The sequence below is a fragment of the Dromiciops gliroides genome, chromosome 5, assembly GCF_019393635.1.
Source record: "Dromiciops gliroides isolate mDroGli1 chromosome 5, mDroGli1.pri, whole genome shotgun sequence".
NCBI lineage: Eukaryota > Metazoa > Chordata > Mammalia > Microbiotheria > Microbiotheriidae > Dromiciops > Dromiciops gliroides.
The window spans coordinates 29,360,771-29,875,834 of NC_057865.1; the positions used below are offsets into that span (position 1 = coordinate 29,360,771).

Consider the following 515,064-nt stretch of genomic DNA (forward strand, 5'->3'; position numbering starts at 1 on the left):
ACAAATACCCAAGCTTTTGGGACAAGAACTCGCTTTTTGGCAAAAATTACTGATAAAACTTGGAAGCAATTTGGCAGAAACTAGATAGAGACCAACATCTCACACTATATACTAAAATATGGACAAAATAGGTTCATGATTTAGACATAAAGGATGATACCATAAACAAATTAGGGATCTATGGGTATGGTAAGAATTTATGACCAAACTATAGATAGCATTGAAGGATGTAAAATGGATAATTTTGATTACATTAATTTAAAAGATTTTGCACAAACACAATCAATGCAGCTAAGATTAGAAGGAAAACAGGAAACAGTAGGAAAAAATTTACACCAAGTTTCCCTGATAAAGGCCTCATTTTCCAAGTATATAACTGATTCAAGTTAATAAGACTACAAGTCATTCCTCAAATGGCAAATGGTAAAAGGATATGAGCAGGCAGTTTTCAGAAGAAGAAATCAAAGCTATCTATGGTGGTGTTGTTTAGTAATTTCAGTCATGCCTAACTCTTCATAGCTCCATTTGGGATTTTCTTGGCTAAGATACTGGAATAGTTTGCCATTTCCTCCTCTCGCTCATTTTACAGATGAAGAAACTGAGGCAAGCAGGGTAAAGTGACTTGCCCAGGGTCACACAGCTAGTAAGGTATCTGAGGCTGCATTTGAGCTCAGGAAGATGAGTCTTCCTGTCTCCAGGACATTCACATTATCCACTGCCCCAGCTACTTGCCCCCAAAAGCTATCTATTGCCATGTGGGAAAATGTTCTAAATCACCATTGATTAGAGCAATGCAAATGAAAACAAGTCTGAGATACCACTTCATATCAGATTGGCTAATATGACAGAAAAGAAAATTGACAAAGGTTGGAGGGGGTATAGAAAATAGGGACATTAATGCACTGTTGGTGGAATTGTGAACTGATCCAACAATTCTGGTGAAGAATTTGGGACTATGCCCAAAGGGCTATCTAACTGTGAATACTCTTTCACTTCCCATTACTACTACATCTGTATCCCAAAGAGATCAAAGAAAAAGGAAAAAATATTTTTATAACATATTTATAACATCTCTTTTGTGGTGGCAATGAATTGGAAATAGAGAAGATGCTCAACAGTTAGGGAATGGCTGAACAAGTTGTGGGATATGATTGTGATAGAATACTATTATGCTATAAGAAATGGCAAGCCGGATGCTTTCAAAAAACACCTGGAAAGACTTACATGAACTGATACAAAGTGAAGTAAGCAGAACTGGGAGAACATTGTTCACAGTAACAGCAATACTGTATGATGATCAACAGTGAATGACTTAGTTATTCTGATCAATATGTTATTGTTGTTTCAGACTCTTCATGACCCCATTTTATGTTATCTTGGCAAAGATTCTGGAGTGATTTGCCATTTCCTTCTCTAGCTCATTTTACAAATGATTAAATGGAGCCAAACAGGGTTAAATGACTTGCCCAGAGTCACAGAGCTAGTAAATGTCTGAGGCCAGATTTGAACTCAGGAAGATGAATCTTCCTGACTCCAGGTGAGGCATTCTATCCACTATGCCACCTATCTCCCCGATTCTGATCAATACAATAATCCAGGACAATTCCAGAGGATTTAGGATGAAAAATTCTATCTACCTCCAGTGAAAGAACCGATGGAATCCGAATGCAGATTGAAGCATACTGTTTTTACTTTATTGTTCTTGGGAGTTTTTTGGCCTGCATTTTTTGTAATGTGGCTAATATGGAAATGTTCTTCATGACTGCACATGTATAATCTATATGAAATTGCTTGCCTTCTCAAAGAGGGGCGAGGGAAAGGAAGAAAGGAGATCATTTGCTATTCAAAAAAAATTTTTAATGAATGTTAAAATTTTAAAAATGTAATTGGGAAGGGAACAGCTAGGTGGCACAGTGGATAAAGCACTGGCCCTGGATTCAGGAGTACCTGAGTTCAAATCTGGCCTCAGATATTTGACACTCACTAGCCATGTGACCCTGGGCAAGTCGTTTAACCCTCATTGCCCCACAAAAAAAAATGTAATTGAGAAAAAATTAATTTAAAAAAAGAATTATGGTCTTGGACAGATTTGAGGAAGGTGGGGAAGTGTCCTGCAGGTCAGCAGATATTGGTCAATAAGGATAGGGAAAGGGTAGTATTAGTGGATCATGTCACTTTCAAAGAGGAAAGGAGATGGAACAATTGTCTGGAAGTGACAATGGGAAATAAGAAGTATGAATATATAAGCAATATGAGTTAGAAATAATTGCAGATTCAGACTCCACAGTTCATTTGCTGGATGTGGAGAACATTTTCCATCATGAGTCTTTTGGAATTGTCTTAGAAATTTGTATTGTTGAGAAGAGTTGTTCATCACAGTTGATCATGACACAATGTTGGGGGAAAAAAAGTAATTGCAGAAAGAATGGCCTCCATTGGAGTCTCTCTCTTTCTTGAGATACAAGGGGTATAAGATTTCAGGTTTGCTTAAAGTGAGGTACAGTCATTTGAGAGATGACTCGCATATTTAGAATTCCAAAATGGAACTCCCACTGCCTCCGAAACAACTAGTTGCACTTAAAAAAAAAACACCCTGAATACTGTCATTTAGTCATCACTCCCACCAGAAAACTCTTCCAAAGTGCTCAATATCTGACAGCCTCGAGAATAATAAATCACATTTGTATAGCCCTGGGAGAAAGTCACTTGCCTCAAAACAACTCTGTAGCATAAGGAATTTCATTCCCATCCTACATAGGAGGGAATTGGGACTCTGAGAAATCATCTGATTTTGTAGTCACAGAAGGTGGGAATTAAACCTCAGTTTACTAACTTTGGATCCAACATTCCATCTATTATACCATGCTGCTTTCTTATAGCACCAGGAAAAAAGGCCAATAATTTGGTGAACTGAATACCAACAAACATGTTATGGGTGCCATTATCATTTGTGTAAAATCCAAATGTTAGGAGCAAAAAGCACTGAAACTGGGCATTAAAATACATATAGAGGGGGAAGCTAGGTGGTGCAGTGGATAAAGCACCGGCCCTGGATTCAGGAAGACCTGAGTTCAAATCCAGCCTCAGACACTTGACACTTACTAGCTGTGTGACCCTGGGCAAGTCACTTAACCCTCATTGCCCTGCAAAAAAGAAAAAAAAGAAATATATTTAAAAATACATATAGAAAATTCTCAAGAAAATTACAGCATGTGACAACAGATACTGCAAAGAGCAATATATTGAATAGATTGAATGATGAGACCTGGGTTGAAAAAAATCATCAACAAAAAAAGTCAAGTTAATACACTTCCCATATAATTTGAAATCTGTGTGTAGATTTGTTAAGACTATATTAATTAAGGAATATGGAGAGGGCTCTCAATTTCTTCTGAATCTAGAGTGAGACAGTGACACATAGTAGATAGCCAGCTACCCTTGGAGTCAAGAAAACCTGGGTTCAAATCCTTATGTCTGTTTAACACATACCAACTGTGTGATCCTGGGCAAGTCATGGGTCCTTCAATGCTCCCTGTCAGAGCTTCTTAAATTTTTTCCACTAGTGACCCCTTTTCACCAGAGAAATTTTTACACAACCTGGGTCTATAGGTATATAAATTAGGTATACAAATCAAACATTTACTGCCAAATTTTTCACAACCCCCACATTCTGAAATACTATCCCATATAGGATTGGAAACCACAGTTTAAGAAGCTGTGCTATAGTTACCTAGACTGGGTTCTAGGTAACTAACTCTTCTAAGACTATAAATTGCAGAAGAGGTGCTGACCTCCACTGGTAAAGGGAATGCCCTCATCTGAGAGTTTCAAACACCAAATGAAATCACAAATCCAGGTGCTATGCCTATCTACATTTCTCCTGAATATGATATGAGGTCCGTTGCCCATTCATTTGGCAGCTATTTTCACAATGTTAAAAATTCATGCTTGTTATTAAGGTTTATCTGGAATGAAATAGGAACAATGTACTTGAGAGCATAAAATTAGACAAGGTACCTGACCACTAAACTTGAAATCCAAATCCAATGAGCCAGCAATACATTAACATAGGAAAAGGAAAAGTTACAAATGTAATTGAGAAGAGAAGGTTAATAGATTCATAGTTCACCTCTGGAAACCTCCCTTAATTCATTAAAACAAGCTTGGCTGGCTCCTCCTGGTTGCTGGCCATAATGAGCTAGAAGTTCTAAGACTGAACAGATTGTTCAGACTGAACAGTTTCTGTCCAGCCCCTTGGCCATGTGTCTTGTACATATTGGGGGTTTAATCAGTGTTTGCTGAATTGTATTGAAGATTACACACTAAAAGGAGCTGTATTTCTTGGCATTTTTTTGTGGCTTAAGGGTATTCACTCACTGTCGCTTTCAGAATGCCCTAGTTTAGTAACATATCAATTGTAAAGTCATTGAAAAGAGAGGAGGTGACACGGCTTAGTGGAACGAGCATTTGGATTTGGAGCCAAGAGACATGGATTTGAATCTCCTCTGTTGGGAATTCAGAGACATGGGAAAGCTTGGGGAAAGTCTTGCAGAGCAAAGAAAGCAGAATTCAGAAAATAACAAACCCAATGGCTATAAAAGGAAATGGAAAACAAGCTCAAGAGGTGGCCAGAACCCAGATTAATTTGCAATGTCCAATTCAATGTGGGTCTCAGAAAATCGAGGATCAAATACATGGGCATCTTTTCAGTAGACAGGTGGGGAACTACTAACATGAAATGTGATATACCCTAAAAGATATATCTGCCATGACTGTGTTTTTTGGGGGTTTTTTCTGCCATGTTTTCATTGATCCCATGGGATGATTCAATAGCAGAAGAAGAGTGGGGTTAAGGGGGATGGGGGAGAATGAGTGAAAATATAAAGCCATAATTAAATACCAAAATGAATGCAATAGACACAGGCATTTACTAAACCTTGATCAAATATGCTTGAGCAAGGCAATTATTAACATTTCAGTGTATTCATGTATATATCTCATCAATCAGCAAATACTACAAATCGGGTCTTGATTTATTGTTCTGTTGATTGTCTAGTAGGCACCTTATGGTGAGTGCTGAGTTCCAGGAGGTGGGAGAATAGTCTGTCAGAGTGATGGAGTGATGGAGAAAACCTTAATAATGCAGAATAAACTTAAAAGTGTATTGTGCATACTTTGTTGTTTTTTTTTCCCCAAAGTACATTAGAAATGGGAACTAAGTAGTACTATGGACAGAGTCGGAATGATCTGGGTTTAAATCCCACCTCCAACACCTACTAGCTCAGTGACTCTGAGTAAGTCATTTGAATTCTCTAACCTTTGATCTTCCCATCTGTAAAATGGGAATAATCATAGCACCTACTTGCCAGGGTTGCTGTGAGTATAAAACAAAATAATAATTGTAAAGTGCTTTGGAAGCCTTAAAGAGCTATGGAAATGCTACCTATTCTAGAACCCCCTAGAGAGTAGTAATTGTTTGATTCAGTGGATTTCTATCCCCAGCACATGGCTCAGTGGCTGACAGAGTATGTGCTCAGTACATGCTCATTGATTGGTTGGTTGGTCCTTGTGGGCATTCATGAACAAAGTGAAACTCAATATGGGCATTGAAAATTGGACAGAATTTGGGGCTGGAGAAAGTGTAAACAGAAATCTCACTGGAGTGCAGAATACATGACTGGCATAGCAGGCTGGGCAATGAATCACCATCATAGGTACAAAGGAAGCATGGTTTAGTGGAAATAATGTTAGAGTTAGAATCAGGAGAGAGACCAGGCTTCAAATCCAGCCTCTGACTCTGAATTGTTCTGCAACACCTACCCTCCCCCGCCAGACCAGTCACTTTTCTATGCTGTATTCCAGTTTGTTCATTTTATAAAAAGAGAGTATAAAATTTATACTGAGTATTATTGTGAAAGAAATGCTTGCCAAACCTCAAAGAACAAGAAAAGTGTGAGTTGGCATTATGTACTTAAGAAACCAAACCCAAGAGTTATAGAAATTATCCATCACTCAGGTTTATCTGAAATGAAAAAGATGAACACTTCTTTGAAGTTTGGATTAAATGACAAACCAGTAATCCCTCTCTGTGTTCTGTCCATGCATAGACACATCAGGGATGTCTAGATTCCCATTCATTCCCTCCCAAGGTATTTTAGTATGTTTACAACTGCCCTATTCTCATTTTAATCTACTTCTTGGCCAAAGCAATGGATTAATTTACTCCCTTCATGGACTATGGGGCAACAATAAAACAGAAACCATTATGGACCAAGCATCACTAATAATGGGTGTTGTAATTTTGATTTGGGAATATCGGAAGGGATGACCCAACCTGTACATGTTGTACAGGTATGGGTGGCACCTGAAACTATCCTCCCTCTACCTTCTAGCCAACCAAGAGTATTTAACCATTAATAGAATTTGTTTTGAGAGATATCACAATAGGGCTTGCCTTGGAGTCAAAAAGATAGCTCTCTTCTTTTATCTATATTCCTAGAGCCTAGCACACTTAGCACAAAGTAAACATTTAGTAAGTGCCGTTTCTTGATTGATTAAAAACATGGGTCTTAGACCTGCCTCTAACGATGCCACCCTGAGCAAATCACTTAACTTCTCAGGGACCCCAGACAATTATCTTAAGATCATAAATTAAAGGGGCAGCTAGGTGGTGCAGTGGATAAAGCACCAGCCCTGGATTCAGGAAGACCTGAGTTCAAATCCAGCCTCAGACATTTGACACTCGCTAGCTGTGTGACCCTGGGCAAATCATTTAACCCTCATTGCCCCACAAAAAAAGATAATAAATTACAGATGGGTTGCCAACGTGCTATAGTGGATAGAGTTTATGTACTTGGATTAGTGTAGAAGCACCCTATACCTATGAGTTCACAGATAAGGACCAGGATTTGAGCTGAATCTTGAAGGAATTCAGTGAAGAAGCAAAGATGATGAGGATTCACATTCCAGGCATGGAGAGCAGCCAATGAAAAGTATGGAACCAGGAGTTGGAATGTCATATATGAAGAATGATAAATAAGACAGCATGGCTGAATCATGGATATAAGGGACTAAAATGTAAGAAGATTGAAAAGTGGGGGCAGCTAGGTGGTGCAGTGGATAAAGCACTGGCCCTGGATTCAGGAGTACCTGAGTTCAAATCCAGTCTCAGACACTGGACACTTACTAGCTGTGTGACCCTGGGCAAGTCACTTAACCCCCATTGCCCTGCAAAAATAAAAGACTGAAAAGGAGACTGAAAAGGAAAGAAGGGATAATTAGGGAGAACTTTGAAACCAGAAGATTTTAAATTTTATCCTTGAGGTAATAGGGAGCCACAGGAATTTATTGAGTAGGGGGAGGAGATCTATGTTTCTTTTAATTCCTTTGGAAGCTAAGTAAAGGATAGATTGGAGTGGGGAGAGACTGGAGCCAGGGTGATAAATTTGAAGGTTATGGCAATAGTCTAGGTAAGAGGTGATGAGAGCCTGAACTAGAACAGTAGCTGTGAGTACAAAGGAGGGAACATAGTAAAGAGAGATTATGAAGAAAGAAATGGTAAGATTGGCAAAAGATTAAATATGTGGAATGTGTATGAGTGAGGACTTAAGAGGGACACTTGAGGTTACATACTTGGGTAACTAGGAGGATGGTGGTACCATTGAGATTAAAACAGCGAAGTTTAGAAGAAGGGAGAATTTGTTGAGAAAGATAATAAGTTCTGTTTGGACATGTTGAGTAATTCATCTAAATCCAAAGGATAGTGAAAACTACTAGAAAATAGCCCACTCTCCCACATGGTTTAAAGTTAGGGGAAATATGTAGAGTATGAAAGTTTACTGCCTTCTACATCCTCTGCTTGAATTGAAATGAAGTCATCCATTATAGATATTGATAAGTAGATGGATAGATAGAGATATAGATAGATATAGAAGGTAGAGATATAGACATAGAGATAGAGATATGTGTATGTGTGTGTATGTATATTACATTAATGAAGTTATCAAGTGCCAATGGGCAGCTTGCTTTTGAATTTCAGCTTCTTCAAATGTCCAAGATAGTAGTTGAGGTCATTCCTATATGAAAGGTACATGCCTACTATACAAAAACCCATTGAAGAAGTATTTACTAAGTACAAACTATTGCTGAGCACAGTGCTAAGTACTGAGGATAGAAAGACAAAATGAAACAGTCCCTGCCCTCATGGAGTTTATAGTCTATGGGACAGAAACAACATATGCGCAAAGAAATAAATACAAAGTAATTTTAAGAGGATCATACTGATAATGAGAGGGATTGAGCAGGGTCTCATGGAGAAAGGTGATAATTGAGCTGTGCTTTGAAGAAAGTAGGAATCCTGTGAGGGAGAAATGAAGAAGACTTCATTCTAAAAATGGAGAACTGTGTGTACCAATTCATGGAAGTAGGAAATGAAATGTTACTTTTGTCAAGTTGGACTCAGGTCAAATTGACTAGAATGAAGAATGAATGAATTGGAATAATATGGAAATAGACTCCAAAATACATGAGAGTTAAATCATAGAAGGTTTTAAATTTTATCACAGGGTTATTATAGGTGTGCTTTAAATTCATTGAACAAATCACTGGATTTTATGTGGGGGTTTTTTGTCTTGAGCACAACCCCTAAAAAGCCTCCCAATCCTTGACTCTTAAGTATGAATTACCATTCCCATCAATTGCTGTGTCATCTTAGACAAATTTCTTCACCTTTCTGAATTTTCCTTTTCCTATCTCTCCAGGAAAATGAATGATGGCCGCTATCTGGTAGAGAACAAATCCAGAATACTACATAGAGAAACTACAATGATAATGTCAAAATACTTTGCTATTCAGAAAGTCCCTGAAGGAGGGTCAAGAACAACAACAACAATTAACATAAATTGAGACTTCATTGCACTCTCCTTTTTGATAGATTCTAGATCTTTGTTTAAAAGTATTCAAAATCTAACTTAACTTTGTGCATCCTTTGGGGAGAGGGGAGAAGAGAGAGCTCTACTGGTGGCTTTTGTATTTCATGCCATGATTTTATCAATGAGGGTAATCCCTCTGCCAACAGAGATTGCAAAATCTCAATGACATGAAAGATGATCTTTAGGAGTTACTGTGGCTGAAAAATTCATCATGCAACAGCCAACTTGGCAGTGAGTATCTCTAAATTTCATTAAGTTGATCCTTATTTGACAGACCTACAATCCATTACCAAGCCTGAAACTAGGGTGGGGAGACTGGACCTTTGTCTTAGGCCATCAGATTTAGAGGGCAATGAAAAATTTCTAGTCCATCAGCAATTTAGAAGCAAGCAAGATTAATACCCATTTAGCAAGAAGAGTTAGTTAAAATGGGAAGCTGCCAGAAGCAGGTTGTGTCACAATATCACCTCCCTGTCCCTGCCTCACCAACCATAGCCTCCATGAATGTTGACTGCTGCATGCCTGGAGTGATTTGTTGCTGCCAAAAGTATAAAAATTCCTAGCTATGGCTTTGCCAACACAAAAAGCAGTGCCATCCTAAGACCTTGCTGGAACTTGTTTTCCTCTAGCAGAGCCTTCTTTGAAGCCAGGGATACCTCTGCACATGATGAGGCATCCAAGGAAAACTTCAGAAGTGTTGGGGATAGGGGTGAAGATGGCGACCAGGTGGGGATCTTAGTAAATCCTGAAGCACTGTCTTAAAATGACACTAGGTCAGGGCAAGAGTTCTGAAATTTGAGCCTAGATATGAAATTCAAACCCAGGCCTTCCTGATTATAGACACATGGACATCAGACTCCTAGAGTCTTTTTTCATCCAAATGCACAGAGAATGCATTACATTGAGAGATGAATAAGGAGTAGCAACCTGGCATAAGGCAAGTGAGGTAGCTTTGGGATCAGGAAGATCTGAGTTCAAATCCCACCTCTGTACATATTAACTGTGTGACCTTGGGCAAGTCACTTAATCAGTAAGTGTTCCCAAACAACACTTACAATCAAGGGGCTAGGGTTCAAGTCCCACTCCGCATACTACTTACGTGACTATGGGCAAGTCATTTTTGCTTTCCCTAGGTCTCAGTTCTATCATTCATAAAACTAAGATGTTGACTAGATGACCTTTGACTATAAATTGAACAAAACTACTGAGCCCCTGTCATTTTAAAGCAACACTTCAGAGTTTGTTGTTAGAATTTACTCACTGGGAGTTCCTTACACAGAAGAAATAGCAGGTCTGGATGGGGGAAATGACTAAGCTTATTGAATAGTCCTTTAATATAAAGATTCTTTCCAGCATTGGACACAGAAAATGGATTCCTCCTCGCTTCCCACCTATCCCTCCTCCTTTGCCTTGCATACAAAAATAACTGTCATTGATTTCCAAAAATTGCCTTGTAAAGAGAGGATGCAATGCATTTATTTTTAGTCAAGTCAGAAGTATTAGACTTTGGCATGGAGGGAGAGGTCAGGCAGTCTGCTAAGCAGCCAGTGCGTGTTGTGCAATGAAATCGGACACTGGCTCGGAATCTTCACTTTGGGGCTTCCAGAGAGATCTCATGATGCTGTACACCAGAGTGTACGTGTGGGTTAAGGTGTTTTAATGAGCTCTTTCATCAGCCTCTCAACCTGAGTTAAAAATACTTCTGAAGCCTGAAAAAAAAAATCTCACCTCTTCCTTACTCACTTGGCACCTCCTCCAGGAAGCTTTCCCTAATTTCCCCAGCCAAAGGGTCTCTTTCCCTCTTTTAAGTTATCACCTCATTCTCTTCACCCCCTACCATATTCTGCCTCTTGTTGTAATAGCTGTGATGTAGCATGATGGTAAGCACCTTGATTTGGAAGCAGGAAGACCTGGGTTCAATTTCTGGCTCTGACCTTGGCTAACTCAGCAAATATTTAGTGAGCATAATTAAAGCCTAAATAGAATAGAAGGTTAAATAAGACAGCCTCTGCCCTCAAGGAATTTAGTATCTACTGTCAATTAATTAGTCAATCCAAAAATACTTATTAAGTGCCCACTATGTGCCAGGTCATCCTCATCCTCAAGGATGGGGGAGGACGAAGAAGGGAGGGGAGTATGCAGGACTGGTAAATGTTTAACAACCAACTTCAGGGGTGGGGAGAGTACAATGACAGCATTTTAAACTTATTCTACAGTATTATATTTTCTCTATCACTTTCTTAGTTGTACAAATCAACAAAACAGCAAATCAAGCTCTGATTTGTAGTATTTGCTCATTTCCAAGGTGGAAATGCTTACCTGAAAATTTAACAATTGGCTTTTGTGAACTGGTTCAAGCTGGCTCCAGCACACCCTTTTAGATGATAGATAGATAGATAGATAGATAGATAGATAGATAGATAGATAGATAGATAGACAGACAGACAGACAGACAGACAGACAGACAGATAGATAGATAGATAGATAGATAGATAGATAGATAGAAAGAAAGATAGAAAGATAGATAGAAAGATAGATAGAGATGAATAGATAGATATCACACACATATATAAATATATATAGATGTATGTATGTATATATTTGTACATATACGTGCAAATGCCAAATACATCTCAAGTAAATACAAGGTAATGATGTGGGGGTGTCTAGCAGTTAGTGGGGATCAAGAGAGGCCTCATGTAGGAGGTAATGTTTGATCTGAGCTTTGAAGGTAATTAGGGATTCTGAGAGGTGGAATTGAGAAGAGAGCACATTCTAGGCATGGAGGTTAGTCTATTCAAAGGAGAAGATGAAACGTTAGGTATTATCATAATGATGATGATGGTAACTAGCATTTATATGGTCCCTACAATGTGCCAGACTCTTTCCAGCATTCTCTCATTTGACCCTTACAACAATCCTATGAGTAAGGTGCTATTATTATCCACATTTGACAACTGAGGAAACTGAGGCAAACAGAGGTTATGTGACTTGCCCGAGATCACATAGCTAGTAAGTGTCTGAGGGCAGATTTGAGCTCAGATCTTCCTGACTCCCAGACTGGTGCTTTATACACTGCCCTGCCTAGCAGCCCTAGGTATATAAAGGGTTTAAATGGTATTTTGACTTCTATACAGATCAGGCAGGATATGATGGGGCAAAGGAAAGACCTGGACAAAGTGCTTTAGGAAAAAAAATAGAGGACACAGGGATCCCTTTCAGCTTGGAAGCCAGGAATGAGCAGAAGAAGGGCACGGCTTCCAGCTGTGGTCTAGCAGGCAAGGTTTGCGTGAAAGTGCAGAGGATAAGAGGTGGAAGCAAGTTTCCTTCCATCTGCCTGAAGCCACATCCCAGATGGGAAGGAGTTGAATTAGCAAAGTTTGGCTTTTTTTTTTCGGGGCAATGAGGGTTAAGTGACTTTCCCAGGGTCACACAACTTGTTAAGTGTCAAGTGTCTGAGGCTGGATTTGAACTCAGGTCCTCCTGAATCCAAGGCCAGTGCTTTATCCACTGCACCACCTAGCTGCCCCTAAAGTTTGGCTTTTAAAACCCAACATGAGATGACCCTTCCTACCTCTCCAGTCTTCTTATACCTTCCTCCTGCTCTCTTCCTGCTATGTGTGACTCTGACCTCCTTACTGCTCCTCAAACACAACACTTGATTTAGTGCCTTTACACTAGTTGTCCCCCGTGCCTGGAATGCCCTCCCTCCTCAGCTCTACCTCCTTCCTTCCGTAGCCACCTTCAATACTCAGCTAAAATCCCACTTTTGGCAAGAAGCATTTCCTGGCCCCCCTTAACTCTAGTGCCTTCCTTCTGAAATTACCTCCAGTGTATTTCTTATTTGTACACAGTTGTTTTCAGCTGGCTCGCTCATTAAACTGTAAGCATCTTGAGGGCAGGGACATTTTTTGGTTGCTACAGCAGGACTTAGCACACTGCCTGACACATAGAAGGTACTTAACAAATGCTTGTTGACTTGTCTTGGAAATGAAGGTTGGAGCTGGATTGTAGGAGGCCTGTGATGCCTGAACTGTCACATACCTTATGAGGCTGCTTGCTGTGAAAGCCAAAAAAGATAATAATATACTTCATATCCTTCATGGGATATATAAAAGCCAATTCTTGTTATCATTACATCATAATTCCATGACTTAACTGAAAGCCCAATGAGGGCAGACACCAGATCTTATTTTTCCTTTGTACACCCAATAGTAAAATATCTTGCACATACTTAATAAATACTTGTTGTTTAGGCACTTAGTCAGTCATGTCTGAGTCTTCATGACCCTATTTGACAAGGTTTTCTAGGCAAAGATACTAGAGTGGTTTGCCATTTCCTTTTCCAGTTCATTTTACAGATGAGGAAGCTGACACAAACAAAGTTAAGTGATTTGCCCAGGGTTAGATAGCTAGAAGTAACTGACACTGGATTTGAACTCAGGTTTTCCTGACTCCAGGCCAGGCACTCTATCCACTGTGCCACCTAGCTGCCCATTAATAAATACTTTATGGGGCAGCTAGGTGGTGCAGTGGATAGAGCACTGGCCCTGGAGTCAGGAGGACCTGAGTTCAAATCCAGCCTCAGATACTTAACACTTACTAGCTGTATGACCCTAGGCAAGTAACTTAACCCTAATTGCCTCACCAAAAAACAAAAACAAACAAACAAACAAACAAATAAATAAATACTTTATGAGAAAATTAACAGATGTATGCTATATACTTAAATAATTTCCTGCATTGTGAAGACTCAAAATATGGAGGTAGGGTAGGAATATGTTCTCATGAAGATGTTCAACTAAGAACTATCATAACTTATCTGGCAGTAGCTTTAGGGGTGTGTGTGTGTGTGTGTGTGTGTGTGTGTGTGTGTTCAGTTGTCCAAAGACTGACGTCCCAAAGTGTCCATATGAACCATGGATGTAGAGTTGCCAAAACATACTTTAAAAGGTTTCAGAAAGCCTGCCAATCTGAAAAGTGCAGCATACAGAGTTAGTTAGTCTTTTAAAGAAACTGTTTTGTTTATCCAGTTCAATATGCCTTTCTTTTAATTTTGGATATTTCTCTTCTGATTTTCAAAATTTCTTCTTTGGACTTGTTTTCGGTTTGCTAACTTCTTTTCTAGATCTTAAGTTCGTGAACCCTCTATTTTATTTTGTTAATACATGTTTGCAGATTTAAAATTTTGATATTTAGGATTGTTTTAGCCCATAACTTTGATATCTTACCTAATTGTTCTCTTTTATATATTTGTTGTTTCTGTGATTTGGTTTTAAACCCATTCATTATTTAAGAAATTATTGTTTAATCTTAAGTATGTTTTGCTCTTTCCCCCATATTGATTCCTCTCTTTTTATCATGTTGTAGTCTACAAAGGATATTTAATATTTCTACCTTTTTACATTTATTTGTTTTTTCTATGTCCTGAACATGATCTTTTTTTGTAAAGTTACATTATAATGCTGAGAAATATGTGTATTTTTCAATATCCCCATTCAGAAATTGCTGCAGGGCTTTCAAATGTATTTTCCTACCATATATTATTTCAATATTGTTTTTCTTTTTTATCTTACTGTTAGATTTTTTGAGTTCTGAAATAAAAGATAATTAAAGTCCTCTATAATTATTACTATGAATGTCTTAAAGTTCAGTTAACTTTTCTTTTAAGAGCCTAGACACAAAATTGTTTCACTATTTATGGTACATAGTCAGTTTCTGTTTATCTCTCTTGGTTTATCAATTTCTACCCTTCCTTTATTTGAAATCATGATTGCAGCTCCTTTTCTTCAGAATCATCTGAGTTATTGTAACTTTTATTCCAACCTCACACTTTTACCATTTTCTTATGTTTTGGATATTTCTCATATGTAGAAATTGGGACAAGGAGGGGTGTTTCTTATACATTCCACCATTTTCCTTTATTTTTGTTGAGGAGTTCTTAAGTTTGAGTTTTTCTCCATTAAATTCTATATTTCCCCCTATTTTAAATTAGTCCCTGAAATTTGTTTTAACCTGCTCATAGTCTCTGAAAACACATTCTCTTCACCACCTTCACGCTGACCCAGCACAATTTCTTGAGTTAATGGTTGTTATTGCATATGTACTCTCCTCCCTCCCTTTCTCTTTCTTCCTGTCCCCCCACCCCACCCCCAGTCTTCTTTCTCCACATTTGAAAAAATATAAATTAATTTACCCCATTTCTTTCTCTTTTCCCCTTCTAGGATTCTAAGACAATCTAGAATCTGACCTCTTAGTCATGGATTTACTAATGCATTTTGTCTTTATTCTCTCCATAATCCTCAAAAAGTTAGGACTTCTAGAAAGACAAAATACTTGCTCCTGCCTATATGCCTAAAACTCTTAGTTCAATTATGAATATTCCTCCAGCACACTCCTTCTTTTGAAAGATCTTCTTCTGGAAAATCTAATTTCGCTAAATATTAAGACTATGTGAATTATATAAAATAAATGTGGTGGAGTTGAAGAGGTCTGAATACTGTCGATGGACTTGGTCCAACCCCAAGCTCTTCTACTCACTACCTACATATCCTAAAGTCATACCTAATCCCTCTGCACCTAGGTCTCCCACCCTATGTGTCCATTCTACATGCTAGATGACCCAGGGGATCCAGATTCCCCTTTCTCTGATATGAATGGAAAAATCAAGAAATTCAATCCCTTTTCACAGAAGGTTGACTTTGGCGCTTACTCATACACACACCTCCCAAATGAAACTCATTGCAAGACCCATCACCCCCCACACACAGATTTAAACACACTGAAACACCTCTAGAATGACCCTCTTTAGTGATTGGGATGGAACTCTTCACAACAATCCTGATAGATAGGTACTATCATTATCCCCATTTTATAGTTGAAGATACTGAAGCAAACAGAATTTAAATGATTTGCCCAGGGTCATACAGTTAGTGTCTGAGGCTGGATTTGAATTCAGGTCTTCTTGACTCCAGGACCAGTGCTCTATTTACTGAACCACTTCACTGCCCCCAGTAATGAAAGGTATTTTGTTGTTGTTGTTGTTTAAAAAATTACCTTAATGTGTTAACTTAAAAGGTAGTAGCCTTGATTATCCCCAGAAGTATGAATATATTGATTTCATAGCTCAATCTTTTCTTAGTAACTATTTTTTTTAACTTTTCATCATTTTTGACTAGTTTATGCATTAAATTCCCTGCTTGCTTCCAGTTTCTTTGGAAGGAATACCACAAACTTCTTCTATAGATGAAAGACAATATTTTTTGGGGGGGGGGAAATAAAGGTTAACTGACTTGCCCAGGGTCACACAACTAGTAAGTGTCAAGTGTCTGAGGCTGAATTTGAACTCAAGTTCTCCTGAATCCAGGGCCAGTGCTTTATCCACTGTGCCACCTAGCTGCCCCAAAGACAATCTTTTTTTTTTTTTGAAAGAAAAATCGATCGATTACAGTTTAGAAGTTCTCAAAATTGGATTAAGGATTTTACATATAAAATTATATTGATAATTATGGAGAATGTGAAATTATTTGCCCATTTTAAGTATCTGTCTGATAAGAAACAGAAGAATTCATTTTATAAGTTAGACTCTGGTGGATTTTTTAAAAGATTTTTAGACGCAGCAACCTAATCACCCCCATTGTACATCCTTCCATGGCCTTTTGGGTCACCTGCAGGTTTGAGTCTTCTGATATCATGCTGTGCCATAATTTGTAGCCTCACAGTATTGCCAGAGACCTCCTAGTGTTTAAATACATCCTGGCTTTTGTTGCAGTGAATGACTTGAGATCACTGAAAACAGTTTTCCTAACAATAGAATTTTCCAAACAATAGAGTTGGAAAGGTGTTATATTGGAAATCACACCTGAATTGTGCTCTCAAGGAAGATTGTGATTTTTTTAGGCTGAGGTAAAGAGAGAATGCATTCTAGCTACAGGGAACCAGCTGGGCAAAGACACCCGGGCAGAATATAATGGTATGTAGTAATAATAATGAGTGTGGGCAGCTAGGTAGTACAGTGGATAGAGTATGAGAGACAGAGGCAGGAAGGCTCCTCTTCCAGAATTCAAATTTGATTTCAGACATTTACTAGTTATGTGACCCTGGGCAAGTCACTTCACTCTGTGTGCCTTGGTTTCCTCATCTGTAAAATGAGCTGGAGAAGGAAATGACAAACTATTCCAGTGTCTGCTAAGAACCCCAAATAGGGTCATGAAGAGTTGGACATGACTGAACAACAACAATGTGTATAATAAATAACAGTGTATAGCAATAAGATAATTAAAAAGTATATGACAATTATGTTATAATAACATAAGTATATAATAAAATAAGCATATGGAAATAGCTAGAAGGACAATTTGATTGGGTAGGATATTATATGAAGGGAGAGGAGTAATCTGAAATAAGATAAGAAAGGTAGATGGGAGCTGGACTGGGTCAGGTCTTAAATTTGAGGCTTAGTATTTTTTTTTCCTTAGGAAAATTGAAGAATTTTTGGAATTGCAGTAACTCCTTTTAGGAATATCAGTTTAAAAGGTTTGCAGAAGACTCTTTGGAGAGGGAGGCACTAGAAGCAGGGATGACAATTTAGTGAAGATTCCAATGACTTAGGTTAAGAGGTGAAAGGCTCAGTCAGTGTCTATGTGAGTAAAGAAAGAGGGGATGGATATGAGATGCTGCCCCTGGCTTTGGGTCATACCTCTGACATATGTTGGCTGCATGATCACGGGCATGTCACATAAATCTTCAGTGAACTAAGAAACTCTGTAAGACTGTTCATTTCAGACAGGTTGCCAATCTCACAATTAGTCGGGAGACTTTTAACACCAGAAGTTCCCTAGATCAATGCAATTGTGGGTCTACCCCACCTCTCCCAAAAGTACTCTTAAAAGTAATGCCTATATTTCAATAGCATGTTTTTTTGTTTTGTTGTTGTTTTGTTGTTTTTGTGTTGTTTGTGTGTGTGTGTGTGTGCTTTTTGTTGTTTTTTTTTTAGTGAGGCAATTGGGGTTAAGCGACTTGCCCAGGGTCACACAGCTAGTAAGTATTAAGTGTCTGAGGCTGCATTTGAACTCAGGTACTCCTGACTCCAGGGCCGGTGTTCTATCCACTCTATCCACTGTGCCATCTAACTACCCCAATAGCATGGTTTTTAATCAAAGAAAGAGTCATGAAACAGGAAAAAAAAGTCCCTTTCCTAAAAATTTCATAGAGTAGGTAGCCCACTTTATGTCCTAAGTCTTCCTGGGAATTCCTATGTTGCGACTGACTGTACAAACCTGCAAGAGAACTTTATTCCCTTGGAAAACAAGTCCCCAAAGTCGATGAGATCTGCTAATCTAAGGAATATAATTAGACCTTCTCAGAAAAACAGCTGTGGATATTCTCTAAGGCCTCAAAATAAACAGGCCTTGGGCCAGCCACTTCCCCAGTGGTTGTCAGAGAGAGGTAACGTGTCTGGGACTTCTTGGACTATCCAGCAAGGTCAGCGACAAAGCCCACACTTTTCCAAGTGGCCTCTCACTGCCTCCCCCTCCAGTAGGAAGGAAAGGGCACTTTCAGAATGGGAGGCCAAAGAGATAAGCCTTTCAGCTTTCAAAGGAATTAATGAAATGTCCCTTGGCATAGCAGCTGGGACATTTGACTCTCCGAACACTATGACAGCTTTCATATTTTTTTGGATCCTTCCAGGACAGTCCATTCTGCACTTTGGGTGGCACAGAAGGACTGCACTGAGGATCTTCTGTGGATATTAACATCAACAATATTCAGTGAAGATTGTTAAGAGACAGAGCGGGTAAAGCAGGGCATTCAATGGAATCGCATGTAAAATGATGAATTCAGGGCCAGTGCTCTCTCTATTTACTGCACCACCTAGCTCCCCCTAATTCCAATATATGTATTTATATATATCTATGGATGTTAAAGGGTTACAATGTTAAGTCGGGCATTAGTTTCATGTAACTTTTCTGAGTTTCAGTTTCCTCCTTTGTAAAATAAGGGCATTAAACCAGATGACCTTCACGGTCCATTCCAGTTCTAAGTCTATGATGTTATGAACTTATATTTGGGCCCTGTGCTGGTCATCCTGTTTCTCTCTCTTACATCATACCACAGATGCCAGAGTTTTGAAGCAGCCTCATGTCATGGATAGAGTGCTTCACTTGGAGTTGGAAGACCTAAGTTCAAATTCTCCCTCAGCTATTTACTAGCCATGGGACCCTGGGCAAGTCACTTAACCACTGTCTGCCTCAGTTTTCTCATCTGTAAAATAGCATCTGTGTCAGAAAGTTGTTGTGAGGATTGAGTGAGATAATCATCCATTTCCTCTGTGGCTTAAGGAGAGACTTAATGTCATTGGGAATATGACCTAAATTTGTTGGAAAAGCTCTCTTTTTAAGGATACCTTTTAGGAGGCCAGGTTGGAGGGTTTAGAATCATAAAAGGGACCTTGGAGAAGTGGGACAAAACTATTCTATCTGGAGTCAATGAATGTGGGTTCCTACCCCATTCTTTCACTGCCTATCTCTCTGGACACTGGCAAGTCACTCCCTTTCTCTGGGACTCAATTTCCTTACTATAAAATAAGGGAGGGCAGCTAGGTGGCGCAGTGGATAGAGCACCGGCCCTGGAGTCAGGAGGACCTGAGTTCAAATCTGGCCTCAGACACTTGATACTTACTAGCTGTGTGACCCTGGGCAAGTCACTTAACCCACATTGCCCCACAAAAAAATAAAAAATAAAATAAGGTAGTTGAATTGAACAGCCTCTAAGGTCCCTTCCAGTTCTAGATATACACATTTATTAAGCTCCTACAGAGTGCTACCATATACATGGTACTAGGCACTATTCTGGGCATGGGGATACAACACAAAAGGAAACAGTTCTTGCCCTCATGGAGAGCTTGTACTTTGTTGGGGGAGACAACATGGCCAAAGCTGCCACAAAACATTTCCAGTTTGCTTTCAATATATGCCTAAAACTCAAACTTTTCATATAAAAGGTGCCTACCTCTATTTAGCTGGAGCTTAATTTTGCTTGGATTTCTTTAATTATGATCTGGAAAGAAAATGCCAAGCCATTATCTATGAAAAAATGCAGTTACTGCATCACCATGGAAACGTTCATTTACTAATGTCCATGTAATCCACAAAGATAGTAACTCCAAATGGAAACACTCTACTAGGGCGTGCATTCATTTGTACCCGAGCAGATAGCCCAAGTATCGATTGCCAGATGGTTCTGTGTTGGCTGCCAGCTTCAAACAATGATATTGCATTACAATGAAAGTGCTAGGCCCGGCACAAATTCACTTACGGGGGTTTTATGTTCCCTATAAGATACTCTGATAATATGAACAGAAATCTCCCTATATTATATAATCTGCATTTCTTCCATTCCCCACTCATTTTACATTGGGGGGGGGGGAGGGTACTATGGACGGTGGGAGGTGGAGAGGGGGATGGGAATAGGGAATCAGTTAACAAAAATCTGCTCTAACAGTGAGGAGCGATCAACCAAATTATTATTTTTTTTTTTTAAGACTAGAAGGACTTTATTTTGTTTTTTTGTTTTTTGTTTTTTTGCACTTTTGAATCAAATTATTTTTCATGATCCAAATAGGCCGACTCACCCAGTGAGCAGGCCAGTGACATCCAATCAGGCTCTTTACAATTATCTGTTAAAAGGATGAAACTTCCCAACTCTTCTTCCCCCAGTACTCAGCTGCCCCCAAGTCCAAATGGAACAATGGGGAAGAAATGTTTCTTTATCATGAAGGAAACAATGGCCGAGCAGCTACACTTATTGTGGAGAATCTATTATGGAGAGTCTATTTTGGCTCCATAGTGTTTATAGAAATCAATCAATCGATTAACAAGCATTTATTTATTAATTGCCTACTGTGGGACAGATACTACACCAGGTGCTGGGGATCTAAAGACAGCAATTGAACTACCCTTGTCTGCAAGGAGCTGACATTCTATTGGGTAAACAATTGTACAGAGAGAAGAACTATATACAAAATAAATATAAACCAATTGGTGGAAGGAGGGGAGTAAGAGCACTGGAAGCTGGAGCATTAATACATGCAAATATGCCCTAAAGTGCTGGACTTCAAGTCACAGAAACTTAGGCTTGAATCCTGCAGCTGAGACTAGTAAAGGCAGCTAGGTGGCGCTGCAGGGAATAGAGCACTTGGCCTGGTGTCAGGAAGACCTGAGTTCAAATGTGGCCTCAGATACTTACTAGGTGTGTGACCCTGGGCAAGTCACTTAACCCTGTTTGCCTCAGTTTCCTCATCTGTAAAATGACAAACCACTTTGGTACCATTGCTAAGAAAACCTCAAATGGGGTCACAAAGAGAACTATGACCACAACTAACACTAGTAATATGAACCTCTCCATGTAAATCTCAAAAGGTTTATTCCATTCCTAGGTCTGCTTTATATGCATAAACCACAAATTATTTGTACTGACTTGATAAATTAATATGTAGATTGCTTAGATTTTCTGCAAGACTGAGCTTGACAAAGGAATGATAATACCTTCCTTTAATAAAGCAAATTTTTTAATAGATATAGAATCATGTGATCTTAGGATTATAATTGGAAGGGACATCAGAGGACATTTACATTGATAAATATTAATGAGGGGGCACTCTGGACAGTGGGGAATGGAAAGGTGGGTAGGAACATCCTCATAGAGGAGGAAACAGGCCTAGAGAGGTTAAGTTATTTACCCAAGGTGACACAGCTAGTAACAGGCAGAGTGGAGATTTGAACCCAAATGCTCTGACTACAAGTCCAGGTCTCTTTCTACTGAACCACATTGACCTTAACATTAATGAATTCATAATCGGGATATTAATCTCATTGTAATCATTCATTCAATGAACAGTTTTATGTCACTTGTTTGTGGCAGTCAGCCAACAATCGTGCAAGGGCTTACTATGCGCCAGTCGTTGCTAAGTGCTGGAGACACAAAGAAAGGAGAAAATATGGTCCCTGTCCTCAAAAAGCTTACATTCTAATGAGAGACACAACATGCAAATAACTAGGAATATGTAAGACACATCCAGCATAGATACTTACTAGCTGTGTGACCCTGGGCAAGTCACTTAGCCCCATTTGCCTCAGTTTCCGCATCTGTAAAATGAACTGAACAGGAAAATGACAAACCACTTCAGTATCTTTGCCAAGAAAATCTCAAATGACATCACAAAGAGTTACACATGACTGGAATAACTGAAAATGGATGGATGGATGCTTCTCAGGAGGCAGAGATGAAGCAGGACATTTACCATCAAATGTACTATCATAGTGGTTAGAGTGCCAGGCCTGAAGCCAGGAAGAGTCCTCTTCATGAGTTTAAATTCAACCTTAGACATTTCCTAGCTATGTGATCCTGAGCAAGTCACTTCACCTCATTTGCCTCAGTTTCCTCATATATCAAATGAACTGGAGAAGGAAATGGCAAACCACTCCTGCATCTCAGTCAAAAAAAAACAAACAAAACCCAAATGGGGTCAGTGAGAGTCAAACATGACTGAAAAATGACCCAACAACAACTGAAAATACAGAGTAGATAGAAGGGAATCTCAGAGGGGAGGACACTAGCAAGTGAGGGACCTGGGGATTTGTGAAAGGCTCAAAATGAAGGAGATACAAGTCAAATAAGTAAATACTGTTTGGTTCTAGAACTGGGATTTCAGTGTTCTAGGGAACTCCCAGAGAGCATACTCCTTCTATAAGGTTAAGTGACTTGTCCAGGATCCAACAGAAAATAATAATTGTTCTAACATAATATAATAAATGGTCTAAATATGTATTGAAATAATATTGGCAAAATGTTCAGTGCAAAAAATAGTTCCCATCATGAAAGGTCTTAATATGAAAAATCAGGGTAGCAACCTTCAATAGGACTTTCATGGCCCCAAGAGGCAATACTTCTCTTTAGTCTTAGATGTGAGATAAGGTATTTTGGAAAGAAAACTTTGGGTCTCCTGGTTGTATCAAACTGGAATTGTGTTGGGTTCTCTTTTACTAGTCAGTTACTGATAGGATGCAATTAGCCTGCTCTTGACTTTGCCTAAGGCTACAATCAGCTCTGCTTAGCTAGTAATTGGATATACAAATTTGGCCCAGCTCAGCAAGTCTATAAATCTCTATGGAAAAACAGTCCTGAATTGGAATGCTAGAGGTGTGGTAAGTTCAGAATAACATCCCAGGGGGTAGATCCATGGGGAAGCCCTTTTCCCATAATGTCTGGTTCCTTCCTTACATTTCTTTAACAAGCAAATTGTTAGAGAAAAATAAGAGCTGTGTCTTATAGGCAAATACATCACACCATCCATGGAAATTGTGACAGGTTAAAATAAGATAATGTTGAAATTATCTGCATCTCTAAATAGGTGAATTTCAACATAAGTTAGGTTTCCCTCTGAGCACAGCAGTACATTGTGGGGAGGGGTGAAGAAGAGAGGGCACTGATGTGCTCAGTTACATGTAGATCTGAAGCTGTTTGGAATGGAATCTCTCTCTTAGGACACAATTTCTGTCTAGAAAACCAGAAATCCAAATGGCATGAATTCTGTCAATGATCATTATATCATTGCAACACTCCAGAATACAGAACGATTGTGTTTCTATCCTCCCTCCTCTAAAAAGAGACTTAAATTTGGAGAGTTTTGAGCAATCAGAAATGCCATACATGTGCAGTGTGGGTGAGCTTCTGTTCCCAAGAAAACTTTCAACTTTTTTTACTTCATAAATTTAGTGCAGTATTGGCTTAGAGAGATAACAATGTCGACTCTAATGCAAGCTGCCTATCCAAAGGAGAAATGCCTTTGATTACAAAAATGCCATCCTACCATGGAGGGCTTTGCCCCTTATACTGTCAAGGGAGTGAAAAGAGCCCTGTCTTCTCTTAGCTTTTATCCTGAAAGCTGGGGCTGGAGCTAGAGTTATATACCCCATCATTGCAGCACAATGGTATCTTTAGCCATCTTGACTTCCTCTTGTTTCCTCCCGACCCCCAATTCTTTTATATATCCCATCTTTGACAAAGCCTTCTAGAATTCAGCATTTTCTCATTTCAGTCAAATAAATATTTATAACTGCCTGCCATGTGGGATGCTAAGGCTGGGGATGCTTGTAAAGATGAAAAATGACACAGTGCCTTTCCTAAAGGATTTCATCTTCTAGTAGTAGAGATACTATTGATTGGTCAGTCAAGTAACAAGTACTTATAAAGAACCTACTATGTGTCAGACACTTAGTAGGTACTTGAAATATAAAGATATCGGGGAAATAGTCCCTGTCCTCATGGAGCTGGGAAAACCACATGCACACATATAAGTATATATTGTTCAGTCATGTCTGACTCTTCATGATCTTGTGGATCACACTGGCCATGGAGTTTTCTTGGCAAAGATGCTGAAATGCTTTGCCACCTCTTTCTCCAGTTAAAGTTAAATGACTTGCCCAGGGTCACACAGTTAATGCATCTAAAGGCAGATTTGAACTCAGATCTTCCTGACTCCATGTCCAGCACTCTATCCACTGAACCACCTAGCTGCCTCCTGTGTATATGTATATGTGTGTGAATATAAACACATATACATTATGTGCATATATACAGATTTTTTGGAGGCCCCAAATTCCAGGCTAAAGAGTTTATCTTTTATCCTTGAAGCAATCAGGAAATTAAAGAAGGGAGGGAGAAGGGATATGACATGGTCAGAGCTGTGCATTAGGAAAATTATTTAGGCAGTTGTGTGATGGGTGGTTTAGAGAGGGGTTAGACCAGAGACTGGGCAATGAGTTGGAGGCTATTATTATCAAAAGACCAAGACAGAGATAATGGCTCGAATAGAGAGGAAAGGATAGGTGGGAGAAATATTGTGGAGGTTGATTCAACCAGAAAACTCTCTGGTTGTGGTAATGAGAGAGAAGAGGAGAATGAGTCAAATATATAACTCTGAGGGTTTTGAAATTGGGTAAACAGGAAAATGGTGCCACAATCAGCTCTGCCTACAATAGAGAAGCTGGGAAGAAGGGCAAGTTTGGAGGGGGAAGGACCTTGTTAGCCACAGAATGGTTGACTTTCTCACCCTTCACAGTAAAGAAATGGATTTTCCCTCGGCCCTCTCTCAGTAAGCTGAGGCAATATGGTTTCTCATTCTCCCTAGTAGCTGAAACTCTGGTCCTGGGATAAATCCATTTGGCAATTCAATGATGGTGGTGGAATGAAGCTTTGTTGATTGCATTCTCCCTTCCCAGCATTGCTGAATGCCTCTGGAGGAAGTCATACAACCACGCCAATTGGGTTCAATACAAATTTATGTTATTAATCTCAACTCAACTTTTACTCCTACATGATAATCTTGTTTAATCGTAGAGACACTATCACTTAATCATTCAACATCTACTCTATGCCACATACTGTGCAAGGTGCTAGGGATAAAAAGACACAATTGAAATAGTCCATGCTCCAGAGTCACATTCTAGCAGGAAAGACATGAGGACATGGCAACACATCCATACACACAAAAAGCATGATGGCTTGTCCAACTCTTCAATGTTCATCTTCAATCACCTATACCTCTTCTCCCTATCAGACTCAGTGGTAGACCTCACCATCTATTTTATCATTTTTTGAGGCAATTGGGGTTAAGTGACTTGCCCAGGGTCACACTACTAAGTGAGTGTCAAGTGTCTGAGGCTGGATTTGAACTCAGGTCCTCCTGAATCCAGGGCCAGTGCTCTATCCACTGTGCTACCTAGCTGCCCCTCACCATCTATTTTAACAATAATATAAAGACCATCTACCATAAACTCTCTTCTTTGGGCACAAAACTATACCCGAGAACCCCTAGATTAAATTTTTATTCTCTTCTCCCCTTTTTCTTGTTTAAATAGTATCTTATTTTTCCCCAATTCATATCAAGAAAATTTTTGGCATTCATTTTTACAAGATTTTGAGTTCCAATTTTTTCTCCCTCCCTCCTTTCCCTCCTCTCTTCCTAAAATGGTAGTCAATTTGGTATAGGTTATGCATGTGCTATCATGTAAAACATATTTCCATATTAGTCACAGTTGTGAAAGAAGAAACAGATCAAAAGGAAAAAACACAAAAAAGAATAAAGTAAGTGAAAAATAGTATGCTTTGATCTGCATTCAGAGTCCATCAGTTCTTTATCTAGATGCGGATAGCATTTTCTTTCCTAAGTTCTTTGCATTTGTCTTGGATTATTGTGTTGCTGAGAAGAGCTGAGTCATTCATAGTTGATCCTCACACGATGTTGCTGATACTGTGTACAACATTCTCCTGGTTTTACTCACTTCACTCAGCATCAGTTGTTCCACGTTTTTCTGAAATCTGACCGTTCATCATTTCTTATCTCACAATAGTATTTCATTGCATTCATAAACCACAGCTTGTTCAGTCATTTTCCAATTGATGGATATCCCTTCAATTTCCAATATTTTCCACCATCAAAAGTGCTGTTATAAATATTTTTTTTGCACATTTAAGTCCTTTCCCCTCTTTTATGATCTCTTTGGAATACAAAACTAGTAGTAGTATTGCTGGATCAAAGGGTACATACAGTATTATAGCCCTTTGGGCATAGATCCACATTGTTCTACAGAAGTTTGGACCAGTTCAAAACTCCACCAACAGTGAATTAGTGTTTCAATTGTCTGAAAACTGCCTGTTCCTATCCTTTGACCATTAATCAATTGGGGAATGGCTTGTATTTTTACAAAATTGACTCACTTCTCTATGTATTTTAGAAATGAGGTCTTTATCAGAGACACTTGTAAAGATTGTTTTCCAGCTTTCTGTTTTCCTTCTAATCTTGGTTGCATTGGTTTTGTTTGTGCAAAAGCTTTTTAAGTTTAATATAATTAAAATTATCTATTGTACATTTATGTTATTTGTGGTTACATTAATGTTTTCTATCTCATTTAATCATGAACCTGTAATTCACTTAACTTCTCCTTTAAGAATCTGGGTGGTATTGCTTTTTTGGGACAGCTAGATGGATCAGTGGATAAAGCACTGGCCCTGGATTCAGAAGTACCCGAGTTCAAATCCAGCCTCAGATACTTGATACTTACTAGCTGTGTGACCCTGGGCAAGTCACTTAACCCTCATTGCCCTGCAAAAACAAAACAAAACAAACAAACAAACAAAAAAACAAGAATCTGGGTGCCATACCATTTAGTGCATATATGTTCAGTATTGCATATGGTATACCTTTTAGCAAGATGTCATTTCCTTGCTTATCTCTTTTAACTAGGTCTATTCTTGCTTTTGCTTTGTCTGAGATCAGGATTGCTACCCATTTACTCTGTGTGTATCTCTTTACTTCAAGTGTGTTTCTTGGAAATATCATTGTAGGATTCGGTGTTTTGATCTTCTCTGCTATCCATTTCCATTTTATGGGAAAGTTCATCCCATTCACATTCACAGTCATGATTGCTAACTCCATATTTTCCTCCATCCTTTTTTTCCTCCTGTTTGTCCTCTCTCTTCTTTCATCCTTTCCCTACTCACCAATGTTTTACTTCTGTGTACCACCTCCCCGCATCTTTTCTCTCTTCTGTCAGCCCCCCTTTACTTAACTTCCTCTCTATATTCCTGTTGGGTAAGATAGATTTCTATATTCAACTGATTGTGTATATTATTCCCTTTTTAGCTAATACTGATGAGAATAAGGTTCAAACAATGCCCATAATCCACCCTCTCATCTTTCCCTCCACTGTAATAGGTTTTTAATGCCTCTTCATGTGAAATAATTTGCCCCATTTTACCTCTCCCTTCCTTCTGCACCCAGTGTACTCCTCTTTCTCATCCCTTAATTTTTTTTTAAATTTTATTTATTTATTTTTTTTGCAGGGCAATGGGGGTTAAGTGACTTGCCCAGGGTCACACAGCTAGTTAAGTGTCAAGTGTCTGAGGCCGGATTTGAATTCAGGTACTCCTGAATCCAGGGCCAGTGCTTTATCCACTGCACCACCTAGCCGCCCCCTCATCCCTTAATTTTTGATGTCATTCCCTCAAATTCACCATATACCTGTACCCTCTATATATATTCCTTCTAGCTGTACTATTAGTGATACAATTTTTAAGAAGTACAAGTATCATCTTTGCATGTAGGGATTTAAACAGTTCAGTGCCATTGAATCCCTTATGTTTTCTTTTCCCTTTTTTAGGTTTCTCTTGGGTCTTGATGTTAGAGATCAAATTTTTTGTTCAGTTTTGATCTTCTCCTTATGAAAGATTGAAATCCTTCTACTTCCTTGAATGACCATTTCCCTCCCTTGATTTTTCCCCCTAATTTTGCCAGGTCGGTGATTCTTGGTTTTAGTCCTAAATCCTTTGCCTTCCAGAATATCATATTGACAACCTCTTATCCTTTAATGTTGCAGCAGCTAAATCTTGTGTAATACTGATTGGGGCTCCCTGATATTTGAATTATTTCTTTCTGGACACTTGCAATGTTTTTTCCTTGACCTTATAGTTATGTCATTTGGCTAAACTCCTTGGAGTTTATGTTTTGAGATCTCTTTCCTGTGGCAATTAGAGGCTTTTTTCAGTGCCTATTTTGCCTTCTGGTTCCAGGATATCAAGGCAGTTTTCCTCAATAATTTCTTGAAAGATGCTGTACAGGTCTTCCTTTTGATTATGTCTTTCAGATAACCCAATGATTCTGACATTGTCTCTCCTGGATCTGTTTTACATGTCAGTTGTTTTTACAATGAGGCATTTTACATTTTCTCCTATTTTTTCATTCTTTTAAATTTGTCTCATTGATTCTTGGTGTCTCATAGAGTCATTAGCTTCCATTTGACCAATTCTAATTTTTAAGGAGTTGTTTCCATCAGTTAGCTTTTGTGCTTCCTTTTCCATTTGGGCAATTGTACTTTTTAAGGAGTTGTTTTCTTCAGTGTTTCCCAGCTTTGTTTCACCCCATATTTTTGCTGGTTCTGCTATTCCAGGATTTGTTTGGGGTGCTATTTTATAGTTGTCTGGAGGTGAATATGGCCTCCCTTTTTTCTAGTGAAGAGGTTGTCCTTCTCTTTGCAAAAGTCAGCTTCTCTACTTTTCTCTTGATCCTGATTCCTTTCTCCTCTGGGAACTTTCCCCTACCACTAGACTTTAATTTCTCTCTCCAAAGTTCCCAATGATCTCATTGGTTAAATCTAATGGGTTTTCCCCTCTCAGTCCTCATCATTCCTAAACTTCCTCCAAACTTAACCCTCTTCCTGCATACTCTCTCCTCCTTCAGCTTTCCTGACACAAACTACCAGTATTTTTGTTTACCTATATATGACAGCTCTTTAGCTATTTTTATGAAAGCATTATCTAGGGATTCTATACCCCTGCAGCAAGTATAATTCCAACACTCTGTCATGAGTGATCTTTTCTCTTTTCCCTCCTTTCCACCCTCCTTTCTTCCTCCCCTCCCTTCTTCCTTTCTTCCTTCCCTTCCTCCTTCTTCCATCTCTTCTTCCTTTATCCTTTCCCTCACTCCCTTGCATCCTCCCTCTCTCCTTCTATCCCTTTTTCGGTCCCTTCCTCTTTCCCTCCTTCCTTCCCTCTCTCCTTTCCATCCTTCCCTCTTCCCTTTCCTCCTTCTTTCCCTTCCCCTTCTCTCTCTCTCTCTCTCTCTCTCTCTCTCTCTCTCTCTCTCTCTCTCTCCCTCCCTCCCTCCCAAATCACCTATCATAGGAACAATTAACATCTATATGCAAATAGCTCCAACATCTACCTATCTAGCCTTCACTTTCCCCCTGAGTTCCAGGACTATACCATCAAGTACCTGCTAGATACCTCCATCAGGATGCCCCATAGGCATCTCAATCTCACCATATTAAAAAAAAATCCTCACATTAGATTTACATCTAAATATGTCCCTCCTCCTAACTTCTGTATTTCTTTTTAGATTCACAGACTTGGGCTCATCTTTGGCTCCTCCTTTACTCATCTACTATATCCAATCAACCACGTCTTAACCAAACCTCCAGCATAGCTCTTTTATCAATTCCTTTCTCTCTTCCTATAGATACCACTCTAGTTCAGACCTCATTGGTTCTTCATTGAATCATGACAACAAATTTGGAGTTGGTATGCTTGCTTCCAGCCTCTGTCCTTCACACAGCTGCCAAAAAAAATTCTTAAAGCACAGATCTGAGCATGTCACTCCCATGATCCAGAATACACAGAGGCTCCTTTTTGTTTCTACAATAAAATACAAGCTCTTTGTTTATTATGTAAAGTCCTTCATAATCCAGCTTCAATCTACCTTCCTAGACCTTTGGCACATGACTTGCCTTCTCATGCTCCTATACTGTTGCTGAAAAGCATCCAGCCAAACAGGTCTACTCATCATGTCCCATAAATGATGGTCCATTGCCCACTTCTATGTCTTTGCCCTGGTTTTCCCCATACCTGGAGAGCTCTTCCTCCTCACCTTTGTTCCTTAAGATTCCTGGTTTCCTTTAAATTTTAGCTCAAGATGATCCCAGTTGTTATACTTTGTCTGTGTAGCATTATTTTGTGTACACATAATTATGTACTCATGATACATTTCACAAATAGAATGTAAGCTACTTTAGGATAGGAATCACTTGAGTTTTATCAGTTACCCCCACAGCAAAGTGTGTGCTAAATAAATGTTCTTTGATGAAATTAAATAGGGACACCAAGTCTTTCCACCCCATCTATAGTTTTTAAATGATAAAAATAATAAAATAATTAATAGTAGTAATAATATAGGTTTCATTTATATAGCACTTTAAAGTTCAAGAAGTAGTTTACAAATATCATCTCATTTGATCCCCATAACAACCCTAGTGGGGGGGGGGGCTGAGTTGGTGCTGCAATCATTATCCCATTTTAGAGATAAGGAAACTGAAACAGAAAGAGATCAAGTGGCTTTCCCAGGGTCAAACAGATAGTAAGTGTCTAAAGTAAGTTTTGAATTCAAGTCTTCCTGAGTTCAGTCCCAGAGTTCTGCCCACTGTGCCATTTAGCTGCCTCTGTAATTATGTTAATTTTTCCAATTTTATTTTCTTTTTTAAATGGCTAAGATCTTCCTCATTGGAAGCCTATAATCAATGGATAGATAATCACACAACATGCAGAGTAATTGTTCTACTATGGTTTAGACTGGGTAAACTCTGAGATCTCTTCCAACTCAGACATTCTGTGGTGTGTTTCAATGTGGCATAGACTGGCAACTTTACATCCTACCCTAGTGTTGTGCATAGGAAAGTAAGTAACCTTAAAGTCTCCATTAAGGCTCTCAAATAGTTCAATGGACAGAAGATCTCATCGATAGGAATGTTCCTTCCAGAATCACAAGGCTCCACCTGACCATACCTGGCTTTCCCGTGTAACTCCTAAATCCTACCATGAGTTAACCCTCCATAAGGAATCCACACACCACTCTGGGAACCTTCGTTGATTTTTCTTCAGGACACAAGTGCGGCACCTAGGTGTCAGTTATTTTTCAATTTTGCCACAATAACTATCTTATCTTTTTTTATAATGAATTGCTTTGATGACATTTTCTTCTGTTTTTTTAATAAACTACATATTCCCCCCAGATTCTCTTTCATAGTTCCTTATTTGTTATATACTGTGGCCTTCTCAAGCCCACCATGAACTTCTCTACTTCTATCCTCTGAATATTAATCAGTTTCAATTATTTGGAGACAATATCATCCCATGACTGAAAGCTATCCCACAATCTGGTAAGGCTGACATTAAAGAGATGGGCCTTTGTTTCAAGGAGAAGTTGGGGGTCCATAAATGAGTTCTGTAATTTCCCATGGACAGTACAGTCCACTCACCATCAACTGTATAACTCTGGGCCCGATTTCCATTTCCAGTGTCTGTCCAAGATAGACATGCTAATGGATGTCTATGTGCTGTACATTTAATGCCATGCCATTGTGTGCAAAAACAAGCATTATTCATGCATTTATGTTAAGGGTTAGTTCAAAACTTCTCAAGTAGCCAAAAATCTCATTCACAAGGTTCTGCAATATTCTATGGAATTGCTTGAGTTGTTTATTATTATTATTATTATTATTATTATTATTATTATTAACAATGGCTAACATTTGTAAAGTGCTTACTATATTCCAGGCACTATGCTAAATGCTTTATCATTATTATCTTGTTTGATCCTCACAGTAACTCTGGGAGGTAGGTACAATTATTATCTCCATTTTGCAGATGAGAAAAAAGGAAGAAAACAGAATGTAAGTGACTTTCCCAAGGGCACATAGCTAGTAAATGTCTGAAGCTAGATTTGAATTCAGGTATTTCTGACTCCAGTTCCAGCACTCTAGTCACTGTGCCACCTACCTGCTTCTAATATAAAAATAACTATTATAACAACAACTACTACTACTACAGCTATCATTTAGCTACTTAAATAGCTTAAAATAGCACTTTAAGTTTTGCTAAGCACTTTACAAACATCTCTTCCATTCCTACAATAATTCTGTGAGGCAGGTGCTATTATTATCCCCATTTTATAGATGTGAAAACTGAGGCAGAGAGCAGTTAAGTGACTTTCCCAGGGTTGCATAGCTAGTATATGTCCTAGGTAGGTTTTGAATTCAGGTCTTCCTGATTCCAAGTGCAAAACTACCTACTGTGGCACCTAACTACCTCTATAGGAGACCCCTCATCAGTTTGAATATCAAAAGACACTAAAATACATTTAAATTTATAGATTTTTTAAAAAGAAAGAAAGCCCTATAAAAATGGAAGGTTTCCAATTATTTTTTTCTTTTAGAACATTTTATAGATGACTTGTATTTTTGTAGATTTGTTTCCTAATATGTCCCATTGCTTCCAAAGAGCTCTCCCTTTTAAGAAAATGTTAAGAAAACTGACATAGAGCCCATTTCTGACTATACACAAAGTATCTCACATTTCTCCCAAGAAATGGTGAGTGGTTTTCATCATTTATCATCTAGGATCAAGATTACATTGAATTAAATAAGGATTACTTAGCCAGGGGCAGCTAGGTGGCACAGTGGATAAAGCACCAGTCCTGGATTCAGGAGGACCTGAGTTCAAATCCTGCCTCAGACACTTGACACTTACTAGCTGTGTGACCCTGGGCAAGTCACTTAACCCTTATTGCCCCCCCCCAAAAAAAGATGACTTAGCCAAACACAGCTCATCTATAACTCTAGTTGTTTTTATGCTGAATCAAACATTTGTTCTCAATATTATTGGCCCAATAAATATTTGGTGCCATCTGGATGTCAACCAATTCTTTTTGTGGGGCACAATCTGGTAGAAACTGTTGTATGCAACCTTCCCTCTAACAGAAGCAGAGTTGCCCATTAGGGTTACAGAAGATGACCACAAATGAGGTTCATTGGCATGGCAGTCATTTATTTATTTCCCAAATAAAACATCCTGACATATTATCAATCAATTTTGCTGTGCTTCCATCATTACAAGGACTTTTTATAGGCAGGAAGGTGTGTGGCTGGTGACTAGAAGTTGCCAAACCACCCACATTTCAATGGCATGAATCCATTCCACTCTGGATGTGATTTGGGGTAGGAGGCTTGAATTTTTGTGAGTAATCTTGCAGTTCCTTCAGCCTTCGGTTTGCCATCTTTAGTGACTCTCGCTCTTTAATGAGTAATGTATTTTTTTTTGTGATGATGCTCATTGACGTTATCAAGCACTTGTTATTTGCCAAAATATTGGCACTTCCATGGCATTTCTGAGGTTTAATGCAACAACAGGAAGAGGATATCTGAAAGTAACACCAACCTGCATGATCGCCATAGTAATTACCTAAATAGCATCAGTCAACCTTGGGAGTCCAGGGAAAAGCTAAATCTTACAATTAAGATTTCAGATTCTCCTTGTCTGTAAACCAAATACTAGCGATGGTAGAAAATTATCAGTTTCACAATGTAATGATTCATAAAAGGTGGAAGGAATATATTAGCCCCTGAAAATCTTAAATGTCATAAACAAATATATCACACATTTCTGATGTAAATGAATGTCTCGATATTTCTGGATAGTATTAGTTGTTTTTAAAAAATTCCAAAATATACTTTCATTGTGAATAACAACATTCTGTGGAATAACTAACAAAAATCTGACATCAAGTAGATGTAGGTAGGTATCTAGTTTTAAAAACTCATCTTCAAATGCCCAAAGAGCCAACAGAGATTTAAGGAAGAACTTCCCTAACAATTGGAGTAGTTTCCAATCCCCCGAACTGCAATGAGCTGTCTCAAGAGGGACTGGATTCCTTGACAAAAGAGGTCTCCCAAGAAAGGTTGGATGATCACTTGTTGAGTATGTTGTATGAGAGATTCTTGTGTAAGTATTTTTGCAAAGTCTTATGGGTTGGACTTGATTGGGTCTCAGGGTCCTTCCAACTCTGAGATCCCATAGTTTTGTGATTTCCTTTACCAGAAGCCCTCTGAATGCTAGATTACTTATACGACCTGGAACACCTGGAAGAGACCTTGGACACCATCTACTCCCATTGGAGATCAGTACGCTCATTATACATATTACCCAGGCAATAAGTTCCAGCGCTGGATTTTGAGCTCCTAATCCAGTCAATGCTCTTTTCACTATTCCACTCTTAGTGGTTATGGTGTGCATATCACACACTCATTCAGTCACTATGTAGAAGATGGCAAGATTCTTTCAATTTGGCAGTTTGTTAAAACCGGAATTATTATATATATAAACCATTTTTTATAATGGCTCCTCATTTTTTTATAAATGACTCCTGAGTAGAAAACAGAAATCAAATCACTTAAAAGGAGCCCACATACAATAATATAAGTGGAAAAAACACCACCACCAAATATTACTCAACACAATGCAATTGATGGCCATGCTTGGCTCCAGAGAATAGGTAACAAAATTGTACCTCTTTCTTCTGCAAAGGAGCATGTTTGCAAGTTCCAAATGACTGTCCAGGAGCAGACATTGGATAGTTTGATGAAGTGGAAAGAATACAATTTGTAGTCAAAGAACCTGGGTTCAAATCCCCATCATTAATAAATCCCAGATTTGCAACTTTACCTGTGTGACCTTGATCAAATCACTTAATTTAAAATGAGGTAGTTAGTCTCAATGACCTCTCAGGCCACTTCCAAGTCTAATCTATGATCAACTTGCATAGAGGCTTTAATACAAGAAAAATGGTAAACTGATATGAAAGACACATGGGAACACTTATATGAACTGATGCAAAGTGAAGGAAGTAGAAGTGACTACCACAATATAAATGGAAAGGATGCCAAGAAAAATCAAAATGCTATGTGATCATAATGATCAAATTTGGCCTCGAAGAAGAGCTATTAGAATATATCTCCCTCTCTTCTTTGCAGAGGTAAGGCACTATGGATTTGGAATTTCACAGCTCTCTTTAGGCTTTATGGATATGTGGTTAGTTTTGCCAAACTTCACACACACACACACACACACATGCACACACATGCACACACGCACACACGCACACACGCACACTTCCATTATTCTTTTTCTAAGAGCTAGCTCTTTGGATGAGAGAAGAGAAAGGGGGATATGGCGAAATGAAATGAGCTAAAAACAAAAGAATTTAAGCAACATGATACAGGGAAAATGCACTGGCTTTAGAAGCCAAAGACCTGACCTAAGTCCATAAACTGTCTTTGTCCCTTGCTACCTGCATGATTTTACGCAAGTCACTTAGCCTCTCTGGGCTTCAGGTTCCTGATATATAAAATGAGGAAGTTGGACTAGAGCAGGGCTTCTTAGACTTTTTCTACCCACTACCCCTTTTTTGCCTGAGAAATTTGTACATGACTCCAGGGATACAACTAAGTAAAAATAGGTATTCATAACCTTTTAGTGCTGCCACATTTTTCATGACCCCCACATTCAGTTACGTGACCCCATATAGGGTCACAACCCACAGTTTCAGAGACTTTGGACTCAAGGATTTCTGAAGTCCCTTCCATCTCTACACATGTGCTTCTATGATCTTCATTTTAAAATCCCCCCCTCCAAAAAACAAAACAAAAAAAAGAAATGATAAACTAAGAGAACAACCTCTTTTTGGCCACAATTCTTTCTTTCTTTTTTTTTTTTTTGCAGGGCAGTGGGGGTTAAGTGACTTGCCCAGGGTCACACAGCTAGTAAGTGTCTGAGGCCGGATTTGAACTCAGGTACTCCTGAATGTGGGGCCAGTGCTTTATCCACTGTGCCACCTAGCTGCCCCCCACAATTCTTTCAATAAAATATTTATGCACTTCTTATTTTTACAATATTCCACTGAGGGCCAGGGTGGTGGGGCATACAAAGGACTTAAAGTCTAGTAGGATGAGAGAATTCTAGATACAATCTAGGAGTTCTTGACCTGGAGTCCATGAACAAGATAAATAGACAGACAAATATATATTATATGATTGATATGATATGATTATGACCACGACTATGATATGGTATTATACTATGTATATGATATGGTAGAGAGAGGAATATAGGAGAGATAACTAGGAAAGAGATAGGTATGATATGATGGAGATAGAGATAGAAATGAGAGATAGGAGAGATAGATATGATGTGATACAGATAGACATGAGAGAGATAGGCAGAAGAGAGAAATATGATAGAGATATGAGAGATAGACAGATAGACTGCTTCGATATAATTGGTTTCCTCTGCAATCTGATGTATTCTATGCATTTAAACATAGTGTTCTGGGAAGGGGGACATAGGCTAAATAAGATTGCTAAAGAATTCCAGGACAGGAAAAAGGGCTGAAAACCTCTACTGAGAACTGAAGCTGGGAACTGGGAAGGATCCTAGGGGCTCTCTAGAACAACTCCCTCATTTTACAGATGAGGAAATAAGTTCAAGGATATCATGCAATTTGTCAGTGGCAGGAGACATGAATGAAGATGTCTCCACTATAGAGCATTGCAAAGTAAATGCTATGTGATGGCATGGGGAGCAGGGGGAGCGGGGCGGGGGGGGGGGGGGTTATTGCCCAGAGGAGGGATTAGGAGAATCTTTCTGCACAAGGTGGCATGTGGATTGAGATCGCAAGGATAATCAGGAATACGACAGGTGAAGAGGCAAGATGGAGCAGGGTGAGGAAAGGAGAGAACTCAGCATTTGGACTGGGGATGGAGAAGGTTCCAGTTCAGCAGGGGCACAGGAGAGACCGAGGGAGTAACCAGAGATTGGGTACAGCAGCCCTTACTGTGCAGGGCCTCCAACGTACAAAGCCTTACTAGCACCGGAGTCTAAACAGTGGGAAATGCCAGATTTAACGACCGAGAGGAAGATATCATTTGAGTTTTAGTGCTATTTTAATTAGTTACTGCGTCTTAACTGTGCTTATGTCTCAGCCAGCATTTTGTTACAAGGCCTGTTCAATTGAATTGCACCCAGTGGGAAGGATTAACACAAGTTTTTCTACTTATATGACAAAGTGCTGTATCTGGACCAGATATCCAAAGCTCCATGAGAATGAAAATTGAAATAAACATTCCTTAACGATCCCCTACCCAAACTCCAGGGCTCCTTGCCCTGGTAGGTGGTTGTGATGGAACACTAGCATCACCTGGCCTACCCTGAAAACTATCTGAAGCAGGGCTTGTTTTCCAAGAATAGAAAAGATTGAAGAGAGTTATGCATATCAAGATGTGCTCTTTCACTTGTCCCTCCCAGCCCCCAATGGATAGAGTACTAGACTTGAATTCAGGAAGACCTGGGGTCAAATCTGGCCTCAGACATTTATTAGCTGTGTGACCCTGGGCAAGTCACTTCACCCTGCTTGCCTCAGTTTCCTCATCTATAAAATGAGCTGGGAAAGGAAATGGCAAACCACTCCAGGATCTTTGCCAAGAAAACCCAAAATGGGGTCATGAAGAGTCAGACACAACCAAACAATAATAGCATGGTCCCTGGCACATGTCAGGCACTTAATAAATACTTGTCTCCTTCCTCCCTCCCTCCCTTCCTTCTTTTTCCTTCCTTCCCTCCCCTTTCCTTTCCTTTCCTTTCCTTTCCTTTCCTTTCCTTTCCTTTCCTTTCCTTTCCTTTCCTTTCCTTTCCTTTCCTTTCCTTTCCTTCCTTTCCTTCCTTCCTTCCTTCCTTCCTTCCTTCCTTCCTTCCTTCCTTCCTTCCTTCCTTCCTTCCCTGCTTGCCTATCCTGTAAGACTCTTGTCCATGTATTCCCATGGTCCTCCTGCCATAGAGGGTGCACCCACCACTGGAATCCTTCCTTGCTTTCTCTTGGCATCATGCCAATAGCAGTGAAGCCCAATGCCTATCTTCCAAATATTTCTCACCCTCATCACTCACCCAGTACATCATCTTGTTTGATCCCAGGGTTCTTTGATTATGTCCTTAATCTCAATTCCACTTTGCAGCTTATTCTTTGTTAGGTATTGCAACCTCCACCCACCCACCCACCCACCTTGGGTTTCTCCATGGCCCTTGGAATGATGCTCATTTTTAATTCCCCAGAGATTAGTGACTCATGACTCAGCTATAAGATGCCTCTTCAACTTCCACCTTTGCAACTTTTTCTCCCTCTGGGGACAAGGAAAACCAGCTTAAGCTCTCTTCTACATGACTACCTTTTAAAATTTGAAGACAGCTGTCATCTGTACTAAGTCTCCTCTTCTCCAGTTTAAACTTCATCAGTGGATGTGGCCTCCAGTCAGCTCATCATCTTCAATGCCCTCCTCTGAATGTTACTCAGCTTATTAATATCTTTCCACAAATCACATAAGATTTCTAGTCTCCTATGCAATGCTGTTAAATACTGAGCTTGTATTCCACTAAAACTCTCATATCATTTTTATATGAAATATTCCCTAGTGATCTCTTAGCTTCCCTCTCTACTTACATAGTTGGGTTTTTAACCCAAGTAGAGTAATTTCTATTCAGCCCCTTTAAACATCATCCTACCAAAATCAACTCAATTTCTTATTGATTGAGACCTTGAGTCTTTTATCCAAATGTTAGCCATCTCATATCTCCATTTCTGAATCATCTACAAAACTGATGGGCATTCCTTTAGGGCCTTTGTATAAGCCACTGATAAGAAATGTTGAGTAGAACAGGCCTAAAGGCAAATTCTTGGGAGATCCCACAGAAGACCGCTCTCCACGTTAAGATCAAACCAAGAATTGGGGGTAGCTAGGTGGCACAGTGGATAAAGCACCAGCCCTGGATTCAGGAGGACCTGAGTCAGATACTTGACACATATTAGCTATGTGACCCTGGGCAAGTCACTTAACCCTCATGACTCCATTTAAAAAAAAGATCTAAGGAAGAATCACTCTTCTTTGCACCTTGTCTTAAAACAAAGTCTAAGCCATCCATCCCAGGCTGTTTCATCTGCTTTGTGATAAAGCTTTCAAGAAAGAGACAGACTAGCACTTGATATGAAAAGCCATTGGTCTTTATTTTAGCTCATTTTGATTCACATAAGAGATGGTCTAAATACCAGCTTAAGACAACTAAGGGCCAAAATATGGGGAAATAAGGGGCAAAGGCTACTTATCAGGCCTGGGGTACCATATCTTCAGTCCAGAGCAGGAGAAAAGGGATGGGAGTGGGGGTGTCATTAATGATCTTGCAATAGCAGGATGCCCTTGGGAATAGCCCAGGTTATCTAAAGTGTTTTATCTCAAAGTAGTTCCTCAAAGAGATGTCTGATTTACTGTCAACTCAACAATGCCAGATAAGGGCTGTGGATTTTATAGGGAGAGTCTCTATCAGGCACATCAGATTAGTTTCCAAACCTTGATGTCAAAGGCAGAGACCAGGAGGTTGCTACCTATCGAGAGTAGAAGTCTTCAGCCTGGAAAATTCTAGTATGAAAGATTCTAAATATAAAGGGTTCGAGAAAAGGAATAGCATGGGGGTGACAGGAGGAGAAGGCAGCATGTCTAGACCAGAAGCAGCCTATTATAAATGAACCTAATGGATGTCAAAGATATCCAAAAAGAATAGTTGTGCTTTTTGAGCTACCCACCCATTAAAATATACACTCTTCCAGTCAACTTCTTTCCATTTTTTCTACAAGAAAATCATGTGAAACATGTGGAACAAAACAAAAAGCCTAAATTAGATTCAGTGTTGGCTTGTAAAAAACAGACATTCTGTTAAATTAGTAGTGTGATTATAGATAGGTACAAATTTTTTGAGCAAAATGCAAGCTACAAAAGTTTGATCCAGTGATCCCCTTACTAAGCCTTTACCCTAAAAATGTCATTGAAAAAGGAAGTATATTCAAATAGGTCAGGATTCAACTCTTTTAACTACATGCCATATCTCCTCATTTTTATTTTTTCTTCTAATTTGGTATTGACTTTATCTTTGCTTTAGACATCGACTGTCTGACTATACACAAACATAAAATTCATAAATGACCATTGGGAACCAGTTTTTTTCCTGTTGGTCAATATATAGTAAATTTCATTTTTCATGATGGTTTCAGTTCTTCCCATGTCTGGCATCTTCCAACTTTCTTCTCAAAGAAAGTATTCTGGAATACACGTGTAAAATGTCATGTATTACATAAGTTTTTAACCTCTTTGGTTTCTTATTCTGGAGAGACATTTTATAAAACATTTTTTACTCTCCTTCCTTATGACCACTACTGTAAAGAAGTCATCCAGTATTAAAGATGGTGATTTAGCTTGGAAGATCACTTTGAATTCTTCATAGAACTTCTCAAATTCCTCACCCTCTGCAACAGAAGTGGTTACATGGATTTCAGTTCTCATCATGGTTGTCTTTTTGCAAACAGTCATAATAAACAAAAGCAATGTGAGATGTTCTGTGAGACAATGTTTCTTCTTGCCTTTTGCTGCTTGATAAAACCCAATTTCTTCATTAGTATTTTTTCTTTTTTCTTTTTCTTTCTTTCTTTTGCTGGACAATGAGGTTTAAGTGACTTGCCCAGGATCACACAGCTAGCAAATGTCAAGTGTCCAAGGCTGGATTTGAACTCAGGTCCTCCTGAATCCAGGACTGGTGCTTTATCTACTGTGCCACCTAGCTGCCCCCTCTTCATTAGTCTTTACAAGGAGTACTTGTGAGACATCCTTCCACTTGACAGCTGTTCCCTTTTCTGGTTTCATTTGTAGTGAAAATTTCATAATTGATATGATTCATTTCTCTAGTCATATGCCATTTGGTTAGTCAAGGGATAAATGCATATATACATTCACAGTACCAACAGTTAAATTAATATTTATAAATGGTCAAGAACTGTGACTGTATATGCTATCCACTGTAATTATTTTTTGCTAAGATGTGTTTAATTTGATTTGAGTTTTTCCCATTTGATAAAGATGTAAATTATTCAACTTTTGGCAGTTAGGATGGAAATTTATGCCACATTTAGTTTGACTATTGATTCACTAGTGTTTTTGTGAATGTCGAGCTAGAGGTGATAATAGCAAACAGACAAATAAATAAATGAATTGCTCTTATTCAAGTATATGATATCTATCTAAAACATACAACATTCACCATTTACAATGTACAACATTCATTTTCCAAGAGGACCATGACATTGGGGTGATGTCATGACTTACAGTGAATTGGATTTAAGTGAGGGAGGGCTGTGCAAGGTCACCAGCCTCACTCTCTCCTCTAGAGTCAGCTGGGTCCAGTGGCAAGACTGTTCTACCAGTCTACTAACCATAGGAGAGCTAGGTAGCACAGTGGATAGAGCACTAGCCCTGAAGTTTCGAGGACCTCAGTTCAAATCTCACCTCAGACACTTAGTAGCTGTGTGACCTTGGGCAAGTCACTTAATCCCAATTGCCTTAAACATCTGGGGTCATTTCTAGTTGCCCTGATGTATATCTTGCCACTGGACCCAGATAGTTCTGGAAGAGAGTGAGGTTGGTGACCTTTTACAGCCCTCCGTCACTTAAATCCAGTTCACTGCAAGTCATGACATCACCTTGATGGCATGGTCTTCTTGGAAAATGAAGGACAAAAACGAAACAAAACAAAAGCCAAATCTACTAATCATACACACTAAAAATGATCTGTCTGTATTGGCCTGTCCTTTACCACTAGCTCTTAGTGAACACCACTTTCAAAATGTTCCCAAACTGTCCCTTTAGTAACATAGCCTAGTAGTTTCCCAGGAATCAAAGTAAAGCTCACCAAACTACAACTAAAAGAGTGTACCCACTTCCTTTTCTGGAAAAGCAGGGCATTGCTCCATCTTCAGTCCTGGAGCACTTCTGTTCTCCATTCAAAGATCACTGACAGTTTATCAATCACCTCAGCCACCTTTCAGTACCCAAATATATGGTTCACCCCAGCCTGGTGATTCTAACTCTGTGAGGGCAACTAGTATCCTTCTTGCCATCTTTTCATTGTTCTTGGGTTTTGATGTTCTCTTAACTATTTTTGTTCTCATTTTCCCAAACCAGATTGTCTCCATTGGAAGATAAGCAGAAGCAAAATGAAGTTTCTCTCTGCCATCCAGTATCATTTTTCCCATCTATACTGAGCACCAGCCAATCCTCCCTTTCTTTGATCTTTCTTTTGCCTCCCCAAAGTCTTGTTCTTCTTGGCAATTATCACCCAGCCACAGTTGATGCTGAGCTTTAGTTCTTACTCTGTTCTTATGGGATCAGGACACCCTTTCCTAATTAACCTTAGTTATCTGTCCTTATTTCCTTCTTTTGTACACATTGTTTTACAATCTGCAACTACATGTCTCTATAGACAATTTCCCATTTCGTTATTCATCGTTTCTGTTTTCTTTATCAACATTTTTTAAAAAGATGGGATCTTCACTTGCAGGCTAGAAGCATTGGAGCTACTGATAGGCCAAGACACTCTGAGTACCACTAAAGCTTCAAACAGCTCCATTTCCAACCTAGGCTGGTTTGACCTACCTTAGACAACTTGGTATCCCACAAGTCCCAGGGGCTCACTATATTGGCACTGGATATAATAGGGATGAGCTTAACCCACTTTAGTTCAGGACTCCTGAGCTCAAAAGACCCAGCAGCCTCAGCTTTCCTGGTAACTGGGATTACAGGCATGCATCACCACACCTGGCCAACATTTTATTCCTAAAAGCAATCCATCCTTTTTGCACTGACTGCCCTAACAGAACTCTTTGGAATCTTGTCCTCCCAAACTTAGGGAATATGTCACTGTGTCTAGCTTTCCCCTTCCTTATGTACCAACAATTCTAAAATGCAGCGATCACCTCTTACTGAAGTAATTCAATTCAACTTCCCAACTGGTTATTTCCTAGTAGTTAGAGTGTAGTCTTGACTAGTCCTTTCCCTTCCTTCATCATTTGAAGAATTCAATGATACTTTATACTAGTCAAGAATTATCATCTGCTTTGCTTTTAGCAGAGAGAATGCTGCAGCAGATAGTTTTAAAGCCAGTCTTGAAGTCTCCATCCCCACTACATCATGCTAAAATGAACTGTACCCAGCACTCGTCCTTCTGGTCAAGTGGGCTGTAATATGCTTACACCATAATGCTCCTTTTGCTTCTTCCACTATACTTTTCTCCTCTAGTTTCCAGATTTCCCCTCATGAGCATATGCTCTTCATGTTCAATGATTCCTTGTTGTCCCTTTTAAACAAGGTGTCCCAAAATTTTTAGTACCATTTCCCACTGTCTTACAATGGCACTAAGACATTTGGGACACCCCATAGAATCTGTTTGGGGTGTTGTTGTTGTTGTTTTGGGGTTTTTTAGTAAATTATACTCTTCTACAACCATAATCCAGGTGTGAGTCACACCTCACCACGTCTAAGTGTTATCTGCAAGGTTGCATTTCCTTCTTTGTGTTAAAACTTGCAGTTTACTAGCTAATTGCCCAGAAAATACACATTTCCTTGAAGACATATGAATCCATGGGATTTCTGAGGGGCCCTTTTCTTGGCTGTTGTTTCCTGAGAATGAGTAGTTGTCTCCACTGTTAAGTCTTCCCATGTTGTAACATCTGTTGTCTACAGTAACTGGGTTTGTGTATGAGGAGAAACCTCCCCACCACCACCACCACAAAAAAACTTCCCATACCTGTTAGAAGGATTCTGGGCAATATTTAGCAAGCTGGATCTCCAGTTAAGAATTGGATTTGAACCCTGGCCCTGTGTGACCCCATTCCAAACACTTTACTTCTCTAAAGCTATTTCCTCATGTGCAAAAAGAGGAGGTTAAACTAGATGACCTAAGCCCCAAATGGGGTCACCAAAAGTTGGACACCACTGAAAAAAAACTGAACCAAAAGGTTACGACTAGCTCTAAATCTATGATCCCAGGCTCCATAGAGGCTCTTGGGCAGCTAGGTGGTACCATAGTATACAGAGTGACAGATCTGGAGTAGGGAAGACTCATCTTCCTGAGTTCCAATCCGGCTTCAAACACTAGCTGTGTAACCCTGGGCAAGTCACTTCACCCTGCTTGCCTCAGTGTCCTCATCTGTAAAATGAGCTGGAGAAGGAAACAACAAACGACTCCAGTATCTACACCAAGAAAACCCCATATGGGGTCACAAAGAGTCAGATGCGATTGAACAACAATAGACTCTCTTGGGAAATTTCCAGTTCCTTCAGAGCTTCATAATCCCCTATGACTCTTTAGGGGGTGGGGGAAGAATATGCTAGCAAGGGGTGGAACTTTGGGAAGCACAGTCAAGGGTGGCAGCAAAGGCTGTTAACTCCTTTGTAGGAGCACAATATTGGTTCACCGTTATGTAAATGTAGTTGTGGCAAGGGTAAGTGAGAAGAAGCAGACATTCTGGTTTAAGAGATTCCCTCACTTTCAGAAAGAAATGTTCTCCATATACATACAAGAGCTTTCAGGCACGCACGTTGGCTGCCTATGATTTTAAAATCCAGTATGGGGGCAGCCAGGTGGCACAGTGGATAGAGCACCGGTCCTGGAGTCAGGAGGACCTGAGTTCAAATTTGACCTCAGACACTTAACACTTACTAGTTGTGTGACCCTGGGCAAGTCACTTAACCCCAATTGCCTCACAAAAGAAAAAAAAAATTTTAAAAATCCAGTATGGGAATTCACTGCTGATCAAATGACAGTTTTGCCTCTCATATCATCCCATGCCTCCTTCTGGGTATGGTGGTCCTCCTATGGTTGCTTATTGTATCTCTCTCCTCTCCCATCCCTATAATCTCTCCCATGTTCCCTCCTCTTTCTTAACTTTTCTCTCTTCCATTCTCAATCATTCCCTTGGGTTTTAATCTCTTTCACACTTTGTTTTTCTCTATGGTATTCATTCTTTCTCTCCCTAGTATTGTCTTCCATTATCTCATTTTCTCTCTTTCATTTTCTCTCCCATCATCTCTCATTTTCCTTCAATTTTTTTAATCATTCTTTCTCATTCTTTTCCATTCTCACAAATAATCATTCCTTTTCTCTCATTTTCTCTCCCATCTTCCATCACTTTCATTCTTTTTTAAAAATAATTCTTTACACTTTTCTCTTCCATTCTCCCGTATTCATTGTCTTTTCTATTCTCACAGCTGTTCATTCTCCTCCCATTTTCATCCTCTCTCCTATTCTCTATTTCTGTCAGTCTTTTCCATTTCCTCTTTCATTCTCCATCATTCTTTCTCATTCTATTTCTGACTCTTATTCTCTCCCCCACTCTTCCTGTATTCCCTCACTTTCAGCAACTCACTCTACACCTCTACCACTTGGTCCCCCTTCCTCCTCTCATTCCCCCCATCCCCCTTGATGCTTTGCACCCTCTCCTCCTCTCCTCCCTGCCCCCCTCCCCTATTCCTTCCCCATCCATCCCCTTTGGTGTTTTACAACCCCTCTCCCTTCCCCTCTCCTCCATCTCCTTCTCCCCTCTCTTCCCCCTCTTCTCTCCCTTCCCCTGTCATCTCTCCCCCTTTCCTCTTCTCCCCTCCCTTCTCTCCTCATTCTCTCTCTTCCTCTCCCTTTCTCTCCCCACCCTCCCTTCTTCCCGCTTTCTTTTTCCCATCTCCCTTCCCATCGCTCCCCCTTGGTCTCCCTGTCCCCCTACCCAGGGCCTGCTGAGTTCCCCAGACTGGACAAGTCTGGCTCTCTCTCCCTCTCTCTCAAGTTACTCCCTGGCCCGGCCGTCGGGCGGTCTGTCCCTCGCCGCCTCTAGCCGCGCCAGCTGCGCTCGGGCCGGACTCCCCCGCCCTCCTCCCCCTCCCCCGCCCGCCCCCCTCCTTCCCTCCCTCTGGCCGGCCGGCCGGCCCGGGTCATTCCAGGACACGGCGCTCCTCGGGAGGAAGCCCAGCCTCGGGCGGCTCCAGCTCCCGGGCTCCCTCCAGCTGGTCAGGTGAGAGAGCGCCCCGAGCCGGCTCCGGCGGCCCCCCCTGCTCGGCGCCCGGAGCCGAGCCGAGCCGCCGCCGGCCCGAGTCCTCCCGGGCCGCCTCAGCGCCCGGGCCGCGGCTGCCTCTGCCCTCGGGGGCTAGGACAAGTAAATCCAGCCCGGGTCCGAGGCGAGGGGAGGGCGGGGCGAGGAGCCGCCGGGGGAGGAGGCGGAGAGGGCGGAAGGGCCGGACTCCGAGGGGACGGCGCTGCCGGTGACTTGCGAGACGGGCCGCACGGGCCCGGGAGGGGGAAGGGACGGCGCGGGGTGGGGGGCAGGCGGAGCCTCCCGAGCTGGAGGGGGCCCCGTACCCTCGGGGACCCCGGAGCGTCCAGGGAGGGGAGCGATCGCTGAGCCGGCTTTTAGCGGGGGATTCCCCGAGACAACTCCTCCAGCTCCAGGCGCTGAGGGCGGCGCGCTTGGGGTGCTCCCCTAAGCTCCGGGAAGGAGGGGGCCGGCAGGCGGGCACCGAGGGGGCCCCCTCTGCGGCGGAGCGCAAGGACCCCTGCAGAAAAAGGAACCTCAAGCCCAGCACCCTGTCCCTGGGAACCCGTAAACTAGGGCAGCCCCGAAGGGGCGCTTCATGGGGGGGAAGAGGGGGCAGAGAATGGGCCTAGGAGAGTGGACTTTTCTTTTCTTTTCTTTTCTTTTCTTTCCTTTCCTTTCCTTTTTTCTTTTCCTTTCCTTTTCTTTCTTTTTTCTTCTTTCCTTTTCTCTTCTCTTTTCTTCTCTTTTTTCCCTTTCTATCTTTTCCTTTCTGTTTTCCTTTCCTATTTCTTTCCTTTTCTCTTCTCTTCTTTTTTTCTTTCTATCTTTTCTTTTTTCCTTTCCTTTTCTTCCCTTTTCTCTTCTCTTCTGTTTTTGCTTTTTCCCCTTTCTATCTTTTCCTTTCCTTTTTTTTGTTTTTTTCTTTCTATCTTTCCTTTCTTTTTCCCTTGTTTTCCTTTCCTTTCTTTTTCTCTTCTCTTCTGTTTTTTTTTGTTTTTTCCTATCTTATTCTTTCTTTTTCCCTTCCCTTCCCTTCCCTTCCCTTCCCTTCCCTTCCCTTCCCTTCCCTTCCCTTCCCTTCCCTTCCCTTCCCTTCCCTTCCCTTCCCTTCCCTTCCTTTCCCTTGCCTTGCCTTGCCTTGCCTTGCCTTTGTTTCCCCTTCTTTCCTTCCTCATCCTCCCCTCCCTAGGAGCAACTCAAGGGGAAGTATTCTCTTCTCTGTCTGCCTCTGCTTTCCCTGCTGCTCATCTTTCCCTTGCCTTCGTCTTCCTCTGCACCTCAGGTTTCCGGACTCTATCTTCACCGTAATCACTTGATAGAGAGCCGCGAGTTAAGCCGCCAGCTCCCAAGCTCGAGTGTCGCTGGCTCTGCCTTCTCCCTCCCTCCCTCTCTCCCTCTGGTTTTCCTGCCTCTCCGTTTGCCATTTTCTTGCCTGCCCTCTACCCAAACTTCTAAATTAAGGCTGTTTAAAATACAAACAGCCTTCAGGTTAAGTGGATGACCCCCCCCCCCCCCAGTTAGGAAGTGTTGCTATGGGGGAGGGGGAAACCCCCATGGGAAATCCCCTGCTGCTTTGCTATTTCCCTGACCCTGAACTCTTGGTGACTTCCCAGCCAGGGAGTTTCCGCACACTATCAGATAATTATTAGTTATTAAGGCTCTCTCTGGGGTGTCGTAGTCTGCCAAGTGCTGGGCCACTTAACAGGTTTTTTAAAAACAACTTTATTCTTTCCAGTCCCCAGGAGAAGTGGTTTAGTGTTGTTGGTCCCATTTTATAAGCCAGGAAACTAAGGCATGAGGACAACAGGAACTTTCCCAAGGGCAAAAGTTCTCGAAGAAACAAAGATAGGACAAGGCAAAATGGGTGACGTTTGGCTTCTCAGTTTGGGTTAATTTCAACTCCAGCTTGGGTGCTTTATGCCATGGCAAGAGGTACCGAGGTCTTTTTAGGGCAGCTGCTCAAACTAACAGAACTTTTCTAGACCTGATCCCTCTTCCCACAACCTCCCAATAAAATCTAGTTGGGTGGCATCTCTTCGGGACCCTTCACCAGATTTCTAAGAGTGCTACTGGAACCACTGGGTGGAACTCCTGGGTGTTAGCAAGTGACTGAACCCTTCCCTCCCCATGGGTAATCTCTGTTCCTTTCTTTGGGGCCATGTGGAAATATGTGCTTGTCATAAGCCAAAGGAGTGACTAATGGTGGGACAATGTTGGGTACTTTGTTTGATGGCTTGGGGTATGACAATTTCCTAGGCTCATGCATAGATTTAGAGTTAGATGAGACCTCAGAGGTAATTTTGTTCTACCCCTTTATTTTACATGGGAGAAAACAGAAACCTAGAGTGGTTACTCAGTTTGCCCAAGGTCACCCAGGAAGTGAACATTTCTTCACTTTGTGTATGTCATGGACCCCTTTGGAAGTCTGGCAAAGTCTATGGGCCCCTTCTCAGAATAGTACTTTTAAATGCACAAAATAAAAGACATGAGATTACAACAGAAATTAATTATATTGAAATACAGCTGTCAAAGGCTTAAAAAACAAAACCAGGTTCATGGGTCTCAGGTTGAGAAACCCTCTAACTGATGGAGAATAGGACTTTTGATTCCATATTTAGCAATGTGATTAGGTATCTGAGAACAAGTCATACCTTTTCCCTTCAGATTAGGCAAAGGCTAGACAAACTTTTGAAACAGACAACATTTGTCTCTATCTTCACCCAACTTCTCCTGTTCTCCCCCTTTCAAAAGTATGACAAGGGGCAGCTAGGTGGTGCAGTGGGCCCCGGATTCAGGAGGACCTGAGTTTAAATTCAGCCTCAGAGACTTGACACTAGCTGTGTGACCCTGGGCAAGTCACTTAACCCCAATTGCCTCACACACACACACACAAAAGTACGCCAAAACCTTCTGACTTAGGCATTCTTTTAGAAAACATCTATTAAGTGTCTATGGTTTATTCCAGGCTCTGGGAATACAAAAATATAGTGAAAACTAGTCAAGGAGCTTACATTCTGCTGGGGCAGGTACACTGAGTATAAGATAATTGGAGGCAGAAGAGGACACTTAATGGGCAGTTTGGGCAAAAGTGTGGAGGTGGGAGAGAGAATGCTGCATTCTGGGCATTTCAAATAGGCCTAGTTTGGAACATAGAATGTGTGCAGGGCAATACAGTCTGTTCTGATCAATCCTTTTGTGTCAATAAAGTTTCTTAATAAGATATTTCTCCTAGGGGTATTTTAATTTTAAAACCACAAAGTTTGCAGTTGCTAAAATGGATCTGAAATTGTGGGTTTGGGGGCCAGAGAAGGACTGAGCTCCTCCATGACTCAGGAATAAGGCTGACCTAGATTTCGATTAGCTCACTCAGCTTGACTGTCATTCTATTAAAGGAGCATAATAATAAATATATTATGACATTGGATGCTCACTGACCTACCAGGATCCACCACTGTGCCTGCAGGTCCTTCTAATTTTCTATTTTAAAAAATGACATTAGGAGAGTTGGCATCTAAAAGTTCATTAAGGAAATGAATCGCATGGCACTTTGCACTTCACAACCTGTTTGTGGGTTATGATTTTCATTACACATTGCTCTTATTCCTCCAGAAACTCTGTCAAGGAAGACAATGCAGGTATTTCATAGATGAAAAAGTTTAGGCATAGAATTAAAGACAGCTTGTCCTTAAGGAGCTGGTTCCCAGAGAGGAGAGTGGACCAGGGACCTTGGATTTCTAGTTAATTTCAGCCAATCAACAAACACCTGTTAAATACCTACTTTGTGGCAAGCATTGTACTGGCCAGTAGGAATCATCAGATCATCCATGTAGAGCTAAAAGGGATATTAGACATAACAAAGTTCAACCTTCTGCTTTTATAGATGAAGAACTTGAGGTACACAGAGGGCTGAAGGTACTTGCCCAGGGTCACCCAACTAGCAATTTTTCAGGAGCAAGATTTGAACCCAGGATTATCTCGATTCTAAATCCAGTGTCATAACTGTTAGGCCAGACTGCATCTCAAAGACAAAAAATCCAACAGTCTCTGTTATCAAGGGGCTTACAGGCTACCAGACCAAACTTAGGTTTTGTTTTGTTTTTAATTTCCCTTAATTCACATTTTCATTTAGGTTCAGGATGTAGAAAATGGATTCTCAGATGAGTGTATCTATTACAAGATTGAGAAAGAGCGTCCACAAACTTTACTGAAATTTTCCCCTTGTTCAAATGGGGCATTGTTTCTGTTGATGTATTTTGAAACAGTCTACAATCATTAAGTACCTATCTCTGTATTTCGAAAAGCTTTGATGCTTTCTGGGATCCATGACCTCTCTGACATGGGTACTTTTTCCTTTGGCATAGATCGCAGCCCAGCCATGCATTCTCATCCTGAGAAAATCTTGCCTTTGTCTTTCCATAGCCCCCATAGAGGATCAGCTCACAAGACCTTCCTTGAAGTCCATAGTTACCGATTCAGCACAGTCTCTTTTTGTCTAGTCATTTAGCCAGTGATGACTGTATTGTCACCTACCCGGTATCACCAACTTTTCACAGGAACAGCAATGGAAACATCATCAAATACTTTGCTAAAATCTAGGCTACCTCTGTCTATAAGCTCCCCTTAAGCTGCCTGTTTAGTAACCCAACCAAAAAAAAGAGCTGAGGTTGGTCTGGTGTGACCTGGTTGTGATGAAGCCTTGCTGGCTCTTTGTGATTGCTGCTTCCCTTTCTAAATGTTTACTAACCATCTCTTTAATAATTTGTCCTAGGATATTGCCAGGAATCGAAGGGAAACTCACTGACTTGTAGCTGGCAGTCGCCATATTCTTCCCTTTTTTGAAAACCAGGACAGCATTTTCCCTTCTCCAGTCCCACGCTGCTTCTTCCTTTCTTCCTTTCAGAGAACACTAACGGTTCAACAATCATGTCTGTACTTCATACAGAATTTAGTACATCTGGGCCTCATGGCTTGAACTCTTCAAGGGAAGCAAGGTTCTCCCTTAGGACCTACCTAATCAGTTGAGTATATTTGAAAAGTAAACATTCCGTATGATAGCCTATGGCATTTGTGATGGCAAGCCAGCAAGGCTTCATCACAAATGATGGCAAACAGAAATTATTAAACCCAGATAAATTCTTTTCAGGCAGCAAATAGTGGACTTACTGAGCCCACACCTCCCCACTGTCATTCTCTCCCCAGCTTGGCTATCCTACCATATGTATTTTCCTTAAGCTATCCAGTTATTCTTTCAGCAAATACTTATTGAACATCTCCTGTGTACTTATCACTATACTGGGCAGATAGGTGGTGCAGCAGATAGAGCACTGGCCCTGGAGTCAGGAGGACCTGAGTTCAAATCTGGCCTCAGATACTTGATACTTACTAACTGTCTACCCTGGACAAGTCACTTAATTCCAGTTGCCTCAAACATCTGGGGCCATCTCCAGTCGTCCTGGTGTATATCTTGCCACTGGAACCAGATGGCTCTGGAGGAGAAAGTGAGGCTGGTGACTTTGCACAGCCCTGCCTCACTTAAATCCAATTCACTGCAAGTCCTGACATCACCTGATATCATGGTCCTTTTCAAGAAAAAAAGGAGAAATGACAACCACTATACTAAGTGCCATGTGGGTATACTAATACTGGGCAGTCAGGTGACTCCATAGTGCAAAAAGAACACCAGGCTTGGAGTCAGAAAGACTCCTCTTGCTGAGTTCAAATCCAGCCTCATACACATACACCCTGCATACACAAGTTTCCTCATCTGTAAAATGAACTGGAGAAGGAAATGTCAAACCACTCCAGAATCTTTGCCAAGAAAACCCCAAATGGGGTTTCAGTCAGACATGACTGAAAAATCAGGGAAAATGGTCACTAATAATAACAGCAAGCATTTACTAGCATCTAGTGTGTATCAGGTACTGTACCAAGTGCTTTGCAATTATTATCCCACTTGATCCTTACAATAGCCCTAGGAGGAGATGCTATTATTATTCCCATTTTACAGTTGAGGAAATTGAGGCAGACAGAGGCTAAGTACTAAGATCACATCACTAGTAAATGTCTGAGGCCAGATTTGAACTCAGGTCTTCCTGACTCCCAGCCTAGCGCTCTAACCACTGTGCCACCTAACTAAAAATATGGGCATAGCCCTTGTTCTCTAGGGATTTAAAATCTCATTCAGAGTAAAATGTGAATTAGAGCCAGAGAGGAGTTTAGAGGTTATCTAGTGGAATGAGGAAACAGAGGCCTGGAGAGTTGAATTAGCCCAAGATCCTATAGTTAATAAATGGCATGGTAGGTGTCAGAATTTGGACCCAGGTACATTGGCTCCAAAGCCAGAGTTCATTCCTTGAGCAGCCCTCACCTGAAAAAGTGTATTCAGGGTCTATGCTTACTCAGGCCTTTTCCATCTCTAAGCTTCTATAATTTAATTCCCAATTTCCTGATGCTAAGGACTTTAGGACTTTGGGATTTAATCAACTCGGGAAACTCCCAGATGAGGAAAATCCTTCTATCAAAGCCATTTAGCACCTTCTCAGCAGTTCAGAGTCTTAGAGAATTGTCTCAGACACAGAGGGGTTAAGTGACCTTGCAGCCAGTAAAGACCAGAGGGTCAGAGGTCAGACTTGAGTTCTGGTCTTCCTGGTTCCAAAGCCAGCTGTCTAATATCCTATGGTTCCTTCATCTATCTGAGACCCCAAAAAAGAAAATGTTGACTACATTTGACTTAAAATAAATGTGTAAATTTAATTTGCTGTAAATCTTTCTTAATCTATTGTTATGATTCTTTTATTTGAAGTCGTCTTAAATGAATATCAATGGAACTTTCTTTGTGCTTCTGTTTTTCAGAGGAAGAAGGAGTGTTTAGTAAAATAAAATTGATTGAATTCAGCATGTATTGAATGTCTCCTGTGTGCCAAGGATTGGAATGCTAGGCTCTAGGGTGGGGAAGACGGATTAAAAATTTAGAAAAGACATTGTCTCTGACCTTGCGGACCTCAGTTTAAAAGCTAACCTATATGTTATCATTTGGACCACCACAGATGGAATGATTAGAAAAGTAACAAGCAGGGGCAGCTAGGTGGCATAGTGGATAAAGCACCAGCCCTGGATTCAAGAGTACCTGAGTTCGAATGTGACCTCAAACACTTGACACTTACTAGCTGTGTGACCCTGGGCAAGTCACTTAACCCCCATTGCCCTACAAAAAAAGAAAAAAAGAAAAGAAAAGTAACAAGTATATGTAATATTTCCACTTTGGGGAATCATTAACAAGTACAATTACCTTTCAACTATATGACTATTTCAAGTGAGTAATAAAAGTAACAAGTATAATGAAAATCCTCAGATCATCCAATAGTTAGTCAATAAGCATCTATTAAATACCAACTGTATACCAGGCACTTTGTTAAGTGTGGGGATATAAAGAAACGCAAAGATAGTCCATGTTCTCAAAGAGCTCAGGTTCTACTGGGGGAAATGACACAAAGACAACTATGCACAAACAAGAAATAATCAACAGAGTAAAGGCACCAACCTTTAAGGGGATCAGGAAAGACTTTCTGTAGAAGGTGGGTTTTTAGCTAGGATTTGATAGAAGCCAGTAGGGGAAAGTAAAGAGGGAGAGCAATCCAGGCATGCATGACAGCCAGTGAAGGAACCTGGAGCCGGGAGATAGAGTATCTTGTGTGAGGGGCCAAAAGGAGGCCAGTATCGTAGGATCTCAGAGTATTTGGGGAGAAAGTGTGTAAGGTGGAGGGTCGGTTGTAAAGGGCATTGAATGTCAAAGAATTTCCTATTTGATACTGGAGATGATAGGGAGCCACGAGATGATAGGGAGCCACTTGAGTTCATTGAGGGAAGTGGGGACATGGTCAGACCTGCACCTAAGGAAGTTCGTTTTAGCAGCTGATTGAAGGATGGACCAGAGACATATGGCAGGGAGATAATGTCTATTGTAGTTTTCCAACAGGAAGTGATGAGGGTTAGGGTGAGGGTGAGGATTAGGGTTAGGGTTAGAAGGTCCTGAAAAATATTTCACTCACCCATTTTCTCTCAATTATATGTCATTTTATAGCTTTTTTTTCAATTTCCTATAAGCTTTTTAGGAGCTTTAGGGTGCTCTATATTTATCTTCTTAGTTTATATTGTAATTACTTTCTAAAACTTTCTGATTTTACTTAACATAATTGGACATTTCCAAGGGCTGATGACACAAAATAAGGTTGGCACCAGTTTTTTATCGATGATTAATGAAATCTTATGATAAGCCCTTTAAGGGGAACAAAAGTAAAGATTTGAAAATATAAACATTCTAAGAACTTTGTTTTATTGATGAACTTGATTTCTTGGAAAGGCAAGTTTGGTTGTATGATTAGCAGGCTGCAGGACCAATTCATCTTTAGAGGTATTCTTACCCTATCTACCCAAAGATGGGGAGCATGGAGCATCATGTCCTCTCAAGTTTTCTTTGGATGCTTCATCATGATGTAGTGGTCACTCTGGATGTTTTAGCTTGCTGGAAAGGCTTTGGTCCCCTTCAAATATAAATACCCATCATCACCATGGCTCTGTCCTTGCCCCACTCCCCTTGGTGATTTCATCCATCAGTTATAACTCAAATATATTTGCAAACCTTACACTCTGTAAATATGAATTGTGATGCTGATGTTACAGGTGACTCCTTAATGGGCTTTCTCAGGCACTAGCTGTGTGACCCTGGTAAAGTCATACATCCTTTCTCACATCAATTTCCTCATCTTTAAAATTAAGATAATAATGGCATCTAACTCTTAGGAATGTCCTGAAGATCAAATGGGATAGTAGTTGTAAAGTGCTTTGAAAACCTTATAATGCTATATAGAAGTTAGCTAGCAGCATCAGCAGCAGAAGTATTATTTTCCCATCCCCCCGATTCTAGGCTTGCATTTCCAGCTGCTGTGTGCAGGGTGTACTACCAACCCCTCAGACTTAATGTGCCCCAAAGTGATGTCCTCTTCTTCCCCATTAGCCCCCTTCGGCCAAAGTCCATAGTTTTAATGAGAGTACCAGCATCCTCTGGGTAACCCAAGCCCCCAACTTAGAACTCATCATTCACTCTTCCCTCTCCATTATTTCCTGTGCTCAATCAGTGGTCATTTCCTACTCATTTGTCCTCCATGATACCTCTCCTGTTCATCTCCTCTTTTCTTCTCAGGCCGACACCACCCTCCTCCAGATCCTCAGGAATTTTCCCCCTGGACAATTGTAATCATGCCCTAAATGGTCTCCCTGCTTTTCTTTCTCTTTTCCAGTCCATTATTCACAGAGCTTCCCGAATACCCTTTTTCTTGTATCCCCTACATTGGAATCACTGATATCCAAGGACATTATTCCCTCCTGAGTAGAATAGTTCATAGCACCCCTCCCAGGAATGCCCTCATACTGAAGAGGCAGGATGGATTTGGAGTTAGGGTGACCTAGGTTCACATCCTACCACAGACATTTACTAGCTGTGTTACCCTGAGTAAGTCACTTAACCTTGGTAAGCCTCAGGTTCTTCATCTATAAAATGAAGGGCTTGCACAAAATGACCTCTAAATTCCCTTCTAATTTTAAATCTATGAACCTATTAGCCTAGGAGCCTATCATCTGACCAAAATTAATCCCCCTCAGTGTTCCTACAGTCAAGAAGACCCAAATTCAAATCCACCTCAGATGTTTACTTGCTTTATGGGCAAGCCACTTAACCTTTGTCTGCCTCAGTTTCCTCAACTGTAAAATGAAGATAATACTAGCACCTACCTCCCAGGGTGGTCATGAAGAACAAATGAGATAATATTTTTATATGCTTAGCACAGTGCCTGCCACTGTGTAAGTGCTTAATAAATGTTTGTTCTCCTTTCCTGACCCTTCACAAAAACTTTCAGTGGCTCCCTATTTCTTCTGATAAAATACACACTCCTTAACTAGGCATCTAAGGTCCACTATAATCTGACTCCAGACTTCCTTCAAAGCCTTATTTCAAAGCATGCCCCCTTTCAATCTCTCCATATTTGTTTTTTCTTTTTTTGGGGGGGGGGTTATGGGGCAGTGGGGGTTGAGCGACTTGCCCAGGGTCACACAGTGTCAGAGGTCAGATTTGAACTCATGTCTTCCTGACTGTGAGGCCTAGCATTCTATCCTATTGCTAACTGGGCTGCAATGAATAGCACAATAGTCTGCAATTCATGAGAAACCACTGGACATTGGTAAACATTTAAGATATACACTGAACTTAATACCTTGATATGGAGACAGATTTGGGGTACTGAATATCAAGCCTGATTTTGTAGATTCCTAGAGATGAAATTAAGCAGAAGGGGATGACTGTCCGTCCCATTTTTAATAATGTACTTAAATTTAGAACTCCAAATGTCTACACTTGCCAGTAGGCACACTTCTAGGGTCCCATGCATTGAAGACATGCAGCTGTGTTTATCCATTTATTTAGATTCCCTTTTGCATATTCAAGTAAATGAGCTACATGGTTCAATCACAATTCTCTCATTTCCCCCTTTTTTATACAAAAAAAAAAAATCAAAGCTGATAACTATCCAGCATTATGGCTGACTCTCTAAAAATACAAAAATCAGGAAATTGAACATTATAGTCCCACAGTAATCACGAATCTGTCCCTTTTCCCATTCTAAAAAGTTTGCAATGAAAATTAAACTATGACATTTGTGGAAATCCAATCGTATAGATAAGGGTTTTTTTTCCTTTTATTGTTGAAAGGAACCATCTAGTTCTGGACATATCCACACATATGCCCACACACACACACACACACACACACACACACACACACACATACATACATAGGCACACATACACACCTATCATTTGGGGGTTTATCCTTTGAAGATAGAATTCTGTGCAATATATTGTTACATTCAATTCCTCTATGCCATTTTCTTTACAGGGTCTTTATATGAAGTATAAGTCCATTTCTGATACTCTCCAATTGTTAGTACCCACCCCAAAACTCTGCATTTATTTGGTACATGTTTTGCATTGATTTATCTATGTTCATTCTGGGTCCTCTCCCAACTCCCCATCAGACTGAAAACCCACTAAGGCAGAAATGAGTTTGCTTTTTATCTTTGTATCCTCAATCCAACCCAGAGATTAGCCCATTGTAGGTAATTAATGGGACCATAAATTTAAGGCTGGAGAGAGCCTTAGAGGCTGTTGAATGCAAACCCTTTACAAATGAGAGAACTGAGGCCTAAGGAGATTGAGTGACTTTTCCCAAGGTGACATAAACCACAAGCATCCAATGTAAGATTGGAACACAAATGCTCTGACTCCAGAACCAACATTCTTTCCACTGTACCATGATAACCTCTCAACCGTTCCTTTTACAAATGAGGAAACTGAAGTCTGGAAAGGTTTAATTACTTACCCAAGGTCATCCAACTAGCAAGTATATGAGCCAAGCTAAATGTTTGTTGAATTAAGTTGAATTCACAATTTGGTATTATTAATAATAATAATAACAGCAACAATAATAATTTTATATAGTATTTTAAGGCTGGCAAAATACTTTGCAAATATTATTTAATTTGATCTTCCCAGCAATCATTGGAGTTGGGTGTTCTTATTATCCTCATTTTATAGATGAGGAAACTGAGGCAGAGGTTAAGTGACTTGGTCAAAGTCATATAGCTACTAAGTGTCTGAGGCTGAATATGAGCTTGGGTCTTCCTTTTAAGATTATATGAGGGTATTTATTGAGTACTCTGGCAGGTGCTTAAATATTTGTTAAGTACCCTGGAAGTATGTCTGGCAAAGCACTGAGATAAATGTTAAGAATTAGAAAAAGTGTGAAACAGTCCTTGCCTTCATGCACCTTACGTTCTGCTGAGGAATCTGATGTATCCACAGATGAGTAAAAGCAAATTTATAAAAAATATCCAGAGGGAGCCAGCCCTAACTGGAGGGATTGGGGAAGCCTTGGATAAAGGGTGGGACCTGGGCTGAATTTTGAAGGATGCTAGGAGCATTCCAACATGGAATATTGTGCAAAGTCAATGAGCTGAAAATGGAGAGGCATGGGATGAAATGTTACATGCCTGGAATAGCCACAAACCAGTTTGAATAGGCAACAGATCAGGAAGAGGATTCTTGGGGGGGGGGGTTGCCCAGGAATTGGAAATACATGGATTCATTCATTGATTATATGATTTATTCCACATTCCATTAAACCCCAATTCAGTCCTCTGTCTACTACACCTTTGCTACCTCTGACCCTCTGTGACCCTCTGACCCTTCTAGTATAGGGTAGTGACACCTCACTTAGCCAGTAGAACTCTGGACTTGGGTTTCCATCCCTGCACTGATCTTCATCATCACTTCCCTGGATTTGTTGCCTCAGCTATAAAATGAAGGAATGGGTTGGATGGCCCATAAGTTTCTTTCCAGGTCTACATCCCAGGAATCTATAAGATGTTTCTTAAATGAATGTGAACTAGGGTAGCTAGGTGGCACAGTGGATAGAGCACTGGCCCTGGAGTCAGGAGGACCTGAGTTCAAATCCAGCCTCAGATACTTGACACTTACTAGCTGTGTGACCCTGGGCAAGTCACTTAACCCTCATTGCCCTCCCCCCCCCCCAATTAAATGAACAGGAACAAATCATGCAGATCATGATGTCCACTTCTTCAAAGGTCAGTGCTTTAATTTAACCTTTTCTGATGATGATGAAGGTTTCCTTGCCAGATACTGGAGGGGCTTGCCATTTCCTTCTCCAGATCAGTTTACAGGTGAGGAAACTGAGGCAAACAAGGTTAAATGACTTGCCCAGGGCCACATAGCTAGTGTCTGAGGCCAGATTTGAATTCGGGTCTTCCTTACTTCAGACCCAGTGCTCTATCTACTGAGCCACCTAGCTGACTGATAATAGTAATTAACAACAACAACTAGCATTTACAAACTTTCTCATTTGGGGTTCACAACAACCCTGTGAATTAGGCTCTATTATTATCCCATTTTACAGATAAAGAATTGGAGACCCAGAATACTTAGGTAACTTGCCCAGGCTCACACAGCTAATAAGTATCAGAGGCAGCATTTGAACTTGTATCTTGCTGATTACAACTCTGGCACTTTACCCATTGCCCCAAGCTCCCTCAGGATTTCCTTGATAGAAATCTTTCTACAATGTTACAAATTTCCCTCGCTTTTTAAAAAGAAGATATTGAGCATAATCTAAAATAATTTTTCTGATTCCTAAGGATTATTGTAAGTATCCATTAATGTATTCTGAATATAACACTGTATATGCTATATTTATAAGCATTCATTTCTGTTTTATGGGGCAGCTAGATGGCACAGTGGATAGAGCCCTGGCTCTGGAATCAAGAGGACCTGAGTTCAAATCTCATCGCATACACTTACTAGCTGTGTGGCCCTGGTCAAGTCACTTAACCCCAATTGCCTTTAAAACAAAAAAACAACCAAGGCCATGATGTATATCTTGTCACTGGACTCAGATGCTCTGGAGGAGAGAGGGAGGTTGGTGACTTTGCACAGCCCTCCCTCACTTAAATCCAATTCACTACAAGTCATGACACCTCCCAATGTCACGGTCCTCTTATAGAACAAAGAGCAAATGGCCACTGTGTTCTGTATTACAGAGTATAATATACAACACAATAATCTGCTTTTTAGTTTTTGTTGCCTCCTCAGGTGGCATTTACCCAGGAAAACGTAAAGTCCTTGGGGGAAGAGACAATTTCATTTTTAACCATCTCCCTAATGTCTATCATATGTAATAGGTGCTTAAATGCACGTTTGTCACTTGATAGATTATTAGATATTCCATGTCCTACTTAATCTTTCCTCTTGTGCCTTATTGACACCCACAGGTGATATAGAAGTCTAACACTTTTGCCAACTTGTTGAGATGAATTGTCCACCCCAGTGTCATTGCTATCATTTGGCCTGAATTGCCTATCGGCTGTAGAATGAGACCCCAGAACACTGTATCTGTTAAGACATATGTGCAAAATTAAAGTGCATAGGTACTGAGTCACCTCTTCTGGGGGAAGGTTAGTTCTCTCTGGAGGCTGTTGTGGATGTTCCGGGGCTTCCCCCCTTTCTGTTTTCCAGCCGTTTTCCGAACCTTACAGTGACTGGAAGCTAGATATGCCCACACAAGTGGGGCAACCTTCCTATTATTTGAATTGTACCTCCCCCATCCATTCTCCTCAGCCTTTCGTGTTTGTGTGGGCGCTGCTCCTTATTTCCCTGAAATCCCTCATCTGCTGACTGACATACACAATGCTTTCTGCAAGCAGGCACAAAGTAGAATCGTATGACGGAATATTTTCCGCACTGTCATAACAGGGTATTCGATTCAGTGTGATTACCAGCCTACTGGGGAGCAGGGCACAGTCTGTGTATATCTCCAGGCCTTCGGCTGGCGTTTGCTATTGCCATGGAGACAGCATAATGACAGACAGGAAGCAAGAAACTGCGACTTACTTTAAATAGAAAGAAGTTCAGAGCAAAGGCAAAATCAATCCTTCCGAGCATTTTACGAACCTTCCTTCTGCGGTGACTTCTGAAGTAAGCTGTGCAGGGCCCCCCAGGATGTCTCTCTCATCACAGACAAGCGTCTGATCTGCCATTGTCTTCCACCCTGGCTACCAGGTGATGAAGACATCTCACTAGTTTCTGGGAACTCTTGAGATTTCTTATTTGTCTTCCTAAGCAATTACTACTCCATTACCCATTAGGGCAAGTTTGCAACAGAAAATCTGTGTCAGAAATTGAAAAAACTACATCGGATATTCAAAGCATTAAGCATTTATTAAATCCCTACTATATGCCAAGCACTGTGCAAGGTTAAATACAAGTCATAAAATCATAGATTTAAAGCTTGAAGGGACATTAAAGACTGTTGAATTCAGACTCCTTGTTTTACAAATGAGGAAACTGAGGCACAGAGATGAAGTCAGTCAATAAACATTTATTAAACTCCTGTTGTGTGCCAGGAAAAAGATAGTACCTGCCCTCAAGAAGCTTATAATCTAATTGATTTGTCTGAGTTCACACAGGTTAGAAGGAGAGAGAGCACAGATACTTGGAGTAGGAAAGGTCAAGAAAAATGGCTGAGAGGGGATGTCTCCCAAGGCCCCAGCAATAGAAACAGGGGCACCAGGCCTTTTAATGATATCTATCACATTTTCCCCACAGCCCCTTTAGCCTGATGAAGCTATTTTGAACCAAACACATTCTGAAGAGATGTATTGTTTATAGATTGTAATATTTCTATTAACTGAAAGATGGATGCAGCAGGAGAAAGAGGATTGGATTGGAAAACATACCTGCCTTAGTTCATCCTCAGTAAAAATACACAGGAGGGATCCCGGTGAGATTATAGATATATAATATTATTATATATTTTTATTTTCTCTGGGGAATATCACCTTTAATATTTTCTATTTGTTAAATCTCTTCATTAAATTTTTTGAATTTTTGTTCTAATTAGCATGCATTTTGTCTCCCTCGCATTTCTCCCATATTCAAACTGAAAAAAAGAAAAAAGGAAACACAAATATTTGTAACAAATATGCATAATCAAGCAAAACAAATATCTAAAAATGTGTATCTCATTCTGTAGCCTTAGTCCATCACCTCTCAATTAGGAGGTGAGTAATCTGCTTTATCAGTTCTCTGGAGTTGTAGTTGGTCATTGCACTAATTAGTTTTAAAGTCCTTCAGTGTTATTACAAAATTGATATGGTAGAAATTGTTCTGGTTCTACTCACTTCACTATACATTAGTTAATGTGTCTTTTCAGGTTTCTTGAAAACCATTCATCTTTTCTTATGATGTAATATTCTTCCATTATATTTATATATCATAATTTGTTCATCCATTCCCCAACTGATATGTGCTTCCTTAGTTTCCAGTGTTTTTGCTTTAAATTTTAGTGGCCATTCAAGTGCTAAATAACAGAACACTGAATGATGAATAATTAGTAAGATCCACTGTTTTCAAGTTTATACCATTGTCCACTAATATTCCACACTGATGTGGCCTGAAGGTGGCCCTGAATTCTCAAAGGCGATGGCAGAAGAAAACACCAAAATAAAACCTCCATCAGGCCAAGAAAAGCTTCAAGTGCCTGCCTGGTGACAAATTGTATATTGTCTTTAAGCTCAGCCTTAATAAGTTAGTGGAAGCGAACCCATTGCCAGATTGGCTGAGAAGACCTGAACATTTTTTCCACGATGACTATGAATCTATCTACTCGATTATTGAGCTCTCTGTTGATCAAGAGAGAACTGGCACCATCTTAATGATCCTGGAGGTATTGGAAGATGCTGCATGTGGCAACCTTCCCATTGATTCATGATGGGCACATTCATAGTCCTTGGGCCATATGGGTAGACACCGGGACATTTATAATCAAATCCTTATTTTCCCATTTGGCTTTTCTTTTCCCTAAGAGGCAGAGATTACCATATGTCTTGCTTTCAAATCTCCAAGGCCTACAACAACTACTGCCATGTAGTTAGGTTTTGCTGTTGTTGTCATCGTTGTGATCACCAGTGCCTACCACAGGTCCTGGGACGTAATAGTCATGCGATAGATGCTTGTTGATTGACTGCTAGATGTTTATTGAACTGGATGGATTTTTATTTCTCTTCGAGGGAGAGCAGGGAAAGGTTTTGATCAAACTAGTTCATCTTGTAGATTAAGATAGCTAGAACTCATGATAGAAACAGGAGACATTTACAAACTCCATTCTTTTTCTCAATTTTGCTACAAGAGGACTGGAGTATACGGCTGCCGGTACTCCCGGCTCCCCACCTGAAAAGGAATCATTTACCAGTGATGAAAACTCAGGTTTCTGTTGTGTTTTATAAATAATAATAATAGTAATAATGACACCGATTTAATGACTTCCTACATTTTATTGCTCCCCAGCACCTACACTTAGTAATGTTTCCCTCTTCTCCAAGAGAGTCACCTGTTATAATGAAGAATAAGAAGTAAAAGTAGTTCATCAAAACTAACCAACAGGGGGCGCTGCAGTGGATAGAGCGCCGGCCCTGGAGTCAGGAGGACCTGAGTTCAAATCCGGCCTCAGACACTTGACACTTACTAGCTGTGTGGCCCTGGGCAAGTCACTTAACCCCTATTGTCTCACCAAAAAACAAACAAACAAACCCAAAATAAAACAAACAAAAAAACCCCTAACCAACAGAACAAAAAAGTGTGATATTATACTCAGTGCTCTACACCTTTAGCCCCTACTCCTCACCTCTACAGAGATGCTAAGTGAGCTGGCCAAGAATTATGTCTTCAGTATTGATGTCAACTAAAGAATTGAGACCATTTGAAATTTGAAAATACGCATAGTTTGGTTTGAACATCAATCACCAGGAAGCGGGAACCCAGTGGGGACAAGAGAAGGGTATACCTACAGATCAGTAACTCGAAGGACTATTTAAAATTAAAAGAAACCTTTGCCTATAGTACATTATTATACAAGAACTGAGCCCTCATTAAGAGGCCTTACTCAACAGAGTGTTATTATTGCCTTGGATCCTAAAAGCTATATCATTTTAATGACTAAGAAATATTTCTAAAGTACAAGTTCTAAGTCTTTTCTTAGGTCACCTCTCCTATAATAAATCACATTAGTTTGTTACTTGATGCCAACTAGTCTTGTTATATAATATACATAACTTTAACATTATATTAGGAAAGTATTACAAAACAATAGTCTCAAAATTTGGTCTTTCTTTTCCTGACTGCAATTAAGTGTGATCTTAAACTTCAGAAAGTAAACACATGTTGAAGGCTCTAAAGTTTGCAAAATGCAATATATATACATATATATGTGTGTGTATAATATATGTAGGTATGCATGTATGTATGTATTATATATGTATGTATATATTTGTTGTTGTTATTAAGATCTGTTAGATCTCATTAAGATCTATGATCTATTGTCATATCAACTTCATAGAAGTATTTCATTGTTGCAAAATCATTCAGAATGACAATGGGGATGGGATAGAACAAAATGAAACAATTGATGTTTTCACAAATGGAGGCCATTTCTCATATCTAAAGTTCAGAAGCAAACAGCCTGTGGATGTATCCAGCTCTACTCCCTTCCTTGGGTCCTGGTCCTTTCCAGAGCTGCATATGGCATATTATCGAAAGTGTAGTTAAGACAGTGTCATCCCCTCCCTCACAAACCTCTCCTCCTTGAAAAAACTCCTGTGACTTCCTGTACCCAGCAGGATAAAATAGAAAGTGCTTTGTTTGGCATTTAGAACTCTTCCCAACCTGACTCCTTCCAACTGTTCATCTTCCTACGCTTTACAACCATCCATGCCTTCTGTGATCTAGCCAGACTAAGCAATTTACTGTTCCTCAGATACAACATCCCATCTCCCATCTCCATGCTTTTGCAATGGCTGTGTCCCCTGGGCCTGGAATTCAATCCCTTCTTACCTCTGCTTCTTGGAATCTCTGGCTTCTTTCAAAACTTAGCTCAAATCCCATCCTCTGCAGGAGGCCTCTTCTGGTTCCCTATATGCTAAAGTCATGCCACCTAATGTTATCATCCATCTATTCTGTATAAATCTTGTATGTACAGCCTGGAGTCAGGAAACTCATATTCCTGAGTTCAAATCTGGCCTCAGACACTTACTAGCTGTGTGACCTTGGACAAGTCACTTAACCCTGCTTGCCTCAGTGTCCTCATCTGTCAAATGAGCTGGAGAAGAAAATAGCCAACCACTGCAGTGTTATTGCCAAGAAAACCCCAAGTGGGGTCACAGAGAATCAGGCACTTCTGAAAAGACTAAATAACAACAAAAAACTATTTAGATGATGTTTATGTTCAGTGTTTGAATATAAGTTACTTAAGGGAAGATATTGTTACTGACTTTCTTGGTAATCTAATCCTTATTACAGTGCCTGGTATTTAGTAAGTGCTTAATAAATGTCTTTCAATTCATTGATTGATTCTGTCATTGTTTAAAATCCAGTGGAGATCAGCGAACCACAAATGCTGAAACAGATGATAGAAATATCCACCCCCAGGAGTACATAAGGTCCTTGTGGGAAGGTAGTCTTGTTTTTTGCATTATGTCCCCAGTATCTGACAAATAGTAGTGGGTGCTTATTTATTAAGCTTACTGAATTTCATTAAAGAAATGCCCGGGGGCAGCTAGATGGCACAGTGGTTAAAGCACCGGCCCTGAATTCAGGAGTACCTAAGTTCAAATCCGGCCTCAGACACTTGACAGTTACTAGCTGTGTGACCCTGGGCAAGTCACTTAACCCCCATTGCCTACAAAAAAAAAAAAAAGAAAAAAGAAATGCCCGGGGGCAGCTAGATGGAGCACTGGATAAAGCACCGGCCCTGGATTCAGGAGGACCTGAGTTCAAATCCAGCCTCAGACACTTGACACTTAACAAGTTGTGTGACCCTGGGCAAGTCACTTAACCCTCGTTGCCCGGCCAAAAAGAAAATGCCCAACACCCGGTAGGGTATTAGGTAGTCAATGGGTACTTAGTAAAGACTTTTAAATTAATTGACTGATTTAATTTAATTTAGGAGGCATTATTCAGAACCTACTATGTGATAGATCCTGGGGATGCAAAATAAAAACCAAAACAAGCTCTGCCCACAGGGAACCTACATTCTGCTGCTTTTAAAAAAAAGCCACTGCCTAGTTCTTTTGATTTCTCCATGAAATGGTCAATCCCCCATATTCAGTCTTATGCCTGAGCCTACATGCAGTGTGACATGGTAGTATGTTATTTGACCCATGGGGATTTGGCCAGATTGTTCATGTGGCCTGCAATGAAGCAAGCCTAAGAGTGCAGTCCTGGCCAAGACTGCTATGAAACCCTCCAATCACCAAGAAATATTGTGCTGTATTTTCCAACGTGGGTGCTTGAAGCAGCCGATGATGAGCCCTTGTTTCTTCTAGATACAGAACATTCTTTCAGGGTGGTAGCAAATCAGAAATGGTCTGGAATCTTTCCAGGACTCCTGAAACCTTAAGGAAGTGGAGCAATGTGGGCCTCTTTGAAGGTGTTGCACCAGCCCAAGCATTTGGGAGTGGCCTGTGAATGTCCCGATTTAAAACCTCCCTTTCCCACAAGTTTGCTTAGCATGTGTCTTCCAATCCTCTGTGTCTTCTCTAACTTACATAAGGTGAATTGTTCATTGGCTAGTCCATGAGGAGATATGCAAGGGGTTAGATGGGGGGTAGTATTCCAATACAGTTTTATCATTATTGTTCAAAATGATGATCAATTTGGGCTGGAATTCCTCTCCTATTCCCAATTTGATTGATTAAGTTCATTCAAACAGAAAGCGCATTTCCTTCCTCTCTCTTGCCTCCCCATCTTGTTCCCCGCCTCTCTTCCTTCCTCCCTTCCTTCTTGCCGACCTCCCTCCTTTCTTTCCTCTCTCCCTCCTTTTCTCTCTCTTTCCTTTTCTCCCTCCTTCTTTTCCTCTCTCCCTCTATCCTTCCTTCTCTCCCTCTTTCCTTTCCTCTTTCTTCCTCCCTCCCTCCCTTCTCCTGTTCCTTCCTCCTTCCTTTCCTCTCTCCCTTCCTTTCTTCTCTCCCTCCATCTTTCCCACCCTCGCCTATTTTCTCTTTTCCTTCTCCCTTCTTCCTTTCCTTATTCCCTTCCCTTGCCTTCTCTTCCTCCATGGAATCCTCCCCTAAAACAAAGCAGACAGTAACTGACATGATGATATGGGTGACGATCAACCATCAGCAAACACAGCAATAGTCATCTTGGCATCTATAATCTCTACCTCTCTCCAGCTCAATGCCCCCCTTACCCTACTAAGAAATTGGGCAGGGGTCTGTTTCATCATCTCTCCTCAGGGACAGAGATCCATCATTGTCTTTAATGTGGATTGAGCTATTTTGTTGTGGTATTTTCATCTTCATTAGTACCGTTCCAGCACATGAGTTTCTCCTGGTTCACATCCTTCAGTGTGCATCCTATTCCTCTGAACCCCTCGTGTTTATCCATCTTACTGAATAAAATAGTCTCCCATTGTAGTCATTTCACATCTTTTCTTTGGTCCTTCCCCAGTCAATGAACAGTCCCTTTCTTTCCAGTTTTTTGCTGCTACAAAAATGTGTGAATATTCTAGTTGCTATGAGACCTTTCGGCTTGGGGTCTCCCTTAGTTCCATACTCAGAAGAGAGATTGTGAGTTCTAAAAATCTAATTAGCTTGATAACTAGTCTCACATTATTCCAAATAAAAAAGTAAATTTCTGTGAACTGGCTAATTAAGATTGGCTGGTTTCAGTACCAAGTCCAAGAGGGGAAGTGAGAATCTCCTCAGGAGGATGAAAGCTTCTTGGGGGGATTCTCACTTGCTTGGAGATAGGTTCACATGGCTTTACTCCCCTTTGGGGCTATCCATGGCATGCCTTGCCCAAGTCAGCAATCTTGCTTGTGTATGTCATTAGCCACAAGAAGGACTGGGGAGGGTTGGATAGCTGAACCCACTGAAGAAGAGTTAGCCTTCCCCTCTCAGCCCTGCCACCACAGAACTGAACCCTCAGTCCAAGCCCAGAAAGTGGACAGGCCAGGATCTAGGTGACCTGCATGGGCAGCTGGAAGGTCATCTACCAGCTCTAACTGCTCCAAGTAAATCAGATCACCAGTGCCCTCATAGGCAAGTTAGAAAATGCTCCCTGCCCAGGGATGGGGAAGAAATTAAAAACCAGCCAGTGGAAAATGCAAATGACCACTGGGGAGAGGGGACCAAAAAAATCTCAAAGTACATGCCCTACTAAGGGAGTAGGAAATGTGTCACCTCATCTGCAGGACAGTAAAAAGAAAAAAACTAATGGCTTTTGATGATTCACAAAGGACCTGGTAAGTAAGTCTGGGTGTTTGAAGGTCAAAGTAGTTTCAGCAATCCCAAGTCTCTCATTGACATTTGTTGTTGTTGAGTCATTTCAGTCACGTCCGACTTCCAACTCTTTGTGTCCATTTGGCAGAGTGTTTGCCATTTCCTTCTCAGGCCCATTTTACAGATGAGGTAACTGAGGCAAACAGGCTGAAGTGACTTGCCCAGGGTCACACAGCTTGTACGTGTCTGAAACCGGATTTGAACTCAGGAAGGAGTCTTCCCTTTATGTAGATCTTGAAAGTATACACATTGTTTTATGGCTGTTGTTTTATAGGGACTTTTCAACAACCCTGGGAGGAAGGTATTGTAGAGATTAATATCCCCATTTTTTTACACATATGAACCTTGAGGTTCAGAGAGATCGTGACTTGCCCATGGTCACACAGCAAGTCAGTGTAAAAAATAGAATTCCTAGCAAAGTCCTTGGAGCCAGGAAGACTTAAATTCAGTGCCTTCCTCTGACACACACTTGGCTGTGTGACCCTTAGCTGATTTCTTTGTATCTTCAGAGCTTGTCACAGATCCTGGTATATAGTAGGTAGTTAATAAGTGCTTATTGACCAACTAATGGATAGTCATTTAACCTCTGTGCTCAAGGCTACTATCTAAGACCATAACTTGCAAAGAAACTGGTAACCTTCGTTAGCAGAAGTACTTGGTTTCCCAATTGAGAAATCCCTATGCATGCCCTAAACAATTCTGTATGTGTGTATGTACACACACACACACACACACACACACAGAAGGTAGTATATATTCATTCAAGACTACACATATATGTAAAACACAATGGACTGACTATATTACTTCAAATCTACATGGGGTGGGAGTCAGAACCTTGTTTCCCTTTATAGTTCAGTCACGACTCAGTTAATTCAATGAGCATTTATTAAGTGCTAACTATGCTTTCCAATGTTCTGAGTATTGGGAATACAAAGACACAAATAATAATCACCTGCCCCAAAGAAGTTACATTCTCCCAGAGTAGAGATAGAAGGTGTCAGTGCCAGATGATTGGAGGAAAGAGAACATGTTGGCACGGAGGGGGATCAGGGAGAGTTTGAGGAATCTTTTTTTTTTTATGTTCTTACACGAAGGTGACCTTTTTTGTTTGTTTTGTTTATAATCTGTGCATAATGACTTTTAGTAATCCTTTGGAAAGTGTTTTGGAAACTTGCTTTATATAAAATTCACAGCCTTTCATAAATATATACCTCCTTAACATTTAGGTTCAAATTGAAGTGAATGTATTATGTTGTTGAGTCGTATCAGTCATATTTGACTCTTTGTGATCACATTAGGGGTTCTCTTGGCAAAGATCCTGGAGTGGTTTGCCATTTCCTTTTCCAGTTCATTTTACAGATGAGGAAACTGAGGCAGACAGGGTTAAGTGACTTGCCCAGGGTCACACAGCTAGTAAGTGTCTGAGGCCAAATTGGAACTCAGGAAGATGAGTCTTTCTGACTCCAGGCCCAGCACTCTATCCACTGCAGCACTACCTAGATGACGTGAGTTTATGAATGAAAATAAGAGGTATCCATAAGTAAATTATGAGAGCGTGGAATAGTTTATCTGTCAGATTTATGGCCAGTGGAAGAATGTGGGGCCAAAGAAGATATAGAGAGCATTATAAAACATAAAATAGATAACTTTAATTATATGAAATTAAAAAGCTTTTGCAGAAACAAAACCAATGAAACCAAAATTATATAAGGAAAGCAGAAAACTGGGAAAGAATTTTTGCAACTAGTTTCTCTGATAAAGGCCTCATTTCTCAAATATATGGAAAACTGAGTCAAATTTATAAAAATACAAATCATCCCCCAATTGGTAAAGGTCAAAGGATATTAACAGGCAGTTTTCAGACAAAGAAATCAAAGCTATCCATAGTCATATGAAAAAAATGCTCTAAATCACTATTGATCAGAGAAATGCAAATTGAAGCAACTCTGAGGTACCACCTGACACCTCTCATAGTGGCTAATATAACAAAAAAAGGAAAATGTTGGATGTTGGAGAGGATGTGGGAAAACTGATGCTCATTCATTGTTGGTGTAGCTATGAACTCATCCAATCATTCTGGGGAGCAATTTGGAACTATGCCCAAAAGGGTATAAAACTGTGCACACAAGGGCAGCTAGGTGGTGCAGTGGATAAAGCACCAGCCCTGGATTCAGGAGGACCTGAGTTCAAATCCAGCCTCATACACTTGACACTTAATAGCTTCGTGACCCTGGGCAAGTCACTTAACCCTCATTGCCCTGCAAAACAAAACAACAACAACAACAACAACAACAAAAACCACACAACTGTGCATACTCTTTGATCCAGCAGTACCACTGCTAGGTTTATCCCCCAAAGACATTCCAAAAAAGAGAGAAAAAGACCTATTTGTACAAAAGAATTTATAGCAGCTCTTTTTTATGGTGCCTATGAATTAGAAATCAAAAGATGCTAATCAATTGGGGAATTGCTAAACAAGTTGTGGCGTATGATGGTGATGGAATATTATTGTGCTATAATAAATGACAAGCAGGATGATTTCAGAAAGTCCTGGAAAGATTTCTATGAACTGATGTACAATGGAGTGAGCAGAACCAGGAGAACATTTTGCATAGTGATGGCAGTAGTGTTTGATGAAGAACTGTGAATGGCTTAACTGTTCTCAGCAATACAGTGATCCAAGACAATCCCAAAGTACTAATAATGGAGCATACTCTCTGCTTCCAGAGAAAGAACTGATATTGATTGAATACAGTCTGAAGCATGCTATTTTTCACTTCCTTTCATTCTTTTTCTTTTATTCAAGTCCTCTTTTACAAAATGGCTAATATGGAAATGTTTTACATAATTGCACATGTATAACCTGTATCTGATTGTTTGTCACCTCAAGGGGGGGGGAGGAGTGGGGGAAGGGGGGAGTGGGAATAGAATTTGGAACTCAAAATTTTCAATAAAAATGTTTATTTAAAAAAAGAAAACAGGAGGTATCAATCCCTTTTATAGCAAGCTAAAATTGAAACTTTCTTCTAAGCTGACAATAGCCAAGTAAAATGGAAGTTAAGACTATCACTCTAGCTCTGACTCATATCAGCTCCAGGTATTTTAAGGATCTAAGAATTGTAAATAATCATAAACACATTTGATGTGTGGTAACATCTAAATATGTAAATGGGATCTGGTGACTAAAAGTAGGATTCACTTTTTTTTTCTTTCATCCTTCACTTGAAAAAAAAAATGCTTCTACTTTATTCTCATGGGACTTTTGTATTTACTCTCCCATTCATGTATGAGTATAAACATTTGGCTTTTAAAGAGCCAGAATTTTGTTGGGGTTAGGGGACGGTTAGGTACACTTAATTGACATGTTTTGGTAACATGAAGTTGAGCCATTGAAGATGCCATTTTGTGGTCATCTGAGAATTTAATGGCTCATGGTACTTTGGGATCTTCCCAAGAAACATTGGTTAATACAGTTCAGTTATCAATTGAATCAGACCCCAAATGAGTCATCTTCCAAGCAGTTGGAAATTAAAATGACTTGAAACAATTATTTTCCCATCTTTGCCCAGACCATCACCACTCCCCATTTTCTCCATCCTCATACAAAGAAGCTTGATATGACTTAACTGGTATTTAATGGTTTCTAACTGCAAATGTTGTTTGGAGTGATGGTGTCCTTCACGTCTTTCCACCCAGGCTTGGATGATACTTAGAAGTTCAGACTAGACTTTGTTTAAACAGAGTATCATGGCAAGGGCACAGTGGATGAGAATTGGCTTTAGCATCAGAAGACTTTGGTCCAAATCTGAGCTTTTACCAACTTGAACAAGTCACTTAATCTTTTAGGACCTCAGTTTTCTCACCTTTAAAATAAGAGGGACCGCTAAAGTCCTTTCATTATCAGAATCTATCATGCTAGTAGTAGGAATGTTGGGAACTCATCTAATCAACAAGCATTTACTGAGAGCTTGCTGTTCAATCATCTCTGCTCAGGCACTATGGGGGAGAAAACAGAATTAACATTCTGGCAGTCTATTTCCACCCAGACTAAAACACTATATTACATTTATGATTGGCCATAATGAGCATCTGTTGTATGCATTTAACAACTTTCTTCTAAAGAGAAAGTCTTTTTTAGCCATATCTGAGTCCAGGGTTAGATAAACTGCCCCCAAGCTATTAAAGAGTCACTTTGGGAAGCTCCATTAACTTGAAAAGAATTGGCTTATTTAGCCTTTCATTTCAATGAAAGCAATTAGTGGTTCATTTCAACTCGGCCAATCAACAAATATGTATTAAATGCCAAAGAAACCGTACTGCAATCCCTGATCAGAGGGAGGATACATGGTCACACGTACGTGAGCGTCCTAGGGGTTGGTGGACCAACTGGCATCCGGGATTTGCATTTCAGAGGGACAAGCATTCCTCCTCTTTGGCCTGAGAAGTATTGGAGATGACTGGGATATTTGATTTGGAAGGCAAAATTGAATCATCCCCCAGAGCTCTCAAAAGGACATGTAAATCAAAAGGAGGAAGGTGGACCTCAAGAAATGAGTAGCAACAGCAATAGGAAACAGCTTCCCTCCCCCTCCTCACTCAGGGACAGAGGGAGAATTAACTTCAGATTCATAAGGAAAGAATTCGTGGCATAGGCGCAGTAAGTGACAGGAGAGATTGAAAGGAAAACATCGAAGGCTAGTAATCCTCCCCCCTCCCCTTCTCCCAGTCCTCCCCCCAGGAATCTTCGTTCAGAATTGGGTGGAAGCCACTGGTTCTACCAGCCTCTTTAAGGACTAAAGGAAGTTTTTTTTTTTTAATCTATTCTTCTAACTCCCCTTCCCTGTGTGTGTCCCATAACAGACACTGAAATATACTCTGCTCACTTCTTTTACTTTAACATTTCCTGTACCTTGATTTTTACCTCAAACATAAAGAGAACAGGGATTAGCTAGAGACCACCATAAATTTAAATTAGGGCAGAGAGCCAGGCTTCTGCCTGAATATTAGAAATTTGTTTCAACTGGGAGCTCTGCCTATTATGATTATACTACTGAATTTTTGTCTTATATAAACTCCATATAGCAATATAAGTGGGGAATACATGGACTTGAGGGTTCAGGATATTGCCCCTGGGCAAAATCCTGAGTGAATTATGGAACACCAGTGATGTTGCATTTATACCATGCGTATGCACATCCTGACAACTCCAAGAAAAAGAGAAAACCTCACATAAGGAGATGTGCTTTGAGGGAAACTAGGCATTCTCTGAGCTAGAGATCAAAGGACTACGTGCAGAGGCATAGGGGGGTTAGATGGATTGTTGTGTCTATATGGGAAACAGTAGTGGCAAAAAGGGAAGAGTTCTAGGCTGGGGAGTTTGAACACTTGGGCTGGAGTCCTAGCTTTTTGGTTAACTAACTGTATAATCATGGATCAATTGTTCCACATCCCCCATGGGCCTCAGTTTCCTCACCTATAAAGCAAGGTGGTTAGACTATCTGTTTTATCCCATCCTAAAAGTCTGCGATCTCAGACAGGATGTAATTTTATCACCCTTATCTAAAGAAGTTGAGGCCCTGAGAGATTGTGACTCTCTCACACATGGCTCGTGGCCTCCTGATAATTTGCATGTCAGGTCTGTTAGCGTAAGAAAGGCAATCCAGAGGAAATAACACACACACAAGACCGAAAATGACACGACACAATGCGACACAACATGGAGAGGATGATGAGGTCATGGGGGCCTAGCTTCGTGTGCCTAAGAAAGGTAGCTCCCTACCCAGAATACATAGCAGAAAGCATAATCCTCCAGGGTGGGAAAAGACCAGTCAGTCTCACCAGCCCCACTTCTTTCCCACTTCCCACTCTGCAGCCAGTCCAAGGACATCGTTCTTAGAAGGAGCTAGCAACACCATTAATCAAGCTTGATGGGGAACTCTCATCATGCTGGTCTCTACCGGGTAATTACCACTAGTAAAGTACAGGAGTTCTCTGGAGGAACCAGATGATCTTATCCATACCCTAACCCCCTCCTGAACTCTTACTTGCCTTTCCTTTGAGAGTCAGGGGCCTGCCGATACCCTGGGATCTTGGCAGCACTGACTACTTGCGTGGGTATCTTAGAACCCATTATAACTGTATACTGGAACATATGAGGGAGTATCCCATAACATACTCGATTAAGCCAGCTTTCTGTTCTGATAACCAGGCAGCTTCATTGAACCCAGTGAGCTACAGAGCCAAAAATGTAGTTCCCAATGGTGACGGATGAGAGTATAGTATGAGGTTTCCTTGGCTGTGAAAATCCATTAACTAACCACCATCTTACTATATTTTAGATAACAACTAATATTCAGAGAGTGTTTTAAGGTTGGGATTTATTATTCATTTCACTAAGCACTTATTGATTGCCTACTATGTGCACAGGCCTCCCATGGTGGTTAGAGAGGGCACTACCTAAGAAGACTCACATTCAGGACTCCCAGGGGGCTCTGCTCTCCAAGATTAGAAGGTATGGCTTCTATGGGCAGGAGCCAATCTGCATTAGTAGAGGAGAATGCCTTACCAGCAGTTTAGTTCCCACACCAATGAATTCAGAGGGCCAGTCAAAATAAACAGATGTGCCAAGCATGGTGTTACCTCCGGGGATTGGAGGGAAGACAACCAGTAAATCAAAATAGAGGCAAAGAAGAAACAAGTGAAGGAATGGGAAAAGGGAGGGGTGTTTCTTGGGCTGAGTTTTGGGAGCAGCTGTGGATTCCCAGAAGAGGAAGGGAGGAAGGAAGGTGATCCAGGCCTTGGGCAGAGGTTGGAGATGGAAGGTTAGTTTAGCTAGTCCATAATACATGAAGAGGCATAATGTGACATCAGTCTAGAGAAATAGGTTGGAGCCAGATTCTAAAGGGGTTTACATACCACAGAGAGGTTAAATGTTGTTTGCTTTTAGAATATCAATTCAGCATCTGTGTGGCGGATGGATTGGAGAAAGGGAGACCAGTTAGGAGACTAGGAAGGTGAAATAGTCTGGGTAAAAAGTGATGAGACCCTGAAGCAGGGCACTGGCTGAGTGGATGAATGCAGGAAATGTCAGGAAGAAAATCGATGACTTGACAATTATCTCATTTGATTCTCAAAACCACCCTCAGAAGGTTATTATCTTCACTTTGAAGATGATGAAACTGTGGTGGGGAGAAGTTGTGACTTGTCTGTGGTCACATAGCAAGTGTCGTGGCTTGGGTCCAACCCAGGTCTCCGTTCCCAGGCCTTTCTTCCCTTCACTCTGCCACCCTCCTGCTCCACAGTTGACATCATGAGTCACAATTTAGTGCAGTAAAGTCTTTATAAAAAGGTCCTTTAAAAAACCCCACAATTCCATCTTCTCTTTGTGTTCAAGTAGAAAGAATGGTCTTTTTCCATGGGAGGGATTCTTTCCCATCGATTAGCTAGTAAGATTAGCCCCAGACATTCAGTTGTAGCAAAGTCTGGGGTTTTGTTCATTTGGTTTTAATAAATTTATATTCACAATAGTAAAAAAAAATTTTTTGGTAAAATCCAGAAAAGTAGTCACACATCATAATGCTCCTTTGTAACCATGATTTTCTTCTGAACTATTGAATTGCACTATAGGTAATTTATTTGTGTTTTTCAATTTACCGTTTATTTCAACACTTCTGTGTACAGACAGTGAGATCAGAGACACATAGTAAATCAATTAAGTTCAACAAAGAAAATCAACAGTTTCATTACCAGACTATTTCATTTTTTAAAAGGTTTTGTCTCCCGAGGGCAGAATAAAGTCCCAAGATAGATCCATGAGGACAAAGAGAGGAAGAGTAGCAGGCTTTGGGGGCCTGATTTTCAGTCCTTTAGAGGAAAAATTCCTCCTCTTCCCATCAAAATCTATCTCACATGAGAGACATTCTGTTCAGTAAATAAAGGCCCTTAAAACAACAATAACAAAACAAAGGTCAGGGTAAGGGCCCCCCCCCCCCCCGGTCCTCGTCACCCAAGAAGCCGGAGCCTTTGTCCTCCTCTGTCCAGGGGCTGTGATCAGTGGTTTCTCTAGGGCAGCTCGCTCACCAGCAGGGGGCCAGACGGTTAGAAGGCCCTTGGACAGCTTTTCTCCAGGCCTAGGAAGCCAGCTTGTGGCTGTATCAAAGCAGTGCTGCGATGCTCACCCTCCAATGTGGAGATCCTCTCTTGGGATGAGGGAATGCAAACTTGTCTCAGGCTTGAGGATTCTTAGCATTTTCAGTCCTTGGCCCCACCCCCACCCGTACCCGAGGGGAGCTCAGGGTGCTGCCATCCACGTCCTAGGACAACCTTCGGAAACCTTCACAGTCCCGACTGGGGGGGGGCGGGGGTCCTTTCCGAATTTCTATTGGTGCTCGTGGGAGTTAGCTTTGCTGTCCGGGAGGGAGTGCCTCTCAGGCCTCCTGGGGGCACCGACTGCAGCTCAGCGTAATCAGGTGAAATAGATTTATACGCAGAGAGGCAATTTCCCTTGGTGGATGGAGGACCCGGCTTGTGGAAAAACGTGGCTTCTAGTTCCCCCTCCTCCACTTACTGACTGCGACCCTGGGCGAGTCACTTAACCTCAGTGCCCCTAGGGCTGATCGGTCAAAAACAGAGTCCTCAGCCTGTGGCCCGAGTGCGGCCCGAACCAGAAGGAAATGTCTTCGGGACACATTGAACAAATTAAAAACAATGCGATAATAAGACAGACAACACCACATTTTAAAACTTAGTCAATGTGCGGCCCGCAAGGATCTTAATGTACAGATTAGAGGCCCCCGTTTCTATTTAAGTTTGGCACGACTGCGCCTACCAACTCTGCCACCCTAGATAAACTGCCTTTAGGTTTGCAAAGTGCACACGTTATCTCATTTGATCCTCAAAACAACCGGAAGGCAGGGCCCATATTACAGATGAGGAAACTGAGGCAGGCACAGGCCAAGTGCCTTGCCCAAGGGTCAAAGAGATAGTAACTGCCCGGGGCAGCATTTGAAGTCTGTTACAGATGCGTTAAGGAACTGTATATGTCGATGAAGTTTGGGGAACAGGAGAGTTTCCTACGCCAGGGAAATCAATGGTCTCCGCACACACCTTCAAAGGATAGATGGATGGACGGACGGACGGACGGACGGACAGACAGGTGATCGTGTGTATGGTCATTCAAACAATTCAGGGCAAATTCAGTATATTGACTGAATATACCTTTTCCCATTTTAATTTTGTACGGGCATCCTGTCTCCCTTATTACACTGGACTCTTCTTCTGAGCAGTGGATGTTTTCTCTTTATAACAACTCCATCTCCCGCCCCCGCCCCCCAGTCTTGCGCTGGACAGGCATTTGCCAGGTACGAGACTGGTTAATCCTTCCCCCAATATAATTTTATTAAAAGTACCGCTTCATGCTGGGAAGCTCCGGAGGACCGATGCCATTATTGGAGCTCAGCCTTGGTACCTCCAAACCCTGCCCTCACCTACAGCCGAGACTTCGGAGCCTCCCGGCCTGCTCCCTTTGCTTTGGCAGACCCTCCGCATTCCATTGTAGGGGAGCTGCCCCCTCTCTGCTCTCCTTGGGATATTGCCCGGAGCAAGACAAACTCCAGCTAGTTTGGCAAATTTGCCCTTGGGTCTCGGACCTTCCTAAAGGGTCTGGTGCTGGCATTCTCAGCGCAAATTATTGGGCCGGAGGTGGGGGACGTCGTATGTAAGGGGCCCTAGGTAAAGAAAAAAAAAAAGGCCCCCCTAGCGACCTCGTCTTGAGGACAGGCTGAGGTCTGGCTGCTGCCCCCGTCCATCCCCTCTTCGGGGATGTTTGGAGAGAAAGGGTCCGTTTCTAGGCTAGGTGAGGGGACGCCACGGGACTGAAAAGAGAAGGCCTCCTGTCCCGCCCCGGGGAGGAGCTGGAGGGCCCGGGGATGGCCCCCGAGCCACAAGTGGCTGCGCGTGGGTAATGTAAGAGTTGGAGGAGAAGGAGGCGGCGGCCGGGGCGGTGGAGCGCCAGTAGGCACTGCGCCCCGCGGTACACGACTTGCCCCCCACCGCCGCCCCGATCCATAGACAACCCCCACCAACAACACCCAGTATCTCTCCCCCTCCGCAGCCGCCCTTCCCTTCCCCAAGTCATGACGCACAAATCCCGTTGTGATCCTAAGCCAGAAGCGATCTGCAAAGTCGGGTGGGTGGAAATATCGCCACTTGTAAACATGTTGAGGAGCCCAACGGGAGGGAGGGAGGAGGGGGTGGGCACGAGGCTGAGGGGTGGGGGGGTGTAGTTGAGCTGGGAGCCGGGAATGGCTCGGACTGGAGGAGTCCTTCCTGTTGGCAGCACCTCCAGCCCAGTCCCTGGGGCGCTGGCACCCACCTAGGAGGGACTAAGGGCTTGGGGGGGGGGCGGCGGGGAGGCCTGCCTGCTGTCCCTGTGGGGGGGGGTGCCCGAGGGGTGCAGGGGAGAGCAGCCCGGGGGGGGGTGGAGAAGGGTGTGGTACAGGAGTGGGGGAGTCGCGTGGAACGAGCCCCTCCTTCTCTCCCTCACTCCTCCCCCTCTCCCTCCCCTCAGTGGGGAGCCGGGCGCCGGAGCTGTCCGGGAGCGGGCGGCGGGCGGTACGCGGCGCTGGTGCGTGCGGCGGGCTGGCGGGCGGGCGTGTCATTCGCTGCGCCCCTGGCGGGGCTAAGGAGGTAGCTGTGGCTCCCGTTGCCCCCGCCGCCGCCGCCGCCACCGCTGCCACAGCAGCCGGGTGAGGCTGAACCGTGCAGCGCTGGGAGGCGATCGAGGGGAAACCAGGTCACAGACGCGCAGACACACACATCCACCCGATCACATTCATGCACTCCTTTGCACGCACCGATCGGGAACAAGGACTCTGACTCTGGAGTAAGCGGCACCCCGGGACCTGGCCGGGGCGGGGGTGGCTAGCCCAAGCTGAGGGCAAGGAGCGGGGGCGGGGTCTGCCCGGGGCTGGGAGAGCAGACAGGAGAGAAGACCCACTTCTCCAAATAACTTGCTTCCTACGCTAACGAAAGTGCCCTAGTCACGGGGCGAGCGTCCTTTCCTCGAGCTGCCTGGGTGCCCCCAGGTAAGTGACCACACACATACGAAGTAGCCGGGACGGCGCAGATCCGGCCGGATGTCGGGGGCCAGCCGGGGCTGCAGCCGCAGGAGGGGGCACACAAAGCCTCGGAGCCGGGGGAATTGGCCTGGCAGGGCATTAACTTTGCAGGAATCCTCTCGGCTCCCGCTTTCTCCAGGAGACCTTTATTTAGACTCTTAGACGGCGGCCCCGGCGCCCGGCTTCCCTTGGCCAAAGGCTGGTAAACAGCACCGACACCGCCCCCTCTGCACACTGTGCCGGGCCACCGGCGAGGGGGCGGGCGGGCGGGCGGGCAGCCGGGCAGCCCGAGCCGGCCCGGGACGGGCCGGGCGCCCCCGCTCGTGCCCGTTCCTCTGGGGGCCCGGGCAGCAGCAGCTAGCTGTAGGGGAGGGCACGGGCAGGCAGCCAGCCCACGCCGGATTACCTGCTGCTTTCACCGGCTCAGTGTTAGAGCTCCTGATCGGGAGACTGGGAGGAGGGCGGGGGGAGGGGGGGAGGGGGGAGGAAGACAAGGAGGAGGAGAGGGAGGAGGAGCCGCGGAGAGACTCTTCTGCGTGGTGCAGGAGGAAAGGGGCACCGGGTCTCGGGCAGAGCAGGGGCGCCGCCGCCGCCGAGTGAGGAAAAGGGCGGAAGGGGGCTTGCTTTTCTTAAGAAATGGGTCCGGGAGCGCCGAAGCCCCAACTCAGTCGTTGACAGACTCTCCTGGTGTGAAATGTAATTTGGCATCTTGGCCGGCTCGGTGCCGAGTGGAAGTTTCCATGATGAGTAAGTTCTGTGACAGGGGGTTGATTCGGAAGAGGTTTGCAGCCCGCGCGTCGGAAGCCCCCAGGACTAGAACCTCGCCGCCCACCCCCTTGCCCAACTTGCCCATTTCCTGCCAGGGCCTGTCCTTCCTCGAGGGGGGAGTCAGAATGGAGAAAAAGAGGGAGCATTGATTGTGGTCCTTGACAGGAATCTTCACACATCTCGCATCTCTCCAACCCCTATCCTCTCCCCCTCCTACAAACACCCCCCTCCAGCCCATCCCCACCCCGCCTCCCTAAAGAATACGTGGAGGGAGAATGGGTTGTTCGAGGTTTTGCTTGGGCAGCATCATTTTCTCTCCCCGTCTAGAAGGTTTTATTCTGCTACGGAGAGAGCTGAGTGTCTCTCGGTCTGGTTCTTGTAGTTTTGTTCTTGTGAGTATTGGCCCCTCCTCGCTCTCTCTTCATAATATCAGAGCTGGAAGGGGTCTTAAGGGTTATGTAGTCCAACACCCTCCACCTCCATTTTACAGACGAGCAAAATGAAACCCAGAGAAGTTGGAACTTGCCCGAGATCTGTTAGTAAATGACAAATCTGTAATTCAGACGCCGTTGCCTGACTCCAAGTCCAGAACTGCTTTCACTTGTCCATTGATGATTGGCCGGTCATTTCCTAGAGATAACTGGGTGGCGCTCATTATCAATTAACAAGAATTTTCATTCTTTTTTAATGGGAGAACGGGGGATGGAACAAGGATCATATTTAATAAAGGCTTTATATATCAATCTACTTTCCCCTCCCCCAAAGCTATGTAATAGACTTTAAGAGAAAAAAGAAACAATGACATAAATGGAGAGAATTAAGGACTTCTTACCTGCTTAGCAAAATTCAGACACCAGTCTTCCAGAATTTCTGATCATTCCAGGTCTACGATATGCCTATTCTTGTTCAGCAAAGGGGCGAAAATGTTTTCTTTGAGGAATATTGGCGATCTTAATTGTTACTAAGGGAGATATAGTACTAATATTTCCTTGGCATTTAAGGATTCAAATATGCTTTTTCAGTCCAGCAATTAGTCCCTATATTTTAAAGAATTTGTAGCATAACATTATTATCTAATATAGGCCTAAGGAGAATCGGTTTTTTTCCCTTTAATTAACCGTACCTGTCTGTTTAATGGCTGTTTTTAATTACATTTCTGTAGTCAATGGAAAAGTAATGGAATTATGTCTCAATATTCTAAAATTCTGATCTCCCCCCCCCCCAAGTCAGATAGCTGCCCTTTTCTTTGGCTAACCATCCTCTTCTCCCAAAATAAAAAGTAAAAAATAAAGTGGCCTGAATTACTGAGGTTTTAAGAAATAGCAAGGAAAATCATAAACTTTAAACAAAAGTATTTACACGGAGATGTGTTTAAATGAATTGTGTGTCATTGATACTGATGTGTATATAGGTTTTTTTTCTTTAGCTTATTAAATTTAATGGGGGGAATGATTTGTCTTGGTTTTTCAATGTGTGAAGGCATCAGTAAATAAATGCAATACCATTGAGAGAGCATCCTGATTCAGTTATGGGAATGTTAACTAGACTACTTCAGTGATGTTTTCTAATGAATTTTAGAAAGCTTTGACAGGGAAATAGGACCATCTGCTCGTAGATACAATTGCATTTGGTCTCTTTTCAAAGTAAATGCTACCAAAGATGACCACAAGATTCTGGGTTGGAACCGCACCTCTGATGCTTGCTACCTCTGTGACTTTGGGCAAATGATTTCACCTCTCTGGGCCTGCGATGCTGCATAGTTAAAAATAAAGAGGGGGCAGCTAGATGGCGCAGTGGTAAAGCACCGGCCCTGGATTCAGGAGTACCTGAGTTCAAATCCAGCCTCAGACACTTGACACTTACTAGCTGTGTGACCCTGGCAAGTCACTTAACCCTCATTGGCCCTGTAAAAAAAAAAAAAAACCCAAAAAAAATTTTTTTTAAAATAAAGAGAGATTTTTAAGACTTGTGAGGGCCCTTCCAGCTCTAGATTTATGCTTCTAGAATCCTGACTTGTTTTTAATGGAGCTGTTCCCCTTGGCATTTCAATGGAATGGATAAATTGTAATATTCAAAGGGAAATGAATGTTGTAAGATGCATATCTGCCATACTATCATTTTAGCTGCTTCATAGCAAATGACCAGCAATAAAAGATCACTGAAGCCAAGATCCTGCTACCTTGACTATTACAAAACAAAATAAAACAAAAATCCCCAAAACACACCTCCTCTAGGGTCTATATAAGGGCAAAAAAAAAAAAAGTAGCCTGCCTTCCTTTCCCAGGATTTGGACATAATTTTAAGAACTGGATTTGCAGTGTGACTTAAAAAAAAAAAAAACAACCGTCAGCTGGAGACTGATGAGAAGGATTATCAGATTGTACATTTTGAACTAAAAGAAAATTGAGCATCATCAAGTCCCCCCCACCACCACCACCACCATTTCCTAGATGGGGAAGCTAAGGTTGGGAGAGTTTCTGACTTGCCACAAGGTCAGGTGTCTACTTGGGAACTTGCACTCAGGCCTTCCAGATTTTATGTCTATGATTTTGCCTTCATAGCCCCCATAGGTCTCAGGATTCTGCCTAAATTGTGAATTTCCAAAATGCCTGTCTGATCATTCTGAGCAGGTGCCCCCGGGGCATGCTAAAACGTGTACTGGAGAGATAGCCTTTCTTTTTCTGACTTTTCTGAAAGAAGGCCAGACATTCCGTGTCGTGACAAATCAGAGAGTTATTTCTCCTCCTTGAGGCATTTGCCTGGAGTACAATGAAATCTTCAGAAAGAGGCTTTGTCCTCTCCGGAGTAAATGACCTTTACCTTCTTAATTCAATTCAACAAATATTTATTGAGTGCCTACTAAGTGCTGGAGGCTACATGGGGTGTGGCCATGGATTCAGTGAGTTCTCCAGGCTTCGTGCTGAGTAATAGTAATATAGCAGCTCCAGCTTTTACAAGGGGTCCTAACCAACACCCTGGGGACAGAGGTGTAACATGGTGAGGTTTGGAGGCTGCAGAATGAAATAGGCGTGAAGAAATGACCCCTCTGATGGTAGATTTAGCAATGACCTAGTAATCAGTTGTAGCAAGTCATTAGCAAAAGCAGTCACCTGCACACCCTTTGCCCCTTAGAAGTTAAATCATCTAAACTCAATGAGTGGGGGGAAACATTGCAATTTTCCACCCTTATTATGGCTACATGTAGGAGCTTTGAGAGCCTGAATGATCTCAGAATTAGCTAAAATAGTAATAATAAACTTTCTACGTCCAAACTGTCAGCACATAAGCAGTGTGCGATGCCAGTAGGCATGGGGCTTTGGAAAGAAGGACCCTTTGACCATTAGCTTCATTGATACGGCAATGGGTGAAGTAAAAGAAAATGCATGGTTTTTTTCTCTTGAAATTAGTATTTAATACCATTGCCATCCTTTAAGTATCTTCCCAAGTGCTTAAAGAACAGTACATTGCTTAGAGCAAATTAACTGAACTTAGAGGTCATTAACTGAACTTCATCAGATTCCTATAAGGAACAGGCATTATTACAGTTGCTCTTGTGATTGTTTAGAAGGACATAGGTAGGTTAATCCTTTCATCTGGCTGGTTAAAATCATATTTTTTTCCATGGGACACGTTACTTGGCAATTCATGACAGCGACATATGAGTATATGTGAGTATATGGGGGGAAATGGGACTTTGAAATACATATTCCATCTTTCGCTTTCTTACTTTGTTAAATCTTGGAATGTCTAATGGAATTCCTCATTTTTGCTTGTTATCTTTGGACAGAGGAACCTTATCCCATACGCCAAGTCACTAGAGGCAATAAAATTACTTTTTCTCAAAGAATGTCACCTCTGAACAGCACGACTGTTGTTGCAGAGCTATATACAAGTAGGGATCACAGCTGAATGCATATAGGATATTGTCGGTGGTGATGATGGTGGTGCTGTCAGTTTGGCAACTTTGGCTATATTTTGCACCGATGGATTTCTCATAGTGGTGGTCACCTTTCAAGCTTCTCAGTGGTTTTTGTATACATTCCAGGAGAGTTCACAGACTTGTTTGGCAATTAGGACATTTAAGCAATCCGGAAAATCTTCCAAATCAATGAGTCACTAACTACACATTTCCATATCTTCCTTCTCAGGTATCTGGTGAGGGTGACACCTAGAAAAGTTACCTGTGTTTAATGCTAATGCTGTCTGGTCATTACTGTTTTTTATTTTAAGCGATTTTGGAATGATTCTAGGAACACCATTTTCTTTCCTTGAGAAATGAAATTTCCCAGGGAGGTTATCTTCCTCACATTTTCGAACAGAGGCAGAGCGAGGGATAAGGACTTTGGTGATGCCTTTTAGTAGACACAAAAATGGAGTTAGCCAGCTGGCTTCTGTGATTTTGTTTTGCTTGTGGGTTGTTGTTTTTTTCCATCTTACACAGCTTGGGAGGTCTCTGGTGAGCAGTACTGAGAGGAAGATCGTGTTTTTTTCTTTTCTTTTTTTTTTTTTTAAGTGAGGCAATTGGGGTTAAGTGACTTGCCCAGGGTCACACAGCTAGTAAGTGTTAAGTGTCTGAGGTCGGATTTGAATTCAGGTACTCCTGACTCCAGGGCCGGTTCTCTATCCACTGCGCCACCTAGCTGCCCCGATCGTGCTTTTTCTTGATGCAGGAGATTTGGTTTTAGAATTCTGGAGTCTATGGACCACATGCAACATATTCACTTCTTACCGTATTGTGATGAGTTCCTCAGACACAGCCTTACTTCTTTCTCCTCATCCCACTCTGGCCTTGGGGTATGGAATCATTGTTCTCTCATACCATTTTATATCCCCAGTGTCTAGCAAGGTGCCCTATAAGTAGTAGGTACTTGACAGATACTTTTTGATGATGATGGTGATCACAATAGTATATATACACACAGAGAGAGATTCATCTGTATGTGTGTATGTATATATATTGTAGTAGTGTATATATATATATATATATACACACACACATACATACAGATACAGATATATACATATGTGTATGTCCATCTCCAAGGTCTACCTAGCTGAGCCTTCTCTCTTAGGCCAGTCCTCCCACCATAGCATTCTTTTTTTTTTTTTTTTTTTTTTTTTTGCTGGGCAATGGGGGTTAAGAGACTTTTCCAGGGTCACACAGCTAGTAAGTGTCAAGTGCCTGAGGCCAGATTTGAACTCAGGTCCTCCTGAATCCAGGGCCAGTGCTTTATCCACTGCACCACCTAGCTGCCCCCCCCACCATAGCATTCTACAAGACTGCAAGAACAGACTACATAGCATTAATTCAGTCATGCCAAAAGAGAGATGATTTGTCTTCCTGTGACATCCTTTCCCCAGACCATCATTCCAGTTAATAGTTAGAGATGTCACCCTGATACTGCAGTCCTAAGCAAGGAATCTTGGATTGATTTACATCCCACCCAAAGCCAGGCTCCAATCATCTCTCTCACCTTGACTATTTCAACTTCTTCATCAATAGACTTATCTTTAGTATTTCTCATGCCCTTCTCAACTCCTGCATGAATAGAAAGAAACTTCTGCAACTTCTGCTATATTTCACAAATGTCCTTACCCTTTTGCCTGTACATAAGAGAAATATCTATTTAATGTTCATTTTCATTGTTGATTTCAATAACTCGAGGTCATTTGGTTGAACCATCTGTGGTAGCAGTAGGCTCTTGGGATTTTGGATGGTATTGTGAGCGCCTACAGAGTGGGGGCTGCTTTTGTTTTTTGGGTTTTTTTTTTTTTTGGTATTCCCAGCACTTAGCACAGCATTAGACATGTAGTAGGTGTATGATAAATGCTTGTTGACTGATGGCCAGAGGTTATTACTATCTTAGCTGCATCAATCTGTTTCTCTACTTTTGTTTCTGTTTGGATCAGAAACTTAGTTGTATGGTATTCTCAGCCAATACTGGTATTAAAAGCACTGATGCTAAAAAATGTCTGGAGCTCATATGAAATTCATGTTAATTAACTTTTAGATTTAAAAAGTGTGATCATAAAATCAATACTAGTTATGAAGATAACTGTGATGCCCTCCCCATAGAGAAGATCATCTAGCTAACTATATGCCTATATGTCTATATATTTGTGTGTATATATGTATATGTATATACATGGGGGGTGTATATGTATTTGTATGTATATATGTATGTATGTGTGCATACATCTACATCTATATCTACATCTACATCTACATGGGGTGTCCTAAAAATTGTCTCTCTGAAGAACTTTGGAATTGATTGTGAGACATGGGAGGCACTGGCAAAGGACCATCCACTGTTTCATGCCTGCATCAGAGAATGCTCTATAAGTAAAACAGAATTTTAGTAGCTCAAAAGAAAGTTGAGACATCATCTCTGCTCCAAATCTTCACATGGGTGGTTTGTGCCAAATCTGTAGCAGAGCCTTCTGAGCTCATAATAGTCTGATCAGCCACAGTCAGACACACTGACCCCAACACTGGTCCTCTTTGAGCATGAAGGACAACCACCAACCACCTAAAATTGCAGTGCAGCTTTACTCTATTAAAGTTTTAAATTTTTAATAATAGTAATAATAATACTTTTGGGAGAGCCTATAGAACATATACATTTGTGTATTTCCATATGTATACATAAATATGCACACACATCTTATGTTTATATGTGCTATGGAAAGGTAGGGAGAAGAATTAATACCTATGATTTCAATGTATAGGGAATTCTGGGGGTGGAAGCTCCTTCCATCAAGGTAGGTTGTCATCACCCCTATAATTTATAGTTTTAGGAAATAGTGTGAAGTGACTTGCTGATGGTTGCATGGCTAGTATGTCCCAAAGACAGGATTTCTTGATGCTGACAGTGGCCTTCTCTGCAGGATGCCACACTTGTCTCAGGAACCTGTAACCAAGAAAACATTTTACTTTGTTACCCTTTCTGATACTTTGTTACTACTGAAATGTCACCTAAGGTATTTTTATCCCATTTAGAGCTTCTTTGAGCCTAGAATGGTACACCTCTATTTGTGTGGTAGGGACAACATGTAAATACTAAGTCCAAACAAACTGGTATGGGTTGAATTTTTCTTTCAATAAAAAAAGGAACCAAGCCAGAGAAGTATACACAATTCAATGTCATGAAACACAATGCAAGGTATTTCCTATGAAAAAGGGAGCCTGCATTCTGGGAGCATCACTGTCTTTGATGTGGAAGGTGAAGACAGCAACTTACTTAGCAGCCTTAAGGGTTCAGTAATTTGAGATTTAAAAAAAAATACATCAGCCTTTCAAAGGCCCCCTGTGATGTGTAAAATATGTGGGGGAAAGGGAGGGAAGGAAATCTGAAACTAAGTTAATAGATTCCCATCCATCTGGAGAAAGTAAGTTTATTCAGGAAACAGGTTCAATTGGACTAAATCAGGAAAGGGAATTGAAAGGACAGGATTTGTATGACATGGATCTTAACACGGATCTGTTTACCAAGAGGTCAACAATTTGTGTTTAGATTTTTCTTCATTGGAGCTTCTCATCCAACTGACCTTATAAAAAGCAATCTTATTTTCTTTTTCATTGAACCTAACCATCTTTCCAGGGATGGAACTGTATCTTTTCTAAGCAGGGCAGTCTATTGGTGGACTAGGGTCATGCACCTCCATGACTGTCCACTTTTTATCTTGGTATAGATGGTGTGGTTTGCTCAAATGCAATGCTATTGGAAGCAAAGGGTCTGGCAGATTCTCATAAATGGGAAAGCCTTTAATCCAAGACTGGACAATGGACCATCATCAAAGTACCAGCTGAGTGAAATTCACAATGGTTCATTTGCAGAAGATTTGCCACCAGGTATTGAGTTTTTATCGGCCACAGCAACTCAAGAAGGGCCACCTGCTGAAGTGTAGAGAGATTCTGATTGGCATCAGTGGAGAGGGTAGGAATAATCCATAAAACCACAGATTCTTGGAGCATTGTTTCTGCTCATTTGAAGAAAAAAGTCCCATGTTTTAGTTATTTCCGTCTATGAATCTAAGCATTTTCCCCATGGAGACACAAAATTAAAAAAAAAAACAAATCAAGGATTCAAGGAATTAAAAATTATGCTTTATTAGATGGGAGATACCAGTGCTATGGTGGGGCAGCTAGGTGGCATGGTGTATAGAGCACTGGGCTTGGAATCAGAAAGAATTACCTTCCTGAATTCAAATCTGGCTTCAAACACTAACTGTGTGACCCATGGCAAGTTATTTTGCCCTGTTTGCCTCAGTTTCCTCATCTGTAAAATGAGCTGAAGGAGGAAATGGCAAACCACTCCAGTGTCTTAGGCAAGAAAACCCCAAATGGGTTTCATGAAGAGTCAGATACAACTGAAAAACAACTGAACCAGTGGTATGAGGAAGGGTGCTTGGCCTGGTTGGTCTTGGGCTTTAATAGCATCTTTGAAATAGATCATGTTTGAAATCCCTGCCAAATCTAATATTCTACGATTTGCATGATTATTTTTAAAGGAGAAATAGTTCCGGTCTTCAGGGGACTTCAGGTTTACATTGAAAATAGATATTTCTAATTTCGACCAATCGACCCATTAGTATTGATTCAATTCCTACTGTGTGTCAGGCACTGGGAATACAAAGAAAGGAAATAATCCCTAACCTCAAGGACTTCACATTCTCTCAATGAATACATTCTATGAAAAATATTTTAAACATTTTTCAGATTTAAAATGTCCCATGATCCATCAGGGACTGAATAAATTTCCGATACTTTCAATGCCATTGTATAGAAATGGGTGGTTACCAGAGGCACTGACTAATATAATTATTGTCTAGTTACAAAAGAATGAATCTCATGAGAAGGCTAGAAGATAGAAAAGTGAATTTCACTTATCTATTCTTGTAAAAGTCTTTGTAACAGCTCATTAGCTAATCCTTCTCTCTCTCTCTCTCTTTTTTTTGGGGGGGGGCAATTGGGGTTAAGTGACTTGCCCAGGGTCACACAGCTAGTAAGTGTCAAGTGTCTGAGGTCGGATTTGAACTCAGGTCCTCCTGAAATCCAGGTCCAGCACTCCATCCACTGTGCTACCTAGCTGCCTTCCCCTCCCCCTTTTATTTTTCCGGAACATTTTTTCTGGATCTCTCCTTTGCCCCTGTTGTATGATCCTAATTCATGTCCTTGATATATCTCTCGCTTTTTAAAAAATTTGCCCAGCATCACACAGCTAGTGTCAAGTGTCCGAGGCCGAATTTGAACTCAGGTCCTTCTGAATCCAGGGCTGGTGCTTTATCCACTGCATCACTTAGCTGCCCCTTGCCATATCTCTAATACTAGACTAAGTTATTAAATGGCAGAGATTTTCCCGTTTAATCATCCTATCCCCAGCTTTAAGCAAAGTGCCTTGTATGCAGCAGGCACTGAGGAAATGTTATTGTCATGGTCTGCCTTCTCATGTTAACGAAGCATTCAGGTTAATGGCTAGTGGCATGTCCCAAAGGCAGAAAACTAAGTCTTCAAGCATTTATTAAATGCCTACTGTGTTTAAGGCATTGCGGTAGATGCCCTGGACACACAAACCAAAACAACAACAAAAAAAATGAAAACTAGTTCCTTCAAACAGTTTCTATTATAGTGAGCCCTGGACTGTTTCAAAGCCTAGACACAGAACTCACCATGGAAGTAATTGGTGAGAATGTAGTCCTTCGAACCTGTCTGTGGATGCCACAGATTCAGCCTAGGAGCTGCAGCTCTGAAATTCACCTAATGAGCTCTGTTCCCCATCCTAAGAAAACATTTCCCTGACTCATATGGGTGAAGATCTAATTAACGTCATTGAGAGATTTATATTGACCAATATTCTAATGAATTAGGCAACTTAGAACAGTTGAGGATACCCACTGGGTTAGAATGGAACGAGTCTCTGAAGCAGACTTCAGAAGGGTTGGCTTTCTTGCTCTACTTCTGCCGCTTATTTGTGGTGTGGCTTTGGGCAAATCACTTCATTTGTCCTCATCTGTATGTCTAAGTATCTAAGGAAGTAATGGCTGTGAAAGCATTTTACAAACAATAAAGCGTGAACAAATATCAAATAATGTCATTTTGTTAGCTGGGAAGCGTTGAAAGAGCCAAAGGGAAAGCCTCCAGGGTGTAGGAGAGACACTGGAAGAATTGGGAACAAACCCAGATTGATGGAGGGTTTTAAGGACGCTAACTCCCCGCTCTTGAACTTCAGGGGGAAAGAAAATGGTCTCGATGCCTCCTCCCTCCGTGTTCCTACTCCCACTCTAAGGAGGGAGATGTGTTTCTCCCTGCTTCTCAAGAGCCTTCCCTTTATTTAAAAAAAAAAAAAGCCCCCCCGCCCCCCCAATCCTTCCCTGAGTAATTGAAAGGGATATAGCTAATCCCCACTTGTGACATCCTGCCTAGACACGCTGCCTTAGTGATTGCTTTCGCACCTACGTCCCTTTCGTGGGCTCTTCTGTGTCTATCCGCTCTTCATCCGCTCCGTATTCATGTTCCCAAAGGCACATACTAAGTGTCTGCTTATGCAAACGATCTTCCAGGTGCTGAGAAGAAAAACAAGTCTGCCCTCAAGGAGCTTATCGCTGGGGGAAGGGGGGTTGCAACACAACCACAGATAAGAAAATACATAAATTAAACAAAGTAATCCCACTGAGCCGCGAAGGAATCCAGGGATTCTGCCAAGCATACAACTGCTGGCTTCGCGTTTGTCTACGTTCCAGTTTTTCTGTCCTGGATGAGAAGCACTTATGGGGCAGGAACGGTGTTAGTAATGACTTCTTGAGGATGATGTTGCCGGGGATCACATATGGGTCATTTTTTTTTTTCGTGTGATTATGATGAATCTCCTTTTCAAATTAAAAAACCGGCTGTCCTCAGATGAACTGGAATGTAAATTCACAAGCGCCTGCTGTCCTGCATTAGAAATAAGGGACTAGGTTGTCCTGTAGAGAAGGCCCCGCTGTCCTTTCCTCTGGAAAGAAAAAAAAATTGTCCACACATAAGTGCAGATACAAGATCAGCCTGTTTCCTCAGCCAAATTTGGCAAGAAATCAAGGCAAAAAGCTGAATATTTTTTTTTCAAGGATCAAACACACAGTAAAAAAAATCTGGGATTCAAGACCAGTGGTTTTTAATGGCTTTCAAAGCATACTTGGCTGTTACCAGCTCCCTACTGTATCTTCTTCATCGGTAAATAGGAGAATCAGGAGGAATTCCTTAGCTCCCTAAGCCTATTCGGGAAGTTTTAAGTGCTGCCTCCCTTTGAGCTGTTTGTCTTGTTTTTGTTTTTGTAGTAGTCTATCCCATGGGCAAGGCCATTTCTGTGAAGCTTTTCATGGTTCAGTCTTTCTGGCTATATTTGATTAGGTTTCATTTAGGATTTCAATCACTTTAAATTGGCCAGAGTAGAGGTAAAGCATTCGATGTCTTATACCCAGGAGCCATCCAGAGGAGGTCAACCAGCATGGTGAAGAGCCACAAATTCTGGCCCATAAGAAGACCTTCAATTACCAGTGGAGGGAATTGGGTTGGGGATAATTAGCCTAGGGGAAACTCAGGAGGGACGTGATCCTGGTATTCAAGTATCTGAATGATAGTCTTCACCTGAGATTAATTAGCCTTGTTTTGCTTGGGCCTAGAGGATAAGATTAGGAGCAATGGGTAGGAATTGTAAAGAGGAATATTTAGGTTTAATGTTGGGGGGAAATAAATTTTCTAACAATTAGGACAATTAGAACTGTCCAAGGTAGTGAATGAATTTCCTCTCACCCAAAGTCCTGAAGCAAAGAAAGGTTGGATGATCACTGGTCAGAAGCTTTGTAGAGGAGACACTTGAGTGTGTTGTCCTAGATAATGACAGAGCTTCTGTCTACCTTTGAGATTTTTGTGATTTTCAAAATTTGTTTCCAGTCCCTTTCTGTTATGTCTATTGATGTTTTGAAGTATTTGCTTCACTCTTCTCTTTCCCCTCTTTGCAAATTCCCATCAGCCATTTCTTTAATAAGAGTTTTCAATAATCATGGTCAAGGTGGCCAGCTTCATCTTTGTCTTCCCACAGTCCCTTTGGAAGGATTCCTGGTACTACTGGTGTTCATACTTTTCTGTCCCTGAGTTCCTAACCACAGGTTGCCTTGGAGGCTTCTCCCAGATGTCTGGAAGGAACACAACATCAAACACAGCTCTTTTTCTCTCTCTTTAATTGAGCAAGGGTGCTAATGTTGTTCAACAGTACAGAAGGTGGAAGCTGAAATCTTCTGAGGGGTGACAGTGATAAAATGGTTCACGAAATAATCACGATGATGATGATGGTGGTATATACATGGCACCTTAAAGTTTGCAGAATGGACTGTATATGTGACCCTCACAACAACCCCTTTAGGGAAACTGCAGTTCTTACTATGTCCTTTTTACTCATGAGGAAAGTTAGGTGACTCACCCATTACCATAGCATATGCATTGGACATGGAAAAGACTCTAGAGATTATCCTACAGACAGTATGGTATGGTGGATAGAGCAGTAGGCTTGGAGTCAGGAAGACCTAAGTTCACATCCCCACTCAGATGTTTGCTAGCTCTGTGACCCTAGGCAAGTCACAACTTCTCTAAGACCCAGTGTCCCCCAACTGTTAAAAAAAATGAGTTCGGTAATAACACCTCCCTCTTAAGGTTGTCATGATCAAATGAGATAATATCTGTAATCTGTTTTGTAAACCTTAAAATGTTATGTAAATGTTAGTTTTTGTTACCAATTATTATCCAATCCAGTTTCCTTGTTTGGCAGATGAGGGAACTTTAAAACAAAGAGCTTAAATTATGTATTTAAGGTCCCACTTCTCCTTAGTTCTTTCTGTTATACAATGCTGACTTGCTGTAGAGATGGAGGGTGTGTGTGTGTGTGTGTGTGTGTGTGTGTGTGTGTGTGTGTGTGTGTATACATACTTGACTCTCTCCTTCAATAGGTATATATGTTCCTATGCTAGTTAGATAATGCTGTCCTTGGAAGAATTCAGCTGAAGTCATATCACCTCTAGATGGGAAATAATAGTTGATATTTATATAGTACTTTATAGTTTATAAACTATTTTGTAAGCATTATCTTATGTCTTTACTTATTCTGTAAGGTATTATAATTCCCATTTGTAGATAGGGAAACTGAAGTTTAAGAAGCGAATTGGCTTATTCATGATCACAGAGCTAATGAGTATGAGAGACAGGATTTGAAACCAAGTATATCTTCATTTTAAATCCAGTTCTTTTCATTTAGTTGTTGTTCAGGTGTTTTTCAGTCATGTCCAGCTCTGTCACCCCATTTGGGGTTTTTTTGGAAAAGTTATTGAAGTGGTTTGCCATTTCCTTCTCCAGCTCATTTTACAGATGAGGAAACTGAGGCAAATGGGGCAAAATAACCTGACCAGGGTCACACAGCTAGTATGTATCTAAGGCCAGATTTGAAGTCATAAAGATGTCTTCCTGACTCCGGGCCCAAAGCTCTATCCACTGTGCCATCTACCTTACAAGATATTACCTCTACCACTTCTTCAGGCACAATCCATTCTACTTTTGGACCTATTAACTGTTAGGAAGATTTTCCCCTTCCATCAAACGAAAGTCTTGCTTTCTACAAGTTTCCCTTTGTTCTCTTCTTTGGGACCTCAGGGAAATCTAGTTGCTTTGACTCAAAAGAAGAAATATGAAAAGACAGTACCAACCTACCCCTTTGTGGAGGTGGGAGGGAGGGCCACGGATATTAAACATTGCACATGTTTGGGGGATTTTTCAATGTACGGATCACTTGTGCTGGGGGGTTTTCCTCCTTAAAAATTCCATTTGTTATATAGGATGGCTGCTTGGGAGGAGAAGGAGGAGGCAGAAGAAGAGGAGGAGGGATACTGGAGAGAATTATGATGGCATAAGAAACAGAAAATATCTTTTGGATATTGGAAGCTAATTATAATGTCCCCATGAAGTCTTTTCTTCTCTAGATGATACATTCTCAGTTCCTTTAACTCAGCCTCATTGCCATCCTCTGGGTATTCTCAAGTTTTTTGATGGCCTTATAAAAACAGGGATCTTGGGGGCAGCTAGGTGGTGCAGTGAATAAGGCACCTCCTGGATTCAGGAGGATCCTGGGCAAGTCACTTAACCCTCATTGTCCTGCAAAAAAACCCCAAAAAACAACAAACAAACCCGCAAACAAACAAAAAACCCATGGCATCCCAAAGTACAGACTGAACACGGTACCCAGATGTGGTGTGACTGAGGTAGAGTATTTCAGGACTATGACCTCCATCTTCTGAGCACTATACTTCTCTTAAAGTAGCTACAGATAGCATTAGCTTTATTTTTTGACTGCCATGGTACATTCTTTTTTTTTTTTTATGAGATATTTTATTTTTTCCGTTACATGTAAAGACAGTTCTCAACTTTTGTTTATACATGCTTTACAATTTCAGATTTTTCTCCCTCCCTCCCCTCCCTCCCCCCTCCCCTAGACAGCAGGTAATCTGATATAGGTTATATCTATATATCTCTATACATATACATATATATATATACACACACATATATATACACATAATAACATTAATCCTATTTCTGCATTAATCCTGTTACAAGAGAAAGAATCAGAGCAGTGATGCAAAATCTCAAAATAGAAAAAAAAAACAACAGCACCCAAAACAAAAGAAATAATATGGTTCAATCAGCATCTATACTTGCCATGGTACATTCTTGACTCCTATTGAGTTTTCATTCCATTAAAACCCTCAAGTCTTTGTCACTTGAACTGTGGTGGAGCCATGCATTCTCCCTTTTCTATTTGTGCAGTTGATTTTTTGAACTAAAGTATAGGACTTTAGGTTTATTTGTCAATAAAATTTCATTTGATACATAGATAGTGGGTATACAAGGCTGGATTGGAACTCAGGAAGATGAGTCTTCCTGACTGCAAGCTCCATGCTTGATCCACTGTGCCCCTAGAACAAAATAGTTATGTTTTAATAGAATTGTTGTGATAATAATAACAAAAATAATCATCATGATGATCTCCATATGCAAACCCAGTCTCTGATACTTATTAGCTATGGGGTCATGGACTTAGCCTGTGTGATCGCTTAATCTCTTAACCTCTCTGGGGTAAGTCATTTAAACTCAGCCTTAGTTTCTTCATCTGTTAAATAATATCTGTCATACTAATCTCACAGGGTTGTTGTGAGACTCAATTGAGATAATATCTACATAATGCTTTGAACATGTTAAAGTACCATATAAATGTTATTTATTATTATTTTAAAACTCAATGTTCTTTTAAAAAAAATAATGAGTTTGATACTCTTGGTTAACCTGTTAGCCAGGATTCAGTACATTGCAAATTGCTAGTAATCTGTGGTCTTTGTGCAGGGCCTCATCATTCAGACTTCCTGGTATTTCTGGCCAAAGACTAAATGCCTGTCCAAATCTGAGTCAACAGCAAAGAGCAGGGGGGTCTGTGGAGTTTAAAGCAGGTCACATTTCATATCTTCCAAGCCCCCTTTCTTCCCCTCGTTCAAGCTGTTGTTCGAGCTCTGTTTCATACAGGAAGTTTACACCTATCAGGTAGGTGAGATCAGGTCTCTGAAACCTCTGTCTAACAATGGGTTCTTCTCTAAGGCATCTTCTCTGTGTTTGTCACCTTTTAAAGAGCATAAGTAACTTTTAAAAAATGGAACCAGAAACCATCCCAATTTAAAATTCAACTCTTCAGCGTAAGAGATGATGAGTATAATTCTGGGCAGAAGCAGGGGCAGGATATGTATGAATCTGGAGGCAGGTGGTTGACCTGCTTTAGAATCTTATACCTACCACTCACTCATTCTGTTATCCTTTAAAGCAAAATACCCATCTCCCCCAAGGAGCACTGCAGATATTGAGCCCATCCCCAAAGATCTTCTTTCCTGTTCTGTCTTGCTTTCCCATTTTTTTAAACTCCCCTCTCTTTTGTAAACCTTAAAGTGCAGTATAAATATGAATTGTTATTATAATTGGGTTATTATTTCCTTAGCCTTTTCTCTCCTCATTCCAAATTGTTCTATCCTTCTCTTTTGTTCTGTAAGTAGCAGAGCAAGTATTTGAATCCAGATCATTTGACTCCAATTCTCATACTCTTTAAATATATATATATATATAATATTTTATTAATGTATTGAATTTTTCTGTCATTTTTACTCCCCATTTGTGGTGGTTGTTATTCAGTCTTTTCAGTCATGACCCCATTTGGAATTTTCTTGGGAAAGATACTGGAGTGGTTTGCCATTTCCTTCTCCAGTTCATTTTACAGATGAGGAAACTGAGGCAAACAGGGCTAAGTGAATTCCCAGGATCACACAGCTAGGAAGGGACCGAGGACAGATTTGAACTCCGGGAGATGTCTTTCTGACTCCAGATTTGGCACTCTATCCACTATGCCACTCAGATACTCCTTTTATTTCCCATTAAACTCCCCCTTTCTCAAAGAACTCTGTCTTGCAACATAGAAATATAATTAAGCAAAACCATTGGATATTTGACCATGTCTAAATCCTGTCTCTTATTCAGCACCTTTAGGCCGACACCACTTTACCCATAGGAGAGAAGGGAGTTTCCTAGTCCATCCATTGGAGTCAAGGGTGATCATTACTTTGGTCTAAATTCCACTGTCTTTCAGTGCTGTTTTCTTTACTGTTCAGGTGGTCATTCTGTGTGTGTGTGTGTGTGTGTGTGTGTGTGTGTGTGTGTGTGTGTGTGTGTGTGTGTGTTGGCTTCCGGTTCTGACTACTTCATTTTGCATCAGTTGAAACAAATTTTCCCAGTTTTCTTGGAAGTTGTGATGTCCATCATTTCTCATACTCTAGTGCTTCTTTCACAGTGTAATCTATCAGTTACTCTTATCTGTGGGCAAGAAGGGGTCTCTACCAAGGCTTTTCCTATTCACTTGGATCCTAGGGTTCTTAACTTTTTGCTTGTCATGAACCTCTTCATATCCACCACCTCGAAAACCTGGTAGCTGTTTTCTGCAGACCCCAGGTCACTCCTTCCTTCCTCAATGATTTTGGTACCTGACTCAGTTTTTCTTTCCTCCCCAACTCCTGACCTTATACTAATGGACCCTGACATATATACTTATTCTCCCTCTAGCACTTCAACCACTCTATTCCTCAATCTACTTACTTCTCAGGACTTATTACTCTACCCCATATCAGCTACACATAAAGATGGTAATAGCTTCACTCTTGCTTCACTCACAAATATACCACTTTTGCATTCAAGAATTCTTAAATCCCCTTATCCAACTATAATCTGTTGACTTATTATCTCTCCCCCTGCCTTCCTTCACCAAACCCTACTCTTTGTATACACCATGACCTCCAATCCCATCACCCTAATGCTCTCCTAATCCAGGAATTCCTATCCAATCTATTGTCAAGACCTGTAGATTTCACCTCTACAACATCCTGCTTGTATTTGGCCCCTTCTCTACTCTGACACTACCCAAACTCTGGTCCATGCCCTCATCACCTCTCACCTTGGTATAACCTTCGGAGGGAGGGTGGATCTGCCTATCTCAAGTCTCTCTCTACTCTAGTCCATCCCCCATTCAGCCATCAAAGTGATTTTCCTAGGGTGCAGGTCATTCTCTCTCTCCCCCTCTCTCTCCCTCCCTCCCTCCTTCCCCCCTCAATAAACTCCACTGGCTCCCTATTACCTCCACAATCAAAAATACAAAATCATCTGTTTGAGCCCTTCATAACTTGGCCCCCTTCTACCTTTCTAGCCTTCTGACACCTTATTCCCTTCCATGCCCTCTTCTTTCAGAGACACGGGCCTCCCAAGTGTTCTGCAAACAAAACACCGTCTCTTGTCTCCAGGCATTTTCTCTGGCTGTCCACATGCCTGGAATGCTTTTATTCCTCATCTCTGCCTGCTGGCCTCTGTGGTTTCCTTTAAATTCCAACTACAAGCTCACATGCTCTAGGAAGCCTTTCCCAATCTCTCTTAATTCAAGTACCTTCCCTCTGTTAATTATATCCTGTTTATCTTGCATATAGCTGGTTGGTATATATTTGTTTGTTGTTTCCCTCATTAGATTGTGAGCTTCTTGAGGGCTGGGACTATCTTTTGCCTCTTTTTATATCCCTAACACTTAGCCTAGTGTATGGCATATAGTAGTCAATTAATAAATGTTTATTGATTGATTAATTGAAAGCTTATGTGGTCTATAATCCTTTCTCAGAACAAAATTAGAATGATCACTAATCCCTCACAAATGCATACTTTTGTAAAAAAAAAAAAAGAAAGAAAGAAACTGTAGCAAAATTCTCAAGGGCTTTTATTGAAGATTTTCCATAGGAACATGGTCTAAAGCTGGGAAGGACCTAAGAGCCCATCTACTTCAGTCCTCTCCTTTTACAACTGAGGAAACTGATGCCCAAGGGAAGTTATGTGATTTATCCTTCGGAGGTGGGGTTTGAACTCAGGTTTCCCGAACCCAAAGCCAGTGTTCTTCCCATAAGTGGCAGCTAAGTGGTACAGTGGATAAAGGGCCAGATGGGAGCCAGGAATATCTGAGTACAAAGGGAACTTCAGATGATTACTTCCTGTGTGTCCCTGGGCAAGTCACTTAACTCTGCCTGCCTCAGTTTCCTCATCTGTAAAAAGAGGTTACCAACACCACCAGGGTTGATGTAAGGATAAAATGAGATCATGTTTATTATGCCTATTCCTTTCCCCTCTTCCCATTCTACTGGGTCCAACATCTACAATTTCTTGAGTTGTCAAAATCTCTTTTGCTTTTTACAGTCTGAAATAAATTATTATTTGGCATTCACTGAGCTGCCGGAATGTAGTCCTTGCCAACTGGCATGTAAAGACTTTACACATGTGGATGTAAATATCCTATCTGATGCATGTGGGGTAATGATGAAGAAGATAATGATATATTTTATTTTTGTGAATGTCAGAGAATCAAACTTCAGAATAAGACAGTAGTAAAAAGTAGAATCAGAGAAATCTGGTCTGTTTTCACTAGCCTTAAAAATGAAAAATTAAATGGACGCAAGCGAAACTTTAAGAGGCAGAATTTTGAGTATGAAATTGCCCCAGGACACACAAATCATGTCCACAGATTTCTACAAACAGGTGTTTATTGAGGGGGAATGTTGGGGAGCCCTGCTAGACTTGTGATTTCAGTGGTTAAAGGAATTCTTGGTGAAGAAACTCTTGCTCTTAATTCAAATCATCAATTCATCTTTAATGTGTCATCTTAGATGGCTCTCTGAGAGAATTAGAGATGAACTGCTCAGAATCACATGTCCTGTATGTGGGAACTTGAACCCATTACTCTTAAAAAAAAAAAAAAAGCATCTGTCTTTCTACTCTGATGCCTTCCTTTTTTATGGTGGGAGCCATAAAATGGTGGGAAGAGCAACCTTAATACCTTAAAAAGAAACAACAAAAAGGCTCATCTTTTAAAGAAAAACACCTCTAAACCTGTAGAAGAAGCAAAGAATGTCACAACCTGAACAGATGGGTCCTGCAAAGAATCCATGAAATGCACATTCTCGTGTTATGTTATCTGTGAGATAGGGATAATAATAGCACCTACCTCACAGGGTTGTTGTGAGGATGAGATGAAATAACGCTATATTCCACGCTTTGGAAATCTTAAAATGTCAGATACTGTTATCTTTAAAAAAAAAAAAAACAGACCTAAGATTTTATCAGTGTAGAGCTCCCAGTGAGGAATTCCACTCTGTATCTACTGTTTATGGTGGTAAACAATTACCAGGGTATTAAAAGGTGAAGTGGCTTGCTAACGGCACCACAGCCAGAATGTGTTGTGAATGTAGATCTTCTTCATCCCAAGGCCAACCCTCTCTCCAACATGCCAACACATTGACTCACTGACTCTGGACTCAGAGGAAGTGGATTAAAATCTTGTGGCTGACTTGTGTGCCCTCAGGCAAGTCCCCCTCCCTGGACCTGTTTCCTCATGTGTAAATTGTGGAAACTGGACTGTCCACCTTCTGAGGTCCCCTCCAACTCTAGAACTATGGTATGACTATGACCTGTGGAATTAACATGTGTCAGGAGTGGGGGAGAGGAAAGAATATTGGGAAGATCCTTGTAAAGAAATGTGTTAATGCAAAAGAGACATAGGGTATCAGGAAGGTTTTGTCAGCCTCACTAAAGGGTTCTCTGATGCCTAGCATCTCTTGTAAATCTTTCCTTTTGCAGGTACCCAAAAAAGCTTAAAAGCTTCCCAACACTCTTTAAGGTGCTTCCATTGCTTGTTTTGGGTTCTGTGACACCTAAGGGTAGGTTCGAATGAAGTTGTAACCTCCCCATAGCATTTCTTTTGGTAGTTACCAGCCAAACCTCAAAAAAGTTTTTGATTGTTATTTTCTATATTTAGACACTTTTTTGTTCTTGTTTTTCAGTCATATCAGTTCTGCCTAATTCTTCACGACCTCTTCTGGGGTTTTCTTGGCAAAGATACTGGAGTGGTTTGCCATTTCCTTCTTCAGTTTATTTTACAGATGAGGAAACTGAGGCAGACAGGGTAAAGTGACTTTCCCAGGACCACACAGCTAGTAAGTATCTGAGGCTGGATTGGAACTCAGGAAGATGAGTCTTCCTGACTCCAGGCCCCACGCTCTATCTACTGTGCCACCTAGCAGTGCCCATTTAAATACTCTAGGATCTTGTTTTCAACACATTAAACCATAACAAAAATCTATAGAGAGTGTATTCAATTAAAATTCATTTTTCTTCATTCTGTAATCAGAATTATTCTGATTAGGTAAATTTTTTTGTCATGAAAAGTAAGTGACTTTAAAAAATAAAGGAAAAGCCATGATTATGGTTCATGTCAGTATCATTGTCTTTGAGGGATTATCTCATAAAACTTGTACTGCAATTTTGAAAAGTTGTTGATATGACATATTCTTTAATATGGCTCTGCAATTTTCACTTTACCATTTTCTACATTTTAAAAATGTTGATTGGAGTGAGAGAGGCAATGGGGGTTAAGTCACTTGCCAAGGGTCACACAGCTAGTAAGTGTCTGAAGCCAGATTTGAAGTCAGGTCCTTCCCTGGGACTGCTGGTCCATACACTGTGCCACCTCGGTGCCCCTAAAATGCTAATTAAAAACCCCAGCAATTTACCAAAGATGGCATGCCTAGTAGGTAGAGGGCCATGTTTAGAATTAAGTAGGCCTGGGTTCTAGTTCTAGCTTTGATGTAGTCTAACTCTGTGGCCCTGGGCAAGTCTAACCTCACAGTGCCCTCAGGCAAGCCTATAACATCTCAATTATAGTTGAGTTGCTTCTCTTGCTCCAATCTAGGAAGTTTCCCCATGAGGAGATCTCTCCATGGATGAAATCACAGGTCTGGACCTCTCCTCTTCTCCTCTCCCTTCCCATTCTTTTCAGCGAGTGCATTTTGTGTTTGATTCAAAGTGTGAGAAATTCTGTTTACTAGAAAACGCAGATTTGAAAACACACCACTTCATTCCAAAATGCTTACTAGGTGCCAGGCACCTTGCTAAGCATTAGAGATACAAACAAAGAAAGGTTAAAAACAAAAAGCCCAAAGCCTTTGTCCTCAACAAGTTCACATTTTGTTGGGAGAGGCATAACAGGAAAATAGATATGTACATGTAAGAGATACGGGAGTAGACAGAAGGTAATAGCACTAGCAATTGGGTGGAGACCAGGAAAGTCCTCCTGTGGAATCTGGGATTGGACCAGACTTGAATTTAAAAAAAGATATAGTAATCTGTTGGAAAATGTAGCAGTTGACACATTGGATTATATTTATTATACAATAGTCTGTCTTATGCGCTTAGAGCCTGATTGGAATGTCAGCTCCTTTGTGAGTAGGGATTGTTTGTCTTATCGTATTTCTATCTATAGTACTTAGCACAGTCTCCAAAGCAGTTAATAAATTCTTGATCAATTAATATGCTCTTGATATTCAAAACCAAATAAACTCATTTCTCTATTTTCATAAATTGATCTTTGATTTCATGAAATAAACCTCACTTAGAAGTAACAATCACTCATAGTTGTTGGGTTTTTTGGGGGTTTTTTTTTGTTTTTTTTTTTTTTTTGGTAATGCTGTTTTGGCCAAGCGCTTGCACCATTCAGAAATGACCCCGCCTGATTATTTCTTTCCCCGATGGTACCACAGTTAAGCAGCTGTATGAAGTGCCATCTTCCTCTCAGAGAAAAATCAGAACATTTATCACTTCATTACCAGTGCCAAATAGAACATTTTGTCTCCTGGACTTTGGTTATAGGAAAACACATGCCTGACTTCAGAGATTTCTTCTGTGGTTTTGCAAACTCATTTGTTCAACTCACTCCTCTAAATTAAAAGGTCAGTTTCAGGGGCAGCTAGATGGCGCAGTGGATAGAGCACCGGCCCTGGAGTCAGGAGTACCTGAGTTTAAATCTGGCCTCAGACACTTAACACTTACTAGCTGTGTGACCCTGGGCAAGTCACTTAACCCCAATTGCCTCACTAAAAAAAAAAAAAAAAAAAAAAAAAAAAAAGGTCAGTTTCATTACACGGTGTTTCTAGTCTCTCTTGTAGTTACTGTATATTGAGCTGGTTCCACCAATCCATTTTACACATTCATTTTAATAACACATTGGTTGCAACAGGCAGCAATTTGATAGATGCTCACACGGTTTAAACCTAATAGGATAGGGGCAGCTAGATGGCGCAGTGGATAGAGCACCGGCCCTGGATTCAGGAGTACCTGAGTTCAAATCTGGCCTCAGACACTTAACACTTACTAGCTGTGTGACCCTGGGCAAGTCACTTAACCCCAATTGCCTCACTAAAAAAACCAAAAAAACAAAACAAAAACAAAACAAAACAAAAAACAAAAAAAAAACCTAATAGGATTATTTGAGGCAGGAGTGTCCGTTTTAAACTTCTTGCTCATTAGACTTTCCCTCCACCCCTCCCTCTGCATACATACATTTAAATCTCTAATGACCTGGGCACTGTGTCTTTGTCATCATGACCAACATCCAGCAGAGGCATATGACAAAGTTTTGAAGACAGACTCTTAGTTAGATGGACTGTGGGTCTGACCCAGTATAGAATTTCCCCTGTTCTCATGTGAAACCTGAAGCAAGCTAATAGGTATCAATTACCGTGCAATCTGATGGATTGGTTACATGTCTCTACATTATAGACTATAACTATAGGAAGCTAATTATAGGATTGAAGATTTAGAATCAAAAGGGACATAGAGGTCACCAAATCCAAGCCCATCATTTTATAGATCAGGAAATTAAGGCTCCAAAGAAGTTAAATGTCTCACCCTAGGTCACAAAGCTAATAAGAATTAAATCCAGGATTTGAACCCAGGCCCTCTGACTTCAAACCTAATACTTTTCCCATTGTACCATGCTGCCTTGGTCTCTCGGGAATGCCCCTTATTGTGCCCTTTATTATGAGTTTTTCTCTGTTTCATATAACTGAATGATGATGACTTTAATATAAAACAGCTATGACCCTCTACTTCAGTTCTGGGCACCAAAACTGCTCACATTCAAAGTACTCTCTGTCCCTTGGGCCTCTCCTTTTGATTAGCTGTTTCCTCCCAGAACCTCCATAATAAGAGGGATACTCAGGCCAGTCATGTCTTCATTATTCTCCAGACCACACTCCTGACTCTTTGGGCTTTCTCCACCTTGTCCCTATTCTGGGTACTATCATCTCACATCCTTCTCCTTGTCTTCACTTTCTTTGTATGTGTTGTCTTTCCCCTTTACAAAGTAAGATCCTCAAAAAGAAAGAAAGAAAGATCTTTGAGGGTAGGGATTATTTTTCTTTCTCCTTGTATTTGTATTCCCAGTGCTTAGCCCAGTCCCTGGCACACACATAAATGCTTGTTGACCTGACCTTGACACCACATTTGAAGAAGGATATAAACAAGTAGAGAGTGACCAGGATGGAGAGATAACTGGAGATCATGTCAAACAAAGATCAGTTGAAGGAACTAAGAACCCTTAGCATGGAGTAGACTAGTCTGACGGTAGGCATGTTGGCTGCCATTCAATATTTGCTGACTTATCCCAGGGAAAAGAGTTGCCTTATGCTGCCAATGGTGCCTCGAACACAATAGTTACTTAATACATTTCTAATTAGACTGAAACAGTGGTGCGAGTAAGAAGTGACATCTGGTAAATACATGATGAGAAAAGAGAGTAGGCTGCTCCTCTAACTGCAGTTAGGGATCAGAAATGGACAGCCCAAGCTCTGTGCTGGTAGGCGCAGAACATTAAGAGATATCAGGGGAGGAGGCAGCCAGAGCTTTGGGTAGGTTCTTTGTGGAGGAGTTATGGGAGAGCATGGCCAAGAATCATATCAGATGAAAAAGGATTGCAGACTGTACTATTAGAGGGAATACCCATTGATCCATTGCATATAGGGCTTATAGAAGAGGGATTTTAATTTGTTTTCATTATTCCTGGGGACCAGAACTAGGACCAATGAGTAGAAAGTACAGAGAGGCATACTGAAGCTAAAAATTAGGGGAAAAAAGTTTTAAAAAGGGGAATAGGTCACCTTACAAGGTAGTAGATTCTCTATCACTTAGACATTCAAGCCAAGGCTCTCAGAGGACATGTTGTCAGTTACATTGTAGTTGGGTGATCCATGTTTGGATTTATTTTGGTATAGGTCTCTTCCAATTCTGAGATTTTCTGCTTCTGACCAGACAAAAAGAAGGGGACAGCTAGATGAAGCAGTAAATAAAGCACTAGCCCTGGATTCAAGAGGACCTGAGTTCAAACCCGGCCTCAGATACTTGACACTAGCTGTGTGACCCTGGTCAAGTCACTTAACCCTCATTGCCCTGCAAAACAAACAAACCAAAAACCAAAACAAAACAAAAAAGACAAAAAGATGACTAACCATACTGAGTTGTATTTATGAATGGTACCATTTAAAACAAACACAGTTACAATGGACAGGCTTCCTGTTATTCATTGGCTCACAGATCTAAAGCCAGAATGGGCAACATAGGACAAAGAGTCATAGACCTCTAGAGCTTGAAGGGACCCCACAGGTTACCTAGTCCAACTCCTTCAGTGTACAAGTAAGGATACTAGAGAGGTTAGTGACTTACCCAAGGCTATGAGGTTAATGTCAGAGAGGGAAATTGATGTCCTGGTGAATTTTGTCTAAAAAGATACAGGGTTCTTGCTTCTTTTTAACATTTTACCCATTGTGATCCTTTTCAGTTTCCACTCAGCATTTCTGGTGAATTTATCTGTAACTCATGAGTTAACCTAAGAGATCGCGCTTGCCTAAAACAAACGTTGACTATAGTAGCAACGCAAATAAACGCAGAGGATGAATTTTTCCATCGGTCCTATTTACTTTTCTGAGCCTTGAGACTCTGTGTATAAATATAGCCAGATAATGTTCAGAAAATTGAAGTGCAAAAAAATTGAACCTTTAAAGGAAAAATGGTTACTATTGCTTTAAAAAGTGAAATCTGAGCGATTTTAGTGACATTTTTTAAACTTGTTGGTTCACCTAGGTAATTTGAGTCTTCTCTTTGAGGCTAAGACCTATCCATCTATTTTGCCACATTTTACAAAATAGTATTTAGCTACTCATAACTGTGATGTATTTATTTTGTATACATTTAAGTTTATAGGTTACCTTTGCTTCTGAATTGAAGGCCACAGTGTCTCTCTGCTTGACACTTTGAATCAGGGTAAAAGAAGAAACCATTGCCAATGAGAGACAGGAGCAACTGCCTTCAGTGAAGGATAAACCGTGGAGCATAATCCAAAGGAATTGGTAAAATGAGGGCATGTCACCACAAACTGAAAGTTTCTTTTTTTTTCTTTTTCTTTTTTTTTGTTTTGGTGAGTCAATTGGGGTTAAGTGACTTGCCCAGGGTCACACAGCTAGTGTTAAGTGTTAAGTGAGGCCGAATTTGAACTCAGGTCCTCCTGAGCCCAAGGCTAGTGCTCTATCCACTGCGCCACCTAGCTGCCCCCATGAAAGTTTCTTGCTAACCCCCCTAGTCTCTGGGCTGTGTTCCGCTTCCTTTAGGACAATTTGAGCCGCAAGACAGCCAGTTCCTTTGAAGTGTATCAATAAGAAGTTATCTGGGTTATTCATTTCTCCTTTCGAGGCTCAACCCAGATGCCATTTCCTTGGAGAATCCTGCCATGATCCCTCCCTTCCCCAAGTTGTTCATTCTTCCCCCCCCCACCCATGAAATGGTTTTCTATTTCCTTTTGAGGACTTCTTTGTGTAAATGACATCAGCCGCCTGAAGGAAGAGAACTGTTTCCCTTGGCATAGTGGATGGAGGTCCCACCTGGCAGTCAAGAACACCTGACTCTGTGACCCTGGGGAATTCACTTCTTAGATCCCATGCAATTCTCTTAAGTCCCCAAATTCTTACGTGTTTTTTATCTTTTTTTTTTTTTTGGTGGTGTGGGGCAGTGATGCTTTTGGACCACTTCTTGGAATAATGCGCTTAAATTCCTAAAATAAAATAGGAGGATTACTTAGGAAACTGTGTTGAATTATAGTTATCAAAATGTTTTTTTTTTTGTTTTGGGGGTTTGGTTTTGTTTTGTGAGGCAATTGGGGTTAAGTGACTTGCCCAGGGTCACACAGCTAGTAAGTGTCAAGTGTCTGAGGTCAGATTTGAACTCAGGTCCTCCCAAATCCAGGGCCAGTGCTTTATCCACTGTGCCACCTAGCTGCCCTCTGTTTTAATGGAAAAATCAATGTCAGCCAAGAACTAGCATTTCTTTTTTCTTTTATTGTTACTGTTATTTTATTTTTATCATGAAGAGATATTGCCCCTCAAAATGTTTTTTGGGGGCAGCTAGGTTGTTTTTCGTACTGACTTTCACTTTCAGAGCTGACTTGGGAAGCCTCTTGCAAAGATGCTGAAAATGTTGCCTTTTTTCACGGGAGGTGGCAAGTGACCCTGTAGCTTCTTCCAGTTCCTAGTCTGTGTGTTTCTTTAATCTCTGTGAAGATAGGGAACAGGTCTTAGTCTCAGCCATGGAACCCAACACTGTGCTCGGCTCAAAGCTGCCACTCAGTAAATATTTGTGGAATGAATGCATTCTTCTTGAGGCTCTGTCATTATTAGAAATGTATACTTATTCAGTGTGACTCTTGGAGAGGAGAGAGCAGTTTTAAAGGACGTGGTATCTCTGGAGGTGCTATTTGGCATGGTGAAGAGAGCTGGTTCAGGGCATGAAAGATGATCTGGGTTCTATTATGCCTCTAACACATTATGACTACGTGACCCTGGACAAGTCACTTAAATTCTTGATGATCTGGGCAAATATCTCCCTATAAGTGATAAATTATATATAAACACATACATATATGTATATATGTACATATATATGTATTTTATGTATAATATATTTAATGTAAGTATGTGTTTATATATGATATTATATATATAATAGAAAATAAAGTATAGAAATAATTGTGTATCTGTATTGGTTAAATTTCCATCTTCCAATAAAATACAATTAAAAATAACAACAATAAACAAACAAGAAAATCTTACAAGCTAATGTAGAAGGGGGAAATAAGAAGTGGTAGTTGATCTTCATGGAGTACTTTATGCCTTTAAGGGTACTTTTAACATATGTAATCTTATCTGATTATCCCAATATTGTGAGGCAAATTAAACAGATGTTAAGTATAACAGGTATAATCTCCATTTCACAGATCAGGAAACTGAAGTGTAGAGTACCACAAGTGGTAATTGCTAGAGATGGGATTCTACGCAAGGTACTTGCGCTCTCTCTCTCTCTCTCTCTCTCTCTCTCTCTCTCTCTCTCTCTCTCTCTCTCTCTCTTTTGGGTGGGACAATGAGGGTTAAGTGACTTGCTTAGGATCACACAGCTAGTAAGTGTCAAGTGTCTGAGGTTGGATTTGAACTCAGATCCTCCTGAATTCAGGGCTGGTGCTTTATCCACAGCACCACCTAGCTGCCCCTCAAATCTTTCTAAATTCCAGATCCAGAACACTTTCCTATCCGCCATACTGCTCCTCAAATATGTATAGTCTTTTCTACTGCTATATTCACAGTGTGCTATCTTTGTGCCATTTTCCAACACATTAAGTGTTAGAAAAAGGTCAGATAGCATAAGGAAGGGACAACCTTAGCAAAGCTAACATCATGCCTTTGTTTTTTCCTAGCGTAGGTCCCCTCACATGGACTATGCTGCCAGGCTCTTGTGTTGTGTGGCTAATTCCTCCCTGAGGAATCAGTGACTTCTGTAGAGTTTTCATAATCAACTAGTGGATAAAATACTGAACCTGGAATCAGGAAGACCTGGGTCCAGATCTTACCTCTGGCACTTAGGAGCTGTGTGACCATGGACAAATCACTTACCCTCTCTGACCCTCTCTGTCCCCTCCTCTGTAAAATGAGGGGGAATGGACTAGATGACTTCAACGGTCCATTTTTGGTCTAAATCTGTGATATTATGATCTTTTGATATCCTCATAGACAAGATAGGAAAATGCGGATTGGTGGCTGATTCAATAAAATTGTACCTCAGAAGGTATGATTAAGGATCAATGCCACTTTGGGAAAGGGGAGAGAGACCCACTTGACATCCATAAGGCTCCATCCATGGCCCTGTCACTTCTGAAAATGTTTCCACGGATGACTTGGATAAAGATATTGATGGCATGTGTGGCCATTTTTCTAGCTGGCACTAAATGAGGAAGGTTCTGCTGATGGATTTGATTCCATTAAATCAAGGCCGAGTGGAATGATTGGCCAAAACAAATGAGTGAAAGCCTCTGATTAGGTTAAACAAAACCAGCATCCAGTGCCTGAGCCCCGGATTGGCAGGGCATTGGGAAGGCAGCTTGCCTGGGTCACACAGCTGGTTGGGACCTGGAACCCATACATTCTAAACCTCAGCTCAGTGTATTTCCTATGTCATGTCTGGAAGTGTCTTTTCCATCCTTGGAATAAATTCAGCAACTCACTGAGCTTGGGAGGGCTGAGAGGCTGGCTAAGCCAATACAGACCTGAATTAGAGTCCTTTCTAAAGCAGCCCCCGTGAAGGGAGGCTTTTTCTTGGAGACCTCCAGTGACAGGAAACTCATTCACTCCCCAAAGCAATTCATTCCATTTTGGCTCAGCTGTAATTGGTAGGAAATGTTTCCCTTCACCTCTTAAATCAAAACTAAATCTGCCTTGGGGGCAGCTAGGTGGTGCAGTGGATAAAGCACCAGCCCTGGATTCAGGAGACCTGAGTTCAAATCCAGATCACACACTTGACACTTACTAGCTGTGTGACCCTGGGCAAGTCACTTAACCCTCATTTACCCACAAAAAAACCACCCAACAAACAAAAACACTCCCCGCCAAATCTGCCTTTTGGCAATTTTCACCTCAAATTCAACAAATGGTTCAAATCCTCCATTGGCTACCTTGTTATGCCCTAAACTGAGTAGTCTTCTTTCCACTTCATCTGTTAAGCCCACCTACCCAATGAGTACTTTTATAGCTGAGGAAACATTGAGAGTAGAGATATGACTTGTCCTCTTACAGCCAGAGATGTGCTGGGACCAGTTTAAAGAAGCAGGAAATGGTTGTGGTGACCATTTATACCTGAAAAGATCAAGGCTACAAATCAAAGCTTGACTCATTTCTTTTTCTGTTGATTTTCTAAACTTTAAAAAGTAGTGGAGAAAATATTAATAATATAGATTCAAATTTATTCTGCACTGGTAGAAGGAATGTCTACATTAAGAAATTCATATGTCTACTGGAATTTTCAAGCAGACTATTATTCAATTTATTTACTGTGGGTTAATTAATCCTTTGTGGGCCATTTGGAGACTCAAGCCATTATGTATACTGTTGTTTCATTGAGAAAACATATCTCAAGTTCCAGATACCCTACTTACAAATTAACTTTCAGAACATGGCTAGTTTGCATTTTGGCCATTTTCCTACATGTTGCTTAGAGTTGGCATCAAGTTACAGGAAAGGCCAAAGCTCTTAGTGAGGGGTTGAATTAGGGCACTACCAAGATCCCTTCTTGTTCAATGCCAGAAGTTCCGCTGTGCTTCAGCAGTTTTCTCTATATTTCCTCTGATTGTCTATAAGAATCAGGTTAGATAGGTGAGACATTATGTTCCTCCATGGGCCAACTTTGGCCCATGAAGGTCGATCTAGGAAAGTTAATTTGAATGTAATTGAGATTCCCTCTATATAGCAGGGGCTCAAAATAGAACTCTTTGTTTATTTTGGTTTCCAAGTCATCAGCTCTGATGATTGGACTTGGAGTCTATGATTGGAAGAGCTTGGGGACCTTAGGAAAAAAGGGATTCTGTGTGGGCATCGTAACATTTAAACCTTTACTCACCTGAGTTGTAGCTCACTATACTGTTGTTGCCTTAACACTTATTTTTTTTTCTAAAGTACTAGCTCACTCTTCATATTTTGTGCAAATAATTTACTTGTCTCTTCCATTAGACTATATTTCGGAGTAGTGACTGCTTTTGCCTTTAAATCCCCAGCATTTACTGTAGGTCCTGGCACACAATAAGCTCTTTTTTTTTTAAGTGAGGCAATTGGGGGTAAGTGACTTGCTCAGGGTCACACAGCTAGTGTTAAGTGTCTGAGACTGGATTTGAACTCAGGTACTCCTGACTCCAGGGTCGGTGCTCTATCCACTGCACCACCTAGCTGCCCCACAATAAGCTCTTAATAAATGCTTGCTGGTTGACTGTTGGATGTTAGAAAAGACCTCCCAAGATCAAGCTGAGTTCTCAAACCCTAGTCAAGTCACTGAATCCTAGAATCTCAGGGGACCTCAGCTAGCCCCACCCAGACCTGAACAAGAGTCCCTTCTAATTCTACTTCCTCCCCAAAGTGGTGATCCAGCTTCTGTTTGAAGACCTTCAGTAAGGGAAGAATCTACCTGAGGTTACCACTTCTGGATAGTTCTAAATGATGGGTGGTTTCCCAAAGCCCAAACATTCTTTGTTGCAAGATCCACACCTTGCTCCTTGTTCGGCTCTCTGCAGCCAAACAGACTAAGATTAATCTCTTTTTACATGTTAGCCACTCAAATGCTTGAAGACAGTTGTCATGTGTCCTTTAAGTATTGACATTTGGGGTATAAAGAGAGAAGGGAAAGGGGGTAAAATAACAAATAGGTCTTTGCTTTTGGTAGGTTTCAAGGAACAAAGTGGTCATTTACCCCATGTATACTAACCTGATTTCTGCCATCTCAGCCCTTTCTATGTATGTGTGTACACACAGTCATACTTATATGTATATGCATGCATGTGTACATCTAGACAGAATCCCTTCTGTTTTTTTTTAAATTAATATATTTTGTTTTTACATCTCTGATTTTGGGAAGAGATTTCCCTCCCCTCTCCTGCCCAGAGAGCCACACCATGTGACAAAGAACAAGAGATCAAAGCAGTAAAGCCAAACCAAATAAGACATCATTCAACAACATGTAACATTCCACATAGGTAGTCCTCTATCTCTGCCAAAAAGGAAGAAAGGGGCATTTTCTCAACTGTGCTCTTGACCTGAGCAGGGTCATTAGAATTCCACGGCATGAATTTATTTGGTGGTAGTTGTTCTTTATGCTTCCATTGTTGTCATCATTTCGTATAATTTTCCTGATTCTGTTTACTTCACTCTGTATCAGTTCACTTAAGTCTTCCCATAGTTTCCCAAATTGTTCATTATCATCATCTTTATGTCACAGTAACATTCTGTTCCATTCACGTTTCACTGTTTGTTTAGCTGACCTCCGATGGATGGGCATCGACTTGATTTCCCATTTCTTTCCTACTGTGAAAAGGGCTGCTATGAATATTTTGTAGTGCACAGGACCTTTCTGTCTTTGATCTCATCGAGACATCAAGTGCCTAGTGGTGATTATCGTAATTGTCACTTCTCATCATATGGGGTAGCTCAGAGGACCACGGTTCAGATCCTGCCACTGACCCTTGCTTCCAGGGTGACATTGGATAAGTCATTTCATAGTGTGGGCCTCAGTTTCCTACAAAATGAAGAGGTTGGACCAGATTTCCTCTAAAATCCCATCCAGCAGGACTCTATGAATCAATAACCTGTGCAAATATCGAATCCTCGCAGGGGAATAGACTCCCTTTGAGGGCAAGAACTAGCTTTCCTTTGGGCTTTTCATTCCTAGCGCCTAGAACAGTGCCTATACATAATATGGATTCAATATATGTTTGTTGAATGAATGAAAGAGTGAATGGATGGATCAATAGAGAATGCAGCTAGAAACCTTGGAGAGCTCAGTAAGTACTTGCTGACTGACAGTCCTTGTTGACAGAGCTTCCAACAGGTAACTTATTCCTAGTAGGTGGCTTTTTCCCTGGGGGGAGCCTAACTCCTTAACAAATATACTTCTGAAATGATTTCCTGATCACAGAACTATCAATTCTGCTAGCAGAACATTTTATTTTTAAACATGCTTCATGTAGGTTTGAAGTAATTACCTGTGCCTTTTAAAATAAGATATGATTCCTGGGGCCTTTAAAAAGACCACAATTAGGTTTCAAAAATGAGATGAAAGTGGGAAGAGAAAGGTTGTTTCTCTCCTTCAGAACTCTTTACTAGAAATATGAAAATCATATTTAATGCCCCCTTGTCTCCAAAATGCTTTAATGGTTTCTTGGCATCCTTCCTTCTCCACAGAAGCCCAATGTTCTTACTCCCCAAAGTACTAAAGAAACATATACCTCATCTTTGCCAATAGCTTGCTTTGTCAATATTTGTTTGCATGTTTTCTCCTCCATTAGATTGTAAGCTCCTTGAGGGCAGGGACTGTCTTTTGTCTCCAGGGCTTACAGTGCTTGGCACCTAATTGACACTTAAATGTTTGTTCAATTGAAATGGCTTGCGTCTGGACCCAAATATGTTTCATAGGATCATAGATTGAGAGCTAGCTGGAAAGGACCTCATGCCCCATCTAAACCAACCCTTTCATTCCTCATAACAGATGAGGAAATTGCTGCTTATGGAGGAGAGCTAATTTGCCTAAGATCATAAAGCTAGTAAGTGGCAGAGTCAAGATTCACACCCAAATATTCTCATTCTAAACCCAGTATTCTTCTTCACATGAGGATGTGAGAGGCTAAAACTATTACCACACCAGACCTTCCTTAGGGTTTATCACAGTCCTTGGAATGACATTGGAGTCTTTTTGACTTTTTAATATTCAGGAGTCACCTATTAAAATGTAAATATTCTTTAGAGGGCCAGTACTTGAAGACATCATCAGTCTACCTTGTAACATGTTAATAGGGATTAATTGCTGGTTAGCTGATAAAAGATGGCAGAGTAGGAAACAGCAAGGTGAGATGCATTACATTTATTAGTAAAAAGGTTGCAGGTTCCTCACTCCAGATTTTAGCTGTGGCCAGCTTTGGATAGATGAAGAATTCAATGTTTTGCCTATAGCCACCTTATTTTCTTTCTCTCTCTCTCTCTCTCTCTCTCTCTCTCTCTCTCTCTCTCTCTCTCTCTCTCTCTCTTCCTTCCTTCCTTCCTTCCTTCCTTCCTTCCTTCCTTCCTTCCTTCCTTCCTTCCTTTCTTCTTTCTTTCTTTGTGCAATGAGGGTTAAGTGATTTGCCCAGGGTCACATAGCTAGTACGTGTCAAGTGTCTGAGGCAGGATTTGAACGTAGGTTCTCTTGAATCCAGGGCCAGTGCTTTATCCACTACACCACCTAGCTGCCCCCAAATGGTCTTATTTTCCCTTTCTTTCTTCCTTTCTTCCTTTCTTTCTTTCTTCCTTTCTTCCTTCCTTCCTTCCTTTCTTTCTTTCTTTCTTTCTTTCTTTCTTTCTTTCTTTCTTTCTTTCTTTCTTTCTTTCTTTCTTTCTTTCTTTCTTTCTTTCTTTCCTTCCTTCCTTCCTTCCTTCCTTCCTTCCTTCCTTCCTTCTTTCTTTCTTTCTTTCTTTCTTTCTTTCTTTCTTTCTTTCTTTCTTTCTGGGTGGGGCAATGAGGGTTAAGTGACTTGTCCAAGGTCACACAGCTAGTACTTGTCAAGTGTCTGAGGTCAGATTTGAACTCAGGTCCTCCTGAATCCAGGGCCCATGCTTTATCCACTGTGCCACCTAGCTGCCCTCATAAAATGGTCTTTCTTGATGACTATTTTATTGCCATTTGATCACACCTCAGGTATCTACCATGTGAATGATTGTGTGTATTTCCTAAAATATAGCTTTTAATTCCAAAGTGGTTTCATTCTATCTTTGAAAATAGTTTTTATTTTCTTCATCCCTTCAGGGAGCGAAAAAAATAGTTGTATTATTAGTCTATGCAAAAAAAGAAGGGAAAGATAAATTCATTGAAAATCATGTTATTGTTGTTCAGTCCTGTCTGGCTCATTATGACCCCTTTTGGGATTTTGGCAGAGATATTGGAGTGGTTTGCTATTTCCTTCTTCAGCTCATTTTACCAATGAGGAAACTGAGGCAAATAGAATTAAGTGACTTGCCCAGGGTCACACAGTTAGTGAGTGTATAAATCCAGATTTGAACTCAGGTTTTCCTGACTTCAGGTGCAGTACTCTATCCACTGCAATATCTAACTGTCCCATTGAAAAATCATAGACATATGGGGCAGCTAGGTGGTGCAGTGGATAGAGCACTGGCCCTGGAGTCAGGAGGACTTGAATTCAAATCCAGCCTCAAGCACTTGATACTTACTAGCTGTGTGACCCTGGGCAAGTCACTTAACCCCAACTGCCTCACAAATAAGTAAATAAATAAATAAGCAAAAAATCATAGACATTTTAAAATAGAATAGAAATGGTTTAGATGTTATTTGGTTTGTTCTTGTTGTTGTTTTTATGATGAGCATCATGGCTTCCATCCTTGAAATTAGATATTTGAGAATGAAATATTCATGTGGCTAACCCACAGATAGGTTAAGTGACTTCCCCATGGTTATGTAACTGGGAAGTGTCAGAGTCCAGATTTCAACCGATGTCTCATGATCATAGATTTAGAGCTAGAAGAGACCTCAGAAATCATCGTTCAGTTCAACTCTTTCAGTGTACAGTTGAGAAAATTGAGGTGCAGAGAATTAAAGTGACTTTTCTAAGGACACACGGTTAGTAATTAGCAGAGCCAGGATTCAAATCCAGGACTTTTGAATACCAATTCAGCAGTCTTTCTATGGTGCCTTACATTCGCTCTGTTCCCCATACCATGGTTCCTTGATATCATTCTTCCCAGTTACGATGGTTAAATCACATATGTCTGATTGTCTCCAATGTCTAAGTGGCGGGTGCTGATGATGTCAATTTTATTATCTCAGTGTTTCAGAAAAGCATAAAATCACAAGAAAGCCTGTTGAACCCTGCTTATTATGCAAGTTCCCATTTTTGTGGGCAGAATATGTATCATTGTGCATATAACCGCTGTTATTTCAGCCTTGCTGCTCTCCCCTCTAATGGGGTAGATGGGCACATAACTCCAGTTATTTTACATTAGAATGTCATTGAAAAGCTTCCATACTTTAAAAAGTATGAAATGGAATTTCTCAAAAGTAAACTAGAAACTTTTGGGGGCTAAGGGGATGGGTAGGATTTTAATGCAATGGAATAAACCCTCAATTTGAGTCAAATCCTGTGTGACCTGGGATAAATCATTTAACTTCCCTGTTTCTTAGTCTCTTCATTTATAAATGAAACCTTCCCAGAGGTCATCTTGGCCAAGGAGACCTCTGGGTGCCTTTGTAGGTCTAATATCAATTTTCATGGACTAAAAACTTTGGGCTAACTATCTAAGCTTGAGAGCTCAACAATGATTTGTATTGTTTTATTCAGCAGACATTGTAGAGTGTGATTCAAGGAAAAGATTTGTAATATTAAATGAATGATGCTTTTTGGAGAGGCTCTGGATCTCTGATCCCATAGGTGTAGAAAACTCCCAGTGAGGGAACTTCCTCCATTGATACAGATTGTTAACTCATCTATAACTTACATTCAGTGAGCCATTAAATGACAAGCCTAGATTTGCTTTGTATCGAGGGCAGAACTGGAAACCAAGACTTCCTGACTCTAAGGCCAGTACACTCTCCACTATCCCATACCACTTGTGGACTTATTCTTAGGCCATCTACAAGCACAACCAGAATTTTAAAATGAAAAAATAAAACAGCATTTATTAAAGGAGCTCCTCAAGCACCTGTAGAGACACTAAGCATGTTGCTTGACATGTTGTAGTCACATTTAATTAATGTTTATTTGTTTGATTGACTAAGCTTCCATGTTTTCCTTTGGTTACTGAGCATTTGGGGCAGGGGCTTGTTTTATTTTGTCCCCTGGAGAGGGGGCAGTAAACAAACCATTGAATTCTCCCCAGGGGCAGTGATGCCCAGTGGTAAAGTAGATGCTTTTGGAAGACCTGGGGCATTTTCAAAGTTACTCTTCATCCACTGAATGCACTTTAGGAGAAGGGAGGAAAACTTGGATAATTCGGTTTTTGCAGCTTGTCAAAAGCTTAGTGGGGGAAAAGGTTTCAACTAATGGCTAAATTAGCAGCAGTAATGGACTAAATGGTTCCCAGGGACCTGAAAGGGCTCATCTGTTCCCTAAGTGCCTGGCTTACTATTAGGAATGGATCAAGATATTGGGGAGAATAGGAATCATTCTTTTATACCCAGAAGCAATTATGATGCTATCCCAAGCACAGAACGAGCCATGCTGTACCAAGAAGCTATCTTCACCTTATTAGAAGAATTTGGATTATAGGTGTCATTTCGGGCTTGGGATGTTCGCTGATTCAAGTGTGGATCCCATACTTGCTCTGATTCTATCCCTTAAGCCTTAACTTGCTTCCTTGGTAAGAAGAATAGCATTGAGGGGGCAGCTAGCTGGTGCAGTAGATAAAGCAACGACCCTGGATTCAGGAGGACCTGAGTTCAAATCTGGCCTCAGACACTTAACACTTACTAGCTGTGTGACCTTGGGCAAGTCTCTTAACCCTCATTGCCCTGCAAGAAGAAGAAGAAGAAGAAGAAGAAGAAGAATCACATTGAGGTGGTTCTTCTGGCAATGGGCTGTTTAATGGCCAGGACTGGAAGCTAGGATTTATCCTCTTCCTCCATCATCAGCATCACTACCATCACTACCATCACCACCACCACCACCATCATTCTTCTTCTTCTTCTTCTTCTTCTTCTTCTTCTTCTTCTTCTTCTTCTTCTTCTTCTCTCTCTCTCTCTCTCTCTCTCTCTCTCTCTCTCTCTCTCTCTCCTCTTACTCTCCATTTCTCTGTCTCTTCTTTTTAAATCACCCTTATTGATGTCTTTGGTTTCCACATCATAATTACCTCTTAATATTAGCAATGGGCCTTCCTCCCAATGAGAGCTGACCCCAAGTGGAATGAGCTGCTGGTGAAGTTAGCAGACACTCTTAAACTGAAGGTCTTTATGCACATTTTTTTTTACCACATTTCCTATATTTTTGTAAGGAAGATTATTGTTCTGGTACCCATCGTACCAGCTGGCCTCTGAGGTTCCCTTCACTTGTTATTCATCCAGCTCATGCTCATCAACCATGGGCTTCCCATAGGGTTCTGTCCCATCTCTCATCTCTTTTGCCTCAACACTACTTTGTTTGGTGATCTCATCAACTCCCATGGATTCAAGGATCATTTCTATGCTGATGATTCTCAGATCTACATGCTCAACCCTACCCTTTCTCCCAATATTCATCTTCAACTGTCTATTGGATATCTTGAACTGGACTCTCCTCTTTTCCTTTTACCTCAAGGGTACCACTATCTCCCCAGCCATCGAGTTGTCATCCTCTACTCCTTACTCTCAATCTTCCCCATTTATAATCTATTGCCCAGTTCTTTTTATTTGTTGTTTGCACCATCTCTCATTTAAGCACCCTTATGTCCTCTGACACAGATAGCACCACGGTGCAGCCCCCATGACACCTCACACCTAGACTCTCACAACAGCCAGTTACTGCTTGGTGTCTCTGTCTCACTTCTCTCCCTTCAAGTCCATGTTCCACCCATACACCAAAATGATCTTCCTAAAGCCACAAATCTACAAGTCTAATCAAGTCACCAGAATCAGCAACACCATCTCCCAACCCAAATGACTACAGCAGCTCCTTGTTTACCTCCTAGATCAAATAGAATATCCTCTGTTTAGCTTTTAAAAACTGTTTACACACACGCAAAAGTTTAAATTAAAAAATAAAACCATTCACAACCAAGCCCTGTCCTCCCTCTCGAGTGTTCTCACACCTACTCCCCTCATAGCGGCAATCTAGTGACATACTTGCAGTTCCTTGTACAATACACTCCATCTCCCAACTGTATTTTCACTGGCTGTCCCCTGGACCTGTCATGCTCTTGCTCCTCTTCTCTGTGCCCTAGTCCCCCTGGTGTCCCTCAAGCATCAACTAAAACCCTGCTTTCTATAAAAGCAAGTTCCCAATCTCCCATAATGATACAATAACTTCCTCTTGAAATTGCCTTCTGTATACCCTGTATACATCTGGTAGGTACATATTTATTTGCATGGTTTTTTTCCCTATTAGGTTGTGACCACAATGACAGCTAGAACTGTTTGGGTTTTCTTTGTATCCCTGGGGCTTAACATGGTACATGACACAGTCAGTGCTTAATTCATGCTTGCTGACTGACTGTTTCTAATTCATTCGCATTTGTGGTGGTGTGGTAGGGTAAGGCCCTACTCTTCTCATTAGCTCAGTGTCAGGCAATTGGGACTATTGTTTGAAAGTATTTACTGGGGCAGCTAGGTGATGCAGTGGATAGAGCACCGGCCCTGGATTCAGGAGGAACTGAGTTCAAATTCGGCCTCAGACACTTGACACTTACTAGGCAATGACCCTAGGCAAGTCGATTAACCCCAATTGCCTCACCAAAAAAAGAGAAAGTATTTACCAACTGCTTAATTGCATATACAGAATATTAGATGGTATTCCCTGTGGGTTTTAGTAAATTTTAGGGGGAAAATAGTCTTCTTTCCCAGTGAAATAAAAATGGTTCTTTAACTGACAATGAATAGTTAAATAGTCAAATATTAATGCCAGCATTTAGCTTGTTAGAAATGGACATAAGTACTAGGCACTAGGGCATATGTGGATAAGATGTCTAGTCCAATCCCCTCATTTGATGGATGTAGAAACTCAATGTTTGGGATTGAGAATGAGGAGCCATAGAGAGGTAGTAAAGCTAAGCAAATTCTTAGCTATCTTCTAAAATTACAGAATTTAGAGGCAGAAGGGACCTTAGAAGTCTTCTAGTCTAATCTCTCATTTTACAGATGAGAAAAACTGAAGCCCAGAGGTTAAATGACTTGCCCAGGCTCACATGGGCAATAAGAATCTGAGGTGGGATTTGAGCCAAGCTCTTTCAGACTCCAAGTGCACTCTACCCATACTTCCTTGTGAAAGATTCTCGGGAAGAGTCAGTTTGTAGTATTTTTTTTGTGGGGCAATGAGGGTTAAGTGACTTGTCCAGGGTCACACACCTAGTAAGTGTCAAGTGTCTTAGGCTGGATTTGAACTCAGGTCCTCCTGAATCCAAGGCCAGTGCTTTATCCACTGCATCACCTAGCTGCCCCTTGTAGGAGCATTTTAAAGGACAGATTAGAAAGTAAGTGGAACCTTAGAAGAGAAAGCACTTTGCTGGAAGGCTTAATTATAAAATGTGCAACAGCCTAACAGACGCCTCATATATTCCCTTCTCACTTGCCCCTCATCGAATCACTAGCTTGCTTCAAGGCTGAGCTCAAAGGGCACCTCCTACAGGAAATCTTCTTTTATTTTTGCAGTTCTTAGAGCTTCCCCTCTCCCATCTTTTTATTTTGTACTTATTTTATATGTATTGACTTCTCTCTCTACCATTGTTCCTCTTGGTTGAATGTAAACTACTTGAGGGCAGGTTTTTGGTTTTGTCTTTTTGTCTAGTAGAGTACCCAAAATGTGCTTGTTGAATGAATGAATGAATGAGAAGATAAGAAATTTAGAACTTAATATATAATATAAATTGGCTTGAGTTTAGAGATTTATCACTGGTAAAAATAACCTCCTTTCTTTTATGTCATGCTTTACACTTTAAGATTTGGCTATAAAAGAAGAGATGCTGCTTCCCATCTGAATTGGACTAGATTGCTGTGAAGGCCCCTTTCAACTGGGAGGTTCTGGGATTCTCCAAGTTTTTTCTTCACTGGGAGACTCTGACTTGATACTTCTTAGAAGGTGGGGCTTGGGAGGTATCTGATGTATTCTTAGACTTCACCATACAATGAGATTTCATGTCCTCCCACAGTAGTCGGCTCCTTAAGTATAATGTTAGATGGCATATTTGTGATAAAACAGCCCCTGGCTTTATAAAAATAAATGCAGTAAAGAGGAAAGAACTCCGAGAAAACACTAGTAGCCTTGCCAAAGACATAGGAGTCTGGTTTTTTTGCAAAAGCACCTTCCCCATCCTTCTGCTATTAGCTGACTACCTATTGAAAAACTGTGTCCAAGAAATGCACCACTCCTCAAAGCAGAGTTGAGTCTGTGGAGTGAATGAATACAAAGTAGAGGACCATTATCTTCTTTCTGGCTTGGTACTAGAAAGAAGGTAGATGATAATCTTGGGAGCCTTTTTCCCATATATGAGTCAGACTAGAAGACTGTTTTGTTTATACTTTCAACAAATATCAAGCTTCATGTCATTGTACTCAACTTTATCATTGATTTCAGTTCTGCAATTCAGTCTCATAGGCTTATAAATTTAAGAGCTGGAATGGACGTTGTTGTTTTGCTGTTGTTCAGTTGTGTCCAATTCTTTGTGTCCCCATTTGGGATTTTCTTGGCAAAGATACTGGAGTGGTTTTCCATTTCCTTCTCTATCTCCTTTGGACAGATGAAGAAACTGAGGCAAACAGGATTAAGTGACTTGCCCAGGGTCACACAGCTAGTAAGTGTCTGAGGCCAGATTTGAAGTCAGGAAGATGAGTCTTCCTGACTCAAAGCCCAGTGCTCTATCTATTGTACCACCTAGCTGCCTGGAAGGGACCTTAGCCACCCTCTATATGACCTCCTCATTTTAAAAATGAGGAACCTAGGGCCCAGAGAGGTTAAGTGATTTGTCTAAGCTCATATAGGTGTCAGGATTTGAATTCAGTGTTTTTTCCCACTCTAAATCTTGCTCATGTTTTCAATGGACCATACTACTCTTACCATGTGGGAGACATTCTTCTAAGGCCTGAGTATAGAAATATTAAGAAATACTAGGGATCCCCAAAGTCTTAAAATTGCACTAAAACTTTTGGGACACCCAGTATCCTGCAAGATTCCTACCCCCAAGGATTTTACAGCCTATATAAGGATACATAACAAAAGAGAGAGAGAAAGGAAGGAATGGAGGAAAAGAAGGAGGAAATGAGGGAGAGAGGGAAGGGGAAAATGAAAAGGAAAGGAAGGAATAAAGGAAAGAAGGAAGGAAGGAATGAAAGAAGGAAAGGAAGGAAGGAAGAAGGGAGGGAGGAAAGGAAGGAAAAAAGAATGAGGAAGAAGAAAAGAGGAAAGAAGGGAAAAATAAAGAGAGGAAGGAAAAGATGGAGGGAAAGAAGCCAGGGAAAGAGGAAAGGAAGGAAGGAAGAAGGGAGGAGAGGGAGAGGAAGGAAAGGAGGAAGAAAGGGAGAGAGAAAGGAAAGAAGAGAGTGAGGGAGGAAGAAAGGGAGGAAGGGAGGAAAGAAGAGAGGGAAGGAAGAAGGACTACTTTGTGAAGACAGAGAGGATGATAACATGACAGAGTAAGGGTAAAGCTGCTTGATTCTTCTGTGGCTTCTCCTTTTCCTACCAAGGAGAACAACCCTTGGACTAGTTAGTACAGGACACAAATGGCCAATAGGAAGCTAATACTAATTGCATCCCCAGTGCTTGACACATAATAGGCACTTTAAAAATGTTTATTGGTTTGAATAATACCTACTACAAATTAGGAGGAAAAAAGAGAGCACTCAGCTGCCCTTGATTAGTTTAAGTCCCCTGATGGAGATAAGCCAGCCACATCCCTAGTCTTGAAAAAATAGTTATGACTGATGAGACCCTGCCAGTGGTGATCCTGGGGAAAAGACTCATGCTTTCTTGATTTTCTGAAAAAGGTAAGAGAATAAAGTCTACAGGCTAATGAGGTTGACCTTAATTCCTGCAAAAATTCTAGGGATGGTTAGTGAACATCTAGGAAAGGAAGCAGCGATCCCAAAGAGGCACTATGGCTTCAGGAAGAGGTCATGCCTGGCTAATCGTATTGCTTTTTTGATAGGGTTACTATTATTGGTAGATAAGGGGAAGGCAATAGATATAGTTTATCTATATTTTAGCAGAGTTAAAACCTTTGGCTAAGTTGTTTATATTATTCTTGTGAAAAAAGATGGAAAGCTATGGAGAGCAAGGTCCGACTGTGGAATGACTTTATAACTGGTTGAATGGACAGACTCAACAACTATTCATGGAAATGTATTTTTGTTAGTGGCTCATCATCACTTTGGAAGGTGGTCTCCAGTGGAGTGCTCCAGGGAATCTGTGCTTAGCTCTGAGCTGTTTAACCATTTTAATTGTAGATGTGGCAGAGATATCACGACTGTCAAATTTGCAGAAAGCTAGGCAGAAAGCTAGGAGGTGTGGTTCACATTGGATGATGAAGCCGGGACCCCAAAAGGTTCAAACACAGGGTTGAATTGAATGTTATGACATTTAATACGGATAAATATCAGCCATAGACTTGCAGTCACAAAATCAACTTGACAAGTATAAGATAGGAGAGGTATGATTAGACAGAAGTCTGCCTAAAATAATATAGGGGAGTTTTAGTGGACTGCAAGCTCAATGTGAGTCAGTCAGCCCACAAGCCTTTATTACTTCCTATATTCCTGGCCCTATACTAAGCCCTGGGGCCACTAGGTGATGCAGTGGATAGAATGCCAGCCTTCAAGTCAGGAAGATATCTTCCTGAATTAAAATCCTGCCTCGGACACTTACTAGCTGTGTGATCCTGGTCAATTCACTTCACCCTGTTTGCCTCAGTTTCCTCATCTGTCAAAATGAGCTGGAGAAGGAAATGGCAAACACTCCAGTATCTACACCAAGAAAACTCCAAATTACAAAGTGTTGGACACTCATTAGCAAAGGAATGAATGAACATTTTAGTGAATTGAAGAAGGAAACGGGAGAAACAATAAGCTTGAATAGTCTACAAACTGGATAATCAACCCTTCACATTTGTTTTAAATTTATGCCTTAATTCCCTGTACCAAAATTTTCATTTTCCAGCCAAACTGAGTCTTATCTGATGACCATTTTAAGAGAAATTCTCTTTGGTGACAACAAAGACAACTAGATGAACTGAGCCCACTATAAAAGCCATGGTGAATGGTTTCAGAAACCCATGCTCCTCTCTTAGCTGGCATAGGAAGCAAGCTTAGCTGGCATGACCCACAAGCTTTCTTTATTAATGATGTGATGCCATGTTGTGTGAAGAGAAATTTGGTGAAACCAACTGACAGAATGCTTCAAGTATGTCACCAAGACTAGAAAGGCAGAGTGTTCTCCAAGCAGATAGATCCAATTCCCAAATAGAGTAGAATCAACAATGGGCCTGGAAGCCCATTATTTTTTATCTTAGGCTCCTGGCCCTTGGATGAAGCTGGATAAGGAAATAAGCAAATATGTATTCCATTATTTCTTGTTCATATAGGGCTCTTCTCATTAATAAAAACATCCTCCTGCAATGAAGGAGGCAATGGGTTTGGGTTTTGGTTTTTGGAGGAGGAATATATGTGTATGTGTGTTTGTGTATGCATGAGTAGGTGTATATATGTCTATGTCTATGTCTTATGTTGTATGTGTGTGTATTTTCGATAAGTCTGGCTTTTATTAAAAGGAAAAAGCCATAGAATATCAAAGTAAAACATTAACTTTCAATAGAACTTTACTTGAACTGATTAACTCATCTAACTATTTTCCAAATATTCACTGCGGCTACACACATACACGTATTTTTGGTCTGAACTTGTGATTTTGTTGGCATACAGGGAACTCCTGGCATGGAAAATCCTTCCCTCACTGGCAATCTCTCCATTGAGAGGTCGATTGGCCCACAGTTACACAGCTAGTCAAGTCTTTCTAACTCTGATCACACTATCCCTCTATCCATCAGTATGAGTGGGATACGTTTTATTACAGGTAATCATTTAGCTGTAGTTAAACTTGTAACATTAATGAGCCAGATGTCTTTGTAATGTCACTGAGTAATAATAGAATAATCTAAATTGGGAGAAAACTCAGAGGTTCTCGAATTTGATAAGGAAGGGGAAAATTGTTCAGGAGCAGGACCTGAGGCTAGGCAACATCCATTGGGCTGGAAAGTATTTAAACAAACAAACTGAGGACTTTTTTCTTAACAAATCCAGGGCAGATAATATGGCACAATAGTTTTTGAGTGGGATGACATGGGTTTAAATCTCAGTTCAGTTACTTACTATCACTTCACTTTTCTGGGCCTCAGTTTACTCATCTGTAAAAAGCAAACTTCTGCTAGATGGCTTCTATAAGATCCCTTTTAGCTCTCAAACTACATCCTATCAGACCAGTTGAATTTAGATTCCTATTTGAGGTAGGTCCCTCTATTTAGCATCAATTGGGCAGTGGGTCTAATTGGTCTAAGGATGCAGCTTCTATGATGGAGTGACCAGGATAGAATCTAATATCTTTGTTCTGGTTCTCTAGTTGAAAACTTCTTTTCTCCCTTAGTAGAAAGTTGGGAGAAATTAACTATGGGGGTAGGCTCCTCAAAGCTTTAGGTTTCTTTTTCTCCCACAGTGCTGTGCACTCAATAAATATTTGTTGAATGAAGGGTTAGAGAGGAGACTCAGTGTTTGGACTTTAGCCTTGTGCTTATTTCATGGTTGTTTGGCCCAAAACACTTATCGGGCTTGATTGTGGAAAAGTCCCTCCTGTCTGTGGGATGTTGTTTGGCTAAGCTCTGTTCTTTGCACTTCATTGGGCCTTTTTAGCCAAAGGGGTGGCATTGAAACTAACGATAACGACATCAGTCAGATGTTACAGGTGAGAAGAATTTCAGGTCGGGGAGCACCTGGCTTAGACCTCCTCCCTCCCCCTTTTATATTTGAGGAAACTGAGGAAGACAGAGCTTGCCCATGGTCACTACAGTTAGTGAATCTCTGAGGTTAAGTTTGAATGCTGGTCTCCTGGAAGTTGAGGCAGATAATAGCACCTACCTACCTTAGAGGAATATGGCAAGGACCCAGTGAGACAATGGATGTAGAAGGCTTTGCATTTCTTCTTCTTCTTCTTTTTTTTTTTTTTTTTTTTTTTTGCAGGGCAATGGGGGTTAAGTGACTTGCCCAGGGTCACATAGCTAGTAAGTGTCAAGTGTCTGATTCCGGATTTGAACTCAGGTCCTCCTGAATCCAGGGCTGGTGCTTTATCCACCATTCCACCTAGCTGTCCCCAGGCTTTGCATTTCTTAAAGTGCTATGCAGATATCGGCTATGATAATTATTGATGAACCCCCTCAACTGCACAACAAGGCAGCGTAATAAAAATGAATTTTATCTGGTTTGGATTTCTCTTGTGACAATGGCAAGCAGTGAGGAAACTAGTTTTGGGCCAGGTGTGCAAGGATATAAGTAAAGGCTATGGGGTTAGATTTCCCTCTTGCTTATCATCAACATATATTGATAGACTCTCACTATCTATTAGGGGTTTTTTTGCTTGCATTTTTCAACCTATAGGGGCTATGATATTATTGAAAATTGGAAAGAGGGGCAGATAGGTGGCACAGTGGATAAAGCATCGGCCCTGGATTCAGGAGGACCTGAGTTCAAATCCGGCCTCAGACACTTGACACTTACTAGCTGTGTGACCCTGGGCAAGTCACTTAACCCTCATTGCCCATCAAAACAAACAAAAAAACCCCCACGAAAATTGGAAAGACTCTGAAGATGGTTTATGAGCCTCTCAGAATCCCAGCCCTCCCACCCTTAGTCAAGAATTGCAGTCCTGGAGCTGGAGCAAGGTTCTCCTGATTCACTTACTTCATTGAGCTTAGACTGTTATTTGTTGAGCAAACACAAAATGAAAGAAGCTAACACTGTAATAGAGAGAGGCATCGGTGTAAAGGTCAGCCCTTTGCTTATCTGCAGGAGGTCTGGTTCACTCCTTGGATAACTCTTGGGAAGTTCTGTTGCTGTAAAAATAGGGCAGAGTGAAAAACCGAATAGTTCCATGAATGCTGAGGGTGATTCTCTTGGCAAGAAGCCTTCATGAGAAGCACAGAGGGCCACATGAGGGCTATTGGGAAGCATTTCATACTGCTTGAAGAACCCAAATACACCAAAGGGGAAGAAAGGAGGTCACGTGTGGCAGGCAGGCCACATCATCACAGCCACTTCAGCCACCATCTCAGGGAGATAGCCCAGGACCTGGTGCCCTTAGAGCCCAAGCATAGCCACACCCTTCAAGCCTTCAGCCCTACTTCTGGCACCTTCATCCAGGGAAGCAGAGCTCACAGAGACACAATCTGGCAACTGTCAGTCAATCCATAAAAAGTGATCAAGGCCCTTCTGTGAGTCTGGCAGTGGGCCAGAGGTTTGGGACAGAATGACAAAGAATGAAATAATCCCTGTCCTCAGGGCATTTTAAGGTGTAGGTGTTATAGCCCCCACCTCCTCAGTAGCCATAGTTTCGAAGATGTAGGCAAGATGCCACCAAAACTCTTGTTTCAGCCCAATGGCTTAATGTCTAAAACATGTGTGTGTGTGTGTGTGTGTGTGTGTGTGAGAGAGAGAGAGAGAGAGAGAGAGAGAGAGAGAGAGAGAGAGAGAGAGAGAGAGAGAGAGAGAGAGAGATGCTACAGAAGATGCCTTCCCCTCTACTTTGCTGCTGGGCTCTAAGGACCACTAGGTCTTCCCATCTTCCCTAAAACTAAACAATCATATATGTATTGTCTCCTCCTATTAAAATGTGAACTCCTGGGGCAGCTAGGTGGCACAGTGGATAGAGCACCGGCCCTGGCGTCAGGAATACCTGAGTTCAAATCCGGCCTCAAACACTTAACACTTACTAGCTGTGTGACCCTGGGCAAGTCACTTAACCCCACAGAAACAAATAAACAAACAAAATTTTAAAATGTGAACTCCTTGAGAGCTGGAACTGTCTAACTTTTCTATTTGTTTTCCTAACACTTGGTACATAGCAAGTGTTTAATATGTGCTTTTTAAATTCATTCATTCATTCATTCATTCATTCATTCATCTCAAACTTTATGTGTCCAAAGCAGAACTCATTATCTTTCCCCTAAAACTTATCCTTCTTCCAAACTTAGCTATTTCTTTTGAATAATGAAAGTAACAGGAATATAAACAATAGAATATATAATAAATAGAATATATACTGTATATGTGTGTCTCTGTATATCCATATGTATATCCATACACGCATATAGCTATATACCTATATTTATATCTATATATTTTCCCCCTACCTTGCTCCCTGAAGGAAGGGACTATTTTTTGCTTTTCTTTGAGTTGTGCCTTGAAAGAAAGATGGTTCCTGGCATATAATAGGTGCTTAATAGATGTTTATTGATTGATGAATGGATTGAAATAAAGAAGATGGATGTGGGGGCTCCATTTCTAGCACAGAGAAAGAGGTGGAAAAAAAGGTTCAGACAGGAGTCAGAAGAGCAAGAATCGGACATGAGGATAAGTTCATATTGGCTACAACACCCAGTAGATGTGGTTAAGCCGGACATAGAAGTTGGAGTAAGATTGTTGAAGATGTTCAGATTTTATTCAGTTAGTAGTTGGGAGCCTGTGAAAGTTTATGAATAAAGGAGTGAGATGACCATAGCAGTTTACTAGGGGAGTGCTTGGGGGAAGGATTTATGAGGGTGTGGACTGGAAGCTTGATGACTAACTAGGTGATAAGATATGAGGTGAACTTTTGCAAGTGATAGCAGAGAGAAGGGGCCATATCCAAAGAGATATTGTGGAAGTGGAAACTATAGAAGAATTTCCAACATGGACAAGAGGTCAGCAATGAAGAAATTGATTTGGGAAGTCTATGCATAGGAATGATAATGGAAGCCATGGAAATGATTGAGTTGAACAAAAGAGAGAATGTAGAGAGGGGAGAGGGCTGGTGTCAAACCATCACCATCGGAGAACAAGTAAAAGATGAGAAAAGACAGAGACAGAACAACCAATCAACAAACATTTCTTGAGAACCTCCTACATGGTAAGCACTGTGCTCAGCACTGGGAACACAAAGACAAAAATAAAGCATTCTTTATCCTCAAGGACCTTACAATATTTATAGAAGTATAAACAATAAGTGCAAAAAGAGTAAGAAGAAGCAGAAGAGTGTGGTGACTCCTAAAACCGAAGGAGTAAGGACTGACTATCCAGAAAGATGGGGGTGACTCAATGTCAGGAAGGAGGTTGAAGTCAGAAAATGACCAGGGAATTAGAGAATTGGGTCTTTTGTCATTTTAGTAGAGTGATAGGGATGGAAGCCAGAGTGCAGGGGGTGATGGAGTGATAGGCACTGAGAATACTTACTCATCCCATGTTAATTATTTCATGAAATTTGACAGTGAAGAAGAGACAGAAGTGGGACAGAGCCAAATGGAGCAGAAGGGTCAAGGAAAGTTTGGGTTTTTTTTTAAGGATTTGGGGAGAATCAGCAGATCTGTCATTACATGGCAAAGAACCAATGAGGTGGGAGAGATTTCTGGATTATCCAAAGTGGAAAACAAAATATTAGGAGCAAAGAAGAAAAAAGGTTATGTGTCAGCTTTCCTGGAAGGCTTTAGCTTCATACCTGATAAAACATCAACATCACTTTAAGGTTGCAACATTCTCTTCTGTGAACTTTATTCCAGTTTGCCTCATGCACCTTAATCTCTTTCTTTTGGTTTTAAAAAAAGGACAAGATTGTTATAGATTGGTCTGGTCTTTCAGACAAGTTTTTCATTGACCGAAGGCACTGCTTATGACTCCAGGTTTAATTTGTTCAATAAGTATGAAGTTCATTATTACATAACTTGGGTTACTATCTTTGAGTGCTTAGGGGGAAAAAATAAATGCTGCTGGGCATTGCATCATGGGTCATCACAGATGAAAAGGCCTTGTCTGTCATTGAGGGCAGGCTTCTCTCAGAGAAAGAACTGGGCAGAAAAAAAAGACCTCAATTCTATATGTGTTCTGGAGAGAGGAGGATAGGCAAGTCATTTTGTGCATTCTGAGGGGAGGCAATGTAGTATAATGGATATAGTGATAGGCTTGGAGCCAGGACAATCTTGTTTCAAACCCTACTAGTTCTCTGAAACCCTGGGAAAGCCAATTTACCTCTTTGGACCTCAGACAGCAACCTAGGATTTATGTAAATGTTGACAGACTTACTACTCATATATTTATATTTGATTATCTAGATGCTTTTTTCTCCCAGCTTAATGTAAGTCCCTTGAGTACAGGAATTGTTTTAGTATTTTGTTTTTTGTGCATCCAGTGGATAGATAGTACAATGCCTGGCACATTGTAGATGTTTTATAGGATCATAGGAATATAGACTTGGAGCTGGGAGGGACCTAAGAGCTCACCGAGTCCAACCAACATATTTTACAGATAAGGAAACTGAGATCTGGACAAATTAAGTGACTTGACCAGGGTCGTACAGCTAGTGAGTGCCTGAGGTACCATTCAAGCACTTCTGAATTCCAAGTGCAGCCCTCTTTATCTGCTTAATGAATTGAATCTAAGTCATAGACAGATGCCCATCTTCATTAATGAAAGTGGATACCTGTGCTGGTGAAATTGTAGATCCTTAATGTATTTGTCTGTTTCTTTCAGACTGGCAGATTTAGAACTCAAAAAGCCATCCCATGCACATCACGCTACTCAGTGTGACAGTAAATATTGTCAGCAGCAAAGCTCTGAGAATGACCTCAAACCAATATGTCAATTTGCATGTCTGCTGCTCAACCAGCTGCATAGGCAATTACCAGTCACTGAGCTTCAGTGCCTCCCTCCTCCACCCCCATCCCAAACATCTGGGAGTTTCTTTCCCAAGCACTGATCCTGGGAATTGCCGTACAAAAGGGGAAAGGTGATGTGGGCTCACAATTGGGATCTTGTGCTTCCTGGGGGATACCAGCCCTGTCCCTCTGTGTTTCTCACAAGGTTCTTTGCTTTTCTTTTTTCTTTTTCTTTTTAAGAAATGAGCAATGTTTTCAATTTGTTTCACTTGGAGATGGCTGAGCCAAGATGAGTAATCAGGCTTAGTTCTAAGCATTCTAGTCATCTTCCTTCTTATTGATGTCTTTCTTGACTCCAGGATGTCAGAGTTTTCTTTTTTCTTTTTTATTTATAGCTTTAGAATCATCATATTCTGTTCAAGGCAGCCAGCCCCAGCAGGGAAGCTGAAAGCCAAGTCAGTTACTATCTTTTTCCCCCCAACTATTATTCCAACTTTGATCCTTTCTTCTTTGCTATCATTATAAAACCTAGCAGTTTGGGCAGAAACACTTACCATCCAATTCAAAAAAACATTTATTAGGCACTTACTGAGTGCCATGAGTGGTACTAATTGATTGAGACTCAAAGATAAAAAAAAATTCAAAGATAAAAAATGATTTGGATTCAAATAAAAAAGACTGTCAAAGGACAGTCATGGGGCTTATTTTCTGCCAGTGCGCCATATTAGCACCTTCAAGTCAAGGCAATGTATCTTATTATCCAGCAGGCTAGAGGGACAGGATCTGTGATTTCATTGGTTTAGGGAAGTCCCTAGTAAGGAAGCTCCCTCTACCAAGTCCCTTCTCTCCAATATAGAGAACAGTGGTACCAAACCCAAATAGAAATTGGACCCCTGCAACATACACATTGGCTGCACGTTGACTTAGAAACCACGTATTAATATCATCTACATTTCACTGTATTTTCATTTATTTTATGCGATATTTCCCAATTACATTTGAATCTGGTTCTGCCATAATCAAGAGCTTTGTGATTGTTCATCTGACACCTCTGGGCTAGAACACTGAGAAGTTAAGTGAATTACCTGGGACCAAGTAGCTAGGATACTTCAGAAGCAGCACTTGAACCTGGGCCTTCAGGCCTCTTTCCACTACCCCAGGCTACCTCATGCTGGCCAATGGTATAAGCTAAAAGATGAAATCATCTATGAGAAGTCAGACTTTGTAGACTAATGGGGAATGCTGAGGAGGAGATTGCTGAGCAGCAGCTAAAAATGCATGTGGGACTTGGAACTAGCTTCCTGAGATTTTTGGTTTGGGGTTTTGATTTTTTGTAGCTTGTGCCTCCTCCCCCAATACATCTCTGAGTAGAGAGTAGATCAGAGAAGGCTGTGGAAGTGAGCCTTTAGTTTTGCTTTCAGCTTTCATAAGAGAAAGGACAAATTTTCGCTGCAAATTAAAGCAATTGGACTAAATGATGGTCTATTAATAAATCAGTAGAACATTTTTGTTTCTTTCCCTGCCGTGTTAAAATAGAGAGCTGCTGTCTGCTCTTCAATGGGGTTCTCCAGTGTGAATTTCTCGAGCTGGGATTCCTGTCAGATGTTCCAATGTTGTCAACTTGTCAGTTGGGCTTCCTGGGGACAACTCATATACAAATTCAGTGACATAGATGGTCTTTGAGGTCATAGTGGTCTGTACTCACATGCATAATGGGTTACATACCCACTAAAGGGAAGTTGTTGGATAGAAATTTTAAGTGGGGACAACCCAGCATAAAAATATCTGATTTCAGGTTAACACATCCTGTCTTCTTCCACTTCTGTATTTCTTCTTGCTCATGATAGCCACATGCCAAGAAATGACTCCCCCCTCCTCAATCTCCATAACTCTTCACCAATATGGGAAGCATGGCAGTTGAGTTACATTAGGGGCTTTTCCAATAAGTCCCATCTTCTCATTGTGTGGCCAAAGTATTTAAGCTGCAGCTTCGGTATTCGACCTTCCAATGAATAGCTTGACTTAATTTCTTAAAGTGTTGACTGATTTGATCTCCTTGGTGTCCAATAGATTCTCAAAAGTTTTCTCTAGCACCACAATTCAAAAACATTGATTCTGTGGCGCTCAGCTTTCCCTATAGTCTAATTCTCCCAGCTGATACATTGCTACTGGATGTACCATAGCTCGGACTATAGAGACCTTTTTCGGCAAGGTGATGTGTTTGCTTTTTAGTATGTAGTCCACACCTGCCATAGCTGTCCAAGGAGCCAGCATCTTTCCATGGCTTCAGTCACCGTCTGCAATGATCTTTGAGCCCAAGAATAAAAAAAACTGACACTGTTTCCATTTCTTCTCCCTTTATTTGCCAGGAAATGATGGGACCAGTTGCCAGGATCTTAGGGTTTGTATTAGTGGCTACCAGTTTTCTGAATGGGGACAACAGCCTCTCTTTCCACTCTTGGACTTGCCTGTTGGCAGCATTAAAAGCAAGGAGAACCTAGGATTTTAGGCTGGTGTTCCTTTTTCTCTGATTATAGCAAAAGAAAGGAGAATATGAAAATTGTGTGATGCTTGCTTGTGGCAGAACAGAGTAATTCTGAGGAGGCTGACTACCTGGGTGAATTTCCTATGTGTATATATGTATATCCTTGATTATAAGTTGTCTGGAACCTTAGGGAGAAAAGGACAAAGGAACAAGCATTTGTTAATCACCTACTATGTGCCAGGTACTTTGCCAAGAGCTTTACAAATATTACCTCATTTGATCTTCAGAGCAATCCTGGGATGTAGGTACTGTTACGATTCCCATATTACAATTGAGGAGACCGAGGCAAGCAAGTCTTCCTGTCTCCAGGCTCAGAGATCTACCCACTGTGCCACCTAGCACAGAAAACTGGGTTATGATGAAGCTGTGTCAAATTATTCAGTTAGTATGTGTCAGAGACGGGATCTGAGCCCAGGTCTTCCTGACATCGGGCCTCATGCCTCTGTTACTTCCCTCATTAGTGAAGCATCATGGGTTGCATGGAGGATGTCCTGCCAAATGAAAGAAGAATTCTCTACAGATGGTAAAGTCTGGTAGATACTCTTGCTGATGGATGACATTGTACTGACTATATCAAGGCTCAAAATACTCCAGGGCCTCCTTTAGGAGCTCCACAACCATTCTCTCAAATAGACAGGCTTAATAATCTACACTGGAAAAACCAAATTGGTGGAGTTTTTTTTTCCCTTTTCTCAAACTGTGACATATAGTTGGATGGGCAGCCCATTAAACTGACACCAATGTGTGTGTGTGTTCTTGTGTACATGCAGCATGTTAGACAGCCATGAAAACAGAGAGATATGTGGACTCTGAACTGACTAGGAAGAGGAAATGCGGTTGTGTTGCATTTGGGGAATTATATTGTTGTGATTTCAACAATACAAAGATTCCAGTCCAAAAAATCATCATTTTATTTGTTTCATTTTATTGTTTTCCATTTTTATTCCATTTATTTTTTTTTTGCGGGGCAATTGGGGTTAAGTGACTTGTCCAGGGTCACACAGCTAGTAAGTGTTAAGTGTCTGAGGCCGGATTTGAACTCAGGTCCTCCTGACTCCAGGGCCGGTGCTCTATCCACTGTGCCATCTAGCTGCCCCCATTTTTATTCATTTTAAACTTAAGTACAAAATGAGAAAAAAAAAGAAAAGAAAAGAAAAGAAAAAAGAACATTTCCCTGTATACAGCAGAACATAGGAGAGGATTCAATATAAAATAACAAATTTCTATCTCATGTAATAAATCCTATACATTATTTTCAAAGCAACACACCTTCCTTCTTCCTTTTTACATTTTATTGATATCTTTTGTTTGTATGTCCGCTTCATTTCCAACTATTGTCCTCTGCCCAATTTTTTTTGTTAGATGTTTGAAGGAGATTTCCTATCCCTTTTTAATTTTTATTATTTTTTTGGGGAGGGAGACAATGAGGGTTAAGTGACTTGCCCAGGGTCACACAGTTAGTGTCCAGTGTCTGAGGCCAGATTTGAACTCAGGTCCTCCTGAATCCAGGTCCTGTGCTTTATCCACTGTGTCATCTAGCCATCCCCCCATCCCCCCACCCTTGCCAATTTTAAAGCTTGGTTTTTCTGCTTTGTGTGGGTACAAGGTTTTTATCCTTGCCCTTTGAAGGACTTAGGTGTGGTATTATGAAAATCATAGAGAAAATCAGGACTTATGACCTACCTCTGACACTTCTCACCTATATGACCTTGGACAAGTCACTTAAACTCCATAGGATATATATGTACTGCAGAAATGATAAATGAGTGGTACCCACTTAAAGCTAAAACAATTATAAGGGTTTTTAAATTTCTTTTTATTTTTATTTGAATTAATTGAATAACTGCTTACTTATTGGGATAAAATAACATCTACATCCTAGGATTGTTATGAGGATCAAATGAGGTAAAAAGTGTAACATGCTTTACAAATCTTAACCAGCCTAACATTGAGTGTCTGCTGTTTCATGACACTGTGAAAGATGCAAAGTGGGAGATTTCAGCTTCATGACAAGAGTTCTTAAGATTTATTGTTGTCTTTCATCACAGACCCCTTTGGTAGTCTGATAAAGCCAAGGACCTGTTCACTGAAATATTTTTAAATGCATAAAATAATCTAAATTAATATGAATATAACTAAATCTACACTAAAATACACAGGATCACAAAGGAAATAAACGATAATGAAATAGTCTGTAGAAAGGGAGACCTAGCAGCAGTTATAACAACTATAATCACTTTGAAGTAGCAATGAGCATAAATGATAGTCCAGGATGTCTGCAACAACTATAATATGACATGAAAATATCTGTGATTTTTCTTGGTAATGAAGTCCCAGTACTGCTAATCCTACTGTGGTTTGTTATGTACACTCATAATTGGAGGACTTGGTAAATTTCAGTTAGGCTAATGAAAGTAAAGAGGTAATTTTTCCTCCCCTACACAGGGTCACAAACCCTGGACCCCAGAATAAGAGAAATTTCTTTTTTTTTTTTTCAATTTTTGCGGGCCAATGAGGGTTAAGTGACTCGCCCAGGGTCACACAGCTAGTAAGTGTCAAGTGTCTGAGGCCGGCTTTGAACTCAAGTCTTCCTGAATCCAGGGCTGGTGCTTTATCCACTGCGCCACCTAGCTGACCCAATCCCAGAATAAGAAACCCTGCTTTAGAATATGAACTCCTGGAGGGGAAAAAACTGTGTCTTCAATTCAGCTATGCTATATGGTGCTCAGTGTATTGAAGATGCTCAGTGGGCACCGACTGATGACATTTACATGCATCACGTCGCCCGTCTGCAGAATGTTGCTTATTTGTAGATAGGCATGTGTGTCTGCAGATGGGCCAGTTATACCCAGATTCAGAGAAATTATTAAGAAGCGTCAGGACACTTTTTAAATGCTGGCTATAATGTGTGGAAGTCAAGGTATATTGAGTGAGCTGTTTCTGATTTGAATAATAAATAAAGCAGTGGGCCCCTTACAAAGTTCTTAGGAGAACTTTAGAAACTTTGCATTGATGAGAAAGAAAGAAAGGGGGAGGGAGGAGCAGAACTAATTCTACTTGCTACTTGTTCAGGGATTTGTTCCTTCTGCTTAACTTAAATCCCAGCTAATAGTCTTAATGGTTTTTAAAAGGCCCTAAATGGTTCTCTAAATAGGGCAGGGCTGACCTGGGCAATTCTCTCTCTTTTCAGAAGCCTATAGGTCTATCAAATTTATCACTTACAGATTTATTGGTCACTAGGAGCATATTTGGAGTTAGTGAACCTGGTTTTCAATCCTGACTACTTAATTCCTGCATGCCTTTTTTTTGGGGGGAGGGGGTAGGGCAATGAGGGTTAAGTGACTTGCCCAAGGTCACACAGCTAGTAAGTGTCAAGTGTCTGAGGTCGGATTTGAACTCAGGTCCTCCTGAATCCAGGGCTGGTGCTCTATCCACTGCGTCACCTAGCTGCCCCCTCTTGCATGTCTTTTAAGTCTCTTCCCTTTCTGGGCCTCAGAATCCCTTCTCTTCTCTTCCCTTCCCTTATTTTCCTTTCCCTTCCTTTTTCTTACCTTCTTTTCCCTTGCATTCTTTATCCTTCTCTTTCTCCCTTAAGCAGTACAGGTCCCAGACCACCCCTGTCTGCCAAATCACCACGTTGGTGCCAGATTTAGTGTGGAAGCACTAGCCCTACTGTAGCAGAACCCTGGAGCCCAAGCAGTTCATGAGCTTCAGCCTCCACACTAGCAGGGACTGGACTTGTACCACCACACCTGCTATTCCATTTCTACCCCAATTAAATAGCTAGTCATCCTCAAAATACTGATTTAATGCCTTTCCTTGTACAGTGTTCAATTCATGTTTGTATATGATCAAACAGAACAGAGAGTGCCCAGAATTAGCTCTGACTCTATTCTTCCATCTTTTCCCAGCTCTGGAGTCTCCTTTATCTCTGGAGTTACCCCCCCCCTTACTGCCACCTTCAGTTTTGGCCAGTAGGGGTGCATATCCCCATCTATACGCACCAAGGTGTAAGTGTGTCTACTGCTTCCATTCGTGCCTTAAACAAATTCAAACATGGAATCCTTTGGGAACTCAAACATATTCATGAAATCTGCCATTGTTGTTTTGGGGATTTTTGAGGTATGGAATGGCTTTGGGGTAAAGGGCCAGAGTCAAGAAAATTTGGGAGCAAAATAGAGAAAAGAGTGCCCTTTTGTGCCAAATAATCGCCAAATGTAATACCTCAATTTAAAAATTAAATAAAATTTAAAGGTTCATATAGAATCCTGCATCTTAGAAGAAAATATTACCAGAAACACAAATTAACCACAAAACCTTAATGATGTCACGGCCTCTGCAAACGATCATCTAGAAAAACACTGTCCTAGAAAATATACACACGGTTACATGGGACATTTTAATGGGAAACTAAGACAAATGAAAATAATCCGAGTACAAGCAGGATCGTGTGAGAAATGGAAATGTTCCTTCCTCATCCTTACAGATGAGAAACAGCCCTGCTGAAAGTGGGGTTTTGAGCTGACCTTAGTGCTGACTGACCAATGTTCTTCCATCTTTGAGCCATTGAGTAGAAGGAAGTTGTTCTCACTTCCAGGACTGCTGAGATGTTCAGTACTTCTCAGAATGTGTCTCCTGATCTTATCAGTGTCTGTGGAGCCAATATCTTTCTTTCTCAACACAGCTGCTCATTTTTTCCACCATGGTTACCCTTAATCCCTGAGCCCCCACTAAGAAGGGAAATTTCCTCTCTAGACTCCTGGCCAGCAGGCCATCATCTAATTTAATTACCTTTGGAGATCTCTTTGACTATGACTGCTAAAAGTACTGCTCTCACCCTTGAGTTGTTTATCTGTTCTCTTCAATTTGTTTGAATTGTATTTACTAAGGCAGCTGTTGATCCTTGAGCCTAGGAATGGATGCCAGCCAGCTTCTCTGCTTTCTCTGAGCTAGCCAGGTTGATTCTTCACAGTGGCTCTGGGATCTTTTTGTGTGTGTGTGTGAGGAAATTGGGATTAAGTGACTTGCCTAGGGTCACACAGCTAGTACATGTCAAGTGTCTGAAGCCGGATTTGAACTCAGGTCTTCCTGACTCCAGGGCCAGTGCTCTATCCACTGTGCCACCTAGTTGCCCCTTCTGGGATCTTTTTTGATAGTAAATCCTGTCTTTCCCTAGAACCTGTGAGAGTTACATTGGCTCCATCCATCTTCCAGAGGACTCTGGGTGTTCCTTTTGCGAAGTCCAACTTTGGACTACCAGTTAAGTTCTTGGTTCCTTCTCTGGGAGGGACACTATGACTGCAAAGCTTATTGGCTCACTAGAGTGACAGGGATTTCCCAAACTTGGTTGAATGACCAAGCTAGGTCAAGTTGATCCACCCAGCCTATTTTCCTATGTTCTGATCTTTGATGAGTCATACCTCAGGTGCCCTCAAAAAGGAGACTGGTTGGCTAAGATCACATCATTGCAGTTTTACAAGAATAATACACAATGAGCGGCTGTAATTATGATGTCCTGAAATTTTTTCTCCTCATCTGAATTTCCAACTAAGAAGGAGAGTGTCACTCTCATTTGTAAATTGTCAAAGGGAGGCATTTCTTAACAATGACTGATGTTTTATAACCCTTTGAAATCTGTAAAGTACTTTTGCTGTGTTGTCTCATTTAAGCCTCACCAGCCTGTGAGGTAGGTACCCCATGTATTCAAATACCCATTCTACAGATGAGAAAACCAATACTGAGAATGACCATCTCATAGCCAGTGTCAGAGGCAAGATTAAAAATAACAACATAATTGTCTTATTTCAGCTTTAAAAAAATCTATCACTTCCCAATAACTTTTTTCTTCATTTACATTTTTTCCTTGTATCAAAGATGTATAGTTAAGCAAAACATGATCTGTTAGCTGTGTCTAACAACCCATGCCTCATTCCCCACAGGCAGACTGTGAACAGGGCTCTTCCTGAATCTAAGTCCTGCTCTAGAAGCAGGTGGTGGTACAGTGGTTAGAGCGATGGGCTCGGCATCAAGGAAGACTTGAGTTCAAACCCAGCCTGAGAAACTTCCTATCCCTGTGATCCAGGGCAAGTTACACTTCCTTAAGTGTAAGATGAGGATGATAACAGCACCTCCCTCATAGGGTTATTTTTATTTTTTTTTTAGGGCAATGAGGGTTAAGTGACTTGCCCAGGGTCACACAGCTAATGTCGGGTGTCTGAGGCTGGATTTGAACTCAGGTCCTCCTGAATCCAAGGCCAGTTCTTTATCCACTGTGCCACCTAGCTGCCCCTCCTTCATAGGGTTATTGTGAGGATCAAGTGAAATAATAATTTTAAAACACTTAGCATGCTGCCTGACACATGGTAGGTGCTTTATAAATACTTATTCACTCTATTCTGTCTTCTTTATGGAGTAATTTTTAATTAAAAAACTGAAAAGGAGAAATTAATTAAAAAAATTTTTAACTTTAAGAAAGTTATGGTTTTATGAAATGTAATTGCTTCGTCTAATTGAAGAATAGCAATTCATGAAAAGTTTTCAAATCTTAATTGCAATAAAATGCTTATTTGAGTTATACACAGATGTAACATTTGCATCATAATGGCACCTGTGGATAAAGAAGAATGGATTAAAAAAACCAGCTGTAGCTGACTTCTCACAAGGAGGGATGGCATAATAGAAATGTAGCTATGACATTTCTGCTGTGAGCTTGGAAGCATTTCTTAGAAAGACAGGCTGTTAAGAAAGCCATTTCAAAGAAGAATACACCTATGGGACAATAGTTTGACTGTTAATAGCCATGTCAGGCTATGGCAAAAGCATAACTTTTAGACGTTCTACCAGCGATGGGCTTTGCTTCTCCAAAGGCAGCTAGCTAGGTGGCACAGTGGACAAAGTACAGAACTTGTGGATGTGAAAATCTGAGTTCAAATCCAACCTCAGAGATTTACTATGTGAACAGTGGCAAATGGCTTAACTTCTCTGAGCTTTGGTTTCCTCCTTTGTAAAATGGGATAAATAATACTTCCCAGGCTTGTAGTGGACCTCAAAATAAGACAATAGAGTGTTTTACCATTGTTGTTCAGTTATGTTTGACTCTTTTTTTGGGGGGAAGGGGTTCTTGGCAAAGATACTAGACTGGTTTGCCATTTCCTTCTAAAGCTCATTTTACAGATGAGGAAACTGTGACAAACAGGGTGAAGTGACTTGCCCAGGGCCACACAACTAGTAAGTGTCTGAGGCCAGATTTGAACTCAAGATGAGTATTCTCAACTCAAGGTCTAGCACTTTATCTATTATGGCGCCACCTAGCTGCTCTTATAAGCCTCAAGGTGCCATGTAAATGCTCACCATCATTATTGCTATTACTGTTGACTCTAAGGCCTGAAAACACTGCCTAGGAATCCAAGCAAAGCCCATTGTCCTTCGGTGTCTCTGAAGCAACACATTTTTATTAAAAATGAGCAAGAGTCATTTTATGGGTTTGGAGAATGACTTGTAAGCAAGGAAATCCCAGGTTTTAGATTTATGTTAAAATCCAGTGGCCTTTGTTTTGGTACCTTTTGTTAACTTGTATTTATTGGGTATGCACTTTTTTTTTCCTTTTTGTGAGGCAATTGGGGTTAAGTGACTTGCCTAGGGTCACACAGCTGGTAAGTGTCAAGTGTCTGAGGCTGGATTTGAACTCAGGACCTCCTGAATCCAGGGCCAGTGCTCTATCCACTTAGCCACCTAGCTGCCCCTCAGTATGTACTTTTTAAAACATGTACATGTTGTCTCCTCTAAATAAACTTCTTCAGGGGAGGGACTGATGTATTTTTGAGTTACCAAAGTGAGATGAATGAATATTAAACAAGCTGACCTTTCAGAAGCAGGGACAGTATAAGAGAAATGAAGTGATGGAGATAAAGCACTGGACCTGGAGTCAGGAACACCTGAGTTCAAGACCTCGTGTGGCCCTGAGCATGTCACTTCACTTTTCTCTGCCTTGGTTTCCCCATCTGTAAATGGGAATGATAATAGCATCTACCTCCCAGGGCTGTTATGAGGATCAAATAAGATAAGTGGATCATAAATTTAGATCTATCAGGGATTTTCAAAACCATCAAATCTAGGTCTTTCTTGACTCCACACAGTCTAATCTACATGAAGGGCCTCGGAAGCCTTGCCTGTTAGCTTTCTAAGTGTTGGCTAATATTATTCCCATTATTTTCACCTTTGTGTACCCAGCAGCCTTGCAAACCTGAAAAGGGCTATCTAAATGTTAGCTATTATCATTACATTTTTCCTTGTATCCCTGGTGGCACAGAGCAGACAGTTAATAAATGATAGTTGACTGACTGGTTGGTTATATTATGTTAGTAATGAAAAGTGAGAAGTTAATTGTCACTGTCTGAATGAGTAATGAATAATTGCTTGTCCTGAGAGGTACTGTTTTAGGGGCCTTTACTAATACCTTTCCCAGTCTGTAAAATGGATTTATTTATTTTTAATGCCCCTACTCCATTAGGGCTACTGTGAAGATTCATTATCTTTGTCTTGACTCATCATCTCGGTGATAAACTTTTGATGGTAGAAACCTCGTACTATCAAACAGCCAGTTGGTTGTTATTTTTGGAATGCCTCCTTGGTATAAGGAACTATAATGTGAAGGATATAAAGGGGAATAAGACCCAGTCCCTGCTCTCAGGGAGCTTATTGTCTAATTGGAGAGAAGAGATGTGTGTATAGGAAAGGATGACTGAAAACATAAGACATAAATTCCAGATAAGATGATATAGGCATTAAGTGACATTGGAGTTTGGGGAAGGTAGAGATCCCTGAGCACTGGGCTGGGGAGGACTGCTCTGGTTAAGTCAGGCTTTATAGGGTGTAGGTACTATAATCATCCTCCATTTACAGAGAGGAAGGCTAGGGTTCAGAGAAGTTAAATGATTTTCCCAGAGCTACCCAATTCTTCTTGTCTTCCCATTCAGGTATGTTGTTGTTTTTGTTTGGCCTTTCTTCTCCAAGAGGACCATGACATGGTGATGATGTTATGACTTGCACTGAATTGGATTCAAGTGGGGGGCAGGCCTGGATGTTTAAGGCAATTGGGGTTGAGTGACTTGCCCAGGGTCACACAGCTGGTAAGTGAGATTTGAGCTCAGATCCTCATGACCCCTGGGCCAGTGCACCACCAAGCTGCCCCTCCATTCAGGGCTCTATTAACTCCATGGAACCCCTCCTAAGTAGAAATAAAATGAGATAATGTTTATAAAATACTTAGCACAGTGTCTAGCACATAGTAAGCACTTAATGCCTATTTCCTCCCCTAGAGAAAGAAGAGTCTGGGACCCATATAATTGATTGGCTTATGAGTAGATGCATTCTATACGTGTCTAATTGCTTTAGAGAGAGGGATAGCTTCAATCATTTCAGCTCTCCTTTGGCCCCTGGAGGTAGGAAGAGGCAGAGGCTGGTATATCTATGATCAGAAACACTCAATCAAAGTTGGGACCCGTCCTCACCCTCCGTGTTTGTGCATTTTTGTAGCATTGACATGCGGGTGCCCACTTTCTAAAAGGACAGAGTCTTAGTAAAGATGTCCCGCCAGGAACAGACAGGCCCGAAAGAAGAGAGACCTTCTTTCATGGAGAGCAGGCCTAGCCAAAGCCAACTGCGAGGAAGGAAGATGCTCAGGCTTCTGATGCTTGAGTCCAGACTGATGGAAGGCATGGGCAATAAGAAGAAGCATCCCTCCAGCCATCAATGAGAGCGCCGAAGGAGGGGATCTGCATACCTCAGACAGTCGGCTCTGATGAAGATGCTGACTGTCATCACGAGTGGCATTAGGGGCATGAAGAGAAGTGAATGGAAACTAATTGCCTGTCGTTCTCTCCCAATTTATTGGAGCAGAAAAACCTCCCCTTTCCACCATAAAAACACCAAATCGTTCAAGAAAGATGACTTGTTCTGAGGCTCTGACGCAGGCACGTATCAAAGCTGGGCTTGTTTATTGTGTGTTTCTGGGATGTGCCAGGGCTTCCCTTCAAGCCTCTGGACTCACACACACAATCCCACTGTTAAAGAGGGCACAGTTCCCCGATTCTCTTGCCGGGGCTCACTTTCTTATCTGTGACTCATTCAGTCCCCGGCCATACCATTTACTGCTTTTCAATGCTGCTAAGCATTTGCTCTATATTTGTTATTCTCCCTCCCTACCCTCCTCCTTCCCCTTTTGGTGTGGAAAAATAGCATCCCCTCTGCTTTTGCCTGGCTCTTATGGGCTATACATTAGGGTCTCCGTATCCGGGCTCCATTTTCATCTATTTCCTCGATTTTCCTTGGGCAGGGGTTGTGGATTGTCTCCCTGAAGCCACCCTCCTCCCCTAGATCCCACCCCCGTCAGTGTCTGGCCTGTCACCATCCCACCACCAAAAATCTCTCTATTATTTTTTTTTTAAGTCAAGGTTGTACCTGCCTGCACTTTTAAAGTCCTAGCTGTGTCAGTAAAATTTCATATAATTTGCAAATAGTAATTAAAACAGTATCCTGATACAATGGAAACAGCATTGGCTCTGGGATCAGAAGACCTGGGTTCAGATTTTGCCTCTGATGATACCTGTGTGACCCTGGGCAAGTCACTTCACTGTTTCCTCATCTGAACAAAGAAGTGACTCATCATCTGAGTTGGATTCATTGGCCTTTCAGGTGCCTTCCACTTCCTAGTTGTGTGACTTTGCACCTCAGATTCCCTCATCCATAAAACTAGACAGTTGGACTAGATGGCCCCTAAGATCTCTTCCAGCAATATATCTGGTCTATTTGAAGTTGTATTTTTAATCTTTATTTTCAGTTTATTCATTCTATTTTGTTTTGTTTTGTTTTTGTGGGGCAATGAGGGTTAAGTGACTTGCCCAGGGTCACACAGTTAGTAAGAGTCAAGTGTCTGAGGCTGGATTTGAACTCAGGTACTCCTGACTCCAGGGCCGGTGCTCTATCCATTGCTCCACCTAGCTGCCCCCAGTTTACTCATTCTATCCCTCCTCCCACCCCTTCCCCACCCATTGAGAAAGTAAGAATTATGATAAACATCCTTTATACATATGAAATCATACAAAACATATTCCCACATTTGTTGTTCATTTTTCAAAAAACCCTTTTGGAGTTTTCTGGAGTGGTTTGCCATTTCCTTCTCCAGCCAATTTGACAGCTATGGGGACAGAGGCAAACAGGGTTAAGTGACTTGCCCAGGGTCACATAGCTAGTAAGTGCCTGAAGCCAAATTTGAACTCATGAAGAAGAATGTTCCAGACTCCAGGCCTGATGCTCTAACCATTGGACAACCTAGCTGCCCTATTGTAAATCCACATTCTTTTAATATTGTGACATGTAGTCTGTCACAGAACCCATATTTGGATCCTATCTGGTTTGGTAGACCAAATGCAGCTGACAGCCTTGAAAAATTTAGGGTCATCTCCATACACACCATGAAGGATGAAAGGAAAACCTTGGGGGTGGGGGGCAGGGGGCGGGATTTCTGTTACTTGTTCTTCCCAAATGTAGAATAAGGCAATTATAAGATGAAAATTTTGGATTTTTCCTGTTCTCTGTTCATTGCATTGTTGCTCCCTTAATCCTTCAGTAGTGACTCTCTTTGGCAGCGGCTATAGTCAGAGTAAGACATTGTTTGCTGTTCAGTTGAATGGAGTAAGCTCTGTGTTCAACAATGTCCACTTCTTGGAGATGATCTCACAGTTTAGTGTACAGCCATGTTGGAGAGTTCGGTGGCTGAATGGGGACTGCCAACAGAGAAGCAGTTCCATGTCCTCCTAACTTTGATAGTGATGACACTTTGAACTAACGTGGGGTTTTTTATATTTTTCCAGAAAGTTTCACAGGCATTGTGTCCTCAGACCAGTCAGGAAAGTCAAGCCAGGAAAGAGCCTTGGTTTGAATGACACTTTTGAGTCTGTCCTAATCAGTCTTGTGTTTTATTCTCAGAACCATTTCCTACACCATTTAGCCACAAGGTAAATGTGTCAAATATCCTGCCAGTTGAGGGAAGATAAAGGCTAGTTGGAAAGCTTGAGGAAGATGGCAGGTTAATGCTGCTTTTGATGAAAGGGGTGTCATTGCATTGAGAAAGCAGCCGGGCTGAACATGCTGTCCTTTGAAACAAATGTTTTTGGCTAACTTTTTTAGGGCAGGGTTGACTAGATTTGTAAATTTTATAGTCAGAGAGTTTTTCCTGTGATACTTTTAGGTTCATGGTCACAGAGCAGGGTGGGGGTGGGGTGGGGTTGGGTTGTGTGAGGGGGTGTCAAGGACAGGACTTGAACCCAGAACCTTCTAGTTCTGAGGTCAGCTCTCTCATTCAATGTTTCTTTTAAATAGTTTTTCATTGGGGCCAAATGTCTTTTTTTTCTTTCTTTTTTTTGGTCTAAATCATGGAATTTGTGCCTGTCTAGTTAATAAGTACCCAGAGAAAAGATAACCTTGGGGCAGCTGGCACTAAGAGGACTTAATCAGAGAGTAGCTACAATTTAAACTCCAGGAAGCAAAGATGATAAAAATCAAAGGGTATTTATTATATCATGTAGGCTACAAATTATCAATATGTGAAATCTGGATCTGAGAGCTGGAAGGGACGTTAGAAGTCCATATGGTCCAAGTTCTCCATTTTACAGAAGAGGAAACTGAGGCCTGAGAGGAGATACTGCTACTTGACCGGGTCTTACCACTAGTAATGGCACAGAAAAGATTAGAATTCGTTTCTCCTGCCCCCAGATACTGTATTCTAGCTTTATCATTGTCCCCTCTGTGCCAGACTAGACATTAGATAGGGAAATATAATCACAATTGCATGGTCATAGAAGGCAGTCATTGCCTTCTTTCTCTTGATTATATTTAGTTTGTTTGTCTGTAGTTGTTCACATGTTGTCTCTCCCTGTGAAGAGAGTGAGTTCTTTGAGAGCAAGGATTGGGGGTTAATTTTTTTTGTCTGTGTATTTTTTTTTTTTACATAGTAGGTGCTTAATAAATGCCTATTGACTCACTGAGAAGAACACAAACAGAAGACAGAGAATGGTTGGGGTATCTAAATATCTTCCAAATAAGCTAGGGCCTAGAGCTCAAAGGAACCATGCCTTTATTTTAAACTCTCACTTGATATCCAGCCAACAGCATCTCTGGACAGATGGTAAAACCCATCTTCTCCCTGAATATTGCCCAGCAATTGGGGCCTTGTTACTTTTCAGGGTAACCTATTCCATTGTTGGACAGCTCCAATTGTTTGTTTGGTTTTTTTATATAATGAGTCAAAATCTGCTGCCTAGTAATTTCTACTCATATAATTCTGCTTACTTGGGGCAAGAATAGCACAATATTAATATTAAAAGACTGTTTCATGTCTTCTCCCTAAATCTTCTGTCCTCCAGGCTCAATTCCTTCAACCAGTCCTCACTTCTTTATATCACATGGCTTCCAGATTTTTCATCATTGTGGTTACCAACCCTTAAATGGACTTTCTCAATAGAGATGGGGACAGAGGTTGGCTCTCTGATTTAATTGGCACAGGGAAGTGTCAGTGAAGAAACTCATTTTACCTCTGCAGGTCAGCAACTTCTCTGAAATGAGATTGTCTTAGAGAGTTTCCAGGGGGCACTGAACTTAAGGCGTAAACCCCCAGTAACACGGTCTGTATGTGTCAAGCATGGGGCATGAACCCAGATGTTCATGGTTTTCTATGCACTCCCCATACTGCTTGTCAATTTCTCCATGTCCCTATTAAACCACAGTTCACAAATTTGTAGAGTTAATCCTTGATCTTGACATTATACTTCTATTTATGCAACCAAAAATCACATTAGCTTTTATAGCAGCCAAATCACAGTGTTCACCCATTTGAAGGTTTTAATCAACTCAACTCCCAGCTTTTCCACATGAAATTCTGTTAGGTCTATTATTCTCCATCTTTAACTTTTACAAGTTTTTTTTTTTTTTCAGTACAAATGCAAGACTTTGAATTAATTCCTGTTAACCTTGTTCTTCAGAGACCATAAGCTCAAAGGATCATAGATCTGGGGTGGAGTGGGGGGGTGAAGGGATCTCAGATGCTCATTTTACAAATGAGGAAAATGAGGCCCGGTTAGGTTGTGATTTGCTTAAAGTTACATGAGTAGTAGCATCAGTAGTGTGATCTTCTAATTTAGTTCCATGGTATCAGATTTTTAACTTTTATTTCTGGCACCCATTTTATTAGCTACTTGCTCCAAGTTATGTGTTAGTTATATATTTATGGTCAAATTTTTTACTAAAAACATGATGGAGTCCTGCATCCAGCCACAAGATATATCTCTCCATGTGGAAATTGCCCCATTAACTAACACTCTGGAATGTTTCCCTGAAGCCAGCTTAACCTGTCTTAAGTTGGCATACTAGACCTGGCGTATTCAGAAGTCCCTGAATGAGATGGGCTTGTGATTTTGTTTCTTGACTAACAATAGGTAAGGTTATTCAACTAAACACCAAACTATTTAACTCTACTTTTTTTCTTTCCTCTTCACAAATATATAATGATAAATTTTATTCCCTTTCATCTACCAGTCTAGTTGTTGCTATGCCATTTCAGTCATGTCTGACTCTTTGTGACCCCACTTTGGGATTTTCTTGGAAAAGATACTGGGATGGTTTGCCATTTCTTTCTCTAGCTCATTTTACAGGTGAAGAAACTAAGGCAAATAGGGTGAAGTGACTTGCCTAGGGTCACACAGCTAGTAAATGTCTGGGGCTGGATTTGAACTTATGAAGATGAGTCTTTCTGATTCCAAGCCCAATGCTCTATCCACTATGCCACCATGTTGTTTACTAGCAAGCACCGTTTTGTTTTATTAGTGCTCACAAATCACCAATTTAAGATTCTCTTCTAAAATTTTGCCAGATATCAGAATCAATCTTCACTGGTCTCTAGTTTTGATTTGTATTTCTTCCTTCTTTTTGTTCAGGATATCTGCCCAGCTTGACTCTTCTAATCCCTTCCCATCTTTCATGATTTCCCAAAGCGCTCTAATCACATTGGCAAGTTTAGCACCCTGGACATAATTCTTCTGAACTTGGAGATTTGAATTTATTCAAAATACCTAGGTGGGGGGCGGCTAGGTGACGCAATGGATAAAGCACCGGCCCTGGATTCAGGAGTTCCTGAGTTCAAATCCAGCCTCAGACACTTGATACTTACTGGCTATGTGACCCTGGGCAAGTCACTTAACCCCCATTGCCCCCCCACACACACAAAAAAAAATACCTAGGTGGGCTCTACCTTTTCAACTAATTTGGATTCAAATGGGTCCCTTTTTGATTTCCTCTAAACCACATTTGTTCCACTCTTTCCAATTTGAAGATAATTGTGGATAAAGAAAACAAAAATGCAGTGGAAACCCCTTTCCCTCTTCCACTTGTTCATATGTGCTCTAAGCTATTCTTTCTGTGTTATTATTGATATGAACATCTGCATACATGCTCATCCTTGTTATAAGATCTGAAATTAGCCCTATCAATGGCTGCAGGCACTAGCTAGTCTAATCCCCTCATTTAAGCAAAACCCAGGGGAGGTTAAATCACTTGTCCAAAACCCCATAGATAGTAAGTTAGAGTTCGGCAGAACTGGGAGGTCCCAGGGCCTCTTGACTTGAGAAACATTGTTCTTTACACTGTACAACATTGCCCACAACCTCTCTATAGCTTAAAGCCTTCTAGGAAGGCAAACAATGATTCTTTCTCACTAACTCATCTCTATAAATAGGTGGTAAGTAGTCTAAGGCACCGGATGACACATGTCAAGGAAAAACAGAATAGATGAAATCCTTCCAGTAACATGCAGTGTTGAGTCTGGAGGTGTGGTTAGAGTTTTCAATTTGTTCTTTGGATATCTTTGACATTTTCCCTTGTATTCCCCCTCCCTCTTTGAAATTCTGACCACTTTGATCTGTAGGGAGCCTTTAGCCGTGAAAAGCTCTCAGAGCAAGATTTCCTGGGGTCAAGAGGCGTGGGAAGTATTTTCCCCCAGGATATTGAAAGTGAATCAACTAGAGATAGAATTGAAATTTTTCTTGCTGAAAGCAGGGGGAGAAAAGAGAGAGTATTCCAGATTGAAGCCTGGATTACCCAGCAGTTTGCAAGACAGACTCCTGGAATTGAAGAGAGTGTAGCTTCAAGAGCCTTGGGGGCTGATAATCCCAGAACATCAAACACAGCAGGGCACCTGTGGACCCTGAACATCAGTCATTGACTTCACGTTGGTCTTCTCTTAAGCGTGCTCCCCCTCCCCTTTTTTCTGGATCATAAAACCATTGTCTTCAAGTTTAGACCTGTTCTTTTTGGTCCCAGGAGCAAGGAATTGAAATTACAAAGAGGCAAATTTTGGTCTGACTTAAGAAAAAACTTCCCACCAATTAGAGGTATCCAGAGGTGGAATAAGCTGCCTTCAGAGTTAGTGGATTCTTCCTCATTGAAGGTCTTCACACAAAGGCAAGATGAGGTCTTATTAGGTGTGTAGCAGAGGAGATTCTTGTTCAGTTGGACTAGATGTCTGAGGTCCCTTCTAACTTGGAATTTCTGGTATTCGAGTCCAACCTTTTATGGTGCTAAGGGAAACTCAGATGACATAACCTTAGGTAGCTGGTTTACTGACTGGAAGCAAGAGGCTTTCCTCAATGATAGATTTAACCCAAGTGTCGGGCTGCTATTTTTATCGAGAACATAGAAACTGAATCCTCTTGTAAGGGAGGAAGTTGTCAAGGGAGGGTTGCTAAAAGTTCATGCTAAATCTGCTTAGAAGCAGATTGCGTTCATTAATATTTATACATCTGTGGTTGGGAGGGGGAGAGGAGGCTTCTTTAAAACATGGAGGGTACTCATCTTCTAACTGTCTATCACCTACCATTCTGATAATGGGAGGTGGGTTTTAATTATACAATCAATGGGGATCCAGATGGAAGCCATCTGGTGCCTCCCCCCACCCTCGCTGCCAAAAACTTATCTTGTCTCTCAGTGTCAGTGATGTAGGGAAGAATTTTAATCATTATCTCAAACTGCAATTTGCATTTTGTCATGGCTCCTTGGCAAGAATTGATGGGGTTAAAAAGGAAAGGAAAAGTGGGGGGGGGAGGAGAGTAGATGGGTTCTGTGCTTTTTTCTTTCTTTCTTTTTTACAAATAATCCTTTTAATGTAGGATCATATCCCTAGAGCTGTTTGGGACCTTCGAAACCATCTAGTTTAACCCCCTCATTTCGTAAATAAGGAAACTGAGGTCCAGAGAGGCTAAATAATTTATGAAAGATCGTCTGTCGATAAGCATTTATTAAGCACCAACTATGTGCCAGGCACTGAGCTAAGTGTTGGAGATATAAAAAGAGGCAAAAGACAATCCCTGCCCTCAAGGAGCTTGCAATCTAATGTAAGATAATATAGTTAGTAAAAATCAGAGGCAAGATTTTGAACTCAGGTCCTCTAGCTCCAGAGTCAGTTCTCTTTCAAGAGGCAGTCTAGTATAGTGAATTGAGGGCTAGCCTTGGAATCAAAAGAATCTGGGTTCAAGTCTTGTCTTAGATATATACTGTGTGGTTATTGCTTTGGTTGTGGATGGTTATCACGAGAAGGGTTCCTCATACTTATGGACTTAGAGTACCATATCTCCACCCCCCCCAAAGGAAAAAAGGATCAGAATCAATTATCTTCCCAAATTTAATGCTGGAATGGACATTAGAGATCATTTAATGTTGGCTCCCAGAGATTTTAAGAGACTATTCCATACCCAGCATTCTTAGGTGTTTGGGGCCTCAAGCACTGGTTTTATTTTTAATTCAAGAACATTCATTAAATGATTGATTGATTTAGAGAAAATGGGCCTTTCCCTTTAAACAACACAATTTCTAGAAATGAGTGTGGGTGTTTTATCTGGTAAAGGCCCCGACAACCAAGTGTCTCTTTTTCTTTTCTTCCACTATGGCCCCCGATTCATATTAAATGCTCAGGTCAAAAATGTGCTTGTTAGATAATAATCAGTAAATGTTGAGTTGACTGGATTTTAGATGACCCAAATACAAAGGAAGGAAGCTTTTAAAAATCAATATTGCATTAGGCTCCTCGAGAGGTCGGGTAATAAAGCAGAAAACTCCTTAGAAGGATGCTATATGTTCTAATAGTATCCAAGGTGTCCTGGATGAAGGTCAATGCAAGGGCTAAGTGGAGTGGGTGAATAAATTAAGTGCAATAAACTTTAATAATTGGAAAACAATTAAGAATAAGCCTCAATTAGCAATGCTGGGTTTTTTTTTTCTTTTTGCAGTTTACTTGCAGTACAAAGAGGCAAAACCTAAGGGGATGCATCAGTGTCAGAGATTAACTCAAAAATGTTTTCTAGGGTATATTCTGTGGTCATTGCAGGTAGACTGGTATCTCACCAGTCAGCTGGAAGAGTTCAAGACTGCATGGCTGTAAGAATGTGTAGGTAGGTAATCTTCAGTTACTTGCTTGACCCCTACTCAAAGGAGTTATCTGTGTTGGCATAGTGGAGAGTGTGCTAGGGTTGGTGTCAGAGGGACCTGAATGAGAATTCTGCTTCAGATACTCATTAGCTGTGTAACTATACACACACATACACATACACACGTAACAGTGTAATAATAATGATAATAGATTTAGCATTTATTTATACTTATATATTTATATAAACATTTATATTTGTATGAATATATTATATATTAGATTATATTTATCGATATATACATTTATATATAAATGTTATATAAAATATATTGAAATTGTTACAGACATTTATATAGCACTTTAAAGTTTCCTAAGCACTTAGTATACAAGCCATTTAGCCCATCTCATCCTCAGTTTTCCCATCTGTAAAGATGAGGAGGTTAGACTCCCTGGCATCTAGAGGCCTTCTTAGTTCTACATGGATCATCCCATGTGATAAGCTCCTGGTGTAGCTGGATTTCCCCACTTTCCACCTTTCTACCCTCGGGCTGATCCTCTACACAAGCGTAGGGCACACATGTAACTTTGTCAATCCTCTGCTCAGAAAACTTCAGGGATTCTAGTTTCTTCTAGGCTAAGACTCAGACCTCTCAGCTGCTCTTTCAGGTTCTCCATAATCTTCTTCTAAAATATTTTCAATATTTAAATTTTGTGAGCTCTACAGATGCTCAATGAGCCTGACTACTGCCATTGCTCTCCAGACTCAGTTTCCCCTCTCCCATTTCAGCATTCCTCCCAACAACACATACGACCAGTGACCATCAGTGAGTTAACAATAAGTGCAAGCCCTGCACTTAGCACTGGTGTGGCAAAGAAAATATGAAAACAGTCAATTTCCACTCTAGTGGTAGAGACAATATGTAAATAAACGGGCAGAGATGATGCCTATAGAGCAGATAATGAGATAAGTTTAGAAGGGGGCAACTGGGTGGCAGTATGGATATAGTGTGGGGCCTGAAGTCTGGAAGACTCTTCATGAATTCAAGTCTGACCTCTGACACTTACTAACTGTGTGACCCTAGGCAAGTCACTTCACCCTGTTTGCCTCAGTTTTCTCATCTGTAAAATGAGCTGGAGAAGGAAATGGCTGACCACTCCAGTACCTGAGCCAAGAACCCCTACCCCCAATAGGAGTCACAAAAAGTCAGACATGATTGAAGTGAGTGAACAATAACAAAACATTAGAAGGGAGGGCACTAGTACCTGTAGGAGCAGGAGTGACCCGTAAAGGCCTCCTGAGGAAGCTGGGTTTTGAGCTGAGCTTTGAAAGAAGCCATGGATTCTAAGAAGGAGAAGAAATCGAGGGGAACAACGAGAGCCTTCCAGGCACGAGGGGCAGCCAGTGTAGAGACAGAGACACAGTATATAGAGAGATATTTATGAGGAACAGCAATTAGGCCATTATGTCTGTACTGTCGAGTGCATTGAAGGCAGTAGCACATAATACCGATAATATGGGAAGAAACCAGGCTGCAAAGGGCTTTAGAAGCTAAAGAGAAGGGTTTACATAGGTCCCTAGAGGCAAAAGGGAGCCACTGGAGTTTCTTGAGTGGGGTCAGACCTTCACGTTAGGAAAATCTCTTTGGTGGAAGTATAGAGAGGACATAATGGAATGAGGAATCTTTGCCTAATGACCCCAACAGAGGGAACTGATTAACTCTCCAAAGCAGGTCATTCTATTTTCAAAGAGTTCTAATTGTTAGGAAGCTTTTCCTCACATCGGTCCTTCATTTGAGATTAGCAGAGCCTCAGACACTTACCAGCTGTGTGACCCTGGGCAAGTCACTTAACCCCAATTGCCTCACTGAAAAAAAAAAAAAAAGAGAGATTAGCAGAGATTGGTCACCACTGGTATGTTGTAGTTCAGGGTTCCCCGGATGGATTTTTCTCCCAGTGACCTTTCATTTGTCGCTCTAACCCCTCTCCCTGTATAGGGTGAGGGCCAGACTTCATTTTGACATCCTGAGAACCAAGACTCCTTCCTCTAGAGGACAAATATCCTTCCCTCACTAGGCAGAAATTTCGAATTTAACTTGATAAAACTTACAACATAGTTGTCTTCCAGGGGCCCAGCAGGAATTCATCCCATATGTAACACATGAGCAAGAATAATACTCTTTGTTCACAAAGCCAATTATTGCCATCTTTAAAAGACCGTTTGTCACTCTACCCAATTTCTTTTTGATGTATGATTTTATAACTAATATAGTTCTTTAGGAAATGCATTTATTATTCCAAAATGTGGTACTATTTATGAAGGTTCTTAATACAATAATGCTAAAAAAAGAATTCATTTTCTTTGTCTTTTTCTCCTAATACAAAGCATATGTCCAAAGTCCAAGTAGGGAGCTGATGGTTCCTCCTCTGACAGTTTTAAGTAATCACTAAGAGCCTGAGAATATATAGTAGCTATAGTTCTTAAAAGCAGCAGAAAAACACAGCTCAAGATGCAGACAATTCTGGAAAAATAAAAAAAGGAAAACTACAGAAAAATAGGGTTTCAAAACTTGGGGACTTGGGCTGTGCTGCTCAAGCAATGTGAGGATTTCAGACTAAGATTTGATTCTTCTTGGCCTCAATTATTCAGTTATCTGCTCACACCTGTTTCCACTCGTGTAGAACATCTGGTAAAACAAACAAATACTTTCTTTTGGTATACAGGAAGAGAGAAATTGGTTATTATTAATTATTATAATTAGCTGGTATATAGCACTTTATCATTTACATTATCTCCTTTGATCCTCACAACAACCCCGTGAAATAAAGAAATATAGCTTCAGAGTGATTTAGTTATTTACCCAAGGTCACCATCTGTGTGACCCTATGGAAATCACTTAACCACTGTCTGCCTCAGTTTCCTCATCTGTAAAATTGGGACAATAATAGCACCTACCACCCAGGGTGGTTGCAAGGATTAAATGATATAATGCTAGTAATGTGCTTTGTAAACCTTAAAATGTGACATAAATACTATTGTATTAATATTTAATGCCAGGCAGTATTTGAACCCCACTTTCTTCTGACTCCATATTCATTACTCAGTGAGGCATCTTTTGACCTCATTCACTTGTAAGTATTCACATGTGGGAGCAGTTAATGATGATATTTAAAATAGTATCTAGTATATATCTGTGATTGAATAAAAACCAATTCTTGGTTCTAGTTCAGATTTTTCTATTTTTCAAGTAAACCATTTAATTCACTTAATGTTTCCTAATTGAGAAGCAGAGAGTTCCAGACTTGAAAGAAGAGCAATTGAGGTTCAAATCTTGCCTTTGACCCTTAATAGAGGTAACAAAATAGCCTGTCTCTACAGACAACAGATTTTAAAATGACTCCTCTATTGGTAACCAGTTGGTTTTCTGAGAGAATATAGCAAATTAATTTTTTGATGTTAATTCAGAGTTTTTCATGTCCAATACCTTCCATTCCTGTTCAAGAAATTATTTGATATCTAGGCATTATATTCCTGTGTCAGCTCTAAGAGGGCACTTTTTAAATACATAAAATAAAATACATAGGATTTCAAAGGCATTCAATCCTATTGAAATATAGTTATTAAAATATTAAAAGAAAAAAGTTCATGGTCCCCAGGTTAAAGACCCCTATTCTAGAATACCTTTACCTCCTCATCCTCTGCAACAGATGTTTACACATGAGTTGTGTTCATTTTCATGATGGTGTTTTTTGTAAATGCTTATCATTAGCCCTGCCAGCAAATCAGCAAAAGTTCCATGAAATGATGTTTCTTGTGACTTTGGATGTACAATAAAACTAACTCTGCCCACTCCTTTATTTACCTTCCCAAAGAGAACTATCCTCCCATTTAGCTTCTGTTTGTCATTTCAATTTTCATTTGTTTTCTGCTTTCATTTAAAGTGAGAATGTTAAGATTAAATGATTCAGGGGCAACTAGGTGGTGCAGTGGATAGAGTACCAGCCCTGGATTCAGGAGGACCTGAGTTCAAATCCAGACTCAGACACTTGACACTTACTAACTGTGTGACCCTGAGCAAGTCACTTAACCCTCATTGCCTCACCAAAAAAAAAAAAAAATTAAATGATTCAGCTCTTCCTGTAGTATGTCTCTTTATTGATCACTGGACAAGGAGTTCATTTAAAGTACCAGATGTTAAGTTAATTTTTAGAGATGTTCAAAAACCAACTTGGTTCTTAACATGTACTGAGTCCTTCTCCATCACTTCGATGCCATTGCTATAGAAGAAGAAAGGGGTTGCCCAGACCCAAAAGGCACTTTGTGTTTTCTTTGTTCTATGGTTTGCCAGGGCTGAGAATTTCTCACCATGCAGCTAGCCTAGTGGTGATAAGCCTCTCCTTGTTTAAGTAGGCTGTCCCTCTGAAAGCAGCATCTACTAAACGGACAAGACTTTCTCATATATCAGAACTGGCCTTTATTGGTTCTATGATACCTATATCAGCTGGGTTCATCCAGGTAACTCTAATCTAATGGAGGTAGCTGTGTTTCTTAGAGGAAAATATAACCATTATATTTTGGACCACTCTGTTGTTAGAGCTTCCTACCTGCTTGGCCATAACCAAAAGTACAAATTTATGAATGGGCATCAAAATAAGCCTGACCTCACATACTTCTATCTGAAGTCATTCAGGTGGAAGATTTTTAGGAGCATTCATCCAGAGTTGAAAGGAAATGAGTCAGAGAACAGATGAAAAAGAAAACCATTATCTCTGTTATTATATCTTTCAAGGAATTTGGTATCACCCTATTAATCAACAAGCATTTATTAAGTGCTAAATATGTATGAGAAACCAAGCTAAGCCCTAGAAATACAAAGACAAAAAAGTGAAATAGTCCTTAAGGAGCCTAGAGGAGAATCAATCAACCAGGTAACAAGTATTAATTAAATGCCTACTATGTGCCAGGTATCATTCCAGGCAGGGGGATATAAACATAAGGAATGAAACGATCCCCATCTGTTGCCTTTTCTGGTTTTCTAGCAGGCAAAGGGCAAATGGGGCAAGCAGAAATTGTTGATAAATAGTTTGCAGAGCACTAGCTTGCTTATGATTGTTGCTGTTGTTGGTTTTTCCTTTGTTTTCAAAGAGGACAGATGACATCATGGGTTGATATCTAGACTGCATGAATTGGATTTAAGTGAGGCAGAGTCATGATACTAGAGTAGAGATAAGGACGTCTGGTTTCTACTTCTGGACCTGCTGCTAACTAACTGTATGGGTCATTAACAATCACAGACACTCTGGAGACCGTCTACCTAGTCTTGGATTTTGGATCCATGTTGGTGAAGGAAGTACCCATGTTGATGAAATTGGCATGGTGCTGCCTGAGGAGCCAGGTCAGATGGTGGCTTTGCCGCTTATTGCCTTCATGAATTTGAACGGATCACTCGACATTTGGGGGGTCTCAGTCTCCTCATATGTAAAATGAGAGGGTTGGACTAAATGTTTTCTAAGGTCCATTGTATTGTATGGGAGTGGAGTTTCATATATGTTAAATGGATTTTTGGAGTGTATAACAAATATATATATGGTGTTGGAGCAAGAACACTGCAGAACTTGGGAGACCTGGGTTATTGTGAGGCTCAAATTAAATCAGGTATATTAATTGTTTTCTAACTGGAATTGATTATTATTATGTTGCTGCCACTAGCTTTGGGATCTGGGGCATTATACACTATGGTCTCTTCATTTCTAAAATGAGGTGATTGGACTGCTGTGTGTGTGTGTGTGTGTGCACAAAAATATTTGTTATATATACATGACCTTGTTGCATCTTCACTTCATCTTTATATATATTGGTGTATATATAATATATAAAATATATTAATGTATTAAAATGTATGTGTAGACATACATGTGTTCATATATACATATATATGTACAACTTCAAATATGTATATACACACAAATATGTGTATGGTGTATGTATGCATACATCTGTGTATATTGTGGATTTGTATATAAAAAGATATATTACACATATATGTCCTTGTTGCCTCTCCACTTCAACACACATATAAAAACATTATATATGTAATATATAAATGTGTGTATACACACACGTTTGTATATATACACAGATGCATACTATACAGAGCTACATGCATGATATATGTATCTGTGTGTACATATGCAAACATGTGTATATATAAACATATGCAAATATGTGTATATGTATATCATCTGACCAGCAAGTTTGCTATATACATGTTCTAAGCTGATACTCCTGGAGACATTTCGAACAATCAGATTCTAAGAAATGTTACCCTAAGGTTGTGTCCCTATCACATGATTGGATATACCACTCAGTAGCTGATTGAATGTTTTTGACCTGGTGACCCCCAAATGTGATGCCATTGACTGTTAGATGACTGCTCTGCTAAATCAGGTGAAATCACTCTGTTTATTGTGCTGCAGACCTAATGATTGGTATCTTAATTGCCAAAATCAATTGATCACCACAACCAGATCAATAGAGAGGCAGCAGAGGACAATAGAGAAAGTACTGACTGTGGTGGAATCAGACAACCTAGATCCAAAGCCTTTCTCTGACACTACCTGTGTGACCTAGGGCAAATTTAATCATTTCCCTTGTTTTCTGTTTCCTTATTTGTAAAAGGAGGAGGTTTTTCGACATGGCCTTAGAGGTCCCTTCTAGCTCAATGGATGGTCTTAGGATAGGAATGAATATCCTGCTTCTGATGACTTTGTGACCATGGGCAAGTCACCTAATTCCTCAGTGCACTAAGGAACTCTCAAAGATTATGAATTGTAGACTTATTGCCAATTGGGGGGGGGGAGATTACATGCTAGCAATTCCTTACCATAAGAAAATTACAGATTCAGGACCAAAAAAAATGAAAATAAGACAATGTCTTCCTGGTCCATTTAGGTCAGTAGATTTCAGTATGGTATTAATAAGGACAAATTTGATCATAGCTTTATTGGGAAAATTTTGATTCCACAAGTCACAGAATGGACTCTTCATCATGCTGAAGGGAGAATGAACAAGGAACCTGTGAGGAGGCAACTGGATCGGGCTGACTGGGAGCCAGAGAATTTGTGTTTAAACCCATCTCTGCTGCTTGCTACTTGTGTGATCCCGAGGAACTTACCTCATCTTTACTGTTTCCTCTCCTCTCAAATGAAAGGGCCGGAATTCATGTTTCATAAATCTGTCATTCCATGAAAATATATCAGCAGCCCAATGTATATAGTTCCTTGCCTGGAAAAAGAAAAGAAATGTTCTATTTGAGTGATGGGTCATTTGTGCCTTTGTATGAAAAATGAATTTTATATTGTTGTGTCATCCCAGTTAAAGAAAAGCAATGAGTTTCAGTTACTCAGTTCAATGGACATGTATTTTTTTTTAAATGTATGAGGTATTTTATTTTTTCCGTTACATGTAAAGATAGTTCTCAACTTTTGTTTATACATGCTTTACAATTTCAGATTTTTCTCCCTCCCTCCCCTCCCCCCTCCCCTAGACAGCAGGTAATCTGATATAGGTTATATCTATATATCTCTATACATATACATATATATATATACACACACATATATATATACACATAATAACATTAATCCTATTTCTGCATTAATCCTGTTACAAGAGAAAGAATCAGAGCAGTGATGCAAAACCTCAAAATAGAAAAAAAAAACACAACAGCACCCAAAACAAAAGAAATAATATGGTTCAATCAGCATCTATACTCCACAGTTCTTTCTTTCTTTTTTTTTTCTTGGATTTGGAGATCCTCTTCTATCATGAGTTCCCTGGAACTCTTCTGTACCATTGCATTGGTGAGAAGAATATAGAATGGACATGTATTTAAGGGCCTGTGTGCCGAGTAGGTGGTGGGAATACAAAAATAAAAACAACATAGCCCCTATCCTCAACCCAAGCCCTTTCTACAATTCCAATCTTTCTGGACAAACTCTTCTCTACGCATTTTACAATCCAGCTCCTCTGGCCTATTTGTTTCTCCCCACGTGTGACACCCCATCTTCCATCTCTCTGCCTTTGCCCTGGCTGCCCCCTATGCCTGCTACATTTTCCCTCCTTATCTCTGACTTCTAGCATCCTTGGCTCCTTCAGGACAGTCCAAATCCCAAATCCTGCAGGAAGCCTTTCCCAGCCCTCTCCCTTCCTTCCTAGTGCCTTCTCATCGAGATCACCTTCCATTTTGTTGTTGTTCAGTTGTGTCTGACTCTTGTGTCTGGAAAAACAAACCAGAACTGGATCATGGAGGTCATTTGAGGGCTCAAAATGTTATATTTTATCCTATTGACCATCAGGAACCACCAGCACGTTTTTGAGCAGAAGAGTGACTCAGTCAGATTTTTGCTTCACAACAATTATCCTGTAAATTGGGAATTGACTTCATAGGCAACCTTGAGAATTTTTGTAGGGGCTGATTTTCTCTAACCTACATCTTCCATATTAGTTGTATTGGCACCTGTTAATTATGCAGGTTCATTTTTGGTTTGGGTTGGTTAGCTGTGGCCACAAATGCATTTCTAGTCAATTGGTGGCTTTCCTTGTACAAACAAATATGGAATATCAATCAGGAAAGCATGCCTTTTTCCTCTTGATATCCTCATCGAGAAGTCCCTCAATGAGAGTGTCAGGATATTTAAACTTAAAATTTTATATAGATGAAAATATAAACATATAGTTTAAGTAGTGATTGAAGTTGCCCTCAGTCACCATTTCTTCTTCACAATAACGTCTAAAATAGAGATCCTTAACTTTTTTGTGTGTCAGACCCATTTGGCAATCTGGAAAGGTCCATGGGCCCCTTCTCAGAGAATGCTGTTTTGTTGTTGTTGTTGTTTCAATTTGTAATTTTTAAAAGCTAAGTAGCAATTTAAGGTTAGTTAAAATAATGATGTAATTTTTTCCCCATCCAAGTTCCCAGACCCCCTGAAATGTTACCATGTAGGGTCCTAGTTGTGGAGCAAAGGTTAAGAATCCCTGGTTTAAGACTTGTACCATGCCTTTGCTTGAGAGCTGATCCCTCAGCAATTTATGTTACCTACAACATAGGCTTCAATGGTGTAGACATGATCCAGTCTAGCTACTTCCCCCATCTTTCTTTTCCCCAATGTTATTTCCACTTCCTTTATAAGTACATCTGGAGACTATGATGTTTGATTCCAAATGTAGATAATCCACTCTCCTTAATGGTGAAAAAAGATTCTTAAAAATGTTTGAAGATCTTTTCAGTGTTTCATCTGTTTGTTGTCCTTCTGTATTCATCCTTAATGGAGAGAACTGGGCTCATTTAAAGAACTTGTCAGTTTCCCAAAGGTAATTCAACCCACGCCATTTCATTGGTATGACTTCATACTGATTTTGTCTCTCCATTGACGCTCATTGTTTCAGGAGGCAGTATGTCTCAGAATCTCCGCTATCCTTCTCTGTAAGATTTTACAAACGAGTTAATATTCTAAACCAGTATTGCCCTAGGCTGCCTTAGCTCTGCTTGTCAAATAAGCCAAGTGCTTGCTGACTAAGGCAGTATTCAAAGATTGTTCAAAGGGAATGACAGGTTCTTGCGGTTTTCTCATTATGGTAGTTGGTTCATATTGGTTACACTTGGGACAGTAGAGTAAGCAGGGGTTCTGGAGTCTGAGGACCTGGGTTCAAATCCCCCCTCACATGCTTATTGCCTGGGTGCTTATTGACTTGAAGCAAATCACTTGTTCTTCCTGGATCTTAGATCCCGCCTCTAAAATAAGGAGGGTGGATGACATGACACTACTATATCTCATTAGGCAGGTTGCATTTGCTTCAATGCATGGAATGTCTTTTTCTGATTTTTGATTCTTTCTCCTAGATTTGTATTCATTTTGAATGTGGTCCTAACATGTTAGTGGTCTTCTAGACACATATAACTGATTCAGGAATGATTTCTACATCAGCAATGAGTCATTTCCTTTCTATTAAAACATAATCAATTTCCCTTTTTATCAATTTATTTTGTCTCTGCCTAATATATTTCAGTTCTTTTTTTGAAAGCAGTTTTCATGATTTATAGGTCTGAGGCTATATGGACTACAAGTCTTCAGCCTCTCTCATTCCTAAGTGTTACAGTGGCTAAAAACATTTATCTTTGAGACAGGAAGACATGTTGTGGTAGGTAAGATCAGTGGTCTTTGAGACAGGAAGATGTGAGTATTAATCCCCACTCAAACACTTAATAACTTTGAGCAATTCACTAAATATTTCTTGGTCTCTATTTCCTTAATCTTTAAAATAAGTATAATAATAGCACCTACTGGGGGCATCTAGGTGGCACAGTGGATAAAGCAGTGGCCCTGGATTCAGGAGGATCTGAGTTCAAATCCAGCCTCAGACACTTGACACTAGCTGTGTGACCCTGGGCAAGTCACTTAACCCTCATTGCCCCACAAAAACCCCCAAAACAAAAACAAAACAAAAAATAATAGCACCTACCCCACAGGGTTGTTGTGAGAATCAAGTGAGATAATATCTGTAAAGTACTTGAAGTGTTATAAAATGTGAATGGCTGTTATTAATTTGCAGAGTATTTTTCACCATCCCCATCTATTTCCACCTTTGCATTAAGGTTACCAAGTAACAGAGTAGATATTGACTTCATTTGGAGGGATTTATCAAGTTCTTCATAGAATTTCTCCTTTTCTATCTACTGCAATGGATTATTCATAAGTTGCAATTATTTTTCCTGGTGGTCTTTTTGCAAATATATCATGAGCATTGAAATAAGTGATTATAAAATCTTCAATGAAATGATGTTTTTGTTGACTTTGTGATACAGATTACAGACTGGTCCTGTAATATAATGATATTATATAGGAATATAGGGAGCCCCTTAGATGAGAAAGCCCTCTACCAATGCAGCTTGGTAGAGTTTCTCTCCCACTTACAGTCTTAGAGATGCCCAGAGAACTAACAGGTTAATGTGAGCTTCTCAGGGTCACGCAGCCAGGATGGGTCATAGGCAGGACTTGAATCTTGGTCTCCCTGACTTTGAACCAAGCACTTGAGCCATGTCACAGGATCTATCATGTTGTCTTTGGACACACAGTAAAACAAACTCTTCCCATTCCTTTATTTACCCAAGGTGAACCTATGAACCATCCTTTCAATGAGAGGCAACTTCCTTCTGATTTCTAGTTTTGTTGATATAAAAATGTCCCAGTTGATGTCATTCATTTCCTCTATTTACTGATCATCAAACAAGGAACATATATTTAGAGTACCAGAACTTAAGTTAATGTTGTAAATGGTAAAAAAAAAAAAAATGATGTGATTCTTAATGCCATCTGCCATCTTTGCCAACATTTCTGCCAGTATCATTCAGAAGAGAAAGGAGGCTGAACAGGCCTGGAAGCCAATTTGCATTTTCTTTTCTTCCATGGGCTGCCTTGGTCAAAGAATTCATCACCAACTAGTCCATCAACTGGTCACAAGCTTCTCTGTACTATAACGATTGGAATGACGCCACCTGCTGGAGACTTACTGTAGGAAAACTCCAACATGAGGAGAGGGCCTCTGAGGGCAGGACCATGCGGCTTTTCTTAGGCGTCAGGAAGTGATGTTGGCTTGTGGGAGGAGGAAGGGGGAGGCTGGCGCTCTGACTCTCACTCTTTCCTGAGGACTCTGGCGGAGAAGGGAGCTAGGAATGCTCTCTCCCTTTAATAGATAGAGGAATCTAGGCGTTTCTCTCTCTCTTTACCAAATTCTTATTCTCCTTAATAAATGCTTAAAAGCCTAACTCTTGCTAAAGCTTATAATTTATTGGCAACCACTCATTAGATATTTTAGACAGACTAGCTAGAATTTTAGCCCTTACAGTACCCAACTAGACTGGACCTTAGAAAGCAGATACTGATGATTCCAGGATTGCATTTGAAGCTATTCTGTAGCAGTTAAACCTGTTGGAGTTTACTCTCTACTGATATAACTTTCAAGACCCAGGTCCACCATGAGGCAGTCAAGGAGGACTTTACAGAGCATCACAAAACAAACATTTACTTATCATTGTTTGATTTCCCTCTATGATTTAACAAAATGTCTGTAACATCATACTTAGCAATTGTCATGACATGCTGATAATGAGCATGACTATGTCACCAGATATTCAATTCTAGGCATCCCTCTAATGAAATTCATTCATCAAAATGTATTTGTCAATAGTAGACTATTGGGATAATAACTTCACAATTGGCATTTACCTTCCATCAATGCAAGAATGTCAATCAGACCGAAGCTCAGTTGACTAATAATGGACAATTAAAATAGACAAATGTCTGGGAGTTTGACAGATTTGAATGTAAGACTTCCTAGCCTTGTCCCTATGGAGTATCTCTTTTTTGAAGAGATAAAGGGGAAACTAGAACTTCCTCCCTCTTACATTTTATCATTCTATAAATTCAATCTCATTCACATTGAGCTTCATCAACTCTTCCTACTGTTTGATATTGGGTCCAAAATCCACCATTCAAAACATAAACTAATTTCTACATTTTTACATCATAATAATCCTAAATTGCATCCAGGTTTAAAGTGACTCTTTTGTATTTCAAAAGGAATCCTTCCTCAATGTGATTCCCTCCCAGTCTTCTTGTTGTTAAAGCAAATCAATAGTGCCACCGAAAACATGTCTCATTTTAAGGAATTATCTTTGGTTGGTTGAATTATTGAGGGGTGGGAAGGGACTGTTTTAGTGGCAATTCCAATATGCAGCAACGATCTTTGTATTTCCTTGTTTCATGTTATTTTTGTTTTTATTTTTAGACTTAGAGGGCTGGTTGCACTTGGGTTGGGTTTTTTTTTTTTTTGTCATTATAAATCATTCCCATTGAAAGTTATTGTTCTCTATATGTGTCCTACAATTCTTTAAAGGATTGTAATTATACCATTTCCTTTGTGAAATTTTAAAATGTGACAGAAATAATCGTTATTGCAAGGTGGAAGATTTTGGCACTGGAAGAATCATAAGATCATAAACTTGGAGCTGAGAGAGAGCTCAAAGGCCATCTGGTCCAACCCCTTCTCTTTACAGGTGGGGAAATTGAGGCTTAGAGAGACTTAGTCATAAAATCATAGTTTGAGAAGCTCAGAGGCTATCTGGACCACCCGAGTTCAAATGCTGTCTGCCAATCACTGCTTGTGTGATCTTGGAAAAGTCACTTAGCTCTTTGGGCTTCACTTTCCTAATCTTTATATGAGTAAATTTAAGCAGATGTTCTTTACGGTCCCCTCAAACTCTAAATCTAGGAGCCCCTGAATTCTTTTTGTTTTTGCACTAGGGACCTAACTAGTCATGATCACGCAATCACAGGAACTCTGAGTTGAAAGAGACCTCAGAGGATATGAGATCCTGTTCTTGTGCAATGATACAACATCCTTATTTTTAAAAAAATCCCACAGTATCCACATAGTCACACAGTGAGTGAGTGTCTGAGGTATGATTTGAACCCAAGTCCAGTGCTCTATCCACTGTTCTGGTTTTTCATGGTAAAGTCTTTATCCTTCTTGGGTAATATTCAATCTTATTGGAAGGTGACTCTAAAAGGCATTCCTTCCCTCGAGTGAAGACTCCCTCAGCCACATACATCCCACAGGATGGATGTGAGATCTTGGCAGTTCAGCAACATGACTGTTTATCAACACATGCCCCTTCCCTCTTGGAAAGCATCTTCTTCATCTTTCTTTCTTTCTTTTTTCTCTAAGTCTCCTTCCAGCAGATGTGTCAAAAGTAAAGCAAGCATGGTGTGGTCTCAGAGCATATGCCCTTGTTTCTGTCAGCAGGAAATAAATGCCCCATTTAGATCTCTCTCTCTCTCTCTCTCTCTCTCTCTCTCTCTCTCTCTCTCTCTCTCTCTCTCTCTCTCTCTCTCTCTCTCTTCCTCTCTCCCTCCCTCTCTTTCAGTCACACACACACACACACACACACACACGCTCAAGTGTGATTCCAAGTGGGTACCCGGTGACATAGCAGGAGGACGAGCCAAGCATCAAACATATGCCAAACTTGGGCGCGTTTGAAACAGCATCACGGTACAATATTGCTCCCTTCATTCTGATGCCGCCAGCAGGACTAAGTGACAAGCAAACAGAAACATGATGGCCCCAGAATTCCCTTCTCTGGAGAATTGGGGGGGGGGGGAGACTAGGGCCAATGGATTGAGTGTGACCTTTATTTTAGCGAGAGGGCAGGGCATTAACATTAAAAACGGACAGAATTACTTAGCCTGTTTCTCCTCTAGAATCTCAGTAGAATGTAAGCTCTTTGAGACCAACATCTGCACTGGTTTTTATCTTTGTCTTCCCATGGCCTAGTGAAGAAGGCTTCCATCATATTGGGAGATGCCTTCCCACTTCCACTGTGATAAAGCCATGGAAAGATATGGACAAGACTGGCACAGGGCACACTGGCATAGGTGGGTTGGGGAAAATTGTTGGTGGGAACTTTTAGATTATGAGATGTTATATCCATTGGAATATTTGTATATCCCCAAGGTCTGGTACAGTGCTTTGCACACAGTAGGACCTTAACAAATTGTTGTGGATTTCTGTTGAATTGAATTGAAACCATAAAATATGACAAAGATGCTGATGGATGAGATATAGAATAAATGATTCCCTGTTTCCTTCTACCACCACCTCATCCAAAGAGCCAACCCCCTTTTATATGATATTAATAATTAGAGTTGGAAGGGACCCAAGAAGTCATGCCATTAGAGCCCTTGTCTTATAAAGGAGGAAACTGAGGTTCAGAGAGACCCTCAGAAGCCATCTAGACCAAGCCCCTCATTTATAGTTGAGAAATTAAGGCCCAGAAGGTTTCTCTCTATATATCTTATATGTATATAACTGTCTAACATTATCTCTCTCATTTGAATGTGAGCTCATAGAGGACAGGGATAATATATTTGTCTTTCTTTATATTCCTACCACTTGACATGGTGCCCAGTACACCGTAAACATTTCATAATTACTTGCTGATTGATGATTAAATGACTCGCCCTTGGACATAGATAGCAAGTGGCAGGGCCTGAATTCAGGTCTGGATCCTCTGACTCCAAATTCCGGGTTTTTTTCCCACTATGACAAGTCATTCCTTTGACTCCAAATTCATCCATTTTTCTGCTCTATCCCACCTTACCCAGAATATTAGTCAATAAATCCACAAGCATTTATTGACTATCTACTATATGATGGTCATGTGTTGGGCCTCCAGAAACTCTTGTTCGACTTTGCTGTCTAATAACAGATCAATTTTATTAGTAGAAAGAGTGAGATAATATAGATAATAGACAGACAGATAGATCTCTCCCAGTAGGTATCTATCCCAATAGATAGATATCTATTAGCTTGAAGGTGCTATGACTGAGCCTCATTTTAAGAAAAACTCATGCTCAGATAGAACTTTCTAAATAGATAAAGGAGAGATATGCTGTGTGAGTATATGCCTTGCCAAAGGATAATTTGAATTTTAAAATATTTGAAACATGTTGTTTTTTTTTAAATAGCCAACTCCAGGGAGACATTTAAACACATAAAGCAGCATGATGAAATGGAAGGAGCATGGGATTGAGAGACAAAGAACCTGGGTTCAAATCCCAGCTCTGTTAATTGCCTGTGTGTTTTTGGGCAAAGCCATTAACCTCTCTAGCTCCCAGATAATCTGTAAAATGGGAGTACTGAATACACCAGTGCTAAGGTCCTCTCCAGATCTAAGTCTGCAATTGCATGATTTAGTTTGCAGAAATTCTGTTTACACACAACTTTCCATGAACATGTGTAGTACAAAAAGCGAAGAATATCAAAAGGAGCCTATTTCATAAAAATCCTTTAACTAGATTCTATTATAAATTCCCAAAGTCCTCTCACTGTGGAATTCTCAACCATATATATATGCATGTATATATGTGTGTATGTATGTATATATATATGTGTGTGTGTATGTGTATGTGTATATATATAAAATTATGGGGGGGGCAGGGCAATGAAGGTTAAGTGACTTGCCCAGGGTCACACAGCTAGTAAGTGTCAAGTGTCTTAGGCTGGATTTGAACTCAGGTCCTCCTGAATCCAGGGCCGGTGCTTTATCCACTGCACCACCTAGCTGCCACAACAAGCTTTGAAATGATCAGAATGCTCACTTGCCTTATTCCCTTCTCAGAGACTATCAACAAGGATGGCAAAAATGTCAGATTCCATAGCACGATCTCCACTGTGGAGACAGAAAGATTTGTGGAGAAGCTAAGAAGGAAAATGAGTTTCTAGCAAGGAGGAAATCCAGCCATTGAGCCTCCTTCCATTCTGTCTTTACAATAGATTAATTTTCTACTTATTGTAATAAAGAATACAAAGTATAGTAAATAGAGACAAAATCGTATGGGCATTGGTTTAATTCTCTGCATCTGTGCCTCCATGATTTAGTTTTTCCCTCTCAGAGGAAAGAAAGTTAACCCATGAAAAAGCATTTTCAGACCTTTGGGTGGACAGTGCTCTAGAAATCCAATTGACTAAGTCTTGTTCTTTATTTTTGCTTTTATTTTCTCCCGGGGAGGATCGCAGGAAGAATGATACTTCGCACTGTATCATTCCATTTCCTTAATATCTCTGCACACAGACATACCATTCCCTCCCTCTGCCCAAATGCATAGCCATATTCTGGGGAAAAAAAATTACCAAAAGGTGACATAAAGAGAAGCCAAATTCATTAGCTTTCCCGCATGCCTATAAATTGATTTTCCCAAGGCCCAGATGGATTTCTTTTCATCCTGAAAGCATGTGAGGAAAAGCTAATACTGATCTCTGCGACTCGAAAGAGATGTAGAATGAATAGAGAAGGGAGAGAAGAAAAAAATCGGGAGATTGGGACACGAAGAGAATTAGGAGAACAGGGCCCTAGGGCCCTTGGGAGAATAAGTGAGGGTTACTTTGGAACTTAATCCTATTAAGTGGCTGGCTAGGAAAGCATTGAGAAGATTGAGTTAATTGGGTCACACTCCTGTGGGCAGGTGAAAAGTAAGATATTTTCCATTGGCCAGAACTGGGCCCTTTTGTTTTGCTAAAAGGTATTAAAGACCTTGTTGCTTGATGCTTTATTTGCGTGGTCTAAAGCAGTGAAGGAAAATATCAGTATAGAGTTGACCCCCAACACAAGCAGCATGGGAAAATTCAGATGGAGCCTCTCAGTTTCTTTAAGAGAGTTGTCTCTAATGGTGGTTGCCCAAATCTCTAGCATTCATGGGGACTGATACAAGCAAAAAGCCATCGTCCTTAAAACCTCAGACTTGGCTTTTCTCTTGGCTTGGCTTTGACGATCTGTCATTAAGAAGGCACAGGTGTTGGAAGCAGGTATCTGTTTTCCTGCATCCCGTCTTCTCTGCTGGTGGAGCAGGGAGACTTAAGAATCCAAGGCCCAGGTTCTATTCCTGACTCTGCCTTTAAATGTCTGGGTGACCTGGGCGAGACGCCTTACCCCAGTCTGGGTCTCATTTTCTTCCTCTGGAAAAATGAAAGGCCTAGACCCTGATGGGCCTTCGAAGTCCTGACGGTCTATGATTCTTTCCTCATCTGGTTCAGCTTTGTCTCTATTTAACAAGCATTTATTAAGTTCTGCCAGCCACTGTCCTAAGGGCTGAGGATGAAAAGGCAGGGAAAACAGTCTCTGTCCTCCAGGATTATACATGGAGGAGGGGGAGGGGAAAGACAAGATGTAAATAGATACCTGCAAACATATATATATATGTGTGTGTGTGTGTGTGTGTGTGTGTAGATATATATGTATGTGTATATGCATGCATGTATACACATATGTGTATACACACACAGAGAAGGTAAGCTAGGTGGAGTAGAAGATAGATCACCGGACCTTGAGTCAGGAAGACATCTCCCGGAGTTCCAATCTGGCCTCAGACACGTACTAGATGCGCCACTCTGGGCAAGTCACTAAACTCTGACTCGGTTTCCTCATTTGTAAAGTGAGCTGGAAAAGGAAATGGCAAATCATTCCGGCACCTTTTGCCTAGAAAACCCCAAATGGGATCACAACTGAAAAACGATGGAACAACAAAATTTCAGAAAGGAAAGCACTAGCAACTAGGGAGACTCTCACAGTTAAAAATAAAATAAATTAAAATAAAAACCTAGAGCCAAAGAAAGGAAGAAAGACCCCCTTAGCCCCTATTTACTTACCAATTCCCTAAAAATAACCTATTCTGAAGTGGAGTGAGCTTCCTAAACTCATTGATGAATTATAATGATCGTAGTCATAATATGTCCATGTCAATGTAAAAAACTACTTTCACTTATGAATGCAAATTTTAACCTGTTTGTTGTTTATAGTCCTAGATATTTGCCCAAAGCTCACACAATTTACATGATTTGAGAGGCAATCGTGGTGTATGTAGTAGATAGATACTAGTACTGGACTTGTAGTCAGTGAGACATGTTCAAATCTCACCTCTGACCCTTAATAATTGTGAGATCCCAGGGGCAGCTAGGTGGTGGGGTGGATAAAGCACCGGCCCTAGATTCAGGAGGACCTGAGTTCAAATCTGGCCTCAGACACTTGACACTTACTAGCTATGTAACCTTGGACAAGTCACTTAACCCCAATTGCTTCACAAAAAAAAAAAAGAAAGAAAGAAAGAAAGAAAGAAAGAAAGAAAGAAAGAAAGAAAGAAAGAAAGAAAAGAACAAAGAAATAATAGTAATAACAAGAATAATTACAGAAAACAAAATTGAATATTCTTTCCTTGGACCAACTTTCCAGTTGTCTGACATATCAACTCACCAGGACCAAAAAAAAAAAAATGCAGACTTTCAATATGAATCAGGACATTTTCTGAAATTCCAGATTTTAAGTATTTCTCTTTAAAAGGGTTTGTTCAGGTTAGAGCCTGCAAAGCTCATGTATTGGCAAATGGCCATTCCTTTTAGCCCTTTGAAAATCCAACACCTTTACAGGTTGCAAACCATGCAAAGTGTTTTTTCTCATGTTCCCTTGGGGTAGTATTTGTCTGGGACTGATCCATGCAGCCCTACTCTTTTTATAGCTTCACATGTAATCCAAAGAATGGGTTTGCACTCTACTTTATCTACTCCATTTTCCTACATGCTGCACTAATCTTATGCCAAGGCCAAGTTTAAACTGCAGCCTAGATAAAAGAGATACAAAAATTCCTCTCCCGCCCTCCTTTCTGTTTTAAATGATGAGCACTGTAATTGGTGGCTAATGAGATGTAAGTGCTGGAGGCTGAGACACTCTGGTTTATACATGCGTCTGCCCCATCCCATCCAACTCCTATTTCCCAAACACCAGACTGGCGATTGTGCCAAATTTTCTCTGAGCTGGAGGAGAGGTTGTTTTTCCATGTTGCAGTCTATGTAGCTGCAATCTGTGGTCAACATCGCAGAGAGAGCAGTTTCTAATCCTTGTTCAAGTTTTCAGGAGACTGAGTCAGCGAAAATAACAGATCCATGAATCAGAAATCTGGCATCCAGAGGGGACATAAATAAATTATCTGGTCTCCTCCCCCTTATTTTAGGCAGGTAAGGTATTATTTTATAGATGAGACAGCTGAAAAAAAGTCATGAGAGGCTTAATGTTCAATGCCACAGAGCTAGTAGGAAGTGGGATCACAGGTTCATAGATTTAGAAATGAAAGAGATCTGAGAAGTCCTTTTATACAATATCACACACACACACACACACACACACACACACACACACTTTTTTTCAATTAGTCAAGGCCCAAGGGAAAATTAGATCTCAGCATATTTAAATGACTTGTCCACAGATACACAGACAGATAGTCAGGAGCAGAGCATGGATTCTGATAAGCCTCCCAACTTCCAGCCCAAGCCTGATTATTCCATTCTACTGATCTGACACTCTGCTACAATCATCACTATGAGAGAATTTTAGGCTTAGAACTAGAAGAGTCCCCAGAACCCCTTCATTCGGCAGATTAGAAAACTGAGGCCCGGAAAGATGGTGTCTGTCCAACATCACACAGGAAAGAAGGAAAAGAACCAGCACTTGAACTCAGGTCTTCTGACTTGCCCATCTGGCTCCCTTTCTTATGCACCATGCTGCTGCTGCCATCTGTTTAAAAAGAATTTGACTAGCTGTGTGACCCTGGGCACATTGGCCCGCAAAAAGCAAAACAAAACAAAACAAAAAAACCCAACTACTACAACAACAACAACAAAAAAGAATTTGTAGAAAGTCCACACACCCTCAGACTGCTCATGTTTTGGCTTCTAACCTGAGTCCTTTTCCCTTTAAAGTTCAGTTGAAGGGCTAATGATTAGAAAGGGCCACATATTAAAAAGTATCCTGGAGGAGGTGACTTCTCAGGACCTTGGGCTCAAGTTACAACTGTGCCGGGCCAGCTCAGATTGTCTGAGAATCACTTTAAATATTTGGACAGGAACACTGATTAGTTTACCAAAGCATTGCTTAATAACCATCTCCTAATAACCACCTTTGTCTCTGATCGTTAACTCTGTGGGTTGGAGAGACAGAACCTCCGAGGGAGCCCACATCACCAAGTACGAGAAAGGGGTTTCTGAGCTGTCTCCTGAGGAGCGTTTGGAGAGTTTCCGATGAGTATTCTTCAATTCCCCCAAAACGGATTTTTAGAAAATGTGTTTCTTTTTTTCTTTTAAAAAGTGAAGATGGAATTCTAATGAGATAAAGCTGCCTTTTACACACACACACACACACACACACACACACACACACACACACACACACACATGCACGCACGCACACGAAAGTGCACACATACATATGCTTTGCCATTTCTTAATTTGTCTGCTAAAGCCTGTATGTAGATATCAGACGGCAGGCACTGTCTTTGAACCTGGCCTGGAAATCAGATAACCTGGCTTTCTGTCTCTGCCACCCATGAGTTGTAACCATCTGGTAAATCACTTTAGTAGAATGTAAGATCATTGAGGGTTTGGGTGGGTGGGCCCCCCCCCCCTCGTCTTTGAGTTCTCAGAGCCAAAAGGCATTACAATGGCATCAGTGATATAGAATAACAAAGACCTGGATTGGGACTCTGACTAAGCTAGATCTCTAAGTCACTTTACTTTTTAGTGCTTCCAGGAGCTAAGACTAAAAGTGATGACTGCTTGCCAATTCGTATGAGTGAAAGGAATTAACACAGGTTCAGACTCCAGAGCCATCCCCAAGACTCCAGTGCACACAACAGGCACTTAATAAATGCTTGGTTAGTTGACCTCACCTTTCTAACCCATAGTTCCCTCATATTTAACATGTGAGGGGTAGCTTGAATCATCTTTAAGGTCTCTTTAGGCTCTAAAATGCTTTACACTGTACAGTCAGAGAATCTGGATTCCTCAGGTCCTCATTTTCTCCAGGGATCTGCTTTTTTGGTCCTCTTCATGGGTTTTTTTGGTTTGTTTTTGTTTCTACTCAACAGTAAGGGGGAAACCTCAGAAACCAGTCGATTTTATTCTGTGGCACCTAGGATAAAGAAGGATTAGGGCATGAAATTAGGGAGGAGATCCTTGACGTGATCTTGTGCCAACCCCCCAATTTTACATATGGAGAAATTGAGGCCCAGAAATGTTAGGTGACTTGCCTTATAGCAGAGCTAATAAGTGATATAAGAAATGGTGAGCCTAATGATCTTAGAAAAACATGGAAAGACTTGCACAAAATAAAGAAGAGTGAAATGAGAAGAACCAAGAGAACACTGTATACAGTAACAGCAATATTGCTTTAAGGACAACTTTGAGGGGGCAGCTAGGTGGCGCAGTAGATAAAGCACTGGCCCTGGATTCAGGAGGACCTGATTTCAAATCCGGCCTCAGACACTTGATACTTACTAGCTGTGTGACCCTGAGCAAGTCTCAACCCTCATTGCCCCACCAAAAAAAATCAAACAACAAAGAACAACTTTGAGAGAAGTCATTTTGACTATTATAAATACCCAAATTAACTACAAAGGACACATAAAGGAAGATACCTTCAGCATCCAGAGAAAGAATTGATAAATAGATGTACATATAGACCTATCACAGTGGCAAATATAACAAGAAAGGAAAACATTAGATGTTGGAGGGAATGCGGGAAAACTGGGATGCCGATCCACTTTGTCGGAGTTGTGAACTAATCCAAGCATTCTGGAGAGCAATTTGGAACTATGCCCAAAGGGTTATAAAACTATGCATACCCTTTGATCCTGCAATACCACTGCTAGGTTTATATTCCAAAGACATTCCCAAAAAGAGAAAAAGACCTATTTATAAAAAAATATTTATATCACCTCTTTTTGTAGTAGCTAAGAATTGGAAATCAAAGGAATGTCCATCAATTGGGGAATGGCTAAACAAGCTGTGGTATATGATGGTGCTGGAATATTATTGTGCTATAAGAAATGACAAGCAGGATGACTTCAGAAAGGCCTGGAAAGACTTGTAAGAGCTGTTGTATAGTGAAGTGAGCAGAACCAGGAGAATGTTGTACACAGAGACAGCAATATTCTTTGAAGAACTATGAATGACAGCTATTCTCAGCAATACAATGATTTAAGACAATCCCAAAGGACTAATGATGAAGCATACTATCCACCTTCAAAGAAAGAACTAATATTGATTGAATCCAGACTGAAGCATGCTATCTTTCACTTTCTTTCATTTTTTTCTTTTATTCAAGTTTTCTTATTCAAAAGAACTAATATGGTAATGTTTTACATAATTGCACATGTATAACCTATATTTGATTGCTTATCAACTCAGGGAGGGGAGAGAGGAGGGAGGGAAGGAAGGATAAAATTTAGAACTCAAAACTTTAAATAAAAATGTTCATTTTAAAAAAATAAAACAATTAAAATTATACTATACTTGTGTCTACTAGTAGCCATCTCTAGAGCAGGGTGGGGGGAGGGAAGAAAAAAATGTTACATTATAACTTTATTATATATTTTAAAAGAATAGTAAGTTGTACATAATAGATTTTCAGTTTCATGTGCAATCATCTTTTTTATTATACTGTTATGGAAATGCTTGTTTTATTCCATAAATTAAAAACAAAATAAATTACAATTTAAAAAATGGTAGAAACAGTGTTCTGACTCTAAATCTACTAAGCTTTTCATTAGGAGGAGCAAAAAAGGAAAGACTGATAGGAGGTCTGGGATTCTCATGGGTTTCAGTTTTTCAGGGTATTACATACTCCCTTATTCTGCTTTGCCTGTCTCCCTCAGCATTCTCTTTTCCCCTCTTTACTCGCTATTGGGAGTTGGCTTCTGGTAGACACTGTTGAATGACATAGATGTTTAGTGCAGCCTCAGTTCTTTGTGTCTGTTGTTTCGCGGACGATTAGAGAGAGGTAGAGGTTATTTTTGGCTTTGGGTTTGGAGCGATTGATTTTTTTTTTCCTAGGGAGGCCGCCATCACAGCATCCTTCCTGCCTGGATGGGAAAGTCTCCTCTTTGGCGCCAAGCCATCCAGGCAGATTTTATCCCCTTCCATAAATACTGTGGTCTCTTTGATATCTGCAGCTTTTTTTGTTTGTTTTGATCAAAACCACCATCCTCTTTCTTGACAATGAAAGGATAACCCAGTGCAGGATGGGGAGAGAGATTTTGGATCGAAAGGTGTTGCCTCCATTTGTTTACATTGCTGGTCTGTCTTCATGGCACCTGCAATGCTCAGTGACAGTAACTCCTGATTCAGGAAGGACAGATGTTCCCTTGGTTCCTCCCTTAACAGCAGGATGCCTTGCTGCCAATGGACCCTCTATAGAAAGTACTGGAGTGAGCAGAAAGCTGAAGCAATGTAACTGTTAATTTATCAGTGACTGCATTATGTTTAATATTACAGAGACTGGTTTCAGAAAATTGGTATGAATCCCTAAGCAACTGAACGTCAAGTTACATATCACTTATGTGACAATAAGTTGCTTTGACACACTACTGCAGCATGCCTATTTTTAGAGCATTGGAAATGCCTAACCGCTCATCAGACAGTTCTTTTCATTTAGGAATTCACTGTCTTTGGCTTTGCAAAATACTATGCCTTTTCCTCTAGGTCCAAACACTTTTGTTTCATTTCCCCTTCATTGAATGTCGATTTCCTTTTAAGAGGTATTAATAAGACTTGGTGGGGGGGGGGGCAGCAGCATAGTGTAACAGAGAGGACCAGTTCTGGGATTGGAAAGACCTGAGCTCAGCTTCCTTCTCAGACACCTACAGGCTTCTCAGTGCCCTACGACAATGTTCCAAGACAGTTAAAGGCAAGTTAAACATTTATTAAGCACCTACTATGTGCCAAGAACTATGCTAAACACTGAGGATACAAAAAGAGGCAAAAGACAATCCTTGCCCTCAGGGAGCTTACAATCTAATGAGGGAGACAACTTGCCTAGATCTGCATTGTTAGGAGTTTCTGCAGTTGTACTACCCTATACTTTTTTTTTTTTGAGGCAATGGGGATTAAGTGACTTGCCCAGGGTCACATAGCTAGTAAGTGTTAAGTGTCTGAGACTGGATTTGAACTCAGGTCCTCCAGAATCCAGGGCTGGTGCTCTATCCACTGTGCCACCTAGCTGCCCTATACTTCTGCTAACATACGTCCATAGAAAAGAAAAAATACCCCCAAGTTACCATTGATTTTACTGAATTCATTGTTTCATATAAAACTTAATTTGATTGGGAGGAGGTATGGTATAATGGAAAAAACCCTGGATTTGCTCCATGGCTCTATAATTTACCAGATGTGTAACCTTAGGCAAGTCCCTGTGCCTTTGTCAGATTAAGGATCCTTCCTCATTTGCCAAATGGGTGTTCCATATTTGCACCACTTATGCATGGGATTTTTGTAAAGAAAGTGCTTTGGAAACCCTAATGTGCTATGAAAAAGGGAATAGCAAGTCTTATTTAAGAAAGGCTGGGTGGAGTAGTTAATAGAGAGCTAACCTCAGACAGAGGAAGACCTTGGAAACCTACCAGTTGGGTGTCCCTGGGCCAGTCACTGAGTTAACCCTTTCACTTCTCTAGGGCAAAGGTATCAAACTGAAATGGAAAGAGGGGTCATTAAACCATATGTAAGGATGAGCCACTTATTGACTTAGAAACCTAGATATTAACATTCTCTGCCCTATTGTATTTTTATTTATTTTGTTAAATATTTCCCAGTTCCATTTTCATCTTGTTCAGAATGCACTTGGGAGTTCTGCTGGTCTTGAATTCTCTAAGATTATGAATTACAGCAAAGATGCTGTAACTTCCATTAGCAGAGAGAGTGGACTTAGTAAGAAGTTCCCTATATCAATGAAATCACAGATCCAGTCTCTATGTTGTTCAGTCCTTTCAGTCTTGGCTAACTCTTCATGACTCCATTTGGGGTTTTCTTGGCAAAGATGCTTGAGGGGTTTGCCACTTCCTTCTCCAGCTCATTTTACGGATGAGAAAACAGAGGCAAACAGGGTGAAGTGACTTGTCCAGGTTCACACAGCTAAATGTCTAAAGCCAGATTTGAATTTAGAAAGATGAGTCTTCCTGACTCCAGGCCCAGGGCTCTGTGCACTGACACTCCCTAGCTGCCCAATTCAAGGAGCAGTACCTTTATTCTGACTAATTGCAGTCTTTGCCTCGGACACAGAATAACACAGGCTTCTGCTTTATTACTTAGAGTAGCTGGGTGCGGCAGCACATGGCACATTGCTGTCATCCCAGCTTCTGGGTGGGGGAGTGTGGAAAGGGGAGGTGAGGCTGGTGGATCTCTTGATCTTGGAGGTCTGAGCCACAGTGGGCTAAGTTTCTGCACTAAGTCGAGCATTAATATGGAGAGTCCCTGGGAACAGGGGGTGCCCAAGTTGCCTAAGGAGGGGCAAACTGACCCAGGGCAAAGATCCTCTGCCTGTTTGAGTGAGACCTCACTCAGAAATAGCCCCTGTACATCAGATTTCCAGTGGGGTGGGGAAAGCCAGTCTTTAAAATAATAATAATAATAATAATAATGGTGATATGGCTACCAATAATAACTGTTTGTTTAGCCTCGTCAAAGCATGCGACCTATACTATCTCCCCACCCCCATACTTTGTGGTTCTTTGGATGGAGAGTAGTAACAACTTTTAGGAAGGGAAAGAGGAAAACATTTTTAAAAAGATTAAAATGCTGAGTAAATTGTGAATTCAGTGAAATTGCATAAACATTTTAATGATCTCCTAAAGTGTAGCCAAGCCTTTTATTTATATAGTCCTCAAGTCTGCTAAGCTCAAGTCAATGACTGGCATTGTAATGTAGAAGATGTTTATTTTGTAAATTGATGGTTGTAGATTTGTTAACCATCAAGGAACATATCCCCAACACACCACCACCACAACCAGCAGCACCCCCATACACATACATACATACACACACACACACACACACACACACACACTCACACACAGACTCTTTGAAGCTCAGAATTAATTTAAGAAAGTATTGGGCTATTTCACTATTTGCACTATCACAGATGAAGCAGATGCTGATTAAAGGAGACCAGGGTAAGGGTCTCTGCTGTCAAGGCAACCAATCTATTGACAAACATATGCCAGTGGCACCGATTTCCCAAGGATGACCTGACAGCAGCACTGTGAACCAAATAGGCCCCCTGGCAGACGGAGCTTTAAAATAGCCCCCTTGGTTCACACTGTTCTTCAGGACATGGCCTCCCTTCTGGGTTGTCTCTGAAGGTGTTAATTCGGTGTGTGAAGAATTCTCTGCTGGTGTCTGAAATCCAATCGGGACCCAACTGCACAGATGTCATCAAACAGACAACTGGACCATAATAATTGATAGAAGAGAGTGAATGAGAGTTCCTGGCAGCCTCTTCGTTGAAGAGAGACCCAAGAATTTTATTTTTGTCATTGCCTTGCCCCAGTGATCTTCCCTCAGTCCAACTGAACTGACAACATACCCCACTTGTCAGTAGTACTAAGAACATCTCCTTGGGGTTTTTGTGGGGAGATAACATATACAAGGGGGCCACTGACTTAATCAAATTGCTGTCCCCACTTAAAGTAAATGTTAAAATGCTCAGGTGCTATAGCCAGGTGAAAATAATCACTCAGTCTCATATGCTTTAGTTTCAATTAATCATTTTCTATCAAAGATTCTTGACTAAGTATACAAAGTCCTTGGAACTCACCAGAATCATGTTTGGATAAACTGAGGAAACTTAATTACTTCTTGGTGATTATCTATAAATTATTGAAGTAGTCAGAAAGAACTAGAGACATTCAAGAAGTTGGAACAAGTGTGGCTTTCTGGTAAAAGAGCTAAAAAATGACATCTGGCCCATGGGTTCAACACTGGCTTGGTTCTCCCCCTGACTTTGGCTAGAGGAGTTCACCCCTATGAGATTAGAAGGGTCCAGAGGATGTTGGACTTTCCATCTCCCCATCAGTGTCCTAATGGTGTCCCTGGACCACTGAGGGCAGTGTCTGTATTGGGAGCCAAAGACAGACTGTATCTACATGAATGATTCCTAAAGGACCTTACCCTATGCTCAAGGGGAATTTTCTGGGCACTTCACAAAGAAGGGAAATGACTTCTAGCAACCAGGATTGTAAGTTACCCATTTGCCACATATGCTTCCTAAATTTGAGCCCACTTTTCCCTAGTCTTTGTGTATAGTATTGAGAGGGCACATCACAGACTTTGGGGGGGGGTGTATCAACTGAACTTATTGTACTATACTCTTACACCATCATTTTGCAAATATCCCTCTCCAAAATCTGCTTAAGGGAAGTTAGGTGGCACTGCAGTGAATAGAGTGTGAGGCCTGGAGTCAGAAAAACTCCTCTTCCTGAGTTCAAATCTGGCCTCCAAGACTTACTAGCTCTGTGACCCTGGGCAACTCACATTACCCTGTTTACCTCAGTTTCCTCATCTGTAAAATGAGCTGGAGAAGGAAAAGGCGAAGCACTCCAGCATCTTTGCCAAGAAAACCCCAAATAGGGTCACAGAAAGTCAGGCATGACTAAAAACAACTGAAAAACAAAATGCTTAAGGCTGGCTAACTAAATTAATTCTCCTCTGATGATGTTGAGGACAAACACACAGGGAGCATTTGAATGGATGGCATTAGAGAATCATCCTCAGGGGTTCCCCTAGAACTGGAACCCAAGACTAGTTTGTGAGAGTGTGAGGTGGGATATGGATCCCCAGAGCAGGGTGGGCTCCATTTGATTTTGTGCTTTTGAAGCCTTCTTCCCTCGGACCACTATTGTTCCTGGTCCATTTGTCCTTGGGGATGGAGAAGCTGCCATGAGTCATTGCAGCTCTCTGACTATCTATGAGATGTCAGATAAGTCCCTGCATCTCTACTGAACTCCCAAGGTTTCCTGGGCGCTTCCATCTTAAGATCCTCATTCACTTAAGATTGGGAAAGAAAAAACACAAAAACGATAGGTGACCTTATCCCAGAGACGGGCTTGTCTCGGAAGGCCCTTTATTTAGGGGCTGGCATTCAGCCCAGGGAAGGACTGGGCAGAATTCCTTCACCTTACCCATTTCTGGGTGGGCAACTTATTGCTTCCACTCCAAAGCCTCAGGTCTATCCTGACTGCTGGCTGTGAGGTCCTTGACCTCCTTAGGTTATCTACCCAGCAGTAGAATCTCTCAATCAAGGGATATGGACATTTAAGTCATTCTGACACATGCATGTAGACATGTACATAGATGTGCGTACAATATACCTGCATGTATGTCTATACCTACAAGCATACACATGTGTATATATATATATATGCACACATTTATTTATGTGCACACATACACATATGTATTAAATGCCAGCTTCCTCAAGAATAATGTCTAATTTGTGGGATTTAATTGTATTCACATGCATGGTAAGAATGAAAGATACCAGATAGATAGCCTTAGTGTTCATCTGGTATCCACACAAAAACTAAAAGAAATTTTGGAAGGCCCCCTGTGCAGAGGATTATAGATTTAGATTGGAAGGAACTGGAAAAGTCATCAAAGCCAACTCTCTCTTACAAATCAGGAAAGGGAGAACTCTATATCTAGGGCCTTTTCCTCTACGTCTCCCTTTTAGAAGATCTACAGAAAGACAGAGACTGATAATCACATATTCAATCATGTCCAACATGGTCTGGGATAAATTGGACAAATTGGGGAAATTCTCATGCTGGCAGAAAATGGGGTTTTTGTTTGATTCTTATGGGAGGAGTACCCCTGCTAATGTGATCGTGGACCCATTGAAATATTGCAGTGTGCATTAAAGGAAACCTTTTGGGTCATGAAGTGGGATCATCGGTGAATGTTGTTCAATGGAAAGTACACTGGCTTTAGGGTTAGAAGACATGGATTCAAATCCTACCTAGCTGCATGTCCTTGGGGAAGTCACCTAACGTTTCTAGACCTCAATTTCCTTATTAGTTAAATGAAAAGTTGGGACCAGAGCCCCTTCTATTTCTTACTATAATTCTCTATCAAATGACCAGTTTTCTTCCTGACTGTTTGATTCTCAGTCCTGTAAAGTGATGGAAAACAAGACTATAGATGATCCATTTGTAGACAATTGACCATTGACTTGATCAAAAAAATAAATAAATAAAATAAATAAAATAAAATAAAAATAAATAAAAAATAAAGAATCTGACCTTGTTGTCAAGTTTATTCATCTAGATAAGAGTATTTTTCATCTTTAGTAATACATTTTTCAATAATACATTTCAACAATAATACACAGTTGAGAGACATAATAAATGGAATGCTGATGCATGGAATGTATAATCAATGGAATGCTTTCTTAAATTCAGAAAGACCTGTGATCAGTTCCTGCACCTGACACTTACCAGGGAAGGGTATATCTATTCACCTTCTCTGAGCCTCTATTGATCCTCTAAGACTTGAAGTTAAAGGCAGGTTAAGGTCTGCTTTGGTATAAGGAGTTCTCATTCTGGGAGTTCCCTACATTACCAAAATCCCTCTCCCTTGGCATTAAATGTTAAAATGAATATTCTCTCCTGGACTTTGGGATTTAAAAAATGTGAATTTCCTGTGAAAATAAGTTATTGTTAAGTTTTTCTGACTCTTTGCCCCCTTTGGGGGTTTTCTTGACGAGATACTGGAGTAATTTGCCATTTCATTCTCCAGCTTATTTTACAAATAGGTAAACATTAATTAAGTGACTTGGCCAGGATCACACAGCTAGTAAGTATCTGAGGTCAGACTTGAACTCAGGTCTTCCTAACTCCAGGCTTGGCGCTCTATTCACTGTGCCACCTAAGGACAAGAGTGTGAGAAGAAAACAGCTGAAAGGTTTGAAAATGAAGAATTTTTGAAACTTGAAGAATTTAACAGGTGTTTTTTTATAGTAGAAAGAACCCTGGGCTTGAAGTTGGAGGACTGGGATTCGAATTCCAGCCCTGCTGTTTATTACCTGCATGGCCTTGTGTGTACCATTTTACTCTTTGCACCTTAGTTTTCTCAGCTTTAAAAATAAGGAGGTTGGATTAGATGGCTTTCATCTCTAAATCTGTGATTCTGAGGTCTATGGCAGCAGCCGCAGCAATGGCAGCATCACTAGTATATACACAGGGCTTTTGGGTTCACAGAACTTTACACATATTAACTCATGATCATCATATCAACCCTGAGAAGTAGGTGCTACTATTATTCCCATTTAACAGATAAGGGAACTGAGGCAGACAGGTGAGCTGCCTTGCCCATGGTTAGACAGCTGATGAGGGTCCGAGGCTGGATTGAAAAACAAAGCAATAGGATTTTTTTTTTCATTTAAAAGCTGGCAAATCAACCCTGTAGATGGAAAGGTTGATGAAAGTGTTCCAAGCCATGGGCCACTGACAGCAAATGGTTCTGCAGCACCTTCCCACACTTTGCTGTCATCGCTCTGCCGATGCTCTGTATGGAAAGCTGGTAATTGAAAAGAGAAAATGGCTTAACAAGGGTCCTCTGTCTTCTGGTTAATAGCAGGTTTCATAGAGATTATGAAATGATGATGCAGGCTGATAGAAAGTTTTTATTGCCACAAGTGTGGGATGACAGCATTGTTCAGGAATGATGGGGAGCCTAACATTTGGCTCTCAGGAAAGAGGGACATAGCCCTGTGGTAACATCTTAGAGCCTGATGGTGATTCTTTTTTCTCACTTATGCTGCTAATCAGTCCCTTTCTTTCTCTTCAATACTGCAGGCACTCATGAAATAGTCTGTCTTTCAAATACCCATCCACCACTTGGGCCTGGGCTCAAGATCACTCCCAAGCTCTCGTGCTGTTATTGAGCTAGCATCTAATGCCTTCTATGCAAGGTATCCTAAATCCAGAAATGCTCATCTCTTTCTGGTTGGACAGAGACACACCTGAATATTAACACTCCATTGCCATTAGTTTTGTTGGCTGTGCAAAATTCCTACTGGAATAAGTTGTTTCTGACTTCTACAACAATGGAAGGGGAAATCCAGTGAGTCCATATGAACTACTGCAGTGACCCCAGTAGAGATCAGGTTTCTTTGGCATTGAGTGTCATGTCAGTACACCGCCAATGAAGACTCGAGATCATTGTTCACACTTTGAATTTCTTAGCTCTGATAGTTGAGGGAAAAGGATTGAGTCAAAGTAGAGACAACATGGGCTGGTGGATAGAGCACCGGACCCAGAGTCAGAAAGATTTGCATTCAAATCCTCCCTCAGACACAAGCAGTGTGGCCTTGGGTGAGTCATTCCAATGTTCCTGTGTTTCTTCATCTATTGAATTGAGAAGATTGGATTGGATGGCCTTTCAGGTCCCTTTTGGTCCTAAATCTTTGACCCTTTCAACCGGTTCCCTGGATGCTCAGCAAATTGAAAACATAGTAACTGTGTAGATATTAAACCTAGCACAGCTGAGTATCACTGTCCATCAATCTTCTTGAAATGGTTACTCAAGTCACTGGTACCATAGTGTCCATTCTACAAAATGAAGGTAGCAATGTTAGCCTATGGGGTGGGGACTTTGTGAGAAGTGCTGAGCAAGACTGGTTAGAAAGAAGTCTTGCAAATGGACAGTGCTAAAGGAATGCCTAATAATAGTCAATGCTAATTATAATGTTTCCCCAGATACTAGATATAATAATAATAATAATAATAATAATAATAATAATAATAATAATAATAATAATAATAATAATAACTGGCATTTAGATGATGCTTTGAAATTTACAAAGCACTATACATAAATTATCTCATTTGAGCCTTACAATAGCCCTGTGAGTTGGATACCACATTATTATCCCCATTTCATAATTGAGGAAACTGAGGCATACAACAATTAAGTGACTTTTCATAGTCACAAAACCGGTGTTAGAGGCAGAATTCTTACCCAAATCTTTCCAGACTTGAGTCAAGAATCATGCGTTAGATAACTGTATTAATTGGGAAGATGGCAACGCATTCATTAGGTCTGGCAGGATGCCTATTAACTTTACATATGGAATTCCATTTATTGATATCTCTCATTTGCATGAAAATAGTAATTCAACAGAATCTTTCATCCAAGGTAAACAAAGCAAGTATGAAAGAGTTTTTCAAACATTTGTAGCTTAGGTAAGAAAGTCTAAGTTTTCATTAAGACGCTTGAATATCACTTTTTATCCCCATACAGTGACTAAGACAGAACTTCCATATAGAGGAGATGCTCGGAAAATACTTGTTGATGTGATTGGATTGCAACTTTCACAGATAGTCTAGCATTGAACTAGGAGTGTGATTTTTTTTCATTGTTCCTGGTCATATCTGTGCCCGGTGATTTGAGCACAGTGCTCGCTCTCTCTCTCTCTCTCTCTCTCTCTCTCTCTCTCTCTCTCTCTCTCTCTCTCTCTCTCTCTCTCTCTCTCTTTCCCTCTCTCTCCTCTCTCTCTCTCTCTCTCTCTCTCTCTCTCTCTCTCTCTCTCCTCAAAGGCTAGCCCTCAATCCATCCTGTCACACTTCCTCTGTCTAGTAAATAACAGAGCCAGAATGCAAACCCATGTTACTGACTTTGTTCATATTATTAAGTCCAGGTGAGCTACATTGCAAGGTACTAATGGAAAAAGCAGATGTGTGACTGTGGATTTGGTTTTTTTTTAAATCCTAGAGAATGGGAAGTGATGGTGTGACTAAAGAAGGACAAATAACCAATTTTCAAAGAAGGAAGAAAATGGAGCCTTCAAATTATAGGCTAGGGAGCCTGACTTCAATTCGTGGAAAAATCCTCAACTGGTATAGTTAGTGAACATCTAGAAAAGGAGGCATTGATCACAAAAAGTCAGCATGACTTCCTCAAGAACAGGACACTCTGCAGTAAGCCAGTTTCCTTTGTCATTAGGGCTGCTAGACTAGTAGATTAAGGGAGTGCTGTGGAGAGAGAATAGTTTTCCAAGATTTGAAAAAAGCCATTAACGAAGTTTCCTATGCTAGTCTTATGGGGGGGAGGGGGATGGACAGCTGTGAACAATCAGTAGATTTGGAACTAATTGAATGGATGGGTTCAAATATAATAATGATAAAATAGTCATCATGATGATGATGATAGTTCATATTTATATATTGTTTACCATGTACCAGGCGCTATGCTAAGCACTTTACAATGATTACTTCATGTTTTATATGATTGCACATGTATAATCTAAATCTGATTGCTTACCACTTCAGGGTGGGAGGGGGGAGTGAGGGAGAGAGGGATAGAATTTGGAACTTAATTTTTTTTAAATGTTTAAAAATTATTTTAACATGTAATTGGGGGAAAATAAAATATATTTAAAAAATTTTTAAACAATTATTATTTCTTTGGATCATCACAACAACCCTGGGAGGTAGATACTATTATTATCCACATTTTATGGTTGAGGAAACTGAGGCAAACAGATTAAGTGCTTGCTAACATCACACAGCTAGTAAGTATCTGAGACTGGATTTGACATCAAGTCTACCTCACTCTAGGCCCAGCATGTAACACCTAGTTTCATATGGTGCCAGGAACAACAGATTTCCCCCTGGGGGGTGTGTAAGACTAGGGGGAGTGGGTAGTATAAAGTTGTCATTAACAGTCCTGGAGATAACAGATTTCCCCCTCCAAGAACAGAGGTCTTCAAAAAAAGTGAGATAGCCATTTGTTGTATATGTTTTACTTGGGATTTCTGTTTAGGTAAGGATCAAACTTCTGACTCTGATTCTGTGATCTCAGGTTCTGTGATGATTGATAGATGCCGTTTCTGGCTTTTAAAAAATGCTAGATTTAAGTTTTTTATCAATATCTTCTGTTTTTCCTATCACTTTCATATCCCTCCCCACTTATCTACCCAAACAGCCATCCCTTGTAAGAAAGAATAAAATGGGGCAGCTAGGTGGCATAGTGGATAGAGCACCGGCCCTGGATTCAGGAGGACCTGAATTCAAATCCAGCCTCAGACACTTGACACTTACTAGCTGTGTGACCCTGGGCAAGTCACTTAACCCCAATTGCCCCACACACAAAAAAAAAGAAAGAATAAAATAAAGAAAGGGGGAAATGGGTAAAAATATCAATATATCAACTGGATCTGACAGGATGTGGAATATTTTGTGCCCATAGGCCCTAGCTTTGAAAAGGAGGAAGGCAGATTAATTTTTCATCTTGTCTTCAGTGCCAGGCTGGGTCACTGTAATTAGTGTCGCATTCCTTTTTATGTTTTCCATTTCCCTTGCTGTCATCATCACATGTATTGTTTTCTTTGGTTCTTGTCTATAACTGTATGTATCAGTTCACATAAATCTTCCTAGGTTTCTCTGTATTCTTTGTGTTCATTGTTTCTGACTCCTTACCTTTATGTACCACAGTAAATCTAGTCATTCCTCAGTGAGTGAGCATCTACTTTGTTTCTAATTCTTTGCTATTACAAAAAGTGCTGCTATGAACATTTTCATTTCTGTCTTTAACCTCCTTGGAATACACACACATATCTATTTATATATCTTCACATATATACACATATACATGTGTATATGTCTGTATGTACATAAATATATCTATATGTGTGTGTCTACTAGTGGAATCCTGGGTCAAAGGTTATTTTAGTCACTTTAATAACATACTGTACTGGAGAGGGTTTGGGATTTGGGATAGGACCTGAGTTCAAATCTCAGCCCTGCCATTTGCTAGTTATGTGACCTTGAGCAACCCTCTGTGGACCTCAGTTTTCTTATATTTAAAATGGGTATGCCACCATTTTCAATCTAAATCTATGATCTTATGACCCCGATGGCTTGCCAGAGTCCACCAGTTGGCTTTATTTGCTATGAAACCTTTGCACCCACCACATTTTTGTTTAGTTTTGATATTGCTTTGGTCATCGTAACCCATCTTTTGTCAAGCAGTAAGGCAAGGAGGGAAGAGAAGGGAGCGTAGAATTGGAAAATAACCAGGAAGACACTTTGGGAAGACAAAAATACCGACCCTTTCCCTCTCCTACTTTTTTACATTCCTTGAAAATACGACCAATTAAAAACGAAGCGCAAACATGGCTGAGGAGTTGAATGGCAAGTTACAGCAGGAGGAACATTTTAACGGCCTCAAAGAGGGGGCTTAAATGGAAATTCTGACAACCTTAACTACACCTCTTCCACAAGGAAAGAGCTCTATTAGCAAAGAAGAACGTGTCACCAGCCATATATTATTCTATCAAACAATGCTGAATCGGTTTTGTTCTGTGTAATCACTAAGTACTTTTATGTTTGCAGGGTGGTGAATTTTTTAATGCTTTAAAAAAAAATAATGCTTTCTACTTTGGAAGATTGCCCAATAACAAGCTTTGGAAATGGGCAGCAGGGCAGAAGCCTGCTTCGTAGTAGAGATACCAACCAAACCAGAAGCCTAATTTCTCTTCATGACATGAACCAAAGGAGTAGATTCTCCAATAGGCCCCATTTGTTGGCCTTGTTTCAAAAATCACCCCAATACATTCCAAAAGCATATTCATGCCAAACCAGACACTGTCACCCTCAGACCCAAAACTCAGGTCATGCTAAGGATGGTGTTTTCAGAAAGGGAGGGCCCTAATCCAGACCTGCCAGGGAGAGGAGACAAGACAGCCTCATTCCGCATCAGGCTAAACATTCTGACACATTGGATGTGCCAAATGCAGGCCTCCCCGGGGCTTCTCAGAGCAATCAGTCAGTGCTTTTTGTGTCTGACACAGGCTTGTGAAGAGGAATGTCACTTTTCTTGGTGGAAAAGTTCTCCTTGGGAATTATCATCACTGTGGAGACTTGAGATCTGAGAAGGAAGACAGAATGCATTTCTGTGGTATAAAATAGGGACTGCCTAGGTTTGGTTTGGCAAGGGGCAGCTTCTCATGAAGGATAAGGAAAGCCTAGCCCTTTGTGCACACAGTAGCTGATCAGTGAACATTTGTTGAACTGAATAGCATGGAGGCTTAAAAGTCTTCAAGGGCAGGATCACTGGATTTGTGATAGAACAGGAGTGGAAATAAACCTGGCCTTTGTCCAGCACAGTTTTGGAGGCTGATGACTCACAGCATCATGAGATGTTTTATCTGGAAGGTATGGTCTCATTCATGCCAAAGGTTTTTTGGAAGCAATCAGTGTAGAGAGTAGGTCCTCAATAATGTCTCAATCAATAAACATCAATTAAGTGCCTCCTGTGTGCCAGTCACTGTACTAAATGCTGTGAATACAAATTTTTAAAAAGAGCATTCGAGATCATCTAACCCAATGGTTATTAGCTGGAGTCTGCAAATTTGTGTTTTAAAAGTACATATGTATTAAGATAACTATAGTTCAATTTAATTGATTTCTTTTGTAATCCTATATTTTATTCTATGTCTTTGAAGACAATAATCTGGAAATGGGGCCCATAGATTTCACTGGATTACCAATGTGTTCTGTCACGCGCGCGCGCGCGCACACACACACACACACACACACACACACACAGATTAAGAAACACTGATCACATCCATTTTATAGATGAGAAAACCCCTCATTTTGCAGATGAGAAAACTGAGTCCCTGAGTGGTCAGGTGACTCTGTCCAAAGTCTCCCAAGAAATTAGTAGTAGAGCTAGAACTAGAACCCAGATCTCCCAATGTCTAATCTAAAAGCTATACCATAGCATCTCATTAATGATAAGTACCATGGCATGGTATATTTGTTTGTAATATGCCACCAAAAGCAATAATCAGAACTTCAGGTATTCTTTGGTTAGGCAGAAGTAATAAAGCTGTTATGTTTTTTTAAAACAGCAATTCCCAATCATTTTGGAATTCTCACCCTTTCCTGAGAGTTGGCCGTAGAGTTAGTAAGACTTGAGTTCAAGTCTTTGCCTCTGACATGTGTTGGGGGTGTGACCTTGAAGAAAATGCTTAATTTCTCAGTGCTTTAGGCAAATCTAAAGGACTCTAACATTGTAGGACACTGGCTGATCTACTTTGGTGGGAGGAGTTTTCTCTTGAGGAGTTCCACTTACCAATGAAATCATAGGTCTGTACCAAAAAACAAACCCCAAACCCTCCTATACTCTTTCCCACTTATACTGCTTTGTATTCTCTACTTTTTAAGGTTAAAATAAATTTAATATTGTACTGAAATTGTTAAAATATTTAGTTATACTCCTTGAGATCATTGGGAACATCTTGAGTTAATATTAAGTGAAAATTGTTTAATATGTTTGTTTGTAAGTGGAATGCCAAGTCATTATCCCCAGTGACAGGCTGTGAGCTTGCTCTGTTTTTATGCTTATTAATAACAATTCAGAATGTGATGGCTCCATCTCAGAGTTCTCAGACTGATATTAATCAAGCCAAATCTTCAGAGAATCTGGAATCCGTTAATGACCCTACTCCATTGCCTGTTATCTTATTTTGAATATGCTCCTTCCCAGTTCAGAGGGTCTCTTGGCCTACTAAAAAACTATTACTTCAACAAGCACTTTTCTCTTTGTTAAAGGGTACACAGGTTTAAAGTGTAACACTTCCAGCTTAATAAATACCAAGAAGTATTTACTGGATGGTGGTGAATAAGCAGATAGTGCACCTGACTTCAATCCAGAGGTCAGTTGTCTAAGAGGAAATCCTACTATTCAGATGCCTACTTTAGATGGGCCGACCATGGCCAGCAAATGCTCTTCACCCAAAATGGGCTTAGGAATAAATTGAAACATTTCTGTACTCTAAAGGAGCTCACTAATTTTAACCACCTCTAAAGAATTAAATCTCCAATAACACCCAACTCTCCTCTCCTATTATTCTGGTGTTATTAGACATTTCTTTTCAATGGTTCTCATGGTTTTCCTTTGTCTCTTCTCTCTGTTTCTCTCTGTCTGTCTCATTCTATCTCTGTCTCTCTTCATCTATGCCTCTTCTCTCTGTCTCAGTCTCTCTGTTTCTATCTCTGTCTCTCCCTCCCTTCTTCCATCTTACCTCCAACCCTTGAGTTCAAACACATAGAATCATAGAATTTTTGATAAATAAGCCAGGCAAGATCATCATTTCATTATGTTTTCAGAACTTTGAGGGAATTGGAAAACAACATAGGGAATCCAGATTTACTCTCTAAAGGACCCAATTTAGAGATCTAAGTTAAGGAGCCCATTTCTTCAATGAATTCAGTTCATTTTCTCTACCTTCTTTATTTAAAAACTGTTTCATCTGGGAAAGGCTATTAGGTGATACGATACAAGGGTAACCAGACTTCATGTTGCCTAGGTGACTGATGAATAGGAAAGTTTTCTAGGATTCTCGAGGTTTCCTGAGACTGCTAGTCACAAACATTCCCCTGTCATCTCTGCAAAGTTACCATCTCCAGTTGACAGAAAGAGAGCTTCACCAAGAAAATTCTCTAGGCAGGTCGGTTGCTCAGGGAGACACATTTGCTTACTCATAAAAACCAATGGAATAAATTTCCCTCATCATTGTTCTTTTCACAGTTACTTCTTGATAGTAGGACCAAGTCTCCTGGGGAATTTCCTGATACCTTAGTTAGAAAAATGTTTGTGTGCATCCATATGTGTTCTTGTGTGAGTAGATCTAACAAGTTGTAACCAGATTTAGAACCATTGAAGTCGTAAAGAGAGCAGAGCGTTTCCTTTCTGGGTGGGTTTCTTATTAAAGCCCAGAGTAAGCGTTAGCTATTAATTAAAGGAGATAATTAAAAATACATTTCATCTCATTTCATCCAGACTGATAAAACATCCAGAAGTATTTTGTTTTCCATTATTGTCTAGACCACTCTGTTAGGGAATGGAGATCCAAAGATGTGTAAGACAATCCCTGCCTTAAAGGGCATTGCAGTATGGGTAGATATATAAAGACCACCTACATTAGATACACACACACACACACACACACAGTGATGTATGTTACCTATTTAAGAAATGGTATGGGGGCAGCTAGGTGGCACAGTGGATAAAGAACAGGCCCTGGATTCAGGAGGACCTGTTTTCAAATCTAGCCTCAGACACTTGACACTTACTAGCTGTGTGACCCTGGGTGAGTCACTTAACCCTCATTGCACCACCAGAGAGAGAGAGAGAGAGAGAGAGAGAGAGAGAGAGAGAGAGAGAGAGAGAGAGAGAGAGAGAGAGATCACAAGAGCTTTAAGGCCAGTAATGCCTGTAAGACCTGAAAGAGTCCCTACCAGTTTCAAATGAAACAGACTTTGCAAAAATGTTATGGCTCCCTATAAATGTCAGCTATTATTGTTAATACAATTGGTATAGCCAAAGCATGGACCACAGCAAACAGGTTCAGGTAAAATCAAGTGTGTCTCATAAACCTGTCTGCTTTAAGGATCTTGTAGAAGGTCCTTATTGTTATCAAGGATCTCTTCATGCCCCAAACTGTAGAACAAGGGTTCTTAGCCTTTGTTGTGTCACAGACCCCTTTGGTGATCTGATGAAGCCAATGAAGCCCTTCTCTGAATAATTAGTTACCTACATTCATAATTGGAGGAAATTAGAGGTTAGTAGAAATAAAGATGTAATTTTCTTTCCTCATCTGAGTTCACAGAGACACATACCCCGCTCTGAAATTTCTCCACAGACCTCTTTAGGGTGCCTGGACCCCAAATTAAGAACCCATACCCTAGGTAGACATGTTTATTATGCCTGTCCACTTGGAGTCATGAGCCTTACCTCTTCTTTGTGGTTTTCTTGGACCTGCCTGGAAACCTCTTAATAACAATTAAGTTCCTATTCACAAACTGACAGGAAATGATTGGGATGCTTTTATTTAAATTTTTTTATTATTTCTTAATTCTCATTTTAGTCATCCTTACTGTTTGCACCCATTCTCACTCCTCGTTGTATTATTGAATCACAGAATCCCAGATCCAGAAAGGGCCTCAGAACCCATTTAGTCCAAGTTGTATCAGTATAAGAATCCCTTCTGCTCCATCCCCAACAAGTGGTCATTCAAACTCTTCTTGAAGATCTACAGTGAGAGGAAACCAATGACCTCCCAAAGCAACCCATTCCTCTTTGGGACAGCTCTAAGTGTTAGGACATTACACTGAATTGCCTCTTTAGAACTCCTATCCATGGTTTCCATCCATGGCTACTTTAGAAGCCAAGCAGAAACAGACTCTTCTCTTTTCCACAAGATCAATACTTGAAGATAGCAATGAGGGCCTCTCTAAGCCTTTTCTTCTTCAGGCTCAATAATTTCCCATTTTTTCATTTGATGCTTATATGATAATGTCTACATTTCCCTCCAGTGCCATCACCTTTCCTAATTTTCTTGTATAGAGAAGTCAAAGAAAAGGGGTTGGGGATGACAACATGGTACCTCTTAACATACTGATTAAAGGAAATGTGTCAGTGAGACATATATTAAGGCTTTCAACAAGGCTTTCAACTTTGCCCAGTGATCAGATCTAGTGTGTTCCAAAAGTCTTAGTGCAGTTTCGAGCTAGTAAAGCTATGAAAAACTTTTGGGATACCCTATATTTTCCAGGTGATGAAAGCTATACTCAATAACCAAATTCAGTTAGCAGAGTCCGTTGTCAAATATACTAAGAATCAAAAAACTCCCAGAGCACAAGAAAGGTAGTCAGCAGATGTGGTAATGATCTCAGCACATTATCAGCTACACTCCTCTCCTGGATTCCTATTCTTCCATTGAAAGCAGATCAGCCTATAACACCAGCATTGGGAATGCCTTTGACACTCTTGATCTGATTCTAGGTACTTCTATTAGCCATGCTGGGAAATCAATGGAGTCAAAAGTATGTATTGTCAGAAAGCACCACCTGGGTGACCTGAAAAATGGTCTGCCCATAATTATATAAGGATCCTTCCCACTTGGGGTGGTATGGTGGTGGTGGTGGTGGTAGTGGTGGTGGTAGTAGTAGCAGCAGTAGTAGTAGCAGCAGCAGCTATAATGTTATTATTGTTTATTATTATTTAGTACCTACTATGTGCCAGGCACTATGCTAAGTGCTTTACAAATATCTCATTTGTAAGTTTGTGTACCTCCATCACAGTTTGAATTATAATAAAAATAATAGCTAGCATTTATATAGCAATTTAAGGTCTGAAAAGCACTTTCTATATATTATCTCATTTGAACGATAGAAGGGAGTTCAGCGGTGATTTAGTTCAATTCACACCTACTTAATGGGCACATGCTATCTGTATCCTACTGGAGAGAGGCTCAGTATTTGTCATAGCAAAAAAGAACTTAGGTACTCTCCTGAGCTAGTCTGATGGGAAGAAGGTTGTTAAATGCTGATTAACAATTGGACCCCAAATGGTAGCCTTGGTTCTTAGAATCCTTCTACCTCTTCTCTTACAGAATAACAGCTAGGAAAGATGTGTGTGACTTTAATGTAGAACAGGAGATCTTTCTCATGTCCCCCCCCCCCCCCCGGCTTTCCTCATATCTCTATTCTCTCCCTCTTCCTCATCTCCTTAGCCAAAATAAGTGTATGGGAACCAGAGGGAATGAAAGAAGTGGACATAAGGAAAGGGAAAAGCTCAATAAAGAATAACCTTTAAGATACATGGTATATGTTTTATGAAGTGTGAGTATATAATAAAAGTACAGATGGATACATAATTTATCTAGATACGTGCTAACAAGTATGCAAATAACTTAGCTGTATCCAGATAAGTAGTCTCAGAATAAGTCTCCATTTATATTTCCCCACTGGGGAAAGAAAGAGCCGATATTACACAAAGATCAGAAGAGGGGATCAAATTATTTCTCTTTACTTTGATACTTGGAAGGTTCTACAATCTTGTCCATAAATACATGCCCTCTAATGGGCCAGATCATAATCCCTCCAACATTCTCATCCTCCCTTTTGTCCATGTCCTCCCACATACCTTCCAAAAGATATATTCCAGTCACACTTGGAATCTTTGCCTGGATCTTTGGCACTACATGGGTACCAGTGAAGCACACCACCACCATTCCTTATGTATATCTACTACCCCTCACTCTTGTGAAGGATCATTCCATCTCCTTTTCCAGGTGTCTATCTCTGATATCCTGTGATTTCTTTCAGTGTGTCTGGAATAGAATTCTTCTTTGATAATATGATGCAGTCCATTTAGGCTTACACTGCATCATCCTTTTCCCTTAAATCTTAGGAGAATTAATTTTTGTCAAGCAAACTTGCTGAAACATTGCCCACATTTAGCATTACCACTTCCTTACACTTACTAACACCCCTCTTTTATTGTTTGCTTTTTTACTAAACTAAGAGGAGACTCTTAACAATTCTATAAAACAGAAGCTAGAGATCCTAATGCAATGAAAGGTACTGAATGGGTTTCTTTTAAGCCTTAGCATGTCCTAGTCTAATGTGGCAGAGTTAAGTGTAGGAAAGCAAAGGCTGTAGATACTATTAACCAAGATAAAATAGGAGCTGTTCCTAATTAAGACATGCATTTGTTGCAAATAGTTGACATTTCTATGTATTTCATAATTCTGGAGAGCTTCTATAATTCTTCACATGAATTATCCCTAATCACAGAGCTAGGAAGTAGACTTGCTAGTGTTCCCATTTTATAGATGGGGAAACTGAGGTACACTAGCTATGGAGGGGTTTACTAAAAATTCACTAGTGAGTACGTATATCTTTGCAATACAGTGATCTGTGATGCTGGCACCCAGTGTCTGTCACACTGCTTTTGAGGAGATGGTATCAGTCTTTGACAGGACTGTTTTAACCCAGCCTTGCAAACAAGAATGGACAGTTGTTGGTTTTTTATTTTTTTTTTAAATTTTCATTGGTTCAGCCTTCTCCATAGGAATGATTCAGCTAGAGGAAAAATAAAATAAAATCAAGATTCTTTTCTACTGACCTAGCATAAATTCTTCCCTGCCCCAGGGCAAACGAGCAATAAGCACATTTGCAAGACTGGTTTAACCCATCATTGGGAGGACCCAGAATTCCCCCAGTGATTCACCTCCATTATCGTATTTATTTATTTATTAGGGTATTTATTTTGCATTTGTCCTTCACTCTTGTATATGGTTAAGTCATATTTTCCTGGCATGGTGTCCAGGGCTGAGAATGAAACAGCCTACAAGAGAAGATTAATGGCGGGAGGGCCTGCTGACAGCCAGAGATTAATCCACACAGGAGGCGTTACTCGCTGTGTGAAGAGAAGAGTGGTCTGAGAATTGGCAGACAGAGTTGTTGGGATGTTCTTCTGGCATCTTCTTGAAGCTTGGCTGCTGCCTTTTTCACAGTGACCTTAACTCTGCTTAGAAGTGTTTCTGTGTGCTCCCCATAGCCCTAGATATTGACAATTGTGTCGAGGTGACCTCATGAAGTCATTCAACCGTCAGCTTCAGTTTCTTCATCTGTCAAATGGGAAGCAACAAAAAGGGAACTGGCTAAAATTTCCTCCATAATTGGGCTCTTAGACCACCACCACCCCCATCTCTTGAGTGGGTTGGGGACATGGAGTATAGGGTCATAGAATATGGCTGTGTGTACAGAGGTACCCCGTTTTCCAAAATAATCTCCTGAAACACCAAGTATTCATTTAATTCTATTTCAGGGAACTAGTTATTGAAAGGAAACTTCTGATGAATCCTTTTTTTTTTTTTTAGTGAGGCAATTGGGGTTAAGTGACTTGCCCAGGGTCACACAGCTGTTAAGTGTTAAGTGTCTGAGGCCGGATTTGAATTCAGGTACTCCTGACTCCAGGGCCGGTGCTCTATCCACTGCACCATCTAGCTGCCCCTGAATCCTTTTACAGAATGAAAAATGCTGTCATGAAGTGACTATTGGTCCCTTATTATAAAAGTCTCTATAATTTGAGGGTTTTATATATCAAATATTCTTAATATGGGGTGTATTTGTATATTGGCAGTGTGAGAGGGATACAAGGGGCATGGATTTAGGATTAGAAGGGCAATGCCATATCTGTGGTAGAATGAGTTCTTTGAGTTTGAAAGACCTGGTTTTAGGGGCAGCTAGGTGGTGCAGTGGATAAAGCACCGGCCCTGGATTCAGAAGGACCTGAGTTCAAATGCGGCATCAGACACTTGACATTTACTAGCTGTGTGACCCTGGGCAAGTCACTTAACCCTCATTGCCCCACTCCACCCCCAAAAAAGAAAAGAAAGACCTGGATTTGAGACATAGAACCAACTCTGACAAGCCATGTGATTGTGGGTGAGTCACCTAATGTCTCTGAGACTCTGCTTTCTCATCCATAGAATGAAGATCATAATAATTGTACTGATAGATAAAGGGCCATCTTTAGAGTCAGGGAAACATTTGGGTCTTGCCTCTCACACATGCTTGCTCTGTGACCTCTAGAGGTCATTTATTATCAGTGTCCCCAAGAAGCTCTCTGAGGCCATGAGTTCTAATTTGTTATTATAATTTGGTGTAGGGAGTATCTTCTCATGAAGCTCCCTGCACTGATGAAATTCCAGATCCCAGTCAACCAATCAAAAATGGTACTACCTATCTTAAAGCATTACGGGGAGGAAGTTATTTATAAACTATTAAGTCCTATTTCAATGTGAATTGTTGTCATTATTCCTCATCCAATTAAAAGATATAAACTCCTTGGAGATAGGAACTATTTCTGGTTTTGTCTTTGTACTCCCAATGGCTAGCCAAGAGCTTGGCACATAGAGTTGGAGCTTAGTAAATGCCTGTGTATGGATTATTGTGAGGAAGTACTTTGTAAAGTAGAAAATCTTATGTAGCTGTGGGCTATTGTTTATTATTCACACTCTGCCCGAATATAAATAGTAAACTCTTAGAAGGTAGGGACTGGTTTGGGATTGTTTCCTTTGAATCCCTAGTGCCTAGAACAGTGACCGGTGCATAAGAGTTACTTAATATATATTTCTTTAAGGATAACCCCACCACCCAATGGAAGGGCAAGATTTATTAAGAATGATCGATATAGAGCCCTAAGGGACCTTGGATGGCATATAGGACAAGCTTTTCATTTTACAGATGAGCAAACTGAGGAACAGAAAGATTAAATAAGTTACCTAAGTGGTTTTAAGTGACAAAGCTGGAATTTGAACCCAAATTGCCTGACTATGAACCAGTGCTTGTTCCATTACACCAAGCTACCACCAGCACACAGTCAAATCATATGGCATTTAGAGCGTGAACAGAAGAAGAGAGACTACAATCATGTTATCACTACTGGTGCCATTTATCACCCCACTAACATCTTATTCTGATGCTTCCTTATAGTGTAAAATTGGCCATATGGTTTTGAAAGCTATACTGGTAGGGCATGAGCTCTGACAGACCCCAGATAATTAGTTGATATAGGCTTGGTGATAGGCCCTGTCTGGATGGTTACTGCCCAAGAATGTCTGTCATCCAGCCAAGCCCAACTCTTCAAATCTCATCAAAACGTTTGGATCACAGACACTCAGCAAAGCCATCTGCCGTGGCCTAAAGAGACATAGATGTGCCCCGATGTCCTAGGCACTTAATAAATGTGGACTTGCTGACTGATTGACTGAATTGATTGATTGTTGACTAAAGAGAGTGCCCAAATTACTGATTGTGAAAGTACTTAAAATTATTCCACTGATTTCTTAAAGCAGAATTTGAATTTATAGTGCTAGGTACATAGTGGGTAATAAATGCTTGTTGATCCAACTTGACTCAACATTAAGTCAGTTACGTCCCTAATAAGAATAATTGCCCCAAGCAGATTTGAATATAAGAAATCCTTTAAGCTGTCATAATTTTTATATACCCAAAGCAGAAACAAATCTCAGGTGTTACTTTACCAGTAGACAGCAAATTCAGGCCACTAGAGTTGTCTGTTAATAGTGAATTTGGACTGTTAGAGCCTGTGTGCTAGTCTGCAGCATACAATGACATTTATAAAAAACTGTGGTTTGCATAGAATTTTTACAAGGTGTTTGAGCTTGAGGCATGTTGACTTAAGTAAGCAACTAACTCCAGAATTCCTTTTTTTTAATGTTAAGTTTAACTTTTAAACTATGGCTATGTTACCCCTTTGCTCATTGCTAAGAAACTTGTGTTTCCACTTTGCTTGGTCCTCAGCCCATAAAATCTGTTCATTTTTTTTAAAAGAAAAGGACAGAGCAAGAATGAATATGCAGAAGAATTAGCATGTTTGGGTCTTGTATCTCCAGCGTTTAATATAATTTCATAATCCAGTTTTATAGCTGGCTAGGAACAATAGCCTGAGTATTTTAAGACTTTTAGCTTTGCTAAAGATTAACTATTTTTCATGCTGAGTGACCAGGGTGAAGGGTAGCTGGGAGTGCTGTTGGCCACACACTAGTTTCTAAAACCATCTGTAATTTGGAACTTTGGTAAACTACGGATAACAATCTCTTCTTACCCAGACTCCCTTTGTTCCCCAAAAACCGTTCCGCAAGTCGTTTTATTCATTGTATTGCTTAGGAGAAACCATGGGGCATTGGGATGGATTCTGGATTTTGAGACAGGGAACTTGAATTCATATTTAAGATATTTGGGTCTCTTTCTCTTTCTGAGCCTTTGTTTCCTCTTCTATAAAATGAGGGTAATAGACTAGATTGTTTCTAAGGTCCCTCCCAGCTCTAAATCTACAGTCCTACGATGAGAGGCTGACATTTAAAGGTCCCAAGTAGGCGGAGTGGTCTAAACACTGATGGCAAGCTTATGTTGCTTTTTTTTTTCCCTGTTGGTATTTATGGCATTTTGTCTCGTTGAGATCTAGTGAGATATACCAGACAGAAAGTTCCTCTTGTCCTATATAATTATGTTGTCCTCAATTTCTTAAATGCCCTAATTCTCAATTGTTTAAATGGTTTAAAATATTTTCTATTTATTTAATTGATTTTTAAACATGAACCTTCCCCTTTGGGAGGAATAGAGAAAATAAAAAATCATTTTATTCCAATCAGAGATGAGGGATACGGCAATTTAAAAATGATCCATGCTTGCTTTTCCTATTTAGATTCAGAACCCAAATTTCAGGGCCTGAAACCAAAAATTGAGTACTGGGTTTGCCTGCCTCTGTCTCCTTCCTCTTCCTCTTCTACTGTGCCCCAACATAAGTGATGGATGGGGAAAATATTTCCTCTTTATTTTGAAAGGATCTCAAGCAGGCGCCAAACTCCAATGTCAGTTAGATTTCTAACCACAACATCTTCTTCCCTAGAAATACCTTTTTTGTATGCTTTCTGCTTAAAATATTTCAACTACTTTTTATTTTTATTGAGATTTGAACCAACGTGGAAGACTGAGTGTGTCAATGAGCTTTGTCTTTGTTTTCTGTCATTTATCTTCACAAGGGACCTGTCAGTAGCCCACAAAGCCTCCTAACAGCATCCCATTGGCCAATGTGGGAAACGTTGTTTTCCTTCATGTCCTTGGTGCGGCTCCGACTTGTGGCAGCCTTCCAGTGTTCCATCTGAAGACCTGAACTCACTCAACGTGTTTGTCCCGTGGCCATGCCTTATGTAGAAATCACCAAATAGCTAGTGATGGGAAACACGCCAATATTTAATTACTTTCAGGACCAGGTTGAGAAAGAAGGGACTGCTACCTTGTAGGTTTGGGTTGATATGCGTGTATGTATATGTGTGTATAAAGGTATATGCATAATACACATATGTATATGTGAATAAGTATAGGTATGGTTCTATATTATATATTGTTATTGGTCAGTTGTTCAGTCCTGTCCAACTCTTTGTGACTCCATGGATCATATCATGCCAATCCTGTCCATGGGGTTTTCTTGGCAAAGATACTGTAGTGGTTTACAGTTTTCTTTTCTCCAGTATATTAAGGTAAACAGAGGTTAAGTGACTTGTCCAGGGTCACACATCTAGTAAGTATCTGAGGCTGGATTTGAACTCAGATCTTCCTTACACTAGGCCCAGTGTTCTATGCACTGAATTTCTATCCATGGAATCATTTAGTTGCCTCATGTGTATGTGTGTATCTATACATACATTCACATATGCATTGTGCATATATGTGTACACAGTCATGTATACCTTGTATCATTATATTACATTAATAATCATTATATTCATGTACATGTATACAATGATATATGTGTAGTATCTGCATGTAGATATGTATAGTTCTATGTATTTGGTTGTGATGTGTGGCTTAATTGGTGTAGAAAACCGCTGGTGAGGAAGCTCCCTGCATCAATGCAAATCAGCACCTGCCCTGAAACTTTAGAATCTCTGATTGGTGCTTGGGGATGATGAGAGATCAAGTGACTTGCCCAGAGTCACACAGTCTGTGGAAAAGGCAGCACTTGAACTCGGGTCTTCCTGATTCCAAAGCTGGCTCTCTGCTGTGCCACACTACCACGTGGGAAGTTTATTTATATGGTTTTGGTTGGGAAGGGGCCCTACCTGTAATTTCATTGGCATGGGGAAACACCAATGAGGAAATTCCCCTAGCAAGGCAGATCAGCAACTGCTTAGCAAACTGCATTTAGCCAGCCATGTCAGGGGCTAAGCAGTCAGGTTGTCAGACCAAGGTTACCCTACAAGTCGGTGTCAGAGCTTCTACTGGAAGTTAGGGCTTCCCATGCCTTGGAGCAGTGCTCTTCCCATTGAGTTCCTCCAGGGTTCTTCAAATCCAAAAGGGCTGGCAGGCCTAGAAACAATCACTTCTTCTAGGGCTTGGACTGGACTTCAGACTTGCTTCTAGCTCTGTGGCTCATCTCCTGCTTCCTGTCTCCTAACTCTTCAAATGAGAAACTGATTGATTAGCAGCTTGATTTGGATTTCAAGTGGTGACTCAGGAGGGGCTCTTGCCTGGCCATACCATCTGTAAATCTGATGATCGTGGTGTTGTGGACTGGGCACCCAATTTGGTTTCTAGGAGCCTTGGGTAAAAATACAACTTCTTAAACTGACTTCTGACTTTAGGGTAGTCCCATCGCCTATCTGGAACTCAGTTTACTCATCTGTAAAAGAGTAGGTTCAATGAGATGGACTCTTTTTTTTTCTTTTTTTTCTTTTTGGCCGGGCAATGAAGGTTAAGTGACTTGCCCAGGGTCACACAGCTAGTAAGTGTCAAGTAAGTGTCTGAGGCCAGATTTGAACTCAGTTCCTCCTGAATTCAGGGCCGGTGCTCTATCCACTGCGCCACCTAGCTGCCCCATGATGGACTCTTAGGACTTCTAATCTCTAGGTCTTTGAGCTGATAGAAGCATTGCCACGTGCTTTGTCTGAGTAAAAATAACCTACCAATGGTCTCGTAAGAGACAAGCCCATGTTGGGAAGAAATCCATCTTAATCTCTTGCCTTAATAAGAAATAACCCAACATTAGACTTGAGGGGCAGGGGTACTTGGCACCAGCTTCCTTGGGCATGATGATACCCATTTTAGTGGGGTGGCTAGGTGGCACAGTGGATAGAGCACTGGCCCCGAAATTGGGAGAATCTGAGTTCTAATCTCACCTCAGGCACTTACTAGCTGTGTGGCCCTGAACAAATCACTTACCCCCAATTGCCTTAAACACCCGGGGCCATCACCAGTCATCCTGATGTACATCTTGCCACTGGACCCAGATGGGTTTGGAGGAGAGAGTGAGGCTGGTGACTTTGCACAGCTCTTCCTCACTTAAATCCAATTCACTGAAGTCATGACATCACCTCCCTGTTGTCATGGTCCTCTTTGAGAATGAAGGACAGTAATCCATTTAGCTGCCAGGAATTTCCTATATGCTCCACTAAGGAATATACCGGGTGGTATTTCCCAGGTAAGGAAAGATCACAGAGCCTTTACTGGGTCAAGACAACTGGGGCTTTGTCCAGGGCACCAAAATTTAGAGGGTATTGGTTACCACCACTACTCCTCTAGCAGATAGGAAGGACTGTTTAACATCTATTTGGAATGAAATTTGCCTGATTAAAAGACCATTTTTCATACTTGTCTGGAGCACAATTTGTTATGCTTGTTCTGGGCAGCAGAATAGATAATTAATACTTTTCCAAGGAACAGGTTGTACCTGGGGGAAAGGCAATGACCTAGTACTTAGAATTAGAAGATACCTTAGAAATGATCTCGTCTAACCCCCTCATTTTTCAGATGAGAAAACTGCGGCCCCAAGAAGTGAATGTGTGTGTATGTATATATGTGTATATACATACACATATACATCTAGATAGATACACATATACACACTATACATGCCTCACATATGTGCATATACACATACATGTGTGTGCATGTTGTAGATACATACACCTATATATATTACACAAATATACCTGCAATACACATGCACGTGTGTGTGTGTGTGTGTGTGTGTGTGTGTGTAAAAATTTTGGTGGTGCCTTTCATGTTGGAAGATTTTCAGGCTGATTATTACAGTGACAAAGACTGCTGAACCGGTCTCCTTTTCTGGGATTATGAAGAGTTACGTGCATACACACCCATCCACCATAGGTACTTATATACAGAGTCAACACCCTGACGCATATGTACAGCTGAGAAACCAGAGGAAATGGAGGCCAAAGAGGAGCCTGGGGGGAAGGAAAATAATGTGGACGTGCCAGGAGAGGGTTAGCCCTGACAGGTAGAGTCATCTTTGAACAGTGTTTGCAGAATAAAGACTCCAGTGTTGCACACCAGGTAGAGGACAGTATTGGAGTCTCCTGACACTTGACAATAGTTCAAGGATTTTTGTTCCTTCTTTATTTGTTTGTTTGTTTTTCCTACATGCCCTGCCTATCACAGTGTCTGTATGTACTTATGTGTCTCAGTGATCTCTGTTTTTTTTTTCAGAATGATAATTTCGAGAAAGCAACATTCAGTATATATAGACTGCATTTGAAGTGCCATGCATACTATAAATAAATCACAAATGCCCAATAATCCCATATAAATCTTCTGCCTCAGTTTCCCCATCTTTAAAATGAGAGAATCTGCCCTGCAAAATTCTAGGATTCTACTCAGAGCAGTGAGGTCATTCTTTTTTCATTAAGTGTAGGTGGGTGAAGGGTGCTCACAACCCAGATTTGTGTGTGCTGTTAATTTGCTATTCTTTGTGCCTATTGCCATGGAAACCGTAATCAAGGTATTCTTGTGAATGTTTATCCTCACCTATTCCTGGCTTCTGTTAAAGAGGAAGCATATCAGTGGGAAGAAGGGAACAGTTCATACCTAGGTCCAGACCCATGGAACTGAATGGGATTAGGGTAAAAATAGGCCTATACATTTACAAGTAGGCAAGTTGATTAGTTACTGGTTGCATCAGTTCTTCCTTTTCTTGTTGTTTCCCTCTCCCTCTTTCCCCCTCCCCACCATTTTTATGGTACTGTATCATAAAAGTTCCCAGGTTCATTGTTATTTCATTTTATGAAATCTAGCACTACATTTCATGGCGTCTTTAGTGGATTCCCTGTATTGAACAGAATAAATACACCTCCTCATCCCAATGGCTTTATCTTTGTATTTAATGGAAACTCCTTTCACTCTTAAATCTCCAATTAAGACCTAATATTGATTTGGGAACTCAATTTTAGTCACATTTTATCTTTCTGTCTTTTAAAAATATTTTTAAAGTGTTCCCCCCCACCCCACCCTGCCCCAAGCACAGGATGAAGGATCAGGGACATGCACCTTCAGCTGGTTATTAAGAAAATCCTCATTAGGACTCATTAAAGAAATTTGATCTTATATACCAATGCCACCCTCTCTCCTTTTCCCCCCTATGATTGGATATCAATTGATCTTGTTCTGTTTGCCTGCATGTATCTAAAGCAACCAGAGAATTTTCTGATGGGTGAAGTACTGAAATTTCTTTCAGGAGATTTTTCTATTTTTAAAAAATTTCTCTAGGATATTCTAAGTGCTTTTCCTACCTGTAGGCAAGGGGATGGATTTATGCGACCTTTTTCATCTCTCCCTGCCTTCTGATCCTATTATTAAAGAATGTACAGTGTTTTCCATGATCACAAAAAACCCATTTGGAAAACAGCTACAAACTTGTATAAAGCTCATAGAATCACAGGCATCTTCGTGAATGCAGACATGCTGACTAATAGTTCTTTTTAACAGAAAGAACCTAAATGCGATGTTGTTTCTAGTCCTTGTAAGGCCTTGTGTGAACCAAAAAGGAAGAATGCTAACTTGGCCTCATAAACTTTATCCTGCACTGACTATAGTTTCCAAAGTGGAGAGGAATGAGTAAACAAATTAAAAGGCACAAACAACAACAACAGCAACAAAAACTAATTAACTCAGCATTGTATAAAATGTTCATATTGGTATTGGTCAACAGAATACTTAGTGTCAGAACTCCAAGATGTAGATGTGAGTCAGGGTCTGGCTTCCATTCCTTAGATGAAAAAAATGGAGCAGAGAAAGATTATATGTCAATTACTGTGGTACAAGGGAAATGAGGAACTACAGGTCTCAGAAGGAGCTGGTGGAGTGCCCCAGATAGAGGTTACACATGTGTAATCATGTAACATATATTTCCATGTTAGTCATCTTGTGGGAGAGAGAGAGACAGACAGAGACAGAGAGAGACAGATAGAGACAGAGAGACAGAGAGAGAGGGAGGGAAGGAAGGAAGGAAGGAAGGAAGGAAGGAAGGAAGGAAGGAAGGAAGGAAGGAAGGAAGGAAGGAAGGAAGGAAGGAAGGAAGGAAGGAAGGAAGGAAAATAGTATCCTTCAGTCTGTATTCAGACACCATTAGTTCTTTCTCTGGAGGAAGATAGCATTTCTCATCATGGGTCCTTCAGGATTGTTGGATCATTGTATTACGAAAAATAGCAAATGATTCACAGTTATTCATCAAACAATATTGCTGTTACTGTGTGCAATGTTCTCCTGGTTCTGCTTACTTTACTCTGCCTCAGTGCATGTAAGTCTTTCCAAGTTTTTTTTTAAATCAGCCTGCTTGTCATTTCTTATAGCACTGTAATATTGCATTATAATCATATATCACAACTTGTTCAGCCATTCCCCAGCTGATGGGCATCCCCTCAATTTCCAATTCTTAGCCACCACAAAAAGAGCTGCTATAAATACCCTTGTATAATCAGGTCCCTTTCGCTTTTATAAATCTCTTTGCAACCCCCTCATTTTTACAGATGAAGAAACCCAGACTGAGAGAGGTAGGAACTGTTGTAGGTGCCATTTTGGGGTCATTTGAACCCAGGTCCTTGAGATTATACCATATGAGAATCAGCTGAAGAAGCTAGTGATGCTGACTTGATTATAACAAGACCCAGAGGGGCATAATGTTAGTACACAAGTATTTGAAATGCTATCATGTGAAAAGAGGATTTGATTTCTTCTATTTGGCCTTAACACTGGGAATCTTAACCTTATTTGTATTGTGGATTCTTTGGACAGTCTCATGAAGCCTCTAGATCTCTTCTCAGAGTAATCTTATCAAATGTTTTAAAAACCAGCTCACAGAGCTGAACCCAGTCTGAGCTAAAGAGCAGAACTAGGAACAACAGGTGAAAGTTGTAAAGAAGCAGATTTGGGCTTGATGCCAAGGAAAGCTTCCTCATCCCAAAGTGGAATCATCCCAAAGCAAAGACTGGATCACCCTATGGGACTGTTTTAGAGGATATTTGTTTTCAGGGATGGCTTGGAATAGTTAGCCTCTGAGGCCCCTTCTGACTCTGAGACTTAGTTATTCTGTGAAGATAATGACACCAAAGTAATTTCTGAGAAATGATTCAAATATCTTCAGTGGAATTGTTGACAAGTTGAAGAATAATGAAAAGTGATTGATAATGGCCTCAGATGAAGCAGTTTCACAGACACCTGGACAAGTATGAACTGGAGGAGGACAAAGAGCCGCTGTTGTCATCCAGACAAGGCAATGGTAATTTTAAGAACTTATTTCCTGGGCTATGCCAACAAAACCCAATTCCAAGGACCAAAGATGTACAAGGTGTGCAGACTTCCAGATGGCATGGTGACCGTGTTGGTAGGACCAAAAAAGAATAGGCAGAGTAAATAGCAGTGGGATCATAGGAGGAGCATGGGACTATATGACATCCATCATATAGACAACTTACCATGGTTTTCCCTGTTATAACAAAGTAAGGCATCAAGTTGGGACGGAAATTGGCTTGGGGTTTGCATCATTCATCCAATGATATTCTTGTACTTTGACAACCTTGCAACTTATTTTCATGTTGTGATTTCAACATATATAAATATATAAAGAACAGGTTAGCTATCTGAGTAAAAAGGCAATTTTTACCCCATGTGGGATGAAGCCTTACTCAGATGTAGCCATGGGTTACAACACCAAATACCCCATTCACAGAGTGTCATGGCTTTGTCCTGAAACACAGGACTGGAAGTTGGCAGTATTGACAGCAAGCAGTTAATCTCTACATTCACTAAAATGACTAATTGCTGAAAAGATGTTGGTATCATCATGCAGATAATGTCAATGTTTGCCAGTTGGCTGCTATTGAGAGTAGCCAATTAAACAGAGGAATCTTGACTTCCAAACACATGATAGAGTTTATTCAAGGCCTATGGTCCAGGTTGACAATAGCCATGGTTTAATTGCTATAACATATGTTTGACTTTTCAATTACAGTCTTGTCTCCAAGAATAAAATACTTTCCTATCCCCAAGGCCCCAAACATGACAAACTCTATTAGTCAGGTGGGGGAGGGGCAGGAAGGATGGGAGGGGAAAGTCTCATTAAAAACAAGAACATTAACTTTTATGCAGCTTCATTAGTGCATTGGAATTGTGGACAGTTCTGTGAAATTCTGAAGCTTAACAAAATCATCATTTAGTAATGAATCTTTTGGTCATGAGCTACTTGGAAGTGAACTGAACTGATCTTCAAATATCAGTTCACCAGAAATCCGGCCCTCTCTGGCTATGTAGGGTCTGCTACATCTTGTGTTTTTTGACAAATCCATGGAGAACCCAGGGTCATATCCATGCCATGGTGAGGTATCAGAATAAGAGATTCTTGGCTATGATCAGGAATAAGCCTATGATGAGTAATATGGTCCTTGGCAGTAGTAAACCCAGTGGGTGGAACTGGTCTTGATCAAGCAACCAATCGATCAACAAACCTTTCTTGAGCACCTCTCATATGTTAGGCACCAGGGACATAAAGACAAAACAAATGAAAGGATCCCTGGCCCCAAGAAGTTTACCCTCTATCAGATGAAGATATGTATAACTTTTCTTTCTCTTAAACAGAACTTTTAAAAGCATAAGCAACCGAGTACCATTCTTATAGAGATCCTTCTGCCTTCTTCTTGTGTTGTTTCTGTACACAAAGTTTTCTCTTTATTAGCTCATTTCCATTATTGTTTTCATTTTTCACTTTCTTCTTTATGCAGTGTTCGAAATACCCACTGTGCTGCATGGAAGGAGTCTCTGAAATTCCCATCTATCTTTTCATCAAAAAGGGAAGCTATAATTTAGATACAATGGTGGGCATCTTTTTCATGTAAGGAGATCCTAGCGAAGTGAATTATCTATATAAAATATTCAGATCATTGGTAGAAAAAGGTAGTGGACTGAGAGGAGCACTGGATCAAAAGACATGGGTTCAAACTTTGGGTGAATCCCTTTCCTCCTGGGGCCTCAGTTTTCTTATTTGTGAAAGGAAGAAGTTGGAGTCAGTGATCTTTTGATTCCCTTCCCACTGTCAGGCCATGAGCCCATGACATTAAGGTCTTTCAATAGTAGACTGTAGAATAAAGAATATATGTATTTCTTGTTTGTTTGGGGTTTTTGTTTGTTTGGTTTTTGGTAGAACAATGAGGGTTAAGTGATTTGCCCAGGGTCACACAGCTAGTAAGCATCAAGTGTCTGAGGCCAGATTTGAACTCAGGTCTTCCCAAATCCACTGCTGGTGTTTTATCCACTTCGCCACCTAGCTGCCCCCAAGAATATATGTATTTCTTAGCACCATATGAAACTTTTATAGTAATTGATCATGATTAGGGATATTACAAAAAAGTTTTTTTTTAAAAAAAAAAAGCAGAAATAGTAAATACATTCTTTACAAACCATGATGCAATCCCAAAAGCCACCAGTTAATTAAGGGAGCACAAACAAAACACAGACCCAAATGGATACTTAACAGTGAAATCCTATGATAAAGGATTTCCAATAGAACTCCTGGACTGTCAGTCACCTTAAGTGAAATGTTCACTGTTTTGTGCTTTGTAGTGAGAGCTCTTTTTAAGAAGCTTCTTGCAATAATGTTGTAGCTTTGCATTCCTTTAAAAAAAAATCATCCTTTAGGGGGCAACTAGGTGGCACAGTAGATAAAGCACTAGCTCTGGATTCAGGAGGACCTGAGTTCAAATCTGGCCTCAGACACTTGACATTTACTAGCTGTGTGACCCTGGGCAAGTCACTTAACCCTCATTGCCCTGCAAAAAAAAAAAAATCATCCTTTCTTGGAAACTCAGTTTCTAACTTAGGAATTTATATAAGAAGTAGAGAGCATCTCTTATTACATGACAGTATTATTACATTATGAAAAGCAGCATAGTGTAAGGCAGAGGTATTAAACACCTGCCCCCCCCCACCCCCCACTGAGTGTGGCCAGAACCAAATTTAAAAGGAATTGGGAAATATTTTACAAAATAAGCAAAAATACAATAAAATAGATAACATTGCATTTTAAAACTAAATCAATAGGCAGGATGTAGGGATCCTTATGTATGGAATAGCAGCACCCATTTCTATTTGAGTTAAAATAGAATTTCTCTCTAAAACTGCCAATTGCCAAGAAGGTTGTATTAGTACCTTCATCTAAGAGTTTCCTAAATCGGCAAAATCACAGGGCTAGTCCCTGACCCCTGGGCCTGTTATTTTATTGGAACCTCAAACAAATGGAACCTGAATTTTCCAGTTTTCCTTTTATTTGAGCATAGATGTTCAAACATGACCACTGGCTGATTAGGCATCAGTGATTTTCTGAGAATCCTTTCATCCTTATGCAGAAGCTCTAAAGCATTTGAAATTTTGAAACAGCAATATGATTTTTTTCTCCTTTAAACTTTTCAAATAAATACTCTGCAACAAAATCTTGAATTTATGCAAACACCAATCTCCCCATTTAGGGTGGCATTTCTTAGGCAAGCCTGAATTTCCCTTGTCACATTTTTAAGATTCCCTTTCCAAAGGTATTTAATAGAAACTGTTGGAATGCAGAATTATCTTTTTAATCTTCCTCCCCGGGGGGCAGCTAGGTGGCGCAGTGGATAAAGCACTGGCCCTGGATTCAGGAGGACCTGAGTTCAAATCCAGCATCAGACTCTTGATGCTTACTAGCTGCGTGACCCTGGGCAAGTCACTTAACCCCCATTGCCCCGCAAAAGAAAAACAAACAAACAAACTTCCTCCCCCAATTTCTGCTTCCTCATCTGGCCAAACATTGTGTGGATGTCCTTGGACAGAACACTTTGACCCACTAAAAGCCCTGTCTTGGGTTGGTTGCTCAACATTTATTCAGTGTCTGAAGTGTACTAGGCATGTTGGCTAACTCTTCTACCCTACACTTGGAATGAGTTGAATTCCTTCCAGTTCCCTCTAAGAAGGAGACAGAGATGACAGGGCATGACTTTTGGAATCCATCACAAAAAACTCAATTTCTCCATAGAAGGGGAATGAAATCAGCATTTATTGAGCACCTCCTATGTGGCAGTCACCATGCTAAGCACTTTTCCAAATATGACCTCATTCAAAGTTGCATAGCTCTCTTGGGTAATCTTTGAAGATTTCCACCAGGTCTCTGGCCAGAACTTCTGATGGTTGATTGGCTAAAGATCTTGGTCAACTAAAGACCCAAATATCCTTTTATAATATGAGTGTGTTGTTATCCCATTGACGATGGCTGGTACACTCTTAATTTCTAAATCTCAATATACTAATCCTGCAAACCTAACACTTCTTTTTTTCTTTTTTTTTATTCTGCTTGACTGATTCCTGGGGTCTCATGGATTCCTTATCTTCCAACTGTCCCACTTTAATTTTTAAGGCATTGTTTTCTTCAGTGAGATTATGCACCTTTTTTTCCATTTGGCCAAATGAATTTTTTAAGGCTTTGTTTTCTTCAGCTTCCTTTTCCAAGCTGCTGATTCTTTTTTCATAGTTTTCTTGTTTTGCTTTCATTTCTCTCCCCATTTTTTCTTCTACCTCTTGCAATTGATTTTTAAAATCCTTTTTGAGCTCTTCCAGGAAGGCTTTTTGTTCTTGAGACCAATTCACCTTCCCTTGTGAGGCTTCAGATGTAGCCAATTTGAGGCTATTGTTCTCATCTGAGTTTGTGTTGGCTTCTTCCCTATTGATACAGAAGCTCTCAATGGAGAGGGCTCTTTTTTGCTTCTTACTCATTATTACAGCTTATTTATTTATTCTTTAAGTTGAGGTCTGCTCTGGGGGCACCAGGGTCCCTGTTTTGGGCTTCTTGTGCAGGGGTATAGGTGCTGTGTGACCAGGTTTTTACTCTGAGGCCTTTATGGTGTGTGGAGATCCCCCGGCCTGCACTTCTTGTCTGATTGTGCTCGGCTAGCCAGGCGCCAGACCCCGGCGTCGGATCCCGCCTGACCCGTTCGTGGCCCTCTCGGCCAGTGCAGGTAGGTTTTTCCACTGTCCTTCTTGGCCACCAGATTTTTGAACCAGGTTCCAGGGGCCTCAGTTGTTCGGCTGTGGCCCGCAGCTCCTGCTGACTTGCCCCGACCCCCTCGGCCCTGGGTTGCTGCCTTGCGCTGGGCCTCCCTTTTGCCCGAGTCAGACCGACCTTTTCCTGAAGTCTTCTAAATTATCTCTGGTTGGAGGACTGTGTCTCTCTGTCTCTTTGCAGGTTCTGTAGTTTCAGAATCCGTCCAGAGGCTTGATTTAATGTTCGTTTTGAGGGAACAGAAGGAGAGCTCAGGCAGCTTGCTGCTTCCTCTCCGCCATCTTGGCTCCGCCCCCAAACCTAACACTTCTGCAAAATGTACTCTTCAGCATATGGTTAATAGCCCAGAGGAGGTTGGGAAACCCCCCAATAGTGAAATCCCAGAAATGTCTGTCCCAAAACTATCTCGCCATGTTTTTAGGACAGCCATGCCTATTACTTACTCAGTTACTGTCACTGTGGCTCATTCAGTGATATGACCCAGAAAAAGAGAACCATCCAGACCTCAGGAAAGAGAAATCATTTTCTCAGTGATTTTTACCGTATTTTTCTACCCGTTCTTTGACCCCAAGTCTGTATTTTCTTTTCTGTGTGATCATAGAGAGCTTACCCTCTCTGGACTTCAGTCCACTCATCTATACAAATGAGGACACTGCTAAGGTTCCTCCTAGCCCCAGATAGGCATCCCTTTGAATCATATGGCAGGTCTCTTCCAGATTTTGACCTGCAAGAGTTAGCGGTAAACATTGAAGCTGTGATTTCATCAATATAAGGAACCCAAAAGTGCGGAAGCCTTACCTCCTCTGAAACATATAGTCTCAGCAAGTTACCCAGAGCACCACGAAGTTAAAGCCAGGGTCCAAGGCTCAGGGTCACACAGTCAGTGTATGTCAGAGTCAGGACATTAATCTAGGTTTCCCTGACTTCAAGGCTGGCTCTCTAATCATTACTCCAAACAACTTCTTCTAGTATAAAGCAATTCATTTTTCTAATTTCACACCTGTACTTTAATGATCACTAATAATAACATAAGCAAAAACAAAGCTGATCCATAACCATTTCAGAGTGATGTTTTTAATAGAAGTTGCCATATGGAATAATCAAAATCTCTGAAATATGTGGAATAAAAGGTTTTAAAGTATAAAGACCTTGAGGAAGAAATGAAAACCATATGGGAACAGGATCAAGTCCATGCTTTCAGGGAACCCACAGAGGTTGAGTTCATATCCCAAATCTTATTTAGTTACCCCCAAAAATAGTTTTTGTTTTGTTTTGTCTTTTGTTTGTTTTGTTGTTGTTGTTGTTCTGTGTTTTTTTGGGGGAGGGGCAGGGCAATGAGGGTTAAGTGACTTGCCCAGGATGACACAGCTAGTAAGTATCAAGTGTCTGAGGCCGGATTTGAACTCAGGTCCTCCTGAATCCAGGGCCGGTGCTTTATCCACTGTGCCACCTACCTGCCCCCGATAGTTTTTTTTTTTTAATTCTCTTATCCAGTAGTCCTCAGAACATCAAATATAAAAAACAATAACAGCAGAGCGATGGGTCCCAGGACCATCCTCGTTTGAACCCCTTTGAAAAAAAATGAGAATGAGACCAGCAACTTATATTTGTACAGAGCTTTGCTTTCTTCTTTTGTTTAGACTTGTGATTTCATCAAGACACTCTTGATTTGGAAACTTCTGCTGATGCAATTTATCAGTTCATTTGTCCCTTAGAGTCTTCGAGAGCCACCTGGGCCACTGAAAAAGAAGGAAGGATTTATTAAACACCCATTATGTGCCAAGCACTGTACTGAGCACTGTACAAATACCTCAGTTGATCCTTCAACCACCCTGTGAGGTAGATGCTGTTATTATGCCCATTTTATAATTAAGTGGTTTGTCCAGGGTTACGTAGCTAGGAAGTGTCTAAAGTAGGATTTGAATTCAGGTGTTATGACTTCACATCCAGCACTCTATCCCCTCTACCTCCTACCAGTCTTTATTAAGTTACTGGCTTGTGATCACACGGCCAGTATGTGTCAGAAGCTGAACTTCAACCCACATATTCCCAACACAAAGGCCTTTCCTCTATCTCAACAGTTTTCAAACTTCGTGGTCTTAGGACCCCTTTATACCCTTTTTTTTTTTATGCGGGGCAATGGGGGTTAAGTGACTTGCCCAGGGTCACACAGCTAGTAAGTATCAAGTATCTGAGGCCGGATTTGAACTCAGGTCCTCCTGAATCCAGGGCCGGTGCTCTATCCACTGCACCACCTAGCCGCCCCCTTCCTTTATACTCTTAAAAAGTATTGAGGACCCCAAAGAGCTTCTGTTAAGGCGAACGATATCTGTTGCTATTTACTATATTAGAAATTAAAGTGTCTTAGTTTTATTATGAAAATTGTTTTGATCTCATGGACCCCCGCAAACATCTTCCGGACCCCTGTTTCCAGACCACACTTAGAACTAGCATTAGCTAGTTCAACATGGTGCCTTCTGTATTACCAAAAAACAAACCAAAACAAAACCCATCTTACTTCACCACAAAATTGGGAGGGAGCCCGTGAAAGTATTTTGTTCCCATTTATAGATCAGCCAATCGATCAACAAAGATAGACAGAGTGCTGACTATGTGCCAGACATAGGGCTAAGCACTGGGGATACAATTAAAAAGTGGATACAGTTCCTGCCCTTTAGGGGCTGTCAATCTATAGACATTGAAGCTGAGGCTTGTCAAGATTAAGTGAATTAATTGCCTTTTGATGATCTCCCTTTCTCAGGGTGGCTTAGGCAAATGTTGGGATTTGGCCTCTGGGGATGGATTGTTTGGGCTGTCCACCACCTGAACAGCCCAGGTCCTGTTCTGACGCTGCCCTTTAGTCGCCTGGGTTTTATCTGACCCAACAAAGTGACTTTGGCCTCTTTGGAAATGGGTCAGATTATGCAAGATGGCTTCATCAGTCAGCCAGGCTGTTGATTTCACTTCTGACCCAGTGTTATGACCCATATGACCCATTCACTGCTGCCCATGAACATACTGCAAGCACCGTGGATGGAAGGATTCTCAAATATTTGAAGACCACTCCCCTGCAGCAGCAGAAGCTTTTCATCACTCCTTTATTCACTGGTCTTGGAGCATCTGGGCATTTGGAATGGACTTAAAACTTGAGTCACCAGCAGCAGCAAGCAGGTCCCACCCCAAGGGCCCTTTTGTTGTAAGAAAACTGGGTGAGAAATTTGCTCTGAGTTTGGGAATTTGTTATTTCCTTTTTGTTTGATGGATAATCATTATAATGGGCCCACGGATTTAGAGATGGAATAATAATTAATAATAACCAACATTTATATAGTATGTTAAGCTTGCAAAGCATTTCACACCTATTACCTCATTTGATCACAATTCACCCACCTTCTTTTCTCATCATACGTAATAGACTTTAATGAGCAAAGAACTAAGACAGACTTCAAGGTTGTTTGGTCCTTCCTCTTGTCCATAATCCCTGTGCTTCTCCCATACTAGGCCAGCAATACTTCATCTGATTGATTTTTGTTAACTTTGGGAGGAAGCAAGAAACAATTTTTTAAAAGTTCTTGAGTCAGAAGTGCTTGAAGAGACATTGAATGGGTTTAGAAGACATCCATCTGTCATTTATTTGTGTTTACAAAATGTTTAGCACAACAACTCTAGGCATGCATAGGGTTTGGGTCCTTCTGTAGGTGACAGGCCCTATCATAGAGATTGATTGGACTGACAATTCATCCCCAAACCTCACCTTTAGCCTTAAGCTTTCACTTCTTCCATCATACTTTTGCCTCGTGCTACTTAACTATTAGCCAATCTGGATTTTCTTTTTTGGCACGTCTTGCGTGGGAAACTTGAATAAATAGTAAAATTCTTCAGATAAAGAGGAACAGGAGAGAGGAAGTGACAAGAAATAGGGAGCCTAACTTGTCCACAATGTGGATAACAAACCCTGGAGCAATTGGCTGATAAATCAGTTGTATTGGGCAGCAAGGTGAGCGGTGGATAAAGCACCAGCCCTGGATTCAGGAGAACCTGAGTTCAAATCTGGCCCCAGACACTTAACACTTACTAGCTGTATGACCCTAGGCAAGTAGCTTAACCCTCATTGCCCTGAAAAAGGGGGGAAAATCAGTTGTGTCAATATATTCCTAATTTGGAGCAGGGAGCCTTAATCCTTTCTGTGTCCTGGACCCTTTGAGACATCTGGTGAAGTCTATGGACCCCATCTCAGAATAATGTTTTAAATGCATAAAATTAAACCCATAGGACTACAGAGGAAACTAAAGGTAAACAAAAATCATGATGGAATTCTTTTCTCCCATGTAAGTTCATGGACTTCCTGAAATCTATAAATAAACCTCAGGAGAAGAATCTCTGTCTTTTCACTCCTTCAAATGGAGTTTGAAGGCCTTCACAGGGATATTTTTCTGTGGTGAATAGAGTTGGAAACTTTTTATTTTAGCTTTCACAGTGAAGAATTCCCAGCACTCTTAATGAAAGCTTGAGAGTTCCACTTGTGCTTGGGTAAAAGTTACAATATGTGATTTTTTAAAAATCCCTTAAGGAAATTTGGGGAGAGAAAGGTTGATTATAGAAAAGTTATCACTTAAATTTGGGGGGGGGGGAGACTCTGGATTTGGGATTTCTTCAGTGTACAGAGCTTCCAAGGTAGAAATTCTCTCCTCCCATGACGATTGGCAACTCGTATGTTATGTATAAGCTTAGAGGATGCACATCACTGGCAAACTTGGTTGTGTGTTGAGATATTTTCCTAAACTCCTTCTCTCACCTTTTATTTTTTCTTAGAATTTAAAATTTTGTTTTTCCCAAATTACGTGTAAAAACAATTTTTAACGTCAATTTTTAAAACTTTGTGTTCCAAATTCTCTTCCTCCCTCCCTCACTCCCCACTCCCCTCCCCTTAAGAACTCAAGCAATTCAATATAAGTTATACATGTGTAGTCATGCAAAACATTTCCGCATTAATCAGGTCCCACTTTTTTCCCCCAAATTCTTTGTTTATTTGTTTGTTTGTTTTTTGGGTGGGGCAATGAGGGTTAAGTGACTTGCTCAGGGTCACAAAGCTAGTAAGTGTCAAGTGTCTTATTCGGATTTGAACTCAGGTCCTCCTGAATCCAGGGCCTGTGCTTTATCCACTGCACCACCTAGTTGCCCCCCCCCCAAATTCTTTGTTACAAGAGATGACTGTGTATGGAAGTGTCATGGATATATTAAGACAAAAGATCAATATTTTGCAAAACTCTGGAATTAGAGAATTTCTTCCCAGAGAGAGAGGATGTGACTTGCCCAATTACCCTGTCAGAGGTGTAACTTGAACCCCAATCTTCCTGACTCAAAGACTAGCTATTTACTCTACCTTACTTCTTCTCATCAGTTTAACAAATTCCCCCAAATTCTCAGGTTCTCCTAAACAAGTTATAGCCAATCAGTAAAAATTCATTCTGCTAGACATCTTCTTTAGTCTTCTAAATTCAGAAACAAATTTTCTGTTGTTACTTAGGTACAGTTGCTAGGACAATATTATCAGATTATAGGGATTGTATAATGTGGTCTTAATTTTTTTTAATACTAATGTAACATGGATAAAATTAACTGGAAAGAAATGCTCAGGAATTTTCCTCATGATTTCTCTCCTGATGTCTGTTTTTTAGACCTGAGACCCCTGAGAGGAAAAAAGGAACCTGTATTTTCAATAAGTCATTTCAATGACTATCACGGCATGAAAGAAAATTAGCTGAAAAATAATTTGCCTTCAGTACAACATGTTTCATTGACTCATATACACACAGAGCATCCCTAGCATATGCCCAAAATACCTCTTCTCTCACTTCCCAGGAAGAGGGCTGTGATGGAGTCCAGATGAGGCATAGAGAGCAGCCAGCCTTTGGCCACTGGCACATTTTAAAGCAAAATAACTCAGGGGAGCACAGATAAAGATGTGCAGGAAAAGCCACCCAGGTAACCAGACCCTCTTCCTCCTCTAAGTGCTCCATCATCTTTCATAAGAAGTTCTCACATGGTCCTCTTCCTTGAACTCATATAAACATGCTCAGTATACTCAATAGACACAAATTAAATAATAATTTAAGGAATACCAGACCAGAAACCTGGACCTTTCCTGTTTTTATATACGTAAGGAATAGCAGAGTGAGCAAAAAAGATGATGCTCTTAATACAGCTCTTGACAAAAGCAACTGCTGTCTCTCCAAGCCCACAGCTCAATTCTCCTGCCTCCCTGATTCAGGGATAACAATGGGACACATGCATTTCGTTTTTTCCATTTATTTGTATAACATAACTTAAGGAACCAAGTCTTGTGGTTTTGTCTTCAAGTTGTCTTGGCTGCTGAAAGGACAACAATTTCTCATTGTTATGGGGAGTCCCCTAGGGACTCTAGAAACTACTACACAACAGATCATGGTTCACATATGTGTATTATCATGGTCTCTCACTCTCCATGAATATACCACCTCCCTCCCTATCACCACACCCAAATGAAGGTTAAGGTGCTTGTCACTTGCCCATTTCTTAACCTCACCCTTATTACATCAGTCCTCCAATTTTCATGGTGATGTGTCACCCATGAGCACAAGGTATACCTTCTTTGAATTAATATTATGTGTGTTATACAGAAAAAATGTCAGTTGCATTCATTTAACATAAAGATGAGAAACCACTAGTCCATGAAGCATTTCAGCCTTCAGTTGAATCTTGTCCTGTCCACAATACAAGTATTAAGAGGTCATATTACCTATATGCCGATAGTTGTAAAAAATGCATCATAACCAGAAGAAAGTGTTTAAAGGCAAAATCCTAGCAGGCTATGAGGCAGAGATGTTACCCCTTAAAAGGATACATGTGTGTCTTGTCTCTCTCTGTTTTTCTCCATTTTTCTGTTTTGGTCTCTGTATGCCTGTTCCTTTCCTTCTTTCCTTCTTTCCTTCCTTCTTTCTCTTTCTTTCTTTCTCTCTTTCTTTCTTTCTGTTGTATGTCTTTTTTCTGTGTTTCTTTACATTCTTCTTTATCTTTCTCCTCACCTCGAATCCCCAAAACTATCCACTATCTTTATTTGTGGGTGCTTCTTCGTGTACCCTCTGTGTGGCTTTTTCTGTGTCTCTGTCTTTCTCCCTAGGTCATTTTCTCTGTGTGGCTCTGTGTGTATGTCTCCCTTTCTTATGTCCTCTCTTATTCTTACTCTCCCTTCTCCATCTCTCTCTCTCTCTCTCTCTCTCTCTCTCTCTCTCTCTCTCTCTCTCTCTGTCTTCCATCTGTCTCTTTCCCTTAACTGGCCATCACATAAAACCAAAGCATGGTTGTTTTTAAAGATATTTCTCATATCGAATAGCTAAACATTCTCTGGTCTTAATTTAAAAAGCAGCCAAATGGAACTTTTTTGTGTTTTGCCCTTTCAGAAATGCAAAACAAAGCCAGGCTCAGTTGCTTTTTTAATTATGCCGATCTGGATTTCCTCTCCCCCGGGAGTTGGTGTCGCTCGACAGAAAAAAAGGTTCCCAACCCCTGACTTAAATGGCAATAACATCCAATCCGAGCTTCATTATTGAGTTCATTCCTGTGTTTTCATTACTGGCCTTCGAGTGTTTCAGGGCTTTCACACCAAGCTCTTGTTCTTGCATTGAAATCAAGATCAGATAGAACTTTCATTCGCTAAGGTCCTTAATGCTAGGGAACTGGGAACTTCAGTCCCTGTTTACTCTCACCAAGATTTTAAAGGGGCAGTAATGTGTTTAGGGGAGGAAATGCAAACTGTAGAGCTTTAGCCTCTGCAACTGATCAATCAACACGCATTTATTAATGTGGCTATGATGTTGTTGTTTTGTTCGTTCAGTCGTTTGTTTGGAATTGACTCTTTGTGAGCCTGTGGACCATATCACGTCATTGATGTCCGTGGGGTTTTCTTGGCAAAGATACAGGAGTGGTTTTCCATTTCCTTCTCCTGTGGATCAAGGCAGACAGGTTCAGTGACGTGCCAGGTCCTATGTTAGGCAAAAATGAAACTGTTCCAACCCTCAACAGGTTCATATTCTACAAGGAGAAACCAAAGGTCCACATATAAACTTATACAAAATAGATACCTGGTCAATACAAGGTTTTAGAAGGGGTGTGAGAGCAGCTGGAGGGATCAGGAAAGGCCTCACAGGAAATGGTGTGTCAGCTGAGTCTTAAAGGAGGCTAAGTATTCTAAGGGGCAAAGATGAGGAAGTTCATTGCAAGTATGGAAGGTGCCAAGGCAATAGAGAAAGAAGATAGCATTTCATGTGTGTGGAAGAACAAGACAGATACTTTGGCTGGACTACGGGGTGTAAAAAGGGAAGTAAAGTGTAACAAACCTGCAAAAGTAGGCAGGAGACAGGTCAGGAAGGACTTGAAAAGCCAAGCCAGAAGCTTCGAAGTGTTAAGGAGATACTAGATTGTTCCTCCAATGCTATCAGTTCTCTCCTTCAGCCTTCACTATCATCTTTCCAAAAAGGCTATCTATTTTCAGGGTAAGAGTTTGTAGCCAATGTTTTGCTAGAAAGATCCCAGACTTTCTTTAAATGGTTAAACAACTCTACTCTCTCATTAGAGATGAGAAAACCCAGTGTCTTTGTCTTAATGACTTTTTATAAAGACTGTTTAATAACACAAAAATGAATATCTCAAACGCAAGATGGCAACAGGGTTTGATTTGTACCATAACCCCATAATTCATTTTTTAAAAGCTTTTACTCTAAAAGATGGCATAAGGATCCCAAAATTTATGGGACATTTTCTGGAGGTTAATTTAATGTTTAGATTAAGTAGCAAGAAATGTATTACAGTAGAATGGAAAGAGCACCAATCCTGCTGTAAGTTGATCTGGGTTCCAGTCCCAGCTCTGCCATTAATTAGCCCTGTGACCTTGATAAACCATGTCCCCACTCTGGGATTCACATCCCTCATCTGCAAAATGAGGAGAGCTATAGTACATGAATAGTAAGGTGTTTCCATCTCTAATAGCCTATGTTGACATCTCTGCTGGTGATTATCCATTCATGTTTTACTTATATTTTTGGATGTGTCACAATTTTAAATGTAGTTTGGAGTCTGTTAACTCATTGTTTTGAAATAAATCACTGTGCTGATCATGGTGGGATTTTTCATTTGTTTCTCTCTTTCTTGTTCGGAGACTGGGTCTACCTATTTCACCAAGACTAGAAATAGAGTAGTCACTCATGGGCCAATCCTACTACTCAGAACAGGAACCTCAGCTTGCTCAGTTACTGAGCTGAGCTGGTTCACACTTTAAATTGCCTACTGGCTTCCTTTAAGTCAGAACTAAAATCTTTTACAGGAAGCCTTTCCCCAAAAATCTTCATTCTAGTGTCTTCCCTCTATAAATTATTTCCTATTTATTCTGCATATAGCTTATTTGTACACATTTGTTTGTTGTCTCTCCCGTTAGATTATAAACTCTATACCAGTAGGCAGAGATGAGGAGAGACAGTGTTCCAGTTCTGAAGGACAGAGAAAATGTCTATAGTGGAGAGAGAAGGAGCATCTTCTTCATAGAACAACCAGGAAGCTAGGGTCACTGGATTGAAGAGCACATGAAAGCGAGTAAGGTGTAAGAAAATCGGGAAGGGGGGTGGTGTAGATTATGAAAGGCTTTCAACATCAAACCGCATTTTGTATTTGATCCTGGAGGGAGCCATGGGAGTTTATTGAGTAGGGAAGTCACATGGTCTTTAGGAAACTGAACTTAAAGAAAATTACTTTCATGGCTGAAATTGAAGATGGATTGGAGTAGGGAGAGACTTGAGGCACACAACTAATATGCATCCAAAGTAGGATTTGATCTCGGTCTTTCTGTCTCTAAGTCCCACTGTCTAGCTGCCTCTTAATTTAAGTGATGGGCTCTTGTAGACCATTTAAAAGAGAGAGAAAGAGAGAGAGAGAGAGAGAGAGAGAGAGAGAGAGAGAGAGAGAGAGAGAGAGAAAGAGAGAGATTGAGGGGGGGTACTTGTAAAGTGCTTAGCACAGTGCCTGGCATACAATAGGTGCTACGTAAATGCTTATTCCTTTCCCTTCCCTTGTTCAGTGGATTCTTATGCTGGGGTTGGATAAATCTCTGCTATCAAATTCACTGAATCAAAGAGAAGACTTTCTCCCATCAATCATTTATTTCTCCTTGCTTTTCTACCATTGTGAGACCAAACCTTTTGCTGGCCACCTGGACATTTCAGTATCATTTCATTAACTGCCAAGCTGCTAGCCAAGTTTATATGTTGCTGCTCAGATGCATGTTGGCAAGACTTGTTTACAAACCCAGTGTGAGCATCACCTGTGTCATTGTTTTTCATTAGCAAACCATCACTTCTCTCCCTGTCCATTTTCCTTTCTTCTTTATGGAGAGTGCTACTTTTCTTATGCCTGCATTTTCTGAAGATCTAGGTAGTATTAGCCACAGCAGGTAAGCACTGGGCCTGAGTTATTAATAGGCCCACGAGATAGCTACATTTAACTTTTAAGTTATAAGCGAGACTGTTCAGACCGATAATGCTGTTCATGGGGTGACGTGATGCTATTTTAAATTCCTATGGCTGGATCTTTCTGCTGTGCTGGAAAGAGAAGGCATTGTGTGCAAGAGAAAATAGGTCGTCCCAGACTAGCATCTCCCATACATGGCCCCACAAAGGGTGAGCACCCAGGATGGTTCAATTCCCTCGGTATGAATGTCACTAGTGAGTCGGGCCTGGCCAGCCTTCTCCCATTTTGGAGTCAGTTGATCAGTTTCCAAAATGTTGACATTAACAAGCAACAGAACTTTTTTTAAAAAAATCTTCTTTTATTGATATGTTTTATTCTTACATCACTCTTGTTGATGAATATATCCCTGCCCTATCCAACACACCATCCCTTGTCACAAAAATAAAAAATAAATAAATAAAATGAGCAGTTCATTAAACTAACCAACACAGTGACCATGTTTGACTATATGTGCAATATTTCACACTCAGAGTCCCCTGTCCCTGCAAAGAAAGGAGGGAGGAATAGTTTCCAAGCTGTTCTCCAGGGACAAGCATAACCATTATAATTACATAGCATTCATTTTCCTTTTTTGAAAAAAATTACTTCCATCCACTTTGTGAAAAAGTCATAGTAAAAGTGCATTGTTGTAGCCTTTGTGTATAGTTTTCCTGGATCTGCTTATTTTACTCTGTGCTGGTTCCCCTTCCCTGAATTCTTCCTATTCGTCATTTCTTACAGTGCATTGCATTCATGTATCACAATTTGTTCAGTCATTTCCCAATGGCATCAATATTTACTTGACATTGAAACAGAAATAAACTTAACGTCCTCTTCCTGGGGAAGGAGGGTCCACGTGATCCCACGGGCGAGCCCCTCATCATTTGTGACCAGTTCTCATCTGGCAGATGCATTCAGCCTTAGCAACTCTCCTGTCTGTGTTGGCCAGCAGCCCCATCCACCCAAGAGCATGACTGATCCTCCTTCTGCATATAAAGATAAGCCTGGGTGGGAGCCTGACTGCAAATGATGCAGGTCATGATTTGTTTAGGGGTTTGGAGAGATGGGCATAAAAATCTTTGTTCAACCTCACCCCCCAAAAAGGTTTTTAAGTGAGTTTTCGTGGCACCTTTCTTGAGGAGAAATTTCTTTGTGCCTTAAGGAGGTCAAGTTCATTCTTTTATGCCTGAGCTAATTCCTTCTCCAAATGTTTATTTGCTCTGTGGTTACCAAACTTAAAAGGCCAAATAAGGATCTTATAACAACAGCATTGGACTTGAAGTACTAAACTTGGAGTCACAGTGCCTGAGTTTGAATTCTGCTTCAGCCTTTTACTTCCTGTATAGCCTTGGGCAAATTGCTTAACCAATATGGGCCTTGATTTCTGTATAAATTCTCCTCTGGATCTAGATCATTCTCTGATCCTGTGGCATTCATGACAAAGGAAAACCGAGACTTTGAAGATTTAGATCCTATCTGTGTTGAGAGATGGTAGTGGCTCTCCTCCATTTCCAAATACAGAGCCTTGGGTTTCTTTTTAAGACGGGTAGATGGGCCAGAGTATGTAGGAAAACACAGGGAAGCCTGTTGGAGAATCAATGGCAAAGGAAAGTTTATTCCCTGTGAGGCGTTAGAAGTAAAACCCAGGCTCAGAGCTACAGCCACATGTGCTGGCTGCTAATGACGCCATTGGAGAGGAAGGACAGGAAATCCTTGTCCTATGGGCGTTGAGTTCTGTGTTCCAGGGTGACATGACTCCTTGGCTGAGGAATCAGAAACTGATGAGTTCTGCTCCCGTCTCTGCAACTGGCTGACTCATTGAGTAAGAGGCACTTGGCCTGGATTGGTTTCCCAGTGCTGGGGGGGAGGAGGTAGTCCTTTCTATTTCCTTATCAAGCAGAGTCTGGGTGAAGCATTGCCCACAGAAAAAGTATACAGGACTTCTAAAATGACATATTTCCCAGTGCATGCCTCTTGTGCTAAGGATTAAGAAACATGCCAACAAAGGAGCCCCGTGTCAAAAGAAAGCCTTGGTTTTTGCCTGCTTAGGGCATCTTAAAAATCCCAAGAACCCCCCCCCCCCCAGTTCTTGACTTCTACTAAGAGCTAATCCATAGTGCTCTGGAGTTTGCACAGACCTCACAAATCTTTGCCAGAGAAGGGGGCATGGGAGTCAATGGTTTGGTGATACCAGAACTCTTGGATGAAACACCCAAAGGTTGTTGATGTGGAAGGGCTGGCAGGATGTGTGGATGTGGGTATAAGGGATGTAGGAGAAAGAGGGAGAGAGGAAGAGAGAGACACAGACAGAGACAGACAGAAACAGACAGAGACAGACAAACAGAGATAGACAGAGCACTAGGTCAGCACTCAGGATTTTGATGAGAATTTGGAATAGCTGTACTTCAACAAACCTTTATCTAGCACCAAATATGTTCTAGGCTCTGAGGATAAAAAGATACAAATGTCCCTGCCCTTGAACAGCTTACATTCTCCCAATGGAAGGAAGAGTATGGGGGTGGGCTCCAATATCTGAGAGAGAGGAATGGTTTTTTGGCCTTTCTTTGTATCCCCAGTATGTAGAACAGATCTTGGCACAAAGGAAGCCCATAACAAATGCTTGTTGAATAATAACCAGGAGATCAGGAAAGACCTCATGTGGGAGGTGTCACCTGAGATATCATTCCATGAAGGATGCTACAAGGTGGGACTGAGGAGGGATGACATAGCTTCCATGAACACACAGAGGCAAGAGATGAAATCTCATGTATAGAGAACAACCAGGATCAGTTTACCTGAAATGAAGAGTGCATGAAATGGAGCAATAGGAAATGCAACAGGGAAGCTAGTGTGGGCAAGGTTCTAGAAGCTTCAAATGCCAGGTTGAGAAGATGAAATAAAGTGGTGACACCTTCAACACACCCTAAAGGCCCAGGCAGATGCCATCTCAGAGATGCTTTCCAAGGCTGTCAGGAAGACCTTATCAACCCAAACTTGCCAAATCTCAGAAGGCTTACAATGCTCCCCATCACCCATGGAGCAGTGCTAAGCATAACCTTGGCATGCAAGAAAACTGGAGGAGGGGAAACAGACAATACACACGGTTCCTCTGGCAGTTTTCCCAGGGGTTGGCAAGCTGAGGAGGCACACAGAGGTATGCCTATGTCAGAGAAGACACCAGGCAATCCCGACAATGAAGTGGCATAACTCCCAAACCCTGAGTCTGTGTTCCTCTCTGAAAGCAGCTGAAACTACTGCCAGGCACCACAATTACAGTTTGTCTACTGCGCCCCATAAGAAACTCCACTTTTCCTTCTTAAATCCATCGAGGGAGGTAGCCCAGCTCAACTAGGAGCCATCCAGTGCTTTTCCAGTTGTCGCTCTGACTCCACTCACAGTCCTCAGCTTTCCTCCATGGCCCTGGCCAGGGTGCTGACACTATCTCCCTTTCATGGTCCATTCTCCTCCTCCCCCAAGGAAGATCAGTGGGACCTCCCTACATATTTTGAGTATAACTCTCTAACTACTGAAAGGTCATGGACATTCTCAGCTAACTCCCATAGTTAGTCAACAGACATTTATTAAGTGCTTACTATCTGCCAGGCAGGCAGCTAAGTGGCTCAGTGGATAGAGCACTGGACCTGGAGGCAAGAAGACCAGAGTTCAAATCTGTCCTCAGCTGCTTACTAGCTGTGTGGCCATGGACACATGTCCAATGGGAAATCATTCCAGAATCTTTGCCAAGAAAACTTCCTATGGGACACAGAGTCAGACAAGATTCAACATCAACAACAACAAAAATTGCCAGACACTGCTAAGCACCAGTTCTATAAAGGCAATATGATACCATAGATTTAAAGCTAGATGAGATTTTATAACTCACTATGCCTACCCCCCCTTATTTTATAGATGAGGAAACTGAGGCATCGAGAAGTTGAGTGACTTGTTCAGGTGGGGGTCACATAGCTAATAAGTATCTGTGATGGGATTTGAACCTAGGTCTTGTTTCTAAGCTTAGCTCTTTTTCCATGACACCACACTGCCTCTGAGGTAGAATCTTTTGGTTCTGTTCATCTTTCAGCCTATCTAGTAATATTATTGCCCTTCTGTCAGAAATTTAAGGTCTCTTCAAATTCATTTTCCAATCTCATCTACAGAAACAGGTTGTTTCTTATGTCACTGTGGGAATTTGGGAAAAACACCAGGACTTGGGGTCATGAAGCATGAAGAACTCGGTCAATTTCCCAGATACATGAGTTCTTAGCTCATATGTCACTAAGTTCTGTTACTAAGTAATAAGAGCTAGCATGCAAATGGTACTTGGTTTACAGAGCACTTTATACATGTTATGTCTTGTGATCCTCACAACAACATTGTGTTATTACTCCCACTTCACAGATGAGGAAACTGAGGCATGGAGAGGTTTAGTGAATTATTTAGAGTCACATAGCTAGTAAGTGTCTGAGACAAGATTCAGACTCGTGTCTTCCTGACTCCATGTCCAGTCACTAAGCCACTTAATGATCCTGAATATTTGTCCTCTTTAGCCTCAGATAATCTGTCTACTGTGAGTCTCTAAGAGTCCCACAACTCCATCCATTTTTCTGAAGTATTGCCTGTGCTTGCTTTCTTTGTGCTGGGTGGCTTGAATTCCCTTTAATTGGTGAAGTTTCCAGCTCAACAGTGCTCATCTTCTACATATTTGTTAAGCACACATATGGGAAAATCCCTCAGTTAACTGAAAAGGGCAGAACACATTGTGTCAATCTAGGCAAATCCCATCATTGGTAGGAAGTGGAGCCAGTCCTTCCAAAAATGGGAAGTACAATGCTGTGGACAATGTTTATGCCCAGCTTCCTTGTCTCTGTCTTAGAATTCCTAACCTCCTTCAGGACTCAGCTAATATTCCATTTCCTATGAGATGTCTTATATGAACCCCTTACTTGTTGGTGCTTTCTTTGTCCTTCTCAAATTATTGTGATTATACCTATGTGTTTACAAGCTTTATTCCCCTCATTAGAATGTAAATTTTTGGTGGGTAGGGACTTGTTAATTTTGTCTTTGTATTCCAAGTTTCTTGTGCTAAATAAATGGAATAACAGCATTAGAGATAGAAAGCAGGAAGAGACCTCAGCAGCCATCTTGTTCCCCTCCCACCCCCAATTTTTTTACAGATAAGAAATCTTGGTCTGAGAGAATTTAAGTGAAGTGCCTTGTCCAAGGCCAAATAGTTAGTAAATATCAGCAGTGGGATTTGAACCCACGTTCTCTCTTCCCAGAGTCAGTGCTTTTCTTCCTGCTCCACACTACCTCAAATGTTCAGTGAATATAGGTCAACCAATTGATCAATTGACAAACATCTCTCAATCATCTCCTATTTTCCAAGTGCTTTGCTGATCACTGAGGTTATAAAAGCAAAACTGTAAAGTCTGCATCTACAGACCTTACAATCCACTAGGAAAAACAGCATATACATTTGTGTATGTGTGTATACACATATATGTATATATATATACATATTATATATGCATATATTTATAAATGCAAGGTAATTTTCAAGGGTAGATACTAGCAGCTGGGAGAAAAAGCTTCATGTCGTTGGCAGCATCTGAGCTGAGCTCTGAATAGAGCAGGGATTCTGAGAGCTAGAGTTAAAAAGGAGAAACATTCCAAGAATGAGAGGGCAGCCTATGCAAAGGTGTGGAGATGGGAGATGACACACTTTGTGTGAAAAACAGCAAGAAGGCTGGTTTGGTAGACATGTAGGGTCAATGAAAAGGAATAATGCATAATATAGTCTGAAAGCAGCTTGGGACCTGGGAACAGATAGTACATTCTTGAGAAATGGTATATAATGATAAGGATAGTGGTGTTGTCTTGTGAATGGGGGTGGAGGTCAATGAAAAGGAATAATGCATAATATAGTCTGAAAGCAGCTTAGGACCTGGGAACAGATAGTACATTCTTGAGAAATGGTATATAATGATAAGGATAGTGGTGTTCTCTTGTGAATGGGGGTGGGGGGATAAATCTTCTATTAAGTAATGTTCCATGTGAATTTGTGGTTGAGAAAGCACCACCCAAGGCCATAGGAACCCTATGGTTTCTGGCATTTCTTGGTATAGTGCCTATGGTCACACATCAAACATAATGCCAGATGTGTCCAATCAGGCCATCAGTGGAGCAAATGGATTGCATTCTTAGTCATCACCTCCCTGATATTTCTGGCTAGCAGGAAGCCTTGATTAGCTCAAGCTCTTTCTCACTGGGTACCAAACCATGACTGTGCCCCTGTAAAAACTGCAGTCATCCCAAGAACATGAATCATAAGGAGAGGGAATAAAAAAGTGAAAATATTCATAAACACTGAGCATGACATTCTGATAATCAAAGTATTTATTAAGTGCCTACTGTGTGCTAACTATTGATCTTAGTGCCATGGAGACAAAGAAAAGCAAAAGCAAAACAAAACAAAAACCACCACCAGTAACAACCATAATCCCTTCCTCAAGGAGCTCAATCTAATGAGGAAGACAACATGCCAACAACTATGTACAAACAGGATATCTACAGCATTGTAGACAATCAACAGAAGGAAGGCACTGTGATAGGGAGGACTGGGAAGGGCTTCTTGTGACTTGAGCTGATAAGATTCAGATTTCACTAAAATATGTCAGTGTTAATGGGTCATTAGGACCATGGCTGGGTCCTCTCAGCAAGGACATCAGATCCCAGGTATCCTCGACACTGAACATCTTTTACATGTATCACACTGTAGGTTTTCATTGCTATTATCAGTTAATGAGGATAGGAGAGAAGAGGGTTAATAACAGAGAGGCAGAAAGCTTTAGGCTCTAATTTGTCCTCCCTTTCTGGTAAGTTTTGAGAAAGGGCAATTCAAGAAGTAACCCCACCACCAAAAGATGTCAGTCTCCATAAAGAATGAGCTGCCATTGGGAAAGCTCTCTTCATATTATTATTGGAGTAAGGGAGAACCTATTAAAAATCCTAGCTTTGACATATACAGGCAAATTGTTTCATCTCTGAGCCTTAGTTTCTTTATCTGTAAAATGGGAATTATAACATTTGTAGTATCTCCTTCATGAGACTGGAAAGCATTTTGTAATATAGAACTTATAGAACTATGTAAGTGCTCACCATAGTGGCCATGAGAGGCAGTGTTACACAGTGGATAGAGTGGATCTCAGAGTCAGGAAGATCTGAGTTCAAGTCTCACCTCTGACATGTACTGGCTGTGTGACTCTGGAAGAGTCACTTAACCTTTTAGTGCCCCCCAACCCCAGGCACCTCTCTAAGACTATGAGTTATTGATCTGTACATGAAGTATCTACAATGGGATTTCCCCACACAGATGAAATATGTCAAGTCTGAAAAATAAACAAGTTAGAGAGTGCCCTGAAGAAAGCAATATTGTGAAGACACTTGAGAACCTTCCCTGTGATAATCATTGGAGGGAAGTGGTGACTTAAAAGGACATGAAAGAAGGATTAGACTGGCTCTACTTGGCCCCAGAGGATCCAGGAACAGTGGGCAGGATTTGTGGAGAGGTAGGCATAGACTCTACCTCTCTTACAGAAAGAAAATAACCCTAACTCTTAAGAGCTCCTCAAGAATAGAATGGCCTCCCTTGGTTGGCACTGAGCTCACCCTCAGTGGAAGCTAGCCAAGGTGGGTAATGTTGTAGAAGGAATTGTCCATCTTATAGCCTCTGAGGCCCCTTCAAGCTTTTAGAGACTGAGATTTTTTGTGTTAGTCAACTCAACAAGGCTTTTTAAATGTCTAGTGATCTTGTAGTTTGGGAGTTTTGTGGACTCATAATTAGAGAAGATGCCCTGTAAGCTTCTAGTGAGGCAGGGCCATTTTAATGGTGGGTTGGGTTTTTTGCCTTTAGCAAAAATGCCTTTAGTGAGTATACTAATATAACTTGTTTAGGGTCTTCAGAGATAAAAGCATAAAAGCAGGATAATAATTTCCCTTTGTCATTACTGAAAGCAGAACAGAGAGAACTGGGTTTAAAATAGAGCATAGAAGAACATGGCTTAGAAATTAAGGAAGGTGTCTTGATGGTAAGCATTGATAAATGTTAGTGAAGAAAAGAGTCCAGGGACTCTCTGGATGTCAAAAAAACAAGAGAGAATAACATATGTGCATGATAATTTAGGTATAATTCTGTATTATTTTCACACCCTTAGAGAGCGTATGGTCTTATTTTGGTTCTGGCAAATGACCACATAAAAATAGCTCATACTTACATAAAGTGTTGTAAAGATGCACAGACATCTTATTTCATGCCCCCAAGCCTTGGGAGGCAAGGATGACTGTTATTGTAGCCTATTTTACAAATGGGGAAGGTGATATTTAGAGAGATAGAGTATCTTGTGCAAAGACACAGATCTAGTAAAACCCAGAGGTGAGAGTCAGACTCAGTTCTTTTGGGTATAAATCTAGTGGTTGTTTTTTTTCCAGTTATACTGTTCCATAAAAATCACCATTGTTCTATGAGTTAGCCTAGAACCTAAGCCAATTCCAAATCCATGGTTGCATACCCACCCTCAATCAAGCTGATCAAAACCTGGCAGGTAAGGCTAAGAATAAACTACCCAGATGCCTTTACACTCAAGTTATTAGGAAATTACAGGATGCCTCTGGATGTTCTAGACCAAAGCACTTAGACATAATTTTAGAATTAGAAGGGGCGTAGAGTCCAGCCCCTTCATTTCACAGATAAGGAAACTGGGCTTTGAATAGGGATCATGATTTGTCCAGGGGTACACACCTCATAAGTGGACTTCTCAATTTAATTCAATTCAATCATCATTTATATTCAGCACTTACTACATAAAAACATGCCATACAATGTGCTAGATGCCAAGGAACACAAGGACTAAAAGGAGATAATACTTACCCTCCAAGTGCTTTTATTCCACTGGGGAGTGACAGGGAATGGAACACACAACAGGTTTATAGATGTTGTTATTGTTCAGTCATTTCAGTTGTGTCTGACCCCCCTCCCTTTGGGGGTTGTCTTGGCAAAAATACAAGAGTGGTTTGCCATTTCCTTTTCCGGCTCATTTCACAGTTGAGGAAACTAAAGCAAACAGATTTGGGTGACTTGCCCAGGGTCACGCAGCTAGTAAGGGTCTGAGTCCAGATTTGAACTCATGAAGATCAGTCCTCTTGATTCCAGACCCAAAGTTCTATCCACTGTATCACCAAAATACTTTATTACAAATCAATTGCATTTTCTACTATACCACTACTAGATTATGAACTCACTAGCAGAAACTACACCTAACAAAGAACCTTGAAATTAGTGAGCACTTAGTAAATATTTGTTGAGTTGAATTGACTCACCTAACTCTTGACATGTGACCAGAGTGCACTGCACAGTTAGACCATGTGGTGTCCTTATAGACTGGAGATTTACTGATTAATGTTAATTTATTCTAGAACCATGGAATTATCAAACCTGAATATGGTACAAAGATATCTGAAAGAGTCTCTATATAAAATGATATAATTAATATGATACAACAAAATATAATATAATATGTGTATATATAGATGAAATTTTATAACATTAGCTTGTTTTCATTTTCTGGGGACATAGCCAGGTACAGTGTTGAACTTGGCTAATGCATAGCTTTGTTTTGCTAAATAACAATAGGTTTAGTAATATGAAACTAATCTGATCATGGTTCTCTGAATTTAAAAAAAATCCCATGAGTTCTGTTTGGGGTTGGTGTCTACTCAGATAAAAGAATAGCTACAAAGAGTGTTTGGAAACATACTATTGCCTGATAGCTCCTACCTCCAACATACTATTAATTATTTCCATCCTCAGTTTCTGCTGCTAATCCTGAATATCTTTTTCTGTCCAGTGGTTTCCCCTGCCTTGGACCCTTAGGTGGTGCAGTGGAAAGAGTGCCAGACCTAAAGTCAGGAAGACCTGAGTTCAAATCCAACCTCAGACACTTAATAGCTGTGTGACCCTGGGCTAGTCACTTAACCCTGTTTACCTCAGTTTCCTCATCTGTAAAATGAGCCAGAGAAGGAAATGACAAACAACACTAGTATTTTTGCCAAGAAAATCCCAAACGGGGCCATAAAGAGTCAGACCCAACTGAAAAATGACCAAACAACAACAAGTTTCTCCTACCATATTTTGTTGAAGGACCTTGAGTAATGACTTTCCAGGGCAGTAAAAGCCAAGCTTTTCTTTGAAGGGGTAGATGGGAGAACAATCTGGTGTAGCAGAAGATAGAAAGAGAAGGGATAATAACCTTAGCCTGTATTTCCATTGCTGAACAGCAAAAGATGTGTTGGAAAAGATTGTGAGGATTTGATCGCCACCATTCCATTTTCAGTAACTGTCAACGATGAGGTAACAAGTTGACCCAGCAACCCTTGTCTTCACAAAGGATCCTGGGAGAACAGACCAATACTCCTTCCCCCCACTCCCAGTAAATTCCTCAGAATGGAGTCTTCTGCTACTAACAAACTTACCTTGGTAAATAAACTTGAGGTGGACAGGTCATCAGCAACTTGGTGGTAACGAAATGTCAGTTTTTTCCATTCTCTTGGAAATGATTTCCCAATGTTTTGTTCATTTGGAATCTTTTTCTATTTTATTTTATTTTAATTTTTAAAATTTTTATTGTCCAGATCTGTGACTTCACCAACATAGGGAACTCCTAATACGAAAACTCCACCTACTGAGACAAATCAGCAATTTCTTTATTAATTATAATCATAGAGAATCACTGGGGATAAGGGGAAAGCAGTAAGAGGTTAGGTAGATTTTCCAGGGTAACACAGATAGGATGCATGTGAGAGACTGGACTTTAACCCATGTCTTCCTGAGTTGTTATCCCTTTGCTATGCTGCCTTTAGAACTAAAGACTTTTTTAAGGAAATAATTGTTTTTCTGTCTATATTTTGATCTGAGACATTATCATCTTGCTGACCAAAGCTTTGCCTCGGAAGAAGGTTAGGCTTACCATGGAGTATACACCTAGTTTGGCTCCTGTGAGAAAATCTGCCCATTTGCAAATTGTCAAATCCCTGTCCAAGTTCAGAAGACTATATATATAGGGCCTCTAAAATTCGAACCAAAGCAGTCCGCATCATTTGAAAAATGGGAATTGATCATACAAATATCAGAGATGTCCTATCTGACCTTCATAAGAACACTGTTCAAAAGGATATATGAGGCATGCAAACCTTACCGTCATGTGTTGGCAGAGGAAACTCTTCCCAATAAGTATGATTTTGTGTATTCCACTGAAGTCAAAGCAAAGTTAGTGGTTTTAATGGAGCCCTATCTAGTTCTCTGAAATTGGGGAAGGTCTATTTGGTGGATCTCTTTGCTAGGAGATAGTTTTTTTTTATGAATGGGAAACCTGTCTTGTATGTACATAGCTAAGGCAAGCTGATATTTATGAATAATTTAACCTTAGGCTAATTGCTTGCTGTAGGAAAAAATATCATCTTCCCCTCCCCCTCAAAAAAAGTTCTGAATTGAATTAAATTACTGGGAAAAATAGGAATAGTAAGAGTGATGAAAACATGAAAATAGTTCCAAAGACAGCATAGCAAAGGGATAACAACTCAGGAGGACATGGGTTAAAGTCTTGTCTCTCACACACATTCTTACATTGAAGACTTACAGATACCAAGTCCTCATAGTATCTTTGAAAAACTAAATCAGGGCTGATTTACAGATTGAAAAAAAAAGTCTGGTTCAAGAGACTGACCTAACTGACCTATTATCTGAAATGTGGAAAAAATACAGTGTTTGGAATGAGAGGACCTCAGTTCCAATCCTGCCTAGGACAGATCATTTCATCTTGCTGGACCTCACTTTTCCTCATCTGTAAAATGAAACAGATTGGATAGCACACAAGATCCTTTGGCAGTTCTAAACTGATGATTGTCTGATAGCACTATACAAACTTCAATGCACTATAGAAATACCAACATTAATAGTAGAAAAAGCATATATTCTGAGGAAGAAGAGAAAGGGCAGTGATTACATCTGCTCTCTGATCCTTCCTGCTTCTGTGTGATTGTGGGAAAATCATTTCACTTACCTGAACTAATCAGTAAAATGGAGGAGTTGGGATAGGTTCCTTCTAGCTCTTGATTTATCATCCTGTCTTTTCTTCTAATTCTGTTCATCTTTTAATAGACTGTATGTTCTGAAGACAGAACTACTCTGCTACCTTCTCTTAAAATAGTCGGGTCTTTGTTCTCTTTTTTCTTTTTCCTAAGAGACTGTTTCATTGGTGAAATATTTGAGGAAGCTGCTATCTATGATTATTTTTGAAGTGATGGTTGGCTTAAGAAGAAATTTACATGGAGAGTCAGTGAAGTTCCCTTTAATGTTATCATTTGCTGTGAATACTTAGCTAGGACTCACTAATCAAACTGTATACCTTCACTTAGTCTAGTGAGTTGTATCTGATTGGTTACTCATCAGTGAGAGGAAAGAGAGGGCAGGCATGAGGGAAAAGATCCTAAAAATGAAATTGTCTGAATAACAGAGAACCACAGTGGATAGCCTAAAAAACCTACTGTATCTTGAGCCTATGAAATTGGACATCGTTTGTGTTAATGTGAAGATAGCTGATAATTTTCATTTATTTCCACAAATATTGCACATAATCCTCAGTATAAGCATAATGGTTAAAAAGCAACTTCTAATGAAGACATCTAGCACTCAACACAGTAGGCACTTTAAAAATGTTTATTACTTTATCTTACTTGGGAGGAGGGAAAGGTAATAGATCCAGGAGGAAGAGAGTTCAGCTACCCTTTCTCCACACCCTATCAACTTTCCAAAGTGATCTTTTGGCACAATTTCAAATATTATTTTTAACCTCTGGGGGTTTTTTATGCTCAATCTTTGCAATGAAATTTGTGCCTGGTTATGTTATTGTGTTCTTTCAGGAGATTAATTTAGTACTTAGTTACCATACACAGAAAAAAAACCAATTTAGGAACCATTTATAAATAACATATTAGTCAAACTCAATGAATGGGAACTTTATTTACACTTTAACCTTTCTTTTGCATTAATTGAAAGTAGTCATGGGAAGTTGAGCCTGCCTAACCTCAGGTCAGACAGCTACAAAGTGAACCATTTCCTGCCCAGAAATAAATGCATTCCAAATTTAAGAAGGGTGCTATGGGTCTGATTTTTTTCTTAACTAGAAAATCCTGCACAATTGATATATTTGAATCTGAATTTAAAATGCCCCCAGAACACAGAGACTAGACTAGGTTTGTTCCAAGGGTTGACTCCCATTTCTTTTCTTTAAACCCAATGCAAATAAAGTTAGTCACTGGTTCCTTTTAGCAATGGCTATATAGTCACAGATGCATATTTTTCAAATGACTAGTCCAAGAATGCTAAAAGAACCTGTTGAAGTTGGAAGGGCCCCAAGTCTGGCCTGAGTTCTTTTCATTTCCTTCCTTGCTGTCACACTTGTGCAAAAACTGGCATGATTTTAAGTCTCCAGTTTTAATTTGCTTTGTCTTGGAGTTAAAGTGAAAAATATGGTAGATATCCTGTTGTATGCATATTACTTGGTGTTAAGGGCTAAAATTCTAGCTAAACTGTCTAAAATATCTAATGAGTGGTCACCAATAAATTATAAGCTTTAGCAAGAGTTAGACTTTTAAGCATTTATTAAGGAGAATAAGAATTTGGTAAAGAGAGAGAAAGGCCTAGATTCCTATCTATTAAAGGGAGAGCACATTTCTAGCTCCACTCTCCACCAGAGTCCAAAGGAAAAGAGAGCGAGACCGAGCGCCAGTCTCTTCCTTCCTCCTCCCACTAGTCCACGTCACTTCCTGATGCCAAAGAAAAGACTCCTGGTCTTGCCCTCAAAGACCTTCGCTTCATGGGCAGAACTCTTCTACAGTAGGTCTCCAGCAGGTGGTGTTATTCCAATCGTTACAGTCCCCCCTGTTGTTCCTCAAGAAACAAAATGTTTCCTTGACGGAACAGTAAAAAGAATATAATAACTATTGCTAACTAATAATATGTGAACAACAATATAGAAAAGGAAGAGAGGAAAGTTTTGTCCAGAGGAGCGATTTTTTTTTGTCCTCATGAACCGACGCTTTGACATTAGTCTTGCAAAGGGAGGGCCTCTGCAGAGAATACATGTTACAGATGGTGTATATTATAACAGAAAGAGAAAAAAACCAACAAAAACAACAAATCAAAACTGTTCATTTAAAGTCTCTGAAAGTCTTTTCTTAGATGTCCTCTAGGTGTAGTCGTGGAATGGAAGTCTTTTCAGGGGTTGAGGTGTAGATGCTGGTAATCAGCCAGGAAAACTTCCTACAAAATTGAGCTTAACACAACTTTAAAATAGCTTTGTCAATAATCAAATCAAACAATGAAAGTTCTCAAAAACATGTCTAAGGGAATACAGAATCTTAGTTGTTAACACGTGAAACATATAATAAAACAAAAATTGAAACATTCTTTAAAATTATAATATTACTATAGTCCCCCCTTACGGAGGGTAATTGAGAAGGCAATTGCTGCAATATTAATTAATAAAAATAATTTTTATCTTTGTTTTATCACTTTTTGCATCATCTGCCTAATTATCCTCATGCCATTATGAGAAATTCAAAAATCTAATATAATTGGTAACAGGTGTCAAGGCCAAATTCAACACTGTATTTATCATGACACCTGAGATAATTATGGGGGTTACCATAAAAGAACAGAGAAATGATGGGATATGAGCATTCCCACACTTGAGCAATATGTACTGCCCATACAGTATGCCAGGCTTAAAATAGGTGGATGGAATACATGTCCATGCCACCGAACATATTGGAGGAAACCGAGTCAGACTTAATCAGATGCATGGGATTGAGATGTCCATGGCATCAGGCATATAGGAGGGAGCATAGAAGCTAGGTGTAGAAGTGAGATGGGTGGGATCAATACTTCCAGCCATCTGTACAATATTGTGGGGAAAAATAAAATAAAATATTAAACCAAGAGAATCCAAACTCAACATTTGTCAAAAGCCGTTCCCTCGGCCATACCTTAACTTCGTGCATGTCTCCCCTCATGTAACAGTTCAATGTCTGCTCTTTGCATGTATTCCTCTTGTGATTGGATGGCATCTTGGCCAACTGGCATCTGATAGCTCAGAATAAAGGCAATTAATGTCTTAAATGATAAGTTCCCATAATCCAAGTCTCATATGGATTTAAAAATTGAGGATAATAAATGATTGCAAAAAATGTGAATACATCTTGACTCAGAATATAATATATAATTATGCAACAATTTCAAATAATACCTTTTTACTTAGTATACAATTACTTTTGTGAAAAATCTGAACATATTTAAATACAAGTTAAAGCACAACACAATCCTAAAGAAAACTTTTTTTGAAAAAAGAAAACTTTTACAAACATTCCCCTCTTTTTTTTTAAAATATGCTTATCAAAAATAATACTTCTAGAATCAATTTACACTTGCCATGGCAACCAATTTGCCAAGGAAATGCTTTAAAGAGTTTGATCAAATAATCAGTTGAGAAAAAATAACAAAAAACAACTCAGAATATGGGAGCACAATACTCCTAGAATTAACATTGTATTATGAAATCAAAACCATCTTGCAATGTTTCAAAATTAGAGATGAATAAATAGAAAAAAATACACATGGAACAATAAAAGACAATGAAATTCAAACTAGGGAAATCTAAATGAATATGAACTTAATATTAATAAGAGTATTATAAAATATAAACTTGATCATATGACTATAAAAATCAACTGGAGGAGCCTCCTATGGTCTGGGAGGAGACAGGAAGGAGGAAAGGGAGCCTGCGCAGAGAGAGCTGGCCTTTTTGGCTTCCGGACTTGATGGTGGTGGTGGCAGAGGACTTCACAGGAAATTTGAGGAAAGATAGGAATGCCAGGCTGTTAGAATTCTGTTCTCAATCTTTTTCTTTCTATTTTCCAATAAACCCTTAAAAAGCTAAACTCGTTTTATCAGTGATTTTTAGTCAGTTTCCCCCAAACTGGGGGAACACATTAGAATCCACATTTAGAATCTTAAATTACACATTGGGAAACATTTTAGTGGGAAAACTTGGAAACTTTATGGTGGTTTCTTCGATTGTTGACCTGTATCAACTCATAAAAGTCCAGTATTAATTAATACGCGGTATTCCACACTGAGAGTTTCCCACTTCTGCAAAGAAGAGTAGGGAGGTACATTTTATTCATTATAATTGGTCATTATAATCAATTACACAACAGTCACCTTTGACTTCTTTTTCATTGTGCTTTCCACTTACATCATTGTAGTCATGGTATATATGGTATTTTTGGTCCTACTTCATTGCGTTAGTTCATATAAAGCTTCTCATATTTGTCTTTATGTCTTATGGCTCCTTTATAATCACATACCACAATTCATTTAGCCTTTCCCCAATCAGTGAGCACTTTTGTTTCCAGTTTTTGACAGCACAAAAAATGATATAAATATTTTGGTGTGTATGAGACCTTTCTTCCTATCTCTTACCTATTTGGGGTATTTTCCTCAGAGTAGAACTCTTAGACCCTAAGCCCTTAAAGATGATGTCATAGTTGTGTAGGTTCTCATAGGTCCTGCCAAATTGGAGAATCTTTGCCTGTCATACATCAAGGCTAATATCAGAAAGGAATACCAATGAATTAGTTGATGTCATAATTTTATTTTTGGCCATAGCAGCTCTGGAAGATAATCTCCCAAGTTGTAGAGGGACCATGATCTCCATCAGTGGAGGCAATGTTCCACACCTGTAAAATTCCAGCCCACTGAAGTGTCATCATATCTAATTTCTAACTCTACCATGCCCCTCCCAAGTGAAAAGCATTTTGCTGTATTTGATGATTGGGGAACACAAAGGACCTGCTGTTCAGAGTCTATGTTTTACATATTCCTGGTCTTCAGTCATGTGAGTCTTCATTTGTCTGATTTTCCAGGAATGAACAAGTCACATTTAGACATTTCAGTCTGAATACTTAAAATGTCCTCAATTAGCAGAATCTGGAGACTATAGCTTAGGCAAGTGGCCTAAAAATAGTTAGATGAGTTCAGTTCCAAAGTATAACCCAACAGTGTTTGAAAATAAGCTGTTAAAAAAATAAAAATAAAAATAAAAACATAGACGATCCAAAGCAAATAGTTTAGACTCACACTATATCGAATGCCATCCTAGCTTATCTCTGCCAGGTTTTGCCATAGTATTCAGATCAGGATGAAAGGAGTTCAAAGTCAGGTTTGTCTGGAGGAATATAGCAAGATAGAGCTCAAAGGATAGAGTTGCAATGTCCACAAGATCCCCATTCAGTCCATGACAAAATCTACTCACAGGATTTGAGAGGAGACAGTTGCAATGTCAAGAGCCAGCTTGAGTTTGATACAGAGGAATTGCATCTACCTGAGGACAGAAGTCAGCCGAGCTCACTCACTATCAGGTTGCATCAAGATTTGCTTGCTCAGTGGGCTCTGGCCTCACTCTGGCTCTTAACAGAGTTGGCCCCAATTCTTCTGACACTGCAGTGGGGAATGCCGCGCATGCCTTGCCATGGGGTGCAGATAAGCAGCCATTATGTGCAGAAGCTCAAATTTTTCTGAGCCTGTCCTCTTTCCAGCCTTGCTGGATAATTATTTCCAGGGCAGTACCTCTGAATGAGATAGCACTATTGAGCTCAATATCAGAAAGCAGTGAACTCTACCCCTGACATGTCTAGAGGCTAACCCTGCTAGGTCCCCTTTTGTTGGGGGGCACATGCCTTTCCAGCCTGGTCAGTGTCCTGAGCACTCATTGGGAAAAAGATGGTTTATCCTTTGTGTGCCTGAGAAAGCATAAATCCCTAGTGGGGTTCTGATGGTATGGATATGCCTTTGTGTGTGGGGGGGGGGCGGGGCGTCCCTCTCTTCTTGATGTTCTATAGATTATCAGTGCCCATCCTAAAATGTGTTACCCACCTGGAATCAGATCAGAATACAGAGGGATTATAACCTCCCTCATCCTGAACCACATTATATGGCTGACACTTACTGAGCTTGCTGGATACTCTCTTAACAATTCTCTTTTTCATGAGCTCTGCAAGAACAGGGACTGCCTTTTATCTTTCTTTGCATCTCCTTTGCTTAGCCTGGTGCCTGACTCACAGAAAGCACTTAAGAGATGTAGACTGACTGAGTTCCAGTAAAACTTCCCACATTGTGTGCTTGGGAGCTGACTTTTTGAGCCCAGGTGTAAGACTTTACACTCATCCTCATTCAGTAGATTTTCCCCAATGTTCTCATTGCTTGAGGTCTTTTGGATAATGGTATAGGACTGGAAAAGGACTTGGAAAAGCTCTAGGATGCATTGAGGAAATGGTTAGTAGACATCTAAGAAAGGAAGAGATGGATAGCCCAGCCAAGTGCCATGCTAGATTCACCCCATTTCCTTTTATGAAGGGATTAATAGACTGGTGCATGGGGCGTGGGTAGAACAGCAAACATTTGACTAATCCTCTCACACTAATCTTGTGAAAAAGATGAAAGCAAACAATTAGGAGATAACACAGTTGAATAAACTCAAAACTGGATGAATAGCTGGATTTAGAGAATCATGATGAATGCATAGGTTTCAGCTTAAAAAGCTAACTACAGTAGAATGCCTTAGGGACATGTACCTGGCCATGGGTGGTAACATTTTTATCAGTGATCTGGAGGATGTCAGAGATGGCATGCTTATCAAACTTTCAAACTTGACTAAATCAGGATCAATGAGTGTCAGGGTTGCATAATAGATGGGGAGCTGACCTCATAGTCAGAAAGAGCTAATGTAGGGTCCTTCTTCTGATGCATATAGGCTGTGTTAATCCCACCTTTCCAGTCTCCTTATATGTTACTCCCCTTCACATACTCTTCCATCGTGCTACCCTGAGCTGTTTTCAGCTCTCTGAATGTGATTCACTGTGTTTAGCATAGTTGTTGTTGTTTGTCCTTTATTCTCAAAGAGGACCGTGACAGATGTCATGACTTTCAATGAATTGGATTTGTGAGGAAGGGCTGTGCAAAGTCACCAGCCTTGCTCTCTTCTCCAGAGACATCTGGGTCCATTGGCAAGATATATTATCAGGACAATTGGAGATGGCCCCGGGTGCTTAAGGCAATTGGAGTTAGGTGACTTGCCCAGGGTCACACAGCTAGTAAATATCTGAGGTGGGATTTGAACTCAGGTCCTCCCAACTTCATGGCCAGTGTTCTATCTAGTGGGCCACCTAAGCTGCCTCACTTAGCATAGTGCCTGGTATAGATAAGATTCTATCCTGATATAGAACAGGCTGTCCCAAGAGGCAATGAGTTCCCTCTTAGTGGCGGTTTTGGACTGAACAATAACAATGTACTTAACTACAATCAGCTGATAACCGTTTATTAAGCACCTATTATGTTCCAGGCACCTTATTATCACAGAGATAGAGTTTTTTAGTCAGATCTTCTTTTATTTTATTTTTATTTTTTTTGGCGAGGCAATGAGGGTTAAGTGACTTGTCCAGGGTCACACAGCTAGTAAGTGTCGAGTGTCGGATTCTGGATTTGAACACAGGTCCTCCTGAATCCAGGGCCGGTGCTTTATCCACCGCACCACCTAGCTGCCCCCAGATCTTCTTTTAGCAGGTGCAGGGTGCAGGTGATGTTTCACAAAACCTTAATTTCCATTTGGTCTGTGTCTCCCTCTTCTAGATTGGCTGTTTTTCTTGGGGTGGCCACTGTCTTCTGCATGCTGACTTCCCAACATGGTTTGACGGAGGAGAAGGTAAGAAGTCATGCTTGACTTTCACTTTTGGATTGGAGCTCTTTATACTGAAATGCCAACTCTGTTTTTTTAATGACTATTATGTAATTATTGCTGGTTGTCTTTGGAACTACTGCCATTTGACAGTTTTCAAGCTCTCTGGCGCCTTAGAGTTGATAAACAGCACCCACCAAACGTGCAAAAGAGACATGATACAAGCAAACGGAAGAGAATACAGTGGGGGCAGGAAGGGAGGTAGAATTAGGACAGTGACCAACAAGAGCCCATTTTACCCTAGTTATCAGGACAATTTCTGCAGGGTGAGGACAGAACTGGGCCTCTTCACTTCTCTTGTTAGGGAGGTGCTAACAAGCCACCCAAATTGGATAATAAAATAATCTGGCGAATCATTGTTGAACTAAGCACCTGCCCCAATTACAGATGACACTTTCTTCCTGACAAGTCTGCGGAATTTTCCTTTTTATCCCAAGATGTTTTGTAATTCCAAGCCGCTGGCTTGGCTTCTTGGCCTATCATTTGGAGCATCGTCTGTTTATATCATTATAACAACACAGTTCCCATTCGTGTCTCTGCAGCTAGGGTTATGTCAGCGTTTTCCCTTTTGAGTTTATTTTTTTTAGCAGACTCTAACCTCACCATTACAAAAACAACAACAAACAACCCACCATCCTGCTTGCTATAGCTTGACATTCAAGCTTGGCCAGGGTCGAGTGGTGGATACAGAAAGCTCACTGGCTGCCTCTGAATAAGGTCTTTGTGCCTCTCCCCCCCCTCCCTCCCCCTCCCCAGCCCCCTGGCCTCTGGCCTATTGTCCGGGCTTCTAAGTTTGGGTGGTTTTATCTGATTATAGCTTGTACTAATATTACAGCCTCCCGTCCAAAGCCTCTCACTTGCAGGCCCCCAACTTGGCTCCCTGACATGGCTCTGCGGTCTTAGCCTGTGGACAGATCTATGCCATCTAGTCCTTGTGTGTGACAAGGAAGAAGGAGGTGTGTGTGTGTGTGTGTGTGTGTGTGTGTGTGTGTGTGTGTGTGTGTGTGTGTGTGTGTGTGTTCCGGCATGGGGGCATTTGTGCGTTTTTCCAAAATCTTAAGGAAGATGAGCCCACTAGAGAGGAAGTGCACTATTAGGTTTCAAATTCATCAAATTAAACAAACATTCATTAAGCCTTTGCTGCGCATAGATCATAAGCCAAGCACTGGTTAGGAGACTTAGCTAAGACACAATCCACGCCTTGATAGGGCTTTCAGTGTAAGTTTGATGAAGAATCATGGGATCATGATTAATGCTCTAAGGAAACTTAGAGGCAATAGAATTAGATGCATGCCTAAGGTGCCCACTTGCTCAGGGTCACAAAGCTAGTCAGTGGCTGAAGTGGGATTTGAATACAGGTCTTCCTTCATCTTGTCTTCTCATAAGTGGGGTGATATAACTCATGCCCAGATAACTCTAGCACTAAATAATGTATCAGCCGTTCATCAGAGAGGTACCATTGCCTTGCTGTGAGAGGAGCAAAGCATCAATGATGGAGAAGATTAGAGAAAGCTTCCCAGGGCAATGTGGAACTTGAGGGTTGAGTGGGTCACTCCCCTGGTGAAGAAGTGTCAGTGGCTCTCTGTTGCCCATAGAATAAAATACACACATTTCTTTAAGTAAAGAAGCACCTTCAGAGTCTAGTCCCAGCCTTTCTTCCTCAGACTGAATATACTTTCCTTCCTCTGTGATTCCTGGCATGTAAGCTCCTACCTCTGACTCTTGGTGCCCAGATGGCCTCTGGGGGTATTCTCAGCTCCGGATCACAGATCCTAGATTTCCTGCCCCCAAGGCTTTGCACTAGCTGCCCCCAGTGCCTGGTATGCCATCTCTCCTTGCCACCTCCTTTTAAAACCCCCAACTTTCAGCACCATCTACCCAAAATGCCTGTTTTCCTCACATGTGTGTACTTCCATAGGTGTATATTATAATATATTGAATTCATGCATTTATACATGTATATATTGTTTCTCCCAAGTAAGAAGGCAGGGGCTGTTTTGTGTTTATCACTGTCTGCACATTGCGTAGGGAGGCAAATGGGCAGAGTAGAGAGCCCTCCTCAAAGCCAGGAAGACTCAAGTTCAAATCCTGCCTCTGACTGTGGGCTACTCAAAAGCAAGAGGTTTCATTTTTCATCCTTTGCACATAGTAGGCACTTAAATGCGTGTCAACCTACTGTGTGACCTTAGGCAAGTTGCTTAACTTCTCAATGATCTAGGCAACTCCCCTAGAAGACTTTAAGTTGCACTGGCATTGGCGAAGGGAGTTTCCTCCCCCGGGAGTTCTCTTTCCTAATGAAATCACAGCCCCAGGCCCTATCCCTGGCGCAGTAGGTGGCACAGAGTAATCCCTGGGTCAATACTTGTTGGTTCTCCCTGGGCAGTGTGCTATGCACAGACAAAAGAGCCTTTGCTGACTGATGGCTTTACATTCTTCCAGAGGATGTAAGATGTGCACAGATAAGTGGAGAGAGAGAATGTGAGGAGGGAGAGAGGGCAGACCTGGGGGCACGAGGGAGTGACACCTCAGCTGGGGTTTGGAGCAAGAGAAGGCTTCTGAGAGGCTTCCCAGGCATGGGGAGGGGGCGGAGCTGTTGCAATGGGTGGGAATCAAGAGTGGAATGTAGGGTTCAGAGATCCCAAAGACAGTGTAGCTAGAACACTGTTTGTGAAGGGGAGGTGTTTGGGATAAAGCAGGACAGATGAGTTGACCTTAAGTGGCAGAAATCTTTTAATGATGAGCCTTCAATTGGGGAATCAGTAGGAGGAAAATGGGAGAAGGAATGAATGAATGAATGACACGTTAAATGCTTCATATGTGCCAAGCACTGTGTTAAATGCTGAGGATGTTGTTATTTAGTCATTTCAGTGTCTGACTCCATTTGGAGTTTTCTTGACAAAGATACTGGAGGGCTTTTCCATTTCCTTCTCCGGCTCATTTTGCAGGTGAGGAAACTGAGGCAAACAGGGTGAAGTGACTTGTCCACGGTCACACAGCCAGTAAGTGTCTGAGGCTAGATTTGAACTCAGGAAGATGAGTCTTCCTGACTCCAGGCCCAGGGCTCTGTGTATGTCACCCTGCTGCCCTGAAGATACATATAGAATTATAAGACAACCCTTACTCTCAAAGAGCACACATTCTAATGGTGATGGGGTGGGCACAACACACATAGGAGGTTTTATATGCAAGTCAGGTGGAAAGGTTCTGTCATCCTTAAGGGGCAGCAATAAACCAGGTGGCAATGATTTGCCTTCATTTCTACTGATAAAATCTTATCAGGTTCTGATGTTGAACCACTTGATAGAGCTGAAGACCTTGATATTGAGCACTCTCTCTTCTGAGCGGTCAGTAGCTCTGGTTATTTAGCACCCACAAGAACAGTTACCAGACTGCATCACCCAAAGGGGTTGTTGCTTCCTGGGAAGATGGTAGCCACGGTTGGAATGGAAGCAGCTTCACTGGGACCTTTGCCGTCCCCAGGGCTTTGGAGCTGACCTGCCTGCTGGTGGTGGTTGGACACTGATTGCTATTGGTGGTGAGGAAAATGGGCTCCTTCTCCACAAGGATTGCTCCCCTCAGTGGTGGCTTCAGGGCCCAGACTGGGAGCCAAGCTGGTGGTCTGGAAGGCTTAGATATGACCAAGACTCTTGAGCTCCGGGATGCATCTCCATTGGGGTCTGGTAGTTGAGGGGAACTGGTAGTTGATCTAGTGATGATGCTCTGAGTCTTCTAGAAGATACCACTTTCTGTCTCTCCCACTAGATGTCTTGTTCCTTCCACTGGGCTGCCTCGCTTTCTCTGCAGAAGGTCAGTCAGCATGTGGCAGGAATGACTGGCACCATGTCCACAGTCATTGCTTCACACATGATGGCTGAGGGGTCTATACTGGCAGCAGAGTGGTGGCGAGGTTGTGGAATGAGGGACTCCCACCCCTGGTGCCCATGGGCTTTTTTACCTTCATAGATTTAGAACTGGAAAGAATCACAGGAGAAGCGAAAGAAAGAAAGTAGAGGATATCTGTAGGGGCCAGTTTAGTTTGGTTGGAGACCAGAGTATGTGGAAAGGCAGGGTTAAGCTCGCCAAGACTGTGGATAGTCTTGGATGTCAGGAAGTTTCAATTTCAAAGTAGAGGTTTTTTTAACTGCAGGGATTGTGTGTGTGTGTGTGTGTGTGTGTGTGTGTGTATGTGTGTGTATACACACACATATATATCATCTATATACATATGTTAACCATATGTACACATGTGTATATGTGTCTCTCTCACTCTATCCACACACAATTGGTTTCCTTTGTAACTTATGCATTTTATGTCATGCATTTAAAAACATCATTCTGATGAGAGGTTCATAGGCATCACCAGATTGAGCCAAAGGGTGTCCTGGCCTAGATTTCCTTGGTTTCCAAGGTGGAGAGCAGAGAGATGAAGAAACCCCTCTAGGATTGTTCTTGTTCCAATATCAAGTATTCAGTTGTCCCCAAGACCCCAGAGATATCCTGGCATCATCTATTACAATTGGGGTCATACTGACCCTCCTAATATGAAAATGCATCCAACCTTCACCTCTTACTGGGCTTTGTCCCCAGGAGCCAGAGAGCTACTGTGACCTGGGCACACCCTGATGGGTCCAGGGCAATCTTAGGATGGCTCCCAGAACCACAGAATTTGAGGATTCCAAGAAACCAGAGGAATGATCAAAGCCAGCTCCACACACAAAAAGAATTCCCACCATAATGCAAGAAAACCAGGTCCACTTGGGGCATCTTCCTAGAATTTTTTATTCAACTCAATGAGCATTTATTGGTTATGTTTTATATTCTAGTCACTGTTGGTTATAAAAAGATGAAAAGGAGTTAGTACTTACCTTCAAAGAGTTTGCATTTTATTGGGAGAGGCTGGGCATGAGGAAAAGGAATAGATAAGTGGTATGCAAATAAATAAAATACAAGATAATTTGGGAAGTTGGAGTAAGAATTTTGAACCCCATGAAAACAGACTGGAGGAAGACTTCAGAAAACTTGTACCCTCATCACCCATTCAGTATAAGTGGAGAGAATATTGGAATTGGTATCAGAGGAACTAGGTTCAAATCCTGTCTCAAGTAGGGAATCACTAGATGACTCCTGGCAAATAGCTTTACCTCTTCACGTCACAATATAAAACAAGGTGGTTGAACACAACTTCTTTAGAGCCTTAAACCTCCTTTCAGTTTCTGATGCTACAAGATAACTTGGTTCTTGGTGTAGTTAGGGTGTGCTAAAGCATGCAAATCAGGCTAAGAATTTTAATTTGCAATATTCACGTATGCATCCCCCCCCTTTCACCAAACACTTCACACACACACACACACACACACACACACAGATATTAACTATATGTGGTTGACATTAAGCACTCATGGCTCCCCTCATCATAGGACCCTCCAGAATCCTAGGGACGAGACAGCTGTCTCTGGAGATAGGCACCACACAAACTTAGACTTCTGTTAGACCCTTGGAATACAGAAAGGTTATGGGATATGGGTGGTATGCTTAGATACCCAAGACCAGGGGTTTCATGACAAAGGGCAATGGCTTAAGCTCAGCCCAGTTCAGAGGGTGTTTACCCCACAATTTGTTTCTCTAACTGGTGTCAAATACTGAGGCATATTTCAAGGCTAGGACGACATGTTCAGACCCCGAAAATCAGTAATGACTTTCAGCTTGAATTTCCTTCCACAATATTGGCATAAAAACCAAGATATGCCCCTGACTAAATATAGAAGAATCCCACGTTTCAGGTATTAAGAGATAGGGCTTCTGAACTATACGTGCATGGTATTCTATCAAGCTTTTACCAGGTGGTTTAAGGAAACATGATTTGGCCTTTTAAAATATATCTTAAACCATGTAGAAATGTTCTAAAGGCATTCTATTTTACATAAACACTTGAGTGTATATATGCATGTATGCATATATACACATATATACATGTAGACATATATACATGTATATATACATATAATGCCCTGATGCAATCCCATTTAAATGTCCTATTTGAGTTTCAGAAAGAAAGCAGGAAAGTGGAAAGTGGTTTACCCAGATCAGCTCAGAGTCCCTGGCCAAGACTCCTTGCTGTTAATGCTTCAGGGGATAAGAAGTGGCAGGTGGTCTTGGGGGATGCCAAGAGAGAAGGGATGGGATCTGAGGACTCCCATAGCCAAGGATTTAGTGTAATGGTACCCCTTTTGCACTACCAAGGAGCCCTTCACTACTGTGGTGTTTCATAACAACAATTTCTTTGAATCCCCAGTGCTGATTCAAATCGACAAGGGCACAGTTCAGTGATGAAGCTATGGTAACTCTGAATCATAGCTAAAAAATAATTTTTTTAAGTGACCAAGGTTTGTCATTGTTTTTTTCCACATAAATACGCTTTGCCTGAACATGCACACCAATTTCTTAATCAGCTCAAATTTAATTTAGCCAGAGATTTTTATCCAACAAGCTTAGGTTTGCATGCATGGTAGCAAGATTGGAATAACAAAGAAAAAGAGAGAGGGAGAAGGAGAGAAGGAAGACAGAGAGAGAGAGACAGAGACAGAGACAGAGACACAAAGATACAGAGAGAGTCAGTCAGAGACACAGAGAGACACAGAGACAGAGACAGAGACATAAACAGAGATACAGAGGCAGAGAGAAAGAGAGAGAGTAGAACCCTCTCTTTCCAGGTCCACTTGGTCTTCTTGGAAAGCATTTCTTTCCTCAGGTCATTAAGATTCAACTAATCATTTTACCCACCCCACTCCCACCCCCCAAAACCTTCTTTTATAAAAATACTAAGGGAGGAGCAGCTAAGTGGCACAGTGGATAAAGCACCAGCCCTGGATTCAGGAGGACCTGAGTGTGAATTCAGTCTTAGACACTTGACATTTACTAGCTGTGTGACCTTGGGCAAGTCACTTAACCCTCATTGCCCAGGGGGGGAAAAGAAATGGGATTTAAACACAGGTTCTCTGACCCCAGGAATTAAAAATACTAAGGGGAAGTTTTATAGATACTTTTTTTCTGTAAATATGGGTAAATGGGCCCCCTTGAGTCAATTTTCTTGAAATGTCTATTTTTTTAGGTCATGTTTTTTGGAGCCTAGATGATGTTTAGCAACCACATCTGTTATTCAAAAGAATTGAGGGTTAAGAAAAACAAGACTAATTGGAAACCATGTTCGAATGCCTTTTTAGCTGATGGTTTTCACCTCTTCACCCACCAGATTTTTTTTTTTTTAGAAAATCTCCTATAAAATTGCAGAGTAGGGGCAGCTAGGTGGCTCAGTGGATAGAACACTGACCCTGGAGGCAGGAGTACCTAAGTTCAAATCCGGCCTCAGACATTTGACACTTACTAGCTGTGTGACCCTGGACAAGTCACTTAACCCCAATTGCCTCAAAAAAAAAAATTGCAGAGTAACCTGGGTTGTGTAATTTTCCTCATCCTTTAACTTGAATGCTTTTCTGTGAAGGTGCTACTGAGCTGTTAACTGTCCACAAGCTGTTAACTGTCCACAGGATGTAAAGCTGGAAGGGATGTTCCCATCTTACAGATGAAGAAACTGAGACCCAGAAAGTTTTGATGATTTGCCCAAGGTCACAGGGAGAGTTCTTTTCAGAGGCTGGATTGGAAGCCAGGCTTTTTTACTGCAGGAGCCATGAGGGGCAAGGGCTTGAAATGATGGGGAAATGACATAATTGGTCATAAATAAGAGAGACGTGGCAGAATTTGAAGAGTCGTGAGATCTTAGATGTGGAGTAGGAACTAACCTTGGAGGTCATCTAGTCTTCTTACAGATGCAGAAACTGAGGCTCAGAGAGGAGATATGACTTGCCCAAGGTCAGGACTGGGATGCAATTCAGACCTGAGTTAAAAGAAATAATAAAACCATTGTGACTAGACATTGAAGCTCCTCATTTCTTGGGAGTTTTAGCTCAGATAACAACAGGATAGAACAGGATGTGATCCACAGCACACAAGGGATCATCAACTCTGTAAAATATTACCTTGGCCTCTTCCAGGAGCAGGTTTTGATCTGACCCAACGACGTCATGGAGACTTTGGGTCCACCTATGTGGAACATGGCACAAGCCAGATGAAATGCCAATTGAGTTTTAGCAAAACAACAGGTGTGTGGAGGGGGCAGGGGAGAGGGGGGAAATTTCTACAGCAACTCTGCTTATGTTTTTTTTTCCTTTTTATGGCTGCCTGGAGTATACTGGGGCTTCATTTCACTGTGAAAGATAGACAGGAAAGCCTCTTTTCTTCGGAATTCATCTGTCTCTATATTCTACCCCTTAATTTTAGGTGGCTTTTTTTTTTAGCACATGAAAGTTAAATCTTCAAGGAGATGTCTTTCTTCTTGTAACATTTCTTATATCTTGAGATTTTTCTTCAATCAATCAGAAAGTACTATTTAGTACCTACTAAGAAACTGTTTTCATTTTAGTTGTTACATTTTGTTTGAACACAACAGACACTTTCCAACAAACAAACAAACAAACCCCCTTGCATTTATTCATTCATTCATCAAGCATTTATCTAGTACTTAGCATATTCAAGGCACTATGCTAGCTTCTGAAGGGAAAAAAACCTAACTGCTGACCTCAAGGTGCTTACAATTTTCTTGGATGAAACAGTCAATAAGTACAGACCTGTGCAAGATATATTACCACATAAACAGTCCAAGACATTGAGCTAAGCACTATGGAAGATGAAGAGAAGCATATCACAGCGTTTGCTCTTGGGGATATTGCAGTCAAGGTAAAGAGAGAAGATTTATATACATGAAAAGTTAACTGGCATGTTTCTGGGAAGTGGCAAGTGGGGCAGGCAGTGAATACAGTATGGGTTCAGGAGAGAGGGTCATTTTTGTGGTCTGGCATGATGAGGGAAGGCAACTTCATGAAGGTGGTTGCAGTTGAACTGGTCCTTGAAGGATCAGTAGGCTGGGATAGTCAAAGTGAACCAGGGGAATGCATTCTAAGGAGAAAGAGAGGTGAACAAAGGCATGAAAATGAGCAAGGAAGACAGGTTAAAGGGGGAGAAGGCGAGAGCAGCATAGCAGGACTGGAATGTCCATGTTGGATTGTAATGAAAGTGCCTTCTCCGTCCTGATTGTGGTTCAATATTTGATGCAATAGCTCACTCGGAAGCTACAGGATCAGATAATCATACACACACACATACATACATACATACACATATATATACACACATATGGGCAACATATATACATATATATTATATGTATATATATTTTTTAAATACCCTCATGTAAAAGAAGTTCCCAAAATAGCTAAAAAGTAGTTCACAAGAAACTAAAAGCAGATTAGAGTTTTCAAACTGATTCTATATCCTTCATCATCAAAGGGTCCACCATTGGGTCTCAAACCAACCCTCCTGAGGAAGAAGTTAACCCAAAATGCCCCAGGTCTGCTCTGTAATACATTTATGCAAATCATACTGGCTAGGATTGTGGGAATGAGTGTGTGTGTGTGTGTGTGTGTGTGTGTGTGTGTGTGTGTGTGTGTGTGTGTGTGTTGGGGAATGGGAGTCTATACTCAGGGCTCCCTAATTCCAACATAGCCTGACCTACAAACTGAGAGGGAGGGTTAGATTATGGCCTGGTTATGGAAGGCATTGCATGTTTTTAAAAGCTTAGGTCAAAGGATCACTTCAGAAGCTCTCAGAATTAGGCAAACCCCTTCATTTTGTGGATTAAAAAAAAAACACCTAGGGCTCAGAGGGGTTAATTGGTTTATACACCATCCCAGTTCTGGGTTGTCTCTCCCCATTAGAATGTAAGCTCTTTGAGGACAGACACTGTCTTGCTTACAAGTCTTTTGCTTTCCTTTGTATCCTCAACACTTAGAAACAAGGTCTCATACATAGTAGGTGCTTAATAAATGTTTCTTGACCAACAGATTGAGTGACAATTAAGCATTTAGCACAATGCCTAGCACGTTGTGTTTTATAATTTCCTATTGAAGTGGAAACACCAGAAATCTAACCCAGACCCTCAGACTCTAAATCCAGTGTTCTTTATCTTGCATCACCCAGCTTCTTGATGGGGGGAGGGGAAGGGAAACAATCATTCATTAAACACCTACTATATGCCAGGCATTGTGTTAGAAGCTTTAAAAACATCTCATTCTATAAGCAGTGGGAAACCACTGAAGAAAATTTCACAAGGGCGATATGAGGATACGGAATGTTTTGGTGTGAAAGGGGACACAGACAAGCTGAGTAGTATTCCTCTAATTATGTTAAATTGAATATACACCTTTTAAAAAAAACCTTTATATAACAGTTCATTTTCCTATATAATCCTCTTTTCTCTGTATATCGAAGGATTTCTCTTTGCTGATCTTTAACTTTATAATGACCAAAGAAGAATTTTCAAATAGGGAAAATAATATTTTTCAGTATAAAAATAAAATAAAGTATGTTTCAAGAAGATTCACCTGGTAGTACACTTTCATAGGGCAGGGGCAAGAGGGAAGAGAAGGGGCAACGAGATTGGTTTAGAAACAGAAACAGCAACAGTAGCATCGCATCAAAGTCCTAAGGAACTAAACTAGGCTGATGGCAATGGGAACAGAAAGGGAGATAGACTAAGTGCGTGACCCTGGGCAAATCACTTAACCCTTATTTGTCTCAATTTCCTTATCTGTAAAATGGCGTGATAATAGCATCTAGTTCACAGGGTTTTTGTGAGAATCAAATGAAAAAATAATTGTAAAGTGCTTAGCACAGTGCCTGGCACGTAGTAGGTGCTATAGAAATTTAGCTATTATTATACATATTATATTCAGCAGGAATATTTGACGAGATTTGAAGGCTGATTGTTTATATGTTTGGGGCAGAGAGAGAGAGAGAGAGAGAGAGAGAGAGAGAGAGAGAAGCATCCAAGCTGTTGGTGATTTCGGGCCTATACAAAAAGGAAGAAAAATTGTGAGGGAGACCTAGTTTGGAAGGAATGAGAGGAGTTGGGTTGTGGGGTATGTTTTTATCAATCCCTTTACCACCAGCCAGATCTCTTCATAGGTTTTGATTCCTTGGTCACTCCCATGCCCTTCTTTGCCAAGTAAAGGAGGAAATGGAGATTAGTCTTCCCATTTTGCAGATGGTAAAACCAAAGCACAGATGCCATGCTGCCAGGAATAGAGCCTCAGCCCCATAATTCACAGTTCAGTACACTTTTTTTTAGGTCACATTATACCCATTGCATATGGCACACCCAAATATAGAGAGATTCCATGGGCAACTCATAGTGTTATGCAAAAATAACCCAGTTTATCATGGTGCCTTTTTTTTTCTCAGTGACTGATACATGTGCCACAGAATCCAGGAATTAGAAGAGCCCTCAGAAGCCATCCAGTCCATGCCTGAACAAGACTTGCCCCTACAACATGCCCAACAAGTGGGCATTCAGTTTTTCTTAATGACTGGTGAGGGAGCACCCCTGCCTTATGAAGTAGCCCACTCTATTTTGAGGTACTCTCATTGTTAGGAAGATTTGCCTCCTCTAGAGAGTATATCTGCTTCTTTGAAGCTTTCTCCCATCACTTCCAGATCTGCCTCCTGTGACCAGAGGGAGAAGTCTATTCCCTCATTTCTACATGAGAACCCTTCAGATAATAGCTCAGTTTGAAGAAAGAAAAGGTCAAACAGAGAGACAGAGGAAGACAGACAGACAGAAACAGACACAGAGAGAGAGACAGAGAGAGAGGAGAAAGGAGAGAGGGAGGGGGAGAGAGGGAGGAGGAAGAGAGAGAGAAAGAGAGAAAGAGAAGAAAAAGGAGGAGGAGGAAAGGGAGAGGGAGAAAGAGGGAGGGAGAAATAGAGACAGAAACAGACAAACAGACTGAACTTTTGGTGCAGCTACTTTAGTTTTGCCTTATAAAATAAAGTTGTCAAAGATTAGTTTGGTAAACTAAGTCTGTGTTTCAAATCTGGGATGTGTTGTATTTCTCCTACCAGATGTTAATGAGAAGCACCTCTTTGGTTGGCATCACTGTCTACCCAACAATTGCCTAACTCAGACCTGATGGAGAATGGTATGCAAAATTTGTACTCATTTTAAAGACAGCTACTGTTGTAATCACACATGTAGCTAATTTAGTGTGCTAGAGCAAAGGCTTCCTTTATTGAGACCAACTGACTCTCCTTTTAAAATTTCAGTGACTTTTCAAAGCAACAATGTATTATTATTATTATATTAATATATAATTATTGCAACAATTATTATTACAACTATAATAATAACTGGCATTTACATGGTTTCTTAAAGTTTGCAAGGTTCTCTATATACCTTATCTCATTTGATCCTCACAATAAATCTGGGATATAACTGTTCTAGCTATTATTATCCTTCTTTTACAAATGAGGAAACTGAGGCACAGAGAAGTTAAATGATTTGCCTAGGGTCATCCAGCAGAATTTAAAACTAGGTTTCTCTTTACTCCAAGATCAAGATTCTTTCAACTATAGCTAGATTTAGAGTCGGAAAGGACCTTAGATATCAAGTCAGTTTCCTGTTTTCCACCCTGCCCCTTTTTATAGATGAGCCCAGAGAAGCTGTTGGCCAAAGTCACAGAGATAGCAGAGTTGAGATTTGAAAGCAGATCCTTTCAGTCCAAATTCAATGAAGCTTCTTTTGCACCAAACTGCAGATACCTTGCGTCATGCTTGTTCTAAGCATTTAAAAATGAGCTGCTGATGCCAAATTTGTTTTTTTCTTTAATGTTCTATAGTTTAATAAATCTTTGTCTTCTTTTTGATAATTCTTGTGAATAATTCTTGTACTTAGCAGCTGCATTGTTGTTGTTCAGTCATTTTCAGTCATGCTCAACTCTTTGTGACCCCATTTGGGCTTTTCTTGGCAAAGATACTGGAGTGGTTTGCCATTTCCTTCTCTGGCTCATTTTACAGATGAGGAAACTGAGGTACAGGGTTAAGTAACTTGCCCAGGGTCACACAGCTAGTAAGTGTCTGAAGCTGAATTTGAACTCATGAAGATGAGTCTTCCTGACTCTAGGAGCAGCACTCTATGCACTGTGGCACTAACTATCTGCCCTTGGTGCAATGGCTCCACCATTGCCCATGATATAAAGCCATGTGGTCAATGAGGGGTTGGTTTCCTTTGGTGTGACATTGACTGGAAACCATTATCCCTGGGTCACATTGAGAGTTATGAACTGATGTTTTGAAACAGCTACAGTATATGAAAACAACAACAACAAAGCATCCTTTTTGTACATGAATTGGCAGGTAGGACATTTGTGATCCGTCCTGCCTATTTGGCTCTAAATTTCTGTTTTCCTGTTCAGATTTTCACTCTGACCTTTCCTTTTAATTAAATGGAATGGGTTTTTGCCCCTACTTCCCAGCCTTCCCCATTCCAACTTTTCCTTCATCATCAAGTACATTTTAAGCATTATTATGTTGGCTTCTTCAACATCAAGCCCCTTTCACACAACATCAACAGTAAATGCTCACATTTGCTATTTCTGAGCACCTACTACATGCAGGGGCCTGTCCTTGGCACTGCTGGTACAAAGCCCAAAACAAAATGGAGCTCACATTCGACTGAGGGACATGGACACAGATGAGTATAAAATAAGATGGGAAGTGAAGGGGACAAAGAGGCAAAGTCAATCAATATTTTTAAGCACCTATTATGTGCCAGGAACTCTGCTAAGCACTGAGTATAAAAGAAAAGGAATAAAATAGCCCCTGGCCTGAAGAAGCTGACAATCTAATGGGGGAAGCTATTGGTTAGAAACAAGGGTGGAGGGGGCAGCTAGGTGGCACAGTGGATAAAGCACTGGCCCTGGATTCAGGAGTACCTGAGTTCAAATCCAGCCTCAGACACTTGACACTTACTAGCTGTGTGACCCTGGGCAAGTCACTTAACCCCCATTGCCCACGCAAAAAAAGAAAAAAAGAAACAGGGGTAGAGGTCAGGGATGGGGACATGGCCCAAGGAAGAAGGTTACTGGGCTGGGGCATGAGGAAGTCCTGCTGCCAGGATGAGAGATGATCTGAGGAGGTGAGGGTTACTTTGAAGAATGCTGAGTTTCTGGAGATTATGAAGTCCAGGAATTCAGTCTAGTGGAGAATGATGAGATGGAGAAGGGCCTTCTGGTGGGGTAAAACGCTTGGGGAAGAGGGCTTCAGTGTCCCCCTTCTACCCTCTCCAATCAGAGCGAGGAAGGAGCCCCAGGGACAGGGCTGCTCTTTAGAGTTTATAACTTCTAAGAGTATAAATCTGTCCCGATACAAAGAAGTTTGAGAACCACTGGTTTATAGGAATGTTCTGAGATGGGAGCTGGAATGACAACCTCAAGAAACAGCTAATAGCCCAGTGCATCTGGCACGTAGATTGTGTCTTCACACAATATTTTACATAATGTAAAATAAAGCTGGAAAAAATTAGGCTACATATCATGGAGGATCTTAAATAACAGTCTATGTGGAGAGCAACTGGAGGGGCTTTAGACAGAAGAAAGCTATGATCGGGCCTCTGCTTTAAGGAAATTAATTTGACAGTTATGTGAAGAGGCCAAGTCAAGAGCCTGGAGACAAGAAACCCATAGAGGCCATTACTCTATTGTCAGTAGAAGGTGATGAGAGCTCGGACTAGGTTGGTGGCCAGGTGAGAGGAAGGGACTTGGGAATAAGTGATTTCAGAGCCATGAGGGAAATGGAATTCCTCATCCAGTAACCATATTTGAAGCCAACACCTCGATGTTGTCTATCTACCTAGTTATGTATCATTTCTCTATACATCCACCCATTTATTGATTGATCTAATTCGCAAAGAGTTTGTTTATTCACAGAAGGATTGTAGACTCCCAAAAGCCATCATAAATCTAAGCAGGGCGAATAACTTTGGAAAGCAGCATCGTGACTCCAAGAAGTGATGACAGTCTGAGGTTCAGACCATTTTCTGAGTGATAGCTTGGGTAGTGCAAAAGATAGAATGCCAGACCTCTGGAAAACCCATGTTCTATATTTCTCCAAATTTAAGAATAAACAACCTCCAGTTTTCAGATTGAAAAATTGGGTCCTTTGGGTGTTGTGACTTGCCAAGTGGCCCAGCTAATCAGCAGTTTTACTAGAAACCAAATTTAGACATCTCTCTTTTGGCTGGGGATTGGGGTAGGAGATTTTTCAGATGACTAAAAGTTTATCAGGAAATTTGAATTTGTTTCTGAGTTACTCTTGTATCTCGTTAAGTCGATTTTGTTTTTTTATTGATATTCATTTTATGCATCCATGAGTTAGGGTGCCTCATTTCAGGAGCGTCCTATGCCACAGTCATTTGGCACTACTAAACTAAATCGTAGAATCAGAATCATAAAACATCAGAGATCTAGAAGGACCTCAGAGACCATGTAGTCCAACCCATACCTGATACCTGACCAAGAATCTCTTCCCTACCACATCCTACAAGTGGCTGTTTGGTGTTTGCTTGATGAACTCCACTGAGGAGGAACCCACCGCCTCTGGAGACAATACATTGCACTCTAAAGAGCTCTGTTTGTTTGGGAGTGGGCAACTAGGTGGTACAGTGGATAGAGCACTCATCTTCATGAGTTCAAATCCAGCCTCAGACACTTAGTAGCTGTATGTCCCTGGGCAAATCACAACCCCATTTGCCTTTGTTTCTTCATCTGTAAAATGAGCTGGAGAAGGAAATGGCAAACCTCTTCAGTATCTCTGCCAAGAAAACCCCAAATAGAGTCACAGAGAATTGGACATGACTGAAAAATGATTTAACAAAATTTGTTTGGGAAGTTTTTCTTTGTATAAAGCCTACTCTTTTCTCTGCCTCTCTTCTCTGTCTACCCCATTGTTCCCAGTTCTGCCCCTTGGGGCTGAGCAAAAAATGTCTATTCCCTTGTCTCCATGACAGCCTTCAAATATTTAAAGACATTTACCCTCCTCTCCAAGTCATCCTCTTTTCTCCAGGCTAAATATTCTGAGTTAAATGTCTTTTTATGTGCTTCATTAAAATCCCACAGTTGATCTCTGAAATTTGGGGGTATAATATCAAAGTCTAACTCTACAATCTGCTATCATGTCACTCTTAAGGAAATTGACTGGAGCAATTGCCTGGGTGTGAATACACTGTAAAACAAGTGTTTATTGATCTGTTAGATGCCAGGCAATGGGACGGGTGTTGGGGAAGATACAGAGATAGATAACACACAGTCCCTGCCTTTAAAGAACTAACATGTATATGGAGAGTTAAGTCATATCGATATGTTAAATGAACTAACTGAACAAGGAAGCGTCTGATGCATCGTGGGAAAGTGGAGGGTGTTAGATTTTAAATCACAAGCCTTGGGTTTATATTCCAGTTCTGATATTTGCTACCTGTATAACCCAGAGGAAGCTAGGTAGCATCCTAGTGCACAGAGAACTGGGCCTGTAATCAGGAAGACTTGAGTTCTAATGCAACTGCAGATACTTATTTGTGTGACCTTGAGGAAGTCACCTAACCTTTCTTTGTCTCAGTTTCCTCAGTTGCAACATAGGAATAATAATATCTTCTACCGTACTGGGTGAGGATTAAATGCAGTAATATTTGTAAAGAGCCTAGCACAGTGTCTGGCAGGAAGTAAGTACTTAATAAATGGATTTCCTTCATTGGCCTCACTTTCTTCATTTGTAAAGTGAGGGAATTAGACTGGATAGCAACAGAGGTCCCTTGTAGCCATTGATCTATGATTCTCTAAGTTTAACTCTCTGGGCATGGGTTTGCTCATCCGTAACATGAAGGCTTAGCCAAGTATCTGAAATTATTTCTTCCACCTTTAAACTTTCTGATTCTAATTCCAGAGTGTATGGCTCAGGTCTACATGTCCTAGGAGTTCAGAGAAGGGAGGCAGCCCTTTGAGGTAGCAGAGTCAAAGAAGGCTTCATGGAGGAGGTGGTAATTCATCAAAGCCTTGAAGGATTGGTAGAGTTGGAACATCAACAGGAGGGAGCTAGGTGGCCTCTCAAGTAACTGTCAAGCCTTTTCCTGGCATCAAGCTGGTCTCTTTCATTTTCCCCATTTGGGGTTCTGGTCAGTAGATAGAAATGGTTTCTAAGCTGCTGAAGGGTTGGTTAAGTTGAAGATATAGACCCAGATTGGTTTTGTTTGTTTGTTTTCATTTAGAAAATCCGAGAGAAAAATGGAGCCCCGAAGTTAAAATTATTTTCTGGACAAAAATTTAGGTGAGTTAATCAGCACTTAAATTGATATCCCAGAAAGTTAGCAGAGCTTTGCATTGCCTGCTCTTCTAAACAGGTGATTTATAAGAAATTTAGCCTTGAAATGACTTTCTCTTAGGGGTGCTTTTCATTCCTTTTGAACATATGCTAATCAAAAAATTCCAGTGTAACAAAACATTTAAGCCTACTCACTAAGCAAGCAATCAGTCCCTGAGCATTTATTCAACACCTACTGAGTACCAGACACTGTGGGAGGCTTTAGATCAGGGGTCCTTCACCTTTTTGTGGACCTTGGAGCCCTCTGACAGTCAGTCTGGTGAAATCTATGCCCCCTCTCAGAAAAATGTTTTTGAAATGTCTAAAATGAAACACATGGACCTACAGAGGAAACTAAATATGTTTAAATACAGTTATCAAAATATTAAAAGTACAGACCCACTGTCTGTTGGCCTCAGCTCAAAACCCTGCTCTGGGGATACAAAAGTTACCTTGCCCCTCAAACCTTCCCCTTTACTGAGCTTCTCTGTTCCTGTCAGAGGCACAGGCTACTCATCAGCCACTGCTCATCTCACTCATCTCATATAACCAGCCTTCTGCCAGATCTTGCCGTGTCTACCTTCATCATCTCATCCATCTCTAGAAAGATAGATATGAGGCCCACTTCCCCAGGTGCCAGTGCCTTCCCCTCTAGTATTACCTTTCATCTACTTGAGGTACACAGAGCGCTGGACCTGGATTCATCTTCCTGAGTTCAAATCCAGCCTCAGACACTTACTAGCTGGGTGACCCTGGGCAAGTCACTTAACTTTCATCTGCCTCAGTTTGCTTGCCTACAAAATGGGGATATTTAACAGCATCTGCCTCACAGGGCTGTTGTGAGAATCAAATAAGATAATATTTATAAAGTGCTTAGCCCAGTGCCTGGCATATAGTATGTGATATATGTGATATAGATGTAGATATAAATAGATGTATAGATATAATATATTTAAAGTGGTATATAAGTGATATATAAGTTTATTCCCTTCCCCTTCCCTTAACTATAGAGTGTGTTAAAGGCATAACATGTAATAAGCCTAGAAAGGTCATTTGGAGGCAAATGGTAGAGGTCTTCAAACATCAAACAGAGGAATTTCTTTTTCCTTGGCGTCACATGACCAGGCAAGACTTTTACAAGAGTTACTCAATTTCACAGATATTTACTTATTAAGTAACTCAGGGCAAGGTCCTAGAGTGGGGAACCATGAAGAAGATGTGGCACCAGCCCTTAAGGAGACAGGAAAATAATTGATTATTATCATAACTGACGTTTCTAGGACTTTGAAGGTTTGTCAAGTGCTTTAGCCATGTCTGCCTTGAGCCTATAAGTAGCCTGTGAGCTATTTATTCAAGGCAGCATTATCCCTATTTACATGAGTAAATTGGCCATAAAGGTTTGATGACTTATCCACGATCACAAAACAAGTAATTGTCAAGAACAGGATTATAATTCAGGTCTATGCTGAGTCTGGACAAAATTCTCTTTTCCTTCTGCCTTGCTGGCTCTCATATCCTAATTTCTAGTACAAGGCAAAGTGTTCTGGGGTTTCTGAGAAGGCAGGGATGTGATTAGTTGGAATCAGGGAAGGGAAGGTGGCCTTTGAGCTAGACCTTAAAGAATGGTTAAGATTCCAAGAGATGGACATGAGACATTCTAGGCAGAGTTAATAATAGTCTGGACAAAGGCACCAAGGTTTGGGGCAGCTGGGTGGTGCAGTGGATAAAGTACCAGCCCTGGATTCAGGAGGACCTGAGTTCAAATCTGACCTCAGGCACTTGACACTTACTAGCTGTGTGACCCTGGGCAAGTCACTTAACCCTCATTGCCCAACCAAAAACCAAAAAACAAAACAAAACAAACAAACAAAAAACAACAACGACAAAAAAAAAAAAAACCAAAGGCACCAGCATGTTCTGTTCAGAAAATTAAGGACCGTAGAATTTGAGGTCATGGCTACCTGTGTGACATCCATGGGCCTCAGGGACCTCATAAAGGAAATTGGGTTGGATACCTCCTTACAATCACTTACAATAGTCCTGGACAAGTCTTTCATTTTAGAGATGAAGAAATTGAGGCCTGGAGAAAGTAGGTGATTTGTCCAAGGTCGCCCAAGTAATTAACAGTAGGGCCAAGGTGCAAACTCAAGGCTTCTGAAGCCAATGACCTTCTCATCATGTCACTGTGGAGCTGTGTGGCACAATGATCATTTCACTGGACTTAGAATCAGAGGAACTTGCAATCACTTCTCCCTACCCCTGGCTTGTCTTTTAATTTCCAAGGTCCATCTCCAAATCCATGATCTCCTAGGAGCACAAGCAGGACATGGACAAGCAGGCCCTACGTAATTGAGAATAGGTTGTGTTTATTTATGTGATTAATCTGAGCTGGATGGTCCCCACCGAAATGTTCTGGTAGCTATTTTACAAGGAGTCTTACAACAGTCTACACTATCATCTCATATAGGATCGTTACTAGTTTAGAGCCAGAAGGGGCATTTGGGATCATAAAAATGCAACATATTTTTTGGATTTTATCAACTTGAAAAATCACATATTGAAAGGAAGGCCAAATAGTGCCACAGGAGAGGAAAAAAACAAACAAACACAAGTTTGGGAGTCAGAAGAACTGGGTTCAATTCCTTGCCCTGTCATTCACTAGCCATGAGACTTTGGCCAAGTCATTTATCCTCTAAGTCTCAGTTTCCTCCTTGGTAAGATGGTGGGGTTGGGCTCCATGATCTTCTAAAGTTTCTTCCAACCCTGAAACCCTATATCATTGTGCCAGTGCCTCTGATGGCTGAGGACCAACAACAGCCTGAAGAAAGGTAGTTTCAACATCTCTTGCTTATCAGATTTACTTTCCGAGAAGAGGTCTTCTTTCCAGTCTTCGTTCATTCATGCCCTAGGCCTACAAGCTTATACTAATTTGCATGGCCATTTTAAGACTTGACGCATATTTTCATCGGAGATTTTATTAATGATAAGGTTCTCTCTAAAAATGTGCTGGTTATGACAGTACAGAGAAAAGACATTAAACCAATATTCCAAGAGATGTGGAAGATGTCTATACATTCTCCTGTTACCTGTGCCTCGAATTCTGAAGAGCTAATGGTTCACCGTCTCATTCATCACTATTTCAAATGCAGTCATTGAATCCCTTCAGGATCTGTGATTCCTCTTGGTAATCCCTCTCCTGACACCAGTAACAATCCTTCCAACAATAGTAGTAGATACAACACAACGTGTTGGGTTTGGAGTCACAGGTCCTGAGTTCAAATCCTTTCTCTGCCACTCTTGAGCAGATAGCTTAACATCTGGCCTCAGTTTCCTCATGTGTAAAGTGAAGGGATTAGATGGTCTCTGAAGTCCTTTCCAAATCTGTCTCTATGATCTACACATAACAGGTATGTCTATCTTATCCACTCAGGTCGCTTCTGGAGCCAAATGGTTCTGTGGTCCTTTTATAGTTTCCTATGGAAGCCAATACTGTTACTCCCTGGTGGCTAGTCCTCCAGTGATGGCATCTTCAAGATTGAGCTTGGCTGGTTCCATGCTCAAAACTGTCCAGCTTAATCTCTTCCCCTCCAGCCCTATGCCCCAAGAGCATGTAAAAAACTGGAGGACAGACTTTCTGGTTCACCAGTTTGTTGTTGTTGCTGAGTCATTTTTGTCTAGTCTGACTGATACAGAGAAGCTAAGTGATTTGTCCAGGCTTAGAGATCCAGGATGTTTCAGAGGTAATATCTGACCTCACGCCTTCCTAACTTGAAGTCCTCTATTCGCTATTCTGTCCTGCTTCTCCCTCCCCCCCAATAGAATGGAAGTACCTTGAGGACAATGAACTATTTCATTTTTGTCTTTGTATTCCCAGCCCCAAACTCAGGGCTTGGTACATAGCAGGTACTTAATAAATCTTATTGGATTCCATTTAATTGATTGGCATGCCTTCAGGAATCCAAAGTCCTCAACCTGCCTCATTGGGTTAGAGTTTACTGTAAGTTAAATATGATCATTTGCTAAAATGCCACCCAGACTTGCTGTTCATCATGCTGCTACTGGCAGTGGGGAGAGGTGGATTTCTTACCTACAGATCAGTCCATTATTGACCTTGTGTTAAGAGAGAAAATACCGTCATTGTTCTTAGAATAATCTTTTAGTAAGATAAAAAAAGAGAAAATTCTTGATATCAAGTTCCAGGTCAGAGTTAGGGGAAAAAGAGGAAAAGATGCTTTAATATCTTTCAAAGGTCATTTCCAGACACCATTGTTTGTAATATCTCAGAGTATGTCACCTGTATTTCCAGACATCATTATTTGTACCATCTTTGTTTATATGTCACCTGTTTTTGTTCTCACAAAATTAAGACTAACTTCCACATCCTAGTCAAGGTATTTCTGACCGACCTTGGACCCGTGCTTAATATCTGGACCTCAGTTTCCTCATCTATGAAAAAAACGAAGGCATTTCACAAAGAGCAATTCAATAAACATTTTAAGAATTTAGTTTGTGCCAGGCACCTAGTAAGAATCCCTTCTAGCCCTATGGATCCATGATTCTAACATAGTATGACACTTTGGTTTTACATGTTTCTAACTTTCTTAGTTGTTTGACTCCTCCATCTATTCAGATCCCCATCTTCAAGCCCCCACCTCATGAATGGCAACCAGAGCAAGTTGAAGTATAAATTAATTCCAAGCCAAACAGGCATTTAGTGAAACTAAATAACAAGATAAAAACAAGTCATTGCAGCAGGTAGCAAACATTCATGGTGCCCATACCTGAAAGCTAGTACCTCCCTTCCAATGGAGACTATGGCTCAAGTGTCTCTTTAGTCTCTTCTGTGTCTTTAACACAGTATGAAAAGCAGACCATCCATTCATCAATCAATAATCAGTCAGTCGACATTTATTAAATGCCTACTATGTGCCGCACACTGTGCTAAGTGCTGGGGATACAAAGAGAGACAAAGGGCAGCCCCTGCCCTCTGGGTACTCACAGTCTAATAAGGACAACAAAGCAAACTATATGCAAGATAAATAGGAAATAATTAACAGAAAGAAGGCACTAGAATCAAAGGTGGGATTTTAGTTGGGGCTTAAAGGAAGCCAGGGAAGGCAGAGACAGAGTTCGGAAGAGTGTTTCAGATGGGGGGGCGGGGAAATGCCCAGAGCCAAGAGATAGAGAGTCTTGTTTGTGGAACAGCCAGGAAGCCAGTGTATGTTTTGGGGAAGTGTATGTTTTGGGGAAGTAGGAGGTAGCCGGGTTATGAAAGGCTTTGAATGCTATGCAGAGGGTTTTTTTTTTTTATTTGATCGTGGAGGCAATTGGGAGCCACTGGATTTTATAGAGTAGGGGGTGACATAGTCAGAGGAGCTTTAGAAAAATCACTTTAGAAGCTGAATGGAGGATTGACTAGAATGGGGAGAGACCTGAGCAGGGTATTAGAGAATAGCATCTGTATTTAGCCTCTGGCATATCACTTCTGTCATCATATTAGCACAGGAGCTAGTGAGCATTGGCCTTTGGGGAGCCAGCCCTCCAAGAGGTCAGAGCCAGACCCACAGTGCCTGCAACTCCTTCTGCATCTCTGCTGCCTCTACACCTGCCTCCCTTCATCCTGTCTCACTCAGCCCCCCCCCAACCCTCTCTGTGGTCTAAGCCACTATTGATTTCTTTCTCTCCTAATCCTGCTACCTGGACTCATGGTTCTCCAATCTTGTACCTCTCTACCCCATGTTAGGTTCCTGTAACCTCCTCTAAACTCCCTGCCTTTGGTGATGTCACCAGGGCAAATCTCGTTAATCCTTCCTTCTGGTAGGTGTAGTCCAAAACATCTCCCCCAGTCAGGGGAGGCTCCCTTCATGCCAAATGTTGGGAGAATGTAGAACAATCAGAGCAAACAAAAGCCCAGAGAAATTAGTTATCTTCCCCTAAGACCAAAGTGCTGTCCCTTTGCTCATTCACCCTGTTTTCACTTAGCACCTACTGTGTGCAGAGTGCCCTACTAGGCATCAGCATTATCTGGCTATTGGGTAAAGGGCAGAAGCTGTAGTTTTCTGGGTGGGTCCTTATCTTATCCCTCCAAAAGGAGAGAACTGGCCAATGTCTTCCCAGCGTGGGAAAAGGTTGCAGTTGTAGAGATCACGGAAATGGTGCCTTCACTCAATTAGGAGAGGAAGAGAATTGCCTGCGTTATCAGGGAGGTTGACAAGCTGTGCTTGCCCAGGGCAGGTATTTGTTGGAACATGTAAACTCCCCCAGAAAACCACTAGGGTAACTTTAATGGCCCATATTCTTTTGTTTCATCCAAATGGCATCACCTCATAGAAACGCCTGCTCCCAAAGACAGGGCTTGAGAAGAGGGAATAGGCGTGAGAACAATTCTTCGTGGTCACTGAGTCACAAAAAGCACATCCTGTGACCTGCTGCCTGGGGCTTAGCCCAAAGAAAGAAGCCTCCAGACTCTGCTTGAGTTGCCAAAAAAAAAAAAAAAGGACAGGATATTGGGGAAAGGCAATTTAACTGAAGTCTTTTTAACCCTTGATAATAAAGAATATTTAAAAGACTATGAAATGTGGGAAATGAGACTTGGTGTGTTTGGCCCCAGAGGGCAAAAACAGAAGCAATGGGTAGAAGGCAGATTTAGGCATGATGTTCAGGAAAAGCGCTTTTTTTTTTTTTTTTAGTGAGGCAATTGGGGTTAAGTGACTTGCCCAGGGTCACACAGCTAGTAAGTGTTAAGTGTCTGAGGCCGGATTTGAACTCAGGTACTCCTGACTCCAGGGCCAGTGCTCTATCCACTGTGCCACCTAGCTGCCCCCAGGAAAAGCTTTTTAAGGATCCAAGTGAGCCCAAACTAGAATGGGAAAAGAAAGGCTCCCCATCTTTGGACATCTTCAACTAGAGGCTGGATGACTGCTTGTCAGGGAGGTTATCCCGGGGATTCCTTTTCAGGTAGGGGATGTGGTGGTCTTTTCTAATTATACACACAGAAGCCATACATGAGACCACATGGTGCCTTGCTCAGCTGAAGGCAGAGAAGACACAACTATGGGATATATTTCCAAATGAAGTTCTCATTTGGCTACAAGGATAATGAGACTGAAATAAAGCCTTCTACCCCTTAATCATAGCCAGATCTTCTGTCACTCTCAAGGAGGCAATAATTGGCTCTGATGTCCAAGGTAAAGGCTTGGGAGAACCAATGAAGTCCAGAAGACAAGAAGATGTAGACCCAAGAACTGCCTCAATGTTATTCCTGAAGAAAAGCAAAGGGCTTTAGAAGCTGCTTTAAAGGCCTTGACATATTCTAATTACAGATCCCCAGGGCCATAAAGAAGGGGTGGGGAACCTGATCTGGGGCCCAAAGGCAAGTGTAATAAAAATCTTGGTTATCTGGAAGGGGAGGGGGGTGCTAAGGCAACCAAAAGCTATACTTAACCCCTTTAAGACTCACATTTCCCAGGAACTTCTGAAGATTCTTGTTTCCTTTCAAATTATAGCAACTATATGATTTTGATCCCAGGGAAAACATTGCTGAGTTGCTAATGAGGGTTGATTCTGCTAGCTGAGGTCCTTCACTGCTTTCAGCTTGATTACAGTTTTTCAGGTGCCCCCGTTGCTTTTCAGAACCCTGGCTAGCTTCTTGCTTTCTGATTAGATTATTTTTAGAACGCCTCTTATTGAGGGTCATGGTCCATTTCTTGCTTCCCATCTGGGTGAAGTTTGTACAAGAGATGTCTTGTCTCCCTCTAGGCTTAACCCTCTTTAAGTCATCCCATCAGAATCAAATTTAATATCTGAGTTTTGTAAGCATCTTTCAGGGTGTTGGGTCACCGCTGTCTGGATTAGATTGTAGAATTATGGTGGGTAAAGTGCCAGGTCTCTAAAAAGTGCATCACTGAAGATGAGGCAGGCAAGTTATGTCCATGGTCATTGTCCTGGGGCAGCATTTCAGACCTCTAGGATTTGTAGCTGGATAGATCTCAGGGATTAGCTTTTCTGCTTCATGGCATGGTAGAAGGAAGGCTGATTTACTCAGAGGATTGGAGTTCAAGTCTGGCATCTAAAACTTATTGGTTACCACTAATATTAGTTATATTAGTCTACACATAAGTTAGAGATAAGTTGTTGGTCTGTATCTGTGGAGGGAGTTTCAACACCAGGAACTCCCCACCCAGAGAAAATTAGAGATCTGAACAACCATGAAATCCCCTTCATTCTCCCTAACCTACAAGACCGACCATCAACTTGGCAGTGATGAGGGGCTTCAAGAAGGAGTCTTTGTCATATGCCACACAGAACCCCATATTTCTAATGTTTGGCAACTTATAAAATGCCTTATAACCCCTTAAGAAAGGTGATGCAAGTGTAATTATTCCCATTTTACAGAGTCAAAAATTGAGGTTCAGTGGAGTGAAGCTATTTATCCACAAGGGATGCCTCGTAAGTGCCCATTCAAGGCTTGGACCCAGGGCTTTTTATAAATTCAGGATGTTTTCTGCTATGTTGCATTGCTACACGGGGAAACATTCTATCTTTTCCCTATGTTAAACTCCTTACAATAATTCTCATAGTAAATAACTGTTTCCCTTATGCTTATGGGGAGACTAAAAAGGATGGCTATGTATTAATAGAAATTGCAGATATCAAGCAGACAATATTTTGCCAAGGTTCCATTCAGAGAAATATGGGGATTAAGTCTCTTTGCCACTCCCCAGAGAGTGCTAAGTTTATCCCAGGGATGACTTTGGCTTCTAATTTTAACTCATCTTTATCTTTTGATATTAAATTACATAATTTCCTTTTTTCTTCCTTCATTTCTTCCCCTTTTCTATCTTTCTTCCTTTTTTCTGCTTTCCTTATTTCTTTCAGCCTCTTTCCTTCCTTCTCTTCCCCACTTTCTTTCCTAATTTTTCTTTCCTTCCTTCCATCCTATTTTTAAAACTATTATGCCACTGTGTTAGAAGATAGTCCTAAGAAGGCAGAACCTGTATTACCTGCAACAGTCCATGTATTGAAATCATAGCTTCCCATTATACTTCAGACATCTCAAAAAATAGGCCTTTCAGCCTACTACCTATTTGTATCCTTCCTATTCAGTGGGCCAGTTCAGTCCTCTGTTGTTTGAATTGGTTATTAGCCTTAGTTTCTGAATCCAAAGTAACTAAAATCTCTGCTTTTGATAACAATAAGATAGATTTTTACATCTCTAGTAAATGTCCACTTATCAGCTCATCTAAACCAGTCTGGCCCCTAATGATCCCTCAGGTTTTCTCTCTTGACAGCAGTAATTCCTAGGTTAACATGGAGAGTCCAAGTTCTGCAACCATACCTGACACTTAGCCTTATGTTCTTCCAGTAATAATAAAGTGACCAGGCTGTGTGCCCCATAGATGGCTTCTCTACATTCCTGTTGAGTGACATTATGGGGAAATGGAAACAGGAGTGACATGTGTGCAGGAAAAAAAGATTCATCTTCATCCAAGTCAAGGGTTAGAGGAAAGGATGGACAGCTGGGGTGGGGGGAGGAAGAAGAGAGAGAGATACAGACAGAGAGAGAATGAGATGAGAGAGAGAGAGAGAGAGAGAGAGAGAGAGAGAGAGAGACTGAGACTCTTGTAAAATAGACATATCCAGCAACTTCTTGGTGGAGATTTTTTAGGGGGAGGATAGCACAGTGTCTGGACCTGTGATTAGGTAGTGTAAGGAATTCCCAGTGTGGAAAATCCCTCCACTAAGGCATCAAGGCAGACCTCTGAGTTGTCTCCTGCTTGGTCTTAGAGAGTTACCTGGAGATCTGAGGAGTAAAGTGTTCCTCAGGATCACGAGGCCAGTGTGTATCAGAAGCAAAGCTTTAGCAGAGTTCTGGGCTCCAAGGCTGGGGCTCAAGACACTATGCCATGCTGCATCTCTCTTTCATCTACAACTTGGTGGTATCTTTTATTAAAACTTATCAGAAAAAATAATCCCTCCCTTTAAGCTGCCCTGGAAGGTTGTATCCTGAATGTTTTCCAGCATTGATGTTTGCTAGCCTATTATATCTAATGATAATCTCTGGGTTGGATTTCTGTAAGCCTTCATCCAGGAGCCCCTGCCTTGGCATGTGGACATCCTTCTGGAAATTAAAACCAGTGCATACATGTTGCCTGAGGTGAACATGAAAGGAAACAAAAACTTGCCACACAAACAACATCGGGACCTGTTGCCCTGTGGCTCACGGTGCTGATGGCTCTTCACCCTGGAATTTGTTGAGCTGGAAGCTGAAAGAACATTCACATGGAGTCATACCATTAACCTAGGGAAACTGATGGCCAAAACTGCCTCTGCCACTTGCTGCCAGTGGAGTTCAAGCTGAGATGATTTTCTGTTATAAGTGGAAAACTGATTTTAGAAGCTTTGGAGTTGGAAGTAGGCAGCAGCTACGAGAGTAATAAATAGGAACCGGAGGTATGTTAGATGGCTGAATGTGGGGGGTTGATTACCCAGTTAACTTCCTGAGGCTTCAGAATCTTCAGTCCACTGTGGGTTCAGGTGACCATAAACCACACTAATCTGACTGAGACAGTGTCAACTTTTGCTCATGGTGGTTGACTGGGAAGCCTGGGTGTGGAAGACCAGCCTAAAGAGAGGACAGCCCAGGCTGATGAGCAATCTGTGTGGCATTCTTTTCCTTGGACAAACCACCAGGTGGCAAGGCTTCTCAGACATGAAGCCTCCAAAGCTTCCAACAGCCCAGACATCTAGGAGGCATCCCAGGAGCCCCGATCAGGGTAGGAGAGCTCAGCTATGTAAGTCCCTTTAAACTGTAGGCAATTGCATGTTATTGTTGTTGTTTGCTTCATTTTGGTTTCTTTTTTCCCAGAGAGTGCTTTTATTTTCCTGGCTAAGATAGAAACTATATAAGAAGCGGTGCAGGAGGTGGTCCTTGAGGATGTGGAAGATGGCAATGTATGTCAAACCACCGTGGACATCTCCTGCTAGAGTTGGTTTGTTAGGGCATGGATAGCCACATTCTTGGCACTGGTTCCTGGCAGCCAAGGCCTTCTCTCTTACTCGTGTCTATTGTAACTTCCATGGCACTGCACGCTTCTTTCTGAGGGTTAGCATTCAGTGCTAAGAACAGAAATTCAGTTTTCGAAATAGCTGTCATGTGTCTTGAATTGGAGCAAAAGGGAAAACATCAGCCTAAAATCAACATTCCTTTGGGGGTGGAGAGGAAGGAGGAGGGAACGGGGCTGTGGACTGTAGTGCTGTGTTTTCAACCTCCAGATAGACTGGATTATTTCATTTTGACTTTAAGAGAATTTAGATACTTTCACAGGAAATGCTTAGGTTAATTTTTTAAATGCTCAAGAGATCAAGAGAATATTTATGTGGAATATTGGGCTTAATTCTGGGTGTCATCTTTTATAAGAAGTACTATCTGTGAGAACCAATCAAGGCGATCAGTGGTCTGAAAACCTTGTCATACAAGGTGTGGTTAAAGGAGCTAGAGATGCTTAGCCAGTAGGAGAGAAGACTGAGGGTAGATGTGATGTCTGTCTTCAAGTATTTCCATCAGTTAGTCAATCAACATGTCTTTATACTTAATAAAGTATATTATATATATATATATATATGTATATGTATATATATGTGTGTGTATGTGTGTATATATACACATATGTGTGTATATATGTATATATATATATACACATACATATATAGTGATGAGACAGTCTCAGGCACTGGGGATACAAAAACAAATATTAAACAGCTCCTGCCTTCAAAGAGTTTACATTATATCAAGATTATTTGAAGGGTTGTTGCACAGAAGAGAGAATAAATTTGTTTTGTGTTGCTTCAGAGGACCCAATGGGTAACAAAAAAATCTACTGGAAGGTGGTCTCCACTCAATTTAAGGATTTGAACTGTTTTATAAGGTCGTAAGTAAGCTTCCTATCACTGGAAATATTCAAGTACAAGTTGGACATGTTAAAAATGACATAGAAAGGATTTGTGCATTTTGTGGTAGGTCAGACTGGATCATCAGATCATAAATCTGTAACTGGAAGAGACTTTGGGGGCCACCTTGTCTGATCCCTTTATTTTACAGATGCTATGACTTGTCCAAGGTCACACAAATAGTCAACAGCAGAGGCGGAATTAGAACTTGACTTCAAATCCTGTGTTCCTACAGTTTTGTCTATCCCTTAAGGGTCTCTAAGACAACAGACATTTAAGCAGGCAGCCTCTAGAGATTTGAGTACTGGAAAGGGATCTTCTAAGAGCTTCCAATCCAATAATATGATTTGGGTTACCAGAGTGTGAATGACGAAGGTGGATGATAAAATGCACTTGAAATTACATTGAGTATTGGAATCCTAGCAATGTCAGGGGACATTGAGGAGCATTAGGTCAGTGCATTGGCTGGGCTAATAGGAGGACACGGATGAGAGTCACACAACAGGGGAAGGCTGGTGCCAGTAGGACCCTCCCCTGTTGGCACCAACATCTACCAGGCTAAGATCACCAAGCCATCAGCATAATGGAGAGCTGGAATGAAGAACTACTTCTACTCCTGTGGTTTGAATTTTTCTTCAATAGAGAAGAGGACAGAATTACATTATACAGTCACATAAAAAGCGAAATAACTATCAAGCAAGAGAAAAGAATAATGTGAAATAAGAAAGTGCCTCATCGAATTTAAATGTCAGTTTTTCAAGATTCTGGAGAAAATGGAGCTGGTTTTGAAAATCAAGTCTCTTCTTATCAGCAGATCATTATTCTGAAAGTAAAGAGGAGGATGGGATGAATTTGTTTAACAAAGAGAACATTGCCTACATCGAAGATATTCAGCCTTCTCCAAGATAAGTCAGGATTGCTGCAGTTTGATAGTGAGTTTAGGAGATCTCCAAATGGCATAAGAACAGCACAGTGTTTAGCCTCAGGGCTGGAAGCTTATGACTGATAAATAAAATTTATGCTAACTCTTATCTATTGTATGTTCGGTGTATTTGATCAGCCAGTCAACAAATAGTTTTCGAGCTCTCTCACCTTTGGCAAGGAACTATGCTAATAACCACGGGGTTCTTGAAGAAAAGCCAGAATAACTCTTTTCTTCTTTTAAATTTTTTTGGATACCTTTTGTTTTAAAGTCATGTTTTAGTTTAGTACCAGGTACACAGAAGGTGCTTAATAAAGAGATGCTTCTTCCCTCCTTCCCTGCTCATTTCCCAATATATTTCTCTCCTCTCACCAGGGATGTATCCCTTTTAGCAAAGAATTACAAAAAGAAAGAGGGGGGGAAAAGGCAATTTGACAAAACCAACCAACGCGTCAACTGGGTAAGATAATGTATGTAACATTTCATACCCATAGTGCTGTGCCTCTGCAAAGAAGTAAAGAAACAAGAATTCACTAAATACCTATCATGTGCTAGGTGCTCTGTTGAGTACTTTGCAATTATGATTTAATTTGATCCTCACAATCTTCCTAGGATGGAAGTGCTATTTATTATCCTCTGTTTACAACTGGGGAAACTGAGGCAGTCACAGGTTGTACAACTTGCCAAAGATCTCACAGCTAGTAAATATCTGAGGCTGAATTTGAATTCAGGTTTTTCTGACTCCAGGCCCAGCACTCAACCTACTGTGGCACCAAGCTAAGAAGGGACTTTTTCTCAGCTCTTCTTTGGGGCCAACAAGTCACATCTATGTGATGCTTTAGGGTCTGAAAAAAAAGAATAATACTGACCTTATAATCCCTTCTTTATAAGTAAAACATCCCAACTCACCCTGGCACACTGGGTAGGACACCAGCCTTAGAATCAAGATGAGCTAGATATGAGTGGGAGGTCCAAAGATAGGGCACACTGCATATATTCTCTGACTTTTGGTGTGATTTATCTCTTCTTTTTTCTTTTCCTTTAAAAATATTGTTTGGTATAGGGGATGGAGCTCTTGAAGGAGCTAGGGGAAGGACACTGGAAGAAATTCTGATGATATAAAAACAAAAGCACCCAATCAAAATTTATATATAAAAAGATGATCAGGTTTGAATTTTGCCTCTGATTCTTGGTACATTTATAACTTTGGCCAAGTTGCTTAATCTCTTTGCCCTCAGTTTCCTTATTTGTCAAATGAGCAGGTTTCTAAGTTTCATTGATTGAGAGCTGTTTGGGATTTTAGAATCCTCTCACTTGACAGATGAGGAAATTGAGTACCAGAGAGGTTGGGACTCATATAAGGTCATAGGCAGAAGTGGAATTTGAACCCAGGTATGTTGTTGTTGTCATCGTTGTTGTTGAGTCACTTTTTGGTTGTGTCCTACTCTTTGTGACCCTATTTGGGGTTTTCTTGGCAAAGACACTAGAGTGGCTTGGCATTTCCTTCTCTAGCTCATTTTACAGGAAACTGAGGCAGACAGGCTTAAGTGACTTGCCCAGGGTCACACAGCTAAGTAAGTGTCTGAAGGTGGATTTGAGCTCAGGTCTTCCTGACTGCAGGCCCAACCCTCTCTCCACTGCACCACCAAGCTTCCCAGGTATGCTGGACCCCAAGTAGAAGATTCTGATTGCTGTACTTCATCCCCTCTATGATGCTATGATGCTAGGCATGTCACTTCTCTTCTTTTCAGGAAACTTTCTAAGAGTGTTCATTGCAGTGGAATCACTCATCTCCCTGGCGGAGGGAATTTCCTCCAAGATTTAAAAAACAAACCAACAAAACCAAGGACCAAATTCAAAATAGTGGACAAGGAGACTGGAACTCTGTGAGGTTGACCGCCCATGATTACATGAGCCAGGATTACATGAGGTGGGATCCCAACCTAGGTCCCCTAACTATAAATCCAGTCTTCTTCCCACTAAGACATTCAAGCTCACATGAATCATGAATAATGTTCGATGCCTTGCCCTCTGGAAACTTAAATCAGGTTGGTGAGTTCCATTGGCCATAAGCCGGAAAGGTCAGTGTGGATCTCACAGAGAAAGTGAGACTGGAAAGGGGGCACATTTGGACAGACTCAGGCATTTCAGGGGAAAGGAATGACATGTTGAGGGTGAAGTTGACCAGCTGGCTAGAGTGGTGGGTTCGTATTGGTGAATGATGGGAGGGGAGATTGGAAAAGTGGGTGGGGGCAGGTTGGAGAAGGTTTTTAATAATAGGCTATGGAGTTTTTCCTTTATCCTACAGACAAGAGAGTCATTAAAGTTGTTTTGTTGGGTTTTTTTAAGTGAAGGAAAAACACTTTCAAAGTAGTGTTTTAGTAAGATGAGTTTGAGTGATTTCAAAAGTGATGGAATAGGGAAGATTATATGGGAGATATATACAAAATTTTAAAAAAAGACAGGGTGCTATTGAGGTAAACCAAGTTAGAGGTGAGAGTCTTGAGGTACAGGGAATGGAGTGCTGGATCCGAAGAGACTAGGGTTCATATCCCTGCACTGTGGGAAGACCCTGGGGCAAATTGCTTGATTTCCTTGAGCCCTAGTTTTCCCATCAGCAAAATGGGCATGATAGTACTGTGGCATCATTCCTGAGAGAGTTGTGGTGAGATAAATTGTATAAAGAATTTAGCAAATGTTAAAGTACTTTCTTAGGGCCGCTAGGTGGCACAGTGGATAGAGCACTGAGCCTAGAGTCAGGAGGACATGAGTTCAAATTTGGCCTCAGACACTAGCTATGTTTCCCTAGACAAGTCACTCAACCCTATTTGCCTCAGTTTCCTCATCTATAAAATGAGCTGGAGAAGGAAATGACAAGCCACTCCAAGTATCTCTGCCAAGAAAACCCCAAATAGAGTCCCAAAGAATAGGACTGAAAACAACTGAAGGACTACAGAATACTACCTTAGGGTCAGTTGTTTTTTATTATTATTATTATTAAGAGGAAGAGAGGGGATAGAAAGGAATATCAGGCTTAGACTCTGATAGCTGTGCAACCTTCAATAAGTCACTTCACCTCTGTCTGTCTCCATTTCTTTATCTATTGCGGGGTATAATGTAGCTACCTCACAGAGTTGTTGTGAGGACAAGATAATATTTGTTAAATGCTTTGCAAATCTGAAAGCACTATATAAACACTAGCTATTATTATCGTTGTTTTTACAAATATCACAAAAGAAAAATTATAAATTTATTGTATTGTCAGTATTTATTCTGCTTTCTCAAAAAGGATTTTTTCTGCCTTTAAGAACAAAGTTATTATATTTATTTGCTGCTGAAAGTCAAATGTCTGCTTTATTCCATTAGTCTACTTTTCTATTTTGTAGCTAGTACCAGAGAGTTTTGATAATTACTGCCTTATATTCAAGTTTAAGATCTGGTGCTGCTAAACTGCTTTCCTTTACATTTTTTTTCATTATTTTCTTTGATGTTCTTAATTTTTGTTTTTCCAAGTGAATTTTGTTATTTTTTTTCTAATTCATTAAAATATTTTTTGGTAATTTAATTGGGATGGTGTTGAATATAAATTAGTTTAGGTAAAATTGGCATTTTTATTATATTGTTCCTGCCTACCAATGAACAATTAACATTTTTCCAATGATTCAAATCTGACTTTATTTGTATAAAAAGGTTTTCTATAAAAAATGTGATAAACATTGTTTCAAGACTGAGGGCAAAAAAGAAAATCAATTCAAATTTATGGGGAAAAAAAGCCAATTTTCTTTTGGGAGATATGATGAGGAATAGACTTGGTATTTATTACATTATTGAGAACTCCCAGTGAGGGAGTGCCAGTTAGCACCTGCTCTGCAAATTATAGTCTAAGAGACTTATCTGTCCACTAGACCAAGTTGCGTTTTGTATCCAAGTCATCTGACTTTTTATCTGAGTTTTCTAGTTAGTTCACCCTAATCCTGCCCTTTACTTTGTACAAGTAAACACATCTGAAATGCTTTCTGTTTATTTTTCCCTTTAGTCACCTCCTTTTGGAGGCAGTGACCCTCTTTCTCACCAGCTGACTGCATGCTGGGGGAGAGGATAATGATTCATAAATATTTGCTTTTTAGCATTGTTCTTTAATGCTATTTATTGGTATTTACTGCTGGTCCTTAGGGCAGAGGTGAACTTACTTCTCTAAGGAGGTGGTCTTGCCTTCTATCACTGCAGAGCCCTCACTAGGGATTCTTCTGCCAAACACAAGTGGCACACACCAGTTTATTAGTGGCATGAAGACCCTCAGGTGATGGGTTTGTGGGGCAAAGGAGAGGAGATGGAATGTTTGATGGAAGGCTACTGCACCAAATGCTGGGGAGGAGCTCAGCCAAATCTTTTATCCAGTGACTTTCAATTTTATTTCATTATTCTTATGAACTAGATACTAAGATCTGTAGTTTCCATAGGCCTGCATGGAATGTGAACAGGCTATGTGGCATATCTTTTGGGGAGCATTCCCACTTACCTTTGACTTGAGGAAAGGGGGATGTCCAGTGGGGACGCACCCCAGGGTCTACACTTTATCTAAGACTATGGTTGTCTCTAAACTGCTGAAGGTTGCTTTCTAAACCCTCTCATTTTGTATCTCTTTTACCCTGGGGCAAAGCCCCAGTCACCCAAACTTAGTTCTAGTTCCATCTCAGTTGATGGTAAGCTGGATAAATAGTTTGAGAAAAGTTTTATTTTTTTTTTAAGTTTTTATATCTTCTCCAGTTCTAGTTGTGAAAGTGCTTCCTTCATAGTGACATTCCATTGTGTCTTCTCTTACCTATTCCTCCCAACCCTGTTCATCATAAAAGGAAGCACCGAATCTTTTGTTGTGTTTTAAAAAGGAGGGGGTGGAGGGAGGAGAAGAAAAAGACGCCCAGTTTGAGATGCTGAACATCCCATCTAATCTGTGCTCTAATTGGTGGCTATATCTGAGGCATTTCGACAGGACTATCTTCACCAATTATATCCTGTATCACTCTGGATGTTTGAAAGTACTTTGTGGGTGAGTTACCTACCCATCATTACTAAGAAGAGGTTCGTCTTGTCTGTTAGTGAATTATTTATATCTAGTGTACCATGAGGCATCAGGAGACAAAACTTCACCTTGACGATCACAGACCTAAAAACAGGAGGGTGAACCAGCTGGGAAGGTAGCTTTTGAAAGTCTCCAACACTTGTATTAAACTTCTAGGCACCAAATATTTGCAGAACAGCCTTCTTCCCCACCTCCCCAAAAAAAGACAACTGTCAAAGAGCTTACAACTCTCAAGAAGTTACAGCTCTAGAAATTCTGAGACTTTGCTGGAGTTACAACCAAGAGATACAAAAGTACAAAAAGAAATTGAATCAGGTGCTGAGATCACTCCATTTAATAAATGGAATAGGGAATAAGCCTGTCAAGCTTCATAGGATCCTGGATTTAGACTGGGAGGAACCTCAGGGACCATCAAGCCAACCCCCCTCATTTTAGATTCACTTTTTTTAAATTTTATTTTCAGATCCACATTCTCCCTCCCTTATTAAGAAGGCAAGAAAAACAAAAGTCATTACAAATATGTAAGCTCCTTGAGGGCAGGAACTTGTCTTTTTCTTATTTGTACCTCTGAGTAGAATGGTGCCTGGTACACACAGCAAGTGCTTAATAAACATTTATCGAATTTATTGAAATATGTATAGTCAGGGGCAGCTAGGTGGTACAGTGGATAAAGCACCAGCCCTGGATTCAGGAAGACCTGAGTTCAAATCCAGCCTCAGACACTTGAACTTACTAGCTGTGTGACCCTGGGCAAGTCACCTAACCCTAATTGCCTCACCCCTACCCCCCCAAAAAAGAAAGAAATATGTATAGTCAAATTTGACTTTTCCATTTTAGAGATGAGGAAACTGAGTCAAAGAAAGGTTACTCAACCTGCCAGGAATGACATGGCTAATAAATACAGCAGGACTTAGATCTTCTTGACTCAAAGTGCAGTGGCCCCATCCTCTACAACATGGGATGATTTATATTTGTTTAAATAGTGCTGCTTGGGGCAGCTAGGTGGCACATAGGATAGAGCACTGGCCCTGGATTCAGGAGGATTTGAGTTCAAATCTGGCCTCAGACACTTGATACTTACTAGCTATGTGACCCTGGGCAAGTCACTTAACCCTCATTGCCCCACAAAAAACAACAACAACAAACAACAAAATAGTGCTGCTGCCCAGGGCAGGGTTTAGAAATAGGTTGATTAGGTGATAATACATAGGTTAATTAGTAAGGGTTCCAAGAATGCTCACCCCACCCTTTACCCCCAAGTCAAAAACAGTATCCCTTTCAATAGGCATATGGCATGTGAAATGGATGTCCTTGAAAAGGTGATCCATTATCTTAAATTCACCCTGTGATATCAAATGGCCCATTTGATCTGCTCCAGGGAGGAGGCTTTGCAATGGGTAGGGTTAGAGAATCATGGGTCAGGGAAGCTGGTCAAAGGCAGGCTGGTGGCCCCAAAGACAGTTCTACCTATGTAGGTTCTAGCTAAGCTGCTGTGAGCATTCTATTTTATTTAATTCAAAATTAAAAACAACATGAGGCTCTCTACTAACAGGGGTGCTGTATTGGGTGGAGGGTGGCATTCCTTCCAACTCATGGGCTCTAATTCTCTGATTCTACCCACCTATCCTTTACTTAACTGGAGACCCAAGTATGTCTGCAATCCCCTTAGCTTGGATCACCTGCCTCTTCTTGGACAATTAAAATGCTTCCTGCTTCATCTTGGCCTAATTTTACTGTTCAACAATGCATAAAAAAACCTTCCAGGCCTTCGTTTCCATTTGGGATAAAAACGTGTCTGGATAAGAGAAGCTATGAAAGCCTTAATGTAGGAGAGAGACAGAGACAGAGAGAGATGAGAGTAGATGTCTGCAGAGAACAGTAGACTATTAATTTAATTTCTGTGACATCATCCCAACTTGGCCCAAGGCTGCTGAAATGACTGGCTGTTGTTTTCACCCTGTTGGTTGGACTATGGTTAAACAATAGATTTTTGCCAAGAGACTATTCTTTTCAAGTAAGTGTTGGATCTTAAGATTGGAAGAGAAAGGTATATTTGTGTTCATTGGGAGAGGTTGGATAGAGAGATGGTCTCCTGGGGCAGCTGGGTGGCATAGTGGATAGAGCACAGGCCCTGGATTCAGGAGAACCTGAGTTCAAATCTGGCCTCAGACACTTGATACTCACTATCTGTGTGACTCTGGGCAAGTCACTTAACCCCAATTGCCTCACACACACACACACACACACAAAGATGGTTTCCTGGTCCAGCTACCTCCTGGAATCTGGATTAGACCACATCACAAAATTACTTCCTAGGGAGAGAAGATGAGAATTGATTGAAAAGGCTTGAAAAGTTTTCATTCTAAACAGAGTTCTCTCTCTCTCTCTGGCTTCACAAAATGTGAATGTGCAATTTCTTGACTGGGGGCCAGATTCCTGAATGTTGATTTAAGTGAACACATGGGAAAACCTTCTGTAAGTAGGATGGAAATTTGATATTCAGCTTCCATTATGGTCTCTACACCTACTTCCCTGACACAGTCCTCAAAACCTTCTGTGAAGTCAAGAATGTGATGTTTAAAAAAAACAACAACACAAAAAAACTTTCTTTTGTTTCCCTTTCTTGACTGCCTTTCTCACCAGCTTGTGCTCCTCCTATTACCCCTTGTCCACCCCCAAACCATAGAACAGTGTGACTTGAGAGATGGGAAAACAGGTCTGAGGGTTGTTTTTTTTTTCATTTCTATCATTTTAATGAACATTCTATTATGATTGAAAAGTTGTAAAAGCTCTCAAAATACAGACTTCTACTTTTCAAGGGTCAACTCAAATGCTAAACAATTCCGACATGTTGATATCAGTCGTGATATGTTCCATGTGTTCATTCCCCAATGAGTAGGCTAAGCCCCCATTTGCTCTATCTCAACAGGACATGTTCTCTTCAAGAACCTGATCTTGCCTTTTCTGAATTAAAGTCATCTTCTCTGCAGAGCTGTCGCCTCCAGTTTCTCTGTCTTTATTTTGCCATGTATGCTATCACTGAAGGCACTCTTCAAGGACATACCATTAGCATTGTTGCCTCCTCCCACCCCAATATCCTCCATGGGCTCACACCCTTCCAGATAAGATAGAAACTGATATGGAGGTAAGAGGGACTTAGAAGGGAACTGTTAAAAACAAAAGGATGGCTGACCTCATGGTGCTTTGTGCTTGGCAAAAGCCATTTTTTCATGAGATGAGACTCTACCTAGGATCTCATTTTTGTTCATGCTCTAAAAGTTGGTCATCACTTCTGGGAGACAGCTGAAGAGAGCTATCCCAGAGTGGGGGAAATTGGACAAATTGCCATACTTTGGAGGCAGAATTCAAGAACCTAAAGAATCCTAGATTCTCAAAAATGGAAAAGGAAAGATAGATGGAAAGATAGAGATAGAGAGATAGATAGATGATAGATAGATACATAGAAAGATAGAGATAGATAGATAAAAAGAAATAGATGATAGATGGATAAATACATAGAAAGATAGAGATAGATAGATAAAAAGAGATAGAAGATAGATGGATAGATAGATGATAATAGATAATAGATAAGGTAGATAAATAGATAGACATTGTCTGGAGTAGTACTGGGGGTCAAGGATGAAGGGGAGCTGGAAAGTCAGATAAGGGGGCAGGGTAGCTAGTAGGGAGCTAGAGAAGTCATGAGTGAGCTGAGCTAGACATGAAGGGAGTGGCATGACTGGAACCACTCAAGAAATGGTGAAGAAAGGCAGGGGTAGAGCAGAGGCCATCGGGAAATGATGCTGGTGTGTATGCAGAGTGGTCCAAAAGTGCTTTGAGCTGGAGCGAAGTAAACACCGAAGTTGGAGTGCGAGAACCTAGATTGAAATCCCAGCTCCGGCAGTTGTTAGCTGGGTGACCTTGGGGAAGTCACATCTTCTCTGGGCTTCAGTTCCTCTTGTCTGTAGGATGAGGTTTAGGTGACCTCTAAAGTCCCTTCAGCCCTCAATCTTTAATCCTGTCATCCTGCTAATCATAGCTGTGCTTGGCATGCAGTAAGTGCTAAATAAATGCTCATTCATTCATGAAGTGACTGCTGTGTGCCAGGTTTTGTGCTAAACCCTGGGGATTCAAAGGCCCAAACAACATTCCCTCCTCTCAAGGAGAGGATAAGCTCTTATTAACAGTAATAGTTGGTTTAGGAAGCTAACTGTCAGCCCCCCTGCCCATGTGGCAGCCTCCCCAGCGATCCTCGATATCCCAGAGGCTCTGCCTCCTGCCCCACAGTGCTGGTGCTGGTGCTGGTGCTGGTGCTGCCGGCCCCAGGCCCCGTCACATCTCTGCCATCACGCAGGTGGGCCTGGTGCCATCAGAGAAGGAAGGGCCTCCTCCGGTTCATTTCATGTGTCTGTGCTTCAGCATAGAGAGGGCTTTGAGGAAAGGAGCCACCCCAGGCCCAGGATGGCCAGAGAGTCTGAGCTGAGCTGGCTCAGAAGCCCTGGTGGCGGCCATCCAGAATCTATCCCCCTTCCTCTCTGGGGTTACTCTGTCAGTTGGATTTAAAGGGCCACATCAAGGCTCCAGGGGTCCTTGGAGTTGCTGGAGACTCGGTGTGAATGTTATTCCACCAAAGCCTGCAAGTTCAGACAGTGACTTGTGCTTTCAAGTGTGGGTCAAGCCTTATAAATCAGGGGTACTGAAGTTGCCTTCCCAAAATATCCTCCAGGGGCCACAGTGCCCCGGGGCCATTGGCCACATTCTCTTTTTTTTTTTTGGTGAGGCAATTGGGGTTACGTGACTTGCCCAGAGTCACACAGCTAGTAATTGTTAAGTGTCTGAGGCCAGATTTGAACTCAGGTCCTCCTGAATCCAGGACCGGTGCTCTATCCACTGTACCACCTAGCTGCCCCTGACCACATTCTCTTAACAGATGGGGCCACAGAGGAAACCAAGATGGTGAAAATCAGTCTTGCCACTTCTCCTGCCCCACTGCATTGCATTGTTATTCCACTGTGGCCACGGCTAGTTCATGGCCTTTGGGCCAAGGATTAACCAGGGCTTTGGGGCTGGGATTTGGTCGTTTTGCAGATTGCAAAGGTGCATCAGCTGAGGTTGAAGAAGCCCGTTATTCTTGTCCATCCAGGTTTCTTTTCCACATAGAAAGAAGCCTGGATTTTGGAGGTCGTGGGATCACAAATCTGAAACTAGAAGCAACCTCAGAGGCCAACCAGTGAACACTTTCATTTTACAGCACAGGAAACTAAGGCCCAGAAAGTTTCCAAGGTCTCACAGGTGGCGAGTCTCGGGAATGGGATTTGAACCCAGATCCCCTCAATCTCTAGCCACGCACTCCCCTCCTCCCGGGTCAGATGACCTTATTATAATAGCTTATTATAACAGCCATTTATTATAATTGCTAGCACTTATACATATATATAGCAGCTATTTACTTATGTGTGTAAATAGTATCATTATATAATTATGGATTGATATATTTTATATCATTACTATGTCATTATGTACATATGGTGATAATACACGCAACGTTTTTGCAAAGCATTTTAGTTATATGTTCTCATTTGATCTTTACAAGAACCCTCTGAGGCAGGTTTTATAATTCCCATTTGAGAAATGACAAATAAAGAAACTGAGGCTGAGATTAAATGCCTTACTTATCCAGGGCCAAACAGCTAATCAGTTTCTGGGGCAGGATTCACATTCAGATCATCCTAATTCCAAATCCAGGACTCTATGCATTGAAGCTCCTAGTAACCTTGAGTAGTTTACTTCTCCATGCTGTGCCTCAGTTTCCTCCCTATAAAATGGTGGGAGCAGGGTGGAAGTGTGGTTTAAATCAGTTCTTAACCCCTTTTTAATGTCCTGGATCCTTTGAACATTCTGGTAATTCCTTATGGACCCCTTCTCAGAATAATGTGTTTAAATGCATAGAATAAAATACATAGGAATTACAAAGGAAACCCATTATATTGAAATAGAATTATCAGAATTTTTTGTTTGTTTGTTTGGTTGGTTGTTGTTGTTGTTTTTGGTTGGGCAATGAGGGTTAAGTGACTTGCCCAGGGTCACACAACTAGTAATTGTCAAGTGTCTGAGGCCAGATTTGAACTCAGGTCCCCCTGAATCCAGGTCGGTGCTTTTATCCACTGCGCCCATATCAGAATGTTTTTAAAAGCTAGAGTTCACAAGTTTTGCCTTTGGGGTCTGTGGTTTAGTTTCTTAAGACAAAACTCTAGGGCCCAAAGAATGAAAATCAGCAGCCATATAGTTCTTAAGCCCTGCCTCTTGTTAGCTTTGGCCTTTAGAGGAGACAGGCTGGGAGTGTGAATAAAAGCCCAGAATTGTTCTGGAGGTGGAAAGACTCTAAGTCAATCAACATGCATTTATTAAAAAGCCTACTATATTCCAGATACATGATAGGGCTTTTTCTTTTCACTGTCTCTCTCCTGTGTACTTGGTGGAGGAAGCCCATTATTAGGCAGTACCACAATCAAATGAAATAACATATTAACAATGCTTTGCATACCTTAGAGCCTTATAAAGGATGCCCCAAAAGTCTTGGTGCAGCTAGTTTAAAGCTGTTTAAATGCTAGTTATCATTTGCTGCACCCAGGAATGCCACCGGTGAGTCTTCAGACTGGCAGTAAGAGCCCAGAGGAAGCCCGAGGTGATCTTGTGAGTGGACGCTCCCAGTATGGGGGCATAGCATTATGCCAATCCCTCACTGGTTTGATGGGTGAGACTCCAGGGGCAGCTTCCAGAAGTAAGGAGTGCCAGTGTCTTACAGGAAGAGGTGGGGGTCCTAATCCGTCAGTCTTTGGTTTCTCGAATGGGATGCCACAGGGCAGGAGGTAGGTGAGTGACATTTGGGCAGGGGAATCTGAAGTTTCTGGCCTGGAAAGTTCCAGACGTAGAAGATTCCAGGATATTGGAGGAGGGAAGTGTCCAAAAAAAGGAGGGGGGGGGCAGGTAAGGGCAGGGCTAGGCAGGAGCCAGCTTGTCTGAGAAAGACTAAAATTGGCCTGTCATTTCAGGGTCTATGTTATATTTTGGTATGCGTATCTCCAGGACCCAACCCAGTGCCTAGCAGATGGTAAGCACTTACTAAATGCTTACTGATCAGCCGATTGATTCATTTCCTTGTGCCTAATAAAATGAGAGTCATGGCTCCTCTCAACTGTTTTATTCATAGGATTCCCTTGAACTATCCATTACCACAGAGTAGCCCAGTCTCTTTGGTTGAAAGATCTGCTGCCTTACAGTTGCTGGTGAAGATTTATTCACTATTCTTTCTATAATTTTCTCTGAATTTGGGCTACCCAGGCAGTGATCGCCCCGGGCTTTGCCAGGGACACACTTATGCCTTCTGTCTGTGGGTGGTCTGAGGCCAGGATCTTGGGGCCTTGAAATACCAGCTATGCCATCTGCCAAAAAAATTATATCCTCCAGAGTTGTTACCTGTTACAAGCCTGTTCCTTGGGAGAACAAGAATCACAGGTAACTAATATTCTTTCCACCTGCCAAAAACAACAACATTTAATCCCTGACCGACTAGGCTATTTATAGCCAAATAGATTCCTTTGTATGGTATTTCTAAGGATTTGTTAGTGGCTGGGACCAAGGAATGTTTTGTTTTTGTTTTTTTAATGAAGTGTTATACCTTTCAAGTATAATTGAACTCGACCAGAAGTACCTTCCTTTCTTTTCCTCTCTGTCCCATGTGTCTGGTGCATAGTAGGTGCTCGAATGTTTGTTGATTGTCCAATTGATTGAAGTCGTTCTATTAGTAGCAAAAGCCCATTGGAGTCATGGCCATGTCCCCAGTATCCCAAAGTACAGCAAAGTATCTGTGGATGAATGAATGAGTTGATGTATTGGGTAGAAACTGTGGGTAGATGAGTGAACCGGAAGACCTGGGTTCAAATCCCTCCTCTGGCTCCTGCTAGTACGGCCACAAACAAGTCACCTAATCCCTCTCAGCTTCAGTTTCCTAATCTGTAAAATGAGAACAATTCCTGAAGTCTCTACACCCCAAGGCTGTTGTGGGTCCCCAGTGAGCTCCCGTACTTAAAACACTTTGCAAGCTGAAGGGCAGTGGTTAGTGGCAGGGGCCTAGAACCGGAACTCTAGAACTAAAAAAGGCTTCAGAGGCCATGTGGACCAACCTTCCTCCCTGTCTTTAACCTCTGCTCACCATTTTACAGATGGAGACATTGAGCCTTAGAGGGATTAAGGCATCTAGGTGGTTCAGTGGATAGAATGCCAGATCTGGTGTCTACAAGACCTGAGTTCAAGTCCTGACTCAAACACTTAAGCTGTGTGACTATGGGCAAGTCATTTAACCTTGCCTCAGTTTCCTCATATGTAAAATGTGGATAATAATAGCACCGAACTTCCAGGATTGTTGTGAGAATCAAATGAAATAATTATAAAGCATTCAGCACAGTGCCAGGCACATATTAAGCATGATTTACATGTTAGCTATTATTATCACTTAGGACAGCCAGATGGTACAGTAGATAGAGTGCTGGCCCTGGAGACAGGAAGACTCATCTTCCTGAGTTCAAATCCAGCTTCAGACACTTACTAGCCATGTGATCCTGGGCAAAGTCACTTCACCCACTTTACCTCAGTTTCCTCATCTGTAAAAAGGACCTGGAGAAGAAAATGGCAAACCGATCATTACAACCAAGAAAAACCCAAATGGGGTCACACAGAGTCAAACACAACTGAAATGACTGAACATTATTATTATTTTATTATTAGTGCTATATAAATTCTATATATTATCATTATAACAGAAATCTTGAAATGAGGAGATAGACACAAATCCTTTCCTATCATGCCCATACTCTGCATGTTGCAACTTCTGTTCTGCATAGGTGGCATCCTCTGAACAAATAAAGGCACCCCCACACACACACCATTGAGGGTTAGCCTTAGTTACCACTTAACTCGTCAGTCTGTCATGGGGGAAATAGGTGGTAGGGGGTCCTTAGGTATTCCTCTATAAAGAATTACACTCTCAGTCCAATTAGTATTAAAATGATCTTTTATTTGGCGCTGGAGAAAGTTACCAAGAGGGAAGGCAAAAATTTAGCCTCAAGGGGAAGAGAGCTTAGAAACATTCTCCTCCTAAAACAGAAGGAAGACCAAAGCTTTTATAGAGGATAGATGGGTGACTACCTGACAATGGAAAGTTCCTTTTGGGGATGGGATGGGGAAAGATTCATGGGGGGGGGGGGGAGGGTTCTTTTTTTGGAATGATAGTCCTGACCTCTGGAGTTATTTCTGTCTCCTAGCTCAGGTAGTAGCCACACCTAACCTGACTTTCCTGCTATACAATTTTATCTCCCCTTACTTCTTAGGTGTGTCCATCCTGATATCTAGCAGGCCAAGCTAAAATTTAATAGTCCCTTGATTCCTTGAAGCCCCAAGTCAAGTCCATGTGTGGATTTAGAGGGTAGCACAATACAAGAAAGCTGATTTACAGTGAGAGAACCTAACTTCTAATCTGAGTTTTGCTACTCATTGCCTGTGTGACTCAGTTTCTTCATCTGTAAAATGAAGATTAGATAGATTCAGTGACCTCAAAGGTTTCTTCTAGCTCCGTCTATGATTCTCTGATCTCTAAAATGATTTGAAAACCTTAAGTCACTACTTACTTTAAAATAAGTGGTCGTCAGGCAGTTCCAGAAAACTACAATTGAGTCTCATTTTGTATTCATTTCTTTTTATGCTTTATAATCTCTTCAGTCCTTAGACCAAAGTAGTAAAACTGAATTTTCATTTCTTCCCTTGATGGTCTCATTCCCTGCAGTTTGTATATAAGGCATATTCTCCAAAGTAACAATTTTTGCCTGATTCATTAACAGACCAGTCATTATTAAGAAGTAACCCTTCCCCAAAAAGCTGACACATTCACTCTGATCCTGAAACAGGAAATGGCAGCAACATTTTCCTTCAATCGTTTAAATCTCAGCTCTATTGCCTCCCTAAAAACTCTGGGTCTCTTGACCTGGATACACTAGTGGAGAGCCTAAGACGTTGTGGCAAAAGAGGAGACTCCAGTTAGTACTTTCTTGATTTTTGACAAAAGGGCAGGTTCTGGGGTTTCTGCCTCCTTCTGCCTCGTTCTGGAAGTTAGGATGAATATGAAGGTACTGATATCCTTAAAGAAAGAAGGACGGTGGAGAGCTATTGAAAGAATAACCATGAGAACTGGGGGACTTCAAGAAATAAGGGGGAAATACTAGAATTTAGAGCTGGCCAATATCAGGGCAACATGAGAGAAGCAATAGAATGCTGTGCTTGGAGTTAGGACAATCTGAGTTCAAACCCTCAAACTCTTAATAGCTGGGTCCCCTTGGGCAAGTCACTAAACCTTTCTGAGCCAGGGACCCCTGAGGGCCCTTTGAGCTCTTAAACAGTTTCCAAACCCTTCATGTGTACACATAAAGGAACTGAAACCCAGAATGGTTAGTGATTTGATGAGATCACAACAGCAAAATATAACTCAATATTTATATAGTGCTTACTATGTGACAGACACTGTTCTAAGTGTTTTACAATTATTGTCTCATTTGGTCCTCACAGTAGCCCTGAGAGGTAGATGCTCTTAATATCTCTGTTTTACAGATGAGGAAACTGAAGCAAATGTCAGCACTAGAACCCAGATCCCAGGCTTCTCGTTTCCCCATCCAGTGTTCTTTCTACCATATAGAATATTTTCATTTAAGCTGCACAATCTGAGTGAAAAATTTAAAAAGGAAGAGGAAAACCAATAAGGGTTATTTAAATTCCGGAATGAAAATTCACCACTAAATGAACCCAGGTGCCACAATAAGGTTTACAAAATTTTTTAAATGAATAAAATGATTCTGAATTCAATTCTACAAGTATTTTTTAAAGTCTCTCCTATGTGCCTAGCACTGTGCTAGGCAATAAAGATTACAAAAACAGAAACAAAGTAACCCCAGCCCTAAAGGAGCTGAGGTGCTACTGAAAGAAGCCTGAACAAAAAGAAATTCATCCAAAATGTATACAAAGTATTTTTTTTTTTTTGCGGGGCAAGGCGGGTTAAGTGACTTGCCCAGGGTCACACAGTTAGTAAGTGTCAAGGGTCTGAAGCCGGATTTTGAACTCAGGTACTCCTGAATCCAGGGCCAGTGCTTTATCCACTGCGCCACCTAGCTGCCCCCTACAAAGTATTTTCAAAGGGGAAGAACTTAGATCTAACATGAAGGGCGATTTGTTAACAATAGAACAGGAACTCCAAAGGGCACACTGTAAGAATAGAGTAACACCAGGGTAAGGGACATGGAAGGGATAGGTATCAAGGAGCCGGGGAATGATGACCAAACAGGATTTGGTGGCTTCCCATAGCCTAGAATTCAGAAGTTCTAGATTATGAGAAGAGCTATTAGACGATAGATTGTCATTCCCTCCATAGCATCAGTGATATTGTTGGACAATCTCTCAGCCCTGGCATTTTCTCCAGCTGTACCTCCTCCCCCGTGCCTGGAATGTACTCCCTCCTCTGCTCTGACTACTGGCCTCCCTGCTTTCCTTTAAGGCCCCGACCTTCTACAGAAGTCTTCCCTAATTCCTCTTAATCCCAGTGCTTTCCCTCTCTTAATTATTTCCTGTATATAGCCTGCTTCCTATATATTTGTTTATACCTTTTCTCCCCCATTAGACTGTAAGCTCCTTTAGGGCAGGGACTGGTTTTTTATTCTTTTGTATCCCCAGCCTGGTACCATAAGCTTAATAGTATTATTACTACTATTACCTCTAAAAGTAGGCACTTGATAAATGTTTATTGATTAATTGATTGATTGATCATCAGTCTCCAAGTAAAAGGAAAAAGGGTGGGTGGGTAGGGAAAGAAATGCACATGTCCTAATAGTTCAAGGCAGGGGTCTGTGGAATAGTAGAGTCTCCCTGGTTATAGAGGGCCGAGGCATTATTTTTAGGTATTCACTTTACAATCACCTTGCTGACAGAGTTCCGTATAGTCAAAGCAACGTATGGCTATGAGAGTTGGAAAGCTGACTGCTGCAGAATGGATGCTTTCAAATTGTGGTGTTCCAGAAGACTTTTGAGAGTCCCTTGGACAACAAGGAGATCAAATCAGTCAGTACTTAAGGAAATGAATTCAGACTATTCATTGGAAGGTCAATTTTGGCCACATAGGTTGGGACTCATTTGAAAACAATCTGATATTGGGAAATATTGCAGGCAAAAGGAGCAGAGGGCAGCAGAAGATGAGATGGATAGAAAGCATCGTGGAAACAATGAACATGAATTTGGACAGACTTTGGAAGATAGTGGGAAAGAGAAGGTCCTGCTGTGCTATGGAGTCACAAAGAGTTGGATGTGACTGAACAACAACAACAACACCCCCAGACTTATGCATATTTTAGAATAAACAATCTCTTTGACAATGGGAGGAGAGCAAGGTGGTCAACATATCCTTTTTTTTGCAGGGCATTGAGGGTTAAGTGACTTGTCCAGGGTCACACAGCTAGTAAGCGTCAAGTGTCTAAGGTCGGATTTCAACTCAGGTCCTCCTGGATTCAGGGCCAGTGCTTTATCCACTGTGCCATCTAGCTGTCCCTGGTTAATATATCTTTTGAACAAAACTTTGATTTTTCCCCTTAAGTCTAAAGATTGCTCAGCACTCAAGGCAGGAAATGGTCCTGCTTCTTGTTTTAGCATCCAACCAGTCACCACAATAATATTTAGAGTGGCTTAGGAAGCACCCCTTGCACAATAATCTGAGGCAGAACTTCATCCCTTTATAAGCTTACAGTTAAATGCAGGGTTCTTCATTAGGAAAGCAGTTAGATGTAGTGGGAGAAGTTCCAGACTTGAAGCTGGAAGATCTGGGTCTAAGTCCCACCTTGGATCCTCACCAGTTGTGTGACCATGAGGAAGAGACACTGAATCTCTCTGATCTGTGGTTTCATTATCTGGAACCTTAGTCATAATGCATGTATTGCCTTCCTTGCGGAGCTGCTGTAAGAAGAACATACCTTTTGTAAGATTTAATGCTCTAGATAATTGTGATTTTTTTGTTAACTGTACAAGTTACTGGCCTGGTTGGCATTTGATTTTGGGTGCCCATGGGGTCGGAGGTCAGAGGTGGAAAGGACATGTATTAAACACCTGTTTCTTGCAGCTTGAGCTGGCTTAAGCTAAAGTTAGCCCAGTGTGGATCACCTGTTGAGTGCTAAATAAATATGTCTTAAGGGATTAGGAGACTAATGGAAATGAAGAAATACCCACAACATACCAGAGACTCCCCACCCCATTTCTCTCTGTTGGAAACCCAGACATATCTGAATGGAAAGCCAAGGTGCTTTGGATTCATGGGACTAAGCTGGCAGGCCCAGAGCTGGTCACACTGTTCATAAAATAGTAAAAGGATTTGTGAGAACGAGGATTGATTTTTTTTTCTTTCCCTCTCTCTTTGGGGTTATATTTGGAGGGCATGTTTGGGGACCAACAGTTCATAAGTTGACTGGGATTTATTAACTTCCCAAATGATTTCTCCCTTGGGTGGTGAGTCAAGCCATCCATATTTGGCCCCCAGGATATTCTATAACCAGACTGCCTGATTCCCAAGTAGGACAATCCACAGGGAAGCCTCAGGGCCTGAGATGAAACAGCGTGATACAGTGGAATGAGTCCTGAATTTGGGGTTCAAGGACCTGGATTGATTCCTGTGTGACCCTGGGCAAGTCACTTAACCCTCATTGCCATTGCAAAAAAATAATAAAACAAAATAAAATAATAAAATAAAATAAAATGAAGGGGTCGAATCAGATAGCATTTTGAGCCAAAGGCCACTCGCATTAGTGGATGGATTCAGCAAACCATGTCTTTCACATATCCACAAATTTGCGTGACTGTGTCATCTTGGGATTTGTGAATGCTCTTACAGAAACTTTTCTCCCAAAACAATCAGGAAGAAAAAAGAAGCATCTCTTAGAGAAATCCTAGTCTTTGCAAATATTTTTTCTTGATGAACCCTGGCAAAAGCCCTTAAGACTCATAGGACAAAAGCACACAGGGATTGTCTGCTTTGGCCAACATCAGAAAAACCATCTATCAAGGAAAACAATTTTAATGCATCTGGTAAAGGAACTAGTTCTTAAAGATCTCATGGGAGCGGCTAATCCATGGACTGTGCTAGAACTCTGGCCCACGTCTGTGAAGCCTTAGGTTCCATGTAGGTGTTGTTGGGATTGGCCTCCTGTGGGAACCATTTCCTGATCTTGCTGGTTATTACTGTTCTCTTTTCTCAAATAACCATATCCTCTACTTCTCTGGTTCCATTCAGGGTATTCCAAAAGTCTTAGTATAGGTTTAAATAATAAAGCTTAAAACTGCACTCAGACCTGGAGCACAGGTTAGGAAATGTCAGGAGACAATAAGCTCCTTGAGGGCAGGGGCCTTTGGGCCATGGCATACCGTGCAGGTAGTGCATCCTGTATGGAGAAGGTACCTAATGAAGGTTCCTCGGTTGGGTTAGAGTGTTGTGTTAGCCTAGTGACCATAGAGCTCATGTCTTCCCTTAGGAGGACACCTGGCCATTTTCCACAACTCCCCTCACTCTAAGATGCAAGGAATACCCAGACAGAAGCTGTCTTCCTTGATGGATTTCACATATGCTCCTAATTTTTTCATTATTAAATCCTTCAGTGTGAATAGTTGTTTTTTTCGATTGAAGTGCACGTTTTCCCAAAACTCTGTTCTAGCTTTTCCATGAAAAAGCCATAATTCAGAGGCTGCAGATGCTAGGAAAGCACACCCCAGGGGGAGGAGGGAAGTCCTTCAATGTTAGTGGGGTATGAGACTCTTTTGTGACCTTCACTAAAGCTCACGATTAATGAGAGGAGGGGGAAGGTGAGACAACAGAGATGCAAGAAAAAAAATGGCTGGATCACAGAATTTAGAGAAAGACCCAGAGGTGACCTTTGAGGTGATCTCATCCAACATTTCCCCCTTTCTCTGTGCCCTATTTTATAGATGAAAAAGTCAAGTGGGGCTTCAAGTGGAAAAGTGACTTCCCCAAGGCCACAAATAGAATCCGAAATGAATCTGAGAGTCTAACCCTGATTTTCTCCTCATTATTCTTTCCATTGGGCCCAACACTGTAAAGATCTACCCAAGGGACCTTAGGCAAGTCATTGAAATTCTCATGGCCCCACTTCTAATATCTGAAAGGTTGGACTACATGGCCTCTGAGGTCCCAGCTAACTGTCCACCAGTTGGGTGTGAGTCCACCTTGGGGTGTGAGTTGATGAAACCCATTTGGGAGCTTTTGTTGTGTTTGTTGTGTCATTGTTTCTGGATCCTTTGTTTCCTTTTCAATTTTCACCAATGGGCAGCATCCAGTATTTTTCTCTGACTACCATTTCATGGTCCTTTGGGAGTGAGAGCTTAGAGAGTGGCTGCCAGTTAAAGTCCAAGAATACCTCTTGTGGTCAGCTAAAGACTATTTTCATGGGGTCTGTAAATGCCCCCAAAGGAAGAACTGCTTTCCACCACCACCATGCCAAAAAAAAAAAAAAACCCAAGATGTAAATATGAGTAGGAGAGTCCTGAATGTTCCCAGGTGCTGCCAGAAAACTTTGAAAATTTGGAAGGACCTCTTGCAAGATGTAGGCTTCTTGTCCTTGTGGACAAGTGGTTCTTTAGTAAAATTAAGAGGCAATTAGACAATCTGCCCCAAGATTTGTCTGAATAAAACACCTTTACTCAACTGTATTTAGAATCAGAGGGGGTAGATTTGAATCATCTCTGTTGCTTAATATCTGTGTGATCTTGAGCAAGTCAACCTCTCTGAGCCTCAGTTTCCTTATCTGTAAAACAAGGAGATTGAATAAGGATAGAAGGACCCTTTCAGTTCTAAATCTGCGTTCCTTTGACCTGGGTTAAAGGCTGGCAAAGACCACCTCTTGGGTGGAATTCCTTCTTCATAGCTAGAAAAGTATATGCTGTTTGTCATTTGAAAAAAATAGCTTTATGTTAAAATTCAAGAAATAACTGTTTCCATGAAGTCTTTCCTGCAAGGACTTTAGCCTTTTGGGCCTAGATGGATTGGTGTGAGAGATCCCTGGGACTGGGTTCATGAGAAGTTTGGGATCAACCCTTGGAGAAAACCCAAGTACCCTGAGGTTTGGTGTACGGACACTGTCCTTGGACAGGAAAAGCTTTGCCTCACGAAGCATATTGGATAACGTATCCTATGTTCTTTATCAAATACTGTTGACTAGATACGATTCAAAGGAGATTTGCTTGCCCATGCCCCCTTGGCCTAGACATCTCGCAAGAACAGCTCGTCTTTTGTAACCTGTTCTGCAGTCTAGTTCAGATAAGAAACAAATACCTTGGTGAGCTAAAATTCTATTTTATGCTTTGGTTTGATCTATGACTTCCTGGATGGAGACACCCCTGCAGAGATGCAGGCTTCACCCTGCTTGTCATGCCCATCTAACCTCTGCCACTCATCCTTTAGCTCCTATAAATCCTCCTAATGGGTCTAGCCTGTGTGTGTTGGGGTCCTTCCTCTATTTCTTTTGCTGTGGTGTGGATGCCAATAGAACCCATGGGCTGTCCATCGGTTTTTCCTCGCTCTTGTTTAGGGGACTAGCCCATTTAGCTGGTAGCTTATTTGGGATCTCTGGGTAAAAAGCCACCATATCAAGATTCATCAACATTGTCATCAGCATCTTCATATTTCTTTGCTTTGACCACTGAAATGTACCATAGCAGGGGAGAAGATAATAACTAGATTACCACCTGAAAAAAACCAAATGTGGTTTTCCATATTGAGAAGCAGCTTGGTATGATGAATAGGACACTTGTCTTGGAGTCAGAAAGACTTGGGTTCAGGGGCAGCTAGGTAGTGCAGTGGATAAAGCACCAGCCCTGGATTCAGGAGGACCTGAGTTCAAATCCAGCCTCAGACACTTGATACTTACTAGCTGTGTGACCCTGGGCAAGTCACTTAACCCCAACTGCCTCACCCCCCCCCAAAAAAAAAGACTTGGGTTCAAATCCTACCTTAGACAATTTCAAGCTGTGTGACCCTAGGTAAATTCTCAATTAAACTCTCTGTGCCTCAGTTTTCTCATCTGTAATGAGAGGGTTGGATTCAGTAATTTCTCAGATCTCTTCCAGACATAAATCTATCCTCTTATTCTCTATGATCCTTTGCCTGAGAGAATTTTTCTGATGGCTTCCAGCTCCATTTGATGAATTGGGACATTTAGACCGTCCAATTCTGTGGCCTACGATTTGTCAAATGGAGAAGGACTAAATTATGCCTCACTGAACCTTGCCCAGCTCTTGCTTGCCCAGAACCTAGTAGGATGATCCGGGGTTGGGGGAGGAGGGAAGGAGAACTTGAGGCCTTGATCTTTTTTTCTTAAACAAAAATTCATCTGGCTACACAGTTTTAAAAAATGCCACAAACATGTAGAGATGATGCCGACTTGAAAGAACATTTTGTTTACGAGATGTGTCAATTCAGAAATTTCAAGGGGGCCCCAGACTAAAGCCCCTCCTGTGGCCTTTTCCAGTTATTTACAGCCCATGGCAAATGGCAATGAGAGAACAGCGTGATTCATGGAGAGAAAGCCTACATGCATCGCATTTCATTAAAGCGGCAAACTTTTTGGACCCTTCCCCATCCCTCTGGTACCCAACTCCCACCCCCAGCTCCATATCTAAGAAAAATGGAGCCTCTCACCAAATTGCTTTTCTTCATCCCTCCCCCCCCCACCTCCCAGTGTTTTGAGGTTTGTCTTGGCTCATATTTTTCCAGCTCAGACATTGTGGAAAACTTGACCGGTTTGCAAAAGTGTTTCTGGGTGGCGGAGGGGGACCGGGAAGGAGACATGGGCTACTTCATTCCCTTAGCTGCTAGGAAATGATATTCTGAAATGCATCTGCCGCTGCTTTCAGGTGAAGTGGGGGGAGGGGAAGGGCTCCTGAAGCCAGTCCTTCCCAGAGAAGAGAGTTCGAGACAAGTCCCAAGCTCATTATCAGAGGGAGGCATTCTAGGGCATGGAAAGGTTTCAGACTCTTCTTACTTGTTCTTTGGAGAGTAACCAAGTGCAGTGCGGTGGCTCTAAATAATAATAATTATTAGTTACTGCCGTCCTTCTTGCAAAGGAAAGAACGTTTTCCTCAATTACCTCTTTCACCATTGTACATATTATATACACATATTTAAAACCCAGAATATATTCATATATTTTTATGTATTAATCTATGTTATCATCTCTTCTCCATATGGGCCACATTTAGTTACATATCTATACCTAGGTATAGACTTTCTATACTTTTAGCTGAAGTGGTATTGAATGTGCACTCACATTAAGAAATGAACTACCTTAGATAACTCACTCTGTCTCTGTCTCTGTCTCTGTGTCTCTGTCGTCTCTTTGTCTCTCTCTCTCTTCCTTTCTCCTGTTTCTCTGTCTCTTTCTCTCTGTTTCTCTCTCTGTTTCTGTCGTCTCTTCTCTATGTCCATCTCCCTACTCTGTCTCTCTGTCTATATGCATCTCTCTCTGTCTCTCCTCTTTGTCTCTCTGTCTCTCTTCTCTCTCTCCTCTTTCTTTCCTCTCTTTGTCTCTCATTTTTGTCTCTCTGTGTCTGTCTGTCTATCTGTGTCTTTCTGCCTCTCTGTGTTTCTGTCTCTCTTTGTCTCTGTATTTCTGTCTCTCTTCTGTGTCCGTCTTTGTCTCTTTCTCTCTCTCTGTATGTCTCTGTCTCTTCTCTGTGTCTCTCTACTCTGTCTCTGTCTCGCCCTCTCTGTCTATTTGCATCTCTCTCTATATCTCTTCTTTCTCTCTTTGTCCCTCTCTGTCTTTCTTCTCTGTTTCTTCTATCATATCTCTGTCTGTCTCTGTGTTTGTCTATCTCTCTGTGTCTTTCCATCTCTCTGTCTGTCTATCTCTCTGTCTCTTTCTCTCTTTCTCTCTGTATGTCTCTGTCTCTTTTCTGCATCTCTCTACTCTGTCTCTCTCTACTCTGTTTCTCTGTCTCTCCCTCTCTCTATGTCTATATGCATCTCTCTGTTTCTCTTTTTTCTCTTTGTCTTTCTTCTCTCTTTTTGTCTCTATGTCTCTGTCTGTCTATCTCTCTGTGTCTTTCTTTCTGTCTCTCTCTGTCTCTCCCTCTCTGTGTATATGCATCTCTCTGCCTCTCCTCTTTCTCTTTGTTGTCTCCATCTTCTCTTTTTCCTCTCTCTGAGTGTCTCTGTGTGTATCTGTCTCTCTCTGTCTCTGTCTGTATATCTCTGTTTCTGTGTCTGTCTGTCTGTCTCTGTCTCTGTCTCTGTCTCTCTGTCTGTCTCTGTCTCTGTCTGTCTGTCTCTGTCTCTGTCTGTCTGTCTCTGTCTCTCTGTCTATCTTTCTCTGTCTCTCTGTCTTTCTCTGTCTGTCTCTGTCTCTGTCTCTATGTCTCTCTCTGTCTCTCTGTCTGTCTCTGTCTGTCTCTGTCTGTCTGTCTCTGTCTCTCTGTCTCTCTGTCTGTCTCTGTCTCTCTGTCTCTCTGTCTCTCTGTCTGTCTCTGTCTCTGTCTCTCTCTCTGTCTCTGTCTCTGTCTCTGTCTCTGTCTCTCTGTCTCTCTCTGTCTCTCTGTCTCTCTCTCTCTCTCTCTCTCTCTCTCTCTCTCTCTCTCTCTCTCTCTTCTCAATTTCACAAGTCAGTTCCAGCTCTACTTCTACCCACACTCCTACCAACCTCTCTCCACCTCCACCCCAACCCAGACTGGCTCTTATTTGAGCTAAACACTGTAAGGAGAGTAGGAAGAGAACCATTTTGAATTTGTCTTAGATTTATGAAAGGCGGCCTGTTTTTGTGTTTTTAAAAGTATTTACACGGGGAATTATTTTGGGATAAATTGTGAATGCAGATTCTTTGTGGAGATTGACTTGCAAACACACTTGAACTTTTGTCTCCATTGGACCAATTGGAGCCTTTACTTGACTTTGGGAATTTCTGGGCTTATCAACAACCTCTCGGGCTTTTAATAAGTCAAGGCAATTCAATTCAACTTGATTCACGTGAAAATGAAATATTTGTGTGTTTCCTCAGTGCACATCGGATTGATACTCTCAATCTAAAGGGCTTCTGTGGGTGCAGAGGGGGAGGGTCATTCTTATTTCTGACATCGCTTCTGAGAGCTGCTAATAAAGCCCTCATTTGTCTGTTTGCCAGCCCTCCCATTTGGCCAGGGAACCCTCTGGCTCCATGTCCTTTGCTGGGCTCAGGGCCATTTTTCGTGAGTCTCCCCAGTTCCCTCCCTTTTCCTTACCAGAACCTGGAAGATGGTCAGAAATCAGAAGGGCTTTATTTCTTTGAGCGAGTCACTCCTTTCAGCTTACTTGGCATCCCTCCTGAATCTTTGCCCCCTGCCCAGGGATTTGAGGGCTTGGCAGCCAATCAGAAGCTCCCTAGCAAAGTGACTGAAAAAGGCAGGAGTATTCATTGCTGGACCAGTGAGGAAGACATCCTCTGGCACCTTCTGGAAGACTTTAAAAATATATATGTACCCTGGGAAACAAGTAGGCATTGAGTCTGTCCAGGAGCAAAGATCCCAGATAGGAGGGAAAGGTTAAAACTTGGCCTGTTTCACTGCCTGAGAATAGCCCTGAATCACAAGAGGTTAACGCAGTTGCCAAGAACTCTCTGAAGCTACCCTGGCTTTAAGAAGCTTGTGATGGAGCTGTCAGCCAAAGTGCTCAAAGCAAATAAGTCCCACCCTCCCCTCCCCACTTGCTTGGTGAATTCTCCTTCTACCTCCTTCTTCTATTTCTACCAAGACCTAGAACATAGGATCATCGGATCATGGGCATAAAGTTAGAAGGGACCTTGGTGGTCCTCTGGCCCAGTAGTAAAGCAGCTAGGTGGCATAGCAGATTGAGCACCCAGTCTGAGGTTAGGAAGACCTGAGTTCAAATCTAGCCTCTGATAGTAGCTGTATGACCCTGGGCAAGTCACTTAACCCTGTGTGCCTCAGTTTGCAAAATAGAAGATTTTCCTCATTTGTAAAATGAGCAAGAGAAGGAAATGGCAAACCGCTCCAGTGTCTTTGCCAAGAAAACCCCAAACGGGCTTATGAAGATATGACTGAAATGACTGAACAAGCACCACCACAAGTCCAGTGGTGTCAAAATTAAATGGAAATGGATCTTTGTAGGGCTGCATATTAACTTAGAAAATCACAGCAACAAGATCTATGTTGCATGAATTTTATTTATTTTGTTAAGCATTTCCCAATTGCATGCCAAACTGGTTCCTGCCACACGGAGAATTTTGCCTGACACTTCTTAGAAGCCTCAGCTTCCCTTGAGCCTCTACTCATCAATAAGCATTTATTGAGTACCTACTATATACCTGGCACTGTATAGCACACTAGGAATATAAACACTAATTCTTCATCAAGGTTCTCCCCAATCAATGTCCTGGAGACCTCCCTCTAGTAATAATAATGTGTTTAGTTACTAGCACAGTATGTGTACTGGTCACCCTATGGAGACAAAGCAAGGGGAGATGGAAGGAGCGATGGATCTGTCTCCTGAGAACCTGAATTTGAATCCCGATTCTGCTACTTACCATTTGTGTGACCTTGGGAAAGTCCCCTAATGTCTTTGGGCCACTGTATATATTCATATGGCCATAAGCTAGAAAGGAATTTAGAGGCCCACTGGTCCCACTCTTTCATTTTACAAATGAGGAAATTGAGGCTCAGAGGAAGAAAAGTGACCAGACCAAGTTCACACATCTTAAATTCTTCAGATTTGGACTGGATGACTTTTATGATGCCTGCCAGCTCTAAATCGGTGGGCCTGGAGACCACGTAGCCCACCCCATACCCAAGGAAGAGTCCTCTCTGTGGCATCCCCACTAAGAGGCCATCTAGACTTTGTGCGAAGTCCTCCAATGAGAAGGGAGGCTCACTACCTTCTGGAGCAGACCATTCCTCTTGGGCGTAATCTGCTTTGTCAGAATTCTATCAGCTCACTCCTTGTGGGTAGCTTTGGGAGTGATTCCCATAAACTCCCTTGAGAAACCGAAGGAAAGATAACAAGTCAACCCTGTGGTTCATGGGAATCATCATTACTGATGTTGCTCAACAGGGCTTAAATAGATAATAATACTTTATGCCTCCCTCCTTCTGATACGTTGCCGTTCTTGCCTCTTTAACCCCCCTGCGATAATAGGATTAGGGCTAACCAAATGATAACAGAAATTGGCATGGAACCAATAAGTATGTCCTGTTGTTGAAGGTGGTTTGGGTTACCATGGCACAAGGTCAAGTTAACTTCAAAGGCAGCAGGCATCTTCAAAAGGGTCACTGCCTACTGGGATGGGCAAACGCCCTTCCCCTCCTCCAACACACACACACACACACACACACACACACACACACACACACACAGCCCCTACAATAAAATGAGATCATGGAAGGTGCTTTGCAAACCTTGAAGTGCCATAGAGCACATAAATGAAATTGATGGTGGTGGTGATAGCAGTTAACTTTCACCTAGCATTATTGTAAGGTTTGCAAAGTGTTTTTACACATACAGAATTCTCTCATTTGATCCTCACCACAACTCTATGTACTAGGTACTATCATTATTCCCATTTTACAGATGAGAACATTGAGGCTTGATAGGAAGTGATTTGCCCAGGGTCACACAGCTGATAAAGGTCTTAATCAGTTATTGAAATCAGAGCTTCTTGACTCTAAGCTCAGCCCTCTCCAAAAACTTATTAAAAGCAAGTATACTTGTTTTTGGTGGGCTGAATACTGCTTGCTTAGTTGGCTCCAATAGCCAAGTACAAGCCTGCCTTCTCCCCTATAATTTTCATATTATAACACAATGATGCTTCCCTGTCAATCCACAAGCATTTATTATGCAACCAGCTAGGCACTGAGCTAGAAAGACCAAGACAAAATCAAACCAATCCGGGGCAGCTAGGTGGCACAGTGGATAGAGCACCGGCCCTGGAGTCAGGAGTACCTGAGTTCAAATCCGACCTTAGACACTTAACATTTAACTAGCTGTGTGACCCTGGGCAAGTCACTTAACCCCAATTGCCTCACTAAAAAAAAAAATCAAACCAATCCCTGCCTTCAAAGATCAAAGGATCCTAAGAGATACAAGAAACCATAGAGGTGAAACCCCTCATTTTACAAATTAGGAAACTGAGACCTTGTGAGGTTGAGTGACTTACTGAGAGTAGTCCAGCTTTTAAGGCTGGAAGGCAAGGAGTTTATATTTTCCCTAGGATAAGGACTGTGGTGAGCCAAGAACTGAGTGAGGTGGCAGAGAGTCATTACCTTAGGAAAAAAGAAGGCATAACAACAACAACAACAACAACTAGCATTCATATGGTGCTTTAAGATTGGCAAGGTGCTTTACAAATATTATCTCATTTGATCCTCACAACCCTGAGAGGTCGATGCTATTGTTACCCTCATCTTACAGATGAAGAAATTAAGCCAGATAGATAGTGGTTACATGATTTACCCAGAGTCACACAGCTAGTATGTGTGTGAGGCTGGTTTTGACTACAGGTCTTGTTGACTCTGGGTCCAACGCTTTATCCCCTGAAACAGATCCAGGTGAGGTATTTCTGTATGTTTTCAAGTGACAGTTCATAACAACCTAGACTTTAGGAGATTCTTCTGTCTAGTTGTGCACAAAAGGTCCATTAGTAACATCTGGTCCTTTAAACCTTGATTCTACCACCCCATTTCCCATCTGCTCTTGAGTTGTATGCAGCCATGTTTCATCCAAGCCTTCCTTATTTCTTGCCCCCATGGCCCCGCCAGAATCTTTCATTTGCCACAGAGAAATGAAGCCCAGCAGAGCATCTTCCACTCACAAACTGTGGATGTGGTAACCAGTTCCCCTCCTCCTCCCAGTTTCTCCCAGCCCCAGCTCACTGCAAGGAAAAAGAAAACATCCTTCCTTATAAATACCAGGGTAATTCTTAACAACGATTCACTTGAAAATAGACATGTGGCAACAAGGATTTTTTCAAATTGGTATGTCTACCTCTGCTGGTCATGCCAGGGAAACTGTGGTCCTAAACCTTGAAATGCTTTACATCTTAACATGAAAAAAACAAATTGATGAAAGAAAGAGAGAGAGAGAGAGAGAGAGAGAGAGAGAGAGAGAGAGAGAGAGAGAGAGAGAGAAAGAAAGAAAAAGAAAGAGAAAGAGAGAAAGGAGGGAGGGAGGGAAGGAGGAAGGAGAAAGAAATAAGCAAGGAAAGGACAAAGAAAAGAAAAGCAATATAGAACTTAACATTTATGCTCCCAGCTAAGGATAGACAAAAATTCTTTAGACATTTCTAATATGTTCTGGCCATTTGGAAATGATTTTTAGAATGGAATTTGCTGTTCAATTTTAATATCAGGCAGAATTGGATCAGAATTGGGGCATAAAAAATATTCTTCCCTTTGCCTCTCTGCCTTTGGAGCAGTGAGAGAAATCGAACGGTAAGGAAGTGGAAGTCATTTATTTTGTAGGACATGTTTGGTTTTTTTAAAATCATAGATTCTAATCCTCAATTTAGAATTGGAAGGGACCTCAGAGGTCATCCATTCCAAGCCCATCATTTTGCACATGGAGAAACTGAGATCTGAAAGGGTAGTATGAATTGTCCAAGGTCACACAAGTAGAATGCAACAGAGCCAAGATTTAAACCAAAGCCCTCAGACTCCACAGCTATTGCCGTCACTAACATAAACATTTATTAAGTGACTGCTGTGTATGAGGCACTGTGCTAGGCACTGGGGACGCAAAGAGGAGAAATGATAGAAAATAGAACTCATTTTCTTTTTCCCCAAACCTCCCTTCTGACAAGGGCGCCCCTGTCCTCACAATCACCCAGACTCCTGACCTGAGTAACATTCTTGACTCCCCACTCTCTCTTACCCCTGTTGTTCATCCTTTCTCCTTTGGTTTTGAAGAGGTCTAATGACCTATTTGTTGCCAAATGTCATTTTTTCCTACAGTGAATCTAGTTAGATAGATAGATAGATAGACAGACAGACAGACAATAGATAGATAGGTAGATAAATGATAGATGATAGATAGACAGACAGATATAGATAGATGATAGACAGACAGACTGATATACACACATATACATATACATGTACATGCATGTAGATTCTGTGTGTATACATGCAAAAACATGTATGTATATACCCATATATACACATGCATACACACACATATCCTCTCTACTCAAATAGCCACCACCCAGATGCATCACCTTTCACCTGGAAAATTGTAACAACCTTCTGTTTGGTCTTCCTTCCTCAAGTCCACTCTAGTCCATCTTCTACTCCACTACCTTAACCATAGACCTGACCATATCATAACCACCACCACAACCACCACCACCATTCTACAAACTCCTGTGGCTCCCTACTACCACCAGGATCAAACACAAAACCCTCTCTCTGGTTTGTGAAGCCCATCGCAACCTCACCCTTTCCTACCTGTCCAATCTTCTTACACCTTACTCCCCTCCATGTTCTTTAGGATCCAGAAATACTGGCCTCCTTGCTGTTTTTCACACAGACAGAGCCTGTCTTTTCATCTTCTGTCCTCCATTCCTGGCTTGCTCTCCTCATCTCCACCTCCTGGCTTCTCTATATTCCTTCCAAATTCAGGTGAAATTCCATTTTTTCCAAGTCATTGCCCCCACTCTTGGTGCTTTGCCCCACTTAGAACTGTATTTTTCTTATATATACATTGTTTGCATGTTGTTTCCCCTGTTAGACTCTAAGATTCTTGAGGGCACTGTTTTTGCCTCTCATTGTACCTGCAGTGCCTGGCAGGTAGCAAGGGTTAAACTACAAGGTGCATAGAGTTGACCAGAGGGAGGAGAGGAGATACAATGCAGAAGTGATTAAGTATAACACAAGGTAGATATGACAGAGTGAGACACCCAGACCCAGCATTATAGAAAAATGTGCAAAGAATACTTTTGGCAATGGAAAAGGAAGTGATACATCCAGGAAGACTGAAAGAGGAGGTGACATTTGAGTTCAGCTTCAAAGGGAAAGAGAAAGGTTTTTAACAAGATGAAAACAGACCATTTCTGGAACCAAAGTGATGAATGGTGTGGAAAGAGCCAAGTAGGCAAAACATTCAGCTCAATGAATGCAACACCGGAAATGAAAATAACCACAATGATAACGAAACAATCAAAACTCAAGGGTGCCAAATTATAATGACCAAGCTCGGCTCCTTCCTCCCCTCTTCTTTACAATGTTGAGGAACCATGGGTATGGAATGCTGCGTCTATGTTCAACTTTTTTGGATGAGTTGCTTGGTTTTGTTGGGGGCTGTTTCTGTTTGTTGGGGTGGGTTTTTTTAATTTTTGTCATGAAGGATGGCTCAGGAAAGTACAGAAGGGATACCCCAGGAAATGCATGTGTTGTATAAGAAACAAAAGATAACAGTCCATATTAATTTTTTTTTCAACTGAATGTTACAGAAAGTCATACAATTTACCCTTCTCACCATACCAACCCCATCAAATGACTAGAGAGGTCAGTGGAAATCATGAAGCTTCTGAATGGCCCAAAGGCAAAGTCTTCATAAGATAAGACCTGGAGGAAACCGAAAGCTTCTAAATCCCTTAATAGAGAACTTTATGCAAAATTATTTTCCTACTAGTGTTGAGCTTCCAAAGCCAGCAGCTCTGGTAGCTACAGCAAACTCTATCCTCCTTACACTCCTTTCTGTTTTCTGGGTAATGTTAGCAGTCCCTGTTTCCCAAAGAAAAGCCCAGTAGGAGTTCTTGCAGAATGGATTGTAAGCTCCCAGAGGGCAAGAACTGTTTTGTTGGGTTTTGGTTTTTGTTAGAGTAAACACTAAATGCCTGTTGATTGGAAAGAAAAGAATGGATGGTTCTGCAGGAAAATGGGAGGAATGCAAGTGCTTTAAGAGTGGTGATGGGGGGCAGCTAGGTGGCGCAGTGGATAAAGCACTGGCCCTGGATTCAGGAGGACCTGAGTTCAAAGCCAGCCTCAGACACTTGACACTTACTAGCTGTGTGACCCTGGGCAAGTCACTTAACCCTCATTGTCCTGCAAAAAAAAAAAAAAAAAGAGTGGTGATGGATTGGTAGGAGTAGAGAGAGCAAGCTGCTTATGAGAAACCTGTAAGGGATAGAGTGCTAAATCTGGAGCCAGAAGACCTGGGTTCCAATCCCACATCTCCTACTTTCTAGCTGCATGACTTTTGGCAAGACCCTTAACTCCTCTGTGGCTCAGGCAGCTCCCTAAGAATTATCTACTAATTAATAGGTTTCTATGTGCCTTCAATTAACCAATAAGCTTTGATTAAGTACCTACTATGTGCCAGGCACCGGACTTCATGCTGGGAGCACAAGTGCAAAGAATGGGACTATCCCCAACTGACAAGCAATGTATATTCTAATGCCTTGGTGGAAGGAATTCAATGCCCCACCCCATCCACCGCCATCACAGATCATGCTGGGATTCTCCCATGAATCTAAGAAAGCTAAAATGCACCTTAAAAATCAAATATCAGGGGTCAGCTAGGTGGCGCAGTGGGTAAAGCACCAGCCATGGATTCAGGAAGACCTGAGTTCAAATCCGGCCTCAGACACTTGATACTTGATACCTGTGTGACCCTGGGCAAGTCACTTAACCCTCAGTGCCCCGCAAAAAAACAAAAACAAAGCAAAACTCAAGTATCCTAGAATAGGACATGTTTATTTAGTTGGCCTGGTGCCCTTAAACTGTGATCTTTTTAATGTTGTGAATGAAATCTAATGACAAATGTATAACTCCTTCCCTTTTAGTAGTTATGCATTCATTTTTTTCAATTGCAAAACCATATTATGCCATCAAATCCATGAGATTCTGACATTTGCTTTTTTTATTTTGCAAGAAGAAGAAAAATGATCTTTACATGGATAATACCCTAGAGGGTTGAATAGAATGGCCAAGGTTCAAGCTGTCTATACTTCATCCCTAAAACAAAACCACCCAAATCTTTTCCTTTTCCTTTTATTATTTTTTTCAATTAACAAGCATTTATTTTATCTCCCTGCCATCCTCCTCACCCCTATCCCATCGTACAAAGAAAAAGGAAGCCTTTGTAAGAAATATGTAGTCAAGGGGGGCAAATTCCCCCAAATTAGCCACATCCAAAAGCGTGTCTATCCCCTTCTCTGTCTATCAGCAGTGAGTACTATTAGTATGCTTTAGAACTCTAAAATCATGGTTTGTTATATCAATCAGAATTCTAAAATCCTCCAAAATTTTTTTCTTTTTAATGTTGTCATTGTAGAAATTGTTTTCCTGTTTCTGTTCAGTTTGGACAGGTCTCCCCGGGTTCCTCTGAGATTCCATTTCATTATTTCTTCCCGTACAATAATATTCCATTACAATCATATACCATAATCGGTTTGGCCATTCCCCAATGGGTAGGCACCCTCTTAGTTTCTCATGGTTTTTGCTGTTACGAAAAGAGCTGCTATAAATATTTTTGAACACATGGGTCCTCTTCCTTTTTTCTTTGATTTCTTTGGAGGCCCACCACACCTAGCAATGGTATCACTGCATCAAAGGGTATGTGCATAGTTTAACGAGTTTGGGGCATAGCTCCCCATTGTGGGACAGAACAGCTGGACCCATTCATAGGTCTATTAGCAATGCATTAATGTGCCCATTTTACTATGACTCTCCATCATGTGTAATTTTCTCCTTTTGTCATCTTTGCCAATCTGATGGGTGAGATATGGAACTTCAGGGTTGCTTTGATTTTTATTTCTCTAATTATTAGAGATTTAGAAGGCTCCAACTTCCCCTTTCCAGCCTTACCTCATACCTCTCCCTCTCCCATATTCTGTTCTGCACCCAACTGTATTGTTGCCTTCCTCTCGTTCTCCTTCTGCCCTCCATCATCTCTATGCCTTCATTCCCACAGTCCTTTGGAATGAACAACACCATTTCTATTGGGTGAAGCCCCTTCCTTTCTTAAAGGTGCAGCTCTTCAGTGAAGCCTTCCTAGATGTTATCCCTCTCCCCCTCAGCTGCTAAATGCTCTTTCCCTTCTCAGATTTCTCATAGCACTTCTCCTTTGCTTTGCATTTATACTTCTCTGCCCCTAAAAGTTTCCAGCCTACTCCAAAACAGGTCATAAGTGGCCTTGGTGCCTTACACCAAATGGGACCCCAAAGTCCATCCAAAAACAGTTCTACAAACTAAAGAACACCACCACCACCCCCCAGCATGATTCAGAGTCATTCATAGAAAGGATTAGTTGGGTTTAGACTACATACTCCACTCCCCACCCCAGTCTCCCCACTCCACCCTCGACAAGAGTGAATGAGTTGGGGCTAGATATGATTTGATCATTAGGCAACTGTTCACCTCATTGGATCATAGGCTCATATTTCAAGAGTGAGAAGGAACCCTAAATATATCACTTCTAGCTACTATTAAAGAAAAGAAGAGGGGCAGCTAGGTGGCACAGTGGATGAAGCACCGACCCTGGAGTCAGGAGTACCTTGGATCAAATCCGGCCTCAGACACTTAACACTTACCAGCTTTGTGACCCTGGGCAAGTCACTTAACCCCAATTGCCTCACTAAAAAAAAAAAAAAAAGAAAGAAAAAGAAAGAGAAAAGAAGAGGCCCAGAGAGGTGAAAGGTCACAAGCTATGATTCAAACCTAGTCCTCTGATTCTAAATTCAGTTGAATGTCACTGGTGGTGTTTGTTGTTCAGTCATGTCCAACTCTTCATGATCCCATTTGGGGTTTTCTTGACAAAGATATTGAAGTGCTTTGTCATTTCCTTCTCCAGCTCATTTTACAGATGAGAAAACTAAGGCAAATAGGGTTAGGTGATTTGTACAGGAACACACAGCTAAGTAAGTATTTGAGGATGGATTTTGAGTCTTCCTGACTCCAGGCCTGGCACTCCATACACTGTGCCACCTAGCCCTGAGTAGAGTTGTTCTATTTAAGCATATCTTATATCACATAGGCTGGTGTGCCTCTGAACTACTTAGTCACAAGGACCATTTCTTACATCCTTAAAAATTATTCCTGGGGGACAGCTAGATGGCACAGTGGATAAAGCACTGGCCCTGGATTCAGGGGTACCAGAGTTCAAATCCAGCCTCAGACACTTGACACTTACTAGCTGTGTGACCCTGGGCAAGTCACTTAACCATCATTGCCCTACCAAAAAAAAATTATTCCTGGGGGCAGCTAGGTGGCTCAGTGGATAAAACACTGGCCCTGGATTCAGGAGTACCAGAGTTCAAATCTGACCTCAGACACTTGACACTTACTAGCTGTGTGACCCTGGATAAGTCACTTAACCCTCATTGCTCCACAAAATAAATACATACATACATACATACATACATACATACATACATACATACATACATAAAAGTATTCCTTCCTTGCATCCTTCCTTCCTTATTTGCTTCCCAAATATCACATTGGCAACCCCAAATTATCTTCCAGAGCCCCATGAGAGGAAGGCATTCTGGTGGGAAGGATGGAGCTTTGAGATAGGATTCTAGAGAGGCATAAGTCAAGAGGAACCTTGCAGGCATGATAGACAGAATCCAATAGAAGACATATTGGCATAAGCCAAGGACTACCTACCAAGAGGACCTGGAGGAGCTACCCAGCCCATCAGCATTCATCAAAGCAGAGAGTAAGCTTCTTGAGACCAGGAACTATTGTTTTATATCTTCCAGTCCCCAGCACCTAGCTCGGTGCCTGGCATATAATGAATACTTAGTAAATGTTACTTGAAATGAATTAAAAATATCCCCCAAATAATAAGTCCCATTTCTATGACGCCTTATGGTTTCTGAGTAATAATAATGATAGCTAATATTAGTATTAACTATTATATAAATACAATTATATTACATGTTATATTACATACTGCTTATATTGTATCAATATGTTAATATAATATAAATAAATCTATATTAATAATATTAACAATTATTAATAGCAATAGCCAATACTTACAAAGTGCTTTTGGGTTTGTAAAGCCCTTTGTCTACTTTCTCCTTTGATCCTCACAATAACCCTGTGAGGGGGATGGTTTTATCATCCCTGCTTAGCAAATGAGGAAGCTCAGGGTCACAGAGCTAAAAAGTACCCAAGACGGGATTTGAACTGCCATCTTCCTGGCTCCAAGTCCCATGATCCACTCACTCTACCTGCCTCTGTTCTCACCCCATTGAGGGCAGATCTTTCTACTGTAAGCTTTTCACTCTCCAGGCCATCACTGTATCTTCTCACAAGACCCTGGATAAATGTTTGTTAAACAACAATCTGGGCTCACCATGGTGCCATGACAAGCTGGAGCTGAGCCCAAGGCTTCTGAGTCATCATCGAGAAGACCCATGAATAGTGCTGGGAAAGGGGGTAACTCATGTGGAGCCTTCATCCACATCTTGGGCTTAGGATCATATGCCCGACTCTTGTTACCTAAACACACTCATCCACAAAGAGGGAATGAGCTGCATAGACTTCTGGGCACCTTTTTCCTTTCACCTCTCCAGTCACTAAACATTTATTAAGCACCTACTATGTGCCAAGCCCATCACCACAGTGACCTTTTTCAACCTTTCACTCCACCAGTGTACATTTAAGCCCCTATGGTTCTGCCTCATGCTGAGCACATTTATTTACAAAAATTGGTTGAAAACTGTGTCATGGATTGAAGAAAACAACAATAATAACTCAAGGCACTGAGCCCTGTGAAGAAAAACTTTACTCTGTGGTCAGTGGTTTAAATTCTCCCCACCCTACAAGCTGCTCATCTCAACCACTCCCTCTAAACACCCAGAGAACTCTTAAGCAGCACGAAGAACAACATGAAAGGGATATGGATTCCTTCCTCTGCCATCCATGCTAATAAACACAACATCAATTAGCTCAGGTGGTATTTTCTTGCAAGAGTTAAATATGGCAACCCATTCACTAAGTGGATTCAATGGGAGTGATGTCATCCCACAATGGAGAACATTAGTTACTGGAGCCAGGACTAATTGTGGGGGCGTCGCCCAGCTTGGTCTGACGATGAAAATGAACTGAATTATACAGAAACTCCGTGTAATTCCTCCTGCACCAAATTCAAGTGGGCCACTCCTTCTAGCCAAGAAGGATATTGGGGTGGGGGGTAAAGTTTCCCATGATTAGCTCTCATCCTCTTGCTAACTCTAGCTAGAAAGAAGCAGCTAAAATTGGAGGCAATGACTGTACAGTTTTTCCTTTAAAGTAAGTTAAGAAATGTGTTGCCCTGTAGGATAGACCCATAATCATCTTTTAGGTCAAGTGTTCTTCACTTGGGATCCATGTACTTTTAAAAACAATTTTTGATAACTATATTTCAATATAATTGGTTTCCATTGTAATCATACACATTTTATTTTGCATATTTAAAAACATTCTGAGTGGGAGTCCATGGGTTTTGCCAGATTGTCAAGAGGGTCCATGACCTCAAAAAATCAGGACCCCCGCCTCATTCTATGTCTCTCTAGACATGACTAAAGAGCAGTTAGTGATGAAAGATCATGAACATAATTTTTCAGGTGAATTGTACTTTTCAGAGATATATATATATGTACACACACATACACAGAATATTACATATACGTGTGCATATATATATATATATATATATAAATTTTTTCTTTGGTCTGTTTATGGAGAATAGCTACTTTTCATAGATTCTCAAAGTTTAAAGGGTTCATAGAAATAACAAGATCATAGATCATAAACTAGAAAAGACTTTTCAAAACATTGAATCCTCACCAACACCATATTACAGATGAAGAAATTGAGATTCAGAAGAATTAAATGACTTGTCCAAGTTCACTCAGATGGTCAGCAAAAGCAGCAGGATTTAAGCCCAGGAAATGTTTATAGTCCACCCTGCATCTTCCTACGCATGCAGTCTCCCACCCAGGACAATAATCTTCATTTTGATACCCCTTTGACAAGGAAAGTAGAATTTTCTGTTCCCTTTCCTTTTGGGGAGCCATGAAATAGATGAATCAGTCTGCACATGTTCACATTTTTTGATTGGTTTAAAAACATCCATCCCAAGAATTTTGTAGGCTTGTATTCATTCAGAGGGCAAGGAACAAAGGACTGGATTTTTTTTTTTCACCAATGCGGATGGAATTTTCCCGAAGTACAGCTGACTCAACTATTCAGAGAAGAGAATAAAAGCGGCAACATGGCCTACCCAAAAGCCGATCTGTCAACCAAATATGCGCTTTAAGCATAAAGTGGAAGCAAAAGAATTTCCATTTGAACTGTCGAGCTAAATGGAGAAGGAAGCACAGAAAACAACAGCTGTAGAAATCATTGCAGAAGCTGCCAGTCGGAGTCGATGACGCTGCAGTCTCTCACTCCCAACAGCAGCCTGGGCAGTAGAGGCACAGAGGGTGGCGGAGTTGGCAGCTTTGCGAAGTCCGTCTTTAAGCCTTATTCAATTGGAATCAGCAAGAGGTTAAGCCCCACCCTGGTCCATCACAAAAACTCAGTCCCTGCCCTCCCAGAGCTTATAAGGTTCTGCCAGAGAGGAAAACACACACACACACACACACACACACACACACACACACACACACACACAATATATCCAAAGTCTGAAGTCACTGGTGTGTTGGAGTCCTTGAAGCATTCCCACAAATGATGGCCGTGAAAGATACCTACTGTTCTTGTTTTGTTTTTTTGTTTTGGGGGTTTTTTGGACAGGGCAATGAGGGTTAAGTGACTTGCCCAGGGTCACACAGCTAGTAAGTGTCAAGTGTCTGGAGGCAGGATTTGAACTCAGGTCCTCCTGAATCCAGGGCCAGTACTGTATCCACTGCTCCACCTAGCTGCCCGATACCTACTGTTCTTAACCAAAATGGGTTCCAGAGAACATGGAAAGGGAGAGATGGGGGAAGCCCAAAGGACTGGCCTCCCTTCATCTCCTTCATCAGCTGGATGCCCTGGGAGAAACCTGAGACACCACCAAGCCTAAAAGGGCACACATTTCCATAGGGCATCTCTTCTATAACCTTCCTGACAGCCACAAGTGGAGAGAGGTAAGGGTGGAAGGGCATTAGTAAATCTAATACTTTGTTATGTCAAGGGCAGTCATAGGCCCCATCATGGTCTTTTTGCACCAACAGCTCAAAAAAAAAAAAAAAATCCGAGAATTGAGCAACAGCCAGATTGTTCAGCTTTTGAAAGGTCATTCTGCACACCCAAAGAAAAGCCAGAGTGGTTATTCCCAGGCTGCCCGAATTCATATCAGGTCAGCAGCCAAAGTGACCTTAGTTTTTTCATACTGATGCTACCCAAGCAAGACTCAAGTTCATCACCCCAAATGGCATCTCCCTTTCCTTTTCCTGATTATGCTTTAATGATACCCCCCCCAAAAAAATGACCCACGGCAAGTCTGAATAACTGAGAGTTGTCCTTGAAATCCATCAAGTTCACAGAATCTTAGAACTAGAAGAAGGCTTCGGAGATTTATTTGACAGATGGGGAAAAGGAAGTCCGGAAAGCCTGAGTGACTTTCCCAAATAAATCTTTCGTTAAATGTTTGGTTTTGAGCCGTTCGTGCCTCAGAAATCATTTTTACCCTTGTGCAGATATGAAACTAGCCAAATATTTTATCTCTTATTTTCCTTTCAAAGCCAAAGTTTCTGTTCATAATGAGACCCAGAATGCAAGGATTCAGTTCCAAAGAGACTTTGAGAGAAAATTATGTGTGAAGAAACAGCATAGTAGAATGAGAAATGCGGCACATTAGGCAACAGGAGGGTTGGCACCACTCCTAACCGGCTCTGTGTTGGGGCAAGTCACCCAACTGCATGATACCTTACTATCCACAACTATAAAATAGAACAAAAATAAAAGTAATAACGCCACCTCATACTTGGCAGAAAATGTGGGCTACCATTAAATAAGAGCTTGATTTGAACTTCTGAGAATAAAGTCCCTATGTAAATTAAAGTTGGTGGATTATAGAATTTAAATCGGGAATGGGTTTTAGAAATTATCTAGGGGAGCAGCTAGATGGCACAGTGGATAAAGCACCAGCCCTGGATTCAGGAGGACCTGAGTTCAAATTCAGCCTCAGACACAGGCAAGTCACTTAACCCTTATTGCCCCATGCAAAAACAAACAAAACAGAAACAAACAAACAAAAAACCCTCTCTAAGTGGGGGCAGCTAGGTGGCACAGTGGATAAAGCACCAGTCCTGGATTCAGGAGGACCCGAGTTCAAATTCGGCCTCAGACACTTGACACTCACTAGCTGTGTGACCCTGGGCAAGTCACTTAACCCTCATTGCCCCACCAAAAAAAAAGAAAGAAAGAAAGAAAGAAATTATCCAGAAAAATATTTTATAGATGGGCCTAAAGAAGTGAAAGTAGTCAACTGAGGGAGTACTTATTTCCTAGGGGCTTAATTTCCAACTCTTTCTTGATTCTAAACTTGGTATATCAAATGAGGGAGTAAATGTTTTCTTTCCTAAACTTAATAAGATAGTAATTTGTTCCTTCCCACTTGAGTAAACCTTAGATATTTCTCAGAAACAACCTGATTTTCTAGTCCTTCTTGGGCCAATTATCAACCCAAAGACAGAAAAAAGGTGAGGGATGAAGCTTTTAAAAATACACACATATGCATATACATATATATGTATATATGCATGCATCTGTGTGTACATGAGTATACGTATATATCCATGTGTATATTGATTGCATGTGTGTATATAGAAATGTATGTATTAATATATGTATATGCATGAGTATATTTATATAGAGATGTATATACAGGTACATATATGTGTGTATATGCATATATACACACATGTTATTCAGGTCTTTAAGATGTTTGTTTTTATAACAAGTTTTTTCCCTGGACTCTTCTTCTTTCCCAGCTTCCCAATCAAAACAATACAATATCTCTATCCTCTCCTCTTCTTCCTCTTCTTTTCCATCAATCAAACATATCCAGATCCTACCTCATCCAGAAAGCCTTCCTTGACTAACTGAAAGAGGCAACAATTTCCTCATCATGCCCAGTTGTAATATATGATTCCAGTGATCTTTTTTACTTGTTATTATTATTGTTAGGTTATCAGTCATGACCCCTGTTGGGGTTTTCTTGACAAAGACATTGGAGTGGTCTGCCATTTTCTTCTCCAGCTGATTTTACAGATGAGGAAACTGAGGCCAACAGGGTGAAATGACTTGCCCAGGTCACAATGTTATTAAGTATCTCAAGCTAGATTTGAACTCAGTTCTCCTGACTCCAAATCCTGTACTCTTTCCATTGTACCAACTAGTTGCCTTTTTTTAAACTTGGTACTCCCAATAAAACCATCCTAAATAAAATCCCAGTCACAGATCTCCCCACCCAAAAAAATGTGTATAAAGGAACTGAAATGAAAAAAGAACAAATATGTCATATTTGTTTTACAGCAAAGCGAACCAAAAAAACACCACAAAGGATGGTTTCCCACATCTGTAGCTATTAATCGTTAGAAATATCCAGCCTGTTTTGAAATCCTTGGTCTCTGTAAGGTGTCATCCAAATTTCCAGACATATGCTGTGCAGTATTTTCCATTGATTTTTCATTCCCCTGTTCACCATTGTACTGGAACAATATGGAAACATCAGCCCAGCTTGTTTATACACAGTTCAATCAATTCAGCGTTTTCACCTCCTTTGTATGAGACACCGCGCCACGTTCTAAGAATGACAAAGATGGGCAAACTATGGTCTCTGCACTAGAGAAGCTTCCACAGCTGCTTCTTTTTTTTTTAATGGGGCAATGAGGATTAAGTGACTTGCCCAGGGTCACACAGCCAGTAAGTGTCAAGTGTCTGAGGCAGGATTTGAACTCAGGTCCTCCTGAATCCAGGGCCGGTGCTTTATCCACTGCTCCACTTAGCTGCCCCCTTCTACAGCTTCTTTAAAGACTTAAAGAAATCTTTCTGGATGAATAAAAGAGCTAAGATGAAGAGAGAAATAATTACAGTCTAATACAGGACTAAGGGGTAAAACACTGGCCCTGGTGTTCTATATAGGTATATGTGTATATACCTATGTACAGATACACGAATATATGCATATGTAGGTTCTGTGTGTCCACATGTACCCTCCATACGTACGCCTAGAGAGAGAGAATTTTACATAAATAATCAAAGCTATACTTCTGTGGACTATCACCAAAAAATCATTCCTGTACTTAAGTGATATAGGTATCTATAAATACATATATTCAGTGTGCGTCTGCATGTGTATTCATGTTGTGTGGGATAGTGGAGGACCGTTGTACTTGGAGTCAGAAGACATGGGTTCAAATCTTGCCCGTGACTCTTCCTAGCCATGTGCAATCTCTTCACTGAATCCTTGTGTCTCTCAGAAGAACTCTCTAGAACGTCTCTCCTGAATCATAGCCCAGCGGAGGTCTGCACAGGTAGGGGGAGAGGGTTGAAATCTGCATAAGTGGAGGGATTACCCTCACTGCAGAAATCACAGATCCTTCATATGCACATAAACTAAACAAAATAAAACAAATTCCAAATGTTCCTCGTAGGAATCTAAGCATAGGTCCTGTCCTACGTTCAGAAATTAACCACACCTCATGCCTTAGTAACCGGGGCATTTGCCCTGAAACATGTATAAAGCAAGTTAACATAAACAGTGCTTTCAGGTAACATATGTCATGAGCTCTTATGAGGCATCCCAGAGGAGCACAAGTCAAGATTAGAAGTAGGTTTGCCACAGCCCTGACTTATTGTTGTTGTCCAGTCATTTCAGTAGTTTCCAACTCCTTGTGACCCCGTTGGGGGTTTTCTTGGCAAAGACACTGCAGTGGTTCACCATTTTCTTCTCCTGCTCATTTTACAGATGAGAAAACCGAGGCAAACAGGGGGAAGTGATTTCTCTAGGGTCACACAGCTGGTAAGTGTCAGAGGCCAGATTTGAAGTTGGGCAGATGAGTCTTTCTGACCCCAGGCCCAGCATTATCCATTAAACCATTTTAGGATAATAGTGTTGGTGATTTAGGACATACCCAGTACAGGAAGTCCCTAGACCTTATTTAGTCCATCCCTCTACTTGAAGGCAGGGGATACAGAGGAAGGACTCAGGATGGAGAGTCTGAGGCTGCAATCCTAGTTATCATACCTACTCCCTGAGAGGATGTCAGCAACTATTCTGAACTTCAGTTTCTTCATCTACAAAATAAAAGGGTTGCACCAAATGGCCGGCAAGGTCTCCTCCAGCTCCAGTTTTGTGAACCCTTGACTGACCAAAGAGCATCATGGGAAAATCAAGGCTCTTGGTGCAGAAAGAAGTCCCAGAAGAGGGCAAGGAAAATAATTAAAATAATGAACGGAAGAGAATAAAATAAGTATTCCGAATTAGTCAAACTGGATACAACTAATAACAATGATAACCAACCTTTATAGGTTTGCAAAGTGCTTTATATATGTTCACTCATGTGATCCTCACACAACCCTGGGAGGTAAGTGCTGTTATTATCTCCATTTTATAGATGAAGAAACTGAAGCAAAGAGGGCTAAGTGATTTGCCCGGGGTCACACAGCAAATATATGTCTGAGCAAGATTCGAACTCAGGTCTTTTAGACTCCAAGTCTCATGTTCTGTCTGCTGTGCCTTAGCAATTCATCCTGGAACGTTATGAGATGACTTAGTAACTGTCTTCTTACATGTAAAGGGAAGTAATAGGGAGAATGAGAAGCAGGGTGAAACAGTGAATAGCGATTTGGTCTCAGAATCCAAATCCCGCCTCAGACACCTGTGAGCTGTGTGTCTCTGGACAAGTGAATAAACCTCTTAGTGCTCGCAGGCAACTCCAAGACTAAGCTGCAGAGCAGATAGAGACCTTCATTGGTAGGAGGGAGTTAAGTCACTAGGAGTGCCCAATCCAAGTGAGGTCACAGGTCTGGACCCAAAAAATCCAAAATAATAAATAGGGAAGGATGAATATAAGCCCTTGCAGGGGTTGCTACAAGAAGAAATTAATTTAGATGCTGCAGAAGAGATTTATGGTCATCACAGGGTCTTAGAAATGATCTTAAAAAGCCAAAAGTAAAATCTGTCCATCCTTTAAGGAACTTAGAGCCTATCCAGGAGAGACAGACTACATGTATATATAGGATCTTAGGTTTAGAGCCAGAAGGATCCTTTGAGGTTATCCAATCCAGCCCTCTCATTTCATATATGAGGAAACTTTGACCCGTAGAGATTCAGTGACTAGCCCGAGGCTACACAGGCGGTCAGGATTTGAACTCAGATCTGATCTCCAAGATCAGTAGACCAAAGTCAATGATCCAGAGGACAAAATTACACATATGGTCATTTGGAGGACAATGGGGATGGCATTAACAGCTAGGAGGGCTCAGGAAATACTTCACGCCAAAGATGGCTTTGCATTCTTTTGACTTGACTTTAAGCAATTGTTGTATTACCAATTTCCATTTGCTTGAGAATGAAAATGTAACATGAACAAGGGAATGTCTGCATTGTGATGTCATAAGCTGGATCATCCTGGGGTGATCCCTGGGAATCTGTGTAAAGCTGTATTTGGTGCCTAGACTCTTTTTTTGGGTTGTTGTTTTTTGGGTTTTTTTGTTGTTTTTTTTTATGTTTTGGGTTTTTTTTACAGGGCAGTGAGGGTTAAGTGACTTGCCCAGGGTCACACAGCTAGTAAGTGTCAAGTACCTGAGGCTGGATTTGAATTCAGGTCCTCCTGAATCCAGAGCCAGTGCTTTATCCACTGCACCACCTGGCTGCCCCCAGGTACCCAGACTCTTAAAAAAAAAAAAAAAAGAACACTGCTCTGTGTTTATGTGTGTTATTGACCCTTCATGAAGGGTTCAAAAGGCTGAGTAATCACTGACCCCCAATAAGAAAGAAGATGGTTATCTCACCAAGAAGGCAGGACCTGAGTATTTGAAATGAAAGCTAGACCTGAAGACCCTCGGTGTCCTTTCTGGGAATTTGAGTGCTTTGACCCAGTTCCCAAGAAGGATGCCTGTAGCTGAGACTAAAACTGGAAATAAACTGAAGCAGAAGGTTCTGGGACTGGTTTGCTCTAGTTGAGGGCCAATGGGTCTGCCAGCTTGCTTGAAACCGTCTCCACCCCTCACCCAGGCTGTCCTTGTTCCAGAAGTGTGTGTTTGGTCACAAAGGGACTGGATGAGAGGGTGTGGGTGGACCAAGCATCAGAAAAACAACAGAAAATACATTCCATGAAGTCACTTTGACAAGAAGTGCTGCCCAATGGTCTCCACAGGCAGATTGACAGTATTTGGTAGGGCCAAGGACTTTCCAACAAGAAATAACAATAATAAAAAAAAAATTGCTGACATTTACAAAGTGCTTTTACATGAATATTTCCCTTGAGTCTCCCAACAACCAGCGGCAGCAAAGTGGTCTAGGAGGTGGAATGTTGGAATTGTATTTAGGAAGACCCAAGATCAAATCCTATATCACTTACTATGTGACTCTGGACAAATCCCTTAAGCCTTCCCAGACTCAGTTTCTTCATCTTAAAAAATGAGAGGGACTATGAACTCAATGGACTCCCAGGTTTCTTCTAGCCCTAAATCTATGATTCTGTGAAACCAAGGAGGTCATTACTATAGATATTATTGTCCCATTAAGATGAGGCTCATGGTAGGATTTGAACCCCAGTCTTCCATAGGATCCCAGACTCTAAGTTCAGCGACTTCCTCTATATAAAATGAGATCTAGTATAGTCACAAAACCACCATATAGAAACAAAGAGATATGTTTGCTTATAGTCACAACTTCCTGCACATAGTAGGTACTCAACATATATAACTTTGATTTTGTACGTTTCAAAGTTATACCTTTCACCTGAGTACCTTCATTTATGATACATATATTACCTAATAAGCTTTGTGGGTATATACCATATGTTTTATATATTATTCTAGTGCTATATATGATTAGCTATTATTTGTTATTATTAGATCAGGGGAATGTCATAGATATAGTTTGTATTTCAGCAAAGCATTTGATTCTTCTTGTGGTGAAGGTGGAATGATGTGGATTGGCCAATAATAGGACGATGAGATGGGGTTTAGAGCTAGTTGGGTGGCAGGTCCTTTCCACTCAAGTATCTCAAGGATCCGTGCTCTACCCTGGACCATGTACACATTTATCAGTGACTTGGATAAAGGAGATTTCATCAATGTGCTGATGACACCAAGTCAGGAAGGAGACTGATAGATTTAAGGTTGAATAGGAACTTCAAGAACATAGGATCATAGTATCAGATTTCAAGCTACAAGGAAACTGAGAGGTCATCCTGTTCAATCTCCTACTTTATCTATGAGGAAACTGAGGCCCAGAGAACACAAGTGACTTGCCCAGGGTGACAGGTATAGTAAATGTCTGGGGATGGATTAGAACCCAGCTCTTCCTGGCTCCAGGTACAAGGTTCCGTCTAATTTTACAATGAGGGAAAATGAGGCCTGTTGGGTTATGGACTTCATGGTCATTCATTAACGATGGCTCCCCTGATTGGTAAATTAGGCCAGGGCCTCTTGGACCCAAATGGTCCTAAGACTTTTATCTCAACACCAGCCCTGGAGTCAGGAGGACCTGAGTTCAAATCCAGCCTTAGACACTTAACACTTACTAGCTGTGTGATCCTGGGCAAGTCACTTAACCCTAATTGCCTCACTAAAAAAAAAAAAAAAAAGACTTTTATCTCTTCTAATGAAATCCTCTTCCCAGAGAAGAGACTCAGTAATCTGATGTTCACCCTTCCGCTTTCGGAGAGTGGCTCTTTGAAGGATATGAGAAGCTGTCCCGGAGCTGCTGAAAGCCATGTACACCGCCATGTTGGATCGCATAACCATCATGACTTTCAAATTTTAGCAGCACTCTGGGATGTCCTTGGACATCATACCTGTGTGCATGGAGCCTGTGAAATTCCGTAGAGGTCAGAACCTTTCCTTCCCTGTCATCTTTTTATTTTTCCACTTTCCAGAGCTGCTAATCTCATGGGATTGGCCAGGAAAGAGAGAGAATGCTACAACCTGTTTGGCATTTTCATAAGCAAAATGCATTCAGGCTCAGGTTCAAAAGGTCCTGGAAAAAAAAGAATGGTTTCATCTTGAAATAGATGAGGAAAGAAAGAGCCTTCTCTGTCACTGAATCCTAACTCCCAGAGGTGGGCAATGACATGTAGACCCCACTGAGAAGAATGTTTACAGATAGAAGCCAGGACTAAGACAAGCCACAGAAAAAAACAGTGAAGGCAACAGAATCTGTCATCACCCTTCCCAACCTCCACTTTCTGGCCTCATTTTTTTCCTATTCCAGTAGCCTTCATATATCCAGTGCCCCATGTTGCCTTGAACCTTACTCTCACCAAAAAAAAAAAAAGAAAAGAAAAGAAAAGAAAAAGAAAATCGGGCAAAATAATTCATGTAGCCAAAATTTAGAGCTAAAAAGCAATGCTAGACTTCATCTAGTCCAGCCACCTCATTTTTACAGCCAAAGAAACTGAGAGAGATCATAGGAACCTAGATGTAGAGCTAAAGAATCAATAGAGGTTGGGTATTTTTGCAGCTGAAGAAACTGAGGGCCAAGAGATATTGAGTGATTTGCTTGAAATCACAAGGATACTAAATGTCAATCCATTCAAATGCACATTCTGCATTTCACCACACTCTCTTTGTTGGCCCAAAGATCTCTCCTAAAGGTTCTCGTTCATGGTCTGAGAGCCACAGGTCTGAATGGGGCCTGAGAGGTCATCCACCCCAGCACATTTACAACCACCAGGATACAGCTAGAGAAACCAAGGCCCAGAAAGATCAAGTAACTTGCCCTTGATCACACAGATAATTGTTTGGAGTTTGTCAAGCCCGACCCCAGATCTCCTGACTCCTGAGCCAGGGCCCCTTCAGCCTCCTGGCCCAGCCTCCCTGAGCAAAGAGTCGATCCCAGTCTCCCAACATCTGTCAGCCTGGCCCGTCATCAGATAGCACTGGGGATGCATTTCATTTTCGGGCTTTGCGAGAATTGTCCAGATGCCACCAACTGTGGCTGGCAGGGTTTGGGTGGATCTAATTACATGCAGGTCTGAGTAATGCCATTATTCACAGATCCCCATAATGTTAGCGCCCAAGCCTGCGGGCTGATTTGATTAAATGGCTACTTGGCTTTTCTTACTCTTGGATAATTAGACTGGATTCTGTCCCCCCATTCTTCCCGTCCCCCAACTCAGACTTGCCCCTCCCACTTCATTTTCGGCAGTAAGTTAGGCAGTGACCGCTCCCTTTCCATTTTGTTGGTGTGTTTTCTCTGCTTAAACATGAGCCTCTTTGATGTTGTGGGTCAGTCGTTTCAGTCGCATCTGACTCTTCACAACCCCATTGGGGGTTTTCTTGGCAAAGACACTGGACTGGTTTTTTGTTTACTTCTCCAGCTCATTTTACAGGTGAGGAAACTGAGGCAAACAGGGTTAAGTGATTTGCCCAGGGCCACACAGCTAGGAAGCGTCTGAGGCCAGATTTGAACTCAGGAAGATGAGTTTTCCTGACTCTGGGCCTGGCACTCCATGCACTATGGTGCCACCAGGGGCCCCAGCTTTAGTTAGAGGTAAATAAAAATGATGGAATGCTGATCAGAACAGGTAGGAAGGAGGCATGTCCGAGAACGGGAACCCAAGCCTTCAGTGGCCTGCATTTCTCAGTCATGGATAGTACCCTGCTGGGTAGGGCCCCGTCGGGAGTTCTGGGTTTGCTCTTCCATACATTTCTTCCCATAGAAGAAACATTTCATCCAGACAGAGTCCCTCCAGACATAGCTCATTGAATGGATTAGGGAATAGATCCCTGTATGCAGTATCAGGAAGACCTGAGTTCACAGACACTAGCTGTATGACTGGGAATGAATTACTTAACCTTTTACCAAATCAGTAGTTACCTTATCTGTGAAATGGGGATAATAATCAGCTTATTGGTTTATCCTGAGATTCAAATGAGATAAATGCATATAATGTCCTTGGCTGTTGTCACTGCGGCATTAATGCTCATGTTCCTTTTGTTAGGGACAGTTGAACTCACCTGTTTCCACCTCCCCCATTCTAACAGGCAGTGCTTGCCTGGCCTTTCCTGTAGGAACGTCTGCCCTCGTTGACCCCGGTAGCATTGTTGCCTTTCATCCCTGGAGATAACCTTGGTAAATTATGAGACCTTAATCTCCCCCCACCCCCTTGCATTTCATGTCTCAGTTATTTGATGACTAGATAAGTTGTGTATGCGTGTGGAGAACCGGCCAAGCCAATGCCTTCATCGTGAAATATTGTGCGGATGGTGCCATGGGGTGAGTCACTGTCCCAAATCATGTAACCTTCCTGAGGACAGAGACCATGTCTTTTTATGTACATACAGTGGGTATGGAATTAATCAGATTGGTGTTAGTGATGTCTTAGAAATCACTTTGCTTTCTCCTGAGGTCTCATTGTAGAGAGCAGGCATTAGAGGTGTAACCAGGGTAGTGCAATGGCTCTTTCCCCCAGGGCACCCAATTTAGAAGATGCTAACAACTGGATTCTGAATGCCAAGTAATTAAGGTTTTCATTTGTGATCCTCTCAAGGGGACTATGAATGCAGTTTTAAGGAGTTCAGTCTATGATCCTTGACAGCTGCCGAGATAACTTGAGCCTTAAAATCAATTTAAAGCGAATTTCCTTCATCTTGGTCTTTTCGTAAGAAACCTTGAACCATGAACCCAGGCAGAGTTGTCCAATCGATGCTTCTCCATGCTAAGGATGTAAGTCCTCTAAGAGTAGAGATCATTTTATTCTTTGGCATATAGTTAGTGCTTAATAAATATTTGCTGATTGATTTATCATAGGTTGTGCTATTGACCTCCTATCCATGATTGTGCTCACAATAAGGCACAAAATATCCTGAACATAAGAAGCTTCCATCTCTTCTCATACATTCTATCTCTGGCTGAGATGGGCACTAAGTCACATTTGATAGTAATATGAAGTTACCTTCAATGATAACCTACTTAAGAAAGGTAGGGCTGGATCCCGCATCGTATCTAGGGTCCCCAGCAGTCCCGTTGTTCATATGACACCCAGGAAGTATGTCAACCATTCCTGGTGTAGCACCGCACACGTTTGCTGACCACAGTGTAGAGTAATACCATTTTTAATTGCCTTAAAGATAGACCTTTTAAAGTTTCCAGGGGGGTTTACCTAATTCACAGGTGATATATGCTGTGTAAAAACAGTGGGCAACTGTGCTTATGTTTAGCTGGTGAATGGCACAACAGTTCCTGTATTATTGCTCAAACAGGGAGAATAAATTTGTATTGAAATGACAAGCATCTTAGAGTATTTTAACAAACTTTATGAGTGTGTGAGGAGGAAAGGAGAAATGGAGAAAACAGGCTAAGAGAGTTTCCATACCCCTGAATTGTGGCACCATTCTAACTTGACTCTGCAGAAGTTTGCCAAAGCCTTTATTCATCGGGTTCTAGAAGCAGAGCTGGGAGAGAACCTACAGGTCATCTCAGCAAATCTCCTCATTTTGCAAATGAGAAAACTGGGACTTTGAGAAGTGAGGTGATCTGCCCAAGATCTCACAGGCAGTGGACAGCTAGCTGGCTCAGTAGATAGAGCCCTGGGCATGGAGTCAGGAAGACTCATCTTCCTGAGTTCAAATCCAACCTCAGACATATACTAGCTGGATGGCCCTAGACAAGTCACCTAACCCTGTTTGCCTCAGTTTCCTCATCTGGCAAACCACTCCAGTGTCTTTGCTGAGAAAACCCCCAATGGAGTCATGAAGAATCAGAAACAACTGAAAACAACTGAACACACAGGCAGCAAATCATAGGGGCAAGATCTGAACTTTGGTCCTGTGACTCCCTTATTTTATATACGTGGAAACGGAGACCAAAGGAGGTTGGGGTTGTCTTTTTCACTAGCTGGTCCTCATGACTGGCATCTGCTCCCTCCTCAGATCTACGTCCTGGCTTCCTTTGAACCCAGGTTCAAATCCCACCTCAGACTTGGGTGAATCTAACCCTAACCCTACTTATCTGTAAAATGAGGGGCTTGGAATGGCCAGTCTCTGAGCTCCCTTCTAGCCCTAAATATCCTCTTTTAAGATGCAGGCACAGGGGCGGCTAGGTGGCGCAGTGGATAAAGCACTGGCCCTGGATTCAGGAGTACCAGAGTTCAAATCTGACCTCAGACACTTGACACTTACTAGCTGTGTGACCCTGGGCAAGTCACTTAACCCCCATTGCCCTACCAAAAAAAAAAAAAAAAGATGCAGGCACAGCTGCATCTTTACTCCCATTCCAGGAGATTAGGGCATCACAGACTCATAGCTCCAGGTCTGAAAGAGACCTCAAGGGCAGGCGAGTCCAACACCTATTTTACTGATGAAGAGACTGAGGCACAGGTAGTTTAAGGGCATGACTTTCCTCATGTCTTGCAGTAGCATCAGAGGCAGGCTATGAACCTCTCACCTCTGAATATTGAGTAAAAACAGCTTCAAAGTTCCAATGCCCTTGTTTTACAAATGAGAAAAGTGAGGCCCACCAGTGATTCACCCAATGCCACTTGGGTAGTAAGTGGCAGGGCTGGCATTGGACTAGGGTCAAATAATTCCAAATCCGTTTGTTTTCCCAGCATGGCCCAGGCAACTACTTCAAGCAACGGGGCATCCAAGAAGTAATTTTTCTCTTTCTTGACCAAATTTGCCCCCTTAGAGATCCTTACAACATAGACAAGCTCTCACAGAGCCATCCATATAATTATCCAACTTTATAAGTAAAAATCAAGCCCTTCTTTATTAAAACAAACAAAATTGTATCAACCTATAACTAAACTTCATTTCTGTTTGTTTTTCCCCAAAATGCTTCCTTCGAGCTATGAAAACTGCATAGCAAATTAAAAGGGGCTCTGGGCTTTGATATGGGAAACCGACTTTTGTAGTACCGCTTCTCTCCAGTTTTCCTTTTCCCTTCAAAACAACAACCTCAAAGTTCCAGGACTTTAGGGCTTTTGTTATGGAAAACGATTGGTCTAAGGCAATGGTCATGCTCATAGCCTTGCTGATGGTTCAAAACAAAATGTGGTGAAAGCCATTTTCCTGGCTTCCCCAAAGAGGTTATTTGGTGTCAGAGACAGCTCAAGCCCCTTTCTGCCTGGTTGAAACTTGGGGGTGAGCTCCCAGCATGAAAGACCCTTGGTTTCATTTTGCATTTGAACTTTTTGTCTGGTTCTCAGACAGGGGCCAAAGCTTTATAAGAAATAGGGATTTAGGAGGTCACTTTAGACCAGAGGTATCAAACATGCAGCTTAATCAGATTTAAAATGTAACTGGGAAGGGCAGCTAGGTGGCGCAGTGGATAGAGCACCGGCCCCGGAGTCAGGAGTACCTGAGTTCAAATCCGGCCCTCAGACACTTAACACTTACTAGCTGTGTGACTCTGGGCAAGTCACTTAACCCCAATTGCCTCATACCAAAAAAAAAATAAAAATGTAAACTGGAAATATTTCACAAAACAAATACTCATACCATAAAACAAAGATAGCATTACATTTTAAAAACTGTTAATATAGACCCATTAGACATCCTTCTATATGGATGAGTGGCCCCCATTTCTACTGAGTTTGACACCACTGCTCTGACCCATCCTCCTCTACCCCCATCCCTTCCCCATTTTACAAGTAAGGAAACTAAAGCTGAGAGGTGACTTGCCCAAGGTCACACAGCACAGATAGAAAGTGGTAGGGAATAGGATTTGAACCCACGTCCTCTTAATTTCTACTGCCCTAGCGCCCTAACTTTGTAGACGTTTAGAGTTGACCCTTAGCTCAGAACCTTTCTAGCCAACTATGCCCCAAAGGGTGTGTCCTATTATATTATCCAAGTGGTCTTTGTATAAATAATCATATTTCAAGATTTCAAGATTAAATAATTAGATATCCATAGATTACAACAGTCTTTATCTTCATCCTCCCTCCCTGTATCCCGGTGTTATTGATCAGTCACATGCCACTGTTTATAGCCCCATTTGGGGTTTTCGAGGCAAAGATCCTGGAGTGTTTTGCCATTTCCTTCTCCCAGGTTTTTTGTTTTTTGTTTTTTTTTTATAGATGAGGAAACTGAAATAAATGGAGGTTAAGTGACTGTTCAGGATCACACAGCTAATAAGTGTCTGAAGCCAGATTTGGAATTTGGTTTTCCTGACTCCAGGCCACACTGCACCACCCAGTGGCACCTTTGCCCCTGGCCAACTTCAAATAACCCTCCAATCCAGATGAAACTTTCAGATTGTTTGAGCCCTCTCATGGAGCACTTAAGTATAGGGGGATGGTGGGTGAAGCCCCACAGACTATGGACTAGATTTTTTTTTTTTTTTAGTGAGGCAATTGGGGTTAAGTGACTTGCCCAGAGTCACACAGCCAGTAAGTGTTGAGTGTCTGAGGCCGGATCTGAACTCAGGTACTCCTGACTCCAGGGCTGATGCTCTATCCACTGCGCCACCTAGCTGCCCCTAGATTTTTTTTTTAATAAAAAGTTCCTAATGTGACTGTGGGGTCTGATACAGACGGGCATGCAGAACAGGAAGATGGAGGGAGATTGTCTGGGGACCCTTATTCTAATGATATGGAATCACTCTGACGGGTCTAATTTTAAGGTGAAAAGCTTGGCTCACATAATTTTTTCAATTTGGCCCCTACGGCCTACACTCTCTTTGGTATTGAAGGAGATTGCAAACATAGATTGTAAGCCCTTTTCCAATAGGGATTGTTATCTTCTCTGCACTGGTCTCCCTCATGCCTAGCCCAGGGCCTGGCACATGGTAGGTGTTTCACAAACCCTTGTCAGCTGGGTGATTGATTGATTGATTGATTTAATATAGCTCATTAGAAAGTGTAACTTCTCTCCTAAATTAGGAGGAATATTCTGGGTCTTACCTCAAGTTAGCCAACAAGTCAATCAATCAACAATCGAAAAGTAGTTATTATAGAAACTTGTTTTACATGACTTTACATGTATAAATTTATAATTAGCATCCTATTACTTGCCTTAGTGTGTTGGAGAGGAGCTGGAAGAAGAGAGAATTTGGAGTTAAAAATTTTTTAAAATAAGCATTTATTAAAGGCTTACTATGTGCTAGGTGGACGCAATGGATAAAAATGCCAGGCCTTAAATCAGAAAGACCTGAGTTCAAATCTAGCTTCAGATAATCACTAGCTGTGTAATCCTGGGCAAGTCACTTCACCCTGTTTGCCTCCGTTTCCTATCTGTCAAATGAGCTGGAGAAGGAAAGGGCCACCACTCCAGTGTCTTTGCCAAGAAAACCCCAACAGGGGTCAGAAGAGTTGGATATGACTGAACACGAACTGAACAACAGCAACAATAGCATGTGCCGGGTACTGTGCTCAGCTCTCAGGATACAAGTACAAAGAATGAAAACAATCCTTCCTCACAATAAACATACATTCGACGGACAAGACAACAAGTTCATAAATATATATGTATGTATGCATACATATCTGTACATATATAGCATATACTTAAAATTAGTAAATACATACAAAATAAATAATAAATATAAAAACTACAAAGTAGTTCAATGCAACTTAGTTTGGGAGAGGGGCACTAAACATTGAAGGGGGATTAGAAAAGACTTCAGCAGAGGATGGTGTTTGAGCTGCATGTTATAAGAAAGAGAAAATCTTCTTTAACATGGATGATCAGTAGGGAGTGTGTTCCTGGCATGGAGAATGCTAGGGCAAATGTGTGGAGATGGGATACGGAATACAGGGTATGAGAAGTAAAAGCTGGTTCTGGGGAATATTAAGGTACCTCCACCTCACCCCTTGTAGCTCCTTAGTCATTCAGCTCAATTGATTTGGTTATGTTTGACTTCTGGTGGCCCACTGATGCATAAAATCATGGAGATTCAGACCTGAATGAGACTTCAGAGACATTTCAATCCACGGATTTGAAAACTGGAAGATCATCCAGGTCCCAGACATTTAGAATCTTTGGAAATACCAAGACCCACTGTTTCTTCCCCCATTTTATTTTTCAGCATTAAACAGATTGCAATACCTAAAGCAAAATTCTTTTAGAAAGTTCCATCAAAAAAAGATTCATGGGGGCAGCTAGGTGGTGCAGTGGATAAAGCACAGGCCCTGGATTCAGGAGAACTTGAGTTCAAATCTGCCTCAGAGCACTTGACACTTACTAGCTGTGTGACCCCTGGCAAGTCATTTAACCCTCATTGCCCCCACCCAAAAAAAAAAAAAAAGATTCATCAGGTGCTAGCATTGTGCTAAATACTCGGGAGGAAGCAAAAGAATTTCACCAATCAGTAGTTGTTTATTGGGTCCCCTACTATATGCTCAGCCCCATGATGGACCCCTTAGCAGAAGTATTAGAAAGAAAAGATGGGGCAGCTAGCGGTGCAGTGGATAGGACCACCAGCTCTGGATTCAGGAGGACCTGAGTTCAAATCCAGCCTCAGACATTTGACAATTACTAGCTGTGTGACCCTGAGTAAGTCAATTAACCCTCATTGCCCCACAAAAAAGAAGAGGAGGAGGAGGAGGAGGAGGAGGAGGAGGAGGAGGAAGAAGAAGAAGAAGAAGAAGAAGAAGAAGAAGAAGAAGAAACCATCCTACCCTTATAGAATTTGGGAGCCATGTTTAATAGAAAGAGCACTGACTTTGGAACCAGAACATCTGGGTTCAAATACTACTGCTGATACTTCAGAACAATGTTAAGTCTGAACAAGTTACTTAACTTCTCTTTTTTTTTTGGTGAGGCAATGAGGGTTAAGTGACTTGCCCAGGGTCACACAGCTAGTAATTGTCAAGTTCTGAGGCCAGATTTGGACTCAGGTCCACCTGACTCCAGCACTGGTACTCTATCTGCTGCATCATTTAGCTGCCCCCGTTACTTAACTTCTTGAGCCTCATTTTTCATCTGTAAAATGGGAACAGTAATGATGACAGCAACTTCATGATCTTGTTCTTGGACTCAAAAAAACCTGGGTTTAAGTCTTGCCTTCAATGCAGTTCGAGTTGGGGTGTCCATCCATAAGTTATTTACTTGGTCCACCTGAGGACTGTAAGTTATAGAAAGAGTAGTCATTCTACACTGATGGAAGTCGTTTCCACAGTGGAAACCCCTGTATCTATGAAGCCACACAGTTCTAGCCCCCCCAAAATAATATTTCTAAACATATATATATGTATAAAATAATATATACTGCTTCAAAGGTTGTACTTTTTACATTATCTTTTCTGAGGCTCACAGTATCCATAAGGTAAATGAATCTAGTATTTATTATCATCCCCATTTTCCAGATGGAAAGTGGCTTGCCTATGGACCTGTAGACCAAAAGGGTCAGAGGCAGGAGCTGTACCCTCTCCTCCCTTACAACCACCCACCCAAAGGGGTCATTCTGGGGGAAGTTTTTTGACAAGCTCTAAGAATGTGAGTCATTATAGGGGAGCAGGTATCCCCACAAACCTGAGCTGCACGAAATCAGTAGAGTAGGATTTCATGCTGATACCATGTGTGGCCCTCTGCTTCTAAGCACAACAGGATTTCTGAGAGGGGAGGGATCCATGTGAGAACCATGGAGAGCTGCTCTAGGTCCAAATTAACTTGAAGATGAAGCTCCTTTGTTTATTTCCCCTTGCTTCCCCATCCACATTTGTTTTTGTTTTTTGAAACAGCCCCCGCCCAGGGGAGTCAGCAGCGCAGCAGAGCAGTTCAGCTCCTTCTGTCTCCAGCCCAGATCATCAGACCCCCCTTTGCCCTCTACACTGTCCCTTCAGCTTCCCCCTGAAGTGTGTCCATCCTTTTGTCTCCCCTCCCTACTAGCTCTCAGTCTTTGCATCTCAGAGTCCACGTTGCTTTCTGAGCATTTCCCTTTTCCTCCTTTGCTCCTTTCATACCTGTGAAGCCCCACAAACCACATTAAACAAATCCACTTTTGGGAAGAGAATATTTAAGTTGATCAATCAACAAGTCAGTCATTCAGTCAGCAAGCATTTATTAAGTCCCTCTGTTATTTATCTCCTATTTATTCAGTATGGAATTTGTTGGTAAATATTTGTTTGCTCCTTGCATCCCCCATTAGATTATAAGTTCCTTGAGGGCAGGGACTGTCTTTTGCATCTTTTTGTAACCCTACTGTTTAGCACAGTGCCTGGCACAGAGTGGGCACTTAGTAAATGTTTTTTGATTAATTGAAAGAAAGGCAAAAAACGCAATCCCTACCTTCAAGGAGCTTACATTCCAATGGGGATGACAACTTTGTACAGACGGAGTAAATGGAAGGTGATCTGAGAAAAGAAGGTGTTATTGAGTATCCCCCATATGCCAATCATCCTGCTAGACGTTGGGCATACAAAGGCAAAAGATGCCGTCTCTGACCAGCCTACCATCATATTTTTCCTTGACACCACACTGCTGTTTATAGGTCATAAAGCACCATATTCAAGTGCATAAGGCCAGGTCTCACTACTAGACTTTCCTGTGCTCTTACTGAACAATACAATGCTGGGTGTGAGGCTCCATACTGAAACCACTGAGTTTTAATCATTGCTTTGGGTGTTGCCTCATTTTCTTGCCCTGTAAATTTTTTATGCATGTGGATCATTCATCACATCAGAATCATAGACACTTACAAAGATTCATTAACCATTTTGGTCCATGAACAAAGTTATACTTTGCCTACAAGGGTAGCTGGACAAATTCCCAGGACAACAGGCAACTAGTCAAACAAACATTCCTGGGTTGGCAGGCCTTTTAGTAGTAACCAGCTAAATAAATGGTTTGAGTTTTATTTGTTGTTGTTTTATGTTCAATGAAACAGCTTTATTTCTTTCTCTATGATTTTAGCCTTGTGTATACATGTTTAATTTCTAAATTCAGAAAATATATCAAGGGGAAAATGTTTTAAGTTCGGAGGTTACTTTCAATTTCAAGACCATTTGCATCAGGCACTTGGCCCGGAGTAGTTATTATAGACTGGTAGAATAACTATGTTTTTTGGATTTGAATACTGGTAATACTTAGTAATTTTCCATTATGAAGAGTGAGTGACCACCATAAAAGTCCTATTCCAATGTTTTATTATGGTGTAGAGGTAACCCTGGATTTTCAAAGGCTATGTCAACAAAGGGACTCAATGGATAGAGTTGGTCCTGTAGTCAAGAAGACTCATCTCCCTGAATTCAAATACAGCCCCAAATGCTTACTAGCCATGTGATGCTGGGCAAATCACTTCACCCTGTTTGCCTCAGTTTCTTCATCTGTAAAATGAGCTGGAAAAGGAAATATTCCAGTATTTTTGCCAAGAAAACCCCAAATGAGTCTGGACATGACTAAAATGACTAAGCAACAACAAAAATTTCAAGAAAGGGCAAGATGTAGCACATTTTTCCAAGGACCCAATAATGACCTTGTTTGAAGATAAACCTAGCTCAATGTGGAGAGGCTCATCACTAGAAGCTAGGTCACAAGGTGATCATTTCCTTTGCCATGGCAACCCATGAAATGGACAGACCTACATAATGGTCATTATCCAATCCTCCTTCTAAAGACATAGTGCCACATCAGATGGTGGACAATGGGCCAAGGTTGCTAAGAACTACACATTTTGGAGCCCAGGTGCAAACATGAATTTACCTCTTTGTATTCTTTGCTCAAGGAAATGCTTTGTCTACATATCACTGGGAGAAACTAAGTGATGTCCCTTTTAATGTTTTTTTTTTTTAAGTGAGGCAATTGTGGTTAAGTGACTTGCCCAGGGTCACACAGCTAGTAACTGTCAAGTGTCTGAGGCCGGATTTGAACTCAGGTACTCCTGACTCCAGGGCCAGTGCTCTATCCACTGTGCCACCTGGCTGCCCCCCACCCCCACCGTGATGTCTCTTTTAACATTCTTGCTACAAAAGACATAAAGAAGTCGCCACAAAATGGAAGGATTACAGGCTCCCCTGGGATTAACAATTAAGGGAGTAGGTGGATTTGGATTTGTGTGCCCAAAGGACACAAGAAATATTATTTCATGGAACACTTGCTCATCTTGCCTTACAGTGTTCATAGCCTAAACTAAATAAGCTTCCTTTAAGATAATTTGAGTACCAATGCCAATGGAAATGATCAAGAAATAGGAGAAATCCAATGACAGAATAAGATTCTCAACTTGATATTAACTTAATGCCTGGAAATATCAGCATAAAGTTGGCATGGAAGAAGACAATAAAAAATGCTGGAAAATGTAAATTGAGATTAAGAAATGGAAAAGGTTATGTACTTTATAGATTGTTAATAAGTCTCATACCTGGCCATCATAAATATTTCCTTCAAGAAAAGAATTTTAAAACCCTGGATGTAGCCAGGCTAAAATAGTTACATAAATTGAACAAATCGATCCACACATATTTATTAGGCACTTGCTATATTTCATGCTCTGAAGAAACAAACAACAAGAAAAGCAAAAAATCCCTGTCTTTAAGGAGTTGACATTCATGTACTCAATGAATATTTATTAAACCCTCTACCCCAACATATGTGGTGTAAAAAAAACCTGTATAGATCACTTTATGGTTTGTGAAGCACTTTATATATGTTATCTTATTTGGTTCTTACAACAACCCTGAGAAGTTGGCTGATGTTCCCATTTTACAGATGAGGAAACTGAGAGAATTTAAGTGATGTGTCCAAGGTCACCCAGTTACTAAGTGTCTGAGGTGAGATTCAAACTCAGGCCTTCTTGACTCCAAATCCAATCCTCTATCTACTATACCAGTTCAAGTAGCTGCATCTTTAAAACATTTGTCATCTCCTTTGATACCCTTAACAGCCCTGTTGGCTGGTTAGTCCTGGTATTATCATCTCCCCCCCAGACCACCAGTCCTGCTTCCAGCACAGCCCTTATAGCCATTGTCCAGGAAAGGAAGTCTTCTCTGAACAAGGAATTGTGGACAAAGAACCCACCCTGATGGAGAGACAGGAGCCAATGTGTTCCAGGCAGGTCAAATCATGACCATCCCCTTTCAGACCCTGATGGAAATAGCCTAGAATCCTGATCCCAAGAGCCTATGTAGTACCAGTGTTTCCAGCCTAGTGTCAAGTGGTTCAGCACCAAGAAGTGATGGAAAGGATGGAATGGTATTAAAGAAGAAGCATGACCATCTCTTTGGCTACTGCATGCTAAGGATCATGGGACCTTCCATCTGACTTGCAGGAGAAACCTTTTTATGTGTGCTGCCTCCCCCATCAGAGTGGAAACTCCTTGAGGGCAGGGGCTGTCTTCTGTTTCTCTTTGTACAATCATAGCAAGTGCTTAGTAAATGCTTTCTTCATTCATCCCATTTTCTTCAGCTCAGGAAGCTGAGGCTATATCTATTTCTAATGTAGGACTACTCACGGACAAAACAAATCCCAGATCAGCTGAAAGGACAAAGTTGAGAAGACGTTGGCTGTTATTGCAGCAACTATAACTTAACCTATTGGAACAAGCTGTCGACTCTGGGAGGAAAAAAGGAAACACACAGAAATAAAGACATTGATTGTAACTATCACCCTTCCCTAGAGAATCTTAACTGATACAAAACTTACCTCAATAAGGAGACTGATGGTGCTCAGAAATCACCTCAGCCAGAAAATATTTCATCCCCTTGCCACATGGGCCATACAAATGTAAAGTATAAACTCATTTGCAAAATTAAAACAGCAGCTGTAACAACAATAATAGCTAGTATGTTAGTGTGTATATACATATATGATATATATGCTATATACACACACATATACGTACATATACATATACATGTATATAGTCCTTAGGGTTTGCAAAGGGATTCACCTGGATAAAGAATTTTAATCCTCACCAGAACTCTACAGAGTAGTTGTTAATAATTATCCCCATTTTACAAATCAAGAAACTGAGGCACAGAGAGGTTAAATGACTTTCCCAGGGTCATACAGCTACTAAGTGATTGAGGTCACATTTGAACTCAGGTCTTTCTGACTGTATTCCCATTCTCCATCCACTGCCCCACTTAAGAAAAGGATGATCAATGATTGTGAGCAGCATGGCCTCGAAAAACAGTAAAAAGCAACTAAGAAAATGAGTCTGGGGAGAGCTCAGAATGAAGCCCAGCTAAACCAGACTTCCCTAAAAGCAAATGTCAATGACACTGGAATCAGAAGATGTGCAGAATGGAACAGCCCTTTCCGATGGGGAAGATCACTTTCTGGAGTGATCTGTCACCCTCATTATCGTATTTGGACTCCACATCAGTCCTGGTTGTGAGAAAATGACACCTAAGAAAGTAAGGCTGAGGAAAATGCTAGGCTATGTACATCTAGAACCAATCCCTACCGAAGGCAGCACAGTTCTAAAGACAAGACAGAGAGCATATTTCAAGATATCTCAAAGAGGAAAAATCTGAAAGAATGGAAAAGGTCATGGTTGATACTTCTACTTTTTTTAAGTAACAAAGAAGGGCAGCTAGGTGGCGCGGTGAATAAAGCACCAACCCTGGATTCAGGAGGTAGCTGAGTTCAAATCCGATCTCAGACACTTGACACGTACTAGCTGTGTGACGCTGGGCAAGTCACTTAACCCTCATTTCCCCCACCCCCAAAAAAAGTAACGAAGAAAGCATCAGCTACCCCTGACCCATATACCTACTTTCCATCTCTATTAGTTCTTAGGGAGATAGCCTATGCATAGGACCAATGGTATCCTTGATGAAAACATGATAAGGATACAGGAAGGCTTTTGTAAGTGATTTTCTGCAGCAGATCTGCAGCTTCACACAACAGACTGGGGATGCAGAGATTACAAGATCCTACCATATTTGTTTACTCTCTGTAGATTTCTAAAAAGTATTTGACTTAGTATAAGAAAAGGCAGCTTTGAAGATTCTTTACAAACAAGCTGCCTCCCACACACATGTTAAAACAACATGAGATTCTCTGACAGATGCAAATACAGAGATAACTCTGTTGAGAAAAATAGCTAAGCAATGCCATCGAAAAGCATAAGACAACGAGACATGTTAGTCTGACATGTTCATTCATCTGAGTCATGGAGGATGCCCTGTGCTTTCCTAAGACATTTTTGCACATCTGGTTCCATGGATCACTTGGAGCCTGAGGGTTCAGCGAAAATAATTACTTTACCAAACACATAGTCAATGACCTTTGGGAAAAAAAGAAGCCCATGAGGAGATAAAAGCAGCAGCCAGAAGCTTCTATGGAGGTCTCAGAAGCTCCATTGAGCAGTCCTAATATACTTATTACCCCAAAGACCCATAGTTGGGGGCCTAATTAAATCAAACTGTATTGGGTCTATTCCACAATGCCCTGGCTCGATCATGTAGATGAGGGGGGAGTTAACCCATTCTGTCCCAGGTCTACTAACATCCTGGTCTACAATCCATGCAGAATCTGAACAGAAGACTCTTTTACCAAAGACAAGGTTCTCCAAAGTTCATCCAAAGCTGCCATCTTAGAAATTTCATCAAGTCCATATTACTCCAAAGCCTCCTCAGTGAACTTCAAAATAATTTGAAGGAGAACAGTTTTACCATCCATAGTGGATCCACAAAAAGGATATGAAGTACTCAGAAACACATGTTCTCAAAAGATGAAAACTGTAAGAGGTTCAAAGAATAATGAAAAGACAGGTGGTGGCCACAAGTAGGCTGAAGCATGCTACCAGAGGTGACTCATATGCAATATGTGTTGGGAAAGATATCACCAAGGACATATGTTGTACAGCAAAAAGAACACTAGGGAGCCAGAGACTGGATTCCAAAGCCAGCTTAGACATATACCACCTATATGACCTTGGGTGCTTAGTCCCCATAGAGTCACAGAATCTGAAAATTGGAAGGGACCACAGTTGCTATACATGAACAGAATCCCCATGACAACATGCCAACAAGGGGTCCTTCTGCCTCTGCTTGAAGAACTCCAAGAAGGAGGAAACCACCCCTTCTGGAAGCAGAACATTCTACTTCTGGTCTACTCTGATCATTTAAGATGTTTTTTCCTGACATTAAGCCTCAATTTGACTCTTTGTACCCATTGCTCCTGGTTTGGTCCTTAGGACCAAACAGAGCAAATCTAATAATTCCTCTTCTACAAGATAGACTTTCAAATACCTAAAAACAGCTATAGTACACACACACACACACACACACACACGTGTGTGTGTGTGTGTGTGTGTGTGTGTGTGTGTGTGTGTGTATTCTCCAACATAGTTCCTTCAGCTTCTCCTTTGACATAGACTCGAGGTCTTTTACTGTTCTGGTTGCCTTCTCTTATCAATGGTCTTTTTTGTGTGTGTGTGTGAGGCAATTGGGGTTAAGTGACTTGCCCAGGGTCACACAGCTAGTAGGTGTTAAGTGTCTGAGGCCGGATTTGAACTCAGGTCCTCCTGAATCCAGGGCTGGTGCTCTATCCACTGCGCCACCTAGCCACCCCATCAATGGTCTTTTTAAAAACCTTGCCTCAGTTTCCTCATCTGTAAATATCAGAGGTTGAGAGCAGATGACCTCTAAGGTTTCTTTCAACTCTAGAGCTGTGATCTTGTATATGATGAGAAGGGGCAGCTAGCTGGCAAAGTTTTTAAGACTACCAGACCTGGAGTCAGGAAGAGCTGATTTCAAATCCAGCTTCAGACACTTACGAGCTGTGTGACCCTGGGCAAGTCATTTAACCCTGTTTGTCTTGGTTTCCTCATCTATAAAATGAGCTGGAGAAGGAAATAGCAAACCCCTCCAGTATCTTTGCCAAATGATTTTTCACAAAGAATGGACACAACTAAAAATGACTAAACAACAATAGCAAATATGAAAGGGAGAAAGGCCAATCATGCTGGAAAATGAGAAACAATCCATGGGAAGCCTGAGAAACCCCCCTCTCGATACTGAATGAACCATCACCTTGAGTAGAATCTGTTCGGACGACTGACCACATAAATAAGAATTACACAGGATGAAATAGTTCCAGGAAGACATCAAGATAAAATCACAGCTCTCTTTAAATGCAAAACAGCTTTTACATCTGACTTCGGGGAAGTTTCAGACTATAGATGTTAACATTTCTCTGCATTGTGGCTGCAGAATTCATCAATTTCGGACTTCCCACTTCCTCGCCAATTCTGTGCCCTGCTTCCTGCACACCACCCAAAACAGACGACCCAACCTCTGTGACCATGAGTTCTGATTGGTGAGCATTCATCTAATCCCGTTGAATCTCAGGCTCACCAGTCACTTCCCAACCATCTCCTTGTCATCTTGCCTTTGTTCCAACCCCAAACCCTATCCCCTTTCCAACACTAGCTCTGAGAACAGTATCCAAATCAGCGCTTCTATTTCTCATAGGGATAAATCAGTCTGTTACTTCATTCACCATTGAGTTCGACTTTTCCTGTGAAAAACTGTGTTCCCTGGCCACAGGAATCCCTACAGGCGTCTAGTCTTCTGTTAAAATGTAAATTCTGGGGGCAGCTAGGTGTCGCAGTGGATGGAGCACCGGCCCTGGAGTCGAGAGTACCTGAGTTCAAATCTGGCCTCAGACACTCAACACTTACTAGCTGTGTGACCCTGGGCAAGTCACTTAACCCCAATTGCCTCACTAAAAAAATTTTTTTTTAATTTTTTTTAAAAATGTAAATTCTGAAAGATGTTTAATGTGATTTACATATATAACCTATATCAGATTACTTGCTGTCTTGGGGAGGGGTGGAGGGAGGAAGAAAAATTTGAAACAACAAATCTTATAAAAACAAATGTTGAAAACTATCTCTACATGTAACTGGAAAATAATAAAACATTTGTATGGGGGAAAAAATGTAAATTCCTTGAGGCAGGGACTACCTTACTTTCTTGTATTTAGCCCTTGCCATGATGCCTGTCACATCGTAATTGCTCCATAAATACTTTTTCATTCATTCGTTCTCCCTAGAGATATTCTTTATTTCTCCACATAAATAACAATACAATCAAGTTCACCGAGTTCTTCATCTACCGAAAATATTTCCAAAATGGAATCTTGAGGCCTCCGATTCACATATATTATTAGTGGAGAAAATTGTAGTTCCCATAAACTCTATTATTTCATGGATCATAGGATTTAGAGCTTCAAGAGACCTTTGAGGTCAGAAAGTCCAACAAACTCATTTTAATAGTAATAAATCAAGTCTAGGAGAGACAGTAGCACAGTATTTAGAGAGGACCCAGAACAATACGCAGAATATATACAATGTGAGGAGCTTTTGGGACAACCTATATCCTTGATGCTTCCATCATCCCTGGTTATATGTGTTCTGTCTCTCCCTACATATTCTTTTTTTTTTTTTTTTTTTGGTGAGGCAATTGGGGTTAAGTGACTTGCCCAGGGTCACACAGCTAGTAAGTGTCAAGGGTCTGAGGCCAGATTTGAACTCAGGTCCTCCTGAATCTAGGGCTGGTGCTCTATCCACTGTGCCACCTAGCTGCCCCTCCCCACCTATTCTTTAAGAATTTTGTGAGGATTTCTCTTTTGCTCTCATCATTTTCTGCCCGTTAGAATGTAAGCTCCCTGTGGGCAGGGACTGGCTTTGCTTTCTCATTGCATCCCCAGCACAGAGCTCTGAGCTGGAACTCAGCAAATCCTTAATCAGGGCATGGTGATGGATTGACTTAGAAAACGGGGGAACTGGGATTGGATCAAATGAGATAATGTATAAAACACTTTGAAAACCGTAAAGCACTTTATAAATGCCAACTATCATTAAAATTGTTATTGATTGGTCTGTGTGGATGCCACATCCTCCCTTCTCCCCAAGTAGAATGCAAGCTCTATGATGGGAGGGACTGTTATTTTTAATCATTGTATCACCTGCTCTGGGTATAGACACTGAAAGTGATCTGTCCCTCCTCAGATTTTTCCTAACATTTTACATCAGCCTCTCCTTTGGACTTGTCACATTCTCCCATTAATTGTGCACGTCTCCCCCAGCCCCATTATTAATTAGCTGTCCTATAACAGTCATGGGGTCAGGGGTGGGGGTGGGGTCTCTCTCTTAGACCTGCCCCAAATTTCTGATCATAGGGAATGAAATGCCAATCGCAAGAAAAAAGCAGTAGGGCCAGTGTCTGGGGTTATGAGGATCCCCATTTGCGTGCCTTGTAAAGAAGATACTTCACAATGTTTGCTGAATCCAATTAAACCTTTACCTACGAGCTTCTATTTTCACTTCTTGGCTGGTTATGATAGCTATTTGAGTAACACAGCGACTGATATTAGCTTCTTGGTGACCTATTATTTTAAAAAATTGGCGTGTGTTTTAAGAGTGGCACCAGCCCTTTGTGCTAAAGATGAAAAATGTCTAGAAAATCCATATTTTTCATTGTATTCCAAAAATCGCTGCTTCAAAGCATCTGCTGATTGTACCATATTTCTATGTACTTTTTGGCTTGACCATCAAAAGAAACCCATAATAATAATAACAAACTTCAATTTTATAAAGTACTTTTATGTACATTATGCAAAAATGTATTTTAATGTACATATAAAGTACTTTTATATACATGATGGGGGAGGGAAGGGAATAACCTACTATGCACTATAAAGCACCTACTATGTGCTGGACAATGCACTAAATGCTTTACAAATAACCAATCTTCACAACAACCCTGTGAGATATGTGCTTTTATTATCCCTATTTTATAGTTGAGGAAATGGAAGTAAACAGAGGTAAAGTGACTTGGCCAGGTCACACGGCTTATAAGTTTCTGAGGCCAGATTTGAACTCAAGTCTCCCAGGTTCCAGGTCTAGCACTTTACCCAATATACTGCCTAGCTGCCTCTCACTAATAAGTCAAAGTCAATAAATATTTATTATGCAGATAGTGTGTGGAAGAGGAAGTGCTAGAACCTTGGTCTTCCTAACTCCAAAGAGAGCTCTCTAATTACTTTAATTCTATATATTGCAGGGCAGGTGCCAATCTTCAATGATAGAAGGAGATTCTATCTCAGGAGCTCCTTGTGCCAATGAAATCACAGCTGCGGGAAAAAATAAATGTGCCTGGCACTGTGCTAGATGGGCACTGGGACTATTGTCACCCCGTGAGACAAAGAAGTAAAATGAAGCTTTGTGAGATTGACTTGCTGGATTTTGATGCCATCTAGTTTAGCCCTTCTCTGATAGGATCCCTGCAGTAACATACTGGTCAAGTATATCTAGACAACCTCTGCAGGAAGACCTCCTGTGAAGGGGTTAATAAGTATCAAAAGGAGTATTTGGATCCAGGTTTTCTTGACCTGACACCTTCAAGGAAATATCTTTTCTTCGTTTTCTTCTTATATATTAGCTGTCCCCTTTAAATCCAATAGCTACATCCCTAAAGGTTTCAGTGACGGGAAAGGGAGTGGGAAAGACAGACAGATAGACAAAGCAGGAGAAAAGGAAAGGGGGAGAGCAGTAAATATTCTAACACTTACAATGTGCCTGGTACTGTGTTAAGTGCTATGGAAACAGATAAATAAATTAGATAGTTCTTGCCCTCAGAGAACTTATATTCTCTTGGGGGAAGACCACACATCAAAGGGAACTGGAAGGAGAGGAAGGAGTAGAGATAGCAGCCACATGGGGACAAGGCTGCTGGTGAAGTCATGGGAAAGTCCAAAGAGGTCAGGCAAAGAGTGACTTGAACATGGCTGGGGTCCCTCATGAATTGATGGTTAAGACTAGGGTTCACCAACTATGATGGTGAACCTCAAGGTGGAGCATCTCCAGGATGAGAGAGCTGGGAAATACCAGAGAGAGACATCCAATATTCCTTTATTTCACACATTGGAGTATTTTAAGGCTTCCATGAACAAGCTGGATGTTAAATACTTCAACCAACAAAAGAATTGGTTCCTATTAACCCAGCACTCCAAAAAATAGAACTGATATCCCAAAGTACATGGTTAAGTAGTAATAAATAGAACCCTTATTTTTCTGAACAACCAGATAACCTTGGATGAACCTAGAAAGCATGTCATGAATAACCTGAAATGTCTGCATGCACTATTAACCTTCTCCCCAGAGACCTAGGAAAAGGTATCTATGCAGGATTTCCAGACTCCTTGGGGGTGAGCTTTTCAAATAATTTTCCATGTACCAAATGTGACATTCTAGAGATTTCATATTTCAAAGGGGGAAAATATGCTGGAGCCAAAATTATAGCTCAACGTTTCTCAGGGAAAGCTCGAGTCCTGAATATTTTCAGGTCTTTCCATATAGTTTGAGCACCACCAGAACCACCACTCTCCTCCCACCCCCCCCACACACATATCTTTAAATCCTCAAAACAAGTATTATTGAAAGGCAACATGGAATTGTGAAAAGAGCAATGAACTTGGAGTGAGAGATGCTCTATTTAAATGCTGACTCCACCACTTACTTCCTGTGTGACCTTGGGGTAAATTACTTAACTTCTTCTTCTCCTTCTTCTCCTTCTTCTCCTTCTTCTCCTTCTTCTCCTTCTTCTCCTTCTTCTTCTTCTTCTTCTTCCAGGGCAATGGGAATTAAGTGACTTGCCCAGGTTCACACAGCTAGTAAGTAACAAGTGTCTGAGGCTGGATTTGAACTCAGGTCCTCCTGACTCCAGGGCCGGTGCTTTATCCACTTCACCACCTAGCTGCCCCCAAATTACTTAACTTCTATGGCCTCAATTTCTTCATATGCAAATGAAGGAGTTGGACTGTATGATGACCTTTAAGGTCCCTTCATGATCTACATCTGTGATCCTAATTGAATTGAATCAAAATCAAATGTAATACTTGGGAAAGTGTCTGCTATTAATTGGGCAATATACTGGCTTAAATATTAAATAAATCTCCTCCCTTTTCTGAAGGCAGCGAACAAAAACATTTTGAATGTTCCATTCAGTATCACCCCTTGAATCTTGTTGTCTTTTATTCTTTAATTAACTTTTATTCTTTTCAATTGACAAGTACTTGCTTTCTCTCCCTCCCACCCATCCCCACTACCCACTGAGAAGAAGGAAAGAAAAACAAAGCCCTTGTAACAAATGTACATAGTCAAGCAAAACAGATTCCTGCATTGGATACATCTAAAACTCTAAGTCTCACTCCATATCTTGGATCCATTGCCTCTCATACAAGAGGTGAGGAGCTGCATCCTTCATCAGCCTCCAGAATCATGTTTCATCATTTCGTTGACCAAAGTGCTTAATGCCCTTGATTTAAAAGAACAAACAGGTCACTTCTTAATGAACAAATTCACATGAGCATGCATCCATTTTATCTTGGATCTGTACTCCTCATTTTCTCCAAGAGACTTTTTCCATTTCTTCCTACTCACATAAGATTTTGAGATCTGAACACTCCATACAATCTGCACTTGGGCTCTGAGAACAGATGCAATGATGTCTATGCCATGATAAAATGGTAAAACACATACTCAGTATCGTTCCTCATTGCCCCTTTTCCCTTAGAAGAATGAACAAAGAGGCCAATTGATCATCCTCACAGTGAAGTCTATCTTCACCATTTGAGCTGGTGCAATTCAAGTGAGCTACATCATTTCCATGAATGATTTCATGATTTACTTCTTAAGCCACCATTTTCTAGCCAGAATTGTTCTCTCCAAGGGAAAGTTGTGATTGGGGGAAGAACTGGTTTTAATGCCATCTTGCTGGGGAAGTGCTAAGTTGGCTTCCTAGTAGGACCACCCAAGGTTCCTTCCTATTCATTGTCTCTTTGGTTGTCTAGCTCACCATATCCTACTCACTATGGCAGGAAATTACATCTTTTCAGAAAGCAAAGTTGAATAAAAAGGAAGTGTCTAATTAGTTCTTAATTAACTAGACAATTTAATTGACAAGCATATTCCATCCCCTAAGTATTCTGGTTAGGGTACCCCTACCAAGAATCCTCCACGAACATAGCAGACTCTTCCTATAAACCTCTTAGAGACATACACATAAATATTGAAGGCAGGTGTGTATTTAGACTTCATCCACCCACCCACCCATCCATCCATCCATCCATCCATCCATCCATCCATCCATCCATCCATCCATCCATCCATCCATTCATCAGATATTTATGAAGTGCTTCTCATACATAGGGCATGTCAGCTTTCATCTGAATCTCTGTCCTTACCCACATCTAACAGACATCTTGATTTTGAGCACAATACTTAACTGGAGAATGGCAAACTCAATTTCACAAACATAGTCCCCAAGTTTTATGATCCACTGGGAATTCAAAGACAAAAATGAAAAGGGCTAGCCCTTAAGGAACTTGCTTAACAATTGCTTGTTGATTGGTTGTACTTGTATCCCTAGTACCTAGCACAGTGCTTGGCACAGAAGTAGTTAATAAATGCTTGTTAATTGATTGATTGATTGAGTCTGTTAATGAGATACAGCAGGTAAGGACTGACTCAGAAAAGGTAGGTTCAAATCCTGCCTCAGCCACTTACTACCTAGTTGACCTTGGATGAATCACTTACTTCCCTGAGTCTCAATTTTCTTATCTCAAAAACAAGGAGGTTGGACTAATGTGCCTACTAGTTCTAGATGTAGGATCCCCTGAGTTTGTTTGTTTGTTTGTTTGTTTGTGTTTTGGGTGAGGCAATTGGGGTTAAGTGACTTGCCCAGGGTCACACAGCTAGTAAGTGTCAAGTGTCTGAGGCTGGATTTGAACTCAGGTCTTCCTGAATCCAGGGCCAGTGCTCTATCCACTGAGTTTTTAAATACAAATTAAATGGAGTTATACAAAGTAACTTGAAGACAGAGAGAGCATTAATACCTGAGGAGGCATGAGGAAATGCCACCTGCTCTGTGTTTGGAAGGAAGCTCAATATTCTAAGAAGGATCTTTTGTCTCCATAGCTCTCCAGGGCATGATGCATCAGAAAGAAACATGCTCAACAGGTTGTAATTATTCTTTCTGTTAATTTCACTACTAGAAGTTGTGATATCATTATAGTCTATTTAATACTATATGTTCAGTGAATGTCTATTATACTGGTGTAGGAATATTATAATTACTATACACATATATTATATTACAGTATATTATGGGGGTTTTTTGGGGGATTTTTTTGTTGGGTTTTTTTTTTGTTTTTTGTTTTTTTTTTAGTGAGGCAATTGGGGTTAAGTGACTTGCCTAGGGTCACACAGCTAGTAAGTGTTAAGTGTCTGAGGCCGGATTTGAACTCAGGTACTCCTGACTCCAGGGCCGGTGCTCTATCCACTGTGCCATCTAGCTGCCCCTATTATGTTTTATATATCATATCATATTAGTATCATTCCTCATATTACTACATTATCACAACATGGATAAAACCTTGGCCAAGCAGCTGGTCAGAATGGAATCTTGCTTCAGCCCAATATTTTCCACTCAGTGGTTCACACATCAGTTAGTGATTAGTGAATAAAATACCAACCAACATCTACAACAACTAGAAGTTCAGGACAATTTCATGCAAAGCATTAGTAAGTTCTCATAGCAATTAGGTGGAGCATTGGCTTTCAGTTTTAGAGAAAGTATCACTAGGACCAAAGAGTTCAGCTCAAAAATGGATGATGCTGAGACAAGATTGCTCTCAGAGTCAATTATATTTCTTTATTAACAGGTGGATGCTGCTGTCGGCAGTTAATAGCCAGGCAAACAGAGAGAGCTCCATTTGCAGCCGTAAGGGGACCAGAGCAGTAGTCTCAAAGCCAAAAGAGGGCCACATGCCTGAAAAGAAGTCTTATCTTAGAACAAAATCTTAGATTTCAATTTGAGAACTGTGTGCGTGTTGGCTTGGCTAGGATCTAAATTCTCTAGCCTCAGAGATGGTTCCAAAATCACCCCCACTCCACTCCTACCCTCTTTTCTTATAATTAGAATCAAGTGGTAGACTTTTACCCAAAATTGAAATCTAAAATTTAGAGAAAAAATCATTTCTGTTCAGAAGCGTGAAAATGAGTCTTCCATTTAAGCGGAGGAATGGAGAATTCTGAATTTGCAGGCAGGAGAACCAGGGTCAAAATGTGGCTCTGGGGGGTGGCTAGGTAGCGCAGTGGGGGCAGCTAGGTGGCGCAGTGGATAAAGCACCGGCCCTGGATTCAGGAGGACCTGGGTTCAAATCAAGAGCTAGGGGATAGAGATGAAAAGGGAAAGCATTCTAGGCATGGGGGACCGCCAGTGAAAATGTTCAGAATTGAGAGAGGAAATGTCTTGTATGACAAACAGAGCAATATGTCCATGGATCGGAGAGAGTGATGGGCAAGAAGACTGGAAAGGTAGGAAGGGTCAGGTTATGAAAGGCCCTAAAAAACAGAAGCAATAGGGAGGTGACGTGTCTAGACTTAAACTTTGGGATGAACCATTTAAGCCACGCAGAATTGGTTTGGAGTGGTCAGGGAGAGCAACTGGCAGGCTCTTTCAGCAGTCTCCCCGTAAAGTGAGAAGGGCCAGGCCCAGCTCCGTGGTCGTGTCTGAGAAGAGAAAGGGTAGAGAAGAGAGATGGTTGAAGGTAGAAAGGAAAGACCTGGCTGCTGATTTGACATAGGGCTGGGGGTGGGAGTGCTGAGAGAGAATGAAGAATTGAGCATAACCCCCAAAATGGGAGCCTGGTTGACTTCTTCCCAATTTGGTGGGGGAGGGGGAGAGGAACATGAGGAAACCTGCGCTTTAGGAAAATCCCACTTTTGCAGCTGTGTGGCTGAATTGGAATGGGGAGAGGCTAGTGGGCATCTAATAAATACTTAGTGAATGGAATCGTAATGAAGTGAATTTGGTATAATGTTTTAGAGAGTGGGGTTTGTGTGGGGTTTTTAATATGCAGAAGAAAAATCCTTCCTTTGCATACCTTATCTGTTAGGATTTCTAATTCAGTTGAATGAAAAGAATATTATTGTTCTGGAAATGTACCAATACAGCATAAAAAGATCTTGGATGCTGAACATGGATTAGCAATCTTGCTTTATTGTTTGGAAAGCAATTGTGGTGCCAGTATATAGAAACATGGGTAGAGGAGGTAAGAATCATGAAGGGACAGGTGCTGGAAGAGGGAATGCACATGAAATGTGGCAACCTTAGGGAGTATTTACAGAAAGCCTGAAGGTGATACAGGATGATAGAAAGACAGTTCCGTTTGGAGTCAGAAGTTGTTCAGTTGTTTCAGTCCTGTCTGACTCTTTGTGACTCCATTTGGGGTTTTCTTGGCAAAGACACTTAGACAGGTTTGCCATTTCCTTCTTCAGCTCATTTTACAGGTGAGCAAACCAAGGCAAAGAGGGCTAAGTGACTCGCCCAGGGTGACATAGCTAACTGTCCTAGGGTAGATATGGGGACTTCTTTGACCTCATTTTCCTCATCTATAAAACAAAGGGGTTGAACTTGATGGACTTTAAGGCTCATCCCTTAAGTAGGTTTTGCTTCACAAGAAATCTGTGAGGTTGAGTCAGTCTGGCCAAATTGAGCCCATCAACTGAGGCTGGGTCAGAGACTTCCTCAGGAAATGCTTCCCCCTAGTGCGAAGCAGCAAAAGGTATAGACACTGAGAGGGAAGGACTATGTTTGCAGAATGGTTTGCCCACACATCCCAACAGACACTCACAGATTTCCTTCAGTTCCCCTATCAGTCCTGGTCAGAGCCAGCCCCACACATGATCAAAGATCACCCTGTCATTTCACATAACTACCACATCCCCTTTTGTCCAAATCACTTGTCGGCATTCAAAAGTTTGACAGCTGTAAATGCCAATACTGGCCAAGGAGAAGAGGCTTTCTTGGATAAGACTCTGGGTCTGAAGTCAGGATAAATAACCCCAGCTCAAATCTTACCTCAGACAGGTACAGGTTGTATGATCTTGGGCAATTCACTCAATACCTCTCTGCCTCAGTTCCCTTTTTTCTTTCTTTCTTTTTTTTTGTAAGGCAATTGGGGTTAAGTGACTTTCCCAGGGACACACAGCTAGTAAGTGTTAAGTGTCTGATGCCAGATTTGAACTCAGGTCCTCCTGAATCCAGGGCCGGTGCTCTATCCACTGCACCACCTAGCTGCCCCTGCCTCAGTTTCCTCATGAATAAAATGAGGGTATTGGACTCAGTGGCCTCTATGGTCCCTTCCTGATCTAAATCTCTGTTGCTATGAAGAAGAGGTCAAGCCTTATTTGGGATACACACACACATATACATATATAGGTATATAGGTATGCATACATATATAATTTGCTAATATATAATATATAATTTTCTAATAGGCTATATATAATTATATATCATATATGCATGTATGACATAATTATATACTATGCTATAATATATAATACATTTGCTAATATTATATAATAGTATTATAATAGTAGATAATATATATTTGCTAATATAACCTATAATTATCGGTTTACGCCTTAGTAGGAATTAATAGACAGCCAGCTGGGAACAAATATGATACCAGGGAGGAGAGGAAGGAGGATATGCTGGGGAGTGGGAGGGATGGAGAACTAATCAGAGAGGAGGAAGAAGGTACCAAAGACAGACTACTCATTTCACAACTTTGCCTGGGGCCACATCTGGCAATGTCTGCCAAAATCGGGGCTGCCTCTGTTTAACACATCAGTGGAGGGTTGAAGGTGCCTTATAAATGGCCTGGTGAATTACGATTATTGCTGCAAGATCAGCACATTGGGAGCAGGCCACCAAGAGCATGCATGCACGCCCATGGCTGTTCAGAACCTAGAAGAGAAGCTTGAGGCCCAAGGCTATGACTATCTCCTTCTCAGACTGAATTGAGTGTCTGTGCACTATTTCCACTGAAGATGAAACAAGAGGAAATGAGATGAAATTGTGGCAGGAAGAACTTAGATGAAATAGAAGGAAATATTTTACCTGACAGTAATGGTTTCTAAACATTGGCATGGGACAGGGCCAAGAAAGTGAGAAGAATTTCCCTCTTTGAAGTGCCTTAAAAATAAGATAAATAAACATCTCAAGAGGGTTTTAGGAACACTCTTGTGTTTAGTCTGGGAATATATTAGAGAAGCACAAAGTCTCAGCAGAAAAGGACCTCCAAGATTACCTATTCCAGGGGCTGCCAAAAATTTCCACGATAGGGACTTTTTATTAATTTCAAAAAAAAAAATTCTGACCCACAAAATGAGAGTAGCAGATGGAGAAAATAGGCAATAACAAAAGCTACTATGAATTCAATAACTTAAATTGATTTGTAATTTATTAATTATAGTAGCCTATACATGTGATTCTTTGAAAAGTGATAAAAATAGGTAAGAGGCAGCTGGACTTGAAATCAGAAAGGGCTGGGTTCAAGGCCCATTTCTGACACATACTGGCCGTATGGCCCTGGGTAAATAACTTGACCTCTCAGTCCTTCTCTCTAAGACTAAGTTGCAGAGAAGCTATTGATCTGTATTGGTAGATCTCACCAGGAGCACCATACCCAGTGAAATCACAGGGCCAGATGAAGAATAGTGATCATCATAATAGCTGACCTTTAGGGATGGAGAGCACTTTGCATGCATTATCTCCTTTGATTCTCACAGCAGCCCTTGGATGTAAGTACTACAAGGCATTGATATCACCGTTTTACATATGAGGAAACCAAGGCTTATTTAGGTGAGGTGACTGTCCCAGGATCACACAACTAATTAGAGGCAGAGACAGAATTCAAGCCAACTTCAATCTTACCCAACCTCCTAACGCTCAAAAATGCTGCCTCTCAATAATCTTAAATGAAATGGTTTTAAATAGAATCATCTGATTACTTACATAGAAAATCAACCCAAGAGGAACAGGATGATCCAGGAAAAGAGGAGAGAAGAGAAGAGAAGAGAAGGGAGGGGAGGGAAGGGGAGGGGAGGGGAGGGGAGGGGAGGGGAGGGGAGGGGAGGGGAGGGGAGGGGAGGAGAGGAGAGGAGAGGGGAGGGGAGGAGAGGAGAGGAGAGGAGAGGAGAGGAGAGGAGAGGAGAGGAGAGGAGAGGAGAGGAGAGGAGAGGAGAGGAGAGGAGAGGAGAGGAGAGGAGAGGAGAGGAGAGGAGAGGAGAGGAGAGGAGAGGAGAGGAGAGGAGAGGAGAGGAGAGGAGAGGAGAGGAGAGGAGAGGAGAGGAGAGGAGAGGAGAGGAGAGGAGAGGAGAGTTCTTACAATATGATTACAATTTATCCTAATAATGAAGAAAAGATGAGAGCCTCTAAAGAGGCCAGTTTGACTGTCTTGATGAGCTGAGATTTTTTTTTCCCAAAGAACACATGTAAAATAAGGAAGGAATGTTGTCATGGTGAACACACACAAAGGGACCTTAGAGGTCATGTAACAAGGGGTTAATGAGCAGGCAGGTACACATGGGCCAAGTCAGATGAGGCAGGATGCTGAGAGATGGAGACAAAACCCAGCAGGAGTGGGAGAACAGGAAGAACCAGGTGAGCATAGCCAGAAGTCAAAACTGTGAAGGAGATGGAGGATGCAAAGACAGTCACAGTGGAGACAAGCTGCCACATAGGGACAGTCTCTGGTATCTCTTTGACAAGACTGCTGAGGCATCATGGCCACACCTTTTCTTGTATCAAAAGAGTCATCCCATTAAAAGCTAATAACCCGATGAGTTGAGTATAAAGTTGCTTTTGAGACCTGTCAGGAGTCAGCACCAGAGTGATGTCCAGTGCTAGAAGCTCCACAATTGTCCCTAGCAGCTACAATGTCAATAGGTAGAACCCCACCCTTCCAAGACTTCTCAAGACCACCTAAGTGAGAGGGGCAGTGAACCTCATTGGTCATATTGCACAAAGCTGCCATACCACTTTGCTGGTGAGAGTTCCTTCAAAGGGTTCTCCTGGGGATGTGATAAGCAAACCCTCAATAGAATATCCTTTCTAGAGAATCTTACCCCACGCCATTTGGCGCCTAGCCTTTCTTCCTTCCTTCTTGTGTTACTTTGACCTACATCTTTTAGGAGCTTGTAGGTCTTGAGTATCCATATGTGAAGGAGTTCTCATGAGATGCTCTTATCAGTGTCTTTCTAAATGGAACTAGCAAAAGAGAGGAGACTTGGAAGAAGTTTCTAAATGGGTCAGTCTTTCATTGAGAACTAGGAAACCACAATAGGAAGATGCTTAGCTGATTACTGGTCAATCACTGGCTCATGTCTTAATCTTAATCCTCTAAAGACTTTATGAGACTAGGTAACTCTGAAAAGCCAGGAGCTAAAGCCTGGGACAATTGCTAAGAATGATAAGCAGGACCTTGGTAGCCACATCCAGAGCAGGAACAAAATCATACATAGCATCATAGATTTAGAACTACAATAGGACCTTCATCCAACCTTCTTGGTTATAGTTGAGGAAACTGGAACCCAAGTTAAGTGACTTGCCCAAATTCTGAGGTGGGATTTTAATCAAGGTCTTTCTGACTCCAAGTTCAGTGGTCTGTCCACTATACCATGCTAGATGGAGAGGAGAGGAGAATTCTTACAATATAATTACAATTTATCCTAATAATGAAGAAAAGATGAAAGCCTCTAAAGAAGCTAGTTTGACTGTCTTGATGAGCTGATGTTTGTTTGTTTTTTTTCCCAAAGACCACATGTAAAAGAAGGAAGGAAGATCATCATGGTTCATTCTTGGTACACACTGTAATATTAGGAGACACTGGAGGGGCAAGAAGAATTTACTCAGCTTCCATTATCTTCAAGGAGAAGGGGTTTTGAATCACTCTGGATCCCCATTCTTCTCATCTATAAGATGGGGGAAGTAACTTAGACAGCCACAGATGTCCTTCCTAATTCTTGATTTTAAACTATTTAACATGCTATAAGAGGTAAAAACAAACATGGTTAAAGGATTTAAATAAAAATTGAAGCCTCATATATGTCTTTAAAAAAAATGAGACAGCACCTGGTTGCTTAAATTAGTTCAGGCTTGCAGACCTAGACAAATTACATCCTAGAATCCTGGGATGTACCAACCTATAGATGTGATCAAAGGAACACTGTTGCTTATCTATAAAAATCATAGCACAGGATAGAATGCTGCTAGCAGAGTGTTGGTTAATGAACAGACAACAGCCTAGAGGGAAGTCTCTAGTGCTATGGTTCAGAGCTCTCGTTTTGTAAGGAACCTTAGAGGTCATGTAGTCCAACAAGTACCTGAATTTGACTTCCTTCTAAAATACCCCTGACTGATGATGATCCGGTTTCCATTTGTTGACACACACACATACCCCCACTTAAAGGGAATGAGAACCCATGACTTCCCAAGATTTTCCTTATGGAATCACAGAATATTAGAAATGAAAGATACCTTGCAGGTCATAAAGTACACCTGATATCTTGACAAGAGCTCCCTTTACATACTATTCAACATAGAGCCATTCAGCCCTTGCTGGAAGATCCCCAGTGAAGGAGAATTCCCTCCCTCCAAAGACAGGCCATTGGACTCTTGGACAACTTTAACTTAGAGGACTTTGCCAATGTTATTAGCTTCTCCCAGTGCCTATGCTGGATACCATTGTAATCTTGCCATCTGCAAATGGTATCTGATATGTGTCATGTTTATTTGTCACTGTCTTTAGTTAATGTGTAGCTAACTGGGAAGGGAGGAACCATTTTGCCTTCCTTCCTTGTAATTCTTCCCTGTGCCTTATATTCCACAAGGACTCAACAATGTTGTTGGGCAACTAACGAAAGAGCCTAATTTACTCCTAAGTACTTAGACACTGGAAGAATATGGCTTAGTGATCAGGCAGTGTGGTGCAATGGAAAGTACACTGACTGTGAAGCTAAAAGACCTAGGGTCAAATCTTACCTCTGTCCTTGTTGTTTGTCCTTCATTCCTCAGGAGGACTATGAAATGGGGGTGATATCGTGACTTCCAGTGAATTGGATTTAAGTGAGGGAGGGGAGTTCAAGGTCACCAACCTCACTCTCTCCTCCAGAACCATCTGGGTCTCATGACAAGATATACGTCAGAACCACTGGAGATGGTCCCAGATGTTTAAGGCAATTGGGGTTAAGTGACTTGCCCAGGGACACACAGCTAGTGTCTGAGGTAAGATTTGAACTCAGGTTCTCCTGACTCCACAGCCAGTACTTTATCCAACTGCACCATCTAGCTGCCCCTATCTTTGTCCTTTCCTACCTGTATGACCTTGGGCAAAACACTTAACTTGTGGCAATATCAGTTTTGTAATCTGTACAACAAGGGTATTGTATTAGATGACCTCTCACTTCTATACCCATGTTCCTATGATAATCCCATAGATTCTCTGAATTGGGTGCACCCTCAGAGACCATCTCAGCAGAACTTGAGCTAAGAAATAATCTCCTCCCCCATGTACTTGACACCCATTGTTTGAAGAACACCAATGAGGCAATACGCATTACCTCCTGAGGCAGTCCTGATGAGTCAGGGAGACTAGTGGAAAACCAGTTGGAGGCCATTCCACAGGCCTAAAGCAGAAAGATTAGATGATTTGTTCCTGGTCCAAAAGGCAGTCAGAGGTCAAAGTAGACTTCAACTTTCATTGACTCCTTCCTTAATCAAAATTAGTTTCCTCTTAAATAAGATAACAGTCTCAGCTACCCCTACTGCCCATCTCTTCCATTAACAGGCAACACAGTAGAGTAAAATTAGTTCTAGACATAAATCCAGGAGATCGAAATTCAAATCCCTCCTCAAATACTTATTAACTGTGCGATTGTGGATTTACCCCTTCTTTACATCCCTGTATCAAAGGTGGTTCAGTTGTTCTCCCAGTCAATGGGTATGTGCTTGGTTTCTAGCTCCTGGGTTGAATATTTTGGTTTATATAGGCAGAAGTATGCTGGTAAATGTTTAACAACTGGCTTTCTGGAAGGAAAATGTATGCAAACACATTTTAAGTTTAATTTGTATTATGACCATTTTCTCCATCATTCTTTCAAGTCCAGACAATCAACAGCCCAGTAAATCTAGCCTTGGTTTGTAGTTTGGGCCAATTTCCAAGGTGTAAATGCTCGCACTGAAAATTTAACAACCAGCTCCCATTTGAGCTGGCTCCAGCACCCCTCCATATATAGGAAATCTTTCTCTTTGTCTTTGTCCTCTTTAGGGCCTATGTCCAGCAGCAGGATCTCTGAGTCAAACAGTGTAACTCTTATCAGGAGGCCCCAAATTGGTAGAAGATTCTTTTAAGGCAGAATCTGAAAAGATTGGCCAGTGAGTAAATAGCAGAGCCACATGTCTAGCATGGAGCCTGGCATGTAGCAATCACTAAAATATTTGTTGATTGATTGATGGACAGACAGAGGTAGCAAAAGAGGAAGTGTCAGTCTTTGAGGATTACATCAAATGAGCCAAATCAGGAAATGCAAAAAAAGGGAAAATAGATTCTCATGTAGTATTTTTAAAGTATTGTTATTTCTACAGATAATTTTAAAAGGAGAATAACTGTGTGTGTGTGTGTGTGTGTGTGTGTGTGTGTGTGTGTGTGTGTGTGTGTGTGTGTGTGTGTGTGTGTGTGTAAATCACTGAGACAGGGCCTGGAAACAGGCATTCTCTGTTTAATACAATTTTTTTATTTTCAAACAATTTTATCAACATTCACTGCTAAAGTAATCACCACAGTAACCCAAGAGATCAGTGAGCTTGTCAAAAGTGGATTACTACCCATTCTTAGCCCTGTTTCATGTCTAGGGGAACCAAAGATTTCCCCAGATTGCAGAACAAGTCAGGTTTGGCTCAGTCAGACTCCTAGATGTCACCTCCCTAATACCTCTCAGTGAAATAGCAAATTATTTCTGAAAACCAAAGTGTCTCCACCCATTTCCACCACCACCACCCCCAGAAAGAAAGAGAAACACGAATCCCGCTTCCTTTTATTCTCAGACTTCAATGCTTCTTTGAACAGTAATAAATCACCACGTCCTGAGTGTTTTATTTTTAAATGATAATTTGTTTTCCAAGTCCACAGATCTCCGTGAGTCACCAAACCACAGTTATGAATCTGGGCATCTGGATGCTCGGCAGTGATGCCCTCCTCTCTTTCTCTCTCTCTCTCTCTTTCTCTCTCTCTCTCTTTTTTTAAGAAGTGACTCAATTCCCCAGATATGATGGATTTGTTTTTGTTTCCCCTCCTCCCCTCCTTGTGTGTAGCCGCTCTGTTGGCAGAAGGGAAAGTACCACCGCATCCCACAAGATGTCAGCAGAGGCAGAATCAAGCCCGAGGTCTGTTGGGTTACCTGTTTGGTTTGGGTGCGATGTTCCGGTCCTTCCGGTGGATCTCAGGCTCGGTGAATCAGTAGTCCTGTTTACCAGGGAGAGGCCGGTCCCCACATGCGTTCAGGCCACGGGGTGGCTAAGAATAATAAGGAAGGAAGGACAGGAGATGCATAAACAGAGCAGGCTGTCCAATGGGTTAGTCGCTGATTTCAGAATCACATCTCAGGGATAGAAGGGGCCCTGAGGAGCCATGCAGTCCAACGCTCTTAACAAGATTTCCCTGGCAGATTGTTTTTTCCATCTCTTTTCTCTCCCTAGATGACTCTTTCAGTGTTTGGAGAAGTTCTGACAAAATAAAAGTAGCTTTCTCCTCCTTTAACCAGGATGACCCTCAGATTATAGATGCAGGGGGTTTCTCAGTGTTTGATATGGAGATGTGTTGAAAGGAGGGAATAAGGGGGCAGCTAGCTGGTGCAGTGGATAAAGCACCGGCCCTGGATTCAGGAGGACCTGAGTTCAAATCTGGCCTCAGACCCTTGACACTTACTAGCTGTGTGACCCATGGCAAGTCACTTAACCCTCATTGCCCCCCCCCCCAAAAAAAGGGAGGAAATAGGTATGGTCACTTCAGAGAAAGACATGAACTATGGGATTTGACAGGAAGGAAAGGGAAAGGATGAGAATAAGCATTTATAGAGTGCCTACTACATGCCAGACACTCTGCTAAGTGCTTCATAAATATTATCTCATTCAATCATCACAACAACACTGTCAGGTAGGTACAAGTATTATCCCCACTTTGCAATGAAGAAACTGAGGCAAACAAAGGTTAAGTGATTTGCCCAGGGTAACACAGCTAGGAAGTGAATGAGGCCGGATTTGAACTCAGGTCCTCCTGAATCCAGGGCCGGTGCTCTATCCACTGCGCCACCTAGCTGCCCCTTGAAATCTTTACATGAAAATTAACAGTTCTGTCATTCAGCAGTTCCTGGATTTATGTCATACAGCATCTCAAATCTCAGTTCATACTCAACAGAGGAACTCATGTCTTCTTTGGTTCTTTTTTCCCTTTTTGCGTAGTAGAGGAGAGGACCCATGTGCCCAGGGCTGTCCTTAACCAAAGACAGGGGCAGCTGGGTAACACAATGGATAGAGTGCTGGGCCTGGAGACGGGAAGACTCGTCTTCCTGAGTTCAAATCCAGTCTCAGACACTTACTAGCTGGGTGACCCTGGGCAAGTCACTTCACCCTATTTGTTTCTTAATCTGTAAAGTGAGTTGAGGAAGGAAGTGGACAACCACTCTAGTATCTTTCCCAAGAAAATCCCAAATGGGATCATTAAGAAGTTAGATATAACTGAAAAATAACTGAACAACAACAAATAACCAAAGATAGAGGAGGGTACTCCCTGCTGACATCTGATTTGAAGGATATCAGTAAGTCACCTCTGCCTGAAAAATCTTTCTAACTGAAAATCTGAAAAAAATTTACTAACATACCACCACTGTCTGAAACCCTACCATGTCATTCTTTTTTTTTAAGTGAGGCAATTGGGGTTAAGTGACTTGCCCAGGGTCACACAGCTAGTAAGTGTTAAGTGTCTGAGGCCGGATTTGAACTCAGGTCCTCCTGACTCCAGGGCCGGTGTTCTATCCACTGCGCCACCTAGCCGCCCCCATTCTTTTGAATTAAAGAATTAGGATGAAAATATTCCTGGGAGAGATAGCCAGGACCATTCCTTAAGAATTAAGGATGGGGGCAAGGAAGAGAATCATACTATGTACATGTCCCTCATCCATTTCTTTATTTTATATAAGGGTGAAATCATGTTAAAATGAAAATCAAGGGTGGGCTTTGAGGGTGACAGAACAACATGAGGGATCAGGGAGGGCCAAACCTGCCACCTGCACTCTGAAGGTACCATAGTCTCTCCCTATAGGTAGTGGATACTAGATGCTACAAAAAGAGCTAAGATGTCATCTTCCAAATGAAATCCAAGGGACTTGGTCTCTCAAGGACCTTTTTACCCATTTTCCCCTACTGCTGCTTACAAAACAGCTGATGAAAAAAGATAAACCATATGCAACCCAGAGGCATCGGCCCCCTGCATGTTATCAGGGCATGGAAAGATGGAAACCCAAGAATACAATAAAACCTTGGTGGCCCAGGCTCCAATGGACACACAGACAATAGAGATGTGCAAGGAGAAAAAGGGGGGATTGTTTAATGTCATTATATTTATAACCTATATCAGATTACCTGCCTGTCTAGGGGAGGGGGAAGGGAGGGGAGGAAGGAGAAAAATTTGAATTGAAATTTAATCTAAACAAATGTTGAAAACTAAAATAAATAAACAAATAAATAAATTTTAAAAGAAAAAAAGAAAAAGGGGATTGGATTTTTTTTCCCCCAGATTGGACTGGGATTTCTTTGGCACAGGAACCTCCCAGGGAAGAAGAAGCTCCCTCTACCAATGCTGGTCAACACCTACTTCGTGACTTCTCTTCATAGGAATCATAGGTTCATACATAGATCTAAGCTGGAAGGGACCCTTCCAGCTCATCAGACCCCAACTCACTCATTTTCAGCGGAAGAAACAGGGACCTAGAGAGATTTAGTGACTGGTCAAGGTCAGCCAGTAAGTGGGCAAAGACAGTATTTTAGCTTCATTTTCTGAAGTAAATCCAGCCCTCTCCTTTGCACTATATCCCCTGGAATAAATAGACCTAGGTTCAAATTCCACTGTAAGACCTTGGGCAATGCACTCAACCTTGAGCCTCAGTTTCCTCATTTGTAAACAAAGGGATTGGACTGGGTGACCTCTAGAGACCCTTCCCCTTCTAAAATCTCTGATCCTATGAATACCACCAGTGAAATTCAGGGCTGCTATTCTCTTCCAGATTAAGGAAGGACTGGATATCGAATTTTTATTGTTGCTGTTGAGTCATTCAGTCACATTAGACTCTGTGATCCCACTGGACCACAGCATACCAGGCCCTTCTACCCTCCTTCTACCCTCTTGCAGTCTATCCATGTTTCTATGACACTCTGGCCATCTCATCCTCTGCCATCCCCATCTCCTTTTGCCATCAATCTTTCCAACATCACAGTGTCTTTTCCAATGAGTCCTGTCTTCTCATTATGTGGCCAAAGTATTTAAGCTTCAGTTTCAGTATTTGACCTTCTAGTGAATAGCCTGCATTAATTTATTTAAGTATTGATTGGCTTGATCTCCTTGCTGTTTAAGGGACTCTCAAAAGTTTTCTTCAACACAACTCAAAACCATAGATTCTGTTGTGCTCAGCTTTCCTTATAGTCCAACTCTAATAGCCATACATTACTACTTTTAAAAAATGTTGGCAATTTGGTCTCTAGTTCCTCTGCCTCTTTAAAAACCAGCCTGTTCTTCAGGTAATTCTTAATTCCCATATTGCTGAAGCCTAACTTGCAGGATCTTAAGCATAATCATGCTGGCATTTGAAATGAGCGCAATTGTTCAATAATTTGAAGATTCTTTGACATTGTCCTTCTTTGGGATTGGGATGTAAACTGATCTTTTCCAATCTGGTGGCCATTTTGAGTTTCCAAATTTGCTGGTATTTTAGTGCAGCACTTCAACAGCATCATCTTTTAGGATTTTAAAGAGCTCAGCTGGAATTCCATCACCTCCACTAACCTTGTTATTAGCAATGCTTCCTAAGAAAAAGCTAGAAAAGCTTACATGAATTGATGCAAAATGAAGTAAACAGAACCAGGAGAACATTGTATACAGTAATGGCAATATTGTATGATGATCACTCATGAGGTGCCTTAGGTATTCTCCAAATACTATGGTCCAAGAGCTCATGATGAAAAATGCTTATCCACATCCTAAAAAAGAACTGGTCGTAATCTGAATCCAGATCAAAGTATACTATTTTTCACTTTATTTTTTTGTGTTTTTTTTTCCTTTTGGTCTGTTTCTTCTTTCACAACATGACTAATATGGAAATATGTTTAACATGATTGTGCATATGTAACCTATATTAAATTACCATCTTAGGTAAAAGGGAAGAAAGTAGAGAGGGAGAAATTGAAACTCTAAAAAAATTTTAAATGAATGTTTAAATTGTCTTTACTTGTAATTGGGGAAAATACAAATACTATTAAAAAAACAATGCTTCCCAAGGCCCACTTGACTTAATTCTCCAGCATGTCTGGCTCTAGCTCAGTAACTACACCATGTGATTATTGGTGATGTTAAGATATTTCTTGTATAGCTGTTTTGTGTATTCTTGCCACACCCCCTTCATAATCTCTTCTGATTCTATGCCTAGATGCATATTTTGTAACTTTAAGGTTGCTTGGGGGGAAAAACTGAGGGAGACTCCATAGAATCATAGACTGAAAAGGCTGGAGAGATCTCACAGCTCATTTCTTCCCAAATCTTTGAATTTTGTGGGTGAGGAAATGGGCCCATAAAGAGAGCCTCACAATCTGACTCATTTAAAGAAATGTTTATTCAATTGTTTAAGCTAATTTACGGTACTTGCTTCAGCTCAGTTGGTTAATGTTAAACTGAATTTTTGTTAGTAGAGTACATGGCATTGACTTTGAGCATCAATTTCTTTTCCATCTCAAAAATTCTGTTCTTCTAATACTGAGTTCTGTATGACCTTGAATCACTTACCTCTTCAAATATCATTTCCTTTCCTGAGTATATATATTCCTTCCTTTAATAGAAAATACCCTCCCTGAGGGAAAGAGTTCTTTCCTTTTTATATTTGTAACCTCACTACCTGGCAAATATGGACACTTAATGAGTACTTGTTGAATGACTGATTTATTGATTACTTTCTCTGACTTTCATTTCCCCTAAGGGGATAGATAGATGTACATTTTCCCCCAGAATAAAAACGTGTTTCTTAAGTCACTGAAATAAAATGTATATAGTTCAAAAGCAATGATCCTGGAAAGATATGTCACCCCCATAAATGAAGTTAATATCTTAAACTGATATGAAATGAGTAATTACCATCATAAGAATCATTTCTTACCTAACTACCTGCATTCATTCAGATTATAGACTGGTTAGAGGAAAACTCAATATCAATATTAAGTTAGAAGAAAGGATAAAGAGAAGAAACTATGTGTCATCAGAGTAACTCCAACCTGACATAGAAATAAGCTGTTCTGGGGCACCTAGGTGGCTCAGTGGATAGAGTACCAGCCCTAGAATCAGGAGGACCTGAGTTCAAATACAGCCTCAGACATTTGACACTTACTAGCTGTGTGACCCTGGGCAAGTCACTTAACCCCAATTGCCTCACTAAAAAAAAAAAAGAAAAAGAAAAGAAAAATATATAAGCTGTCCAAAAAATGGGAAATAGATGAAAGTAAAGACATCGACTCTCACCATTTCTTCAAGAAAATAACTGCATGCAAAACAACCACCAAAACTAAAGTTCTGAATAGCCATGAAATGACCTTACCTAACAAATGCTTATTCTTCTTCCTAAGCAAAAAGTGTTTAGAGTATAAACAAACTTGTAAAACATTATGGAGGAAGGGAATCAAAGATCGCAAGCAGTATTACTCACCAAATGATGACTTGAGGGAAAAAATGAGCCTGAAATATTTTGGTATAAAGCCCAGCTATGGTATCCTATCCCAAGAGTATTGTTGTTGAAACTGGAAGGACAGCAAATAAAAGTTGAGTGAAACGGATCTGTTATTATTTCCATAAGGACCTAGATCCATCAGTGATGATATTAGAACCTCCCAATTTGGACAAATACCTACAGGACACCATAACTGTGTAAGGAAAGGAGTAACCGCATTTAAGACGAAGCCAAGAAAGGCAGCAGGACCTGTCCAAATGCATACTGAAGAAATATTCACTGAAGGCAATGCTCTTGAATGCTACTGAAGTCTCACAAGGATCCATTTTAAAGATATTTCAAAAAGGGGAGAATTTTAAAAGAATGACCAAGGTCAATGAATGATGTTTTTATTTTCCAACACCAAGGCAACTGAGATTCAGCAACCACTGACCAGCTGTCTTGCTTATGTCAACAAAAATCTTTATGACATTTATGAGATCTAGAGGGCATCCTTGGTGAGCACATAAAAGAATATGGAGGCTTTCAGAAATTTATTTTTCTATAGCAGATCATATCACATGATGATGGAAAAATTCTCTTTATGTGATAATATCCCACTTTAGAAAATATAAGATTTCCTTCTTGTTGTTAATTATTTTTTTTTAATTTAGGACCAGTAAAAGAAAATCATTCTGAAGGGCTCTTCTTTCAATTACCATATCTCTGATGCATATACTAAAAATCACACAGGATTCTGGGAAAGGTAGGATTACAAAATATCTTTGTTCAACCCTTCTGTTTTTAACAGCAAAGATACAAGCCATGAAGGTATATGTTCATCAAAGGTTTCACCAGTATCATGGAAGCAGTGTGCTATAGTGGAAAGAATGCTGGATTTGCTGATAGGGAACCTAGATTTAAATCTTGGCTCTCCATATGTGTCCTTGGGCAAGTCATTGTGCCTCTAGTTTCCTAAGCCTTCCAATGGTGGCACAGTGGATAGAGGGTGGGCCTCTGGCATTAAGAAGGACTCATCTTCCTGAGTTCAAATCTGGCCTCAGATGCTCACTAGCTGTGTGACCCTGGGTCAAGTCACTAACCCTATGTGCCTCCGTTTTCTCATCTGCAAAATGAGCTAGAGAAGGAGATGACAAACCACTCCAGTATCTTTGCAAGAAAACCCCAAATGGGGTCAATGAAGAGTTGGACAGGACTGGAAACACTGAACAACAACAACAGTGAAGAGGTCAGAATGGGTGACCTCTCACATCCCTTCCAGTTCTAAATCTATGCTCCTAACACCTATTGAAGCCTCAGTTTCCTTTGCTGTAAAGTAAGGGAACTGCAGAATAGATAGAGGAAGGCTACCAGTCTCACAAGAGAAATCAACGCCATTGTACTTGAAGATGAATGGAAAGAATAGTGGGCTTTATCCCAAAGAAGAGAAGAGAGTTGTCTTCAGATATTTGTAGAGTTTCCATCTAGTAGAGGGATTAGCCTTATTTATCTTGACCCCAGAGGACAGAATTAGGACAAGTGGGCACAAGTTGCAAGGGCAGATTTAGGTTAGATGTAAGAAAAATCTTCCAAACAACTAGAGCTGACCAAAGATGGAGTGGACTGCCTTAAAATGTTCCCCCATGCTCATCTTCAAACAGAAGCTGTATTGGGGTTAGCCTGACACTGTGAAAGGGGGGCTTGGTCTCAAAGTCACAAGATCTCCTTGGAATCTTGACTCTGGCTCTTGGTACCACTGTGATTCTGAGCACATCACTTACCCTCTTGAGGGCCTCAGCTCCCTTTCAGTTTCAAGATCTCTGATCCTTTCACTATTTCTGGGGGGGGATGTTGAATGGTGGAGTGGATTCCTATGTGGTGGGGATGTGGGTACATGAAAGCCCTTCCAACTCTGATATTCTGTGACCCTATAAAAATCCTCAGAGTCCAAAAAGAAGGGAGGATCCCTATCTCCACATGCTCTTTGTTCTCTGTGCTGGTCGAATACCACTGTAAAACATAAGGCGGCACCATCGTGATCCAGAACTCTTTGATGCTAGATAAATGGTTATTCCCATTTCCTGCCCTCTTTGGAACAGAGTCAGATAGCCATCCACATTAAGAAAATGTAGTTTTGATTTTTATAAGGCCTTTTACCCTGATTGCAACTCTTCATTGGGCATTTCATGGAATGTTTCATCAGTATGTGGGTGTCAGGGTGTGAATGGCTGGTGTACCCTATCTCTGATACTACCTTTGTGACTTTGGTCAAGTCACTTTAATCTCTGATCCTCAATTTTCTCATTTATAAAATGAGAGGTTTGAATTAAATAACCTCTGAGGTCCCTTAGACTCTAGAGCTATAATGGGTGGAAGTAAATAAGTATTCAGATAGCCACCTCCTATGTATCAAGCAGTGTGGTAAATGCTTTGCAATATATCATTTGATCCTCACAACAGCCCTGGGAGGTAGGTGCTCTGATTATTCCATTTTAAAGATGAGGAAGCTGAAGCAGACAGAGATTTTTTTGTGACTTTAGCAGGGTCACACCAGATAGTGAGTGTTTGAGATCAGCTTTGAACTCAGGTCTTCCTGCTCATAGAGAAAAGAATGACAAATCACTCCAGTATCTTTGCCAAGAAAACCTCAAATGGGGTGATGAAAAGTTAAACATGACTGAAATAAGTCACAAACAATGACAGCTTCCTGCTTCCAGACCCAGTGCTGAATCCATTGCACCACCACCTAGATGTCCATGGGATGGGTGTGTATCAGACAGGCTCTGCAGATGGACATTAAGCAGAACCCAGGTCTGAAAAGGAAAAGGGTTTCAGGCTAGATCACATTGGAATATTGGCTAGCACTCCAAATGATTCCGAACTTCTTTGCCACCGAAAAAGAGAGCCATCCTTGTAATTCTAGCATTCTCCCAGTGATGCTGTCTGCCTGTGAAGTCATGGAAGCTGGTCTTAGATAATCATAATTGCAGGTCACCCAGGGGGCAATGGAAAGATGGATGGTGGGCGTAAGTGGTCTGAAGCCTATTACCAACAAGGACTTGTGCTCTGGAGAGAATAAAAATGGGTACCGTCAAGTATGTCTGAGTGGCAGTGAAGGAAGGCCAGTCATGCAGGAAGATGAAGGATAGCAGATGACCAACCTGAGAGCCGTACTGCATTTATGAAACAGGACAAGAACCCAAGGCTTTGTCCCACCAGGAAGATCTTTGGCGGAAGATGTAGAGAAAGAGGAGGCAAGGAGTACACAGGCTGGGAGGATATGAATCTGTCACAATCCACAGCACTGGAGGCAATTCCTACACTAAGGGGACCACTGAATCATCCAAAGATCTGACTAATAAAATATATGCCTGATTTTTCTCTCTTGGGAACAAATGTCTTAGACAGGGAGCAATTTTCTTCAAGGATGTGGGGAGGGGCACTTGGGGAAAGAGGATGAAAATACATTTATTAAGTGCCTGCTGTGTGCTAGACACTGGGCCAGGAGCTGGGGAAAAACAAATCAGTGAGTACCTGTGCCCAAGGAGCTCACATCCTACTGGGGAATGAGAATTTATGCAAAGACAGCAGAATTTAAAAGAGAAAGAGTTCTGGAAGTCTGAAGAACTGTGATCAATCCAATAACCAGTGACAATTCCAGAAGACCACGATGAAACATGTTCCCCATCCCCTGGGACTGATGTACTCAAGATGCAGGATGAGATAGATATTTTTGGATGTGGACAGTATGGGTGGTTATTTTACTTTATTTGTACTTATTACAGAGCTTTCTTTTTTGTTTTTTCTTTTAAACTAGCAATGCTTGGGAAGGAGAGGGTAGCAAAAAGATAAAACAGCCATCTATTTTATTAAGTGCCTACTATATGCCAAGCACTATGTTTATCCTGGAGATACAAAGTATGGTAAAGGATAGGGAAAGAAGGGAGGAGGGAGGAGGGAGGAAGGAAGGAAGGAACGGAAGGAAAGGAAGGAAGGAAGGAAGGAAGGAAGGAAGGAAGGAAGGAAGGAAGGAAGGAAGGAAGGAAGGAAGGAAGGAGGGAGGGAGGGAGGGAGGGAGGAAGGAGGGAGGGAGGGAGGGAGGGAGGAAGGAAGGAAAGAAGGAAGGAGAAAGGGAGAGAGAGACAGAAAGAGAATGAAGGAAAGAAGAAGGGAAGGAAGGAAGGAAAGAAGGAAGGAAGGAAAGAAGGAAGGAGAAAGGGAGAGAGAGACAGAAAGAGAAAGAAGGAAAGAAGAAGGGAAGAGAAGGTAGGAAGGAAAGAAGGAAGGAATGAGAAAAAAAATGGGTCACTAAGGACTTTTTAAAATTTCATACATAATAAGAGAAGGGAGATGAAAATCACAGAAAGACAGGAAAGCTTTGACAGTTATATCTTGAATTATTTGTATATTTAAAACTAAAAGCACGCTGTGTATATTAGAGAGCAACCATTTTATGTATAACTTTTTCTCTGTATATAAAAATGTCCACCTTATTTGGTGTGTGTAAAATTCAGAATCCCTTTAAAATTCTAAAAATAATTCTAAACCAATAATAATAAAAAACTACATTATACTGGGGACCATATTGCCATGTAAGAAATACCTATAAAGTCTATGCAAAATCATAAAAAGTAATTTTCAAGAAGGAGGAAGTATTAACAATTCGATGGGGGTGGGGTAGAATCCATAGGCTTCTGGGTTTTGATGTGTTCCCCCAAATCCACCAAACACTCACCCATCCTGCCTTAGGTATCCTCTCTGCTACTTGGGATCAGAAAAGGCCTCATGCAGGACCTTTTCCTTGAATTGTATCTTGAAAGATTCTGTGAATTCCAGGAGGAGGCAAAAGTGAATGTGGAGCACATTACAGACGTGCGGGACTACTTATACAAAGACTCAGAGTGGGAGATTAAAAAAACCACTGGCAGGATGGTTGACTAGAATGGGTTGTTCAGTCATGTCTGACTCTTGGTGACCCCATTTGGAGTTCTCTTGGCAAAGATACTGAAGCGGTTTGCCATTTCCTTCTCCAGCTCATTTCACAGATGAGAAAGCTGAGGCAAGCAGGGTTGAAGTGACTTGCTCGGAGTCACATAGCTAGTAAGTTTCTGAGTCCGGATTTGAACTCAGGTCTTCTTGACTCCTGGCCTGGCACTCTATGTGCTGAGCCCACCTAACTACCCCTGACTAGAACTAAGAGTACACAAAAGAGAATAATATGAAATTAGATCAGAAAGGCAAGTGAGAACCAGAAGGACCTAAATAGCAGACTAAGCATGTGCATTCTATCCTAGGGGCAATAGGGAGACAGTGAAGATTCTTCAGTTAGTGAAAAGAGTGAGTGTGACATAATCAGATCTGCATTTTAGGAGATGGTGAAGTTGGCAGCAAGCTTTGGAGGATGGATTGAAGAGAGAAGAGCCTGGAAACAGGGAGACAAATTAGGAGGCTAGTGTAAGAGCCCAGCTTAAGCAAAAAGGCTCTAAAAGTGAAGAAATAAGCATAGATGTTCCTTACCTGTATCTTTACTGACATCCATACGTGGATTTAAGTGATGTGGGCAAAAGAATCATATAATTTGATGAATACCTGCCTACTTCAGGAAGGCTATTAAGAGATCTACTACAATTAGGCTTTTTAAAAAATTCTTCAAGTTTCTTGAAGTATAATAATTGTGCCAACACCAAATATCATGCTGGTATAATTATTTTACTTTATTCAAACTTCTTAGACTTCTTTTTCTGTCAAATACTATTCACACTTCACAGATTATACAATTTTTATAGAATATACACATATTCATTTGGGATTTGAACATGAAAAAAGAATTTAAAAATAGGTGAGTCTATTTTCTGAAGCTAGAACACAGCTGGGTTTTTGCATGCTCCACGTCTGTGATTGGGGAATGAAGCTTCATCAAGCTCTTTGGACATGTTATTATTGATATCATAAGTTATGAAGGCAACATTGTGTAAGCTATATGCATGTCTGGGGAAAAACTTCATTGGGATGTTCTCATACCATCCCTCTGACAGGTTGTGGAGGGAGTTAGGAAGGCTTTTCACCTCACCCACCCGCATTCAGAACCAAGTTGTACTGATGAATAGGGTTGAGGGACAGCCTGAGAACATAGTCGGTATGGACTAAGTATGTTGTCCTAGATCAGAGTGACAGTACAGTTTTGTTGTCCTACAGAGTGGCAATACCAAGGGGCCATCCCAAGGCATTTGGCAGGTAGAGAGTATCTCAGAACCACAAGTGGTCGGGACAGCTGCTGCCTAGTATAGTAGGCAAGGCAGGGGACCTGGAAGCAAGAGAACTGGGTTGTGTTTTACAGCCCCTCTGAAAAATAAGCTCTCAACTGAACCAGGCATTCGTTGTACCAACCACACTCCTAAGCCGTGTGGTGAGTGAATAGAGGGCCTGGCCAAGGAAGAGCCAGGCACTTCCCCTGACACACCTGTGGGACTTGGGCATGCCATCTCAACTTCTCAGGCAACTGAGACCCTATGAGACCAGAATAGTTGTTGACTACATTGATAGGGTGTTTCTTCACCAGGTATTTCCACACAATGAAGTCATAGGTATGGTCCAGTGGGAACCTAAAGGCAAAAATGGAAACAGCTCCTGTCCTCCGAGGCTTACATTCTCTACTAGAAAGAACCTATTTACAAAGCAAAGTAAATACAATTTTCTTTTAATGCGAAGTAGTTTGGGGAGTGATCATTGACAAATCAGGAGGGAAATCAAGTATTTACTCTTTTTTTGGATTAATTTTTAAAGAAGGTTTGAAAACTTCAGTTTCCATGTTGTCCTGCCTGAGTGAAACCTTTTTGGTAGAGATGTTGGCCAACATATTACCTGTCTGACTGATTGATTAAAACCTTTTGAATTTTTAAGCAGCCTTTCCTTTTTCAATCTATTCCTGAAATGGACCTAGACAGAGGGACCTCAGGCTACTGTCCTCTTCCTAACACCCTTGGCATAATCTACTTTAGAACTAGAGAATCCACCCACATATGACATGTGAGCTATGCTTCAAAATCACATTTTAAATAATTAAAGGTGTGTAACTTAAAATTCTAAATGTGGGTTCTAATCTGGTCCCCCCAGTTTTGGGGGAGAAACTGACTAAAAATCACTGATAAAATGAGTTTAGGTTTTTTAAGGGTTTATTGAAAAAATAGTAAAAGAAAGGAAGATTGAGAACAGATTTCCTATAACCTGGCAAATCTAGCCTTCCTAATATCCCCCTTCTGAAGTTCTCTGCCACCACACCGATGTCTCACTGCCAAAGAGGAAGAACCCCTTTCCCCAGCTTCCTGCTTCATGTTCCCCCTCCCAGAAATGGAAGGTTCTTCAAGCTGATTGGCTAGTGTCATTCAAATTCATTGGTTCACTGGACCCAAAGGTGGTCTCGATGTAAAGGTCAAAGTTTTTAGCTTCTGAGAACAATTACTTCTTAAGTACCCTTAAGTAGCAGCCAGATGTGCTTACAATCTAGTTAACTGGAAGTAAGCAGTCAGTCACCTTATTCAGTCAATCAGTTTAAACCAATCTCCAGGTGGGCCCCTGAGTTTCTGCTAAATCTCATTTATCACATTCCATTATCTTGACACAAAGGAAAGGCCAAATTTAAGTTAGAGGTTAATGAAAATAAAGGCACTTTGTTGAGACAAATAAAATGATATATACGAGTCTTTGGAGGCAAGCTGAGATTTTTTTTTTTTAATGAAAGGCAGTTGAGATCCTGATGCTGGGTCCAGCCAGTAGTTGATCTATAAACATTCTTTCTCTTCTCTTTTTCCAGGTGATTTCAGCAAATAAGAAGATCCAGAATGATTACTGACCCATGACTCCCAACAGTATGTCAGGTACCTCCATCTGTCTTGGATCTTGTTGGCTTTTGTGTTGTTTGTGAGTCTGTGTGCTTTTTAATACTCTTTAAAGTGAGTCTTGGGGCTTGAGAAAAGTGCCGATCTGACCATCTTAGGGCATTATTTCCAATACAACAATGTTGTAATTAGATCCAGTGAAACCTTCCCCACAAGGGTGTCCCCCACCCCTGGCCAGGACAGGCAGGTAAGAGTCTCCCATAAGGTTTGAAAATGGCACCCTTGGTTATCAGTAACCAATGAAGCCTTTGAAATTTCACAATAATGTGGGCAATTTGACTTACCCACAAAGTAAGTACCTTTAGGTCCTGGCAAGTATAATTTTCTACTATTAAAAATAGGTCCAAATTAATAAGGGTAGATGGTTGGTCTTTAAAGTAGGGAAGACCTGGATTCACATCCTGCCTCTTAGGCATCATACCTGTATGACCATAGGCAAGTCACTTAATCTTGCTGTGCCTCCAAGTAACTCTCTAACCCTATATATTACAGACATGTTGCCAAACTGTACTGATAGGGACTTTCAACAATGGGAGTTCTTTGTACTCTTCGAATGAACCTTGTACCCTGGGAAGGAAGGAAGGAAAGAAGGATGGATGGAAGGAATGAAGGAAGGAAGGATGGATGGAAGGATGAAAGGAAGGAAGAAAGGAAGGAAGGAGGAGGGAGGGAGGGAGGGAGGAAGAGAAGAAGGGAGGGAGAAAAGAAATCCTGGTTGCACCAGCTTGTATAGTAGACCTTCAGCAGCTGTCTATATTGCCTGCCTCCAGTCTCTGTTATGGCAGTATCTGAAAACTCCATCACCAGAGAAAGAGAAAATAAAACAGTTTTCAAGGCTCAGTGACGACTTCTCACCTGAGGCTGTCCCTGGATCCTTTATTGTGGGCACGTGCTCATCAGATGCTTCAGCTCTTTTAGGCCCCTGGAATCGATTTAGGAAAATATATTTCTTCTTTTCACTTGATGGCTCCAGAGCGTTGGTGCATCATTGGCCAAATGAACAGGTTACTTCTTTACTATTGGGGGATAGTCGAGATAAGGTAAAAATCAGTTCTAAACACTAAATGAGTTTCAGGGGATGACAAATGGCAGATGCTAGAGAAAGTAACCAAATACAGGTGTGAGCACCAGGTAACCAGAGAAGGATGTCAATAGAATGATTGCCCATATTTCCCCTAATGATCTTTGTAGGCTGATAGCACTCTGTGGTCCTGCCAAGGTTCTCTCATTGCTGGTCCCACAAACAGACCTTAAGGGTAAGTAAGGTCAGGGGCCTGTATGAAAGCATTTCCTTTAAAATACAGGTTCTTGGGGGCAGCTAGGTGGCGCAGTGGATAGAGCACCGGCCCTGGATTCAGGAGGACCTGAGTTCAAATCCAGCCTCAGACACTTAACACTTACTGGCTGTGTGGCCCTGGCAAGTCACTTAACCCCAATAGCCTCACAAAAAAAAAAACAAACAAACAAACTACAGGTTCTTTGAAGTGATTGGCTTGAACAGCCATCAGAGAGGAAGCTTTTATTGGATTAGACCTGGCTCATTTTCTTTCTTTCTTTCTTTCTTTCTTTCTTTCTTTCTTTCTTTTCTTTCTTTCTTTCTTTCTTTTCTTTCTTTCTTTCTTTCTCTGTCCATATGTCTATTTATTTATTTGTGTGTTTGTTTGTTTATTTTTGTGGGGGGGCCAATGAGCATTAAGTGACTTCCCCAGAGTCACACAGCTAGTAAGTGTCAAGTGTCTAAGGCTGGATTTGAACTCAAGTCCTCCTGAATCCAGGGCCAGTGCTTTATGAACTGTTTCCACTTAGCTGCCCCCCTGCCTGGCTCATTCTTGACAGGGGATTTTCTTGAAAAGTCACCAGGTTACTCTAGGCTGGCCTTTACATTGATAGCCCTAGTTAGTCACTTGATCTATAAGCATTTATTAAGCACCTACTATGTTCCAGGCACTGTGCTAAGTGCTGAGGATACAAAAAGATTCAAAAGGTAGTCCCTGCCCTTAAGGAGCTCACGGTCACTCAGAATTTTTTAAACCCTTGAGGGCAGAAACTATTTGGGTTAATTTTTCTTATATCCCCAATACGTCTCGCCATCTTTTGTGCATAGTAAGTGTTTAATAAATACTTGTTTAATTGAATTAACATATATAGCTATTGTAGCAAAGCACTTTTAACATAGTAAATGCTGAATAAATGAGTCGAATTGGATTGCCTTGGGTTGGGTTGGGTTGGGTTGGGTTGGATTGGATTGGGATGGGATAACAGATAGAACTAGTACAGTGCCTGGCAAATATTGGTGCTTCATATTGTTGTACTGAGTGAATTTAATTGACTGAGTGCTAGGGTTCTTATCTCAACAGTAACTCTTCAGAGGGGCCTGGTTGGGGTATCTTAGGCAAGGGATACTCCCACATCCCCAACTACCTGGGAGTCAAGAGAGGGGACCCATAGCCTTCCTTCAAACATTATTACAATAGATGTGTCTCACGGGTGAGAAAGTGGCAAAGGCCTTTGGTGAGCTCAAAAGCATCAGTGTTTCTTAATATCTTAATAGCTTATCTAAGACTTCATCCCCTTCATCCCAGACCTTCAAAGCTCCATTCACTGATTCTTCTTCAGGGCAGTTTTTCTAATAAAGATAGAAACATTCATGTGAAAATAGCCCTACGCTTTTTTCAGACTCTCAGTTGAATACTTTCGGTTAAACAGTTTGATCTCATTTGCACATTTTCTTTTACCCAGTGAAGCTTAGGTGTGAGTTGTTTCTGTCATGATAAGTAGAGCTTATTGTTTCCTTTAACTTTAAAAAACAGACAGCTTTTCCTTTTTGCTAATTCAAAAGGATCTAGACATCGTCTGCCCAGAGCCATCCCTCAGATATGTCAATTGTCAGATACACTGATTGCCCTGGACTCCATATTTAAAGCAACCCATGGCCCCTGGTCAGTAACTCAGAGAGGCATCAGGTGGGTGAATCAAAGTTTCTGAAGCTCCTATACAGACAGTCCTTCCTCCTACACATGCAGACACACATGTCTCTCTCTTCTTCTGTCTCCTCTTCTCTTTTCTCTCCATCCCCCCTCTTTCTTCTCTTCTCCTCTTTTCTCTCCCTCTCTCTCCTTCCCCTCCTTCCCTCCCTTTCTCTCCTCCTCCCCTCTTCTCTCACTCCCTCCCTCCTTCCCTCCTCTCTTCTCCCCTCTTCCTCTCCTATTCTTCCTCCTCCTTCTCTCTCACTCCCCTCTCTTTCTTTTCTCCTCTCCTCTCTCCTCCTCCTCCTCCCTTCTCCTCTCCTCTCTCTCTCTCTCTCTCTCCTCTCTCTCTCTCTCTCTCCTCTCTCTCTCTCTCTCTCTCTCTCTCTCTCACACACACACACACACCACACACTTTTGGTTAACTGCTCCCTCTCTCTTGGAGCTCTTTCTTAGTGTCCATCTTATCCCAATTTCACCTGAATAAAATGGGATGGGGGGGAAAGAGTACATGAAGAGGAAAGCCTGCTATACTATACCCAACAAATGGGATTCCCTTTGGGTATGTGCTTAGAGTGCCACTGAGCTCCCTTGCTACTCTCAGGTTCTACCATTCTGGTCTTGCAGTTTTTGTTGGAGGCATCCAGGGAGGAGAGACCCTACTCCATCCTGAGGAAGCTAATTCTACTTTTTACATGCTGATTATTAGTAAGTTATTCCAGACACCAAGCCTAAGCATCTTAGGGCTCCTACCATTCAGGCAGAGAGGGTGAGGCACTATAGATAATGGAAAGGTACATGAATTTCTCTCCTGCTTGGTTTTGCTTTACTCTTTTGTTACAGTTCCTTGATGGCGGAGGAAAAAAGTCATCAGAAATAATTGTGTCATAAAGACACAGGGCATCAGTAAACTGTAAAAAAAAAAAAAAATTGAAATGGTTGCGGAGGGGGAGAGTACAGAGTGTTATTTACCCCCAAGCCATGTTCCCTAATTGGTCCTACAGTAGAACCAGCCAGAAATTCTGGGTGAGGACACATCTGGGGCCCTGATGGTGAAGAGATCATTGGAACTCTGTCAGTAAAATGTCATTGGTAAATAGTTGTACAAACTCATTCGGGTACTTTTAAACCTTCACTTCAGATAGTCCTGGGAACTTCATTGGGCTCTTTCTCAGCTTGATTTCCTAAGAGTGACCTCCCAGAATTTCAGGGTTAGAAGGACCTTCTCCTCCTCTGGAGGTCATCTAGTCCAGCCCCCACTCAGTGCTTAGCACAGTGGCCGGCATGTGACTGACACGGAAAAAAAAAATGATTTTTTTGACTTGACGACCTGAAGTAAAATCCCCTCTGTGACACACATCAAGAAGGACCTTTTCCCTGCGGGGCAGCTCCAATTGTTTTCTCGCTTCAAATCAGCCCACCTCTCTGCAACACTTATCCCTTGGTCTTAATTCTGTCCTCTAGAGGCAAGTAGGGCCAGCCTAAGCTTTCTTCAACTATTTGAAGAAGGCTATCACAGATGTCCTCCCCAAAGGCTCTTCTTCTCTGCTTAAACATCTCTAGTTCATTCCACTCTGTCTCACACGGCCCTTTACTGTCCTTATTGGCCATTGTTAGATATTCTTCAGCTTCTCAAGCCGTTCCTTAAAATACATTTCCAGAACCAAACACTAGAATCTACATGTGCCCTGAAAAGAACAGGGATAGCTGGATGGAATGCAGCTAGGGCATTTTACTTAAGGCTACTTTTAAAACCCCTTTCCTCCATATTTTAATGTCTTCTTTCTTTTTTCCTTTTTTTAAAAAAGGAGAAAATAATAGAAAGAAATGTCACCAGCTTCTCCCCCCTCTTTTTTTTTTCATCTTTAGAGCACTTTTTAAAAAAATTGAAGCAATAAACTGAATTGCAATTTGGAACAAGCCACTCAGACTCAGAGCAAAGTATCATTTGGAAAACTACCTTATGGAATCCAATCTTTTCTTCTCTGCCATGCTATATTTTTTTTTTCCCCATCAGCCACTGTCAGCTCTATTTGATGACCATCACAAAAAGAAAGGTCAGGGCCAATTTCAGCTTGATTGCATCCACTGTTCTCTGGGACACTTAGTACTCTGGTGTTTAGGGTGTGACAGGGAAAAGAGGACAGGTCAGCATTGTAGAAGATAAAGATTAATAATTAAAGGGGAAGGCATTGACTTGCTTTTGGCAAAGCAGAAAGCCCAAGTGGGGATTCTAGCCACAAGTATTGTTTAGGAAATCAATTTCCTTTTCCCAGTATGGCATAGGAAGACTACCGGAGCTTTCAGGTTCCTGATTTCCCCAAATGACAAATAAAATTTAAGTTCCCATTGAAAAATCATCTGGATGAATGGAACTTTCCATTGGTGAGTCACTCAAAGTGACACTGTTCATATGTGGCCATTCCTTCTCAGGCAGGGCATTTCCTCCACAAATGAAGCTTCCCCTTAGAGGTAGATACTACAGGTATCCTGCAAAATTGCCTATAGTCACTTTATGTTTGGAGGGGGATTCAGCCAAGATCTCCTAACTCAAGTCCTGGGTTCTTTCTTCTATCCTCTTTATACCTCTCCAGTAACCAGGTCATCAGCAAGTCAAAACATTAGCATCCTACTTCATATGTAGCATGGTTTAATGAGTCCACAGAGTGCTGGAACTTGGAGTCAGGACAGCAAGTAACACTTTACCATGTCACCCAGGACAAGTCACAACCCCCTCTGAGCTCAGTTCCCCTCAAGAGTAAAATGAAGGTTTGGACCCAATGACCTTCAAGACTCCCTTTCAGCTATAATCATTGATCTTATCAGGCTTATTCTTGAGAACATCCGAAGTCTGTGGCCGTGATCATTTTTCAGTATTTCTGCACATGTCCTTTTAATTTGTTCTGAATGCACATAGAATTTTCTATAGCCTTTGGTTATTTTCCTAGATCATTGTTAATACCCTGGGCCTGATTGATGTGTTTAATGCTGGAAATTAATGCCATTGTATTGGAGTCATCCCTTCTTCAAAGGCTCCAAAAATCCCTCTCTACCTTCTCCTCTAAATGGGCCAGTCCTCTTGGCCACCCTCCCCTACGGCCACAAGAATCAATTTACTGAGATGTTTATTACCCTCAAACCTTCCCACTTGCAAAACTTGATAATATTATTTACTGTCTAATTAGTGGATATCCACCCCCTTTGATTACATCTATGGACAGTGTTTTTGCTTATATAGCCAATCCCATCATTGATGTTTGTTTCACAAATCCCAGCTCTCAGACTGGCTAGCCAGGTGACTGGAAGTCACAACTGCATGGACCCTGGTTTCTTCATTGTAATAGTGGAGATAATAAGGCTCAGAGTGCCCACCTCATAGGAATGTTAAGAGACCCAAGAGAGGACAATCCATGTGAAGTGCTTTGTGAACTTTCAAGTCTTCTATGGATATGTAAAGGGCTAAAATTCTAGCTATATGTCTAAAATTATCTAACGAGGAGTACTAGTAGTAGTTAGTAGTAGGCTCCATCAGTCGCGGCCAACCATGGATCAGCACCTTGAAGAGCCACAGGCCACAGTGTGGCTGTGCTGGAGTGTCCTCTCCAGGAGCACTGGCCTGGGCAGATCAATATGGAAAACAAGCTGTGGCCCATGCAGCAGGTTTTCCCTCTCCGCAAACATTGGTGGATCCAAAGGAGAGCGCGAGCCAATACAGTTTGGCACCAGTGCCGCAGCAGGAGTTGCCAGAGGGATGTGGTGTCCAACATCCAACTGCCTAAGGGACTCGACTCCTGATTTTTCCTCGGGGTTAATTCCCGAAGCCTTTCCCATATATGGGTATAGCCCCAAGGCAGCCGAGGTTTGAAATCAGGGTTCCTTCAAGCCCTAGGCAAGTTGCCTGCCAAGGCTGACAAGCCCCACCTGCCCAAAGCGACTGGTTTTAAAGCACCAGTGACTCGCCTTCGCCCCTTCTCCTGTTAGTGGAAACAGTTCTGCCATGAGAAGGCCAGAAGCTGGGCTTCAGTTGTCAGAGGCTATTGAGATGTACGCCATTAGCGCATTTTATAGAGAGTGGGAGCTTATCCCCACTCCCACCCCAGCATGACAACCTTTAGAACCTAATGGGTGGTCGCCAATAAATTATAAGCTTTAGCAAAAGTTAGATTTTTAAGCATTTATTAAGGAGAATAAGAATTTGGTAAAGAGAGAGAGAAAGACCTGATTCCTCTATCTATTAAAGGGAGAGCGCATTCCTAGCTCTGCTCTCCACCAGAGGCCACAGCAAAGAGAGAGAGTCAGAGCGCCAGGCTCCCCCTTCTTCCTCCCACAAGCAAATGTCACTTCCTGAAGCCAAAGAAAAGACACATGGTCTTGCCCTCAGAGACCTCCACCTCATGGCGGAGCTTTTCTACAGTAAGTCTCCAGCAGGTGGCGTCATTCCAATCGTTATAGATATCATCATTATTATTCACTATTATTCTCATCTTACCTTCCACAGAGTTCCCATAGAAAACAATCAGGAGTCAATATGTTATCATGTTCACTTCTGTTTAGTGTTCAGTGGGCTCTTGTCCAGGTAGATGAATAACTGCCCTTTGTCACTGAATGAACGTTGGAACATAAGCTGGTCTCTTCCTACTTCTCCTTTCCAACTCCCTTCCACTATGAGAATGTGAGTTCCTTAAAGTAAAGGACTTTCTGGTTTTCTTGGCTTCAGATGCCCCATCACCTAACACAGTTACTGACACATAGTAGGTGCTTAAGAAATGCTCTATCTACCCATATATGCATCGATCTCAAATTCTATCTTTAACTATTTCTATCTATCTATCTCTCTATCTCTGTGTCTATCTCTATTTTTGTCTACTTATAGTTATCTTTATTCATTATCCATCTTTGTTTATCTAACTCAATCTTCATGTATTTCTATCTGTCCCTGTCTCTGTCTCTATCTATCCCTTTCTCTGTCTCTGTCTATCTCTCTTATCTTTATCTATATCTATCTATATCTATCTCTGTTTATGTCTGCCTATACATCTATCTATATCTATATCTATCTCAGTCTATATCTCTGTCTACATGTCTTTATCTAGTTCTATATCTATATATACATATATATCTTTGTCTATCTATTTCTCTCTCTTTTTTCTGTTTGTCTTTTCATCTGTCTGTATCTGTCTTTTATCTTTATTTCTGTCTATGTAGGTTATGAAAAACATCCTTGGAAATTCCTATAGTAGACAGGATGATATGAATTTCATCTTGATCCCACATGGTTTTAATTTCATCTGCTAACCCCTTCAAATTTTTAGAGCTTTCCATTCCACACAATTTGGAAGTTTAGTGGTTGGTGGTGGTGGCAGCAGTGCCAGTAGTAGTCGTAGTAGTAGTCGTAGTAGTGGTAGTCGTAGTAGTAGTAGTAGTTGTAGTAGTAGTAGTAGTAGTAGTAGTAGTAGTAGTAGTGTAGTAGTAGTCGTAGTAGTAGTCGTAGTAGTAGTAGTCGTCGTCGTCATTGTTATCTCATTCTCCTCTTTTTCAATGGGGTTCAGATTGCCGTGGTCCTGCCGAATAAGTCCTGTTATATTCCTCTTTTATATTTCATATTCTGCATATTCTAACTGGAAGGATAAAATGCTGCTTTTTTTTAGCTAAATACAAGTCCTGGGCTATGGTGATGGGTTTATGTATAAATTTCAAAGGGAATAAAAACAGCAGTGAGCATAATCATTCAGCTGTCAAGCAGTAGAGATCAATAGAAAAGGGTGAAGTGTTCGCTTTGTTTGAAATGAAATTTACAGCGTGTGTGAATTTTAGGAAAACACGTTTCATTATGAGGATTTAATTTGCGATCACAAATAACTGATTTGTTCGGCACCCACAATAGTAACACATGCAGCAGGGTAGACGGAGCTAGGAGCCCTCTTCAAAATGCAATGACTGTGTGGCCGTGGTGAGCTGACCGTGCCTGATGAAGCTTGTGAAGAAGGATTTTCCACTAAAGTTGCTGGCAACTGGGACCGACAAGGAGGGATTTCCAGATCCCAAATAAGGCAGCCAGGCCAAAACTCCACCATGACCGGACCCCTCGTGTGTACAGAAGAGACTTTTCCCAGTGCTTGGAGATAGGGCTTCATCAAATTGATCTAGAGTCTTGGGTGCTCCTCTGAACTGGGTCTAGGTTGAATGGAATTATCTGCTGCCTTGAGTCCAACTCTCATATTCCTTCTGTTTGTCTGAAGAATCTTTAACAAGGATCCATTGGATTACTTTAAACTGAATAGTTCCTGATCTCTCTCTTTACCTGGGAACTTCCTCTTTATGATGACGCATAAGGGTGAACTTTCTCCCAGAGTAGGTTCTAGCGAAGAATTCGGGGGACAGCCTAGGACAGGGCAGCCCAAGTAGGGTCAGCTCCACTTGGCACAGATATCCCCTGGCACAATAATAAGTCAAATATTTCTCTAAGCCTTTGAGGTTAAAAGAAATTACCCTCTATCTTAATCTCTCTGAATGTCTACTGGGACAGCTTTGGATAACATCATGGACCATTGGTGATGTATTAATTAACATGTTAATTTGCATATGACAGGCCTGAATCAAAGACCATCTTATTTTTTTCCCAAGGAAAAGTTGTACATGAGTGAGGAAATATACTGTATCATGTCAGGCAGCATCGTACAATTTAAAGGTTAGCAGAGTTGAAGTCAGAGGTAAGGGAGCCCCCACGATGTGGTACAAAGAACAATGACTCCAGAATCAGAAGACCCAGGTTCAAACCCTACCCTCTGATCTTGTTATACAAATCCACTCAACCTCTCTAGGCCTGTTTCCCTATCTGTAGAATGAAAGGTCTGGACTAGATCTCACCTGGTATCCTTTTTAGTTCCAAATCTTTGACCCATTAGTCCAATGACCAGTTTCCTATTATGGTTCTGGCAAGGTCCTTTTTGATGTGGCCTTGTTAACATAATTTGACATCTCTGCAGGTTCAGTTTTCCTCATCTAGAAAACAAGGGGTTTTTGACAAGCTTTGCAAACTTTAAAGTGTGGTCAGAAGTCCCGCCTTGGAGTCGGACGGGCCTGTGTCCAAATCCCCACTTCTTATAACATATTAGCTGTGTGACCCTTGACAATTGAATAAACCTCTCTGTGGAAACAGATCACTGCAAGATTATGAGGTATAGAAGAGCTGCCAGACTACACTGTGGAAGAGTTCTCCACATCAGGACTTCCCCAAACACCATTTTAAAAAATTACAGATAGACCCAAAACAAAGAAATAAGTATTAGTGGTTTCCATTCTCGTTTCCACCCAAAGCTGCCCCCAGAGCTTGAGCCCGAGGAGGAGTTGCCTCCATGGATGAAGATGCTGGGACTCATCACACGCTTTCATTCATTAGGCAGTAGCTGTGACTAGCTCAGAAAGTGTTGTAGGAGAAATGGCTTTTTTTCAGCTTGACTTTTTCTTTCGAAAAAACCACCCTCCATTATTGTCTCACTTGCAGATGAGGGCCCCAGGTTCCCCCTCCCTCCCCCAAAGGAAAACAGCTTTGGGGCCCGTGATGGGCGTGGCCAAGGATGTCAACATAACCAAGCAAAATGATGTCAACGCACAAAAATGTATGCTTCATTCGTTTATATTTAATCACGGGAAGCTCGTTTCCTATTTTCCTGTATCTGAATACACTTGTTTCTTGAGTAATTGTTTAATTCTAAAGGGCCCCCCACCCTGGCTCAGAGCCTCATTACCTCTCACCTGGACTGTGGCGATGGGCTCCTGCTTGGTCTCCATCCTCCCCTCTCCTCCCCTTCCCCCAGCTTGCTCCTCCACACCTCTACCAAACTGACAGCCCTTTATAAAGCCAGGTCGGACCCTCTGACTCCACTATTCAGGAATCTCAGTGACTCCCTGTTGTCTCTAAGATAAATGCAAATCCTTTGTTTGATTTGTAACTCTTCCACACTCGATTCCATCCTATCTGCGATCATATCCCTCCCTCTGCTCATCTCCTGCCTCCTGGACTGCCCTCTCTCACCCCTACTTCATAGAATCTCTCGCTTCTTTAAAGGCTCCCTCTCTGGTTCTGCCTCTTCTAAGAGACTTTTCCTGACATCCCCCACCCCACCCATCCCCCTGCTTAGTAATGCTCAGCTCCTTCTCCTGAAAAAAAAAAAAAAAAGATACTTTGTATTTCCTCAGTATCTATTTGGCATATATTTATTTCTGTAAATTGTGACTCCTCACAAAAGAATGTCAGCTCTTTGAGGTCAGGGACTGTCTCTTTCTTGTTTGTGTTTCCCTGATGTCTGACACAGTCTGCACTCAATTATTGTAGGTTGAATTGAATTCAAAGGTCATTGCCTCGACTTCCCAAATCCCATGGTTTTTTTCTGGGTCCCTTCCATTATTCTGTGGAACAAGTCAGGACACACCCGTTGGGTTTGCACATCGTGTTTCTCCCTACATTCCCAAGGGAAATATGCAGTTCACCTCTGTTTTTTTTTATGAGAACATGCCCGCCGTGTGTGTCCTGAGAAAGGACAAGAGCCTGTCCCCTCCCGGCCCATCACTGTACGTTTCTGCTGGATTCCCAGTTCCTCCCTTTTTTGACATAGAGCCCATAACCCACCATAAGCAGCCACTGACCTTTTGCAAAACCATCATCTCCAGCAGATGGCTCAATGTTGTGAGAAACAGAATACCTTCTGCGCACAGCTGTATCTGATTTAGGAAATTTCTGGAGAGGAGGGAGGCGGCATGGCAGAAGGAACCTTAATTAGAAAAAACAACCCTTGATGGCTGAGCTACGGAGGGAAAATGCCAGGTTTGAAAAGAGTACTGAGACTGAGCAGGAAATATTAGCCGTCTACAGGAACACATCAATGTTCTATGCCGTTTGATTCTCTCACCTCCACTGTCATGCTGAGAGTTGGATTTATTTCCCAGGGACAATCTCCACGTAGGGCACCTCGGTGTGTAGGAAGTGCAGAAGCCAAGTTTCACGAGATTCAAACTTTTCTCTCTGATTCTGCTCAATTCAACTTTTTATTATTTACAATTATTCAAATATTTATTAAGATATATATTATTTGATTCCTTTTGGTTTTGTAGCAGGGTCACTTAGGGAGAGGGGGATTCCCTCCCCAAAAAGACATTGATAAACAATGTTGTATGCAAGGCCTTGAACTAGTCACTGAGGATGCCAAATGTTTTTAATTACAACGCCCCCCTTGGCCCCCTCAAAGAGCTTACATTCCACTGGAGAACACACTTGCACGCAGATATGTGTAATTCAAGTAAGAAGTGATGGGGACCACTTATTGATCCAGGCCAACTGCTCCAGGAAAATCTAAGGGGGCTAGAATACTTTTGCTGGGGAAGGGAGAAGTCAGGGGTAGCTTCCTGGAGGAAGTGTGTTAGCATCTGAACTGAGCTTTGAAGGAAGAGTAGGACTCTGAATAAGAGAAATAAAAAGGAGGTATTTCCTTGTAGGAGATGGCTGATGCAAATATACAGAGGCCAAAAAAAAAAAAAGTTCGTCTAGTAAGTTCAGGGAATGCTTCATAGGTCCGTTTGACTGGACTACGGAATGCATGAGAAGGAGTAATGGGAAATATGCCTGGGAAGGTAGGTTGGAGTCAGTCCATGGAAGGCTGTCATATGAGTCCTGACTCTTCACTTGTACCCACTGTTATTTGTGCAGTTTACTTCAGCGATGTGTAATTCAGCCTAGGAGAAATGGGAGCCATTGAGGTCTGAGCAGGAGAGACACTGGGCAAATGGGAGGAACACTGGGAATCTTAGTATGGTGGGTGTGTGAAGGATGGATTGAAAAATGAGAGAATTGGAGGTAGTAGGAGAGCAATTGGGGAGGTTCTAAAAGTAGTCCAGGTTAGAGGTGATAAGGAGCCAGAGCTTGGGTTCATTTCTCTTATACATAATGAAGATTTAAACCCATTGAACAAGGGTTTTTCACTTTTGGTGTGGCATGGCTGAATTCTGGTTAAAGTCTATAGAAAGACTCCTTCTCAGAATGTTTTTACAAAGTATAGGAAATTATAACTTTCAGCTAAGAGGTTAGAGAAAATAAAGTATAATTTTTTTTCCATCAAGTCTATGTTGTTTTTGTTCAGTGTTTCTAACTCTCTGTGACCCCCACTTGGGGTTTTCTTGGCAAAAGATACTGGAGCACTTTGCCATTTCCTTCTCCAGCTAGTTTTCCAGATGAGGAAACTGAGGCAAACAGGGTTAAGTGACTGCCCAAGATCACTCAGCTAGTAAGTATGTGGAGACCAGATTTGAACTCAGGAAGATGTTCTTCCTGATTCCATGCCTAGTGATATATATACCACTGCACCACCTAGCTGCCACTTTGAAATCTACCCAGGGACTCCTGAAGTCTATAGACCCCCAGGTTAAGAAACTCTTGCCATGAAGTTTAGACAAATAGTCACATTCTTAAATGTTAATCTGCATCTTTTGGGTGTGATTCATTGAATCCTCTGTCCCCTTTCTTCTCGTCACTGGAGAAACAGAAGCCAGGAGGTCTCAGAATGAAAGGCTGTTTTAAATTTTTGTCCTCATGAGAAGTTATGGCCAGAACGTTAATTATTCTTTTGGCCAGACTTTGGGAATGAGCCTTTCTTCACTAACCAAACTAGTCCTTGGATGGATGGATGGATGGATGGGATGGATGGATGGATGGATGGATGGATGGAGGATGAATGAATGGAATGAATGAGCCATTTATTGGGAGTTCACCATGGACTGTTCTAAGGAGTATTAGGAATATAAATTAAAAAGCAAGACAGCCCTGCTGTCAAGAAGCTTATGTTCCAATAGAGAAGACTTTAATGGAAGAGATTTCACTGTAGGGTTTCAGATGTCATTTAAAGCTACCAGCATCAGGCCCCTTCCCATCTTCCCTGTCTTCTTATACATCATGTCTATGACACAAACTCCATAGTCTAGAGACCCTCACCTAAGTACTCACACACAGTGCTCTATCCCCCTAAGTCCACACCATTGCACTCATCATCACCAATGCCTGGAACCCTCTTTCTCTTCATCTCTACCTCTTAGACCACCTGGTGTCTCTCAACCAATCACCTTCCACAGAAGGAGTTTCTGGGATTTCCCAGTGGCTAAGGCCTTCTACTCCAAGGTTACCTCATAGTCACACTATATGTATTCTGCATGCACCTATATGTCTTTTACAAATACTGTATTATACATATATCACATGACTCCCCTGTGGAAATGGGCAGGGGTGGTTTCTTATGTCTTCTGCATCCGCAGTGACTAACACCATGCCTGGTCCCTAAGGAAGCACTTAAAATGCCTGGTTGATTGACTGACAATCATAAAGACCACACCATACATCAATGAATCAATAAGCATTTATTAAGCACCTACTGTGTGTTAGGCACTTGGTATACAAAACAAAAATTAAAGTTTCTGCCATCAACACCCTTACATTCTCTCATTAGAGACAACATCACCCCTATATTAGCATACTCAAAAACGAATGGAAGGTGATTTGGGGATGGAGAAGCTAACTGATTGGGCCACTGGACAAGGACTTTTTGTAGAAAGACCCATGGATGACCCTTTATCACAGCAATCATCATGAGACAGCAACGGTAGAATTGAAAGGACACTGGACAAGAAATCAAATTTAAATCCTCCTCTGCTTCTTACTGACCCATGTGACCCTTTGGACGAGTCAGTATAATCTCAGTGAGCCTTAGATTCTTTCATGTGTGAATGGGAATCAATTAATCCATGCCTCCCTCCCTTCTGAAGCTCTCATGCTGATCCGAAGTATGTAATTGTCACCCCAGCTGTCACAGGTTGTAATCACATGCCATGGAGTTAAATGTCAGTGAGCAAAATCACTCATCCCCCTTTGGGATGATATTTCTATTTGCACTTGAGGCTACTTTCCAACAACTAGATGGTGAAGAGAGAAGATTAGATTGATCTGCACCTTCATATGGCCCCAAAGTAGGATGAGCAGCCTCAAGAGCTCAGGATTTTGCCCTCACTGAAGGTCTCCATGCTAGGATACCTTTTGAGGGTTTGGGGATGGGGTGTTGGATTGGGGGTTCTTGTTCAGGTATGGATGAGTTGGGATGCCTTCTGAGGTTCAACTCTGTTATTCTCTATGGTAGAGACTAAATCTAAAATAGAAGTACAAATTAGAGAGAGATGGTCCCCAGTCATTGGGGAAGGCCTCAGAGAGATGGAGATGTTGAGTTTATCCTTGAAAGATGGGTAAGATTTGCAGAGGGATTTTGAGACTAATAATAATAACTACTCTTTATATAGCACATTAAGGCTTACAAAGGACTTTACATTTGTTATCTTATTTAATCCTCGAAATAACCCTGAGAGGTATGTGCTATTATTATCTACATTTTCCAAATGAGAAAGCTGAATCCTTAAGAGGTTATGTGATTTGCCCAGGGGTCACATAGCTACGTTTAGGGTCATTTTGACTACCAACCCAACACTGTCCACTGATCCCTCTGGGCTACTAGGGGCAGGAGCAGGGTGGGGATGGGCTTTCAGGAAGGATTGCAGCCTAAGAAAGGCAGCATAAGGAAAGGTACAAAAGTAACAATGAATATTTTGTGAGGAAGACAATGAGGAAATCAGCCTGACTGTTCATGATGGGGAGAGAGGGTAATAAGGTTGGACAAGAAGTCCAATGGACCTGCCTTCATCTCTTAAATTCCTGCTGAATTGGGTTGGTATGTGACCCGTAGGTAGCATATGTTGAACTCCAATTCTTTTGGGGGAAAAGCTTACTTCTGAGGAGAAATCTTGGCCCTCTAGAAAGTTGGAATAACCTCTTCCTTCCTTGGGGACCATTGGTATCCTGGGGCCTGGAAGCATTAACCCAGTTTTTCCAAAGTATAGCTTACACCCTGGAAAAAGTGGACTCATAAGTCTACCAAAAATAGGGAAGGATCTCATGACTGCTTTGTCCTTGAATAGAATGTGAACAGGCAACCTCTCCAGAATGAAATGGTTTTTGCCCCAAAGGAAGGAAATGTCAGTATCGATCTGAAGCCTGGCTGCTTGTCTCTATGGAAAATATGAAAAAAACTCCCTGTTTGCCACTTTTGCGACACTCTGCAGAATCACGGCATCTTGGTGTCAGCAGGCGCCTCAGTGGTCATCTTCAGCTCACCTTTGCCTGTATCCCCGCCAGCATGATTAGTGGTTACATGGCAACCATTGCTTGAAGGCCTCTAGGGAAGTGGAGGTCCACTACCAGTCAGAGGGAGGTTTCCGCATATAACAAGTCTACGATTACCTCTTTGCCATTTCCCCCACTGCTTCTATTTCTACCCTCTAGGGCCAGCCACAAGTTCATGCAACATCTTCCACAGGACAGTCCTCCAGATATCTAAAGATCTCTATCATCTCTCCTCCCCTCCGCTCTCTGCTTGGGTATGAACCTGAGGTCCACCATCATCATCGCCTTCCTTTGGATACCTTCCAATGAGCACTTTCCTGTCTAAAATGTGGAATCGGGGCAGCTAGGTGGTACAATGGATAAAGCACTGGCCCTGGATTCAGGAGGACCTGAGTTCAAAACTGCCTCCCAGACACTTGACACTTACTAGCTGTGTGACCCTGGGCAAGTCACTTAACCCCCATTGCCATGCAAAAATAAATAAATAAATAAATAAACTTAGATTAAAAAAATAAAATAAAATAAAATGTGGTATCCAGAACTGAATATCATCCTCCAGATGTGGCCCGATCAGGAAAGAATAAAATTAGAATTAGCATCTCCCTAGTACTAACCATCATTCCTCTCTTAATGCAGCCTATGATTTCACTGACTTTTCTTGGCTGTCATTTTGAATATTCTGTGAAAACCCCAAGACAAGTTTGGGGTGTTTTTAATTACTGTTCTTATCCAGATCCTAGGATACCCACAAGCTCAATAGGTGTGACTGTAAAGTAACATTACCCATTTCAGGACTGGCTCATGGAGGCCTTCCCTGTAGTTCTGGAGTAAAACTAAACAATTCTAGCAAGCTGTAATCTGCAATTCTTCCCTAGGCCAATCTAGAAACAGGGATTTGCTGGATGGGTATTACCCTCTCACAAATATCAGCACTGGGGGATCCAGATAGTAAGCGACCCCATTCTCAAAGAGCCAGTTAGGGATAACAGTATCATAGATCATAGATCCAGAGCTGAAAGGAAGCCTCAGAAGCTATCTAGTCTGAAACCCTCATTTTAGGAGACCCCAAAGGGGTTTAAGCCAATCTCCTAAGGGCCCAAAAGTAATAAGAGGTAGAATTTGAACTCAAGTCCTTAATCTTCAGACCCATTGCTCTATGCACTGCCCCAGGTTGCCTCCTATTGTAAATGGACCACCTGTAAACAAGGTGAGTTCCTAATGGCTTCTGAAGTATCAACAAAGTGTTCTGTGCATCCTGGACAGGAGAAAACCAACACCACGGTAGCCATCTGTTACCCTCTTATGAGCATTCGTCATTCGGAAGGCCAAATATCTCTGCAACAGCTGTAACTTTGCTCATATGCTAAGCAAAATCTCCTTGACTGAGGCCAAGGAACCCAACCTGAGCACTGTCAGTAAAACAGGGTACAAATGATGAACAACCAGCTTAGTGACCTCAGGGAACTTCCTCAGAGGCCCCAAGAAAGAGATTTACCCTGTTTGGGGCCTCACTGGCTAATATTATAGCAAATAGGCAGGGTTGTTTTTCTCTTTGTGGTTCCATAATTATACTCCATTGTTCATAAATACAAGGGTATCTATGTTTTCATTCTGTCAGCAAAAGTTTCTCACACATTTTTCATCCATTTTTTTTTTCAAATCACTTTTTTTCAACAGGACTGAAGTTTAAAATATATTGAGCCCCACCACATTTATGAGCTTGGGGTGGAATCCATGTTTTTTAATCTGACAGCTGGGTTTTCTTCTCAGTGGGAGATTTCCTCTCCAGCCTCAGCTCTCAGAGCCAATCATGTGGAGTTTCTGTGACCTGACCCATTGATTGCTTTACATTAAACAGAGATGTGGGCATGACTATGGACATTGGCAGAGTGCTTCAAGGCTCCAAGTCTCCCTACTGCATTACCTTAGTTGAGCCTCTTAAGAGAACAAATGTGGTATGGTGGAAAGAAAGCTAGATTTGGAATATGATGACTTGGGTTGGAATCCCAGGTCTGCCTCTGACTCCCTCAGTGACTATTCTCTTCAGATTTGTAAACCTCAGTTTCGTCATCTCAATGAAGTCATCTGTGGCTCTAAATCTATAATCCGGTGACATAGAATAGATTTAGGGGCAGCTAGATGGCGCAGTGGATAGAGCACTGGCCCTGGATTCGGGAGGACCTGAGTTCAAATCCAGCCTCAGACACTTCACACTTAATAGCTGTGTGACCCTGGGCAAGTCACTTAACCCCAATAGCCTCACCAAAAAAAATTTTTAAAATAAAAATAAATAAATAAATATAGAATAGATTTATTCCAACTGCTCCAAGATCTTCCCAGCATGAAACAGTTGCCCATTTCATGGAGAATGAAGGGTGGCTGGCTTGGGCCCTTCCTTTAAAAGGAAGATCCAGAAGGAATTCATCAATGAGAGAATGGGGCTATAAGGGGCAGAGGGGGAAAGCAACTGAGGCATATTTTAGAACAGCATATTTGTCATCTCAAAGGGTAAAAACCACCCTATTGTTCAATCGTCTCAGTGGTGTCCAACTCTGTGACCCCGTTTGAGGTTTTCTTGGCAAAGATACCGAAGTGGTTTGGCCATTTCCTTCTCCAGCTCATTTGACAGATGAGGAAACTGATGCAAACTGGGTTACATGACTTGACCAGACTCACACAGATGGGAAGTGTCTGAGAACAGACTTGAACTCAGGAACATGAGTTTTCCTGACTCCAGGCCCACCACTCGATGCACTGTCCCACCTACCTGCAAATATGATCAGGCTTAGGAAGAGGAGGAAGGAAGTAGGAATATGGCAGTTGATGAATGGGAAAGAATTCCAAGTGTTGTCACTTTCTTGTGAAGTTAGATAGTGGAAAAATATTTTCTGGACTCATAAACTCCAAATTTCTACATAGTCATGAGCAGAAAGTGGGGAAAACCCCCCCAAAATATGGTTCTTCTCTCATACTATCTACCTGGTGGTCCCTCAGAAGTCAATGTGTCAAGGTCCCATGACTACTCACTGCCAGCTCCCTGTGACCTCCACCAAAGGTCATGCCTAACATATACCAAAGGTATACACCTAAAAGAATAAGGGAAAACTCAAAGAGTGCTATGAAGGGGACAGCTGTTGATGACTTTGAAAGACAGAGCTCAACCCCAGTCATAAGAGAATCATCTTTGCCCAATCCTTTGGCATATTCTGTGTCCAAGACCTTAAGCTGACTTTGGTCTACAGTTTCATGCACCAAACTTTCTCTGGGGATATACTTAACACAGAGAAACACAGGCACATGTATAGACAAAGACATCCCAGTGTCCAGAATTCCCAGACCTGCACTGCCGGCTCATAAAGACATCTCACCTTGCTCTCTCATTCTCCCTTCTCCTAAAACTGAGTTCCACAGTATAATAAGCTGAACTTAGACACCAGCCCAGGATCCCTGACTTGCCCCTGCTCTTCTATACTACAAAGAGGCATCAGGGATAAAGCACCAACCCTGGATTCAGGAGGACCTGAGTTCAAAATCGGGCCTCAGACACTTGACACTTACTAGCTGTGTGACCCTGGGCAAGTCATTTAACCCTCATTGCCCTGCAAAAAAAACAAACAAACAAACAAACAAAAAGAGGCATCAGGGAGAGCCTGGGGCAAATCCACATTCTGCTGCTGCCTTGATGCCCCAACAGCCAGTGGTTCTATCTACCCAATTATGGTAAATACAAAGGCTTTAAAGTTTTTGCTTGTCACCTGTACTATGTGCTTAACAACCATAGCATTCAATTCAATTGAATGATTGTGTATTACATGCCCTTCAGTGGACTGAACACTATAAAAGCAAAGGTAGACACAATTACAGAGAGCTCAAAATCACTAGAGATACTGTGTAGACACAAAAGTTTCAAATAGCATTGCAAAATGGTGTGTGAGCATCTCAGTGTGAAGGGTACAAGTGGTATTTATTAGAAGCATTCAGAGGAAGAACAGATCAGTGTGGGATAGAGTGTCTGTTACAGGCTTCCTGCAGATGAGGACCCAAGATGAGCCTTGAAAAATAATGGGTAGGCTTTGGATAAAGGGAGATGAAACAATAGGTAGCACAGTCAGATTCTTAATGTTTTTTAAAATCCACTCATTCTTTAACCCCCTCACTAATGTAGACCTTGAGATGCTTCAGATATGAAACCATGTGATCACAGATTCAGAACTGGAAGGGGTCTTGGAGATCAGCTAGTCTAGCACCCTCATTTTACGGATAAAGAAACTGCAGCCCTTAGAGATTAAGTGAATAACCCAAGATCACATAGATGTTGAGAAAAGCCAGAATTCTAATTCCTGTCCTTTCCAGAACTGGGGCTCTCTCCACTCCAGATTGCTATGCATGATTCTATGGGAGTAAAATTTACCCTTGCTGTTCTATCTATACACAAAGACCTTTACATTTTTCTGCTGTATTTCTCTTCCTGTTCCCAGTTGTTGTGCTCTTTCAATCCTTACCTTGTTTAATATTTTCTTTATCTGTGTACATATCTATCCCTAACACACACACACACACACACACACACACACACACACACACACACACACACACACACCCTTCAAGTAGAATGTAAATTCTCTAAGGATAGGGATGGTTTTATTTCCCAGAGTCTTGCAATCACAGTGTCCTGAGACTTATCCATGTTGCAAGGTCCCATTTCTATGCAAAGTCCCTCTGCTCCCTCATCAGCATACACATGAACAGCCAGTCTTTAACTTTTAGTCCTAGAGATGCCTGGGGTACCATGAAGTTAAGTGACTTGCCCAGGGTCACACAGCCAGAGGAGCCAGGACTTCCTGACTGCAAAACCATCCCCCTCTCCTCTTCACCTTGTAAACAGTGGAAACTGAAGAAATGTTTCCTGAACTGAATTGAATTGAATGCAAGTGTTTTGCAAACCATATTTTTTTTCATATAGAAAGTTAGCGTGATGTACTAGAAATAGTATTGGACTTGAAGTCAGGAAACCTGGATTTAAACCTCAACACTGACCGACAATAACTATATGACCCTAAGCAAGTCATTTTTCCAAGCCTCAGACAACTCTCTAAGGCTCAAATTTACACATGGGTTGCAATCTGCAATGGTGGGAGGAGTTCCCACACAGAGGAAATAACAAGCCCTTGACAGATTTTTTATTAATTCATCTCCCTTTATTGTAGCTTGGTACAATAGGGTGAGAGCTCACTCTAAAACTGAAAGACCTGGATTCATGCCTCACATCTGATAACTGTGACCTTACAAGAATCATGTGCCTGGGCCTCAGTTTCTTCATCTGTTAAATGGAGATGTTGAGCTAGATGACGTCTGAGGTCCCTTCTGCCTGGCCATCTGTGATCTTTCCATAGTCCTCTGGATAGCCCTTGAAAGTAATAAACACAATTTTCTTTTTTCAATTCCTATTTTTCTCCCATTTGGACAAGATTGCCCTCCCCACCCCTGTATTCCAAAGTTATGAGGTTTACTATGAGAATAAGTCACTAAATATGGAGAATTTCTACATCTATTCAAAATACTTTATTTCAGAAACATGAGTCCAAAAGATTTCCAGCTTTCTATCTCAGAAACCGTGAGTGCTATTGTGAGTAACTGAAAGTAACAGCTCTGGGGGGAGAGGGTCTAGACTCATGATTTCACTAGTATGGGCAATTTCCAAATGAAGAATTCCCCTGTACCAGTGGATGCCAGCACCTCAGAGTCCTAGAGAGTTGCTAAGGGCATTAAAAGTTTAAGTGACTCGCTCAACATCAGATAGCCTATATTTGTTGGGGCAAGACTGGTGCTCAGTTCTTCCAGGATCCGAGGCTAGCTCCCTATGCATTATATGCCACATATCTTGACTATGAGCAATGAAATTTCACTTTGCAATCTAACACCCTGGCTTACCTTTCTCCTATTACTCCTGTTCATTGACAAGTGAGTGACACAGAGAGGACAGCTGTGCTTGTAGCCCTATGGTATTCATTAATGAATGGCACAGAGGATAAGGCAGACCAGGACTGTGCTTTTACCTGCATGATTACAAAGATGCAGCCCCAGCATTGTGAATTACTGCCATATTTCAGACCCAGGTTATAAACAACCCAGAAGGGAAGCTGAGAAACTCTTATTTTCCAAGTAACATTGAAGCTACTTCTGGTATTGACGAGATTCTCTTTTCTATACATTGTGAGGAAAGCATTTCTACGTTGAAGGAAGCATTTAGTTTTTCCCATGATGCTCTTTCAAATATCTCCTGACACTCCCCATAAAAGGAATAGCAAAATGACTGACAGCTACTGTCTGTATGTCATGAAAGGTGACAGATACTGTTGCTTGACCACAAGGTCCTAGGGAAAACCTAGCCAGCAGCTGGTCCACTTCCTAACCCAACTGAAACACTTCAGGAAGCTATTCGGCTCTTCCAGAAAGTTGCTTTTCAGAAGCCAGCAGCTTTCAGCCGGGAGCCCTTTATGGAGTGTGAAATCAGCCCCACAGACACAGAGCCAAACAAAGAACCAAGCCTATGTTTGAGATGAGACTGTTTGGAAGAGGCTGATGCCAAGATCAAGAGAAGCTTCTTTGCCTCCCCTTGGGTTGTTTACAGCTGGGGTCTGAAGAATTACAGTCACTCCTTAATACTAGGATTGTATCTTGGGAACGGTGGAACTAACGGTCCGGCCGTGGTCTGGCTTGTCTTCTCTGTGGCACTCAACACGCCAACGAACAGTGGAGAAGAGTGAACCAGGCTGCTGTGAGAGTTGGCCCTTCTGTGGGGGTTTTTTTCGATCTCTCTCCCTCCCTCCCCTCCCCTCCCCCCCTCCCTCCCTCCCTCCCTCCCTCCCCTCTCTCTCTCTCTCCTCTCTCTCTCTCTCTCTCTCTCTCTCCTCTCTCTTCTCTCTCCTACTCTCCTCTCTCTCTCTCTCTCTCTCTCTCTCCCCCGGCTACTTTGGCAGCCTGATTGGCCCAAAGGATGGTTATTATGTTGGCTTTGGAATTAGGGAGGATTGGTTAGTTCAGAACCTACTTCTGACTCTCTCTAACTGTGTGACCCTAGGCAAATCACTTAACCTCTGTGTGGCTTATAGAGCTGGGTATCAATGCTTGTTTCCTTCCTACAGAACCTGAGGACCTAACCACTGGGTCAAGGGTTCTTAACCTGGGATTCGCAGATATCTTTTTTATCATTGTATTTCAATAGAGTTGGTTTCATATGGAATGCAATTTATTTTATTTTGTGCATTTAAAAACATAATTTTGAGAAGGGTCTATAGGCTTTCTCAGACTGCCAAAGGGGTCCAGGACACAAAAAAACTGTTAAGAAGCCTTGGGCTAAATCACAGTGGAGTTGCAATCTGCATAAGTAAAGGGAGTTCACTAACTATTCAACAGATCCCTCTCTATCCAGTAGGATCATCCATAATTAGGGGATGGTCAGAAGTGGTGTCAAACTCAAATAGAAGATGGGGGGGGGGCGGGGGCGGGAAATGGCACTAAGGATCCCTCCCTATGCATATTGACTTAGAAAACCACATATTAACATTATTCATGTTCTATTATGTTTTTTAAATTTCATTAAATATTTACCAATTATATCTTAATCTGATTTGGCAAGGTGTTAGACACTTTGGGGCAGGTAGCTAGCTATGGGTAGAGCACTGGGCTTGGAACACAGGAACACTCATCTTCCTGAGTTCAAATCTGTCCTCAGACACTTACGAGCTGTGTGACCCTGGGCAAGTCACTTCACCCTGTTTGCCTCAGTTTCCTAATCTGTAAAAAGAACTGGAAAAGGAAATGGCAAACTACTCCAATATCTTTGCCTTGAAAACCCCAAAGTGGGTAACAAAGAGTCAAACATGACTAAAAAGCAACTAAACAACAACTTGACACCTTTGGTATAGGGAATAGAGTGATAGACTTGGAGTCAGGAAGAACTGAGTTCAAATTCTGCTTCAGAGACTCACTCGCTATGTTACCCTGGGCAAGTCACTTAAACATCTAGGATCACAGACTTAGAGCTAAAAGAGATATTAGAGGCGTCAAGTACCAAAGGTACAAAAAGCTACCTGCTCTGTGCCTCAGTTTCCTCATATGTAAAATAGGAATGGTAATCACACCTACCTCACAGGGCTGTCGTGAGGATTATATAAAATAATATAATGGAAAGTACCTTATAAACTTTAAAGCAACATATAAATGTTAGCAGTTATTGTTCTTATGGTGATGATGATTGATAATATTGCAATGTTGAAGAGTTAGAGCTAATTAGCCCCCTCCCCCTTTTGAGTATCTCTAGTTAGATGGGCACAGCCAATTTGGGGGAAACGGAAAAGGTAGGAGAAGGAGGGAAGGGAGGGAAAAAGAAGACCCCCCCCCCCAAAAAAAAAAAGGACAGAAGAAGAAAGCTCATAGTCTACCATAGGACCAGAAAAAGAGACATCATTTTACCATCAAGTTCTGGGAACAGGTTTCTTACTATACTCAGCTTGGAATACAAAGAGGTTGCATGTGACTCCTCCAGCTTCAACTACGGATTGCAGGGAAGGGGGAAGTTAATAAAGTAGGAAAAATTGAATGTTGAGGAAACAACATTAGATTTGGAGCTGAAAGGCATCAGTTACTATCAGCTACTACCTTGGTGAGTTCACCTGACCTTTCTAGGCAAGAGAGAGAGAGAGAGAGAGAGAGAGAGAGGGAGAGGGAGAGGGAGGGGAGAGGGAGAGGGAGAGGGAGAGGGAGAGGGAGAGGGAGAGGGAGAGGGAGAGGGAGAGGGGAGAGGGAGAGGGAGAGGGAGAGGGAGAGGGAGGGGAGAGGGAGAGGGAGAGGAGAGAGGGAGAGGGAGAGGGAGAGGGAGAGGGAGAGGGAGAGGGAGAGGGGAGAGGGGAGAGGGAGAGGGAGAGGGAGAGGGGGGATTAGACTAGATGTTCACTAAGGTTCTTCTCAATTCAATATCTGTGATACCATGACAACTTACAAATTTTATAACTAGCTTCTCATACAGATGACTAAACTCTAATGCAATGCACATTTATTAAACACCTACTGTATGTAAGACCCTATGCTAAGTACTTGGGATACAAAAACCCAAATTAATTAGTCCCTTCCTTCAAAGAGCTTCTACTTTATTCTAGGAAGGATGTGGATAATCGCCAAACTATACAACGGCCCACAGTGAATTCTACTTTCTCTGACTTCCTAGAGAGCTCATTGGCTCTTCCATACTTTTGGCAGTTTGTCATTGACTAATTAATGTCCCTGTGTCACCCTTTGGGTTGTTTCATAGCTTTTCACACGTCTTATGCCTTGTCCCCATAAATGGACTGTGTCAGGTGCCTTGCCAACCATTTCCAAAAGTTCCCCGGTCCTCTCCATCTACCTCGCCCAAAGTCCCTCCAGATCACTGGGCACTTTTGCCTGACCTGGTTAGACCCTAAGGACTCCCGGGTAGTGCCATTCTCCCAACCACTGACTAGTTTTGTCCTTTCCTTATATCCCCCATTCTTAGCACAGTGTTTGACACATAGTAGGTGCTTAATAAATGCTAGTTGACTGACTGTCCTTAGGATGCCCAGCTAAATTCTTTTATGTGTATTCTCCACTTAATTAGAGGGCAAAACCCATGAGAGCTGGGGCTGTCTTGGGTTTATTTTTTTTTCTCTTTGTATGCCCAGCCCTCAGCACAATGATCCACGCACAGTAAGTACCTAAATGCATTCCTTTGTACCCCTCACAATAGAAATCTGACACTGCATCCAGTAGGTGAAGTTCAGTAGAAGTTTGTTGTGGTTTGAGCTTTGAAAGTGGGTTATTCTTGTTGACATGGAATTGTTTCTGTTAATCATGGGAGGCAGGCCTTTTGTGGCTGCTCTAAGAGGAGTAAGGAAACTGCCTGACCACTTAGTGCCTCTGAGACCAGGGCCACCCATGAGCTGACTGGGTAGTTAGGGGGCATAGTCAGTGACTGTGAAACCAACTGCTTGGTAGCGAGGCTGGTCTGCAAAATGGGTCTGGGGGCTGGGGCCAAGGATTAGGAGAGAGGGAAAAGGAAATGCTAGAGCAGAGCCAAGGAACATGAGAAGAAAGACTTGGGACTTAGGAAAATAAATTGCTTCATTAAATACAGTTATCCCTTCCACATCATGACTTTGCCCACCGTGGTTTCCATATATCACCGATCATCATAAGAAATTAAATGGAAATTTGAGGGGAGTTTTGTGGAAGCTGCAGACAACAAAGAAAAAATTTAGAAATTCAGAAAATATATGTATTGCATTATTTAATAGCAACCCAAATTTTACAATAAGGTCCTGTACACACCCCAAAAAAGAAAAAGAAAAAATTCAGACTTCTTCTCTGGTATGAAGGAAGGGCAAAAAACTTTTACTCAGATTTTCCAGATCACAGGGGTACCACTTCCCTCACCCCTACAAAATGCAAGGGATAACTGTAGTTCATTTTTAAAGTCCTTTGTAACCATATCTGCACATCATGTAACACAGAGATAGATAGATGAGAGAGAGAGGTAGATGATAGATATGGATGGATGGATGGACAGAAGAGAAAGAAGGCAGGCAAGGAAAGAAAGGAAGGAAGGAAGGAAGGGAGGGAGGGAGGGAGGGAGAGGAGAGAGAGAGAGAGAGAGAGAGAGAGAGAGAGAGATGAGAGAGAGAGAGATGGAGGAGGAGAGAGAGAGAGAGAGAGAGAAAGCCATTCCTTAACTAAAAGACCTCTTTCAAAGCCTCTACAAGGGATGCACTTGAACCCTGGCTTCTCTAGGCCTGTCTCTGGACAGCATCCGCTCCAGATGGTCCTTCCACCCAAAGTTTGAAGTACGGCCCTGATAATGGACTGATGGCTACTCCCTGAGAACCAGCCTGGCAGTGCTCATCACCAGATGAGCCCACACGGGGATGACCACAGTCACTCTCTAAGACCATTGACTGAGTCTCAGAGGGGTTGCTATTGGCATTGGTAAAGGGTGTTCCCCCACCAACAATATCACAGGCCCCAGAAGTTTTGAAACTAGAAGGCTGTTAGCTGTGTAAAAGGAGCCTCCTTTTATCTAGGTTTTGCACATATGACTCTAAAGTTGAAGGATCCCGGCCATTTGCAGTATATCACAGTGGGAAGGAAATGTCTTCTGCTTTGTTTCACAAAAGGGTTTTGCCTTAAGGTAAGCTATGAGTGAGATTCAAAAAGTTGCCCATTTTGGCTTCTGGGATTTTGCCCAGACACCAGAAAGCTGCCTTTGCAGTCCCTTGAAATCTGAGGTCACAAAATAGATCCTGAGAAGCCAAAAGAAGCATCGGCCTCTCTTCCCAAATGATCCAAGGCCAAGGAGAGCTATTGGTCCCCATGTAGGTAGAGGCAGCAGGGCATAATGGAAAGAGTATTGAGTGAAGAGTCAAATTCCACCTTTGCCACTTTGCACCTAAACAACCAAGCAAGTCACAGTCTTAATAGCTAAGAACTCCCATCTGGCAAAGCCAGCAGACTACACTACATTTGTTATCTCATTTGATCCTCTCGAAAACCTAGGGAAGTGCTTTGATTATTATCCCCATTTTACATATGAGGAAACTGAGGCTAAGAGAGGTTAAGTGACTAGAACAGGGTCACACAGTACTCAACCGAGGCAGGATTTTGATTCGGAATCTCAGGTCTTCCTGACTCCAGGCCTACCTCTCTATCCACTGGACCACCCAGCTGCACTTAACAAAATGAAGGGTTGGACTATGTACCTGCTGAGCTTCCAGCTCAAGATTTGTGACCCTAGGACACTTTGCCTGCCTTTCTCTTATTCCACTGGCATTTCACATGTCCTAAAAACCCAAACTAGCTTTATCCATATAACCACATTTACATTTTTTTTATTTTTTTTGAGGAACGATGGAGTCCGCACCTTTGAGTTCATCTGCCTAGGGGAACTCCGGTGGGAGAATGTTGCCACCGATACACGTGGGCAATTTCTAATCTTATCGAGTTGCCTGGGGTGCTGAGAAATTGAGGGATTTGCCCAGGGTTGCTCAGCTCTTAGGAAGCAGAGGCAAAGTGCAAACCCAGCTGTTCCTCCCTTCAAGGTTAGCCCTCTGCCCCAGTGCCAAGCTGCTTCTCCACATCCACTCTCCAAATGGGCCAGTGCCCAAGCTCCTGAAGATGCTTGATCTTCCTCATGGTGAAATGGATGATAGAATTGAGGGTGTTAATATTGCAATGAATAGGAGAGTAAAAGGAAAGCGTAAACTCTCTATCCCCCCATTCCACGAGAGAAAAATCATGCCCCCTCTGCCCGGCCAGTGGAAGCAGCTGTGGCTTCTGGCAGCTCAACAACGTGGAAATGAAAGACGTCATAGCAGATGTCTCACCAGTATTGAAGATCATTTCATGGGGGTAAAGGGAGAGAGAAAGGAATCTGTTTCCTAATTCTTATTTTCTTTTTCCTGTAAACTCAAACATTCCCTGCCCAAAGAGCATAGGCACCATCTAAATACCACCGACTCAGTTGACCTTCCCTGCCCTCCTCCTCCTCTTCCTTTTCCCTTAGCTGATCTCTAAGGTGTCGGCTCATATGTGTGTCCTTGGATACTTGAATATTTGAATACATTTTCTTTCAAATGGCCAGGGTTGGTTGTTTTGTTTTGTTTTGTTTTTTACATCATAAAATTTCCAGGATGCATATGTATGTGACTGTGAGGATGAGATTTGCTCTCTGATGTTTTCTGTTTTTAAAATGAAGCAATTTGCGAAAGTGCCTCCTTTTTCCATAGTGACAACTAATCGCGTTGTTCAGGTGAAAACACATGCTATTGAAGCTTTAATTCTTTACAAAATTAAAAAAAAAAAAACAAAGGAAAAAGGCACCTTCTGTTATATAGCTATTTATGTTCATTGAGGTCCACAAAGGCAAAGTTAGCTCCTCTCTGGGCTTTGCTTATGTAATCATAGATTTATAGTCAAAAGAGACGTCAGAGTTCATCGATCTCAACCCCCTTCCTTCTCAGAAAAGGAAATTGAGGTTAAGAGCAGTAAGTAACTTACCCAAGGTTACAAGCAAGAAAATATATGAGGCAGGATTTGAATCCCTGACTCCAGATCCAAGATCCACAGTGCCACTCAGCACCCTCTTGGCTCCTTTCATTAATTATCATTGCCATTGGTAGATAATTTCAGTTGGTGACTTTCAAGGCATCGTGTTTGTTGTTGTTATTGAGTCATTTCAGTTGTATCTGACTCTTCATGACCCCATTTGGGGTTTTCTTGGCAAAGATACTGGAGTAGTTTGCAATTCCCTTCTCCAGCTTACTTTCCAAATGAGGAAACTGAGGCAAATGGGTTTTTTTTTTTTTGGTTTTTTTGTTAGGCAGTTGGGGTTAAGTGACTTGCCCAGGGTCACACAGGTAGTAATTGTTAAGTGTCTGAGGCCGGATTTGAACTCAGGTCCTCCTGACTCCAGGGGTGGTGCTCTATCCACTGTGCCACCTAGCTGCCCCACAAATAGGGTTAAGTGACTTGCCCTGTGTCACATAGCTAGTAAGTGTCTAAGGCTGGATTTGAACTCAGAAAGATGAGGCTTCCTAAGTCCTGCACCTGCATTCTGTGCACTATGATGCCACCTACTGCCCATGGGCCTTAGTTTCTTCTTCTATAAAATGAAAATAGCAATATCTGGAGCACCTATTTCATAGGATTGCCCTAATGACTCCAAGATGACCATGCATAGGATCATTCTACAAACTTGATAGCACCCTATAAATTCCAAGGTATTATTGTTTAGTGACTCTCTGTATTTGAACCGATAAATATCCAGTAACATGAACTCATTGAACAAAAGGCGATTCATATTTCAAGTCTGAATCATGAAGAGGGGCAGCTAGATGGTGCAGTGGATGAAGCACTGGCCCTGGATTCAGGAGGACCTGAGTTCAAATTCAGCCTCAGACACTTGACACTTACTAGTTGTGTGACCCTGGGCAAGTCACTTAACCTCTTTCTGCCTCATTTTCCTCAACCGTAAAACGGGGATCAGAATGAGAAAATTAGGAAAGCACCTAGAACATATTCAGCACTGAATAAATGCTTAGTTCCTTCTTCATAATCATCATTTCTTATGGCAGAATAATATTACATTCTCTTCGTGTGTCACAATCATTTTAGCCATCAGAGTGGCTTAGTTTGGGAAAATTTCATTTCAGTCTACTTTTTCCTATATTCAGGCTCAGCTAATCCTGAGGACATCCTACTCTGAATTCTCATTAATTTAGTCCTCTCACTAGCTGGAATATAATGTGTTAAATTAGGAAGTCATCATAGTTCAATGGCCATGAAAATATATGGCTACAATAATAATTATGACTAGCATTTATATAGAGCTTTAAAGACTGTCAAACACTTTACAAATATTATCTTATCCTCACTTGGAAAGTAGGTACTATAATCATGCCTTTTTACAGAGGAGGAAACTGAGGCAGAGATTAAAAAATTTTCCAGTCACACGCAACTAGTAAATGTCAGAGGTCAGATTTGCACTCCAGTCTTTCTGACTGAGTCCAGCACATCATCTACTACACCATCTGGCTGTCCTAGGAGAAAAAAAAACAACCACATGCTCAGTCCAGATGTACTCATAACTTAACCTTACAATCCCCTAAATTTGTCTCTTAACTTGTTTAGACTACAGAATTCCCCTCTTTAAATGATGGTTTTTAACATTTTTATCCATGACTTGAATACATTTGTAAGGACTTATCATATTTGCAGATTGTATAAAGCCAAAGGATATAATTAAAATATTGGGCAACAGGTCTCAGGGTACAAAAAAGATAGTGAAGATCCAAACACTAAGATATATGGATAGAGAGTAAATTTCCAGACGGCAAGGATTTTTTCCTTTTTGTCTTTGAACCCTCATCATGTAACATTACGCCCAGCACATGATAGACATTTAATATATGCTTAATTGATTGATTGAGATGAATCCGGTAAGATAAAATTGAATTGGGATAAATATAAAGTCTTATGCTTAAGGTTCAAAAAAAATCAACTTCACAAGAATAAAAAGGAGAAGAAATAGCTAGATGTCAGTAGATAAGATTCTGTATCTTACTCTTACCACTCAGAGCTTCCCCTACTTTAAAGGGATGGAGAGAGCTCTGATGTTTAAAAAGATTTGAGAGATATAATTTCTGGATAATTTAATCATTGTATTAATAATGCCAGTATTTTAATAAAAGGATGGTCATTTGACCTTCTCTCTCTTAGACCAAAGACAATCATGATGCAGGCTCTTGGCTTATATGTCCTCTGGAAGAAGATTATCCAAAAGGATGGCAATCAACTCTGATTGGTTTAACAACTAATGAAATAATGAATATTGGGGCAGCTAGGTGGCGCAGTGGATAGAGCACTAGCCCTGGATTCAGGAGGACCTGAGTTCAAATCCAGCCTCAGACACTTGACACTTACTAGCTGTGTGACCCTGGGCAAGTCACTTAGCCCCAATTGCCTCACCCCCCCCCCAAAAAAAAAATTAATATTATAGTGAGGAACTGGACCTGAACTTTGATTGCATCATTTTGTTCCTAAGTTCCAGCCTTGGGCAATCTATTCAAAGAATTTATGTCCACCCAAACTTGATGAGAAGACAATAGTTACCCCACCTGGGTCAGGGAGTCTGAACAAGAGAGTTAGTCCAATCTCATTAGCAGCAATGTCTTTCAAGAGACTGAACTTTTAAAATCAGGACTTTAGAAAAAGGGGGGATCTCTGGATGGCTCCAAATCATTGGTCATTAATGATCATTTCTCTCGTAGCTCTAAGGCTAACTTCTCTCCTGCCAGCCATGGGTTTTATTCTCAGTTCCTACAGTCCTCATTCATTACAAAAGATAGCAAGAATACTTGGTAAATCAGGAAACTGTGTCATTCATTCGTTCATTCATTTATTCATTCAATAAACATTTCTTGAAACAGACTGTATTCAAGAGAGCCTATAAATCAGGTCCTTGGGCCCCTGCTGAATTTCCCATGCCCCAAATGGGACTCCACCAATCCCTAGATTTGGCATCATTGCCTCCGTCCATAAAACTACCAATAAAGAAAGCAGATATCATTAGAGCAAATGAATACAGCTAGTGATGGTGATTACAAGCTTGTAAATGCTTCCCATTCTTATTAACAAACTCCTGTTCCCAACCTCCCTTCACGTAGAAGAAAACTCTTTCTTCAGTGGACAGGACACATGCAGACATGAACCCTTTCCATATTCAGCTGTGGTTTTAAGGAAGATGTTTCCCTTGAGTCTGGAACTTCTTTCAAAGGTCCCAGCTTGGTCTCATAAAGGCATTGTTCTCTGGCCTGTTTATTAAATGTCTCACCAGGGAACAGAGACTGCCCAATTGGGTTGGATTTCTTCATTTTACTGGGGGGCAGGGGAACAAATATCAAATGGTTTGAACCACTGATGAGAATCAAATGTCAGAGGCAACAGAGGAGGGTGTGGGAATGCTCTTCCTCTGATTTAAATGAGATTGTATAGTATGGATCCAGCCAGGGACCAGGCTGGATTCTATCAAAAGGAAACAGGAATGGTGAGAAATCTGTTCTTGTTGGAGTGATTATTTTTTAAGTTGGGGAAAGACATGTTTAAAGGCAGAATTATAAGCTGTTCCAGGATATGTTGCTAACTCAAGAAAACATCCAGCCCCCAAAGATGAAATTTACTTATGCCTACAGATACATCTACTCCAGAGGACATGGAATTTCACAGGATGTCAGCTCGGATATCGAGTCTGGCTATGGATAATGAATGAGCTTTGGTGACCCAGTGTTTCCTAGCTGGGTGATGGGCAAGTGATCATTCTCTCTGAGCCTCGGTTTTCTCCTCTATAATATTGGAATAATAATTTCTGTATAGTCTACCTCACAGACTTTCAGGCCCAAGTTAGACAGTAATGATAACAACATTTAGATAATAATAATAATAATAATAATAATAGCTAGCATTTATGTGGATCTCAATGGTCTGCAAAGCACTTTGCACTCATCATCTCTTTTTAGTCTCACAACAACCCTGAGAGATAGGTGCTATTATTATCCCCATTTCACAGAGGAAGAAACTAAGGCAGACAAAGATAAAGCGACTTGCCCAGGGTCACAAAGGTAGTAAATGTCAGAGGCCAGATTTGTACTGGTCTCTCTTACTTCAAGTACCGCCCTCTATCTGCCACACCACTTTGAGATTTGCATTACTTGATATTATTTAGTTTAATATAAGTGCCTACTCTGTGCTGGACTCTGTGTTAAAAAGATAAAGCATACAAAAAACAAAGCTGAAAACAGCCTATAGATATGATGATAGATGATAAGTCTACATGTATGTATATAGAGAGATGATAGATAATAGGTAGATTGGTAGGTAGATAGACGGATGGATGAATGATAGGTATGTGTGTGTACAGAGAGAGATGATATATGATAGGTAGATTGGTAGATAGATGGATGGATGATAAGTGTGGGGGAAGAAAGAGGATAGATCTATGGATAGATATAGATAGATAGATAGATAGATAGATAGATAGATAGATAGATAGATAGATGGATGGATAGATAGATGATAGATAGATAGATGATAGATAGATAGATAGATAGATAGATAGATAGATAGATAGATAGATGGATGGATGGATGGATGGATGGATGGATAGATAGATAGATAGATAGATAGATAGATAGATAGATAGATAGATGATAGATTGGTAGGTAGAAAAATGGATGGATGGATGGATGGATGGATGGATGGATGGATGGATGGATGATAGGCATGTCTGTGTTTATATAGAGAGATGATAGATAATAGATAGATAGATATGGAGATAGAGGGAGATAGATGATAGGTTTGTATATATTTAGAGAAAGATGATGATGATAGAGAGATGGATAGATAATAGGTAGATTGATAGATGATAGATTGGTAGATAGATGGACAGTTAATGAACAAGCATTTATTAAGCATCTACTATGTACCAACCATTTTGCTAGATGGTGGGAATACAAAGATGAAAGGAAATCATCTCCATTGTCAAGAGACTTGCATTCTTATCAGGGAGAAATAGCATGAAGCCATGCATATAGAATAAATAGTTCTTTTGGAGGGGCAAAGGATACTAGCAGCTGGAGGGATCAGAAATGACTTCATTTAGGTAGTGTCTGTCATTGGCCTCAGTGGGTTTGTAGACGTCTGCCCTGATCTGATCCTAGGTCTCCAGGCAGAGGGAGAGCTTTGTACCCAAGCAGTGGATGGTAAAAGAAGCATGAAAATCCCTTCACCATATGGAGGCAATAGGAAATCAATGGCTGCCTAATGGTCCCATAAGCTCCCAGCCCCCCAGCCTGTCAGCTCTGACCGTCTCAGTGTATATGTGCTTTGTGTTTGGTTTGTCTGATTGTTTTTATCTTTGTGCATTTAAGAATAGTTCGGGGTCTTTCTTGGTATTCTGAGGCCCTACTAGAATCTGTGAAAATACATGTGTCCAGCCCACATGCCCAAATGTGTGTGTTTTGTGTCGCCATTTTGGCTCTGATGGTTTATATGTGTATGCCACAAGGATTCTGGGAAGATGAAACTCACCACTAGAAAGAGACACGTTCTTTTTGCTGTTGACTTTTCTGCATTTTCTGGATAGCAAGTTTCAGAGTCCCTGTAGCCTCATGGGAAATGATACTCATCCCCACCACATGTCAACCTTGTCAACATATGACGCTTCCTAGTAATGACCAATTTTTTCTTCAAATCAAACTCAGTTTTGTGTCCTTGAGTCAAAAAAGGATGTCCCCATGAGAAAGAGCTCATTTCCCTAGCATGGTCCAATGGAAAGAAGTCAGAGGACCTGGGTTCAAATCCCCATTTTTGATTCATTCTATCTCTATGACCTTGGGTAGGGCATATAAGTGCTCTGGGCCTCAGTTTCTTCATCTGTAAAATGAAGGGGATGGACTAAATGACCTCTGAGGACCTTGCCAGCATTAATGATCCTCTATTAGCCATTCCCCCATGCCTACCTCTCTCGCCCATGTTATTTCTAGAATGTTAAAAATAATAATAATAATATTAAACAAAAACAGACTATTTTCATTTAAAATCTGATCCTCTGTGTTCCCCTCTTGCCCTATTTATAGCACTCCCAGCCTAACTAAAGCCCTCTGCTCTTTGTCAGCACCATATGTTTATGAGACGGGCATCCATAGTTTTCCTTGCATGGGCCCGCATTGGTGACTGTCTCAGGAGGACAGTAGCATCCAGCCTCGCTAAGTGTGCACACGTCAGCGTGTCACACTTGGGCAACAGAGTGTCCCTCAGGTCAGCCTCTGATAAGATCAGAGTCAAGCAAGGCCGAGTCCGGGTTGTTTTATGTTCTAAGGATCTGAAAATTGTTGACGACCAGCCCCGACCCACAAGACCTCAAATGGTCAGCCAAGCAAGGCAATAAATTGGCCCACACTTGTCCTCGGGACCCACTGTTGTGGCAGTGGGCCTGGAGCAGGTCACATCACATGAGGGTCCGGTAGAGTAGCGGGCAGCCCAGCCGCAGAGGCTCAGCTCCCGAGGCTGAGCAGCTCTGTCCTCCCTCTTGTCCCTCCCTGCTGTCGATGTGAACACTGTCCGCCGGGGAGACCAGAAAAGCCACTTGTTCCGCCCCCCACCCCTGCATCCCAACGAGATCTTGACAATGCCAACAGCATGTCAACTTGTGTTTGTCAACCCTCCAGAAAATGGCTTTCCAGCATGGGACAAGCGGAAGCCTCCCCCGCCTCCTCCCGACCAGGAATACACCTGGGGGCTCGTAGCGATGTCTGAAGACTGCTTCCACCGGAAGGGCCACTCAGAGAGCGGCAGCGGGGCGCTGAAGAGCGAGCCGCCCCCGCCGGCACCCCGGCTCCAGGCTCCGGCCCCTTGGACGAGCTCCGTATTCCACCTGGACCCCCACGAGGCCCACGAGCAGGGCGTGGCGAGCACCCAGGCCGACCCGACCGAAGAGAAGAAATGTAAAGGTAATCGATGGCCCATAGCCCGTAGCCAAGGTCGCCCCAAAGCCGATCCTGCGGCCACCTGGGCCACGGGCGGGGCCCGCGGGCGCCCCAGCCTTCTTTGGCCCTCTGACAAGGGCTTTGATGCTGCATGAATAAATGGATCCGAATGGAAAGCAGGTTATTTCTAGCTTCGTGTTGTGTTTGGGCTCTGGGAAAGGAGGCTTCTTTTCCTCAAGTTGGCAGCAGGAAGGAGAGTTCTGCCAGTTCGGCTTGAGCTCGCTTCCAGCCCCCGAGTGGAAACACAAGGCCCGGCAGTTATGCAACCAGGCCCATTAAAAAAAAAACCAACCACCACCACTGTGTTTCCTTTGCTGCTGGGCCCAGACACAAAATGGGATTTTAGGACCTACCTCTCATAAGGAGAATTTGGGCTAGTGTGGGGGACAGGGAAGGAGAAACAGAGAGACAGAGACAGGGGTGGGGGAGAGAAGAGAGACAGAGACAGAGACAGACAGGCAGAGAGAAGGAGAGAGAGACAGAGACAGGGGTGGGGGAGAGAAGGAGAGAGAGACAGACAGAGAGGAGAGACAGAGACAGAGAGAAGAGAGAGAGAGAAGGAGAGAGAAACAGAGACAGAGAGAGAGAGAAACAGAGAGAGAGACAGAGAGAGACAAAGACAGGGGTGGGGGAGGAGAGAGAGAGACAGAGAGAGGAGAGAGAGAGAGGAAGAGGAGAAAAAGGGAGGTAGACAAGGGGAGAGAGGAGAGAGAGGAAGGGAAGGAGAGAGAGAAGGGTAGGAGAGAGAAAGAGAAAGAGGGAGGTAGACAAGAGGGAGAGAGAAGGAAGGGAAGGAGAAAAAGAGGGAGATAGGCAAGGGGAGAGAGAGAAGGAGAGAAAGAGAAGAAAGAAGAAGGTAGACAAGGGGGAGAGAGAAGGGAAGAGAGGAAGGGAAGGAGAAAAAGAGGGAGATAGTCAAGGGGAGAAAGAGAAGGAGAAGGAAAAGAAGGGAAGGAGAGAAAGAGAAAAAAGAAGGTAGACAAGGGGGAGAGAGAAGGAGAGAGTGAGGAAGCAGAGAGAGAAGGAGAAAGAGGGAGGGAGGTAAGGGGAGAGAAAAGGAGAGGTAGAAGAGGAGAGAAAGAGGAAGGTAGACAAGGGGGAGAGAGAAGGAGAAAGAGGGAGGGGGAGGAGAGAGGAGAGAGGGGGGAGAGGTGGGACCTTGTTTTTCTCCTTTCCTCCCTAAAGTCTTGCATCATCCCCAAAGAAGAGATTATGGGTTTATGAGGTTGTCACCTCTTAGGCAAAAAAAGAAAGATAAACTGGTTTAAAGTCCCTGATGGCTTCAGATTTAGGGGGGCTTTACCTCGGAGCACCTCCACCCTGCCAGATGTCTGGTGGTGAGCACTTTATTGTCTTAGGGCCACCTAAAATCTCCATGTCCCTTAATCCCATTGGGTCTTCAGACATCTGTGTTGGCACATTTCCCCAAAGGAAAACATCTTTTGTTGGTTTTCCTTTCTTTAAGGGCCCTTCCTCTTAAGCATGTTTTAAACCGTCAGCCCGTTTAAATGTTCGCCCTTGCTTTACCACAAGAGAGACATCCCAGCTAATTAATGAAATTGAATCAGATGAAGTGATGTGAGAAGGAACCTCTTTCCTTGCTCTGGCTGGGGAAAACCTCTGGGTGGGGAATGCTGGATATATTTCACACGGTTCATGCGTTGGCTAGTTTTACTGAACTTTTTATCTTTCTTTGTATCTGTTGTTTTAAATGGGGGGGGGAGTTCCTGGCTGGGGGAAGAAAGATGGGATATATTGGGAAATGAATAATAATAATAATAATAATAGTAGTAGTAGTAGTAGTAGTAGCTAGCATTTATATTACTCTTCAAGGTTGACAAAGCACACCTTGCTGTTGACTTATGTTTTGCTATGTATATATGTTATGATGAGTATATGTATCATATACATAACATACACATAGGTGCATGTGTTATCTCATTTAGTCTTCACTGCAACCTGGGGAGATAGGTGCTGTTATTGTCCCCAGTTTACAGATAAGGAGACTGAGGCAGAAAGTAGTCAAATGACTTGCCCAGGGTCACACAGCTAGTATCTGAGATTGAAGTTTAACTCAGATCTTCCTGACTCCAAGTCCACTATTCTAACAAAGTGGAAGAGGATCATTTTTCTTTTAAAGAAAAAAAAGAATATTCATAGGGGGTTCTGACTTTTGGGTTGAGGGGGAGGGAGGCCTTTAGATTTTAAAGACCACAGACAGATGACTTTATTTTTCTAACTCTGGAAGGCACTGGTTTTTAGGGAAATAATACCATTTTCCCTACTTCACAAGGCTGTTCCAGGAAAAATGCTTTGAGACACCAGGTGGGGTGAAAGATGGAGTGCTGAGTTGAGCAGCAGAAAAACCTGAGTTCAAATTCTACCTCAAATTGTGTGAGCCAGGGCGAATCTCTTAATTTCTCTTATCTTCATCAAATCATAGATTTATAGCTCAGAGAGGTCTAAGAGACAGTCTATGTAGTCCAGCTCTCCCATTTTACAGACGAGGAAGCTGAAGGCCAAGAAGATGTCCACAGTTAAATAAGTAGTAAGAGGCAAGGGCAGGATTTGAACCCAGGTCTTTTGACCCTCAGATCCAGCAGCAACCAACTTCACTGAGAAATGAAAATGATAATGACCCTCATTTCAATCTTGGAAGGCTTGCCGGGATCAACTGAACTAACCTGCAAGAAGTATTTTGCAAACCTTAATGCCCAGAGTAAATCTCCATTGTGATTGCTTTGTACGTTTAGGAGTTATAAGAAAAGCATGTGGAGAATTATTGGCATATGAATTATGATTGTTGTTGTTAATCTGTCTCTTTAGAGTGACTTCTTGGAACACCTTGAAGTTGCTGGTTGAGCCAGAGTTGAACCCTATGAAAGTGATTTCAGGCAGCCATGGGATTAGTCATTATAAAAGGTGGGGGGGGGGGGGGAGGGATAGGAAGAGTCTTTATGTGGAGAGAGACAGAGACAGAGACAGAGACAGAGACAGAGACAGAGACAGAGAAGGGAGAGGAGAGGAGAGGAGAGAAGATAAGAGATATCCCTCCATGAAGGTTAGAGTCCAACTATTAATCACAGAACACAGGCACTCTCAAGATTCATCTGTGAGAGACTGCAAAATGCTTGATGATAGAACTAGAGTTAAGCATTTCAGAAGGAAGGTTTATGATAGTCAAAAGGAATATTTGAAAGCAAGCCCAAAGAGGGATGACTAGGTGGTGTAGTGGATAGAGCATCAATGCTAGAGTCAAGAAGACCAGAGTTCAAATCCAGCCTCAGACACTTACTGGCTACGTGACCCTGGGCAAGTCACTTAACCCCAACTGCCTCAAAAAAAGGAGGAGGAGGAAGAGGAGGAGGAGGAGGAGGAGGAGGAGGAGGAGGAGGAGGAGGAGGAGGCGGCCAGCAGTGACTGACCTGGGCTGTGCCTAGGGGAGTCAAGGGCTCAGGACCAGTTCCAGGAAGCTATGGAGCTGATCCCAGTTATCTTCATAGCCTCAGACTCTTTACTCATCAGATCTTAGATCCAAAGCTGGAAGGGCCCTCAGGAGCCATTTCGCCCACCCTCCTCATTTAACAGATGAGGAAACAGGTTTAGGGAAAGTAACTTGATGTAGTTGAAAGATGGCAGGATTTGTCATCAGAAGACCTGTGTTAAAATCTGCCATTTTCTAGGTGTGTATCCTTGGATGAGTCATTTAACTTCCTTAGACTTCAGTTCCCTCATCTGAAAAATAAGGGAATCGGACTGGACGGTCTCTAAAGAGCCTTCCAACTCTAAATCTGTTTTTATGAACTAGCTGGGAAGTGTCAGAGGCAGACACCAAAGAAAAGACTCCTGGTCTTGCCTTCAAAGACCTTCGCTTCATGGGCGGAACTCTTCTACAGTAAGTCTCCAGCAGGTGGCGTCATTCCAATCGTTACACCCACATCCTCTCACTCCAATTCCAGTGGTTTGTCCACGTGGCACACCAACATACGACCTGCCACTGGAGAAGTTGTTGTTGTTGTTGTTGTTGTTTGTCCTTCATTCTCAAAGAGGACGATGACATTGGGAGGTGATGTCATGACTTGCAGTGAATTGGACTTAAGTAAGGGAGGGCTAAGTTCCAAATGAACACTAACAGCAGCCTTAAAGGGGAAAAGAAGGACAAGATCCCAATATCCAAGTCTTTGAGCTGGAAGGTGACTCACAGGGTGACTTACCCTTTTGTTTTCCAGAAACAAAATCCAAAGCCTAGTGAAAGAAAGTGACTTGTACAAGGTCACTAAGATAGCAAGGAGCAGAACGGAGATTCTAATCCAGATCCTCTCATTCTCTGTCCAGTGCAGCAGTCTGGGGAGCCTGTGTAGAAGCAGGAAGGGACATGTGGGGCCCCACATGCACATCCCTAGATGGTACTGACCTTAAAAGATCCATTTGTTTAAATGTACAGCAGCAGATTAATCCTGCCAAGATTAGTTTCATATGCCTGGGCTGCCTGGCGGCTCAGAATTTCTCTGTGCCCTTTATGAAGGAATAAGCAGACCTGGCAGCCAAACACCTTTGTTTTGCTTTGCTTTCAAAAAACAAGAACAAATTCCTGGAAATGGGAAGGCTATTTTTAAAGGATTTTGCTCACAGTAAAAATTAAAATATTCAAAATGAGCAATATGTTTCTTTTCCCCCTAAAATTACCTTTCCATTTGGGTTGGGCTTATCCAGTCAAGGACAGTAGAGAAGAAGCCAACATAAAAATTATTGAAGTGTTTGTTTCCTTATATAAAAATCTTCCAAGTTAGAAAATCTTTTTTCTCACTCGGGCAAATCTCAGGAAAACCACTCAATAAGACAGAAAGAGCCTGGCCCCTACAATTAGGGGACCAGGTTTCAAATCCCACAACTGATGCCCTGATGTGTGATATGGGACAAGTCATGATTCATCCTTTGCATTTCAGAGTGCCACTGACCTCTTTTATTATTAAATGCTAGCATTATTAATAAAATTATTAATTACCCCAAAATTATGTCTCTGGGACCTTTTAAACATCACATCATTTCCATGACTTATTCTTTTATTCTCTACCCCAGCTACACATAGAGAGCCATGCTCATAATCTACCTATTACCTATAAATGTTCTACTTTTGTGTTCAAGAATTCCTAAATTCCTTTTACTTGTATCAGAGCTAAATGTGGATAAAAGCAGTGGTCATTTTAGCAGCCAACTCCTCTACAGGTAACACTGATCCCATACCTTTTTATCTTCTCCAGTAGATTCTCCCACTATCATCCCCTCTCTCTCCCTCTCTCCCTGCCTCCCTCTCCTTTTATTCCCTCTTTGTCTCTTTCTCTCTCTCTCCTTCTCTCTGTACCTGTCTCTCTCTGTCTCTCTCTGCTGTCTCTGTCTCTGTCTCTGTCTCTCTCTCTCCCTCCCTCCCTCTCTTCCTCCCCTTTTATTCCCTCTCTGTCTCTGTCTCTCTCTCTGTCTCTTTCTCTCTGTACCTGTGTGTGTCTCTCTCTGTCTCTCTCTCATATTTACAGGTTTCTTCCCTGCTATCTTCAAACAAACCCTAATTTCCTGTAGCCTTTTTTTAAAAAATCCTCGGGGCGGCTAGGTGGCGTAGTGGGACCGGTCCTGGATTCAGGAGGACCTGAGTTCAAATCTGGCCTCAGATACTTGACACTTACCAGCTGTGTGACCCTGGGCAAGTCACTTAACCCCATTGCCCCGCCAAAAACAAAACAAAACAAAACAAAATCCTCATTATATGCTACCATCCCTGATAGCTATCAGCCTATAGCTCTCACCTACCTCTCAATTAAACACCTTGTAAAATCTCTCCATCCTTTCTTCGTTTCCTCTCCCCTCACTCTTTTCTAGACTCTCAGCAATCCCATGTCCAACCTCATCATTCAGCTGTAAATGCTCTCTTCATAATTATCAGTGATATCTCTTTTACTGAGCCAGTCAGGACTAAGTGACCTGCCCAGGGTCACACAAGTAGTAAGCATCTGAGGTCCAATTTGAACTCAGGTCCTCCTGACTCCAGGCCAGGTGCTCCATCTACTTTGTCACAGTGATCTCTTGACTGCTCAATCTAATGTTCTTTTCTCAATCTTCATCCTCTTTGACCTGTATGTAGCACAGGACATTGTTGACAATCTTCTACTAGACATGCCTCTCTGGGTCAGGATTTGAATCCAGGTCTTCCTAACTTCAAGGCCAACCTTTCTCTCCAGTTCCTAACAACAACAACGACAACAGTTAGTATTTATATAGTGTTTAAGGCTTGCAAAGTGCTTTATAAATAAGAGAGAAGGGAACAAGCTTTTATTAAGCACCTACTATGTGCCGGGCCCTGGGCTAAACACTTTACAAATATTATCTTATTTGATCCTCATAACAACCCTAAAAGGTAGGTGCTAATATTAGCCTTATTTTACAGATGAAGAAATTGAGGCAGGAAGAAGCTAAATGACTTGCCCACCATCACACAGCTAGTGGGTGTCTGAGACTAGATTTGAGCTGAGGTCTTCCTGACTCCCACTGGAAGATGAGTTCCTTGACAGCAGGGACTGGTTTTTGTTGGTGATGGTAGTTGTTGTTACACTGTCAGCTGTGCCACCTACCTACTTCTGTCCATATAGAGTTTGAAAAAATGGCTGGTAGGGGTCTGCCCAGCTCCGCCATAGCTGAGGCATTGCTACAGCAAAAGCCTGTATCTGTTGCCTGGATAAGTCACAAAAGGGACTTTCTCCCAGGTCCAACAATTTCCTCTATTGAGCCTAAGTATCTTTTGAGAGTGGCAGGTGTCCTGAGTTTGAAGTCACAGGCCTGGATTCCAATCCCGACTCTACCACTTACCCGTGTGACCTTGGACAGATCACTTCATGCATCTTTCCATAGGTTCCCTAATCTAGAAAACGGGAAGGTTGCACTGGATGACTTCAGAAGGCCCTTCCAGCTCTGAGTCTTATTATCTCTAGATTTCTTGTATTACTAAATTTTTATTTTAGATTCTGTTTCCTCCATTCTCTATTTTTCAAGGTATCAGCTGATGTCCTAAGGTTTCCAAGCTTCTGTTCTCAGCTGTCTCTATCACTTATTATCTCTTTCTTTAGGCCTTTGTACCCACCCCCCCCCACCCCCCAAGGCCTATGCAGTGCCTGGCTGAAAATAGGCCCTTAGTAAATGCTCAGTGATGGAGTCATTCTTCGGGTCCCTAGGACCACATTCTCAGTGTCTGCTGTTTCCCCATTTCCCTTCCTCCTCTCAGTCCCATTAATTTCCCCTTTTGGGGGCTGAAAGACTTGAGATGAGATATGATTCATGGGAGACAGGTTAGGAAACACCCAGTGTAGGCACTTGTTGATTATCCCTCTTTCTCCCCCTGCCCCCACCAGTTTTTTTAAGCTTTCCTTGTCACAGAAATCTTAAGAATCCCATGGCCAGGACAAGGCCCCCTCTCTGCACCTAACCCATTAGATCTGCAAGTATTTAGAGGCAGGCTGCTCTCTACTCTCTTTAATCCTTCCAAACAAGACAGCACCCCAGAATCACCCCAGCCTGAGGCCTGGGCAGCCTGCCAAAGGTTGGAGCAAGCAAGCATTACTTAAGATAGAGTGAAAAGAGAAAAGAACTATGCATACAAGCATGAAATGTACAAGTTGTCAAAGTTAAGACTCAACAACTTGGCTTCAAATTCCATGATGAAATGGGTCTCCTGCCCAAGAGCAGGAGGACCTCTGTGACCTCAGGCAAGTGACTTATTTTGTCTGGGTCTCAGTTTCCTTCTCCATTGGAAAAGGTTGTTGAACTAGGTTGCCTTTAAAGTTCCTTCCTGCTCTAAATCAATCAATTGATCTGTAAACATTTACTCAATTAAATATATAATCCTATGAGTCTGGAGACTACTTATCTCACTGGGCCTGTTTCTTTATCTGCAAAATGGGGAGGGGGAGCCTAGGTGACTTAACTTCCTTCCAAGCCCAAAATCTAGGATGGTGGGCTCTGCTTTTGGGATGCTACAGGCACACACATAACTTGGATTCCTTGGGCATTATCAAATGTAATTTCCCCCTGGTTAAATGATGCAATTCAGAATTCCTAAGAACTCAGCCCTTTTGCTAGAGTGAGTGCCAGGGCGGTGCGATCAAGCTGTCTCCACTATGGAATCACTCGGCATCTGGCTTCCAAAAAACTCCTCTTAGCATCTGGGACCAAACGAGTTCTTCGAACTTTATGACTTGACAGCCAGAGCCAGCGTGCTTGCCAAAATGAAATCCATCCTTGGTCCATGGTAGTAATTGTGACAAGAAACTGTGAAGTCTTCCTGTTCCAAAGTCCTGGAAAATGGAATTTGCCCACAGTAATATAGGAAACTTTAGTTGTTCATTCATTTGCTGTAGCCCCACCTCACACATTCCTTGGTATTCCTAAAGCCAGTGTGACCAAGTACATAGAGGGTTGACCTTGGGGTCACGGAGGCCTGGCTTCCAGTGCTGCCTCTGACAAATATGGGTTGTATGCTCCTGGGCAAGTCCCTTAGCTTTCCAACATCCCAGGGACTTCTCTAAGACGCCACATTCCAGAGGAGTTATAATGGACAAGTGTCTAGTCTGAATTGGGAGAGGCAGGATTCTCTGCAGCAGGTCCCCACATTGATGAAGTCACAATTTCAGGACAGCAGCACCAAGAGCGGTCATTTGGATAGCATGTGAGGTCTTTAAAGTGCTTTGTAAGCATTGGCCCTGGAGTCAGGAGGACCTGAGTTCAAATCCAGCCTCAGAAACTTAACACTTACTAGCTGTGTGACCCTGGGCAAGTCACTTAACCCTCATTGCCCCACAAAAAAAAAAAAAAGTTCTTTGTAGATAGTACCCCTTTTGAGCTGTACTGTGGGACCTTGGTCAAATACCTTTAAAATTTTGGGACTCGATTAGATGCCTTTTTAGGGTCCTTCCAGTGCTAAGTCTTTGAACCCCGTGAGGCCAGTATCACTGGCATTATCATCCCCATTTTACATATTAAGAAACTGAGGCTTAAGTAGAGCAAGTGATTTGCACATGGTCCCACACCTGACTAGGGTGAGAGGCAGATTTCCAAGCCAGGTCTTCCTGCCAAGGCCATAGCCTTGGATAGGATCAGGATAGGATATGATCGTGGATAGGATCATAGGGTCAGGGTCCCTGTCCTCACTCAACATTCGGTAGGCAGATGCCTCTCTTCTGGATAGATCAGGAGAGAAATATCTGTGGGTCTTCCAGAAGCTTTGGGGGTGCAAGAACAAACTATGGCACTTGACAGATGGACATGAGATAATCTGAGCTACATGAAAGCACTGGGTGACACCGCTTAGAATATCCTCCAGCCAGAGGCAAGGAAGAAGTACAAGGACAAAGAAGTTGGGAGGGGCACTGGTCATAGCAGATCGAGTCAGAAGGAGGAAGAAATATATCCCTTTATCAACATTAAATTCCTATAGTGGGGCAGCTAGGTGGCACAGTGGATAGAGCACCAGCCCTGGAGTCAGGAGGACCTGAGTTCAAATCCAGGCTCAGACACTTAACACTTACTAGCTGTGTGACCCTGGGCAAGTCACTTAACCCTCATTGCCCTGCAAAAACCAAAAAATAGATATGGGAAGATTTGACAAATAATTAGATTTGTGGTATGAGGGACAACAGTTGAGATTGCTATTCAAGATGCAAATCTGGGAGACTAGAAAGACAGAAAAAAGGAAATGGGGAAATCTCTGAGTTTGAAGAGAATGAAAATGAGTTCTGTGTTGCACATGTTAAGTTTGAGATCTCTATGAGACCTTCATTTGGAAATGTCCAATAGGCTTCTAATAGTGAAGTATTGGTGCTCAGGGGAGAGTCTGGGTCAGGATATATAAATTTGTGAGTCATCTGCATAGAGGTGATAGTTAAGCCCAGGGACACTAATAAGATCACTAAGCATGAAAGTACAGAGAGAAAAGGGGAGAGGGCTCAGCACAGAGCCTTGGGACACCCCATGGTTAGAAATCATGACATAGATGGATATCCAACAAAACAGACTGATAAAGAATGGTCAGAGGGATCAGAGAAGAACCAGTAGAGAGTAATAAAGGGAAAACCCAGAGAAGAGAGAATTCAGGAGAACATCAGCAGTGTTAAGTGCCATAGAGAGGTCGAGAAAAGACCATCACATTTGAAAATTAACATAACCGGGGGCAGCTAGGTGGTACAGTGGATAGAGCACCAGCCCTGGAGTCAGGAGGACCTGAGTTCAAATGTGGCCTCAGACACTTAACACTTACTAGCTATGTGACCCTGGGCAAGTCACTTAACCCCAATAGCCTCACACACAAAAAATTAAAATAACTTTATAAAACATTCATTGGAATGATGAGATCAGAAGCAAAATTTCAAAGGGTTAAGAAGTGGTTGAGGGGGCAGCTAGGTGGTGCAGTGGCTAACACACTGGCCCTGGATTCAGAAGGACCTGAGTTCAAATCCGGCCTCAGACACTTGACACTTACTAGCTGTGTGACCCTGGGCAAGTCACTTAACCTTCATTGCCCTGAAAAAAATTTTTAAAAAAAGAAGTGATTGAAAGGAACCAGAGACACCAAGTATAGATAGATTTTGAAGGAAACTTGGCTGAGAAAAGCATGAGAAATATAGGACAATAGACTGAGGGACAGTAGGATATGGTGAAAAAAAAATTTAAGGATGGAGAAGACTTTGGGCTTGTTTGTAGGTGTAAAGGAAAGAAACAAGAGATAGAGTTTGAAGTTCAAAGAGTATATGATTGAAGTTGCAGTCTAATGAAGCAGAGATAAGATAAAGGGCACTTAGAAAGGAGTTGGCCTGAGACAGGAGAAATCCCATTATTATCAGAGACTGGGAGAAAAGAGGAGAGAGTAGAGGAGTGGGCTGTCAAGGCCTACTGAAATGGAGAGAAGAGGGAGCACCCAGCAAATGGCTCACTTTTCTCAGTGAAGTTTGAGCCAATGTCCCCCACGGAGAGGGTGGAGGAGAGAGAGATAGGGGAGGGTTGTGCAGAGAAGAACAACCTCTCCGGGTAGTGGCATAATGAATCAGTTAGGGAGAGGCAAAAGATTGCTTTGGCATAGCAAGGGCCACATTCTGGGTTAGATAACATCAGTTTTCTTGTGGAAGTCATCTTGGCCGCAGCTTAGTCTTCAGGGTTTCCTGGCTCCTGGTTCTCCACTCTCTCCACGATACCTCCTCGCTTCTCCTCATAAGAGTTAGAACTTCACATCTCAGTAAAAACAAAATTAGATTCTAACCCACCAAGATTCCAGTATTGGAAAGGAAAATTATTAGAAAAAAAAGAAAAGAAAGAAGAAAAGTGGAGAGGAAAACAATCCTATCCTGCAGTTTCTTGCTACCTCCCTGGGCAGAGGCTCCAGGAGAGTTGTTTTTACAGGGTGTCCAGTGAAACCAAGGGACCACTTGCTTCTTCATGGAGATTTCTCTGCCCCATCTACCTTACTTTTCTATGTAAACATAAATATTGTGGAGAACTTCTGTTTGGATAAGCTGGGCTTGCTGAGTGGTTCTTCCTATTTCTATGCCTCTGCTGCTGCTCCTACACAGGCCCGCAAGACTTGAGGGTGTTTTGATTCATTTATTCAACAGCCATATATTAAATGAGGCAGTGTGGTGTCTTGGAAAGATCACTGGGCATGGAGTCAGTAGAGACCTAAGCTTGAATCCTGCCTCTGACTTGACTGTGGACCATGGGCAAATTGGTTCACCTTGTTTTGCTCATTTGTAAAACAGAGATAATAATACCTATCTCCCAGGGTTGTTATGAAGATACAATGAGATCCTACGTATTGAGTACCATATAAATATCAGCTAATATTTTTATTAAGGGCCTACTTAATCTTAAGCACTGTATTAGTGATGGATGTTATTCCATGCTTTAAATTTTGAAATAATTCCATAAGTCTCTAAACACAAGATGAAAATGACTTAGGGCCAGTTAGGTGGCGCAGTAGATAAAGCACCGGCCCTGGATTCAGGAGGAGCTGAGTTCAAATCCAGCCTCAGATACTTGAAACTTACTAGCTGTGTGACCTTGGGCAAGTCACTTAACCCTCATTGCCCCACCCCACCACCAAAAAAAAGAAAAGAAAATGACTAAAGTAAATAGACAAATTCTAGTGGCCTAGTTGAAATTTGTGAGACCTGTTGGTCCCTTCCCTGTTGAAAGTAGTGAGGACTAAAACTCATTATCACCAGCAACAAGGGGGTCACTATCAGATTCAAATAAATCCCTGTTCCCAAATTGTTCCTTGTCCTAAGTGAGTATGTACAAAGAATGCATATGACTACATTCCTTCAGCACCTATTTTTTTCAAATGTTAAGTAAATACAACTATTGCTGTAAGTGATGTGTGTGTTTATATGTATATATGTGTGTGTGTGTGTATACACACACACACATATGTATGTGTGTGTACCCATTTCCATGACTGTTACCATTCATTTGCTATAAGGTCATTTATTGGTGGCAGTAGCCATCAATGATAGCACTATTATATTCCAGCCTCTCCAATCCCTCACAGTGGCCAAAAGAATCTTGCTAATGTACAAAACATTTCCTTATTTAAGAACCTTGAGTGTGTTCCTATAGCCTCTAAGATAAAACTCAAACACCATAGGTGGGCATGGAGAGCCCTGCGCAGTGTGACTCTAGCCACTTCTCCAGATTCAGTTGCGATTACTCCTCCTCATTGACTCTGTGGTCTAGCCAAAAGGGCCCCCTCGCTGTTCCCTAAACTTGGACTTGTCTCCTACCACCATCCTTTTGTCCAGACTGGAGGTCATGCCCGAAATACATCTCCTCACCTCAAACTCTTAGAATCCTTAAGCTCATTGTCACCTCCTATGGAAACCCTTTTCTTATAACCGTGTGAATTGAATGTGATAAAGAGAGTTGAGAGCCACTTCTTCGGTTTTAATGCTTCTAACAATTTGACAAGTATTTATTATGTGCCTTCGGTGGACTGGGCAACATGCCAGGAGATGGAGAAGAGAAGAAATTGATCCATAGTACCTGCCCTCGTGGAGCTGATAGTCCAAGGCAAGGCGAAAGCTTATAATAATAAAGTAATGTATTGTAACAGCATTAGACAGAGGCAAAGCAAGGTGTCACATGAGAAGAGGGTGGTGGTGTATTCATTACTGACTAGAGAAATCGAGGAAAACTTCACAGAAAACAGTGGGAGGAAGTTAGGAAGGAGGGAATGAAGGGAAGGAGGGGGAAGGAAGGAAGGAAGGAAGGAAGGAAGGAAGGAAGGAAGGAAGGAAGGAAGGAAGGAAGGAAGGAAGGAAGGAAGGAAGGGAGGGAGGGAGGGAGGGAGGGAGGGAGGGAGGGAGGGAGGGAGGGAGGGAGAAAAAGAGAAAGAGAAAGAGAGAGAGAGAGAGGTCCTTTATTAAATGCTTACAATATACAAGGCACTGTGCTAAAAGGTAGAGATACAAATAGAAGCAAAGGTACCCCTACCCCCCCCCCCCGCCATGGAACATCTACTGACTGCAGACAACACATGATGGAAAGATGAAAGAGGAAGGGGCTTCAGACAGGGAAGGCACTCATGAGAGGACAAGGAACAAGAAGGTTGGGGAGAAGATGAAGGAAAAGTCCAGAGAGCAGGTGAAGGAGTGAGTGGGGCAAGGTGGGCTTCCTGAACCAGTGGTCTGAAGGCAAGGGAATCCCCAGTCTGGAGAGTGAGACCTCAGGGCAGAGGTCTCAAGGCAGTGCGGGTATTCTGGAGTAGGACCCCTTGGATAACCTTGGTTCATGCTCTAAACTAGAATCAGGAAGTTTTGCCCATGGGGAATGTGAAAGATGTGCAGTACAGAGCACAGTCTACCCCAGATGCATTTAGCACAGGGGAAGGGTAACTTTTCCCTCCATGCCTCTGAAGTACAGACCTTCTAAGAAGGAAAGAGTACACCCATGGGGGAAGATGACCCCGAGACTCTAGGACTGGTGGCCTAAGGCCTGGTGAGATTGTAGGGACCATCTTGCTGTATGTCAGGGGCTTGTGTGCTAGAAAACCCCATCCCCAGATGTCAAAACCCTGGGCCAAAGCTCCAGTCTCCCTGCCCTAGTAACACCTCTATTCATACTCACACTTTGGATTATTGTCTGGTTGGATGGACAAGTGAAGTGTCATTTCCCTCCCTTTGTATTGAGGGTTATAGGTTCATACAGGGGGAGTGCCTTTACTAAGCTACGTACCCTCTTAGAATTCCACCACAGGCAGGAACGTTCAACTTACTTATGGCCAAATTATGAAGTCAATGGCATTTGGATTAGAACGCAGTGTGTGGGCTGAAAAGCAGATTCGTCTGCGTGGCAAGAAGTCTGAGTGAAAGGTTTTGATGCAGATCATCAGGCAGGGGAGGGGGGAGGTCACTCAGCGTGCAGCCACAGAAGCAATACTATCTTCAGAATGCATGAAAAGACAATCATCTGAATCTCTGTTTGCTTTACTGAGGAAGAGGTTTTTATAAGTGAGCCTAAGATACCACCTAAAGGTCAAACCTGCAGAAATCACAGAAAATGTTGCCCTTTAAATGGAAAGGGGGGGGGGGAGTACAAATACTCTTGGCTATAAAAAAGGATGAATTGGAAATTGCATGTTTCCCCTTCTATTCCATTTCCATGGACCCAGAAAAGGAGCCAAATGAAAATGTCTTGCTAACATTTAGATTTTAACAGCAATATTAATTTTTTCAGGAGTTTTCAAGCGGGTTGGTTTCCAAGGAAACCCATGTCTGTGATGGGATGAATTTAACTTGTTGAGACTAATGCTAAAATTTCAGGACATGATGGACAGAGTCCTGGTGATCTAAGGTGGTATCTTGTCTCTTGTTCTAGCCATGGATGGGACATTTATGCCATTTCCCAAATTCCCTTTGAGATAAGCATCCAATTCTTTTTTTATTCAAAGCAATTCAGTTCAATTTTATTCAAAATTCAGTTGTTTCAATTCAATTTGATTCAACAAGCTTATCAAGTGGGAGGCACTGACCTAGGTGCTGAGAATGCAAAGATAGAAGAAGGAGGAGGAGGAGGAGGAGGAAGGGGAAGGGGAAGGGGAAGGGGAAGGGAAAGGGGAAGGGGGAAGGGGAAGGGAAAGGGGAAGGGGGAAGGGGGAAGGGGGAAGGGGGAAAGGGGAAGGGGGAAAGGGGAAAGAAAAGATCCCTGTGCTCAATGAACTTAAATTCTATTCACGGGAGTGCAACATTTTATACAGCTATTTTCCCAGAAGTCCTTTTGATATTTGAAATAAGATGAGCTATCACTGGCTACCATGAGCCTTGAATATCAGGATGTCAGATCTAATAGAATATCTTCTTCTAGATCCCATTTTTAGAAGCCCTCCACTCCCCACATACCTTCCAGGTCTAATTTCATGTTACAGCCTTCGATGAGCCCTATGTTCTAATCAAGATAGATCAGGAATCCATTGCTTTCTATTTGTATTCCCTGAACTGGGCACAAAGCAAGCACTTAATAAACACTTTTCTGTTACATGGTATTCATCACTCACCTCCACACATTTGCTCAGGCCCCCACGTCCAAAACGTTCTCCCTCCTCATCTGCACCACTTAGAAATCCTTGACTTCCTTCAAGATACATTCCCAGTACCTCCTTCTCCATGAGAAGTTTCTGCTCCCCTCAGTTTTTAATGCTCTGCTTCTCAAAATTACTTTGCAGAAACTTTGTGTTTTCTTATGCAAGCATCTACTATATAGTTTCAATAGAGATGGGCCAGAACCTTCACAGCACTCTAATATCCTAAGTGTTCTAGTGCAAGTTATTTCAGCAGGAAAATTTAATTTAATGTTTTCTGGAAGATGGTTTTTAAGGTCCATAGGATTGTAATTGTGTTATGAAATGTTTGCTCTTGATTCATTAAAAATAATGAAAGTTAGGGGGCAGCTAGGTGGCGCAGTGGATAGAGCACTGGCCCTGGATTCAGGAGGACCTGAGTTCAAATCCGACCTCAGGCACTTGAAACTTACTAGCTGTGTGACCCTGGACAAGTCACTTAACCCTCATTGCCCCCAAACAAAATAAAACAATAAAAACCATTTTTTTAAATGAAAAGTTAGTTTGGGTGTGTGATGGGGAAAAGACAAGAATGCACTTGTGACAGTAATGGTCCAAATCATGTTTCATTAGCATTGTTTTTCCAATTAGCAAATTTTCTTCTTACTGAGATGATGGTGGTGGTGATGATGCTAGATGTTTTTTGGTTGAATTCAACAAATATGTATTAAGTGCTTACCATAGTTAAAAAAGATAAAGTGTTTATTAAGTGCTTACTGTATGCCCAGAACTGTACTAAGCTCTTGGGTTACAAATACAAACAAAACAGTTGTTGCCCTCCATGAGTTTACATTCTAAAAGGAAACAGGATATATAAAGGAAAGCTGGAAAAGGGAGGAAGGGGGATATGTAAGGCAACGTTGGGTGGAGCAGGCTGGGCAATGTTGTGGAAGCAAGACAAGGCCAAAGATAACCTATCAGGGCTCAGGAACAGAGTGCAGGTGACTGATGGGAAGGAAATGGAAATGGTAGAGCTAGTAGGAATGGTATGATGGGAAACAGTCTTGGAAGTAGCTTGGAGAGCAAGGTTTAGCAGAAACTGAACAGAGACAAGAGACCCAGAGCTGGAGATCAGGTTAACAGTGGGAAGGAGGTAGAGGTAATAATCTGAGTGGAAGAGGCATAGAGTGGTCCAGCAAGAAAACCACAAATCTGTCTCTGCCCATAAAAAGCTACATTCTTCTTGAGTCTACAACATGAACATGGATAAATAGATACAAAATTATCTCTGGAGGAAGAAAAAGGGGGGATTAGGAAATATTGGTGGGTATAAGTGTATCTGAGTCATGCTCTGTAAGAAGCTGAGGATTCTATGAAGTAGAGGTAAGGAAGGGCATTCCAAGTACATGTATGGAGTCTAGTGATGGTGTATCATGTATGTAGAATAGCTAAAAGGCCAGCTCAGCTGGGATGGAAAGTACGTGAGGTGAACTAGTAGGAAATAAGAATGGAAAAGGAGGTGGGAGCCATTTTATGGAAGGCTCTAAACACCAGAGTTTGCCTATTATCTGAGATAGGGAGCCAGTGAAGATTCTTGAGCAAGGAGGTACCACGGTCAAACCTTCCCTTAAAGGGAAAGCAGCACTTTGGCAACTATGTGTAAAAGGAATAGAGAAGGAAGAGCTTGGAATCCCAGGCTCAATCAGGAAACCATTGTAATAATGCAGGCAAGAGAGGAAGAGGAGCAGAAATGGGGTGGTCATGAAATGAGTGGAGAGGAGATGGATCCAAGAGGCATCATGGAGATGACTGAATCAACAAGAATTGGCAACTGATTGACTATGGGCAACGAAGTCTAGTAATGCTGTTTTATATGAGTCATCGCCACCTCGTGTATTTATACAGCTTTACTTTGACCCAAATGCTTTTCTGACTGTTAACTTGTTCAAGAGGAACACACAAAAGCACCATATGTCTAAATGACTCGCCTGTGGTCTTACGCAATATCAGTGGGCTCCCCGGCTATGGCTTAGACATTAAGTAACACTCCCCGGCTCCATTTGAAATGGCATATGCAAAAGGAGCCTGAAAACACCGCATACGTCTGCCAAGTCGATCAGTGTCGTTCAGGTGTAGAGCAACTTAAATCATCTTGAAACAATGAGTCATGCTTACAAATGGAAACACAAAGACTCTGGGGCTGGGGCTGAAATCAGCCAACATGCTATCAAACAGTTAACAAGAGAGGATGGCAGGGAGTAAATAAACATAGAGCAAGGAACAGTCTATCTTCTTAATAGCATCTTAAGCACTTAATTCCCCACCCGCCTTCCTCCTCCCCCCGCCCCATACCATGTTTGAGATGACTAACATGGTGGATGGCTCAATGGGGACAAACGATGCAGCCAACAGGAGTCACCACATGCCAAACTCTGCTCAAGCCAAGCACCATATGTGAGCATTGGAACCCAGGGGAATGAACAGCAAAAGGAAACCATCCTTCGAAGCCCCCACATGGAAATGCAGCATATCATACTGTTCAGGAACACCCACAAATGCTGAGGAAGGTTTGCTATCATCAACAGCCTGATGGCCAGATGTAGTTCTCCTTTCATTCATTCATCCAACAAACATTTTTCAGGTCATAATACACAAAGAAAACAAGTCTGAATGTAACCAAAATATACAGTAAGCACAATTCTGCTTCTGCTTCGTGTTGTGGGCACTGGATTTAAGGAAACTCAGATTTTGATCAAAGTAGAAATCACTACTTACTTAGCACCAGCTACTACATAACAGAGTTCTCCTTCTCTCCTTCCCTTTCCTTTCCTTTCTTCCTCCCTCTCTCCCTTTCTTCTTTCTTTCCTTCCTTCCTTTATCCTTCCTTCTTTCTCCCCTTCTTTCCTTCCTCCCTCCCTTCCTTCTTTCCTTCCTTCCTTTATCTTTCCTTCCTTTTTCTTTCCTTTTTTCCTTCTTTCCTTTCTCTCCCTTCATTCTTTTTTCCTTTGTTCCTCCCTTCTTTCTTTCCTTCCTTTATCCTTCCTTCTTTCTCTCCTTTCCTTCCTCCTGCCTTTCCCTCTTTCCTCCCCCTTTTCCTTGTCCCTACCTTCCTTTTCTTCTCTCTTTTTCTCTACTTCCCTTTTTTATGACCTTCTTGCAACTCCATTCAACAAATATTTATTAAGCATCTGCTTATATGAGGGATACTATACTAGGTTCTGAGAACAGAACAGCCACCATCTAAGCTCTTGCCCCTAAAGTGCTTACTTAGAGTCTATTAGGAGTATGTGACATGCACACAGGCACATAAATATACGATCATTTGAGAAGGGAGAGAATGTTAACAATGAGAATGGAGATCAGAGGAGATGATGCTTTGTCTGAGCCTAGAAGGAAGATTAAGGCAGTGTGAGAGTCACTAGGATGTAGTGGGAAGTGTGTGGATTAAGAGGCAGGAGTCACCGGCTCATGTGTAACCCCTGAGGTGTCTGGCTCCAGGGCCAGGGGTGACTCAACTCATCAGTTTCTTCACCTGTAAAATAGTAAAGGCGTATCTGCCTCACAGAACTTTTATGAGGATCAAATGAAATCATGTGTATAAAAGTGCTTTGCAGACCTTAAAGCACTATTAGAAATGTCTGTTGTTGTTAGAAGGATTCTGGGAGGAAGAAGGAGTATAATACAGGAATGTTACTTTTGTCTCGGTGTCCCCAGTACCTAGCACAGGGCCCCATCATAGAAGACATTTGGTGATGTTTGCTGGCTGGATGGGTGTGGTTGCATGGGAGAAATGGGATGTGTAAACATACCTGAGGTAGGATGTGAGTTTGGGGAACATCAGGAGACTGCTTCAGCTGGAACATGGAACACTGAAAGGGAGTACCGTGAGATGAGGCCGGCGAGGTGGGTTAGAGCCAGCCCGTGAAAGGTGGTCATGAATGACAGCCCAAGTAATTGTTGTTTTGCCTTAGAGCCATTAGGGAGCCCCTAGAGGTTCATGACCAGGGGAATATCATGGTCAGACCCATGCTATAGAAGATGTAGTTTGCAGCTATGTGGACTATGGATGGGAGAGGGGAAGGACTGCAAGTGGGGAAAGCAACGAGGAGACTCCCAAGTGACAAAAAAAGGCCTGCCGGCCTTCTTTCCTCCCTCTCTCCCTTCCTTTCTTCCTCCCTCCTTCTTTCCTTCCTTCCTTCCTTCCTTCCTTCCTTCCTTCCTTCCTTCCTTCCTTCCTTCCTTCCTTCCTTCCTTCCTAGGATCATAGAATCACAGTTCTAAAGCTAGGAGGAGACTCAGATGTCATCTAATCTAAACCCCTCTTTTTACAAATGAAGAATATGGGAATTATGAAGGTCAAGTGACTTCTCCAAGGGCACACAGGAAAGCATCAAAGCTAGGATTTGAACTCAAGTCCTCTGACTACAGAACCAGTGGCATTTTTCCTTCCTTATTTTTTCTTCCTTCATTTTCTCCTTCCTTCCTTCTTTCCTTCTTTTTTCATCCCTTCTTCCTTCTTTCCTGCCTTCCTTCTTTTGTCTTTCTTCTCTTTCTTTCCTTCCTTCTTTAGTTTTTTCCCTCTTTTACTTCCTTCTTTATTTTTTCCTTCCTTCCTTCTTTCTTTCCTTCCCTCCTTCCTCTCTTCCTCCTTTCCTTCTCTCTTTCCTTTCTTCTTTCTACAAGTTATTAAGTTCCTTCTGTGTTTGAAGCCCTGTAATCAATTAGATATTATTGGAGGGTTTTTTTCCCTCATTTCAAGGGTCAGTAAAACAAAATGAATTCCCAAAAGAGTGGTTTGGATTTTGCCCACACAGTCTTTTCATGGCCTTTTTTTCCTTGTCCTCTTTATTCCCCTACATTATTAGACTAAATGCTGGTTCCTTTGTTTGTTGGATACAAAGGAATAATTAGAGGAAAATAATGGTTTTATCTCCTTCCCCAGAGAGTATTACTATTGAGCTTTTTCAGGCAGGCAGGTGTAGTTTGCATACAGGCTGTGGTCTTTGGATTCCCACTAAATTTATCTGGTCAAGCAAGAGGGACCTGGGCAGAGGAACTTTTGACAACAAAACAGGAGCGACAATTGACTCACTGCCACCTCTTCTTCTCCGAGGGTTCACCCTCCAGGTTCTCTGTAGGTCATTTCAAATGACTCTTCCCTTTCCTGGAGATTTCCTGTCTCTGTTTTCAGTGACCCCAGCTCAGGCCAAAGCCCTGAGTTTCTCTCCTGCCCTTCCTCTTCACACGACAGGCCACTCACACCTTTGTCCAGAAGAGGCATCAGGAGACCCTGGATAGAGCCCTGGCCTCAAAATCAGAAAATAGGGGTTAGAGGCCGAGCTCTGTCACTGAGCACCCATAGGGTCAGGGCCAAGCGACTCAGCCTCTGAGGCTCTACCTGAGATCCACTATGAATAAGCTTAGGAATCAGAATCAGCACACAGGACTAGTGTGGAGAAAGGGGTTTATATACTGAGAGACAAGGACAGAGAATCTAAACACGTGTGTCTGTACGTGTGCATTTGTACACACATGTATGTATATTTGCTCTGTTCCTGTGATGTCATTGGTTTAAGGTACTGCCTTTACCAAAGTAGATGGGCAACTCTTTGGCAACTTAGAGTCATGGAGACTGGCCTGGACCTCTGACAGGCAGTGACTTGCCCGGCCACACAAGCCAGTACTTGAACTTGACTCTTCCTGAGTTTAAGGCTGGCTTTTTATGCCATGCTTTCATACATACATACACACACACCTACATGTGTGCATACATACATGTGTGCCCCTGTATATGATTATCTATGCATCTGTGTGTATTGGATGTGTCTAAACATGTAAACATATTCTTATATTTATATGTGTGTGTATTACAGTAAATATATTATATAGGCAGTGTATTATATAAATATATATGTTATAGATATATAGATATTTTGTGCATAATGTATATTTATACATATGCAGTACTTTCCTCTTCTTTGAAATAGGAAGTAATAATCACACCTACTTCACAGAGCTATTGTGAAGATCCATTGAGATAATGGACAGGAAGCACTTTGCTAGTAATTTATAATGCCGCCTATTTCTTTAAATTCATTATTTATTTTTGATGTTCTTTTCTTTTTAAATTTTGAGTGTTCCAAATTCTCTCCCTCCCACACACACTGAAAAGGCAAGCAATATAACAATTATACATGTGAAACCACGTAAAGCATTTCCATATTAGCCACATTTCAAAAAAAAGGCAAGAAAAAAAAGCGAGAAAATTATATTTCAGTTTGGATTCAGAGTTCATCAGTTCTCTCTGGAGGCGGGCAGCATATTTTCATCATGAATCCTTTGTAATTGTCTTGGATCATTGTATTGCTCAGAATAGTCATATCTCTCACAGTTGATCATCATTACAACATTGCTGTTACTGTGCACAATGCTCTTTTGGTTCTTCTCACTTCACTTTGCATCTGTTCATATAAGTCTTGCCATGTTTTGGGGGTTTTTTCCCCCAGAAACCACCCCCACCTCATCATTTCTTATAGTGCAATAAATAATACACCATCACAATCATATGTTGCAACTTGTTCAACCACTCCCCAAATTCCCTCAATTTCCAATTCTTTGCTACCACAAAAAAAGAGCTGCTATAAATATTTACATACATATAGGTCCTTTCCCTTTCTCTTTGGTTTCTTTGGGATACAGACCTAGTAGTGGTATTGCTGGGTCAAAGGGTATGCACAGTTTTATAGCTCATTGGGCATAGTTCTGTTTTCCAGAATGGTTGGACCAGTTCACAACTGCATTAGTGTACCTAATTTTCCCTCATTCCCTCCAGCATTTGTCATTTATGATAGGTGTGAGGTGCTACCTCAGAGTTGTTTTAATTTGCATTTCACTAATCAAGAGTTATTTAGAACATTTTTTCATATGATTATAGATAGCTTTGATTTCTTCTTCTGAAAACTGCCTGTTTGTATTCTTTGGCCATTTATCAAGTGGGGCTCCTATTTTTATAATTTGACTCAGTTCCATACTCTTTATATATTTGAGAAATTAAGTCTTTATTAGAGAAATTTACTGTAAAAAAAAATGATAGTACTTCATTATCTATGGTAGCTTTTAGCAAAATGTAGTTTCCCTGATTATCTCTTTTAGTTAGGTCTGTTTTTGCTTTGTCATTGGCTGACATCATGATTGTTTCCCCTGACTTTTTTACTTCAGCTGAAGCATATTAGCTTCTGCTCCAGCCCTTTATTTTAATTGGTGTGTATCTTTCAGTTTCAGGTGTGTCTCTTTGTAAAGAACTTATTGTTGGATTTTGGTTTCTTATCCATTCAATTGTATGCTTCCATTTTATGTGTGAGCTCATCCCATTCACATTCACAGTTATGATAACTAACTGTGTATTTCCCTCCATGATTATCTTGTTTCTTCATCTCTCTCTCTCTCTCTCTCTCTCTCTCTCTCTCTCTCTCTCTCTCTCTCTCTCTCTGTTTCTCTCTCCGTCTCTCTCAGTCTCTCTGTCTGTTTCTCTCCTCTCCTCCCCTTTCCTCAAAAGTCTTATTTTGCTTATAACCACTGCCTCCCTTAATCGACCTTCCCCCTTTATCATACCCTCCCCCCCCTTCTCTTACTCCCTTCCCTTCCTATTTCTCGATTGAGTAAGTTACATTTCTATACACAACTGGGTGTGTCTGTATGTGTGTGTGTTCCTAATTCTTTGAAGCAATTCCAATGAGAGTGAGGTTCAAGCATTACCTGCCACTATCCCCCCATTTTCCCCTCCATTGTAAAATCTCTTCCTTGCATGCCTCTTCTATATGAGAAAATTTCCCCATTCTGCCTCTCCCTTCCCCCTTCTCCCAGTGCATCTGTTTCTCCCACCTTCATTTTTTTTTGGAGATCATTAAAAAATAATCAACTCACACCCCTGCCTTCTGTCTATATAAACTCCTTTTAACTGTCCTAGTAATTATAAAGTTCTTGGGAGTTACATGTATCATTTTCCCATATAAGCATGTTAACAGTTTAACTTTATTGAGTCCCTTATGATTATTCTTTCGTGTTTACCTTTTTAAGCTTCTACTGAGTCTTCTGTTTGACTATCAAATTTTCTATTCAGCTCTGGTCTTTTCATCAAAAATACTTGAATGTCCTCTATTTCATCAAATATCTATTTTTTCCCCTGAAGGATTACACTCTTTTGCTTGGGTAGGTGATTCTTGGCTATAATCCTGTCTTTGCCTTCTGGAATATCATATTCCAAGCCCTCCACTCCTTTAACATGAAAACCACTAAATCTTCTGTGATCCTGACTGTGGCTCCATAATAATTGAATCGTTTCTTTCTGGCTGCTTGAAATACTCTTCTCTTTGACCTGGGAGCTCTAGAAATGGATTTAATATTCCTGGGAGTTTTCATTTGCGGATCTCTTTCAGGAGTTGATAGGTGGATTCTTTCCATCTCTATTTTACCCTCTGGGTGAGCGCTCCCAAAGTAGCTGTGGTGTCAGCTACTGTTTCTACTGCTGTGTGTGTGGGCTCCACACAGGCCTCCACCCTCGTGTCAGACTTCTCCTGCCAACCTCTTAAGTTTTCTTAGGCTGGAAAAATATCTCACCCCGACTTTTTGTTGGCTCTGCTGCACCAGAATTTGATTTGAGGTATTATTTTTAAAAGTTGTTTGGAGGGGAATGTTGAGAGAGTTCAGATAGGTGGCTGCCCTAATCTGCCAACTTGGCTCTACCCCTTTAAAGTACCATCTAAATGTGAGCTATTATTTTTCCTTTTCTCCTGACTACAAAGCAGGCCAGTGTACAAGAGCCCCTCAGGTCAGTCTATAATCGTGGCAATGTTGACCAGCCCCCAGTTGTCCCTTAGGCACACTAGGACAAAAGGCTCCTGAAGTGAGCTCTATTATATCACAGAATGATTCACTGCCTTATTATTGCCACTTTTTTAACAATAAGAAACCATAATCAGATCATTACTTGTGAGCATATACTACATCACTTCAGACAGAGGATGGAAAACCACTGCTTCCTCTATGTGACCGTAAGCTTTGCTCTACTCCATAGTAATAGTGTACCCTTAGCATTCCGCTCAACCATAATGCAAACATCCCCCATTGGTTGGAGGGAAATTGGCTGAAAAAATGGAGAGAGATGAATCAAACCTAACACTGCCCAGACCCCACCAGGTGACAAAGGGCCTCACAGAGCAGTTACTCCCCTACATCTCAATCTTCCTGCCTCTTTCCTGAACTCTTCCCCGTCCAGGTTGGATGCTGAGAAGCTACCTTATCACTACCCCTTCTGGAGGAAATTCAAAGCCCCTACTTTACTCTGACTTTCAGAACCTCTTTTTGCCTCAATTTCCTTATCTGTAAAATGGGGATAATAATAACATCTCCTTCCCAGGGCTGTTGTAAGGATCTAATGAGGTAATAATCATAAAGTGTTTAGCACAGTACTGGGCACTGAATGAGCACTCTATAAATGTTAGCTCTTTTTTTTAATTTTTAATTTTTTAATTTTTTTGCGGGACAATGAGGGTTAAGTGACTTGCCTAGGGTCACACAGCTCTAGTGTCAAGTGTCTGAGGCCAGACTTGAACTCAGGTCCTCCTGAATCCAGGGCCAGTGCTTTATCCACTATGCCACCTAGCTGCCCCCCAGCTCTTATTTTTATTACCCTGATGCTATATGCTCTGGCCCATCAGGCTTTGCCATTCGCCCTGAAACAATACCCTCCAGACACCTACACTTTACCCTTAGGACTCCAGGCTTTAGGATCTGCCTTGCTGCTCCATGCTAATGAGCACCAGACCTTGCATCTAAACCCTCTTTGATGAGTTAAGTCTCCTAATAGGAAGCCGATCTCCTTGAGAACAGAGACCATCTCACTTTTCTGTATGAATCTCCAGTGCTCAGCATAGTATAAATGCTTTATAAATTCCTTTTCACTCTTTCATTCATTTTTTTAATCCTTAAATCGGAAAACACCATTATAAGGAGCTCCTGGGAAATGGCCTCTTTCCAGAGCCATAGTTCCCTTAGTTCCCGGCCCTGTGAGTTCGCCTTCTCTTCTAGAGGACCCCACAAGAGTCCAGAAGGATCTGCAGGAATCCACCATTTGCCATTCCTCCCATCAGCAGGGACAGGGCAGGATAGGTCCATGGCTGACTCTAGGCCCTGCAGGTCTTCCAGACAGACAGATAGAAGGTTCTAGAATGGTAAAGGAAGCTGCCACAGTCACGAGCCCTGCTCCAGAGCTATCCTTGGCCAATTCTCTTTTTTAGAAGTAGAGAAAACACGTGTCACAGCAGGTACTTTGTGCTGCCCCAACAGGCTGATCTTGACCTTTCTCAATGCACATTTTTGTAAGTGGAATTGACAACATGCTATTTCCTGCTCAGCTGTCTCCTAAACAGCTCTGATTCAGTGCAGTAGACAGTGGGCACCCTCCTTTTTCCCCTGTCAATGTGGTCCTGCCCAACTCATCCAGCTCTTGTCACTTTATCAGATTTTTTTTCTCTTTGACAGCTTGGCAGCACTGAGGGAATGAAAGTTTTAATGAGAGAGTTTTATAGAGGCAGGGAAATGACACACTGAAGTGTGTGTGTTGGACTTGGAGTCAGGAACACCCGAGTTCAAATCCAGCCTTAGCCACTTGCTAACTGTGGGACAATGACTATCTCTCAGCTTCAGTTTCCCCATCTGCAAATTGGGGATAATAACAGCACCTACCTCCCCAAGGTTATTGTGAGGATTCAGTGAGATAACCTAGGTATTTCTAGAGTGCTTTGCAAACTTTGAAGGGCTATATAAATATACCTGCAGAGAGGAAAGGCACCAGCCATCGCAAAGGGGCTGTTGTGGTAGAGGAGTCAGGACAGCTAAAGGGAAGACAGTGACGATTTGTGAGAGGAAATCTAAAGGACAAAGGCTAGTGGTCACCAGGAGGGAGCAAAGCACCCCACAGAGCAGCTACTCCCCTACATCTTAGTCTCCCTGCCAATGCCTCATTCCTGAACCCTTCCCCCTCCAGGTTGGATGCTGAGCGCTCACTCTCGCGTTCTCTCTCTCTCTCTCTCTCTCTCTCTCTCTCTCTCTCTCTCTCTCTCTCTCTCTCTCTCTCTCTCTCTCTCTCACACACACACACACACACACACACACCCCCTTCTTGAAGGGAATCTAGAGCCCCTAGTTCACTCTGACCCTCAGATCCACCCCTGCCACCCCAAGGGTTTTTAAGACAACTCTTTAAGGCTTCAGGGCACTTCATTGTCACCATTGTCACTGCAGGGCAGGCAGATATGGGGGGATTGAGAGGAAGATCAGGGTAAGACCAAGACAGGACTGGTAGGGAAGAGTTACTGGGCAGGAAGCCTTTCTGATCACTTCCTGTTTTAACCCATTATTTTGTGCTCGTTAACTTGCTCACCTCGATCATGTCCAGGCTTCCAGCACCCTCTAAATTTTGGCCCCTTAGGAGAAAGTTCTGATCACCCCACCCTAGTTAAGGCTCTCTTCCTAGCAGACACAGACTAAGCTGGTGAGTCAGGTCTCCACTCAGAGTATACTTTAAACCTGAAATCCAGAACTGTTTGCAGGAAGCAGATATTCCAAAAACCTGTGGGGTTTTGCTTCTATTTGAGAAAAAGTGATAAATGTTTTTCACTCTCATTCTATAGACCCTAAACTCCTTGAGATCAGGGATAGGGGCCATGTCAATACAAGGACTTCTCTGAAGTGTTTGTATCTGTGCTGTGCATTTTTTTTTAAGCAGACCTGCATTTTCTTCAGTATAGCAAGCTCTCGATAAAAAAGCTCCTTCTATTGATGTAGGCCAGCACCTGCTTCACAACCATGACCTATAGTATTAAAGAGTTTCCTAGGGGTGGGTATCAAGAGGCTACCACCTGCTCAGGATGACACAGCCTAGATGAGTCAGAGGCAGGATCTGAGCCCAGATTTTCTGTGCTCAGAGGCTACTCAGAGTCAGAAAGACCCGAGTTTAAAACTGCTTGATCCTGGACATGTCACTTAATCATCTCCAGCCTCAGTTTCCTCATCCATAAAATGGGCCTAATAATAGCACCCATGACACAGGGTGTTTGTGAGGATCAAATTAGATGCTATATGTAAAGCACTTTGAAGGCCTGAAATGTGATATAAATGTTAGTTACTCATTATTATATCACACGTGTATGAGAATATTGCTACTCTGCCTTATTAAATGCTTTCTACCACTTATTTCATACAATTGACCACATTAAGGCTCCAATTAAACTTCAATTTCAGCACTCTACTTAAGTAGATAATTTATACTAGTAGGTTAAGAGAAGAAGAAAAGGGAGGTACTCCTAAGGATACCTCATTTTCCCACATATATATGCATGGAAATTCTTACTGAATTCAGGAAAAAAGGGAAAAGGTCAATCTCAGGTTGTAGAATATGATCCCATGTATTGACGTGCCAGGGACATATTTCAAATTCAATATGAATCCTGAACCAAATTTGCTCTTAGTTGTAACAGTCAATTTATATATTTATTAGAAGCTATGTATACTTACCCTTGCTGTGTGAACTACAGGGTTCATTTGGGAGGAAATAAACATTTCCTCATAAATAAGCATTTATTAAGTGGTCACTATGTGCCAGGAATTGTGCTAAGTGATTTATAAATGTCACATTTGATCCTTACAACAAACCTGGGAGGTCAATACTATTATGATCCCCATTCTACAGTTGAGGAAACTGAGGCACACAGAGGTTAAGTGACTTGCACAAAGTCATACAGTTAGTAAGCCTCTGAAGTGGGATTAGAACTCAGGGCTTCCTGACTAGAGGTCCAATTATCCTATCCACTGCTGGGGCTGGGGGGGGGGTGTCGAGTTCCTAAAAGATGAAGGTAGATTGGGGGAAGAGGAGTGTTAAACATATTTTAAAACCCTCTTATTCAAAGTCTTCTGAGGGAATTTAAATGTTTTGTATTCAACACAAATAATATTGAGTCTTGGGGCTTTTCAAATTACCTAGTTTTAAAAAAGAGAGAATTATCTTTTCTTCCCCACTATTTTGTGATTTGTCATGTGAAAGTTTTCTAGCTAAGGACTATAGATACGATTCTGGATCATGACTTGATTTTCAAAAGCATTTATATATTTTTTTTAATTGTTCCTTTAGGATTAAAAAATAAAAATAATGGTCATGGCTTTCACTAATATTGCTATGCAGTCAAAAGCAAAAGAAAGTCCTTGGATTTTTGCCCCCAAAGAAATGGAGAATATGCCAGGAAAAGCACTGGATAAAATTAGATACATCCAACATGGAATGCTTAGCCAAAAAGATTCTTCCTTGCCATTTGTGTTTGCCAGGAAGGAAAACAGCTTGTTGAAAGGTTAATCTAAGTATTAGTTTTGGTCAATTTGAGATAAATAAAGGAGATCAGATAAAAAAAATAAAAAAACATAAGGTCTGTGGCACTTTTATTCGTGGACATTTTCAGCAAGAAGAAAACTTTAATTAAATGTTTACTTGTACGTATGATTAAAAACATTCTTGTAAGGGTTTCTGGTTTGTTTTAAGGGTAACCAAAAAATGACAGAAAGAAATGAATACTGGATAGAGTGAAGGATTGGAGTTCCTAAGACCTGAGTTCATATTCAGTTTTGGACACGTCCTGACTGTGTGACCCTGGGCAAGTCACTTAACCTCTACCTACCTCAGTCGCCTAATTTGTAAGATTCGGGGGGGGGGGGGGGCGGGGTGTAGTAACAGCACCTACCTCATGAGTTGTTGCAAGGATCAAATGAGATAATAGTTCTAAAATCTTTCTCATGGTGCCTGGCATATAGTGTAAGCTTTTTGCATGCTTCTTTCTTTCCTTTCCTTCCTCATCATGATCCCAACCCCTGTGGTACTAAATATTCATGGACTTGGGTAGAATGACTATCAGTATATAACCCCAGCAAATAGCCATATGATCACAAACAGAAATTAAAAGAAAACTCCAGCCATATTTTTCCTACACACACACACTCAATCAAAAGCGTTGGATACTTTCATTTAGGAACTAGGAGTCCTGTAAAAACTGTTATATAAATGATCTCCCTTTAGAAAGCAGAAACTAGCTGATTTGGGAAATTACAAAGTGTTTAGCCCATAGATGTTTCTCACAAATATCCCTTAAGTTTATTGAAACATCTTTTTTTTTCTTTACATATTTTAAAAGCCAGGAACCAACATGAGCCAGGGACTGGTTTCTGTGGATAATTCTGTGAAATAAAATCAATAATTCTAGCAACCAATTAAGACACTGAAATCTGTTGAAAAAAAATCACCCTAGATTAATGGATGGATCATCTACTCAGTACTATTAAGTTTTCAATGAGTTAATGCTAATAAACAAGCTTATTGATTTCAGGATTTTCTGTACGTCCCCCAGGGAGTTCCCTTTACAATGCTGTACACTTAAATTGTCAGCTCAAGTGATAGAAACACCTCTTTGTGTAGCAATCATTTTCTAATCATATTGAAAGGGGATGGGATGCTTTCTAAAATGAATCCTGCTTTGTGATGGGTCTAATTGACGGCTCGTCCGGCAGTCACTTCTTTATCTGATATTAGGAGGTGGGGGAGGTCAGCCCTACCTGTCTGCCATCTTCCCGAGGAATTAGCTACAGTCACAGATTAAGACCTTTGATGGTCATAAATCTGCTTCTCAATATGTTTGAATGGTGGGGGGAGTTTACCAGCCTACCCAATATAAATAGGACGTTAGCACATCAAGTGCTACTACTCAAAAGTGAAGCAGGCTGTGACTTTGTTGGTCCTGTTTATTCATCTTTCCTCTCCCTGCCGTTCGATGTGTATGTATGCGTCTGGGTGTGTATGCACAGCCGTGTGTATGCCCCAGATGGTGTGCATGCATGCCGCTTGTGTACGTATGTATGTAAAGTAGAAACGCAGGGGACAGAATCACAAAATGAACTTCTGTGTGCAGGAAATATACGAGGTCTACCCAGGTGCTGGGAGCACTGGTTATATGCAGTGTCCAGGCTCTTGTACCTATGTCGAAGAGAGTCAGAATTACAGCGGCTGTGATGCTCAGGCCGGGCACAGTAACAACATATATATGGAACAGGCCTGGGCAGTGAATCAGCCGTATACCTGTAGTTACCCTGGAAACATGTTTAAAAGCGAGTACTCTGACATGGACATGGCCCTGAAGCCGTACAGCCAACCTGAATATTTCACTGAAGAAAAGCCTACTTTCACTCAGGTGCAGTCGCCATCGTACTCTCAGAAAAAAGGTAGGGACAATTTTATTTCAATTTTTCTTCTTTAGTCTCTGTGCCTCTGATTGTTTTTTTTTCCCTAGAACTTGCTGCATCTGCTTCCTCACGCATAATCTTTGAATTTGAAGCCTTGTCTGTTCCAAATTGAAAACAGCTGTGATAGAGGTTGCTGGGTGATTGCAGGGTCTCCACCATCAGCAAAGATTTCCAAGCACCTTTTTTATTCGTATGGGAAAACGGGGGTTAGAATGGCTCTCTGGTTTAGATTTTTCGGGATGTGTTAAGTTAGCCAAATGTTAGCCAGAAATCACTGGGTGAAAGTGGGGAAGAGGAGGGAGATCTAAAAGTTTTCCCTTTCTGAAATGGATATGGTTAGATTTGGAATGATCCCATTCTCATCGTCAGTCTCCTTTCCTCAGATTGCATGGAAAAATCCACATGGCTTTTTCTGGACATTTCATGGGAAATGTACACATTAGCTAACTAGCTGACATGATTTGTCTTGGGCCGTTTAATAGTAAATGTATGATAGAATAACTTGTCAGCTCATTTCTCTAGATTTACTCCCCTTGCTTAACCTGGAAAGAATGCTATGTCCAATCATTTCAATCCAGATGTAATAAAAAATACATCCTCCCGCTGCAAAGTTGCACCTCTCAAAAACTATGCCTGATATGGTGTGGCTATCCAAGCAAGTAGCATGTCACTTCCCCACTTGGATTGAGAGAGCATTCCCTACAAAATCCCGAACACAGAATGTTCCTTGCATAGGCATGATCAGCATTAGCACTCAGTGAAAACTTGGAATACAGTATAAGAACTGTCTGCGAAGGCACTCCAAATAAGCTCCAAACCTAGTGTAGCTTTGACAGAAATGCTTGCTTTCTGGATCCGTGGGACTTAGGAGCCTGTTGAGCAGACAGATACCTAATTTGCAATGATATGGTGCCCTATTGTATTTATAAAGGAATATCTCCAGTGAAATGAACTGAAAAGAGATCAGATGGGGCTTACAGAGTTCAAAAGGAAGTATCATTGGCAATTTAGCCACACACACACACACACACACACACACACACACACACAGAGCGCTGCCCTTTTAATTCAAATAGACTGAGAATCCCATTTCTGTTTCCCTCCAAGGGTAAATGATAATATTTGCTGACATATCAGTAACTTCTAGCTGTGGATAAAGAAAGGGAGGGAGATTGGGTACAATTATAGTGTGATGAGAAGGTATATTTAAAAGTTTCTTTTCCCCCAGTTGTTGGGAAATTGCCCTTCTATTGAGTCCCAGGGATTTTTAATTATAATATTTTAGAGGCGAGGGACACCCCCAATGGATTTCAAAGTACTCTAACCTGTAAATTTGACATCGTGTCCTCCATTTCTTAAGAAATACGGTTTCTGGGTAACTCGGCTTTTAAAATCAGAAACGAGCCCATTGGGACTCTGTCCATGAATATATGCAGCTTGGGGGGGGGGGTAACTGATGTCTCTGTTGGTCTCCTTTTAACTTGCTGGAGCATTCAGACATGACTAGGATTAGTTAATTGCAGAACTTTCCTGACACTTCCCCCATCGATTGGTACTTCTAGTGGTTCTTTCACCCGGAACCTCCACAAAGCCTCAGTGGAAAGGTCTCTAACAAAGGGGACCTGCTTTGGCCATTGATGCCTTGAGCGTTAATATGATTCATGAAATGGGGAAACAAAGCGGCATTCTATGCATCTATGGATGTAATTTTTTAAAGCCCTGCACCTTGAAAGGCCACTGGCCTCCCTCTCCCTCTGCCCTCCCCGCCAATCTCACTAAACAAGGCAGGTGATTGACCTTAAGCATGTCAGTATTTGTGGCAGCCAGTTTTTAAGCAGACTATAGTAAAACGAGCCAATCTGCTAACTGTCTCCCAAGAACAAAAGGTTAGACCCAGCATGTCCCTCTGTATTGATCCGATATTGTTATCGAGTGGAGTGGGTTCTTTCTGCCAGTGAATCCTCAATGATGTCTCATTAAGACAACATTAATACTTTAAGCAGGTGTCCTTTTGAAGAGGTTTTGTTGTTCCATTTGGTCTTTCTTTGATTCCCAATAAATCATAATTGCCTCGTCTGTGTTCATTGTGTTCACCATCATTCTATATTCCTCAGTAACACAGCTGTCAAAACTTTTTCTTCTCTCTCTTCTCTCAGTCTTCCCTTTGAATTTATCTTATTTCTTAGCCTCTGAATACAGTTTTTCTCTCCTTCTATATATTGAGAAAGGCTGAAGTTTAGAATAGAATGTCTGTCCCACTCATCAATTCTCTGATGGAGAATAGAAGAGGTTTTTTAAAAGATTTAATTTTTTAAAATCCAGCACAAAGACCAGATGAAAAGAATAATCCCGAGCAGGAAATAAAGAAAACCTTCTCTTTGTCCTCCAGTGAAACATGGCATCTTAATTCAAACGTAGCAATTAGAGGACATTAAAATCAGTAATTAGCCCCAGCTTTTGATCACAGACTTTCCTAAGGGACAATATAGTGTTGAAGAGCTGAAATTTTGAAGGCAAACTTAAGGGAATTGGCCAATCAGGGTGTGGTGCCTTCTCCTTTGTACTATGAAATTGACATAGCTAGAAGATGACAGTGCCTTTGGCCTAATTCTCTCAACAGAAAGTCCAATTCTGCGCAGAAGTTTAAGACCAATCAGGATTTGGCTACATTCAGAGTGGACTTGCCCATCAAATACTCACTTTATTTTAAACAGAATTCTTCCTTAATTAATCCTTTCCTTACAACTCTCCTTCATACAGTGATTTTTTTTTTTCAGTTTCCTATGTCTTTACAGGGAGTAGACTTCCTAACAGTTGCTAAAATATTTGTATTAGAACTCATTTTCATATTCAGAGAACTCAGGAAGTCCCAACTCTTTTTTTCTCCCTCCCCTATCACACCCCGCCTCAAATCCAAATGCTTAAACCACTATCAAGAAGGGTCTTTTTTTTTTTTTTGGTAACTGTTCTTACTCTTTGGAATCATTTTGAGAAAAGTAAAGAAAAATAATAATATGCTTTTTGGGTTGTATTGGAACAAACACAGAAGCTCTACAGCTGGTGAAAGACCTACAAAAGCATATAATGAATCCATCGTAGGAACTCATCAACTTCACTGAAGAATTGTCAGCCTAATGGGTATAATTGCATAAACACTAGAAATGGAAATTAAATGACAAATCAGGTATTGTTTGGCCCGACTCAGATGCAGGAGATCAGATTTCAAACAAGGCTTCTTGCAAGGACATCTCAGTAGCACTTTTAAAACTAGCTGAAGGATTGCTTTAGGTGAAAGCCCAGTGAACTGTTGAGTACGGAAATGCAGATCTCAAGTTTTTAAAATATAATACTAAGTAGTTCATGCAGTGGCAGATTTTGTTTTTGCTGTACCTGTACTCTGGTTCAAGTTGTGGAATCCATTAAGAGACAAGGCCATTACAGAAAAATGCTAAAGTGTTTTCCTTAAATACGGAACACATTTTCTTTCTCGAGGTTAAATGAGAATGCCTCTTGGTGCCAAGAAATAGATTCTGCCCTAACTAAGCCTAAGAGCAGACAATGCATGAGCTCTCCTTTCAGTCCATTCCCCATCTCTCTTATCAAGAACTCAGAGGCTCTTGTCAAAAAGATGCATTCTTCAGAGATGGCAATTGATGCGTTAACCTCCTCCTAAAACATCTAATGCCATTTTCCACAATGGTTGCTAATGAGAGACTAGCACATTAAAGCAAGATGGTGGCAAAGCCCATGGACTGCCCTGAAAGGGTATTATTTAGTTTCTGAATGAGCTCTTTGCTTCCACTGTCTCTAATTCTCCCATTCCCTCTTAGAGTCCCTCGCCAAAGACTAGAGCAGCTTGTTCATGACCAAGTAGAACAGCTTTTGGCCATGGGCCCATCCTCCTTGACCTTTCAGTGGCTTTTCAAAAAGCCAGTCGCGCCCTTTTCCCACCATCCTCCCTGACCTTAGCTTTGCATTATTTGCCTTTCCTGTTTCTCCTGGTTTTCTAGTTACTCATTCATTTGGGTGCTTCTTACGTACCATGAATGGCCCCGACTGCTCAACACTTGGCACTTTCTTTGTCTCATCTCTGGTTACAATTGCTCCATTGGAGTGATGCTCCATTATCTCAGAGACTCACAGATCCCTTTGCCTCCTCCCTTCATTCTCCTGTCCACACAGATCATCGACTTTCTGTCTTCAAGAATTGCCAGGACAAGGGGCAGCTAGGTGGCGCAGTGGACAGAGCACTGGCCCTGGAGTCAGGAATACCTGAGTTCAAATCCAGCCTTAGACACTTAATACTTACTAGCTGTGTAACCCTGAGCAAGTCACTTAACCTCAATTGCCTCACTAAAAAAATAAAAAATAAAAAATAAAAACCAAAAAAAAAATTATTTAAAAAAAAGAATTGCCAGGACAGCTAGAGGGTAACCTGTCCAGCATCACATGATCAGTATGTATTAGGGCAGGATCTGAACCCAGTTCATCTCAGCTTTGAGGTCAGATTCTCTAATTGCTATGACTTGCTGCCTCTCACATGCAAGAGCATTCACAAGAGCATCAGAAACAATAGTACCCACAGTAATAAGAATAATTAATAATGATAATAAATAATTAGTATTTATATAGCACTTTGAGGTTTACAAAGTGCTTTACCCATGTTATCTCACTGGATCCTCACAACAACCCCATGAGGTTAGTTCCTCATTTTACTGATGAGGAAACTGAGGCAAACAGGGGTTAAGTGACTTACCCAAGGTCACACAACAAGTCTAAGATAGGTTTTGAACTATCTAGCACCTAGCCTAGAAAGTGGTTCTAAGTTGTTGTAAGTGGTTAATAATTATTTATTCACTTACTAATCCTTTAGTTATTCTCTCTATTATGCCATTCCAATTGCCTCATCCTTGCAAAATCATATTCAACAGTAGATCAGAAATTGGGAGAAAGCAATTTTGTAAAGACTAGGATAGGTTGGCAAATAATGAAATCCATAACTAGGTAGAGATTGATTTTACAAAAAAAAATATTTGATTAAGTGGTAACCCAGTTAACCAACCCAAAGAGAAGAGATTCTGGACAAATGAGTGCTAGTAGAGAGGGCCCTGGAGCCACTGAACTCATCTTCCTAGCTCATTATCTTGGGTCCTAATGGCTAGAGGTCGGTCAATCCCAGTCTGTGGACCAAAGAGCCCTGGACCATCACAGCATTCTTTCAAGAGATCTCGAATCCATAGGAACATCAAACATTGTCATTTTGTCATTATGTATTTTCTCAAGTAACAAGTGTGAATCACGTAACTACTCTCAAGCATGCATCCACCAAATATTTTGATGCTAATTGTTGAGGTTGGGTTGGAAGACTCCCATCATTTAACAACGGAACCTGGACTACCATTATAAGGGACTGCTATGCATTCAACTGAAATTACAGGTATGGGTGCCTAGAAAATATACTAGCCCTTAGTGCTTGCTGAGTTAGCCTTATTAAGTGACCACAACTGTGACAGAGCTAGACAGTTTCTTGAGATAATGTTTTATCCTTTTGGTGATAATATTTGTAAAGTGCTTTGCAAATCTTAAAGATGCTGCTGTTGCTGCTGCTGCTGCTAATGATGATGCTACTGGAACCAAAGTCCTCTTGAGACTGTGTGATTCCTGTGTAATGTTTGGGAGAGGAGAAGGGGAGGGGGGGAATAGCAATAAGGGAAGAAGCAGGGAAGTAGTTACACTTACTAGGGGAGTGGGGTCTTATGTGGTGCTACCAAGAATCCCTTATATGGAATACTAATTTGGATCAGTTCACAGTTGATTACATGCAAGGTATGTGCAAAGCTCTCTGCTAGGCATTTAGGGGAACAAAGACACAAATAAAGTCAAGTCTTCCCTGAAGGAGCTCACATTCTAGTTGGGATGGGTGGAAGTCAATAGGTATTTACTTTTTTAGGGTGGGGAAAGTAGTGGGGGTCTGGGCGTGTGATTTTATTTGGGTAGCAAAACTCTCCATGATTAAATGCCCTTCACCAAAACAAATCAATTTCCACTCTGCAGTTTGAGCCGGGATTTTAACCTAGGTTATATTGACTCCCCATGGATAGATTTCATCATGACCACGAACTTGGATGCTCACTAACCTCTACCTAGAATGTGACACTTCTTTTAATTACTCATTTTTAAAATTATTCTTAAAGGGGGTCTAAAATTATCCTAAAAAAGAGGTCTGGGGGCAGCTAGGTGGCACAGTGGATAGAGCACTGGCCCTGGAGTCAGGAGTACCTGAGTTCAAATCCAGCCTCAGACACTTAACACTTACTAGCTGTGTGACCCTGGGCAAGTCACTTAACCCCAATTGCCTCACTAAAATTAAAAAAAAAAAAGTCTAAAAAGCCTGTGAGCTTCACCAGATTGCTATTAACCTCAAAAAAACAAGAGGTTAAGACCCTCTGTCCTAGATAGCTGCACAGAACACTAATGGCAATATTAATAATGGGCTGTTGTTCTTCTTTCTCAAAGAGGACCAAAATGACATCACTCAGTCTGTGTCCGGTTGTAGCCAATCAGACCAACGTGAGCTCAGAAGGCTTTACCCCAGGTCAGGCATCACCATCACCATCTTTAAGATTTGCAAAGCACTTTACAAATGTTATCTCATTTTATCCTTACAACCCTGAGAAGTAGACACTATTATTATTCCCAATTTTATAGATAAGGAAACTGAGGCAGAGATTAAGTGGCTTGTCCAGTGTCACCCAGCTAGTAAGCATCTGAGATCAAACTTAAAGTGGTCTTCCTGATTCCAGGTCTAGCACTCTATCCGCTGTACCACCTGGTTAAGGGACTTGCTCAGAGTCATACAACATGTGTCAGAAGCAAAACTTGGACCCAGGCTCTCTATGCAGTATTCCATGCTGCCTCTGTATACCACGTGTATGCAAAGTGATCAGAAAGTACTTCAGGGGCAGCTAGGTGGCGCAGTGGATAAAGTACCAGCCCTGGATTCAGGAGGACCTGAGTTCAAATCCAGCCTCAGACACTTGACACTTACTAGCTGTGTGACCCTAGGCAAGTCACTTAACCCTCATTGCCCTGATTTTTTTTAAGTACTTAAGAAGGGAGAGATCTCTCATAACTGGAAGGATCAAGGAAGGTCTTAGGTAGAAGATGGCATTGAGCTGTCTCTTAAGGTAGTTGGAGATTCCACAAGGAACAGGTGAGAAGGAAGAGGGATCTAGATACTGCCCGGGCGCTCGTTCCTTGACAAAAGGTTCACTAACAAATGATGGAGCTGGGCACAACTGATGGATCGTTGCCTATGCTGACTCTGGATAGAAATAAATGCTTCAGATCTAATATTACAAGGAATTTGAAATGTGTGGGTGGATCATATTGGCAAGATCGTGTAAGAAACTGTCACCAGCTGATTCTTTGGAAGATTCTGATCAAGGAGTCTATGATGCATTAAAAAGAAGTTAAGAATGCCCGAGTTGGATGGTCTGAGCGCCCCTTGGGCTCAAAGTCCGTGATGGCTGACCCTACAGGGCTCTACACTTGATCTGGGAAGGTGGTTTCTGTACGGCTTTGACACACGTTTTCTTAAGTCCCCGATGCCTAGTGGTGGGGTCAGGCCCACTGCCATGCCACCAAGAGGCAAGCGACTCTGAGGGTGCTGACAACTCCTGAAGAGGAGGTGTCATAACCCAGGCCACATCAGGGCAAGGCTGTCCATCCAGAGAGAAATGGGGGCCAAGAACAGCATGTTACAGTGTTCAGGGCCTAGGCTTCATTCCTGGGGAAATGGTGCCAAGGAGTTAGACACAGACCATGGCAACAACAACAACAACAACAACAACAACAATGAATTTTGAGTGGGAACAGGATTCCAGAGCCCTCACAACCAGCAGGCTGAATCCTCCTGGCCCCACATTCTGTGACTATGACCTGCACCTGCACCAGTATTGGCCATGGGGCCCAGGGCCCAGCAAGGTTCGGAAGACAAACTAATACAGTTCCCCTCTTCGGTGCCTCTAGGGATACTTTAAATTTCAGCCTTCTCTCTGTCTCTCTCTCTCTCTCTGTGTCTCTCTCTCTCTCTGTGTCTCTCTCTCTCTGTCTCTCTCTCTCTGTCTCTCTCTCTCTGTCTCTCTCTCTCTCTGTCTCTCTCTCTGTGTCTCTCTCTCTCTGTCTCTCTCTCTCTGTCTCTCTGTCTCTCTCTCTCTGTCTCTACCTCTCTGTCTGTCTCTCTCTCTCTCTACCTCTCTGTCTCTGTCCGCCTCTGTCTCATTCTTCTATCTTTGTTTCTACCTCTGTCTCTCTCTGTCTCTCTCTGTCTGCCTCTATCTCATTCTTCTATCTTTGTTTCTACCTCTGTCTCTCTCTGTCTCTGTCTGCCTCTGTCTCATTCTCTCTTTGTTTCTACCTTTGTCTCTTCCTTCTTTCTCTGTTTCTCTGTCTCTCTCTGTCTCTCTCCCCTCTTTCTTCTCTCTATGTCTCTGCCTCTGCCTCTGTCTCCCTCATTCTTTTCTCTTTGTCTCTGATTGTCTCTGTCTCTCCCTTCTTTCTATTTCTCTATCTCTCCCCCTCTTCTCTCTATGTCTCTTCCTCTGCCTCTCTCTTCCTCATTCCTTTCTCTTTGTCTCTGCTTGTCTCTATCTCTCTCTCTTCTTTCTGTTTCTCTCTCTCCCCCTTTTGTCTTCTCTCTATGACTCTGCCTCTGTCTCTCTCTATATCTTTGTCTCTTCTCCCTCTTCCTCCTCCACACCTCCCCCCCACAAGCTGCACACACTGTTTGATGAGTGGTTAGTTCTCTGGGCACAAAGCCCAGTTCATATTGTTTTTTATTTTGCTTATTATCATGGAAAGGCTCCCAGACTCTGTGCTGGGGATGAGGGCCTTCTGAGTTATCCTGTTGTTGTTGCTGTGTCTTATTCAATTAGAGTACTCGCTCCATCAATTACCCACAAGACTGAGGTACCCAAGGGACTTGGGGCTCGGCAGTTGTGTAAGCTGGGAACAGAATGAATTGTACATGGGGAAGGGGGCACCAAAAGTTACTTGGGGGTGTATAGTCAGGATGGCTCAGCCCAAAGTGGAGCATTGAGAATTCAAAGCAAGTACGCAACTCAGGTAAACAAATGATCCAATGCTGCCCATTGCTGAGACCCAGCCTCAGTGTCTGTATGAAGGTTTCCTACTTTCATCTCTATACATGTAGTAGAAAGGAAGATACTATGGCCTAGTGAATAGAGAGCCAGCCTTGGAGCTAGAAAGACCTAAGTCATGTCCTGCCTTTGATGTATACAGGCTTTGTGACCCTGGGAGAGTCACTTAATGTGCTGTAGACAACTCTCTTAAGATATTGAGGTGCCAACCTGCATTGGTGGAAGGACTGCCTTCACCTTGGAAGTCCTCTACATCAGTGAAGATATTGATCCAGTCCCTGTTCCTACATGGAGGGAGACGGCTCTGCAGCCTATATCTTCTCTGCCTTGTAGCCAATGGCATTTCTAACCCAAATAACCCAAGCAAAACAAACACAGACCCTTGAGAAGGAGACTCCCCATCACTAAAGGATGTGGTCCCTTCGATGGGGCTGGATCTGGACATGCCCTCACCACAACAATGAGGGGGTCTGGACTTTCTTCAAGGAGAAAACTTACCTGTGGTAGATGGCCTTCATTTCTATATCTATAGCTGTCTCCTCATGGTCCAACTCCCGGGATCGTTTTTTAATCCACCATAGTCTTTCCTCTAGATTTAGAACTCAACTTGGGACCTGTCCTCAAAGTGCTCCATGAGCTTGTCTGAATGTCTGAAAGTCTGACTGTCTGACTGTCTGTCTGTATGGCTGGCGGGCCGCCCCCCACCCCAGCCAATCAGGAGTTTGCATCTCTTACAAGCCATAGCTTCCCCACTACAATCGATCACCACCACTGCTCCTCTGGGACTGGCCCACTGGCTTATTTGTATCCCCAGGCCTGGAAAATGGGAAATGCTTGCTCATTGCTTGTTGATTGATTGACTGACTGATTGATTGATTGACTCATTAGCTCTCCCTCAGTGAAATGATAGCACCACAGATACCACCTATACTCTTCCCAGGGTGTGCTAGTTCTGGCAGCAGCATTAATTACCTTCTCCCACTTCTGAATTCTCTAAAGCTATCACTCCCTCTCCTCTCTTGCTCTCTGCTTCTTCCTTCCTCTCTATGTCTGCTTCTACCCCATCCCCAATATGCAGGCATCCCCTGGGTTTAGAAGGAAAGTAATCAGGGTGAGAATCTCAAATTGGTCACAAAGAGTGGAAGGGAGGGAGGGGGGAGGAAGGAAGGAAGGAAGGAAGGAAGGAAGGAAGGAAGGAAGGAAGGAAGGAAGGAAGGAAGGAAGGAAGGAAGGAAGGAAGGAAGGAAGGAAGGAAGGAAGGAAGGAAGGAAGGAAGCAACCATGACCATCTATCTTCTTTCTCCTCTTCAACCCCTCCAATGACTGCTTCGAACTTTTCACTAATAATGCTTTGAAACATATGGGAGTAAACTCACTGGATAAATCTTTGTATTTGCATGATGCAAAGACAAATCAGAAAATCCATTCGGCCTCTAAAGGAAGCACAGGATGCTAGCAAAATGGTTTGTGAATACCCTTATCTTTAAGACAGTGTGGTACAATGGAAAAAATGCTGGGTCTGGTGTCATAGGATCTGGGTTTGAATCCTAACTTTGTAACCTGTATGACCTTGAGCAAGTCACTTATTAATTATATTAGCTAGCATGGCCTGTTGAGGTTTCCTTTACATATGTTCGCTCAATTGATCTTCACAGCTCTGAGGGGTAGTGCTGTTATTACCCCCATTTTATAGGTAAGGAAACTGAAGTGATTTGGCCAGTATCCCCCAGCTAGGAAGTATCTGAGATGGGATTCAAACTCATATCTTCTTGATTCCCAAGTCTAACACTCCATGAACTGTACCACCTTCCTGCCTCCAAATTTCTCTGGACCTCAGTTTCCTCTTCTGCAAAATAAAAAGAGTGAACAATATGGCCCCCAGGATCCCTTGCAGCTCTAAATCTACGAGTCTATCTGTAATATAAACCTTGTCTAAATGTCAGCTCTTATTATACCATCATCTGTACCACTCCCTGAAAGGAGATGCTAGATATTTCTAACCAAAAAAAAGTTCTGAAGAATTCTGGAAAGCTTCATTTTTCTTCCAGTTTTCTTGTCAAGGCTACTTTTTTGAGTGACAAACTGGATCTTGGGCTTTTTACTTTAAAAAAAAGTTGTGAAAATGTTGTATAGAGTATGGTTAAATCTCTCCCATCATTCTACCCTAAAGTCACTTTCCCTGAAAAACATTAGGCATTTGATGACTAAAAAGACTGGGGCAAAAAAAAGCCTTAATCAGGGTATAGAGATAGATATGGGTAGAGGTATAGGTAGATATAGATATTGATATTGATATAGCATGTATATATATGTGTGTGTGTGATATAGTATATATATGTGTGTATATACATACATGCATATCTATACATACATAGATCTTTTGCCCTCACCTTATCCCCTAAGTCATTCGTGGGTTGGATTTCTGAATATAACCAGTCTCCATGCAGCCCCCAGCAGTCAGAAGGACTCACATAGGGTATGGAATCAGTCATTCTCATGATCAATTCTCATTTGTGTGCACACACACACGTTTAACTGAGTCAGATGAGAACAAAACAAAGACAGGTGAGAAGTGGACTAACAAGGGTCAAGTTCAGCTTCCTGGGACAAACAGAAAACAGTAAGTCTTCTTCTTTTTTTTTTTAAGTGAGGCAATTGGGGTTAAGTGACTTGCCCAGGGTCACACAGCTAGTAAGTGTTAAGTGTCTGAGGCCGCATTTGAACTCCGGTACTCCTGACTCCAAGGCCAGTGTTCTATCCATTGCACCACCTAGCTGCTCCAACAGTAAGTCTTCTAACAACAACAGGAGTCTTTATTATTTCATTTGAACTTTTTTAAGGACTAAAACCATAGAATCATAGATTTTGAGTGGGAAGGGACATCAGAGATCATCTAGTTCAACCCTCTTGTTTTCCAGAGAAGGAAACTGAGGCTAACTGAAAAGCTAAATGAATTGCCCAAGGTCACACAGGTGGTAGGGGAAAGAACTATGATTTGACATCAAATCCAGGATACCGTGCTGCCTCCTTTATCCCGTATCTCAGTTCCTCTCATTTGTTCCCTAGTGGGTTGGGTGTTGGGGTTTTTATTTGGCAGGGTGGGAGTTCCACATCATATAATCACAAGCCTAAATAATTTTTATTGTGAAAAATAAATCTATTAATTCATTCATTTTATATTTAAAGTTAAATCTTTCCATGTAGAGACAATTAACTTAGTTTATTTTTGTTGGACTGGAAGTCCAATCTCTTTGACCTGGATTTGAGCCCCATTTCTGCCACTAAACTTATGTCATTCCTGGACAAACCTCCTCTATAAAAAGATAAGTTTGAATTTCCTAATCTGGGACCCTGTCCAGCTTGAAAATATTTCTGTGCCACTGGGCAGTGCTGGAGATTACAAACAGAATCAAATTTGTTTGGGCATGATCGACCAAGACCAAACCCTGAAAAAACTTAAGGGGTAAAAAGGTAGTTTTATCCAGTGGTCAGCCCAAGGGCCCAAGAAGTGACTCCCAGAATCCAACAGGTTGTTGTTACCATGTTCAGTTTCCCTTTTCTTCATCTTGTTTTTCCGTAAGCACAGCGATGACGACAGAGGTGATAATGTTTGCTTATAAACACACCCTGGGGTTGAAGATGATGGCACTTTTTGTGTAAAGAGATGACTTTTGTGTTGGATGGGCTCTCTGTGGGGAGTCCCAGCCTTGCCTCAAAGGCAGCCAGCTGCCTCTGGCTCTGAGCAGTCCCCAGGGGGGTGTGTCTTTGACTTTTAACATGCCGTTCCCTTTTTTTTCATACTCCTTTTTTTTTCCTCCTTCACAGGGTACATACCCAGTTACTTAGACAAGGACGAGCTATGTGTAGTTTGTGGTGACAAAGCCACTGGGTATCACTACCGATGCATCACTTGTGAAGGCTGCAAGGTAAATAATCTTGGCTGGAATGGCTCTAGCAGGCCAGCTCCTTTTCTCGTGACAGAAGCTCTGGTGCATGAACATCACATCCATAAAAATGCAGATTAAGCCTGGACTGCAACATCTGTTACCCATAACCATCCAGATAGCTGGTCTATTACTTAATTTTCAACAACATTGAATTGGTTTTTAAAACTAATGACAGGGGCAGCTAGGTGGCACAGTGGATAAAGTACAGGCCCTGGATTCAGGAGGACCTGAGTTTAAATCTGTCCTCAGACACTAGATACTTAATAGCTGTGTGACCCTGGGCAAGTCACTTAACCCTCATTGCCCACAAAAAATAAATTAATAAATAAATGGATGGATGGATGGATGGATGGATGGATGGATGGATGGATAAATGGATAAATGGATGAATAAATAAACAAATAGACAAACAAATAAATAAAACCAATGATAACTAAAAAAAAAGTGGGATGGGATGTCATCAGGGTCTCGCTTCTTCCAATCACCATTATTGTAGGCATTTCCTAAATTGCACAAACTTCTTTAATATTTCGGTGCTAATTTGCCCTTACTCACCAGTCCCTGTTAACTTTTTATGTAGGTTATTTCACATCTCATTATCACAGTATGTCTATTTCTCATTTTTAGTATAATATGAATTTAGGTAGTCCCTATTCCCTCAGTCTCTACTTGGGAGTCAGACTCTAGATGCTATACTTAACTCAATTCCTGCCCCTTGGGACACTCCTCTTCAGTTATACCTCATGTTGTAACCAAAAGCAAGCCAGTCTTATTAGGTTAAGAAAGGAAAGGTAACATCAAGTGACATCAGACATTGGTCAGCAAATGCAACAGACCCTGTACAAGACCCAAACCCTGATTTGAGAAGATGCCTTTTACTTAATTGCAGGCATAAACTTCCTACTAAGAGAAGAAAGCAGGTGTACCTCCGAGAGCTCCATTAGCAAGTCTCTTGAGGCCACTTCTTTTCCATTATGGTCTTTGATTATCCAAATAATCTGTGCACACAGCTGATATTCAGTACATAGTTATAGTCCTAATTCATTCTTATGCTTTGAAGAAAGAGCTTTAATAATACTATGCCAAATTACCCAATTTAGCCAGTCTATGCACCTCCTCAAAGAAAGTTTAAACATTGTTGGATTTAAATGAAGTTGGTTTTTGGTTTTTGGTTTTTGGTTTTTTTACTGGAAAACCAACTTAAAGTTTGCCTTACAATATGAAGGCTGAAATTGACATTTTACAAGTTAAAAAATGTTTATAAACAGAAAAATCTTTCAGGTTAAGAAAAGAGGAAAATGTATATATGTGTATTCTAACCCAATTTACAAAATTCACTCTGAAAAATTCCTGGAGGGTATGAAAATGATTAATAAAAGAAATCAATTCCAGTCCATGCAACGAGCTCCTGGGAAAAGTCTAAGCAAGGGTTGGGGCAGCTGCGTGGCACAATTGATAGAGCATTGGCCCTGGATTTAGGAGGACCTGAATTCAAATCCGACCTCAGACACTTGGCACTTACTAGCTATGTGACTCTGGGCAAGTCACTTAACCCCAACTGCCTCACCGAAAGAAAGAAAGAAAGAAAGAAAGAGAGAGAGAGAAAAAGTCTAAGCAAGGGGCATTTTAAGAAGTGATACATGCTACCAGCAGCCACATAATTAGCAGACAGAGCCTCTGTCGGGCTAAGGTGGGAAGTCAATTCTGTATTGGCACATATTTCATGAGAATGTCCTATTTCCTGTTATCTGTATATAAACTTAAATTAAATGGGACTGTCAGTCAGCACGTGAGGGAAATGTTGGGGTGACATAATAGAGGGCTGGTCTCTGAAATAACAATCTTAAATCTACTAAGATGTTATTTAAAATGTGAGTGCAATCAGACCTCATTATCTCCAACTCATCTTGAATTTCTGATCATTTAACCAGGGCTAGGCCAAAGGTTGCCTTTGATCTGTACACAGAGAAATTGTTCTTAAAGGACTTGAGCTCATTGATTGTAGGCAAATCTATAGTGATAATTACAAATGAGTCTTTACTTAATTAAAGCAGGCCTTCTCTCTGGAAAACAGTTTTTAAAAAGTTAGTTTGACTGATTATATTTCTTTGAAAATGATAAAATTGTATTTCTCTAAATATTTCTGTAATTTAGGTCGACTGTTTCAGACCAGGCCTTCCTTCTTATTAGTCTAGAGAACTGAGGTTTTATTCTACTAAATTTGGATATTTGTATTCTCTACCATTTTTTTTTTTTTAGTGAGGCAATTGGGGTTAAGTGACTTGCCCAGGGTCACACAGCTAGTGTTAAGTGTCTGAGGCTGCATTTGAACTCAGGTCCTCCTGACTCCAGGGTCGGTGCTCTATCCACTGTGCCACCTAGCTGCCCCTATTCTCTACCATTTTGAAGTTACTTCCTAGTATCACCATGGAGTGGCTAAAAGACTGGATCTAGACAATGACCTAGGTTCAAGTTTCTCATTATATTTCTAGTTTTTATCATATTATTAAGTCTGTTATTGAATTTTCTAAACCAGTGAGAACTAAAAGAAGCAAATTAATGGCTATGTAACTTTTAGGCAAATCACTTAATCTACTAATCAGTTAACAAGTATTTTTTAGGACTTTATGCTAGGCCAAAGACAAAAATGAAACAGACCCTGCCTTCAGGGAGTCTACACTCTTACCCTCTCTGGACTTAATTTTCTTTTCATCTACATAAGGATGAGATTGGACCCAATGATCTGAAAGGGGAGGGAGGGCCTCTTTCAAATCTATGATCCTATATTGAGAACAAAACCAGGCACATGAAAACCAATTTTATTGGGTGCTGCATTACTCTCACAGCCCCTCAAAGACTTTTTTTTTTGGTGGGACAATGAGGCTTAAGTGACTTGCCCAGGGTCACACAGCTAGTAAGTGTCAAGTGTTTGAGGCTGGATTTTAACTCGGGTCCTCCTGAATCCAAGGCCAGTGCTTTATCCACTGCGCCACCTAGCTGCCCCCCCCCATGACTTTTTTTTTTTTTTTGGCGGGGCAATGGGGGTTAAGTGACTTGCCCAGGGTCACATAGCTAGTAAGTGTTAAGTGTCTGAGGCTGGATTTGAACTCAGGTACTCCTGAATCCAGGGCCAGCGCTTTTTAACCACTGTACCATCTAGCTGCCCCCCCCCAATGACTTTTGAAAAGCCTATGTGTTGGGGCAGCTAGGTGGCACAGTGGATAGAGCACCGGCCCTGGATTCAGGAGGACCCGAGTTCAAATCCAGCCTCGGATACTTAACAATTACTAGTTGTGTGACCCTGGGCAAGTCACTTAACCCCAATTGCCTCACCAAAAAAAAAAAAAAAAAAGAAAAGCCTATGTGTTTCCTGAAGCATTAACCTTACCAGTAGATATTGATTTGTGCACCATAGAGAATCAAGTCCAGTGTTCAGCGTAGGAATACATGCAAATAGCAAACCTATACGATAAGGTCAGGAAAAGCATGAGCTTCTCTTCCTCGGGTTGTAGAACACATTACTTTGGGCCAGAATCAGCTACAGCTGCATACAAGAAACCAGCATGGCCTAGGAATCCTTAGAGAGAGGAGGGAAGAGGAGGCACCATCTCTACCCTGCCAAATCCCAAATGCTGATCTTGTTTTTAGACCAATTATCTGGATTAGAGGGGTGAGGAGGACAGAATAGTTCCAATCAGTTTAAGAAGAAAGGGAGGGAATACTTTGCCAAATGACCCTTCCTCAAAAGAATTGAAAAATGCTTTTCTCCTTAAGACAGTATAAACAAATTGAAAATGTTTCTCTGTTCTAATGTGCTTATAATTATTATTCTGCAAAACGGCAACAGCAAAAGGTCTTTCCTAACCCCCCCAAAATATTCTTTTTCACACAAAAAAAGCTTTAAAATTTGCTAATTCTACCGAGAAATGCAGATGCAATCAAGTCTGCTTTGGCAAATCTGTGCCTCATCCAGACCTCAGAATCAGCCTCATCGGGGAGGGACAGTGTTGTCAAGTGGTTATGCCAGAAACCCCATAGGGAGGATTACAACAGGCCGTGAGAGTAAAAGCATTAAAGATGACATGAGTTCTTAAAAACAGCAGTCCAGCAGCTGGTGCTTTGCCATCCAAATCCATCCAGAGAAGATGATCTTGAACTCTCTGTCTGTTTACATGCATGCCCTCTCAGCTCACCAGGGTCCCAGAATCATATCTTTTCACATTGTTTAAATAATGTCCCCATTCACCAGTACACTAAAAAAATCTATTGCTTTTCATGCCCTGCTGGCTCTCTATAACCACAAGTAGGGACTTCAGGGATGCATCCACAGACATTTTTCTAAAGAAACTATTTAAATAATGTCATCTATTCAGGTGTACTTTGAGACATCTTTTTTGTTTTGTTTTGTTTTGTTTTGTTTTTTTGCAGGGCAGTGAGGGCTAAGTGACTTGCCCAGGGTCACACAGCTAGTGTCAAGTGTCTGAGGCTAGATTTGAACTCAGGTCCTCCTGAATCCAAGGCCAGTGCTTTATCCACTGCGCCATCTAGCTGCCTGAGACATCTTTTTTGAGTAACATATTTTGTGACTTAACAAGGCTGAGAGGTAGCATCCTTACATATTCTTTAGCACAGTGACCTCCCACCCCGCCCCCACCCCAGTGTACAGTTGTAACACCAAAACCTGGCTGCAATACACTGATACATTTTCAAAGACAATAAGACTCAAAGGGGGTGTCCTCCAGGGGATGCTCCTCAAACTTCCAAAAGGAATCCACTTGGGGAAAGTTACAGCAAGGTGTCTCCATTGCCCAGGGTGGCAGTGCTTAGAGGGGCTAAGAGGAGACCCCTCCCCATAGGTACCAGCACCATACCCTTACAATGCCTGCACACAGACTCTGCCCTTGCTATATATACACTCCACCCCAGTCTACCTACAGTGCCCAAATCAATGTCAAAGAAAAAATGAGCAAGGGGTCCTCATGGTCACTGGCTTTACCTAACTCCAAATGTGGCTTACACTCTCCCCACCCCTCAGCAGTAGCAGGGCAACTTTCACAACGAGATCACCTCTAGCCAGGACTGAGGCACAGGGGTAGAATAGGCAGGGAGATATGCATGCATGCATACATACATACATACATATGTGTGTTTATATGTATGCATACATATATATGTGTGTATATACATATATATATTCTGCCTCTGTAAAAAGATGGGGTTGGACTAGATTATCTCCCAAGACCCTTCCTACTCTGAATCTATGGTTTTATCCTCCTGTTCCTATCAGAACCTTCTTCTCCATCCAAGTATTTCTGGCCAGGAAATGGTGATGGGGGTGGGGGCGATGGAAGAGGGTCAAGGTTGAGGAAGAGAGAGTTCTCTAGGTGGCCTATTTTCTAGCCACACATTCAGAACTGGAATTTCAGTCAATTAGGTATTCAATGCATGACCCAGAGACATAATCTAGCAGTTTTGCAGCTGGGGCAAACAGCCAGAAACGGGCCCTCAAACCAATTTTACAATTCATGATGTGAAAAGAATATATATAGGAGCAGCTAGGTGGCGCAGTGGATAAAGCATCGGCCCTGGATTCAGGAGGACCTGAGTTCAAATCTGGCCTCAGACACTTGACACTTACTAGCTGTGTGACCCTGGGCAAGTCAGTTAACCCTCATTGCCCCACAAAAAAAAAAAAAAAAGACCAATTTAGTTGTGCAGAAAGGAAAATTGGTTATGCTAGTGGCTTACTGATAGAGTCAATGATCTGATAGCTTCTTAATCTAAATAATTCTTCTTGCTAATAAGGTACTATGCTGTGCTGTTCCATGCTGCTAAAGGAAATCCTTTTAAGAGACAGGTTGAACTGTATGACTGTTGAGGTCCCCTTCTCCTTCTTCTCTGAGATTCTTTGATTCCAAGTTTTTCCATCCTCTAAATTTCAGTTTGCTGTTGTTACTTGGTCATTTCAGTCATGTCTGACTTTTCATGACCCCATTTGGGGTTTTCTTGGCAAAGATCCTGAAGTGTTTTGCCATTTCCTTCTCCAGCTCATTTCACAGATGAGGAAACTGAGGCAGATAAGGTTAAGTGACTTGCTCAGGGTCACACAGCTAGTAAGTGTCTGAGGCCAGATTGGAACTCAGGAAGATTAGTCTTCCTGACTCCAGGTCCAGCACTCTATCTACTGCACCACCTAGTTGTCCCCTAGTACTGTAGGCCAAACCCCCTGTCCTCAGAATCTAATTACATCTCTGATATGACCTAACGTGCCATCGTTGTTACGGCCCTAATCATATTGAATATATTATTTTCATTACCTTTGGCCCACATGTTTTAAAAGCATACAACTTCACTTTATCCTGGAAAGGAACAATACCAGAATGCTGACAGCTGCTTAATTAAATGAACAGGTTTTTTTGTAATCCTATAATGCATCCACACCATTCATTGCAGTGGATTTAAAATTAAAAGTATGTGAAACCCAATCAAAATGTGACAGCTTTCTTGTCACTGGATGAACCATCACATTATGAAACGAGCCAAAATTTCAGAGTAAGTGCAGGGCAGAATCAGAGACCTTTTCCTGTATTTTCTTTCTTTCTTTCTTTCTTTTTTTTTTTTTTTGGTGGGGCAGTGAGGGTTAAGTGACTTGCCCAGGATCACACAGCTAGTAAGTGTCAAGTGTCTGTGGCCAGATTTGAACTCAGGTCCTTCTGAATCCAGAGCCAGTGCTTTATCTACTGTGCCACCTAGCTGCCCCCTGTATTTTCTTCTGCTAATTTATCTAATTTAAAAATCGTGTCTTTAATGCTCTTACTATAAGAATAAATTATTGTATGCATGTGAGTCGTGTACAAGAGTATGTGTATGTATGTTAAGATGGATAACTGAACAAACTAGAACCAAGATTGTCATGTGTGACTAAAAATAGGCTAATTGGGGTCCATTAATGCATTGATTCTCATTGGCAAAAATAAGTAATATTAGAAATTTTATTGAGAACAGCTCAGAAAGTTGTATTCTGGGACTTTTCCAAGGAGGAGTGTGAAGATTTCATTGTCAGGGCAGTTACTGATCAGGTTTTCACCTTGAACTTGGCACTAGGTTGCAAATATTTTGCCCTGGATTAGTGGATGAGGTTCTATGAGATTTGAGGATTTTCTCCATAAATGGATGCAAGTCTAAAAGACAGCCCAAAGCTAAGTAGCATCACTGGAAAAGTTTATAGTAGAACCTTCAAAAGTGAGCTATGAAGGGGAAGCTAGGTGGTGCAGTGGATAGAGCACCAGCCCTGGAGTCAGGAGGACCTGAGTTCAAATCCGGCCTCAGACACTTGACACTTACTAGCTGTGTGACCCTGGGCAAGTCACTTAACCTCAATTGCCTCACTTAAAAAAGTGTCTCTCTCACACACACAAACTCATACTCACATACACACACACACTCACACATGTGCACACACTCTTCCCTTTACTACAACCTTTTTGCATGAAGGAATCAAGAAGCATGCTTGCTTTGATAGAGAATGGGTACAAAGTAGAGGAAGCATTTCAAGATAAAGTCACCAAGTCCTCTAGATTATTGAAGACATTTGGGAGGAAGCTTAGAGCTTTTTGCCCTAATTTATTGCTATTTGCAAAGTGTCTGGGCTGGCTTATGTCAGTCTCAAGAATAAGGAACAAGAGGCATGTGTGAGGAACAACAGTTCTGTGTGAAGGCCCTGGCTTTGGAGTTACAAGACCTAGGTTTAGACCCTCCTCCCCAGATTTGCTTCCTGCTGCCTACGTGACCTTGAGCAAGTCATTTAACTTTCTTGGACCTCAATTTCTTCACCTGTAAAATGAGGGAGTTTTACTAAATAACTGCTAGCTCTACATCTATGACTGAATGACCTCTGAATTCCCTTCTAGCTTGAAATCTATGATCTACAAGTTGGGCTTAGTTTAAATGAACTCCACACTAATAACAATAGCTAATATTTATGTAGTATTTTAGGCCTTGCAAAGTACTTTATATATGTAATCTCATTTGATCCTCACAATAGCCCTGTGAGGTAGGTGCTATTAATAAACCCATTTTACAGATAAGGAAACTGAGTTTGAGAGAGGTTAAGTGACTTGTCCAGAGTCACACAAATAAGTGACTGAAGCAGGAATCTAACTCAGGTCGTCCTGACTCAAAATCCAATGTTCTGTCCACTATGTTCCCCAAATGCATTTGGTTTTACATGCATCAATATTTTCCTTCCCTTTTATTCTCCTGTGTGAACCAGGATACCATTTCAGGCAGCTTAAAGAAGCTAGACTTGGCCACAAAATCACAAGACCCTAAGAAATAGAATTATGTTGAATTTCAGTGTCCAGGGGAAAACAGAAAGACTCTGGATTCTCCCTTTGTCAGTCCATTTATTATATTCCCAAGTCCTTTCTCCCTGAATCAACTCTAAAATGAATTGATCAGTCAGTAAGCACTTACTAAAATGCCTGCTGTGGACCAGGCACCGTGCTAAGCATTGGGGGTAAAAAAAATGGCACCAAAAAACCCCCAATCTAATGAGGGAGACAACATGCAGACAACTACATAAAACAGGATGAAGGCAGGATAAATTGGAAATAATCAACAGGAGAAATGCACTAGATTAAGCAGGATTGGGAGGCCCTATGCCATATTCTGCACCCACATATCAAACCTTCTTTATAAAAAGTTTCCGTAGGGGGCAGCTAGGCAGCACAGTGGATAGAGAATCGGCCCTGGAGTCAGGAGGACCTGGGTTCAAATCTGGCCTCAGATACTTGACACTAGCTGTGTAAGCCTGGGCAAGTCACTTAACCCCAATTGCCTCACAAACAAAGTTGTTCTGATTTTCCTCTAGACAGCTAGATGAATGGATGGATGGATGGATGGGTGGGTGGGTGGGTGGATGGATGGATGGATGGACAGATGGATGGATGAATAGATAGATATCTTAATCATTAGGCCCTTTAAGACCAATTAAGTTCATCTTAGTATATAAATGTAGAATCCATCCCTTCATCCTTTTGTTCAACAAGCATTTATTAATTGCCTCCTATATGCCAGACCCCCCCCACACAAAAAAAAAATAGTCCTTGCCCTCAAGGTGGGTGCTTACATTCTGTGAAGGAAAATAATATATACATACATGCAAAGTAAATGCAAGGTTATTTGGGGTTCAGGGATTAAGGAACTGGGGGGAATTGGGTCATTTGTGGGTAGAAAACTGAGTGCTACTGAATTGTCTCATCTAGGAGTTTCCTTTTCCCACAGGGTTTCTTTAGGAGAACCATTCAGAAAAATCTCCACCCATCCTATTCTTGTAAATATGAAGGAAAGTGTGTAATAGACAAAGTCACTCGGAACCAGTGCCAGGAATGTCGCTTCAAGAAATGCATTTACGTTGGCATGGCAACCGATTGTAAGTCCTTTTTTCTTTTACTTCTGAGCAAAGGTGGGTTTAGGGGTACAAAGTCCAGTGACATACGGCAGCTAAGAAGGCAAGGATGCCCCCATCTGCCAAGGTAAATGGCAGGGGTGATGGAAGGCAGAGAAGAGGCTACCTTTCTTTCCTCTTAATGGAGGGGATCACGCTATTAAAGGACAGTATTGAGCCTCTCACCCTTCCAGAGCCTGGAAAGCAATCCCTGGAGGAAAATTTAGGTTCAACGGGAGAAGAATCTTTCCACCCATTAGAGCAGTTCCACTGCAGAAGGTTACCCCTCATCCAGCAAAGCTGGACGGCCCATTATTCAGGATGTCTGAAGAGAAGATTTTTATTTATGCATGTGTTATTGGATGATAGGAATTCAGAACTAGAAAAATGACTTAGAGATCCTCCCATCTAAGTTGTTCATTTTACAGATTAGAAAAACTAGCCTCGGGGCAGCTAGGTGGCGCAGTGGATAGAGCACCGGCCCTGGAGTCAGGAGTACCTGAGTTCAAATCCAGCCTCAGACACTTAACACTTACTAGCTGTGTGACCCTGGGCAAGTCACTTAACCCCAAATGCCTCACCAAAAAAAAAAAAAGAAAAAACAAAAACTAGCCTCAGAGGTCCAAGAGCTTGCCCAAGGTTACCAGGTCACAAGTGGTAAAATCAAGCTTTTTTAACTCATGTGCTTGGACTAGATTGCCACCAAAGTTTCTGCCTATTAGAAGATTCTGTCATTCCCATAGGCACAAGGTGACTCAGTTATCTTCAAAGCAGAACCATAATTGATCATTCATTATCAAGATCAGGGCATCAGGGGCAGCAACTGAGTGACATAGAGGTTAGAGTACTGGACCTGGAGTCAGGAAGACTGAGATCTTATCAACCTCAGATTTACTAGCTGTGTGATCCTGGGCAAGTCACATAACTAACTCGGCCTCAGTTTCCTTAACTGTAAAATGGGGATAATTAATAACACCTTCCTCTCAAGGTTACTGTGAGGATCAAATGAGATAATATTTGTAAAGTACCAGTGTAACCTACAAAACAGCCATCCTCTTGACCACAGGCAGGAGAGCATCAATGTGATGCTTGTCTTTCAAGGGGATAGGTGGTGGGAGGGAGAAGAACCAGCAAAAGGTGCCATGTTCAGAAAATGCCAAGGAATGTGAAGTTAATATTGTGGCATGACTCATCCTGCAGTTGTGTGTAATATTTTTAGCCACAAAAATGTTCTATACTGAAGGAGGCCTAATGTGCCATCGTATTGGCTCCCAGATTAACTACTGAAGGTTCGCTTCTCCCCTCAGTGAAACAGGGGATTGGACCCCAGACTCTTCCATCAGTGTGACAATGATGATCAGAGTGGTATCACAGATTTAGAGCCGGAAGGGACCTTAGAGATAACCTAGTCCAACCCCATCATTTTACAGGTAAGGAAACTGAGGCACAGAGAGAGTAAGCAACGTGCCCAAGGGCACACAGGTAGTAAGGGGCAGAGGTGATGTGTGATAGTGAATCCTTTGACTCCACATTGAGGTAGATGTCAACAACCAAGAGCCTCCTTTCTGCATGGGTGGAGATCCATGCTCATACCAAAGTGGGGAGAGAAACCGTGATTCACCATATCTACATCAGGGCCTTAACCTGGAGTCTGGGTCTCTGGGTAGATTTCAGGGAGTCTGTGAATTTGGATGGGAAGAAAATCACATCCTTATTTTCACCAACCACTACCCAAAAGTTAGCATTTCCTTTTATTATGAATGCAAGCAATAAACCATTCTTCCAAGGAGGAATTCATGGGCTTCTCCAGACTGCCACAGTGGCCCATGACACAAACCTGATTAAGACCCCCTTGATTTAGCCCAAGCAAGGCCCTTCCTCTGGCTCCCCTATAGACAATCCTTAATAAGTAGACAAGATTTTATACAACCCCCAGATGTTGTTAGATGAGAATCCAAGGAACTGTAGAAATGCTCCATTGGGGGAAATCTTTATACATTTTTGTCTACATTTTTCCTTCCTACCAAAAATTGGAAATGATGCTCATACTATTAGGTGCATTAGAATCAATCATTGGCAGGTGGAAGTTGACATAATGACTCACATGAGAAAACATAGTGTGGTGGAAATAGTATTGGATTTGGCATCTAAGGACCTGGGTTCAATTAACAAGCATTTATTAAGTGCCTACTAGGTGTCATTCCTGAGGGCAACTAGGTGGCATAGTGGATAGAGTGTTGGGCCAAGAGTCAGGAAGATATGAGTTCAAATCCAGCTTCAGACACTTATTAACTGTGTGACCCTAGACAAGTCACTTAACTCTATTAGAAAATTAGAAAGAAATGGGGGGGGGGGGGCCGGCGGCTAGGTGGCCCAGTGGATAGGGCACCGGCCCTGGAGTCAGGAGTACCTGAGTTCAAATCCAGCCTCAGACACTTAACACTTACTAGCTGTGTGACCCTGGGCAAGTCACTTAACCCCAACTGCCTCACTAGAAAGAAAGAAAGAAAGAAAGAAAGAAAGAAAGAAAGAGAGAGAGAGAGAGAGAGAGAGAGAGAGAGAGAGAGAGAGAGAGAGAGAAAGAAAGAAAGAAAGAAAGAAAGAAAGAAAGAAAGAAAGAAAGAAAGAAAGAAAGAAAGAAAGAAAGAAAGAAAGAAAGAAAGAGGAATCAGGAAAAGTTTCATGTAGAAGGTGGTCCTTGAGTCATGTCTTGAAGGAAGACAGGGATTCTATGTGGCAGAGGGAAGGAAGGGAGACATTCCAAGCCTGGGGGAATGACCTGTATAAAGACATAAAACCAAGCAAAGGAGTGCTTCAGAGCAGGAATACCAGTTTAGCTAAACTATAGTTTGTGGGAACAGGAATAATGTAGAATGAAGTCACAAAGGTCAGTTGGGACCAGGCCCTCATCTACAAAAAGAGGGCTGGTCTCCATGTCCTCTAAATTCCTTTTCGGATCTAATGCTAAGCTACAAGATCTAATGATACCTTGAAAAACTTTCTTATGTTGGACTATAGATGATCTCCGAGGTCCCTTCTAGCTCCAATCCTATGATTCTGTCAACTAATTTATAAAGACATTCGCAAATGACTGGTTCCTTTTCACCCGAATTCTTGTTACAAAAAGGGTTATGTCGATTGCCAAGACTCTACTGCTGGAGAGGTCCCTACTTGCAGAGAGGGTAGATCGGGACCAGTTTGAGCAAGAGTTCACCTGGAGTTTGGTTGTCAGTGCTCAGTATTCTTGCTAATTCGGTGCTAAATTCAATTGTTTTTACTTGAAGAAGTAGTACAGGTCCTGCAAGTACCCTCTAAATTTTAGTACCCTGGACAGAGTGCTGATTGCCATGCACTAGTTACAGCTCTGGAATTGACCTTGAAGTGTTTTACTTTTATTTTGGGCCCTTGGAGTGTGGTGGATTCCTCTCCTTTCTGAGTTATGTTGGGGAGTTATAGCTGGCGCTCTTGCTCTTGCTATCTCTCTCTCTGCCTCCCTCTCTGTCTTCCTCTCCCTCCTGCCCTCCCCTGCTCCCTCCCCCTCTCTCCCTCTCTCCCTCTCTCTCTCTCTCTCTCTCTCTCTCTCTCTCTCTCTCTCTCTATATATATATATATATATATATATATATATATATGCATGTGCATATGTGTAGAAATATATATACATTTCAGATAGAGATATGTGGTTATATTATAATACATATAAGTATATTATGTGTATAATATATAAGTATATTTTTTGCGTGTAGTATATGTGGACACATATACACAGAGTCATATAGACCACACATGAAAAATATACTTAAATGTATTATACTACCACACATATCTCTATCCCAAATGTATATATATATGTATATATACACACACATGCACATATATGTATATAGAGATAGATTTATCACACATCTATTTTACACACATATATATTCACCCCACATATATATTCCATCACCATATGTATTTATATCTTTATGACTGCTGATATATAATACATGTAGTGGTAAGATAAAGATATACTTAAATGAAAATTGTATATAATAAAACCATTTTCTGGCTATAGAATATGTGTGGATATTTATATATTTATCACACACATACATGTTCACTGCATGCCTATATATACTCCCTCCATTTATTGATACCACCGACATATATGCTTTCTATAATTATGACTGTCGATATATTATACATATGGTGGAAGTGGGGAGAGACAGAGAGAACTCTACAGAGATGTATATGGATGTGGATGTCCAAACCTTGGGGACTTAGCTGCCTGGGGCACTGAGAGGACAGACTCCTTTGAATCAGGACTCATCATATTAAACCATCTCTCTGGAGTTCTGCATCAGGGCTTAGACCAGATGATTAAAAGCCAATAGCAATTTGTAACAAAGGGTAGGAGAGAAAAAACTTTTTGTAGGATGATGCCCCCACTCCCTAGGGAGATGATGGGCTTCCTGTGCTTAGGCATCCCTGGTTCGTTTCCCAGCTTCTGAAATAGAAAGCCACAGTCCGGATGATCCGTTGCAGTCAGTCTCCTACGTGTGTTGATGTGCCTTTCTCTTTTCTTCCTGTTCTAGTGGTATTGGATGACAGCAAACGGTTGGCAAAAAGGAAGCTGATAGAAGAAAATCGTGAGAAGAGGCGCCGGGAAGAGCTGCAGAAAACCATTGGGCACAAGCCAGAACCGACAGACGAGGAATGGGAGCTCATCAGAACGGTCACGGAAGCCCACGTGGCCACCAATGCACAAGGCAGCCACTGGAAACAGAAAAGGAAATTTCTGGTGAGGCCCCACAAGCATATTCTGTGCCCAGGAATGTCATAGCCAGCTCAGGATTCCCGTTCTGTTTGGGGGGGGGTCCCCACTATCAGCAAAATGGTGATCACTCCCTCTGCCTCTGAATTGTCCACCCCTTCCCCGCTTCTGTGGTATTCTTTCATTTACCCACTTGATTTTCATTCCTTCAAAAAGCCAATTATGAGCCCTGTTCTGGGCTAGATGCTAGGACCACAACAACAAAAACAAAACCCTCCCTGCCCACAAGGAGTTTTCATTTTACTGGAAAGAAAATAACGTGTACATAGATAAGTCAATATAAAAATGTACACAAATAAATATGAAACCTTTTCAAAGAATACCAGCAATTGGAGAGATCAGGAAAGGCTTCCAGCACACGGATTGGCTGAGCCTAAGAGAAAGCTAGGGCTTCTAAAAGGTCTGTAAACCTGTTTAAGGTCGCCTTAAATTAGAAGTTTCAGCACCAGTCTTTAGGCATTAAACATTTATTAAAGCATACAGGTATTTGAGTTCACAGTCTAGCTTCTAAGAACAATACTTTCTTAAGGGCTAGCCAGGTGTGATTACAATCCAGTTAACTTGAAGTAGGCTAATCAGCAGTCAGTCACTCTCACTTGATTCAATCAGTCTAGATTAATCTCCAGGTGGGTCCTTGAGTATCTGCTAAATCCCATTATTTTATCACACAAGGATTTGAACTCTGGTCTCTCCTGATTCCATCCAATAGTGTCTTAAGCCATAGGTTCAGAAGGTAACATTAGCCAGCAGGTAGGAAAGATATTGGGAGGCATCCCCAAGCTCTGAAATCCCAAGCCAACAGTCTGTTTTCTGTTAGCTTACAGAGGAAAATGCCAGAACAGACAACAAATTCAATCAAATGGCTTGTCTGTATACATGGCCCAATATAGTACAGTGGGAAGAGGGAAGGGTTTGGAATTGGAGGCCCTGGGTTCATATGCAGGCCTTGCCCTTTGTTACTCATATAACCCCGGGCAAGTTACTTAGATGCCCAATGTCCTCAACTGTAAGATAAGAGGGTCCAACGAGATGGTATCTAAGCTTTCTTTAAACCTATCATACAATGGATCACTGTAAATGTAGAAAGCTTTCTGGCTAGGCTTCAACCATCAAGTCTTTCAGAACTAAAATAGGAGCCCAATTCTTATTAAGGGCCTCTTAGGGTTTTGCTAAATTCACCACACTCTCTAAAGGCAAGCTATATTATGTTCCAGGGACTTGTACTAGGCCCTCAGGTACAGAAAGAAAAGCAAGCCGTCCCGGCTTAAGGAGTTTGTGTTAAATGGTGGGGGAGGTGGCTAGGTTGGGGTTGGGAGTGACGGTGAGTATACAGGTAACTAAACATAAAGTTGTTACTGTTCGGTCCTGTCCGACTCTTTGCCATCATGGCAAAGATACTGGACTGGTTTGCCATTGTCTTCCCCAGCTCACTTTACAGATGAGGAAACTGAGGCAAATAGGGTGAAGTGACCTGCCTTTACAGGGTCACACAGCTAGTAAGTGTCTGAGGCTGGATTTAAATTCCTGTCTTCCTGACTTCAGGTCCACTATGCCACCTTGCTGCCCAAATACAAAGTAATTTCAGCAACAAGAGGGGATTAGGAAATGCCTCATTTAGGCAGTATCTAAGTTTTGCTCTGAAGGATTGGAGTATCAGTATATATAAGGAATATACAGAGTAACACTGTTACACAGAAGGCCTACAGACGGGCCAGTGCGCCAGCATCAACATTGTAACGGATGCTGTTATATTTGGGGCTTGTCTTGGTATGGTAACTCGGGAACATAAACAGTGTATGACAGTGAGGCCCAAAAAATGCTCTCTCTTTGCAACATTGTCATCCCCAACTCATGCATACACTTGATCACTGGAACAAAGATCCCCTTGGAAAATAGGAATGAAAAAGTATTAGAAGGGAGACAGCAAAATAAATGATGCCAACTCAAACTGTTGGGTGGTACTTCATAACTGTTGGCATTGGGCTGGCATTGCCATGTAACACCTCCTCTAGATGAGGGAGAAGTGGCCTGGACTCAGGTGTATCTCTCTTCTTTTCCTCAGGCTTCTCCTGCCCCAATCCCAAACCATGCACCATTTCCTTGCCTCAGAAGGTGAGTGGAAAAATTCCAATTCCCAGAAGTCTTTGCAGGCCCAGGCCACCCTTCCTTCTCTAGAAAAGGTCTTACAACCCTGTAAAGGAATCTGCTAGCTAGAAGGTACCAGAAAAAAGCCTTCTGCTCTAAGGGTAGCTGCAGTGGACTTCCCTCCACAACATATGTCAGACATGGTCATCAGGCCTTCTCCTGAAGGCCTTCAGGGAAGAAATCCCAACCTCCCAAGGCAGCCTGTTCTGCTGTTGTCTGCCTCCAAGTATTAGTCAGTTTTTCCTTAAATCAAGCCTAAATTTGCCTCTATATAATTTCTACCCACTATGCCCAGCTCAGCAATCTGGGGACAAGCAGGGGAGGAAAAACCTAATTCATACACACACATTTATTTTCATGTATATATTTTATATATAAATTATATATATTTAAATATATTTATATATAAATATATGGTATGTGTATATGTATATTTAGTTCTATGATTTATATATTTAAATATATGCATTTATATCTACATTTCAGTATATAGCTTTTTAAATAAATGAATTTGAGTATCAGAAGGGCATCTATGTGTCTTTGTATGCACACATAGATGGATAGATAATGGATGGATGATGGATGAATGAATGTGTAGATAGATGGATAGATGGATAGATATACACACACTCTTCCTATACTCAGAGTCAGCTATTTTGTGCCCCCCCACCCCCATCACATTTCTCTTTTCCAGGCTAAAACAGCTCTAGTTCAAAGGCCTTTCCTTTCTTACTATCCCCATCTGGATGGAAGGTATTCTTCTTAAAATGGACAGTCTGAGTGAAGATCAGGCTTACTAAGTGGGATTCCTGAGGAGACTGTAGGTTATAGGTCATGTCTTGGGTAGTAATTTCATCAAATTTTGTACTTAAATTTTCTTTATTCTCAAGTTTGAGAGGAGTCTTTGACAAGGCTGCCATTGATGTGCTAATGAGACTTGGGTTAGCATTTTCACAGCCCTTTTTTCTGCCTCTTCAGTCTGGAGAACATTACAGTGATAAAGCAGAATCTCATCCCTGATGTGCTTAGCAGACAACCTTTAATCCATATGATTCACATAGTATACAGTGATGATAGTGGCGGTGGTGGTGGATGGTGATGATGGTGGTGGATGGTCATGGATGGTGGTGGATGGTCATGGATGGTGGTGATGGTCATGGATGGTGGTGATGGTCATGGATGGTGGTGATGATAGCTAGCATTTATATACCACCTACTATGTGCCAGGCATTGAACCAAGCACTTTATAAATACTGTCTCATTTGATCCTTAAAACAACTTGAGGAGGTAAGTTCTGCTATAATTCTCATTTTACAGTTAAGGAAATTGAGGCAAAAAAGGTTAAGTGACTTGCCTGGGGTAAGTGTCCAAGAGCAGATTTGAACTCAGGTCTTCCTGACTCTAGGCCCAGCACTCTAACCACTGTACTGCCTAACTAGCTGCCTCTGTAATGGATTATCACAGAAATTGTCTTTAGACTGAATTCTCTCTTCCTGTTCTCATTAGGGTGATAATCTATGGTGATTAAAGAAGTCTTGGTGGAAGGCCAGTAAGATTTGGAGTCGGGTCCCTGTTTCTCATACAGAGCTTGTCAAGCAATATGCCCATGGTAACTAGGATGTATTGTATGTTTGAGTGAAGCCACTTTTAGAACAAGTATCATTTTTAATGCTTCCCTCAGTGGAATTGAAAAGGGAGGAGATGGTTTCTGCGTGTCTCTCTCTGGAGCTGAGGTTGGTTGGATAGTAGGGGAGTCAGAAAACATTTGTTCGAGCTCTGGGCTTACCACTTACTAGCCACATGAATGAGGGCCATTCATTTAATCCTTCTGAGCCACGTAAAATGGGGAGATGAGTCTGTATCATCTCTAAACCTTTCAGCTTTGGAATTCTGCCATATTGGTAGCCTTGGGAAGGGGAGAGGCAAATGGCTCAGGCCCTCTCATGTTCTCAGGCCTGTGTCCCCTCTGGCCTCCCTCCACTCTGCCCCATCCTCATTTGTGACTCAGGCTCAGGGAGCCATTGGGAGCCATTCAGTCACATCCCTCATAGAAATGATGAGCACTGCGTATCAACCCTCTCTCCGAAAGAACCCCAGAGCACCAGATGGGTACAGTTAAGCCCTGTGGCTCAGTGAGCTTGCATATTTATGGAGTGCATATGGGCCTTGGGCTGAGATGAGTCAGGCTAAGGGATTACTATGGGGATGTAAATTCATTCCCTTCTCCCCAGTCCCCCAGTACAGTACACTACTGAATGTTGTCTGCCAGGACACCAAGGAACCTTGGAGAGTTACAGAAACACTAATCGACTAAATAGAAGCCAGAAAGGATGGAAATGATCTCCTTTAGGTCAGGGACTTATTTGCATGGTTAGCTTAAGTGTGCTGCTCAATATATCTGCCAAAATTAGCAGTAATAAATATTAGTATGGGATGTATTTGCATCCCTTTATACAACAAAAACAAACCCCACATACATACGTAAAATAGACAGAGAAAGAGATGTATAAATAGCCATTGCACATCTGGGATTTCTTTCTATGGCGATATCGTAGATTAAGAGCTGGAAGGGACTTGCATGGTCACCTAGCCCCATCCTTTCTTTTTATGGATAAAGAAACTAAGACTCCCAGAGACTAACTGCTCTGCCATGGTAACATAGATAGTAACTTTCAGAAATAGGATTTGAACCCAGAACTTCCTGATACCAGGTACAGCACTCTAGTTACTATGCCATGTTGCCCTTTTTTCAGTAGAGGGATCTTCCAGCATGAATATTCCTTTTACCAATGTATATCAGCCACTCCTCTGTGACTTGTCTGGAAAATCATCGGGGTCCCGGAGAGGTTTTGAAATGCCTTGCCTATGGTTACATAGCTAGTAAGTCAAAAGCAGGACTGAATCTAAGTCTTCCAGACTCCAGGGCTGCCCCTCTGTCTCTGATGACTACATTATTAGAGAAGACAAAGATGAAGAAGACGATGACAGTGACAAGACAATGAAGAAGGCGACCAAGAAGAAGAAGAGGAGGAGGAAGAACAAGAACAAGAACAAGAAGAACAAGAACCACCTAGAAGTGTTCCAGCACCTCTACTGCCCATGGAGTTTATTCCAAAAGAGGTTAACTCATCCCAGCTCACCATCAGCTCAAGACTAGAAAGTCAGGAAGGAGCTATTGCTAGAATCTTGTCTTAGATATGCACACTTTATTGTAATGAGACTCATATGAGGCAACAAAATCTCATAGCCCTAGGGCAGGACCTGGAATCAAAAAGCACTGCATTCAAATCCTGCCACAGACACGGGGTAGCTCTATATGGCCCTGGTGGGTAATTTCCCTTCTCAAAGCCTCAGTTGCCTCAGCTATAAAGTAGGCAAAAAACATTAATTAAGCACCTAGTGTTTGCCAGGCACTCACACTAGGAATACAAATATAAACAAAAAGAAAGATACTTACTGCCCTCAGGGAGCTTATATTCTAATGAGGATATTAATAGCACCTACCTCACTGGTGGGTATTTGTGACAAATAGATTCATTGATGTTTTGGGGTCATGTGTAAAAAAAACCAAAGTTCATAATAAATCTAAAGTCAGCCCCTCTACCTATATAGATTGTGATCCATCTTACTAGACAAGTCTGAAGGGATTGATTGAGTCTCTGAGATGGGAAGTAACTTAATAGGACACATAGTCAGAGGTAGGATTTGAACCCATATCTCCCTGAGCCCAAGACCAGCCCTATATCCACCACCCTGGCATACTGCTTCTATATACAGACACATATATAATTTATCAATTATATGTGACTATATATCATTCATACCTAGATGAATGCTATTCATGCACATATGCCTTGCTATTCTTACAGGTATTTGTGTACATGTATGTACACTCATTGTAGGCATATACCATTCCTATATGCATTATATGTATACATGTGTGTCGTTAATATAAAGTGTGTACATGTATCATGCATATATGTATAATGTGCTACACATGTATGTTGTACATCTACCATTCATATATATCATTCATCCACCTGCATTATGCACAAATGTGTGTATCTGTCATTCATATAAATTATTTACATATATCATTAGTATATATGGGTGGTATACATATTATGTGCATGTATGTTATGTGCATGCATGCATATCTCATTTGGGCACCTATGGATGGTGTGTACACACTGTATATGTATATCACATGCATATCTCATTTATTCAAGTGAATTCGTTTCCTGTGTCTTATATTTGTGCACGTGTATATGCATATATAATTTGTGTAAATTGCATACATGTATCATTCATACGTGTGGGTGATGCACTACACATGTGTGCATGTATCTGCACATGAGTATGTTGGGATGTATGTATACCTATATCTCAGATCATGGTTTTAGAGCTGATGGGGACCTTAGAGATTATCTCATCCACTCCCTTTATTGAGAGGGGCCAGGTGTCTAGTCCTGGCAACTCCTCATTGTCTCAGGAAGGCTCTAAACAGACTCCCAGGAAACCCTGGTTCCACTGGGACAGAGCATCGGGTCTCAACCCTCTTGCTCTCAGGATCCCCACCCCTCCCCACCTCCAGCCAAGAGCTCTTGTTTACCTGGATTCTATCCATCACTATTGCTCATCATGAAAATAGTTTTGACTTTATGGATCTCCTGAAGCTGCCCAGGGGTCCCAGATCACACTCAGAAGCTCCTTCCAATGCAGACAAGCATGTGTTCAGTGATGTCACTTTACATGCCCCCCAATTTGACAACAATGCCACAAGGTTCTATTTTGTCCCCATTTTACAGATGAGGAAACTGAGGCAAGACTTGAATTCAGGTCTTCCTGACTTCCAATCAGGTGATCCATCTACTACCCTCATGCATTTTGCAGAGTTAATTGCTGCAAGAGCCAGCTTTCTGTGCTGAACTTGTTCCAAATACCCACTTGTACCTTCTGGATGATGAAAAGCCTCCTAGGTCAATCCCAATGGAGATGTGTAACGATTGGAATGACGGCACCTGCTGGAGAAGAGTTCCACCCATGAAGCGAAGGTCTTTGAGGGCAAGACCAGGAGTCTTTTCTTTGGCGTCAGGAAGTGACGCGGGCTAGTGGGAGGAGGAAGGAAGAGACTGGGGCTCGTTCTTAGACTCTTTCCTGAGGATGCTGGTGGAGAGCAGGGCTAGAAATGTGCTCTCCCTTTAATAGATAGATGAATGTAGGCCTTTCTCTCTCTTTACCAAATTCTTATTCTCCTTAATAAATGCTTAAAAGTCTAACTCTTGCTAAAGCTTATAATTTATTGGCGACCACTCATTAAATAGTTTAGACAGTTTAGCTAGAATTTTAGCCCTTAACAGATTGGTTCCCTGTCCAGCACCTCTCCTCCCTACTTTCAGCCCCTGCCTATTTATTTAGAAGCTGACTCAAGGTCTAACACTGTTCTATTTCCCAGACCACCAACTCCCAAGGGTTCCATTGCAGAGTTTTCTTCATTTTTAAATTTTTTAAAATGTGTCAATGGCACGCTTTGGGTTTTGACACAATATCTGCTCTTGGAGGTCTTAAATTTCATCCTTTGCTTTTTATGTGCTTTGGGAAAAGGTTAAACACGAGCCTCTGATCCTTACTGAGTTCTGTTATATTTTTTAAGGTTTTATCGTATTTAAAATTATAAAATTTTCTCCTTTTTCAAAGTATTTTCTCTCAAAAACAGACAGGCAAGGGAGGTGGGAGAAGGGTAGAAGTGGGGTACTATTTCTCCAGCAATGCAAACACTGACAGACATGAACTCTTCTTCCACCCCAAAACATACACTCAGTCCCCTTCAGGTTGCATTTCTGAAAATCCCAAGAGTCCCCTGACTATTTAGAATTTCAAAGGATGGAACCATTTAACCTGATAGGATTGTACCCACCACACTTTTATGGATTCTCAAATCAGAAACAACTTGATTTTAAGATTGTTTTTTCCCCATTCCTACAATCAATAGGTTGTAATGGAAAGTACACTAAATTTGGAAGTCCCTATCTGAACCTTGGCTCTGACATGTCTCCCCACTTTGGAATATAAGGTCTTGGGGCAGCTAGGTGGCACAGTGGATAGAGCACCGGCCCTGGATTCAGGAGGACGTGAGTTCAAATCCGGCCTCAGACACTTAATACTTACAAGCTGTGTTACCCTGGGCAAGTCACTTAACCCTCATTGCCCTGCAAAAATATATATATATATATATATAGAATAGAAGGTTTTTAAAGCCAAGGGGTCTTCTTGCTTTTATTTTGTATATAGTCAACACTGAATAAGAGCTTGTTGATGGATTGACACAAGCTATGGGACCTTGGGCAAGTCCTTTAACCTCTCTGAACCTCAGTTTCCCCATCTGTAAAATGGCAATAAGAATAATAATAATTGCTCTATCAGCCTCCTAGGGAAAAGCATTTTTTTAAATCTGAAAAGCACTGGAGAAATAAGCCACTAGCAAAGAAGACAGAAAACTGAGATTCCAAGAAAGAGCAGAAGCATGTCCCATGATCTCTAGCTGCTTTTGGAGGAAAGAAGGGAAGGTACAAGAAACGCACTTCAAATATACTGTTTCTATACATTCAAACTGCATTAGGTGAGCCACAGATCAGTGACTTTATATTTGAATTGCTACACCCCCCAAAAAATGCATCATCATTGTTTGTATAAATTTGGGAGAAAGAAACCTGATTTTTTGTCTAAAACACACACACACACACACACACACACACACACACACACTTCACAGTGAGAACTGCCAGATAATACAAATGGGTAGACATTGCCAGAATGTGTTATATAATATGCTAAAAATTCTCCCTTGAGGCTGTAACCACTAGTCTTGCCACACCCTCTGACGGTTAGTTTAGCTACTGTTGACAAAGGCAGCTTGCCAGTGGGGGCAGGGGGAGGAATAGAAAAAAGAAAATCATCTTTGTCTTTTTTTTTTATTCAAATGTGACTTAGGGAGGGGTGGGAAATAGCTACAAGAAAAATTATCTGAATAAATAATTCATTGAACTGGTTCTGCTTTCTTGACTTGGGCAACAGAGAGCAGGGGCAGTTAGTGGAGAGCAGTTTGTGTCTCTCTGTAAAGACATGAAGCTTTCGGCCTGGGTGACAAGGGTGCCCACCTTGTCTCCGTTTGTTTGCCCCAGGTGGAAGCTTACCCTTTCCTTAAAGCCCCACCCAAATGCCACCTCCTCCTTGTGGCCTTCCCTGATCTCTTCCTGTGTCAGTCCCAGATTTTCCCCTTGCCAATCCAATCCAAGACCTCTGCCCCAAGTATCATGTTCAGCTGAAGTAGGAAGAAAAGGAAAGTTCTGAGGAAAAGGTTAGTTTTGAGCAGAACCTAGAAGAAAGCATGGGATTTTCACTGGTGGAAGGGAGGGGAGGGCATAGTACAGAGGGAAGAGCCAGACCATGGCGTGTGTGGCAGAAGGGGAAAGCATGATTTACCTGAATGGAGGCCAGAATTGTGAGGAAGACGAGTGAGAGAGAAGGTTGGTTTAAGTAAGATGGGACCCCCTGACAGAAGCCACCTCAGTATGCCACACTGAACCCAGTGGACTTGATTTGATCAACAGTAGGAAACCATTGTTTATTCAGTGAGAAAAACCCATGGCAAAATTAAATGTTTAGTAAATTTTCTTCCAAAGACCAAGACCAGGGGCAGCTAGATGGCACAGTGGATAGAGCACCGGCCCTGGAGTCAGGAGTACCTGAGTTCAAATCCGGCCTCAGACACTTAACACTTACTAGCTGTGTGACCCTAGGCAAGTCACTTAACCCCAATTGCCTCACAAAAAAAAAAAAAAAAAAAAAAAAAAAAACCAAAGACCAAGACCATTGTAGATTAGCCCTTGGTATTCAAATATCTAAGGCAGGTGGGTGGCTTAGTGGATAGAGCTCAGCGCCTGGAGTCAGGAAGACTCATCTTGCTGAGTTGAAATCTGGCCTCAAACACTTACTATCTGTGTGACCCTAGGGGAGTCATTTAACCTTGTTTGCCTCAGTTTCCTCATCTGTAAAATGACCTGGAGAAGGAAAGGGCAAACCACTCCAGTATCTTTGCCAAGAAAACCCCAAATGGGGTGGCAAAGGGTGGGACATGATTGACAGGAAATTCAATTATCTACACAGCAGACCCAGAGATTTTTTCCCCCAGTCCAAGCTTCTTAGGACAACCTGAGTGGGGCTCAGAGGCCCAAGTCTGGAGTAGAATTTGAAGTTCCCCAAAATGGCAGAGCTAGCCAGCTGCTAGGTCTAGACTCATAGCTCCAAGAGCCCAGACAGAAGCACATCTGTTTCCACAGCTAGTGAAGAAGAACACCATTTATCATACTCCTTGCTTCAGGCCATAGTTCAATGTTCTTGAAGAGCCATCACATCTCAAAACACCTCAAAAACACCTGAATCGCCCTAGATAAACACACACCTTTCCAGACGTCCCAACCCCAAACCCATACCACTGCTGGCTCCTTTCTTTGCACCCATGTTACCATGAACATTACCTGTCATGAGCAATTGATCAGGGTATACACTCTATCCCTCACCGTCATAGGCAAATGTTCCACCTTTTTTTAATAACATTCTTTCTCTTCTCTCCCAGCCAAGAGAGTACCCTGACATAGGGCCTTACACACCATAAGGGCTTAAGAAATATTAATTACATTATGATTGATTATTGAATTGAATTAAAATCAAATTGAGTTATACTGGTTTTAGGGGAAATTCAGTCTTTCCCACTACCAGAGGCTTTTGCATATATTTCCTTTCCACTCTCTTTCTTTCACTGTTCCTTCATCACACAAATTAAAAACATACACCAACCTGTCCTGGGCCTCTATATTATTCTATCTGAATTCTTAGGGTCTTGCTCCCACAATGACTTTGATCTGTATCTTTGACCAAGACAGAGAAAAGAGGTTATTTCTTTCTTTTTTAATTCATGAAAGATACATATTTAGTACCAGATGAAAAAATTCTGTGTCTTCCTTCCCTGTGAGAGCTAGCCTGATGGGAAGGCGCCGCTGCCCCTTCTCCATCTAAATCTCTCTAATTTAACATCCTCAGCCTGAAGACATTGGACAAGCACCAATAGTAAATGCCCCAGAAGGTGGGAAAGTAGACTTGGAAGCCTTCAGCCAGTTTACCAAAATCATCACACCAGCAATCACGAGAGTGGTGGATTTTGCCAAAAAGTTGCCTATGTTTTGTGAGGTAAGGAAATACATTTGTTTGGAATTTTTTATTAGTTTTGTATTTTCCCATGTTCTTATTCTGCAAAATGAATCTATAGACTTTCCCAGTAATGGTTATTGTTTAAAATTGCCCAGGAATTTGGGAGAATTCAATCATTTGAAAGCACTGGTGAAGACAGAATGGAAATCTACTCATTAAAATTTCTCGTTCCCCATCCCGGGACAGGTGTATGTAATTACCCTTCATTTGTGCATCCTAGGAGAAATGGAGAAACCCAGATTCCTCTAAAATCAAAATTAAAATGGTGCCAGAAGCATAACCTAGTCCACCCTTTCCTCCCAGACAGATTTGAACCATCCCCTAAAGATAGCTATCTACTCTTTTAAAAAAAAACTTAATCTGCAAAGAAGGGAGATGGAGAGTTTTCATCCAGCATCCGGGGAATCTTTTCCAAAATCTAATCTAGATCCTTCCCACTGCCTTTTAAGTCATGTGCGGGGCTGGGTTTTCTGCTTTTGGTTTCGCTTGTTTGGTTTTCTCTTGGGTGATTGGTTCCTAGCAGGTACTGATTAGTTAGTCTTTCCCTTCTGGAAGGGGGCACAGAAGTAGATTAAATGGAGAAGAGCCCTGGGGTAAGTCTGCCTCTCCAGGGGGGTGGGGGGAGGTAAGAGCTTTTAACACTGGGGCAGAATAAAATTCCGTTTCCTCCAGCAGAATAGCTCTCCTCCACCAGGCCATTTATTCTTGGAATCAAGAGCCAAAGTAGGACCGAGTTCAGAGACTTCTTGGGATCACTCTCCCTGACCCCGACCTACTCCCAGACTACCTTTGGGGTCCCTGCTCCTGATGAGAAGATCATGGGAACACAGGGTTCATAGCTGGAAGAAACCTAGACAGTCCAACCTCCTCTTTCTAAAGAGAAGAAAACCAGGCACCAAGATATCACATGACTTGTCCAAGGTCAACCACAGCTAAAAAAATGGCAGAATGGGAATTCAAACTCGAGTCCTGTGACACTAAATTCAGTGCTCTTTCCACCATACCAGGGTCATGAGAAAGGTTCTGGCAGTCTTAGGGCCAAACTCAACCATATCTCATGCCTACCTCAAAATAATAACTAACATTTATATCACACTTTTAGCTTTGCAAAGCACTTTATATACATATAATTTTATTTGATCCTCATGAAATCCCTGTGAGAGAGATGTTATCATTAACCCCATTTTACAGAAAAGGAGACTGAGGCTGAGGGAGATGAAGTTACTTGCCTAGGATCACATAGCCAATAAGTATCTGAGGGAGGATTGGAACTTAAGTCTTCCTGATTTCATGTCCAGAGTTGCCCCCATTTCACCACCTAGCTACCTCATGGCCCAGTACTCCTGGGTTGTACCTTGGAAGACCCCAAGTGTGAATTAACTGGGGCAGCTAGGTGGTGCCATAGTGCATAGAGAGCTTGGTCTGGAGTCAGGAGGACTCATCTTCCTGAGTTCAAATCTGGCCTCAGACACTTCCTAGCCATGTGACCCCGGGCAAGTCACTTCCCCATTTGCTTCACTTTCCTCATCTGTAAAATGAGCTGGAGAAAATAACAGCAAACTACTCCAACATCTTTGCCAAGAAAACCCCAAAACAGGGGTCACAAAGAGTGAGATGCACCTGAAATGACAGCTACGAAGTAGGTGGAGGTGACCTTGGCCTCTAGAAGCATCATGCCAGAGGCTGCTTGAGACTACTGCCAATTTCCTTTCACTGCTGATGCAGAGACATGCAACAACCCACTGGGCATTATTGACCGAGCTGCCAAATATCACCCATGGAAGCCCACAAGGTTCAGATCTTTTCTGAAGCAGCTTTGGGAGGCCCCTCTGATGGGTGCCCCCTGGTTCACAACATGTAATCACTGCCAATGAACATGACTAATGTGTTCTTGAGGAGACAGGAGGAGTCTGGGAGAGTAGCCCTGAGTCCATCCCTCCTCTACCTTGCATGCTGCCTTCCTGCAAAGAAAACATTTTTAGCAAGTGATTGATAGCAATTACCTGCACAGGTGCTAGGAGACACCCCCATCAGTGGCCTAAAAGCTGCTTTTAAAGGTAAAGGTACCTGGCAGGATTATTTTCATGGTTTTTAAACTGCATTCATTAGGAGTGCAGCTCCTGGGGGCAGCTAGGTGGTGCAGTGGATAAAGCACTGGCCCTGGATTCGGGAGGACCTGAGTTCAAATTCAGCCTGACACTGGACACTTACTAGCTGTGTGACCCTGGGCAAGTCACTTAACCGTCATTGCCCCACCAAAAAAAAAAAAAAAAGGAGTGCAGCTCCTGATTATAAATAAGCATTCCATTAGCATCATCTTCCAGACACCATTAAAATATGGGTTTCTGCTTTCCCTACCTCCAAGGCTGTCTTTGCCAAAATAATCCCTGCTCTAGTCTGTCTGCCCTATGGCTAGGAGACATCATTCCTCACGATGAGCCCAGATTTAGACTTCTGAGTTCTGGGTTCCCCTCTCATCTCTTCTTTTCCTTCCTACCTGTATGACCTTGGATGATCATTGAATCCCTCTGGGCTTTTGTTCCCCCATCTGTAAACTACATGACCCCAGGCTCCACTGACACGGCTGAGTTCCCGGTTGGTTGGTTGGTTGGTTGGTATCTCCATGACTGACACGGCTGAGTTCCTGGTTGGTTGGTTGGTTGGTTGGTTGGTTGGTTGGTTGGTTGGTTGGTTGGTTGGTTGGTTGGTATCTCCGTGACTGACACGGCTGAGTTCCCGGTTGGTTGGTTGGTTGGTTGGTTGATATCTCCATGACTGGCATGGCTGAGTTCCCAGTTGGTTGGTTGGTTGATATCTCCATGACTGACATGGCTGAGTTCCCAGTTGGTTGGTTGGTTGGTTGGTATCTCCATGACTGACACAGCTGAGTTCCCGGTTGGTTGGTTGGTTGGTTGGTATCTCCATGACTGACACAGCTGAGTTCCCGGTTGGTTGGTTGGTTGGTTGGTTGGTATCTCCATGACTGACACAGCTGAGTTCCCGGTTGGTTGGTTGGTTGGTTGGTATCTCCATGACTGACACGGCTGAGTTCCTGGTTGGTTGGTTGGTTGGTTGGTTGGTTGGTTGGTTGGTTGGTTGGTTGGTTGGTATCTCCGTGACTGACACGGCTGAGTTCCCGGTTGGTTGGTTGGTTGGTTGGTTGATATCTCCATGACTGGCACGGCTGAGTTCCCGGTTGGTTGGTTGGTTGGTTGGTTGATATCTCCATGACTGACATGGCTGAGTTCCCAGTTGGTTGGTTGGTTGGTTGGTATCTCCATGACTGACACAGCTGAGTTCCCGGTTGGTTGGTTGGTTGGTTGGTTGATATCTCCATGACTGACACTGGCTGATTCTCCCCAGCTGCCGTGTGAAGATCAGATAATCCTGCTGAAAGGCTGTTGCATGGAGATCATGTCTCTCCGAGCGGCCGTGCGCTATGACCCAGAGAGCGAGACTTTAACCTTAAATGGGGAGATGGCCGTGACGAGGGGCCAGCTGAAAAACGGAGGCCTTGGGGTGGTGTCTGACGCCATCTTTGACTTGGGCATGTCCCTGTCTTCTTTCAACCTGGATGACACCGAAGTAGCCCTCCTACAAGCGGTTCTGCTCATGTCTTCAGGTGAGGCTTCCCAGTGCCAACAGAGCAGCTGCTCTCCCCACTGTGCCTAGAGGTACTGGCCTTGAGTCTTCATGTTCTCTTCGGCTGGGGTTCCGTAGCTCGGTCCCTCTCCTCTCAGTTGGGTTATTCAACTGGATACTGGTCAAGTGGCCTCAAGGACTAAGCTGCCTTTAGCCATATTTGTGCAATTTGTGTCCTCTGGCACCCACAGGGAGGCAGTGTCATGGCATCCCAGGATGCACATTTCATTAGATTGTCCAACCCTGCCTCCTCTTTTGCTAATATATAGGATGTGTGCAAGATGTGCCACCCCACCCTCTATTCTGGATTAAGGTCTCAAAAGAAATCAAGGATCAGGGAGTCAGATACCCCAGATTCTATTGCTGTGCCCCTTGGTTGTGACACTTAATTCGTAATGCTTATTCCAAAGTTACCTGATGCAGTGGGGAAAGTGCTGCATTTTGGAGCCAAGAACCTAGGTTCAAACCTTCTTCTCCCACTTACTCTTCGTGTGATCTTGAGGTAGGAATTTTGCTTTTCTAGGCCTCAGTTTCCCCATTTTACAAATGAGAAGATGGGGCTAGATCTGAATTGAGGGCCCAAAGGCTTCCCAAGTATTGCCCAAACCAGATTAAAATGTAATTTGGAGGGGCAGCTAGGTGGCACGGTGGATAAAGCACCAGCCCTGGATTCAGGAGGCCTTGAGTTCAAACAGACACTTGCTGGCTGTGTGACCCTGGGCAAGTCACTTGACCCTCACTGCCCCACCAAAGATAAATAAATAAATAGATAGATAGATAAAATTTTTTGAAATGTAATTTGGAAATGTTTTACAAAATAAATAAAAATAAAATATGGCATAGATATGTTCCTTTGTGCTTTTCTAAGTCAACATCCTAGCTGCTTGGACCCATTTCTGTTTGAGTTTAACACCACTGGTCTAGATCACCCTATCCTGTCACTTACCATACTGCAATCCTGTGATAACATCAAGTATGACAAATTGTATGACCTTGGACAAGTCCTTTCCTTAATGGATTAGACATTGTGATTTCCAAGGTGCCTTCTTTGGGGGGGGGGGGGAATAAGGGTTAAGTGACTTGTCCAGGGTGATATAGCTAGTAAGTGTCAAGTGTCTGAGGCCAAATTTGCACTCAGATCCTCCTGAATCCAGGGCTGGTGCTTTATCCACTGCACCACCTAGCTGCCCTGCCAAGGTGCCTTCTAGCACTAACAGCTGAGCTGATTCTCCTTAGTTAACACTATATTAGAATTCTCCATGGAAACACTAAAGGTATTCTCGTAAGTGGCACTGTAACATGCTGGAAAGATCCTGGGCCTGGGAGCCCAGTGACCTGGGTTCTAGTCATATTAGAGTAGATAGAAAGTAATCTTAGGAGAGGAGGGTTCTAGAATCCAGGAGGATCAGGAAAAGCCTCCTGAAGAAAGTAGTGTCTGAGCTGAGTTTTGAAGGAAGCTGCCAATTCTGAGAGGCAGAGATGAGGAGGGGAAGCATTATAGGCATGACCTTAATTAGTCATCCAAGGGCAGCTAGGTGGCACAGAGGATAAAGCACCAGTCCTAGATTCAGGAGGATCTGAGTTCAAATCCAGCCTCAGACACTTGACACTTAGCTGTGTGACCCTGGGCAAGTCACATTGCCCTACAAAATAAAAAATAGTCATCCAGGAAAAAAAAAACATCCCACAAAAGTTTCCCTGTTCCCAGCAGATGGGTGTGTTTGGGTTTTCTTCTGAATCAGAGAGGGATGTGGACCCTCTAGCTCTGATTCAGCAGTATAAAGAATGGATTACCTTGAGAGGTAGTGAGTTCCTCAGTAAATCAAGTAGGTGGCAGAGTGGACAGAGGGATGGACTTGGAATTAGGAGGACCTGAATTCAAATCCTGGCTCATGGATGGCCACATGACCATCAATGGCTGGACTTTGTCACTTTGCTCTCTGCCTCAGTTTCCTCATTCATAAAATAAGAATAATAGCAGTGACCTTATAGGGTTGTTATGAGGATCAAATGAGCTAATATGCACAAAGTGATTTACACACCTGGAAGTACTATATAAATGCTAGTTCAAATTATTTAGGGCTGGGGCGGCTAGGTGGTGCAGTGGACAGAGCACTGGCTCTGGATTCAGGAGAACCTGAGTTCAAATCCAGCCTCAGACACTTAACAATCACTAGCTGTGTGACCCTGGGCACACAATTGCTGCACCAAAAAAAAATTATTTAGGGCTTCTGTGGATTGAGCCAAATGCTGCTTTGAAATCTAAATATGCTAATAATGACCCAGGCTATCATTGTATGATTGAGACCAGGGAGGGAAAATCTGGGGCACAAGAGCTGTTCCTAGCATCAGCAAGCATCCTGAAACTTTTATCCCATCTTTAAGAAACAGTCATTTTATCCATTTTCCCAATAGTCTGTGACCATGACATCTAGAAGAATAGACCAGTATAGCGATGTGTCTCAGCATCACTCTCTCTGAAGTCCTTCGAGAAAAAGAGAGAAAAAGAAAAGTTAATGATGATAAACTAAGCATCCATGAGGGGCTGGGGGAAATACTGGGAACTCAGAACACCGAGACAAAATGAATACCAAAAAGAAATGCCAAGACAAAAATGAAGCAATCTCTGCCCTCAGACACCTTCCATTCTCTCCATTCAGGCACAGAGAGCCCTCAGCTACTGAGAAGTGTGCTTCTCCCAAAAATAACTGCTACTCATTTCGTATGTATTCAGTAGAAGCTTATGTATGTACACAGTATCTTTCCCATTAGAAAGAATATAACAGGATCCTTCCTAGCTTCAAGGCTAGGGGCACTGTTCCCTTTTCTGTTTTTTCATTGTGACTTGCTTAGTAACTTTAAACTTCAAAAGTCATTTTACAGGGCAGCCAGGTGGCGCAGTGGATAAAGCACTGGCCCTGGATTCAGGAGGACCTGGGTTCAAATTTGACTTCAGACACTTGACACTTACTAGCTGTATAACTCTGGGCAAGTCATGTAACCTTCATTGCCCCGCCCAAAAAAAAGTAGTTTTAAATCATATTTGGACTTATCTGTTAAAAAAAAAAAAGAAAAAGAAAAAAGAATGTAACCTCCTTGAAGACAGGAACTGTTTCACATTTGTATTCTGAGCATCTAGACTGTGCCTGGCACACAGTAAGTTCTTAATAAGTGAGTGTTAATTGATTGATTATGGGCATATGCAAAACAAATACCAGGTAAATTGGGGGGGGTGCACAGAGCTGAGCTGATCAGAAAAGGCATCATGGAGAAAGTGGTACTGAAAGTGAGTTTTGAAGGAAAGGAGGTGTTCTAAGAGATGGAGCTATGAGGAAAGACTGTGTTCTAGGAACAGAGGAAAGCCAGAACAAAGGTGTCATTGTGAGGGACTTTAAAAGCCAAACCGAGTTTATATTTGCTCCTAGGAAGCTAAATGACTCAGTAGATAAAGAACTGGGCTGGAATTCAGGAAGATTTGAGTTCAAATCTGGCCTCCAACACTTAGTAGTTGTAGGACCCTGGACAAGTCACTGAACCTCAGTATGCCCCAAAAATGGGGATGATAATCTCAGCTACCTCACAGGGCTTTTGTGAAGATCAAATGAGATGATATTTGTAAAGCACTAAGCACAGTGCCTGGCATATAAAAGGTGCTTAACAAATGTTTGTTTCCTTCTCCCTTCCCTTCAGAGAGGCAATAGGGAGCCATTGGTGTTTATTGAGGAGAGAAGTGATGGGCTTAGACCTCTGTATGCTTTAGTAAAATCAATGTGGCAGCTAGGAGGAGGATGGAGTGATGTAAAGAGAGACTTAAGAACAATCTAGAGGCTATAGTAATGGTCCAGGCAAGAGATGGTAAGGACCTGTATTAGGGTAGTAGCTGTGGGAATAGAAAGAATGGGACAAATGAGAGTAATATTGGGGAATAAGAAATGACAATATCTGGCAACTGATTGGCTATGTGGAGTGATAGGCTAAGGAGCCATGGGTAATACCAAGGACATGAACCTGGGCATCTGCAAGGATGGTGCTACCCTTGACAGAAATAGGGTAGGTTTGATGGTAAAGATGATGAGTCCTGCTTTGGACATGTGGTCTTTGAGTTGCCCGGAGCAGATCCAGTTTGAAATGTCCAGTGGGTAGTTAAATATGAACAGCTGAAACTCAGAAGACTTAAGTGAGGCCAGATATGTAGAGTTAGGAATTATCTGCACAGAAATAATTGTTCAATCCAGGGGAGCTGATGAAGTCACCATCTGAGACATAAGACTAGAGCTTTGTTTTTTATGGGTATAAGGAATGCCAGGGGCAGAAACACTCCCAATGCAGATTCTTTTGTTTAGCATCTGATTCTTTGTGACCCCATTTGGGGTTTTCTTAGCAAAGATCCTGGAGTGTTTTGCCATTTTCTTCTCTAGCATATTTTACAGATGAAGCAACTGAGGGAAACAAGATTAAGTGAGTTTCCCAGAGCCACATAGCTAGTAACTATCTGAGGCCAGATTTGAACTCAGGAAGATAAATCTGCCAATTCCAAGCCAGTGCTCTATCCACTGAACTGTCCAACTTCCCATATAGATGCTATAACTTATAGTTTGGCAGAGTTGCCCAGGACCCTAAAAAGTTAAGTGACTTGCTCAGGGTCACAGGACAACTCTGTTTCAGAGGCAGAATTTAACCCAGGTCTTCCTGACTGACAGCCTCAGAGCAGTTAAGTGACTTGCCCAAAAGCATACAGCTAATAAATGTCTGTGGGCAGCTAGATGGTACAGTGGTTAGAAGATTCATCTCATTGAGTTCAAATCAGATACTTACTAGCTGTGTGACCCTGCCAAGTCACTTAATCCCGTTTGCCTCAGTTTCCTCATCTATAAAATGAGCTAGAGAAGGAAATAGCGAATCACTCCAGGATCTCTGCCAAGAAAACCCCAAATGGGGTCACAAAGAGTTGGACATGACTGAAACAACCAAACAGCAAAGTAAATGTCTGAGGTCAGATTCTGTTCACTATACTACCCAGTCTCTAATGAAAGGGAAAGATTTTGGCTCAAAGAGCCACATTTAAAGTACATTAAATGTAATAAATTGTTACTATGTTCTATTCATCTTTTAAAAAACACTTTCCTAGTGTTTACTAACTTATTAATATTGGCTAAATTCCCATCACCTGCTCTAACAGCCACCAGTCCCAACATTCAGAGTTCTCACTTCCAAGATAAATGATAGGTTTATTTTAGGATTTTATATTTGCAAAGAACCTTACACAGATTGTCTCATTTGAGTATTTGAGCCTTACAACAACCTTGTGTGATAGGTATGATGGATATTGTCCCATTTTACAAATGAAGAAATGGAGGCTCAGAGAGCCACAGCCACCCAATTAGTAGTTCTCAGAAGTAGGTTTAGAATCCAAGTCTTCCCAAGTCAGGCACTCAATGCTCTCTGCCATGCTAGCTCTCCTTAAGAAATAACATTCGGATTTTGGCCTCCTTTCCTCAGATCGCCCAGGGCTCGCCAGCGTGGAGAGGATAGAGAAATGTCAGGAGGGTTTCCTGCTGGCCTTTGAACATTATATCAATTACCGCAAACACCACGTTGCACACTTTTGGCCAAAGCTGCTGATGAAGGTGACGGACCTACGGATGATTGGCGCCTGCCACGCCAGCCGCTTCCTACACATGAAGGTGGAGTGCCCCACAGAACTCTTTCCCCCTCTGTTCTTGGAAGTGTTCGAGGATTAAGAAGGACTGGTTCGGTTCTCACAATTCTGACAGTGCTACTTATGGGGTGTCATTCCATTCCATTGCCTAGCTCGTTTGTGTTTCTCTGTATCTTGGTGGGGAGGGATTTTTGTTGTTGTTGTCGTTGGGAGGGGAAGGTTGTTGTTGGCTTTTTTTTTTTTTTGCATTGATATACACAAGTGAAAACGTCCCCTGAATGTGGGTAATTGTGACTATCACAGTCCGTCCTCTAGTCCTTGGGTATGAATACTTTGAAAATGGCACAGTAGCAAGATGGGAAGAAAGCTCACAAGTTCACCAGCACTAAGTGATCACCAGCGTACATCCTTCCCCAGTCGATGGTGATACAAAGTAAAGCTGTTGTCTTGGCTTAGTGAAGGACTTTACCAATGAGGTTCCCTTTTGTATGGCACAAAGAAGTCTTGCAATGAATGTAGCTTCCATGTATATGTCCCCTCATGTCCCCCCCTCCCAAGTTGATATGTAGTATCTAAAATCCTCACTCCTGCTCATTTCCTTAAGACATCTATCCTCTTCCTGCCCAGATAAGAACTTAGACTTAGGACCTGGAGTGGGGCTTTAGAAGGCATTTAGTCCAAACCTTCCACTTTACAGATGGGGAAACCAAGTCCTTGAGTAGCTATGAGGTTTGTCCAATCACATGCTGAGATTTAAAATTCAAGGTCTCTGACTCAAAACCCAGCATTTTTTTCACTGTGCAATGGACTTACCTTAGATATATGACCATCAGGATATCTGTTGTCTGTCAAGTCAGATAGATCTTTCGATGTAATATTTCTCTGATCCTTGCAGTTGAGTTCATGACCAATGCAGGGAGTAGATCAAAGATGTAGATGGGTTTGTTGAACTAATGGAGTACATGTGGAAAGGAAGAGGTTGGGTGACCACAAAGAAATTGGAAAGCTATGCCAAGGTCAAGGACTCTACAGTGCATAGGATAGTATGACTTAGAAGAAGCAACCAATATGGTGTGATGAAAGATGAAGAAAACTTAAACATGAACCCAACTGATTGACCAAATGTAGTCCCTTTTGAATGGTGGTGGTTCTTCCATGTTATCACTGAAGTTGTGTGCCCTGATGGCCTAAGCGAGAGGTGATCTTGACTGATCTGACAACAATTTTCCTTGCAGATGAAATCTTCTAATCAAAGAGAGCAGTAGAACATCAATCTGAGTCTGAGTTGAGGAAGTATTCTAAGGAAAGGGATGGGCTACAGTTACATTCAAAGCGGAAGAAAAATGGGACATCCAATGGTCCCACTGTAGGCTGATACTGTAGAAAAGGCCCGCCATTACTCCGAGACATGCCTAAAGTCAAAGGGTTGTAGATGGAGAACTGGAAGAAGGAGGGATCGCCTTTCATTTTACAGTTGAAGAAATGAAGGCCCAGGGAAATTGAGGGACTTAGCTAAATTCACACCAGTAAAAACCATCTGAGGTAGGATTTGAACCCTCAGTCTTCTACCTTTATAGCCTATATACCTTTATAACTATTCATCATGCTATCATTCCCCATTCCTATCCCTTCTCTTAACAGACTTAAAATCTATTGCAAGAACATGAGCATGAAGTTTCTTGGGGCTTGGGGGGCTTGGGGGGGTTTTGTTTTTAAATCATACTTAAAGCATGGAATTTTCACTATACCATACAAGAAGTATGCAGGATTTGAACCTAGCCCCTCTGGCTTCAGATCCATGTCCTTTCCTCCATACCACACTGCCCCTCTCACTGACACTAATAAATTTCCCCTGAGTCCTTGTGATCATGGTACATTATAGAGCTTGGCAGTTATTTCCTAGAGGAAAATAAAATTTCACCTCTCCCTGTTTTATTTTCTTGTACAATTGCTCCACATGACTATTCAGAATGGAGGTACCTATAGGCTAGCAACTAGGTGGCCCAGTGGACAGAGTCCCATCTGGAGTCAGAGTCAAATCTGGTCTCAGACACATACTGGCTGTGTGACCCTGGGCAAGTCACTTAACTCTGTTTGCCTCGGTTTCCTCATCTGTCAAATGAGCTGGAGAAGGAAATGGCAAACCACTCCAGTATCTTTGCCAAGAAAACCCCAAATGGGATCACAACGAGCCAATAACTGAAAAGACTCAACAACAATCTATAGGCCATTCAGTTTGGCCCTGGATCATTAGGAGAAATGGTAAATATTAGAAAAAGTTACGTGTGGAAGCTCAGATAGTGAACTACCACCTTTCTTCTGTAAGATGACAGAGATTTACTAGAGGGTCTATAAGGTGCCTTCCAACTCTAAGTCCTGTGATTCTATGATTTTTTTGGTCCTAGTCAAGCATCAGCAAACCTTTATTAAGTGCCTACTATGTGTCAGGCAATACCAAGACAAAAATAAAATAAAATGCTCCTGCCCTCAAGGAGCTTCTAGTCTAAGCTTATGAACTTTAGCAAATTGAGCTACAATTCATTCTTTGGTATGGAACTAATCTAAATGATGCAATAGATAAATTATAGGTAGACATCTTTTTATCAGCTCATTCTGTAAAATTTGAGAACCACAAGACAGAATCCATACAAACTGAACAGCAAAAGACTCCCCCAAAGCCCACATTCAGAAAAGCAGCATGGGGTAGTAGAAAGTCCTCCAGATTGGACATGAAGAGATTAGGCATCTGGTCTCCACCTCTCAGAACCTGTTTCCGCATCTATAAAATGACATAGTCATGCTGGATGGTCTCTAAAGGTCTCCTCTAGCTCTCAAATTCTTTGAAAATTCAGGAATTTCAGAAATTTTTCAGAAGATTCTATCTTCTTACAAACACCTTCCATTAGACCAGCACTGCATTTATAAGCAGAGATTTGATTCACATTCCTCTTAACAAAGAGCACATCAACTAATTATGAATGAAATAGGTAGAAAGGGGCAGGATGTCCATCTTGAGAGTGGAGGATGAAAGGCACTGGATAGCCAGAGAGGATAGAAATAAGTCATGGAAGGTTTGAAAAGGGGAAATAATTCAGAATGTGCTAACTAACCAATAAGTTACAAGGGCATGACTCCTTTAGGAGTGAAAACTAACACCTTCCTCATGGAAATTCATTAACTGTACAAAAGAATCAAAACTCTAACAAAAATCTTCATGCAGTTTTAAGCTATTAAAGCTTGGTCAGGTATTAAATTCTTTTAAGCGAGTAAAGCTGCGCTAAGACTTTTGGAACAACATGTCCAGTCCCTACTCCATTATCTACCCATAGATTGTTGGAATTTATCTTCTCCATACAAATCTCACTTTGAGGGTATATTGACTATGTCAACCGAGTCAGCATCCTTGAATATTTGCTCAGTTAACAGCTCAACTCCCTCTTTGCAACAGAAACATTTGGCCATCTGCTCTGCTTCTAGAAACGATTGAAGGAAGAGAAAAATTGCACCCAGCCAAGAGAGGGCAGGCTATTCAAGGCATGGAGTAAATTAGGGGAGAGGGACAGGATGGGGAAATTGGATGGGTTCCCAGCTCTTCTTGAATCATTAATTCCCAATATAACATTATTATTTTCCAAGTGAAAAATCAGACACACCTTTATTTGCTATGTGACACTGGAAGAGTCACTTCACCTCTCTAGGCCTCAGTTTCTTTGTCTGTAAAATGAAGGGGCTGGACTCCGTAACCTCTAAAGTCACTTTTTTCATCCTCCGTGTGATGTAAAAGGAAATGCCATGTCTAAAGCTAAACAGAAAGTCCTCCATTTATGTGAACCCCCAAAGTTGGTCATATGCAAAGCATGCTTAGACTGCATCCACAGCACAAAGGGAAGAGATTATTTGATAGTTATCCTGATATTCCAATGGATATAAACAGCCAGACTGATTTAGGCCTGAAACCTTAAATCTAAATTTGTCTAGTTGGCTGTCTGTACTGATGAAATCATCTTTAAAGGGGTGAGCTTTGGAAGTCATGTTCACGATGCATGAGTCTGTCTTTTATGTATCTCACTTGGGTACCCAAGCCATCTCAGAACTCCATCCCATGAAAGCTAATTGTGAGGAGTTGTCTTGGATTTTTTTTACCTTATGCCAGGACTTTAGGTTCAAGTATATCTCTGGATGAACAGGATTCTCCTCTTGCCTTTGAGGATGAAATCCTAACGAATCTGAAGATTTCTGTGGGACCAGATTTCTCACTTATAAACCCCTTAACTATGGGGAATGTTTGGTGTGCTTGTGTGCTTGTGTGTGTGTGTGTGTGTGTGTGTGTGTGATATCTCTATTTCCACTCATCAGCTTAGCAGTATTTCCAAACCCACTGCAAATGGTGATCTCTTCGTTTCCTTTATGGTTCTACCAAAAAACTCCATGTGCCACAGCCGAGCTTTTTGTGGTCAAGTGAGCTTTGCTCCTTAGCAACATGCTTCAAATTTTAACTCCACAGTCCTGTGATGTGCAGACATCTGGGTCTGGAGCAATGCCTATGCAGTTTTCTATGTGCTAATTATATGGTAGGTAACCCTCTGCCAAGCTCTAGGATTTTTAGAAACCCCACTCTGCTCCAACATGCTAATGGTGAGCTTTTCTTGTGACTTGGGTGTGTAAGCATCAACAACCTCCCTGTGCCCTCCTCCCTACCCCATCCCCAAATCTTGCCTTTTTTGGAGCTACTGATCACTCTCAAAATGTGTCATTGTTAGTGATGTATTTTTATTCTATGGAACGCTAATCTGTTTGTGTCATACTGACCTTAAGTTGCATGAATCATAAATTTGAAAATCAATCCTATGGTTTTGAAATGTAGCCAGTATTTGTAAGGCTAAACCTTTTTCATTAACTGAATTTCAATGAGCAACCAAGGAATATTTACCCTTCAAAAGGAGAGCAAAGGCAAACATTTGAAATAATGTCACCCTTTCCAACAACCAAGTCCATCGGGTTCTCAAATAAGCTCTTAATTTTTCCTGTTATTTGAATAATATGGAATTATTAATGTAGTGTTTCTTTTGATAGAAAGATAATATGATCGGTATTTAAATTTTATAGAAAATGAATTTTATCATACTGTGATGTAGATATTTATTTTCCAGGTAAGAAGCCACCCAGTATGTATTTTTTACAATGGAAAATTTTGCTTTTAATCTTAAAAAAAATAAAAAAATTAAAACATAAAAAATACACACATACATGAAACAAACTTAAAAAAAAGGTTTGGCCTTATCACAGAATTTTTCCTGTGCTATATCAATGTTTGCAGATGCAAAAAGTATGAATTTTTCTTGTGTCTCCACATTGACATTGTATGTCGCCTTCAGAAGCAATATTGTGCAGGTCAAAATACGCTGTTTGTGTCTCTCCATCACACAGTTTACCTACTTAAAAAAAAAAAAAAAGCAAACCCTTCTTATGCACAAGACAATCAAAGATAAATCTGTATCCTACCAGGACACAGATAGGACTCTTGTAATTACTGAGCACAATGTAAGACAGAAAGAAAAAACAAAGACACTCGAATTATACAGGTAACAGTGGTGTAGAAAACATCAGGGCATGAACAAGCATTCTTCCTGCTATCTTCTTCTTCTTTAGACTCCTCCTTCAGAACTTGGCATTTTTGATAACCAAATTAGCCCTTCAAGAAAGTGCTTTTTGGTAAAGAAAACAACTCTCCTCAGTTCCTTTTTCATGCCCTGAAAGCAAGAGAAATCACCGTGATCGAGTGCAAGTTTTTCAGTCTTTGGACGGTGTATTTTTTTTTTTTTTGCAAACAGTGTTAAGTGATATTGCTAGATTGGTAATATTTTTTCAGCCTAAAAGTATATTAAAGAAAAAAATCTGTGATTGAAATGTTTTAAACTATCCAAAAGAGAAAATTTGTATATTTGGGGGAAAATGAATTTTTACATAGCTTTTGTATGCAGATATTAAAATGTAATTATGAATATAGTGGGCATAGATAAACTTGTAAGCTTCAATTCTAAAAAAAGAAAAGAAAAGAAAAGAAAGAAAGAAAAAAAAACTTATAACTGATAACCTTTCCTGTCTCTTTCTTTACAAATCATTCTTATTAAATAATCAGAAGGTTACCTCAAATGGTAAAATGAGGATTAGATGGGGTAGAAATCCAAAGGCATTCATTTACAACCCTGTGCTGGAGTCCTAAGGTGAACCAAGGGAGGTAAATGGAGGGAAAAAAAAGAATGGATGGGTTATGGGGGCGGGGTGTGCTGCTAAATGTTTAACGATTGGCTTTCTGAAACATCTGACACTTTTCAATTTAATTTGCCTTTTTAACATTTTCTCTGCTTCCTTCTTAAGTCTAGACAATCAACCAAACAAATCAAGCCCTGATTTGTGGCATTTGTCAATTTCCCAAGCATAAATGCTCACACTGAGGGACCTGGTTTTATCTGGCTTTATCACACCTGAGGGATGGTGGGGGAGGAGGAGAGGGAAGGTGGAGTAAGTAGTCTAGACACAATCGAGGGGAAAAAGCACAGAGATTGGGCACCTGGATAGATACTGATTTACAACCCAGCAGAAGATCACAGGGAAAGGGACCTGCTTAGTACAATCCCCCTTTTCAATCTCTTGTCCCAACTGTTGCCCCAGTAACTTCTGGAGAAAAAAAAATATCAATGTGTGCATGTCCATTGATGACAGAGTCGTGTCTCTCCAGACATTAATCCTTCTGCATCTGACTCTCCCTGTGATGTTTCAGGCACAAGGAAACCCAAGGTTGAACACTACAAAACCAGTCTAGTCAATCAATATTTATTAAGCACATATCATTTGCTAAGCACTGGGATACAAAAAGAGGCAAAAGATAGTCCCTGGCCTCAAGGAGCTTACAATCTAATTGAGGAGACAACAAGCAAATACATACAAAAATCTAATAACAAAATACTAAAGTTTGAATGTGAAGGGAAGATAAAACTTTCCAAATAAAGTCCTTTATTTCTTTTCTTTTTTTTTAAAGAGAAGAAACTCACTCATGTAAATTGCAAAACAGAAATCAAAGAAAGTAAGCATAGGAAAATATATACCAGGTAGTAGAGAGTGAAAGGAATCTCCCGTTGGGAAAGAGGTAATGATCTCACTGAGGGGAAATACCCTGAATAACCAGGTCCCAGCCCAGGGAGACCCCATTCTTTCCACTCAAATGCTGAGTTCCACTAGCAAAGCCTAAAAATCTGCATTTCATTGTGGCACTACTGCTTAATTAGGTTAATTAGGTTCTACATTGTCAGTCTGGATTGCAAAAGCCCTGACTAAGGACCTAGGATGGAGATGGGACAAAGGAGGGTGAGTCAAGTTCCTCAAAGTTTTCATCGATTTCCACGACTACAAGTCAGCCTCACTTTGTGTCTTCTCATTGGGTGAGGTTTAGTTTCTTAATCTACTATCATTCACGATTCCCTTTACACCAAGGAACATCTCCTGCACATTCAGTTGGAAGCCAAAGCAAAAATCTGAAGAAGTTGGAGAGGGTCTAAGCTTCAAAGAAAGACCCTATTCAAGGTCTACTTTTATCTACCAAAGTTGATGGACGTGGGCATGTTCACTAGCCTTTTATTAAGCATCTACTACATGCCAGGCACTATGGTAAGTATTGGGGATACAAATTTTGAAAAAGAAAACAGTCTCTCCCCTCAAGGGAAAACCCACATCTACACAGAAAAACAACTAGCTATGTATGTGTGTATGTGTATGTACACATGTACATATATATATATATGTATGCATGTATATATATACATATATATATATATGAAGAGAAAGAGAGAAAATAAATAGCAACAGCCATTACTGGGGATTGGAAGAAGAGGATCAGCAACTAAGGGATCAGAGTATGTATCCCTTAAGAGATGGTATTTGAGCTAAGCCTTGAAGGAGGCTCAGTTTGCTAGAGTCTTCTGGGGGAAAAAAGTGGGCAAAACACCTTTACCTCTTACGCTGAGAATCTGATTGTGAATTTAGCATAGGAATGGTTGCCAGCCTTTGTGAGTATATCCCTGGGTTCCTGGGCTCCCCACCCAGATAACTGTTGATTAAGAAAACACATACAGAAAGATACATAGATTTAGTAAATCCTTTAGATGAATTTTGATTCTATTCATCACAATTTCATCTATATACATTTGACAGATAGCAGTGTGTGAGTGTATACCTATACCTATCCTTATACATATACATATACACAAGACATTTATTCAGTTTGCAGATGTTTGCTTCTGTATTATGCTGAGTCACACACGGGGTTTGTTGGATTTGTTGGAGCTAAATAAAGATCAAAGTGACCATGACTGGTGTACTTGTGGATTCATAAGTCCCTTGTAATAACTCTATGGTCCCCTAAGAATTCCAAGGACCAAAGGTTGACAACCACTGAAGTATAAGATTCCGAGACCAGCCTTCCTTAAATCCTGTGCCAAAGGGGAAAACCATCTCCATGGGTCTCTGTTCATCTGTGGGATATCTACCGAATACCTGGATCAAGGCTACTTGAACATTCTGGTCCCAACCAATGAGAATCCCCCAAAGACTTATTTTTTCAGTGTGTACTTTTTCAATGAGCAGACAACCAATGAAGACTGACTATTCATCTTCCTACATTTCCCTACAGGCATTACATGGGATGTTCCATTTCAGTCACTGCTGGCCCACTGACCAAAGCACAATCCTTGAATTGAACCTTAGAAATTTTGTTCATGGTTTTCATTACATCATAAGGTCAAAGTTTTTCTGTGTAAACACATCACTGAAATGATTGTGGAAGTCAATGGAATAGTACAGTTCTCTATAGATCTTCTTTTTAAACATACTCAGTAACTCATCTAATGTATAAAATGGGACAATTTCATTGAATAGACATTTCATTCGATGAGTATTTATTGAGTGCCTACTGTGGATAGGCATTTGGAGAAATGAAACGTAGAATGACACAGTCCCTAACTTCACAGAAGTTACCTGTGTTTTTCTGTAGATGCCCTGTCTGCTGAAGTATAATAGGTTTCTTCTCCTTTTCTTTTGATTTTTCTACAAATGGAGATCTTGCTTTTTCCCATAATTCCCATCTCAATAATGGGAGGTGATAAGTATTGCATGAATGATGTATCCCCCTCTTAGCACAAAGCAGTGTGCCCCAATGGGCAACTTTATTGTCTCCTGTGAGAGGGAAGATGTAGAGCACAGTTAGACCTGTGGTGTTGAACCCCACCCAAAGGCCTCCCAGCATCCTATCTAAGGACCTAAGCCATCCAACCTGGGCACCTAAACAAGGGAGAGATGTGACTCCTATTAAGATAAGATAAAACTGAAACATAGCAAAAGGCTGCTATATAAAGATGCAGGATATGAGTGCCTGGCCGAGCCTCTTTACCACCTAGACAAACTTTCTTTTCCAGGTCTCAGCCTTCATTTGAAGCTTGCGTAAGTCTTAACTTAAAGTCTTTTAGTTTTATGGAGAGATGCTGCTACAAGAGGCCGAGAGGTTTGTTTGTAGTCTGGAGGTCAAGCCTTCCTTTCCCATAGAACCAGAACATCACATTAAAAGAAGGAAAAAACCCCAAAGCATTAGTGGTCCCATGAAATGTAAATTTCAAAAGGGGCTTTCATAGGGAAAGTCTGACTGAGTAGCAGGTAGAAGGAGTATGGCAAGCAAATCACCTTTTCATCTCATCATTGAATAATAATATCTAACGTTTATATAGTAATTTTAGGTTTACAAAACAGTCCCACATGATCACCCTCTGAGAAGGAAGGAAGGAAGGAAGGAAGGAAGGAAGGAAGGAAGGAAGGAAGGAAGGAAGGAAGGAAGGAAGGAAGGAAGGAAGGAAGGAAGGAAGGAAGGAAGGAAGGAAGGAAACAGGGAAGGAGAGAGGAAGAAAGGGAGAGAGGGAGAAAGAAAACAGCAAGGAAGGGGAAAGGGAAAGGGAAAGGGAAGAAGGGGAAAGAAGGAAAAAAGAAGGAAGGAAGAAAATGGGGAAAGAGAAAAGGGAAGGAAGAAATGAAAGGAAGACAGAAAATATTTTTATAGTTAGTAAAGAGCATTCTATGCTATATTTCTATAGTAGCATAACAATACTGTTTCAGCATGTTTTCAGAGAAGGGAAGAAAACTGGGAAGGAAAGGTGAAAAAATTACACAAACATTCAACACATATAACATAGTTTTGGGAAACATCATAAAGAGTTCACCACGGGGCAGCTAGGTGGTGCAGTGGGCAGAGGAGTCAAGAGGACCCAAATTCAAGTCCTGCCTCATACTTACTAGCTGTGTGACCCTGGGCAAGTCACTTAACCCCATCCCTCCCCAAAAAAAAGGCTCACCCAAAGGTTGACCACCAGGCAATTATTTTTTCAACAGGCAACTGTTCTCCAGTTACAACTCATGAAACTTTCTACTACAATACATCTCAAAGGGATTGCTATCTACACTATTGAAAGGAGTACCTGCTATATGACCTAGAAGGCTGTGAAGTGATCTTCCTGCCAGGAACACATAAGAAAGAAGTCAGCAGCTAAAATAGAGATCATATCTATGTAGCAAGGGATTTGGTCTATATACACACAGATTATATGTTGAATAGCAAGCACAATTGACTGAAAGAGAGCCTTTGAGACAATCTCTTAATTATAGACTCATGTTGTTGTTTGTCCTTTATTCTCGAAGAGGACCATGACTTCAGGAGGTGATGTCATGACTTGCACTGAATTGGATTTAAGGGAGGGAGGGTGGTGCAAGGTCACTAGCCTCACTCTCTGCACCAGAACCATCTGGGTCCAGTGGCAAGATATACATCAAGACTACTGGAGATGGCCCTGGAAGTTTAAGGCAATTGGGGTTAAGTGACTTGCCCAAGGTCACACAGCTAGTAAGTCTCTGAGGTTAGATTTGAATTTGGGGCCTCCCAACTTGAGGACCAGCACTCTATTCGTTGCACCATCTAGCTGCCTATAGACTCATAAATCTAGAGCTGGAAGAGACCTCAAAGATCTCTCATCTTACAACCTCTCTTCTTAGAGATCAGGAAACTGAAGCCCAGGAAGCTAAGTAACTTGCAGAAAGTCACACAGGTAGTAAGTTATGGATTTGAATGTGGGTCCTCTGGCTCCAGAGCTAGCTGCCAGCCACTTCCATCATCAGTTTTCTTTTTTTTTTTTTTTTAAGTGAGGCAATTGGGGTTAAGTGACTTGCCCAGGGTCACACAGCTAGTAAGTGTTAAGTGTCTGAGGCCGGATTTGAACTCAGGTACTCCTGACTCCAGGGCCAGTGCTCTATCCACTGCGCCACCTAGCTGCCCCCCATCATCAGTTTTCTTTAGGAAGGAAACAAGCATTTATTAATCACCTATTATGTCAGGCACTATACCAAGTACTTTACAAATATTGTCTCAGTTGATCCTCACAACAGCCCTTCGAAGTAGGTGCTATTATTGTCCTCATTTTTACAGTGAAGGAAACGAAGACAGACAATGGTTAAGTGACTTGCTCAGGTTCACACATCCAGAAAGTGTCTGAGGCTGGATTTGAACTCAGGTCTTCCTGACTCCAGGCCCAATGAGCTCCCTTGCTGCCTCTTTAGGCGATATCTGGAGAAAAGCAAATCAACCAGTTTAATCAAATAACCGCTTTGCGGTTGGGATGAGGACAGGCCGAAAGGGCATGGGTTGGTCCTCGGTTCCATTTTTTAACTTGGTGGAGATGAATTCAAATTCAGGCATTTCACAGAATTTTCCACTTCCTCCTAGTTGTCTTGGGTCGTATAGACATTGATTAGGTTCGGACATTCCAGCATTTCTCCCTTCACTTGCCATTCTCCTAGTCATGGAATAGTAATAGAAAGTTTCTTGGGGTCAGTATAACAGTAATGATGGGCAGCTCAGTGGTTCAGTGGAGAAAGCAACTAGGCCTGGAACCAGGAAGACCTGAGTGAAAATCTGGACTGACACTAACTAGCTGCGTGACCCTGGGCAAGTCACTTAACCCTGTTTGCCTGTTTCTTCATCTGTCAACTGAACTGGAGAAGGAAATGGCCAATAATCTTTCTGCTATCTTTCCCAAGAAACCCCCAAACAGGGTCAGGGACATGACTGAAACAACTGAACAACAACAACACAATAACAGCTAGTATTTCTGTAGCCCATTATATATGTTTTCTCATTTGATGTAGCAGAGGCAAAATATAAAAGGGTCCCTGGGTCACCCAGATTCCGAAAGACCTCAACAATTCTTGTCATAGAGCCTTAGATCTCGAGCTAGACGGGATGGCAGAAACCCTCGTTTTACGGAAGAGGAAGTTGAGGCCCAGGTAGGGCAAAGTGAATTGTACGGGTCACATAGCTGCTGAGTGTGTAGGGGAGTATGAATTCTTCCTGACTCCAAGCTCAGCACTCTATCCCACCGCACCACAGAGACGCCTCTTTGTATTTCTTTAGCAGTCCAAGCCAACCAAGTGTAGCCCCTATTTAGAGAGAATAATTATCCTGAACTGAAAGCTGATCGAGACACCCTTTGGACAGTTGTGTCTCAAATGAGCTTCTCCCCAACCCTGCCTGCTCCCTCCCCCATAGCAGCCTCCTCAGTAGTGGCCTGGCCAAGTCGGACAGGATCTTGTATTTGTAACCCCAGTGCTTGGCACATAGGAGGTACCTAATAAGTGCTGGCTGAATGATTGTGTCCCAAAGCTCTTCTTCCTACCTCTTACCCACTTCTACTCAAGTGAATTTCTCTTTAAAAATTAAATTTGGGGGGCAGCTAGGTGGCACAGTGGATAAAGCACCAGCCCTGGATTCAGGAGGACCTAAGTTCAAATCTGACTTCAGACACTTGACACTTACTAGCTGTGTGACCCTGGGCAAGTCACTCAACCCCCATTGCCCCGAAGTAGATAGATAGATAGATAGATAGATAGATAGATAGATAGATAGATAGATAGATAGATAGATAGATAGATGGATGGATGAATAAATAAATAAATGGTGGATGGATGGATGAATAAATGAATGAATGAATGCATGAATGAATGAACAAATGAACAGCTAGATAAATGAATGAATGAATAAATGAATGCATGAATGTACAGATGGATGGATGAATGAATGAATGGATGGATGGATAAATAAATAAATGGATGAATGAATAAATAAACAAATAAATAAATGAATGAATAAATAAATGAATGAATGAATGAATGAATAATGAATTTCCATGGTTTGTCCCCCCCACCCTTTTGTGCTGCCACCTAGAATTACTATTTTCTAATCTTAAAACTTTGTGGCTGATATTTTTCAGCTCCCTTTGATATGTTGTCTACCCCATTAGAATGTAAGCTCTTTGGGACAGCTAGGTGGAGCAGAGGATAGAGCACTGACCCTGGATTCAGGAGGACCTGAGTTCAAATCCGGCCTCAGACACTTGACACTTACTAGTTGTGTGAACCTGGGCAAGTCACTTAACCCCAATTGCCTCACTAAAAAAAAAAAAAGAATGTAAGCTCTTTGAGGGCAGGGACATGTATGCGTGTGTGTATACAATATAAATATTATACATATATAAAAATATATGTATTTTTTCTATCTTTCTCTAATCTCAGAATTGTCAGTAAAGCTTCCTGAGCCACCTCCTGTCTGTGTTTCTTTGGCCACTGAATAGCTCAGCCACACTGATTAAAACTAATTTTGGTAAAAAAAAATAAATGCATGCCCAGGCAGACTAGCAGCAAGCCAGCATCCTCGCCAGAGGCAATTACACTGAGATTCATTGGATAGTGGAAACTCTTAACAGGGGCTGTGGGCCTGGGCACTGCTCAAATAAACCAATTACAGTGTGAATGTGCTGAGTGAGTCAGACGAGGAGACAAGTTATTTATTTTGTGTGTGTGTGTGTGTGTGTGTACATATGTGTGCATACACATACACGCACAAAAAAAATTGTTTTCTACTCTGAAATTGCTCTTTGATCCTGTCACTACATTCCTGGTGCCCAGGGAAATTCTGCCCATAGGCAGCAGGATGATCAAGAATACAGAGACAGATGGGAAACTTGATTTTGCTGACTTAACTTTCTTATTTTGACAGCAATATTTACATGCTCAGACTCATATCAGATAAGGAACCTCTTCCAAGTACAATTCAATTTAATCCTATCCAATTAAATTCATATTTATTAAGAATTTCCTATGTTTCAATCCTTAGGCATCGTGGTGCAGGGCAAAGAATGCTGGGTTTGGAATCAGAGGTTCTGGGGTTTTGATCTTGGCTTTTAATTCACTCGTTTTTATATATACATAGATGGATGGAAGGAAGAGAAGGAGGAAGGATAGATAGATAAATAGATGATAGATACAGATATGTGTGTATGTATGTATGTATATACATAAAATAGAAATTTTCATTATATATTATATATAATTTATTATATTTGATGTTATATAATATGCATACATATTTACATAATACATATACACATATGGTTTTTATATGTGTGTGTTTGTGTGTGTGGTTGTATTCACATATCTGGTTATATAGTAAGCTTTCAGCCTGAGTACAAATCCAGTCTCAAACACTCACTGTGTGACCCTGGGCAAGTCACTTAACCTCTGTTTGCCTTAATCTGCTGCAGAAGGAAATGACAAACCACTCCAGTATCTATGCCAAGAAAACTCCTTGGAGAGAGTTAGACTGAGCTGACCGGCTGAACAACAGCACCTAGGATTACAAAGGATGATAATTATATTGAAATAAAAATATTTTGTTTCTTTCTCATCCAAGTTCACTGACCCCTTAGTTAAAAACCCATTGAATAGAAGCTCTTTCTAGCCACAGGGCAGAATAGAAGGTGGGGAGGGAGGACCAGTCAAGGGCTTGAACTTAAGACTTTGGTCTCCTTTTTAAAATCCTCCAATCCCAAAACATCAAACACTGGATTGCCCATCATACCACGGGTGGACATTCCACACAAACCAGATTAAAATGTAACTGGGGGGGGGGCAGCTACGTGGCACAGTGGATAATGCACCAGCCCTGGATTCAGGAGGACGGGAGTTCAAATCCGACCCCAGACATTTGACACTTAATAGCTGTGTGACCCTGGGCAAATCACTTAACCCTCCTTGCCCTGCGCAAAAAACCAAAACAAAACAAAACAAAAAATGTAACTGGGGGGGCAGCTAGGTGGCACAGTGGATAGAGCACCGGCCCTGGAGTCAGGAGGACCTGAGTTCAAATCTGGCCTCAGACGCTTAACACTTACTAGTTGTGTGACCCTGGGCAAGTCACTTAACCCCAATTACTTCACCAAAAAAAAATGTAACTGGGAAATGTTTAACAACATAAATAAAAATATAATACAATATAGATGGTGTTAACTTGTGGTTTTCCAAGTCAATAGGCAGCACACAGGGATCCCTCTGAATAGATTGATGGTCCCTGTTTCTTCCTGAGTTTGAGAGCCACAAGAGCCAGCACAATGGCCTGCACCCAGAGAAGCATGAAGGGTCTGTGCATCTGCTTCTTGCTGTCTGGGAAACATCAGTTTCCTCATCTGTAAAATGAGAGGCTTCAACTAAATAGCTTCTGACAATACCCACCCACCACACATTAAGCAAAAAAGCAAGGTTTAGTGATTGCAGGGTGAGGTGACATGCCTGAGGCCATCAAAGATCTTGAGTAACTCACGGACCCTCTCAGCCTCAGTTTCTTCATCTGTAAAATGGGGGACGGGAGATCGTCTCAGTGCTAACCATATACATCCTGATGTGTAATTTTTTTGTTTGGTTGGTTTTGTTTTTGTGGGGCAATGGGGGTTAAGTGACTTGCCCAGGGTCACACAGCTAGTAAGTGTCAAGTGTCTGAGGCCAGATTTGAGCTCAGGTACTCCTGACTCCAGGGCTGGTGCTTTAACCACTGCGCCACCTAGCTGCCCCCATGTGTAATTTTTTTGATGGGTGGTTTTGATCTCAGGTTGCGTGTAGAGCCTTCTCTGTTTGTCTGCTGTATGGATTTTGTTCAACCACCAAGTGATAGATGGAGAGGGAAGGAAGACTAAAGATATTAATCAGGGCACAATTTGGTGCAATGGAACTCTGAAACTCCCTGCTCTGCTCGCTGCCAAGGCTACTGGATTTGGAATACAAAGGTCTGCATTCAACTCCCAATTTGTTCCACCACTGAGTTTCTCTGTGCCTCAGTTTACCTATCTGTCAAATGAGACAATTGGACTAGATGACCACTAAGGTCCCTTTTAGTTCAAAGTCTATGATCCTATGGTCCTTGCCAGCTCCAAAGCCCGTAAGCCTCCAAGGTTTAGTTCTTCTAACCCATTTTCATCTCCTTGGAATAATTTTTTAAATGCCTATTTCCCAGGAAGGAACCTCAGCTAGACAGGCTGGAGGAGAGGCACAAAAGCCGTGTGTTCCACCCATTCTTTCTGGAGACTTTCTCTACCTAACATTACCCCAAGGACAGCAACCATGACTCGCTGCCATGGCAGATGGCTTCTGATGAATGAGTCCAATACAATAAAAGGTATTTTCGGCTCTGCTTGCAGATAGCGGTGTCAGAGTTTTGCCCTCAATTATCACCATGTTTCTTGTAAACATTTGAGAGCTTACTTCGCGGACATTCTGTCTTTTGAATCAAGTGCTCAACTTAACAAAGACACCTTTGGATGACTCACATTAAAAATCATTGAAACCTTCCTTTTAACACCTGGATGCTGTTTTCCCTGAATCAAACCTTTTGTTCCTTTCTGGAAATGGCGATGAATTTCCATGGCAGTGCTCCTACTGTGTAGTATTCAACAAGCCCATCCAGGAAATAGATGGAATTCACATTCTATTTTCAATGATAACCAAGTAAGGAAACATAGAGGTCTTATTTTTTTAATACTTAGAATATTATTTCCTTTATGGAGAGGCAACATGGGGTAGTATATAAATTATTGGATTTGAAGTCAGGAAAACCTAGGTTCAAAGACCATCTCTGTTACTTATTCCCATGTAACCATGGACAAGCTATAAGCCTCAGTCTCCCTCATCGTTAAAAGAGTCCTAATACCTCCACTTCACATGATCATTGTGAATGTCAAAAGAGAAAATGTATGTAAAATGTCATTTAAGGCAGGGAGGGTGGAATCGTTACTAACTGAGGGGTGGACAGATATAACCTCAGTGAGCTCTGGGTTTGGAGTCAGAGGAACAGGGCACAAGTACCTGTTCTGCCATTTACTACCTGCTTAGTGTTTAGCTGGTCACTTGATCTAGGTTCACTTGCCACTTAAATCCAATACCTTTTCTGGTACTTCTCTAAACCATCAAGGATTCTGCTACTCTTGCAGATGCATTTTGCCATTGAGGATGAAGACTAGAGGGGGGCATGGAAATATTTATGTGATTTCATGCAAAGCAAGTAAGTAGAACCAGCAAAATTATGTGCATGATGACCACAACAATGGAAATGGAAAGACCAATGAAACAACCAAAGGCTACAAAATTATAATGAGCGAGCCTAATCCCAAAGAAGAGCTATGGGAAGACACCTCTTTCCCTCCTTTGTGGCATGGGGCAGTATAGGCATGGACTTTTGCAGATAATGTTATTTTCTGATGGATTAGTTAGTATCGATTTTTCCTCTTTTTTATATTTTTTCAAGGGATGAATATCTGGGAGGGAGAAGAAAAATATATCAGGAAATGTAGGTGATATAAAAACAAAAGACATCAATTTTTTTAAAATAAAGGAATCCTTGTTGACCACTGAGAGAAAAAATTCAGTAAAATGGTGGATTCAGAGATCAGATTGCAAGTGACTGAGAAATGGATGGTTTGTGATGAAGTAGAGGCAGCTGGTATAGACTATCCTTGAGTCAGCTAGGTGATTCTGTGGGTTGAGATCTACTTTGGAGACAGGAAAACCTGCATTTGAGTGTCCTATCTCAGACACTTACTAGCTGTGTGACCTAAGACAGTGCCTTTGGTAAAACTTTCATAAGAGGGAGAAGGAAAAGGAAGAAGAGGAGAATCTAGGTTCTGTCAGACCCACAAGTCATGAGATTCATTTTTGGACTTTTAAAAAAATTTTTTGTTTTTATTTCTATACATCATCAGAGGCCAACACTCAGAGGAATGTTCTTGAGAATCTGAGGGAAGCCACTCAGAGCTGGTAACCATGGTAACCACTTTCTGCCTCAGTTTCTTCATCTGTAAAAATAGCACCTACTGGGGGCAGCTAGGTAGTGCAGTGGATAAAGCACTGGCCCTGGATTCAGGAGACCTGAGTTCAAATCCAACCTCAAAAACTTGACACTTTCTAGCTGTGTGACCCCGGGCAAGTCACTTAACTCTCATTGCCCCACCAAAAAAAAATGTGCTGGCCTTAGTAATAAAATTATTAACTTAAGTATAAACTATATCTCTCGTACCTGGGGCAGCTAGGTGGTGCAGTGGATAAAGCCCTGGCTCTGGATTCAGGAGGACCTGAGTTCAAATCCAGTCTCAGACACTTGACACTGGGCAAGTCACTTAACCCTCATTGTCCGGAAAAAAAATAGCACCTACCTCCTGTAGAAGGACCAAATGAGACAATATTTGCAGAGTGCTTTGCAAGCCTTGAAGGATTTTATTCATGGTAGCTATGCCCTTCCTAGGAAGTTAACAGTGAAAGAAAGGAGAGGCATAGAATGACAGTTTAAGGAAATAAGTCCAGAGAAAGGTTTTTTAATACGAGGATACACCTGACATGTTGATACACAGAAAGGAAGGAGCCAATAAACACGAGGAGATTGAAAGGGAAGGGGAAGGAGAAATCCAGAGTTCAAGTGAAGTTACTAAGGAGAAGAACAGGAACTGCAGTGAAGAGGAAAACTGTGAGCCAGGTTCTCGACTCATTAAGGAAAGAAGAGCAGACCTGATCCAGCAGGTGACAGCAGGATGCTGTGAACTCTTAAAGGTCTGTTGAGCAATGGCAGCCATGGGAGGCTTGGAGAGTCAGCTCTATCTTGCTTTTCCTCCTTCTCCTCTGGCAGCATTTCTTCCTCCTTCATTCCTTCTTTATCCTTTTCTTCCCCCCACCCCTATTTGAGCCTCCTTAAAAGCTCTACCCTTGGCTCTCTCTCTCCTTTTATCTCTCCATTTTTTCTTTCCTTTTTTCTCTCTCTCCTTTTTTCTTTCCTTTTCTCTCATTTTTCTCTTTCTCCTTTTCACTTTCCTTTTCTCTCCCTTTTCTTCTCTCTCTCTCTCTCTCTCTCTCTCTCTCTCTCTCTCTCTCTCTCTCTCTCTCTCTCTCTCTCTCTCTCTCTCTTCTATTTTGCTTTTCTCATCCCATCCCCATGGTATCAATTTTCTCCTCTATCAGTTGAAATGTTTCAGCTACCCTCTGGAAGTCCCAAAGGGTTTATCAATACTCAGTTATTCTAACTGATAAGATCATGACTATAGAACTGGAAGGAGAGAGATAGCTTAAGGGAAAGACAGGTCCAGGGGAAGAATTTTTTAATATCTCCACATACCTGGGCATGTTTATAGGCAGCAGAAATCATCTGGCACATAGCAAATGCTTAATAAATTATTGTTAATGGACTAGAAGGGATCTTATAGGTTATTTATTCCAACCTTCTCATTTTATAGTTGGGGAAATTGAGCCCCAGAGAAGTGACCAGTCTTCAGTCCAACATGTAAGTGATACAGCTGGAGCTTTAATTCAAGCCCTCTGATTCTACACCCAGTAGTATTTCCTTGTACTATACTACTTTTGATATCCCTGACCCAAAAACTAATCACTCACACACACACACACACACACACACACACACCAGGGGCATTGGTGACTCCTATTTGTGGCCCATGAGGCTTTATCTCTTCAGAAAAGTATATGATACACTTTATTCTCCCAATAATTTTTGACTCTAAGAGGATCAATAATGTTCTGCCTTGAGTAAAGCTTTTATAAGAGGGAGGAGCAGAAAGAGGAGGATAAGGAGGAAAAGGTGGAAGAGGAGATGGAGAATGAGACTCTGGGTACTGCCAGACCCACAAGTCATAAGATTCATTTTTGGTGTGTGTTTTTTTTAACTTTCATTTCTACACATCGTCAGTGGTCAACACTCAGAGGAATGTTCTTGAGAATCCAAGGGAAGCCACTCCGTGCTGGTAACCATGGTGACTGAAATTCCAAGAGGAATTGCAGACTTCCTTTGTGCTAGAGCAAACCAGGATCAAAGCCCTTGACCCAGACAATGACCTCTCCAACTCTTCTGGTGTGGCTTGTGCCAAGGGCAATGATCCCTCCAGCAAGTTCTCTCCTGGGACTTTCAAGAGTGGCTGAAATGAATCCTATAGGAAAGGTTTTGAAATAGGAGGGTGTCTTTGGGAATGGAAATTCTTTTGCAAATAACATTTTCCACATTCTGCCCCCAACTTTGGCTGCCCCCTCCTGCCAAAACTCTATCCTAATCCCTCTTCTCCCTATACACTCTCTCTTAATGACCTCATCAGAGATTATTATTATCTCCATAAGCATCTTAAACTCAATATACCCAAAACATACCTCATTACTTTACCCCCAGATTTATCCCTCTTCCAAACTTCCCTATTTCTGTCAAGAATTTCACCATCCACTATATTCTTCTCACCAATGCAATGGTACAGAAGAGTTCCAGGGAACTCATGATAGAAGAGGATCTCCAAATCCAGGGGAAAAAAAGAACTGTGGAGTATAGATGCTGAATGAACCATACTATTTCTTTTGTTTTTGGTGCTGATGTTTTTTCTATTTTGAGGTTTTTCGTCATTGCTCTGATTTTTCTCTTATAACATGACTAATGCAGAAATATGTTTAATGTTATTATGTGTGTATATATATATAAAACCTATGTCAGATTACCTGCTGTCTAGGGGAGGGGGGGAGGGAGGGGAGGGAGGGAGAAAAATCTGAAATTGGAAAGCTTGTATAAACAAAAGTTGAGAACTATCTTCACATGTAACGGGAAAAAATAAAATACTTTATTAATTAAAAAAAAAGAATTTCACCATCCTTCCCAGGTGAACCCAGGTTCACAACCTCAGGGTCATCTTCTCTTCCTCCTCCTCCTCCTCCTCCTCTTCTCCTTCTCTCTCTCTCTCTCTCTCTCTCTCTCTCTCTCTCTCTCTCTCTCTCTCTCTCTCTCTCTCTCTCTCTCTCTCTCTCTCTCTCTCTCTCTCCCTTACATAGGATGACAGATTTTGAACTACAAGGAACTTTAGAAGTTATCCATGCAATCCAACCTCCTCATTTCACAGATAAGATAACTGAGACTGAGAGAAGTTGTGACTTGTCTAAGGTCACACAGAAGTTGAATATGAACCCAGGTCCTCTGATCCTAAACCCAGTGCCCTTTCCACAGTTTCAGGCTGTCTCTTCATCAAATCTCATTGACTTTATCTCCACATTTCTCAGATACGTCTCCTCTTTACTCAATTGATGCCACCCTTGTTCAGACCTTTATCATCTCCCTCTTGGACTATTGCAATAGATCTCCCTTTTCCTTACATCCCTCCCCTCTCCAATACAGCTGCCGTATAGCTGCCAAAGTGCTTTCCCAAAAGCAGAGATACTCCCTCTCCCATCCCTGTCTTTGCTGATGGCTGTCCCCCATGCTTGGAAGGCACTACCTTCTCACCTTCACATCTTAGAATCCTAGGTTTTCTCCAAGACTCAGTTCAAGTGCCACCTTCCACACAAAGCCATATGTGCTAGTGCCTTCCCCCACCAAATCAGTCTGCCTTTACACATACACACGTTGGCTCCCCCAATAGAACATAAGCTCCCTGTAGGTAGGGACTAGTTCATTTCTGTCTTTGTGTCCCCAGCACCTCACCATTGCCTGACAAATAGTACAGGCTTAATCAATGCTTTTCCACTGGCAGCTCGATTAAGGTAGAGAGCACCTTAATCCTGGTCCTTCACCGCTTCGATTCCTACAGTCAAAGGAGGAAGGGACCTGGCCAAGGCCTCTCTTTCCCCACAGGTGTTTCTTGTTCATGGGGTCTGACTAGAACACCACATTCACTCCCAGTTTCTCAACAACTTTCCATTTTGTTTGACACGACCTACAGGGCATAACAAAATCCCTTGACCGATTTGAGCAGCCCTCTCAACTGGTGCCATTTTACTTCATCAGATGGTTTTCAAAGACTTATCCCACTTTCAGTTTCAATTCCAGGCCCATGATTAAAATTGATTGAATAGGCATCTTGTCATCTGCTTCAAGTAGAAATGGAGTTCAATCAATCAATCACTCTGTACTTACATATACTTTTTTTAAAGCTGTGTGTAATAGAGCTTCATGGTTTTACATTTTTTAAGAAGCCCCTTTTGAAGGAATGTAACAAAAGCAAAGAGTACTGTATGTGTGATCCTGGGCAAGTCACTTCACCCTGTTTGCCTCAGTTTCCTCATCTGTCAAATGAGCTGGAGAAAGAAATAGCAAACCACCCCAATATCTCTGCCAAGAAAACCTCAAATAGGGTCACAGAGTCAGTCATGACTGAAAAACAGTTGAACGACACAAGAGATGGCTCTGCATTGAGCAAACCTGAGATGCTGGTGGCCTCTGGCCAATCAGTGTCATGCCTGCTTTACAACATTTTCACACTGTCGCATGCTAGTTACATGGACAGAAGCAGCATGGCTTTCTAGAGAGAGGGCTGGTCTTGGAGCCAGAAAGGTATGGTTCAGGTCCTGCCTCTGACTGTGTGATCTGGGCAAATCACTTAACCTCTCAAATCCCCAGACATTACAAACAGATGTATATAAGTTAAATAAAGAGTGGCAGATCTTTGTTGATGAAGAGAGCTTCCACAGAGATAAAGCATACCAATAAAATCATAAGTCTCAACATATTGGATGCTGTGGAGGGTGCACAAAGGAGGGTAGAGCACAGGGGCAAAAACCACCTGGAATTAATTCCTTTCTTCTGGAAATGAAATTCTCCCTCATTTCTACCACTGGCTTTTTCCAGAGTTCAAGCAGTTTTGTAACAAGACCTGGATTCAGCCTCCACAGCTCACTCACTACCTGTCCAAGGTTGGACAAGTCCCATTACTTCCATGGACTTTAGTGCCCTCCAGCGAATGAAGAAGCTGTCTCCTTCTACTCTAACTGTATGATCCCATGACCCATTCACCTGCCTGGCAGCTGCAATCTCAAGCTTCATGGAAAGAAGGATGACTTTGATGGTTCTTGCTAGAGAAAGCTGCCCACAAATTTCATAACAGAGAAGAAAAGGCAATTGACTGAGATCTTGACCTGGGAAAAGTAGAAACTGTCATAGGACTTTTCACTTGGGATTTAAGCTTTTATGGCTATCAAATCATTGACTGCTTTTGAGTCTATCTGGTGTAAGTGGGGATAGGACACTAGCAAAACAGTTATCTTTTCAATGGTGGTATTTTTATTACAGTAAGAATACATCCATCCACACCTACCAACCACTAAGAACAACTTATGAGCACTTAGCACTAAACTGTGATCCACAAAATGAGCCCTACCTAGCTAAACAATTCCTGGAACATCCATCATTTTCTAAAAAAAAGAAAGAGAAAGACAGAGAGAGACGGGGAGAGAGAGAGAGAGAGAGAGAGAGAGAGAGAGAGAGAGAGAGAGAGAGAGAGAGAGAGAGAGAGGAAGGGAAGGGAAGGGAAGGGAAGGGAAGGGAAGGGAAGGGAAGGGAAGGGAAGGGAAGGGAAGGGAAGGGAAGGGAAGGGAAGGGAAGGGAAGGGAAGGGAAGGGAAGGGAAGGGAAGGGAAGGGAAGGGAAGGGAAGGGAAGGGAAGGGAAGGGAAGGGAAGGGAAGGGAAGGGAAGGGAAGGGAAGGGAAGGGAAGGGAAGGGAAGGGAAGGGAAGGGAAGGGAAGGAGGGAAGGAAGGAAGGAAGGAAGGAAGGAAGGAAGGAAGGAAGGAAGGAAGGAAGGAAGGAAGGAAGGAAGGAAGGAAGGAAGGAAGGCAGGCAGGCAGGCAGGCAGGCAGGCAGGCAGGCAGGCAGGAAGGCAGGAAGGCAGGAAGGCAGGAAGGCAGGAAGGCAGGAAGGCAGGAAGGCAGGAAGGCAGGAAGGCAGGAAGGCAGGAAGGCAGGAAGGCAGGAAGGAAGGAAGGAAGGAAGGAAGGAAGGAAGGAAGGAAGGAAGGAAGGAAGGAAGGAAGGAAGGAAGGAAGGAAGGAAGGAAAGAAAGAGAAAGAAAGAAAAAGAAAGAGAAAAAGAAAAAGAAAAAGAAAAAAAGCAGCAGCATGTATGGGCCTTGAACCTGGCTACTTTCTTCTTGTCAGCTTATCTTCAGATCTGGACAGAATGGATTATCCCCCCAAAAGAACTCTTTTTCTCGAGCCACTGGCCAACTTTTGCTCAAGATCCCTTTCACAGGCAGCTTGGTGCTTCTGAGAAGATGCCTCCACCAGCACCACCCTCCTCCCCATCATTTTAATGCTCTTTTGAAGGTACCAAGGCCACTGGAGAGGAGCTTAGGAAAGAATGTCACTGGTAGACTAAGAAAAAAATCAATTAAAATCCATGTTCTTTGGTACCTGTCCATACTCAGTCACTTTGACCTGCGAACCCAAAGTTATGTCCTATGTAGAAAATGTGTGACTGGGAGGAATGTGAGCCAGAAAAAAGTTAAAACTGGAGGGAGACTAAGACAGGCAAAAAAAAAAAAACAGAAGGAAAAACAACTCTATTCACAACCAATGGAAAGTAGTAGTTCAGAATTCTTTTTTTCATCCTACTGAGTCGAGTTACCTGCATTTTTGTTTGGGGTGTTTTTCCCCCATTAAAGGCACTATAAAAAAGAGGTCAGCCTAGTACAATGCAAAAAGGACATCAGAAGACTTGGGTTCTAGTCCTGGCCCTGTCACTAATTAGCTCAGTGACCCAGAGCAAGTCAGTTCACTCCTCTGAACCTCAGTCTTCTCATCTTTAAAATGGCCCAGAGTGGGATGATATAACTGGGAAGAAGAATCATAGAACTGGACACTGACTTGGAAGTCAAAGGACATGGGCTCAGACTCCACTCCTGATGCTTCTTTGATTTCAAAACCTTGCCCAAATCATGTTAATGCCCCGGGTCTCTTTTTTGTTCTCTTTTGTAAAAATAAGCACAACATTTGCCCTTTTCCATTCTTATAGTACCTGCAAGGTAATAGGAAAATTCAGTAATAGGAAAATTCAGAGAAGGGGTGGCTTTGGGAGAAAAGATGATGAGTTTAATTTGGACATGTTGAGTTTGAGATGCCTGCAAGACATCCGGCTCAAAATGCCCAGTTGGTGGTTAGTGATGTAGGACTGAGGTTGAAGTGAAAGACCTAGGTTAGATATAGATGAAAGAGTCATCTGCATGGAGGTGATTATCAGGATATAAGTGACATGGATGAAGATTCAGCTAAGGAGATGGAGAAGGAGCTGTCAGATAGGTAGAAGGAAAACCAGGGAAGAGAAATGCCATGAAAACCCAGAGAAGAGAGCATATCCAGGAGGAAGAGAGAGTTTGCAACAATGCAGAGAGGTCAAGAAGGATGAGGATTAAGAAAAGGGCATTAGGGGGCAGCTAAGTGGCGCAGTGGATAGAGCAGTGGCCCTGAATTCAGGAAGACCTGAGTTCAAATCCAGCCTCAGACACTTGACACTTACTAGCTGTGTGACCCTGGGCAAGTCACTTAACCCCCATTGCCCTGCAAAAAAAAAAACAAAAAAAAAAAAACAACCAAACAAAAAAAAGAAAAGGGCATTAGATTTGGCAATTATGAGGTCAGTGGGAGCAGTTTCAATTGGCTGATGAGATCAAAACCCAGGCCTAACAAGGTTAGGGGAGAATTAAAGAAGAAGAAATGGAGGACTGTATATAGATGGCTCTTTCAAGGAGTTTGGCTGAGAATCACATGAAAAAATATAAAATGATAGCAGTAAATCAAGAAAATGATGTGGCTTTGGTTTCCTTAGACTTTAACAAAGCATTTGATGAAGTACCTCACGTAATTATTGTGACTAGATGACAGGATAATTAGGTAGATTCAGAAATGGCTGAATGACTAGACTCAAAGAATAGTTGTTAATGGTCCAACTTAACAGGAAGTCTACAAGGTTCCTGTAAGTACAGGACTTATACTTGTTCCTGTCTTGTTCAACATTATTGTCAATGACTTATATAAGCATGCTATCCAAAGTCAATGACTGAGAAGGAATGCTCATCAAGTTCGTACATGAAATAAGGCAAAGAGGAATGGTTAACACAATGGATAATAGAGTCTGGATCCAAAAAGATCTTAATAGTCTAGAACATTGAGTTGAATCAAATGAGATGAAATTCAACAGCACTATGTTGCAATGCAAAATCATACTGTCAGGTTAAAAAAATCAACTTCACAAGTACAAGATAGGAAAGGCTTGATTACATACCAGTTTGTCTGGGGAAAAAAGTGGAAATAGTGGACTAAAAGCTGAATCTGAATAGTAAACAGTGTGATGAGGCAGCCAACCCTCCCCCCACCCAAAAAAAAGATACTTCAATCCTCAGTTGTATGAAAAGAAGCTTATCTTCCAGGAAGAATGTGACTGTCCCGTACTCTGCTCCAGTTAGACCATATCCGGAATAATCTATTCAGTTCTGGGTGGCACAGTTTAGAAAGGTCATGGAAAACCAATAGCATATCCAGAAAGGAACAACCAAAATGGTGAAGAACTTTGAGTCTATATCATATGAGGAACTAGTCACATTTTGCCTGGGAAATAGAAGACTCAATGGAGACATGATAGGTGCCTTTAGTTATTTGAGGTACTATCTTATAGAAGAGAAGTTAGACATGTCTTGTTTGGCCCCAGTGGAGAAATCAGGAATGATGAAGACTCTACCAATCTTCAGAAAAGGGCAATTTGGGCTGAATGTCAAAGTCCCCAACTAAAGGCATGTAAAGGTGGAATGGATGGACATGGGAAATAGTAGTTCTCACCTCTTTAGGGGGGTATATGAGCACCTCTCAGGTATATTGTAGAAAAGATTCATGTTCAGGTATGAATGAGACTTGATGGGGCCCAAGGTCCCTCCCAACTCTGAAATTCTTTGATTCAATAATTAAATAAGATCTCTAAAGTTCCTTCAAACTCTTAAAATCTGTAACTATGTTCTTTCCCTGTGTCACTCAGAGCATTCATAGATGAATAATAGACCTCTGTGGGACTTTATTAATGAAAGTCAGGAAAACCCACATAACAAATAGGAATACCCCAATTGGAGTAAGATGGGTCTGCTGAGATATCAAAGTGAGGCCCACAATTTGTTATCCAGCCATTGTAACACTGGGAAAGCACCAAACAAGACGGGCCTCCAACAGTACGCAAACCCCATTTTCTCACATGAGATTTCAACCAAAGAATTTGGTTCATGAATGATATAACTCACTGTTGCACCTAATAGAAGAGGTGGCCTTCAATCAGTGCATACTGGCTGTAATTAAACGAAGCAACTGATTTTTCAAAGCAATTTTATTTTACTTTTTTATTCAGTAGAAAACTATGGGATTATTTGGTCAGGAGAGAGATTGGTGAATGATTGCTGTGTCTTCTGCTAGCAGGTATTTATTTCAATATGAAAAGTATCAGATTTATCATGTCGATTTTATTCAGGAGGGAATGAGAGATGGGGTTTAGTACGTACAGCTCAATCCAAAGAACTCCTCTTTTTTGTTTGTTTGCTTGTTTGCTTGTTTTTGTTTGTTTGGTGAGGCAATTTGGGTTAAGTGACTTGCCCAGGGTCACAGCTAGTAAGTATTAAATGTCTGAGGCCGGATTTGAACTCAGGTCCTCCTGAATCCAGGACCAGTGCTCTATCCACTGAGCCACCTAGCTGCCCCAGAACTCCTCTTTATATATGTCTACCAATGATCTCAAAAGCTTTTGAACCTGTATGTGTTCACATTTGGGCTTTTAGATTTTCATAGAGGGGAAAAGAAAAAGAAAAGAAAGGTACTGATTATAGAAAGAAGAAATGCTAACCCGAAGTCTGTCATTACTAATGGTGTTTTATTTCATCTTTAATTTTTATTTTAAAATGATGATGACCTCTACTAATTCTAGTTTTTTCAGAAAACATCCCTCCTCGGCTCTAAAAATGTCAAGGGCTCCCTATTACTCACAGAATAAAGCTCAGTTAGAAATTGGAGGCCTCCACAAGTTGGAACCAACCTACCTTTCCAATCTTGTCTCACATTACTTCATATTGAACTGATTTTTTGTTTGTTGGAGTTTGGGAGAACTTTGGAAGTTATCTAGTCATTGAATCAGAGAATCTCAGAATTGGAAGGCCATCCAGAGGCCACCCAGTCTTACCCATATCTGAATGATGCCATTTTGGTCTCTGTTTATGTCTATACCTGGACACTTTCCCCTACCCTAAACCCAATCACCACTGTCTCCTGACATTCTTCCCATCCTTCAAGGTCTAGTCCAGGCATGACCTGCCCCCCAGTGAAGTCCTTCCTAAACCATGATCCTCCCTGATGGATAGAAGTATCCTTCGCCCCCAACACACTTTCAGTCTTCTCATAGAAAGTTCTTCACACCTCTTGTATACACTTAGGATCATAGGTTTAGAGAGGGAAGGAACCCTCAAGTCCAACTCCATTTCACAGATGAGGAAACTAGGCTGAGAGAGATTAACTTGTCCAAGGTCCCAGCTAGCAAATCATTGAGGCCGGATTTGAAATCAGGACTTCCCTGACTCCGGCCCCTATGCTCTATCCATTACACCAATGGATTGATTGCCTGAGCTTTTGGGGAAACTTCCCTGATGTGAGCACAGCCCAGTGGTGGTTCTCATTGTATGCTGAACTTCATGAAGATGGCCAGGGAAACAACGTGTCTGATCTGGGTTTTCCTTCCTATTTAGCAGTTTGTGTACTGTGCCAATGCTGGTATCATTCCCCAGTCATAGGTTTCTGACACAAGAAGCTCTATGTAGGTAAAGACTCTGAGACAGGGCAGTGCAATGGGAAAAGTATGGGCTCTGAAGTCATAAGATATGGGTTCAAATCCTGCCTCCAATCTTTACTGCCTGTGTGATCTTGGGAAGTCACTTATGCTTTCTGGGTCATTATTTCCTCATCTGTAAAAACAATGGGTATGAAAGTTTCAAAGCTCCCTTCTACCTCTAAAACTACAACCCTCTGACCTGTATATTAAATAAGCAAGCAGACTTTCTGTAGGCTGAATAAAAAATGTCACATATAGATGTATTGCCCTTTTCATGTATATAGATCTATATGATAGATAGATGATAGATAGAAAGGGGGAGAGAAGGGGGTGCCATTATGATTCATAAAAAACGAATCCACTTTCCTGAATTCATAACAATGTTTTGGTGAATAAGTATTTTTCTCAACCAACTGAGTATAGGTTCTGTGAAATATTTCCACATTAAAAAGGGGGCCTCAAATTTTTTAAAGTTGGGAACCGGTGCTCAAGAACTCATAAAATGCCAGCTGTTGTTGCCAAAGCCATCTCTCTGTGGAATCTACGCACTTCAGAAAGATTCCAGAAAAGCAACTGGCCCAGATGGGGAGAGGGAAAAAAATCACGATGATCCAAGAGCAAGATTCCAGATGTGCACAACAGGTTGATAAGTGGAGAGCAAGAAGTCTAAATATTGTGGATCCAGATTCTTGGCAAAAGCATCTGAAATGGAAGGTGTCACCAAAGATTTCCTCATTCCAGGATTTAGTTGATCCTGTCTGAAATTCTGCAATTGTGCCCAGACTTTGCATAAACGAGAACTCCCGGGTCACTTGCCAATGACCCTCGATGGTGACCGGCAGACAAAGGGTCTGTTTTTCACCCTTTGTTTAGTTAGAAATCAATGGGAATCTGTGATACAAATTATTTTCCTTTTCACTATGAGCAACAACCAAATCTTACTTTTAAGTCAGTTTGGCTTTGGGGACAGTAGGATGTCTCTCTTTCTTCAAGATTCAGCTCAAATGAGGGCAGCTAGGTGGCGCAGTGGATAGAGCACCAGCCCTGGAGTCAGGAGGACCTGAGTTCAAATCCAGCCTCAGACACTTAACACTTACTAGCTGTGTGACCCTGGGCAAGTCACTTAACCCCAATTGCCTCACTAAAAAAAAAAAAAAAGATTCAGCTCAAATGAGGTGTCAGTATGGAGCCTTTCCTGATTCCCCCCACTCCAAATGATAGGGCATTCCCTCCAACAAGCTTGTGTTTAATGACTTTGTCTTTATTTGTATCTACCACCTGTACTTATTAAATTATTGTGGAACTAGCCTGGGGTTTCTAATATATTACTATTTATAAATCAATGGCAGGGCAGCTAGGTGGTACGGTGGATAGAGCACCGGCCCTGGAGTCAGGAGGACCTGAGTTCAAATCCGACCTCAGACACTTAACACTTACTAGCCATGTGACCCTAGGCAAGTCATTTAACCCCAATAGCCTCACCAAAAAAAAATTAAAAATAAATAAAAAATAAATCAATGGCCACTGCACCAGTTTAGGTAGTAAGCATTTATTATTAAAGTATATTAAATATTAGTAAACAATTGACCACTTAGCATTTTCCTAACTTCTTCACTAGTCACAGGATTACAGGCCTAAACAATTACATGCCCATCGCATTTGGCCAAGAGGGAGAGGAGAGGGCATGTGGCCAGTTCAAGGAAGTCCCAGGAAGCAAAGAGAGCAAGGCTCCTGTGGTTCAATCCTCTTCCTCATTCTGATAGAGGTGACTCCTTACCCACTGATCAAAGCCAATTGGTCAGTGTCATTCAATTCCATGAATTGACATGACTTGAGGGTGGACCATATTAAAATGAGCTCTACTGTGATAACATGGGGGTCTAATGGGAGAGACCCTCTGAGGGCAAAGGCACATTCAGATAGGTGTGGTTTCTATCTCTATTTCTATTAATCCACCCATGGACTCTTGGGCTGGTCCCAAAAGGGATCAGCTAAAATTTTTAAGAACTATGCTTGAGGGGCAGCTAGATGGCGCAGTGGATAGAGCACCGACCCTGGAGTCAGGAGTACCTGAGTTCAAATCCAGCCTCAGACGCTTAATACTTACTAGCTGTGTGACCCTGGGTAAGTCACTTAATCCCAATTGCCTCACTTTAAAAAAAAAAACAACTATGCTTGGGGTACCCAGGGACCCAGTATTAGTTACCCCCAGCTTCAGAAAGCTCATTGTTGAATTGTTGAATTTCCTCATAATTACTTAACTCTTGACAAAAGGTTATGAGTTTGGCAAAACACAACTTGGCCCACTAGGAATGTTGCTACTGAAGGACCTCAGTAACAGCTTCCATGTTCAGAGGAATGTCTATGTATCTTAGCCTGATAAAGATACTAAGAAGGGGGGCAGCTAGATGGTGCAGTGGTTAAAACACCAGCCCTGGATTCAGGAGTACCTGAGTTCAAATCCAGCCTCAGACACTTGACACTAGCTGTGTGACCCTGGGCAAGTCACTTAACCTCCATTACCTGCAAAAAAAAAAAAAAAGATACTAAGAAGGGGTTGGGGGTTGAGCTTCCAGAAAATTTTCCATCTCCTTTGACCCCAATCAAGAGAAAGCCATCATTTGTTTTGCCCCTGGGGAAACATTACAGATTCTCTGTTGAATCAGAGAATAAGTCCCTATTTTTAGGCCTGCGCAATATGTGAGATTACAGTTAGTGAGCAAGAATGACATGGAACACCAAAGGCAGCCGGGAGGAAAAGGGCTGCCAGAGATCCATCTGCTTCCAGGGCGGCCCTGCTCAGTGAAGAGCTGCCACACAGCAGCTGAGCTCCTGCTCAACCATCCTATTCCTCAGCGGGGCCTGAAGTCAAAGGAGTGCCTTTTAAATGGTTTCAAAAGAAACTGATGGGTGTTGGGGGGTTGCCTATATTTATATATAGCAAATATAGCTTGGGCCACATCATAATCCATCTTGGAGCTGGCCCTTTGGTTGAATAGGGGGAAAGAGAAGGGGAAAAGAAGGAGGGGGAAGGATTTCAAATTTGGCAATGAACCCAGAGGGCATAAAGTGGTTAGCTTCCATTCACTTCAATTCTACCAACATGTATTCAGCGCCCACTATGAGCACTGTCTTGGCCACTGCAGGGTATAAACTGCAAAAGGAGACAGTGCCTTCCCTCAAGAATCACTGCTAGAGCCTTCCTCTTTAAGGTTAATGATAATAACTATGTGCCAAGGACTGTGCTAAGTGCTGTTCAAATATTATCTCATTTAATTCTCATAATAACCCTGGAAATGAGATGCTATCCTCATTTTATAGCTGAGGAAACTGTGGTAAACAGGGCTTAAGTGGCATGCCCAAGGTGAGAATAATAATAACAATAATAAAAAATAAATAATAATAATAATAATCATTTATATAGTGCCTACTCTGCACCAAGTACTGTGATAAAGTATGCACTTCACAAGCATTATCCCATTTGATTCTCACAACAACCAATGGGCGGTAGGTACTACAGAGAGTTTTCCCTTGGTGACAAATTGGCAAATTAGACCTTATATAAAGAATTCTGAAAGGAATCCACGTTCCCCCAAAATACCTATGTTAAATTTACTGTACAGTACTGTTCTCTCTTTCCGTTCCCTCAGGTCTGGTGCTCAGCCACCTCCCAACCCCCTCCCAGCAAAAAAACCAAACCCTCCAAATGAAAGGAAAAGAACAAAGGAAGAGACTCCTTCCACTACTACCCAATCAGGTGTTTGGCTTAATTGTAAACAAGACTCTAATTATTAAATATGTTTGTTCCTTTGACCTCTGGAAGCCCAGAGATCAAGTGCCATTGTACAGGGTCTCCCAACCCAATAGTTTTTTCCCAACCCATACATTTTTTCTCTTCTAAGCCCATCTCTACCCCTCTTTGGCTCTCTTCTCCTATCCTTTCCTGTTCGGCATCTAGATTTTTAAATTCCAGGGAAACTTCAGATAAATGACACAATCTAAAAATCTTTCTGTTTTTTTTTTTTAAGCAATTCACCAAAGAGAACATCTGAATTCTAACAGTCTTGCACAAAGGAAAACATATTATATAATTTTTGCATAACTGAAAATCCCAGTATTGTTTCTTATCTTCTTGAATCAAACATTAAATAAGTGGAAGAAATGAATGAAACTCAAATGAATGGATAATGAAATGCATAAGATGGAAATTAAAAAGCACTTCTGGCTTCAGTGGCTAATTCTGTCTCACTTAGAAATCTCATGACATCTGGATGTCCCTTTCTACGGGTGTGGAGAAAAATAACTGGGCAGTCTCCTTGAGCATAAAACCACCCAGGTCCATGATTTCCAAATGGTCCCAAAGGATCTTGGCAGAAACATCCAGCTCTGAATTCCAAGCTGAGGCCAGCTTGGAGATCACGCTGAGGTCACATTTCTTACTTTGTCCATTCGTGCTATGAATCTTCAGTCTCCTCAGGTCTTTGGGGATCCATTCTACAAGAGGAAAGGCATTCTCAATCAGAGTTGGAGGATCCCCCACCCCTGAGGTTTCTCTATGAAGAGGATCTAGAGTATCATGGCAAAGTATCATATGAGTACCACAAAAAGGGCATTGGTTTAGAGTTAAAGGACCTAGGTTCAAATCCCGGCTCTTCTTCTGGGTCTCAGTTTCCC

General features: G+C 41.5%; 1 protein-coding gene across 6 annotated transcripts; it reads left to right on the forward strand.

The window, feature by feature from the left end:
* The first annotated feature begins 46,248 nt into the window (after positions 1-46,248).
* THRB (thyroid hormone receptor beta) lies at positions 46,249-486,824 on the forward strand. 6 transcript variants are annotated; one of them, XM_043968992.1, is made up of 10 exons: positions 46,249-46,296; positions 240,825-240,897; positions 365,975-366,038; positions 402,023-402,304; positions 446,243-446,343; positions 455,650-455,797; positions 460,393-460,598; positions 471,876-472,022; positions 475,407-475,665; positions 481,185-486,824. In XM_043968992.1, exons 3-10 carry the CDS (start codon positions 366,017-366,019, stop codon positions 481,424-481,426), a joined length of 1,407 nt encoding a protein of 468 aa, XP_043824927.1. In that variant the 5' UTR covers positions 46,249-46,296; positions 240,825-240,897; positions 365,975-366,016; the 3' UTR covers positions 481,427-486,824. The 6 variants fall into 6 exon arrangements, with proteins under 6 accessions (XP_043824927.1, XP_043824924.1, XP_043824926.1 ...); XM_043968989.1 differs by lacking the exon at positions 46,249-46,296 and adding an exon at positions 78,887-79,158; XM_043968991.1 differs by lacking the exon at positions 46,249-46,296 and adding an exon at positions 79,238-79,360.
* The last annotated feature ends 28,240 nt before the right edge of the window (positions 486,825-515,064 follow it).

Coding starts and splice junctions, on each gene's coding strand:
- THRB (XM_043968994.1), top strand. CDS start 432,908: ATGAACTTCTGTGTGCAGGAAATATACGAGGTCTACCCAGGTGCTGGG. Junction 460,599..471,875: donor AACAGAAAAGGAAATTTCTG/GTGAGGCCCCAC, acceptor TAACATCCTCAG/CCTGAAGACATTGGACAAGC. Junction 475,666..481,184: donor GGTTCTGCTCATGTCTTCAG/GTGAGGCTTCCC, acceptor TCCTTTCCTCAG/ATCGCCCAGGGCTCGCCAGC.